The sequence below is a fragment of the Monodelphis domestica genome, chromosome 4 (assembly GCF_027887165.1).
Source record: "Monodelphis domestica isolate mMonDom1 chromosome 4, mMonDom1.pri, whole genome shotgun sequence".
NCBI lineage: Eukaryota > Metazoa > Chordata > Mammalia > Didelphimorphia > Didelphidae > Monodelphis > Monodelphis domestica.
In genome coordinates, this window is record NC_077230.1 from 69,392,819 (window position 1) to 69,969,534 (window position 576,716).

A 576,716-nucleotide genomic window follows, 5' to 3' on the forward strand; every position below is an offset into this window, starting at 1 on the left:
ATATCAATCAGTCAATCAGTCAATGAGCATTATGTGCTTGCTCTGTAACAAGTACTGGGGTAGGCACTGGGGATACAAGTACAAAGACTAAAATGATCCCAATTCAAAATGAATATTCTGGTGAATTCTACTCTAGTGAATTACTTGCATAGGAAAGGGACAATCCCATTTTTTCATCAACATATCCTGTCATTAATATCAAGAGAAAAATAATCACCCAGATCTATCATCATGGATAAAAGTAGGAACTTCTCAGGTAGATGGCAAGATTTCTGTACAGAGAAATGCAAATAGTGGGACACAGACACTGAGAAGCTCTCTACAGGGCTGACCTTGCAATAGACCGAGGACAAACATTACTTGGGGTCTCTAAAGAAAAAAGTCTTTGTTATCTAGGTGCCAACATGTCTTAAATTCCATGATTTCCAATTGGCTGGTTGGATTGGGCATGCCCATAGCTGCCTTCTGAAAATAATGTAAAAAATGCTGGGGAGAATAGCACAGGGAATACAGACAACTTGGTATGCAATGGTTTTCTGTAGCAGAAAGAGCCTGGGGCAAAAGATCTTTAAAGTACTTTGGATCAGACAAGGTGGCTGAAGTGAGGCAGAAAAGGGATGGCAATGACATAACTTTGCCTCCACTGTTTTGTCTAGGATCCTTCCTGGAAAGTCTTGGAGCTTAGCACAGTGCCTGATACCTAGTAGGCATTTAATAAATGCTTAGTGATGACTTCAAATTTTAGACTTTTTATTGGTTCTAGTTATAGAGTCCCCCTTTTCCCTCTCCTCCTCCATTAATTAGTCCAAAATAAAGGACCCATCACAAATGCAACATGAATCTGCAGTTCTTATTACCCCTTGCCTTCAGATACCATTACTGGTTTACTTTTTACTCCTACCCACAGACAAATAATTATAGTTTTATTTATTTTTTAAAATTTTATTTAATTGACTAATTAAGAGAATTTTCCCATGGTTACATGATTCATGTTCTTTCCCTCCCCTCCTCCCACCCCCTTCCTGTAGCCAACATGCAACTCCACTAGGTTTTACATGTGTCATTGATCAAGATCTATTTTCATATTATTGATATTTGCACCAGGGTGATCATTTAGAGTCTATATTTTACTTTTTTTTAAACCTTTACCTTCTGTTTTAAAAATCAATACTGTGTTTGATTCCAAGGTAGAATAGTAGTGAAGGCTAGGCAATGGGGGTTAAGTGACTTGCCCAGGGTCACATAGATAGCAAGTGTCTGAGGTCCTGTTTAAACCCACGACTGCCTGTTTCTAGGCCTGACTCTCTGTCCACTGAGCCACCAGCTAACTCAAGAGATAAAATATAAAATGAAACAAGATTGGAAAGTCAAATGAGAATCATAATAGGTTGACCCAATTCCAGGCTCAAGAATAGCTGGGCAATGGGGGATCTCAGAAGGTTTTTGAGAACTAGGGAGACAGTGGTTACCTGTGAGCAATATTTGGTCTGTATTTTGCTTTTGAACTTATATTTGAATATGTATAAAAATGACCATAGCACATTTCTCTAGGGCTTTAAGTTTTTTGAAGTACATTTCATATATTATGCCATTTGTCCTCTTGGCAAGTCTTGATCGCTGCCAAAATGAAAAAAAAAAGTATACTGCAAATGGCAACGACTTAAATTTGAGATAGATGCTTACTTTTGGAGAAAATGGCAAAATTTACAAAAATTGTATTTTTTATTTTAAAAAATATAGCAGAGGTGTAAGCTGTGAAGAAAATAAAAAGTTAAGTGTCTCTTAATTTTTGATTCCCATGAGTTGTGTTATACTTGTGTTGTTGACTGAATTTCAATTATTAATTCATTCATCCATTCATCCATTTATCAATACATTCATCTTAAGAGCATTTTAAAGTAACTATTACATGTGGCAGGTAGGTGGAGCAGTGGATCGGGTGCCAAGGACTAGAATCAGGATGACTCATATTCCTGAGTTAAAAATCAGCCTCAGACACTTACTAGCTATATGACCTTGCTCAAATCACTTAACTCTGTTTGCTTCATTTTCCTCATTTATAAAATGGCTAGAGAAGAAAATGGTAAACCACTTCAGGATCTCTGCAAGAAAATTTCAAATGGAGTCATGCAGTGTTGGGCATGACTGAAAAAATGACTAAACAACAAACATGCTAGGTTCTGTGCACATAAAGGAGCTACAAAATTGTTCCTGTGTGGGCTGTGAGCTGAGGAGAAGACAACACATACCTAAAAAATATAATATGTAATATATACAAAGCAATTTCCAGTGGATGATACAACTCCTTCTGAATGAATCAAGAGAAGTTTCTTGTAGGAAGTGCCACTTGATGAACTTAGAAGGAAGGTAGACATTCTAAGGGATGGAGACAAACTGGATGAGATAGAAGAGCCTTGGGTATTGCAATGTACAAAGAGCTGGGCATGGAATCAAGAAGAGTCCTACTTTAGGCACTTAAACTTACTGATCTGGGCTAATCATCTAACCTTTATCAGCCTCAGTTTCCTCATCTGTAAAAGTGATTCTGCTCAATGGTCCCTAAAGTTCTTTTCAGCTCTGGATTAATTATCTATTTTTGGGGAGTTGAGTTGAGGAGATGATAACAGCAAGTGATAAAAGGAATTGAATCCCACTGATTCCCTCTTGTGACTTAATTCTGGATCTATTTCAGTTTCCTTTCTATTAAATTATGGGTCTAGTCCAACTTCTGCCTTGTGAGAAAACCTTATTTGATCATAGGAATTGAGAGAAAACCTTATTAGACTGTTCCAGCCTAGCCTTGTGTGGCTGGGAAATTGGACCCCCTAAACCTGTCGTTTAGAGGCACTTAAACAAGGATCTAGGCTATGCAAGGCATGATGCTAGGAATTGTCTCATAATTATGCCTTCTAAGCAATACAGGTCTTACCTGAAAACTGGCCTCATATCGATCAACCAGCTATTGTTTCTGTGTTCCTAGGTTTGTTAATGGACATTTGAGGGGAGTGGCACACTTGTTTTTCTGAATTCAGGGAATTGCACCTGTTCACTCTTCCCCTCTCAATGGGGAAAGTCCCCAATTTTCCATCCAATTAGAAACCAGCTTACTTAATGTTGTATTATTTCCTTTTAATTAACTGACATTATTTGATTAATTGTTGTTACTTCATGAGTCTTGGCTTAGCAGAAGAAGGGAATTGGTACTGATTTTCTAGGTAATTCTAAGTAATTCATTTAACCCACCACAGAGTGCATTCATTCATAAGAAATCACTTCCACTACTGACTTCTGAGAGGTTTTGGAAACTCCTTTTAGCTTGTAACAACTTAGTGAAACATTACTGAGCCAGGCACCAGGTAAGTTTGAACAGAAGAAAAGAGAACTGTTTTTTGTTGTTGTTGTTGTTTTGTTTTTACCACTGCAACTCTGAAGAGTTTTTCCACCCCCCCCCATCCCACCCCCAACTCTGGGGAGCTGGCTGGAAGGAATGATGCAGAATAAAACCTTGAAGATAAAAATGCTTCTGTTGTATTTTTAGAATATGCTTAAAGTTGGCTCAGGTTCAGTGTATTTTTGTTTCCTTCAAGGTCCAGAAAAAATGTTTTACTTTGCCAACTTGAAAACCTCAATCCCAGATGCACAGAAGCCTGCACTCACAGTCTTCCAGTTCTTTGGTGGGCTTTCATCCCATTGCCTCCCTTTCTCAACTGGTTCATGCCAGGAAGCAGTTGGGATAACTTTGTTCTAAATCTTGGAAACAACATCTTTGTGATGTTGTGAGATTTGGACTTGACAGAGAGATAAGTGAAAGAGATAAGATATTGAGACACATTTCCCACATCACTTTGTTTCCCAGAGATGCAAATAAATCTAGAATGAGAAAACACTTAGCTGACTTTTAAGTGCAATATAAGGGTCAAAATGGTAGAAGGTATTAGTAATATTTTTTGGTCGGGATATAATGCTTCTCTGTGGAAGTCCCAGTGGGGAAATTCTTTCATTTTTGCAGGGTGACAGCTATTAGAGACTTGCCTAGGGAACTGAGAGGTTAAGTCATTTGGCCAGAGTCACAGAGCCAATATGTATTTGGGTCAGAACTTGAACTCAGGTTTCTCTAAATCTTAATCCAAGAAACTATCCAACATGCCCATTGTCTTTCATTGACATTGTAGATGTTTTCTACTGGTCTTCTTGTCAAGGGAGAAAGAGAGAGAAAGTGAAACACACAAGGACAGATACAAAAACAGAGAGAGATAGAAACAGAGACAGAGGCAGGGGGAGGGAAAGAGAGAGACAGAGAGAGAGAGAGAGAGAGGATTTATTTATTATTTATTATTTATTATTTGTCAGGAACCACTAAATATAGTAGACAGGAATCCTAGTAAACAACATAATCTCTTCCCTCAAGGAGTTTTCATTGGAGGTGGGAAGACTCAGGAGTGCTTATAGCAAGATGTGGTGATGGCTTAGAAGTGTCATGGAGACTTGATTTCCTGAGAGAATAAAGTAAAAATTCATTATCAAAGTATATAGGTCATAGTCCAAAGTCTTGCCTAGAGGAAGTTAGGATGATGGAGCAGGAAGCATGTGGTATGGAGGTAGATGGGAAATACCATGGAAATCTGATTCTGGGCAAAATAAAACAAAACTTCACTCATTAGAGCTCATGGTGGTTCCAGGGGTGGTCTTAGATTTATGTGTCAAGGAAGTAGGAATGATGGCTTGAATGGAGGCAACATAAAATCGAGTTAGCTTGAGAGTGTCAGTTCTGGATCAAGACACTATTTCTTTTATATTTAATATTTGCTGTGCAATTACTCATGTAGATAAAAATGGATTCTGTTTGTAACTGAATACATGGTAGAATGTAAGCTGATCTCTCTGAAGTGCTGTCTGTTCCAAAATCATTTCTAGAGCATTTTCCCCAGTTGTTTGTCAAATTCTCTGAGAATACCAGTCAGACCTCTTCCTCAGTCTATGGAGACCAACCAAGATTGCAGTAGGAGAAAATGGTGCATTTCAATGCCCATATTGACTCTTCTCTAGAACACATGCTACAACTCTGTGGTTCCAATTGCAACTTCCAGAGAAAGGAAAACTTGAACCTCAGCCCTCAGGTAGAAGAAAGACTTCAGCATGATCATTGTGTTTCTGATCCCTAAATGAAGTGGAAATCTGAGACTCACTCCCCAGCTCATTTGTAGTGCTATATCTCTGTTGCTTTGATCCAAGATCCCAAAATGGGGATTGAGACTTGACTCCCAGGAAAGGAGTATGGCCAAAGTTTTGTTTCTCTGATCCCATTTACTCCAAGGAGGATCAAAGACCTTATTCCCTCAGGAGAATCATGTCTCAGCATATGTCTCAGTTTCTCCAGTGACAATCCCAACATGAGGATCTGAAACATAGGATTGGTCCCTAGGCAATAGGGGCCACAGCTCTGTGAGAATAGACCTGGACTCAAACTCCCTGTGAAGAACAGTACTTCAATGCTGTTGTTTCTATCCCTCCAACCAAAAAGATAAAAAGCTATTTTTGATTTGAATGATGCCAATCATAGGTCTGGAGTGTGCTGGTAAATAATTAGCAATCTGGTCTCTGAAAAGGTAATGTGTACAACCAAGGGTTTACTTTTAAACTGGATTATAGATATTTTCTCCATCACTTTGTTCAAGTCTAAATAATCATCAAAACAATATATCAAGCCTGAATTGTAGTGATTACTTATTTATGAGATATAAAAGATTACCTTAAAAATTTAACAACCAGGCTAAGTGAGCTGACTCCATCCTCCTCTGACCTAGAACACAAATCCAGAAGAGGAGAATTAAATCCAGTGTCTACCAGCAAGACTTTAATAGAAAACGCAATTTGCTTACAAGATTAGTTATAATTTCTAGAAGAAATGATGGAAGAGTTAAAAACAATTAAAATTGTATAGTATATAAAATGAAGGTAATGAAAGAAAGAATTAGAAAACTAGTGACAGCTCTGGTGAAAAGCCTATAAAAGAGAAGTATAGCTTAACACAAGAGATAGAAAACTTTACTCAAGTAACAGATTCCCTGAAAATTAAAATTTGACCAAACAGAAGCTAATGATTTCATGAGATAACAAGAATATTATAACAATGTCAAAGAAAGAAAAGAAGAGAAAATATAAGACATTTGATAAAAAAACCTGATATGGAAAATATTTTCAAGGAGAATTCAAGAATCATTGGGCAACCTGAAAGCCATGACCAAAATAAGAGTATGAATATCATTTTGAGAAATTTTTACAGAAAACTTCCAAGCATATTAGAACAAGAGGACAAAGTAAGCATAGAAAGAATTCACAAATCACCTACTGAAAGAACTCCAAACTGAAGTTCAGGGCTACCATATCAAAATTAGAATCATACAACCACCCAGAAAGAAAGAATTCAAGCACCTAGGAAGCACAAGATTTAGCTGCTACCATTATGAAGGAGTAGGAAGAATGGGATATGATATTCCAAAAAGGAAAAGATAGAGGTCTACAACAGTGAATAACTTACCCAACAAAACTGAGTATAATAGTACAAGGGAAAAATGTATCTTTAATGAAATAGAAGACTTCCAAGCATTCATAATGAAAAAATCAGGACTGAGTGGGGAGAAGCTTTGAAGTATAAAAACATCAGCCCAAAAAGGTAAATACAAGTGAATAATTGGGAAAGATGTTTAAAGCACAAACTGTTTACATTCTAATGGAGAAGGTAGAAATATGAGCCACTTCAGAGTCTATTTGGTCAGGGGTCATAGAAGGAGTCAAATAATGTGGAGGGTCTGGGATTGATTTTTGTTGTTTTGATAATCTTGAAAGAAGAAAGGAGAAAGAGAGAGTAAAGCATACATTATAAGAAAAATGGGGAAAGAAGATAGAAGAGTTTACCTCTCTAATTAGGGTTCACATGGAGAAATATCTACAAATTTGGAAAGGGTAGGCAGGACAGGAATTCCTTGAACCTCACATTCATCTGAACTGGTCTCAAGTGGAGCCAGGGAAGTGAGGATACCATCAGTCAGAAGCTACTAAATCACACTATTCATGATCCTTGAATGAAGTGTACGGAGAAGACATGCTATCTCAGGATTCAGCATCATCAGAATGAAATATTGCTTCATTGTGGTGGAATTGAATTACAACACATAATATTATTGTGAAACGGTATTGGTTCTGCCACCCTTATGTCACCTGCCTATATAGGTTATTTTTAAAAAATATATTTTTTAAAGAGATATGCCCTGGCTCCTTGAGAGGAAGAGAGTCTCAAGTATACTTTTTGGTATTTGAACAAGCATCTATTAAGTACTACTTTGTTCAAAGCACTATATTAGCCTCTTAAGATGCAAAACAAGAAAAAAAAGGTCTTGCTTTCAAGGAGCTTAAATTCCACTGGGTACATACACAAATAAAACATAGGGACCATTCTCACTTTACATAAGTGGGCTTTTCTGCAGATTCCTATACAAAGAGATTTTTGCATAATACAAATTTGCCCCTAAATGTGGGGAAGGGAGAGAAGGATGAAGGAAGAAAGGAACAGAGTCACAAGAGTAGAATAAGGGACCTGGCATATTCAAGGACAAGTAGGGGCCAGGAACACACACAGGACGTGCGCCAGTCATGTAGGAGTCTGGCTGGAAACAAGAGAAAGAACATAAGGGCAGGACACAAACAGGAGAGAACAGGAGACACTGGAGATAGAGAGGAAGAACAGTAGTAACTCAGATCAGAAAGCTCTTCCTCAGGCAGGATTGAAATGGATTGTGGAGAGAGAAGAAGTCCGATGAAAAGGAACAGAGGTCAAAGATGCCATGTCATTTTAGCTGGATCAAAGCATGAATGAAAGAGTGCAGTAAGATTGGAAATGTAGGCTGTAGTGAAGTTCTTAAGGACTTTAAATGACAAAACTTTATATCTTCTCCTGGATGCAATAGGGAACCATTGAAGTTTTTTGAACAGGGCAGAAACTTTCCTGTTTTGGGAATATCAGTTGTATTTATTGTGGGAAAGATAGATTGTTAAGGGCGAATGTAAGGATAAGAGATTCATTGGAAGCCTACTTCCATAGTCCACATGGGAGGTGCTGAAGATCTGGTTTAGGAGAGTGACTAGATCAATGAGGAGATGGATCCTGATGGAAAAATATTTAGTGGAGTTAGGATCAATAAGATTTAGCAATTGATTTGCTGTATGAGGGAAGGGAGAGTGAGAATAATTCTAAAGTTATCAACCTGGGTGACTTGAAGGATGGCTGTGTTTTTTAAGATATTTTATTTTCCTAATTACATGTAACAATTTTCAACATATGTATTTCAAAATTATAAAATCCAAATTGTCTCCCTCCTTCCCATCCCTCTTCCCTCCCAAAGATGGTAAGCAATTTAATCTGGGTTATACAAGTATTATTTCCATCTTGATCACTATTGTAAGAGAATATTCATATAAAACTAAAACACCAAAGTAAAAACCCAAATAAAATAAAGTGAAAAAATAGTGTTCTTTGATCTGCATTCCAATTCTAATAATTCTTTCCTTGGAGATGGATAGCATTCTTTGTCATTAGTCCTTAAGAATTGTCATGGATAATTGTATTATTGCTGAGAGTAGCTAAGTCTTTCACAGTTTATCATCTCACAATATTGCTGTTACTGTGTACACTGTTCTTCTCATTCTGCTTATTTCACTCTGCATCAGTTCATATATGTCTTTCCAGCTTTTTCTGAAATTATCTTACTCATCATTTCTTATAGCACAATAATATTACATCACCATCATATGCCACAATTTGTTCAGCCATTCCCCAATTTATGGGCATCCCTTCAATTTCCAATTATTTGAATGGCAGTATTTTTCATAGAAATAGGAAAAAAGAAGTGGACTGGATTTGGGGGAAACAGAATGAGTTGTGTTTTGGACATGTTGATTTTGATATCAATATAAATGTTATTTAAAGAGAAATACCCAATAAGTGTTGTTGATTCAGGTCTGGAAACTCAGAAGAGATGAAGTTTGTATATGTAGATTTACTAGTTATCTGAGTAAAGATTTAAATTGAACTAAGGGGAACTGATGATAGTTTGATAGAAGTTTGATGAGAGTTTGATAGAAGACCACATGATATAATATTTGTTAAGTGCTTAGAAGAGGGACTAGCATAGTCAGTGTTTAATAAATGCTCACTTTCTCCCTCTCCCCCCTTCATTATTCCTTCCTCTTTCCCTTCCTCCCTCCCTGCCTTCCTCCTTCTCTTTCTCCTTTCCTTCCTTCCTCCCTGCCTTCCTCCTTCTCTTTCTCCTTTCCTTCCTTCCTTCCTTCCTTCCTTCCTTCCTTCCTTCCTTCCTTCCTTCCTTCCTTCCTTCCTTCCTTCCTTCCTTCCTTCCTTCCTTCCTTCCTTCCTTCTTTCCTTCCTTCCTTTTCTTTCTTTCCTTCCTTCCTTCCTTCCTTCCTTCCTTCCTTCCTTCCTTCCTTCCTTCCTTCCTTCCTTCCTTCCTTCCTTCCTTCCTTCCTTCCTTCCTTCCTTCCTTCCTTCCTTCCTTCCTTCTTCCCTCCCTCTTACTCCCTTACTTCCTCTCTCCCCCTCTTTTTCTCTTTTTTTATTTCTCTCTCCTATTATGTACTAAACTATGTGTTAAGTGCTTTACAAAAGGGATCTTATTTGAGTCTCACAGGCATCCAAGAAGTTAGGTGCTATTATTTATTTCTATTTTACAACTGAGGAAACAGGCAAACAGGTTAAGTAACAGGGGTCACACTGCTAGTAAGAATTTGAAATGGGATCTGAACTTAGAGTTTATTGACTTGAGGCCCAGTGCTCTAACTACTCCACTTAGCTTCATTAAAAAGAGATTTATTTTGCTCTAATATAGTAAGGACTTATAACAAGGATATGGTAATGTAAGCTTCTCTGGGTATTCCTCCCCTGCTGGCTATCTCATCTCCATACGGGAATGGTTCTAATGGTTCTGGTTCTTGGGGAGGTCTTCAAAAATCCATCAAATTGGAGAGTTCCCAACTCTTTTATGTGGAAAAGATTTTTTATATCTATAAGTAACAAGAAACGGCATCAAGAGAGACAATGACAATCAAGTCCTCTTGACAGCTTTTTTGCCTTTTAGGGAAAATCCATCCTTGGTTAGGAGAAACAGCACACCCTTAAAGACTCTTGTTCCTTACACTCTATCCTACATACTGCTGCCAGGTCAACTTTCACTAAATTTAACTTCCATCAGATCACTCCTTGCTCCTCTGGATACAGTTCTTGTTTCTTCTCTAAATGGAGCAAAATTCCGAGCCCTGTACTTTCCTCTCTCCTCATTGTTCTTGTGCCTTCCTGACTTCTCAGAACCCTATGCCTTGCTTCCAAGAATGGGAAGGTAGGGGTTGGGTAGAACCCATACATTTATTTTTAACTACATAAATCCCTTCTTCTGTTTAAGGAACATGCCATCTCTGAACCTTGTCTTGCCCTAAAGGAATATATCTTCATTTCTATTATAATCATTGTCTTAAAAATGTGAATTTGTTCCAATGCAATTGACATATTGGAGAATGCTTTAAGAATAACACAAATTTTGTGTTTGCCTATCCACAATTTCATCTGAGAAAAATATAGAGAGAATACAGAAAATGGCACCTCTTCACAATAACTGACAAACTGCTACCCTTCCCATGACCACTTCTATAAGCAAACTTCATTTTTTTCAAAGAGAAGTGCCATATTTCTTGCAGTGCTGTCTAAGGAACTCTTCTGAGGAAGGCTGATCTGCCTCTACTTCCTCCTTTACCTTTCACTACAGGTGAGACCCCTATTGTGGAGTTTTGATTAACTTCAGTCACCTCACCAAAAACAATTGGACTTTGCCAACTTGGGCCCTGTGGCTGGGCATAGGAAAAAATAATGGGGAACAGCTAGGTAGCCGAAGGATAGTAGTTTCTGGGTTCAAATCTGGCCTCAGACACTTCCTAGCTCTGTGACCCAGGGCAAGTTACTTTACCCCCATTGCCAACCCCTTACTTCTCTTTCTGCCTTAGAAAGTATTGCTTCTGAGACAGAAGGTAAGGGTTTTTTTTAAGAAAAAGTTAGTAAGGGAGTTTGTTCCTTACTTCTCTATGAGAGAGAAAAATTATAGCACTTGAGATTTCCCTCATACTTGGAAAAGAAACCAACAAAATCTTTTTTATCAAGAAAGAGCTCCTGATGGCATAAAAACTCTACCTCCTTGTAATTGTTTCTTTTCTCCATTTAGATAGATGCATTGTAGGTGACAGGGGCCTCAGGAGGAGGAGCAGTCAAAACCAGCACCATTCAGAATCTGATTAAGAACTTTGAACCCTGCTTTCAAGCAGATGGTGAACCAGAGGGAGATCTCATCCTCTGCATTACTTTGCTCATCAGCCTCAGATCAGAGAATGAATGCTTCTCACATCATTCTGTCCTCTTCCTACTTTTCATTTTTGTTTTTACTAGTTTGGGGTGCATTCCCTGGGAAATAGGAATGGGTGGAGGGGTTTCCTCATTTACCCAGAAGCTCTGGGCTTTGGAAGTGGTGAAGTAGCAAGAGGACTGAGAGAAAAAGATAGTTACTGATGAATGTGCCTTCATTCCTAGAGTTATTGCTTCCAAGAAGTCCTCTGTGGCTATTTTAGCTCCCAATGATCTCCTTTTTATGGACTCCTTCTACACTAATGGTCTCTACTATAATACAATAAATAAAGTTACATTTAAAAAATGAAAAAAAGAGCAACCTGCTCCTGAAACCATAACAACATGTGCCAAGTACTAAATTTTATAGTACAAGCCATCAATTCAGGAGGAATTGATATAGAGATCAGTGAGAACTAAAATAGTCATGAAAAGCTTCTCAGAAAGTCTGGGGCTTGAGTTAGCTTAGAAGGGTGTGGAGGATAGAAATAACTGAAATGGAGGAGAGTGAGGGAGCAGAAATTACAAGAATGATGGGCAGGGTAAATTAGCACATGACAATGAAACTGATCTGACTAGGTGCAAGTCATCATATTGTAGGGTCCTTGTTTCTTCATCTGCAAAAAGACACAGTTGGACAAGAAGACTAATTTCTAAGATCCTTATGGGCCTTAAGTCTATCATCTATTAAGTACTTAACTGTGTGTAGAGCGCTGTCCCAGGTACTGGAAAAACACAGGGTTCTTCATGCCTGAAATACTGTTCCTTCCCTCCTTTCCCTCTTAGAATTCAGAGCAGAACTCAGGTGTCAAGTCTGACAAGAAAGATTTTTGAGTTTCCATGCTCTCTTTCTTTCTACCTGAAATTATGTTTTACTTACTCTGCATGTATTTTATATATTTCATTATATTTGCATAACTATATATATATATATATATACATATATATATATGTCTAGATGTTCAGGGTTGTGGGAAATAGGGTTGAATAGTTATGGTTTAGATCAAATTATGAAGGGAAAAGAAGTTTATATGTGATGCAGTAGGAAATAGAAAACCATAAAGAAATTTTATTGGACATAGCTCAACATCATCTTCTTTATTTATACAGGGGAACCACTATCATTTGGTTAACTGTCCTGGCAAGTGAATTTAAATTATTTCAGAGGGCAACAGCTGAGTTAGCCACTAGATGGTATTGTATACAGGCTTTTCCTCTATGACTGTCACAAATTTATCCTCATTAGTCATTTTTTTTTAACAGTTTGGAGACCTAAATAAGACTCAATAGGTGGTCCTGCCCTTAGCTTTTATACCACTTATTTGGAAGTCATTTTTAACCTCTTTACTGACTGACTTTTAATTTAAAATTTTAATTTAATCTAAAAGATGAAACAAAATATTGATCTAATATTAAAATATGAGAGATATTTATTTATGTCTCATAGTCCCAGCCTTTAGAGTATTCTACTACCCAAGGTAACTTTTCTTGAAATTCATAGATTTAGACATTTAGTATATTGCGATAACATAATTTATTGTATATGTTAAAATTAAAAGAAAGCAGACAAAATACTGTTGTGTTGGGAATTGTTCAAAACAGTACAGGGATGAATGCTCTTTAAACATAACAGTCTTGTTTTACTCCTAACTAACTTGGATTAACCACCCTAAATTATTGCAGTACAGAAATAAAGAGGGGGGAAAGGATCTCACAAGCTATCGCTGTACTATGTTGGTTGCCGGCATTGATGAAGGAATTGTGAGGTAGGATGAGATTAATGAAAATGTTTCCAATAACCAATAACCATTCCAGAGGACTAATGATAAAATATACTCTTTGGACATGTCAATGGGAGAGTGAGGAGTTGTTTTGCTTGACTATGTATATTTGTTACATCTGACTAAATGATGAGGAGGTGGTAATGGGAAGTCATACTCTCTCCCGAGACTGGATTGCTTCCTAAGATTTTTATTCATCCTATAAAAAGCCCTTTACCACTAGGTTCCCTGTTCTATCTGGGAATAGAACTGTCCCTAGGTACAAACTCTCATTGACTTCACCAAAAGATCATCCCCTCACCCTGCAATCCTGAATGCTTTGTATATCTTTAACAAGAATAGTGCTTAAACTTGATTTTAATACAGGTATTTCTAAGGTGAGCATTTAAACTTGATTTTAAATGCCAGGACTTATTTTGTTTTTCATTTTCATTTTTAAAGGTTACACTAATACCAAGAAAAAGGGGGGGGAGCAGTTTTTCTATCATATGCTATTTCTTTAATGGAGTTACAGTTCCTTCAGGGCTTTTAATTTAACTCAAAGAGCTATGCAGCAATGTAAAATATCACGCAATTTTTTTATTTTAGTGGCATATTGTTGATTCATATATTCCATTTCTTATGAATTTCTATAAACATATACACTTATAGAAGAAAATTAAGAAACTTTTTTTTAGTTCCCCCACCATGTATGTTCCACAGAGGCCATCTATCCCCATCTGACTTTATTTTCTGTACAGAAGGAGGATTTCCCATGATATTTCTTTACTGAAAATGTACTCTTTCCTTTCCTGGGTAGACAAAGGGTTAATTAAATAAACAAGTAATCATTTGCCATTAAATTTGGTGGAAGAAGAGGTCATGGATTTACAGCTGGAAAGGGCCTAAGAGACTATTCCACTCCATAATTTTTTATGGGGAAAATGAGGTCAAGAAAGGCTAAGTAACTGTAGCTGAGGTCATAGGCATCATAAAGAGCAGGGTGAAACTTGAACTTAGGTCCTCTGAGTTAAAAAACAGTATTCCTTCCACTTTCCTCCATCACCTCCTAACCATTTGTGTTTTACTGCTTCCTGTCTGGATATAATTTCCTTAATAGAGACAACAGAAACAGAGTTAAATTGTTCTGCTTTTCTTTTCATTATCGTCCTATTCCTCCCCTCAAAAACTAATCCTATCCCTTTGTTACTTCTTCTGTTCATAGAATATACTTTTCAAAGGCCTTTTGTTGTCCTTTGTATGTCAGAAAACTCAGATCCATTTGGACTTGGACCTTGTTGTTAATATTCATATAGTATCAAGCCATGTTTTAAAAAATTAATCTTCATTTACCTATTTTTGCTTCTATCTTTTGCACATCTTTTAAAAATTCGAGTAACCCGTTAATCAACACTAGTCTCTTTTTTTCTTCATTGGTCTAATATGTGTTTATGTTAGAAGAATTTTGTTCCCTATTAAACTACTTTATTTTTTGAAAGTATAAGGTTTTTATATCCCTCTTCCTATATTTTATAATTATTGATGACAAATTTAATTAAAATCTATATGACAATAATAGCTAACATTTACATACGGTAAACCAGGGGTTACCAAAGTGGATCCATGACTTGACCCAATGGGTAAATGACCACTTTTACAACAGTAAGTAATTTGGGGGATCATTTAATATCAACCACATCTGACTTCTACCCATTATAGACTAATAATGTCTAGCTCCACCTCCTCCCACCCTGTTACCTTTCCTATTCTCTTTACCAGCCTCTATGGGGACCAGCAAATATTACTGGTAAGTCTATGCTTTAGAAAATGATACAGCTAACATGTTCCTGAAATTTATGCCAATGTGTGTGGAAACTGGATTGTTAATGGGAGGGAGCTGGATTCCTGAGCATCCCTTCCCAGAAAATGGATATATGTTTTTGTTGTTATAAATACATTTTTATTGAAAAGATTTATTTTCATATCATGTACTTTTCCCAATGTATCCTTTTTTCTCCTTTCCAGACTGTAATCCTTTTAGCAAAGCATTAAAAAGAGGTAGGAGGAAGTAGAAAAAAACAGTTCAGCAAAATAAACAAATCAAATGTCTAAAATCTCACCCATATATATTTTAACCAATCACCTTATGGAGACAATTTGCCCCATCTTTCCCAAACCCAAGAAATGACTCTGATGTTAGAGACTGTGAACCTTAAAAATTCTCAGACCCTACTTCATAAGGTTGGGTTAAGACCATTCCCCATTTTAAACAATGAAGGAACTTAGATCAGGAATGTGAAGACCTCTACTCCACCCATACTTAAGCATACTTTAGGGAAAGATAAAGTTGTAAACTCTTTGATGAACAATGAAAGATACTTAAACCCATACTTATAATAAGACAAAAAGTTCTTAAGCTGTGCCTATTTTTAGAACTAATACAAAAGGGTGCTAAGTACCTATAAAGGTCAGGCAACTTGTGCACTTGCAAAAGGCAAAGAGGTGAGAACTTACTCAGGCTTGAATTACTCAAAAGTTTAGACTTCTTAGGTGTGAATTAAGAATGGTCTGTCCTTTGGAAAACGTCTACTGTGATTGGTAGATGTAAGAATTTAGGGGAGGTGACATAGGAGAAAATTCCCTTTAAAAGGAGCTCAGAAAGGGAGCTGAGGGAGATTCATTGAGATTCAGATTCACATTCACATTCAGATTCAGGATTGAGCTGGTGGAGTTAGCTGAGATGAAGCTGGCCTGGTGTCACTAGAATCCTTGCTTGGACAGATCTTGTGGTGAGTGATTAAAGACTCACGGATCTCTCTCTTAAGACTCAGGTCTAGACTTTTTGGCTAAGGCCCTTCATACTTATTCCTTTCTTATTCTCTCTCACTTTCATTAAATCCTCATTTGTATGAATTAAAACCTCTATAAAATCCAGTTGACTTGGGTATATTTCATAACTGGGAATATTTCCCTGGCGACCACCTTTGATTTAAAAACAAGACACTGACTTGAAACCATAATTTCTGCGGTCACAATTTACTCATCCACTCTTATATCTACTACAACTTAAGTCTTCCACTATTTTAAATCATTACAGTTTATGGCTGACCACGAGGTTGGTGAGAAAACCCTCAAAAAGTTTCTGTGAAATCTCTTTCCTTTCTCTCTTTATTTTATTACTTGCTCTATCAGTCAGTTTTTTTAAACATTGCTAACTTGGCTTCAAAAATACAGCTGCAAGAACGGGTGAGTAAAAAAAACAAACCTTTTTGATTCTCCTTAAATTTTAGATTTTAGCAACAGGGCTCTAAGGTCCTGGCTAGCAACTCCCTAAATTAGGACTAGAAAAGCCTGGGAAAGCTTTTGGCCTTGTCCTGCTTCCCATGTGTTTACTTTAGAAATATGTGGTTACAGCCAGTTCACAACATACTTAACAACTGGCTATTCAGCTCCATGACCAAGCTTGTAAGATTTGCATTCTTTTTCTCTCTGAAATTTCTCATACCATGGGACTTATGGCAAAGTATAATCGACACAGTACTCCCCCTTGGGATTTTGATTGTTATAGCTGTAATATTGTATTTCCTTAAAAAAACCCATTTCTCAGTCAAACCAACCAATTGCTCCCTGTAATATTCAACAAAATGCAGAAATAAATACTCGGTTTGAGCATTTGGAGGAAAGTTTGGGGGAACTTATAGCTTTTATGAAAAACACCAAACCTCCTAGTCAACCCACTGCTCCTCCTGCCAACTCTACCTTAGAACCCCCTGCTCTTAACCAACCCACCCCTCACCCTGCCCCATCAGCCTCTGAAAACCCTACTCATGCTTCTGATCCTACAACATCCACTCTAAGTTCATAACCTGCCCATGCTTTCAACCCCATACCCTCAACTCTAAGTACACACACCATGCTTCAGACCCTATACAATCCACTCTAAGTTCACACCCTACCAATACTTCTGATCCTAATGCCTCCACTTCACACCTTATTAGTCTCTGTGTACAATGTTCTCCTGGTTCTGCTCCTCTCGCTCTGCATCACTTCCTGGAGGTCCTTCCAGTCCCCATGGAATTCCTCCACTTTATTATTCCTTTTAGCACAATAGTATTCCATCACCAACATATACCACAGTTTGTTCAGCCATTCCCCAATTGAAGGGCATCCCCTCATTTTCCAATTTTTGGCCACCACAAAGAGCGCAGCTATGAGTATTCTTGTACAAGTCTTTTTCCTTATTATCTCTTTGGGGTACAAATCCAGCAGTGCTATGGCTGGATCAAAGGGCAGACAGTCTTTTATCGCCCTTTGGGCATAGTTCCAAATTGCCCTCCAGAATGGTTGGATCAGTTCACAACTCCACCAATTAATGTCCCTACTTTGCCACATCCCCTCCAGCATTCACTGCTTTCCTCTGCTGTCTTGTTGGCCAATCTGCTAGGTGTGAGGTGATACCTCAGAGTTGTTTTGATTTGCATCTCTCTGATTATAAGAGATTTAGATCACTTTTTCATGTGCTTATTAATAGTCTTGATTTCTTTAACTGAAAATTGCCTATTCATGTCCCTTGCCCATTTATCAATTGGAGAATGGCTTGATTTTTTGTACAATTGATTTAGCTCTTTATAAATTTGAGTAATTAAACCTTTGTCAGAGGTTTCTATGAAGATTTTTTTTCCAATTTGTTGTTTTCCTTCTGATTTTAGTTACATTGGTTTTGTTTGTACAAAAGCTTTTTAATTTGATGTAGTCGAAATTATTTATTTTACATTTTGTGATTCTTTCTATGCCTTGTTTGGTTTTAAAGTTTTTCCCCTCCCAAAGGTCTGACATGTATACTATTCTGTGTTTACCCAATTTACTTATGGTTTCCTTCTTTATGTTTAAGTCACTCACCCATTTTGAATTTATCTTGGTGTAGGGTGTGAGGTGTTGATCTATTCCTAGTCTCTCCCACACTGTCTTCCAGTTTTCCCAGTAGTTTTTATCGAATAGAGGATTTTTGTCCCAAAAGCTGGGATCTTTGGGTTTGTCATATACTGTCTTGCTGAGGTCGCTTGCTCCCAGTCTGTTCCACTGATCCTCCTTTCTGTCTCTTAGCCAGTACAAAATTGTTTTGATGACTGCTGCTTTGTAATATAGTTTGAGGTCTGGAACTGCAAGGCCCCCCTCATTTGTGTTTTTTGACTCATTATTTCCCTGGATATCCTTGATCCTTTGTTATTCCAAATGAACTTTGTTTTGTTTTTTTCTAAATCAGTAAAGAAATTTTTTGGGAGTTCAATGGGTAAGGCACTAAATAGATAGATAAGTTTGGGTAGGATGTTCATTTTTATCATATTGGCTCGTCCTATCCATGAGCAATTAATGTTTTTCCAATTGCTCAAGTCTTGTTTTAGTTGTGTGGAAAGTGTTTTGTAGTTGTATTCATATAGTTCCTGTGTTTGTCTCGGGAGATAGATTCCTAGGTATTTTATTTTGTCTAAGGTGATTTTGAATGGGATTTCTCTTTCTAGTTTTTGTTGCTGAGCTGTGTTGGAGATATTTAGAAATGCTGATGACTTATGCAGGTTTATTTTGTATCCTGCAACTTTGCTAAAGTTGTTGATTATTTCAATTAGCTTTTTGGTTGAATCTCTAGGATTCTTTAAGTAGACCATCATGTCATCTGCAAAGAGCAATAACTTGGTCTCCTCCTTGCCTATTTTGATGCCTTCAATTTCTTTTTCTTCTCTAATTGCTACTGCTAGTGTTTCTAGTACAATGTCAAATAGTAGAGGTGATAATGGGCATCCTTGTTTCACTCCTGATCTTATTGGGAATGCATCTAGTTTATCCGCATTGTAGATGATATTAGCTGATGGTTTTAGATATATACTGTTAATTATTTTTAGGAATGACCCTTCTATTCCTATGCTTTCTAGTGTTTTTAGTAGGAATGGGTATTGTATTTTATCAAAGGCTTTTTCTGTGTCTATTGAGATAATCACGTGGTTCTTGTTGGTTTGCTTGTTGATGTGGTCAATTATGTGGATGGTTTTCCTAATATTGAACCAGCCCTGCATCCCTGGTATAAATCTTACTTGATCATGGTGGATGACCCTTCTGATCACTTGCTGGACTCTTTTTGCTAGTATCCTATTTAAGATTTTTGCATCTATATTCATTAGGGAGATTGGTTTATAGTTTTCTTTCTCTGTTTTTGACCTGCCTGGTTTTGGAATCAGTTCCATGTTTGTGTCATAAAAGGAGTTTGGTAGAACTCCCTCTTTGCTTATTATGTCAAATAGTTTGTATAGTATTGGGATTAACTGTTCTCTGAATGTTTGATAGAATTCACTGGGGAATCCATCAGGCCCTGGGGATTTTTTCTTAGGAAGTTCTTTGATGGCTTGTTGGATTTCATTTTCTGATATGGGATTATTTAAGAATTCTATTTCTTCTTCTGTTAGTCTAGGCAGTTTGTATTTTTTTATATATTCATCCATGTCAGCTAGATTGGTGTATTTATTGCCATATAATTGGGCAAAGTAATTTTTAATGGTTGCCTTAATTTCCTCTTCATCAGAGGTGATGTCCCCCTTTTTGTCTTTGATGCTGTTAATTTGCTTTTCTTCTTTCCTTTTTTTTAATTAGATAGACCAGTTCTTTATTTTGTTTGTTTTTTCAAAGTACCGGCTTCTTGTCTTATTTATTAAATCAATAGTTCTATCACTTTTGATTTTATTAATTTCTCCCTTAATTTTTAAGATTTCTAGTTTGGTTTTCTGCTGGGGGTTTTTAATTTGGTCACTTTCAAGTTTTTTTATTTGCATTTCCAATTCATTGATCTCTGCTCTCCCTAGTTTGTTATTATATGCACTCAGGCATATGAATTTACCTCTGATTACTGCTTTGGCTGCATCCCAAAAGGTTTGAAAGGATGTCTCACTATTTCCATTATCCTCGATGAAATTATTGATTGTTTCTATGATTTCTTCTCTAACTAAACAATTTTGGAGTATCATATTGTTTAATTTCCAATTAATTTTTATTTGGTTTTCCATGTACCATTAGTGATCATTATTTTTATTGCCTTGTGATCTGAAAAGGCTGCATTTATTATTTCTGCTTTTCTGCATTTGTATGCCATGTTTCTGTGACCTAGTGTATGGTCAATCTTTGTGAATGTGCCATGTGGTGCTGAGAAGAAGGTGTATTCCTTTTTGTCCCTATTTATTTTTCTCCATATGTCTATTAATTCTAATTTTTCTAAGATTTCCTTCACTTCTTTTACCTCTTTCTTATTTATTTTTTTATTTGATTTATCTAAATTTGATAGTGGTTGGTTCAAGTCTCCCACTAATATGGTTTTACTGTCTATTTCTTCCTTCAATTCTCCTAGTTTCTCCATTAGAAATTTGGGTGCTTTGTTATTTGGTGCATACATGTTGATTAGTGATATTTCCTCATTATCTAAAGTCCCTTTTAACAAAATATAATTATCTTCCCTATCCCTTTTGATCAGGTCTATTTTTGCTTTAGCTTTATCAGATATCATGATTGCCACTCCTGCCTTCTTTCTGTCAGTTGAGGCCCTGAAGGTCTTACTCCATCCTTTAATTCTGACCTTGTGGGTGTCTACCCCCCTCATGTGTGTTTCTTGAAGACAACATATGGTAGGGTTTTGGATTCTAATCCATTCTGCTATTCGTCTATGTTTTATGGGTGAGTTCATCCCATTCATGTTCAAAGTTATGATTGTCACTTGTGGACTCCCTGGCATTTTGATATCCTTCCCTAATTCTAACCTTTCTTCTTCAGCTCTAACTTTTTAATCCAGTGATTTATTTTAAATCAGTCCCCCTTTTTCCCTCCCTTGATACATTTCCCTTTCTGACCCCTCCCTTTTTGTTCCCTTCCCCACCCCCCTCTTTTTCCATCCTTTTTTGTGTTCATTCCCCTCTACCCCCCTTGGTTTTCCCTTCTCCCTTCCCTTGTTGGTAAGATAGAATTCAAGATCCCAATGGATCTGGATGTTTTTCCCTCTCAGAGTTGATTTCCCTGAGAGTAAGGTTTAAGTAAAAACTCTCTTCCTCTCCTTCTTATAGGAGTTTTCTTCTCCTCCCCTTCCCCTGTGAATCTTTGGGTGAGAAAGATTATTCTATTTGGTTTTACTTTTCCCCCTATTTACACATTACATTTTCCCCACATGTTAATATACATAGATTGATACAAATGTAGTCCTTATAGAAGAGCATTTGAGTAAAAGAAAAAGATAACATTTTTCTCCTTTTCCCTTTCCTTCATATTTACCTTTTCAGGTATTCCTTGCTCTTTTTTTTTTCGATATCGAACTTTCCACAGAGCTCTGGTCTTTTCTTTGTAAAAACTTGGAAATCTTCTATTTTGTTGAATGCCCATATTTTCCCTTGGAAGTATATAGTCAGTTTTGATGGGTAGCTTTTACTTGGTTGAAGGCCCAGCTCTCTTGCCTTTCTGAAAATCATGTTCCATGCCTTATGGTCATTCAGAGTGGAACTTGCAAGGTCTTGTGTGACCCTGATTGGCATTCCTTTATATCTAAATTGTCTTTTTTCTGGCTTCTTGTAAGATTTTTCCTTTTGCTTGAAAGCTTTGGAATTTGGCAATTACATTCCTGGGAGTTGTCTTTTGGGGATTTATTGTAGAGGGTGTTCTGTGAACTCTTTCAGTGTCTGTATTGCCCTCTTTTTCTAGGATCTCTGGGCAATTTTCTTTGATTATATCTTGTATTTCGATGTCGAGTTTGCTGTTTATTTCTGGCTTTTCTGGTAGTCCAATTATTCTTAAATTGTCTCTTCTCCCTCTATTTTCCAAGTCTATGACCTTGTCAGTGAGATATTTTATGTTCTCTTCTAATTTCTTGGTCTTTTGTTTTATTTATTCTTGCTCGTTGTCTTCCAGTTGCCTAATTCTGACCTTTAAAGCCTGGTTTTCCTTTTCAGTTTGGTCAAACCGGTTTTGTAGATGCATGAATTTCTTTTGGAATATTTCCCACTTTTCCGCCCAGAAGGCTTCCATCTTTTTAATCATTTCCAATTCAAATTCTTCATGGGTTTCTGGAGAGTTTCTGTTTCTTTTATAAGGTTTCGGAGCATTTGCTTGTGTTTCCTCTTCTATCTCCTCTGTATTTTGTATTTTTGCTCCATAAAATGTGTCCAAAGTCTCCCCCTTCTTCTTGTTTTTCTTGGAGTTTTGAGACTTTTCTGTGCTGTTTGCCATCTCTATCTGAGTGGGGAGGTCTAGCTTTTCTTATCTCTGTCTGGTGTTCAGAGGCTTTAGCCCTAGGCAGATTGTCCATTCTCCGCAGCTGTTCTGTCTTCCCAGGGAAGCCAGGAATTGCTGGTGTTTCAGTGTTACTGCCCTCCTCAGTTCCCTCCCAATCCTTCTCTGTTGCCTTACTTCCACACTCTGACCCTGGCTTGGCACTCTCCGCGAGGTGTTTCAATGCCTTTACCGGCCAGAAGACCCTGCACTCTGAGGGGGGAGGGGCCGCGGCTTCCCGGAGCTCAGAGGACTCCTGATAGGATTAACTTCCGCTGGGTTGAACTGAGTGTGCCCTGAGGCAGGGACTTTCCATGAGACTTGGATGGAAGGATTCAGCCAGGGGGCTACAGGCTCCCCCCATCTCTCTCTGTTTCCCTGCTGTCTGTGTTGGGTGCCCCCGTGACTGAGTCAGTTTGTTTTCAGGAAGCGGCCTTCAGAATAGCTGGCCCTGAGGCCCTTTTGCAGGCTCTGAGGTTCCCTCTGCTGCCTCGGACTCAGTGCTCTCGGTCGGGGGGTATAGGTCCTGGGACCTTCCTTCTGCCTACCCCTTAGGTCCGAGTGATCTCGGGTTCTGGCTTTTGGGGGCCTGTACCTTTTGATCCAGGCCCAGGAGGAGGGTTCCTGGGGTCTATGCTATTGTTTGTTTTGAATTTCTGTGCCCTACAAGCATATAGTTTGAGATCAGTAAGGAAGGGTTTCTGGAGATCTGAACTTTAGCTTTCTCTAAGCCACCATCTTGACCAGAAGTCTTCATCTTTTCTTCTAGTAGTATAAAGTAAGACAAGAATGAAAAGGGAACATTCACAATCCATGATGTCTACTAATCTTGTCCAGATGATCAGGAGGTCATTGGGGGGGGGGGATGGTGATGAAATCTGGGTCAGACTAAAGGTGATTTGAGGCACAGAAAAATCAGCTACCACTACAGATAGGATCTATGGGGACCAGAAATAGTATTTGTTGTCAATAACTCTGTCAATGAGATTTCTAGATGCTTTTTTGCTCTGAGTTTGTATGTAGAAGATAAAAGCAAAGGATATATGAACTACTAGGCTAATATTTAGGCTAAGTCATTATGCTACAATGAGACACAAAGTGGTATGTTTTGGAAAAGGAGAGGTCAAGAAAACTGAGTGATAACTCATTGTAACAAAGTCATGTGAATACAGAAGTATGGATTCCTTAGGGTCTTCCCTTCCTAATTGTGTTTGTGCTCATTTGTGTGGTATGTGTGTACATCCCAGAGGAAGATTTGTATGCTTGGATGCTACTTCAACCTGATAGAGGACCAATGCATAAATTCTGGACAATGATGAAACTATGTTACAGGAGTCAGCAGCAGTTCCATCCCTGATGACTATTTCTAAGACCTTTTTTATTCTTTTGGCCATACCTATGTGAGAGGTTACTGATTTACAGAAGTGAACCACAAGCAGAATGAGCAGTCATTAGTGGACTGGAGCAAGAACAAGGATGTTAGTACTTACCAGAGTGGTAGAACTGTAGACCTATTTAACAGTTACATGTCATAATGGATAGAGGGCTATTCTTAAAGTCAGAAAGCTCTGAGTTTTGAATTGTTGAGGAATCCTTTTGTTTCAAAGGATTGAGCCTTGGTTTTTATTTAAAATTTTTTTTTGGTCTTGCTTAACTAGCATTTCTAGTTCAATTATGAACAATATTTGTGATAATGGACATCCCTGATTCTTTCCTGATTTTATTGGAAATGCTTCCTTTTTATCTCCATTACAGCTTATGTTGGCTCTTGGTTTTAGATACATGCTGCTTATTTTTTCAAGAGCTCTATGTTTTCTATTGTTTTTAATAGGAATGGGTGTTATATTTTGTTAAAAAGCTTTTCCTGCATCTATTAACATAATTAAATTATTTTTGCTTTTTAAAAAAATTGATATGGTCAATTGTGTATGTAATATACCTATTATTGAACCAACCCTGCTTTCTGGTATTAATCTAGTTTAGTCATAGAATGTGATCTTTGTGATATATTGCTGACATCTCCTTGGAGGTATTTTATGTAAGATTTTTGCTTTTAAATTCATTAGGGAAAATGGTTCATAGTTTTCTTTCTCTGTTTTTGCTCTACCTGGTTTAAGTATCAAGACCATACATATGTCAGAAAAGGAATTTGATAGGTTTCCTTTACCTATTTTTAAGAAACAGTTATATAGTAATGGAATGAATTTGTTTTTTAAATATTCAGTGGAATTTGCTTCTAAATTCATTTGTTCCTGAGTTATTTGTTCATTTTGTTTTCCTTGTGGAGTTCATTTATGGTTTGTTCAATTTCTTTTTTAAAACAGAGTTATATGAGCATTCTATTTCCTTTTCTATTCATTTGAAATTATATCTTTTGCACATATTTATTCATTTAATTTTTTATTTTCATTAGCATATAGCTAGACAAAAAAAGCTCATAATAATATCTTTAGTTTCATCTCCATTGGTTATGCTTTTCCCTCTTTTCAATTTGATATTGATAGTAGGGTTTTCTTTATTTTATAATGAAATTATCAAATGATTTATCTTTTTTACTTTTTATAAAACAAAATCCTAATTTTATTAGTTCAGTTTTTAAAATTTCAATTTTATTCATGTCTGATTTTCAGGATTTCTAATGTAACTTAACTGGAGATTTTCAATGTTTTTGTAAGTTGCATGTCTAATTTACTGATTTTTTTTGCTCCTTTCTTTTATTTATATAAAAATTTAGAGACATAAATTTCCCTCTAAATGTTGCTTGGCTGCATCTCACAAATTTTCTTTCATTGTTATCATTTTTAATGAAATTATTTGATGCTTATATGATTTGTTCTTTGATCTAGTCATTCTTTAGAATTAGATTATTTAGTTTTAAATTATTTTTCTATCTATCTTTCCATAGTGCTTTATTACATACATTTTTTTATTTCATTGTAGTCTGAAAAGGGTGTAGTTGACATTTCTGCTTTTCTGTATTAATTTGTGATGTTTTAAATGTCCTTGTACATGATCAGTTTTTGTGAAACTTTTTATTCCCATTCAATATTCTTCAGAGGTCTTTCATATAAATTCTTTCTAAGGTGCTATTCATCCCCATAACTTCTTTCTTATTTATTTTATGTTTAGATTTAATTAGCTCTCAGAGGGATAAACTGATATCCCTACAAATATAGTTTTATAGTCTATTTTCTCTCATAATTCACTTAATTTTTCTTCAATAATTAGTATTCTATGCTATTTGGTACATATTAGTAAAATACACTTTTCCTGAATATCTTTTTAAATTAGGTTTATTTTTGTTTTTGTTTTGCTTGAGATAATGATTGTTATCCTTGCCTCTTATACTTTAGAATTCTACACTATATGTTTCTTTCTTTTTCAAGTGTGTCTCTTATAAACAACATGTTGCTAGACTCTGGCCTGCTATTTTCTTTATCCCTTTCATATTTATAGTTATAATTGCTAAAGGTGCATTTCCCTCCATCCTATTCTCCTCTACGTATCCTTCTCTTTTTTCCCCCTTTTCTCCTCAAAAATCTGTTTTACTTCTCATCACTGCATCCCTTTATCTACTTCCATTTTCCCAAGCCCTACTTTTTCTTTGACCTTCCTTCTTACTTCAAGGTCGAATAAAATGAATTGTCATATCTAATTGTGTGTGTGCGTGTGTGTGTGTCTCTTTGAATCATTTCAGGTTAGAGGGTTGTTGAGCTACCATAGCCCCATCTCATTTTCTTCTCCAATGTGAACATTTGTCCTTGTGTGTCTCTGATATGTGAGATGATATCCCTTATTCTTCCTCTCCCTCCTCTTTCTCCAAGTATATCCCTCTATCTCATTCTTGCATTCTTTTGAGATCATCCCAGCATAATAGACTCACACTCAAAGACTCTGTCTAAGCAAACTCCTTCTAATTGCTCTAATTATGATGAAGTTCTTAGTTTTACTGGCATCATCTTTCAATATAGGAATATGAACAATTTAAACTTATTAATTCCCTTATTATTTCTCACTTATATTTACCTCTTCTTGCTTCTCTTAAGACTTGCATTTAAATGTCAAATTTTCTATATGTACCGAGTCTTTAAAAATATTTCTTTTAAAAATCAGTAATTCTTGAAAGATCTTTATTTTATTAAATATCAATCCTCACCCCATCCCCTTTAGGATTATATTTAGTTTCGCTTGCTAAATTATTCTTGGTTATAATTCCAACTCCTTTACATTCCAGAATATCTTATTCCAAGTCCTCTGTTTCTTTACAGTGTGAATCTTGTGATCATTATTGTGGTTTCATTGTGTTTGAATTATTTCTTTCTGGTTTTTACAGTATTTACTTCTTGACTTGTGAGCCCTACACTTCAGCTATAATATGCCTAGTAATTTATATTTTGGGATCTCTTTCAGGAAAAGACCAGTGAATTCTTTTATTTTCTACTTTGACTTCTGTCTCTAAAATATCTAGAAAGTTTTCCTTTATGATTTCTTGAAATGTTGTGTCAAGGCTTGTTTTTTGATCACGAATTTTAAATAGTGCTATAATTCTTAAATTATCACTCCTCAATATAGTTTCTAGGTCAGTTATTTTCCCTATGAGGTATTTAATATTTTCTTCTGTATTTTAAAAAGTCTTTTGACTTTGAATATTTCTTACTGTGACATGGAGTCATTAACTTCCACTTGAGCAATTAGAATTTTTAAGGAATTATTTTCTTCGGTGAGATTCTTTTTAAAAAACATTTGACCAGTTGATATTTATCTATTTTTAGCATTTATTTAACTAAAATTTTAGTTCTAAGTTCTCTTCTCCTTTCTGCCCTTCCCTCAACCACTGGGAAGGCAAAAAATTGGTATCAATTATACAAGTGAAATCAAGTGAAACATATTAGCCAAATTGTAAAAGAAAAGCAAGAAAAATAAGGAAAAAATCTTAAATTGCTTCAATGTGTTCTCAGACTTGATCACTTCTCTATCTCTGGAGGTGGATAGCAATTTTCAACCTGAGTCTGTTGAAATTGGATCACTATATTGCTGAAAATATCTATCATTCACAGTTGTTAACCTTTTTTGGTTGATTCTTTAATCTGCTATAAGAATACCATCTTATTTTCTATGAAAAGTAATGCTTTTATTTCCTCATTGCCTATTCCAATTCCTCCAATTTTTTTCTTGTATTATTGTTATAGCTATCATTTCTAGTACAAATTAAAGACTAGTTGTAATAATGGACATATTTAACCCTGGTTTTACTATAAAGGCTCTCATTATCTCCATTTATAGATAAGGATTACTTTTGATTTTAGATAGATACTACTTATCATTGTAAGAGGCAATTTGGTGGCTCAGTGTATAGAGCATTGCTCCTACAATCAGAAAGACCTGAATTCAAATAAGATCTCAAACATTTACAAGCTATGTGAACCCGGACAAACCACTTTACCTCTTTTCAACTTAATCCACTAGAGATGGAAATGGCAAATCACTCCAGCATCTTTGCTAAGAGAATCCCATGGACAATATTGACATGCTATGATTTATGGGGTCATGAAGAGATGATTGCAATGCAATACTTATCATTTTTTAAAATCTCCATTTATTCCTAAGCTCTCTAGTGCTTTTAATATGGTGTGTTTTGTAAAAAGCTTTTTACTACATCTATTTATAAAATTTATAAAATCATATGTTTTTTGTTGATTGATTGATTGATTGAAATGATCAATTATGTTTATAATTTTTGTAATTTTGAACTAACCCTGAATTTCTACCTGGTGAAATATAACATAAATATATTATGTTATAAATAATATAAATCTCACTTGGTCAAAGTATATAATCTTTGTGATGTAGTACTTTAATCTGCTGGTTAGTATTTTATCTAAATTGTTTGCATAATTATTCATTATGGAAATTGGCCTACAGTTTTCTTTCTCTGTTTTTTGTTCTTCCTGCTTTAGTTATCAAAGCTATATTAACATCATAAAAGGATAGTTTAGAAAATTAACAATGAATTGCCATTATTTGTGAAATAATTTAGCCACGCACCAAAACCTCTTGATTCTAAGCTCAAACTATAAATTGTTTCTTCCTCAGGTTATGGAAATAGATTGGCTGCTCCCTTTTATTGAGATTTTTGTTGAGGATAACAGGACTTAGAGCAGGGCCAAGAAACCACCTGAATGATTAAATGATTAAATTAAGGAAGTGGTTGATGGCTTAATGGACTGAGAACCAGGGTAGAAATGGGAAGTTCTAGGTTCAAATATGTTCTCAGACAGGTCCTTGCTCATTTAACCCCCATTGCCTAGCTCATACCACTCCTCTGCCTTGGATCCAATACATAGTATTAGTTCTAAGACAAAATGTTAGGGTTTAAGGGGGGGGAAGAGAGATTAAATTAACAAATTCTAGTCACCATGCACTTGGTAGCCATGTTGACCCAGCCACTTGACATATAGAAAGGAGCTTCTTGGCATCCTTAAGACCTGCCTCTTTGATGAAGTAATAAGGGAGGAGTTGAGGTCTCTAGGTCTACCATCTCAGGAATTATTTTCTAATCAGAAATGTCTTGGGGAGGGACTCAGTGGTGACATCACATGAAGTATATATTGTTCTGTACTATAGGAACTTGAGCTCTTTTGCCCTGCTCACAACTAATTGGCATCCATTTGGGTTTTGAAGGGAGCATATTGACTAGTTTAAAATTCCTTGAGTCAGCAATGAATAAACTAACTTGAAATTTAAGAAATATTGCTTTGCAAGAAAATAATTAAAATAGGACTCCTTTGCCTATTTTTTGAATAATGTATATATAGTATTGGAATTAATTGTTCTTTAAGTATTTGTGAGAATTCACCTGTAAATCCATCTGGTATAGGAGATTTTTTTCTTAGGAAGATCATTGATGACTTATTTAATTTCTTTTCCTTAGATGAGGTTATTTAAGTATTCAATTTCCTCTTCTGTTAATCTGTGAAATTTTATTTTTTTAAAAATATTCATATATTTCCCTAGATTGCTATTTTTATTGACATATAGGTGGACAAAATATATCTCAACAATTGTTTGATTTCATTCTCTCTGGTGGTACATCTACCCTTTTTGTTTTTGATACTGATAATTAGACTTTTGGAAATCAAACTAACCAATAGTTTAGTTGGCCAATACTGATTTTTAAGTAGTTATTTTCTTCAGGATTTTTGTGCCTCATTTATCAAGACATTAATTTTATTATTGTACTTTCATTGCATAGGTTTTGTTCCTTTCTCCAGTTTCTCCTTTATCACTCTTATTTGATTTTTAAAATAATTTGCAACTCTTAAAAAAATCTTTAATTTTTTGGGGAATCTTGTTGGGATAGTGTTCAATTTGCATTTTTTGAGCCTTTGATTGCCAATGATTTTATTCTTTCTCTTCTTCTGTCTTTGTGTCTTGAGATTCCCTGTCACAAAATTCTTTTTGTTGCTGTTTGCTCATTTTTTCTAATTATTTCTTGACTTTTAACTTTATGTTGAGAGTTGTGCTCTACTCCCCACTAGGGGTGGGTGGTGTTTCTGGCTTAATCATCTGTCATATGTCCTTCTGATGCTTCCATAGGCCAATAAGGGTTTTTTAGGTCTTGGGTTCTTCCAAAGTGTTGTGAACTGGGCAGAGGTCTGGTCACTACCCTCCTGGTTTGTGCTCTGATTCTTAGCCAGTTTGGGATCCTACTTGCTCATAACCACTTCTCTCTACTTTAGAATTGCAATGGGTGAAGAAGCTGCCAGATTTTATCTGTTCCTTCTCCCTGTACCAGTAAAGGGGTTCCCTGGGATCTCTTTCTGATTGTGTTCCATTCCCTTACCATCTTTGAGTGCTGGGCTGTTCCCCTCTGCTGATGCCACTGCAGCCTATAGTCGGTGTCACTTCCACCACCCTATGATTTTGGCCAGCCCTAACTCTGGTGTCCATAGACCTTTCCTTTGTTTTCCTAAGCTACCTTGGACTAGAAAAAATGACCCAGTGTGTCTTTATCTTGATTTTCCAGATTATCGTAGAGGAGGTGTTTTGGTAGAGCTCATCGAAAATGCTGGCTTCACTCTGCCATTTTGGCTCCCATAGATTTCATTTTTATAACTTTTCAGATACACTTAGTATACACAAACAATTCATAGCATTGTGTGGCAACTTTGGATAGATAAGCAAAGCATTTTACAGGAGGGAGTGGGGCAAGAAGAGAAAGAGTGTTGTGGGGGAAACACCCCCAAGTTTGTATCAGGGTCTTGCCCCAAGAATGAGAGTCTCAAACTCCATATAATCCAGAGGTAAGGAAAGAATTTTATTTGAAGATGAAGACATTTTTAAGATGGTATAATAGCCTAATAGCTGATGGAATAGACTGGGAACTATCCAGATAGCCTTAGGGCTGATAGATTAGCCCAGAGGTTAGTGGAATAGATTCTCTAGAGCTGATAGAATAGCAGTTCTCCAGGTGTGGAGTAGCAGTTCCATGTGTGGAGTTGCAACCTGTGGTGTGGATCAGGGTTTAGGGTCTGGTAGCTTGTCATTTCCTATTCCAGAGAAATCTCCACTTTTCCCATTACAGCCTGAAAATCCTGGAAAATGGGAAGGCTAAATTTAGGTAGAGGTGTGGTTTTGGATCTGGCACATCACAGGTAAACTTGGGAACACCAGAAAGGGAATAAGGAGCATGCCCAGGTTTGGGGGGAATCCATCTGGAATGCCAGAGCCCTTAGGGCACATATGCCATGTTTTCCCATCATCCCACCTGGCATCATTTGTCAATGTGGGAATTGTGTCACTACACTTCTGGAATGGGAACATTATGGGGAGGGATACAATACAGTAGATCACCACTACAGGTAATCAATAATGTCTATCAGTTCAGTACTAAAGTAAAGAACAACAGGAATAATTAATAATGTAGAGCAGGCAAAAAGCTGATGCCCACTATAGAACATTACAGATTCAGCACAGGTGATTTATGGTACAGAATAGGTTACTGGTCAGCAATATAGATTCTGCAGTTCATGCTTGACTAATGCTGAAACTATAGGTTTTGCTGTTGATATTTAACTAGGCTAACCAGTGAAAAATAGAAGATCTCACAGTATTAGGGTCCTGTTTCCATCATTGCCCCTCATTGTTCACTGCCTTTCTCCATCAAGAGGGTAACAATCAATGGAAAAATGAGAAATATTTTGGAATGCAACCTGTAGGATTCATTATCAAAATAAGAAAGCATTCCTTTTTCAAGAGCAGGAGAAAAGAGGAAATGACCAAATACTCTTGTAATTGTGAAAGGTCTTTTAGAAAAAAAACTGCAGGGCTTCTTATCCAAAGACAATAAGTAGTTGTTAGAGCTGAGGATGAAACCACTTACTTTACCATATCCTTCCATAGTTTGTTTCATTTTATTTCTCCTGCAACAGCAGGTAAGGGACTTTTGTAAAAATGGAGATTTGAATCCCAGACTTCAATCCCCAGAAGTCCTTGGCAGTTCCCAGAATTCCCTATAATATCACCTGAATTCCCACCTGGGCTGAGAACAGAAATTGTATTTAAACTGCTTCGCCACCTACTTCGGGTCTCTCTGCTTCCACTTCTAGGCACATGGGCCTCTCTAACAGGCAGGCAAGATGTAGTTTGCACGTGCTTTTCTTATTTTGTATTTCTTTATTTATTAATTCTAATAATCTTTAATAAACCTCATAAAATATAATACTTTTAGCAGAGAAACTAAATATAATTTTAACAGTTTGGCTGACCACGTCAGATGAAATGAAATACCCTTAATCTTCTTAACTTTCCTAAATCTTTTCTCTACTGTAACTAAATTCAGCTTTTAATAGTTACTGCCTAGATTTTTTTTAAGCCACGTTTCTCCAAGGCTTTTTAGCAAGCCTCTTGACTCATCTCGCTCCTGCCTGCCTGCTTCCCAGCTCCAGGCTCCTGCCTGCTTGCCACTCACCTGGTCCTAGCCTGGCCCACCTCACTCCTGCCTGCAATCCGGACCAAGATATTGTGCTCACCTGGTCCCAGCCCTGCCCACCCCAGCTCTGGCTCCTGCTCCTGGTCTCTCTCTCGCTCACCTGGTCCAGCTGATCCCAGCTCAGCAACTCTGGCCTCAGAGCAGATCTCTCATTGCCCCAGGCCCAAGATTCACTTCCACCAGCTGGTAAAAAATGGGGGTGATTTTTCTTTAGGCTACAATTAACCTCCACCTGGCAAGGGGCAGGGGATAGCAGAGGGGGAGAGAGAGGCTTTTCCAAACAGGAACTTACAAGTATGACTGATTTAAAAGGATATCTTTTGACTGCATTGATGCTTTCAATTATCTCACCTGAGATTCAGGAGAAAGATTTAACTCCCTGCAACTCTTTAGCCAAATTTGAGATTCCAAAAACCCACCTTCACTATGAGGAGGCAGCTCAGGGGCTCAGTGGATTGAGAGCCAGGCCTAGAGACAGGAGGTCCTGGGTTGAAATATGACCTCAGACACTTCCTGGTGGTGTGGCGCTGGGCAGGTTATTTAACCCCCATTGCCTACCTCTTACCAATCTTCTGTCTTCTGACAATAGGCATCTAAATGGATAATTAAAAAAAAAAACAAGGAACTTTAAAGAGACTGGAGGTTATATTTTAAGGCATTTCAGACTCCAATGTTTTATAAAAATCTCTGTATTCTATTGCATTTTACTGATTGTTTTGTTTAAGATTTAAATTTGTTGATTTTAAGTTCATATATTACTGCATTCAATACTATTCTGTTACACTGAATCATTTTAATGTACTGGGTTTTAACTACTGTTAAATTCTGTTGCTTTTCCCCTATAACCATACTGAACAAGCATTATTGAGTAAGCCCATATAAAAACAGCTTTTCTATTTTTGACTTTGTAAATTGTCACATAGAGGATAGATGGACTCCATCAGAAAAATGGCTACAATTGTATAATAACCTTTGGAAAATTTTAATGAGCTAAATATCTCAAATTGATTCTAAGGGTTCTTTAGACATGATTTTTAGAATTTTTCTTAACAATCTCTGGTCATTTTGCCTGCTCCTAACAGGAGGTAAGGCCCATATTAGTAGCTGAAGTGAAATACAATTATAACCTCCACCTCCTGCATTTAGAAAAATGTGAACAGAAGCTGGGAAGTTAATCCTAGGGCATATAGTACCCCTGGATGGCTCCCCAAAAGAGTAGCATCCTTCATTTATAACTTCAGCTCACTTTACCCAACATCAACAGTACAGAGGTTTGGGTTTTTCCTAGACTCCTTTTTTGTAATGATATCTAGATTTCTTGATGATGTTCTAGACCCAAAATGAATTTTACTTTTTTTTTTAATATGTTTACCAAGGTTGAAAGATTTGCTACATTTGTAAAATTGTGACAAATATACATCAGTTCATAGGCTTTTAAAAATGCCATACAGCAACTCATGTGAAATATGATAGTGGGTTTGTTTGCTATTGTAATTAATTGGACTATTGAGAATTTTGGGGATATTTATACCTACATATTTGTACTACTGTTCTTTATAAAAAAAACTGTTACCTTGTTCAATTCATTTGCTTGTACTCACAGTGGATCATGGCCAGACATGAAGAGGAAATGGATCTCATTTTTGGTGAGAAAGCCTTGTATTCTATATTTTCTTAGCTGACACAGTGTATCAATGATTATAAGTTATATTTTTGAATTTTAAAACTTTTATTATATTTTTCTTGCATGTGAAAAATACTATTTCAGGTTTTATTTTTTCTCTCCTTTTTATATTTGAAGTACATGTCACTAGTATTAAGATTTTCTTTAACTTTTTGATTTAGAAGTAATATAAGTTTAACATACATTTGCTATAATGTCAATGCATGCCCCAAAAGCTCGAGACTATAAATATGATGCCACTAATTGTTTAAAAAATTATGGGACCTTGCTTAATGAGTCTATATTTCATCCAGAAATTATCTTTCTTTATTTGGATTTTTCTGATGTCTTTTTAATTTCTCTTGCCAATTGATTCATATACCTCATAACTCAATCATGCATCGCTAAATGATCCCTGTTTTTCAATCACCCTCTTCATGGGGGAATGTAAAAATATTATTATTTTAAATTCCAAAGTTTAAATTCCTTTTGAGAAGAATTTTAGGTTAAGAAACAGACTACCTCTCTGAACCCAGAAACTGAACTATTTGGAGAAGACACTATGAAGATGCCTCCAGACCACAAACTGCACGAGAAGATCAAAAATGAACTTTGGGTGTGGTTGATTGAACATTTATTTGTATGCATACTTTCATGCCAAAGGTGACTTCCCCCAATGGCTTTTTGTCAATGCATCTAGCAATTATTGATTTTGTTCTTTTTTCCTCTTATCCTCAAATTATTGTAACCTTTAAGTTGATTATGTTTTCATTATTCTTTTGGTGAAACTCTTCCCAATAGGAACAAATGGAGGATCTAAAAATGGAGATTTGAACACCAGACTTCAATCCCCAGAAGTCCTTGGCAGTTCCCAGAATTCCCTATAATATTACCTGAATTCTCACCTGGGCCAAGAACAGAAATTGTATTTAAACTGACTCACCACCTACTTCGGGTCTCTCTGCTTCTGCTTCTAGGCACACGGGTCTCTCTACCAGGCAGGCAAGATGTAGGTTGCCTGTGCTTTTCTTATTTTGTATTTCTTTATTTCTTAATTCTAATAATCTTTAATAAACCTCATAAAATATAATACTTTTTGCAGAAAAACTAATTTTAACTGTTACACTTTTTACTATTAGGCTACCAGGTGGTTTGTGGATTAGTCTTTTGAGACTTTCAAAACAATTGTCATTTCCATCCCCCACCCTCCAAGAATCCTGCCTCACATATTTACTAGTTGTGAGACCCTGAGCAACTCATTTAATCTCTCTTAGCCTCATTTTCTTTATCTGCAAAAACAAGGATAATAATAGCACATATATACATACATATATGTTATATATACATGCATACACACACACACACACACATATATATATATATATATTTGATTCTTTACTTTATGCCCCTTAAGGTGGCCAGTCTTCAGATGATAATCTCCTTAATTAAGAATTTACTGGACTAGATTGAATGGGGGCAGAGGTTCTATGCGACATAAACTCTTGTTAAGGTAGGTGGAGACTAGAGGTGGCACAGTGTAATCAGAGTTAGAGAAAAAAAATTATGCCTGCTACTTTGACCTTCCTTAACAGGATTATCCAAATAGTGAAAGGCTAGGTCATGAAAATAATACATTGTTATCATTATCATCACAATACCTTAGAGATGTATTTATGTGGTGCAAAACATTTTCTTATAATTACTATAAGAAATGTAATATGTATCATATTATTTCCATTGTCTAGATGAGGAAACTGAGTTTTACATGGAACTATCACTCTTCAAATAACCCAGATCATCTTAAGAAAAATTAACCACCTTGATTATCTCCGAACAGCTCCCAGTAACAATTCTTCCTTCTCCTAAAATTCCCAGATTAATTCCACCCCCATTTACTAGCACATGAGACCTTTAATCCCAGGGTTGTGGATTTCTACTCCATGCTGGGCACCATTTTTGCTAGTAAAATTGGGCTCAATTCAGTCCATTACCCTTAGTGCTAATTCAACAGTTTTTCTTTTTAACCTTTACTTTCTGTCTTAATGAAAAATCGAAGACCGAAGAGCTAGGCAAATGGGGTTCAGTGACTGGATTAGGATCACACAGGAAGTGTCGGAGGACAGATTTGAACCTAGGTCCTCCTGACTCCAGGTTTAGAGCTCTCTCCACTAGACCACCAAGATGCCCCCCTCAACTAACTATTACCTTTGGCCCTAGTACTTGCCCCTCCTTTAATATCACTACTTACATAGAAGTAAAGGGTATACACCAAGTCACATGGAAGAGTCAACACTGGAACCCTGACCCACCACATTATCTCATTTGATCCTCACAACAACTCTTTGAGGTGGGCAGGAGTAATCTAACCTTGAGGCTATTTAAATTGCTTTTAAAGTGTATATATTACAACCAGTGTATTAAAGCATAATTACAGCATGTTAAATGTGAAGACGCATCACATCTGCTCTTCAGTGTGTGCTTTGTACACATGGGTAAGGAAGCCCAGCTCTGATGGACATACTAATGGGCCCGGGTTATAGAAGCCCCAAACTTAAAAGTTATAACCCATCAAGAAATCCCATTCATCATTACATCTGCTCTTGGAAGGGATATAAAAAACATGAAATGTCAGAGTTATAATGTCAGGACCATTTAAAATGTCAAGTGCTTGTTGCTGCATAGCCTGGCTGTCTGCTATGCTCATCAAACCCACAACTGGCATAATAATTACAGATGAGGTATCACATTTTCGTGCATAACCAGACACAAATTTATAACAAATTGAAAGAAAACATTCTTATTGCTTAACTCGAAGCTTCTTTGCCTTGGATAATAATGCCATAAATATATATCATCCTTTACAAAGGGCTTTCACATGGATTCATAGGATCATCAATCTAGAACTGGGAGGGACTTCAGGAGTTGGCTTTTCCAACCCCTTCATTTAGAGATGAAAAACAGATTAAGTGACTTGACCGATATCATCAAAATAATGGGACAGAATTGGGATTTGAACTCAGTTTCTGTAACTCCAAATTCAGAACCTTTTTGAGGGTACCACATTATCTTGCTTCATCCTACGAGATGGGTAGAAAAAGGCAATGTTCTCATTGTATAAAGAGAGAAAATGGAGGCTGAGAATTTAAGCAACTTGCAACAGTACCAGAGATTACAAGTGGAAGAACTGAAGTTATCTGACAAGTATTTATCTCTTTTTACTAAACACACAGTTTCTCGTGTTGCCTGGGACATTCTTTTAGAGCAAAATGTTTATTAATTCATGACTGCATTGAGAATAAAATGAAAGAAGGGAGAGGAAAGACTGGACAAGAACTTAGTCATCAGTAATACATGGTTTCAATAAGAACTAGGAGCTAAAAAACCTCTTTACCAAATGCATATTTATCTGAAACAAATAGTGAGGAGAGAAAGTGTTTACCTGAAAATCCATTTCTATTTGGGGATGTGATTAGTTGGTACAAGCAATCTAATATACATTAGGATTCTGTCTGTAAGTGATGGAGTCCAGAAGTCCATCCATTAACTTTATCATCACATTCTAATCTGCAGGACAGGAAAACTAATTCTAAAATAGAATAGCAACAGTGTATCTGCCCAGTAACTTTATGAAAGGTTTCTCAGGGTTGAATATTATAGTTTAATTTATTAGTCTGACTTAAGAATGTTATATCTGTACCCAACAATAGAAGGATTCACTCTCACAAGAGAACGCTTCATTTTCTTGCTACAGGAGTTACTGTGTTCACTGAGTGTAGGGAAAGACATTTGGGCAGAATGAAGTCTCCAAAGTTGAAGTTTCCTCTAGTCTTGAAGGTTCTTTGTTCTTGACCATGGTCTAAGGCAAGTGTCTTGGTTCAGGTGTCTTGTTCCCTCTCATGTTGAATTATTTTCAGTACATTGGAGAGGTCAAAACTCTTGGAAATCATCTCCAAAAGGTGTGGGTCTTTTTCTAAGCCACTGATGAATTCTTCTAAAGTCAATTCTCCTAGAATATAATAAATTTATGAGCAATTAGAGAAAATAGCAAGTTATTTATTGTTGGTATCATTTAATCCTTAAAATCTCTTCTAGTTTGATAATATTTCTATATAAACAGTTTGTTCAGCCATTCCCCATTCAATGGACACTTATTTTCCCATCAATTTTTTATTACAATGACTACCATGAATAATTTTTACTAACATCTTCTTGTTTTTAACTATGTGTCTTGTTTCTCCAACCAGACTAGAAGCCCTTCTTAACCAATTAGTCAACCAAAAGCATTTACTAAATGCTTACTGGGTTACTTATTAATGATTAATTAACTAATTAAGGCACTGTGCTGGATGTTTAGGGTATAAAACATTTCCCTTCTTGCTTAATGCCTGGCACCCAGAGGTTCTCCAGAAATGGTGCAGGCAGAGACAGAGATGATTGTTTTGGTGATTAATACAACCTGCTTCAGCTGGAAAATGTGTTTTCCTCATGACCGAGCAATTTATGTTCTTAAACTATGTTTTTTTAATAGAATCTGCCTGCCATATTCCCTGACAGCTACTGCCATGTGGAACAGAGAAAGTGTTGGGTCTAGAGTCAGGAGGACCTCATTCATACACTGCCCTTATATTACATTAAATATGCATGCATAAAATGCTGACCCATTCTGAGGTAAGTTATACTTACCACTGGTCCATCCCCTGAAGACTATGGTCCATGTATGTCTATAATGACCAAAGGTAAATTCCAGTTTCAGCCTCAGTTTCCTCATCTATAAAATGAGGTTGATAATCCCATCTATCTCACAGGGTTAATGGGTACACCAAATGAGATAATATGTATTAAAGCATTTTGACAACCTTAATTTTTTTTATAATGTTAACTATTAGACTCATGTCTAATATGGAAAGTGATTTCATATCTCTAGGTCTCCGTTTTCTCATCTATAAAGTGGCAAGGTTGAACTGAATGATCCACAAAGTCCAGCCTAGTTCTAATTCCATCATCTTTGACATTTAATCTGAAGGCTTTGGGGTTCGTGAATTTAAAGCTGAAAGTGACCTTGGGATCATCTAATCTCAGTCTAGCTGTGTTTCCTTGGACAAAACACTTAAACTGTTGAGATCTAATTTCCTTCACCTAGCAAATGGGGATTCTGGTGTCTTCACAACTTACTTCATAGAAACGTCAAGTCACTAAGTATTTATTAAATATCTATTAGATATCAAACACAGAAAGGGACTTTGTATTCTGTAAAGTCCTAAAAAAAGGGGAGTGTCATTGAAGATGTGACTAATTCTAGAGGAAAACATGACCAATTCTCAACCATGGTGATCAGGGCAAAGTCAAAAATAGGGGACATTAAGGTAACATTTACATAGATTATTTTGTCTGAACCTTACAACCAGGTAAGATTATAATCAAGTTCTTTATTTTACAAATGAAGCAACTGAGAGAAGTAATGAGATTTACCCAGCATCCCAGAACTAGCCTGATCTGAACCCAGGTCACTTTAAATCCAAGTGCAGTACTCTATCCTCAATTCTAGTTTCCGAATAAATCCTTAGTGCAAGATTGAGTTAATGTCTTCTCTTTTTAAGTATAATACCAAGGCCAGCCCTAGGCAGGACTGGGAAGTTGGCTAAATATTCATTAAATATTTATTGGTCTGTAATATTCTCTTCTTTTTCATTTCTATTCCCATGCTTCATTAATTTAGGACTACTCTCTCTGGTCCAGGGATAGAATACTAACCCCCTTACACTCAGGTCATGTGGCTGGCAGGCATTCTTCCTCACTAGAAAACTGTCTTTCCTGCTTAATATCATCCCCTCAGGGCTCCAGAGCCTTTGTAATCTAACCCATTAGTAACTGGAATGGTGGGAATTTTAATGAGGAAGAGTAATGCCCTTGACAAAACAGTGGTGGCAGGGGAGGGTAGATATTAAATGACACTACTTAGTCGTCTGGTTATTCTGCCAATATCTGTAAGGCTAGACCGAAATGGTACATTCTGCTTGAAAAATTAACTTGCAATGGATTTCTTTTGCCTCTTTAAATATCCATTTGGGGGTGGTGGGGAGGGAGATTGCACAATAATGAAGGCTTCTGAGTCTGTGGAGCTGTCAGACCAATTCACTCATTCATTCAGTGAAAATTTATTGAGACTCTATTATATGCAAGGCACTGTGCAAGGTTCTGGATTAAAAGAAAAGAATTGGAAGGCATAGTCTCTGTTCTCAAAAGGACTTTATATTTTTGAAAGGCAAGTAAGATATGTTAAAATAACTAGAATTTTTTATAGCTCTTGAAGGTTTGCAATGTATTTTACATGTGTTAACTCATTTGATCTTCACCACACTCCTGGGAAGTAAGTGCTCTTATAACCCCCTTTAAGAGATGAGTAAATTGAGGCTGAGGCTAAATAGCTTTTTCAGGGTCACAGAGGGACAATCTTTAGCTGAACTCCTTGAGAAGGCTGTCTACAAGAGATGTCTCCATGTTTCTTCTTTCATTCTCTTCTTAACTCTTTACAATCTGGCTTCTGACCTCATCATCCAACTGAAACAACTCTCCAAAATTAACAGATTTCCTCTTTTTTAAAAAATATGTTTTATTGATTTTTCTGTTTCTTTTATCACCATAGTAATTTCGGGCATACTTCCTCCTCCCCAGAATTATCTCATATGACAAACAGTGATGGGTTTTTGTTTGTTTCTAAAGAGAATCAGCATGATAGATTGATCCAGTGAGAAAGGCTGCAAACAGGTGCATGGTAAATCTTTGAACTTCCCACCTCCACCAAAGGGTAGATTGGGAATATCTTCCCATATCTCTTCATTTGAGTCCTGCTTGATCTTTATAATTTTGTTTCATTTACTTTTGATTTTTTGGTGCACCATTCTTTTTGGATTGTTGTAGTTCTTGTGTTTATTGTTTTTGTTGTTGTTTTTTGATTCTGCTTACTTCACTGGATCAGTTCATATAGAAATATTTCCATGCTTTTCTGAATTCATCAAGCACATCATATAAAAAGATATCCCCCCGCTTGACCACTTTCCTTCTTATTCTAGATGCATTCATCTCATCTGTGCAGAAGCTTATCAGTAATGAGTTATCTATTTTATCTTCCCTAATTGACTTTATCTCTTATTTGATTAAGGATATATCTTTTATTGGCAGCTAGGTAGTTCAGTGGAGAGAATGTCCAGCATCAAGACAGAAAGATTTATCTTCCTGAGTTCAAATCTGGCGGTAGATATCTACTAGCTTTATGACCCTGGCAAGTCACCTAACTCTGTTTGCCTTAGTTTCTTCATCTGCAAAATGATTTGAAGAAGGAAATGGCAAACTACTCCAGTGTCTTTGTCAATGAAACCCCAAATGGGTTAGCTGAACATGAGTAGAATAACTGAACACAAAACATCTCTTATCCATAGTTGTAAGACATACATAATAATTTTTCTTCTAATTTTTTAAATAATGTGATCTCTAATGTTAAGGTCATGTATGCGTTTGGAATGTTTAACCCCCAGGATCTCTTATCAGAGGAGCTCCCAATGTTCTCCATTGCTTTTTTTAACTACTGTTTTTATACTTTATTTACTAGTAGGTGACCTTGTCCTCTTTTTAGCAAGAAGCCTATTGTTGTCTTGATTCAATCTCCCTCAACAACAGAATCCCTACAAACAGCAAACCCCCTCACACACACACACACACACACACACACACACTTCATCAACTGAGATTTTCCCTGCACACATTAGCCAATTAGCTCTAGACTTAGAGTCCTCAAAAAAGTGGATTTTTAGTAAAAAGGGTCTGGGTTTGAATCCCAGCCCTGCTATTTACTGCACATGGGAACTGGACAAATCACATAATTCTTCTAAGTCTCTATTTCTTCATCTGTAAAATGGGCAAGTTGGACTAAATAATCTCTAAATTTCCTGCCAGCTCTCTTGAGAGCACCTTCCTTTTAGTCACCCAGGTTCATAATTTTTGCCATTTCTACCTCTACAAGTTCTTTCACATTTTATACCTTCTCTCTATCCATGCAGTTATCATCTTAATTCAAGCTATCATCACCTCTCCCCTGGACAATTTCAGCAATCTCCTAACTGGTCTTCCTGTTGGATCTGTCCCCATTTCAATCCAACCTCCACAGAGTTGCCAAAATAATTTTCTTTAAGAGGAAGGCAAGCAAGAAATAAGGGAAGAAGGAATAAAAGGGAGAAGGAAAGGCATTTATTAAGCATTTACTAGGCACTAAGTACTAAGGCTAGTGCTCTACTCTATTGAGGGTCAGTCATTTGTAATAGAGAACTTTTGCACTAGTTCCCTACATACAGTTCTGAGATATTAGGCTCAAGATGCTCAGCTCAATATCATCTGGACTTGACTTCTTTGTACTTTTCACACTGAATAGGGTATTCCTATCTTTCTCAAATAACTAGGGACTAGTTCTGAATTTCTTCATAGGGTAGCCTGGTTTGCAGCTACATTAGGTGAGAAGAAGCTGTAGCATTCCCCATTTCTCATATTTATTCAGTCTCTCTAAACTGTCTTATCTCAGTTTTTAAATCTTTAGATGACCCTTGCTGACTGTGTTTCAGCCTGAAATCTTTCTGAATTTCCTTATAGTTCTCCCTTTCTGCCATCTCTCATAGTTTTTTTTTTTTTAATTCTTCTTTCCTTGGAGAATTCTTTTATTCTCTTTGGGCTTTTTACAACATTCATTATTCTTCTCAATCTCTTCAGCGTTCATACAAATGCTACTCTCTATCGTTATTTTGACTTCTTTTCCTTAATCCTCCACTTCTTTTCTAATGAATCTTCTACCCCTGAGTCTGTCTGTCAAGATAACTGGAGGAAGGAATATCCCATAATTGTCATCTATTCTCCTGTTCAGACAGGCCTCTATGTTTGATGTCTAGTTATAAAACAACTTTTTGTTGAATGGTTGTATCTGTTTTTGTCTTTGACTTCCCCTGATTGTATCTTTGTAGACTCTCATAATTCATATTTCTGACCTCTGTGTTCAGTGATCTGATCTGGTGGCAATGCTGGCTTTTACTATGATATCCAATGAAACGATTGCTATTTCTGGCATCCTGTAATCAATCTGAGTTGGGTCAACTGTCTAGAGTTCTCTATCGGCACAAGCATCACTGCTCCTTTGGATGAATTGTGTTCTTAAGATGTTTTTAAAAACCACTTATTTTCCATTTTAGAATCAATACTGTGTATTGGCTCCCAGGCAGAAGAGCAGTAAGGGCGAGGCATTGGGGGTTAAGTGACTTACCTAGGGGACACACAGCTAGTAAGAGTCTGAGACCAAATTTGAAACTAGGACCTCCCATTTCTAGTCCTGGTTATTCACTGAGCCACCAAACTACCCCCTATTATTGAATTTTTACAAATTAGTATTTACTTTTTCCTATTTTTGAATTTTTAAAAATTTAACACATATTTGTTGAAATGAAAGATGTCTAAGAGGTTGGCAATTATTCATTTAAAAACAAAGCAGGATATGAGAAGATAACTCCCTTTATTTTTTGCAGAGGTCAGATTTCCTATGGAACATATCATATACAACATTAATTTTTTTATATGTTGATTGGCTCAAACAATGTTTTCTCCTTTTTTCTCTTTGTATAACTCCTATGTTATAAGGAATGGTTCTGCAAGAGAGACAAGGTAAGAGGGAGTACAAAGTGTGAAATGATTCTCTAAAAACAAGAGATATTGATAAAATAATTTAAAAATGTTTTAAAGATGAAGTGGTAAAAATGTTCATTTGAATGTGCCTCTGAATCTCTTAGCTAGTAGAATAAAGCAAAATTAGATGCTAACCCAAAATTTCTGCCCCAAACCTACAGTTTCTGGGCATTGAAAACTCAGAATTAGAAAGCTTCAGAAACCAGCGATAAATTGTATTAAGGTCTCAGCATTTACCACTGGCTCCCACAGAGGCATTAAATAATCTCACTCCGTTCTGTCCTTTTCCACATTTGCCAATGAAGATCTCTTGATTACTTTCTCTTTGCCTACCAACCATGAAATCCCTTTGCACTGCTGCAAAGCAGTGACCTTTTCTATAATGTTTCTTTCAATTCTTCATAAAGTATTTCCTTTGACTATTGCATCAGATGATTCATTTGCATTATGTTTCACATACATTCTCCAGGGCTAAATAAATGGAGTCTAGAAGGGAGCATGATGAAGTGGAAAGAATATGAGATTGGAACATGGATTTTTCCAGTTGCTGCCTATGTGACTTTAGGCAAGTCATTTCATCCCTTCTGGGTCACAGTTCCCTCATCTGCTAAATGAGATTAAATTAGATGATTTCTAAATTCTATTCTGGGTTTAAATCCTATGATACTACATATATAAATAGCAAAAACACTTTAAGGTTTTCCAAGTGCTTTACAAATATCGTCTCATTTTATCCTCACAAGACATTCTGGGAGGTAAAAGTTATAATTTCTCCTATTTTAGAGATGAGGAAACTGAGGTAGAGATTAAGGGACATGCCCAAGGTCATACAATGAGTAAGTATTTGAGCCCACATTTGAATTAAAGATATTTCTGATTCTAGGTCTACATCTCTGAAATAAAATCACAGTTCTTGACTAACTTCCAGGTCATAAATCCAGGGGAAAAAAATCCTACATTGTACTAGACTAGACATCTACTAGACATCTGTTGCTCTTGGCTTTACTAGAGAACTATTGGTCACTTTAATTTCAAAGTGCAATCCGATCAGCTGATCTAATTCCATATAGGTCAGTGGCATTTACTTTGTTTCTTTGTGGTTAATATTTACACCAGACATGAACATATATAAATTATGACTTAGTACTCTTTTTGGTAACAATTGCTTTGTCCTTTATCTAAATGGAATCAAGTATTCTTATGGATGATGAATGGTACTTCAGGGTCATGCTGTATTCATGCTTCTCGTTCTTCCTCTTCCTCCAGGTGGCTTTTGGGGACAGTAATTTTGTAGGTAGGCATTAGGGACATAGGGACCATAGTAGCCTAATGGAGTACAAAATTTCATTAGCAGACAATTGAAAAATAGATTCTAGTTTGCAAGCTACAAAAGTATGGGCAGTTATAATGAATGGTTCACGATAGAGAAGAGATCCTCATTTCCTTGACCAAAATATATTTTAAAATATATATTTCTTGATGTGAGTGTGCTTGTATGAGTCATTAAAGCTCTATTGGAGAATGTAGGGTCAATTGCTGAAATAAGAGATGTTTTAAGACTCTGAATGTCTGGATCATAAACTCATAAGGTCATTAATGGTTTGAATCTCATCCACCATTGAACCTTATCATGCTAGGAATTCCATGAGTGTTCATCAAGATGCAACTAAGATTGGGAAGTCAGTACTTTCCCCAGGATGATGAAAATTAAAAGGGATGCTGACAGAACTTTCAGCCCTTCAGTTCCTAGAAGAGTAACATTAAAGCTCTGGACCTACTTAGTGAATATAAAGAGATAAAATGAAAGCCTAATGTTCCTGTTACCTCACCCCTCCATCAGCCTTTTATGGGTGAGGCTTTGTCGTCTCTCCTCTCTTCCTGTCAGCCCCCCACAACAGTCACCTTGTAATGTCCTCGAATTTCCAAAGGGCAGAGAGTTGACTTCTAGAGAAGGGGAAATTCTATGAGCCTGAGAGGTTTTTGAATGCCAACCATTTCTCAAAGGTATTTATGATGAGTTCACAAATGGCCTGTCATTGGTCCTTGGCAGATTTTTTTTTCCTTCCAAGGGAGCAGAGATGTAGACTTCTAGCCTGCCATTTGCCTCAGGGGTGTGAGATAGGGAAGATTTTGTCTTTCGGATGTTCTTGCATAAGGGCTCGGGTAATACATAAAAGATACTAATAGCTAAACATTTATATAGGTTTGCAAGGTCTATAGAGCCTTGTGACAACCCTATGGGGCAGATACTATTATTATCTTCCTTTTATAGAGGAGAAAATTGATGTTGTGACAAATCAGCTGACTGCTGGTCACAGGGCTGGTAAGAAGCTGCAGCTTAAATTAAACATGGGTTTTCTTGACTCCAAGTTGAGTACTGTATCTACCATGCCATCCTACTGCCTAGGAGAACCAAAGCAGAGGGGTTAGTATGTGCCCACTGAAATGATAAAACTTTGAGTTGACTCAGAGTAACTCAATGATCCACCATGAATCCAGAGGTTTCCATGATGAAACATGCCATGTCACCTCCTGAAAGTTAATTAGCATATTTAAGTGCCTCATATGTGACAGGTATGAAAAATAATGGAATCAGTTTAGAATTATAAATATATATGTATATGTTCTTTTGAACATGGACAACTTGGAGATTTATTTTGTTTGACTATATATTTATTAAAAGGGTTTAGTTTTCCTTTTTATTTTCTAATGAGCAGGAGTGGTGGTGGTAGAAGGAAGATAAAATAGATTTTTGTTCATTAAAAAAGAAAATTTTATTTTAAAATAAATGCCATTAAATATACCCATTGCACTAAAATTTGAGCCCATTCTAAAATGCCATTAACCTTGTCAAGAATGGGATAATTTAGTTTTCCTCTACCTCACACAAATATACAAATTGGAAAAAGGAGACATTTTAATAGGCAAATAATATTTTATTATTATAATTTGTTGACCTATTGAAAGGATCTTGGGTCCACACATTATAAACTCTTATATTACACTGTCCACGATGCCTGATGTTTCAGTTCTTCTTTAGCTTCTTCTGTTGAATCTGACTCAACCCTTAAAGCTACACTCAAATGCCTCTTCTTCTTCCTGATTCTCCCCTGCTTCATAAGGACCTTTTATCTCTGCTTGCCCTATGCCCTTTTTGTACCTCTTTAATTCACCAATCATATATTTCATATTATAGCTCTTTGAGTTGATAGCTTATGATATATAAGCAAATAGTATGTCTATTCTAAACTTTGTATTTCCTTCAGCACTAGCTCAATACTTTTCATACAAAAGGAATTTGGTAAAAGATTAACATAAAATGTGATAAGAAAAAAAGTTGGAGATCTTAGTGGACTACAAAGCAATATGAGTTATCAATGCCATATGGAAGTCATAAAAAATGAATAATGCGAGCTGCCTTGAGAGGTATAACGTTTAGGGACAAGGAGGTACCATCAGGAATAGGTCGCATTGGAATTTTATAGTTAATTCTTGAGTTCCTTGCCATATGACTTTAGGAATATTTAGCCTGGAAAAAGTGGACTTAAGGGGGTATGATATTTGTCTTCAGATTTTTTGAGGGCAAACATTGTGAAATGTGGATTAGATCTGTTTGTCCTCAGAGGTCAGAACCAGGAGTTTTGGTGGATGTTATAAAGAGACAAATTAAGGCTTGAGATTAGGAAAAATTTCTCAATAAGTACAGCTGTCCTAAAGTAAAATGATTATGTTCCTCCTCATTAGAGGTATTTAAACAGAAGTTACATATCAGTAATATAGTGAGAATTCTTCCAGATATGAATTAGACTGAATACTTTTCAACTTTCCACCTCTCGAATTCTGTTGTTCTATGATAAATGCTAAATGATTATATCTCCCCTTCTAATCACCATCCCATTGAAGAATAAATTGATCATTTCCCACTCCTAAGTTCCTCTTTTGGACCATTAGAAAATGATTCTAGGACTAGCAACTGCTTACCATCATTATTTGTATCTGTCTTCTCAAATATCAAGTTGGCAAATTCCTGAGGATTTAGGGTGTTTTGGCCATTGATGGCTTGTATTGCCTGTAAACAGAAATAAAAAATGTTCTAAAAAAGATTCAGAAGAGATCCAGTAATATGCAGTCAGGCAAGACAAGTTGGAAATGCAATCCAGGTTAAAGATAAGGGTTAGGATTAGAAATAGAACTATGGGGTTGCCAGTTGTTTTTCAGGGATGTTTGACTCTGTAACTGCTTTGGGGGTTTTCTTGGCAAAGATACTGGAGTGGTTTGTCATTTCCTTCTCTATCTTATTTGACAGATGAGGAAACAGAGGCAAATAGGACTAAATGATTTGTCCAGGGTAACACAACTAGTGTCTGTGGCCACATTTGAAGTCAGGAAAATGAATCTTCCTGACTTCCGGACTGGTATTGTATCCACTGTGCCACCTAGCTGTCTCTAGAAATGGAATTGGGGATTGCCTAAAATGCAGTTTGGGGGTGGCATGAATAGATACACCTTGAATCTGGCCCACTCCTCTCCAAGGGAGATTTTGATTCCTGCTCTACATAATGAATGAGAGAATATGGAGGGACACTGTTTTCTTCAGTGTCTACAAGGGGTTCTGTACAAGAATGATATCTATCTGCCTAACCCCTTGCCCTATTGTAGATCTAGTCCTCCAATAGATTCAAAACAAAAGCTACTTCCCTGGTCACTAGTTGGTAAGGGGAATGACTAGCTATCGATTTATGGCACCTGGCTTGGCACAAAAGACCATCCATCACATACAGCAAGATATACTTAGAGGGTAATCCCATTTGTAAACTGGAGAAATTCTACAGATTAAACTATGCCAGAAAATATATATAAGTGAGTGATTTGGAGCAAAATAAGTTCTTTACTTAAACCAAGAAAAAAAGAGACCCCAATCTTGGCCAAAGGAAGATTCTCTTTCCAAAGCCATGAGACCCAGCAAATTACGCTTGTGGGAGCTAGATTATTTTTCCTGTCTCCAAGAAGTGGACCAATCCAGGGAATGGAGTCACTTTGAAGTTTAAAGGATGATTTGGGGGGTATTTAGACTGCTGTTAAAAGAAAAAGGAATGTGTCATTGTATCCCAACAGTCCTAGATCAAATCCCTGGCAGTCCCACCCTTGTTATGTTTCCAGGAAAGATGCCAAGCTTAGATTGCAGATCTAACATTGGAAACAGCCTCAGAAACCCATTGAATGCAATTTCCTCATTTTAAAGAAGAGAAAAATGATGCCCAAAGAGATTAAGTGACTTGCCTGAGATTATACAAGGAGTAATTAATTGAGGTCAAACTCAATTCCATGCTCGTCTACTCCAAATTGATCTTGTTCCATTAAATATGCTACTTTTCAAGAGAAAAACATGATCCTTCCCTTCCTAGAGTGTGCAGTCTAAAAATACACAGATAACAGTAACACACCTTACACAGAAAATGAATTAGAGTCTATCTATATATAGATATATAGATATAATCTAATTTAAATCTCTGATGTTTTCCTGGTTATCTCAAGTTGTTAATGTATATACATATGTATGTATAGTTATATATATATACATATATATATATATATAAAGAGACAGAAAGTATTCAGACAAGTCATTACTAAATTGAGGTAATTAAGAAAACTTCATAGAAGAGACAGTTTGAAATTGACTTTAAAAAGTGAATAATAATAACAATAGTAAAAGTTAATAGCTAACATTAAAGTTTATAAAGCATTTTATCTATATTTCCATATTTGAACTTCATAACAATCTTGTAAAATATGACTACTTGAAAGGAAATAGGTGCTAAAGAACAATGGGTTCAATAAAAGTTAAGAATTTCAGAAAATATTAGCTAGAAGGAACAAGGTCGCTTCTAGTTCATTTATTCTGGTCCAGTAGATTCATTTTTTATATGAAGAAACTGAGACACAAAGAAGTTCTCTCAATTGCTTGAGTTCTTATAGCTATTCAATAGAAGAGCTTGGAATTGTATTCAAGTTTTTGAGGCAGTTTATAGTATAAATTTCTTAATTCCTCCTATTATCTTTTTACTTTTAACCATGTCTTCTGAATTTGCCCATTGGCAGCTCTCCTGTTGCGAGTTACTATAACTAATTTTTTTGTATTGCTAGGAACCTCATTTGTTTCTCTAGATCCTTCTTTCTGGATCTTGTTCCCTTGTTTGGGACTAAGAATTGCCAACGGTATTTCTTGTGGCAAATTTACTAGGATGCTGAAGAAGGAGAAATGTTGAAAAATATTGCTCCAGGTGTAGATATACCCTGAATTTAGATCCTCCGTTCTATGTTGTTTCATTAGATTGATGCATTTCATACAATATCCTTGCAAACATAGAAAAACTTCGTTAAAATGCAACTGATAACAAGAATCCAAATTGTCTGCACTCTCTGGTTGATAATGGAGTGTGGCCCACTTAGGAGTCCTTAATACCCACAAATCAAACAAGAAATTTAAAAGGTTAGTAGGAACCCTAGAGTGCTTGAAATAAATCAACAAGACCAGAAACCTCTTCCTGCTCCTTCCCACTGAATTTGGTTGTAGGGGGTATTGTATGAAAGGAAGGAAGTAGATTTTGTGAAATATGGGCACAAGATCTTGTTTCCTCCATCTATTGCCCTTAGAAAGCAGAACATGTGTGTGGCATGTTCTCCTTCCCCAATGTCTGCCCATTAAATAGCATATCTCAGGTCTCTAGGACAGGGAAAGGAAATCAATGGGCATGAGGAAGCTGAAATGACCATTATTATATTAATATCATATAGGGAAGCAGTGTGCTACAGTGGAAAGAGCATTTGCTCCAACTAAGAGGATCTGGGCTCAGATACCACCTGTGTCACATACCACATGAAATGGCACATGGGCAAGTAATTTAAACTCCTTGTGCCTTAGTTTCTTCATTTGTTAAATGAGGGGTTGGACTAAATGACATTTGAATTCCTTTCCTGATGCAGGATGCTATGATCCTATGCTTATGACTTTTTAAAATTTAATAATTTGAATTAAGACTGCCAGTAATATGTTTCATATTTATATTTTTCCTCTAGAACTAAGGATCGCCTGAAATATTCTTTTCACAAGCATGGTTTTGTTAAAACAATTAACTATGAGATATGCCTGTACTTATTTGCTAACAATGAAACAAATCCATCTACTTTTATCAATCAATCAATATTTATTAAGTACTTACTATGTATTAAGTACTGAGGATAAGAATATGAAAAAGAAGCAGTTATTGCCTGTGAGAAGCTTACATTCTATTGAGGGAGACAACACCATTATATATTAGGATGGAATTGGACTGGGCCAGTGGATTTCATTGGTATAGGAAACTTCTGGGTTACTGGAGCCTTTACCTGGTCAGATTGACAGCTTGTCTGTGACTGATAATCTCAGAGAATTTTCCAGAGAAAAGGTGTCAAACACAGGCTCATAGGACACAGGGAGTGTGGTCCAAATCAAATTAAAATGTAATTGGGAAACAGTTGACAAATAAATAAAAAAATGGCAATGAAACATGATAATATTATATTTTAAAACTATTAATTATTGACTCCCATCTCTATTGGAGTTCGACGCCACCACTGGCTTAGGGTTCTAAGGGGTTAAGGAATTTGCCTGTGTTCACATGGCCAATATAGGTCAGAAGTAAGACTTGAACACAGGTCCTCCTGGTTTTGACACTAGCTCCAATCCATTACATCATGCTGCTTCTCTAGCACAAAAGTATACACAAATATAGATATCTATAATAGTGCGTAGAATATATAAAATAAGCAAAAAATTCAAAATACTAAACTCTAAACAAACATACGCTATTTCATCTTCAACTCTATAGTATTCATTTGCTATTTGTTCATAAAGTGATTATAAACAATGGAAAATAGTAGTTATACTTATAAACTATCCCTTTCATTCTGTCAATTAATCTAAGCCAATGGGCATACCTAGTCATACTATATGAAGTAAATAGCTAGTTCCTTCCTGTTTAGGATACCAATCTAATTACAATTTTTAATGGCCCAAATTGGACATGAGGAAGCCTAAGAAATTTTGTTCTAAATAGAAAAGCACTGATGTTCTGGAAATGGGACGTACAAATAGAGTTGGAGAACTTGAGAGAACGTCTGCTTTAAGTCCATCTTACATATGGCAAAACCAAGGGCAAAAGAAGTTTAGTGATTTGTCTAAGAGATTAGAAGTCAACGTCACAGAGGTTACAGTTAAATGGCAAGTGGTACTTATTAAACACGCAGGTATCCTTTGAAATATTGCTAGCAGTATGTTTGAATTAAAGAGAACATTTTAAAAATAAAAATATCCTCATATCTCTCAGGTCACTAAGGAAACATTTTCATCCAGATATACCTGATGATAAAATTCTGGAGTGCCTCTAGCTAGAGGCATTTCGAGGTATCAAAGCTGCTTCAAGAAAGATACAGGTATATGTATATCATATCTATATCTATCCACACATGTCTCTCTCTGTATGTACACATATAAATATGTACAGATATGTGTTTATGCATATATGGAATATACATATACACACAAATATCAGTGATTTATCATTTTAAAATATAACATTTAAATCAATGACAGTAAGGAATATAAGAGACGGAGCCTTTGCGCCAGGAAGACATGGACTCAGTTTCTGATTCTGGCACCTATTGGCTGTGCCAAGCCAATATCTTCTTAGAACCCTAGGCAATTCTCTAAATGAGAAATTGCAGAACAGTGGTCAACCTGTATTGGTAGAAGGACTTTCCTCTCTGGGAGTTCCCTACCCTAGTGATATAGAAATCAAATGGAAATGAGAGGAAGGCACTAAACTGTAGATACGGATCCCTGTAGGCAACATATTAACTTAGAAAATGACAGAGTAACATTGTCTATACACTATTGTGTTTTTGTTGTACTGTATTATATTACTGGTGTATGTTATAATTCTATTTTATTGTCTATTATATTATCCATTATTATCATCTATTATCTATCTGTTTTGTTTTATTAAATAATTCCCAATTCCATTTTAATCTGCTTTGGGATAAGCTTGAGAGGGTTGCTTTTTTGGACCCCTCTGAACCACACTAGTAAATCGTAGGTAGGCAGGCAGACATTTTTTAGCTTTTGTTTGTGTAACCCAAATAGCTTAGGTTATACATTGCAAGAATTTGAAACTAAGAAGGTCTGTCATTTGGGGAATGGCTGACTAAATGATGGTTTATGAATGGAATAGAATGTTACCTTGGGGTTATAATAAATGATTGAAAGTACAGTTTTGGAGAAACCTGCCTGGCAAAACTCACGTGACCTGTTGCAGAGTGAGCAGGACTAGAAGAACAATTTGTGCAAGAACAGTGACATGGTGAAAACAAACAACTTTGAAATTTCAGAGTTCTGACTAGTGCAATGATGGAGAATCTTGCCTCCCTCCTGACACAGAGATGATGATGGATGGACTCAGGGTGCAGAATCAGAAAAAGAATTTGGACCCAGAAAGAGTGGGAATTTGTTTTGTTTGACTCTGCATGTTATTACAAGTGGCTCAGTGGATAGACACTTCCTAGCTGTGTGACCTTGAGCAAGTCATTTAACCTGATTGCCTGGCAAAAGGATGCACTAGGGAAGGAAACAGTAAACCACTCCAGTGTCCTAGGCCAAAAAATTCATGGATAACGATGATCCTTGGGGTCATGAAGAGTCAGACACGACTGAAGGACTAAACAACAATAATTTGTGATAAGGGTTTTGTTTTTTCTATCTTTTATTTCTCTCCAAGTGGGATGGGAGGGAGAGAAAAACAATTTTTATTCAATGAAAAAACTGAATTAAGATTTAATTAAAATCTCGCAAACGCTTGTCTACATGAATTGTAACCCCCTTCTTCAGTGCAGCAGCCCTGAGGAGAGCTAGTCGGGGCACTGAGGCATACTGAAGAGGAAGGTGTTTTGGAGCCCGGTAGGCATTCTCGGGGGTTCTTCTAATTCCCCGGTGTAGACAACTGGCCCCTGGGGCACTGGAGGGAATTGCCGACTCCCTCCGCTGTTCGTTCTAGCCAGGTCGTGTATTTGATGTTGATGACAATTCTATGCTCTGTTAGTGAAGGTCGGGATGTTCTCCCGTGTTAAAATGCTGATTTGCCATTGCAAATGCCTGTTACCGTCTGGTGGCCGGCCATGGCAAGCTCTTTCCCCCCCACTCAGAAAGTGCCTGGGAGAACGCCCTGAGGAGCCATTGATTCCAGGGGGCCGGAGGAGCTGCCGCGCTCCATGACCCCGAGCATTCGCAGCCTTACCGTGAAGATGTTCAGCAGCTCCTTTCTGTCGATGGATCCATTTCCGTCGGCATCATAGAGCTTAAAATACCACTTCAGTTTCTGGTCCATTTTCCCTCGTATGACCAAATTTACGGCAGCAATGAACTCTAAAAAGTCGATAAATCCATCCTGCAGAAAAGGGAGGGGTGCAAAGGGAAAGGGACTTTAAGCAGAGCGGCTGGGTTTTATTTGTATATCATCTTTCATTTATTACAGTGCCTTTCCATAGTGCTATGCTGTCTTATAAAGAACCCAGAAGCTCCTTTTCCATGGGGCATAACCCTTTTAAAAGGAGGCACTTATATGTTATTTGGAAAGAAGCATGGAGGGAGCAGCTAGGTGGCTCAGTGGGTAAAGAGTCAGACCTGGAGATGGGAGGTTCTGGGGGGCTCAGCCACTTCCTAGCAGGGTGACCCTGGACAAGTCACTTAACCCCCATTGCCTAGCCCTTACTACTTTTCTGGATTGGAACCAATACTAAAAAAAGGAGGCGAAAAAGAAACATGGAAAGAAAGAATCTTATTGCTTCTCTGATAAAATATAAAATTCCTCTGGCATTCAGTGCTCTTCAAAATCTCAGGCTTTGTCTTTCCCCAGGGGTTTCCTTATTACTTTGGCCCATGCACCCTCCACTTTAGCCAAGTTGGCCAGGTTATTGGGCCATAACATTCCATCTCCCAATCATGCCTTTGCATAGAGTGTCTCTCTATCATGGCTAAATTCTTTTATCACTTCTGCCCCTTAGAACTCCCAGATCATTTCAGTGTTCTGATTAAGGGCCACCTCCCACAGAATTTAAACAAAAACTGATACAACTGGTGGGTCAGTGTATAGATTGCTGGGCCTGTAGTCAGAAGATCTGAGTTCAAATTCAACCTCAGACATTTCCTAGTTGTGTGACCCTAGGCAAGTCACTTACCCTCTAAATGCCTCAGTTTCCTCAATTATAAAATGAGAATAATAATAGCACCTCCTTTGTAGGCTTATTTGTAAAGGGGGGGGTGAGCACTTATCAGAGGGCCAGGCACATACTGGCACTTAATAAACCTTCCCTCATCCCATACCCCACACCCCAACTGATTTGCCTTAGATCAAGTTAAATTCCTGAGTTGGGATTTGAACCAAAGTCTTCATGACACTTTGAAGTCTAGCATCTTCTCTATTTTATTACACTCTGTCTCAGAGGTTGTTTGATGTCTAGTTATTTTTTAAGGAGTCTAAGTATAGAAGAGCAGATTAAAACCAGTCCCTTCTTATTCCTTTACACAGAGTCTTCCAGATGAATCTATGTTGCTTTTTTATAAGCAGATGGGAAGTGAATTATTTTTAAAGATATGTTTAGATAAATATAAATAAAATAGAAAAAATAAAGATAAAATGAGTTATTTTTAAAGAAAAAAATTAACTTAAAAAATTAAAGTTACATAATTTAAAAAAAATTTTTAAATCCTTACCTTCTACCTTAGAATAATGTATTGGTTCTAAGGCAGAAGAGTTATAAGGGTTAGGCAGTGGGGGGTAAGTGACTCGTTCAGGGTCACACAGCTTGGAAGTATCTGAGGCCAGATTTGGACCCAGGACCTCGCATCTCTAAACCTGTCCTCCAAACAACTATTCCCTAAGTTATTTTTTTGTAAAGATACATGGATACACTCTAGATTTGCTAAAGCTTACTAATTCTTTTTGATCACATTTATCTGAGCAGGATTTCCAATCCACAGTCCCTTGTCTTATAAATATTTTGTCCTGGTACTGACTTCTCAGTATACATCTTTCAAGACTCTCGGGCTAGCTGGACAGCTTTTACAAACACATATGATTGGATTGGTAAAGGATGCTTAGAATTGAGGAGTGACTATGAAATGTCACCTCTGAATTCTAACTGGCAAGATGTCTGTCAAAGCATTCTGTCTGGAGTTCGAAGGGTGCCTGGGCTTACTTGATGAAATCCAGTGGTGGCAGAAGAGATTCTTCCATCTTGGAAATAAAGGGCTCTGTGTGACAAAGCCTCCTTCAGGGGCTTTCCAGAGAACCCCATGGTGTGCCTGGATCTGGCTCTGGTCCTGAGATTTTACATCTTTTTTTTCAAACTTGTCTGTGAAGAGGCACCTGTGAAACTCACCAGTGGCTGTCATGGCAGGACTAGAGAATCCCAGAATCCTGCATTTCTGGGGCCACCTCACAAGCTATTTCTCCATCCTCTTATCTTCAAAATGCAATGCACATCTAGGAGCCTCAGTGTTGCGTTTTGATGTGTTGTGATTTATCAGCCTGAGCTCATCCTCTCAATGAGCCAAGAACCAATGATGGGGACCTTTATTGATAATAAGACCTTGCCTCTGGCCCTCTCTCTGTCCCATAGATCACAGGCTATTTGTTATAAGCCCCCAGAGCAATGTTTTCTAGAGCAAAGAGGACCGGGAACCAAATTAGAAAGTGGACAAAGTTTGTCGGAAGCGTGCTTTTCCCCTCTTGGACGTTCTTTCCTCCACCAAGGACCCTCTCTGGATGGCACCTGCCTCCTCCTCCTCATCCTTATTCTTTAGCCCCTACTTCCCAAACAGGGCTATCCTGGTGCTATTTGGGGCCTGAAGACAAAACAGAGCATGCTGTCTTCATGTTGAATCATTCTAGACCTTGAAATGAGGTTAAATTAATATCCAAGGCAGCACTGAATGAAAAAGGAATTACAAAGGGACGCCTAGTTATGTGTGTCTGGGAATCAAGGCTAATTGTATGCTTGTGAGCTTTTCATTTTTTTAAAATGCCAGCTTCTCCTCCCTCTCTGCCTCACTCCAGATACTATTTTGCCCTGGTGTGGGTAGCAGGAGGATAGTAATAGCTGATGCATATACAGCCCTTTAAGTGTGAAACGACACTTTGCATACATGTCACTTGATTTTTATTTGTCCTGTATATAGCTTGCTTTGCATATATTTGTTTGTATATTATCTCCCCAATTAGATTGCTTTTATTTTAAAATTTATTTTTAACCTTCTTTTTTTAAAAAAACTCTTACCTTTTGTCCTAGAATCTATACTGTGTATTGGTTCCAGCACAGAAGGGCAGTAAGGGCTAGGCAACACGGGTTAAGTGACTTTCCCAGGGTCACACAGCTAGGAAGTGTTTGAGGACAGATCTGAGCCCAGGACCTCTCATCTCTGGGGCTGATTCTCAAGGCACTGAGATATCTATCTGCCCTCTTCAACATTCTTTTTAAAGTTTTTTTTATATTTATTTTATTCCAATAACAAATATCCACATACGTTTTCCAAAGTCACATGCTTCATGTTGTCTCCCTTCCCCTCTTCCCTTCCCCTTCCTGGAGTTGACAAACAATTCAGCTGAGTTATACATGTAACCACTAACATTCTTTTAAAAAATTTTTGAGCTCCAAATTCTCTGCCTCTCTTTTGCCTCTCCCTTACCCACCAAGAAGGCAAGCAATATATCAACTATAATCATGCACAGCATATTCTCCTATTAGCCATATCACAAGATAAAGCAAGAAAAATCAAGAAAGTGAGAAAATTATGCTTCCATTTGCACTGGGGTTCATCAGTTCTTTTTCTGGAGGTGGATTAAATTTTTGATTCTATCTTGAGTCCTTTGGAATTGTCTTAGATCATTGTATTGACCAGAGCACCTTAGTCTTTCACAGTTAAACATGGTTTTTCAGCTGTTTTCAGCTGTGTCTGACTCTTTGTGACCCCTTTTGGGAATTTTCTTGGCAAAAACTCTGAAGGTCTTTGTCATTTCCTTATCCAGATCATTGTACAGGTAAGGAAACTGAGGCAAATAAGATTAAGTGACTTGCACAGGGTTACACAGCTGGTAAGTGTCAGTGGCCAGATTTGAACTCACGAAGTGTTTTCCTGATTCCAGAACCAATACTCTAGCCACTATGTCACTTAGCTATTCAATATTAATATTACTCTTAACAATGATTTTCTGATTCAATTAACTTCTTTTTGTACCACTTCATATAGGGTTTCCCATGTTTCTTTATGAAACTAATCACCTTTGTGATAGTTATGGCACAGTAGTGATGGGGATACCATCAATTTCCAATTCTTTGCCACCACAAAAAGAGCTGCTATAAATATTTTTGTACATTCATGTCTTCCCCCCCCCCCCTTTTTTTTTAAATCTATTATTTTCCTCCTGTCCAATTGGCATTTTTCTTATAGGCTTTGTTTACAACTGTTTTTGCATTGTTGTTTTTTTCATTTGGTTTTCCCTGCCATTGTACTAGTTTTTTATGGACAATTTATTTTTTATTTTATTTTATTTTTTGTGATTTGCTCACTTTTCCAACCCATTTGTTGCTGTCAAACTTATGTTAAAGTGGAATTCTTCTCATCTAGGGGTGGAGAGGCCTTTTCCCAAGCTTTAGTCTTTTATGCGTTGCTGTTTTCAGAACAAAAAGTTCTGGGAGTCTGCAAGTTTTCAGTGCTTCCAAGTGGTGTGCTCTGGGGAGAGGTGTGGATACTGCTCTCTTGGTCCGTGCTTGCTCTGGCCTTTCCTGTAAAGGGCCCTTAGTCCCCTGCAGCCACAAGCATGAGTTCTCCTTTCTGTCCTGAATCACTTCCAGAGCCTCTTGGCCATTGGCTGGGGAAATCATCCACAAAAGCCGGATATGTACAAGGTACTGATGATGTTAGTTTTCACATGTAACTCAGGTGCACCATCCTAGGAACCTTTTCAAGCCTATTATGGATTGTTCTTTCTAGGTTTCCATAACAACCTTTCGTTCAACGATGGTTGGTTTCACTTTATGAGTTTTATTTCCATCATCGCATTTAAAATGTCATCAAAATGATGAATTGCAGCCGGCAACACAAGGCAGGGTTTCGGGAACAGCACTTGACATTTTGTGACGAGGCACTGTGGGTAGCCACAGAGTTTTGTACCTTTCATTCTAGCCCACCGGCCCCATGCAAACATGACTGGGGAGAAGCAGGCCCTTCTTGTTTTGTTGTTCTAAAACCGGCAGCCCCACTAATCTGTGCAGGGCCCTCGGGGCCAGCCAAGGCCAGCTGGGAACAACGCCACGTGGTTTTAATTCGGCAATCCACAGTCTTTCTAGAAAACAATTGCCCCCTGGGAGACGGTCCTGTTTTCACTATGGTTACCGTTATCCTGTTACACAATCAGACGGATTAGCACCAGGGTCTGGGGCCAGATCTTGTTTTTAAAGTTTTCATCCACGCTTCCATTGCATAGAGAATAGAGGGGACTTTTTTTTTTTTTTATGAAAAAAGCATTACTTGTCTAGCGAAATGAAGAGCAAGAAGCTGCCCTCTCTCACCACCGCCTCCATCCCCACGTGCAGTGGTAACTCTGGAACGTGTGTTCCATCAGGGCAGCCAGTTGGCCCAGTGGATAGAGAGCTGGACCCAGATTCAGGAAGACTCATCAGGCACTCCCTACCTGTTTGCCTCCATTTTTTCGTCTGTAAGGGAGAAGGGAAAGGACAAACCATTCCGGGAACTCGGCCAAGAGATCCCCAGATTGGGCTCGTGAAGGGCTGGACACGACTAAAGACCAAATCGCTTAATCGAAAGTTCTCCTTTATGCCTGGGGCAAGTGAAATCTCCATCAGCTTAGTGACTTATCCGAGGCTAAACAGCAAATTGGTGAAAACAAGTCAGAACCTGCATTTGCTCACTTTAAAGTGTTTGGGGTTTTCTATGACCTGTGTAGACCCACTGTGTCCTCCATGGGAAAAGCGTTGATGAAGTCCTTTCCACAATTGGAGAGCAATTTGGAATGATACTCAAAGGCACCCAATTGGGCATATTCTCTGACCCAGAGAGACTGATTCTAGATATGCTCCAAGACGATCAGAGACAGAGGAGGACGGTGGTGTACCGGAATATTTACAGACGCTGTTTTTGTTGTCGCAAAGGACTGGGAGTGAAGTGAGTGCTCAGCATCTGGGAAAGGATCAAATGATGGTGCATGAATATGGCCGAACTAGATCAAGACAGTGACCAAGCCCAAGGGCAGAACACTGAGGATGAATCCTACTGCCCACTTCTTGGCAGAGGGGAGACAGACATGGTTAAAAGGAGTTCCTGGAAGCCACACCACAGGTAGAAATCACCAGAGGTCCCAGTTCATGGATTTAACCAGATCCAGAGCTGAGAATTAAATGTGTAGAGTGACGGCTGAGTTGGCCCGAGCAGAGGCATGAATTAACTTTGGGGCCGGTTAGCAGTTATGAAGAGCAGAGCAGTGACGACTGCTGTCACTGAAGCCAAGGGTGAATGATGGCCAAAAGCTATTAGCGCTCGACCTTAGAGCTGCCAATAAATTACACTATTTCCCCTGGTTTGCAGATGAGAACTTCTGAACTGTGGTGGAATCGAAGAAAGTGGGAATAGACTCACTTATGGAAAAAATTATAAAGAATATTTTCATCTTTTCTTTCATCATCTTATAGGTTCCAATGATGTTATTTTGCAAAGTCCATGTTGCTTCTCGTCTGAGTTTCTCTGTGACGTAAACAAAAATGGTGCTTGTATCAGGTTAACTTTATTTCATTCTTTAAAATAGGATTGTAAAAATGGTAGATTAGGGCATGCAGAAAATCTAGTTTAGTTAGAATCAGGAAAATCATTTTTTAAGGGCACTCATGTTATTTTGTGGGAATGGTAAAGAAGTGAAGGCTAGATGCTAGCACAATATGATAAACGCAAACAGAACTAGATGCAGAGTTAATTAATGGTTTAATGTTAATTTGGATAAAAAGTATCTGGTGGAACGCTCCAGGGATCTGTATTTGACTCTTTGCTACTTAACATTTTATAGGCATAGATTTAGTATGCTTGTCAGAACAGCAGATGACACAAAGTTTGGGAGGAAGAGGTAAGTGTGTAGAGTCAGGATCCAAAAAGACCTTGGGATGAATGGTATAATATACTGGTCTAATAAAATGGAATTTAACAAATGTAAATGTAAGTATTACTCAGGTTAAATGTCACAAGTAGAATATGGAAAGAGGCTTTGCTAAACAGAAGTTGAAGTCTGTCTAAAAAAGAATCTAACAGGCAGCGGGGTGACTCAGTGGATAGAGAGTCAGGCCTGGAGACAGGAGGTCCTGGGTTCAAATTTGACCTCAGACATTTCCTAGCTGTGTGACCCTGGACAAGTCACTTGACCCCACTGCCTAGCCCTTACCACTTTTGTGCCTTGGAACCAATACACAGTATCCATTATAAGACAGAAGGTAAAGGGTTTATTTAAATTAAAATCTGAGCATTTTAGTGAACTTTGAGCTCCATTTGAATAAATTGTGCATGATAAAGAAAATGGGATTTGGGTCCATATTGATAAAAGCATAACATCCAGGAATATGGAGAAGAGTCCCATTGTACTGTTCAGATCACTGTGTTCAGTTCTGGATGTCACATTTTCAGGTCATTGATGGTAAGGTGGAAACCATTTAAAAAGAGGGGAACTGAGACTTTGAAGGGCCTTAAAATCAGGTCAAATGAGGATTTGTTGAAAGAAAAGAGAGGGTTTGCCATTCAGAAGAGAAGACTTGAACTGTGCCCAGTGGACTACAAAACTGTGCATACCCTTTGATCCTCTAATACTGTTTCGAGGTCTGTATCCCAAAGAAACAAATTGTAAAGGTGAGGGAAGGACCTACTTGCACAAAAATATTTATAGCTGCTCTTTTTGTGGTAGCAAAGAATTGGAGATTGAGGGGATGCCCATCAACTGGGGAATGGCAGAACCTATTGGGGTATATGATGGGGATGGAATGCCATTGTGCTGTAAGAAATCATAAGCAGGATGATTTCAGAAAAAGCTGGAAAAATCTGCATGAACTAATGCAGAGCGAAATAAGCAGAAGCAGGAGAACATTGTACAAAGTAACAGCAATATCGGACAGTGATCAGCTGGGAAAGACTTGGCTTCTCTCACCGGTCCAATGATCCAGGACAGCTCTGAAGCACCACTGGTAAAGAATGCTATCCACCTCCAGAGTTGGAGTGCAAATCAAAGCATACTATTTTTTCACATTAGTTTATTTGTGTTTCTTCTTTGGTGTTTTGGTTTTATTTGAGTAATCTCTTACAACAATGACCAATATGAAAATGTTTTTCATGGTACTTTTATAACTCAGATCAAATTGCTTACCATCTCTGGGAGCACGAAGGGAAGGAAAGAAGGGAGGGAGGGAGTTTGGCTCTTATAATTTTAGAAAATGTATGTGGAAAATTGTTATTATATGTCATTGGGAAAATAAAATATCTTTTAAAAAAAGAATAGAAGACCTGGTGGGGAATGAAGGTTGTCTTCAAATACTTGAAAGAGTGTCCCAACAAAAAGAGATTAGCCTTTTTCTCCTTGACCCCACAGGGCAGAGGGAGAATCAATTATAAGAGGACAGAGAAATAGGTTTTGGCTCAACAAAATCCTTTAATGCTTAGGGTCATTCAAAAGCAAAATGAGCTGGAAAAGGTAGTTAAATTCTCCCTTATTAGAGATTTTTCAATCAAAGATGTGCTGGAGTCAATTTAGACTGCTCCCCACTGTTACGTTTTCCAGGTGAGCATTTCCACTTTGAACAATGAAAAGTGCTACAGATGAGGGCTTGATTCATTGTTTTGTTGATTGTCTTGATTTAAGATAGTAATGGATATAATATTAATAAAGCAAATCAATCTTTTTTTTAGCCCTTACCTTCTGCCTTAGAACCAATACAATGTATTGGTTCTAAGACAGAAGAGTGGTAAGGGCTAGTCAATGGGGGTTAAGTGACTTGCCCAGGGACACACAGCTGAAAAATGCCTAAGGCCAGATTTGAACCCAGGACCTCTCAACTCTAGGCCTGGCTCTCAATCTGCCAAGCTAACCAGCTGCCCCCAATACAAATTAATCTTAAAAGTATGTCATACATTTTTTTTTCCAGAGAGCTAGTTAAACATTTACTACCTAACTCTGCCTGAATTCAAACAAAGGCTATATGACTCCTTGATGGAGATTCTTGGCAGTGTGCATGTATATGTGTATGTATATATACATATATATGTATTATGAGACTCTTATAATATTAAACTCAGGGTAAGTCATTGAAAATGGCAGATGTCTCCCTAGCTTTTCTCCCCAAAGAAATGCTCTGATGCCTTATTGGTGGGAGGGAATGGGGATGAAGGAAAGGTGGTCAGGGGCCTTACCAATCAGAAAGTGGCTGCTAGGCAGAACTAGAAGAGCTATTTCACTGCCAGCCCTCCTTCCTCAACTCCCTTCTATGTATTTTTTAACTTTTCATTGATACTTTTTTCCCATCATTTTCACTACTTACTGTTTTTCCTCCCATAACTCTCCTCCAAATAAAAGCTTAATAAAAGGTATGATCCAGCAAGACAGAGTCACACATTGGTTGTCTCAACAAATATGCCTCTTCCTGAATCTCTAATTCCTCATCTCTCTGCTAAGAGGAAAGTAATGTGCTTCAATATCAGTCTTTTAGGAAGATAATTTGTCACGGCATTGATCAGAATTCTTGTCTTCCAAAGTTGTGTTCCTTTACATAATTGCAGTCATTTATGATTTGTTCTCCTGGTTTTGCTCTCTTTCTTTTGCATCAGTTTGTAGGTATCTTCCTAGGTTTCTCTTTCTTTTTTTGATTTCTCATCTGTTTTCCTCTTTTTAAATAAAACCTTCTTGGGTAATACTGTGATCTACAAACTTGCCACTTAAGAGCAAGTTTGGGTACATCAGAGGTTAACATATACATATATATGTTTTTTTCAAGTGTTCTGGGCAGAATTAAGAGTATAAAAATCCCTCACAGAGTAGCTCAGACCTTTAGGTCATGAACATCTTTGGCAAATGGGTTCCCAGAATACATCCTGATATTCCTGATAAGGTCCGAGCAATGTGTAAGAAAGAATTTGCAAGGCAAGTATGCAACACAAAGCTGAGGACAGAAGAGCTGTCAATCAATAGGTAACAGAAGGACAAAGAACAGCAAGACTAGCATCTTCCTTGTCTTTGACATTATTCCTTGTTTAAGGCAGCCTAAAATCTCATTAACTTTTTTTAGGTGGGGGTGCCATCCCTAGTATTTATTGAACATGCAGTATAATTAACTCCCCCCCCCACCTCACCAAAGATCTTTTCTATATGAATGGCTTCATATAAGACTTCATATGAAGAGGAGAGAAAATGGGAATGTGCTGCTGACATAAGGGAAAATATATGTCTACAAACATGGGATCACAGATTTAGATTGGGAAGAGACCTAGGAGGTCACCAAATCTAGTTTCTCCAATCGATGAAGCATAAACCGATTAACTGACTTGCTCAATATCATACAACTAGTAAGCATGGTGGGATCTGAATCCAGGATATCCTTATTCTAAGGCAACTATGGTTCAATGGTTTAAGGCAATAGGACTGGAGTCAGGAAGACCCGAGTTCAAATATAGCTCCTGCAACATAACTAATGCCTTGCAAATTTTCAAAAATTTTAAGTTATTACATGGACATTTTCCATGGAAAGTTACCTTGGCCATGACTATATAAAATTTCAGGGATCTGAAGCAGAACTCTTTGAAAAACATTTATTACATAAAGTCCTATTTATTAATCCCTGGGTAGCCCAAAGATATCATTTTTATGACAGTTAAACATTTCCAATTATTTTGGCTATTCAATTTAATCCCCTAATGAAGATTTCTATGGTAATTTGGCTTTCTTATAAAGAGCTGTCTCATTTAAGGTGGTATAGGGTGAGCCAGCTTTCTAAAGTTCTGATCAATACTGAATTCACTTTATATTTTATATACACACACAGACTTATATAAATACTTATTTCCTGAGTCTGCTTTTGCCTCTTCTCCTATTGGTGAGTTCTTCCAGAAACCTCCATTTTGAATAAGACCTTTTGACCATATATCTTTGACTCTCAAGTCTTTACCACCGTGTCTCAGCTGACTCCTGATCCTACTCTTGGGGGCCCCTTCCCCATTGGTGGGTTCTTCTTAGAATCTGCTTTAAGGAAGAGTCCCAGACCACCAATCTCTCATTCCCTGGAACACAACACTATACTCCTGCTTGGGTACCTCCTTGTCCACCCCTCTTCCACTCCCCTTTTATACATTTCCTCCCCCCATTAGATTGTGAGCTTCTTAAAGTTAGGGACTATTTTTCTTTTGGTTTAGCCAAAGGTTGGTACATAGTAAGTTTATTTTTAAAAAATATTGTTGATTCAGTTCCCTATGAGTGGTGATGTATTTTAATAAAAATTAAAGATTTTGAAAATTTTGTTTGAGAAAGATCTAGAAGAAAAGAAGCTTGCTAACTCCCAAAATCCAGATAATGAACTGTTGCAGAAAGATGCCAAAAAACCTACACTACATCAAGAACATCCAGAATGAACTTTGGGTGTGGTTGATTGAACTGAAGTTTGATTGAACATTTATTTGAATGTATACTCTTATGCCAAAAGGGGACTGCCCCCAATTGGTTTTTGTCAATGTGCCCAGCAAACATTAATTTTGCTGTTTTTTTCTCTTTTCTTTCTCTCTTCTTTCTAACTATTGTAGTTTCCTCTTAGAAGGTGAAATTTTGTATGCACCTGCAGTTAGAAGAATTTGGAGGTGCAGGATGATTATATTTAGTGATCAACTGGGGAGACTGGTCCCCCAGTCATCATCAGGGGGGATTGTGAATTTTAGATTTAGATGCTTAGTCTAACAAATAGGAATGTATACACCCCTACTTAAGGATTAAGTGTTGAGAAGGATGGACTATGACAGAAATGTGCTAGCAAATGACAAATCAGAAACAACTGACAGACCCCCTGTGCTGTCCTAAGTCAAGCTTAATCTACCATTGGTACATGTGAGATACAGGAAGTGATGTAAAAAATGTTCTATATATTTCACATCACTTCTTCTCTCTGGCACTTTTTACAGAGAGGTGGCTCTGTCTCTTTTGGAGGAGAGGTGGCTGGTGGCAGCCTGCTCGGCATCTTGGCATCTTGGTGTGGCTGCAGGTACTGTCCAGGTTTGGTGGTGAGCATCCTTGATACAATACTGGGAGAAGCTTAGTAGCCTAGTTCAGGTGAGGCGTCTTTACTGAGCTCTCTCAGAGTTTAGACTGATTCTTTTTTTTTTCCTTTACCTTTCCTAAAAATGCCATCCTCCTAGGAGGACCCTCATCTTGGAGGCAGCCTTGCGGCTAGAAGGTCTCTGAACTCCCCCTTGGCTCAGGCTAGGCCGGAGAAATCTTATACCCCTTTCCCTCTTTCTTCTTCTTAATTCCTTCCCTCTATTTTAATTAAATCACCATAAAATTCCCAAACTGACTTGAGTATTTTTATTGGGATTTGAATTAATCCCTGGCAACCAATTAAATTTATATTTCAGTGAAAAACCCCTAAATTTACCCCTTACAGTCATCATTTCATTCTTAGTATTTGCATCCTATTTATAGTCAAAGCCTGGCACATAGTAGGCGCTTCATGAACACTGATTGTGATGGATTCTTCAGCCCATCTAGTACTAGACTTGAGATACCTGATTGTAATGATCTTAATTAAGTGTAACCAGCAGAGAAGGGACCCAGAGTATCCAGCCTAAGTATCCTATTACAACTAAGCCAAGGAAAAGGAGAGGAGGCTTTGTAGTTTGGAACACTCAATCAAGTCCGAACTCTATCATATACTTACTCTGTGACCTTGGACAAGTCAATAAAGCCTTTCTCTATCCCTCTTAATTCTAGAGCCTTTTCTGTTACTTATCTTGCATATATCACTTAATTTTACATGAATGTTTGCATGGCAACTCCACCTTTGGACTGTGAGCCCCTTAAGAGCAGGGGCTCTCTTTTACCGTTCTTTATATTTCCAGTCCTTAGCACAGCGCCTGGCATAGGGTGAGTGTGCTTAATGAATTTGGGGGGCAGCTAGGTGGTGCAGGGGACCTGGAGTCAGGAAGACTCATCTTTCTGAGTTCAAATCTGGTCACAGACACTTCCTAGATGTGTGACCTTGGCAAGACACTTAACCCTGTTTGCCTCAGTTTCCTCACCTGTAAAATAGCTACAGAAGGAAATGGTGAACCACTTTAGTATCTTTGCCAAGAAAACTGTAAATGGTTTCAGGAAGAGTTCAACATAACAGAAATGACTGAACAACAACAATAAATATTTATTGACTGACTGTGTTTCTTCCTTTAAAAAATGAGGGGGTTGGAGTAGATGTTCTTTAAGGTCCCCTCCAATGCTAACAGTTTGTGATTCTCTTTGAGACAATACTGACAACTTCTCTTCTTGGTGAAGTATTCTCTGATTAACTCCAACTCTCTCTAGTCATTCCACCAACTCCTGGGAACTTACGGAAAGAGTTCTGTGAGGTTCTTCTACTTTGAACATGTTTATATTTTCATTGTGCTTCAAATTTTTTTTCTATGTGACTAGATTTTATAACTATAATGTCGACCATGACATTTATGGCACAGTGGAAAGAATTCTGTTTTTGGAGCTAGAGAACTTGGGCAAGAATCCTAGTTTCCCATTAAATATATAGTCTTGGGTTTATCGATTCATCACTTAAATCTCTATCAGAGATGTATCTAGAAATTCTCTTACCTGGGACAAAAATAGTTGTACAGGGAAGGACAACCACACAAGCAGTGCTGACATCTACAGACGATGGTCAGAACATTGGTATCATTATGCCAATACAGGAAGTGACCTCACACCTAGAGATTCTGGCCCTTGTCCCCATAAGATTTGCAGTAAGGGAAACCATGGAGGTAGATGCAGCAGAGCACTATGGTGATGGTTTCCTGGGAGTGGTGACATTGGGGTCATTACATCTCTAGACAACAGTATTGTGGGTCAGAAGTGCATCCTCCCAGTGCACAAGTGTGGCACCCTCACTCAAAATAAAAAAAATCTTAGCAAAGCCAAATTGACCCTATGCTACTTACATACCTGGGCAGAGTCAGGAAGACTCATCTTGATTGTGGGACCCTGAGCAAAGTCACTTAACCCTATTTTTCTCCATTTTCTCATCTATAAATGAGCTGGAGGAGGAAAGGGCAAACCATTCTAGTATCTTTGCCAAGAAAACCCCAAATAGGACCACAGAGTCAGATACAAATGAAAAATAATTGAATAACAACTTACATCTCTGTTCATTAAACCTTAGTTTCCTCATAAGAAAAATTAGGGACTAGGACTAGATGATCTCTAGTCCCTTTTAACACCAAACTTTGTCATCTTTATCTTCTTTTTTATCTTAGAACAGAGCTCAAACCTAATGGACAGTCCATAAAATTGTTCTTAATTAGTTGCTCTCAGTCTATGTCTTCTTATCTTTCTAGAAAGGAAAGTCCCTTGAGTGCTGGCTGGGGCTGTTTCCTTATCATCATAATCACCATCATCACACGAGAATTTACCGAGTCTATGGAATTAGAAACTCTAGGTCAGTGCCCTTAAAGACACGATAGTACAATGGTTTACACTCTAATGGAGCTAGACCGTGTACAAGTAATATGTCTTATTACTAGTATACTTATGTGTCCCAGGAAATGTCTTATTAACTGTAATAATAATTGTAGTCACCTTGTAGATCAGGCAACAAAAGGAGAGAAAGTCTGGGCTGGAGGGCATCAACTAAATTAATAAAAATTGGTAATTACACCAGAAGTCAAAAGCCAGACTTTCTGTTAAAATAATTTAAAGTCTGGTTCCTGGAGAGCTTTCTCAGTAGCATACTAGGGAGGTCAGTTTGGGAATTAAAAATGTAATCTGAGCTCATTGGAATTTGTGCTCTGTGTCATAGTCCTGGGGTAACGAGATCTTGAAGGTTGCCATTGGATGAATTTCCCCTCTTTCTGCATCGGTTTACAGAGGGAGTAGGGTGGGGGAAACAGAGTGGAAGAATCTCAGCAATACCGCCAAAATGGAACTCTGAAGCATAGGAATGGAAAGCAAGTGTGCTTTATGACATCAACTTTTTTTAAGTTTTAATGATGTGAGAGCTCTCTTATAAGAAAGTACAATTAAGCAAAACTAACAAAATGACATCATCTGAAACTACATGTAACATTTCATACCTGTAGTACTCCACCTTTTCATTTAAAATTATTTTTAATGAATAGCAATCTATTTTTTAACCCGCTCATTTCCCACCATAATAATAAAAAAAGAAGAGAAAAACAGATGTCTTGAAACAAAAGTGTAGGAAAGCAAAGCAAATTCTTCTCTCATTGGGTAGGTTAAAATACACACACATGTGCACACGCCTCAATCTGCACTCTAAATTCTTCACTTCTCTGTCAAAAGGGGGGATAGAAGGTTCATTACTGGTCCTTGGGCATCATGGATGGTTACTACATTGTTCAAAGTTCCTAAAACTTTCAAAGTTGTTTGTCTTTACAATATTATTAAATATGGTTTTTCTCTAGTCCCATATGCATAAGGAAGGAAGGAAGGAATTTGAAATAAAAAAATTGACAATGTGGAGCAAAGTCTCATCATGGCTCCACCATTTTTATTTTTGTCATTCTTTTCTACTATATTTCTATATATGCATATATATAGTATATATACTATATTTCATCTACATGATACACCAAGGGATTTTGGAGGGCCAAGAAAATCCCTGGAGCCTGAAATCCAGGTAGCCCATAGGTATTTGTTGAAAGGTGAAGTTCCTGAAGTGATTTGAAAAGTTAGACATCAGGAAATGATTGAGATTTAAAGTGCAATTCTAACTCTAAATCAGGTACAGGCTTGGCACACAGACTATATTCCCTGTGAGCAGGAAGAAAAGTTCGTAATGCCTACAAGTTTTCTTCTATGTTTCCAAACAAATCTTGCCCTCTAGAGACTGAACCTTTCCTTCTACAGGAAAAGTTCTAAGGCTCTAGAACCTGACAGATGGCTCTCCTTATGGAAAATGGCTTCCTAGTCTGACTACTAGATGTAGGAAGAGTCTGCCTTTTCCTTTAAAAGAGCTAAAACTTAAGCTTTAGGACTCTAAAAAAAAAGAATGATGACAGAGTCCATTCCTTCTCTAATGGGAAAGAGGTAATCCCTCAGTTGAAGGATTAGCTGAAATGGAGATCATGGTAGCAGGGAGAAAATTGGAACCAAGTCTAGGAGTAGACCCTAGGGGTGAGGGGGAGCAAGGGAAAGGAATTAGCATTTGCTCACACCTACTAGGTGCCAGGAACTATACTATACACTTTATATCATAAATAGCATCTCATTTGACCAAACTAGTGGGGAACAGGCACAGAATGGCGCAATACCAGTGAAACAGGATGACGCCACCAGAAGAAATCAGTGACCCTGAATGGTAGAGCTGTGAGTTGTCTGTTTATGCCCTCAGAAAGGTCAGACATGTTCCCTGTGTGATCCCAGGTCCTCCCATCTATGAGGCCTGAGCCATAGACATTCCCTTCATATACTCGTCACTACACACATTCCCTAGAGGTGTCCACTTCCCACTAACGTCATAGGCTTTTGTGGAAGAGTGTGCCCCAAGCTTTTTTAAGGAAAATGTTCTATTGTTATTTTTTAACTATTCTTTTTGGTTTTTTAACTAAATGTCTCTTTCAAACGAATTATGTCCTCTGGCTAACTAAAAAAAGGAAGCACGTTGGTAGGAACTTGGGTGCTAAATATGTGAATTGGTGCAGAACCATAGAGTTCTTATACCACAAGTCGATCATCTGGTTGTACATGGAGGGATCCCTTTGGGAATGTTAGGATGCCATAAGTGATGCATTCAAACAGAGAATCTAAGTTCCCAGAAGGGAAGTCATTTGCCCAAAGGCATACAGGTAGCAAATAGAGCCAGGATTCAAAGCAAACAAATAGCTATGGTAAAAAATGAATAGTCTCACTTTACATCCCTTCTCTTATTTGATTCTTATAATAATTACATGCGATCACATACAATAATTACAATGATTCTTACAATTCTTGGAATTCTACAGGTCTTTGGAGAGTAACCATTTGGACAAAGGGTCAGATTTATTTTGCATGAATCTAGGTGTCAGAAAAAGACTAAAGGGCAAAAATCACAAGGAAGCCTGCTGTAGCTCAATATAAGAAAGAACTTTCTAACACTTAGAAACAGCTATAACTAATACAAGAGAAAACTGACTTTTGCTCCAGGATGTCCGTGCTTCCTTCATGGGGGAATGAGCATTCTTCTCCTTGAGAGTGGGCGCTTTCCCATGTCATTATTTTAAATGAGGCTACCACCCCTATGTCCAATCAGTGTGATTCCTCTCTCCCAGAATCTTTTCCCCAATACCTCTCTGGGGATGAGGCTTCCTCTCCTTCAGGGTGCCAGTGTTGCTACTCTCCCCTCACTCACCTGTTGGTTGATTGGTTTTTACCAATATAGAAGGTAGGAAAAATGCATAAGACCCTTTGTTTATGAATGTTAGATGGGGTCTGAGGTCTGACTTCATCCACTTGTAGGTCACCCAACTTCTGCCTTCTACTTGACTCCTTTTCTTATTTGCTTTTATCCTCCTGTGCTCTGGAGTGATCTACATATATGTGTTGCAGGGGAAATTTATTTTCCATTACTGAACTAACAATTTTCTTATCAATATTTTGCTCAAGCCCTACTCCAGCTCATTATTATTATTAAATGAATCTACTTTCCCCAATGGGGGAAAGTAATTACTCGTATTTCTCTATAATTAAGTATAAAATTACCACATGTATTCAATTTCTTATTGTATATAATAAAGATAAGTTGTATTGTATAATTTATTATTGTGCATAACGATATAAAATTATTATGTACATAGTAATTATATATAGCAATTTTATATTGTTGTGCACAATAATATATATATATATATTTTTTTTTTAATATATATACACAATTTATTCCCTTCTGGGGTTCCTGCTTTGGCATGGCAGAGAGGCTTGCCTAGCTCAAAGAAACTATAAACTATGCCAGGCAGGGTTGCCTATTAGTAGAGAGTTCTGACAAAAGGTGATAGGCTTGAGAAGAGAATGCCAAAACACTCTGCTGAGAAAACCCCATGAACTGTATTAAAATGATAAAAAAAAAAATGTGGCACCAGAATATGAGTCCTTCAGGTTGGAAGGTGTCCAAAGGGCTCCTGGGGAAGAGCAGAGGATGACTACAAGTTAGGTCTAGTACTAATGAGGTGACTGGACCAAAACTGGAAGGAAGCTCAGTTGTGGATGTGTCTAGTGATAAAAGGAAAGTTTGATGCTGTAAAGATTCATATTGAACAGGAACCTGGAATGTAAGATCTATGAACCAAGGCAAACTGGATGGGGTCAAACTGGAGAGAGAAAGATTAAACATCAGCATCTTGGGTGTAAGTGAATTTAAATGAGCCAAAATGGGTGAAAAGAAGAAAACAATAGAATGGGAAAGCCAAGAGATCTCTTCAAGAAGATTAAAGTGTTTTGTGCCAAAATGGATATGATAAGGGACAAAAGTAGGCACTTAACAGAAGTAGAAGAGATTAAGAAATGGCAAGAATATACAGAATTATCCAAGAAAAATCCTAATAAGGAAGCATGTAATAAATACTAACAAGATTTCCATTTATAAAGATTGAAATGGAAAGATGGCAAATTTGGGGTTTTCAGGAAGAAATTTCAGCTATTTGAAACAATTCATTAGGGAATCATGTAATATTAGAGTTCCTTTCCCAATACCTTTGCAACTTCTTCAAAAACCACCCTGCTGGGGTAGCTAGGTGGTTCAGTGGATGGAGAGCCAGGCCTAAAGACAAAGGTCCTGAGTTCAAATCTTCTCAGACACTTCCTAGATGTGTGGCTCTGAGCAATTCACTTAACCCCAAATGTGCAGCCCATACTGCTCTTTTAACTTGGAAGGGATACTTAATAATGATTCTAAGATGGAAGTTTAGAGTTAAAATAAAACCCCAAACCATCCTGCTGCCCACACCAGGCTACAATGCCCTAGGAAAATTTCTGACCTGCAGCAGACTTGCTTTAAAGATTGATGACCAAGTGTTCCAGAGCATTATTCTAAGAAAAAGAAAAAAAAAGACAAAAAAACAAAAATTCCAGCCATGCTTTTCTTCACCCCTTCTACTCCTAGTACTTCCTCAGTCTCCTCACCAACTGCCTTGCTGCCATATGGTATCACTTTTCCTCTTTGTCCACCCCCTTCCTCCTGTTCTGGAGCCATGAATCATAATCAAATCAAGTATGCTATTATTCCTAGTAAAGGTGAGCAGGGAAAGGAGTGTCAATCTAAAAAAAGCAAATGCAGGTTGTGCTGGGGCATTTAAATGAAAATTTTTATGGATTAAAAGGTCACAGTGGATTAGAGGGCTGGGCCAGGAATCAGGAAGACCCAACTCACTATCCCTGTAACTTTCCAGTCTAAATCAATTCCTTTCTTCCTTCTTTCTTTCCTCCCTCCCTCCCTCCCTCCCTCCCTCCCTTCTCCCTTCCTCCCTCCCTCCCTTCCTTCCTTCCTTCCTTCCTTCCTTCCTTCCTTCCTTCCTTCCTTCCTTCCTTCCTTCCCTTCATTCTCTCCTTTCCCTTCATTCCCCTCCCTCCCTTTCCCTCCCTTCCTCCCTCACTCCCTTCCTTCCTTCCATCCTTCCACCTTTTCTTCCTTTCTTCTTTCCTTCCTTCATTCCCTTCCTCCTTCCCTCCCTCCCTTTCCCTCCCTTTCTTCCTTCTTTCCTTCCTTCCTCTCAGAACTAGACTCCAAGTCTCTTATCTTTCTTTCCAGTTCTCTTCCCACTTTGCCATACTGTTCATTCCCACAGGGTTCTAGAAAGGCTGGGTTTTATCATGAGTTCATATTTTAATGAATCACCATTTTCCCTCATTTCCAACATATACAACAAAACACTATGATCTTGTTTGCATTGACTTGATAATGACAAATGTCCTTCTGTTGTATAAAGCCATTCTCTTAATTTCCTTTGAGTCACACACATGTGCACACACACTCCATTTTGAATGGAGATTCATTATCAGGTAAAAAGCATCTGTGTTTCCCCTTCTGGGATTCACACTCTACCCAAACCAATATCAATTTTTATAATAGATAATGAATAGATTTCAAATCTCTGTACATTGGAAATTGGGCTCTGGGGTTGGGACTGAGCTCTCTCTCCCCTGCCTGGCACTGAGTTTCTCCTTCCACAAAGGGTTTGTAAATCACAAGATGCCTGTTTGCCCATTATCCACTTGAGCCTCCTCTGCAGCGGGCATCATTTTGCCAGCAGGTCCTGCTCTCAAATCCAGCTTCTCTTTTTATTCATTTGCCTCTTGCCTAGGAATGCTGACAATTACAGTAGGTTCAAAATGCCAACATCAGAGAGAACTGTGGGCCCAGAAAGATCTCAACACTTCTGGGAAATGCCTGAATCTTAGTGTAGCTCCTTTTGTTTCCTAACAAGATTGTCACAGAACTTTGGCTAGTGTGGGATGCAGGAGGCACAATGGAATGGAGGCCATTAAGGACTATGTGACATTAAAGATTTTGTGAAACAACCAGGAACCTTATACTTCTTTGTGATTTCCCTAAATATAGATCTGATCACATCACCTCCTTATTTAATAATTTCCACTGCCTTCTTGCCTTCCAGATCAAATATAAAATGCTCTGTTTGTCTTTCAGAGTTTTTCATAACCAACAACCTCCTTCCTTTCCATGCTTCTTTCCCCTTCCTCCCAACCTCCTTCCTTTCCATACTTCTTTCCCCTTCCTCCGAACCTCCTTCCTTTCCATGCTTCTTTCCCTTCCTCCCAACCTCCTTCCTTTCCTTGCTTCTTTCCCCTTCCTCCCAACCTCCTTCCTTTCCATGTTTCTTTCCCCTTCCTCCCAACCTCCTTCTTTTCCTTGCTTCTTTCCCCTTCCTCCCAACCTCCTTCCTTTCTATGCTTCTTTCCCCTTCCTCCCAACCTCCTTCTTTTCCTTGCTTCTTTCCCCTTACTCCCCAACATGCATTCTTTGATCCAGTGACTGGCCTCCTGACTGTTCCTCAAACAAGACACCCCATCTCTCCCTTCTAACCATTCTCTCTGGCTTTCCTCCCTCCTCATCTCTATCTCCTGACCTCCATGATTTCATTTCCTAATCCTTCTTAATTATGCCCCCCCCCCCCATAAGCATTTCCCCTGTATCCTCTATATAACTTACTTTATATAGATTTGTTTGCACATTTCCCCAGTGGATTATAAACTCCTTGACAGCAGGGACTATCTTTTGCCTCTTTTTGTATCGCACAGTGCCTATCACATAGTAAGTGCTTGATAACTGTTTATTGACTGGTTGGTTGACATGGGAAGCCTAAAATGAGATTCATTGTTTATCAGTGAAGAATACAGGGAAAGTTCAACTGATTCTTCCACTGGGTGGGGACTTCATGGAACATCAATGCTTTAAAAGATGGGATTGCCTCTCACTCCCCTCTAATTGTCTTTAGTTTTTGCCTGAAAATTAGGAATAAATGAATGCCTGATATTGTCAACACACTGAAAAAGACTTAGTCCTTGCATATGTTAAACTTTTACCAACTTTAAGATTTCATCTTTTTTAAGTCTCTCATTTCTGTTTTTGAGAAGTAGCGCAGCAAGGTGACTAGAGAGCTAGTAGTCTTGAAGCTAGAAAATTCTGGGTTCAAATCCTGTCTTTGACTCTAGTTGAGTCACTTAAATTCTCAGTTCTCCAAACAACACTCTAAGATTCTAACTTGTAGAGAAGTCATTCCCCTGCATGAGTAGAGGGAATTTTCTCTTCTAATGAATATTAGAATATACTAATAAAATCATATGTCCAGGCACTATTTCTATTTCTCTGGCCTGAAAGGACGATCATACATTTCCTCACATTCACACAATTGGCTTTGACTTTACTCAGGAAATCAATCCCATCTTCCTTTTTTTTAAAAAATTTTCTCACTTTTGCTATCTTTTAAAGTAATAATATACAATTTTCCTCTAGTTATTTTTTGGTCCCCCATTCCTCCCCAGCTTTATTCTTAGAAGGCAGAATCTCCTTTCTTTTTAGACATGGTCATTTTTTTTTTTGGTCCATTATGGAACAAACTCTTTTGAAAGCAAGATAATGAAATTTTTTTTTTCTGAGGAGAGTTTTATAATAAGAAAAACAAAGCTTTAAAAAGCCATAGCCAAGACGAAGTATTTTATTACAAAACTCCCCACTTTATAGTTCTAGATTGGTCAAGTCCCTTCTTTGATTTGCTCCTATTTTGTATCATTATTTCCTTTGCTGACTTGAAATTTTACATTAAAAAAAACCCAATACTAAACCCAAACAATTTAGGGAATAAAACCTAAACACAACTGTTTAAGAAAACATACTGGAGGAAAACATGAAAAAGGCAGAACTCCTAAAAATCAAAACTTGTCCCAAGTCTGTCAAAATTATTTTTAATTTCCAAATAAAATTGGTCAGTTAAAAAAATCCAGTTTTTAAAGAAATGCTCCTGCTTTGATTGGAACACAGGCACATTGTCTCTTAATTTCCATTGATTTAATCTGCCAATCTAGATCTAATCACACTTTAAAAAGCAGAATTCCATAAATTGCTTTTCTAGAAAATGTCACCAATGCCTAAAATACTTTGCAAAACAGGCTTTGGAAATCAATCTGCACTTACTGGATTTATTTAAATAATGCCATGAGATTACACACAGAGATTTAATTTCATTTTTAAAAGATTTCACTACATGTAGAATATTTCCCAGTGCTCAGTGCCTCACCCCCAACTATTTTCACACAGTCAGTGCTAACAGTATTTAATGATTCACTCCTCTACAAGCTGTGCATTCTGTGAAGATGTCCTCATTTAGAGAGATCTACTTTTTAACTCAGGTAATTCTGGAGTTTTTTGGTTTTTTCTTTTTTTAAAGCAGAAGGGATGGAAAAGTACAATCAAATTGAGGTGAAGAGAGAAGAAATCTTACCTTGTTCTTGTCAAAAATATTAAACAATTGGTCAACATATTGATTTGCCCTTTGATTCAGGCCTTGGAGACCCAGAAGCGCCTTGAACTCGTGCAGGGTTTGCAATCCAGATGGACATTCTGTCATAAATCTTTTAAACCACACATGGGTCTCGACAGCAGTGATGGCAGTTGGACCACCGGCTACGGATTCCTTGCCCCCCATTGGGATTCCTTGAATTAGCAGCTTTCTTTTGGGGGTTATTTTCATTCATGCACTGACCCCTAAATGCATCTCGAAATCAAGCGTGCTCCTAAATAGCCGCTGTAAACCTCTTACAGCTTTAGGCTAAGAACAGAAAGCTGGTGAGATTACCAAGACTGCTCATTTTTTAAGCAGGCAGTGACTGCTGCTAGATGGTATTTTCAGCATAAATGCCCATCTAAAGGTGCCAGGGGCTGCCAATAGGGCAAGGTTATCATGGACAAACCTTAGCTTGCCCTTATCTCTAAAATTGGCTTTTATTGATTCTCAGAAGGGAAAGAGGTGGTCACAAGGAAATACTTTAAATGGGCATCTGGACACTTGAATTCTAATCTTGTTTGGCTCTACTAATGGATGGTCACTTGGCTTCTATGTGCCTTGGTATCCTCATCTGTAAAAAACGAGAATAATAATAACACCCACCTCCCAGGATTGTCAAGAACATCAAGTGAGATAATAACGTTAGTGTTTCACACAGTGCCTGGCCCATGGTAGGCCCTCTGTAAGTGGTCATGATATTTTCAGGATGCTGGATGTGTCTGGTCTAAATAGTCTATGAGTCATTTTTTTTTCTATTCCTAGTCTTTTCTGTTTGTGATTAAAACAGGTGAGAGAATAAAGAAAAATCAGAAAGGACCACTGTTTTATGGTGGGCAGAAATGTGGAGAAAATGCACATCTAGGTGGTACAATTCTGATTTTATACTGTGATGGCCAGTCAAGCACACCTTGAAATTCAAGAAGAATGTCTGGAAAGATGGGTGTTGGTTTCTGATGAGGAGCAGATTTTAAGGGTACACATTTCTGGTCAACAAATGGTCAGCGAATCTCTTCATAGAATAATAGACAACATTATATCCATTCATTCTCTCTCTTCTGAAGGTTGCTTGTGCATCCTGTTATTTAGCAGGAATTGCTGTTTATATCATGTAGTTTTATAATAATTGAATTTGTTGATTTATCCTCTGTCTGCTCCAGGAATCTCTGGGTTCCCCCAAATGTCCACTGGCTGCCAGAGCTTAGCCTCTTCTCTACCCAAATCCTAAGCAGCTGGGTTGGAAGACCCTCTCGCATGGGAAGTACGAAGCTCGCAAGAGAGGGTATGTGAATGCAAGCCCATCGACCCACCCAAGAAAGCCCTAGTGCAGATTACCAGTGTAATACGGAGCCCAGAAGCAGTATGGCGCCTCCCAACCCATCACCAATGTGACAGAGGACAGCAAAAAGCCTATGCTTTGTGGATGCTCCTGCCTCGGCTGCCATGGTCAGAGGTAGGTGGCAAAGGGGAATCGAGTACTTAATCCAACTTCTATCCCAAAGGTTTCAGAGCTCTCCCAACTGGACCAGTCTCTTGTGTCTTTCAAATCCAGGGGTCTTAGGGCCTGGAATGATTGTATTTTGCCTCCTCCCATAGCATATGAATTATTGGCAGTCAGCAACCATTTCTCTCTCTTTTTTGAAATTTATACTCCCTTGCTTGGGACAGCTCTTGGCATACATAGTAGGCTCAAAAAAACAAACTAAACCAAACCAAAACAAAAACCCTTACCTTCTGTCTTGGAATAAATATTAAATAACTATTCTAAGTCAAAAAAGTGGCAAGGACTAGGCAATGGGGGTTAAGTGACTTGCCCAGGGTCACATAGCATAGCTACGTTTGAACTCAGGTCTTCTTGACTTCAGGCCTATGGTGCTCGTATCCACTGACATACCTTGTTGCCCCAAAATGGTAGGATCTTTTTTTAAAAAACATTATTTTATTTGGTCATTTTCAAACATTAGTCATTAGAAACAAAGATCACGTTGTTTTGTTTTTTTTCCTCCTCCCTGCCCCCATCCCTCCCATTGGCAATACGTGATTCCTCTGGGTATCACATGCGTCCTCAACCCGAGCCCATTTCCATGCTATTGGTTTCCGTATTAGGGTGTTCATTCATCGTCTCTCCTCAATCATATCCCCTCCACCCCTGTAGTCAAGCTGTTGTCCTTCCTCAGTGTTTTAACTCCCACCATTTGTCCTCTGCTTGTGGGGAGTGTTTTGTTTTGTTTTGTTTTCCTCCTAGATCCCTGCATGTTGTTCAAGAACCTTGCATTGCCACTAATGGAGAAGTCCATTGTTTTCGATTGTACTGCAGTGTATCAGTCTGTGTGTACAATGTTCTCCTGGTTCTGCTCCTCTCGCTCTGCATCGCTTCCTGGAGGTCGTTCCAGTCTCCATGGAACTCCTCCACTTTATTATTCCTTTGAGCACAATAGTATTCCATCACCAACATATACCGCAATTTGTTCAGCCATTCCCCAATTGAAGGGCATCCCCTCATTTTCCAATTTTTGGCCACCACAAAGAGCGCAGCTATGAATATTCTTTTTACAAGTCTCTTTACTTATTGTCTCTTCGGGGTACAAACCCAGCAGTGCTATGGCTGAGTCAAAGGGCAGACAGTCTTTTATCGCCCTTTGGGCATAGTTCCAAATTGCCCTCCAGAATGGTTGGATCAATTCACAACTCCACCAGCAATGAATTAATGTCCCAACGTTGTCACATCCCCTCCAGCATTCATTACTTTCCATAGCTGTCATGTTAGCCAATCTGCTAAGTGTGAGGTGATACCTCAGAGTTGTTTTGATTTGCATCTCTCTGATTATCAGAGATTTAGAACACTTTTTCATGTACTTATTAATAGTTTTGATTTCATTAGCTGAAAACTGCCTATTCATGTCCCTTGCCCATTTATCAGTTGGAGAATGGTTTGGTTTTTTGTACAATTTCTTTAGCTCTTTATAAATTTGAGTAATTAGACCTTTGTCAGAGGTTGTTATGAAGATTATTTCCCAATTTGTTGCTTCCCTTCTAATTTTGGTTACATTGGTTTTGTTTGTACAAAACTTTTTTAATTTGATGTATTCCAAATTATTTATTTTACATTTTGTGACTCTGTCTTGCTTGGTTTTAAAGTCTTTCCCTTCCCAAAGTTCTGACATGTATACTATTCTATGCTCATCTAATTTACTTATAGTTTCCTTCTTTATGTTCAAGTCATTCACCCATTCTGAGTTTATCTTGGTGTAGGGAGTGAGGTGTTGATCCAGACCTAATCTCTCCTACACTGTCTTCCAATTTTCCCAGCAGTTTTTATCAAATAGTGGATTTTTGTCCCAAAATCTGGGGTCTTTGGGTTTGTCATAGACCATCTTGCTGAGGTCACTTACCCCACATCTATTCCACTGATCCTCCTTTCTGTCTCTTAGCCAGTACCAAATTGTTTTAATGACCACTGTTTTATAGTATAGTTTGAGATCTGGGACTGCAAGGCCACCTTCCTTTGTATTTTTTTTCATTATTTCCCTGGATATCCTTGATCCTTAGTCTTTCCAAATGAACTTTCTGATGGTTTTTTCTAGTTCAGTAATAAATTTTTTGGAAGTTCAATGGATATGGCACTAAATAGATAAGTTTGGGTAGGATGGTCATTTTTATTATATTGGCTCATCCTACCCACGAGCAGTTAACTTTTTCCAATTGCTCAAGTCTAGTTTTAGTTGTGTGGAAAGTGTTTTGTAGCTGTGTTCATATAGTTCCTGTGTTTGTCTCGGGAGATAGATTCCTAGGTATTTTATTTTGTCTAAGGTGATTTTGAATGGGATTTCTCTTTCTAATTCTTGCTGCTGAGCTGTGTTGGAGATATATAGAAATGCTGATGACTTATGTGGGTTTATTTTGTATCCTGCAACTTTGCTAAAGTTATTTTGATTAGCTTTTTTGCTGATTCTCTAGGATTCTTTAAGTAGACCATCATATCATCCACAAAGAGTGATAATAACTTGGTCTCCTCATTGCCTATTTTAATGCCTTCAACTTCTTTATGTCCCAATTGCTACTGCTAGTGTTTCTAGTACAATGTTAAATAATAGAGGTGATAATGGGCATCCTTGTTTCACTCCTGATCTTATTGGGAATGCATCCCCATTGCATATGATGTTAGCTGATGGTTTTAGATATATACTGTTTATTATTTTTAGGAACGACCCTTCTATTCCTATGCTTTCTGTTTTTTTTTTTTAATAGGAATGGGTGTTGTATTTTATCAAAGGTTTTTTCCTGCATCTATTGAGATAATCATGTGGTTTTTGTTGGTTTGCTTGTTGATATGGTCAATTATGTGGATCGTTTTCCTAATATTGAACCAGCCCTGCATTCTTGGTGTAAATACTACTTGATCATAGTGAATGACCCTCCTAATCACTTGCTGAAGTCTTTTTGCTAGTATCCTGTTTAAGATTTTTGCGTCTATGATCATTAGGGAGATTGGTCTGTAGTTTTCTTTCTCCATTTTTGACCTGCCTGGTTTTGGAATCAGTACCATATTTGTGTCATAAAAGGAATTTGGTAGAACTCCCTCTTTGCTTATTATGTCAATAGTTTGCATAGTATTGGGATTAGCTGTTGTTTGAACTAGAATTCACTAGTGAATCCATCAGGCCCTGGGGATTTTTCTTAGGGAGTTCTTTGATGGCCTGTTGGATTTCTTTTTCTGATATGGGATTATTTAAGAATTCTGTTTCTTCTTCTGTTAGTCTAGGCAATTTGTATTTTTGTAAGTATTTGTCCATATCGCCTAGATTGGCATATTTATTGCCATATAATTGGGCAAAGAAGTTTTTAATGATTGCCTTAATTTCCTCTTCATTGGAGGTAAGATCCCCCTTTTCATCTATGATACTGCTTTTCTGCATTTGTATGCCATGTTTTTATGACTCAGTGTATGGTCAATCTTTGTGAATGTGCCATGTGCTGCTGAAAAGAAGGTGTATTCCTTTTTGTCCCTATTTATTTTTTTCTATATATCTATTAACTCTAATTTTTCTAGGATTTCATTCACCTCTTTTACCTCTTTTCTATTTATTTTTTTTAAATTTAATTTATCTAAATTTGATAGTGGTTCAGATCTCCCACTAGTATAGTTTTATTATGTATTTCCTCCTTCAATTCTCCTAGTTTCTTCATTAGAAATTTGGGTGCTATACCATTTGGTGCATATATGTTGATTAGTGATATTTTCCTCATTGTTTATACTCCTTTTTATCAGGATGTATTTGCCTTCCATATCTCTTTTAATCAGGTCTATTTTTGCTTTGGCTTTGTCAGATATGATTGCTACTCCTGCATTCATTCTGTCAGTTGAGGCCTAATAGGTCTTACTCCAACCTTTGATTCTAACCTTGTGAGTATCTGACTGCCTCATGTGTGTTTCTTGAAGACAACATATGGTAAGGTTTTGGATTCTGATCCACTCTGCTATTCGTCTGCGTTTTATGGGTGAGTTCATCCCATTCACGTTCAATGTTATGATTGTCATTTGTGAATTCCCCAGTATTTTGATATCCTCCCCTGATTTTGACCTTTCTTCTTTTGCTATGACCTTTTAAACCAGTGGTTTACTTTAAATCAGTCCCCCTAGTCCCCTCCCTTGTTATACTTCCCTTTCTGACCCCTCCCTTTTTTGTTCCCTTCCCCTCCCCCCTCCCCTTCCCTCCCTTTTTTGTACTCCCTCTCCCCTAGCCCCCCTTAGTTTTCCCTTCTCCCTTGCCCTGTTGTATAAGATAGAATTCAAGGTCCCAATGGATCTAGATGCTCTTCCCGCTCAGAGTTGATTTCACTGAGAGTAGGGTTTAAGTAATACCAATTAGCACTCTTCTCCTCTCCTTCTTATGAGAAAATTCTTCCCCTCCCCTGCCCATGTGAGATCTTTGTGTGAGAAAAATTATTCTATTTAATTTATTTCTATTCTTCAAGTATATCTTATTACCATCGTAGATCCCCCCTCCCTTTTTATTTCTTTTTCCCCCCTCCAAATCATGTTAATGCCCCCATATTTCCCTATGAGTGGTTCTTCTGATTATTAATGCATACAATTTTTGAAGGTTACAGATAACATTTCCCCCATATGTTAGTATATATGATTTGATCTAATTATAGCCCTTATAGAAGAGATTTTGAGTAAGAGGGGAAAAAAAAACACTTTTCTCCTTTTCCCTTTCTTTCATATTTACCTTTTCATGTTTCTCTTGCTCTTTGTATTTGGATGTCAAACTTTCCTCTGAGTTCTGGTCTTTTCTTTGCAAGTACTTGGCAGTCTTCTATTGTGTTGAATGCCCATACTTTCCCCTGGAAGTATGTAGTCAGTTTTGATGAGTAGCTGATTCTTGAAGACCCAGCTCTCTTGCCTTTCTAAATAACCAGGCTTTGCGGTCTCTTAGCATGTTCACTACTAGGTCATGTGTGATCCTTATGGGGGCTCCTCTATATCTGAAGTTCCTCTTATTAGCTTCTTGTAAGATTTCCTCCTTGGCTTGGAAGCTCTTGAATTTGGTGATTACATTCCTGGGGGTTGTCTTTTGGGGATTTAGTATAGAGGGTATTCTATGAACCCTTTCTATTTCTATTTTGCCCCCTTGCTTGAGAATATCCAGGCAATTTTCTTTGATGATTTCTTGTAGTATGGCATTGAGATTTTTATTTATCTCTGGTTTTTCAGGTAGACCAATGATTCTCAAGTTGTCTCTCCTTCCTGTTTTCCTGGTCTTTCACTTTGTCAGTGAGATATTTTATGTTTTCTTCTAATTCATTAATTTTTTGACTTTGCTTTATTAATTATTGCTGTTTTGCAAGGTCATTGTCTTCCAGTTGCTTAATTCTGATCTTTAAGGACTGATTTTGCTTTTCAGTTTGGTCTGCCCTTCTGTTTGAGGCTTCCAGCTCTCTCTCCAATTTTGAGTTCTTGTCTGTCAGGCTGCTGACCTCTTTCTGAATTTTTTTCCATTTTTCTTGCCAGAAGGTTTCCATCTTTTGGATAAGCTCCATTTTGAGTTTTTCCAGTGCTTGTGGATAATTTTCATTTTGGGGGGCACGTTTTGATTTTGTTTGAATTTTATCCTCTTTCTCCTCTGTTGTCTGGGTTTCCCCTCCATAGTCACTTTTTCCCCTTTCTTCTTGGAGGGTTGATCTTGGGCAGTGTGAGCCATCCCTTTAGTGGTTTTTTTCCCCCTTTCCTTTTTAGTCCGAGGTCTGGGTGATATGGGTGGGTTTTCTGTGTATTTAAGTTGCCTCGGACTAGTTCTTCCCAGCCTCTGCGGTTTGTTAGCACCCCTGCCCCCGTGCTCTGTGGTCTCTTCTCTCCGGTGCATAGGAATCTCCTGTAAAACCATGCTGAGGGGGTAGTTCCCTGGTAGCTCCTGTCAGTTTCCAAGGACCCTGGCGTGCCCCCCCACCCCTCGCTACAGCAAGGAGCAGAGCTTTGGCCTCGGGCAGTTTCTACAGTTTCTAGAGGCTCCACACTGTTCACAGTTTGCAAGGGCCCCGGTGGTCTGCTCATTCTCTAGTGCGCAGGGTTCTCCAGTGAAACCACCCTGAGGGGGTAGTTCCCTAGCAGTCCTCGTTAGATCCCAGGGACCCTGGTGTGGCCCCCCCAGACAGAGATGCTCCTCACTTACTTGCTGTCACTGGCGAGCGAGCTGGCCCCTACTCTGGTTCCGTGGGGGAGGTGGGGGAAGGGCAGCTCAGTTCACATTTTTGTGCAAGCTTTTCCTCCTTCTTATAGTATGGAAATGTTCAAACCCCACGTACCTTGGTTGCTGTGGCATACTGGAGAATCCCTCCCATTCTTCCAAGGATGATTTTTATGCTCTTTTGAGGTAGTCTATTTCGTTCGGTGCCGAGAGGAAGCAATTTGTGTCTAGACTGCAGCCATGTTTACCTGGAAGTCCCCCTTTACCTTACCTGGAAGTCTCCCTTTACCTGGTAGAATTTTAATAAGCACTTTTTAATGAGTTTATGTGGCTCCAAATCCTGTATATCCTCTTCTATTACTGCTATTTAGTATGTGATATATGTGCTGAATCTCCTAGTGCTCCCTCTTTGCTGAACCCTAAAAGAATATGGCAAGCTCCAGAGTCTGAAATATGAACATAGAGATGAGTTACAAATGACCTCTTCTCTTCTGATTTCTCTACTTCTACAAATGAAGCCATTATTCTGTTTCAAAATCTCCACATCATCTCTGATTCAATCTCTCCGTGTGTCTCTCTCTGTCCCCTCTCCTCTCCCTTGTTCTCTCCCCTCTTTCTTTCCTCTCTCCCTTTCTCTCCCTCTTCTTTCTCTTGCTTTCTCTCTTTTTCCTTTCTGACTTTCTCTGTTCCTTTGTCTCTCCTTTCTCTCTTCCTTTCTCCCTCTCTCCTCTCTTTCTTCCTTTCTTTTCCCTTCTTCCCTCCTCATTCTCCTCCGTCTCTCCCCTTTTCCTTTCTCTGTCTCTCATCCTTTGTCTCTAGCCCTCCCTTTCTCCCCTTTTCTCTCTCTATCTTTCTCTGTCTCTCTCTCTGTCTCTCTCTCTCTCTCTCTCTCTCTCTCTCTCTCTCTCTCTGTCTGTCTCTCCCACCCCCTCCCCAACTTCCTCACAGCTACCAGGAATCAGGCTCAACTAATCTTTCTCCTCTTCAGGATTTTGGAATCAAGCTCCCATCAGTAAATATTCATTAAATGCTTTCAAAACTCCAGGCAATGCATACACGTTGCATGACATGTAAACTGGATAATTATAATACAAGGCTGAAGGTGGAATCCAAAGGCACAGTAAAGATTCAAAATCTTTAGGAAATTTTGAAGGAGGGAACCTTGTGGGTTGGGTGGGTGAGTGAAGGTGGGCCTTCTAAACAAGAGGAGTAATTACAATGGGCAGAAAGGAGGCAGATAATGTCACCTGGGTGGATACCCAGAGGCAAGAAAATAAGGTGTGGCATTCAGAGAACAGTCAGTAGTTCAATTTGCTAGTAATGTAGAGTTCCAAAGTCTAACAAGATGCTGGAAAAGTAAGTTGGGGTCACATAATACTACCAATAGCAATCATTTCCATAATATCCACTGTGTGTCAAGCACCATGCTAAATGCTTTACAGATGTCATTTCATTTGATCCTCACAAGCATGGCCAGTGGTGCTTTTATGATACTCATTTTGCAGTTAAGGAAATTGAGGCAAACCAGGTAACTGACTCGCCTGGGGTCAGACAGCTGTTCCGTGAAGCCGGGGCATGAAAGAGGAGCCGGAGTTTTATAGAGACTAGGAAAGGACCAGGGCTTTTGAGCATGGGAGTGATACCTCATCCATGCACTTAGGAGGATCATTTGGACAGCTGGGGAAAGCATTGCGAGTCCCCTAACCATTTACAGAGTATCTCATTCTTTGTCTTCCTTTTGTGTAGGACCCCCAGGTAAAATGCCTGCTTTCATCATGCCTCTTTCCTTCTCAGGATTTGTCTAAACTTCATTTTTTATCCTCCTCCCCCTTTTCTTTCTCAGAAACAAATACCAGGTATTGGCTCCAAGGGAGAAGGGCAGTAAGGGCTAAGCAAAGGGGATTCAGTGACTTGTTCAGGGTCTCACAGCTAGGAAGTATCTGAGGCCAGATTTGAACCCAGGACCTCCTGCCTCCAGACCCAGCTCTGTATCTGCTGTGCTATTTATCTGTCTCTCCTTCTGAACGTCTTAGTTGGTATTTCAAGGCTCTCCATAATGTCGGCCTTGCTTAGTTTCCTCCTTGCCGCCTTTCTGCTGCGTCTCTTAGACTAAAGGGGTAAGCCTCCTCCATGTCCCGGTATTCTGTCCATCACCCTCTCTCTGCTCTGTGTGTGCTCCTGTGCTTTTATTCTTCTCAAGGCTGTCCACACTCCAGTCCCGGATCTTTCCCCTCCTTTAGGCTCATGGCTTTTACCCTCACTTGTCACTGATCCGTCCCATCTGGTAGCCCCTCATCTTTGCCCCACAGGGACCTTCTCTGCTCTTTCCATCTTCTTGGTGCTGCTTCTTATTCCTCCTACTGGCTAATTAGGACCCTGACTGAGCATGTGGTAGCAGGGGGCAAATAGCCCACCCAAATCACAGCATCCCAGATTCAGTGCTAAACGCAGGGGATGCGGGAGGTTGGAGGCGCCTGAACTAGCTAGCTCTGGAGAGTCACCATTAAATGTTTGGGATGAAAATTATACTTCGGAAATAGGCAAATGCTGCAAATCAAGACTTTGTTTTGCTGAATGTCTAGATTTAAGAAAGGAATGGAAAAAATGTTAATAATGCAGATTCAATGTAGAAATGTGTTGTAATTCCTTTTTTTCTCCAGTCAGTTAAACGTTTTGCATAGAAGGGATCTTGGAAGTTGCCCAGCCCTCCCTTTATTTTATTAAAAAACAAGCAAACAAACAAAAACAAGCAAAAAAACACCCCAACAAACAAAACAAACAACCCTTACCTACTGCCTTAGAGTTGATACCAAGTCTTGGTCCCAAGGCAGAAGCATAATAAGGGTTAGGCAACGGGAGTTAAGTGACACACCAAGGGCCTATGACTTGTCTGAGGTCAGATTCGGACCCAAGACCTCCCATCTCCAGGCCTGGCTCTCAGTCCACTGTGCTACTCAGCTGCCCACTTTATTCCTACACCTACCTATTTTCATCATGATGATGCTGGAACTACCTCATTTGGACTTTTAAGAGGAGGGAGTTAAAAGGAGTAGCCGGACCTTTCCAAATATGCAGAGAAGACATTTGTGATGGAGACACGTTGGCTTCTTAACCCTTCTGCAGGCTGAACACCAGCACACCACGGCAAATACAGGGATGAATAAGCCATGCCAAACTGAAGCAATGCTGTATTTTTGTCCTGTATCCTTCCTGTGCTATAATTAAATAATTTCTGTTAATTGCTAGGTTTCTTTTGGTCTAGGGTAGCGAGATGGCACCACAGAGCACCAGGTCCAGAGCTGTGAAGACTCATCTTTCTAAGTGAAAATCTGGCCTCAGCACCAGAGCACCGAGAAGTCAAGTAGTAATTGGTTCATTGTTGTTAGAGGCAGAAAGGTACAGCTCCCTAACAATCATGTGACATGTGACTCTGGCTCTATGGCACATGCTAGGTTTCCAAATAATGCCTGTAGAATTTACATGGGGGATCTAGAGTTTCCATCCCCAGAAACTGGATTTCCTAAATCTATCCAAATAATAATCAAATTAAAAAGGTGACCCTTGTAAAGGCAGAAACACTTTCACGCAAGCTTTATTGTTTCTATTAAAAGTTACAAATACACTGCTAAGAAAAATATAAATTTTAGCTGCCAAGAACAATATGTAAACTGTTAAACATATGTACTTGAAATAAGAGATATTAAAATCTAACACATTATTTTAAGTAATGATAAAAACTGAATAATATAACAATTTGTATGGCAAAATTTTTACCTGTTATTTTTTCCTCTTTCCCATGACATAACTCTAAGAAAACTTCTTACTATAACCAAAAGGCATATATTTTAAGGCTCAAAGGTTAGGATTTTTATTATCTGCTTCAAAATGAACTGGCCTTAGAGAAGGGAGGTCAGATTTCCCCACTGGGTACGTTTGTGCAGTAGGAGACTCAAGGGGAGAAGTGCAAAAAAAAAAAAAAAGCAAGGTCTAGCAGCTCTTCAGATTTTGTTTTTGAAAGCGATCCTTTTCAAGTCTTTACTTGTCTTTGACAAAACCAAAACTTAAAGCTGCATAAATTTTTATTGTTCACGGTTCCTCACATGGGTGTCAAAGAATGCAAAGGCACTTTCTAAAGAACATGTAGTGAGGATGAAATAGCTACCAATAGCAATCCTTTTTTGGTTGTTTTTTTCTAAGACTCAAAGACAAGTGAATCTTGTCCTTCCTCTAGAACACAAATAAAGTTACTATTCAAACTTCCCATGTTTATAAAATTAAAAAATGAAATGATGAAGTCCCACCTCATTAACAGTTTTGAAAAGGGGGTGCTGGAGAAAGCCCGTTTCTTTTACTCTTCACAGGAAGGGAGACCCTGTCCTGACTTTCTGGTCACCAGTTTTAAAGTATCAGGTAGAAAAAGGTTTTCTTCATTCAGCAAAGCTTCTACATAACTATCAATGTTCTCCAAGTCATCAGAAGTGCTCTGAAAAAACAAACCAAAGCAATCACAATGGAGCCCAAAGCACAAGGAAGGCTTCCCTGTCCAAGCTACCCGCCTTCCTTGGATGCACCCCAGCTATGCAGCAGTGTCAGGGCTGCAGACTGTGAAGGCTTCTTCAAGCCTACCTGGTCTGTAGAAGCTCAAGCCGTCTGCCCGATCCTAAGCTTCAGCTCATTCTCCATCCCCCCTCCTGGGCCTAATCTCCCACTGTGCTGCTGGCTAGGTCAACAGCCCTGGCCTTGGCTAACCCTGCTCATTCTCTGATCTGTGCCCAGCTCCACAGACTGCTCCGCACGTCCCATTTTCCTTGGCCCGTTCATTCAGAATTTGCCCTTTGCAACTCCATTCAGTTGTGACTCCCTTTTCATTTGGATCTCTTCTAGATATACTGCCCATGCCCCCCCTGCCCCCCCCAATTAAAATCTAATTTTCCTTTAAAGGCAACAAGTGACACATGACTGCCTCCCAATGGGCAGACATAGGCCAGCATGACCTACTGGATGCCCAACGGGCCTTTCCCATCGCCAGCCTCCCAATCATTCAGGCTTGCCCTCGTGGTCACTGCTTCCCTCCTACCCTTGCACCCAATCTGTCCCCAAGGCCTGTGCGTGCTTCCTTGGCAACGCCTCTAGTGGTGTGGCCCCTCTTCTCTGGCCCCCTCGGCTGGTCTCCTCGCTCAAGCCCAGCCCCTCTCTGAAAGCTGGCTCCTGGCGCGTCCTCCCGCCTCCCCCTCAAGCTCCCTTGTGCATTCCGGAGAGCAAGTAGAAAAGCCCCCCTTGGTTTCCAAGTCCTTCCGGCCAGGCCCTCCCTAGCTCCCAGGCTCTCCACACCTGGCTCCCTTCCCCATGTTCTAGGATCCCGGACGCCATGCTGGCTGCCTGGCTTTTTCTGGAACACGACACTCTCTAGCTCCTGACTCCCTGCATTCTCATTGCTTCTCCCTTTCTTTCCGCCTTTCCAAATTTTAGGCATCTGTTTTTTACCAGTGAGAAAATGAAATATTATACTGGCTGAAAATAAAGGAAACTATTCTCTATGAGAAAATGTTAATGGCCATTGCTACTGAGGTCAGTCATAAATACTTCTATTAATCATAAACTAGGATGATAGAATGTTAAGCGTTAGGAGACTGGACTCTATTTAGGCTTCTAATCCCCTCATTGTATAGAACAAAAACTGAGGTCCACAAAAATGAAGTGATTTAACAAAGATCATACAGAAAATCACAGTCTGGAGTTTTAAGAAGAAAAGAAAACATTTAGAATGCCTTAAATTTGTTTCTAGAGTGTATCCATTTTTTAGTGCTATTTATCCTCACATACAGGCCTCTAGGTAGTTCAGTGGATAGAGACACTGGGCTTAGAGTCAGGAAGACCTGGGTTCAAATATAGTCTCAGATACTTAATAGCTGCATGACCCTAGGCAAATCACTTAATCCTGTTTGCCTCAGTTTCCTCATTTGCAAAATGAAGAGAAGGAAATCACAAAAAACTCTAGTGTTTTAGCCGTGAAACCCCAAGTGGGTCAGGAAGAGTCAGACATGATTCAAAATCAATGAAACAACAAAATCCTCACAACCCCACCTAGGGAAACTGAGGCACAATTAAGAAACTGCTTTTTCTGTAGTCATTGAATTAACAAATGCTGGGAATAGTAAATTACAGGCTTCATGTTCTCATCATAATCAAAACTCCTATGATTCAAATTAAATGATATCACTTACCAGATTCCAGTTTCTCAGCAATGTTGACACCTTTGCCCGGAGGCTTCTCAGTTTATTTTCAGTAATTTTTATTTGTTTTTCACATTGTTTATAATGAGCTTCATTATTCATTGCTGTCTTGTTTGCCTGCTGAGTTATGGACTGCATTTTCCTTCTTACTTTCTTTTCATACTGGACCATGTAAACACTCCAGATCTGTAAAAGAGTAACACATTTCTCTATATGTGTGTGCTTTACAACTCTTTATAAATAATTACATTTTAATGGGTAAAATGACATTAATAACTCTTCAGTCCCTTAGTCTAAGTTACCATCCATTCATTTCTATTCACTTTTTCACATGATAGGTGTTTAATAAATAGCTGTTGGTTTATTAATATAGTGATAGGTAGTACATATTCTGCTCTTTTTTCACTTTGTTTCCTAACACCTTTTAAAATTTTTTATTTTTGTCTAAAAATTGTACCCTCATATTCTATTTTGGTAATAAGTCATATCTGATTTGATAGCTGTTTGTGGGCTGCTTCTAGGTTTTTCTTTTTCATATTATATATAATACAGTGATATATGAAAAGATAGCTTTTTGTTTGTTTTTGATAATATTTTCAGGATATATTCATAGTAATGGAGCTATTGGACTAATTTTTTGAAGCATTTGCTGTGTATTACCAGATTGCTTTATAAGAGACACTACAACTCTATGATTCCACCAATAATGAAAAATTATTCCCAACTTTGGTAGTACCATATCCCTTCTCTGATTCACTTTTTTAAATCAATTTCATAAGTGAGAAAATATGATAGCATAATTTCGTACATTTTTACATCTATGTGGGGCTTATTTGTGATCTAAAATGTTATAAAAATTCACGAGCATTCCATATGTGCTTGAAAAGCATTTGTATTCTGTTTCTCCCATTACATTCTTTGTCAATTCCAATTTACTAAATAAGTTCAGATTTGTGATTTAATAATTGCTTGTTTTTTTTATCATATTCTGATCATGTAATAGTGCAAATCCCTATGCCATTACCCACTTGGAATGACTTTGTATTATCTTATTTTTTAAACTATTACCTTCCTTCTTAGAATCAATACTGTCTTTTGGTTCCAAGGCAGAAGTGCAGGAATGGGTAGGCAACGGGAGAATAAATGACAGAGTCACACAAGTAGAAAGTGCATGAAGAAATATTTGCGTGATCTTTTGTCTAATCCTACTAGTATCATTGTTAATCTTCCACTTGTGAATTTTAACTGCTGAACTTTTGGTGCACATAAATTAAGAATTGTTATATATTTCTTATTCATTTTTCCTTTCACCTTTATGACTTTTGATGTTTTGTAATTTGAATTCCACTTAAGTGACAGAATTATTGTCACTTCTTTTTTTCAGAACATAGAGTTATAACATATTTTAGACCAACTATTTTAATTTTAATCTAGCTACACCTTTTTGCATTAAATGTTTCTTTTAAGCAACATATTAATGAATTTTGTTTCTTGATATATTCAGTTTTTATTTTTTATTTTTTTTAAATTTTATAATATTTTATTTGATCATTTCCATGTATTATTCATTAAAGACAAAGATCATTTTCTTTTCCACCCCCCCAACCCCTCATAGCCGACGCGTGATTCCACTGGGTATCACATGTGTTCTTGATTCGAACCCATTGCCATGTTGTTAATATTTGCATTAGAGTGTTTGTTTAGAGTCTCTCCTCTGTCATGTCCCCTCAACCGCTGTAGTCAGGCAGTTGCTTTTCCTCAGTGTTTCTACTCCCACAGTTTATCCTTTGCTTATGAAGTGTTTTTTCTCCTAGATCCCTGCAGATTGTTCAGGGACATTACACCGCCACGAATGGAGAAGTCCATTACATTCAATTATACCACAGTGTATTAGTCTCTGTGTACAATGTTCTCCTGGTTCTGCTCCTTTCGCTCTGCATCACTTACTGAAGGTCGTTCCAGTCTCCATGGAATTCCTCCACTTTATTATTCCTTTTAGCACAATAGTATTCCATCACCAACATATACCACAATTTGCTCAGCCATTCCCCAATTGATGGGCATCCCCTCGTTTTCCAATTTTTGGCCGCCACAAAGAGCGCAGCTATGAATATTTTTGTACAAGTCTTTTTCCTTATGATCTCTTTGGGGTACAAACCCAGCAGTGCTATGGCTGGATCAAAGGGCAGACAGTCTTTTATCGCCCTTTGGGCATAGTTCCAAATTACCCTCCAGAATGGTTGGATCAGTTCACAACTCCACCAGCAATGAATTAATGTCCCTATTTTGCCACATCCCCTCCAGCATTCATTACTTTCCATATCTGTTATGTTAGCCAATCTGCTAGGTGTGAGGTGATACCTCAGAGTTGTTTTGATTTGCATCTCTCTGATTATAAGAGATTTAGAACACTTCTTCATGTGCTTATTAATAGTTTTGATTTCTTTATCTGAAAACTACCTATCCATGTCCCTTGCCCATTTATCAATTGGAGAATGACTTGATTTTTTGTACAATAGATTTAGAGTAATTAGACCTTTGCCAGAGGTTTTTATGAAGATTTTTTCCCAATTTGTTGTTTTTCTTCTGATTTTAGTTACATTGGTTTTGTTTGTACAAAAGCCTTTTAATTTGATGTATTCCAAATTATTTATTTTACATTTTGTGACTCTGTCTTGCTTGGTTTTAAAGTCTTTCCCCTCCCAAAGGTCTGACATGTATACTATTCTGTGTTTACCCAATTTACTTATGGTTTACTTCTTTATGTTCAAGTCATTCACCCATTTTGAATTTATCTTGGTGTAGGGTGTGAGGTGTTGATCAATTCTTAATCTCTCCCACACTGTCTTCCAATTTTCCCAGACGTTTTTATCAAATAGTGGATTTTTGTTCCAAAAGCTGGGATCTTTGGGTTTATCGTATACTGTCTTGCTGAGGTCGCTTGCCCCCAGTCTGTTCCACTGATCCTCCTTTCTGTCTCTTAGCCAGTACCAAATTGTTTTAATGACCACTACTTTATAGTATAGTTTGAGATGTGGGACTGCAAGGCCACCTGCCTTTATATTTTTTTTTTCATTATTTCCCTGGATATCCTTGATCCTTAGTCTTTCCAAATGAACTTTCTGATGGTTTTTTCTAAATCAGTAAAGAAATTTTTTGGAAGTTCAATGGATATGGCACTAAATAGATAGATAAGTTTGGGTAGGATGGTCATTTTTATTATATTGGCTCGTCCTATCCATGAGCAGTTTATGTTTTTCCAATTGCTCAAGTCTAGTTTTAGTTGTGTGGCGAGTGTTTTGTAGTTGTGTTCATATAGTTCCTGTGTTTGTCTCGGGAGATAGATTCCTAGGTATTTTATTTTGTCTAAAGTGATTTTGAATGGGATTTCTCTTTCTAGTTTTTGCTGCTGAGCTGTGTTGGAGATATATAGAAAAGCTGATGACTTATGTGGGTTTATTTTGTATCCTGCAACTTTGCTAAAGTTGTTGATTATTTCAATTAGCTTTTTGGTTGAATCTCTAGGATTCATCAAGTAGACCATCATGTCATCTGCAAAGAGTGATAACTTGGTCTCCTCCTTGCCTATTTTGATGCCTTGAATTTCTTTTTCTTCTCTAATTGCTACTGCTAGTGTTTCTAGTACAATGTAAAATAGTAGAGGTGATAATGGGCATCCTTGTTCACTCCTGATTTTATCGGGAATGCATCTAGTTTATCCCCATTGCAGATGATATAACTGATGGTTTTAGATATATACTGTTTATTATTTTTAGGAACGACCCTTCTATTCCTATGCTTTCTAGTGTTTTTAATAGGAATGGGTGTTGTATTTTATCAAAGGCTTTTTCTGCGTCTATTGAGATAATCATGTGGTTCTTGTTGGTTTGCTTGTTGATGTGGTCAATTTTGTGGATGGTTTTCCTAATATTGAACCAGCCCTGCATCCCTGGTATAAATTCTACTTGATCATGGTGGATGACCCTTCTGATCACTTGCTGGAGTTTTTTTGCTAGTATCCTATTTAAGATTTTTGCATCTATATTCATTAGGGAGATTGGTGTATAGTTTTCTTTCTCTGTTTTTGACCTGCCTGGTTTTGGAATCAGTACCATGTTTATGTCATAAAAGGAGTTTGTGTAGCATCCCAAGCATATTCACATCTATGAAATATAGATGACTGTATGATTACTGTGTCTCCAAGCATAAGGTTATACCAATGAGGCTTGTGAATGTAACCTTGAACTGGCCTTGTGGCCCTTGGCTAAGACAAACTCATTAGCATGCTCGGAGTCAATTCCCTGGGAAAGCGCTGTTTGCAATGTACACGCCCAAAGGTGTTCCCTCTACCTTGCCACCCAATCTTAATTGTCTATACTTTGTGATGTGGTTACTACGTCCTTGGGAGTACCGCCCAAGCAGGACATGAATAAATTCAGAGGCAATCCCATGAACTTCCTCTTGGCCTTTCTCCCTTCCATGGAGCTCCACTGGGCTCCTCAATGACTATCTCTCTCTCTTCTTGACCTTCTCCTTCCCCGAGGCTGTAACCATCTCGGCCTGCATTCTCTATCTTAATCTCCTCAACCACCTTGTATTCCATTATCCTCATTTTCCGCCTTAAGGAAAATCATAGGGGTTGCCTGCCCTATCCAATCACTGATTTGTCGGTGTCTTTCATTTCCACCCTGGTTCTCGGTTCCTACCTCTCCTCGGGTCCCATCACAAAGGTGAGCCCCTTCCCTTGTGGGACCCTGCTGGTCAGGGAAGTCCATTAAGGAAAACCCCACAGTTTGGTAGAACTCCCTCTTTGCTTATTATGTCAAATAGTTTGTATAGTATTGGGATTAACTGTTCTCTGAATGTTTGATAGAATTCACTGGTGAATCTGTCAGGCCTTGGGGATTTATTCTTAGGAAGTTCTTTGATGGCCTGTTGGATTTCATTTGCTGATATGAGATTATTTAAGAATTCTATTTCTTCTTCTGTTAGTCTAGGCAGTTTGTATTTTTTTATATATTCATCCATGTCAGCTAGATTGGTGTATTTATTGCCATATAATTGGGCAAAGTAATTTTTAATGATTGCCTTAATTTCCTCTTCATCAGAGGTGATGTCCCCCTTTTCATCTTTGATGCTGTTAATTTGTTTTTCTTCCTTTCTTTTTTAAATTAGATTGACCAGTACTTTGTCTATTTTGTTTGTTTTTTCAAAGTACCAGCATCTTGTCTTATTTATTAAATCAATAGTTCTATCACTTTTGATTTTATTAATTTCTCCCTTAATTTTTAGGATTTCTAGTTTGGTTTTCTGCTGGTTTTTTAAAATTTGGTCGCTTTTGAGTTTTTTTATTTGCATTTCCAATTGATTGATCTCTGCTCTCCCTAGTTTGTTATTATATGCACTCAGGGATATGAATTTACCTCTGATTACCACTTTGGCTGCATCCCAAAAGGTTTGAAAGGATGTCTCGCCATTGTCATTTTCCTTGATGAAATTATTAATTGTTTCTATGATTTCTTCTCTCTCTAAACGATTTTGGAGTATCATAGTTTAATTTCCAATTAGTTTTTTATTTCGTTTTCCATGTACCATTACTGATCATTATTTTTATTGCCTTGTGATCTGAAAAGGCTGCATTTATTATTTCTGCTTTTCTGCATTTGTGTGCCATGTTTCTGTGACCTAATGTATGGTCAATCTTTGTGAATGTGGCATGTGGTGCTAAGAAGAAGGTGTATTCCTTTTTATCCCTATTTATTTTTCTCCATATGTCTATTAATTCTAATATTTCTAAGATTTAATTCACTTCTTTTACCTCTTTCTTATTTATTTTTTGATTTGATTTATCTAAATTTGATAATGGTTCGTTCAAGTCTCCCACTAATATGGTTTTACTGTCTTTTTCTTCCTTCAATTCTCCTAGTTTCTCCATTAGAAATTTGGGTGCTATATTATTTGGTGCATATATGTTGATTAGTGATATTTCCTCATTATCTAAAGTCCCTTTTAACAAAATATAATTACCTTCCCTATCCCTTTTGATCAGGTCTATTTTTGCTTTGGCTTTGTCAGATATCATGATTGCAACTCCTGCCTTCTTTCTGTCAGTTGAGGCCCAGAAGATCTTACTCCATCCTTTAATTCTGACGTTGTGGGTGTCTACCTGCCTCATGTGTGTTTCTTGAAGACAACATATGGTAGGGTTTTGTATTCTGATCCATTCTGCTATTCGTCTACGTTTTATGGGTGAGTTCATCCCATTCACGTTCAAAGTTATGATTGTCACTTGTGGACTCCCTGGCATTTTGATATCCTTCCCTAATTCTAACCTTTCTTCTTCAGCTCTAACTTTTCAATCCAGTGATTTATTTTAAATCAGTCCCCCTTTTTCCCTCCCTTGATACATTTCCCTTTCTAGCCCCTCCCTTTTTGTTCTCTCCCCCACCCCCCTCTTTTTCCATCCTTTTTTGTGTTCCCTCCCGCCTACCCCCCTTGGTTTTCCTTTCTCCCTCCCCTTGTTGGGTAAGATAGAATTCAAGATCCCAATGGATCTGGATGTTCTTCCCTCTCAGAGTTGATTTCCCTGAGAGTAAGGTTTAAGTACAAACTCTCTTCCTCTCCTTCTTATAGGAGTTTTCTTCTCCTCCCCTTCCCCTGTGAATCTTTGGGTGAGAATTGGCTAGCTATCTAGAAAGACTAGACTTTTACTCAGTTCCTGACTGCTTAACTGTCTCCCTCAGAAGAAGCAAACTGCCTGTCCCTTTTCCAGAGTACCAGAATTTTTCTCTTCTGCCCTGCAGGATTTCCTGTTCCTGCTAATTTCTCTTTAACACCACCAACAAAATGTATAGGTTTTGTGTGTGTTAGCAAATTTGTATCTCTTAACCATAAGTAGTAAAAGATAAATATATATTATTATTTTGTTAAGAATTTAGGTCCAGTGTTACTATGGCATTTTAATATAACTTTTTTCCCACAACACTTAGGAACTTTTTTGCCTTTATAACTACACAGTTTAGCAATTATGCTTCAAGGTGAATCAAAGTTAAGAAATCTTTGCATTCTATAATCCTATTCATTTGCAAAGCATTAACTAGTATTGTCCATCCAGGAAAGTATTTTTAAAAATAATATAATTATGCCAAATTAATTTTTTAAAATGTATTAGTACTTTAACACAAATATCCCAAACTTAGAATATGTAAAAGAGAGTTATCTTCTAAAATAGTCAGCTTGAGAGTTTATATGAACATTGCACTAATACTACTATTGTTTATATCTTTTTTTATGGAATCAGACATTCTTTTAAAATAATTTTAACATTAAAAATATCATTATGCTCAGTTAATTCCCTCTCCCTCTTGGTTAATATTTTAATTCTGTTATATTCTAATCTTGTTTTTCATCTTTACTTTGGTTTTTCATTAATCTTTTTTATTTCATTTACTCTGTTATTTGTTGCCTATATTGATTTCTAAAAAAAATCACTGATGTCATTTTCCAGTTTCCTTTACTATTCTTTTCTCCATTGTACTCTTAAAATTGAAATAGATGACTCTTGATTTCTTCAAGATATCAATAGTTTATGAAGTAGTATAACACCAACTTAGTTCAGTTAATTAAGCAATAGTATTTCATAGAGCAATTACCAAGAGAGCCTCAAATGTACAGTCAAGATTTTATCAATGAGCATTGGATGAGTTTGGCCTTAGTAAGAAACAGACAAGAATTGTAATAGATGAATACAGGAGGGCAAAGCAAATCAGAAAGTTGTTAGTCAGGCGAATAAAATAGCAGACATGAGGCACTAAAAAGAAGGAAACTTAAAACGGTGAAGATTTTGCTCCCTTTAGCATTCAGACACTCGCTATTCTGCAGTCAGTGGAAAAGAGACTAGTCTGCATCTTCTACAGGTACCCCTACAAAAGCAACACTTCTTGAACTGAGTTGCCCCAAACACAGAGAAGCAGCTTCCTGTGTGCTGCTGCTAAAGGTTGGCAGCAGCCGTCCTGGGACTGTGGACAGGCTTACAAGGCAGCACATGGGAGTCTCGGAAAACAAACAGGCTAAGCTTAGTGGGGGAGTGTTTAGCATCAGAGAAGTAGAGATCCCAACAGGACTACTGGCCCAAGCACTGCTCCCAGAGCCTTGTAATTTATATATAGATGACATACAACACATAGAGCTTGCTATTGGAGAAACAGAAGTATCGAGGGCCCTGCATGTGGAGGAAGAGGCCCTGGGCCAGATCATGGTCTCGGAGCCATGCCACTTACACTCTATAGACCTCAGGGAAATGACTTACCTTTTTAATCATTTAAATACACACACACACCCTGCAGACATAGAGACACACACATATTTAGCAAAAATCTAAAGCTGATAAATACATACGCCCCTAAAGTAATTCAATATAAGCTGTTTGGAAGGACAGCAAGGTGGCCCAAAACAGAGTCAGGAAGATCAGTGAAAATTGGGCCTCAGACACTCACTAGTTACGTGGCCCTGGGTAAGTCCTTTGATCCCTATTTGCCTCAGTTCCACATCTGTAAAATGGGGACACCCTGGAGAAGGAAATGGCAAAGCATTCCAGCATCTGGACCAAGAAAGCCTCATGGATTATGTCCATGGTGTGCTGGCTGCAGGAGTTTGGTGAGTCTGGGAGGAAGGGCCCGAGAAGCTGAAAAGCACAGGAAGGGAAGCTGGGCCTCTGCCCCCCAGCTGGGAAGGAATGCATGCTGGGCATAAAAAAGGATCACAACCTAAGGCAGAGGGCCACAGAGGGCTGTGAAGGAGACCAGGGTGGCCAGGGGCTTCGTTTTGGAGGTGCAGGTACAGCCAGTGAGGCAGAAGTAGTGAGGAAAGTGAGGACAGCACCCGGAATAATTGGCTCTGATTGGGAATATAGTAATTTGTCACTATCCCATAAAATATTTAAAAAATTTACCCTCCATCTCAGCATCAATGCTGCGTATTAGTTTTCAAGGCAGAAGAGTGGTAAGGGCTAACAATAAGGGTTAACCAATATGCAATCTGGACTCTAAGACTCTAAGGTAGGGGTTAAAAAAAGGGTACATTGTGTCACAAGCATTGCTATGTGTTCCCAACATATAACAACTTTGAGAAAATACCAGTAAGGGTAGAATTAGAAAGGTCTTACATCATTAAAAAAAAATTCAGATAGGGGAACAAAAGGAAGGCCAGAAAAGAGTACTGGCAAGCAGGACAGTTTGAAAATGGCAGGTTATTATTATATATATACATATATATATATATGCATATGTATATAATTTATTATATCCTTTAAAATAGTATATATATAAACTGATTATATAACTATATATTATATAAACTTGTATATTATTAATATATAATATTACATATATAAGCTTATTATATCCTTTACAATATGATATACTGTACAAAATAGAGATCTGTAGTTTTGTATAATGTTTTCCTGTTTTACTCAGCATATTGTTATAGTCCAGTTGTTTTAGTCACGTCTGACTCTTGGCAAAGACACTGAAGTAGTTTTCCATTTCCTTCTCCAGCTCATTGTAAAGATGAGGAAATTGAGGGTCACACAGCTAGGAAATGTTTGAGGCCAGATATGAGCCTGATGCCAGGCCTGGTGCTCTATCCATGACACCATCTAATTATTTTACTTAGTATTTGTTAAGTTCAGGATGAAGGAAAAATTTAGAATTAACAAAGACCTTACATAAACCGGGCTACGAAAACATGTCATTCTTAAAATTCCCAACAGTCATGGAACTAGTGCTCAGGGTCCTAATGGTAGATCCCCAACAAGCAGAACTCTCTCAGGAGTGCCTAAGTTTTTACCCGACAGGTCTCCACAGTGGTACCACTGCTTCCCAGCTTGCTTAGAGTCCTTAGTGAGGCTGGGAGCTGCCGGTGGTATTTCTCTCCTGTTGCTGCAGAAAGAATACTCTCCATGCCCTCATCTCTCTAAATCCCAAGACCAAGAGAATGAAAAATAAGCTTTTACACAAAGGCTAGGTACCCCCTCTTCACAGCAAGAGCCGAGTTGACGCTGCTGAGCCAAGCACTTCACTGGAGGGACATCCTCTCACAAGGCTGAGTGAGAAGGAAGAATTCTGGCACCCATGAACTTTGTAGCTAAAAGGGCAAGAAAAAAGGGAATAAACTTTGTTTTGGGTTCTAGTTAGGAAATGTGAACAGGTGAGTCTGCGATGTGCCCAATCAATGTCCTTTCTCCAGATCATGAAGTGAGAAAGAAATGGGATGCTTTGTTTAAGAGCAGTGTCAGGCAATTTTCCAGTCGAATAAGAGAGGGAAACCAAGAAACACACGTGCCCTCTTGTTTCATGGTCCTGAAGGCACGTAGTCAGAAATCAGCAGGAAAAAGTCAAAGTTCTCCACTGCCCATCACCACAAAGCTGTTACATTCAGGCATGTTCTAAAGTACCGATATTCTAGTATTTCAGTTGAGGTGGAGAAGTAGGAACCTGAGGCTCCAGTCTTTATTTGAACGCTGCTTAATGGTACACATCTGCACAAGTCCGTTGTCCACTGCCACCCAAAGAGACTTAAACTTTGTAGTGTTGCTCTCCACAAGGAGGTCGGCTAGATGAATATGAAAAAGATACTGGTGGGGCAGCTCGGTGGCTCAATAGATGGAAAACAAGACCTGGAGATGGGACGTCCTGGCTTCAAATATAGTTTCAGACATTTCCCAGCTATGTGGCCCTGGCCAAGTCACTGCAGTCCTTTTGTCTAGTCCTTACTACTTTTCTGCCTTGGAACTTACACTTAGTATCAATTCTAAGGCAGAAGATAAGGGATTTAAAAACAAAAGATATTGGAAAGCAATGGGGGCTTTGTAGAAAGAGTCCTGTTATAAGATTTGAGTCAGAACTCTGGTTTGCAACTAGTTGTGTGACCTTGCGCAAATCACTGAGCCTCAGTTTTTCTACCAACAAAATGGAGACTATATCATAGAATGGTGAGGAAATTTTGTAAATTTCTCTAAAATGCCATGTAAATTTAAGTTGTTACTTAGATCAATGCATAAAAACATAATAAACAGAGTATTTTCCTCATAAGATGGGTTAAGTTGACTTTTCTCCCTGAGAAAACTAGATTTCCAACCCCAAAAAGATAACTAATTTATCCAAAATAATTTTTTGAAGCATCTACCTGGAACAGAATGGTGTTAGTCAGTTCTATGTCTCTAGAGTTTAGTAAGGCTTTTTAGAAAAGACTTGAAATTTTAACATATGCACTTAGAAGAGATCTCCACTCTCAAGATTCCATCAACTTTATCCAACAAAAAAAAACACTCTCCCATAGAAAGTAATTTTTTTCTAAGGCTCTCTTTGTGACTCATGACATGAAATTTATTAATCTCAAACTTTGTGAGTGAATGCAAATTTGCCTTCCTTCCAAAACTAATATTCAACCCTAAAATACTTTTGAAACAGTGGGAATTTAAAATTTAAAAGACTCCATTTAAAAGGGACTTACCTGCTCGCAGCACATTTGTAGTTTTTTGTTTAGCTGCTCAGGACAATTCTCTAGCTGTTTTCATAAATGACAATAGAACAGAATATTAGTTTTTAGGGAATGAGCTGTTTTCAATAGAGTAACAATATAGATGTATCTCCTATGATAAAAGCATCACCAGCCTACAGAGCAGGTCAGCATTAGCATTATGGGTCTTTGGAGACTGGCCTAATTTTATGCTGACAGAGACCATGTCTTCTATCTCTCCATGGCATCTAGACTTTCTTAGGTGTCCAAGGAAAATCTTTTTTCCAACCTATTTATCTCATGATCTCCTGGTTGGCTTTATACCTAACCCCATCAGAATTCATTAACTGGAGGATGCTTGCTTCCTTCTTGGAGGATGTATGATTTGGAATCTAAAATTCCCAAATCTCAAAATGCACTAGTGCTTTGGGACCTGTAGCCTACTGTCCTAAGATGACTAACTACTTACTTAGAGCACCCAGAGAAAATTCCTTACAGAGCCCTGTTCATGGGTATCCTAGTTAGGGTTGGGCAAGAGGGACAATGTTACCTCACACATGGCCATCAGTTCCTCCATAGACTTGCAGTCAACATCCTTGGAAAGCTTACAGTGAGGATGGAAATAAAGAAGAATCTCTCTAGAAAGATAAACATCAAGAAAGTACATATCAAGATGGCGGCAATGGCCTTCTTTTGGCATAAGTAGAGCTCTCAACAACGCAGATGAGGATTCCTTCATTTTATCTGACCAGTGGCCCAAGGCTCTTCAGAAAGCAGAGCCCCAGAGGATGAGTCTGAGATGTGTGTGTGGGGGGGGTCCTGAGGTTCTCTAATCTACAGCCTTTCCTTTTACAGAAGAGGAGGCCATAGGGCCTGGAGGGGAAGGAACAGAGAGCCACCAAAGAGAGGGTCAGTATGGCCAACAAAACAAGACACTGACAGCTTTGCCCACGAGCCCCATATCCAAGCAACATCCCAGGCTTCCTATACCCTGCTCCCAACCAGGACCCTCCTGTGCTCCCCTTCCCCCTTCAAATTTCAGCCCCAGCTGGCAGGCACTGGCTTTCTTCCTGCTTGTGCCCCTTCCTATTCTTAACCCCCAGGGCTGTGCCTGGTGTTAGTAAATGCTTCACAAACCCTTGGCTGACTGATTTCCATCCTTTAGTGGGCTACAGTTCAGTATTCAGTTAGTCCTTTGTTGTAAAGCCTTGCCATAATAATGTTATATTTTTATGTTAAACACAGAATGTTGAGTAAAATACTAGTTTACCTCAGAGAAAGAAGACTAAGATCAAAAGTTAAGATAGTATCTTGTTGGGGGCAGCTGGGTGGCTCAATGGATAGAGAACCAAGTCTGGAGATGAGAGGTTCTAGGTTTCAATCTGGCCTCAGACACTTTCTAGCTGTATGACCCTGGACAAATCACTTAATTCCCCATTGCCTAACCCTTACTGTTTTAGAACCAAAATATAGTATTTGTTCTAAGATGGAAGGAAGGGGTTTAACAAAAATACATCTTCTAGTCCAGTCCCTTCATTTTATAAGTGAAGAAAGGTAGGCCCAGGAGGTAATTTGCCTAACATCACAGATGTAGGAAGTAGTGGGACGAGGAATAACCATTTATTAAAACCCTACTATGTGCCAGACACTGTGGTAAACATTTTATAAGTTTTGTTTCATGTGATTTTAATACCACCTATGTGAAGGAAGTGCTATGCTCTGTAGGTGCTCTTTTTCTAGTTGAAGAAACTAAGGCAAACAGATTAAATGACTTGTTAAAAAGTCACAGAACTGGATTTGAACTCATATCTTCCTAAGTGCAGGCCCAATATTCTCTCCTCTGTGCTACTTAGGCATTCTCACAGTAGAACCAGAAAATAATCCCAGGTCTTCTTACTCCAAATCCAGGACTCTTTCAAGGGTACCATGCTGCCTGTAAATGCAGGAAAGAGTTAAATTATAAGAAAGTAAAATGTTAAACTGGATCTGACCAGGAAACCAATAAAGGACACATCACCCCCCCAAAGGGGTTGTTCATTCAATCAACATTGAGTGCTCCCAGGCTTCTTGGTCATGCTTTGTATTATGGGGAGGGGCATTTAAAAATGCAATGACATCATGGGAAACATCAGCAACCACAGACATGCCTACATGTTGCACACAGTGCTGGGGGGATAGGAGGTCAGAGAAAAATAAAAGCCTTTTCTGTCCTAAGGGATTTAAAAGTTGATGCCCACTTCTGTGCACAAAATGAACAGATGGATGCAGTCAGACAAACAACCAGAGGGCCAAAAGGGACCTGGGAGAATTCTCAGTAAGTTCATCCTCTTTATTTTACGGCAGAGAGCACTATGGCCCAAGAGTGAAGCCACTGGGCCCAAGGAGATATAGGCTATGCAGACTGAAGAATAAATCTACACATCTAAGGGAGATAGTAAGTGATGAGGAGGGAACAGGAAACCTGAGAAGGGGTCAAGATGATTTCCCTGGAAATGGTCTTGGCTAGGGGGAGTCACCAGTGAGGAGAATGGCTACCCCCACCTTCACTTCTTTGAAGAGGTGAGAGGCTATGGGTGCTGGAGCACACTGCATATAATGTCATACTTATGAGAGAGGTTGGTTTGCTTTGCTGAACAATTTTGTTTTCATATTTGCTATTAAGTTGGCTTTTTTTCTGGAGAAGAGATGGTGATTTGATGGAAATCTAGGTTATGTAAAAACGAGATATCAATAAAAATATATTTTTTATTTATAAAAGATCACATTGCCAATCTATTAATCTTACCAGCCTATTACTATTCTCTATTGTTGGGAGAACAATTTGACTAAAATGACAAATATTGATTGTGAAGATATTAAAAATTAACAGAATGCCTAAAATGAGGTGTTATTTGTACGTGCGTGTGCGTGTGCGCGTGTGTGTGTGTGTGTAATATGGATATAAAGCTGTACAAGGTAGGAAAGGGCCAAGTCATGAAATATAAACAGTGGAAGTTTTCTTACTACAACAAGATGTAGGAGAATATAAAATATATTATTAAAGTAATTCAGGAACTTGCCTTAAATGAGAAATTCATTTCATTCCAGGTAAATGAGCTCTACTCCTAAAACCTCACGAAAATGCATGTTCTTTACAATATTTTTCTCAAGCTTTTCCTTACAAAAAACCTTGTGCTAAGGACAGAAATTGGTGAAGTAGGGATGCATTTGCCCATTTTCTTGGCAATGTGAGATGTTTTCATTTGATCCTTGATTAGATAAGTCTAAGTGGTAAAGGTGCAACAATTTTATTGAGGAAAATGGTTTCTATTTGATGTCAAAATTCTTTGCTGCCTAGTTGCAGAACAGACTCAATCTAATGGAGAAGAGGATTCTCCTAAGCCCTTCCCCCTTCCTTACTTCACTGTTGTGATCTGGGGCACCTTCATTCTCATACACCCTCAGGCTGACAACTAGAAGTCATTTACTCCATCTGGTTCCCTTTCCCCCCATAGCCAATCTACTCTAGTGTGTGCCCCCATTTCTCTCCAAATAGCCACCACCCTCGTATAGAGTCAGCTCCCCTCCAGTCTGGCTTGCTGTGTTCTCCATACCCATCTCTCCCCATTCTAATCTATTCTTCATTCATCGAAGTGATTTTCCTAAAGCTACGGGTCTGACTATGTCATCCCCTTGACCTAATAAGCTCTGGTGGTTCTCTACCCATTTCCAGGATTAAATATAAAATCATCTGTTTGGCATTCAAAGCCTCTATAACCTGCCCCCATACCTTTCCAGACTTCTTATTTCTTATTCCTCTCTCTCTTTCACCCCTCACCTACTCGGTGATCCAGTGACACTGGCCTCTCTGGAGTTCCTTACACAAGACACTCCATCTCCAGCCTCCAAGGATTCTCTCCCGCTAGGCTCTCTGGCAGGCCTGGAATGAGCTCCCTTTCCTCTCTGCCTCCAGGCTTCTGTGGCTTCTTTTGAGTCTCAGATAAAACCCCACCTTCTACAGGAAGCCTTTCCCAACTCCTCTCCCTACTTAATTCTAATGCCTTCTCTCTGTGGATTACTTCCCATTTGTCTTATTTAGCTTGTTTGTACACCTTTGTTTGAATATTGTTTCTTCCATTAAACTGTGAGCTCCTGGAGGGCAGGAGCCCTCTTTTGCCTTTCTTGTATCCCAAGTGCTTAATGTAGGGCCTGATGTTAGCCAATGTTTACTGACTGATCTAACTTTCAAAACACATGTATGTATTGAGAAGACTAAAGCTTAGGATCAGTTAATTCACAAGCATTTATTATTATTATATGACATGGTATGTAATAATAATATTAACTATTGTATTATTAACTTTTAAATTTTAATTTTTATTACTTTAATTGTAAGCTATTATAAGAATATAAGAAGGTACAGTAAGAAAAGGGTTTTTTCAGTCTATGTTGGAAATAAGAGGGAGACTTTGTGCTTGGGGTGTATGGGCTGATTTATTAAGAGACTATGTGGGTGGCTTGTGGGTCTACCACACTGTTTCCAGGAATCCTGATAGAAAAGGCATAAGAATAGAGGCAGGCAATTAGGATTTTGTTCCTGTTTTTCAGTGGTGCCCAATTTTGTGACCCTTTCTGGGGTTTTCTTAGTGAAGATACTAGAGGGTTTCCTTCTCCTCATTTTACAGATGAGGAAACTGAGGTAAACAGGGTTAAGTTACTTGCCCAAAGACACCTAGTTACTAAGCATCTGAGGCTAGTTTTGAATTCAGGTCTTCTTGACTCCAGACCCAGTGCTGTATCCACTGAACCACCTAGTTGCCAGCAACCAAGATTCCAATTTTCAAGTAAAGAAAGAAGGGGATCTTTCAAAGGATTGCTCATTAAGATCGATTAAAAGGACAATGTGTGAGTGGAGGTCGGTATCCAGACAGCATGGATGCTTTAAGGCTATCTCATGGCAAACTAACCTCATTTTCTTCTTGGACAGAGACACTACAGGGCCATGAAGATTAGGAAAATGTCATGGAAAAAATACTTGGTTTGGTGTGAGAGGAGCTTGGTGTAAACCCAGCTCTGCCATTAACTAACTTGTATGATATTGGGCAAATTAATTAGCCTCTCTGTGCCTTGGTTTCTGAATCTGTTAAATGAAGGGGTTGGACTAAATGTCCCCTAAAGTCCCCTCCAGCTCTAATGTCTTAATCCTATGGTGTAATGTGTCCCGAATTTCAATGTGTTCGTTTGATAAAGTCCTGAAGTACTTGTGGACAAGAGGGAAGGGATGTGAGCTAAAGGATTTAAGGTTAAGTGAGTTTGAAACTGATTATCAGCTACCTGAGCCCAAAGGACTAATTAATAATTATAAAAATTAGCATTTACATTGCTCTTTGAGATTTGTAAAGTGCTTTACAAATATCATCTTATTTTATTCTCCTAACAAGAAGGTAGGGGCTATTATTACCCTCCCTCCCACCCATACTTTTTTTTTAATGGATGAGGAAACTGAGACAGAACCAGGTTAAGTGAATTGCCCAAGATCACAGAACTAGTCAGGTATATAATGCAGTATTTGAACTCAGGTTTTCCCAATTAATGATCCCTTATTCTACCTACTGAGTGATCTAGCTGTCTCATAATAGACCAAGAAATAACAAATCATAGTTAAACAAACAAATAAACAATAACAACAACAAAACCCCATTGGATTTGAAGTTAGAAGAACAGATTCTAAAACATCATACACTGTATGACCAGGGCAAAGCCATTTAATCTTTAGGGACTTTATTTGTTAAATGGGGATTCCCTATTTGCACTCTAATTTCCCAGGGTTATTGTGAAGAATATAGTTTGTAAATTGCAAAGAACAAGATAAAAGAGAGCTAATTTGGAATGTGTCTTATGACGTAGCATAGGGCTCTGTCTGGAGCCTGTTATTATTTAATATAGCAGATAAGGAAATTCAGAATAGTTAGGATATAGTAGAAGAAATGGAACAGTCATGGCTAAAAGTCAACACATAAAAATTAAAAAGGTAGGCTGTCATATTTGTAACTGAAACTGGACTAAATGTTTTCCTTGCAAAACATCAAGATGGCAGGATCTATGGGAGGAACACTGAAGTACATCTATGACAGTAAGGAGCCTCTATTCTCTTTTGAATGCCCTTGACCATGAGTATGTGGCTGGTTAATCATTCTCTAGGGTGTTCCTTCTCTACCTGGGTTCCATAAACTTTAAAAATATATATTTTATGAATATGTCAGTATATTTGGTTTTCTTTATAATTTGATGTATTTTATATATTGAAAAGGAAATTGTATTCATTTGTAATTCTATGTATTTTTCTTATTTATTCATTTTTATCTTATTCATTTATATATCAAAACTGAAATTTTATTCATTTGTAATTTTATTATTGTTGTTCAGTTGTTTCAGTCATGTCCAACTCTTAGTGACCCCTTTAGGGATTTTCTTGGCAAAGACATAGGAGTGGTTTGCCCTTTCCTTTTCCAACTTTTTGCAGGTGAGGAACTGAGGTCAACAGGGTGAAGTGACCTACACGGCTAGTAAGTGTCTGAGGCCAAATGTAAACTCAGGTCTTTCTGACTCTAGGACTTGGACTCTATCTACTGTTCTACTTACCTGCTGAAAAAAACTCTTTGTGACCCTCATTTGGTGAGTTAGGTGGTACAGGGAATAGAGTTCTGGGCATGAAGTCAGAAAGACTCACCTTCCTGAATTCAAGTCCTGCCTTAAACATTGAATAGCAGTGTGACCCTGGACATATCACATTATCCTATTTGCTTTAGATTCCTCATCTGTAAATGAGCTAGAGAAGGAAATGGCAAACCACTATGATATCTTTGCCAAAAAATCTCCAAATGGAGGCATGAAGACTTATAGATTGGTTTATATCTGAGAAAACCAAAGAAAAACCTGTCTTTGATTTGGACTCAGAGTCCTAGTTAAGACTCAGAGTCCTAACTGAATTCTTGTTGAGACTCAATCAGCTAGCCTTTGCTATTTTATAATTTGAAGGCAAATTTAAGATATATAAGGATAATAGCAGTAGTTTTTATTTAGATAGTATAAATTTGGGTTAGTCAGATCAGGGAGTATTAGTGTAGCCTGTGAAACACAAGAGAAGTGGTTCCTTTTGGAACCAGGGAGTTTATTTGAGTGGATTTAGAATCCCTTAGAATTAGAAATCCTTTATTTTTCCTTATATATCTCAATAAACATTTTATGTTTATAATAAGAGTCTCTTTAGCATCTTTGCACCTGGCCCTGAAGGGAAGTTCATATTTGAACTTTATCACTGAGAATACTTTTGATTGCCTCTATCAAAAGCATCCAAACAGTCTGAACCTGATTGGCGAGTTAAACAGTTTTTAAAAGTTTTGAACTTATATTGAACAATTTTTCCATCTAAATATTTCATTTATAACTCGACAAAATTTATGTTTACAGGCTGCAGGAGTGTAGAGGACCTAGTTACAGTTTCAGGGCCAAGAGGATCACTAGTACTTGTACCTATAGGGGAAAAGAGGACCTTCTTGATAAAGAGCAGCACACAGATCAAGATAGCAGAGATCACAGTTCTCCCAGTATAAAATTACTTTGGAAGCACTGAAAACATTCAGACCCCAGAAATAACTTAAAATAATGGCACAAAAATGCCTAAAGAACAGTGCCTCCCTTATCCCCAGGTGAGCAGACCTCAAGTTCAAATTGAAAAAATAGGCTAGGAAAATGAGCAAACAACAACAAAAAAAAGAACCTGACCATTAAAAGCTGCTACAGTGGCAAAGAGATCCAAGACATAAAGTCACAAGAAGACAAGAATATTTGCTTTGGGATGTTCACTTAGAGTCTCCATCCCTAGCCATATCTCCTCCTTCAGAATTGTTCTTGATCATTGCATATGATTGATCACATGGTTTGATGGGTATATGATTGGATTTTTTTAATTTTAAAAGATTACTTTATTACAAATATGAATAATATGGAAAGTTTTTGTGCAATAATATATGTATTATTATTATTATATTATAATACAAGTGGAATTGCTTATCAGCACCAGGATGGGGGAAGGAAGAGGGGAGGGAGAGAACATAAAACATGTAACTCTGGAAAAATATTGTAAATTAATTAATTTTTTAAAGATAGAATTGGCTAAATGGAAAAATATAAAAGCTCACTGAAGAAAATAATTTCTTAAAAATTAGAATTGAGCAATTGGAAGCTGACAATTTCATGAAACTTCAAGAAACAATAAAATGAAATAAAAAATAAATAGAATAAAATGTGAAACATAATTTAAGAATTATTGGGCTATGTGAAAACCATGATAAAAAAAAAAAACAGGCCTCGACAGAATATTTCAAGACATTATTAAGGAAAATTACTCCCATATCTTTGATCCAGAGATAAAATAGAAATTGAAAGAATTCAATGATCACCTGCTAAAGGTGAAATGAAAACTACCAGGAAAATTGTAGCCAATTTCCAGAGCTCTGAGGAAAATTAATGGTGAATTTTATTATTTATTAGCAATATTTCTATTTGAAATCATTCATTTTTCCAAACTCCTAACCTCTGATGGTCAGGCAGACCAAGCTAGGGTAATTTATTCCCAGGTCCCAAGGAATATAACTGGGTTACGGCCTTTGTCTTTTGTTAGAGGCTGGGTAGAACCCTTTCTCCTTGTTTATCTATAAATAAGAAGATTCTCCCTAAGGCATTTGAAAATACAAGCCCTCTTTGCTCTTGCAAAACATATCACCTAGATTTGGAGTGACCAAAGTCTACAACAGGAGAAAAAACCAGGGAAAACATGATTGAGACCACTTGTATTTTTTGGGGGAAGACTGCTCCCTGATATTCCATTACTTAACATACCAGCAAAGGGCATGCTAGCCATCTTTCCTTAGCTAGTTGAAGCTGTAGAATGATAGTCTTTCCCTATGATGAAATAACTGGGGAGGAAAAGAGATCTCTAAGTCCATCTACTCTTTCAAAATATCCACCATTCAGGACTGCCATGCGATGTCTAAAGGACACATTGTCAGGCTAGTCAGAAAGAAGACACATCTCCCTATAAAAGAAAGTTTTAGGATTCACAGAACATCTTTTTAGCACCCAAGGCATGTGTGATTAGATTCATCCTTTGTTAAAAGATCACATGCCCTATTAATAAACAATGTTATTTTTTGGGAAATGACTCCATATTATTAATTGGTTAAAATCCCAGGTGCTACAGCTCCCAAGTGAAGGAGAAAATATTACAAAGATATTGTCAGAACAAAAGCTAGAAAGAAATCATTCAACTATTACATTATCCACAAATCTTGAATAATACAAGGTCTAGAAGCTTCCACATTAAAGGAGGAGAGGGTTTGGAACATAATATTCTAGAAGGCAAAGAAGCTAGGATTACAAAGTAGAATAACTTATCCAGCAAAACTGAGTGTAATACTTTGGGGGAAAATTGATATTTAATGAAACAAAGGACTTTCAAGCATTCCTGATGAAAAGCAAGACCTGAGTAGAAAATATGACTTTAAAAACAAGACTGAAGAGAAGTCTAAAAAGGCAAGAGCATGAATGAGAAATCATGAGATTCAATAAAGTTAAAGTACATACATTCCTATATGGGAAGATGATAGATGTAACTCCTAAGAACTTTAACATTATTAGAGCAATTAGAAGTCTACATAGATAGAGGGCATGGGTGTGTAAGTCATACTGGGATGATTTAAAGAAAATGCAGGGATGAAAAAGATAGATGTAATGGGAAAGGAAGGAAGGGAAAGGTAGAATGGAGAAAATTTTCTCACATAAGAAAAGCATGCAAGAAAGAGCTTTTATAGTTGAGGGGAAAATGAGTGGGTAGCAGGCAGTGAATTGCTTCAAAGAGAGAAGAAAACACACACATACACACACACACTCATTTGGGTATATAAATCTATCTCACTTAATAGTGAAATTGGCTGGGAAGGGGGGAAAACATATGGGGATGGAGATAAAAATGATTAAAGAGAGAGTGGAGTAAGTCAGTGGAGGTAGTCAGAAACAAAACAGATTTTTAAAGAAGGACGGGATAAAAAGATGGAGAGAAGAATAAACAGAAGAAAATGAGATAAAGGAAAATATACAGTTAATATTCATAGCTGTGAAAGTGAGTGGGATGAACTCACCCACAAAATAGATGAGGAGAGCAGAACAAATTAGATACCAGAATCCAGCAATATTTTGTATGCAACAGAATCACTTGGAAAAGAAAAACACACACAGAGTTAAAATAAAGAGCTAGAGCAGAATCTATCATGTTTCATCTGAAGTTAAAAAAGGCAAGAGTAGCAATCACCATTTCAGAAAGGCAAAAACAAAACAAATCTAATTTAGAAAGATAATCAGGGAATCTACATTTTGCTAAAAGGTACCATAGATAATGAAATACCAAAAATTTTATAGCAGGTTTCTCTGAGAGGACTCATTTCTCAAACATATAGGAAATGGAGACAAATTTATAAAAACAAGAGCCATTCCCCGGTTGATAAATGGTCAAAGGATATAAATTTTTTCTTCCGAAGAAGAAATCAAAAGTATTTTTAGTCATATGAACAGTTGCTATAAATCACTATTAATTAAAGGCAAATTAAAACAACTCTGAGGTACCACCAAATACCTATCAGAAATAATAAATACTGGAATATATGAAGGAAAATAGGTACATTAAAGAACTATTGATAGAGTAGTAAACTGGTCCAGTCATTCTGAGAACAATCTCAACTGTGCCCAATAGGCAATAAAACTGTACATACCCTTTGATCCAGTCATACCCCTACTAGATCTATTCCTCAAAGAAGTCAAATAAAAAGTGCAAGGACCTATATGTAAAAATATTTATAACATTTTTTTTGGTGGCAAATAACTTGAAATTGAGGTGATGCTCATTAATTGGGGAATGTATGAATAAGTTGTAGCATATGATTGTGATGGAATACTATTTACTGGACTATGAGAAATGGTGAAGGGGTGGCTTGAAGGAAACATAGCAAGACCAATATGAATTGACACAAAGTGAAGTGAGAAGTCATTGTGCACAGTAAACAGCAATGTTGTAATGATGATCAATTGTGAAAGACTTGGCTACTCTGATCAGTACACTGATCCAAGCCAATTCCAAAGGACTTGTGATGAAAAAAATGCTACCCACCTCTAGAGAGAGAACTGATGAATTCTGTCGCAAGGGAAATTACAGGATGCAAAGAGTCTGAGTAACAAGGCCTCAAGACTCAGAATTTTCCCAGGGCTGTCCGAGTTCCAAGGAACAGTTTTGCCAGCTGACACACTGGACCTGAAGGTGAAGCCTGGAAGGTGAAGATCTGATCTCTTCTGAACTCCCCTGGACAACTAGCAAGCAGCCTCTTTTAATTCCACCATACAAGGTTGAGAGGACATATCCATACACTCTGGTGGACAGAGTGAAACTTGGAGAAACCCTCTTTTCCCTGGGACAATTGAGGACTCAGCTGGATTCCTGTACCTGAACCACCAAGAACTCTCTGTGTGTCAGAAATCTGGTTTCTTGTTGGACTTACCCTTAGGAAATTTAGGTATTCAGATTAGAGTATTTAGATAGTGGGTTTAATGCCTGGGTTAATTGTCAGATGGTAACCTATTCCTCTCATTCCCAAAATCTTATCCTTATCTGTTAATAAATCCTATGTTTATACGTTTATCCCGCTGTATTGCTTCCCCCCCCCATCCAAATTATATTTACTTTTAACAGTTATAAGTGAAAACCTAAGTATAATTTTCCCACTTGCCCTTTTTTCCTTTGTTTTGCAATATGGAAAATACAGAAATGTTTTGTATAATTTCACATGAATAGTTGATTTCACGTTGTCTGCCTTCTCATTTGGTGCAGAGAGATGGGAAGGAGGGATTTAAAATTCAAAATTTAAACATTAGAATATTAAAAATAAGTAAATAATATTTTAAAAAATTAACCAAATCTATACCGAAACAAACAAACATACAAACAAAAAAACCCTCTACAATCACTCAAAGGATAAAACTAACTCCCACTTTATTTTCTAACCAATAAGCTATTTCTTGGTAAAACTGATCAGGTGCCATGACCTGACAGGGCAAGATCCAGTTCTATGTAATGAGTCCACATGATATTAAGTGGTACAAAGGAATATTCTGACTAATGACAGAATTCAATGGAAAGAAAATCAAAGATTAGAAAGCCTTAGAAGTTTTCAATGTGAAGAATGAGAATGGGTGCCAGTAAGATCAAGCAGTAGAGCAGTACAGATATGCTTTACCTTAATTGAGCCATCAGTTTTTCTACTGTCTTCTTGACACAGGTGCTTTGAGGAGGCTTTATCAAAGGAAAAGCAACATCACTCTCCTTCATAAAAACATTTTCTTTCTTGTCAGTGCATGGACTTCTATCACCTGTTGATAGACTGAACATAAACAAAGCATGACTTATTATTTCAAATTAAGAGTTAATTCAGGTACAAATATGAGATTTCTTCGGTGAAATGCTAGCTAAAAAAATTAGCATGGGATGATGCTGGAATGGTGATTTCACGAGTATAGGGAATTCCCATGTACCAGTACCAGCTGCTCCACATCTTCTCTGGAAGTGGCCCAACCGTATTGAGAAGTTAAGTGATTGTCTAAGTTCATACAGGCAGTATGTGTTAGAGAGCAAAACTCAACCCACATCTTCCTAGCTTAGAGCTCAACTATTGCTTCATGACCTCTCAAAAATCATTAGGAAAACAAAAATTTTTTTAATGCAATAATGAAAATTTATTTTGGGGTAGTTATGCTAATTTTTAGGTCACTGGCAAATCTTGTTTTCAATATTTTCCTGACACATTTAAGAAGAATGTGATAATTTCCTTTAACAGTATATAATTCCCCAGTTTGGACATGTTAAGTCTGCTCAGCTTAGAAGACATCAGTTTGGGAACAGAGAACAGCTCTATTTTCTAGCTCATGTTGAGTCTGGTATTCACAAGCTTGGTAATTTTGTTGTAAAATTCTCCAATATTTCAGGGGATAACTGATGGGGATATTTCATCCCAACAATGCTTCTCTGGTACAATTCTCATCTATATCTCACCATAAGTTTGCCAGTGGAGATATCCCATTCACTGTACCCTCTTTGTCTTCCCCAGACAGCATGGGGATACCAATGGCGGATGCCAACCAGTCACGGAGCATTTTTTACACTCATCATGTGACCAGTCCATCTTTATTTTTTCTGGTGATATTTCTTAGATGGCATTCTTCACATAGCCCCTCCTGTGTCATGCCTTCTCTCTACTGTGTGGCAGTCTCCTCACACTCACTATGTGCCTCTCCTTTGGGGAATCTTCATCTTTAGCTCATCAAAATATCCTGATTGATATGTATATGATGTATAGCCATACACTGTTGGAGCAAAAATAATCTTATGTTAAATAATATGGGCTTTAGTTTCAGAAAGAAGTTTGGAGTCATTAATATCACCATGCTGTGTATCAGTGATAATCCACTGAACTTTCTTCCTCCTGTTCCTGGATTTAAATTCATCCTCCCCCATTTTTGAGCTGTATGACCCTGACAAGGCACTTAACTTATTTGCTTCAGTTTCCTCAACTGTAACATGGAGATAACAATAACATGTACTTTGCAGGGCTGTTGTGAGGATCAAATGAAATAATATTTACAAAGCACATAGCACAGTGCCTGGCACATATCTGTGTAAACCTTAAAATTCCTTAGACTTATAAATGTTGGAAATTTCACCATTGGGAAATTTTATACTTGGAAAATTTCTTACTGATAGTCTATTGGAATGTGAACCCCATTGGCATGGGAGGTTCCTCCTCCTCCCTTCTTAAGATTACTTTAGGACAGAAACCTTTTGCTGAACAATGGAAAGGACTTTGACCTATGCTTAAGCATAGAACAGGAATTTCTTTGAGTCATGATTGATTTTAGAATTGATACAATGGAGATACTTGGAATCAATCTCCACCCTACTCAGTCCTAACAGGATTGAGGAAGGGCTGCAGCATAGATCAAAATTTAATTATTCCAATCTCTACCCTACTCAGGTTAACAGGATTTAGGAAGGGCTGTAGCAAAGGATCAAAGATTTAATTATTTGAAAATATGACCTTCAACAGACATGTGCAAAGCCAGAGACCTCTGGGTGGTCCTGGGTTAAGCTAGAGCCTCCATTGGCACAGGGAAATTGATGGACAGTGATTGGTAGATGTGAGAACTGAGGGGAGGGAACTTGGATGGTTTCCTTAAAGAGAGAGGGGTCTGAAGACTCAGGGTGGTGGTTGAGGAGTTTGTCTGAGTGGTTGGAGTGTGCTCTGAGAAGCTTGCTCTGAAGGAAGCTGAAGGTGGGGGCCTCTGAGACTGTTTCTCCATTTTGGTCACGTGAGTAATAGGGACTGATCTCTTTTCTTTGCCCCAGCTATCTAAGGGCTTGGGCCTTTTGGCCCAGCCTAAACAGAAGGGGTATTTAAGCCCTATTCCCTTCTCTCCCCTTTCTCTCTCCCTCTCTCTCTATCTCTAATTCCTTTCTTCCTCCTGTTTGTAATTAAACTCCATAAAAGGTTGACTGCTGACTTGAGTTTTCATTTAGGAATTACATAGCTGAATTCCTTGGCGACCTTAAATTAATATATATCAGTCTTTTAAAGTGATTTCCTTGTCACATCTGGTCCTAAATATATGATTATTCCTTTCTCCTTCCCTTCCTCTTCAATTTTGGGCTCCCTGCCCATTTGCTGTGCCTTGATAGAGAGATAGAGAGTATTGTAGAGAAGTAGATAAAAAACCATCCTCAGAATCAGGAAGGCTTGGGTTCAAGACCCCTCTCTATGACATACTGACTGTGTGACCTTGGATAAGTCCCTGATTTTTCAGTGCTTGAGACAACTCTCCAAGACCATAAATTGTAAGGAAGTTGCCAACCTGCATAGACAGAAGTTCCACATCTGGTAGGTGAGTTACTATATCAATGAAATAATAGGTCTAAGCCCTACCAATACACAAATACACAAGCACTGATGGACAAGTACCATAAGTTGTCCATCCAGGTGCAAACCAGTCTGTACGCTACCCTTTTTAGTTGTTGTTTTTTTCACATGTATATATTACAATTAAACTCTTCTGAATGACTCTGAACTCTTATTTAGACATTAGTATAATGTTCTGGGGCTTGTTGAAATCTGTACAAAGAGATCTGCTGATATGTAAATAAGTTTATTAGTAATAAGCAAGCTGTTGCAGACACAAAATCAAGTGTGGGGTTGTGCTTATAGAAGAGCTTGGGCATATCGAGAACACATATAGAAGAGAAACAATAAACACATTTGAACACCTAATATAAATTATTTTTAGATTGTTGCAGGATTGCCTAGAACCCTTCAAGGTGCCATTAGCTAAAAATGATGCCACTTGTTATTGTAAAAAGTGAGAGGCCAATTTTTCTGCTTGGATACATCCACAGATTATGTAAGCCAGGGGTCAGCAAACTCCAGGTCCTCTAGCCAAATCCAGCCACCTGTTTTTAATATGGCTTGAGGGCTACCAATATATATTTGTTTATTTTCAAATAAAGTTTTATTGCATTTAAAAATGTAAAAGCTTTTCTTTAGCTCATGGTCAATAGAAAAACAGGTGGTTAGATTTGGCCCTCAAGCAGTAGTTTGCCACCCCTCATCTAAGCAATCAACAAGCATGTACTGTTTTCTAGGCTCTGTTCCTTATTGTGGTTACATCTTCCTTCTATACAGACAGCAACTCAATTTCCTCTTTTCAGCCTGAGCAACTCTTGCCCATGACCTCCAATATTCTCTTCAGAGAAGAGCCTCCTAACATGTTGGAGATCTGCCTCTGAATATCTTGATTAAAATATAGGTGACAATAGAACATGTGGCTTGTTCACTGGCTATCCCTTGCTCTGATTAAACACAGGGTCACTGAATCATGGATTTAGAGCTGGAAGGGGGCTCAGCACTGACATTTTTCAGATAGGGAAATTGAAGAATTTTGGTTCAGTCATTTCAATCTATTTCTTCATGACATACGTGGGGATTTTCTTGGCAAGGATACTTATGTGGTTCACTATTTCCCCTTCCAGATCACAGTTCACAGATCAGGAATGGAGGCAAACAAGGTGAAGTGACTTGCCCAGTGTCATACAGTTAATGTCTGAGGCTAAATTTGAAGTCAGGAAGATGAACCTTCCTAATTCCAAGTCCAGTGTTCTATCTTCTACACCATTTAGCTGTCCTGATGAAGCACGGAAAAAAATGTAATGCCCAAAGTCACTCGGCAGTCCAAAAAATACAAGAAAAATTTCAATTTTGCTACTAGTTGGCAAAGGATATTTAATTAGGTAATTTAGCCTGGAACTCTCCGTAAACAATGAGATCTATATATACAAGTCAAGAAGTGGTCTTCTTATAGTATCATGAGCTTATCAACAGCAAACACTCCCATCACACTGATGTCCATGAGAGCAATTATATAATGCAGTTTACTCTTTCAGGTTCTTGGAATCGGAGACTTAATATCAAATGAAAAGTTCTATTGTCAACATAACTCTTTGGCATTAATTACCCTGTCTAAATTCAGTTGCAGTTTTGTAGATTAAGAACACTATATATTCTAATGCTTAATTGTCTGTTAAGAACACTGAACACTGTGTCTGAATGCTCATTAATTACACTCCTTTATGTCAGAAACTTTACTTAGAAAGATGTTTTGCTTTTTAGTGATGCTTGTAATGTCTAGGCAACTTATGAAAATGCCTTGCATAAAATTACACTGTGGGTTGGGAAGGTCGTTTCGCTATCAGCTTCTGTGTTTCCTTGGCCATATTTTCTCACATGGGGATTGCATTTCGGGCTCAGGGATGAATTATTTTTACAAAGTCCCATTAAATCTTGAAAGTATCATTTTAGATAAGCAATTTCTCAAAAATTAAGCAAACAAACCTAAACCCCACAGCTACCATGCTTATTATGGAAGTCATTTTTTTTGGAGAGCTTTTGAAAAAATAATGGTTAAACATTTTATAAACAACTCCAGGTTCCCCAGCAGCTTTGCCCATAATAAAGCTTACCCAAAGATTGCCTTTTGAAAAAGCATCAGAAAAACATCTGTAACAAAAGCTCTTTTCTACCAATGGTATAACCAAGTATTCAAGTACAAAGTACATAAACACAATTATGTTTATTTCATGTATTACCAGCATGCAATTCTCCATTATGCAGGTGCAGTCAAATAAAAGCTTTTGTATGTTGCTACTTTTTCTTTTTTAGATGGAGACCATGACTAGACCTGTGATTTCACTAGTAGAGAAACTCTCATCATCAATCAGTCAATAAAAATGTAATGGGGTTACAAAAAGAAGTAAAAGACAGTCCCTGCCCTCAAGGAGCTCACAAGCATGCAAACAACTATGTAGAAAAAAAAGCTACATCTAGACTAAATTGGAGAGAGTTAACCAAAGGAAGGCACTAGAATTAATGGGAATTGGGAATGTCTTTCTGCAGAATGTGGGATTTTAGCTGGGACTTGAAGGAAGCCAGAAGGCACCGGTGAGTAGAGAGAACATTCTGGGCACGAGGACAACCAGAGAAAGTCCCAAGGATCTGGAGACACAGGGTCTTGTGTGAGGAATAATAAGGAGGTCAGAGTCACTGGTGGAAGAGTTTAAGATGAAAGAAAACTAGAGAAGTAAAGGTGGGGAAGGTTATGAAAGGTAGTTCCTACTCTGTAATTTAAAGTTTTGAAAAAGGACTCAGAATAATAGGTCTTGATCAATGATACATGTAAAACCTAGTGGACTTGCTCATTGGTTACAGGAGGGGGAAGGGAGGAGGAAAAGGAAAGAACATGAATCCTGGAACCATGGAAAATATTCTAAATTAATTAATTAAAAATAAAATAAAATACTAGCAAAAAAGAGTACTTAGAATAGTAAGAGGTTAAATTTCTTGCGCAGGATCATACAACCAGTAAATATTAGAGGAAGGGCTGGAAACTCAAGTCTTCTTCTCTCCTGTCCTGGTTTTCTCATCCCTTACCATGCTGCCTCTCTTAAAAACTTTGTCTTGTCTTCCTATTTGTAATGGGGTTTCTATTTCTTGCCTTCTCAATGGGGAGAGGGCTAGGAGGGAGGAGGGAAAGAGTTTGACAGGACCACAAACTATGTGCTAGCTATTGTGTGTGTCAAGGAAGTTCGGGACCTTCCCCCTCCTGAGTAACTTGACTTTTCCACCAAACATTCCTGACATAACACAGTTGCGCCAGGTTTTGAGTCTGTAAACATTCTGTACACGAATAAAAGGTGAGAGGGAGGTCTTTACTGGGCTTCTTGCTTAGAAGGGACTCGGGAGCAGAGCAGGAGGTAAAGGGGGAAGGAGGAAGAGACTTGCAGGCTAGGCACCACGTGGTCAGGTTATTTAGAGGAATAATTGTCTACCCTTTCTAATAAACTTTATAAAATATATATCTGGGTAGAAATATTATTTCAATTCTTACATGTGCTAAGTGTGGGGTATATACAAAAGGAGGCAAAAACTCCGTTCCTGACCTCAAGAAGCTCACATTCTAATGGGGGAGGGGAAACATGTGTGTAAGTATACTTATAATTTTTACATACATATGTATGTATGTCTATATATGTCTACTATATGTCATATATGTCTACTCTATATAAATTCTTAACCTGTGAACTTTTAAAAAAAATTGATAATTGTATTGTTGTCCTGTCATTTTTCAATCATGTCCAGTTGAATGACTCTAAGTAATAAAATTTTCTTGGTAAGGATACTGGTACTTGGTAAGGATACATTCCCTCTCCAGGCTCATTTTACAGACAAGGAAACTGAAGCACTGGTAAGTGTCTGAGGCCAAATTTGAACTCAGTAAGATGTGTCTTTATGACTCTAGGCCCAGCACTCTATCCACTGTGCCAACCTCAGGGCCCCTAATAGTGCTTAATGAATGGTCACTGATTGGTTTTGGAGGTAGAGTCAAGATGATGGCATAGAAGCAACAAAAGTTCAGACCTCTGAAAAACCTTCCTCACTGATTAAAAACCAAATGCTCCTAGGGGACTGAAAACCAAATCTAACAGGACAGAACAAAGGAACCCTCCTGCTGGATTCGACTTAAAAGGTACAACCCCCAAAAACCTGAATTCAAGAACACTCAGGCTTAAGGGGAAGGAAGAAGGAAGGTACCAGGACCCCTCTCCCACCTACAGTACTGAGCCTTCAGCAGTGGCTGGAATCTTTGGTCGGGCAAGGGCCTTAGTCTGGAGGGAGTATCTTGTGGACAAAGCTGTGCCAGGCTCAGGGCCCTGATGACAGGCTGTGGGGAGGCAGCTGGAGGAAAACCTCAAAGAAGGCAGCCCAATTGCAACTGAAACACTCCATATTGCCCCCCTCCAGAGGTTTTGGCCTCAGGGCACATTAAGCTCTGCAAGTTCAACTCAGCTGGGCTTAATCTTATCAAGCCTTCAGAGGGCAGGGGGAGGGGGACACTAATACACAGAAGGGAAAAGAGGTTGGAGATAGGAAATACTCACTTCTTATGTGCTTTGAAATTGACTCAAAAAGGGAAGAACAATCAAATACATTGGGGCAGAGAATTGATTTGTGCCCTACAGGGAAGTAGAAGGGTAACAAATGGACTGGTGGGGAGGGAAGCAATACAAGGGAGGGAGAGGGTGGGGGAGTAGTTTAAAAAAGACTGCAAAGAAAATAAGAGGGGAATAAGAAGGGAGGGGGTAGAAAGGAAAGTAAAATAAGGGTGGGAACTGGGGGGACTGATTAAAAACAAAACAGTGGTGTAGAAGGAAATAGTGAAAGAAGAAAGGGCAGGACTAGGAGTGGAAATCAAAATGCTGGGAAATACACAACTGGTAATCATAACTCTGAATGTGAATGGAATGAACTTACCCACAAAACACAGGTGAATAGCAGAGTGGATTAGGAACCAAAACCCTACCATATGCTGTCTACAAGAAACACACATGAGGAATTTAGACACACATAGGGTGAAAGTAAGAGGATGGAGCTAAATCTATTGGGCATCAATGGGGAAAAGGAAGGCAGGAGTAGCAATCATGATATCTGACAAAGTCAAAGTAAAAATAGATCTAGTCAAAAGAGATAGGGAAGGTAATTACATCCTGATAAATGGCAGCATAGACAATGAGGAAATATCAGTACTCAACATGTATGCACCAAATGACAGCATCCAAATTTCTAAAGAAGAAACTAGTGGAACTCAAGGATGAAATAGACAGAAAAACTGTACTAGTGGGAGACCTGAACCTTCCTCTATCAGAACTAGATAAATCAAACTAAAAAATAAATAAGAAAGAGGTAAGAGAAGTGAATTAAATCTCAGAAAAATTAGAGTTAGTAGATATGTGGAGAAAAATAAATAGGGACAAAAAAGAATACACCTTCTTTTCAACAGCACATGGTACATTTACAAAAACTGACCATGTATTAGGGCATAAAAACATGGCAAACAAGTGCAAAAGAGCAGAAATAATAAATGCAACCTTCTCGGATCACAATGCAATGAAAATAATAATTAGTAAGAGCTCATGGAGGGGCAAATAAAAAATTAATTGGAAATAAATGGTCACTGATTAACTACTGGAAGCATCTGAAAGATCTTTGCAGACATGATTTCATTTCCTGAACATAAACATGACTAGCAGCCTAGAAACAATAGATAAATGGAGGGAGAATTGCTGAGATTGTTTATGTTAAAGAATGACATAGTCATTTAAGAGCATCCCCCTCATTTTATACTTGAGCAAACTTGGGACCAAAAAGGAGAAAAGCTTTAAATTTCACTTGGTGAAAATGAGACAGGGAGGGGCTAAATGCTTCTCAAAGGACCACAAGGTGACTCTGAGAGGAAGAAAAAAACTCCACTTCTGCAAGTCCCATGGTAGTTTTCCATCTAACTCCACTAAATTTTTCTCTCCTCTGCCAAATATAAGATCTTTTATTTCCTGGGTCTACATGCTCATTTTCTTCCAAGTCAAGACATTCTTTACCTTTTATAATCCTCCATGCATTTCCCCCTCCCTCCCAAAATAATACAAATCAGAGATCCAATTTGATGCTTTTTGTTAGTCACATGCCTTCTTCTAAAGATTGAAGATTTAAAAACTGAAGATTATATCTTTTTTTTTTCAAGTTTCATAAGTCTCAATTCAGGGAATGCTAGTTCTTAAAAAGCTGGCTACAATTACACAGATGAGATGTGATGTCAATGTAATAAGACTGATTCTGAAAGCCATGCTGGAAAATCAGTTTCATTCCTTTATAAGCATACCTCAGGCAGCTCCCATTTTGTATTCTGTGACAGCTTTACAATAATTTGGATTAGTTACTTCTTGTGAGAACCAAGTGTAATATGCCCTATTTCATTATAACTTGAGTAATAAAGAGCAGGAAAAAAGAGAACATTCTGGATTCCTCTCCCCTGATGGAAATATGAAATGAAAAAAGGATTTAGAACAGTTCTTAACTTTTTTCTGTGTTCTGGACTCCATCAGCAAGCTAGTGAAAGTTATGGACCCCTTCTCAGAATGATATTTTAAATGCATAAAATACAAATGATATTGAAATAAACACATAGTTTTTTTTTTCCTGTCCATATTCACAGATCTCTTGAAATCTATGGACCCAAAGTTGAGAACCCCTGAATTAGAAGAAAGTCAAGAAGAAAGCATGTTCTGTTAAATCAGAGCGCCTGGGTTCAAACCCCATTCTTGCTTCTCACTACTTCAGTGATCTTGGGTATATCACTCAAACTCCATTTGCCTCAGTTTCCTCATCTGTAAAATGAAGGGAAGTTGGCCTAAGCAATCTTTCCACATTAGATCAATGGGATTTTTCCTCATAGTGTTTTGTAAATTGGTCCCCACTCATCATTGTCTCTATTTGTTGCCATTATGCTGCTGATTTTGTACCTCAACACTGATAATTATATTGCAGCAGTATAATTAAAATTACTTTGAGTTTCTGAAATCACTTTTTCTCACCTTTCCAAGAGAAGTGGTGAAGAGTTCTGTTTTATTTCTCGAGTATTAGCACACAGATATGGTTTCCCTTCCGCAGAGTCTAAACCTGGTAAAAGGAAAGCAATCACATTTTGATGATGAGACAATAATCCTAAAGAAAAGACATGCCAATAAAAAAAATAACAAACTTATCCATGTATCATTTGTCTGTGTATTAAACCATCCATATGTAAAAGAGTACCAAGATATTCTCAGAGTAATTTAAAACCAGCTTTCTGAAAATGTTTATGATAATAATGTGGGAGGTGCTCATTGTAACTGGTTTTCCTATTGAAGTTCATTACTCCTCAGAAGTGAGCCAGATTCCTTGTTCCCAGGCTCCCATAAACCTCTCCTAGCCTCTTTCCCCATGGCAAAGATGGTAAGGACCTTTGCCACTCTGAACAGAAGACTTCAGAGGGGCACAGAATTGCTAAAAGTAAGTTAGGAAGGCCTTTAGAAAACTGAGGTTGAGTACTGGATTTGTAGACAAAAGATCTGAGTTCATAATCTTGGCTCAGTGATCATGAACAAAGTAGCTGATGGTCAGCTATACTTTTGAGTGCTTATTGGTATGGGATCAATTTGCTCTGATGTACATGTTTTTGCTTAATAAAGATGATCTTGATTTTAAGAAATCACATCTCTTGGTTATATCTCCTTCTAGGAAAGTGAGGCAGAGGTCTCCAGGAGTCTCAGCATTCAAGAATGTTTGTTCTTTGGGGGAAAGAGAGACCTAAGCGCCAAAGAGTTCATGCCTCAGTTTACATTAGGAATAATACTTTTCCTGTTCTTTATCGCAGAATGAAGTCAACTAAGCTCTATGCATTCAATTTTGCTACAGGCCACACCATTTCCTTTTTACCTTTGTTCTGCACAGGCTCCTCCTTTTCACGTTTCAGGGTCATGACAGCATCATTTTCATCTGCAAACTTAAAAATTAAAATATATATATATACACATATATAATAAATAATAAATTACATATACATGTATAAAAAGCTCTTTAGTCTTTATTTAAAGATAGCCCCCCCAAAAGAGCACATTGGACTGAAGAAATAGACCCAGAGCAGCAGTCTGAGCAACGTGACTTAAATACTAGTAGAATGCAAGCAGAAAAATTGAACTCACTCCAAGAATGTGATGTCAGTGCAGATTGTCACACAAATGAGATCTGGCTTGCGTATGTCCTGAGGATGAGTCTTATGATGATTATTTTATTTATTTCTGACTCTGATTTAAGCAAAAATTAAATATTTTCTGTGATATAGGCAGATGAGAAAAATCAGCATCACATTTTGTGGGATGTTACCAAAATCATAAAAACTAAATTAAACATCCAGTGAATCACAATACTACTCCCTTCCTCAATGAAGGGAAAACAAAGGATGAGTTGAATTTTTTTATTCGTTTGGAGGTTTTCTGCTTGTATTTTATTGCTCAGCATTGCTCATCATGGGTTCCTGCTTATACCCCATACTCCCAAGACTCTTAGGCTGTCCCTAAGATGTCAGTATGACACCAAAATATCTGGCTATCTCCCCAAATCTTCTCTAGTCCATGCCTCAGTCTCTCCAAAGGGAAGGGATTAATCCTCAAGAACTCACACCTCTAATAGGATTCTAAAATTTTGCTAGAATCCTAGTGTAGGTCTCTAGGGTGGCCTTAGAAATGGGGCATCCTCTACATGTCCTGAGCTAGATACAACATGAAGCAAATCCCTAAGAAAGTGGTCACAACTCTGAGTCAGCCTGGGTCCCAACTCACAGCTCTATAGGGTAATGGCATGTATCTCAGAAGGTCTCTGATGTGAAAAAACAAACAAACAAACAAACAAACAAAAAACTGAAACAACCAAACACATAGATAAGAATATGCCCTTAATTATAATGCTGGAGAGATAGGGATGATGGGAAAGAAAAAAGGCATTAAGTGACTATGAAGTGCCAGGCACTTTGCCATGTGCTTGACAGATATTGTCTCATTTGATCCTCCCAACAGCCTGGTGTTATGGGTAAACTGAAGCTGTTATTGATCAGCTAAAGCTGTTATAGATAAGCTAGCTGTTATATTAAACCTATTTTGTAGGGGGCTATCAATTGTGCAGGTGGTTGATAAACATCCTAAAGCAGTTGGATTCAACCCTTATTTATTAATCAGGAGAGGTGGGATAGTAACAGAAAGATAGATACTAGGAGTTGGGAATAGGATAGGAAATCTCTTAATCCTTATTCTAAAAATCTCTAAATAAACCCCCAAATCTAATTGCTCTCTTTGCAGCTTCTTCTTGCCTGCAAGCAGGCCTCCTTAAACTATCCTCACTAAACTAAAATTAAACTTCTATCTAACTATACCTATGCTAAATGATGAAACTTAAATTGATAAAGAACTCTTTAAATACATGAAAAACTGAAAGTTTCCTGAAGCCAACTGTCAGATATAACTGTCAGAATCTCGTTGCAGAGAGACACTGACACAGGCCCTTCTCCTAAGTCAGAAAGAGTGGACAGAGCCTCTCTGATAGCTCCTTCTGCCTTCAGGAGAAAAGCTCTCCAAAATCAGACTTTAACTCTGCTTCATAGGTATATCCCAAACGCTGAAAAGTAACTCTCAAATAACTAATAGATCTTCTTTGTCTAAGATTTGCAGTTGAAGAAACTGAGGCAGAGGTTAAGTGACTTGCTCAGGATCACTCAGCTAGGTAAATCTCAGAGGCTGGATTTAAGCTTGGGTCTTCCTGTCCTCTAGGTCCTATGCCATCTAGCTGCCACCTAGCTATGGTCTCCTTACCTCACAGTCGTTTTTATTAGCCAACTCGAGGCTAAGTGATAATGAGAACAAATCCTTCACCTCTTTGGGTTTTTACACTATAAAACTTGAGGTTTAGAACAGATGATGTCTATGGTCCCTTCAAGCACTAGGATCCTATGAATTCTGTTTCTGAAGGATAGAGACGGCAGGTGCTTTCCCTAAAGAATGGCCATGGCAGGGCTAGCTGGGCCATAAGCAAAATGGAGACACATGAAAGGACGGCTTTGGAACCCCTATTACTCTCTCCTCCCTTCTCTCAGGCTTGAGAAAAATAATAGTATAAAAGACATATTTGTGTTCCATTCTATTTATATACCTCATTATCACCAGGCAGCGTAGGTGGTGCCACAGTGCACAGAATGCCAGGCCTGGAGTCAGGAAGACTCATCTTCTTAAATTCAAATCTAGCCTCAGATACTTAATTTGTGACCTTGGGCAAGTCAGATAACACTGTTTGCCTCTGTTTCCTCATCAGTAAAATGTGCTGGATAAGGAAATGGCAAACTACTCCAATATCTCAGCCAAGAAAGCCTTAAAATGGGGTCATGAAGAGATAGATATAACTGAAACAACTCTAAAATAACAACATATCATAGTGTAGCAGCTCATAAAAACACCACTCTAAGGTTCAGAAGCGCTTAAAAACATCCTTAGAAATAGTTCCTACCTTGATTAAATCATGCATCTTTTGAAATATTGTGATGTAAATATATAAATAATTTATACGTACATTGTCTCCCTTTATAAGAATAGGAGCTCTTTGAAAGCAGGGGCTGCTTGTTTGTTTTGTTTTAATTTGTACTTCTTGTACTAAGAATTTAATAAAAAGTTTTTTCATTCATTCAAAGTGGTATATCAAAAAATGGAAGAAGGAAGGGAGGGAAGGAAGAATGAAGATGAAGATAAAGAGAGCTGGAGGACGTAAAGAGACAAATAAAACAAATCACAGACAAATAATGCAGAAGTAGCATATCCATCTTTAATCTGGGCAAACTACATTGCCCATTTGCATGAATACGTAGTTCTTTGAATTATGAGGATTTGAAGTAAGGGAACTAAGGGCAACTAAGGAACTTAAGAATAAGGGGAAAGCCTTTGAGCACACCCAATCAGAACATGGATAACTAGAGGGGAATTTGTCAATAGTCTCAAGGTAGTTATGCATCCTCTGTCTCTAGTGTACAAGTACTGAGGGAAGGAGGAAAGAGAATAAAAGTGAAGGGATCTTTCTATAGAATCACTGGACCTTAGAGTTCATCTCGTTCCAACTCATTTTACAAAGAAAAAAAATGGGTCTCAGAGAGTTTAAATACCTGGGGCAGCAGCTGAACCCAGCTCTTCTGGGCCCCATGTTTGGCGCTCTGTTCACTACACCACTGTCTTATTGAGATAAATAAGAAACATTGGTAGAGGTAGATGCAGAGTAAAGAGAAAACTCTTGCTCTGGTCTTAGATCTTGTAAATTCTCTGGGGCCTGGACAATACCCAATTCTACCTTGCTGCTAGGTAGTCCAACTTTTGGCCTTACCTACTCCTGCTTCTCACAAACTGGTCTTCTAATATCCTGTCTTCCTAGCAAACCTAATAAATTAGCTTGATATTCTCTTTACCCCCTGAAATAAGGAATGTGTATTTTTATGGTAGGGACTGGAGACAATGCTTTGGCAGGAAGTAGGTCAGCTGGATACAGTGGTGGCTGAGACTATGTCGTCAAGGAGAGATGTTTTCAAAACAACTGACATCTAGAAAATGGAAAGAGTTGTGGTTGGAATAACAGACTTTTGAACTGTTTCTGAACTGTCATTTACATGTTTTTCCTTTATACTATGAACTTTTAGCTAAAGATTTTTAACCCTATTTTTAAGCAGCATGGATTAAATCCAAGTACATTATATGAGACTATGAAGTTTTTAAGCCTTTAAAAGAATCATTTAATACTCTCAGTTATGAACCACTTTGTGATAATCCATGAGAATCCTAATCAGGATATTTTTCTATGGATATGGATATCAGGATATTTTTTCTACTCCCTAATGAAGAAATGGACTAGACATAAAGTATCTGAGATTAAAAAGAATGCCAGAACTCCCATCAGGGAGCCTTTGTACTATAACCACAGTCTTGTGGAATTGTTATTATTATTGCACATCAGGATCTAATTCTTGGTCCAGATTTCCATCTTCGGTATAGATGTTTCTATCAGAATCTGATACAATTCTTACAGAAAACTATGTTTTGCCTACTGAGTGTAGGAAGTTGTGTTCTTTTCTTTATGTTGAAAGAGCCATAGAAACCTTTGAAATATCTTGGATGAACAATCTGCAGCCTTTAGATATCTCCCTTCTAATAACATCTGACTTAATCCTTCGTTGCCCTCTGATAGGATCGAGTTATGACTCTGTGGGTCTGAATAGCTTTCAAAGTGCAAGCAGCATGATGGGATATAACATTTTCTGATGAGAGAAATGATTTTCTTTAGCCTTGCACTCAAGAATCAGTTATATTTCCCTCCCTGTGCAATTTTGTTTTGCTCTGTCTTTCCTGGGACTTCACTTACATTATCCAAAGGATAAAGCCTTGCATTCACTAAAGGAGATTGTTAAGTTTCAACAAGCAGTTTATGACTCCTTAATTAAAATTATGTTAACATTAAGCAGGGCTGGATTTGCCAGTTCTCCAAGGAAGTCAATGGATCAGTGGAATTCTGTATGCTTAATTTTGTAAGGTATACATTTAAGAGGATAAATAATTCATAAACAAACTGGAGACAAACAAAATAGAAAACCATAAGCATGAATAATTCCTAATTATTTTGACTGTTCTTAAGTAGATCTAAAACCTAGAGAACAGGATTCTATTCATAAGGATTTAGAGTCAAAATATCTAAATTCAAACCTCAACTTTGCAATTATTAGCTATGTAATAATAACCTTGAAAAAATAATTTAATTTCTCTGAACCTCAGTTTCTTCATCTGTAAAAATGAAAGAATTTCATTGTGATTCATTAATTACTCTAAGATCCTTTGGCTCTGAGTCTACAATCTTATAATTTATAAAGTATGGATCTGTCCTTTGGGAAAATAAGGCTTTTTGAGCAAATGAACATGAAAACAGTTTTTTTTTTTTCCATCCAATGAACCTCAGAGGTTACAAGTACTTTGGATGAGGAAGGGAAGAAGTCACTACTTCTTAAAATTATAAGAGTCAGAAGGAACTTTAGGAGCCAACTAGTGAAATCTCTACCTAATGACCTGCTATATGACTTCTAAAGGAAGCCCATCGCAATCCCTCTTAATGCCAATACCTACTCTCTGCTAATTATTTACCTTCCCTATATAGCTCACTTTGCTTATAGTTGTTTGCACATTGCTTTCTCCATTTGCTGGCAAGCTTTTTGAGGGCAGGAATTACCTTTTGAAGTTGTTGTTGTTTTTTATCCTATATAATTATCCTAAAATCCAAGGTCTGAAATCTTATGGAGAAATTTTAGGAAAAGAAACTTGCCAACACTCCAAATCAAGAAAGAGGATTTCTTGGAGAAGGTGCATAAGGAAGTCTGCAGAAACCACACACTGCATCAAAAGATCCAGAGTGAACTTTGGGATTTAATGGACTGAACTGAAGGGGATTGAAAATACTTATTGTGAATATAAACTCTTATGCCCCCTAATTGGCATTTTGTCAATGCGTCCATCAATCATTTTTTGTTTTCTTTCTCTTTTATTTTCCACTTATCTCCAAATTGTTGTAATTTCCCTTTTGTAAAATACAATATGTTATGCACCTCTAGCCAGAAGGATCTTTAGAGTTATAAGCTGGTTATGTGAAATAATTCATTGGGGAGACTAGGCATGTTAACCTAGGAGATTTCAACATGTTCATCTCCCAATAGAATCACAAGGGGGATTATGTAAAGGGGATTTCATCCCCTCCCACTCTTGGATTTTCAAACCTGTTCAGCTCATTTTGTGTGGCAACGTTGTGTGAATGAATGTGAACACATAGGCATACATGTGGGGACAGAGAATAAAGGGGTGTGGGCATGACCCGACTGGTCTCTATTCTCCTGGCTATCAGTGTGACAGGCTGGCTGATAGTCATGTAGGTAGAACAATCACGTGGTCAGACTTAGGTTAGAAAAGAGGCTTTAAACTTCTACCTATTTGCTTTCTTTATTTCAAGTGATTATTAATAAACTCTATGGAAAATAAGAACCTGGAGTTATTAATTTATTTGTAACAATCCTCAGCAACTAACACAATGTCTGGCACTGAGCAGACACTTAATAAACATTTACTGATTGATTACTCCTGCCACTTTACCAGCATCCTTCTTATCACAAGCCAGTGAGCTTTGCTAATGGGCAGCTCTTAGCTAGTAGCACAACAGATAGATAGACAGCCAAGCCTGGAGTAAGGAAGACTCCTCTGCATAAGTTCAAATCTGGTCTTTGATTTGGTCTTTGGTCTTACTAGCTGTGTGAATCTGGGCAAGTCACTTAACCCTGTTTGCCTCAGTTTCCTTTTCTGTAAAATGAGCTAGAGAAAGAAATGACAAACTGTTCTAGTATATTTGCCAAGATAGACCTAAATAGGGTCAGAAAGAGTGGGACATGACAAAACAACAATGGACTTTTTTTTCTTAGTCTTAATCCAGTTTATTTTCTCGGTGATATTTGATGCTAATGCTATGTAATGCTATTAATTATTCTTTCATTCCTAAAGTTCTATCTTATATCTTTTTTAACACTGTAGTTTACTGGTTTTCCTTCTGACACTTCTTGCCCTTCCCCCTTAATGGTTCTTCTTCCTCTTTTGTCCTGATAAGTGTCACCCCAAAGCCCTTTCCATTTCCCTCTTTGTGTCATGATCTTGACTTTGCCTTTCTCAATGAACATACTCAATACATACTGGGTGCTCTGTGCAGTGGATATCTTAATCTACATTTCCATCTCTGATCTGAAAACTGTACTCCAGGCATTTTTAACCGCTAAAGGTCACTTACATTTGGATGAACTGTTATAGCTTAAAATTCACCAACTCTATCCCTTTATCTATATCTAGATTTCCCCTAATGTCAGTGGTATCACCATTATTGTCTCCCAGGCTAGTATCTTTGACTCTTTCCTTCCTTTCATCCAAGTCAGCAATGAGTTTTCAAAGGATGCCATTTATTCCTCTAAATTGTGTCTGAGATGAATATTTTCTTTTCATTTGCTATGTTACTCTTATTTCCTAAAGTTTTTACTATTGTCTAATAAATCTTATAGATGATTTCCTAGCCTTTATCATGCTACGTCTCTAATTTGTACTCCACATAGCTACCAGATTAATTTTCCTAAAGTCCACCTTTTCTCATGTCATTTCTCTGCTCAATTTACTATGTTTCCATACTGCTTATTATATTAAGTTCAAAATCTTCTATCTAGATTTCAAGGTTTTCCATAATATAATCTCATTTTTCCTATCCAGCAAGTAAGCAAGCTATCAAATAAAACCTATATTAAGCACCAATGTGCCAGGTACAGTGTTATGTAATGGAGATGAAAATGCAAAGACTGAATTCCCATTTGTAAGAGGCTAACGATTCTTTTGGAAAAGTCAACCTGTACAAAAAAATAAGCATATATAAGGTAGTTTGGGTGATAGTATACTTTCATTTGGGGCAGAGGGGATCAAGAAAGCTTTCATCAATATTGTACATTGATCAGCTATGAACAGCTTAGCTATTCTCAGTAATACTATGATCCAAGACAATTCTGAAGGACTCATGATGGAAAATATCCACCTCCAGACAAAGAACTGAAGGAGCCTATTGAATGTAGATCAAAGTGCACTATTTTTATTTTTTTTAACTGGGGATCTCTGTTTTTATTAATTGAGCGTCTATGTTTCTTTTACAATGTGACTAATATGGAAATATGTTTTGTGTGAGTGCACATGGATAACATATCAAATTGCCTGCCCTCTCAGGGAGGAAGAAGAAGGGAGAGAGGAAGAGAACTTAAGACTCAGAATTCTTTTTTAAAGAGTGTTAAAAATTGAAAAAAAACTACTAAAAAAAGGTTTCATGTAGAAAGTGGTTCTAGAGGTAAGTCTTGAAGGAAGGGATTCTATATGGAGAGAGTACATTCCAGGTATAGGTAATGGTCATGCAAAGTGACAGAGAAGAGAAATACAGCATTGTGTGTGAGAGAGATCAGATCAGTCTGACTATACTGCAGAGAGCAAGGGATGGGATATATTCACTAAAGGGAAAGTGTTATGATTAAAATTATCTCAAGAACCTGATTTTGGGTTAAGAATATACATTCGCTGATTACATTAGGTTCATTGGTTAGACCAATATCATAACTAATAAAGTGATATAGGTCTCCATGGCTCTCTACTAGACCAGGGAAGATCTGAGCTGTATCAGGAAATCTAATAAACAGAATTTTAGGAGCTCATTATTCAGTCCCTCCCTTTATCACCCCAAAACATCTTTAATTGGTGAGAGCCAATTAAGAAGTGGTCCATCAACTATGCTACCCCTCTCCATCTCCACAGGTAGAGAGTCCACAGGAAAAAAAGAACTTGTTTCCATTTATTAACCAAATTCTGTTTTTAAAAAAGGAAGACATCCTTTGAGATTCCCAAAGACAAAGAAAATGCAAAAAGCAACAGACTAGATAGTATCCCAGACACAGGAATATACAGTAATTCTTCATAATAGGTAGGAATCAATACAGTATATGAAAAAATTTGAAAAAAAATTCTCATGAAAGATAGGTTGGAGACAAGACAGTTTCCAAAGTTCTGCAGAAGTTTCTTTTTTTATCCTAGAGGTAATTAATAGATCAGATGTGAGTTTAGGAAAGGGGGAAGTGGACAAACATATATTAAGTAGTTACTATGTGCCAGGCACTGTGCTAAATATTTTACAAATATAATCTCATTGATCCTTCCACCAACCCTGGGAGGTAGGTGCTATTGTTATTCTCATTTTACCTATGAGGAAACTGAAGCAGACAAAGGTTAGGTAGCTAGACTAGTATCACAGAGTTAGTAAGTGCCTGAGGTCAAATTTGAATTCAGGAAGTCCTGACTCCAGGATTAGAGTTCCATCCATTGTACCACTGGGAAAAATCTCATAGGGAAAAATCACTTTGTAGCAGTGGTAGAATAGCTTGGAATGGGGTGAAACTTGGAGCTAAGAGTTCAATCAGTATGGCTGCTGTAATTATAAAGGTGAGAATTGCTGAGGATCTGAACTAAGATGGTAATATGTGAGTAAAGAAAAGGGTAGAATGTGGGAGAGGTTATAGAGATGGAAATGACAAGACTTGGCAACTGATATGTGGGTAAAAGAGAGTAAGGAAGTGGATGGAATACCTAAGTTTTACATCTGGAAGATGAGAAGTATAATAGTGCCTTTGATGGAGGTAGAAAAGACCAGAGAAAGGAAGGTTTGGAAAAAGAAAGAGAATGCATTTAATTTTGGACATGCCAAGTTTGAGCAGTCTCTAGGACTTTCAACTTGAAATGTCTATCCTTCCACAACTTCCCAACATGAGCCTTATGCTCAAGATAGGTCTAAATCTCATCATTATATTTTGAAAGTACCATGTTCCTTCTCAAGACTTGATTTTTGTCTTGCTCCTCCCCTAGCCAGGAAAGCTCTCCCTGCTCCCCATAACTGATCTAAATCCTAACTTCTCTTCCATGTGTAAATGCTTCTATGATGCTTCCCCTGAGCCTTCCCTAGCTACTCTGGTCCACAGTGATCCATCTCAGTCAGATTAGCCAAAGGGCACACATAGATGAAACAGGGAAGACAATGAATTGAAGAAAAAGAAAAATGATCTGTAAATAATTCGGTAGTAGAGGAGTCTTAGTTACAAATATTTTCCTCCACCAACCATAGCGGCAGCGCCATGTTTGAATTTTAACATGACAGTCCTGGATGTGCTGCAGAAGTAAGTAGAAATGGTATTAATGGAAACAAAGATGGGAAGAATAGCTAGACTCCATATAGAAAAGAAGTGAAGGTGGGCTAATTTTGAAGGTAATTTTCAAAGAATATGAAAGAAGGGAGGCTACTAAAGGCTTGGAAAAATATTATATTTTTAAAAATATTAGCAAGAAGACTACAACAATATATCACAAAGATTATACATTATGACCAAATAGGAATTACATCATGTATGCAGCAGTGGTTTAATATAAGAAAAACTATTAACATGATGGATTACTTCAATTAAAAAGTAACAAAAATCATAAGCTTATATCAATAGATACAAACGCTTTTGACAAATTATAGCACTCGTTCCTATTAAAACACTTGAAAGCATAGATATTAATGGATTTTTCTTTAAAATAATAAGTATATACTTTAAACCATAAGAAAACAGTATCTGTAATGAGGAGAAGTTAGAAGCCTTTCCTATAAGATCAGGAGTGAAACAAGGATACCTATTATCACCAATCTTATTTGATATTTAACATATTAGAAATATTAGCAATAGCAATAAGAAAGGAAAGGAGAAATTCAAAGAATTTGAGTGGGTAAAGATATAATAAAGCTACCTCTTTTGCAGGCAATATGATGACAAGTATAGAAAATATATAGAAACTATCAATAATTCTACCAAATAGCAGGATATAAGATAAACCCATATAAATCATCAGCATTTCTTTATATCACCAACAATGACCTGCAAGAAGAGATAAGAAATAACTCATTTAAACCATAGATAGAATAAAATACCTATGAATATATTTGCCAAAACAAAACCAGAAACTATATGAACATAATTATAAAACATTTATATACAAATAAAGTCAGATTTAAATAATTTTTATGGTTTGACAGAGCCAATATAATTAAAATGACAATCCCACCTTAATCAATGGCATCCCAGTTAAATTACCAAAAAATTATTTTAATGAACTAGAAAAAAACAATAACAAAATTCATTTGGAAAAACAAAAGGTCAAGAATATCAAAGACTTACTGAAAAAAGTAAAGGAAGGAGGTTTAGCAGTACCAGATTTTGAACTATATTATAAAGCAACAATGATCAAAAATATCTGGCAATGACTAAGAAATAGAAAAGTAGATCAGTGGAACAGAACAGACATACAACAAACAGCTGTAAAAGGTTACAATAACCTTGTTTTTCACAAAAGTAAAGATCTGAATTTTTAGAATAAGAATTCACTATTTGGTAAAAATTGCTGGAAAAACTGGAAAGCAGTCTGGCAGAAATTAGATATAGACCAATATCTTACACTGTTTACCAAGAAAAGATCAAAATGGATATATGACTTAGGCATAAAGAGAGATATCATAAGCAAATTATAATAATAGGGAACATATTAGCTATCAAATTCATGGATAGGAGAAGAATTTATTAATAAACAAATAATAGGAAGCTTTGTGAGATATAAAATGAATAACTTTTTAAATACATAAAATTGAAAAGGTTTTGTACAAATAAAGCTAATATATCCATGACTAGAAATAATGCAGTAAATTGGGGGAGAAATTGATAGTTTCTTAGATAGAAGTATCACATTTAAAATATATAGAGAACTTTGTCAAATACATAAGAATATGAGCCATTTCTCAACTGATATGTGGTATAAAGATATGAACAGTTTTTTTGGACGAAGAAATCAAATCTATATATAACTGTGCAAAAAATCTCTAATAATTATTGATTAGAGAACTGAAAAACCATACAACTCTGAGGTATCTCACTTCTATCAGGTTGGCTAAAAATAAAAAAAATTGTACAATAAATGGAAAAATTGTACAATAAATGGAAAAATGGAAACTGATATAGGGTGGGTTAAAAGGGTTCAAACTATATATATATATATATATATATATATATATATATATATATAATAAAAGTTTATTTAACTAAAGGGAGAAAGGAAGGAAGGGAATCTGGGAATACCTTACTTCTAACCCATACCAGATATTAAAATTCCAAACTTTCTATAATTGTTCTAAACTAACTAATTAATTAAAGGTAAGGAAGGATTGGTAGAGGCAAGGACAAAGGGCCCAAAGAAATCTCACAACCCAGGAGTCCTATCTTTGATCCAAACAGCAATCCCAGTAAGATGTCACCAGCAACAGCAGAAATTCACTTCTCTGTACCAGCAGCAGTAGAAACAAGCAGAATATCAGCACAGCCAAAGAAAGAAGCAACCAATGGCTCTCTGGGTCCATCCCAAAAAACCAGACAGCTACCTTCAGGGTTATCCTGACAGCTAGAGGAAAAGCAGACTCTCACTCCTCCAGCCCACCAACTGCCAGGAAAACTGCCTCTGTGTTCAGTTCCTTACTTCCTGAAAGCTTTGGAATGTTGACCCTGTCATTGCCTTTTGGGATATCTTTGCTTCTTGCTTTTTGCAAAGCTAATCCTTTACAACAGTCTCCCCCCGCCCCCCTCCCCTTTGCACAAAGCTGAAATCATGTTGAAGACACTATTTTGGCATTTCTGCACTTATCATATTTAAATTTTCCTTAAACTAAAATTTCTACCCAAAATAATAAACAACCTACACTCAACTATCTTACCATATCTTATCCTATCCTATTCTAGGGATTTAATCAAGGAAAGGAAAAAGGGAATTATACAATAAACAATTACAAAGTTCAAAATACAGATCAAACATATACAAAAGCAAAACAAGCAAATGACAAAAAAAGAAAAGACAAAAAAAAAACAAAAAAAAGAAACACAAAACATTAAAATCTACTACTCTTATCAATTAATACAGTAATTATACTGCTATTGCAATGCATAAACAGCAAACTTAGACAAAATTTTTAAAATTACAATAAACACATTGCATAAAAAATTTAAAGCAAACCATCAAACTTACTCATGCAAAATACATTTAATAGATTAAAATTAAACGTAAGTGATCTATTTACATGTTTTACATATATAACACATACATGCAATATATACATGTATGCTATACATATGTACTATATTCTTCATATGTACACATATTGTAATGGAGGAAATGGAAACACAAGATGGATCAGCAGAAAAAGCAAGAGGCTTAGAACTTTGGGAACTGCCAACCAACTGAGATGGAGTCATAGTTCCATGGAATCTTGAAGCAGCTTGAACTGTTTTGAACCTCACTTCCTTCTCTGGCTGTTTTGAAGGGAAGGTGGAAAACAAACTCTCTTTTGGTCATTGCATATTCATGAGACTGAGTGCTGAGAAGACTTTTGGGTTTAGCTCAGAAGAAACCTGTCAGCCTCTTGCTATCAACATCTCTCTTTAGGGAAACTAACTGTTTCTTAAATTCAAATTTATATCTCAAATCTTCATTCAACAGGGATAATTTATAAAATGAGGGAAACCTATTTTCCTCTCACCCTTTCCCTTCTCCTTACCTTCTCTATCTAAAAGAATAAAATAACTCTTTGTTAAAGATTTGATTGTGGGATTTAGTTATTAGGGGAAATCTTTAAGTTTACGTTTCTGAGAAGAACACTGCAAGACCATTGAAAAGGGAACAGGAAGTAGGGTAAAGGGAGGTGCTCAAGATCCAGTCTTCCCCTAGCTTATTTTCCTGGTGTTAAGGCTCTAACACTTCCCTGATACCATAATTCCCCTAATAGCGATATCTATTACAATATGTTACATGTATATATATATATATATACACATACACTATAATAAACTGAATTTTACAATCCTAACTATAATGAACACTATTTACATATATTAACATATGTATTTACATTTTGTGTGATGTGATGTTATATGTCATATGTGCTAGGTAATGTATGTTGTTATATATGTTGCCATGTATCTTGTAATGTAAGTCAGTATCTTACCTTATCTTATCAACCTTAAACTCTAATATATCTAACTATAGCCCTATCTAAATTAAATCACCTAAAACTAATCTTATCTACGTATACTATTACTATTTTAAACCAAGTAGCTAACTAGTTTTTGTTAGTAACGAACTACTTTATAACTAATTACAACATTGTTAGTATCTACCTATACATTGATTCACTCATTCAACATGTTTAGGTTTTTGTGTACATGTGTTTGTTATTCATGCTGTTATGTTGTTTTGTTAGTGTTATGTCAGTGAATCACAATTTGACCATTCAGAAAAGATGAGGCACCCACTGAACCCCCTCTGTGTGACTTCTCCCTCTAACTTCCCTTACTAATAGAATTGTTCTCTTTCCAGTACAGGAGAAATAATACAAGAGCAAATACTTACAGGGTTAACACACAAATATCCCACTTTAAACCTCCCAGATTATTACCCTATAAAAAATTACATTCACAGAATAAAAACCTAAAGATCATTACCCATTACCCCTCCCTTTTCTTCTTCAGCAGAGGTACACTTAGATGACCCAAACCCACTGCTAGCCAAACACATAAGCACCACAATCAATCACTCCTCTGAAGCACAAGCTACTGACACACTTCATTGGTTCATTATGTTTACAATAACCAGGCAACATTGCCAAGGTGCTGTGATGCAACACAAGAAAAATGTAACTTGGAAATTGAAGAAATTCCTAATTTCAGTTTGTCTTAAATTACCCTCTAACCCTGTGCCTAGCTACAAAATGTTTTGTTACCCATATCCTAAATAATTGTGATTTATTGTGAAAGCTGATCAAAAGCAACAATGATTCTCCTAGCTGGTCATCCCACAAGTCAGGGGGAACTAACCTACGGATCACCCTATCTATGTCACTCATCTCCATCACGAATATTTCTGTTGTACCAACATGGTAAATGATCACAGAATGTTGATTAAGTGATTTGTTAATGTGTGACATATCCAATTATCTGTAGATCATGTTTGTTGAAAAATGTTTATGTGCCAGAAAAGCATGTATTCACTGAAGCTATATAATAAACACAAAACTCTGTGCCAAGGCAGAACAGCTGGCATGACGCCTAAGCACAGGTCTGAGCACTCAGTTGTCTCTCACCTCTTCGTTATTCACCTGACCACTCCACCTAGACAGAAGGACCCTCAGCTTTGAGAGATTGGAGGCTCAACTCTCAAAATACTGGTGCCCGAACAGCATCTCGACAAGGAATTTCTGACTAGGTAAGCTCCTTACCCCAAAACATAAAAAGGCCCCCTGGAACAAGAGAGCACTCCCCAAATTCGGGTGGTTCAGGATCCTGTCTGAGAGGGCTGCAGCCTCACTATTAGTAAAGACAGTTTAGAACAGACAAGGAATTCAGAATATTTTTGAGAAGTTGAAAAAGGATCATGGGCCATAGTGAATCAAAAGAAAGCTATTTACTGTAATAATTAAGCACACTTTTTAAAAAAGGGACAAAAAGGTAAGCAAAGCACAGTTAACTAAGTTCTTGAACTTCATTCAAATTTGTAGTCCATGGTTCCCAGATGAAGGGACAGATGCTTTACAAACTTGGGAAAGAATTGGACTCCATTTAAAAGCCTATTATACTGACAAAGGACCAGAGCAAGTTCTCACTGAGACCTTTTTCCCTATGGACTCTCTTCAGAGATGCTTTAGACCTCACCCACGAGGCTATTCCTCTTGGGCAGACTTTTTCTAGCCTGTCTACCATGGAGAAAATACCCTTACTGTTTGAGCAGAGAAATCCAAGACTAAAGTTTTTAAGATTTCAGTATCAAACATAGATCCTGATGAGGAGAGACTTCCCCCTGAAGAGGAGGACGTGTTAGAAGGCAAGGCAGATAGGTATAACAATCCTGATCGAGGCTTTCCCATCCAGGTCAGGCAGCCACCAGCAACCCCCCCTCCCAAAAACTTTCCTCCATTTAGGAGAGGGAGGAGTAAATGGACCAAAATGAAGGGTCCTTCTTTTCCTGACTCCCAGCTCCTCGGTTTTAGCAGAGAGGAGCCCGTTTTTCAATCTCTTATCACCCATCTCTTCAAATGTTTTTATTTAAGGCTCCTGGATCTAAAGTTACTCTCAACTTCTCATAGCTTTTAAAGAGACTGTACCTTGAATTTGTTTTCATTCCTTCTTCTTCCCTTTCTTTTTCTTCCTCAAGATCTTGAGTAAACACCTTAATTTTTAAAAGCATGCTTCCCTCAGTCTGTATTTAATGTTTGTTTTGTGTGTCTTCATGTGTTTCCACGTTACAGGTCTTATCTCAGTATTTTCCTAATTGGGCATTCACAAATTATGATCAGAGTCCTCCCAAAAGGAGGCAGCTAGCTTTGGCTTCTAATATTGACAGACTGTTCCATAAATCTTCCTTTTTCTCATTTTGGGAAGCCCCCCACCCCCAAGAGGAAAAAAGGGAATGATGGGGAACACACAAAGAGAAATTCTATCCCATAATTTGACTCTGTATCCTAAAATTACACTATCATAGTACATTTTCAGATTAATTAGCAATTTTCCAAGGTTACATATATACATCTTTAATATTAAATCTAAGAGAATAGCCAAAAGACATAGTGATAACTTGCTGTACTTATTCTTTCCTGACTATAAAAGAAAAAGGGATTATGTTCAATAAGAAAAAACCACTGCTTCCAAGGCTTTCCTCCAACAATTTGTCTTCTATGCATGTATCTAAGTCATATGAGCCCATGAAAATGTAACAATGAAGATATCTTTGAGAACCCTCAGATAATTAATAGGAAGTTATTAATTGAATCACGGCTACATCAAGTATTGGATAGAGACTTGGACTTGGAGTCAGGAAGAACTGAGTTTGAATCCTGTTTCCTTGGCCAATTCATTTAAACAATAAATAAGTCAAATAAATGACTTAGTTTCCTCATGAGTAAAATGACGATAATAAAAACATTTGCCTTATGGAATTATAAAGGTCAACTGAGATAATATACATAAAGTACTTTTATAAACTTAGAGTTGTCATCATTCAATCATTTCAGTCACAGCCATCTTTTCAGACTCATGAAGATGAGTCTTTCTGACACCAGGCTAGGCACTCTAGTCCCTGGGCCACATAAATTGTTCTTTTATGAACTTGTAAGTGGTATATAAATGTGGTATGTATGAGTATGTTATATAATATGTAAATATAAATAAATCATAAATGTCAACTATCACTATTATGAAGTGAGGCATAAAATCAGGATATGCATGATTACTAAACATATTTTCCATCATCATGAGTCTGTTCCTCCTACAGTCCCAATAGAAGATGGATTCCCTATGAATAGTAAATTCTTTTAGATGCTCTTGTTTGCAAATGGCATTGCACTGACAATATAAAGTCTCATCACACTACAATGTGATAATAACCTCTCCAAAAAGTTTGGTCATCTATCTACACAGAAAATCCACTAGATCAAAAATGCCTATTGTCCAGGCTATGAAATATAGTTAGGTAAATAACTCATAAGGCTCACCTGCTGGTGTATGAATCCAAACACATACACATATATGTAAATGTACTTATGCAAAAACACACATATACATCTAGGACAGAGAGATGGCGCAGGGGATAGAGTCCTGGGCCTGGAGTCAGGAAGCCTCATCTCCCTGAGTTCAAATCCTCTTTCAGACACTTACTAGCTGTGTGACCCTGGGCAAATCACTTTACTCTATTTATCTCAGTTTCCGTGTTAGTCAAATGAGCTAGAGAAGGAAATGCCAAACCATTCTAGTATCTTTGCAAAGAAAACTCCAAATAGGGCTACATAGAATCATATACAAAAATGAAATGATGGAAAAACAGCATACATATATACATACACACATACACTATTAGAAATATTATTGATTAGTAATTGATTCTGATAAGTTGAGTGACAGGAGAGAGAGGTTTCTATAAAAGGGGCTCAATCCATATAAGAATGAAAAGCAAGAATACCATTGGAATCCCCAGGTGGGATTCTTAACTGTCACTGGGAGCTCTGAGATTCTGAGCGGTTTTCTGAGAGACTCTTTCTCTGGGATCTGAACTTGGCCTGGAGGTAGCGAAGTTCCTGAGTTACTTGATATTTCCCTGTGATATTTTGGGAATATCAGGACTTATAGTTTGTTGAGTGTTTGGCTGTGGTTGGAGAGAAGTTACTGACAGAGAAGAAACCAGAAGATCTTATTTTTCTCTGGGCTCTGTGGGAAACCCAGAATCATGGCACAACTTTGGCTAGGCCTTAACCAACTTGCTGTAGTTGGTCTTTTTGACAATTTTGGTGACAGAGATTTAAGATAAATATATTATTTATAAGTTATTAGAAATAGATTGTTTAGATTTTTAAAATGGGTTTCATTTAGTAATAGAGAGAAATAGGGTAGTCTGGTTTCCAGAATAAAGAAAACCCATGAGGGGGAATCAGTTGGGGAAGGGTAAAAAGTTTAGTATCCTCTTAGTTTTTTAGGGTTTCCTGTTTATCAATTTCTTAAATTCTTATAAATTTTATTAAATTAAGCTTAATTTTTTATCTGACTCTGTTATCCATTATACCAACCAACAAACAAGGTCCAATACTGTTATCTTGACCATTTTATCTAGAGTATCTAACAACAAAAAGAAGATACTAAGGACTTCTGGGTTGAGATGGATGCACTGTAGAGGCAGGACTCTTGCTCTCCTCACCACTGACCATTATAGAGTACCTCAAAAGGACAAAAAACCAAGATTACATGAGCAAAGGGGCTCATAACTCTGAATGTGAATGGAATGAACTCACCCATAAAATGGAAGCAAAGAGCAGAGTGGATTAGAAACCCAAAATTCCTACCATATATGGTCTACAAGAGACAAACATGAGACAGGTAGACACACACAGGGTAAAGGTAAAAGGCAGGAGCAAAATCTACTGGACATCAACTGAGAAAAAGAAGGCAGCAGTCACAATCATGATATCTGATACAGCCAAAGTAAAAATAAAATCGAGTTAAAAGAGATAGGGAATAAAATTACATCATGATAAATGGCAGTATAGACAATGAGGAAATATCAGTACTCAACATGTATGCATCCAAATGGTATAGCATCCAAATTTCTAAAGGAGAAACTAGTAGAGTTTGAGGAGGAAAGAGATAGTAAAACTATACTAGTGTGAGACCTGAACCTTCCTCTATCAGACTAGATAAATCAAACCAAAAAATAAATAAGAAAGAGGTAAGAGATATGAATGAAATCTTAGAAAAATTAGAGTTAATAGACATGTGGAAAAAATAAATAGGGACAAAAAAGAATATACCTTCTTTTCAGCAGCACATGGTATATTTACAAAGATTAACCATGTACTAGGGCATAAAAACGTGGCAAAAAAGTGCTAAGGTGCAGAAATAAAAAATGTAACCTTTACAGATCATAATGCAATAAAATAATAATTAATTAAGGTACATAGAGGGAAAAATCAGAAATTAATTGAAAATTAAATGTGATTCTCTAAAATCAGTTAAAGAACAAATCATAGAAACAATTAATAATTTCATTGAAGAGAATGACAATGATGAGATATCCTATAAAATCTATGGGATGCAGGCAAAGCATTACTCAGGGGGAAATTTATATCCTTGAGTGCATATAATAACTAATTCGAGAGGGCAGAGGTCAAAGAATTGAGCACGTAAATTTAAAAAACTAGAAGAGAACAGATTTAAAATCCCCAGATAAAGGTTAAGAGACAGAAGGGAGGATCAGTGGAATAGACTTGGGCAAATTAGAAATTCTAAAAAATAAAGGTGAAATTAATAAAACTGAAAATGAAAGAACTATTAAATTAATAAACAAGACTAGAAGCTGACACTTTGAAATAATACACAAACTACTGGTTACTCTAATAAAAAATGGAAAGAAAACCAAATTGGTATCAAAAATGAAAAAGGGAGACCTCATCTCTAATGAAAAAGAAATTAAGGCAATCATTAAAAACTATTTTGTCCAAGTATATGACAATAAACACAGCAATCTAGGTGATATAGATGAATTTTTGCAAAAATGTAAATTGCCTAAATTAACAGAAGAAGAAATAGAATACTTAAATAATCCCATATCAGAAAAAGAAATTGAACATGCCATCAAAGAACTCCCTAAGAAAAAATCCCCAGGACCAGATGGATTCACAAGTGAATTCTATCAAACATCCAAAGAACAACTAATGCTAATACTATACAAACTATTTGACAGAATAAGCAAAGAAGGAGTTCTACCAAATTCCTTTTATGACACAAATATGGTACCAAATCCAAAGCCATGCAGATCAAAAATAGAAAAAGAAAACTACAGAGCAATCTCCTTAATGAACATAGATACAAAAATATTAAATAGGATACTAGCAAAAAGACTCCAGCAAGTGATCACGAGGTTATTCAATATGATCAGGTGGGATTTATACCAAGAATGCAAGGACAGTTCAATATTAGGTAAGTCATCCACATAATTGACCATATTAACAAGCAAACCAATAAAAATCACATGATTATCTGAATAGATGCAGAAAAAGCCTTTGACAAAATATACCACTCATTCCTATTGAAAACACTAGAAAGCATAGGAATAGAAGAGCCTTTCCAAAAAATAATAGTATACATCTAAAACCATCAGCAAACATCATCTGCAATGGGGATAAAATAGAAGCCTTCCCAATAAGATCAGGAGTGAAACAAGGATGTCTATTATCACCTCTATTATTTAACATTGTACTAGAAACACTAGCAGTGGCAATCAGAGAAGAAAAAGAAATTGAAAGTATTAAAATAGGCAATGAGGAGACCAAGCTATCACTCTTTGCAGATGATATGATGGTCTACTTAAAAGAATCCTATATCAATTTAAGAAGCTAGTGCACATAATCAACAACTTTAGCAAAGTTGCAGGATACAAAATAAATCCACATAAGTCATCAGCATTTCTATATATTTCTAACATTTCAGCAGCAAGAGAAATTCCATTTATAATTGCCCTAAACCATATAAAATACTTGGGAATGTATTTGCTAAGAATTATATGAACACAACTACAAAATATTCTCCACACAATTAAAACTCGATCTAAACAACTGGAAAAAAAACATTAATTGCTCTTGGGTAGGACGAGCTAACATAACAAAAATGACAATCCTACCCACATTAATTTACTTATTCAGTGACATACCTATCAAACTACCAAGAAACTTTTTTACTGAGTTAGAAAAAAACTATAACAAAATTCATATGGAAGAACAAAAGATCAAGAATATCAAGGGGAATAATGAAAATAAATGTGCAGTACAAGATCTTAAACTGTATTATAAAGCAGTGGTCATCAAAACAATATGGTACTGGTTAAGAGACAGAAGGGAGGATCAGTGGAATAGACTTGGGCTAAATGATCTCAGCAAGACAGTGTATGATAAATCCAAAGAGCCCAGCTTTTGAGACAAAATTTGCTCTTTGACAAATACTGCTGGGAAAATTGGAAAACAGTACGGGAGGGATTAGGTTTAGATCAACATCTCAAATCCTACATCAAGATAAACTCCGAATGGGTGAATGACTTGAATATAAAGAAGGGAACTGTAAGGAAATTAGATGAACACAGAATAGTATACTTGTCAGATCTTTGGGAAAGGAAAGATTTCAAGACCAAGCAAGAGTTAGAAAAAATTACAAAATGTAAAATAAATAATTTTGATTACATTAAATTAAAAAGGGTTTGTACAAACAAAACCAATGTAACCAAAATTAGAAAGGAGGCAAAAAATTGGGAAAAAATCTTTATAACAAAAAACTCTGGCAAAGATCTAATTACTTAAATTTATAAAAAGAGCTAAATGAATTGTACAAAAAAAAATCAAGCCATTCTCCAATTGATAAATGGGCAAGGGATATGAATAGGCAGTTTTAAGATGAAGAAATCAAAACTATTAATAAGCACATGAAAAAGTGTTCTAAATCTCATATAATTAGAGAAATGCAAATCAAAAAAACTTTGAGAATAGCACTTCACACCTAGCAGATTGGCTAACATGACAGCAAAGGAAAGTAATAAATGTTGGAGGGGATGTGGCAAAATAGGGTCATTGATGCATTGCTGGTGGAGTTATAAATTAATGGAACCATCTTGAAAGACAATTTGGAACTATGCCCAAAGGCCTGTAAAAGACTGCATGCCCTTTGATCCAGCTATAGTACTGCTGGGTTTATACCCCAAAGAGATAATAAGGGAAAGACTTGTGCAAAAATATTTATAGCTGTGCTTTTTGTGGTGGCAAAAAATTGGAAAATGAGGAGATGTCCTTCCATTGGGTAATGGCTAAACAAATTGTGGTATCGGTTGTTGATGGAATACTATTGTGCTTAAAGGGATAATGAACTGGAGGAATTCCATGTCAATTGGAACAACCTCCAGGAATTGATGCATAATGAAAGGAGTAGAACCTGGAGAATCTTATACACAAAGATGGATATACTGTAGCACAATCAAATGTAATGGACTTATCCACTAGAAGCAAAGCAATGATACAGGACAATTCTGAGGGACTCATGAGAAAGAACATTATTCACATTCAGAAAGAACTGTGGGAGCAGAAACACAGAAGAAAAGCAACTGTTTGATCCCATGGGTTGATGGGGAAATGGCAGGGGATGTTGACTCTAAAGGATCACATTAGTGCAAATATCAATAAAATGGAAATAGGTCTTGATCAATGACACATGTAAAACACAGTGGAATTGTATGTTGACTATAGGAGGAGGGGTGAAAGAGGGGAGGGAAATAATAATGTAACCATGGAAAAATGTTCTTAATTTATCAATAAAATAAAATAAAAAAGAAGATACTGAGTCTAGAAACTACCTTAACAACACACACCAGACACTGAGAAGCACCAATGAGTTGGTACCAAAATTGAGCAGGAGTAGATTGGGTTAGGTGAGTAGTATCAAAATCAAACAAATAGAATCCACTAAACCATACATAAGAATTCCCGTGGGCCTTGTACTGACTAAGAAAACCATATTATCTATGTTTTATTTTATTTTTATTATTTCTTTTAAGTATTTCTCAATTACATTTTATTCTGGTTTGGGCCATATTTGGGGGTTTTACCAAGCATCATTTAGCCCCTCTAGCTGACATTACTGGGTTAGATTGCCTTTGGGATACTTGACAGTAAGTTTAATGACTCCAAGTTTAATGACCCAGAAACAAAGGCCCACCTTTATAAATATTAGTATTCTTTCATTAATGCTTTTTAGATGTCAGTCATACGATACCAGTCTTCACAGAATTGAAGTTGTAGGTCAAAGGGTAATGGAGAAGTATGTGATAGGAAGAGGGAGATTGTAATGTTATTAATGAGGATTTGCAGAGGAGAAGGGTGTCAAGTTGATCGCCTGAAAGGTATATGGCAGAAAAAGGAGGGAGGCCAGTACTATGGTGAAATGAGAAATAGCCGAGGGGCAGTTTTCATATTTCAATGGAATCCATGCAGTGACAACCAATCTAGAAGAAGGAAATTGGTGCATTTGCTTTATTATTTTGTGGTGGTGGTTGTTATAAAGCCTTGCCTTCTGTCTTAATACAAATTCTAAGACAGAAGAGGGGCCCAGGCTAGGTGACTTGCTCAGGATAACAAAGATAAAATTATCGCAGTTCATATTTGAACCCAGAACCTCCCATCTTCAGGCCTGGTGCTTTATCCACTGTGCTACTTCACTGCCCTCATCCAATGCATTTGTATGAGTTGCATAGACTGAAGATACTTAGTGCTATAGGCATTCAAAAAACATTTGTGGATTGATTATTATCAGCACAATTAGTACTCAAGTTTTACAGAGTCTCTATCCTTTGTAGCTGGTCATATCTTATCTTCATTTTCTCTCAATTAAAAAAAAAATTAAGTATCTCAGAGGTGGAAAGCACTGGGCTAGGTACTGCAATTACAAAGCTGGAAGATGACTCATTCTCTACCCAGGGACTAGCATGGTAGAGTCAACTCACAGGCATCCTGGCAGAGTGGAAAGAGTGCTGGATGGAGAACAAGAAGACCTGGGTTTGGGTCTTGATTCTGCCTCTTATGACCTTGTAACCTTAAGCAAGTCACAGGATCATCAATCTGGAGCTGGACTCTAAATTTAGAACCCTTATGGTCCAAACCCCTCATTTTACAGAGGAATCCCAGCCCAGAGATTCTCAGTAATCTGATCAGTCATGACAGCTTGTAAGTGCTGAAGGCAGGATTGGAACTTGAGTTTTCTGGACTCCCAGTTCAGTACTTTATCTACTTTGTCATGTTCCCCTAAGTCATTTTATCTCTCCAACCCTCAGTTTTCTCATCTGTAAAATGAAGTAGTCATATTAAATAGACTCTTTAAAGCAGGGGTTCTCAACCTTTCTAATGCTGTGACCCCACAATACAGTTCCTCATGTCACAGTGACCCCAAACCAAAAAATTATTTTGGTGGCTACTTCAGAACTGTCATTTTGCTACAGTTATGATTCAGAATGTAAATACCTGATATGCATTATGCATTCTCATTGCTACACATGGAGAGGTTGAGAACCGCTGCTTTAAAGGTTCCTTCCGACTCATGGTCTATCATAGCAAATGGAAGCAGCCAGATGTGCTCTAAGAGCCCTCGAGGCCAGACCAACTCTGGTTAAAGTTGTAGTGCCAAATCTAGTTTCCCTGCATTAGCCTGTGAGCTTCTTGAGAGTGGAGACTGCTGGATTTTGGTGGGAGTTATTTTGTTTGTTTTGTTTTTCCCCTTTAAGTTCTCAACACTTTGCACAGAGCCTGGCACATAATACACAATAAATGCTTGTTGGTGAATGGCAAGATGATCCTTGCCTCCCGGGGAGTCCTGGGGCTGACAGGGCAAGTTCAGCAATATCAGCAGCCACAGTAATGCCATCCTCAGAGGAAACTGAGTGTGAAATTGCCTACTTCTAAAATCAAAGTAATTTTAAAAACCTGAAATTATGTTGCAGAAATGCCAATTTAGTTCTTTCCACACATCGACTCTTATTAGGCATACCAAGTCAGGTATATATTATAGTTAATACTTCAGGTATTAGGGTCTAATTATCCAAGCCCATTCATTTTTCTTTTTTTCCACTAGTCTTTTGGTCATTTCATTGAATAAGGTTGCACCTTTTTTTAAGGTTCTGGACACTGGAAAGTAAGCAGTGGAGAAGAAGGGAGGGAGAAAGGAGGAGAAAATGATGAGTTGGAGTAGGGTACAGAGAGGAGGAGAGACAGACAGAAAGAGGAGAAAGATAGGGAAAAAGAGAGAACAAGAGGATAGAGGAGAGAGAAAGGGAGTGAGAAAGAGAATAAAAGAGAAGAGAAAAAGAGAGAGAGAATGAGAGGGAGAGAGCGAGAAAAAGAGAGGAGAGAGAGAGAGGAAGAGAGAGAGGGGGGAAGAAAGAGAGGAAGAGAGGGGGGGAGAGAGAGAGAGGGAGGGATAATTCAATTCTCAAACTTCATACTTTCTTGCTTATGTGGTATAATCATCTTTTGAAACTTCTAAAAAAACTATGACTAACATTGACTGGCCTGTTATAGCTTCAATGGATAGGATTTATTTGTCCTACTATGTCCACACAACCTTAGTCCCATTGCTATAAGCAGTCTGCCTTCATCTCTGTCCTCTTTAGCTTCACTCTGCATAAAGATTTCAAGTCCTACTTTCTGGCCTACATCCTGTCCCTTCTGACTTCTTTCTGTCCCTGAATAAACCTTGACACTGACATCAGTGACCCACTGGAGATGATGTGGATGCTGTATTTTCAGCAGACCTCTCTCAGCCTTGGCTAAGCCCAATAAATGGACAGAAGGGCTTATTTAGGCCAGGATAATGAAAGGGTAAATAGAAACCTAGTACTCTGCTTAAAAAACAATGGCTTCAGGATGATTTAGTGGGTGGCTGGGTTTACTTTTATAGTGCCTTACAGTTTACAAAGTGTTTTCTTCATATCAACCTTGTGAGGTAGGTAGTTGGTTCTCAAATGCATCTGTCAGTAGTAATTTGCCCATTTTTTTTGAGGCGTTGGCAAAAGGATGTTGAAAATGTGTTTGTAACAATGTTTGCAGGCGAAAAATAAAATTAATTTAATTCAATTCAACAAGCATTCATAAGACATCTGTGAGGTGCCAGGTATTGGAGTAGGTAGGCATTAGGGATATAAATCTAAAAATTAAAACATTTTCTTACCTCAAGAAAAGGAGTGGTGGGGGACCACATGCACACAGCATAAATTAAATCAAAAGCAATGGGGGAAGAGGGGTTATAAAAATTAGGAGGTAGACCAGGAAAGGTTTCACAGCTGCATTTGAGATGGATCTTGGATGTTGTGAGGGATTTCAAGAAATGAATGGATGAATAAAAAAAAAAAAGCATTTACTAAGCATTCACTCTGCCAAGCACTATGCTAAGCATTAGAAATGCAAATACCAAATGCCATAGTCTGGGCCATTAAAGAGCTTACATTCCAACGGGGGATACAATACATATTTCAAAAGGTGGAAGTAAGGAGGAAAAAAAATTCTAGAATGGGATAAAGTTTAGTCAAAAGTATAGAGATAGAAGAAAAAATGGTGTCTTATGGGCACCAGCAAGCAGGCCAATTTGGCTAGAATGAAGTGTGTGAGAGGGATCAATGTGAGATGTATAAAGGATTTTCACTACCAAATAGAAATGTTTTATAATTTTATACTAGAGGCAAGCTTCCTGAACAGGGGACTGACAGGGTCAAACACTAAAGGCAGATCTCATATCCATCTGTCACTTAACAAATAAAGGACCTCACAAAACCAAAAGGTCTAAAGCCAACCCAATTAAAAACAAAAACTTGGGATGATTACTGGCTTATATGTAGAGAATCCTGTTTTGAGGACGTCAATGGGCACATTGTAGGAATTCTTTCATTGCCAAAGCAATCTCATCTGCCACCCAACAAATCCAGTAACTCAAACAGTAAATATAATAGAAAAAAGAAGAAATATCAGCAAGCTGGGGGAGATGGCAAGGGCTGCTCCATTACTGTCAGAAAGATGTTGTAAAATTCCAATTTTAAACTTCCCTTCCACCAAGATGAATGAATGCATGTGCAATGAAAAATAGTACATTTATCACTCTGACTTGGATCTTCTTGTGCGTGACATATGAGGCAACCATTCTTGCCAACTTTTCTAATTTATTGTTGGGCTGGTGATTTCATCCCACTAGTCTCCCTGAGCTGTGAAGCTCTTTTCTTCAAGTTAATCATTCACTTTCACCACCATCTGCTGCCATTTGGCTACCAAATTTTTAGGGACAGCCAGGTTTCTGAGCAGTTAATTGCCCTCTAAAATAACCTACTAAATTGTATGGTTCCTCCGTTGGTATACCTCTCATTCACTGCCTTGAGAGCACTCTTCTTGATCTAATTTTGTAGTCTCCTTTTCATAATTCCTATAAGACATGATGAAGGCAGAGAGGTGGTACAGTGGTTAGAGTGCTGGACCTGCTGTCAGGAAGACCTGAACTCAAACCCAGTCTCAGCCACTAGTTGTGTGACCCTGGGCAAGTCACTTAACCTCATTTGCCAGTTTCTTCATCTGTAAAATGAGCTGGAGAAGGAAATGGCCAACCATTCCAGTATTTTTGCCAAAAAACCCCCACAAGGAGTCACATAGAGTCAGATACAACTGAAATGACTATATGACAGTCACAGGAGGCAAGGTGTGGGAAAGCAACCAGAGGGCTCTATCTCTGAGAAGCACTCTGCAAATTACACTCAGCTTATTTCCAATTTTGGAACAGAGAGTGCTGGAACTCTAAATTGTTGCCTGCGGCAAAGCTTAACAGTCACATTATTAACTGCTGGTAAACAGGAATTTGTAATCCAAAGGTGACAGACCTTAAGGAGGCTGTAAAACAGAAATACAAGGGACTTTACCCTGTCAGGGGCAGAATACCTGCTAAGGCTTTGGGGAAGGAAGAAAGCCTAGAGTTCAGGGTGACAGGAACAAACATTTGGAGCTGGGGGTGGGGTGGGGTAGTGGCTCAGTGGATAGATAATTAAGCCTAAAGATGGAGGTCCTGGGTTCAAATCTGGCCTCAGCCACTTCCTAGCTGTGTGACCCTGGGCAATTCACTTAACCCCCACTGCCTAGCCCTTACCCCTCTTCTGCCTTGGAGCCAATGCACAATTATTGATTCTAAGAAAGAAAGTAAGGGTTTTTAAAACAAAACCAAACACTATTTAGATGTAGAAGAAACCTTAGAAGTTGTGGAGCCCAACCCCCTCAGCTCCCCAGTGACTATGTTCCCTTCCTGTATCTAAGAATATATAGCATTGCATACAAAATGCTGTGATGAATTTTAAAGCAGGCTTAGACATGCTCTGACCCTCAAGGGAACTTTTAAACTTCTTGAGTGCAGATGATGACTCTGTGTATAGAGTGCTAGACCTGCAGTCAGGAAGATCTGAGTCCAAATCACATCTTAGAAAGTTGTGTTATCCTGGGCAAGTCACTTAATTACTTTCTGTTTCAGTTTCCTTAATTGTTATATAGGAATAATAATAGCTCCTACCTCACAGAGATGTGGCAAGGATCAAGTGAAATAATGTTTGGAAAGTACTTGGCATATGCAAGGTGCTTAATAAAGGCTTATTCATTTCTTCCCTCATTCCTTTACTTAATGGCAGGAGTCTTTCCCAGTTCCCCAATATATTGGCCATGACTCCTAGTAAGTCCTCAACATCCATTTAATTAATAAGGACAGCCACTGACCAGTGATTTCTTTGGTATTGGGAAACCCTAGGTATGAAAACTCTTTTTACCAGTGCAAATCATCATGTTTTCCACAATTTCCCATCTCAGAGTATTGCCTAGAGCACTGAGAAACCAAGGGATCTGTCCAGGGTCACATAGCCAGTGTTACAGATGAGGCTTGAATCTAAGCACTGGGTTTTAAGGCCGGCTCAGTGTGTTGTACTATACCTGTGATTGTGAACATATGGCACAGGTGCCAAAGATGGAACACAGCATGCTCTCTGCAAGAACACACACTGCCCCCAACCCCAGTTCATACTTGGAAGGCAGAGGGACTTGGGCAGAGATACTCCCTTTCCTCTCTCCACCATGCCTGAGGATATTTTTTCCCATTCCTGCCCCTCTATCCAGCAGCCAAGGGGAGTTCACAGGGGGTAAGGTGGATGATTCACAGGCAGCAAAGTTAAAGGGGAGCAGAGCACTGGAGCCACTTCCCTCCCCCTCTCTACATTTGCTGAGGCCATTCTTCACTTCACCCACCTCTCCCCCTAGCAACCTAATGAGAGCACTTACTCCCCTGAGTGGGATAAGGGGGGGAGGGGCACAGCACTGGGTGTGAAGTGGGGGTTGGGGGTGGGGCCCGGGACTCTATCTCTAAAAGGTTTGCCATCACTGTACTATATCATATTTCCTCTCCACTAAATAAAACAATTTGACAAATGAAACATATATTTTAAGGTTCCTATTGTGTGCTAGAAACTGGCATGCAAAGATGAAAAATTATTATTTCTGCTCTCAAAGAGATTACAGTCTTCTAGGAGGACCATAACATTTACACAAACAAATATAGATCAAGAGAGAATATTAGTGGGCAAAAGAAAGATCCAAAGGGCTCTAAGATTTGCAGGAGAGTTTTTATCTTTCCAGGAACTAGTCTTCAAAGCCCCTTTGAGAAAGTTATCTATAAAAGATGCCTCCATTTCCTTTCCTCTCATTCTCTTAATTCTCTGTAATCCAATTCTGACTTCATTCCATAGAAACTCTTCTCTCCAAAGTTACCAATGATCTCTTAATGGCCAAATCCAATGGTATTTTATCAATCCTATATCCTCTGACAGGGCTGATCAACGTTTTCTACTCCTCAATACATTTTTCTCTCTAGGTTTTCATGCCATAGCTCTCTGGGTTCTCTTCCTGCCTCTCTAACCACTTCTTATTAAATGCCTTTGCTTCCTCTAGGTTGCATTGCTAACCATGGGATCTTCCTGGGCTCTCTCCTTTTCCACTTCTATACTTTTGCTTGATGGTTACATGAGCAACTGTCAATTCAGTTATCATCTTTATGAAATCAATTCTCAGAATGATTTCTACAGCTCTAACCACTTTCCTAACTTCCAGATTCACATCTCTAACTGCCTGTTGGACACATCAAACTGGATAATTCCTAGTCAACTTAAATTCAGCATCTTTGGTACTGAATTCAAATATCTTTCCAAAATAATCCTCCCTTCTTCCTAACTTTCCAATTGTTGTAAAGGGCACCATCACTCACCTGATCACCCATGCTTACAAACTGAGCATCATCTTCAACTCTTCATTTTCTCTTAACCCCTATATGAAATCAGTTATCAGGTTCTATTATTTCTACCTTCATAGCATCTCTCATATTCACCACCTTCCTAACCTATCTCCTTATGTATTTTTCAGTCTTCTTATAACTCATTACTCCTCACATATTGAGGGTTCCTTTACACCAGACTTTTTGTTGTTCTTCTCTTAGCAGAAAATTCACAGGTCTAGATTAAAAAGTAAGTGGTATCATTTTATCAAAATGTAACTACATTTAGTAGTTATTCATAATAGTTCTAAAATGTTTTCCAGAATGGTCTATTCAAGTCAGAGCAATAGTGTATTAGTGTAGGAAACACTTTATGCCTATTTGTTTTATAAAATCCTTCTTTTATATAAAGGGAAGCTATAACTCTTTTGAAAAAAGACAAAGAAAAGTAACAAATAAATAATCATTGAAACATATTTAAAATCCACAAAAGAGAACAATAGGAAGTTTAGAAGAAAAGAGAAAAGCAGGATAGCTTTATAGTTCCATGAAAAAAAAGCCTAACATTTATGAAAAATTCAGAAACACTGGGAAATATTTTCATGAACTAAAACAAAGCAAAGCAAGCAGAACCAAAAGTACAATATACATGTGGACAACAATATAAAGGCAAACAACACTGCAAGATACCTGAATTCAGATCAATTCAATGACTTAATTGGGCTCTTGAGGACTGATAGAGAAACATACCTTCCCCTTTTGTCAGAGAAGTAGTTGCTTAGGCCTAGAATAAGGCATATTTTGTCTGACACATCCATGGTATTGATTTGCTTTGCTTAAGTATACTTTGATATTTCAAGGGAGAGTTCTATAGTGGAGAGTGGCAGACAGGCACTGGGAAATGATATATATGGGTTTTTTTTAAAGCATCAATGAAATAGTTATTTTTTAAAGGGACAAGTGGCTTCTAACAAAGCTGATTCATGATTTGACAAAACCATATAGTTAAGTTTGGGGAAATGGGCAAATAGAACTGATTTATGCTAGATATAAAGATTACATACTTATATTTTTGAATTTCATACCATATCAGAGAAACATAGTTATGCATTTAATGGACCAATACAGGTGAGGACATTCAAACTAAGGTGGGAAAACAAGTATACTAGGGTAGAAGGATAAGATTAAAAATAAAAACCCTGAGGCTTTAGTGAAATCAATGCTGATATCCTGGTAGAGGTGGGGAGGGGTGGAAAGAATTAATTACTAGAGAAGAAATGAGGGCAGCCAGTTGGAACAGTAGACAGCATGATGAACTTGGAGTTGGGAAAAACTAAACTTAAATTCTGCCACATAAACTTGCTAGCTATTTGACTTTGGACAATTCACAATCTCTTTAAACCTCAGCTTCTTCACCTGTAAAATGGAGATAACAATAGCACCTACCTGTCAGAGTTGTTTTGAGGATCATTGAGGTAATAAATGCAAAGAATGATCACAATCCTTAAAGTACTATATAAATGCTTGCTATTATTGCTGTGCCAAATTCATTCATTTGCTCATGGGTACAGGGAAAGAGAAAACTAAATACAAATGTAATCAAGATTTGAACTCAGGTCCTCCTGACTCCAAGCCTAACACTCTATAGGACTGTGCCATCCAGCTGTCCTTCAAAATAGACTCCTCATCAAATCCCTTTTATTCTCCCCCATTAATAAATATAATTTTCTCTGAAGATGTGTTAAAACCCTTTTCCGCCTGCTCCCCATCAATCTTTCTAGCCTCGGTGGACAATATTCTCCTTCTTAGGCTCTGTAAGATCCAGCCAAACTGCCTTCACAGATCACACTAACTTCCCCCTGGGCCTGAAGTCAGGAAGACCCATGCTCAAAACTGGCCTCATTCACTCAATTCCTTCACTATGAAATAGGGTAAAAATAAGTACCTAGATCACAGGAGCCAATGAGATGTTTGTATAGCATTTAACATAGTGCTAGCACCCAGCAGATGCAATACAGATGCATATTCCTTACCTCTTCTCCTCAACCCCTACCTCTGCCCCAGAGCTCTTCTCTTCCTCTAGGAAGACCAAGCTCAGGGGTTACCTTCTCTAGGAGGCCTTTTCTGATCCCCTTTTCAGCTGGAGATGGCCTCCTTTATCTTCTACTTAACTACTCTGTATTTATTCTCTTTATATTTATTCAGTATGCGTATGAATTTGTCTTTTCCATTTTGAATTTTGGTTTCTTGCCAGTAAAGACGGTTTCATTTTTTTTAGTGTATATTCTCAGAGCCCAACAGAATGCCTGGCACATAGTAGGAATTGAATCAATATGTGTTTGATTAATATACAAACATGAATTATTGTAAAGTTAAGAAAAAGGAGTTAGGCCGAGGGGTTACTTCAGTCATAAGTCAAGATCAAGTGTTGCTGTGCAAAGATGCACAGAATCATTGCTACACCAATAAGGGTGTGAAAAATGATTTAAGGACATTATGAGAAAAGAGAAGCCATGTGATCATGTTACAGATAAAGACAGATAGTCACAGACTTGGTGTCTCCAAGTTCCCAAATGGTAGTGATGAGGGAATGGTGGAAATAATTTAGAGTATACTGAAATGGATTAAAAAATCCTTGTAAAAACTTTACTTTCCTGACAAATCTTTAATCTATTCAAAATGTCTGAAGTGGAAGTCTAATCCAAGGAGGAAGCTTAGATAAAGTCGAACAAAGTCTGAACACATGGGTAACATTTACTGATTGGGCCTATGAAAATCAATGGCATGTAATAGACAAAAGGCCACATAAAAACACCAAAATGCTAATATTGTCAATCAGAATGTGGGAGAAAGAGCAGTAGGTTGGTTAGGAGAAAGAAATTGCACGTTAATGATTGATCGGGACAGATAGAAGTTTATAAGGATGGAATACTGACCTCAGCCCATGGGGCATGGATGATAATAAGAATATGAATGAAGAAAACAGAAGATAAGGAGGAAACATTCACTTCAATATGAAGACAAAGCCAAGATACACAGGTATTTTTTTCCCTTGGTCAAACTTGGGTAAAGATAGAATACTTATGAAACACCTTGTCTAGGTAGGCACTTGTCTTTTCCATTTGAATGTTAGCTTTTTATAAGGGCTATTTCATACTTTTTATGTGTAGCTCCATCATTTTCTAAGGAAAAAATTTGCTGACCAAGCAGCTGACCTAATATGAAACGATTATACAAATATCAAAAGAAATCAATGCCATGATCATTTCCCTTCATATAGTGTTAACCCAGACTTTTAAAAAAGTTTAATTTTCATACGTTGCTGTAAGACCCTTTCAGCAAGGGGTATGGTGGTGAAGAGGAAATGCTGAAGGTAAATAATGTTAAGTTAAAAAAAATTAAAAATCATCATCTAAAATCAGTTACTTCTAACTGGAATTTCTTGTAGCTACAGCCAAGAGTCAAAGTGTGACTTTGGATTATGAGTATCTAGCCAAATTAATTAGAGACCATTAGTCTAAAAAAGCAGACTGTATGACACAATTGCAGAGATATAAATAAGTTGAATTGCAATTAAAAATGGCAACTGCTTTAAAAATAGGGGCAATTTTAATACAATTAGCTGAGTGAACACTGCATCTGAAATCCACTGAGTACACCTGGCTTACAGAGGTGTCAAAGGAATATTTTCATTAAAAATAAGAGAAGTACCTGGAAAACTCTAAATGGTTGACTACAATTAAAAATAAATCTAAGTTCATTCTTTTTATAAAATATATCAAAGAATTGGAATAGTCTAGAAGGGTGACTTGCAACTTCATGACTTTTATCCTTTTATTAAAAAATTTTCTTTCTTTCTTAGAATCAATATTAACTATCAGTCCCAAGTTGGAAGAGTAAAAAGGGCTAGGCAACTGGAGTTAAATGACTTACCCAGGATCACACAGCTAGGAAGTGGCTGAGGCCAGATTTGAACCCAGGTTCTCTCATCTTTAAGTCTGGCTTTCAATCTACTGAGTCACCTAGCTGCCCCATCAAGATATTTTAATAAATGACACTCTCCTCTCTCAAAAAAAAATATTTCCACATATTTCTGCCTTTTCTTTGGTTGTTGTTCAGCCATATACAACTTTTTGTGATATTGTTTGGGGTTTTCTTGGTAAAGATACTGTAGTGGTTTGCCATTTCCTTCTCCAGCTCATTTTATGGTTAAGGAGACTTGAAGCAAATACAATTAAGTGACTTGCTAGCAAGTGTCTGAGGTTAGATTTTAACTCGAAGATGAGTCTTCACTCTAGGCTTGACATTCTACCCACTTTACATCAGCATTTTTTTTTCAGGTCTCTAAGATTTAAAATCTGACTAATTGACTGGCTAAATCCTAAAAACATGAGCCTTATGATAATAATTTCTTTCAGAGGATACATGAATTAGTCCAAAATAAGAAGACATATCAGCATATGGATTCTGCAATTTAGAGAAGGCTGAAATGTTTTTGTTATTTTTATGAAATCAATATTTAGTTATCATTAATGTAGTAATTTAATCATGCAATTATTTAAAAGAAACATTCATCAGAATTTGCCAAGACATGCGTATTTTCAAGGAAATGTCATTTTCACAGAGTTCCTTTTTGAAGCAGGATTTAATTCAGCAATTTGGAATAAATAAGCATTTAAAAAAAACTCTTACTTTCTGTTTTAGAATCAATACTGTGTATTGATTCCAAGGCAGAAGAGTGACAAGGGCTAGGCAATGGGGGTTAAGTGGTTTCCCCTTAGTCACATAGTCACAAAGCTAGGAAATATCTGAGGCCAGGTTTGAACCCAGGACCTCAACATATCTAGGCTTGGCTCTCAATCTACTGAGTTAACTAGCTGCAACCATGGTCAGCAACTTGGGATGAATAAGCATTAAGGAAATAGATTAATACCACCCAAAGGCACTGGGAATCAATCATTTATGATTCCATTATAAGTCACGTGTCCTTCTATTACTATCATCCTAACATTCATAATGTAATAAGCATTGGATTGAATAAGGAAAACTGGATCCTGGCTTTATAGGTCTGTCTCTTGCACTGAATTTGTACCTTTAGTTTCCTTAGACCATAAGAAAAGGAATGTCATAGGTTGACTTGGGAGATAGTGGGTTCCCTCTCATCAGAACTCTTCCAGTAGAATTTGGACAATCATGTGTTGGGTGTGCTACAGCAGGGACTTCTTTCTCTGTATAAGTTTAGATAAATGGCCTACTAATACCTCTGAAACCCATAATTTTAAAATTTTATGAAACTAACAGGGAATAGTTTTTAGGGTGCCATTTTTAAGTGATGGAAAGAAACATTTCACTTACCATAATTAAATCAGGGTCACTGCCACTATCTTCATCATCAATGATAATTTTAGAGCCTTTCACAAAACCTTGATGGGGCTCCCTTTTTGCTACCCAAGAAGATACCTACAAAATGCATTAAAACAAATACAATAATTTTTTTTTGCTTTCATACTCTTTCCCTTATGGCACAGATGCTTATTACACAGCTATCAAGTGACTCATTTATTTCTAAGTATTCATTGTGTGTCTCTCATGTATATAATATTCAAGGTACTATAGTAGATCTTAAGAAGGATAATCCAGTCCTTGCCCTTAAGGAACTCAAAATCTTGTTGAAGAGACAAAGTATAACTCCATAAAACACTAAGTAACAACATAAGATAATGGTACATGAGCTGTCTCTTGGCAGTGCGTGATAAAGTATAAAATGAGTGGTGTGGAAAAGCACTATGAATTCAGAGGGAGGAGACAACTAGGTACCTTTCAGCTTTAGCACCTCATGGAAAAAGTACAGAATGTGAAGCCAGGAGAGCCCTGGGCTTATGTCTCATTTCTGAAACTTACTAGCCCTGTGAATGCAGACAAGGCATATCGACTTTTGCAGATTCAGGCTCCTCATCTATAAAATGGATGGAATAATACTTGCAACATCTACCTTGGGGTAGGTAGCAATGACTGTTGGGGCAAAATAGGATACAGAGAAGATAGAAAGCACTTTGTAAGCCTTAGCGTGCAATGCAAATTTCATCAATGATGATGATGATGGTAGACAGTGGACTGACCATGGAAAGCTTCATGGTGAAAGTAAGATTTGAGCAAGGCCTTTAAGGACTGACAAGATTGAAAGGCACAGAACATGAGAGGACATTTCAGGTGGGGAGAGTGATAAGGCAAAGGTATGGAGGGGAGAACAAAGGCAGAATATCTGAGGGTAAGGAGGTAATTATGCAGCAACTGCAACCAGGAGTCTGGAGGACATGGTGTAGTGAATAGTGGAGGAGGAGGAAGAAAGAGGAGATGGAGGAGGAAGAGAAGGGAAGGGAGCTAACATTTACAAAGTACTTTCAGGTTTATAAAGCACTTCACATACAATATTATCTCATGTGATCTTCACATCAATCCTGTAAGAGTGATGCTATTATTATCTCTGTTTTTGGCAGATGGGGAAACTGATTCTGAGAGTTTGGGATAATAAAACTCATAACTATCTGAATCAGGACTTGAACTCAGGTCCTCTTTTGATCCTAGGTCCAGTACACTATCCACCTCACCTAGGGAGGATGAATTTGATCCTGGTATATACTGAGAAATTGCTGAAGCTTTCTGAGCAGAGTGATATGATGAGGGTGTTGTTTTAGGAAGATTAGTTAATTAACTTAATTTCCTTAAGTGCTTAATATGAACTTAACATTAGACTTTTAGAATTCAATGTATGATTTTCCTGTATATGTATTCCTTTTGATAACAATAATCATTCACATTAATGTAGCATGAATCACATTCTTCCTAACAATATTGTGATGTAGGTTATACAAATATTATTTTCTTCATTTGATAGATAAGAAAAAAATTGAGATTCAGAGAAGGAGGATGATTTGCCTTTGGTCACACAACTAGTAAATGTTAGACCATGTATGCAAACGAAGGTGTTCAAGGGCTCTATGACATCCTACTCCTCTTAATGTAACTTTGCTTAGATTAATGCCACAAATAATTTTAATTTCTCTAACATACTGCAGTGGTGGAGAGCATGCCAGGGGTCACAGTTACGACTAGGAAAGTTAAAAAAAATCATCCTCCATAAATCAGATAATCTACACAAAAGTCATTAAGAATTGGCAATACTTCAGTTAAGATATGGGTAAACTTAACTTAATTTGTTAAATGACATTAAATAGTCACAGGGGATACCTCACTTCCATATTTCCTAAAGTAAAAGATCTGTCTTTAGAGGAAATGTGCTGATGTCTCAATAAGTATTTATTTATCTTTAAAATTCAATTTTATTTTGTTTTCAGGTCTGTATTCTCTCCACTTTCTTCTCTGCTCCTTCTTCCCTATCCTCTACATCCAACTGAGAAAGCAAGAAGAACAAAATCTATCACAAGCAAATGTTGACTCATTTTCAGTCATGTCCGACTCTGTGAACCCCACTGGATTTTTTTTTATAACTGGAGTGAGTTTGCCATTTCCTTCTGCAGCTCATTGTACAGATGAGAAAAATGAGGCAGAGAGGTCTAAGGGACTTGCTCCAGGTCACACAGCTAGTAACTTTCTACTAGCCCCATTGCTTTCCAACATCTTTTTTTTAAACTCTTACCTTATCTCTTAAATTTGCTACTAAGGGACTTCCAGGTAAACATGGCTGCAATCTAGACGCGAATCGCTTCCTCTCCTTGGCACCGAAAGAAATAGACTACCTCAAAAGAGCATAAATATCACCTTCGGAAGAATGGAGGGACTCTCCAGTACCCCACAGAAACAAAGGTACATGGGGTTGGAACATTTCCACACTATAAGAAGGAGGAAAAGCTTGCACAAAAATGTGAACTGAGCTGCCCTTCCCCCCCCCCCACCTCCCCCACCAAACCAGAGTAAGGTATCAGAGCTCTCACTGGGACAGCGAGTGAGTGGGGAACTTCTCTGTCTGGGGGGTACACCAGGGTCCCTGGGATCTAAAGACTGCTAGGAAACAACCTCGCTGGGTGGTATCATGGGACAATCCTGCGCTGAGCACAGGGGCGGCCGCACTGAACACAGGGGCTGTTGAACTGAGCACGGGGGCGGCTGAGAAGAACACAGGGGAAGCCAGGCTGAGCACAGGGGCCTGCTCTCTAAGAAACCGCAGAGCCTGGGAAGAACTAGTCTGAGGCAACCTAAATTCACAGAAAATCCACCCATGTCACCTAGACCTCAGACCAAAAAGGAAAGGGGAATAAAACCACCAAAGGGATGGCTCACACAGCCCAAAATCAAGCCTCCAAGCAGAAAGGGAAAAAAGTGACTATTGAAAACTTTTATGGAGGGAGTACCCAAGGAAATGAAGAGAAAGAGGATGAAATCAAAACAAAATCAAAACATGCCTCCCAAAATGGAAATTATCCACAAGCTTTGGAAGAACTCAAATTGGAGCTCATCCAAAACATGGAAACCTTCTGGAAAGAAAAATGGGTGAAAGAGATTAGCAGTCTGATAGACAAGACTTCACAATTGGAGGAAGAGCTGGAAGCATCTAATAGAAGGGCAGACAAAGCTGAAAAGCAAAACCAGTCCTTAACGACCAGAATTAAGCAACTGGAAGACAGTGAGCTTGCAAAACAGCAAGAATTAATAAAGCAAAGCCAAAAAATTAATGAATTAGAAGAAAACATAAAATATCTCACTGAAAAGGTCACAGACCAGGAAAACAGAGGAAGAAGAGACAAGGTGAGAATTATTGGTCTGCCTGAAAAAACCAGAGATAAACAAAAACCTTGAAGCTATACTACAGGAGATTATAGAAGAACATTGCCCACATGTTCTGGAGCAAGGAGGCAAAATAGAAATAGAAAGGATTCATAGAACACCCTCTATACTAAATCCCAAAAAGACAACCCTCAGGAATGTAATTGCCAAATTCAAGAGCTTCCAAGAAAAGAAGAAAATCCTACAAGAAGCCAAGAAGAGGAGCTTCAGATATAGGGGGGCTCCCATAAGGATTACACATGACATAGCGGCTAACACACTAAGAGACCACAAAGCATGGAACACAATATTTAGAAAGGCAAGAGAGCTGGGTCTCCAACCAAGAATCAACTACCCAGCAAAACTGACTATATATTTCTAGGGGAAAGTATGGGCATTCAACAAAATAGAAGATTTCCAAGCATTTGCTAAGAAAAGACCAGAACTTAGTGGAAAATTGATATCCAAACACAGAAAGCAAGAGAAACATGAAAAGGTAAATATGAAAGAAAGGGAAAAGGAGATAAATCTTATCGTTTTCTTTAAGTCAAACTCTCTTCTATAAGTACTACATTTACATCAAATTATATATATTAATATGTGGGAAAAATGTATTGTGTAACTCTTAAAAATTGTACGCATCATAAGATTGGTTAGAAGAATCATGCATAGGGAAAGATTGGGGCATCAAGAAGATTTGGTGAAAGGTGGGGCAAAGTAAGAAAAAGGGTGGGAGGAATCATCGATAATACTAAGATTTACTTCAAGAAATGGGGGGGGACTAAATAGAATAATCTTTCCCATACAAAGATACACATGGGAAGGGGAGGGGAAGAACTCTCATATGAGAAGGAGATGAAGAGAGTGTGAAGTGGTATTACTTAACCCTTACTCTCAGTTAAATCAACTCTGAAAGGGAAGAACATCTAGATCCAGTGGGATCCTGAATCCTATCTTATCCAACAGGGTAAGAAAGAAAGGAAAATTAAGGAGGGGGAGGGGGGAAGGAGTATAAAAAGGGAGGGAATGAGAGGGGGAGGGGAAGGGAACATAAAAAGGGAGGGGCTAGAAAGGGAAGCATATCAAGGGAGGGGACTAGGGGGACTGACCTAAAGTAAATCATTGGTTCAAAAGGATATAGGTAACAAAGAAAGGTCAGAACTAGGGGAAGATATCAAAATGCCAGGGAATCCACAAGTGACAATCATAACTTGGAATGTGAATGAGATGAAGTCACCCATAAAATGTAGACAAATAGCAGATTTGATTAGAACCCCAAACCCTACCATATGTTGTCTTCAAGAAACACATATGAGGTGGGTTGATACTCACAAGGTTAGAATTAAAGGATGGAGTAAGATCTTTTGGACCTCAACTGATAGAAAGAAGGCAGGAGTTGCAATCGCGATATCTGACAAAGCCAAAGCAAAAATAGACCTGATCAAAACGGATAGGGAAGGTAAATATATTCTGTTAAAATGAGGAAATATCACTAATCAACATGTATGCACCAAATGGTATAGCATCCAAATCTCTAATGGAGAAACTAGGAGAATTGAAGGAGGAAATAGACAGCAAAACCATATTAGTGGGAGAGTTGAACCAACCACTATCAAATTTAGATAAATCAAACCAAAAAATAAATAAGAAAGAGGTAAAAGAGGTGAATGAAATCTTAGAAAAATTAGAGTTAATAGACATATGGAGAAAAATAAATAGGGACAAAAAGGAATACTGTCTTCTCAGCACCACATGGCACATTCACAAAAATAGATCATACACTAGGTCACAGAAACATGGCACTCAAATGCAGAAAAGCAGAAATAATAAATGCAACCTTTTCAGATCATAAAGCAATAAAAACATTAATCAGTAAGGGTACATGGAGAGCCAAATCAAAAATTAATTGGAAATTAAATAATATGACACTCCAAAATCGGTTAGAGAAGAAATCATAGAAACAGTTAATAATTTCACTGAGGAAAATGACAATGGTGAGAAATCCTTTCAAACCTTATGGGATGCAGCCAAAGCAGTACTTAGAGGAAAATTCATATCCATGAGTACATATATTAACAAATTAGGGAGGGCAGAGATCAAGGAATTGGAAATGCAAATCAAAAAACTTGAGAACAAACAAATTAAAAACCCCCAGAAGAAAACCAAACTAAAGATCCTAAAAATTAAGGAAGAAATTAATAAAATCGAAAGTGATAGAACTATTGAACTAAAAAACAAGACTAGAAGCTGGTACTTTGAAAAAACAGACAAAATTACTGATCAATCTAATTTAAAAAAGGAAAGAAGAAAGGCAAATTAACAGCATCAAGGATAAAAAGGGGATCTCACCTCCAATGAAGAGGAAATTAAGGCAATCATTAAGAACTATTTTGCCCAACTATATGGCAATAAATATACCAACCTAGGTGATATGGATGAATATTTACAAAAATATAAAATGCCTAGACTAACAGAAGAAGAAATAGATTTCTTAAATAATTCCAAATCAGAAAAAGAAATCCAACAGGCCATCAAAGAACTTCCTAAGAAAAAGTCCCCAGGGCCTGAGTGAATTCTATCAAACATTCAAAGAACAGCTAACCCCAATACTATACAAACTATTTGACATAATAAGCAAAGAGGGAGTTCTACCAAATTCATTTTATGACACAAACATGGTACTGATTCCAAAGCCAGGCAGTCCAAAAACAGAGAAAGAAAATTACAGACCAATCTCCCTAATGAATATAGATGAAAAAATCTTAAATAGATACTAGCAAAAAGACTCCAGCAAGTGATCAGAAGAGTCATTCACCATGATCAAGTAGGATTCATACCAGGGATGCAGGGCTGGTTCAATATTAGGAAAACCATCCACATAATTGACCACATCAACAAGCAAACCAACAAGAACCACATGATTATTTCAATAGATGCAGAAAAAGCCTTTGATAAAATACAACACCCATTCCTATTAAAAACACTAGAAAGCCTAGGAATAGAAGGGTTGTTCCTAAAAATAATAAAGAGTATATATCTATAACCATCAACTAATATCATCTGCAATGGGGATGCATTCCCAATAAGATCAGGAGTGAAACAAGGATGCCCATTATCACTTCTACTATTTGACATTGTCCTAGAAACAATAGCAGTAGTAATTAGAGAAGAAAAAGAAATTGAAGGCATTAAAATAGGCAAGGAGGAGACCAAGTTATCACTCTTTGCGGATGACATGATGGTCTACTTAAAGTATCCTAGAGATTCAACCAAAAAGCTAATTGAAATAATCAACAACTTTAGCAAAGTTGCAGTATACAAAATAAACCTGCATAAGTCATCAGCATTTCTATATATTTCCAACACATCTCAGCAGCAAGAATTAGAAAGAGAAATCTCATTCAAAATCACCTTAGACAAAATAAAATGCCTAGGAATCTATCTCCCGAGACAAACACAGGAACTATATGAACACAACTACAAAACACTCACCACACAACTAAAACTAGACCTGAACAATTGGAAAAACATAAACTGCTCATGGTTAGGATGAGCCAATATAATAAAAATGACCATCCTAGCCAAACTCATTTATCTATTTAGTGCCATACCCACTGAACTCCCCAAAAATGTTTTTACTGATTTAGAAAAAACCACCAGAAAGTTCATTTGGAAGAACAAAGGATCAAGGATATCCAGGGAAATAATGAAAAAAAAAATACAAAGGAAGGGGGCCTTGCAGTCCCAGATCTCAGACTATGTCATAAAGCAGCGGTCATCAAAACAATTTGGTACTGGCTAAGAGACAAAAGGAAGGGTCAGTGGAATAGACTCGGGGTAAGTGACCTCAGTAGGACAGTATACGACAAACCCAGAGAACCCAGCTTTTGGGACAAAAATCCACTATTTCATAAAAACTGCTGGGAATATTGGAGGACAGTGTGGGAAAGATTAGGTTTAGATCAACACCTCACACCCTACACCAAGATAAATTCAAAATGGGTGAATGACTTGAACATAAAGAAGGAAACTATAAGAAAATTAGGCAGACACAGAATAGTATACATGTCAGACCTTTGGGAAGGGAATGATTTTAAAACCAAGCAAGACTTAGAAAGAGTCACAAAATGCAAAATAAATAATGTGGAATATATCAAATTAAAAAGGTTTTGTACAAACAAAACCAATGTAACTAAAATCAGAAGGAAAGCAACAAATTGGGAAGCAATCTTCATAAAAACCTCTGACAAAAGTTTAATTACTCAAATTTACAAAGAGCTAAATCAATTGTACAAAAAATGAAGCTATTCTCCAATTGATAAATGGGCAAGGGACATGAACAGGCAGTTCTCAGCCAAAGAAATCAAAACTATTAATAAGCACGTGAAAAAGTGCTCTATATCTCTTATAATGAGAGAGATGTAAATCAAAGCAACTCTGAGGTATCACCTCACACCTAGCAGATTGGCTAACATGACAGCAAAAGAAAGTAATGAATGCTGGAGGGGATGCGGCAAAGTAGGGACACTAATTCATTGCTGGTGGAGTTGTGAACTGATCCAACCATTCTGGAGGGTTATTTGGAACTATGCCCAAAGGGCGATAAAAGACTGTCTGCCCTTTGATCCAGCCATAGCACTGCTGGGTTTGTACCCCAAAGAGATAATAAGGAAAAAGACGTGTACAAGAATATTCATAGCTGCACTCTTTGTGGTGGCAAAAAATTAGAAAACGAGGGGATGCCCTTCAATTGGAGAATGGCTGGACACATTGTGGTATATGTTGGTGATGGAATACTATTTTGCTAAAAGGAATAATAAAGTAGAGGAATTCCATGGAGTCTGGAACAACCTCCAGGAAGTGATGCAGAGTGAAAGGAGCAGAACCAGGAGAACATTATACACAGAGACTGATACACTGTGGTACAATCGAAGGTGATGGACTTCTCCATTAGTATCAATGCAATGTCCCTGAACAATCTGCAGGGATCTAAAAAACACTATCCACAAGCAGAGGATAAACTGTGGGAGTAAAAACACCGAGGAAAAGCAACTGATTGACTACAGGGGTGAAGGGGATATGACTGAGGAGAGACTCTAAATGAACACTCTAATGCAAATACCAACAACATGGAAATGGGTTCGAATCAAGAACACATGTGATACCCAGTGGAATCATGCGTCGGCTATAGGAGAGGTGGGGGGGGGGGAGGAAAAGAAAATGATCTTTGTTTCCAATGAATAATGTTTGCAAATGACCAAATAAAATATTGTTTAATTTAAAAAAATTGCTACTAAGTATTGGTGCCAAGGCAGAAGAGCAGTGGGGACTAGGTAACTGGGGTTAAGTGAAGTACCCAGGGTCGCACAACCAGAAAGTGTCTGAGGACAAATTTGAACCCAGAACCTCTTCTCTCTAGGCCTGGCTTTCTATTCAGCCACCTTACTGTCCCTAAATTGTTTGTATTTACAATATTATTTCACCAAGTATTTGTTAAGTACCTATGATGTGCCAGACACAGTGGGAAATGTTAGGCATATAAAGATTAAAAAAAGAAAACAAGCTTTGTAAAATACATTTGCTTCTGTAGCATATATATCCTCTAGACATATATACTTGAAGTATACCTTTAGTTGCTCTAACACTAATCTAAGCCAAATTCTTAATGACTATCCTTGCAGATGTATCTTTTTTAATCCCTTCTAAATCCATTCTAAACTATAGCATGACTAAGGAAAGAAAGGCCTATCCTCTAAACAATCCATGAAAATCAAGCCTATATTAAGTGTGTCCATATAGTGATGAGCCATATAGTAATCCAAACAATTGGAAAAATATTAATTGCTCATGGGTAGATTATTATAATAAAATGGCAGTTTCCTCCAATTAAACTTACTTTCTCAATGTCATACCAATTAAACTACCAAAAATTATTTTATAGAACTAGGAAAAATAAAAATACATTTGAAAGTATGATAACGTTGCTGAAAAAGTTTTTATAGATCCTTTTTGTGTGCTGTAATTTCTCTCGAGCATCTCATCTCAATTTTTCATTTCTATTTTGTGATGGTTGTTTGTGTGCATCTTTTTTAAAACCCTTACCTTCCATCTTAGAATCAGTATTTTGTATTGATTCCAAGACACAGGGTTGGTAAAGGGCTAGGCAATGGGGGTTAAGTGACTTGCACAGAGTCACACACCTAGGAAGTGTCTGAGGTTAGATTTGAACCCAGGACCTCCCATCCCTAGGCCTGGTTCTGAATTCACTGGGCCACCTAGAAGACCCTGGGCATGTGTCTCATGATAACAGTTCAGTTTTGCCTAGCATTTTAAGATTAATGAAGCATATCCTAAAAAGAAAAAATGACATAAACACTTGAGGTAAATTATCATTATTTCCAGTTTCTTTCTTTCCTTTTTTTTTAAACCCTCATCTTCAGTCATAGACAATTCTAAGAGTAGCAAGGGCTAGACAAGTGACTTGCTCAAGGTAATACACAGCTAGGAAGTGTCTGAATCCAGATTTGAACCCAGTTCTTCCAGGATCCAGTCCTGGTTCTCTATCCACTGTACTACCTAGCTACCCCTATGTCTAGTTTCTTATCAGGTAACAAAGACTCTAAGAAAGTAAATGATTTGTTCAATTTCACTCTGCTATTAAGGGTCAGAGCTGGGATTCAAACCCAAGACTTCTGCCTCTGAGATCACCCTTGGGAGATCATAACCTCTTTGAAGGCTGAACCCCATATCTTTCCTCTGTGTGCACATAGCAAGCAGTCCATGAAGGCCTTCTGGAGCTAAGGAACAGCTTGCCTAATCTGTGTGGTATGTTCTTCCGGGGAGCTCCCTTGGAAACAAGTCTTCCCCTCACTGGGGATCTGGATTCTGCAAAAAGGCAGAAGTCATTTCACATCAAGTCAGATCGGTCTTACTGGCTAATATCATTCTGGGCAGACAAAGCGATAAAGTAATTGAGTGATTTTCTCCTATGTCTAGTAAAATACCTCTGAAGGAAATTCCTAAAGATTTCTGAAAAATAAAAAGCAGAGGCAGTATATTCTCCCAAAGTGATTATTTTAAAAGGAACTGTATCCAGGGCAGCTAGGTAGCTCAGTGTATTAGAGAGCTAGGTCTAGAGATGGAAGGTCCTGGTTTCAAATTGGGCCTGGGACCTTCCTAGTTGTCTGACCCTGGGCAAGTCACTTAACTCCATTGCCAAGCCCTTACTGTTGTTTTGCCTTGGAATCAATATTTAGGATCAATTATAAGAGAGAAGGTAAAGGTTTTAAAAGAAAAAAAAAAGAACCATAGTCATTTAAACATATTAATTCAGTTTCATCACTTTTTAGTTCTACCTTATTATCAATAGTATAATCTCCTTCTGGTTCTAAATGGAAACCATGTACAATTTTGGCCAAAAATTTCTCCTCTACAGCATTTAATGAAAAACTCCATGTTATGTAATGTCCTAAATTTGCCATCTATATTCATCTGGTCTTTTCTTCTTTAAATAAATTATGTCTAAAAAATACATTTCCTAGTTTGTCCAAATTCAGATCTTTTAACCACTGCACACTTTCTAACCACTTTGCTTAGAATAACAATCAGAATTGTGTTTTTTTTTTGTTTGGTTTGTTTGTTTTTAATTGAAAATTCAAGAAAAGGAGAGAAATCAGGACCTTGGCTAGACATCAGATTATAATTTGTATCCTATGGCTAAAACAGTCTTGGGGAAAAAAAAAGTTGAAAGGAAGTATAACCTTTGCCCAAATGTTACTAAAGAACTAGTAACTCATTACAAATTTTAAGAATGAAAAAATAAAATGCCACACCTGGGAGTTCTCATTGATCTTGATATTTTCTGAATGTCTTGGTTGCTTCACTCTCACTTTTCCCCTCACAGTTGTTTCTGGAATTCTACCCTCAAAAACATGGCTTGGGGTTGAATCTGTCCTTGACCACCTTCTTTTCTGGCTCAAATGGCTGGTCCAAACCACTGAGGATGAACAGGTATCTCGTTCTAAAGCATCTCTTCGAGGCATGGCTGTCCTGGACTTTGGATATTCCTTAAATGACAAATTAGAACATCTGATTCTCAAACATGAAGAATTGAACTGAGTAAGGAGAAATTCATCAGAAATCATTCATTCAGGATTGAGGGATGAGATTTTTTTTGCTGTGTTGTTTGATGGCTCATCAATGATGGGTTAAAGGAAATGAGAATTTTTTTTAAGGCTGGAAAAGAGAAGACTTGGGGGAGATAGATGGTTATATACCAAATATTTATAAGGGTGTCAGACTGAAGAGGGACTAGATTTGTTCTACCTGAATCCAGATATTAGATCTAGGAGGAAATTATAGAGGGTGCAAAGAGACAAAGGTGCAAAGAAATTTAGCCTTGATGGAAGGAAGAAATGTCTTACATTGAGGACTTTTTGAAAAAGAGATTTGCAAGGAAAAAGGTGGTTGATAGCTTAAGCCTGGGTGTCACATCTCAAGGGCTCTAGAGAGGGGACTCTTGTTTAAGAAAGAGTTGGAAGAGAGGATTTCTGAGAGTTTTTTCAACTCTGGGATCCTAAGATGTGTGAGTTCTGCTCTCTGACTACTCCATAAAAGAAGTGAATGTTAAATGTTTAGGTAAGGTCATTTTAAATCCTGCTCTCTTGAGGCCTGAAACTGTACTTCTTTCTTAAAAGAAGAATTAGATGTATTAAAGGGAAATGTCAAAGGTAAATTAATATGAGGAGATGGTCAGAGGTAGAAGAGCCCTTCAGAAAAGAAGAGTGCTATGGAGAGAAAGGTGGGCAGCATTTTGTGCTATTGGATCTCTCTATCTGCAGTTGTCACCAGAAGCTGCCCCCTTGGAATAGGGAGATTATTCTGGACTAACGGAGAACTTCATATATGCCTGCTAATTTTTCTGGGGGAAAGAAAGGTGAATATAGAAATTTACAAGTTTGCTTCAAAAAACTCAGTAAGTTAGGAAATAGGAACAGAAGCTGTTTCTATTTCTGATTCCTGTGGTAAAAGTGAGTCAATGAAACTTATTGATGTTGCTAAACCTCATAAAAAAGGATCAAATTTGGGGGCAGCTGGGTGGCTCAGTGGATTGAGAGTCAGGCCTAGAGATGGAAGGTCATAGGTTCAAATCTGGACTCAGACACTTCTTAGCTGTGTGACCCTGGACAAGTCACTTGACTCCCTTACCTAGCCCTTACCGCTCTTCTGCCTTGGAGCCAATACACCGTATTGACTCCAAGATGGAAGGTAAGTGTTTGAAAAAAAGGATCAAATTTAATGTTAATTTAATGTTAAATAATGCTTGCAATATCTTTATATATGAAGCATGATGTAAAATGCAAAGTAATATATTTGAACTTGCTCACCTTGGGTGCTGAAGCTTGGGAGCTGGGAAGGAATTCTGTAGTTTTATTTGCTGGCACAAAGTAAGAATTCTATAAGAAAACCAAAAGTAGGACAAGTATGAAAAAATAAACTTTTTTCTTTTGGCACATTTATGGTCTCTCTTGTTAAAATATGGGAAATCATTAAGACAAAGATTTATGAACCACTGTTTTAATCTTAAATCTTAAATTTGGTTTAGTGTTTATGGATTAAGCCAATGGTTGTTGGTTTCACCACTATGTCAAGAGGGAGAATGCTGTTATTTAAAAAGCATCTGATTAGGGTTAGACTTGATATCTGATCATAGTTCTGCTTACTTTGTGTGTGACCATGATCAGGTCATTTAACTTCACGGGACTTCAGGTTCTCACTCTGAAAATGAGGGAGTTGCACTAGATGGCCTCTAAAGTTCTGGAACGGCCTCCCCCCCCCCCCCCTTTTTGACCATTATCTTCCATTTTAGAATTGGTGCTATGTTCCAAGGCAAAAGAGTGGTGAAGGCTAGGCAATGGGGGTTAAGGAACTTGCCCAGGATCACACAGCTAGGAATATCTGAAGGCAAATTTGAACCCAGGGCCTCAAATCTCTAGGCCTGGCTCTCTATACACTGAGCTACCTCGCTGTCCCATGAATAGGGATCTTAAATACAATGTCTCTAAAATAGAAGTCATTGTTTTCATCTACACCTATATATCTTCCTAACTTCCTAAAACTTCCTTTTCTAGTGGTGGTAGTATCATTTTTTCAGTTCCCTAAGTTTGTAACCTCCTAGTTATAATGAACCCTTCACACTCTCTCAACAAATACTCTGCTATGATCCACCTCATAAGCTGCTATGTAATCATATTGTTGGTGGTGGTTGTTCAGTCATTTCACTTGCATGTGGCTCTTCATGACCCCATTGGGGTTTTCTTAGAAAGGATACTGGAGTGGTTGGCCATTTCCTTCTCCAGTTCATTTAGAGATGAAGAAACTGAGGCAAAAGGGTTAAGTGACTTGCCCAGGGTCATACAGCTAGAAGTGTCTGACGTCAGATTTGAACTTACAAAGAGGAGTCTTCCTGACTTTGGACCCCAGGCTCTATCCACCACAGCCTCTAGACGCCCTCTACACTATCCACACATGCCATCACCCAAGGTCAGGATCTCATCAGGTCTCCAATCATAAACTGATCTTCCTAAAGCCCAAGTATAACAGTGTCCCTCCTCTGACATTTCAAGGCTTTCACAATCTGGCTCCCAGTCTTATTCCACATTATCTACCTTTGCTAATTCCCAAATCTGCCCAAAGCAGTCTACCTGCCGTCCCTGACATGTGATGTTCTGTCCATCTCCCCAGGCGGGGAAGGCATTGCTTTTTCACACTCCACTTTTTAGTGGAGCTTCCTTTGAGAAGATCAAGTCGGGAGAGAGCGGGACGTAAGGACATGAGAGTCACAAGTACAGGGGATTTCAGGACTTGTGGTGCAAGGGAGGAGAGATTGAATAAAAAACTGAAGTGCTTGCAGAGGCACAAGGCAAAGGATTGGAGAAGGCTGTTGTTGCTGTTTTGAAGAATGAGAGAGACTGGGTAATGCTTGACATGTCTGGAGAAATAAATGGATATATAATTTGTTTGCTCTCTCCTTAAATTTTAGAGATGTTACTCTTTCACACACATACACACACACACACAAACTGAAGTATCTTTTAGAAAAATCACTTAAGAATCTATCAAAAACAAGAGGAAAACAAAAATCTTTCTAAAAATATTAGTAAAATCTCTCAATAAGCCAAATATCTCTTCGAAAATATGGTATTCTCCAGCACCATACATGGGAATGAGTGACAGATATGGAAAGGAGAAAACTGTCATTGAAGAAACTTTTAAAAGCTTGGTTGTACAAACACATCCAAATACAGCTGATTTGACTCATATTTCATCTTCCTCTATTTCTCTTTTTCCTGACTGCCTTTCAAATGAACATGTGAGTCGACAGTGCTGTTTTCATGATGATAATGGTAAAGATGTAAGCACTGTGAGGCTTCTTTGCCTATATCTTGGTTTGGAGTGAGAGGAAAAACATGGTGATAAAAATAAGGAGATGTGAAGAAAGAAAGGCAAGGTTAGAGGAGATGGCTCAAAAAAGAGAATTTGGGGGAAGTACCAGAGGCACTGAACTATAAAATCTTGGCATTAGAAGAGACTTTTAAAGTCATGCCTGCCATCTTGGGTAGAATATGCCCCCACTGCATTGTAGCTTCTTTGTGACAAAGGGTCAGCTTGCTATCTCAAAATAATAACAGCTGGATATTTATATAGCACTTTGTAGTTTGAAAAGCACTTTGTAGATACGTTCCCATTATTTCCTAAGAAACATGACATATGTAGTAGAGAAGTCACTGGACCGTGGCAATTAGGAAACCTAGTTTTGAGTCTGCACTTTAGTACTAACAATCTATGACCATAGGCCAATTACAAGTTCTCTGAGCCTCAGGTTTTTTTTTTCTCATGAAATAAGGTAAATTGATTAGATCAGAGATTTAGAGCTAGAAGATACTTTATATTCATTTAGTTAAATCCCGTTAGTTCTCAGATGAAGAAAAATATTAGCATTAATTAAGCCATAATTAATTAATCCTGAGGATTCCCTATATTTTTTTGTGAAATAGGCATTTATGCTGAACTGAGCAAGAAATAAATGCTGATGGTTTAAGCCTCAGGTCCTTGGAATAGTTTAGCCTTGAGGACAATTTCATAACCTTTTTAGGAAAAAACAAAACAAAACTAGCCTCACCTACAATTAGGGTTTGTTAAGCCATAGGGCTGATGAAGACCATTTGGAGTAACTGAGATCTTAGCAGCTAAGGACAGGGTAAAGAATAGTGGGTAAGGTTTCTTTAAGGCAAGACAGAATCACGATACAGGTGCCTGTTGAGGGGATGAGAACTGCTGCTCTAAATGAACATCCTAGTGCAAATACCAACAATACGGAAATGGATTCTGATCAAAGACACATGTAATTCCCAGTGGAATTGCTCATCGGCTACGGGAGGGGAAAGGAGGGAGGAATAGAAAGTGATTTTTGTAACCGGGGAATAATGTTCAAAATTGACCAAATTAAAAAAAATATAAGTCTTGGGTTCAAATCTCATATCTGACACTACCAGGCTTTGGGTAGGCCACTTAACATCTCTGGGGCTGTTTCTTCATCTAAAAAAAGAGGGGCTTGGACTAGATAGTACTCTGAAGTCTCTTAATGCTCTAATTATATTATGTGAGGCTTTCTGTGAGATGTGGATTTGGCCATTAGATTCTCCTAATCTGGTCACTCCTTTCCTCCAAACCCTATCTTCACTTTTATGCCAGGGATTCAAATAGCTCCTAGCTCTTTCTCAGAGGCTCCCACCTGAATATTTGTTAACATTAAAACAAGTTTCTATTTATTCTTAATGGACACCTGCCTACTCACTCTTTTTACAATTCCCTTGTATCTTGGAAAAACTCTCTAAGTCACAGGCTGTACCATCATGGCATGGTGGAATGAGCACAAACTGGGTATCAGAAGATAATGGTTTAAATCCTAAATCTGTGACTTGCTACTCACAGAGCCTGAAGCAAATCTCTTAACCTCTGACAGTCTTGGTTTCATCTTCTGTTAAATGAGAGGGCTGAACTAGATAATCCTTGCTTTACTCTGGTTCAAATCTCCTGTGATTATTTGGGTTACAGGTCACTAGAAGAGGTGAGTCAGAAAATTGGACAGGCTAACCTCCTGTCTCAGGTATTTGCTACTTGTAGAATAACTCTGGGCAAATCATTTATTTCTGCCTCAGTTTCCTCATTTGTAACCTAGAAAAAACCAGAATTGTTGGGAGAGTGACATATGTAAAATAGTTTTTAAGCCTTAAAATGTTATATAAATGTAACCTATTATTAGGAATGGGTAGGTAAATGTAGGCTACTGGTGCTGGAGGTTAAATTTAATCTGTATTACTAACACTTTCTTAAGTTGAGACTATGACAAAACAATAAATTAAGCCCTGATTCATAGCAACTGAGGAAAAATGCTCAAAATGAAAATCTAACAACTTGGAAAATATAACAATCCAGTTTGGTGAATCAGGCAGAGCTGCATTGAGAATCAGGCAATTTTGGTTCGACAGGTAGTTTTATCAGGATATCTTTTGTAGGTTGAAAGAAATGCATTTAAACCTTCTGTTTCAGTTTTCTCTTCTACAAAATGGGGATAATACTAACCTGACAGGATTGTTATAATATCTATGACATTGTCATGTGATTGTTTTTGGAAATCATGGAGAGCTTTTTAGGGATAGGAAAAGAACAGTAATATTTTAATCCTGCAAAGTGTACAAAAATCAAATGGAAGAAAATATATGTATATAGAGAACTATATAGTTATATGTAAGTATTGTTACTTCCATCTGTAGCTATATACACCTATAGTTATACATATATAGTTATATGCACATATAATACACATGTATATATAATATGCATATATAGTTATATATACAAGTATGTAGTTATACACACATATCTATAGCTCTCTCCATATATACATATTTTCTTTTATCGGACTGTCACATATTTTCAGTAATAAAAGGTTACTACTCTTTTCTAACCTATAAACAACTAACTCTCCATGATTCTATAAACAATCGCATTACCAATACCAGATATGTGTATGATTTTTTGAATATGTATTTGTGTATTATACATATATATAGTCAGTCAATAAAGACTTATTAAATATCTACTATGTCCTAGGCATTGTACAAAGAAAGGAAAAAAAATAGCCCTGACATCAAGAAGCTTATAACCTAATGGGGGGGACAACACGAAAACAATTTTGTGCAAATAAGGTATACAAGGGATAAATAGGAGATAATCAATAATGAGAAGGTGTTAGAATTTAAGGTTTGTTTGGAGGACCCAAGGGGGTTTGGAGGTAGGTGGCTCAGTGAATTGAGAGCCAGGACTACAAAACCCAGAGAGGTTCTGGGTTCTTGCATATTTCCTAGTTGTAGGACCCTGGGCAAGTCACTTAGCCCCCATTGCCTAGCCCATACCACTTCTGCCCAATTCACATTATTTGTTCTAAGACAAAAAGTAAGGGTATAAAAAATTTTAAGTAGATAGTGTAATAATTAAAATTAAATAATATTTCTTGCTACCCAGAGATATATATTTTATAAAGTTTTATTAGGAAGGGTAGACAATCATTCCTAAGTCACCTGACCATGTGAGAGCTTAGCTGGCCTGTATCTTTCTACTCCCCCTCACCTCCTGGTCTTCTTCTTTGTCTCTCCCTTTCTCTCGTCGGTCTCCCTGGTTCTGCCCCAAACCTTAACTTTTATTGACGTACAGAATGTACACCGAAGCAAGCCGCAACTGTGCTATGTCAGGAATGTTTGATAGACAGGTAAAGTTACTCAGGAAAAGGGAAGGGATGAGGTTCCTTGGCACAATCCACCTTGTGATCCTTTGGGAGACCCGTCTCCCCAATGGATCATTTAAATATCTTATAAGTCTAAATACCTTCTAGCTATAAGCACATAGAATATTACATTTTTTCTAAAAGGGAGCTACAATAGTTAGATATGGGAATAAAATAAAAAACTGATTGATAGATGCATTGACAAAATGCCAACTAGGGGGCAATTCCCTTTGGCATAAGAGTTTACATTCAGAATAATTATGTTCACCCCCTTCAATTCAGTTCATTATGTCCCAAAGTTCATTCTGGATCTTTTGATGCAGTGTGTAGCTTCTTCAGGCATCTTTACAGCACCTTCTCCAAAAGGATCCACTTTCTTGATTTGGGGTGTTGGCAAGTTTCTTTTCCTGAAATTTCTCCAAAAAAAATTTAAACCTTGAATTTTAGGATAATTACACAATCTTCCATGAGGAGGGTGTTGACCAACACCAAAATCACACTGGGATACATGACTGAGTTATGAGGTATATGAAACAATTGTCAAAATAAAAACAAAACAAAAACAAACCACCCAAAAAAATCCCATAGCAGCACTTTACCCATTTGCAGCCAGGACTACAGAAAATTGCCAAAGTATAAGAGAGAAAGAACTAAGTTTCAGCAACAAACAGGAAAATTTCATTCCCTGGTCTGATTGTACTGTCACTGTCAGAGATAGGGGGAGCCAGGATGGTAGCCAACCTGAGGCACTTAAGTCAGAATATTGCACATGAAGTGTGGTATAAGGAGCCCTGCATCTTAACATATGTCAAGTGCCATCAACCTCAATTTTCACACTAGGTTCAAGTCCTTTTGTATTGGCATAGAAGTTAAACAATACTCCCTGGATTGGATTTGGTCTGTTTTGACCTCTTGCTACTTGGCACTGTATACTGGCTCTTTTGTTCCCTTCTCCTGGAATCAGACAGAATGATTAAACAAAGCCCCATATTATTTACCAATAAATGACAGGTTTCCATAGTCGAAAGCCTTTTGGGTATGCATATTACTAGGGCTAATATATAGTGTAAACTCATACTGTAAACTTTATCCTTCAAGTAAAAAAGAAAAAAAAAACATTAATACTGATCTCATGAACTTCAAGTATCACACCAAGGTTAGGAAAAAAGAAAGAAAAAATCAAATATCCTAATATAAACATAAAGAGAAAAAAATAATGAAAAGAAAAAAATCATAATTTCACTGTTCACATTCCAGGTGACAATGTGTTAGCTGAGTAGAGAGAGGCACAACACAAAAAATGCTCACTTAAAAATGAAATGTATATCACTCTTAACTTGGTCAGGATCCACTGTGTGAGTGTACATAATTTTTTCACCAGGTAAAAGTCTTTTAAAAACAGTGATACAACAACTAATACAGATTCTAAAAAAGTACCGAAATCCCCCAAATTATAAGAGCCCATTTAAGGATAACGGCAAACAAGCCCATTCCTTGCAGCCATGAGAGGTTTCACCAGCTATCATTAGGATTCACATGAGTCTCTATAGCTACTTGCTGTGTGTCATTAAAAAGTTTCTGAAGCTCATGGATATTTGTCACAAGGTCTCCAGACCTATTTACATAAGAACAACAAGACTGATTAATAAATTCACAAGCACCTCCTGATGACGCAGTGAGCAGATCAAGGGTTAGTCGATTTTGTAAGACTGTTTTTGCTAAAGAGTCAATCTCCTCCTGCAGAAAAGAGATGGCTTTAGTGGTCTGAGAGATGGCTTGAGCTGTGTCTTGGACTAATCTTTCAACCTCAGCTGATATATTCCTAACAGAGTCTATCACTGCCATCATTCCAAAATTTGGCAAGAGAGCCCAGAAAAACCTCTGTCCTGCTGATGAAGAGGCTACTGAATTTGGTCTGACCTCTTGGGTCTAGAATGCCACCGTGAGCCTAGAACTTCAGCTGTTGATTTGTCTATCCAGCCAGTATTGTGATGAAGGCCAAACCACAAGTACCATACCATCCTGGTGGCAGGGTAGAGTAAGCTGAGGAGTTACAAATATAGAAATCCATTTTGAAGCTACAAGACTTCACAGGAAAAAATCATTCCTATCTACTGGATGAGATTATAATACATCACAGGTTAACTAAGCCACTTGGGCACCTCCCTCCCTCATGGTATGAGACTGTAACAGTGTAACAGAACTGTCTCCAATATGTCCTAACCATTTTCATTTGGAGCCGAGGACTAAAAAGTGAAAATGAAAAGCTTCCTTGACACAATAGGAAAGACTTCCTGTAGGGGGAGGGATTTTAGCTGATCCAGGCATGCCAGTGAAACTCTCCAAGCTTGGGAGATGGAGTGTCTTGTATCACATCATTGTATCACAGAGAATATGCAGGGGGAAGGGAGGACTTCAATAAAGATAGCAGGTTATGAAAAGCTTTGAGTGCCAAATATATGTAAACCTTAAATGAAAAATGAGAATTTTTGAGGTGATAATGATAGTGACATAGTATTTATGTGGATGAATAATTTTGTAGAGCCTAACATAAGCTTATAGGTTACAAAATAGTAACTGTTTACATTTATATGACTTTTTAATGTTTTTAGAGTGATTGGCAAACATTTTCACATATGACCTGGCCTAATGCCCCCTTCCTTTATTAGATTAAAAAAAAAACAAACAGGAGATAAGAGTGCACCTGGGGAGGAAGAGGAGGAGCTGGGTCAGGAGACTTAGGTACTGATCCTGATCCTGCTACCAACTAGCTATGGGAATTGGATCCAGTCACATCACCTTTGGACCTCAATTTCTTCATCTGGATGGTGAGGCTCCTTTCAGCTTTAATATTCTGACAGATAAAGACACAAAGGAGCTACCTCCTTGGGAGGAGACTGTATTGGACAAAAAACTCAGATTTTCCCAACAGAGATGGGTGAGAAAAATAACTAGGACAACTGAGTCAAGTAGTATTTTTAAAATAATATGCTCAGTACTCTGCTGTGTATTGTGAAGGGTATAGATTGTAGAAGAAGTAAAAAATATATAGATATTACTGTGTGATCCTGGACAAGTCACTTAATCAGATTGCCTAGCCCTTGTTCCTCTTCTGTCTTAGAACTGATACTAAGACAGAAGGTAAAGTTTTTTAAAAAAAAGGAAAAGGCATGACACCCTTCTCAGATCATAGATTTTGGGTTGGCAAGGATCACAGATATAAAGCTGGAAGGGAATTCAGAAGCTATATAGTCTGATCCTCCTTATTTTAAAAATGAAGAAAACTGAGGCTTAGGAAGTTTAAGCCACTTGCCCTGATTCAATCAAATATAAGTATCAGAGACCCACTTTGAACCCAAGTCCTCTGACTCTGTTTACCTCTCTATTTCAATCAGCAGTAGTTTCACTCAGTTTCCTTACAGATTCCCCACTTCTATTTCAGATCTTTCCAATGTTATCATGATTCTTGTCCAAAGAGTTTATAATCTGTTTATATAAATACTTCCTCCTCTACTATTATTCCTCTGACTTGCTATGAGCATAAGACCTACAACTATGAAACTATTATGCATAATCCTTTCCAGAGAAGCCATGCATCATTATAGAGAAACAGGGATCTCTGTAGCAGGAGTAATAAAGCAAGATATTTCAACTACACTGCGTATAATAGCCTCTTGTTAGACATAGCCCTTTAAGTATCATAAATTCTAGATCATGGCAGCATACATAAGAAAGCTGGGAAGTGTTCAATACAGAAATATATCATCTTTGTCGTCTTATGGATCTAAAGTCTCAGAATTATACTCAATGGCTCCACATTAAAAAGATTAAATCCTAAATGAGAAAATGTGTGCACTTTCCTCCTCACTAAGCTGGCCTCAGATATGCCATTCCAATTTGGGAAATACTACTAAAATTTCAGCAAGCCTGTTTTTAACTCTACTCCTTATAGCCAAACAATGTACTTGGGAATTGTCAGGTTATACTGTTTCATTTTGTATGTCTATATTAGTGTTAGAGAAAAATCTTAAGTTAATATTTCAGTTCCTTTTCAAATTCTAGAGTCTTTCTAGGACCTTTTTGCTCATTATCAAGAAAAAAAAGAGAAATGTGATTCACACACAATCATTAAACTTCTATCCAAGTTCCATATTTCATTTTGATCAAATAAGAAAATATTTTGTATTCTAATAACTTGTCCACATAGAATTGACCTTTACTAATAAAAAGAAAAAAATCTTACAAACATGTATTAAGTACTCATTTACAAATGGTATTGAGGTCAAGAACCATATCCTTATTTACCTGTGTATGGTTACACTGATCACAATGCCTTGCACATATTAAGTATTATTTGATCCTACCTTGCCCAGAGATAGCTCCTCCCTTTCATGGCTAAACTCCATAAGAAGGTCTTCTACAATCAATTTTTTTTCCCATTTCCTTTCCTGTTGCTCTTAATTCTACAGTTTGGCTTCTGAAACTCATTATCTGACTAGAACTACTCTTTCCAAAGTTCTCAGGGATCTTTTAACTGCCACATCTATTAGCCTTTTCTCAATCTTCATCATTTCTGACCTCTGCAGCCTGTGACATGACTGACCACCCTCCTCCCTTGATACTCTCTTCTCTCTAGGTTTTCATTCCATGTCTGTCTCCTGGTTCTCATCTTACCTATATGACCTCTCCCTAGTATTCTTTGCTAGTTCTTCATCCATGTTGTGCCTCTTTCTGTGAGTATCTCCCCAAGTTCTGCCTGGACCCTCTTCTCTTCTTCCTGTATACTATTTCATTTGGTGATCTCATCCACTCCCCCCGAGCTCCAATTACTGTCTTTGTGCAGATGATTCTCATATTTGTCCAGTCTTAACTTCTCTCCAAATCTCTACTCTTATATCTGCAAAAACCTATTGGGAATCTCAAAATAGTTGCCCCACAGTCATCATTCATTCAATATGTCCAAAACTGAACCTGGCATCTTTTCCATAAAACTCTTCCTTCTTAATTTTCTTGATATCATCAAGGGCACTGCTATGTTCTCAGTTCTCCAGGGTTACAACCTAGGTTTTATCTATAACTACTCATTCCCCCTTAACCCTTCTAGCTCCCATATCCAATCTAGTGTCAAGGCATTTCAAATTGACCTTTGCAACATCTCTAGAATATTCTTCCTTCTCTTTTCTGATGATGACACCACCTTAATTCAGGTCCCTGTCATGTCACACCTGGACTTTCACAACTGTTCTCTGGTTGGGACTCTCTAACTCTGTCCAGTCTTGACTCAGATGCTAAAATAATCTTCTAAAGCTCGTCTGACCACATGACTCTTTTATTCAATAAATTACAGAGTCTCTATTGCCTCCAGGATCAAATATAAAATCGTCTATTTGGCTTTTAAAGTCTTATATAACATTTCCAGTTCCCTTAAACCTAACTCCTGTTCATTTGCTTGCTTCCCTGCTGTTTCTCATACAAGACATGCTCCATCTCCAAACACTATATTTTCATAGTCTATCCTGCATGCCTGGAATTTTTTTTTCAACTTGGCTCTGCCTTTCTTCCCTGGCTTTCTCCAAGTCCCAGTTTAAAACCTGCCTTCTACAGGAAGCCTATCCTCTGAATTCTAGTGTCTTCTCTCTGATTCACTATTTCTGTATATATTTTCTTGTTTGTTATTTATCCTATTAAACTGTAAATTTCTTGAGGAATGGGTCTCTTTTGGCCTTACTTTGCAACCTCAGCATTTTAGTAAAATACATGACATAGAGGAGATACTTAATAAATACTATTGACGACTTAAAGTGTTTCAAATTGAACTAAATTATAGATATCGATTTTATTAGACATTGTTGCAAACAGATCTACAATTATAAGATACATAAACCGCAGGGCATCCCAGTTGTTAGTGGCCCTTTGAATTTCTGAAATTACCTTTTTTCAAATTTGCCTATATTATGTTTAGTTATCTATAGAATATACTCTAATAGGACATAGACTCCTTTTTAGGCACAGATGATTTCATTTTTGCCTTAGAAGTTTTGCCTTAGAAGAAGAATAAATGTAGATGAATACCTTGTTGGTCCTTAATAATGCTTGTTAAAAAGTAGATACCTATCTTTTGGTGAATGGCAAAACAAACTGTGGTAAATGAGTAGAATGGAATATTATTCCACTATATGAAAAAAATGAATATGAAGAATTCAGAGAAGCATGCATGGAATGGTAGGTACAACTATCTATTCTAAGTAGGTGAAGTTAGTTTTTTCCTAAAAAGGTTTTTGCCTGGTGTGTCCATAAAGCATTTCATACATTGAAATGTGTAAGTCACCTCTAGGCCTAGTTCTTAAATAGAATAAAACTAATTTTAGGCCATTTTAGATGAGTTTCTGTGCACAGCTTTCCAATCACTAATTTAATTTCCCTATTCATTCATTCAACCTACCCTGGTAAGGGACATGGGATTTTGGTGTTATTCCTAAATTTTCATAAATTTGTTTTAATGCCGAGTCTGTAAAATGTGCATGTCTATCTGAATCTATCTTCCCATGTATACCAAATCTAGGTATGATCTCCCTTAGTAGGACCTTTGCTACAAAGCTTGATGGGTTTTTGTTGGATGGAAAAATCTCTGGCCATCTTGTTAGCTGATCCACAAGCACTATTTGTAATTTCCTGCTTTAGGCACGTTAATGTAATCTATTGTAAGTAATGTAAGTTTTCAAAGAGTGTATACGCTAGAGGCCATCCCTCAAAAGCTTTTTGTTTAAATATGTACTGGTTTTACTGTTGCCAATTGAACAAGATGAACAGACCTTTGAAGCAATGCTGGTAATACCAGGTGCAAACCACATTTTCTCTACCATATTTATTATTGCTTGTGCACCAAAGTGACCTTTTGCATGTATGGCTTGGCAGATTTGATTATAAAATGTTCTGGGGAGAACAGGCTTTCCTACTGAGGCAAACCCTGTACTTCTTTCTCCATGTATGCTTTTTCTAAATCTGTTTCACTGATTACAGAGAGGTTTAATAGGAGTTCAGGACCTTGTTTTGCAGCAAATTTAGCTGTGACATCTGCTCTAGGATTTCCTTGTGCGACAAAATCATTACTGTGAGTATAAGCTTTGCAGTGAACTACAGCAAGTTGTTTAGGATACTTCAAAGCTTGTAATAGTTCATGAATTATTTCTGCTTTGTCAATAGTTCTTCCAGCAGATGTTAAGAATCCACACTGAAGCCATAAATAACCAATTGCATGGCATATGCCAAATGTATATTTTGAATCAGTGTACATTGTCACAGTCTGATCTTTTGAAATAACACAAGGTTGTTTCAATGCAATTAATTCTGCTGCTTGGGCACTCAAATTTCTAGAAGCAAACCATAGATTGAAATTCAGTCACTACTATTGCAATGGTGTATCTTGTGCCTTCCCTCATATAGGATGAGCCATCAGTAAACAAAATCAAATCAGGATTGATTAGGGGAGTATCAGAGAGATGTTCTTGAGCTCTTTCTGCTAGCTGAACTACTGTCTCACAGTCATGTAAAGGCTCTCATTGTGTAGGTTAATGAAGTAACAAAGTTGCAGGATTTAAACTGTTACATCTTTTAAGTATAATATTATCATTCCTCAATAAAGTGATCTCATATTTTGTAGACACTGGTCTAAAGAGGCTTGAGTTCTGTGTCTCAACATTAGCACTTCAATTTCATGTGAACACATGACAGTAAAAGGACATCCTAATATAAGGTCAGCTGCTTTTTGTCACTAACAAGGCTGTTGCTACAACACACTGGAGACATGGAGGTGCTCTGTCACAATGGGATCTAGTTGGGTTGAATAATAAGTTATAAGGTGTTGGGGTGGTCCTAAACTTTGAGTGAGGATACCAGATGCTATACCTCTCTGTCCATGTACATGCAGGACAAAAGGTTTTTTGTAGTCAGGAATTCCAAGAGCAAGTGCAGATAAAATAGCTTCTTTTAATCTAGTTATGGCCTGCAAATGTTCTGGTGTTAATTTTAATGGCTCTTTAACAATATCTCTAGTTAGCTCAGTTAATGGCTTTGTGATCTCCCCATATCCTGGAATCCACTGCTGCAATATCCTGTGGTACCCAATACTCTTGAGTTGTTTCTTGGTCTTTAGAGCACTAAGTTTTTGTATATCTGCTATTCTTTTCTGTGAAATATATCTGGACCCTTCTGATAACGCAAATCCAAGATACTCCTCTCTGGCAAGACATCATTGTACTTTAGACTTTGATATTTTATGTCCCCTTTTATACAACTCAATCAAAAGATGTTTGCTATATTTCTGAAATGCTTTAGCATTTGGTGAACCTAGAAGCAAGTCATTCAGAAAATGAATTACTCTACTTTCCTTAAAATGAATATTTTCAAGATATTGTGTTAATATTTGTGAAAAGATTGTTGGGCTTTCTACATAATCTTGTGGCAAACGATACCATGTGTATTGTGTGCCGTTTCATGTAAAAGCAAAAATCTTTTGTGAGTCTTCATGAATGGGAAATGAAAAAGAAAGCAGAGCACAAATATACCACGGCAAAATATTTTGCATGGCTGGGAATTGATGAGATTATTATTGCAGGACTTGGGACAATAGCATGTTTTTTAACAACATGGTTATTAACTGCTCTGAGATCTTGCACAAAATGATATACAACTTTGCCATTGGCCTCCAACTTGGGCTTCTTAATTGGCAATATTGGGGTATTGTACTCTGATCTACATGGCACTATAATCTTCTGTTGTATGAGGGATTCATTTATTGGTGTTATTTCCTCAATGGCCTCTCTACTTAATGGGTACTGTGGGATAGATGGGGGTGGACCTTCCTTAGTAACAGTTTTAACAGGTATTGCTGATTTTAACAACCCCACATCTGTTGAACTATTTGCCCATAAAGCCTTAGGAATATCTGCAGGAAATTCATAAATAAGGTTCTCTTCCTTCTCTGGATCTAAGCTATCTAAAAATAGCACTGGGAATAGATCTAATGAGTCTTCTGGTAACTCCAGAGATGTATCACCAGTTGGGGTACACACAATTGTTGCCCTTAATTTAGATAACAGGTCCCTCCCCACAAGATTCATTGGAGAGTTGGGCATTAATGGGAATGAATGTTCCACACCCAGGGTCTTAGGGATATCTTACATAGGGGTAGCTTTATGACCTCAAAGGGTGTACCTGATATTCCCACAACTTGCACTGACCCCACAGTATCACATTTGCCATCTAGTGATTTCTTTAGCATATTCTTAGCCACTCTAGGATCAAGCATACAATTGTAAAGATTACTCCCCCACTTTTAGGGTAACACAAGGTTCAGTACTATTTCTTGGGGAGTATACTGGAATCACTGGTGTTAACTCTTCAGGATCAGGAAAGCTATATGCTTCTCCCTGTCCTTTACTCTCTAAATTACTTATTTCATTTTCTTCATTTTCCAAAGGTTCAGTTCCTATATATTCATTTACAACAAATTCAATTACACTCCCTTTAGGAAACCTTTATAATGAAGCATTGCCACCCTGTGTTCCCTTCTGAGAATCATATTTTTGGGTACTGCCACTAGCTATTTGGGAGTATTTTGGTCTTGCACCATTATTTATATATGTTTGCATTGTCTCCATATCTGGAGCCTGGGCAGTGCTTTGATGGTATCTATCATATGCTTTGGGATAGCTAGGTCTCCTGTCTTGATGCCCATATCTAATAATCATTGTCAAAACCATATGCTCTAAAACAATTACCTCTGAAACCCATTGTAATTACTGCCTTGGTTTTCCCTGAAATTATTTCCTCCATGTTGTCTGTAATTATGATTATATCTTACCATTTTGCCTAAATATTTGTCCCCATGACTGACAATCACTTATTAAGTGGCCTGGTCTCCCACACATGTAACATCTCAGGGCTTAGTTGTTAAACCCTCTTTGTGGATAATAGGCCTGTCTTAGTGGTCTATATTCCCTTACTACTACCATTGTTTTTTCTTGTTGATCTGACTTACTTAATTATAGTTTAAGATCTTTAATTTCCCCTCTTAAAAGATCTGTCCCTTCTTCTTGTTTGTCTTTATCAGCTTGGCACACGTAAGAAGCTACTCTCCTCAACTCATCCAGTTCTATTATTCCAGTCTGGACACTGACTTCTAAAACAATTACATACTATAGGGCAGGCATTTCTAACAAATTCCCTCCTTAATTGATTTATGTCCCTTTCTTTGCATATGTCCAATTCAACCCAATGTTCTCCCAGGTCTATCAATCTATCTAAGAAAGTAGAGGGCGTTTCCCCAACTTCCTGCTTCACTGTCTCGAATTTTGTCCATGTACCTGGTCTTTGGGAACAGTCTTTCATTGTTTGGCTTACTGCCCATCTTGCCCTGACCAATTGTTGATATCCCTAATCTGAATTAATATTCCAATTTGGCTTAAAGGTCAATCAGAGATGCTATCATTTTCATTGGTCTCAGCAATGATTTTCTGTTTTTCCTGTTTTGTAAGCAATTCATCTAAAAGAAAGTCAAAATCACTGTAGTCAGGTTTAAATTGTTTGATTGTTTTTTTGGAATTTCTTTATAACTGCTCTTGGTTCTTCCTCAAAAGATGGGGTTTCCTTTTTAAAACTATGTCACTTAACATTAATTCATGGTCAGGGGGCATCATTAGAATCTCTCTCAAAGGGAAAAAAGTGCCCATGCTCTTCTCTAGTTCTGCCATTTCTTCCTCTAATTTACTTGTGCCCTCTTGTTTATCAGTATCATTTTTCTCTGTTCCATATTTCTGTATTATAGATTCCAGGTAATTCACTTTTAAGGTTAATTCATTAAGTTTTATTTGCTATAGTTTCAATTCTTTAAATTGGTTGAAGATGTAGAGGAATACCATCTTCCTCAGTAACAGTAACAGTATTATGCTCACTACTAATGGTATATAGCTCAAAAAATCCAATAACGTAATGGTTAGCAGTCCCATCACATAGTTAGGGAATGCTATTCCCTTAAAATAAGAAGGAATAGTCAAGTAAAAGAATTTGGGTATAGCTCCTAGATACATGATGTTGTAAAACCACATTGTTCACTGAAACTGTGGCTAGCTGGCTCTTTAACATTCTTTAGGATGACAGTGAAGAGAAAAAAATGCCTTTTTAAAAGTCCTGACTGTATCTGTTATGGATAATAGTATCAATTCTTTAGGCTCTGTCTCTCTTTAGCTTGCCAAGAATATTACAAATAAGAATGGCCAAGAATGTTAATTTAGGAATGTTATAGGGGAGAAATTAGATACAGTATTTTTTACTGCTTGTAATCGATTGGGTAGGTGCCTAATAGTCTGTGGCTACTGAAGCTTCATGTAACTGTTACGGACTACGCAAGGATAACTTCTGGAGATAGATGTAAAAAAATCCCTCTATTTAATAAATATTGGAAAAGGGTTGAGGAAAGGTAAGGAAAGATAATGAAGGTTGAGGGTTAGGACTGATTCCTTAGTCTTAAAGGAGTCTAAGCTTTTCCCCACACCACTAGTCTGCAAAGACTTGCTTTCTGTGTGAGGAATTCAAGCCTCCTTAAAACTATCATTAAATGCCCAGGGTCTATACTAAATAAGGTATACTAATTAATAATGCTCTCAGTTATATAAGTAAGTTTACAGTCTCCTTAGATCTCTTTCAGCTTTAAATCAGTTCAGCTATTCACTCTCTCTGCCCATTGCCAGCCTTTCTGGGCCTAGTTAGGCTTTTCAGTCTAAGCAGGCCTCAAAATGTCCTGGCCCTCTCAGCAGCCACACAAAGGGAAAACAGTCTCTCTCTCTCTTTTCTGTCATTTCTCCCCCACAAACTAATTCCAGAAAGTCTAACCTGTTCTCCTTCACCTACCACTGGGTTTTTTCAGTGTTCCAGGGAATATAAACATCATCTTGTAAACCTCAAAAGTCCTTAGACTTATAAATGTTGGAAATTTCACCATTGGGATATTTCATACTTGGAAAATTTCTTACTGATAGTCTATTGGAATGGGAACCCCATTGGCATGGGAGGTTCCTTCTCTTCCCTTCTTAAGATTACTTTAGGACAGAAACCCTTTGCTGAACAATGGAAAGGACTTTGACCTATGCTTGAGCATAGAACAGGAATTTCTTTGAGTCTTGATTGATTTTAGAATTGATACAATGGAGATACTTGGAATAAATCTCCACCCTATTCAGTCCTAATAGGATTGAGTAAGGGCTGCAGCCTAGATCAAAATTTAATTATTCCAATCTCTACCATACTCAAGTTAACAGGATTTAGAAAGGGCTGTAACAAAGGAGTAAAGATTTAATCATTTGAAAAATATGACCTTCAACAGACATGTGCAAAAGCCAGAAACCTCTGGGCGGTCCTGGGTTAAGCGAGAGCCTCCATTGACAGGGAAATTGATGAAGAGTGATTGGTAGATGTGAGGACTGAGGGGAGGCAACTTGGATGGTGTCCTTAAAGATAGGAGGGTCTGGAGACTGGAGGGGGTGGATTTTTTGGTCGGTGTGGTTCCTGGGCTCTGAGGAAGCTTGCTCTGAAGGAAGCAGAAGGTGGGGGCCTCTGAGACTGTTTCTCCATTTTGGACACGTGAGTAATAGGGACTGATCTTTTTTCTTTGCCCCAGCTATCTAAGGGCTTGGGCCTTTTGGCCCAGCCTAAACAGAAGGGGTATTTAAGCCCTATTCCCTTCTCTCTATATATATATATCTCTAATTCCTTTCTTACTCCTATTGTAATTAAACTCCAAAAAAGGCTGACGGCTGACTTGAGTTTTTCATTTAGGAATTACATAGCTGATTCCTTGGCAACCTTAAATTAATATATATATCAGTCTTTTAAAGTGATTCCCTTGTAACAATCCTCCTCCTAGTTAAAAAAAACTTCTGGGAGTCCATTGGCAGTTGGAAAAATCACCAACTGATTCAGGCTACCCAGAATTCCAACAGGCACCCTGTTCAAGAGTCTGTCTTGCCTTAAAGAAACCTTACCCACTATTCTTTACCCTGTCCTTAGTTGCTAAGATCCCAGTTACTACAAATGGTCTTCATCAGCCCTATGGCTTAATTAATTCTAATTGTAGGTGAGGCTAGTTTTTTTTCCTAAAAAGGTTATGAAATTGTCCTCAAGGCTAAACTATTTCATGGATCTGAGGCTTAAATAATAAGCATATATTTCTTGCTCAGTTCAGCATAAATGCCTATTTTACAAAAAATATAGGAAATCCTCAGGATTAATGAATGTCCCAGTGCCATATCAGTCAATACATTCATCCTAGCTAAATATCCTTCCCATGCTATTAATAAGTAAACTCCTTTTGTTAAATGTTATATGATCTATAAATATCTCATTTTTTTTATCAATTTGTAAACTGAACTGCTAGACTGGTCTGAATCAAGCCTGGCCTAAAACATAAGGGAAATTATTAGAAAGAGATTGTGAATTTTAGATTTACTCCACCCTGCTTAGTCTAACAAAACAGGAATGTCTACACCCCTATTTAAGGATTAAGTATTGATAAGGATGGCCTATGACAGACATGTGCTAGCAAATGACAAATTAGAAACAACTGACAAACCCCTGGGCTGTCCTAAGTCAAGCTTAAGCTACCATTGGTACATTTGAGACACAAGAAAGTGATGTAAAAACGGTCTATATATTTGGTATCACTTCCTCTCCCAGGCTTTTTTTCGTGGAGAGGTGGCTCTGGTGGCAGCATGCTGAAAGTCTTGGCGTCTTGGTGTGGCAGCAGCTATTGTCCAGGTTTGGCAGTGAGAGTCCTTGATACACTACTGGGGGAAGCTTAGTAACCTAGTTCAGGGGAGGCATCTTCTCTGAGCTCTCTCAGAGTTTAGGCTGACTCTTTTCTCCTTTACGTTCTAAAACACTATCCTCTTAGGAAAGCCTCTAATCTTCTGAAAAGACCTCGTGGTTGAGGTCTTTGAACTCCCCCTGGCACAGGCCAGGTGGGAGAAATCCTATACCCTTTCCCTCTCTCTTCTCCTTTAACTCCTTCCCTCTATATTAATTAAACCACCATAAAATTTCCAAACTGACGGGGTATTTTATTTGGGATATTCCCTGGCAACCAATTACATTTAGATTAAGGCACAACCCAAAATTTCCCCTTATAAGATGCACCTGCATGCGCATGCACACACACACACACACACACACACACACACACACACACACACACACACATACACACACACACACCATCGACAATGTAAATTGAAAAAATAGCAAAATAATAAAAACAACATAAATGGAAAGAATGGCAAACCAAATGATAATTATGATGCTGAAAGTTTGGCCCCAAACAAAAGATAAGAAAATGCAACTCCCTCCCTTCTTTATAGAGATGGGACTCTCTGATGTGCATACTGCTCTGACTAGCTGACTTAGCCAATGTGTTGGTTAATTTTGCTGAACTTGTTTTTTGTGTCTTTTTATTTTTTGTTACAAGGGATGCTCATGGGGTAGGGAAAAGAGAGTCTTTACAGAAAAAAAGATGATATAAAAACAAAAATTCATCAAAAATTTAAAATACTTGTTGAATTGTATTATATATATATGCAATAAATACATATGAATGAAGTAAATAAATAGCACACGATCATTATAATAAAAAAGAAGTAGTGCTTCATCTCCAATATTAGCTTAACTGTAGGAATATGAAAATAATATAAAAACGAATTAGGGAAATTCATAATTGACTGTGTATATGTAGACAGGGTGTGATATATTACTGAATAACAATAATAACTAACATCTATGTGGCACTTAACTATGTTCCATATACTATGCTAAGTGACTTATAATTATCTCATTTGATCCTCCCAACAACCCTGAGAAATTGGTGCTATTATTATCATCTTCATTTTACAAATGATGAAACTGAGGCAAAGAGGTTAATTGACTTGTCCAGGGTCTCACTGCTACTAAGTGTCTAATGCCAGATTTGAACTTAGGTCTCCTGATGGCAGTCTCATCTCTATCCACCTGGTAGCTACATAATCAAGTTACATAGCTTACATATGTCAATATCACAATCCATTGAATAAGACAATATATACATACATATACACATATACAAGTATGTCTATATGCATATATGTATATTCACCCATAATATTATACACATAATACTTTAAGAGTTATATAGACAATTCTGGAGGAGATTAAGTCAGATATATAAATATAAGCAAAAACCCTCATCCTATAAAAAGATCACTAACTCCACAGATGACATTAAAACCAGCAGGTAGCAGCATGAGAAAGTCATGCAATATACATTTTTAAAAGTATTTACAGAGTGGCCAGCAGATGGCACATGTCCTTCAGAATACAGAAAAATCTCTGAAATATAACTTGGTGGGAAATGAGGCACCAGAGATGAGCAGCATATAGATTATTCATCTGATCAGGGGGAAAGCCCAGGAGCTGGTTTGTTATAAAAGCCCAATTTGTAAAGAGGGTGCTAGCTCATCATTATAGCCTGACAGAATACATGACTAGAAATACATTTAATCCATAAAAGGCTAAGCTGCTACTCTACCAAGTATTGGAAGTTCTCCTAGCTGGAGAAGAAACAGATTCCAGAACTATACTTGAATTCTCATTCTCTCTCTCTGTGTCTCTGTCTCTGTCTCTCTCCCTCTGTCTGCCTGTCTCTGTCTCTCTCTGTCTCTCTGTCTCTTTCTCTGTCTGTCTGTCTGTCTGTCTCTGTCTCTCTCTGTGTCTCTCTGTCTCCGTCTTTTTCTCTGTCTGTCTGTCTCTCTGTCTGTCTGTCTGTCTGTCTGTCTCTCCTCCCCAATGCTATACTTGTTAACTCTGTAATACACTCTTACACACATACATATACATCCTATCTCTTCCTGAGACTGTAAACTCCTAAGGGAGAAAGTAAGTGTAGTAGTACAAAGGGGGAAGGGGCAACGCAATCTATGTCTGACATTCTCTCTGTTCCATTATCTCATCTGGCACAATATTTTAATATACAACAGATAGTAATTATTACTGCCTGCCATGCCCACTGGAAGGATTGGCATTTTGTTGCCATAGTCATTCATAACCTGGGCAAGAGGAAGGATAGGGAGGTAAAACAAGGAGGAAATATAGTGTCTGAGAAGGTAAGCTACAAAGCACCTGGAATACCCAAGAACATCCAACCTATTTTTGTCCTCTGATTGCCAAGGATTCATTTTTATAGAATCATAGACTATTGGAACTGGAAGGATCTTTTTTATCAGTTTTATTACAGATGATCCACACTTGTCCCATGAGTCAATAATCTGACTGGCCCCAACCTTGTTCCTTTGTTAGGAGGAACAACTGGCCTATGCACCTATGTTAGGGGGTAGCTTTGGTTGAGCAGAGTAGGCTGTGGAAGAAGACAATGGTCTTAGATGACTCTGACCTTATCTCTGAATCGGGGAAGAAATACCCTCTTGACCTAGTGGACAGCATCGATTTTAAAAAGTGAGAAACAGATTTATTTCCTTGGGCAAGAAATAGGCAACTCTTTTTTTCAAAGGCAGATTTTACTTATCCTCTTATTTTCCCTTCTTGTTCTCATCTCTGATCCCTCCTCCTCTCTAAGGGTAGCCAAAAGGAAAAAGAGAATGACAGCTTGCATTTACATAGATCTTCAAGATTTACAAAGTTCTCTATCAATGTTGACTCATTTATTTTTCACAACAGCCCTGTAAGTTAGGTGCTATTATTTTCCCCATTTTACAGATTACGATATAGAGGCTGCAAGAGGTGGAGAGACTTGCTTTAGATCACCGAATTGTGTTAGTGTCTAAGGCCATATTTGAACTTGGGGTCTTTTTGATTCCTGGTCTACTCCTGCACCCTCACTTAATTACGATAAGTCTAACATAATTATGCCATATGCAAGTTGCATCATCATACCAACTGAGCTATTAAAAGTTGGCTTAAGATGTGTGTATGTATGTGTGTGTGTGTCTGTGTGTGTGTGTGTGCACACTTATCTATTGACATGATGCTTTGGGGTTTTTCTGAATCCCTAATACCTAGTAAGTAGGTACTCATTTGTTGGATTGGACAAATTAATGCAATTACCCAAAAAAGAAAAAGAAGCTAGGCAGACCAAGTCTATATTCTACTAATTCATGCCCTCATCTGAGACTTCACCCATTCTACAGTCAAAGGGTTTTGACTGAGGCCGGGAGGCCAAGAACTTAGGTTTGAACTGTATCACAAGCCAAGGCAAGGTGGCCCTGAGGAGCCTTTTCTAAGGGCTGGACATGAGCTTCCTACAGTCCACTTCACTGACATGACTTTTTGCACTGGGCTCACCTTCTAACAGCATCCACTTGGAGCCCATGGAGATTTGCACCTTTCGCCTCCACCTGAGTGAGTAACCTTCATGGCCAAGTGAGGAAGTACTTGCATACAGACCACCTTTCAAAATAAAGCTGGAATGGACAATTGCCCTGGCGCCCTAACCTACTCCACCTTTCCCAACCGTGACAGACTGAGCTCTGCTCCATTCTTCTCCATTTAAGCCCAGGATCTGACAGACAGGGCAAAACACAGGCAGGCTCAGGAGAGGCGGTCCCTGTGTGCCTGGGCAGTGCATGGAGGTGCACGAGGGGCTGCCCACTTGGACAGGAGGTTCTTGCCCTCAGTTCCTATCTTATCTCCTTCCTGTTAGCTTTTGGGATGTGGACAACCAAGGGCAAGCAAGGAGAAGAATCGAGGGAGGCAACAAGGAATGAGATCTCATGTTCTGCCCTGATGGAGGCAGGTAGGCAAGGTGAAGGGAATCATGATCCCTCCGTCAGTTAGAGCTGGCTCTGAAATAAAGTCTAGACACTTTAGGGTGATGATCAAGACTCTAGAAATCTAAGAGTGGGGTATGTAAGAAGGAGTCTGCATTGAGAACAGTTTTAACTGGGGAGAAAAGAGGGCATAACAGGGGTAAAAGGAAGATTCCTGTCTCCTGGGAAGCAGAATCTCTAGGTGACCTGCTGAGAGCGAGGCCAGGCTACCCTCGGTGCTGCCCTGGCTAAGGGGATGTGCATTAAGCAGGTGCTTTTGTGGCAGCTGATAAGAACTCTTGGTATGGAACTCCAGACTGCGACTTTGCCAGAGTTCACAGGACATTTCAAGTAATGAAACTCATTTCAAACTAAACACCTTGATATTGTTAGAGGCCCTTGGATCTAAGGGTGCCCGATAAAGAAGTGAGTTCCCTCTTTCTGGAAGTATTCAAACAGGGCCAGATGACCATGAATCATGAATGTTGTTATAGAGGGAATTGTATTTCATGACATCTTTGATCCCCTGAAATTCCACAACTCTACAAACTGCCCTCTCTGCCAGAGGCATCATTATACCTTGTGAAAATGATGGATAATTACTCACTCACCTGTGATTGCTGTTCTGCCAATTTATTCTGATATCTTTGCACTGAATCTCTGAGTTGTTTTTCTTTCTCATTTTCTGAGGATGATGATACTTGTTTCATGGTGCCCAGAGGTAAAGAAGGAAGTTGTTCTGGCCTATGACAACTTCAAAATCAATGAGCACAAGAAATAAGGTCAATCAAAGGAACAGGCTATTTGAAAATTATTACAGTGGCTAGAAGTGAGCATCTCTGTTTTAAACACCAGAAACTGGATACAAGGAAACAATACCCTTCTGAGTCTTGCCCACTAATGCCGAATGCCACTGCTCAAACCCCAGATCTGAGTAGGTTACCTACCTCTTGCTCAGAACCTCTGGCGGGTTCTCTAATATTTTGTGAAATAAATTTCAAATATTTCTGCCTAACATTAAAGGCCCTTCATGATTCAGAACAAATTCAGTCTTTCGTCCTTTTTTTCCCCAATATACTCCCTCATCCCTCATGCTTCCAGTTCTTGAAGCTCATATGTCCTAGTTTTCTAGGGCAGATTTGACTTCAAGAAATTGTCAATTTTCTTTTTATAAAACCCTTACTTTCTCTCTTAGAATCAATATTAGGTATTGTTTCCAAGACAGAAGAGAGGTAAAGGCTGGGCAACTGGGGTTAAGTGACTTGTTCAGGGTCACACAGCTAGAAAGTATCTGAGGCCATAATTTGAACCCAAGACCTTCCATCTCTAGGTCTGACTATCTACTGAGCCACCTAGCTGATCTAAGAAACTCAACGTTTAATGAGGCTTTTCAAAAGGAATATTCTTTGTCCTATCATGAGTCATTTTGGGGTCAGAGAGTATGGCCTCTATACCTATAGGTTGGCCAACCAGCAACGCACAGTTCAATCAATCAACCAACCAAAATAACTGGTTCAACCCATCAATAAGAATCTATTAAACAGCCTCTCTGTGTCAAGCATCATGTTTGAGATAGAAAGAATGAAACGGGTCCTCCTTGTACCTCTGCCACTTCTCTATCTTCCTACCATCACTCATGCTGTGTGGACCATGTCTGGAAGTCCCAGTGTTCCCACTTCAACCAATCCAGATTCTATTATTTTTCCAAGTCATAATTTTATCACCACTAAAAAATCCACCCTGACCTTCCTGGCCAGAAGTAATTTTCCCATGTGAACCTTTATGATGCTCTGTATCTTTCCTACTGTCTATTCAACTCCTAACTTGTACCATAGCGATATATATATAGCTATCTTACTTTACTATTGGTCTATAATAAACAATAGCAAGAACAGGGTCTTTTTTGCCTATGGGTTCTTCACCACACACATTCATATTTTATTATTTAGAAATATATTTGAACTGGATTTATGATGCCTTTAGGGACTACCAGCTTTAAATGTCCCCATACAACTTGGATTTTCAAATTCTGGTGTCTTTTTATAGTATTATGTCTCCTCCTTCCTTTCACAAGTTTTCACAGGCTTTCACATCCTGAAAATGTCACTGTGCCTATTGCAGCAGTTTCTTCACCTTCTAATTTTTGAGCTGGGAAGCCAAATAGACAGTGTTGTTAAAATTGAGGTTTGTATCTAAAATAAAAATAAATAGGCTCTGAGATGGTGGTGGGAATGAGATAATCTTCTGAATAAAGTACCTGAGATTCAATGTATGGTTCTTGTAACATCTAGATTGACTGTCTAGAAGCCAATTTCTTTACTCCTGGGCTCTCTTCTGGGTAGATGAGACTGATGATTTTATGCATTTTTTTAGCTTTTAGCTTGATCACTGTCATCAAGGTCATATCCCATCAAGTAGCTCATATTCAGGATGTGGCTAGGGATAGAGATGTGAAAAACCAGGACAGATGCTAGCATGGGCATCCTTTCCTAGAGCTCCTCCTCCTCCATGCTTAAACTCTACATATAGGTAGAGTTAGAGTATGTGTGATTTTGGATCACAAGAGACCTGGCTTTAAAGCACTACTTAGATGTGGTCTCCAACAGCAATCAAGCAATCTCTTGGAGCACATGGATATAAATTCATTCCAGAAAATATAACAAAAAGTCTGGAGATAGCATTTTTTCCCTTTGCAGGGTACAGAGAAAAATCAAGGTAAACAGGATCCACTCTTCACGTTTTTCGAAGAAGGGATCCAAAAATATTGTGTGAACAAGAAAGAGTGACTACTTACATTCACATTCAGGTCCTGCTGTGAAAAAAAAATATCTCTAATTTCATCCACAGAGAATGTGTTGGTTATCATCCAAGAAAAGTGTAGAATAAACAAATTCAAAGCATTATTGGAATACTATATAATTTCCCACAGTGTTGATTTGAAGACAACTTGGGGCTCCATATATACAAGCTTATGTTTATTTTGATAAAAGGACTGTGTGCCTGTCATTTTTTAAAAGTCAGAAATACAGAATTGCTACAGGAGGGGGCAGCTGGGTAGCTCAGTGGATTGAGAGCCAGGCCTAGAGACGGGAGGTCCTGGGTTTAAATCTGGTCTCAGACACATCCTAGTTGTGTGACCCTGGGCAAGTCACTTAACCCCCATTGCCTAGCCCTTACCACTCTTCTGCTCTGGAACCAATACACAGTATTGATTCCAAGATGGAAAGTAAGGGTTTAAAAAAAAAAGAAAAAAGAATTGCTACAGGAGAAACTTCATGATAGAGCACTCCAAAAGCAAAAAATAGGCTGCTTTAAAAGAGAGTGAGATTCTCCAAATTTAAAGTCTTCAAGCAGAGACAAGGCAACCACTTGTTGGTAATGCTATGGAAAGGGTTCTTGGTCAGTTATAGGTTAGACTAAATGGCCTCTGAGGCCCCTGCCCTTTCTGAGATCCTTTGATTCTTGAAGTATTTAAAGCATATGAACAGAGAACATTTTAACAAAAATCAAAGCTACCAAAATTTTTTAAATGGCCTTTGTTTGAAAATTATAAATTTTAAAGATATTATTTTTCATTTAATTGTAGAATTTAAATTCATTTAAATTTACATCTTGAGTCTATTATTTCCTCATAGTCTCTCCCTCTTCTCCAAAGCATGAACTATACCACCAACTGCTAGTCACTGATCACCAGTGCAACTCATGACTCTGAGTTGTAGAGGAGAGGGAAAGATGATCACTGAAAGGATGCTTCTGGTTCACTTACAAGTGGTGGAATGGATTTAGGTTCTCTAAAAAGGTGATAATCAGTTTTTTAGGTGGCTCAGTGGATTGAGATACAGCCTAGAAACAAGAGGTCCTGGGTTCAAATCTGGCCTTAGATATTTTTTAGCTGTGTGACCCTGGACTAGTCACTTAACCATCATTTGCTTAAGCCTTTCCTGCTCTTCTGCCTTGGAACCAATACACATTATTGATTCTGAGATGTAGGGTAAGGGTTTTAAAAAATAACAAAAAGTTGATAAATTGATATTCTATTTTACTCTACCTAACACAAGGTCTGATTCCCTTATATTTCTTTCTTACAAATATCTTATCAAATATTGCTCCTGACTCATTTGATGGTGTTTTCTTATGTCCAAATAGCAGAAGGCAGCAGGATCCACAGTTAAGATTAAATTTTTTAACAAACCTTTATAAGACACTATATGTTAGGAAAGTTGATATTTATAGTGCAAATTTTGCTATTCACATAGTAACAAAGAGAGATGAAAAGGACTGAAGGAGGTAATTAAAGTACAATTGGACGAAGATGACCAATGACAAGACAATCTTTAGAGCATGCTCAGATTTGCCCTTTGTGTTTATACAGAGCATGCTCTAATGATTGGATTCACTGGCTAATTCTCCCTCTTCCCTGATTATAAAGTCCATTTTTCCATACTCCGAGTATCATCAGATATTGTCTACCCTGTTTATACTGGGTGCTAGGATATGAGACACAAATTATCCCTGTGAGTAACTAGATTGATGGTTGAGAGTTACTACAACTCTTGCCACCATTAAGTACTTCTCTTCTCAAAATCAATGGAAAATATATGGTCAATATTATGTCAGTTCATAAGAAAATTATAAATATAAGAGAAAATTTATTTTAGACTTTAAGGTTGATCACAACTGTCAACACTGTTAAATTTAATATCATATCATAAGTAGTATTTTTTAATTTGTAAAGGAGACAATGTTGAGGAGACAATTAAAATTAATTGGAGAATGATTCTATATTCCTAATGTGCTTCCTGCAAGAGGAGAAAAAATAGTGGAAATGGTAGTTAACAATTAAGTTAGCCCTATTAAAAAGAAGCCCACTAGAATGATCATTTTTTTGAACATGACAGAAGTATTTTAACAGCAGATAATTCTATGCATGCAAACAAATTCCATCAAGATTTACCTGTTTTCCAAGAGGTTTGGATTATCAGCACAAGTCCAATTGCCAAGATTTTCTCTCTTCTTATAATCATCAGAGGAAGGCAAAACTCTCCACTTAAGGCAAAGATCTGAAAAAAGGGAAATCACAGAAACACATTTTATAAGGATTAGCATTGTCTATGCTGAGAAGCTCAGAGGATCATCTATTAAAAGCTAAATAAAACAGTGGTCAAATATCACTTAATTATTTATGATACTACTGCAGTGTTACTGCTAGACTGGAGGAATTTCTAAAAAGTAGTAGACCACATTTTGCAAAGAAGAGAGACCTATATAGAAATCTGCTTGTCAAAATTCAGTCCAACTTTATCTTGCATGGTTATTAATCACCTGGCAACTGCAAAATAGAGAATTATATTTAACTGAATTATACTGTCTGGTCAAATTGTATCTTTCTCCACCTCTAGACCTGTGATTTCATCGATGTAAAGAACTCTTGGTATAAAAACACTAGGTGTTAAAAATACAGCTCTTCAACTGTTCTGTAACTTACTGTCTTAAACCTTTGGGTAAACCAAGAGGTTAAACAGCTTCCTACTATCACACAACTAGTAGGTTCCAGAGCAGGACATAGCGCTAGGTCTTCCTAAATCTAAAATTAGTCTTCTACCAACTACAAAACACTATCTTATCTCTTCAAAGAACCTTGATACATTCAGGCATGAATACAGTGTAATACAGGTATGGGCTTGTACTCAGGAAGGACTGGGTTTAAATCTGACATCTTATCACTTCCTTGCTTCATAACCCTGAGCAAGCATTTTACCTCTCTGTCCTCAGACAACACCACTGTGGTCTTATCTACTAATTCATTGGTGGTTGGCTCAAAATAAGGACAAATTTTAAAAAATTTCAGGGTCATGACAATAATAATGATGGTAAAATCATATGATGATGATAGGTTTCAAAAGCCATATAGCCAAGAAATCATTTAAATTCATTCATTTGTAAATACTAACATCTAAGATAAAATGAAAGTTTTGAATATTATTGGAAAGTCATGAAAAATTCAGATACAACTATATCCTTATAAATATTATATTGTAATATTATTGGAAATGTTAAGTTGGTCAATATGTTAGTTGCCCATATTATGATTAGTCATATATGTTCACTTTTACCAGTTTTGGAAAATCTCTTCAGCTGTCTACCAAGGGTGGGTAAGTTTTCTCCTCAGACTATGACTTAGGTAAAGTAATACCTATTGGTATTATGAGCTAAATATGTCTGTGATTGTGTGGATCTTTTAAAAAAATTACACTTAGGACTTTTGTCTTAACCAATAAACATGCTCAAAATCTGTTCAAGTATCATGCACACAAAAATAAATTGGAAATAACAATTCAACTATCATCTGCATGAAGACCGAGAAAATTCAATGCAAGAATTTGTTTAGCTAAAATTAAACGATTTCTTCTCCAAAACCAATTGTGCACATGTAGACCAAGTCTTAATGTGGACAGTACTGCTATTTTGTATCTAAATTTGCATTGAAACGATTACTCTCTACAATGAAATGGGCGATTCAGGATTGGATCTAATTTGCCCCAAAATGTACTGATTTAAGCAGTCACTTTAATGTACTGTACAAGTTTTAAAGGTCCAGGATGTGCTCTCTCTATATAGCATAAACTTAAGTATAGTTTCTTCCCCCAGCTGCAAATTCTCATCTCTCCCAATCATTTTCAGGGGATGGGAGTACACAGAATAAAGACAGCCAACAAATTTAAAAAACATTGCTATATCATGTTTTCAGTTAAAAATGAACAGAGAATCAAAGTGAAAATAAAAATTATTTCCAATTAAGTTTTGTATGCATGTAATATTTTAAAATGTATTATTAATTATTTCATTAAATATTTTCCATTTGGAAAAGGAATCTCTAAGGGCAGAATGACTGAATGAAAAGCTGATGGAGCTAGGTTCCAAAAAAATGGAGTTCTGGCATCAATTTGGACCTGGCACTCCCAGTATTGGAACCATGAATGTATTGGTTTTTAAGCATCTTTCATACAAGGCTATTTCCTTCCTCTTATTTGACCTCACTACTGCTCTGAGTGTTCTCCGGAACTTTACTCATCTGACCAGCTGACCCTCTGCCCTAAGACAGCAGCTGGACATACCCTAGTAAGCTTCAAGAGGGAGCAGCAGATAGATCTCTGGATGATGGTAAATCATCAATATCCCCCACTACTGGCCCCCTCCATCATCAGGGATAACTAAGAGCTGACTGAAAATCTCTTCTCCTTTCCCCAGACATATGCAGACGACACTTGCCACACTGAATGATGAACGGGATCTCCCTGGCTTGTCTTCTTCTGTACCGAGCAGAATTTAAAGGCTTCTCCAACCACTTGCTACTCTGGTATCCAAATTCATTCCAAAAAAGGATGGGATTTTTATTACCTTAAAAAAAAAGGCAAAGAAGAAAGTGATGAGCAATGCAAAGCATTTTGAAGTGATAAAACTTTTAGAGTTGTTGTTACTGAAAGTTTCCATAAGGAACTCCCCTTATTTAATTTAAACACTATCTTTAAAATTCTTCATAAATTTTTATATTCATGTTCTCTTTATCCTAAATATTTCCAGAAGCTCTTGGTCCCTTCTTGCCTCTTCTTTTTAGTCTCATTCCTTTTCCATGCTAGCCTCATGATAATAATAACATGAATTCACATATGTATTAGCTGAGATTTCTAGAGCAACTTTAAGGTTACCAAGTGCTTTACACAAATTAACTGATCTAATCCTCACAATAACTTTGTGAGAAGATGCTATAATAAATCCCATTCCCATTTTACAGAAGAAGAAATGGGTTGCTATCTATATTAGATGACTTGCGTAGGCTATCACCACTTGTAAGCTTGATATAGCCCAATTAGGATGAACAGAGTATTAGTGCCATTCTCTAACACTAGCACTGATTGCAAGTGAATTGTACAGAGTGCTTTACAAATATTACATTTTGATTCCTATGTGAGACAGGTGCTGTTATCACTATCATTTTATAGTTAAGGAAACTGAGGCAAAGGTTATATGATTTATCCAGGGTCACGCAACTATTAAGTGTGAGGCTAGAGCTGGATATGAACTCTGGTTTTTCCAGGATCCCAAGTTCAGTGTTCTATCCATAGTTATTCAGCTGACTGGAGCTATGATTTCACCAATACAGGGAAATCCCAGGTGTGTAAACTCCCCCCAAGAGGTACAAAATGGCATCTTTCTTGCAATTTATCATCTTAAGAGAATTGCTCGATGATTTGCTCAGGATAACACATTGAGAATGTCTCAGGGGCAAGACTTGGCTTCAAGGCCAGATCTCTATATCTAACAGGCCAAACTGCCTTTCGTTCAGTGAGACCACCACAGCAAACATATGCCAACATTAATGGTCCTCCTTTTTTCAAAACTCTTAACTTTCTATCTTAGAAACACCTCTAAGACAGAAGGGCTGGGTTTAGGCAAACAGGGTTAAGAAACTTGCCCAAGATCCCATAGCTAAGAGATGTCTGAGGTCACATTTGAACCTCCTAACTCCAGGCATGGCTTTTTATTCCTTGAGCCACCTCACTGCCCTTATCAATGGCCCTCTTTATACCACAAGGTTACTAGACTCCAGAGGTAGAAATTATCAAGCCTGCTGCTTCATACTTCTAAATGAGAGATCAAGTCAGATATGAAAAAGTGATCATTGGCACAGGAATAGCTTTGTTGTCTCTCTCCTGCTTCTGTATCCGTTTATGTATGTCCTTGCTGTCTCCTCCATCAGAATGTAAGTTCTTTGAGAATGAGAATTGTTACATTTATGCTATTTGTATCCCCAGGGTCTATCAGTCTCTAGGATATAATAAAGGTCTAATAAATACTGTTGATTGACTAATGTCAATACCAATTTTCCTCCAATAAAGAAGGCTTATGACCAGAATTTATAAAACTCTAAATGAAGAATCCCAAAGATTCTCCCTGTCTGGACAGGACTACGACTATGATAGTGACAATAGAAATCACAATTGGTCACATGCTTGTACTTCTTAAATTCCATCTGTGGGGAAAAGGAGGCTAGAGTGCCTCATTTATGAAAATCCTTGTTCTGTCCTGTATAGCCACAATATTATAAAGAAGCCATTGTTTTAAACATGTCTTTGCTAATGGAGTGGTACATTATGATGGATATTTTTAATATTCTGTTTTAATCACTGCTGTTTGGGTTAATGTGTTTTAATGAAGGTTTTAAATTTGCACTTGTGCCCAGAGGTGAATTAATAGCAAATGGTGATATCTGAGAACTTGGGGGGCAAAATGATAGATTCTTCCTGTAAATCTCAGAGATTCCCACAAATCCACTACAATGCCCTTGTAGATAACCTAAGATTTATCAATTTATGATATTATACTAGCCAAATCTACCCCCAACTTATCCTGACATTTAAAAATATCCATTTTCATTACTACTCTCTTATTATAAATTGTTTTTGGCCCTGAGCACACATCTAATTTTCAAGAACAAGTCTTATCCTAGACTTTAGTCAGTAAAGTCCAGTGTACCAGTTAAATTATGTGAAAGTCTGGGACTGACACAGAGAATTAAAGTCATATATTCTCTTACATGAGGAAAAATAATGCCAAAGTAAATTTAATGTTGGCCTTTTATGGACTATTTTATCAGGAAGATTCACAATTTCCTAAACAAACCTGATTAAGTTTTTAGGAGAGTTTCTTATAAGAAAAAAAACCACATTTTGAATGACTATAATAATGTGGCAACACAGAATTCTAGAGTTGTGGACAATTTAATGTCCAATCTCCTCATTTTCCAGATGAAGAAACCAAGGCCCAAGGATCCTAGGAACTAGCTCAAGGTCACATACTAGTTGGCATACTTCTTCTACAGGACGTAAGTCTTCTAATACATTGCAGATCCTTCTTTATTAAAACTTTTGACACACCATCACAAAGGAAACATGTAAAAATGGTCAGAACTCTCTCAATGCATCAAGAATATAATCCTTATTTGGTATGAAATGATGTTTTATTATGTCTTTTGAAAATTATCAAATGGTGAAATTCAGTGAATTGATTAAAGAAAGAAGAGAACCATAAATGAGCTCTTACTCTAGAAAGAGCCAGGAATCAACTGGTAGAGTTTGGATTTGTCTCTGTTAAAACCAATAATGCTAATTATCAGATCAGCTCGAAGGAAGGAGAGGCCTGGAAAAGGCCACTAAACTCCTACCTTCAAGGAAGTCAAGATTTAGTTAGCAGAGGAACTCTTCTATTTTTTTAAAACACTCAGGGGTATTATGTGGGAGAAGGGAGAATTTGCAGGATGGAGGGGAACTGTTATTTATGCTGTTCAGAAAAAGAAAAAAAAGAATAAAAGAACATCACTAAAGCACATTTAAAAGTGCACAGAAAAGAAACAGAGAAAAATACAAAAAAGCAAGATGGTTTCGGAGATTAAATGTTATGGGGAAGCCAGGCAGTGAATTGAGAGCCAAGGTCTTAGACACTTACTAGTTGTGTGACCTTGGGCAAGTCACTTAACCCCAGTGGCCTGGTCTTTACCACTCTTCTGCCTTGGAACTGATACTTACTACTAATATTAAGAGAGAAGATAAGGATTTAAAAAATTACATGCTGAATTTGTTAAATACCTTTAAAAAAGAAAGCTGTATCTAATAGAGATTTTTTTAATTTTAATAGGAAGAATGTCTAACATTTATATAGCATCTATTATAGGCAAAGCACTGTGCTAAGCACTTTACAAATACTATCTCATTTGATCCTCACAATTATTTTGAAATAATTCTAAGTGCTATTATTATCCCCATGTTAGTTGAGGAAACTGAAGCAAAGAGAGATTAAGTGCCTTGTTCAGGGTTATACAGCAATAAGTGTTTTAGGTTGGATTTGAACTCCAGTGTTCATGACTCTAGTCCTGATGCTCTATCCATTCTGCCACCTTTTTGCCTTTTAGATAAAATCCTTTTTTTCCTTCTTCAACTTTGTATGGCTATGTGTGTGTGTATACATATACATATATATGCATGTATGAAATTCAGAATTTTAAAAATATCTAAGGATAGAAATTTCATACCCTCCCTTAAGTAACTTTACCCCTCTCCTTTCACAGTTACCTTTCTGTTTTTAGTGAGCAAAGATGGCCTTGAGAACCACAGTGAGCCCATTCAAAGTGAAGTGATTTTAATATTTGGCCTTCTGAAAACCAGTAGTTGTTAGCCTGAGGCCCACAGACTCATTTATCATGAATATACTTCAAGGAGTCTGTGAAGTTGGGTGGAAAACAGCATCTTTTAAAACATAATTGGTTTCTTTTGCTCTGTTATATATTTTTTGCACTTAAAAATTTTCCTCTGAGAAGGTATCCCTAAGCTTCTTTGGGGGGTGGGGGTGAGAAGGGAGAAATGAGGCATAAAAGATTAAAGAACCCTGCTTAGACTCTGTATAACTACATAAACTTGGTTTAAGGGAAAACAAGGCAAAACCTACCTGATCCCAACTTATTGTTCTCTCTGTCCTTTCCCCTTTTATCCCTCTCGGCAGTTGGCTGTAGTAGGGAAGGGAGGGATGGAGATAGCTTGTAGTTTGGTGTCTGTCGGGGCGAGGCCAGTGGGGAGAGCTCAGCATCTACCTGCCTCTGGCCCCATACAACTATAAAAAGGAATTCTTTAATTTCTTTAATTTAACAGGGTACCTGGAGGTCCTCTTACCATAGAGAAATAGAGGGATTAACCAGTCCACAGTGACAGGAAGTAGGAACCAGGGAACCCCTTGCTGAGCGAGAGACAGTTTCAGACTGTCAGCTGACAGTTGGCGGGTCAGCTGCTGACAGTTAGGGCTGGCAGTTGAGGGGAAGTTGGCTGCTGGGCGTGAGTTGGTCGTGGGGGGTTGGTTGCTGGTAGTGTGGGTTTGCATTTAGTTGCTGGAATGTAAAGGTGGGCCTGAGCTTACTGAGAGGGCTTTGGGCTTTAGCCTTTAAAGGGTTTTTTGCCCCTGGGATCCCCAGAGAGCAGGAGGTCTGTCTCATAGGCAAGGATCTGCTGTCATTTGGCTACTGACAGTTTGGGCTGCTATAGAAAACTGACTGAAGGAGTGAGTGAGTAGTAGCTGTCTATTGTTTTAGGGAGTTAGGTAGTTAGTGAATCATTTATGGATAGTGTAGGTTAGATAGGCCTGGTGTTTGGCAGGCAAGACATTGTCAGAAGATAGTTAGAAGTTCTGTTAGGAATTTTAGGTATATTTATAGGGTATAAGATTAGTAATCTCTCTTTCCTCTTTTCTATCTTTCTATCTGTACTTCTTTCTTAAATTAAACAAAGTTTTTTTTATTAAATTGCTCTCATCACTTTGTCAAAACCAATATTTTAACCCTTATTCACTCATACCATCAGCTCAAAAGGTTTTTAGACAATATTACAATATCTGTGTGGTTCATCAAACTGCCTAAACTAAATATCTCATATAACCATGTAACCAATATGGAGTCTAGTCCAATGCCCAACTAAAATATATATTTACTCTCTAACTTCAAATAATCATCAACAAAAAAAAATTCTTAATCACCTTTTGTGTACCAGACACTCTGCTAATTTTGGAAATCCAGGAAAAAAGAAAAAAGTTACCACCCTCAAGAAGGATTCATGTGAAAGGAGAAGCAACAACACATAAAAATTGGTACATATGGTACAAAGCAAATAGAAGGTGATCTTGGAAGGGAAGGGGCTAGCAATTTGGGGAGACTGGGAAAGAGTACAATATTCCTCTCAAGTGATCACATAAACTCCAAATGTAAACCTCTTAGTGGCAAGGGCATCATTTTATGAGGGAGACCACTGCATTTTGGGACACAACATTTTTAGGAAAGTCCTTTGTTATACTGAATCCAAATGTGTCTTTCTCTATAATTTTCATCCCTTGGTCTTAGTATTATTTTCTGGGGCTAAGCAGAAGAAGTCTGATTCCTTTCCTATACAAAAACTCTTCAAATATATGAAAGCCATTATCATGTCCCACCTTAATTTTCTCAAAGTTGAACATACTTAATTATGTTAACTAATGCTGGTATAGCATAGCTTCAAGTAGCTTCCCCATCTTGGTCATTCTTTCCTTTAAATAATCCAACTTGTCAATGTACTCTTTAAAATGTGGTTCACAGGACTGAAGGCAATACATTAAATTTCAGGGCAGATAAGAATAAATGGGGCCCGTTGTTTTTATTCTAAAGCAAGGGTAATTAACCTTTTTTTACATTATAGACTCTAGGGAAATCTGGTGACTTCCATCCAACCTCCTCAAAATAATATTTTAATGCATAATGTAAAAATATATAGAATTAAAATGAAACCAATTACAATATCTGAAAATAGTTATCAAAAAAAAAATTTAAGCTCATGGATTCCAGATTAAGAATCTCTATTCTGAACACTATACTTCTATTAATGCAGCCTAAAGATAGATATTGACTTCTTGACTGCCATTTCAAAGTACTAAGAACTGACCTTATAGACCTCTAAACCCCCAGGTCTTTTTGAAATAGCCTACTGGGTAAGCATGAGTTTAAATGTGGCCTCAGACACTCACTAAGTCACTAAGACCACAAGTCACTTAACCCTGTTTGCTTCTGTTTCCTCCTCTGTAAAATGAATTGGGAGGAAATGGCAAAACACTTCAATCTCTTTGCAAAGAAGACCCCATATGGTACAAGGAAGAGTTGGACACAACTAAAAAAAAATGATTGAACAACACTAGGAAGACACAAGTCCATATAGGGAAAAGGTGCTAGACTTGAAATCAGAAGAGTAGGGTCCAAATCCCAGCTCTGTTGCTTTCTAGTTGTGTAACCCTGGATAAATGACTTAATCTGTTGGAGATTCAGTTTCCCCAGGGGTAAAATTGGGCTAATAATACTTTTACTACCTACCTTTTAGGAATTTTTATAGGAAAATGCTTTATAAGCCTTTGTGTGTTTTATAAGTGTTAATTATGAGGATTTTTCTAAAACCTAAGATTAGAGTTTTACATTTCTCCTTACTAAGTTTTCATCTCTTTACATTATGTCCCTTAGAAGTAATGGGCTCTAATGCCTGTGGAGTCAGAAATACTCCCACTTCTTCAAGTCCCACTTCAAGTCCCACTAGGTGACACTCTCAGTGGTCTAAACTCTGAATGCTCAAAGTAACTATTAAAAACTAAAATTCATTGTGGGGGTCAACTTGAATTTGTGGAAGTTGCTCAGTGAGAGTTCCCTCTACAAAAGAAATCACAATTCAGTTCTGATACCTATCCCTAGATTTGGTCCATTTTTGGAAGCTTTTGAGAATTTGGTGGATTCCTGTCATTTTAAAATGTGATATAATGAGAATAATATTGGAAAAGCAGAACAAATTTAAGAGTCCTGCAGGAAGCTATCTCCTGGGTGCCACTGATCAATATCCTTTGAGACCAGTTTCCATCTAATTGCATTATCCACCATTTCACATCTTGCCCATCTGTAGATTATGATATTTTCTTAATGAATCTACAGTGGCACATGGTGATCAATGCTCCACATTCAAAGTATTCACAACCCATCTTTTAAAAATTATGTTCTAGAATTATGCAGTAAATAAACGTTAAGTTAAATGGTCTATCCATGTTTTTCCCTTTGGGGGGAAAATGAGGATAGCATATGCCCATCTCCATCAACAGTCATTCACCAAGTGCCTACTATTTACCAGGCTCTGTGTTCTATGGCCAGGATTTAGTCAGCTTTCTTATTTTATGATTCCTCAAAGATCACTGATCCAAATCTAAAAGGTTCTATAACCACATTTAAAATTTCTGTCAGAAAATAGCTGGAAAATGAGGATATGCCTATCAATTGGGGAATGGCTGAACAAATTGTGGTATATGTTGGTGATAGAATACTATTGTGGTATATGTTGGTGATGGAATACTTAAATTCTACTCTACTCGAATAAAGTGGAGGAATTCCATGTGAAATGGAAAGACCTTCAGGAAGTGATGCAGAGTGAGAGGAGCAGAACCAGGAGAACATTGTACACAGAGACTGATACACTGTGGTACAATCCGGCGTAACGGACTTCTCTACTGGCAGCAATGCAATGATTTAGGACTGTGGGAGTAGAAACACAAAAGGAAAACATATGATCTATCATGTTATTCAATGGGGATATGATTAGGGTTTTGATGTTAAAAGATCACTCTATTGCAAATATTAATAATATGGAAATAGGTCTTGACTAATGACGCATGTGAAACCCAGTTGAATTGCTCATTGGCTATGGGGTGTGGGAGGGAAGGGGGGGGAGGAGTATGAATCATGCAACCATGGAAAAATATTCTAATTAAATAAAAAAATAAATAAAATTTCTGTCAGTCCCTTAGGATGCCTTCCAGATTGAGTAACTTTTTTTGCTCCTGTTTTGTTTTTATTTTTCATTTTAGTTTAAATTAAGAATAATTTATTTTCTCTCTTACAATTCCCCACTGAAAAACACAGTAACCAAGCACTCAAAAAAACCTTGTACCAAATATGTATGGTCAAGGAATACAAATTCCCATGCCAGTTCTGTCACAAAATGAATAAATATTTCATTCCCTGTCTTGAGTCTAACCTCTTTCTGTCAGAAAGTAAAAATCACATTTCTTTATGGTTATTGCATTAATCAGAGTTCTTACATGTCTCAAATTTATCTGTCTTTATATCATTTGTTACTGTCTAAACTGTTCCCTTACTTCATTCTGTATCTGTTTTTTCATCTTCTTAGGTTTCTCTGAAATCTTTCCTTTCATCTTTTCTTATATGCTATATCCACATACCATAATGATTTATCCATATCCCCAAATGATGGGCATTCCCTTTGTCTGCAATTAGATAAAATATCTTTAATTGACTTAAGGAAGGTATATATTTATTTACAGCAATGTACATTCATTCCCCACAGTTCTATACTCTATATATAAAGAGACAGAGTTCATGGGATTGGTGTCATTGTTAAAACCATCATTCAAACAATATCAATGAAGTAAGCTTTCTTTCCTTTCATTATTGTGTTCATTTGGTGGAATAATTCCAACTCTTTTGTTCTTTCTTCTTCACTACCATTTTTAATATTCTTAATCATTTTCAATGCTCTTATTTGAATACTCTGCAGTTTTTCATTTCCCTCTTCAAATATAGAAAATAATCTTCATATAAAAGGACTATCACCTACCACTTTATGAAATGTCTGTAGCCAGGAGTTCCTTAAAGGTAGGAACTATGATACACATTTTTTTAATCTCTCAAAAATCTTTCCAAAGAGTAGGTATTCAAAATATGTTGGAATTACAGTTTCTTTTAAAGTACTCGACTTCCAATTATTTTCTTCAATTACTGCCTTTTTCAAATCCTTTCTTGTGTGAGGATTTATTTTTAATTCTTTTAATTAGTAATTAAAATACTTAATTTCTGTATAATGGGGAAAATTACAGATTCTGGCTAACAGTAAAATCTTGAAATGATACTTGTCCAGAGTACATGTAAACTTTCACTTGGACCACCTCTTTCTTAAATTATTAAACTAAATTAGTTATCACCAATTAAAGATGTACTAGAATGTTCAAGGGAGGGACTGAATAATAAGCTCCTAAAACTCTATTTATTAAGCTGCCTGACTCAACTTGGTCATTCCTGGTCACAAGAGAGCTATAGAGACATTTATCACGAGACATTTATCACTTTATCAGTTATGATGCTGATATAATCAATAAACTTGTATTCTTACCCCAAAATCAGTCTCTTGAGATAATTTTATTGTAACACTGAACAAAATGGAGAGACTTTCCTTAAAAAGGTCTGAACATCTTCCTTCTCCCTCTACTCAATAAACTCCAGTGCATTCTTATGACTTCCAGGATCAAACAGAAAGCCTTTCACAACACAGACACCTACCACCTTTCCTGCCTTATACTTTGCCCTTCTCCACATACACTATTTCCTTGCTGTTGTTGCTTGAACATAAGACTCCATATGATTCTGTGTCTTTGAACTGCCTGTCTCCCATGCCTGGAATTCTCCTCCTCCTCATTTCTGTCTCCAGGCTCCTCCTGCCTCTTTGAACACCCAGCTAACATCTCTCTTTCCAGATATGAGAGGCCTTTCCCCTCTTCTCCCTGCACTACCTTTCCTCAGAGATTACCTGCCATTTACACTATACATAACTTGTATGAACATAATTATTTGCATCTTTTCTCCCTCATTAGAACATGATCTTCTTAAGGGCAAAGACAATATTTTTGCCTCTCTTTTTATCCCCTTTGTTTCATAGCAAACCCTTTATTGACTCTCTGATTGAATGCATACATTTGAATTACAATTTTGCTTGATGCACCTGATTTCTAATTATATAGCCCTTCCTCACCATAATGGAGAGAATTCCCTGAAAGTTTATAGACTCTAGAGAGGCATATTTTAGTCCCTTGTGGTACAAGACAGAACCTAGTTTTTTTTTTTTTTGGAAAATAGAGTTCCCAGAACATAAGCTTGTCGTCTCAAAGGATAAAGGATTGTAGTTATTCGATAAAGAATCTGCAGTTATTCTTTGTTGAGCATTAGAGCTTAGAATGTCATTGACCCTCCTCAGGAAATAATCTTCTCATGTATTGCAAATGAACCTTGGACTCAGTGGGACCCCGTGACAGAATGTAAACTCCTTGATGCCAGAGACATTTAATTTTTTGTCTTTGTATAACTAATACCCTTCGTGCAAAGTATCTGACACATAGAAGTCCATTATTTGGGGTAACTAGGTGGCTCTATGGATAGAAAGCCAGGCCTAGAGGAGGGAGCTCCTGGGTTCAAATCTGGCCTGACACTTTTTAGCTGTGAGACCCCAGACAAATCATTTAACCCCCATTGCCCAGCCCTTACTGCTTTTCTGCCTTGGAACCAAATACACAATATTGATGCTAAGATGAAAGGTAAGGATTTAAAAAAAAAAGACCTACACTTGAATACAAGCTCAGTTATTTACTATCTGTTCAACCTTAGGTAAACTGATTAAGCTTTCTGAATCTGTTAAGTCATCTGTAGGACAAGAAATTTGGACTAGAGAGGTGATAGCCTTGCTGATGATGTCCTGACTTAGAAACCATCAATTACGTTCTAAAGTATTTTTATCAATTTTGTTAGTATTTCTCAATTATATTTTAATCTGGTTCCTGCCCCCTGGGGGCTGCTGGCAGGCCCTTTGTGGGACACCTCTGAACTGGATCATCCTAAAATCCTTTCCTTAAGTCTAAGTCTAGTCTATCACCCTTTCCATGGAGAGGACAGGACTGAGGGCCAGGCCTGAGGTGAACTCCCTGGGCGGAGATTCTCACCTAAAGCAGCTCAGCCCTCACACCTGGAAACTGACTACACCCTTGATGTCCTGGTCAAACAGTGCAAGCCAGGCAGAACTGCTCCTACAATGGTGGCATGTGACAGACTACCACCATTCCTTGAGGACACAGCTAGGCTTGGCCAGGATTCTTTGTTTTTCTCCCCAGAACATCCTCGATGCTATCCTTCAATGTTTGGCTGTTTTGTCCAACCAGAAGACTATTTCTTGTCTTCCCAGGACTGTGGTTTTCTCTTCATTGAAATTTTATATGTTTTATTGAGTTCTGTTTTGTTTGGCTCAGACATGTGATTTCATCACAATAAGGAAACTCTATCAGGGTAATCTGTAGCTTCTGCCATTTGCCTGAGGTTAAGAATGGAACTGAGGTGGGTCACACTAGAACCCAGGTCTGCCTGAACTCAAGGCCAACTTTCAATCTACCATACCACACTGCCTTTCTAGTACTATTATGGCATTTTAAATCTTGTTCTCTGATATAACTTTTAATTCCCATAATGGTTTTTTGGTCCATCTCTTAGTATAACCAGATTACTTCACTGTGCTTTGGTTAAAGAAAAAAAAACAAGTCAATTAACATTTATGGAATTTCAGAGAAGGCAAGGATGTCAAGCTTCATTATTTTCACCTGAATGGAGATAAGGTGCTGTGGGATCTTTCAGAGAGAATAATCCCTTGAAGCAAATGTAAAACATTATCATAATGCGCCTGAGGCAAGTCCTAGCTCTACCACTGAATTGCTGTAAGACCCTGGGCAAGTCACTTGACTTGTCTTTGTGCATTATCATCTACTGATGTACCCTCATGTGGCTTTGAAGTCCAAAGACTGAGGCGCACAGTTTGTGGCACATGGGGCATGGGACTCCAGTTGTTATGGGAGGTGTGGCTGTGGCCTTGTGTCGGCGTTCACGCGCAGCGACAAGACGTCGACGTCATTCATCTTCAAAAGCAATGGCGGCATGGTGAATGTGGGTTCGCCAGATGCTTCTGACAGAGGCAGCGAGTTCTAGTTGCTTTGGTGTGATGCCAGCCCACTTCAAGTTTGACTTTAGCTGATCCTTGAATCTTTTCTTTGGTCGACCTTGTTTCCTGAGTTCAGTTGACAGTTCACCATAAAATACCTGTCTTGGTATTCGCTGTGGGTCCATGCGGATGACGTGTCCAGACCATTGTAGCTGGGTTTTGAGGACCAGGACTTCGATGCTGGTGGAGTTGGCTCTGTCGAGGACTTCCTGATCGGTGATTCGGTCCTGCCATCGGATCCTCAATTACTCCAGCTGTTTCATGTGCTCCCGGTACAGTGTCCATGTCTCGCACCTGTACAGGAGCAAGCTGAGGACCACTGCGTTGTACACTTTGAGCTTCATCGCAGTGCTTACACCACTGTGTTGGAGGACTTTGCAGTGCAGCCGCCCAAGTGCCTGGCTGGCCTTTTGGATCCTGGCATTGATCTCATGGTCTAGGGACCCATCATTGGTGATGGTGCTGCCCAGGTACTTGAAAGTGTTGACGTTAGAAAGCTGCGTGCCGTCGATTGTAATGCATGGCTGGCTTGTTGGCCTCCCTGGTGCAGGTTGGAACAGCACCTCTGTTTTGCTGAGGCTGATAGTCAGGCCAAACAGTTTTGTTGCAGTGGAGAACCTGTCCACAATGGTTTGATGATTTTCTTGGTGGGCCATGAGAGCACAGTCATCTGCGAAGAGAGCTTCCAGGATGAGTCTCTCTGTTGTCTTTGTTTTTGCAGTCAGACAGAGAAGGTCGAATAGTGAGCCATCCAGTGGGTATTTGATGTAGACACCCAGGTCTAGATCTATCACAGCATGTCGTAATACTTGGGTAAAGCATAGGTTGAATAGTACTAAAGCGAGGACACAGCCTTGTTTCACGCCACTGGAGATGTTGAAGTGATTGGAAGTCTCTCCACCAGATAGGACTTCCCCTGTCATGTTGATATGAAAGAGCTGGATCAGTATGATGAATTTTGCTGGGCAACCGAGCCTGCTAAGGATCACCCACAATGCGTCCCTGTTCACTGTGTTGAACGCCTTTGTCAGGTCTGTGAAGACAATGTAGAGACTCAGGTTCTGCTCAAGGCATTTTTCCTGCATTTGCCTCACCATGAAGACCATGTCAATGGTGCTGTGATCTGGTCGGAAGCCACATTGTGATTCAGGCAGGTTCTGCTCTGAAACAGATGACAGGAGTCTGTTGAGTATAATATGGGTGAGGATCTTTCCAGCAGTGGAGAGTAGTGAGATACCTCTGTAGTTGTCACAGGCTGCTTGTGTGCCTTTGTTCTGGTATAGGGCTACAATGGAGGCATCTCTGAGTTCTGGGGGCATGTCTTTCTTTTCCCATATGCTGGTCAGCACTATGTGGAATGCCTGGAGTGCCTTTTCATTTAAGGCCTTGTACACCTTGGTTGGGATCCCGTCTTTACTGGGTGCCTTGCCTGCACTCATTTGTTTAATGGCTTTTTGGACTTCCTCTATTGAAGAGGGACATCCAGTTGTTCAATGGTGCGGTTTTGGGGAATCTGGTCAAGGGCGCTTTGGTCGACTGAAGAGGGTCGGTTGAGAAGCTGACTGAATTATTCTTTCCACCTGTTGCTGATGCCTTTTTTATCTTTTATGAGAGTGTCACCATCAGAGGATAGCAAGGGAGTTGTGGTGAGTTTTAATGGCCCATAGATAGTCTTGAGGGCACTAAAAAATTGTTTGTAGTTTTTCGTATCAGCAAAGAGCTGGATTTCTTCTGCCTTTTTTTCTACCATTGGTCTTGCATTTTCCTGATCTCACACTGCGCTGTGGCTTGGAGAGACTTGAATCTGTTCTTTTTAGGAGCAGAGTTTGGGTTATTTTGCCACTCCATAAAGGCTTTTATTCTTTTTGCTCAATAGGTCTTCAATAGCAGTGTTGTTCTCCTCGAAACAGTCCTTGTGGTTGTGTTGTTTGGGGCCTAGGACTGCCTTTGATGTTTCCTTCACTGCGTCTCTGAACTGGTTCCATTTCTTGGTTGAGCTTCCAGTGAGTGGTCCCTTGGTAGACAGCTTATCGTCTAGGGAGGACTGGAATGTTTGCAAATAAGATGGATCTCTAAGATGACTCACATTGTAAACTGCGCAAACTGTCTGGGCGCATTTTGGATGGCGAGGCACAATGCGCATTTGAAGAGTCACTCTAACCAATAGGTGGCCTGTGCAGCATTCAGCTCCTCTCATGGCTCTAGTGATCTGTACATCCTGGATGTCTCGCCAGCGTACAATGATGTAGTCAATGAGATGTCACTGTTTTGATCTTGGGTGCATCCACGTTGTTTTATATTTGTTCGCCATTCTGAACACAGTTTTTGTGATGGTGAGTTCGAACTCTGAGCATTTTCTGAGTAGTAGTAGGCCGTTGTTGTTCATTTTGCCCATGCCATGTTTGCCGAGCACTCCTTTCCATCTTTCATGGTCCTGGCCAACATGGGCGTTGAAGTCTCTCAGTAGTATCAGCTTGTCATTGGTGGGCACTGAGTGCAGGACGGAAGTTAGGTCAGAGTAGAACTGATCGATGGTCTCCTCTGTGCTGGTCAGTGTTGGGGTATATGCGCTGATGATTGTGGAATACCGGTCTTTGCTGAGAGATAAATGGATCTTCATGAGCCTCTCACTGATGCCCACAGGCAAGTCTGGCAGCTGCTTGAGCAAACTGGTCTTGATAGCCAGGCCAACACTGTGGATTCTGTCTTCATTTGAGGCTCTACCTTTCCAGAAGAAGGTGTATCCAGTGGTGGGTTCGCTGAGTAATCCCTCTTCTGGTAAACATGTTTCGCTTAGGGCTGCGATGTCGATGTTATATCGCACCAGTTCTTTACCGATTAGAGTTGTTCTTCTCTCAGGTCTTGGGGTATTCTCTCCGTCAAGTAATGTTCTGATGTTCCATGCTCCTAGTAGGAGTTTCTTTGTGTTTTTTTTTTTAATTTGGTTTCGACCGCTTAAAGGGATGACCCGCCAGCCGCAGTGTGCTGACTGGGTGTTTATAGGGCAGGCAATGTTTGGGACACCTTTTCTAGCCCCCTCGCTTGATTAGGGTGAGCAGTGCTGTCCTAGAGAGGGCTGCTCAGTTGCCCAGGATGCTGCCGAACATCCCTGATGCCCTACAGAGCCGAGCGACCACTGGTCCATGGGCTGCCTACATGCAGGATCATGACTACAACTGCCAGTGGTTACCTCTACCTGTCGAGTCACCACTCCCCCATCGCCGCAGGTCTTGAAGAGGGTGGACAGGGTTAGGATAGATGAGTGTGCACAAAGATACTTGTGTGTGAAGGAGATTTAAGTGGAAAAATCGATGCACAGAGACAGTGCAGAAAACAGCTGACAGACCCCTGGGATGTCCTAGGTGAAACTTAAGCTACCATTGATACAGATGAGATGCAGGAAAGTGATATAAAACCATCCATATATTTCCCTGGAGAGGTGGATCTTGCTGGTCACTTCCTATGAGCAGGCCTGGTCGCCGGTTCGATTCTGGAACTCAAGCCTGGAGGAGCTCCCTCAAACAGCTTCCTTGAGATGGTCACGTGGTGAGTGCTAATACTGACTCCCTTTTCCCTTGGCTCTCAGGGAGGCCCCCTTGGCCAAGGCCTTGAACTCCTGCCTGACTCAGCCTGAGCTGTAGCAGTTTAAATTAATTCTTTTCCTCTCTCTTTCTTAATTTCTTCCTCTATATTAATTAAAATCACCATAAATTTCCAGCTGACTTGGGTATTATATTTGGGATTTTTTTCCCTGGTGACCAATTAATTTACATTTTAAGTCACAACTATAAAATTATCTTTACAAGGTAAGGGTTTAAAAATTAATTAATTAAATTAAATAAAACATATACAGATAAGCAAATGCCAAGAAAGCACTAAAGATTTGGGTCATTGGGAAAGGCTTTGGGTAGGGGGGAGCACCTGAGCTCAACCCTGAATGAAGCTGGACCTTTTAAAGGATGGGCATGGAAATGGGATGTGGCATGTCAAATTCAGGGAATAAACTAGAAGACCAGTTTGGCTGGCATGCAGAATTTCTAGAGTAAGATGAAATCGATCTGAAAAGGCAGACAAGTGTGGAGGGCTTTCAGGGTCAGGCTGAAAAGCTTCCATTCTACCCTCCCCCCAGTAAGAAGTTGTGTGGCCCAGGCACACAGGGCAGCCCTGCTATTCACTGATCTCTGGTGAACCATGGCTCCCCCAAGATCAGCCACCAGGCAGCTCAGCTTGCCTCCAAGACAGAACCATCCCCAGTGGGAGCATTCACACCATGCAGACTCAGTCATTGTCCTGAGGGCTCAATTTCACAGCTGCACAGGCCTAATCATTAGGAAGATTTTCATGGCACTGAACCCAAGTTCAGTTACTTCTCTGTGGCTTACTCACCTTATTCTAGGTTAACCTTCCACAGGTCAGCCCTTTACCTTCTCTTTTTTAAATCCTTACCTTCTGCCTTAAGATCAATACTTAGTATTGATTTCAAAGCAGAAGAGCAGTAGGGACTAGACAATGAGGGTTAAGTGACTTGTCCAGGGTCACACAGCTAGGAAGAGGCTGAGGCCAGATTTGAACCCATAATTTCCTATCTCTGGGCCTGGCTTCCCCCTGCCCTTCACATTAAGAAAAATTAATACATCCACACCTCTTCCAGTCTTCTCTTATCCAGGGTAAATATCCCCAATTCACTGAATTGATCCTCACATAGCATAAACTTGAGGCTCTTTTCCATTCTCACTACCTTTCTCTAGATGCCTCCAACTTATCAATACCCTTCTTTAAAATGTGACACTTCAAAGTTAAAACAATTCTCTAAATGTGATCTGGCCAGAGAGGGGTTGTTATTCAGTTGTTTCAGTCATTTCTGACTCTTCATGACCCCATTTGGGGTTTTCTTGATAAAGATACTGGAGGAATTTATCATTTCCTTCTCCCTCTCATTTTTAGATGGAGAAACTGAGGCAAACAGAGTTAACTGACTTGCCCAGGGTCACACACCTAGTCTGATTGGATTTACATTCAGGTCTTCCTGACTCCAGGCCTGAGCTCCATCTACTGTACCACCTCACTGCTCACCTGATGAATAACAAAATAGTAAAAATTACTTACATCATCACAGGACTTTTATAAACCGCTGACTAATTATATTTTTTCCACTTGTCACTATGAATTTATTATGAACCTAATTGGGCATTGCATTTATCTCCATTAAAAGTCATCTTGGTAGATTCAATCCAATACTTTAGGTTTTCAAGATTTCTTTGAATCTTGACTTTTTCTTATAGATCTCTTTCATATGTTATCTAAGTTTTTTGCTAAAGAATTTATAAAAATTAAAAGTACCAGGTCAACCACACATCCCTAGCTTCCTCTCCTAGAAACCTGTTCAAAATAATAACAAACTACTACCGATGACTTTTTGGGGGACTAATCATTCAACTTGTTTTATGTACATCTAACTGCATTTTTAGCTTCTATCTCTCCAGATTTTTCACAATAGTAGTATGAGAGTCTGTGAAATGCTTTGCTAAAATCTAGGAAAACAACATCTATTGGCATTTCTCTGGTCTTTTATCTTAACAACTTCATAATAAAAAGAAATAAAGCCTAGTTTGTCATGACCAGTTTGGGCTGAAGTCATCTTGTGCCAACTCTTGTGTTCTTTGTGTTAATCACCTTTTCTAGATGCTCACTATATTTTTAATAACACATTCTAACACTTTGCTAGGTGTTGGAGTTGAGTTCATTGGCCTCTAACTGGTGGTTTCTATTCTCTTCCTTCAATGAAAATAAAGACATCTAACCTTCTCCAATTCTATGATTTCTCCATTGTTCTCCATGATCTTACAGGCATCACTGACAAGGGCTCCACAAACACAGTTGCCAGTTTTTTAAGTACCATGGAAAATGCTCAGTTGGACCTGCTCACCTGAACTCATCAAAGGCATCCAGGTGCTATATATCTCCTTAGTGGAACTCCAGAGTTACAGAACCTGGGCTCAAATTCTGTCTCTACTTTGTTATCTGTGTGACCTAGACTAAGTCATTTCATGTCTTTGGGGCTCAATTTCCACAACTGTAAAAGGAAGAGGTTATAATAGATAGAACTCTTTAGTTCCCCCCGCCCCTTCCAGCTCTGGAATTTATCCAATGAGTCTATAAATCCTCTATTACCCATTTTTGACTTGTTCATTCTCTTTGCCAAACAGAGAAAAGACTTAAGCAATGTTTTCTTTCTGGAGCCATTTATCATGATCCTAATTAGCCCATAAAGAGATCCTATTCATTTTTTGATCTTTCTCTTTCTCTCCATCTAAGTTAAAAAAAAAAAGCCACAGTTTTTCTCCTTAGAATATTCTTTTGCCTGATTAAATAAATAAAATAAAATTTTCTCTCTTCTTATATCTGACACCTCAGGTCAAATCTTTATCACCTGAACTTTTTTTAGCCAAATAGATTCTCTTTTGATTTCCAGAAATTAATTGGATTATGAACTACTATGCACATTTCTTAAAGTATAACTTTTTTTTTTAAATCAGGAGACCAGATGAGAAGTTAAAAGAATAGTTTCCTTATCCAAATCTTTTTTAAGCCCCAATTCAGCCTTTCTGCTGTCTTCACTCTTTTTATTTAAATTGAGACTCTAACTTTAAAAAGGCAGAAGAAAGGTTTTATGTATCCTCCTTCTTTAGTTCAATATTTTCCTTACTTTGATCACATATACTCAGATCAAAAGAATGTCAGAAATCAACTACCAAAGCAATTGGCTACAATTGATTATAGGAATTTATCCTTTTTACAATGAGATTTTATGAATATATACATATTATTTATGTGTATAAATTACACATACATACACATACAAATATACATACATATGGATAATAGAAATATTTGAATATCAGCATAATTTATTTTAATCTGCAAGTTTTATTGAATTGGAATAACAGATTACTTTGAGAAACATAATGCTGACTGTATCCCAAATTTGCCTCAGTGTACCAGCTCAATTTGGCCCTGTTTTAGAACAGTTCAATAACAATAAAGTCCACATAAATGCTCTGGCTCAAACTGAAATTTCATTTACTGTTTCTTTCCTTATCCTGCCTCTCCCCACCCCTCAAACTAATGACTAATGTTCTCATTTTGCTGCAATGGCACCAGAAGCTTCAAAACCCCCAGAAAAAGGCAGTGAGGTGAGGTCAGACTTGGAGAAGAGAATGATGGTCAGATGAAGAAAAATGTTTCTGAGATATCTAGCATCAACCCTGCCAGAAGCAAATGTAGATTTTATAAGTGACACAAAGTCATTATCTCTGCATTTCTCTTTCTGCTGATTCGATTCAAACCAGGACACAATTTTCCAGAGAAACAGATCAGATTTACAGCAAATACAAAGATTGCATCTTTTATTTATAAGGTAAAAATTCTACCCAAATACTCATTATCTTCAGTATTAAAATTGTGTGGCCTACACTACAGACATCAAGTATCAGTCACACATTGCACATGCTTGGTTGTTTCTTGCCCAGAGGGCTGATCACCTGGCAGCTATTTGCAGAGACCATTCATTCAGCTCCCCATTACCTAGCTCAATTTGGATATTCAAATCTTAAAGCTCTGCTGACAAAGTAAGATGCATGGATCAAGCAAGGTAGAAACTCTTTCCTCTCTTCTTTCAGAGACAGATATGCAAAGCACTTGCAAACTGTAAAGCATTATATAAAAGTTAGCTATGATTATTAATATTATTCTTGCCTTCAACTCTCCTTAATAGGCCTTCCACCAATCTTAAGATAACCCCTTCATCCCCATTTCTAGGTGTGTCCTTTACTTTACTCATAAGACATATTCAATCGATCAACTAATAAACATTTATTAGGTGCCTATTATGAGCTAGAAGGCTGAGGATAAAAAGAACATGATGAATGGGAAGAAAGGCTATAAGTCTGTCTAGTGAGAAGTACTTTTAAAAATATGAACTGACTTTTTTGTTCTTTGAAACATCATAAAGAAAATTTTTAGGGAAGTAAGTAAGAAGAAAATTATTTAGAGTGGTAAGTACACAGAGATCTTTCCTTAGGATGGTAACTTGCTAATAGAGGAGTGGCTAAATGTCTAAGATGGCAGGGAAAGCTCTAGAGAAAAATCATATTTGCTAATGCAAATCAGAAATTTCTATTCAATTTATGGTCTTAGTCTGGAGCTAAGAGGCTTGACAAAAGAAAGTCACACAGGCAGTATGGGACTTGAACCCTGAATTCCTGAGTCCAAAGCTAGTTCTTCCTATACACTATGCCCCATGGCTCTTGCCTAGAAAGATTAAAAAAATGATATATAAAAAGCAGTGAGACTTAGTTGCAAAAAAGGGGGGCAGATACTTGGAGAAAGTAGCTATAAGTTAAGATCAAGTCTGCGTGTGACATTATGATGTATGGACAGAATAATGAAAATTTTAATGAGTTGAATTTTTTTTTTAAATTAAGTTTCCAGGGAGCTTTCAAAGCTTAGTTATTTCTGAGGACTTCCTTTTTATAAAAATGACAAGGGAAAAGATCATGTAGAAAACCTTACCTATTTTTTCTTATCTTCTGTTCTTAATGGGAAAAGGCCAACATGTAGGTGCTGTGTTTATTCTAGAGTTTTATTTATTCCTATGTTTTTAATTTATTAAAATATTTCCCAACCCTGTATCTGCTGCCTTGCCTGGTTTTCTTTGGGGCAAGATGCCCCTCCCAGGATGAGCTCATCACTATGCTGTTCACTCAAGCCTTCACTTTCACTGACACCCCCTCTATCAGCTTCTCCTCCTCCTCTCTCTTTGGAGGGCCACAGGGCCCAGTCATTATCTAACTCTTCCCAATGTCTTCCTTTATAGAGGTCAGAAACTGGACTTTCACCTCACTTCCCTTTGCATTTGCTGCCCTGCCTGGTTTTAAAACTCCAGAACAAAATGGTCCTGCTCTGGGTACTCCCTCATGTCCTATCCCTCCCTCCCATCCCCACTTTCTTCCTCATTTTGTGCATGTGTCTCCCCCTTAAGATAATTCCTTAAGAGCAGGACTAGATTTTTTTTAAATTAATTATATCCCCCAGTCCTTGGCACCATAGTAAGCATTTAAATAAATATTTATTTAATGGATTCAAATGGATTATGTAGCTTCAAATATTCAGGACAATCAAACATGTGAATAAAAAAAGGTTGTACAGTGGTGAATTATTGCTTCTTAATGTTTTTTGTATTTCAAGTCATGAATTCCCAAGTTTGGTAAGTAAAATTAGTTTGTCTCTTTTCTTCTCTCTTCTTTGTACCCTCTCTTCCCAAACCCTACCCCAAACTGAATGATCATTTCTCTTCCTATATTTCTGCTTTATTTTACTTTCTGTTTCACTTCTGAAAGGTAGGTAAAATAAAGGAAAAGGTTTCAAAATGACAACTTCAAGTAATAATAAAAAATCAATTTTTACCCTTTAAGTTCTCAAGGATAGGAGTATAATATGTGTTCTTTATGCCACTATCCTGTTGTATACTTCCTAGGGTCAATGAAGTCCCTTGCCAATATAACTTCTGCACAGTTGATGTTTTGCATATAAAGAAGCACTGGGAGAGAAGTCTTTTTTGAGTAGAATTTAAGTGGAATGCCAGGCCTGAAGGCAGGAAGACTCATCTTCCTAAGTTCAAATCTGAACTCAGATACTTCTTAACTGTGTTGCCTTGGGCTTATTTTGGCTTGCTTTCTTCATCTGTAAAATAAACTGGATTAGGAAATGGCAAGCCACCCTAATATCTTTTTCAAGAAAACCCCAAATGGGGTCACAAAGAGTTGGACACTCCTGAAACAACCTAATAACAACAACAATAAAAGTGAAACTTATCTATATGTATCAAACTTTGTGTTTCATTTTGTCCAATTTTGAGGGAAGTTCTCTTAAAAGGTATTACCTATTTCCTGGTTTCTTAAATTGAGTATATTAGACATAACTACCTTTCTAATAAGTCTATTAATTATCCTATGCCCCAATCAAATATTGACTTTGGAGGCTATTACTTTATTCTATATGGCTGCAGACTAATGTGCTTTCATAGTTCTCCTGTTTTTCTCCTTGCGATACTTTTCTATTATTCAATCAGTGACAGCTATCATTTCTTCCCATTTTCAGTATTAGCCATTTGATGTCAAATGGGCTACTTTTTGTAGCTCTTGCAGGTAAAGGGAAATTTCTTTTGAGGCTTTGAAGTATTGGCACAGATCACCTTAATGAGTGAATTAATGTTCACCCAATGAAAAAAGTAAGAAGCACACAGTGGGGGTACCAACCTGAGAGGAGGCTGAGCCTGGGGGATCAGGAGTTTTGAGCTATGCAAGGGATGAAGCTGCTTGGCTGTCCACCCTATTGTCTGGCACCAATACAATGAGCAAAGGGTCACTAGGCTGCCTAAGGAGGGGCAAACTACCCCAGGGTGGACTGAAGGTCAGAGCTCCCAGGCCAATCACCATCCAGTGATTAGCCTATAAGTAGCCACTGCACTTCCTCATTAAGTGTCTTGGGAGACACAGTCTTGAAAAATAATTATGTATGGGTGTATATATAAAGACACATCAACACAAATCAGACCTAGTTTGAATGTCAATATCATTACTTACTGAATCCGGTGTCCTTCCAATACTGGACCAAATAAAGTCCCATGATTTTAAGTAGGTGGTTATATTCTTTGATATCGAGGAATCCTTGTTTATTATGCGATGGTTCCATCACTTCCAAAGGTATATTAACAATTCCAACCACACCAGCACCAAGCCTAGAAAAAGAAACACATGAGTACAATCTTGTGAAATTTAGCTAATGAAAAGATTCTCACACTAATAATTTTCCACCTAAATGGTCCACTAGCAAGCAGAACAGTATTCTTCATGTCCTTAATCTAGGCTCCCAACAAAACTTGAGAAAAATTCATTTTGCAACTGAATTCCTTAATGGAGCTCTGTTAAAATGTCCACAGACAACCAAAAAATTAATATACAATCACTTTAAAAACATACCACCCTGAGATTCATGGAACAATCGTCCTTTTAAAAAATAATTGTAAATTATTTTTCCACGGAAAATAAAATTCCACATGGGGGAAGGACTTTCAAAATTGAAAACTAAGGTTATCATTTCCCCACAAGTACTTATAACTCTACTAGGCATGTTTTTATATAGGATTGTATATTACACATACATATTTTAATTATATATGTCCATATCTATTTAATAGTCTCCTATAATATTTATATTTCCCCCTATGGAATGTAGGTTCCTTGATGGGTAAGGTCTATTTCATTTATTTCCAGTGCTTAGTGGTACTTGGCACATAGTAGGCACTTAATAAATGTTTGTTGATTAGATTAAAACTGCAAGAATTCAAGAGTTATGAGAAAGGCCCAGAGTTAACTTTAGAATCCTATGAGTTAGGGGAGTCCTTCTAAAAGAAGCATTAGCAGCAAACAAAAAGAAGAATTGGCATAGGAAAATCACAATGTTCTTTCAGTAATTCAAAAGGAAAAGGAGTGAGATGGGCTTTTTCTAACAGTACAGTAAAATAGGAAATATAAAAGCAACAGCAAGCTGTTCATTAGGAACAAGTGGAGAAGAGTCTGTTGTTCTCCCTTGGCCCCTCAGGAGACTCCCATAACTCCTGTCAATATAACGTTAGGCAGATTTATGTTTGTGCATTGACAGGAAAGGTGAATAGATCTTTCGAGGGCGGTGAACAGCGAATAAGACACCTGCTTCAATTATGAGGAATAACTCATCTAATTCCACTGACAGTCTCTTCCTTGAACACCCTTGTTCTCCACTCCCTCCCCTCAATTGTCTGAAAACTAAACCATACTCACAGAGACCCGGGTTTTGATTGTGGCCCCACTTTCTCATGCATTTTTATCAGGCGGCAATTACTGTAAATGAACATTCCATCTTGGCTTCTGTTTTCTATGTTCACTCCAAAGATTAGATAAAGCTTCTTCGGTTTTTTCAGTTCTCTAGAGTTATATTTTCAAAGATATATTTTTTAAAAAAAATATGTAGCCATTCCTGTTTACTTGAAGTCATTTATTAACTTTTCTAAAACAACAACAATCTTCTTCAACAAAGCAATGTACCAAAAACTACTGGATTTTGCAAAAAATTATTGGGCCTCTAGGTGGCACAGTGGCTAGAGTGCTGGGTCTGGAGGCAGGAAGACTCATCTTCCTAAATTCAAATTCAGACTCAGACACTTCCTAGCTGTGTGACCCTGAGCAAGTCACTCAACCCTGTTTGCCTCCGTTTCCTTATCTGCAAAATGAGCTGGAAAAGGAAACGGCACACCACTCCAATTATCTCTGCCAAGAAAAAACCCCAAGGGCCAATGAAAAGTCAGATACAATTGAAGACAACTGAACAAGTTGGTATACTCAGCATCCTTGAAGCAGCACTCTGCTCAAGACAATGTTCCAAGGCAAATCCAAAAGACCTATGATGAAATATGCTATCCAGTGCCTGAAAGAGAACTGATGAACTCTGAGTGCAGATTGAGGCATAATTTTCTTTATTTTTCCTTGTATGTATGTGTATGTGTGTTCTTTTATGCAACAGAAATGTGCATGGCTTTATATGTATATAATTGATACCATAATTGCCTTCTCAAAGGATGGGAGAGAGACAATTTGGGACTCAAAATTTTAAAAAATGAATGTTTAAAAATGTCTACATGTAATTGATAAATATTTAATAAAATAAATTAAAAAAAATTTTAAACATAGCTAGTTAGCTTGATAAGTGAATAAATAGATGGACAGATGGCTAGACAGACAGATGGAAAGACTGATTTTAAAATGGAAGAAACCTTGAAGGACCATGAACCAACTGCCTTCTTTCACAGGTAAGGAAACTGAGTTTGAGAGAGGTTAAATGAGTTCCTCAAGGTAAATAAAAGCAAAAGCATTCAGTGAGTCGAAAGAATCATATTCTCAAGATCTACAAGAGTTCTAAAACACTAACTTATTCTTGTAAGTATTCACATACAAGAATGGAGTAATAATTAGCTTACTAAGTAATTCAGAAAGAATCACAGAAATAATTTCTGACCTAAAAGTTTCCACTGGTTATCAGCCAGATTTTTGACTCCAACCAATTCTCTGTCTCTATCTCTCTGCCTTCTATGTGTTACACTAAAGATCAAATTGAAATTCTCACTGCAGAGGGCAACTAGGTGGCTCAATGGATTGAGAGCCAGGCCTGAAGACATGAGCTCCTGGGTTCAAATATGATCTCAAACATTTCCCAGCTGTGTGACCCTAAGCAAATCCAATTCCCATTGCCTAGCCCTTACTGGTCCCTGAACTTTGGATCCAATATTGATTCTAAGATGGATGGTAAGGGTTTGTTGTTGTTTTTTAAGTAGCCATATATTATTACAACAGTATTCTATAATTAATAGGATTGATTGGAAACCGTCAAGTGTTTCTCTCAGGGACCTAGTACGCAAAGGACTCCTTGGGATATTGTAGAAAGAATTTATGCATGAAGCCAGAGCCTGGGTGCTGTATTGGATGACCTCTGAGTTCCTTTTCAGCCCAGGAGACTTGGAAAAAAGGATAGGGGTTGATCTGTATTTGCAACAGACTGCTTTTTTAATGTATACACTTACTGAGTTTTAGGTATAATGACCACATTTTCAGCATTCAGTGATTTGGTTCAGATTCTTCCACAAGCCAAGAGTAGAGACCAATTAAATAACTAACAAAGAACACAACACTGCTTGGAAAGACATGCTTATTCTAGAGTTGACCAGTATGCAAAATGTCTACAGAAATTATTATGAGTTTATAACTTGCCTTCAAAATGAAAATGCATTTTGCTTTTGAAACAAATTCAAGCCAGCTGGCATTTTCAGATATAATGGTACTGTATTTTAATAAAATAAAGGTTACGCCATCTATTATACCCTGCATTAAGACCACAAATAGTCATCATCAACATTTTTCTTTCACATTTATCAAAATGAAGACTTTAAAGGCCTCTCGCTTTCAAGAAAAATTTGTGTGGCATTTATTCAATATTTATTTCCTTGCATGTGTGACTTACTACATTAGTCTATTTCTGAATCTCAGTTTTACAGAAAGCAACAATTGTATCCCATTGTTTGTTTGGTTCATAAAAGTGTAATTGAAATTCAATGATTCTTATGTTTAATCAGTGGAGCTTCTCCACAATATCTTATGTTTCAAAGTTTCCTTTTGTTTAAATAACATCGCGCAATCATTACTAGATATCCTATAAGCTACTGATCAGATCTAATTTGAAGATGCAAATACTTTGCCTAATTTAGTACAGGTTAGTTCTTTCTGTTTGGGGGTGTGGCACCTTCTTAAACCTTGCTCTCTCTATCTATCTATCTATCTATCTATCTATCTATCTATCTATCTATCTATCTATCTGTCTGTCTGTATTTGTCTATCTATCTATCTATCTGTCTATCTATCTATCTATCTATCTATCTATCTATCTATCTATCTATCTATCTATCTATCTGTCTGTCTGTCTGTCTGTCTGTCTGTCTATCTGTCTATATCTATCACCTGTCTATCCTCTATCTAGTTCTTGGCACAGTGTCTTCCACATTATAGGTTCAATATATGCTGTTTGGTTAAGACTGCAAGGTTCTGGAAGAGACTGTATTTTTTAAGTACTATAGAAAAATATATTTTAGTGGTACTAAAACATCCAGGAATAGCTAGGTGGTACAATGCAAAGAGTCAGGCCTGGAGTCAGGAAGACCTAGCCGGGTGATGCTGGACAAGTCATTTCAATCCACTAGCCTCAGTTTCCTCACCTGTCAAAAGGACTAGAGAAGGAAATGGCAAACCATTCCAGTATCTTTACCAAGAAAATCCCAAATGGAGCTACAAAGAATCAGACACAGCTCAAAATGACTTAACAACAATAAAATATCAAAGATAAACATGAGCAATGCACTGATTCGGCGGTAGAAAGCTAAATATACAGACATGATTGTGTTGACCAGACCGCCAGACACTGACTGAATCGATAACTTTTTACCCATTCAGAGACAGCAGGTGGTGCAGCGAACAGAGTGCTATGCCTGGAGTCAGCAAGACCTGAATTCAAATGTGATTTCAGACACTTATTAGCTGTGTGACCCTAGGTAAGTCACTTACCCTCTGTGTCAGCTCCTGTTTCCTCAAAAGCACCTACCTCCCAGGGTTGTTGTGAGGATCAAATGAGATGATCACTGTAAAGTGCTTAGCACCAGGCCTAATACACAGTCCGCATTAGTACCTGCTTGTTACCTTCTCAAACAGGAATGTCGGTGTCCCATAGCCAATGCCTTTATCGTTCTCCTTGTGCACGTCCACAAGCCATAGGCGGACGAGATCCACACCTTCCTGGATGTGAAGGCTGACTGTGTCTCCAAACCCTGAGTTTCTGCTGATCCGTCCTCATATCTCCCCACCAGGCCTCCCCCCAAAATCGTCCTCTGGTCCCAGAACTTAGCTAGGCTGCTCCTAAACAAACCGCCTCTGTCCTGCCCCACTTAGCAGGTCCCGACAGACTGGCTGACCCCCATGTGCCCAGGCGCGCCTCAACCCCACAAGAATGTTTACATACAATCTACAAGGGAAGGCGCTTTACAAATGCCTTCTGATGATCATACTGCGTGGGAAATGGAACCAAGTTATAGATAATATGGAGAGTCGGGGGCGGCCGGGGGGAGAAAGCATCACAATAAGAGTTTCACCCGCCTACTAGAGAACAAAATTTGATTTCTGATGGACAGACAGACTGACACTTACTTTTCTTTCTCCTTAAGCGTCTTCTGCTTCAGCTCTGCGTCTTCCAAAGCTTTCTTTAACATATCCTAAAAAAGCAATTCAAGGTGGGTACATTAAAGGTGATGACAAGTAGAACAGTAATAACCAAAAAAATAGTCATGTGACAGTATTTATAGAGGTTTTAAGGTTGGCCAAGAGCTCTCCGAAGTGCTGTCTCCTTTTATTCTCAAAACAACCCTTAGGAGCGCGGGGCTATTCTCTGACCACCACACGGCACTCTGGCTCCCTCTGCCAGGAGGCTTACTTCGCAGGACAACCAACAAAATAATAGTCAAGCACAGATTCATAATGTTGGCTGATTTTGCCATGCAAGCTGGGTTCTAATCTGAGTTCTTCCAATAACTGTTGGATGCGATCTAAACTTTAGTAATTTCTCTAGTCCTCATTTTCCATCTTAAAAAAAAAATGAAAGAATTGGACCAGATGGTCCTAAAAATCTCTTCAAGTCTTACAAATTATTATGACTTTTCTGCCCTTTTTTTGACCCCTGCCTACCAAAATAATAATTTTATCTTTGCTAAGTGGTATAGTGAATAGAATGCTAGGCCTGAACCAAAGGAGACCTGAGTTCAAATATGGCCTTACACATTTACTCACTGTGTGACCCAGGCTGAGTCACTTTACCCCATTTGCCTCCATTTTCCCCATCTATAAAATGGGGATAATGTCACCTAACTCCCAGGGTTCTTGTAAGGATCAAATTAGATAACTGTAAAGGTCTCATAGCAAATGTTATATAAATGTTACATATTATTATGAGGCCAGCAAGGTATCACAGGCAAGTTCTAACTCTACAAGTAATTACCAACATGACTTTGGGCTAGTCACTTAACCTTTGGGGTTTGAAATAGGTGGGTAATATTGATGGAAAGGTTTGTATGAGTGATGTTTCAAGTCTGGTTGCACACTGAGACAGCAGGCCCTACAGGCAGCTTAGAGGCCCAGATCTCTATCTGACTAGGTGACCAAAGTTAAAAACATTAAAGATAAGGCTTATTATTATTCAAATGAAAGAGGGTGGGAGGACCAGGAACAAAGGAATCCCTCTTCTTCAAAATCTGGATATTCCTCCCACCTTTCCTAAGGTCCTTGCAAGAAGCCCTCTTTAAAGTCTTCCAGCTGCCTGTTTTGACACTCTCTATCTATAAAACCCCACTCAATAGCAGCTGTCTGACCTAACTGGTCCTCCAAATTCATGTTGGACAAGTTTAGAGTTCATCAACAGTTTTGAACTCTTGGTGAGTTCACCCTCTTAGGCCTAAGCTCAAGATGGCCTCTGGCCTTTCCTACAGACAGGCTTTACTGGATTGATGGCAGTTCTCTTCTCAGAAGTCAGGAAACACTCAGGACACAGGAACAAAGGTAGATGATAAATGTGGAAACAGATTGGATAGGATCTCACACGGGATACAAGGATCGCAGGATAGCAGGAACCTTCAGCTCCCAGAGAACAGGTAGGTAGGCAAAACTCCCACTTGGCTCAGACAGACCAAGCCATAGGAAGTTACCTCTCCAATCTCCAGGAAGGACAGGAACCAATGGCCCCCAACGGTCTCACTGTGCCTGTTCTTATCTCTTTCCTGGACTCTAAAATAGAGTCTATAAAGTTCTATGGCATACAAACTCCTGCACTGCATTTACTCTCTTTTGCAAAGTCTTTCTTTCCCTTCCTTCCTTCCTTCCTTCCTTCCTTCCTTCCTTCCTTCCTTCCTTCCTTCCTTCCTTCCTTCCTTCCTTCCTTCCTTCCTTCCTTCCTTCCTTCCTTCCTTCCTTCCTTCCCTCCCTCCCTCCCTCCCTCCCTCCCTCCCTTCCTTCCTTCCTTCCTTCCTTCCTTCCTTCCTTCCTTCCTTCCTTCCCTCCCTCCCTCCCTCCCTCCCTTCCTTCCTTCCTTCCTTCCTTCCTTCCTCCCTCCCTCCCTCCCTCCCTCCCTCCCTTCCTTCCTTCCTTCCCTCTCTCTCTCTCTCTGTGTCTCTCATAGGTATTAGGTTTCTATTCTGAAAAGAAGAGAGTTGGCCTAAATGAACTCTAAATGTCTCTTAAAACTATGCAGGAAGTCTAGGGCAGTGAAGGTGAACCTATGACATGGGTGCCAAAGATGACACACAGGGTGCTGCTCTCTGTGAGCACACAGTCGCCCCCATTAAGATAGTTTTTATTAATTTCTACTTGTTCTATTTAAGAAGCAAAGGAGTAATAAGATTTCTTAGTGAAAGACCCCCTGCTGTGCAGTTCGGCAGTTAGGGGCCCCTGGCTGTGCGACTTCTCAGTTAGTGACAGTTAGAAGGGTATGACAAAGAAGAGTTAGTCAGTTGGAGATAGTTGCAAAGGGCTTCTGTCTCTGGGTCTCCTGGGGAGAGGAGTGTGTGACTCACTCTCTCTCGTTGGAGACCGAGAAACAGAATTTAAGGCCTTAATAGCCTTATTGATCATTGATAACTTGGGTAGACAGGTGGATAGATAGTGATTATATTACCAGATAGAGAGAGTAGTGAGAGTAGTTGAGGGTTTCAATCTAGCAGAAGATACTGCTCTCTGGGGCAGATAGATGTAGGGATTTTTAGAGAAATTTAGCTAGGATTGGGATCTGGGGTACAGTTATAAGTTATTGTAAGATTACTTTCACTTTCCTCCTTCCTATTTCCTATCCATATTTCCTAGTAATAAACTAAGTGTTTTGTGTTTAAGAAACTACGTACTGCCTTTTGATCAAATTCCTACACAAAAAATTTAATCCCTCATACCCCCCAGAGGTCATTGCTAGAAAGGTAGAGGGACTCAGGTGGAGCTGCTCCTCTCCCCCTCTCCACCATACCTGATGACATTTTTTCACATCCCCATCCCTATGCCCAACAGCCAATGGGAACACAAGGCAGATAAGGTGAGGTGGCAGAGCTAGAGTAGAGCAGAGCACTCGGGCCTTCCTCTTGCTCCCAGGATAGGAATACTTCCCACCTAAGCATCGATAACCTCTTTTTCCCCAACCTCCTCATTTTCAGTCCTTTCCTGTTTCCCTGTGACCTAAACACTATAATGAAAATCATCTTCTCATCTGCTACTTCCATCCACAAGGAGGCATCATTCCTTCTCATTTCAGGATGCAGATCCCCTAATCAAAGCAGGTGACTAGGAAATAGTTGATCTGCCCTCACTGAAGAAAAGTCAAGTGACCCAGGTTAGAGTAGGGAGAAGAAAGCAGCCCCTTGACAGGCAGAAACTATCTCCTGACCACTCCTCAATCCCTTGTAAAGGGAACAAAAATTCTGTGATGATTGATGAATCTGATACTTCAGACTAATCCACAGCTCAGATGCCCAGAGCCATTGAGTATATGTCCAAAATAGAAGGCCCATTCACTTTGCTCCTTTCCCCATTACTAGTGAAGGGAAACTGACCAAAGATGTCACCTCTGCCCCATCACTGGGCACCTCTCCTTTTATGCTAACAGTCTACAGGGCACAGACTAGAATGCCAGTGAGTGGTAGGAAAAGGAAAGAGGAGAGAGAAGCAGCTAGCCATCCAGACACAGGCTATTTCTCTGGCCTCTGGAATAAATGAAGTATGGGAAATTGGAATTTTTTTAGAGACAAAAAGGTCATGCCAAAAAAAATCAATAACAATAAGAAAGTTTTACCTTTAACCTGAAAGAAGGGGGAAAGGATAACATTTGAGGAAAGCCATTTGTAAACTTACCTGCAGGGCATTTACAAGAGCTCCTCTTCGAGCTTATTACAGTGAGGAAACCATCTCTTTTTATAAAAAAAAAAATTCTTGTCCTTGTCAGTTTGAGGGCAACTGGCTGGATGTATGTGGGGATATTGAGAATGATAGGGGGAAAAGAGAAGGGAATGCTTTGCCACTTTTCTTTCTCTCTTTTTTTCTTAATAATCCTTGCCTTTCATCTTAGAATCAATATTGTGTATTGTTTCCAAGGCAGAAGAGCAGTAAGGGCCAGGCAATGGGGGCTTAATGACTTGTCCAGGGTCACACAGCTAGAAGTGCCACCTTGCCACTCCCCACTTTTATATTTGTACATTTGGGTGTAGGCAAAGCAACAAATTGATAAAATGAACCACTGTCAGAGAACATGTTATATAGCATATTCTTCAGCTGGAATCAAAAGTATTATAATAAAGATACTTTGGTAGTATTCTTTACAGATTCAGTAATGATATAATAATTGTAACAAAAATAATGATTATTATTATTGTAATTTTTAATAATTATAATAATAACAATGGTAATAATAATAATACTTTCCTCATGGAAAAGATAGACAGATTGCAGAAAAGTATTGATTGTGTAGAGCCAGTTTAAAGAGATGGGTTGTGTAGACTTCAAGCATTATTATTAAAAGTTATAGCTTGTGTGACTCTAGGCAAGTCACTTATCCTCCCCATAGCCCTTACTGTTCTTCTGCCTTAGAACTAATATACAGTATTTATTCTAAGATGTAAGGTAAGGGTTTTCTTAAAAAGCTAAACTGATGACATACAATTTGTAGCACTGAACAAAAAACTAAAAAGGAGGACTTTGTTAGGTCTTCTTTGGTTAAGATTTCTTAGAATCTGTGAAGAGCTATAGATTGACTAGATATTTTCAAGGACCCTAATAGGCAGGTTTGGGATTTTGTTATCTTCTTCGATATGATTCAGTTTGCTAATAAGAATTAATACAAATGTTCCCTAGTTTCTCCTCTGTCTCTTCTCCCTTCACTGTTCTATCACACCTCCTGGCTCTGGCCCTTTCTTCTTTATTTCCTGTGCTTTCCCTACCCATCCTAATTACTTTTGTCAAAATCATCCTACCCTTCCAAACTCAGTATTAGTTAAAAGTTTATGAAGGAAAGGAGGGGGGAAAGGCAATTATGAAGATTTGAAGGCAAACCAGAACACCTGGTATTCAGAAAGACTTATCTTTCCTATACTGTACCTTGGCAGAAGGCAAACCAGTTCGGACGGATTTTATTTTGTATCGTGCTTCTCTTACCATTTGTTCAGCTGGAAAATGGAGACAAGATTGATTAATAAAAATGAAATTATTTTAAATCATTTATGTTATACATTTTGAGAAGTTATCAAAATATAATACAAGTCCCAGGATTATGGAGACATAGTGTTGGACAGTGGATTGAACATGGAACTTGGGAATTAGAAAGATCTGGGTTCAAATATGATCCCAGATTTTTATTGACTCTGGAACCCCAAGCAGCCTTGGCTTCCTTAACCCCCCAAAAGATAATAATAATACATACCGAAGAGGCTAATTTTGAAGATTAAATGAAACGGTGTATGTAAAGCACATGGTAAACCTTAAAGTTTATAGGTTAGTTATTATAACATCTACAAAAGGATCAAAATCTCAAAGAGAAAACGTCATCCTTTTCGGTTCCTAAAACACGCTTCAGCCTTGCAGGGTGACCATTGACAGGGCAGTAAAGAACATATACTAATAAAGGAGTTGAACCCCTTGCCCCAGTCTGCATAACCACTGTATTAAGGGGCTGGACCTTCTTTACCCCTGGCCTTTATATTCTCAGCTAATGTGTCACTCACACACACACACACACACACACACACACACACACACACACACACACATGACTTAAGGCTTTGATGCCCCATGCACCTCTCTAAGAGAACAGGGATAGTCTTGTCTGCTTATATCCCTGGCACTTAGCACACTGCTTCACATACAGTAAATTGTTAATGCATGCTTCATTCATTTATCCATACATCCATTCATACATCCATCCATTCTGAGACTGAAAGTCTTCACTGTTAAACTGGTAGCTGTGATCTCCACCCCGGGCAAGCATAGTTAAAACTGAACCCAAGATAAAAAGATAAGGGAGGGGAAGGGGAGAGAGAATATAAAAAAGGTATTCTCAGAAAGATGATCACATACCGATTTTTACTGCCACTTCTGCCTTTTTTACTTCGTTTTTTGATACTCCTTTGAAAGAAGATGTGACATAGAGATACTTTCTGGGAAGGCAAAATAAATGTTCGATTATTTTAGGCTTTTAAAAGCATATAAGCTTAGTTCAGGCCCTCGTTATCTCTTGCCTAGATTATTGCAACAGCCTATTGACTGACCTCCCACCTGAAGCCCCGACTGCTTCAGTCCATCCTACACTGCTGTTGTCAACGTAATCTTCCTGAAGCAAAGAGCAGATCATGCTACTCCTCTAGTCAACCAACTCCGGGGTCTCCCTAAGGCCTCCAGAACAAAACAGACATCCCCCTGCTTAGCTTGCAAAGCCCTTCCCAGCCTGGCCCCAGCTCACCTCACTAGGCCCTGGGCCCTTCCTCCCCTTCCCTCGCTCTGAAATGCCCACAAGCTTGCCTTCCCTCGGCTCCATGTCCCAGGGCCATCCTTGCCTCCTGCTTCTCTTCCTTTAAGATGCAGCACAAGGAGCACCACCATCTCTCTCCCTACAGGACCCTCTTTTAAACCCTTATGCAAGTGTGCATCTAACTACTTTGAACACACATATACAGCATGTCCTGAAAACCCAAGCATGGTTTTAGTTATTAAGACTTTATATTAAAACTATTCCATTTTTACTTAATATTGCAAAGCTTAAAACTTCACAAAGGTGTTGGGGACACACTGCATTATTCACTTTATAGTTGTGCTATATATAATACATACTATTATTGTTGTTTATATGTGTATAATATATACTATATGTAATACTATATATTATTGTTTGTTTAGTAATTTTTCAGATGCTCTTGACTCTTCATGACACCATTTGGGAAAAGATACTGGAGCGGTTTTACTTTTTTCCAGCTCCTTTTACAAATGAGGAAACTGAGGAAAAACAAAATTAAATGACTTGCTTAGGGTTACATAGCTAGAAAGCATCTGAGGCTACAGTTGAATCTTCCTGACTTCAGGCCCAGGGCTCTGTCCACTGGCACCACCTAGTTGAGAATGTGTATTTTTTATATATAATATACATATGCACATATACATGTATGTGTGTATACATACATGTGTAAATTTATGTGTGGTCTCCCCTTTTCAACAAAAGCTCAATGAGAAGACTGTTTAATTCTTTGCCCTAATATATATACTCAGAAACCAGAACAATAGTTCACTCATATTAGGCACTTAATAAATGCTGTTTGACACCATTTCAGGATACTTCTAATGTGACTGCACATTGCTAGTCAGTCCCTTGACTCCAGCCATGCATTTTAAACATTTCTGACAAACAGGAATCTAGCCTAGTCATCAAATATACCTAAATTTGATTATATGTCATGGACACAGATGCTCATAATCATGAAATCAGATTCTCCCAGATCTATAAAAGTTCCATCCTGTAAATAAGGCACTGTGCCGCTTTGTCTTTGTTTTATTGGTTTTAAATTTATAAAAGCATGACTGTCTCTTCCCAATAATTCTGTCCCCACCAAACAGAATCCTCCCTTGTAAGCAAAGAAACAAAGTTATGCAAAGCAACCCCATATCCATATCCATATCCAAGGGTCCAAGTATTTCCTGGTCCTGGTCTGTACAGTGAGGGAGGTATGTTCTGTCACTGGTTTTCTGGAGGGACCACTACCACTGTTCAGAGCAATGATCTGAATTCTTTTTTTTTTAACCTTTACTTTCCATCTTGGAATCAATACTGTGCATTGGCTCCAAGACAGAAGAGCGGTAAGGGCTAGGCAGTGGGGGTCAAGTGACTTGCCCAGGGTCACATAGCTGGGAAGTGTCTGAGGCCAGATTTGAACCCAGGACCTCCTGTCTCTAGGCCTGGTTCTCAATCCACTGAGCTCACCAGGTGCCCCCAATGATCTGAATCCTAATATCTTTTTGGGCTATTTTCTGTACATATATGTGACTATTCTAATTATTGTTTCCTGGATTTTGTTTAATGGGCATCTTATTTGTTCCAGTTTTTTTTCCCAAGTTTTTGCAAATTACTCAAAGTGATTTCTGAGACAGTCTGAATTTGGCATATAAGTTCCTTAGACAATAATAGAGTTAATAATAGGATAGCTAGTATTTTTGTAGTACTTTGAGGCTTCAAAGGTGTCTTACACATGTAATTTCATTTAATCCTCATACAACAACCCTAGGGGGTAGTTACTATAATTATTCCCATTTATAGATGAGGACACTGCGGTTGAGAGCAGACAAATCACTTATCCACAGCTACAAAGCTATTAAGTTTCTGAGGGAGGTTTCAAACTCAGGTGCTTCTGACTACATGTCAGATATTCTATCACTGTACCACCTAGTTGCTGGTTGCATTTCCCAAAATGTCTACTTGATAATTAACTAGATACTTCCTCTCTTAAGAGTAAATATGTCACATATTTCCTAGCTCTATGACCCTGGGCATGTAATTGATTCTTAGATGGAAGATAAGGGTTAAAAAACTGTGTAGTTAGCTGGGAAATGGCGATACAAAATGTGGGACATGAATGTAATGGGATATTACTGTGTGACAAAGCAATGTGTGTGTGATGACTACAGAGAAACATAGCAAGATTTGAATAAACTTCTACAAGGTGAAATAAGCAGATCTAAGACAAAATATATGCACAATACTGACAACAATTTAAATGGAAAGAACAATGAAACACCAAAAAATAGCAAAATTATAAAGAGCAAGTGGGAGTGGAATGAAGATATAGGACAACAGCAAGGCAACTCTCTGTGAAGGCTGGAAGTCTACAGTTGACATGCACTGTACATATTTTTGGTCATTTTCAATGTATTTATCAGTTGTGTTGATTTTTTTCCTTTTTAAAAAAATGCTATTTATTATATGCAATAATTCCTGGAGATACTTGGGATAACTATGATGATGTAAGAAACAGAAGACATATATAAAAACTTATTTTTTCAAAAATTTTAGAAAAGTTGATAGAGTTTTGGGGGGAGAGAGAGGTTAAGAGAAAGTTGAATGAAAAGGAGAGAGACAGAAGCAGAGTGAAGGAGAGAGAGAAAAGAAAAAGAGAGAAGGCTAATATAGAGAGAGGAAAGAGAAAGCAGAGAGAGGAAAAGAGAAAGAAAGCTGAGAGGAGAAAGAAAAAGGAGAGGAGAAAAAGTTGAGACAGAGGGAGGTAGGTGGGAGAGAGAGAGGGAGGGAGAGAGACAGAGACAGAAAGAGGGGGAGAGAGCACCCACTAGCTCATAGTATATGGAAACTTTTTCCCACACATATATTTACTAGTACAATACAAAGCAGGATGATTGTCTTCAAAAGACAGAAAAAGAAAATGTTCTAGGCAATTGTTCCATTATCAGTGCTTCTTGTTGATACTTACAATCTCCTTTAAAGGTATCATCCTCACTTTGTAAACTGCTTTTCCCAATCCCCAAACAATTATTTCTGAACATGGATGCTTAGAAACATGCAGTAATATATATCACTTTATAACACTTAAAACACATCCTTAACTTTACTGCTCACAAGAAAAGCTATTTTCCTGGTTGAGTGTTTCTGATGAGATCAAGCAGGCCCTGGAATGATCACTAATAAAATATTACTCTAAACTAAAGACAGGGGACCGTTACTGACAAGAAACTTTATAAAGGCATGTAAGATAAAGTGCTTTATCCATATGAAGCTCATCTGTATCTGCTGTGAGTGATATTTTTATTTTGGCCTATACCTGCGGTTTCATTTTAGGAAAATCCCTGTAAGAAAACTCTTCCCCCAATGCACAGTGCTTGGTATACAGTAATTATTATTTAATGAAGCAAAGACCAAAATCAGTGTAAAGACATTGGCAGGAGTAGAAATAGCCAGGATTAATATAGGAATTTAAGGTTACAACGTACCTTCCTAATATTACCTTATTTGATCCTCACAAAAGCCACTGTAGGCAGGCGCTATCAGGGAAACATTTAATAAATTAGTATTATGCATTCATTTATGAAGGAGTGGATCTGGCACAATAGGTACCAAGGCTTTAGTGACATCGATGACTTTTAAAATATTTTCATGATAGTATTTTTATGAATATGTATCCTGATCCTGATAAGATGACCAAATGTCCCATGAAATGATTTTTCTTGTTGCCTTTGAAAGCAGGATAAAACTAAATTCACTAATTTCTTTATTTGTCAAACAAAACCTGTGAACCATCCTTTCATTTAGCTGCAACTTCCTTTTTTCTCCGAGTTTCATTTATGACAAGAATGTTAACATTGATCCAATCCAGCCCTTCTACTAGTATGTATGCATATATGTATGTATGTATGTATGTATGTATGTATGTATGTATGTATGTATGTTTGTCAGTCATTGGATCACATTAGAGAACCAACAACTAAGCCAATGGTTAAGAGATGATTTTAAAAACCACCATTTTCCCTTATCTTTTGCCCCATGTTCGGTCACCATCACTACTAGGGTGAAAGGGGTCATAAAGGATGGTGGATCATTTGGTAATTTTCTTCTGTCTCATGCAGTCAATGGATGAAGAATTATCACCAAGTGGCCAACTGACTCACTGTGAAATGCTTAGCTGATACATAGTAAGTGCAATATAAATATTTTCTACTATTATTATTATTATTACAGATGATGAGCCTCATAGTGAAACCACACTTAGCCAAGTTGGTTCTTAGAAAGATATAATCATGAATTCACAGATATAACCATATAGCAATCGTAGACCTACAGACAGAAAAAGATAATAGACAGATAGTAATAGAGACAGACAATATGACAGATATGATAGACGATGTGAAAATATACAGATGATTGATAGATGATAGACACATAAATGATGATAGACATAGAAGATAGATACTAGATGCAAAGATAAATGATAAATAAATAAATGATAGAGATCATTTACAGAGAGATGACAAATATAGATACATCGCAGACAGACAGATAGGTAGACAGACAGGCAAACAGATATAGAAAGATAGGTTAGATAGACAGGCAGGCTGAGAGAGAGAGAGAGAGAGAGAGAGAGAGAGAGAGAGAGAGAGAGAGAGAGAGAGAGAGAGAGATGAATAAATAGAAAGCACATTGGTTAGCATTTACTATGTCCTATGACTGTGCTAAATGCTAGAGATAAAAGTGAGTAATATAGTACCTGGTAGGCGGAGTCAACATGACAGACTAGAAGCAGAAGAATTTCAGACCTCTGAATACCCTTCCTAACCGATCACAAACTAAATGCTCCCAGGGGCCTGAAAATCAAACCTAACAACAAGACAGAGCCAAGGAACCCTCCCGCTGGACTTAATTCAAAAGGTAGGTTCCCCCCACCCCCAAATGCCAGAATTCGAGAACACTCCGGTTTAAGGGTAAGGGAGAAGGAAGATCCCCAGACGCCTCCCCCACCTAGAGCGCTAAGCCTCCAGCAGTAGCTGAAACCTCTGAGTGGGCAAAGTTGCTGGTCTGGTGGGAGTACCATGTGGGCAAAGCTGTGCCAGGCTCAGAGCATTGAACACAGTCTGTGGGGAAGGAGTTAGAGAAGGAGTGCACAGCGAGCAGCCTACATGCAGCAGCAGAGACCCTTCATATTGCTCCCCCCTTCCAGGAGGTTTTGGCCTCAGGAAACATCCAGACCAACCCAGTTGGACTTAATCTCATCAAAAGTCTTCAGAGGGCAGGGAAACTCAAGCACCAACACCTGTCCCCCACTTTAAGACAATCAAAGCCTCCAGGGGCAGGGAAGCAAAAGCTCCAATACCCCTCCCCCACAGACTGCACTGAGAGATTTGCTGAAAAACTCGAGGTGGGAAGACTGACAGAAAAGCCCACAACAAAAAAAATGAGAAAAGCAAGAGCACAGACAACTGCAGGGAGTAAATAATGGGTAAATATGAGCAAACAACAGAAAAAAAAAAGAAAAAAGAAATTACAATTGACAGTTTCTATACAGGCAATGACAAAAAGCAAACAGAAGAGAGAAAGAGGAGGGAACACCAAGCAATAAAACAGAAAACCCAGTGAATTGGATACAGGCTCTGGAAAAACTCAAAATACAATTCAAAACACAATTAAGAGAGGCTGAAGACAATTGGGAAAAGAACTTAAAAACTAAGATAAGTCATCTGGAAATAGGCACTTCAACTAAAACAAGAAAATAGTGTCTTGAAAGCCAAAATCAACCAGCTTGAAAATGAGGCAAAGGATATGAAAGATGACCTCCAAAGAAAATCAGACCAGAAGGAGAAAGATGACTAAAAAGCCAGGGACGAAAAACAGTCTTTAAGAACCAGAATACAACAACTAGAATCAAGTGACTTCACAAAGTAGCAAGACACTATAAAACAAAGTCAGAAGAATGAAAAAATTGAGGAAATATGAAGCATCTCAATCACAAAACAGAAGATTTAGAAAATCGTTCCAGAAGAGACAACTTAAGAATCATTGGTCTACCAGAAGACAATGAAATATAAAAAGCCTGGACATCATACTACAGGAAATTATCCAAGAAAACTTCCCCAATATTCTAGAACAAGATGGAAAAGTGGAGATTGAAAGAATCCACAGATCACCTCCTGTACTTAATCCCCAACTGACAACACCCAGGAATGTTATAACCAAATTCAAGAACTATCAGACCAAGGAAAAAATATTACAAGCTGCTAAGAAGAAGTCATTCAGATACCATGGAACCACAATGAGGATAACACATGATCTGGATCTGGCTGCATCTATACTGAAGGACTGAAAGGCATGGAATATATTCTGGAAAACAAGGGAACTAGGTCTACAACCAAGAATCAACTACCCAGCAAAACTGACTATATTCTTAGAGGGGAAAGTATGGTCATTTAACAAAATAGAAGAATTCCAAGCATTTGTAAAGAAAAGACCAGACCTGAACAGAAAATTTGATGCCCAAGCACAGAACTCAAGAGAATAATCAAAATGTAATTTTAAAAAGAGGGAAAAAAGAAAAATAAAACAAACAAAAAAAACTTTTTTAAGAGACCCAATAAGTTAAAATGATATGTATCCCTATAAGAAAAGAGGTCATTGGTGACTCTTAAAAATTGTTATTATCACCTGGGCAGCTAGAAGAAGTACACTTAGAGGGAACACTGTATAGGATAAAATGACAAGACATAAATATATAGATATATCGATATATGCATGCCTAAATATATTTATATGTGTGTGTATATATGACTAGAGCTAAAAAAAGAGGTTAATACTAAAAGAAATGGGAAAAGAAACAAAAGGGGGTAAATTTATCATTTATAAGACTTCTCCATTTGTGGCAATGCAGTGAGCCTGAACAACTTGGAGGGATCTACGATAAAAAAAAACAACTGCTTTAATACATGGGGATATGGTTGGGCATGTAGACTAAATGAACATCCAAATGCAAACACCAATAACATAGAAATAGGTTTTGATCAAGGACACATGTAATACCCAATGAAATTTCACATCGGCTGTGGGAAGAGTGCAGAGAGGAGAGGGAGGGAAATAATATAATTCTTGTAACCAATGAATAATGTTCTAAATTGACTAAATTAACTTAAATTAAATTTTTTTTTAATTTTTAAAAAGATAGCACCTGTCCTCCAGAAGCTTACATTCTAGTGGTAAAGAGAAGACAATACTTAGAGAAATACATACTGAGGCATGGAGGTTGAGATGGTCAGAAAGTGGAACAGAAACAGAATTCCAGGCAAAAAACTAACCTGTCAGAGTCATGGAATCCAAGGGTAGACTCCGGTATTGGTGAGGATGGGGCAGATGTAGGGATAGGAAGTTGGATGAGGATGATGGACTAATAAATAAAGGCAGTTTGGTGAGAGTCCAGATGATGGAGAAGTGTTTTTTTTTTAATATTCGTCTCTTACATCAAAAGAAAATTAAGCTCCCAAAGTGAATGCCCAGACTTAACCTCACAATGAAGCCATATTGTCCACTGATCTCTCTTTTGTGGTTAGAGAGTTAAGACATTTAACACTACTTGCCAGCTGGAAGAATTCCTCAATACTAAACAACTTAAGTTTTATGTACTATAAATATGTATCCATGTTTTAATTAAAAATAATGACACTAATCTAAACTAGTCAGTTAAATTGCATTAATTAATTATTTTCAGAATTTATTGTGAAATTGTATACTTTATTTTTTCTAATTACAATTATATTTTTAAAATCTACTTTTAAATCTTGAGTTAAATCTTTCCCTCCCTCTAGCCTCTCCTCCATCCATTAAGAAGGCAAACAATATATCAATTATACAGGTGAAGTCAAAATTGCATAGGGTTTGAACAGCTCTGTTATCTTTTCAAATTTAAGATATATTAAGTTATCCAGAGATTCATTATGGCCTGACCTGTATTCCACACCTAAAATTATGTGATACAAACTATGACTGCTAGTGCTTAATGTGACACATAAACAAACATATATACCCTGCAGTAATATTGCACTGGCCAGATCATCTGATCTTGAATGATATAGGATTGAAAATTCAGATTTTAAGACAAAAGGTGTTGGTTAGAACTTGAGGACTTTCATAGGCTCAATGGGATAAAACTAATACTACTTATCTGTGAAAATTAATTATGGTCATATGTGTAACCACTTTCCCTTTTATTATAATCAACTTTATTCCTATAGATCTATTACTGTTGATAATATTTCTATATGTCAAATTATATTTAGTAGAAATGCAGCATGATTTAGTGGGGAGAAATCTGGTCCTAGAGTCAGAAAGCCCTGCCTTGGAGTAAATCATTTGACCTCTCAGTAGCCCCATGGAACTTATAAGAATTTAAGTTAAGAGTTATAGATCCTCATCAATGAAGAGAATTTCTGCCTTAGGAATTACTAATATTGATAAAATTACAGATACATACATATATACATGTGTATGTATGTATATTATATATTTGATATAGATATATGCCAGACTGATATATATTAAGAGATCTATAAAATATTACATATAGAAACACTGGGATAGTGAGACCAACATACACACATGTACACAGATATGTAGTTCTGATCCTATGATTCCATCATCATGGGTAACTTGTGGTTTGTAGATTATTTATATACCTTAACTTAGCTGAAGGTATTCTACATGTGATAATCCAAAGACCAATAAATGGGCCTGCCAAAATTAAACTTTATCAATTCTGACATTCACTGGAAGGATGGCTCTCATATCTTTCTTAGAGAAGTAAACAAAAGCATTGGTGGAGTTGGTTTTGTCATGCATCCAAAGATACCAAGAAACATCACAATATATATATATATATATATATATATATATATATATATATATATATATATATATATATATATATATATATATATATATATATATATATATATATATATCTGGGTTCTGCATTTGTAGCATCAATAAAAATAAACAGCAGCCCTAATGCATACGTTGGGTCCACCTCTGGATGTTCATTCCTCTCCAAGCTGCACTGCTGAGCCATCTCCACAGAACTCTGTCTCCCATGCCACAGAAACCTCTTCCCCATCAGAAGATCACACCCCCTCCCGTGCTCACTCACCCCCACTATTCCCCCCATGGGAAAATTAGAAGTGCCCTCCCCACTTTGTCCCTTAAGATGGCCCAGGCCAGCCATATCTCCCCCCTCTTCCCCAGGTTGACTGCACAAAATTTTCTCCCCTGCACAATTTTGTGACTGCACAAAATTTTCAGTCTCCTGTAACGGGCCATCATCCTCTATTAGACTGCCAGCTCCTTGAAGGCAGGAACTCTTTCTGTCTGTATTTTCATTTCTAGTTCTTAGCATGGTGACTGAGGCCTGCTACGTGTTTAATAAAGGCCTTCAAGTGGAGTGAAGAAGCACCTTTATGGAACCAGCCCAATGTCTTTTACCCCTTCCCCTCTGTCCTTGCTCCCCAGCCACCACAGTAGAGTAGGTATAGGTCTGTGAACTGACCCGTGTTCCTCTACTCTCCATTCTGATGGTATTATGGGAAGGGGACTCCATCTTCTACTCTAATGGCTGATCTTTCTCCAGGTACCATATAATGCTCTACCCCTCACTTCTCCTCAGTGGTAAACATTTTTGACTTATTCTTCTTGACTCCTTTCTTCCCCTAAAACTCTGTTTTCTTGTTCCAACTCTCATCACCCATCTGACCCTGAATTACAGGATACACGTGATCCAACAGGGCTGGTTCTATCAGGAAAATTAACAAATTTTGTAAAGACCAAATTTTAGCTAACAATTCTTCACAAAAATGGACTAAGATAAATTTAAATATTTCTTCATTTCTAAGTTGGAAATCAGAGCACGGGGGGGGGGGAGCAAAACATATCTGTGAATTTTTGTTTTTAAAAAGAGACTAAAAATAACTTGTGATCAAGGGCTCTTAAATATTGTTCACACTCAACTATATATAGCACCCACAGAGGTGGCTATTTTGGAACCAGAAAGAAAAAGAGAGGCTACTATTATCTCTTCTCTGCAACATTCTTAGCATCTTTCATCTTTCTATATTCCCAGTTTGCATAAACTATTCCTTTCAACACCTGAATGAAATGGGTGAGGATTATTCTTACCAGCCTATGGATGGCAAAGTAAAATGGTTATAAATGACTCACTTAAGGGGGTTGGAATCAGTAGCAGACCTGGGAATCAAACCAAGATCTTTCTTCAGTCTACCGACCTAATTTATGGTATACACACAACAGTTACCCAAAGAATTATTTCCCCAAATTATTTTAAGCCTTCCCAGGTAGTCTCAGAAGATAGCAAGTTAACATAAATTCTCATTCTCTGTCCCTCTCCCTCTCTGTCTTTCTCTCACATACCCCAAATTCATATCAAATACAAAAGCAAACCTAAGCCCTGAAAAAAATTTACTCAGGATGGTAGTGTAGAAAATTTTTTAACTATACATCAAAAAGTTGATGGTGTTATGGATGACTTAGAGGGCTAAGAGTACACAGCTATGCATCATTAATAGCTCATCCTGGTGTTACTGGCCAACTGTTATGAAGCCCTGAAATTGTCTGCATTATACACATTAGCTGCTTCTCCTCATAGGCTCTTATATAAAAATCACAAAGAAACAATTTTGTTTATCATGCATGCTTGCTGTTCAGTGTAGGATGTGACTGAACAGCAAGAAAAAAAAATCAACTCTTTCCTTTTTTGCATTTTTAAAGCAATCATCAGACTTATACAGGTTTTAGTAGAAAAAGTAAAAGTGTTCATTTTAGCCCACAAAATTTCCATTTGTTAGAAATGGTTGCTATTGAGAAAGAAAGTGATTTGTTCATTTACTGTTTAAGTGTCTGAGACTGGATTTAAACTCAAGATGATGTGTCTTCTCAACTCAAGGCCCTGTGCTCTATCCAGAGGCCACCAGCTCCTTGATTATATATACAGCTAAAGGTGTCTATAGTAAAGATTCATAGGACTGGGGAGAATGAAAGGAGATTAAGAGAAAGTCTAATTGGAGGTCTACAAGGCGCCAAACTCTTCATTCAACAGATAAGGGGCCTGAGGCTGGAAGTAGTTAAGTGATTTTCTCAGTTACACAATTAATCATTTGATTTGAACTTAGATATTTCTGCCTGTAGTACCTGCACACAACCTGATGCACCATCTAGGTGCCTAAAATTATTGGACTCCTCTGCTTTATCACAGGGTTACAGAATTGGACAGGATCTTGGAGGTCATCTAGACCAACCACTTCAATTTTATGAGAAAAAAAACTGCCTTTGTTTATTATACCATGATGACCATGAATTAAGAAATCATGGGAAATGATGAGGTCATGTAGTCCAAGGCCATTCTACAACAGGGATGTCAAACTCAAATAGAAATTGCTGCTCTATTGTTACAATTGTGTCTGACTCTTCGTGCCCCCATTTGGGGTTTTCCTGGCACAGATATTGGAGTGGTTTGCCATTTCTTTCTGCAGCTCATTTTACAGATCAGGAAAACAGGGCTATAGGGACTTGCCGAGGGTCATGCAGCTAGTAAGTGTCTGAGGCCAGACATGAACCCAGGTTCTCCCAATTCCAGGCCTGGCATTCTATACATCATACTAGCTGTCTCTGACCTTTTTTTATTTTCATTAAATTTGAACTCAGAAAGATGAGTCTTCTTGACTCCTGGTTTGCTGCTCTATCCATTGCACGACATAACTGTCAGAAATGGGGGTCACTAATTAATAGGTAAGGATATTGACTTAGTTTTAAAATGTAATATGATATCTTTTCTTATCTTTTTATTTATTTTAAAAAATATTTCCAAATCATATTTTAATCTGGTTCAGGCCCAACTTGGGAGTGTTGTGTACTATAACATCTCAGATAAATGACAAAAAAGACCTGACTTGAGACTTTCCGTGATAAGAAATCCTTATTTCTGAAATAGCCTGTTTTATTTTGAACATCTCTTAATTGTTAGGAAGTGGTTTTTAATTTTTTTTTAATTTAGTCTCCAAATTTTACTCATTGGTACTAGTTCTACCATTTAAGTTTAGATAGCATTACTTTGATCCCTCTTTTACATGATAGTCCTTCAAAAAACAAAAGCAATTATAATGTGATTTTTGCCTTTTTTCTCCTTAGCTAAGCATTCCCAGACTTCTTTTGATCTCTTAGGGCTAGGTTTCTCAACCCCCTCATCATCTTGGTTCCTGTCCCCTGCTCTGTGTGTGCTCCAATATGTCAAATATCATACATAAAACGTAGCCCCCTAAACCAGATATTTGAAATGGGATCTTACCATTTGGTCTGAATATTCTATTTTTATAAATGCAATCTAAGGTTAATTTCCAATAAAATCCTTAGATCTTCTTCCACACAAATTTCTATGAATATGGATCTCCCCCATCCTGTACTTGAGAGGCTAATGGCTATGATGGAGAGAATGATATGAGAGGATGTGTTTATGTGGCAGACTGTGTCTAGCACACAGGAGTTAGAGTATAGAATATAGCCCTCAGTAGTGAGAGTGGACAAATCAAAGCCATGGTCTGGCCAGAATCACTCCTCACATGAGGCCCCCAAAACCCCTCCTTTCCACCCCTCCCTGATGTACTTTGTAAAAACTGTATGTTCTTCCAACAAATTACCGATGCAGGAATACTGTGAGAAGGTTTGGTTAGATGGTTACATATTTACCTGTGATTTATTATCCTATAGAAAACTCTTGTCTAAGCTTCAATGAGGTAAACTAAGTCATTGTACTAAGATTGTAAATCATTTTTAACCATATCAAAATGTAAAAAGCTTATCTAATCCCTTAGCCAATGTCACTTTCTCTATAAAATACTAGTTGTGAGACTTCCGGTCAAGATGGCGGCTTAGAGAAACCTAAAGTTCAGATCTCCGGAAACTCTTCCCTACTGATCTCAAACTATATGCTCCTAGGGCGCCGAAATTCAAAACGATCAACAGCATAGACCCTGGGAATCCTCCTCCTGGACCTGGACCTAGATCAAAAGGTACGGCCCCCCTCAAAAGCCAGAACCTGAGATCACTTGGACCTAAGGGGTAGGAGCAAAGAGTCCAAGGCTCCGGGAAGCCGTGGCCCCTCCCCCCTCAGAGAGCAGGGTCCTCTGAAACAACAGTAACCCTCAGGGCCAAAAAGACAGCCTCACAGCCAGCTATTCTGAAGGCAACTTCCAGAAAGCAACCCAACCTAGTCGAGGGGGCACCCAAAGAGCAGGGAAACAGAGAAAGCCGGGGGAGAGTGTGGCCCCCTGGCCAGATCCTTCCATTCAAGTTCTAGTGAGTATGCGCATACTCAGTTCAACTCAGGGAAAGCTCATAGAATGGACAATCTGCCCAGGACTAAAACCTCTGAACACCAGACAGAGATAAGAAAAGCTAATCCTCCCCATTCAGAGATGGCAAACTCCACAGAAGCACAGAAGCCCCAAAATCCCAAGAAAAATAAGAAGAAAGGGGCGACTCTGGACACATTCTATGGAGCCAAAATACAAAATACAGAGGAAATAGAAGAGGATGCATAAGAAAATGCTCCGAAACCTTCCAAAGGAAATGGAAACTCTCCACAAACCCATGAAGAATTTGAATCAGAAATGACCAAAAAGATGGAAGCCTTCTGGGAGGAAAAGTGGGAAATAATGCAAAAGAAATTCACACATCTACAAAACCGATGTGACCAAACTGAAAAGGAAAACCAGGCTTTAAAGGTCAGAATCAGGCAACTGGAAGACAACGATCGTGTAAAAGAGCAAGAATTAATAAAGCAAAGCCAAAATACCAAGAAATTAGAAGAGAACATAAAACATCTCACTGACAAGGTGACATATCTGGAAAATAGAGGGAGAAGAGATAATTTAAGAATAATTGGAATTCCAGAAAAGTCAGAAATAAACACCAAACTCAACATCATGATACAAGATATAATCAAAGAAAATTGCCCAGAGATTCTAGAACAAGGGGGCAATACAGCCACTGACAGAGCTCACAGAACACCTTCTACACTAAACCCCCAAAAGACAACTCCCAGGAATGTAATTGCCAAATTCCAAAGCTCTCAAACAAAAGAAAAAATCCTACAGGAAGCCAGAAAAAGACAATTTAGATATAAAGGAATGCCAATCAGGGTCACACAAGACCTTGAAAGTTCTACTCTGAATGATCGTAAGGCATGGACCATGATCTTCAGAAAGGCAAGAGAGCTGGGTCTCCAACCAATAATCAGCTACCCAGCAAAACTGACTATATACTTCCAAGGGAAAGATGGGCATTCAGCAAATTAGAAGATTTCCAACTTTTTGCAAAGAAAAGACCAGAGCTCTGTGGAAAGTTTGATACCGAAAAACAAAGAGCAAGGAATACCTGAAAAGGTAAATATTAAGGAAAGGGGAAAGGAGAAAAATGTTATCTTCTTCTTTTACTCAAACTCTCTTCTATAAGGACTATATTTATATCAATCTATGTATACTAACATGTGGGGAAAATGTAATGTATAAATAGGGGGTAAAGAAAGACCAAATAGAATAATCTTTCTCACCCAAAGCTTCACATGGGAAGGGGAGGGGAAGAAAACTCCTATAAGAAGGAGAGGAAGAGAGGGTTTTTTACTTAAACCTTAATCTCAGGGAAATCAGCTCTGAGAGGGAAAAACATCCAGATCCATTGGGATCTTGAATTCTATCTTACCCAACAAGGGTAGGGAGAAGGGAAAACCAAGGGGGGGGGGAAGAGGAGAGGGAAAACAAAAAGGGAGGGAAAGAGAGGGGGGAGGGAACAAAAACAGAGGGACTAAAAAGGGAAACATCAAGGGAGGGGACAAGGGGGACTGATTCAAAGTAAATCACTGGACTAAAAGGTAGAGCCAAAGAAGAAAAGGTTAGAATTAGGGAAGGATATCAAAATGCCAGGGAGTCCACAAATGACAATCATAACTTTGAACGTGAATGGGATGAACTCACCCATAAAACGTAGACGAATAGCAGAATGGATTAGAATCAAAAACCCTACCATATGTTGTCTTCAAGAAACACACATGAGGCGGGTTGACACCCACAAGGTCAGAATTAAAGGATGGCGTAAGACCTTCTGGGCCTCAACTGACTGAAAGAAGGCAGGAGTGGTAATCATGATATCTGATAAAGCCAAAGCAAAAATAGACCTGATCAAAAGGGACAGGGAAGGTAATTATATTTTGTTAAAAGGGACTTTAGACAATGAGGAAATATCATTAATCAACATGTATGCACCAAATAATATAGCACCCAAATTTCTAATGGAGAAACTAGGAGAATTGAAGGAAGAAATAGACAGTAAAACCATATTAGTGGGAGACTTAAACCAACCATTATCAAATTTAGATAAATCAAATCAAAAAATAAATAAGAAAGAGGTAAAAGAAGTGAATGAAATCTTAGAAAAATTAGAATTAATAAACATATGGAGAAAAATAAATAGGGATAAAAAGGAATACACCTTCTTCTCAGCACCACATGGCACATTCACAAAAATTGGTCACAGAAACATAGCACACAAATGCAGAAAAGCAGAAATAATGAATGCAGCCTTCTCAGATCACAAGGCAATAAAAATAATGATTAGTAAGGGTACATGGAAAACCAAATCAAAAACTAATTAGAAATTAAACAATATGATATTCCAAAATCGTTTAGTTAAAGAAGAAATCATAGAAACAATTAATAATTTAATCGAGGAAAATGACAATGGTGAGACATCCTTTCAAACCTTTTGGGATGCAGCCAAAGCTGTAATCAGAGGTAAATTTATATCCCTGAATGCTTATATTAACAAACTAGGGAGAGCAGAGATCAATCAATTGGAAATGCAAATAAAAAACTCAAAAGTGATCAAATTAAAACCCCCCAGCAGAAAACCAAACTAGAAATCCTAAAAATTAAGGGAGAAATTAATAAAATCGAAAGTGATAGAACTATTGATTTAATAAATAAGACAAGAAGCTGGTACTTTGAAAAAACAAACAAAATAGACAAAGTACTGGTCAATCTAATTAAAAAAAGGAAGGAAGAAAAGCAAATTAACAGCATTAAAGATGAAAAGGGGGACAGCACGTCCGATAAAGAGGAAATTAAGGCAATCATTAAAAATTACTTTGCCCAATTATATGGCAATAAATACACCAATTTAGGTGACATGGATGAATATATACAAAAACACAAACTGCCTAGACTAACAGAAGAAGAAATAGAATTCTTAAATAATCCCATATCAGAAAATGAAATCCAACAAGCCATCAAAGAACTCCCTAAGAAAAACTCCCCAGGTTCAGATGGATTCACAAATGAAATCTATCAAACATTCAAAGAACAACTAATCCCAATATTAAACAAACTATTTGACAGAATAAGCAAAGAAGCAGTTCTACCAAATTCCTTTTATAACACAAATATGGTACTGATCCCAAAGCCAGGCAGGTCAAAAACAGAGAAAGAAAACTATAGACCAAACACCTTAATGAATATAGGTGCAAAAATCTTAAATAGGATACTAGCAAAAAGACTCCAGCAAGTCATCAAAAGGGTTATTCACTACGACCAGGTAGGATTCATACCAGGAATGCAAGGATGGTTCAATATTAGGAAAACCATCCACATAATTGACCACATCAACAAGCAAGCCAACAAGAACCACATGATTATCTCAATAGACGCAGAAAAAGCATTTGATAAAATACAACACCTATTCCTATTAAAAACACTAGAAAGCATAGGAATAGAAGGGTCATTCCTAAAAATAATAAACAGTATATATCTAAAACCATCAGCTAATATCATCTGCAATGGGGATAAACTAGACGCATTCCCAATAAGATCAGGAGTGAAACAAGGATGCCCATTATCACCTCTACTATTTGACATTGTACTAGAAACACTAGCAGTAGCAATTAGAGAAGAAAAAGAAATTGAAGGCATCAAAATAGGCAAGGAGGAGACCAAGTTATCACTCTTTGCAGATGACATGATGGTCTACTTAAAGAATCCTAGAGATTCAACCAAAAAGCTAATTGAAATAATCAACAACTTTAGCAAAGTTGCAGGATACAAAATAAACCCACATAAGTCATCAGCATTTCTATATATCTCCAACACAGCTCAGCAGGAAAAATTAGAAAGAGAAATCCCATTCAAAATCACCCTAGACAAAATAAAATACCTAGGAATCTACCTCCCGAGACAAACACAGGAACTATATGAAAACAACTACAAAACACTCTCCACACAACTAAAACTAGACTTGAGCAATTGGAAAAACATTAACTGCTCATGGATAGGACGAGCCAATATAATAAAAATGACCATCCTACCCAAATTTATTTATCTATTTAGTGCCATACCCATTGAACTACCAAAATACTTCTTCACTGATTTAGAAAAAAACATAACAAAATTCATTTGGAACAACAAAGGATCAAGGATATTCAGGGAAATAATGAAAAAAAAAGCCACATATGATGGGGGCCTTGCAGTCCCTGACCTTAATCTATATTACAAAGCAGCAGTCATCAAAACAATTTGGTACTGGCTAAGAAACAGAAAGGAAGATCAGTGGAATAGACTGGGGGAAAGCGACCTCAGCAAGACAGTATATGATAAACCCAAAGATCCCAGCTTTTGGGACAAAAATCCACTATCGATAAAAACTGCTGGGAAAATTGGAAGACAGTGTGGGAGAGACTAGGAATAGATCAACACCTCACACCCTACACCAAGATAAATTCAAAATGGGTGAGTGACTTAAACATAAAGAAGGAAACCATAAGTAAATTGAGTAAACACAGAATAGTATACATGTCAGACCTTTGGGAGGGGAAAGACTTTAAAACCAAGCAAGACATAGAAAGAATCACAAAATGTAAAATAAATAATTTTGACTACATCAAATTAAAAAAAGCTTTTGCTCAAACAAAACCAATGTAACTAAAATCAGAAGGGAAACAACAAACTGGGAAAAAATCTTCATAGAAACCTCTGACAAAGGTTTAATTACTCAAATTTATAAAGAGCTAAATCAACTGTACAAAAAATCAAGCCATTCTCCAATTGATAAATGGGCAAGGGACATGGATAGGCAGTTCTCAGATAAAGAAATCAAAACTATTAATAAGCACATGAAGAAGTGTTCTAAATCTCTTACAATCAGAGAGATGCAAATAAAAACAACTCTGAGGTATCACCTCACACCTAGCAGATTGGCTAACATAACAGCAAAGGAAAGTAATGAATGCTGGAGGGGATGTGGCAAAGTAGGGACATTAATTCATTGCTGGTGGAGTTTTGAACTGATCCAACCATTCTGGAGGGCAATTTGGAACTATGCCCAAAGGGCGACAAAAGAATGTCTACCCTTTGATCCAGCCATAGCACTGCTGGGTCTGTACCCCAAAGAGATAATAGACAAAAAGACTTCTACAAAAATATTCATAGCTGCGCTCTTTGTGGTGGCCAAAAACTGGAAAACGAGGGGATGCCCATCAATTGGGGAATGTCTGAGCAAATTGTGGTATATGTTGGTGTTGGAATACTATTGTGCTAAAAGGAATAATAAAGTGGAGGAGTTCCATGGAGACTGGAACAACCTCCAGGAAGTGATTCAGAGCGAGAGGAGCAGAACCAGGAAAACATTGTACACAGAGACAAACACACTGTGGTATAATTGAACGTAATGGACTTCTCCATTAGTGGCGGTGTAATGTCCCTGAACAATTTGCAGGGCAGAGAAAAAAACACCATTTATAAGCAGAGGATAAAGTGTGGGAGTAGAAACACTGAGGAAAAGCAACTGCCTGAATACAGCGGTTGAGGGGACATGACAGAGGAGAGATTCTAAATGAACACTCTAATGCAAATATTATCAACATAGCAATGGGTTCAAATCAAGAAAACATGTAATGCCTAGCGGATTTACGCGTCGGCTATGGGAGGTGGAAAAGAAAATGATCTAAGTCTTTAATGAATAATGCTTGGAAATGATCAAATAAAATATTAAAAAAAATACTAGTTGTGATCAATAAACCTCACTTCTGATTGCTACCAGCTTCACTGGCCCTCCTGACACGTGTCATCCTTCTCACCATGTCTCATTCTCCTCACCTCTTCAGGACCCCTAAAAAGTTTATCAGTATCACCTGATCAGCAAGAGGCCTTGAGTCTGTCTGTGACCCTCCTGATACCAACCTCATTCATCTTATCCTGTTCCGTGAGCAACAAATAATTCGTTGAGCTGGTCTCTACAAATGATGCCCAACGTGTGGTGATTCTCAGATTGGCATCATCCACAGGTGACAGGTAAAAGGAACTCTCCCCTTTCTGTCTGGCAAGAAGCATTTAGGGGCAGGGAGGGCATCTTCTAGTCAGAAGTAAAAACATGGGACCAAACTAGCTCAAAAGAATGAGCCAGTGTGTATCTGGTACATGTATATTTTGGAAAGGGAAAGGACTGTTTTGCAAGTAAATTCTTTTGCCCACAGGTTTCCATTTAATGGAAAAGAAAAAAATGGAAAAGATTCCATTCAGTAACAACCACAGACCATTTAAAAAGTCTTAACAATTTTCAGAAACCAACAAGCCCTACACTTAGTTAAATCAAGCTCTTTTTAAAGTTATATATAGCATAGATATTTCTCTCCCCGTTCCCCTTTTGATCTTACCAACAGTATATACTTCCACTGCAGTAACTTATCAAACAAGCAATCTCTCCAGCAATGTGGCATGCATGGGAATTATTCAGGCAGGTATTAGAGCAACTTCGTAGTAATAAGCCTGTATCCTTAGTAGACAATTCTCCATGAATTTACCATTCTTTTCTTGCCCCATGTTGGGCGCCATTTGTCAGGTAATACTGACAAACATTCAGGGGTCCCAAAGGGGTGAGGAGAATGAGAGGTGGTGAAAAGGATGTCATGGATCAGGAGGGCCACTGAAACTGGTAGCAATCAGAGGTGAAGTTTATTGGGACAAAACATGGGACAAGAAGCATTATTAACCAGATACAAAATTCTCCAGAACTGATTACTGTGTCTAGATCAGTGATGGTAAACCTTTTAGAGACAGTGTGCCAAGCCCCACCTTCTCTACTCCCCCTTATCACAGCTAGTATTTTATAGAGAAAGTAATGTGGGCTAAGGGATTAGGCAATCTTTTTATATGGACAATAATTAGTAATGATATACAATCTTAGTACAATGACTTAGTTTACCTCACTGAAGCTTAGTTTTCTCTAGGATAATAAACCACAGGTAAATATGTAACCATCTAATCAAGCTTCTCACAGAATTCCTGCATCAGTAATTTCTTGGATGAACATAGAGTTTCTACAAAATAGAGCATGGAAGGGTAGAAAGGAGGGGTTTGGGGGCCTCATGTGAAAAGTGATTCTGACTAGATGATGGCTTTCATTTTACTGAGGTCCACTCAATATAGCAGGGGCTACAATAGAAGTCCTAAGTTTGAATACTGCTTCAGATACTTATTAGTTATATACAATGCTAGACAAACCATTTCCCTTGAGTCTATTTCCTTATCTATAAAATGGGGGTAATAACAATAACAACAGGGGGTCATTGTAAATATTAAACAAGATGATGTGTGAAAAATGTTTTACATATCTCAAAAGTGCTACATAAATGTCACATTAGAATTATGGTAGAAAAAAATCAGAATAAATGAATTTAAATCTGGCTATGATATAATCGATTTTGGGCAAGTCTCTTAAATCCTCTGAGCCTTAATTTCCCCTGAGCTAGTAGTGCTTATGCTAATCATTTGCCAATATTGTTGAGAGTTCAAATGTAGTGTTCATACAGAGTATAACTTAAAATTCCACATGTTTTCAAAGTCTAAAAGCAGACTTTCATAAGTATCCCTGTGAAATTTCATTTTTTTTCCTTTGGCCTTGAGCCCTGATTCTGTCATGTAATATAACAGAAATCTCTTTCAGCTCCTTGCCATCCTCAAACTGGCTGAAGGTGCTTTCCACCTCTTCATCTGAGTAAAAGGTAAAAACTCTGTGTGCAGCAGTCCTAAAATGTTACCAGTTGTCCTCAGGAGAGCACCTGTCTGTCTTTTACCATAAGCCTGAGCAATGGCTAAAATCAGATGTGCCCAGTCTCTGAGGCTGAGCCTCTTAGCTCCTACTATGCATTATCTGGGCTGGAAAGAAGATGTGTTAAGTCTAGTGAGGAGGGCAGTCAGGTTGCTCAGTGGATGGGACCAGGTCTGGCCTCAGACACTTCCTAGCTGTGTGACCCTGGGCAAGTCACTCCACTGTCTAGCCCTTACTACTCTTCTATCTTCTGTCTTCTATCTACTACATAATATCTATCTATCTTCTATATACATCGTATTGATTCCAAGATGGAAGATTAAGGGTTTTTGTAAAAAAAAAAAATGTCTAGTGAGATCTCAGAAAGTGAAACCCTGGAGATTCTCACTACCTGGTCATTCAGGTTACTTGTAAAGCTCTGGGCTTTCCCAGGGTGTCTGTTCATGTTTTCCCGTGTTATGGACATGTGTATGTATGTATGTAGGTATGTGTTATGTATCCCTTGGGTGGAGGTTGGGAGACTGAGAAACAACTAGGATTGTGCTCTAATATGACACAAAATCACCTAAGGCTAAGCCACAAGGATTCTGGTGTTGAGGTCGGAGAGGGCTGTGAGCTGAAACACTGTATGATCCCTTCTCTTCTCTGGCATGCCTGTGTCAGAGCTGGTGGATATGCTGGTACTCCTTCACTTTGGGATTCTGACACCATCTAAGAAGGACACTATCAACCCCACAGAGTACCATTTTGTCCTTATGAAGACCATGGGACTTTGCGTAAAGTCCTTTACAACTATTTAACAAATTTTATAAATAAAAGTTCCAGTATAGCTTCCTTCTCCCCTACATCTGACATTCCTATTCAGAACTTGAGAAACAGCCTATTTGGTGTTGAACTACAGTGATATATGCATGTGTGTATATAAACATATGCATAAATGGGTGTATAACACACACATGAACATTGTTTATGTACATATACATTTTTCAGAAACAGAGAAAATATAGATAGATCTGAAAGAGTGAGAGAGAGAGAGAGAGAGAGAGAGAGAGAAAGTAGCCCTCATTTTGTGAAATAGATGTTTTTTGAAAAAGTTATATACAAATGGAGTTTTTCTTAAATGAATCATATTCTAAGCATACTTTGAACCAAATCCTCCTAAATCCTTAAAAAAATCACTTATTGGTGCTCAGACATGACATCACACTGGGCCAATAAGACACATGAACAGAGAGCATGATGACTGAAAGTACTTGTCACCTATCCATGGGACAAGAAGCATTATAGATACAAAATTCTCCAGAACTGATTACTGTGTCTAGATCAGTGATGGTGAACCTTATAGAGTTTTAGAATGCCAAGCCCCACCCTCTCTACCACCCCTTATCCCAGACAAAGGAGGGAGGAATTGCTCCCATTGGCTATAGGGCAGAGGGGTGGGTGAAGTGAGGAATGTCCTCAGGCACATAGAGAGGGGGAGGGAAACAGTTCCATTCCAAGTCCCTCTGGCTTTCTAGTAATGACTCTGGCAGATGACAGCAGGTGTACCCACAGAGAGGGTTCTGCTTTTCCTTTTTGGCATACATGCTATAGGTTTACCATCACTGGTCTAGTTTATCAGTATGAAAATAATATGGTTTATGTTTTCATGGTTTATTTAAAAAAATCTTTACTCTTACCAACAATAATAATAGTCATCATAATGATATTAGTGATGGTGGTGATGGTTGCAGTCATAATAATAGTAATGGTGGTGGTGTTAGTGGGAGTAGTAATAGTACTAGTAAAAATTTCCCCTAATGTATCTGTCTTGAAAGAGACTGGAAAAGATCAATTAAACAGGTAGGAGAAGATTGGAGAGAGAATGAGCCATGGAACCAAGGAAAGAGCCAGTCTTCAGAAGGAAGAGTAGCTTTGACACTGTAGAGAAGCAGAATCAGGACCAAGAAAGAGTCCCTGGATTTAGCAATCAAATCTTTGGAAACCTTGGAGGGACCAATTTCAATAGAATGGTTTGGTATTTACAGTGATAATCACTTCTCTTTCCATATTGCTTTTAGCTTTTTTTGTAAAGAAGTATTTAAATTTTCCTAATTGAAAATGCTCTGTCACTCATATCCCTCCAACATTGCATCTTCCTGGATCCTGGAAGTACCTTTTTTAAAAAAATCAGTCTTGCCCTATATTTTAGAGTTCTTCCCGAATAGCAGATATTTTACCTCTAAAAAAGGGGGATGAAAGAAAATTGATTTGTTTAAATTGCTCCAACAACTGCTCCTGAAAGAATTAACCCAAAAACTGAAACCACATCACAACTTTCTTTTCTACTATATCTGAATCTCTAACTTAGAACTGGAGACACAGTGCATTTGTTTTCAAACTGTACTTTCATATGCATGTGTGTGGGTATGTGTGTATGCATATTGCAATTATATGCACATATTTGCATGCATACACATATACTTGACTACATATTTATACACACATATCGGTATATGCGTATATACATACACATCTCTCAAATATAGATAGATATGGATAGGTAGCACAATCTTTCCACATCCCACTCCACTCCAATCTCTTATGGTGAGTTGAGAGGAATTGCCCTGATCCAACCTTTGTTTCCATTTTAGTTTATTTTTATTTTTAATTTAACATATACTAAATAAAATTAGTGTTTCATTATGCAAAGTAGACCAGAAAATAATGATTGTATGTGAAATTTCTCATGTCAGTTATGCAGCAGTGTGTCACAGAACCTCGATCTGGGATGCCAATAGACTCTATTCTCTGAATTATGCTTTAAAATAATTGAATGAAATGCTAAATTTCAATTAAAAGCTATAAATAAAATTAAAAGTCCATTTTTTTCCCATCCAGGTTTACTCAGAAATCTACCCAATGATACTGTGAGACCCCAGGTCAAGAATCCCTTGTGTAGAACTTTCTTCTCTTTTAAAGTATATAATAAGGGGGCAGCTGGGTAGCTCAGTGAATTGAGAGCCAGGCCTAGAGATGGGAGGTCCTAGATTCAAATCTGACCTCAGACACTTCCCAGCTGTGTGACCCTGGGCAAGTCACTTGACCTCCATTGCCTAGCCCTTATTGCTCTTCTCCTTTGGAACCAATACACAGTACTGATTCCAAGACAGAAGGTAAGGGTTTTTATAAAAAATAAAAAAAAAATAAAGTATATAATAAATTTAACATGTAACTTTTCAAAATTATCTAGTTTTTCTTATCTACTTTCCATAATTCTAAAAAATTTGGGAGTGGGGGGGGAAGAAAAACAAATCCTTAATAACAAATATGGAGTCAAGGAATACAAAGTTCCCTAGCAGACTTGTCCAAAATTGTTGGTCTAAGGGGTTAGAACAGTGCTTCATTGCTGATGACTAAGCTTTTCAAGTTATCTATTGCAGTCAACAACCAAAGCTGCTAGCACAGAGGAAGAAGTGGGATGAGAGGAAGAAGACAGTGGTAGGCTAAAACAATATTAAAGAGAGCAATTAAAACTACCAAAACAAGGGCTCAGAAGAGAACATTTCAGAGAGAAATAAATATCTGCAAAAAGTGATTTTGTGAATGGGGAAAGAAGTGAACTTTAATGTATTTTACCATGGAAGAAGGAGAAACAAAAACAGGCAAAAAATATCAAGAATATTGGATTTGAAATCAGATGACCAGGGTTCAAATCCCACTACCTGTTACACTTGGGCTAAGTAACTACCTCAGTTTCTTTAGCTGTCAAATGGTGGGGTTGGACTAGATGATTTCTCAAATTCCTTCTAGCTCTAAATCCGTGATCCTGTGACAGGGTCAGTCTATATTATAGATATCAAATTATCAGTCTTAACACAATGCCTTATGCGAATTGCTGAACAAAAAAATATAAATTAGCTAAGTCTAAATCCTGGTTGACTTCCTCTTGGCATACAAGGTCCACATTATCATCATCTCCAACTCCTGCCAATATAAATTTCAGAAAATCACTGACAGATAAATAAAAAATGTATTGAAACAGTAACAACTATCATTTGATATATGTAATTGAGGTGAATGAAATTTAATTTTGTATAATTCCTACCAGAAAGGAGATATAAATTCACATTTTTCTCCAACTGGCTTAAGCAATTTTTAACCCAAGCTCACTAACAGGGATAATTAAATTTGAAAAGATCAAATGTATTGATTGAGCTAGGGGCCCCTAGATACTTGATGGAAGAATGAAACTGATGAAAAGGAAGCATCACTTTGGTATTTATTAATGCATGGGTGCACAGATTTATAGGTAAAGTCTCAGTCTGGGTAGAGTTCATTTTTAAAAATATGATCTAAAGTGCAGTCAGGAATCAAGGGTAAAACCTTTGAGAAATCCACTAGTGTGCAAGCAGCATGTTGGCTACAGAAATCTATAATTTTTAATATTAATATCTGTATGAGAGATCAAAATGCCCCAGGAAACCAACTCTCTTTGGAAAAGCCTTTTTTTTTCCTATGAGAAAGTTAGGTAATATGAAAAAAAAAAACTGAAGACACATTAAACATTCAAAGTTGCCATACTAACAATTTTTGGATTTATATGTATGGCTGACCTGGTTGAACTTCATGATATGTAATTTAAATCATTATTAAACTCTATATCAAAAGCTATATAAATCACAAGCATATATTTATGTTTATAGAAAGAAATGTATGTGTCTCTAGATTGATAAGAGTATTTCTAAATAGTATGCCATTATTTCTAAATATCTTTGAAACTTTTCATGAGAATACTCCTTCCAATGCTTCAAATCACAACCTTCAGCCCCCCACCTCCAGCAGATAGTTTTATGCATTGTCAGTGAAAAAGAAATTCATTCAACTATTTGGATGACCTTTGATGTGATTAGTCATTCCAAAACATGCTATTCCTAAGAAACATTCATATAGTAACCATTTGGTCCATATTTGAAACCTTTCCTAATTGGTAAGACTTGCCATAGTTTAGAATCTTTTGGCAAAGTCTTCACATCCCTAAAGTTTGTTGACAATCCATGCAGATGAATCAAAGTAGGAATTCAGTATATTTGTATATGAATACTTATCTGAGTAATGAAATGCCATTTTTGTATGTAAGAAGTTTGGTAGTTGAAAGGGAAGAAAATGTAAAGAAAACGTGTTAAATCAACTTCTAATATATAAATTCTGGTTGTGAAAAGGAGCAAAAATAGGCCTTTTATGTAAGAAAAAAACTTTTAAATTTACATGAAAGGAAAAATAACTTTCAAATAAAATGTCAGAGATAGACAATTAGAAAGACAAACTAGAGGACCAATTGGAGGATAAGAAATACCTGTGGTGGCAGGCACTAGAATACCTTAGTCATTTGCATATGATTAATTAGACTAGAGTTTGAGAGGCTAAAACTCCCAAAAGAGTAAATTAAGTAACAATTTAGAGGCTATAAGATGACTAAATTAAGGACTGGTGACTTCACAACTAGCAGAAAGTTGGATTTTATCAGTTTGAGATAAGTTTTGAGCACCTGGAGGCTCTGATTTGAATCAGTGAGGAGGCTGAAGAAGAGAAAAACCAAATGTAGGGAAGTAAATTGGGAAGACAAGAGGAGGCAGTAGCTATTACAGGAAAGTCAGTTTATGGAAAGGTTTCAGCTGCTGTACTGGAAGATGCCAATTAGCTCCAGAAAGTTTCAAGCTCACCAAATTCTGATTTTTGGTCTCCAGCACAATATAAAGCCGAAGAATGGTGAAACATCTCAAAGATACAAACTGCTCTTGATTTCTGGTATATAAAGAGAAAGATAAAAGACAAGTTCTGCATTTGTTTTGCTGTTAACAGAAGCTCTGGCCATCACAACATTCTACTGAATGAAGAGCTGGTTGGGTTTGTCCACATTACCCAGAGTCAACCCAAGGAGCTTTCCAATTCTTTACTTTGGGTGACTTGCTTATCATTATAACAGTATAACACTACCTTAGTGCTCTTTTAAGGACTGTGAAGTAAAATATATTTTCACTTCTTTATCAGTTACAAAATAGATATAGATTCTTCATGAAAACACCAAGGGAGGGCGGAGTGAAGATGACAGTCTAGAAGGAACAGAAGTTCAGACCTCTGAATACCCTTCCTTAATGATTACAAACTGAATGCTCCTAGGGGACTGAAAAGCAAACCTAACAAGAAAGAAGACAGAGCCAAGGAATCCTCCTACTGGACTCAATTCAAAAGGTAGGCCCCCCAAAAAGCTGGAATCCAAGAACACTCAGGTTTAAGGGGAAGGCAAAAGGAAGGTCATAGGACCTGTCCCCCCACCCACCTACAGCACTGAGACTTCAGCGGCAGCGGGAACTTCTGGACAGGCAATGGTGCTGGTTTGGAGGAAGTACCTTGAAGGCAGGGCTGTGCCAAGCTCAGAGTGTCGAACACAGAGGCAAAGAAGGAGATAGAGAGGGAGCATAGACCTGGCAGACTGGCCAGAGCTGTGGAGATCCTCCATATTTGCTCCAGCCTTCCAGGAGGTTTTGGACTCAGAGCACACCCAAGCTAACCTTGATCCCATCAAAAGTCTTCAGAACTCAGGGAAGTTCAGGCTCCACACCCCTCCCTCATTGATAACTGGACTTTAATCCAATCAAAAGCCTCCAAAGGACAGGGAAGCTCAAACCCATAACAATCCTCCCCCAGAGACTGCAATGAGAGATCTTCTGTCAAAGCTCCAAGAGGGGAGACTGACAGAAGCCCCCAAAACCAAAAAAATAAGAGGAGCAAGAGCAGAGACAACTACAGGGAGCAAAGAAGGGGTGGATATCAGCAAACAACAGAAAAAGAAGAAAGAAATTATAATAGATAGCTTCTATACAGCGAAAAGGAAAAGAGGTGGGGGGGGGGGATCAGAAAATGATGAATCAGAAATCCCAAAGAATTGGATACAGGCTTTGGAAGAACTCAAAATGCAATTCAAAACACAATTAAGAGAGTCTGAAGAAAACTTTAACAGCAAGATAAGTCATCTGGAAACAGAAAACAGTGTCTTGAAAGCCAAAATTAATCAGCTGGAAAATGAGACAAAGGAGATGAAAGATGAGGCAAAGAATATGAAAGATGAGGCAAAGGAGATGAAAGATGAGGTAAAGAGGACCAGAAAGAGAAGGATGACCAAAAAGCCAGGGATGAAATCCAGTCTTTAAGAACCAGAATACAACAACTAGAATTAAGTAACCTCACAAGGCAGCAGGACACCATCAAACAAAACCAAAAGAATAAAATAATTGAGGAAAATATGAAGCATCTCATTCACAAAACAGAGGATTTAGAAAATCATTCAAGGAGAGACAATTTAAGAATCATTGGTCTACCAGAAGACCATGAAAAATAAAAAGCTGGGACACAATACTACAGGATATTATTCAAGAAAACTGCCCAGATATTCTGGAACAAGAGGGAAAAGTAGAGATTGAAAGAATCCACAGATCACCTCCTGTACTTAATCCCAAACAGAAAACACCCAGGAATGTTATAGCCAAATTCAAGAACTATCAGACCAAAGAAAAGATATTACAAGCTGCCAAGAAGAAGTCATTCAGATACCATGGAATCACAGTGAGGATAACACAGGATCTGGCTGCATCCACACTGAAGGACTGAAAGGCATGGAATATGATATTCTGGAAAGCAAGGGAACTAGGTCTATAACCAAGAATCAACTAACTACCCAGCAAAATTGACTACATTTTTATGGGGGAAAGTATGGTCATTCAACAAAATAGAAGAATTCCAAGCATTTGTAAAGAAAAGACCAGACCTGAACAGAAAATTTGATGCCCAAGCACAGAACTCAAGAGAATCATCAAAAGGCAATTAAAAAAGAGGGAAAAAAGAAAAACAAAAAACAAAACAAAAAAAATATTTTAAGAGACTCAATAAGTTAAAATGATATGTATCCCTATAAGAGGTCATTGGTAACTCTTCAAAACTGTTGTTATCACCTGGGTAGCTAGAAGAATTACACTTCAGTAAAAAACTGTATAATATGAAAGGACAAGACATAAACAAGTATATAGATATGTGCATGCATAAATACATATACATGTGTGTGTATATATACATATATATATATATATACACAACTAGAGCTAAAAAAGTGAGGTTAATACTAAAAGAAATGGGAAAAGAAACAAATGGGGGTGAATTCATATTTCACAAAGAAGCTCATGGTGGGAGGGGGTAGAACATCAATACACTGAAAGGGTAAAGATGTTGGAGAGAGGAAATACTCAACTCTTACCCGCTTTGAAATTGACCCAAAGAGAGAAGAACAATCTAATCCATTGGGACAGAGAATAGATTTGCACTCAATATGGAAGTAGAAGGGTAATAAACAGACTGGTGGGGAGGAAGCAGTACAAGGGAGGGAGAGGTGGGGGGTAATTTTAGAAAGACTAAAGGGAAAATAAGGGGAGGGATGACAAGGGAGGGGGTAGAAAGGGAAGTAAAATAAAGGTGGGGACTAGGGGGACTAATTAAAAACAATATTGGTGTAGAAGGAAATAGTGAAAGAAGAAAAGGCAGGATCAGGAATAGAAATCAAAATGTTGGGAAATACACAGCTGGTAATTATAACTCTGAATGTGAATGGAATGAACTCACTCATAAAATGCAAGCGAATAACAGGGTGGATTAGAATCCAAAACCCTACCATAAGCTGTCTACAAGAAATACACATGAGGTAGGTAGATAAACATAGGGTGAAAGTAAGAGGATGGAGCCAAATCTATTGGGCATCAACTGATAAAAAGAAGGCAGGAGTCACAATCATGATATCTGACAAAGCCAAAGTAAAAGTCAATCTAGTTAAAAGAGATAGGGAAGGTAAGTATTTCCTGAAAAAAGACAGTATAGGCAATGAGGAAATATCAGTACTCAAAATGTATGCACCAAATGGCAGAGCATCCAAAGGAGAAACTAGTGGGGCTCAAGAATGAAATAGATAGAAAAACTACAGTAGTGGCAGACCTGAACCTTCCTCTATCCGAACTAGATAAATCAAACCAAAAAATAAATAAGAAAGAGGTAAGAGAAGTGAATGAAATCTTAGAAAAATTAGAGTTAGTAGACATGTGGAGAAAAATAAATAGGGACAAAAAGGAATATACCTTCTTTTCAGCAGCACATGGTACGTTCACAAAAATTGACCATCTATTAGGGCATAAAAACATTCAAACAAGTGTAAAAGAGCAGAAATAATAAATGTAACCCTCTCATATCACAATGCAATAAAAATAATAATTAGTAAGGGTACATGGAGAGGTAAATCAAAAATTAATTGGAAATTAAGCAATATGATTCTCCAAAACCGGTTAGTTGAAGAACAAATTTAGATACAATTAATAACTTCATTGAAGAAAATAACAATGATGAGACATCCTTTCAAAACCTATGGGATGCAGCCAAAGCAGTACTCAGGGGAAATTTATATCCTTGAGTTCATATATTAACAAATTAAGAAGGGCCAAGGTCAATAAATTGAGCATTCAAATTAAAAAACTAGAAAGCAAACAAAAATCCTCAGATGAAGACTAAATTAGAGACCCTAAAAATCAAAGGAGAAATTAATAAAATTGAAAGTCAAAGAACTATTGATTTAATAAATAAGACTAGAAGCTGGTACTTTGAAAAAACATATAAAATAGACAAAGAGCTAGTCAGTCTAATTAAAAAAAAGGAAAGATAAAAACCAAATTGACAGTATCCAAGATGAAAAGGGAGAACTCACCTCAAATAAAGAGGAGATTAAGGCAATCATTAAATGCCCAATTATATAGCAACAAATATGGCAATCTAGGTGATATGGATGAACACTTACAAAAATATAAATTGCCTAGACTAACAGAGGAAGAAATAAATTACCTAAACAACCCTACATCAGAAAAAGAAATTGAAGAAACCATCAAAGAACTCCCTAAGAAAAACTCCCCAGGTTCAGATGGATTCACAAATGAAATCTATCAAACATTCAAAGAACAACTAATCCCAATATTAAACAAACTATTTGACAGAATAAGCAAAGAAGCAGTTCTACCAAATTCCTTTTATAACACAAATATGGTACTGATCCCAAAGCCAGGCAGGTCAAAAACAGAGAAAGAAAACTATAGACCAAACACCTTAATGAATATAGGTGCAAAAATCTTAAATAGGATACTAGCAAAAAGACTCCAGCAAGTCATCAAAAGGGTTATTCACTACGACCAGGTAGGATTCATACCAGGAATGCAAGGATGGTTCAATATTAGGAAAATCATCCACATAACTGACAATATTAATAAGCAAATCGACAAAAATCATATGATTATCTCAATAGATGCAGAAAAAACATTTGATAAATACAGTACTTAATCCTATTGAAAACACTGGAATGTATAGGAATAGAACAGCCTTTCCTAAAAATAATAAACAGTATATATCTAAAATCATCAGCAAAACCATCATCTGCAATGGGGATAAACTACATGCATTCCCAATAAGATCAGTAATGAAACAAGGATGCCCATTATCACCTCTATTATTTAACATTGTACTAGAAACACTAGCAGTAGCAATTAGGGAAAAAAAGAAATTGAAGGTATTAGAACTGGCAATGAGGAGACCAAGCTATCACTCTTTCCAGATGATATGATGGCTTACTTAAAGAATCTTAGAGTATCAACCAAAAAGCTAGTCGAAACAATCAACAATTTTAGCAAAGTTGAAGGATACAAAATAAACCTGCATAAGTCATCAGCATTTCTATATATCTCCAACACATTTCAGGAAGAATTAGAAAGAGAAATTCCATTTAAAATCACCCGAGACAATATAAAATACTTAGGAATCTATCTGCCAAGACAAACACAGAAACTATATGAACACAACTACAAAACCCTCTCCACACAATTAAAACTAGATCTAAACAATTGGAAAACATTGATTGCTCATGGGTGGGATGAGCTAACATAATAAAAATGACAATCCTACCCAAATTAATTTACTTATTTAGTGCCATACCCATTGAACTAACAAAAAACTTTTTTTTACCGAATTAGAAAAAAACATAACAATGTTCATTTGGAAGAACAAAAGATCAAGGATATCCAGGGAAATCATGAAAAAAAATGCAAAGGAAGGAGGACATGCAGTCCCAGATCTCAAACTATACTATAAAGCAGTGATTATCAAAACAATTTGTTACTGACTGAGAGACAGAGAGGAGGACCATTGGAATAGACTTGGAGTAAATGACCTCAGCAAGACAGTCTATGATAAACCCAAAGATCCCAGTTTTGGGGACAAAAACCCATTTTTTTATAAAAAACTACTGGGAAAATTGGAAGATAGTATGAGAGAGATTAGGTTTAGATCAACATCTCACACCCTACACCAGGATAAACTCAGAATGGGTGAAAGACCTGAATATAAAGAAGGAAACTATAAGCAAATTCGGCAAATACAGAATAGTATACTTTTCAGATCTTTGGGAAAGGAAAGACTTTAAAATAAAGCAAGAGCTAGAAAAAAAACACAAAATATAAAATCAATAATTTTGATTACATCAAATTAAAAAGGTTTTGTACTAACAAAACTAATGCATCCAAAATTAGAAGGGAAGCAACAAACTGGGGAAAATCTTCATTATAAAAACCTCTGACAAAGGTCTAATTACTCAAATTTGTAAAGAGCTAAACCAGTTGTACAAAAAAAATCAAGCCATTCTTCAATTGATAAATGGGCAAGGGACATGAATAGGCAATTTTTAGTTAAAGAAATCAAAACTATTAATAAACACATGAAAAAGTGTTCTAAATCTCTTAAAATCAGAGAAATGCAAATCAAAACAACTCTGAGGTACCACTTCACACCTAGCAGATTGGCTAACATGACAGCAAAGGAAAGTAATGAATGCTGGAGGGGATGTGGCAAAGTCGGGATATTAATGCATCACTGGTGGAGTTGTGAATTGATCCAACCATTCTGGAGGGCAATTTGGAACTATGCCCAAAGGGCGCTAAAAGACTGTCTCCCCTTTGATCCAGCCACAGCATGGCTGTGTTTGTACCCCAAAGAGATAATAAGGAAAAAGACTTGTACAAGAATATTCATAGCTGCACTCTTTGTGGCGGCAAAAAAATTGGAAAATGAGGGGATGCCCTTCAATTGGGAAATGGCTGAACAAATTGTGGTATATGTTAGTGATGGAATACTATTGTGTTCAAAGGAATAATCAAGTGGAGAAATTCCATGTGAACTGGAACAACCTCCAGAAATTGATGCAGAGTGAGAGGAGCAGATCCAGGAGAACATTGTACACAGAAACTGATACACTGTGGTACAATCGAATATAATGGATTTCTTTATTAGCAGCAATGCAATGATCCAGAACTATTCGGAGGGACATATGAGAAAGAACACTATCCACATCCAGAGGAAACACTGCGGGAATAGAAACACAGAAGAAAAACAACTGCTTGAATACATGGGTCGAAGGGATATGGTTGGGGATGTAGACTCTAAAGGAACATCCTAGTGTAAACAACAACATGGGAATAGGTTCTGATCAAGGATACAAGTAATACCCAATGAAATTGGGTGTTGACTGCAGGAAGAGTGGGTAGAGGGGAGGTAGGGAAACAATGTGATTATTGTAACCAAGTAATAAGGTTATAAAATGACTAAATAAATTTATTCAAATGGGAAAAAATGTCTCATAGACTGTTGGTAATGCAGGACTGAGACTAGGAGAGAGATTCTGACTCATTACATTAAAAAAAAGAGCATGAATAACTTAAAAAAAAATGAAAAGACCAAGGGCATAAAGTCTATAGTCTAGAGGTTCAAGTAGCCCTAAGTCTATGGATTATTCTATGTCTTCATAGTAGATTTCTATAAGTGTGCCCCAATTTCTCCCCTGGAAACTGTTCGCACCAGTGGGAAACTATGACCTAGATTTATGTGTGGCCTGGAATTTGTTGATAATTCCCTGCTTATGATTTATACTGAGTAGCTGTGATGGACTGATTATACTTGCTTTTGCCTTGTTGTTAAGAAATTATTTTCTACTTAAGGATTAATGGTGGGGGAAGCTAGGTGGCTCAGTGGATTGGGAGCCAGGAGGTCCTGGGTTCAAATATGACTTCAGACACTTCATAGTTGTGTGACCCTGAGCAAGTCACTTGGCCCCCATTGCCTAGCCCTTACAATTCATCTACCTTGGAACGAATACACAGTACTGATTTCAAGATGAAAGATAAGGGTTTCAAAAACAAGAGTTAATGGTGTCATCATTGTGAAGAGATGGGAAATGGAAGCCAGGAGCTACAGTGTTGAGTCAGGGAAACATGTAACCTATTATAAAGGTCCCTGCTATCAAAATTAATTTCCTTACCTTGACAATAATGTTATTTTTTTGGCTTCCTAGTCCATTGGTTTGAAAATGAAAACTCTCTATGAAGATAATTTGAAGGTAATGCAGTTACCTGGGTCTGTAGAGGCAGTAAGAGAGGTGCTTGGTCTGAACTCTTTTGGTCTGGATGAATATCCTCATCCGTGGGTCAAAATACAACACAGATGTGTAGGCTCTAAATGACCATCGTTCTGGGAGACTGTAACATAAAATATTGAAGACCATAATGTGGAGGGAGTCATTCAAACATCACTTGAAGGAGAGAGAAATCTGATGTATAATAAAGGAATACGCCGCCTGAGTTTCCAGAGATCCCTACTAGGCAAAGCTTTAGGGCAGTAAAGAGGCATCTGGCTAATGGAGTATCAAACTTCGTTAGTGGCCCTCTACACATCCAACATGGCCCAGTTGATAAATAGTGCATTCCCATTTGAACTCATGTTGACCTTCTGAGGTGGACAGTCGTCTGATTCTGGGTAGGAAACTTCTAGCAAGAATTACTGACTCAACAAATGCCAAATCTGGGCTATGTTTAAGTTAAAGCAACTTGATAAAGTGATAAAACACAGAATCTTATTCAACAAATGGCACAAATACTGAAGCTATGCATGAGTACATTCAGTAAAAGGCAGTGTGGTCTGGGGCATAGAAAGCAGGCCTCAAAAGTAGGAATATCTCAGTTTGAGTCCTGCCTCTGCTACATGTGTTACTATTATTGTTCAGTCTGACCCTTCACGACTCAAACTGGTGTTTTCTCCGCAAAGACACTGGAGTAGTTGGCCATCTCCTTCAGCTCATTTTACAGATGAGGAAGCTGAGGTGAACAGAGTTAAATCACTTGCCCAGGGTCCTAGCTAGAAAGTGTCTGAAGCTGGATTTCAAAACCAGGTTAGACAAGATTAAATGGTTTGTCCAGGGCCTTACAACCTACACGTGTCAGAGATAAGCCTCAAACACTGGTTTTCCTGGTTCCAGAGATGGCTCTCACTGGATTATATCTCACTATATGTCAGTCTAGCTTGTTCCCCTGCTCTGAATGACAATGATTGGCCAAGCAGATCAAAAGCAATGATCCCCATCTGCTTTGGAAGGATACCTTCAATATAATCTTGTGATTCTACATGAAATATATATTTATTGGTTCCTTTAAAAAATATGAAAAAATCACTTCCGGGTAATCATGGCTGCAATCTAGATGCCACACGCTTCCTCTCCCCGGCACCGAACGAAATAGACTACATCAAAGGAGCATAAAAATCACCTTTGGCGGAACAGGACTCCCCAGTATCCCACAGAGGTGAAGGTACATGGGGCTTGAACATTTCCACACTATAATAAGAAGGAGAAAAAGCTTGCACAGAAAAGTGAACTGAGCCGCCCTTCCCCCACCCCACCTCCCCCACCAAACCAGAGTGAGCTATCTGAGCACTCACCGGGACAGTGAGTGAGTGGGGTATGTCTCTGTCTGGGGGGGCACCCCAGGGTCCTTGGGATCTAGGGACTGCCAGGAAAAAATGTCTCAGGGCGGTTTCACTGGAGAACCCGGCGCTGATTACGGTGGTCAGTGGAGCTGTACTTGGGGCGGCTGCGCTGAACATCTCCGTGGAGCTAAACACCAGGGGCGGACTACCCGCTGATTATCTGGGCGGAGCTGCACACCTGGGCAGTGTGGCTGTGATCAGGGACCCAGCTCTCTAAGAAACCTTGGAGGCTGGAAAGAACTAGTCTGAAGCAACCTAAATTCACAGAAAAACCGCCCATATAACCCAGACCCCAGACCAAAAAGGAAAGGGGAATAAAACCACCAAAGGCATGGCTCACATGGCCCAAAATCAAGCCTCCAGGAAGAAAGGGAAAAAAGTGACTATTGAAAACTTTTATGGTGGAAGTACCCAAGGAAAAGAGGAGAATGAGGAGGAAATCCCAAAAAAATCAGAACATGCCTCCCAAAATGGAAACTATCAACAGGCTCTGGAAGATCTCAAACTGGAACTTACTCAAAAGATGGAAACCTGGAAAGAAAAATGGGAGAAAGAGATCAGCAGTCTGACAGATAAGACTGCTCAATTGGAAAAAGAGCTCAAAGCATCCAATAGAAGGGCAGACAAAGCTGAAAAGCAAAACCAGTCCCTAACGACCAGAATCAAGCAACTCGAAGAAAGTGAGATCATAAAACAGCAAGAATCAATAAAGCAAACCCAAAAAATTAATGAATTAGAAGAAAACATAAAATATCTCACTGAGAAGGTCACCGATCTCGAAAACAGAGGGAGAAGAGAAAACCTCCGAATTATCGGTCTCCCAGAAAAACCAGAGATAAACAATAAACTCGATATTATTCTACAGGAGATTATAAAAGAAAATTGCCCACATGTTCTGGAGCAAGGGGGAAAATTGAAATAGAAAGGGTTCATAGAACACCCTCTATACTAAATCCCCAAAAGACAACCCCCAGGAATGTAATTGCCAAATTCAAGAGCTTCCAAGAAAAGGAGAAAATCCTACAAGAAGCCAAGAAGAGGAGCTTCAGATATGAGGGGGCTCCCATAAGGATCACACACAACTTAGCGGCTAACACACTAAGAGACCACAAACCATGGAACACAATATTTAGAAAGGCAAGAGACTGGGTCTCCAACCAAGAATCAACTACCCAGCAAAACTGACTATATATTTCTAGGGGAAAGTATGGGCATTCAACAAAATAGAAGATTTCCAAGCATTTGCTAAGAAAAGACCAGAGCTCTGTGGAAAGTTCGATATCCAAGCACAGAAAGCAAGAGAAACATGAAAAGGTAAATATTAAAGAAAGGGAAAAGGAGATAAATCTTATCTTTTTCTTTAAGCCAAACTCTCTTCTATAAGGACTACATTTACATCAAATTATATATATTAATATGTGGGGAAAATGTTTTGTGTAACTCTCATAAATTGTAGCATCATAAGAGTAGTTAGAAGAAACATGCATAGGGAAAGATTGGGGCATTAAGAAGACTGGGGGAGAGTGGGGGCAAAGAAAGGAAAAGGGAGGGGGGAACCATCGATAATACTAAGATTAACTTCAAGAAATAGGGGGTGGACTTAATAGAATAATTTTTCCCATATAAAGATACACATGGGAAGGGGAGGGGAAGAACTCTCATAAGAGGAGAGGAAGAGGGCATGAAGTGGAATTACTTAAACCTTACTGTCAGTAGAATCAAATCTGAGAGGGAAGAACATCTAGATCCAGTGGGATCCTGAATCTATCTTACCCATTAGAGCAAGAAAGAAAGGAAAATTAAGGAGGGGGTATAAAAAGGGAGGGAAGGAGAGGGGGAGGGGAAGGGAGCATAAAAATGGAGGGGCTAGAAAGGGAAGCATCTCAAGGGAGGGGACTAGGGGGACTGACCTAAAGTAAATCACTGGTTCAAAAGGAGAAAGCTAAAGAAGAAAGGTCAGAACTAGGGGAAGATATCAAAATGCCAGCAAATCCACAAATAACAATCATAACTTTGAATGTGAATGGGATGAACTCACCCATAAAACGTAGACAAATAGCAGATTGGATTAGAACCCAAAACCCTACCATATGTTGTCTTCAAGAAACACATATGAGACGGGTTGACACTCACTAGGTTAGAATTAAAGATTGGAGTAAGACCTTTTGGCCTCAACTGATAGAAAGAAGGAAGGAGTTGCAGTCATGATATCTGACAAAGCCAAAGCACAAATAGACCTGATCAAAAGGGATAGGGAAGGTAAATATATTCTGCTAAAAGGGAGTATAGACAATGAGGAAATATCACTAATCAACATGTATGCACCAAATGGTATAGCATCCAAATTTTTAATGGAGAAACTAGGAGAATTGAAGGACAAAATAGACAGTAAAACCATATTAGTGGGAGACTTGAAACAACCACTATCAAATTTAGATAAATCAAACCAAAAAATAAACAAGAAAGAGGTAAAAGAGGTTAATGAAATCTTAGAAAAATTAGAGTTAAAAAACATATGGAGAAAAATAAATAGGGACAAAAAAGAATACACCTTTTCAGCACCACTTGGCACATTCACAAAAATAGATCATACACTAGGTCACAGAAACATGGCACTCAAATGCAGAAAAGCAGAAATAATAACTGCAGGCTTTTCAGATCACAAGGCAATAAAAATATTGATCGGCAAGGGTACATGGAGAGCCAAATCAAAAATTAATTGGAAATTAAATAACATGATACTCCAAAATCGGATAGTTAGAGAAGAAATCATAGAAACAATTAACAATTTTGTTGAAGAAAATGACAATGGCGAAACATCCTTTCAAACCTTATGGGATGCAGCCAAGGCAGTACTTAGAGGAAAATTCATATCCCTGAGTGCATATATAAACAAATTAGGGAGGACAGAGATCAAGGAATTGGAAATGCAAATCAAAAAACTTGAGAACGAACAAATTAAAAACCCCCAGAAGAAAACCATAATAGAGATCCTAAAAATTAAGGGAGAAATTAATAAAATCGAAAGTGACAGAACTATTGAGCTAATAAACAAGACTAGAAGCTGGTACATTGAAAAAACAGACAAAATAGACAAAGTACTGGTTAATCTAATTAAAAAAAGGAAAGAAGAAAGGCAAATTAACAGCATCAAGGATGAAAAGGGGGATCTCACCTCCAATGAAGATGAAATTAAGGCAATAATTAAAAACTACTTTGCCCAACTATATGGCAATAAATATACCAACCTAGGTGATATGGATGAATATTTACAAAAATATAAATTTCCTAGATTAACAGATGAAGAAATAGTTTTCTTAAATAATCCCATATCAGAAAAAGAAATCCAACAGGCCATCAAAGAACTTCCTAAGAAAAAATCCCCAGGGCCTGACGGATTCACCAGTGAATTCTATCAAACATTCAGAGAACAGTTAATCCCAATACTATACAAACTATCTGACATAATAAGCAAAGAGGGAGTTCTACCAAACTCCTTTGATGACACAAACATGGTACTAATTCCAAAGCCAGGCAGACCAAAAACAGAGAAAGAAAATTATAGACCAATCTCCCTAATGAATATAGATGCAAAAATCTTAAATAGGATACTAGCAAAAAGACTCCAGCAAGTGATCAGAAGAGTCATTCACCATGATCAAGTAGGATTCATAACAGGGATGCAGGGCTGGTTCAATATTAGGAAAACCATCCACATAATTGACCACATCAACAAGCAAACCAACAAGAACCACATGATTATCTCAATAGATGCAGAAAAAGCCTTTGATAAAATACAACACCCATTCCTACTAAAAACACTAGAAAGCATAGGAATAGAAGCGTCATTCCTAAAAATAATAAACAGTATATATCTAAAACCACCAACTAATATCATCTGCAATGGGGATAAACTAAATCCATTCCCATTAAGATCAGGAGTGAAACAAGGATGCCTATTATCACCTCTATTATTTGACATTGTATTAGAAACACTAGCAGTAGCAATTAGAGAAGAAAAAGAAATTGAAGGCATTAAAATAGGCAAGGAGGAGACCAAATTATCGCTCTTTGCAGATGGCATGATGGTCTACTTACAGAACCCTAGAGATTAGACTAAAAAGCTAATCGAAATAATCAACAACTTTAGCAAAGTTGCAGGATACAAAATAAACCCACATAAGTCATCAGCATTTGTATATAATTCCAACACAGCTCAGCAGCAAGAACTAGAAAGAGAAATCCCATTCAAAATTACCTTAGACAAAATAAAATACTTAGGAATCTATCTCCCGAGACAAACACAGGATCTATATGAACACTACAAAACACTTTCCACCCAACTAAAACTAGACTTGAACAATTGGAAGAACATTAACTGCTCATGGGTAGGACGAGCCAATATAATAAAAATGACCAACCTAGCCAAACTCATCTATCTATTTAGTGCCATACCCATGGGACTTCCAAAAATTTTTTTTACTGATTTAGAAAAAATCATAACAAAGTTCATTTGGAAGAACAAAAGATCAAGGATATCCAGGGAAATAATGAAAAAAAAAATACAAAGGAAGAGGGTCTTGCAGTCCCAGATCTCAGACTATATTATAAAGCAGAGGTCATCAAAACAATTTGGTACTGGCTAAGATACAGAAAGGAGGATCAGTGGAATAGACTGGGGGCAAGCAACCTCAGCAAGACAGTATACGATAAACCCAAAGATCCCAGCTTTTGGGACAAAAATCCACTATTTCATAAAAACTGCTGGGAAAATTGGAGGACAGTGTGGGAAAGATTAGGTTTAGATCAATACCTCACACCCTACACCAAGATAAATTCAAAATGGGTGAATGACTTGAACATAAAGAAGGAAACTATAAGAAAATTAGGCGAACACAGAATAGTATACATGTCAGACCTTTGGGAAGGGAAAGACTTCAAAACCAAGCAAGAATTAGAAAGAGTTACAAAATGCAAAATAAATAATCTGGATTACATCAAATTAAAAAGTTTTTGTACAAACAAAACCAATGTTACCAAAATCAGAAGGGTAGCAAGAAATTGGGAAACAATCTTCATAAAAACCTCTGACAAAGGTTTAATTACTCAAATTTATAAAGAACTAAATCAATTGTACAAAAAATCAAGCCATTCTCCAATTGACAAATGGGCAAGGGACATGAACAGGCAGTTCGCAGCCAATGAAATCAAAACTATTAATAAGCACATGAAGAAGTGCTCTACATCTCTTATAATCAGAGAGATGCAAATCAAAACAACTCTGAGGTATCACCTCACACCTAGCAGATTGGCTAACATGACAGCTATGGAAAGTAATGAATGCTGGAGGGGATGTGGCAAAGTGGGGACATTAATTCATTGCTGGTGGAGTTGTGAATTGATCCAACCATTCTGGAGGGCAATTTGGAACTATGCCCAAAGGGTGATAAAAGACTATCTGCCCTTTGATCCAGCTATAGCACTGCTGGGTTTGTACCTCAAAGAGATAATAAGGAAAAAGACTTGTATAAGAATATTCATAGCTGCACTCTTTGTGGTGGCCAAAAATTGGAAAACGAGGGGATGCCCATCAATTGGGGAATGGCTGAACAAATTGTGGTATATGCTGGTGATGGAATACTATTGTGCTCAAAGGAATAATAAAGTGGAGTAATTCTATTTAAACTGGAACAACCTCCAGGAAGTGATGCAGAGTGAGAGGAGCAGAACCAGGAAAACATTGTACACAGAGACTGATACACTGTGGTACAATCGAAGGTGATGGACTTCTCCATTAGTATCAATGCAATGTCCCTGAACAATCTGCAGGGATCTAAAAAATACTACCCACAAGCAGAGGATAAACTGTGGGAGTAAAAACACCGATGAAAAGCAACTGCTTGACTACAGGGTTGGAGGGGATAAGACTGAGGAGAGACTCTAAATGAACACTATAATGCAAATTCCAACAACAGGGAAATGGGTTCGAGTCAAGAACACATGTGATAACCAGTGGAATCGTGCATCGGCTATGGGAGAGGGAAAGGTGGGGGGTAGGGGGGAGAGGAGGAAAAGAAAATGATCTTTGTTTCCAGTGAATAATGTATGGAAAAGACCAAATAAAATAATGTTTAAAAATTAAAAAAATATGAAAAATAAGCTTGAACCTGTGTTTTTTCTCTGAATGCTGTGATCTATTACTCCAATTCCCTTTCCTTCCCTCCCTCCTCTTTCATCCCCTCTTTCCTCCCTCTCTTTTTCTTTCTTTCGCCCTTCACTTCTCCCTCTCCTCTTCCTTCCTTCTTCTCCCTCTTTCCCTCCTCTCCCTCACTTCCTTCCTTATTTCCCCTCCCTCCCCTTCCCTTCTCTCTTACTTTTTCCCTCTCTCCCTTCTACTTTCCCCTCTCTCCCCCTTTCTTTCCATTTCTCCCTCCACTTTTTCTCTCCCTTCCTTTCTTTCCTTTGTACCTAACACAGGACCCAGTACATAACCACTGCTTTAACAACTGTTGATTGATAAAACTGACCTACATGGAGTTGAATACAACAAAGTTAAAATTATCAGAATACAAAAAAGGAGCTAATTAAAATTTCATAACTAGTTCCATTTATGAACTATGAAGAAGCTAACCAGATTTTCGTCTCAATTTAAATATAAGTGAAATGTCAACACAAGGAGGCAGTTTAAGAAAAAAGTTATAAGCTACTTAAAGTAATGAAAGTGGTTCTGCTAGCCATAGCTATGGCATTGCTAGGAAACACTCTGCTAATAATCATGCAAAGTTGTGACTCTCATCGTGTTCCTAAGTCAGCTCAGCTAAAGCTTACAGTAGAGATGCTGCACATTTCAGAACTGTCAATTTAGGCACACACTGACAAAAGTGAAACTTATTTCCAAATATGGAGCAAACGATTTCATATCACTGTATGCCATTATTCTAAAACCTGTCTATACCTTTAAAGGGGTTATTCTCGTTAACTGATATTTTGGTTATCCTGAGATTTGGTTATCCAGATTCTGAGAAAAATGCATGCCCCATGGAATGCAACAGTGGATTTCATAAGGGCTTGCTTGGTTCCTTCCTTCCCTCCTTCTTTCTTCCTTCTTCCTTCTCTCCCTCACTTCTTTTTTCTTTCTCCCTTTCTTCCTGTTTCTTCCTTCCTTATTTCTCTGTAGCTCTCCTCCTTCTGTATCTCTTCCTTCTTTCCTTTCTCTGTATCTCAGTTTCTCTTTTCTCTTACTACAAAAATACATTTTTTCTCCCTCCCACACACACTCCTACTGGGAAAAAAAAACTATGAAAAGCAAAAACCCCATAACAGAGTCAAGCAAAACACCATGTCTAAAAAAATGTCTCATTCTGCTCTCTGCGTCCACCCCCTCTCCTCCCGGTTCCTTTTTCTATAAAGCTATACCCTGGCAACCCCTAATAAAACCCAATGAAATGAACAGAGAAACGTCATGGCTGATTTACAGAAACCCTAACCAGGTATCTGATCTTGAGTTCCAAACACAGATTCAGGGAAAGGCATGCAGGAGAACCCAACCAGTAAAGTTCCCAAAGGGGAAAGGGAATGGTTGGGACGTCTTCAAACTCTATTCTTTCTTCACTTTGCTGGAGATCTGAAAGCTCTCTAGCAACTTAAGAGGAATAACAACCACTCCCAGGACATGTAATAGGAGCCAGTATTCTATCCTTATATCCTTGGGAAAGGCAGCTGGGCTTCAGAATCTATAAGCTAGTGTGTCCCAAGACAAATTGGGGCTTTAGAAGTCCTTTAGGAGATTCAGGCAACTCATTTCAACATTCATTAAGTGTGAACCATGTGCTACTACTTGCAAGCACTTATTCTGAGTCTGTTGTAAAATTGGGCCTCTGAGGGGCAGCTGGGTAACTCAGTGGATGGAGAGAAGGCCTAGAGATGGGAGGTCCTGGGTTCAAATCTGTGTGACCCTGGGCAGGTCACTTAACCCCCATTGCCCAGCCCTTACCGCTCTTTTGCCTTGAATCAATACACAGTACTGATTCTAAGGTGGAAGGTAAGGGTTAAAAAAAAAAATTGGTCTTCTGCTCTCGAGGCAGAAGTAGTGTGAGATGCGGTGTGATAAGCGGTGATATGGTGGAGAGTGCACTGGATCTGAAGTCAGAAAGACCTGAATTCAAATCCAGTCTCAGATAATAGCCAAGTGACCCCTGGGCAAGAGGTCTTTCATGGCCTCTGTTTCTTCATTTGGAAAATGGGGAAAATAAAAGCTAACTCCCAGGGTTATTGTGAGGATAAAATGTGCTATGTAAAAACCACCTATCATATCATAGGTCATGTCCAATTTTTCATGACCCCATTTGGGTCTTATTGGCAAAGATCCTGAAGTGTTTTTTCCATTTACTTCTCTGGTTCATTTTACAGATGAGAAAACTGAGGCAAGCAAGGTTGAGTGACTTGCCCAGGGTCATACTGCTACTAAATGTGTATGACCACATTTGAACTCAGGGAAAAGAGTCTTCCTAACTTCAGACGCAGCATTCTATCCACTTCGCCAGCTATCCCTATTAGTAGAGGGTACAATTATTTCAAAGACTATCAAAATCAGTAATGAATGCTACCACAGCAAAGAGGCTGGGTCAGTTCAATATCAAAATGACCAATAATGAAAAACAAGTAAGTGTTGAGAGTAAAGAAAACATCAGCTGAAGCAAGGCCTAAAACCATTGTTCAAAACTGTGTATTAAACATGGACCCATGAATTATGAAGTGATAATTCCAAATCCCAGATGCAGTGATGCAATACAGTACTGGACTTCAAGTCAGGAAGACCTGTATTCAAATCCTGCCTCCAACACTTAGTAATTCTGTTAATTTAAGCAAGTTACTGGACCCTGGACAAACTTCCCAGAACTTATCTACTAAGTTATAATCTGCATTGATGCAAGAGTGCTCATACCTGAATTCCTTGACCACAGAACAGAGCTCTCAATTACTGATCTAATCCCATGCCCTTTGGCCACACCAACCTATGAAGCATTGACACCTGGTAGGATTGCAACAGACACTGGTGCATTGAGTGATCACACCAATGAAAAGGGCTCAAGTCACGGTGATTGCCAACATAAATAACTTTGTGTGACTGGAATTTCAAATGTCATGTACAAAGACAATTAATTTACAGCTGTCTATATAGTTTAAGCTAACAAGGTACTTGACATATTTTACATACTTAAACCTTGGTTTGCCTCAATTTTCTCATTTATAAAATGGGGGAAATGGCACCCACCTCTTATTATTGTTGAGGATAAAATGAGTAAAGGGTAAAAGGCTTTGCAAAAAACAAAGTACTATTTAAATATTGATTTTTACTATTGTTATTGGATAGAAATAGTTTAAAAAAACTTGAGCTCTAACGATAGCCTAAAATTCCAAGATGACTATAATCAGGCCATATAATAAATTAATCAAAATGTGTTTCATTTTACTAAAGTATTACCATGATAAATGAATTACAACAATAATAACTACATGCTAGGAGATCTCTTTCACTAAAAATCTAATGAAGTTATTAACATTATAAAGAAGAGATTTACAAAATAAAGTGGTAGAGTAAGTAGAGCATTTGGTTTTGTAGTCAACACCTGAGTTTGAATCAGCCTTCACATCCTTAGAAGATGTGTATAATTAACAAGCCATTTAAACCTCTCCAATCCTCATGTTTTATCATTCATAAAATAGGGATAATAGAGCAGTTACCTCTCAGATCTGTTATGAGGGTGCAATCAGATAATTTAAAGTTCTTTATAAACATTAAAGCTCTAAAAAAGTTAGTTTTTGATAGCTATTATTTTTATTATTAGTAAAATCTTTAAGATGGCTACATGCTTTAATGTTACTGAGAGAGTCTCAGCCCAGAGCACAAAAACTCAGGGGCTTCCTAATATAAAGACTATTCTCCAAAAACTGAGTTCCATCTGAAATAAGCTTGAAAGTACAATTTTATGAAACTAGAATGACATGTTCCCATGTAGACAAAGAAACTCTTTTCAGAATCAGCAGGAACATACCACCTATAACAGGGACTGTAAATTACACAATTCTGAGGTTTAAGACTTGTTAGAAGACCATGTGGGATCCTAATAAAGAAAGTTATATTTGATGGATGGGTAGACTATAAAAAAGGAAAAATGGGAAAGGGAGAGGGAGAGAGAAGGAGGAAGGAAGGAAGGAAGGAAGGAAGGAAGGAAGGAAAGAAGGAAGGAAGGAACTGCTTCTGTCTCACAATATTAGGAACAGATTGAGAGAAGGAGGAAAGAAGATTTTTTTTATTCAGTAAAAAGGATGAAACAACCTTTTACTTTATATCCGTAATTTTAGTCTAGTTAATTTTAGTCTAGGGAAAGCTTAGGGATGAAAAGAGAATGAGAGTAAGAGGAGGAGAAAAGATTTAGAAGCTCAAAAATCACAGTGAATTGGAGCTGAGGGAGCTAAACATTTTCAGTTTGGAAAGATTCCTTGTAATTTAAAATGTGTTGTAGAGCCCCTATCTGTATACTCAGAGGTGGCCAAATCCTCTGCAGTACCACATTTGATCTCTTGGGTCCTCTTGGCAGCAGCCCTGCCCCCTGTCCTTTATTTTAGACATTTCTTAGACCAATAAACATTGATTATGTTCAGACACTGGAAAGCTAGAGAGAACAAGCTTACTAAATTCAACCATTTCTAGATTTGGGACATGATGAGGGTATGACTGTATCTTTCTTTACACTTTTCCCTTTCTATGGCAATTAACTCTTCTATGATTTAAGAAGTGGCTAGCTTCATAAACTCTCAGAAAGCTAAAAGAACCTTCTCTCTAGGAGTTAGCTATCAAATATCCCTGCCATAATGCATTTGTTCTGTTTTGCTAGTGTGGAAATGCTGTGGCATTCTGACAAGTAGTTGTTAGAAGACTGGTCCTCCTAGTTTTTAGATAGCATGAAATATTGTATTTGGAGTCAGCTCTTAAATAGAAGGGGTGGGATGTGGGGCAGGTGGTAATGGAAATGCTGGTAATAATGCCAGGCATCTTTTCTGTCCTTGGCATTTTAATGTTGGCATTAGGGTTCCCGGCACTACTATAACAGCTATTTAACTGGATATTATTTCAAAAAGAATAAAACATTAAGAACTGTCTGAATCAGGAACTGGGCAAATTCCAACAGCTAAAAATATGAAGAAAGTCCAAGTCAGGGGGGGAGAAAAGGTGAAGACAGAAATCAAAAATATGTGATAGAACTGATGGATAGATCTATTTTCTTCCACTGTTACAAACTCTTTAACTATGACAAATACTTTTGGAACCATTCAAAAGTTGTATCTTAGAGGAGCCCAAAAAAGAAAAATGAGTGCAGATTTGTCTTAAAAAAACACAAGTTAGAGCTATCCATATGTGAACTTTAGATTACTCCACCCTACTTAGTCTAACAAAAATCAGGAAATTGTGAACTTTAGATTACTCCACCCTACTTAGTCAAACAAAATCAGGAATATCTATACTGATACTTAAGGATTAGTATTTAGGAGGATGGCCTATGACAGACATTTAGCAAATGACAAATCAGAGATCTGGGCTGTCCTTTTCAAGATTATAAATTGAAGCAAGTGCCAATTTACATTGTTATGGAAAGTTTCCTCATGTAGGAATTTCTTCTACTAATGAAATTTCAGGTCCATTATCTATACCTCTCAATGGTCAACAAAGAATTAAGAGGTTGGTAGCTATCAAACACTTATAAGCAGCACAGTTCTAGTTTAAAAAAAATACTATTCTGGTCCTATTCCTCCTGACTCTCAAATACTTGAGCAGATCTCTCTGATCTCATGCATGTGGATATTCCCTGCAACCACCCATGCCTGCCCAGGCTGGGGAGACCCTTGTTCACATACTCCCATAAGCTCAAAAGCAGGGCTCCAGAGGGAGGCATTCTTTAATTTCTCCTACATCAGGAGGCAGCTTTCAAGCCATCTACCTGTCATCCCTCTCCCTCACCACCTTTTCTTCTTTTATCATGTAATTTCTTGTAATTTACTAGCTGGTTACATCTTTTGTTGCTGTTGTCATTTTCGGTCATGCCCCACTTTATGCCCCCATTTGAGGTTTTCCTGGCAAAGATACTGGAATGGTACATTCTTTACAATAAGTTTTAGAACCATGAGGAAGGAAGGTCAAGTTAGCAAAACTTTTTCAGCATTAAAAGCTTTCTAATATATTAAATATACTATTTTACATGGTATTGTTATATCCTTTTTTGTGCTCTGGGACATGAATTCTGTGTCACACAGCTCCAATATTATAAAATGAGGACTGTAGAACTGAAGAGTTGGAAGGGACCTTATTACTCACTTAGTCCAAAGTCCCCATTTTATAGATGAGGCAACTGAGTCTCATTGAGGTGTAATTATATGCTGAATACTATCAAGTTAAATAGATGGTGACAGAGCTGAGACCATGAGCCAAAATATCTACTCCATCTACTGAGTTATATAGCTTTTAAAAAAATTTATATTGCTTTTATTGCTTTCCAATTACATGTAGAAACATTGTTTAACAATTGGTTTTTTTAAGTTTTGCAATCCAAATTCTCTCCCTTCCTTCCCAGATAATAACAATATAGGCTATTCCAGTGTTGTCATACAATACAAATTTCATTAATCAAGCATGTAAGAAAAACCTCATGAAGGAAACAAGGCAAGAAATGGTGTAGTTATATCCACAGTCATCCCCTGCCAGTTCCTTCTGCAGCTATGGATAGTATTTTTCATCATGAGTCCCTTGGAGTTGTCTTAGATCCTTGCATTGCTGATGACAGTTTAGTCCTTAATTATTTGGCTTTTGATCAGCATTTTGAAGGCAAGGGAGAATGAAGGAAAAATAAACGTAGAATGTCTGAAGGATGAAGGAGTCCTTAAGCTGCTTCATGAAAAAATAAGAAGATTGTGCCAGACACTGTGCTAAGTGCCAGGGATATGGCAAACAACAACAACAGCAATTGCAACAGCAATTGCAACAGCAACAACAAACAAAGAAAAAAACTTAAAACAAAAAAAATAACAAACAAACCCAGTCCTTGATCTCAAGGAGCTCACAAGCTGATGATGATGAGCTTTAGCTTCACAAAGTGTTCCTTCTCTACATATCCAAATTTTTCTAGACCTAGACCCAGCTCAAGGCCTAACTCTCTCAAGAAGCTGACAGAAAAGGAAGCTATCTTTATTTTACATCCAAATACTTTAGATTGCAATTTTCTTATAATTTATAATTTTCTTTATTTGGCCAAATAAACACTCTGCTAGATTATAAGGGCAGCTGGAAGCCTCTACTGCCACTTTCACTCTTTTCTTTGCCTTCCCTAAGAACCACTATTTCCAAATTTTAAAAAATGACTAAGTACATGAATAATTAGAAATCCCAGTTAGTGGGAAATATGAATAATCCACTTTTTGTGTTTTGTATTGAGCCTTGACTGCCAACGAATTCTCCAACCAAGATCACTACGGGAACAGAGGCCCAGAACAATAATCATTCAGACAGAACTTCTGCAGGTGGATAGTCATTCCTTCCACAAAGTCCAACTCTGGCCCCTCCTTCATTGAAAAGCACAAAAATCAACCCCATCAACCTATTGAAGTTATTATTCACCTTTGTGTTACACTGATCTGGCCTTTTTAAGTAGTACTAGAAAAGCAAATAATTTCTCTAATTCTTTCCTCCTCATATTGCTCAATTTAGGGAGGCCTACATAATCAAAATATTATGCTATCTCAATACACTCTATTAATGTTACTTTTATACAGCAACTTTATATATTAATTTTAGTAATAGGTTCTCAGAAAGCAGTGGATATGTAAGGTAGAAGTTTCAGTCATCTGGGGCTTAAGGTTCTCCCTCCCTGCCTCCTTCCCTCCCTCTTTCCTTCCTTCCTTTCTTCCTTCCTCCCTTCCTTCCCATCTATATGATCATGGATATATACATCTCTATTAGCTAAAGTACAAAACAATTATAATTAATGCATTCACCTTACAGGGTAATGTAAAAAAATAACCACAAGAAATCACATTATATCACTTAAAAAAATAAAGTGGCTTCAATTTGCATCTTTTAACATGGTAAACCTATTCTAGTCCTTCATTTCTATTCCCCTTTTCTCTCATTCATTCCCCCTCTCTACTAACATTAGTCTCTCCTTCTCTACTGGCTCTTTCTCTTCTGTTTTCAAACATGCCTAGATATGACTCCACTATCTTAAAAAAAAAAAACTCACTTGATTTACTACATTCTATTTCTATCACAGACTCATAGAATATTTGCATTGGAAGTGACCTTTAAAGGTTCGCTACTCAAACTCCTTCCAAAAGCATGAACCAGCATTCAACAAAGCATCCATGACAAGTGACACCTCTAATAGCTAGGCCTATAACTGGGGCAGCTTAATGTCTCAGTGGATTGAGAGCCAGGCCTAGAGACAGAAGTTCTGGGGTTCAAATCTAGCATCAGACACATTCTAGCTCAGTGACCCTCTTGGTAAGTCACTTACCCCTCCACCCCATTGCTTACCCCTTACTGCCTTTCTGCCTTAGAGCAATGTATTGATTCTAAGATAAGGGTTTTTTTTATAAACAAAGGCATAGTGGCAGGGAACTCACTGCCCATTGAGATGGCCCATTCAAATTTCTGGAAAGTTCCAAGAAATAATAATCTCCTCCTTATGATTCAAAAATCTATCTGCGTGTGATGTTCACCCCATAAACTTAGCTCTCTCTTTCCAGGCTAAGCTGAAGCTCAGTTCCTTTCGCGTCACAACCCTTCTAACACGTGAACACAGAATCTTCATCTCCTCTCAGTCTTCTCCCCAGTTCCTGCACCAAGTCTCCTACGCCATGGCATCTCGTCCCGTTGTCCTCAAGCTGCTCAGCAGTGTGTGTGCCTCCTCCAATGGTATGACGATGCCTCTGTCTGCCAGTGCCTGACTGGGGAGGTGGGAATGGAGGAGCACTTGCGCCTTCTGCACCCTAATGTCACATAGCCTTTCTGGCTTCTACGTCATATTATAAACACAGATTGAGTTTTAAACTGACGATAACGCGCAGGTCTTTTCACGAGCTTGTGATCTTCATAACCCGTGCCGCTACCCTAGCCTTCATCTGGGCATCGACGAGGGCCACATTCGCATTTGTCTGCCATCGCTACTCTCGCTCTCCCCACTAGGACAAGGGCCTCCACACTGGACCTGAATGTCTGCTCCCCAGAACCTGGATCAAACCTTGGGGAACTCTTTGGGGCTCCCACCCTTGGGTCCAGCTCAGCTGCCCTGCGATCGAGGGAGCACAAACTGGGCCGGGGACCAGAGGCTGCCTCAGCCATCAACTCAAAGATATTCCTTCTAGAAAAGGCATCGACTTCTCCATACATCAACCCTCCTCAATGCCTTTGTCCAGTTTCCTTCATAGAGGGTGTCCTTTATTAGGAAGTATGCTTCTGAGGGCAAGGACTGTCTGTTTCTCAGTCTGTATCCTCAGCACCTGGCATACTGTCTGGAATTGAGGAAGCACCTAATTTTTTTTTATTCACTCATCTATTTCTTCCCCATCTTGTCTCTGTACATGCTTTTTAAACCTCTGCTTGGCATAAAAGAAAGAGCATCTGGAGTCAGGGTTCAAGTTTTTCCTGAGACACTTTCTACCTGTGTGACCAGTGTGAAGTCCCTCATCTCCACTGACTTCAGTCTCCTCCTCTGTAAAATGAGGTTGGATTAGATGTAGTCCCAAGTCCCTTTTAGCTACAGATCTACCATCCTATGACTTTACACTCATCCGTAAGAAGGTCATATTATTGTATTCAGCGTAAAAGACCAGCTGTTGGTGTTATTTTGGATTCTGAGCCTATCGTCCAATATATTAGCTTCAGATCATCAACAAACTCCAAAAGCATGCCATATTGGTTTCAATGATACCTAAAAGGGGTAGCTAAGTGGCACAGTGGATAGATGGCTGAGCTGGAGTCAGGAAGACTTGAGTTCAAATACAGCTTGAGACATTTACTAGCTAGGTGACCCTGAGCAAGTAACTTAATTAACCCTGTTTGCCTCAGTTTCTTCAACTGTAAAAAGAACTAGAGAAGGAAATGGCCGACCATGCCAGTATCTCTATCAAGAATATTCCAAATGGAAACAGGAAGAGTCTGATGCAATTGAAATCACTGAACAATAATGACAGTCTCTGAGAAAAATGTTGAATAAAACAAGGTCAATTATAGAGTCCTATGGCTCTCTACAAGCACTGAATAAAGGCCTGGCATATACAGGGGACTATGCTAATTGAACCCTGGGGACACAGAGACAAAAAAGAGACAATCACTAGCTTAGGGGAACTTATATTTTCCTGGGATTATAAGCATTCATTAAGTTCCTACTGTGAATTAGACAAGAAAATAAAAAATGGATTCCACTTTAAATAGAAAGTAATCGGAGAATATTATTGTTCATCCTTTGTTTTGAAGAGGGCCTGGGACACCACAGAGTGATAATGTCACTTGTCAGTGACTTAGATTCAAATGAGGCAAGTCTTCAGCCTCATTCTTTCTTTCACAGTCATCAAAGTCCAGTGGCAAGATGAAAGTCAGCATGACTGGTGATGGCCAAGGATGCTGGGGATAGCCTTGCCATCTCTGATGCCTGACCAAGCTCTCACTTGTCTCAGCCACCTTCATGGCCATTAGAACAAGCTGTTCTGATATGCCCATTCTAGGAGGGTGAGGTGGATAGAGGACAAACAATGAGGTGACTCAGGAGAGGTCTACTGGGAGGTGGCACAAGTTGAGCCTTAAGAGGAGTCAAATGCTTGTTGATTGACTTTTTAACAAGCAGCAATGAGGAGGGGGAGCATTCCAGGAATGGCAGAATATCCAATGGAATAAAAGGAAGGCAGGAGATAAAATATCATCTATGAAAAAGAGAAATGAGGTATATGGCTAGAATGCGCAGTATGAGGGAGGAGTAATGGAGAAAAATTAGAGTCAGGGTGTGAAATGCTTTAAATCCAAACAGGAAACAGAGAGCCTTGAGAAAGCTGAAAGGCATTGAAGCTTCTTGAGCATGGAAGTGACTTGGATGGACCTGTGCTTTAGGAATCTCATTTTAGCAGGTAAAGAGGAAATGGGGAAGGAAAAGATTAGATGCAGAGAGACCAAACAAGAGGCTGCTGAAAGAGTCTAGATGAAAGAAGAAGATGAAGCTCTGAAATAGGATGGTCATGGGCTGAATGCATGTATGTTAGGGAAGTGAAGGGGATAGGTGGAGGAAATGGATACATGGGTGCCAGAAATATTGTAAGGGTAAAGGATGGAAAGGGGCAAGTGAGATCAGAAAGGTAAAGAGAACTACTAGACTTTGAACATGAGTGACTAGAAGATAGTGGTATGCTAGACAAAAGTCAGGGTAGGTTTGGGGAGAAAGATGGTAGGTTCAATTTGGGACATTTCAGTTTGAAATGTCAATGGAACATCTAGGTGGAAATGTCAAGCACGGAGTTAGAGACAGAGGTCTAGAATTATGGAGAGATATGTGAGGTAAAGATTTAAATCTCTACAATAAATCTAATATAAATGTAAATCTAAATATTCATTTAGGAGTCATCTTCATAAAGATGGCTTCATGGAAGCTGCTGAGACTGCCAAGAAAAAATGCAAAAAGAGAGAAGGTCCAGGATAGAGTCCTGGTAAATGGCAAATGCCCAAATATAGAGTAGTACATTGGCGACAAAACTGCAAAAGCGACTGAAGACTGGTTAGAAAGATAGGATGAAAATCATAAAAGAGTATATCACAAAAACCTAGGGAAGAGGCAGTTAGGTTTCTCAGTGGATAGAGAGCCAGACTTACAAATGGGGTGTTCAAATGTGGCCTTAGACACTTCAAAGCTAGGGATTCTGGATGAGTCACTTAACACTAATTGCCTATCTCTACACACTCTTCTGCTCTGGAACCAAAGTGTGATATCAATTCTAAGACCAAAGGTAAGGATTTCAAATAAACAAATCAAAAATGGAAGGAGAATATTCAAAAGGAGGGTGATCATCATAGTCCAATGCTGCATGCAGATAGCAGATAGGCCACAGTAAGTAGTAAGAGGAATGAGAAAATGTCTTTAGATTTGACAATAAAGAAATCACCAATGACCTTGGAGAGAATAATTTCAGTTGATCTGTGGGAAGAAAAGCCAAATTGCAAAGGATTGACAAGTGAGTGGGAGGTGAAAAACCTCCCACTTGGAGGTTCCCATTTGGGAACATCAAAAGTACACAGATTTGTCTAGGAATTTGGCTATGAAAGTAGGTTACAGAGAAAGAAATAATTCTGGGCATGCTTGTAGTCAATGAAGAAAGAATCAGTGGAAGAGGAAGTTAGATTGAAAATTAGAGAGAGAAGATACTTAAAGTATCAATGTCCTAGAATTAAGTGACAAGAGTGGGATCAAGGGCAGGAGAGAAGGAATTGGTGCTTTCAAGGATGGTCAATTCCTCCTCTTGGACTGCAGTAAATGATGAAGGATAATGCTATGGTATTTAAAGACCAGAATTTGGTAAAACGTGGGGCTCAAGATAGATTGCCTCACTTTTTTGCAGTGGAGAATGATGAAAAGGTCTGTGAGGATGATGAAAGGCCAGGAAGTGGTGAAGGGGCATGAGAGAAGAAGATGTTTGAAACTGATGTTCCAAATTCAATAGTTAACTCTTAGATTCTCTTCATTCAATTAATTGTTGATCTCCCCTACTATATTAATACCCAGCCAAAATCTCTCCATCTTCTCTATACGGATATGGTAAAAAGCTCTATTAAAGGCCTCCCTGAAACACAAGGGTACTTTGAACGTTTATGAGATTTCACTGATTAATTAGGCTAATAACCCATTCAAAGAAGCAAATTAGGTGCATGATATAATTGGTTATAAATGAATCTATGATGGCTCTACATTGTCACTTAATTGTTCATTTTTAAGTTGTGTCCAACTCTTCATGATCTCATTTGGGGTTTTCTTGTCCAAGATACTGAAATGGTTTTCTATTCCCTTCTCTAGCTCATTTTACAGATGAGTTAACCAAGGTAAACAGGGTTAAGTGACTTTCCTAGGGTCACACAAATCTGAGGCAAGATTTGAACTCAGGAAGATGTGTCCTATCCATTGTACAATCTAGCTGCCCAAAGTGGCCTCTACTTCCTTTCTAATAATTCACTTAATCTCTCCTATGACTTTGCTAGAAGTTAGTATCAAGCTTAATAGCCTTTGGTGAGTGGAATCCCCTTGTTTCTGTGTTACAGAATTAGAACACTGGTCCATTTCCTGTCTTCTGGAACTTCAATTTAAAATGATTCTTCAGGGAATATAGAATTGGCCCAGCAATCATCTATACAAATTCCTCAGTCACATGGGAGATATTCCATTTGGGACAGATAATTTGAATGCATTTAGAGAAATCAGTTATTCTCTCATTATCTTATTTACCTTAGGTTTCCACTCTTTATTCTTTCTTCCATGTCCAAACTTGTAGAAAGAGTACAAGCTATTGATGCTTCTCTGCCATCTTATCATCCACTTAATCCTAACCCTTCTGATCTAGTTTCTATCTTGTTTTTTCTTCTGAAGTTATACTCCTGAAAATCATGAATGAACTTCTTCAACAAAAAAAAAATGGTCTTTCACAAAATTTCAGTGTCAGAAGAGACCTTAGCAGCCACTGAATCAAACTCATACAGAAAAAAAAAATCCCTGTTATAAAGTATCACACAAGTAAGTGATCATTGAGCTTGAAGTCCATCAAATGGGGGGAATCTATTATCTTTTAAAGCAGCCCATTCTTACTTTTAGGCAGCTCTATTAGGAAATTTTCCCCTAGCATCAAATTTACATTTCCCTCTTTGCAACCTTCACCTGTTATTTTTGGTTCTGCCATCTGGAGTCAAATAGAATAAATCTAGAACAAATTTCTTCAATTGAGTCCAACCATCTTATTTTACTGGTAAGGAAACTGAAAGAGTAACTGACTTGCCCAGATTCACACAGTGTCTGAGGTAGTATTTGAACTCAGATTTTTCTGACTCCAAATTAAGGGCCCTATCTATTATGCCATGATGTCACTAAGGGTCCCTGATACTTGTTTTTTGGATAGAGAAAACTAAGTGCAAGTCAAATGCCATTTCTTCCAGGAAGGCTTCATTGATCTACTTTGTTGCAGACTTGTCCCTGCCCAGATCTCACAAACCTCCTTATATACACTATATATGTATCATGTTTTTGATTAAAATATATGTGTCATATATGTGTCAATTCCCTCTAGTAGGATACAAACTTCATAAAACACTGGTACTACATTTTATCTAAATTTTTTGTCTCCTAGAAGTGATTAAAATATGCACAATATATGCTTTATACAAGTTTGCTTAATTAAAGTTATCAACCTGTTTATAGGAGATACTTTCAACATTACTTACTCTTCAAGAACCCCAGCAATCAGAATATCTTCTTTGTTGGTTTTAATGTCAAGTTCTGGTTCTCCATTGAGCATTAATTTCAAGTTATATATAACCACTAAAGTTCCTGGTAGAATATAAAAAAATTTGGATTGTCAATCTCTGTTGTAAATACCCCAAAACTTTACTCTATTGATATTCTCAAAACCCAAAACAAACAAAAAAAGTTATAGGGATAACCAGGTTTTTTTAATCCCCCCCCCTCTATCCATCATGGAGAAGTCCAATATAAACAATGTATGGTGAGTTCTTTTTTAGAAAAAATGTATTAAGATGGTGCCATAATAAGGTTATAATATATATAATTATGTTATTATGCTATATACATAATATGATATATTACACATAATTATACTATACTATAACATAATAATATTAATACAAAACCATTCAGAAATAGACCACACTTCCTCAGGAAAATAGTAAAATGCAGTAAATAGCATCAAAAGCTCTTTGCTTATTGAGATAAAGATTGAAAGGAGGCTAAAATAGTGAAATGTTAGCATAGCTTAAGTCAAGAACAAATTTAACAGAATAGATAGAAGGGGAAAGGTTGAGGGATGGAATATGGCTCTCTCACTGCATACTCACACCAGCACTTAATCTGTCTTTTCTTTTCCTTCTCCCTCTCTCCTCTCCCCCTCTCTCTCCCCCTTCTTTGCTCCCACTCTCTTTGCCTCAACTCTTTCTTTCTCCCTCTCCCTCTCTCTCTCCTTCTCTCTACCCCCTTTCTCTGAATACTAATTTATGAAACTTTATATTAAACATTATCTACATTTTGATGTGGATCCTACTGCACTCGGGGGTGTTGTAGACTTCATTCTCTGCACTGTAGGGAATACCAACATAATTCCCTCTTCCAAAGCTGGCCAACACCTCTTCTATCCTTAAGCAGCACAGATGGTGGCCTGGGGGCAATGAGAGGTTAAGAGACTTGCTCAGCACACACAGGCCAGAATGGTGAGTGTCAGAGGTGGGACTTGACCCTAGGTATTGCTGACTCATAGCCTGGCACTCTAAGGATGCTATTTATATATCTTCTTAATACACAAACCATATAGATAAGCTAAGTGCTATCCCATGGGAGATTACAAAGTCTGATTGATATATTGTTTGAGAATATGATTTTATAGTGTCTACGGTGTCAGAAACTCAGCGATCTGATCATCTTACCAGATTTTCTATAGATCTTGTCAAACTGCTGCATTAATTCAGCCTCAGTTTTAAAGGGAGAATATTTTTGAATTATAGATAGTTCCTCAGAGAATTTCTTGGGTTCTGTGATGGATTCTTTGGTTCTTGAACACCATGATGGTATGGGAACTACTACCTGCAAAAACACACATACACAACACCAGATGATGAAGATTTGTAGTATTAATACTTGCAATAAAAAACAGTTATTATTATACTTATTTGATCTTAATTTGAAATTATTGATAAATTCTGAATCCAATCAACCTAAAAAAGCCAATATTTTTTAACTTTGTGCCATTTATTTAAGGAAGGTATTGTAAGAAGACTAATAGTAGAAGAGTTAGTATTGCACAGAAGAAAAAATAAAAGTCAAAAAGAGCCAGCAAAAATAGCAGCTTGACATATAGTGCTTAAAGTTTATGAAACATTTTCTAAATATCTCATTTGAATATATCCAAAAAATGTTAAGTCGGTACTACAGGTATTATTATTATCATTTTACAAATGAAGAAACTTATCTATGGTCACATAGTTAATAAGCCTTAAAGGCAGAAACTGAATCCAGTCTTTCCTGCCACCACATCAAATCCTCTATTCATTATGCCATATCTCTATGGAACTTTATTTAAAAAGGATTGGTAGTAGATAGAATGAAGTAGAGACTTGAAGGTTGTTGTTACTGTTCAGCCATTCTGCAGTCCTGTCCAACTCCTTATTTGACTCCATTAGGAGTTTTCTTGGCAAAGATACTGGAGTGGTTTACCATTTCCTTCTCCAGCTCATTTTACAGATTAAGAAGTTAAGATAAACAGGATTAAATTACTTGCCCAGGGTCACCTGTGTAGTAAGTATCTGAGACCAGCTTTGAATTTAGGAAAATGAGTCTTCCTGACTGCCAGCTGGACACTATCCACTGTACCACACTATTAAGCTAAGGATGTAAATAGGCATGGTCTCACAAACAGAATGCAGCTCTGCAATGCTACATATCAGATGTGTTAAACATGCAGCCTGTTCAAATACTCCACAGTGTAGCTAGAACCAGATTAAAACATAACTGGTAAATTGTTAACAAAATAAATAAAAATGTGACAGAACATAGATAATGTTGATTTGTGGTTTTCTAAGTCACTGTAGACAGTAGACTTAGTGGCTCTCCTTTCTGTTTGAGTTTGATACCACTAATGTACATTACCTTAAAGAGGGGAGAGATAAAAGGGACAATAAGAATGCACTGTTAATTAGCATTATATTGTCACTCAATCAAAAAACACTCATTAGCAACTTCTATTTCCAGTTACTGGGTGGGTGCCAGGGATATATTTTTATTTTGTTTTATTTTTTAAACTCTTAATTTCCATCTTAGAATCGATACTGCTTATTGGTTCCAAGGCAGAAGAGTGGTAAAGGCAAGGCAATGGGGATTCAGAGAGAGAGAGAGAGAGAGAGAGAGAGAGAGAGAGAGAGAGAGAGACAGAGAGAGAGAGAGAGAGAGAGAGAGAGAGAGAGAGAGAGAGAGAGAGAGACAGAGAGAGAGAGAGACAGAGAGAGAGAGAGACAGAGAGAGAGAGAGACAGAGAGAGAGAGATACAGAGAGACAGAGACAGAAAGGGAGAGAGAGACAGAGAGAGAGAGACAGAGAGAGGGAGAGACAGAGACAGAGAGACAGAGACAGAGACAGACAGAGAGAGGGAGAGAGAGACAGAGAGAGAGGGAGAAAGAGACAGAGACAGAGAGAGGGAGAGAGAGAGAGGCAGAGAGAGGGAGAGAGAGACAGAGACAGAGAGAGAGATTCAAAGCTGGGCTTTTATTGAAGTGGATGGTACCAATAGAGTCAACTTTGCCTTTTTTCCAGACCAGTTTAACATAATAAAAAGTATTCCAGAACAACAACAACAACAAATATATATATATATATATGTATATATATATGTATATATATATATACACATATGTGTATAATACATATATGTAAATATGTTCTATATTTATATTTTAAATGAAAGTCCCTGCCCTGAGGAACCTTATATTTTCTATCAGAGGAAAAAACATACATATATACATATACAAATATATGAAAATAAAAACAGTAATTTTTGTAAGGAAAGAAGCTACTTGCAAGCAGAGCATTAGGAAAGGCTTCATGTAGGAAGAGGTCCATGCATTAAGTTTTGAAGGAAATAAAGGATTCCAAGAGGCAAAGGTGAGGACAGAATCAATCCTAGGTAGGAAGAGCAATTACTAGCACAAAGGCACCAAGATGGTAGCTCGTCAAGTAAGTGGAATACAAAGGTCAGCTAGACTAGACTATGGAGTGCCAGGGGAATGATATATTTGTCTGGAATGGTAAGATGGACCCATATTATGACCTGGTGGGACCCATGTGTTTTAGGGGGTATACAGATAACAGACTAGAAAAGAGAGAGATGAGGTTACTGCAACAAACTTGATGAGAGGTAATAAGGATCTAAAATAGGGGGTTGGGGGCAGCTAAGTGGCTCAGTGGATGGACAGCCAGATCTAGAGACAGGAGGTCCTGGGTTCAAATGTCACCTCAGACCCTGCCCATCTGTGTGACCCTGGACAAGTCACTTAACCCCCATTGCTTAGCCCTTATTGTTCTTCTGTCTTGGAACCAATACACAATATTGATTCTAAGACAGATGGTAAGGGTATAAAATAAATAATTGAATGAATGAATGAATGAATGAATAAACAAACAAATAAATGAATGAATGAAATACAGGGTAGCTATAGGAATAGAGAGAATGGCACATGTGGGAGGCATACAGAGACAGACACAAGATACCGTAAATAAATAGCTATGTGGAATGAAAGAGAACAGAGCCCAAAGTAAACATGAGATTACAAATCCAGGTGATTTGTAAACCTGTGTGAAGATGCCCTTGATAGAAATAAGTTAAGCTGGAAGATCTATGGGTTCAGAGAAAAGATAATGAGTTCTGTCTGAGAGAGGTTGAATCAGATTCTTAGAAGCCATTCAATTGGAAAGTCTAAGAGATTGAGGAGAGGAATGAGAAAATTTCATCAGAGTTGGCAATTAAGAAATCATGGATCAGTTTTGGTAGTATAGTTTCATTTGGTTCATGAGGTGGGAAGTCAGGATACAAAGTGAGAGGAGAAAAAGTCAATGCATGAACATTTATTAAGCATCTATGTGCCAGGCACTGTGGATACAAAGACAGTGCCTAACCTCAAGGAGCTTATGAGCAATGAGTAAGACAACAAAAAATCTATATAAAGCAAGCTATATACAGGATAAATAGGAACAAATCAAGAGAGAAAAGACTCTAGAATTAAGACTTCCAGGAAAAGATAGGATTTTAGTTGGGCCCCAAAGAGGAAGCAATAAGCACACAAGCGTTTTTTTTTTTTGTTTGTTTGTTTCTTTGTTTTGTTTTTATTAGTTTAGTTTAGAAGGAGAATGAAAGATTTGGGATGATATTAGCACAATGGCTTGAGGCAGAGGAGACTAATAAGTATTTTTTAAGAATAAGGCAAGACATGAGCATGTTTCTATGGAGATCAGAAAGGAGGATGGGGGAAATTGGGAAGGAACTCATGCCCTCATGAAGAGATGGAATCAAGGGTACATAGAGTAGTGGTGACTTCGGAAAAGAGAATGATTGATTCTTCATAGAGTAGAGAGTAAGAAAAAATAAGGGTGGGGGGATGATGTCAAGTAGTTTTCAGCTACAGAAAAGTAGAAAAGAGGGAATTCACTGCCAAGTATCTCTATTTTTCAGTAAAGGAGATCTGGTTAGTAGAATAAAGAATCATTTAGGGAGCAATAAATAGTACTGCATTGATATTAGATGATATACAAACATCACAGACCCAGCTCCTTTACACATTTTCCAACAGTTCCATTCAGCAGAACATGGATAGGTGTAGACAAGGGAAATGTTGAGGTAACCCAGAGTTGGGCTTTGGCATGGTATTAGCCCCAAAAGGCCAAGAAGTGAGCCAAAGAAAACGATGGTGTAGAGGATTTAAGTTTGTTAGTTATAGATTCAATATTGAAAGAGAAGGGTGATGGCCTGGGAGAGGGCTGAGGAATGGAGGAAATGTAGAGCATGGTAACGATAACAAATAAATTTGAAGGGGGAGATGAGAATACGAAACCTCATTATGGGTAAAGGAATTTCAGACTGTTGCTTGTGAAAGCAGAACAGGCATGGGTGAGTGCTAGATAAAGGACATGGCCATCCTCATTTGTGGCTAAGGGCAGTAAAGAAGAAGGTCCCTAGAGCAGAGGGGCCGAGGACTCAGGGAAAGTGGGATATCTGAAGGCAGATCCACCCTGGGACAGTGAGGTGGCTCAGTGGATGGAGAGCCAAACCCCAAACTGGAAGGATCTGGAGATTAATCTGGCCTCAAACACTTCTGAGCTCTGTGATGTTGGGGAAGCCATTTAATCCTGTTTGTCCAGCCCCGACCCTTCTGTCTTAAAGGTGTTACCGACTCAGAAAAAAAAATGGTTTATAAAAAAAGTATCAGCCTATGTATGTTGAAATCCCCTCCTAAAAAGAGAAGAGTTGGGCTAGAGAAGATCACTGTGAACCAGGTACATTCCTCATGCAAGGGAATTCAGGAACCCTAATTGTAAAACATGGGAGAGAGCATCAGAAGGAGAATGTAGGGAAAGAAACAGAATACTCACTGATTGACTGGCTGATATGTGAAATAGAGACAATCAAAATATAAGAAATAGGTAAGAAGCTCAGGAAAAAGATCATAACTGTGACACAGGGGCATGCTATATAGTTCAACTATTTGAACATCTGCTGGAATTCTCTCTTTCTGCCCAAAGCAGGGTAAGTGATAAATTTTTGGCTTGCCTTATTCATCATTTTATTTATGAAAAGGCAGAGCAATTTTGGCAGTTTTCTTATGTTTCTCATGGCACAACTGTGCTTGACTATGCATATTTGTTGGACAGCTAGGTGATGCAGTGGATAGAGTACCTGGTCTGCCAACTGTAAGACCTGTGTTCAAATACGGACTTGGACACTTACTAGTTGTGTGATCCTGGGCAAGTCACTTCATCCTGTTAGCCTGAGTTTTCTTATCTATAAAATGAGCTGGAGAAAGAAAAGGGCAAAAGCCTACAATATCTTTGCCAAGAAAATCCCAAAGGGAGTAAAAAAAATTTTGACATGATTAGTAGACAACAACGCATATTTGTTACAAGGGTTTTTTGTGGGGAACAGGGAATGTGGGAGAGAAAATAAATGTTGATAATTGGAAAAAATGTAAAAAGGGCATCAAGGAACAAGGCTTATTACTATTCTGGGACAAAGAAAAACTGATTTCTGAAGTAGAAATGATAGGAACCCAGTAAGAGAAATGATCAATCAAGTTTAAAACCTGTGATAGAAAAGAAAGCTCAGAGTACTCAGAAGTGTTCCCCTCATTTGAGGGAGAGCATAATTTGAAAGGTTCAGAGAAAGAATTGGAAGAGTCATGTCCTAAAATATGATGAGAAGTTATTTTGAAATACAAATAGAAATAATTCTAATGAGAAAGAGGGATAGTGAGAAGATAGATATGACTACTGTATTCTCACTTTGCTATTTTTTTCCTAATGAAGTAAATGATTTTTCAGAAAAGGCGGAATGCTATCCTGGTTAATATTTAAGGGAGATTAAGGAAAATAACAACAAGAAGACAACATACCAAAAATTTTGGGATGTAGCCAAAGTAGCAGTTAGGGGGACTATTTATACTATTAAAGGTGTACATCAATAAAGCTGAGAAAGAGCAGCTAAATTAATTGGGCATGCAATATAAAAACTAGAAAACTAGAAAAAGAATAAATTAAAATCCCCCAATTAAACATCAAATTAGAAATCCTAAAAATCAAAGGAGAGATTAATAAAAATCAAAAGAAAACCATTTAACTAATAAATAAGATGTTGCTTTTATTTAAAAATTAAATAAATAAATCACTGATTAAATTGATTTTTAAAAAAGGAAGAAAACCAAATTAGCAGTATTAAAAATAAAAAGAGTAAAATTATAACCAATGAAGAGTATATTAAAATAATTATTAGGAGTTATTTTGCCCAAATAAATGTCAATAAATCTGATAACCTAATGAAATAGATGGATATTTAAAAATATATAAATTGCCTAGATTAACAGAAAGGAAAACAAAATACTTAAAAATCTTATCTCAGAAAAAGAAACTGAACCAACCATCAACAAACTCCCTAAGAAGAAAGCCCCAGGGCCAGATAGATTCACATGTGAATTCTACCAAACATTCTAGTCCTACATAAACAATTCAGAAAAATAACCAAGGAAAGAACTCTACCAAATTCCACTTATGACACAAATATGGTACTGATCCCTAAATCAGAGAAATAATTTAAGGGAGAAAGGGCTCATGCTCTTAGAAAACCTCCCCAATTAACCCACAAAGGACCTGGGCCAAGTTTCCCAGTCACTAGCACATATGAAGTTGAACCAGGATAGAATGAGGACTGAAGACTCATTTAAGTGGTTCCTAAGCACTAAGGCCTATATTGAATCAGTGTGATGATACCGGAAAAAAACAATGTATTATGAATCAAAAGGCATGGGTTCAAAACTTAGTATAGCTACTTATTACCCAAGAAACTGTCCTGCTCTATCTCCTCTCTACTTTCTAAATTATTGAGAAGTGTTTCTAAACACACACACACACACACACACACACACACACACACACGATTCTACATTGTATTCTATAGAATTCTACAATGTAGAACATAGAAACAAAGAAATAATAAGATTCTGAAGTAGCAAACAGGAATCCTGACTTGTGTCAAGAGGTTATAAGAATGTCACACAGAGGGAAAAGGGAAGAAGAAAAACCCTGAACAATTAGAATGAATTAATCAAAACAAGACTCCTTAAAGAGGAGAGAGGCTAAGCTTTTGAGAAGGAAGCAAATACTTAAGTTCCAAGGAATGATGATAGTTCATAGACCTACAAAGCTAGAAGGAATCTCAGAGGATCATAGAGTCAGATTTAGAATCCTTTAGCAAGGATGTTAGAAGGATGGGAGCTGCCTGTGACTGACATGGATACAGAGCAAACTCATAACTCATACAGAAGATGGAAGAAAGTACGGGAAGAAAAGTATAACTACAAAGGATCCCATAATCCTATTAGAACAGTGTCAGAAAACATAAAGCTTAGATGAACTAAGCTGGTCCACAAAGAGAATTTTTTGTTGTTATTATTTTCTATTTTTTTTTCATAAATCTATATTGGAAAAAAGAGGATTACGGAAAAGAAAGAATCTTTGCTTACAATAAATGTGATTTTGATCAAAGAAAATGAACAGGGGCAGCTAGGTGGCTCAGTAGATAGACAGTCAAGCCTAGAAAAGAAAGGTCCTGGGTTCAAATTTGGCCTGGGACATTTCCTAGCTCTGTGACCATGGACAGGTCACTTAACCTCCATTTCCAATCCCTTAATCACTCTTCTGCTCTGGAACCAATATACTGTATTGATTCTATGATAGAAGGTAAGGGTTTTAAAAAAGAACAAAAGTGGCTAATGGGAGATGAAATCTAACAGAAACAGAAAAACAGTAAAACAGCACCAAGCTGCCCCCTAATGAGTCCAAGTTACCAACTGACCTAGATCTCTGGGTTCTGAAAGATGTGGCTGATGCAACTGCTGATCACTGTTAATAATATTTTCTTGACAATATTTATAATAAACATAATAGCCATCAGCAAAGTTAATCGAATAATCATGCCAATTTAGAAATTAATTCATATATGTGGTATATAAATGCAAAGGCTTATTATATCATCATAAGAAACAGTGACTATAAAGAACAGAGAGGCATGAGAAAGCATAAATGAACTGATACAAAATGAAATAGGAAAATAATGTATGCAATGACCATAGGTGTGTAAATGAAAAACAGCTGCAACAACAACCACCACCTAAAATTGAATGTGGAGTAATTTTAATGACCTAGCCTATCCAAAAAGAAGAGACAAGAAAAACATCCTCTCTACCTTCTCTCGTCTTTGAAGAAGATTGGTGTGGAATCTGGGTCTCAATTTGGATTCATGGGTTAGATAATTTTACTCAACTATTTTTTCTTTCTATTTTGATTGTTGTTTTAAAGGTTGTCTTTTGGGGTAGGAATGGGAGAAAGTACATATTTGGAACTGAATGTGATATGAAAACAAAAGATATTAGTGATTTTTAAAAACTTACTGAAAACTTAGCATTAAATAGACAACAAAGTAAAAATCTGACTGCTCTTTGTCATTTGCCCCATTCTGTTACATTTGAATATATATATAAATATATGTGTATATATGTATATATACACACACACACATATATATGTATGTATAGACACACAGGTATCCTTTTCACATTTGCAATTTCACATTGCAATTGTCCCCACTGTGGTTTTGATATATCATGGGTTGGTATAAGAAATTAAATGGGAATTTTGGAGAAGCCTTGAGGAAACCACAGTTAACATGTGAAGGCCAGCAGGTAACACAGAAGAATAGAAACTCAGAAATACATAAAATACATGTTTAGTGTTATAAAACATCAACATATTTTATCCTCTAATACCAGAAATATACACAATTTCTTTTTTAAAGTTAAGTAAAAAGTTAAAGTTTGTGAAAACAATGTGAAAGACAATAGAAAACACACGAAGGCTAGAAATGTAGAGGTATCTTAATGCTGACATTAATGCTATGTAATGATGGGGAGAGAAAAAAAGAACCGTTGGGGGAAAATGGAACTTGAGAGCTCTATAGTGCAAGAAGCAGGAATGGCAATGGGAACTGAACAAGGACTTCTGGGAAATTCTCCTGAGGAGAGGGACTTGGGTGCTGAGACACAGAAGGGAGTGGAAGGAGGAGCTGTTTCTCGGCCATTTTCAAGACACCTGTGGAGATTTCTGACACTGACAGAAATCTAAACATTACGGGTTCCTGTCAAAAAAACTTAATTTCTCTGAAGACTTTCATTCCATGAACTATTGAGATACTGGACTCAAATTGGTGAGCAGTGCTCTCTTCCCTTTTTCTACCTCTCCCCTATTTACAAGGAATCCTAGTACTTCAGTAATTAGTTTTATTTAGAAAGGGGCTTAGGGCAACCTCTCTAACCTCTACCCTTTGCCCCAATCAACAATTAAATCAAATAAGCAGTCAGATAGCAAATTCAATCTCAATTATCTACATCTAGAGAGTAAGCCCATTGGCAGACTCCATCTTGTTGCCAGTTTTCAGGAAGACATAAGGGCGAGGCTTGAGAGTACCCCAAAGCAGCACATATACAGATTGAGGTCTCCCATATCTCTCCTTGTAGAGAAGACTTCCTCGCTGCCCTTGAAAGCCAGCATGGTCACCAAGGGGCAAGACTTCACCGAGGGGAGATCTCCATTTTGTCTCCCTCAGGTAATTCAGGGATTCCAGGAGGGAGTAGTGAGGGAAGCCATTTTCATCAACCCTTTCCTCACTTTCTCCATCTAAGGAGCAAGAGCCCCCCCCAAAATTACACCTACATATAGCTTATGGCCAAATATTTAATCCAAATTTTAAAATAAGATAATGTAAATACCCTATAAAAGAAAAGGAAAAAGAAAAAAAAACAGACCTTTTCTGATACAAAAGGGAAGGCCAAAAAAATTTACATGGATTTTCCAGGTTGTAGGGATGTCAGGACTCTGACCCACAGGATGTGAAAAGGATATCTGCTATCTATATAGTTTTAGTAAATGTAGGTAGTTCAAATTCTGCTTATCTTGTTTTTTCATATCTTTAAAAGAATTTTCCTTATATAAATATAATTTTGTGGCATTGATGTTATCATTTATTCCATCATTCTTTAATAGTTGAACATCAAGTTTGCTTCCAATAATTTCACTGTTGGAAATAACAACAGTAAAGGAATATTTTGTATAGCTATAAATATTTGGTAGAAATAAATCCTGTGTATTATATTTTTAGGGTGGAGTCCCATTAATGCAATCATTGGATCAAAAGGAATAATTAATTGTGACTCACTGTACTTTCCTATATTGCAGTCCAAAAAGTGCACCAGTCTACAAGCTCCATTAGCAAAGAATCATAGTGCCTATTTTACAGTATTCCTGACAACATTAAATCCTATCATTTGGGGGGATCTATTTTTCCCATTCCAGTGGGTGTAAGGAAATATATTTTAAGGTTGTACTGATGTACATTGCTCTGGTTACTAGGGAATTTGAGCATCTTTTATATGTCTATTAATACTTTGTATTTTCTCCTTTGAAAATTATCTATTATTCATATCTCTGGACAACTGCACTACTGAGAAGTGTGTATTAGATTAATAGATATGTATCAATTTCTCAAAGATTCTGAATGTCAGTCTTTTACCGTTTCTGTAAATAATTTCGGTCATTCTCTCTCTTTGCTTTTCCGTCTGAGGATACTGATTTTGTTATGCAAAACCTTTTTTATCTCTGCATACACAAAACCACTGATGTTTTCTTAACAATTTCTTCCATTAGATTGAAATTCTTCTCTTCTTTACAGTGAAGACAAATATAAAATTCCTTTTTCTTTCAAATATTTTGTCCCTTTACAGTAAGTGTTACAATTGTTAGGTTTGTCTTTTCTTTAATCATTCTATTGGAAAACAAATATTTTTATAATTTTTATTAATAAACCAAACTTAACAAAACTACTCTAAACAAAGTCTCTCTTGTATAGTCATCTATTTTTTTTTAACACATACAGGAGCATACCTTGGAATTACCTTGGTCCCATACTTTTCATTCCTCTTAATTCTCCCATTCTTTTTCCTTTTTCAATGAACTATCCCCTTCTGAAATGTATACCCACACATTACAATACTCAGAAGGATGACCTCTACAGTTTGGTCACTTAGACAAAGACATTCTTTGTCTCCTTTGTTTTTGTTAGGGAAAACCAGAGAAATTATATATCTTGTTTAGGAGGCTCTCTAGTGATCTGAAGTTTAAAGCAATAAGCCCAATGTTAGCTATAAACAGGACAATCTGGAAGGCCTCATTCTCTATGGGGAATTCTTCTCTTCAACCTCAGTCAACCTCCATGACAATAGCAAATAACTTGGGTGAGTTTCTGTCTTGCTTGATATTAATGATCAGATAATATCTCTATATCCAACCATTTTGGAGAACAATTTGGAACTATTTCCAAGACTCTAAAATTGTGCATGTCCTTTGGTCCAGCAATACCACTACTAAGTCTGTATTCCAAAGAGATTTTTAAAGGGAGAGGGGGAAAATGTCAGTGCAAAAATATTTATTGCAGCTCTTTTGTGTGGTAGCAAAGAATTGGAAGTTGAAGGGTTGTCCAAATTGAAGAATGGCTGAACAAGCTGTGGTATATGATTGTAATGGAATACTATTATGCACTAAAAAATAATGAGCAGGATGACTTCAGAAAAACCTGGGAAAGACTTACATGAACTGATGAAAAGTGAAGTGAGCAGAACCAGAACAGTATGCACAATATTTTTTGATGAACAACTGTGAATAACCTAGTTAGTCTCAGCAATATAGTCATCGAAGACAGTCCCAGAGACTCATGATGAAAAAATGCCATCTGCCTTCAGAGAAATAACTGATAGAGTCTGAATGCAGGACAAAGGCATACTATGTTTCACTTTTTTTCTCCCCTCCCCCTTTTTTTGAGATTTCTTCCACAAAATGACTAATATGGGAAAATATTTTACATGATCACATATAAAATCTATATCAGATTGTTTACCATGTCAAGGAAGGAGAAAGAGAATTTGGAACTCAAAATCTTTTCAAAAATGAATGTTTGGCCTCAGACACTTCCTAGCTGTGTGACCTTGGGCAAGTCAATTAACCCCCAATGCCTAGCCCTTACTGCTCTTCTACCTAAGAACTAATACACAGTATTGATTCTAAGATGGACGGCAAGTATTAAAAAAAAAAGAATGCTGAAAATTGTATTTACATGTAATTAGGGGAAAATTAAAACTATTAAATTTAAAAATTTAAATTTTTTTCATAGTTTACTATTCTGTCCCTTAGATCTATGACACATATATGTAGATACATAATTCAACTTCAAAAAACACATACAAAATAACGTGCTAAGAACCAAAAGACACACAACAGAAATATATCATGCCCCCTACACTCAGGCATGTACACAAGGAACTATCAAAAAGCATAACATCATAAAAAGCCCATATGAAAAGTACAAAGCACTGTTACAGAAAAAGAAAAAATTTTAAACTGCTTAGGAATTCCAAGTCCTTTTAAAAAAATTTTCCTCAACTCTTTTTCAACTCTCCAGCTTTGTCTCTCAGATGCTGATTTATTAAATAATCCAGAATGTCTCTAAGAAGAAAAATGAACCCCACAGTTACCACGGGAACCAAAAAAAATAAACCAAAATCATACCTCACTGAGACCTTCACTTTCACAAAAAGTCTGAGATAGAAAAATGCAGGTCATTGTTTCTTCCTTCTTGGTAAAAAGAATGAAGTCTTTCCCTATCCTCATGGATCCACTGCAATAAAGAGAAACAAATAAGTGGTTATCACACAGAAGGCTTAGCATCAGCCCTTCCCAGCTCACCATTCTATGATAATCCTAGTTTAGGTCTGATAAGGAACTTGACATTCTAATTAATGTGCATTATTTCATAGACAAGAAGAGGATGCTACTAATAGTAATTCTGAACAGTTTATCCAGGAGAAGGGATGAATTTGTATTTAATAAAATTAAATTGTATATTAATGTACATTAATTATATTGTAAATTGTATATTAATACAATTAAAATGATAAAAAGAGGGATCTGGATTTCCTTATGAAAAGAAGCATGTATTTGGAAGATGGTAGCAGTAAGGAGTCCAATCTGTGAACTAGGCACAAAGCAAAAACATCTGTCCCTTTATCAGTATAAAATTTGTAACACAGGTTTTATGCAATGTTATTCAACAAACAGTCATTAAAAATCCCATTCAACAGACATTTATTATAAAGTACACTTTAAGTTTTTTAATAAGGCACAGTTCTTCTCCTCAAGGAGTTTTTAATCTACTCTATCATGTTTTTACTAAATGAACTATGTAAGGCTGATGATCCCATATTTGAGACATTGTTTAGCTTTTACTCTGAGGAGGAAAATGCAAATAAACAAATTGCAAATAAATAATGATGTTTTGGGTGTATACCACAGGGCATCTCTGAAGAATCCCTATAATATAACAGTTTGAAGTGTGATTAAAACTTGACAAAAATTCTTTATATGCCTCCTGTGTTTGGGGTATTGGGGAAGATAAAAAATTTGGATAAGACATGGCCTCTGCCCTCAAGGAGCTTATTTTTCTAGGAGAAAATTAATACAGAAAGATAGATATCTATAACAAACACCTTTACATGAAAATTGCAATACACTTGTGATGTTCAGGCCTTGAAGGATGGGTAGAAATTTAACATTAGGTAAAAGGGGAGAGGGTGGACAACGCAGGCAGTAGGAACAATAGAAGTCAAAGAATAGAGAAAAAGAAGTGCTGGACATGGGTTCAGAGAACCACGAGTTTGGCTGAAGTGGAAAGTACATGACATAAGTAACGTAAGAATGGAAAGGTAAGGCGATTGCATGTAATGCAGAGCCTTGAAAGACATACGAAGGAATTTTAAGTTAGCTCAGTCAAGTGTAGGAGACAATAAAAATTTTTCAGCAAAACAGCAACCCAGAACTTTCATCAGGCAGGGGGATGAAAAGTGGATTATAGAAAGGAGAGTAAAAGTCAAGATTAATTGAGGTATTGTTTTTAAAAGTGCTTCGCACAGTGTCTGGCACTTTGAAAACACTATATAAATGTTAATTATTATTATTGTTCTTATTATTTTGGAGACCTGCAAAGAGTTAACAGTAGTAATTGGGGTGGGGGGTCAGTCCTTGGGTGGTGGAAGTGGGAAAAGAGGAGTCAACAGTTAAGAAAGACTTTGGTAATAGAGGTAAAATGAGCATGATGTCATAGCAGTAAGAAATGTTGCAAAGACACAAGTGGGGATTTTTTGGCAGAACTGTTTTGCCCTTAGCCAAAGGTTTTCCTCTAACTAAAAAGCTATTTATTCGGGCTATGTTTTCTATTTTTTAATTGCTATTTTTTATTTTCACAACACCTACATTTCTTTAAAATTAAACATCATTCTCAGTTATCAAGAAGACCCAATACTAAAAGGTACAGGGAGAGTTTTTTTTTAATTACCTTTTAAGACCATTGCCATAATGTCCAATGAACCTTGAGGCCGCTATCCGTTTCCGAGACATTCCAAAGAAAATGACATCAGAAGATTCCTCTGCATAAGACATGGATTTTGAAAGATGTGAGATTTCTTCACAGGGCAGAATTACCTCAGGCTAATAACTCCCTGGCATGTTGAGAGAGCTTGAGTTACTTGACAGTACTTGATCAGAGCATCTCAAAATCACTCCCACAGCACCCTGGAGAAACTTCAGTCCCTCTACAGCCATCCCAGAGATGGAGGTCGTGAACTATGATGGACTAATGGATTGCTGACCCTATAACTCAATCTAACTCCTGGTTGGGGGACACACAGAGAAACAGGGGAACTCCACATTGCCCAGAAAAGACTCTGATCTCTGTAGAGTTGGTTCAGGGCAATTTCTTTAAAATCTCTCCTCTCTAGGACAGAATGAACCCCAGAGGGGTACCTGGAATACATGTGGAGGATGCATCCAAAGAGAGCATGGGATTCAGTGGATCCACTAGCTTCCTCCTTATTCACTTATATACCCTTGTCACTGGCTGGATTTCATTGAAGCTGGAGATTTCTTGTAACCCAGAAGTATCCAGCATGACATGTATAATTTAATTTGATCTCATTCACATTTATTAAATACCTACTACATATTATACTAGGCCCTAGGAGAGACATAAATGGCATAAGATACAACCCATGACTTCATGGAGTTTATCATTTAGTAGTTGCCAGATATGCTCGTCTGCCCATTGAGTTTGTAACCAATTGTCCATATGCCCAGAGCCTCTGAAACTTCTCGAGGACACACCTGTACGTCAGACAACAAGAATTTATTAAGTGCTAAGTATGTGCTAGGAACGATGCTAACAGCTGGAAAACAAAAAAAAAAGGCATATATGTTTCATGCCTGAGGTATATTCAATTAATCAAAAAACATTTAAGATCCTACTATTATGACAAGAAGGATACAAAGACAAAAAATGAGATATCCCTGCTCCCAAGAGTTTACATTCGATAGTGAGACTTACACAATAGTGTTATCTACTAACCAAGAAATTCTTTCCTTGGGTTCATGATTTTTAAAAATATTATAATAATATATTTGTTGTTTTTGTTTTAATATTTAATGAATTCAATATAATTGGCTTCTATTCTAATCTTATGTATTTTATGCATTTAAAAATATTGAAATACTCACATACTTCCCCAAAGTGCTATCGATGACCTTAACACAAATGTAAGAACTCCTTTGCTTGAATATAAGCTCAATGAGGTTGACCCTACTTTATCTAAACTTTGTATCTCTTCCAGCACCCAGCATGATGCTCTTTAACAGCAAGTGTTTGGGCCTTCAAGGATGGGTAGAAAATTAAAACTAGGCAAAAGAGGGAAAGAGTAGACAACTTGGGCAGTGGTGACAATAGAAAACAAAAGAATGGGAATAAATAAGCACAGGACATGTATAGTGGTCAGAGAACAGTACAGTTTGACTTAAATAAATACTTATTGTTACTAACTATATAATAAATGATGAATGTTTACTATTATGTTAACAAATGATTATTTTTATTTTACTAAGCCAGATCCTTTTCTAGTCCCTCAAGATTTGACCTAACTCAAATTCTGTAACATTAACAGATATTATTGTTTGGTATCTAGAAAACTGTCCTGTCAACTCTCACCTTCATTTTTAATGTTATCAAATATTTTTTCTTCAATCTTAGATTGTTTAGGATTAAATGATGAATTAATTTATTTCTAATTTTTTTTTATTTTGAGACTATTCATTTGATTTTCTTCTTTAAAATTCTATAATCAAGCTATTTCACTTATGTCACATATACAACCCACCCTTCATTTTAGAAATTAATAAAAATGTACTCATCACTCACTAGGAGTGCCTGGCATAGAAGAGGTACTTAATAAATGCCTCATCTAAATTATCTCTAGTGAAAACAAATGAGTTTATGAGATTTTCTCACTCAGTATTATCTTTTTTTTACATTCATTTTTAAATTTTTGAGTTCCAAATTCTCTCCCTTCTGCCAGTCCCTCTCCCACCCATTAAGAAGGGAAGCATTATACTACCCATTATATATGTGAAATCATGCGCAACCTATTTCCATATTCTGCATGAATCTTTTTCTGTTTCCCTAATTGCCAATGCCTTTCCTCCCAAATGACCTTAAACTTACACACTTTTTATATTTATATATTGATGTGCGTTTGTTATGTCTCCCATGTAAGATCCTTGTGTGTAGGGAACTGTCGCATTGTTCTCGTATCCTCTGCACCTAGCACCATGCCCAGAGTGCAGTAAACACTTAATAAATCCATGACTGAGTGATTTTAACTGACTCTACCTCCATAAGAAAGAGTAAGACTTCTTGAATATTCTCAGATAAGTCTAAGAAGATATGGATGAAGACATTAAGGTGGAGCCTCCCAGGGAAACTGCACAGCTGTGCAGAGAAGTGCTTTTACATAGCTGTCCCCAGTCATTAGTTCTACTCACACACCTCTGCTTTAGAGAGGTGAAAACTCAGCTGCTGCTGCTGCTGGAGCAGCTGACAACCAAAGCCAGCCCCGGGGTGTGCTGGCAGCCCCTGCTGAGGGACATCTGTAACACACAAGAGGAGCCAATATGGCGCCCTGAGCAGAGTCCTGACTGCAGAGGAAGAGCAGCTTTAAATAGTGGCCCTGCTAGTTCCTACTGTGGGAATGTGGACAAAAAGCCTCAGGGCTTCAGTTCCCTTCACTAGGAAATGAAGGAGGGGCTGGTATACCTTCCCCGATTCACATCTAAATGTAATTCTCAGTAGAATGGGGGTGAGAGGCTGAGTGCATTGTAGGACTCTGATGCAGGCTGCATCTGTGAGAATGGCTGGGTAATACCTAATATAAGAGAAGCTGGCATTTATGCACTATAAATAGCAATGGCAGCTGCAGGGTAGGTGGATAGAGAGCCAGGCCTTAAAATAAGAAGATAAGAAGACTCTTCTTCCTGAGTTCAAATCTGGCCTGAGACCCTTCCTAGATGCATGGCTCTGGCCTAGTCACTTAATCCTGTTGGCCTCAGTTTCTTCATCTGTAAAATGACTGGGAGAAGGAAATGGCAAACCACTCCTGTATCTCTGCCCAATGAAGGCACAAAGAATCAGATCTGAATGGTGATGAAGCAATAATAAAAACATTTATATAAGACTTTACAGATATTATCTCATTTGATCCACAACGATCACCTTTGGAGGTCAGTGTCATTATTGACCCTATTTTATAGATAAGGAAACAGATACAAGTAGAGAAAAAGTGACTTCCCAGGGTCACACAGCTTCAAAGAATCTGAGGTTAGATTAGAAGTTAAATCTTCCTGTCTCTTGGTCCAATGCTCTATCCCAGGGATGGTGACCCTTTTAGAGATGGAATGCTGCATGCTGCCCCCATCCAACCCCCCTGACCAAGTGCCATGCCCCTCCCCCCACCAAGTGGTTGCACCCCCGCCCCCTTATCCCATACAACGGAGGGAGAAAGCGCAACTACTAGGCTGCTGTGCAGAGGGGTGGTGATATTAAAAAAAAAATGTTGTCAGGCACAGTGGAGAGGGGTAAGAGAGCAGTTCTATCAGAGTCCCTCTGCCTTTCTAACTGCAGGGGGGAACTGCAGGGAGGGGGAAGAGGGGAGGTCGTGTGCCCACAGACAGTGCTCTGCATGCCATCTTTGGCACCCATGCCATAGGTTCGCCATCACTGCCCTAGTCACTGCACCAGCAAAGACTGTACCTGCTAGAGAGCCTGGAATTTTTAGAAGATCTACAGTGTACTTGTATCTGAACTGTAAGAAAATGGTAAGTGTGGGATCTAGGACTGAGGAAGATTGGCAAATTGTTGTTTGTTTTTAAACCCTTACTTTCTGCCTTAGAATATTGAGTACTGGTTCCAAGACAGAAGAGTGGTAAGGACTAGGCAATGGGGATTAAGTGACTTGCCCAAGGTCACAGCTAGGAAGTATCTGAAGCCAAATTTGAAGCCAGGCCCACCTGTCCCTAGGTCTGGCTCTCAATCCACTAAGCCAACCAGCTGTCCCTAAGACTAGTATATTCTGAAGAGTGCTTTAATCCTGGGACTGAGGATCCACAGCAAGAAGGGAATGCACAGGTTATCTATTCCTTAATCTCCTCACTGAGGCCCATAAAGATCTTGCCCAAGATCAGAGAGGTAACCAACAGAGAGAGGACTTGAAACCAGGTCCTCTTACTCATGAGAGGCAGCTAGGTAGCCCAATGAATAGTGTCTGGCCCAAAGTCAGAAACATATGAGTTCAAATCTAACCTCAGTCACTGACTAGCTATGTGACCCTGGGCAAGTCACTTAATTCTGCATGCCTCAGTTTCCTCATCTGTAAAAGGAGCAGGAGAAGGAAATAGCAAACCACTCCAGTATCTCTTGCAAGAAAACCCCAAATGGGATCATCAAGAATCAAACATGACTGAACAAAAACTACAACCTCTGACTTCTGAATCAGTGCTCTTTATAATATCACAATGACCCTATGTGGCTTTAAATTCTGATACCCTCTTTGAGAAAAGGGATTATTTCCTTCTTGATCTTTGTATCCCACCCTGTTCCTGGCATTGCATCTGGCACAGAATAAGTACATAATAAATTCTTGTAGGTTAATTGACATTTATGGAGAGATGAGTAGAGAGCTCTAATAGAAACAAGAACCTGACTAACCCAGTCCTTAGCCCAAAGTCTACATGACAAGGGGAGAAGAAGCCAACAGACTCAGTCTGAATATGGATCTCCACATAAATAATATGCGTGGGTTGGGATTACAGATTTGTTTTCCCACTTGCTAATGAATGACATTGGACTATACAAAGAGAAGGCAAAGAGCTTGAAGAGCCTAGAAGGACCTGATGCTACAGGGCATAACTGAGGAATGCTACTCATGCCTTACGAGGATTTCCTCCCCTTTGGTGTAGAAAATAGCCATGAGAAATTCATATACCAAGAACAATCTCACAAGGCTTCATACCAGCCAAAAGTCATGGATCCTGGGCTTTGGATGGGAACACAAATGCTTAAGGGTTCCCATTGGACTTCAATTACAATTCTGTATGCATAAGGAAAAGATAATGCAAGAAAGTCTCTTTGCAAGCTGGGGAATCTGTCTGAAGCCATCATGCCTCTGAACATGAAAGAAAAAATACTAACCACTAAAAAAGAAGGTGAGGTGACCCCTAACTGAAGGTTAAATGGGGAAGTAAAAACCACCTAAAGGCACTAGAAAACTAGCCCTCTGGGTAAGCCACAGCAGTACCCAAAGGGACAGACTTAGCATCCATTCAGGTATTAACAACCCTTATAATTCCATAGGTGGGACTATTTCATTCACACCAAGGTAAAGATGTATCCATGACATTCAGAACCTCCTGAATTCCATTCTTTCTGTCTCTCAGAAAGTCTGCCCATTTTAAGGTTCAATGGTTAGAATAGTTTATCAAGCCAACTGAATTAATTTAAGCATGAAAAGTCAAATTTATGGCTTTTAGAAAGAAACCCCAACCTGAATAACATTCAATAACTGGTTTTGCATATAAATCCCAATTTGGTTTTTTATTGGTTTTCTGACTGTTCATGGTAACAGCCAGTTAGGTAACTAGATAATTAACTTACCAGGACTCATTCCGTATCCATCATCCAAGAAGCACAACATAAATCCACCCTGCAGTTTTTCATTATCCACTATAAGAGAAAGCAGCTATTACTAATAAATATTAAGCTTAATTTGTTCATTAGAAAGTCATGCTGCTCATATGATTAATCTTCCTTCTAACTCAGGAGTTAGGAATGACACAAAGCAGGGGCACAATGATGGCACTCTGGGGAACTTGGCTGCTGCCTTATGGAAACGGCAGGGGGAGAATTAGGGTGTAGCTGGAATACAAAAGCAATGAATTAAATTAAAATGAAAAGAAATATTAAAAGCATTAAGAAGTTACCAAAATGTATCAGATGCTAGACCTTGTTCTGTGGGGGGGGGGGAGCCTCACATCCCCTCTAATTTCACCATTTTACTTAAAAGTTTGAAAAGAAACATATCTTTATGCAACTGAAATTCAGAACCTACTAAAAAGTCAGTTTGGCATAACAGAGAGTCTACTGGACTAGGTTTTATCCAATCTCAGGAATTTATTCCCTCCATGGGCAAATCACTTTTTTTTTAACTCTTACCTTCTTAGAATCAATACTATGTATTGGTTCCAAGGCAGAAGAGAAATAAGGGTGAGGCAATTTGGGATGGAGTGGGGGGAGTTAAGTGACTTGCTCAGGGTCACACAGATAGGAAGTGTCTGAGGTCAAATTTGAACCTAGGACCTCCCATCTCTAAGCCTGATTCTCAATCCATTGATCCACCCATCTGATCCCACTTACAGTTTTTTTTTAAACCCTTACCTTGTCTTAGAATCAGTACTGTGTATTGGCAGTCAACTGGGGTAAAGTGACTTGCCCAGGGTCACACAGCTAGGAAGGGTCTAAAGGCAGATTTGAACCTAGGATCTCCCATCTGACTCTCAATGCACTAAGCCATACAGACGCCCCTTCCCAATGAAATTTTTTAAAACTTCATTTGCAAAATGGGGATAAATGATACATGTTCATCTGATTGAGAAAGGAGTCTATGACACAAAGAAAATCAAGAAACCTTATATAACAATCAAAAAATTTTAGGCATATCATAACTTAGAGAACAGAACCACATAAGTACTGTCCTCCACATAACTTCATGAAGAGAAGTATACCTTTATTCCAACTAAACAGTGCCTTCTGACCTACCCTTGACTTTCTTTAGATATCCGTAATCATAGAAAATCTTACTTTGCAAGTGGGGTGGGGAGGGGAGGGGAAGAGGGAAGGGAGGAGAGGAGAGGAGACAGAGACAGAGAAGTGGAGAAAAAGAAAAAGGAGAGAGAAAAAAGAGAAAGGAGGAGAAAGAGATAAAAGAGAAGAGGCAGCAAGACAAATAGAAGTGGAGAAAAAGAAAAGAGAAGAGGGAGACAGAAACAGAGAGTGAGAGAGAGACAGAGAGGAGAAAGGAGAAAAAGAGAAAGAAAAGAGAGAAAGAAGAGGAGAAAGAAAAGATGAGAAAGAGACAGAGATAGAAAGAAAGGGAGAGAAGTGGTCATGCACAAATTGGCCTGATGTTTTTGGTAGTTCAACCAACTCTAAAGGTTATTTGAAAAGGAAGTTTCCAAAATATCTTAAGCAATGGAAGCAAAACTGTATTATGATAAGCCCTTGGCATTTGCAAAACTCAGACTGAATTTGACTTTTTAAAAAATCACCTCTCTCACTTGATGATATTATCTCCCCTGGATTTAACTATCATCTCTATTCTGATACTAGATAGATAGATAGATAGATAGATAGATAGATAGATAGATAGATAGATGGATGGATATAGATCGAGAGATCTCTATGTCCAAACACAAATACATATAGATATAGATATATACATACATTTATATATATATATATATATATATATATATATATATAGAAAGAGAGAGAGATGAGGGGATATGTTATGGATTTCCTCATTCCTTATCTTTTTCCAGAACTCTAGATCTTTGTCAGTTTCCCTCCTTCCTGTCTGAATTTTCCATGGGTACTTCAAACTCAATGTCCAAAATGAACCTTTAGATTCCACAAGCCTCTCCCTGTGAAAATCCACCCCTCTTCCAAACTTCCCCATTAAGAGATCCCCATTCTTAGATTCATCCAGGTCTGCATCCTTGGAGTCCTCCTTAATTCCTCTCTTTTACTCATCCCCATAACCAGTCATTTACCACAGACAGCATCTTTCACACTGACACCCTTCCTTCTTTTCATACCAGAATGTGAGCCACTATCATACCTTACCTAGACTGTGCTAACAGCCTCCTACTTGCTCTCCCTCCTCTTTCAGTCTATCCCTTTTTGATCCATCCTGCACAGAACCACCAAACCAATAATCCTAATGCACAGGTTTGACCTCATTATTTCCCTCTACAAAAATCCTCAGTAACTCAGCCTCTAGAATAAAATCCATATTCATCTGAGTCTGAAATTTTAAGCATTTTACCACCTAGCTCCCATTTATTGTTGTGGTCAGATTTCATATTATTTCTAATCACAGTTCATATTATAGTCAAGCTAGACATTCTCTAAACTTGATATTCCATCTTCCATTTCTGTGCCTTACCATAAAGTGCCCTCCATGCCTGTAAAGCAGAAATTCTCTATTCACCTGCACGTCTTAGAATCTCTAGATTCTTTCAAGGGCCAGTTCAGGAAGCTCCCTGTTAGGTGAAGCCTTCCCTGAGTCCTCTTCCTTACTAGAGCTCATTTCTTTTTAAAATTAGCCTGCATTTCCCTATTAGTGTCCTGGATGGACTATTCCCTGCAGGTAGAATACAGGCTCCCTGAAGGCAGGCTTTGTTTTAGATAATTTGCCTCCTCAGCACCCAGCACAATACCTTGGCACAGAGGAGGTATTTGGGGGATGTCGGTGAACTGAACTGATGTTCTAGTTAGTGTATTTGAAACTCAATCTTCTTACTCTACAGTCACACCTAGACTATATTTAAATGGTTGGCTCACATTGAAAGACAAGTTGTGTTAAATTTCAAACTCAATGATTCAGGAATAAGTGCTTTTAAGGATTTCAGTGGAGAGAGCAATTTGAATCCAATTACTGTTAAGAAAGATTTTATAGAGTCTTTCTTTCCACGAGTTGGTAGACTTTGAGCTGTGCCTTGGAGGACTGATAAGCTTTGGCTAGAAAGGAAGGAAATTCCTGATATTCCTTGAATCACAAGATGCCCAGCAAGAGTTTGCAACCTAGGATATTCATCCCCCAAGAAGATTAATAAAGCTTGTCTAGGGGGTACAGAGTATATTTAATTAATTAATTTTATATATTAATAAATTAATTTATATATTAATTTATATGTTAATAAATTAATATTTAATAGTATAATACATAATTATATTTTCTTAATGAAATTAACCTATTTTCTAATGTGTAATATATATGACTGGCAAACAATAAAATCTGTTTCTTTTTATATTGAATTGAAGATACAGGAATCTATCAAAAGGAGAGTGGACACTAAAAAAAAAAAGTTGGAGTTTAGAGCTAGATGGAATCTCACAGTTCATGGAAACTAAGCTATAGCAAGGTTAAATGACTGCCCAATGGTGAGGCCTAGAAATGAAGACCTTGGATTCAAAATTAGCCTCAGACACTTCCTAGCTATGTGATCCTGGGCAGGTCACTTAACCCCATTAACTAGCCCTTTCTGTTCTTCTGCCTTGGAATCTATATGCAGTATTGATTCTAAGACAGAAGGCAAGGTTAAAAAAAAAACAGTGACTGGCCAATGTCACATAATTAGGAAGCAGAAGAGTTGGGATTTGAACATAAGTCTTTTGAGTCCAAATCTAGAGGTCCTTCTACCATTAACACTCTTTGAAATACATACAAAGATTCAAACTTTAAAATAAGAATGGCATTTCAGAAACTAGGAAAGAGAAGACTTCCTGGAGCAAAGCACTTATTTAAGGGGAGTAGTGGGAAATAAAATCGGGTAAATAGGTAACAATCAGATGATAAAGTGTTTTAAAAGTCAGATGAATTTCCAACTTGATCAGGCAGTCAGTGTGGATGTTTTTGAGTCACAGATTGACAAGATGAAAATACTATTTTAGGAAGATAAATATGGCACTCAAGAGAACAAAATTAGGAGGAAGGATTAAAACAAACAAAAAAAGGAAACAGTTAATTTAGTCTTTTAAGTATTGTGGGATTGTTCTGAAGGTATCTTGAGAAGAAGATGGCCACAGAGGGAAACTGAGGCAAATAAAGTTAAGGTGTCTTGAGCAGGGTCACACAGCTAGAAGTGTCTGACGCCAGATCTGGATTTAGGAAAATGAGTCTTTTTGCCTCGGGGTCCTGAATTCTATTCCCTGTACCACCCAGGTGCCCACAATAGAACACAGATAATGTTCATGTGTTGTTTTTTCCTAAGTGAATATGTCACTGGGAAGGATTCTTCTGCATGGTCACTGTTTCTTTTTGAGTTAAGACACCACTCTAGAGACACCATACTAAAGAATGGAAGCCAAGACTTCCATAAAATGAGCAAGAGAAGGAAATGGCAAATGCCTCCAACATCTTTGCCAAGAAAACCCCCAATGGGGTCACAAAGTCAGACATGATGGAAACAACGAAGCAACAAAATACTCTTTCTCATCTGATTTCTCACTCCCCACCCTACACCCCTCTATACACATTTGTAAGATGTCTAACTAGGGATAGAAGTAAAGCACTTTGTCATCCATTCCACAGGCAAAATCACTTAGCATTATGGAAATGAATTCTATAGGACATGGCCTTATTAACATTCTGCTTTATCAAGTTCAATATTTATCTGCTGACTGAAAATGAGATAAACCAAAACGAATGTGTTTTTAGTTTTAAATTTTATATTTCCCCAAACAAAATCATCTCATATTGCACATTCACATGTGCAATTTTAAGCCATTATGCATTGGGAGAAATAAGATGCTTATGTAATAGTGAAGAACAATTAAGTTTATGTACTTTGTGAGCTTCAAGTGTTCTTTTATGGTAGGTAAGCAACTTACTAAAAATTAACTCCAATGAGTACCTGACCCCCAGAAGAACATGTTTCCTGTTTCCTGACCTAGTTCCCCACAGTAACAATGAAGTAGTATTCCAAAATATGCTGAACACATTTTTTACTTCAGAGTAAGTTGGATGCAAGAATATATATGTTTATATATTCTTGTGATTATATATAAACACTTAAATACATATAGAGATCTACTTACCTGAAAACACATCGAGTCTTGTAGCCCCTGCATCTCTGAAAACAACACAGAAATATTATTCATTCAAATGTAGAATGCATGTTGAAGAAAAGGGTCTGAACTACTACTATGCAAAAATTATGACCTGTTATCAAAACCAAAAAGTAGAAAAGCTTGCTTCAAGAGTTTGAAATGATTTCTAAAACCCCCTTTTCACAGTTTATTTGCCTGCTAAGACCTCTGTTCATCTGGATGTCAGAAAGTCTCCAAATTCATAAACTTTGGGAAACAGCAAACAGAGAAGGGTTGTGATTATATGAAGTTCAACCAAAAGCACTTGAAGAGGAGAATAGAGTCCAAGAATTACTCTTGGGGGCAACTAGGTGGCTCAGTGTATTGAGAACCAAGACTGGAGACAGTCCTGAGTTAAAATATGACCTAAGACACATCCTGGCTGTGTGACCCTAGACAAGTCATTTGATCCCCAAAGCCTAGCTCTTACCCCTCTTCTGCCTTGAAACCAATACACAGCCTTGATTCTAAGATGAAAAGTAAGGGTTAAAAAAATTACTTATAGTCATGGATTCAGTATTATGGGATTTTGACCCTTTCTCCTTTGTGATTTTAGATTATATGATCTATATTTTAAAATATATAAGTAATAAATATCTATTATAGAAAGAGAAAATGCTAAATAATCACCTGTTAACTAATCTCATTTCCTTTCTTTGCAGAGTGATTAGAATGGCAGATAAAGATGATGCCATGAGCATCACAGAAGTAGGTTTCAGTAAAGCATTTGACAAATTCTTTTCACAATATCACTAGGATCATGAGAGTCTTAGAGACTATGACATTTGAGGATATGCTAAACAAGAAAAGACACAGGGAGGATATGGGATCAAGTATTTGAAGCTGGTGGTGGTGTTTGTCCTTCATTTTTGAAGAGGACCAATGAAGTCATGGGGAGATATCTCCAATGAAGTCTTGACATGTGCTTGAAGTGTCTTCATCCTCACTCTCTATCAGTCATCCAGATCCATGGTGGTGATAGTCCTGGATGCAGCAGATGACCTGGCCTGTTTGATATCTGACCAAGTTCTAGGGGCTCCACAGTGCCTGCTTCAGTTGTCTTAATGGCCTCTGGAATGAATTGTTCCCCTCTGCCTATTCCATCAATGTATCTGAAGTACTCCCAAGAGGAAGAGGGTTTAAATGTTTTTCTTGGCTTCCAAAGGCATGCATACCATAAGTGGGTGAAAGTTGCAGAATTAAATATAGGTTTGATGCAAGGAAAAACTTCCTAATAATTAGTGCAATCCAAAAGTGGCCTATTTTCAGTAGTAAGTGGTTCTCTATTTTTGGAAGCCATAAAGTAGATACTACATTACTACTGGTCAGAAATGTCTGAAAAGCATTCTTTTTGGGGTCTGATTTGGACTAGATGACCACTGATATCCCTTCCTTCTAGGATTTGGGCTGATACAAGGTACTAGGACAATTTTTAAATGGATCAAATATTTCCCTGAGTGTTAGTGAATCAATACAGGGTGAATGGCTCTGATCCACCATTCTGTTAAGCTACCTTTTCAGCAAACCTAAAAAAAGTGAGAATTTCTTCCACTTTTCCTTGAATAGTCTAAGAGTAGGCAACATAGACTTCTTAATTTCTGATTTTCTAAATGAGGTTTTTCGAATATCTAAAATACTTAGCTCTCACTCTCTCTCTCTCTCTCTCTCACACACACACAGATTTCCAATGCTTATTTTTTTAGTACTTAAAAACCAACCCAAGCTCCCTCCCAAAATTAAAAATAAAAAATCATTCATTCCAACAAAATAAAGAACAGCATTTAAGTAACAAAACTAAAGATGACAGCTCAGGAGACCAGACTTGAATTATGCTCATGCCTTTTCAAATAAAATGAGCAATGAAAGTAAGGAACAAGCAGTCTCAGAGAGTCCAGAAGCCTCTCAAGCAGGAAACTCTCCTCTTACAAGTATTTGTGATTTCACAAAAGACTCATAGAAATGATATTTTTAATAGATTTTTTTGGCTCTGCAGACTAACAGATCAAGAAAATTAATTAATATCAATGTTTTGACTTCCTATGACAAGAAAACCCAGAAATTATAGGGTTTGAAATGCAAAATTTTCTACAATTAAGGAACAGTTATAAAAGCAAACAAATAAAAAGATAACCTGAAATTTATATGCAAATAACAATTGTTTTACTTGCATTATCATCAACAAGCATTATTAAATATCTACTATGTGCCAAACAATGAACTAAGTACTAGGGAACAAAAAAAAATGAGGCAAAAATTTTTACATGATTTCTGGATAGATTTTTCTGATATATCCTTAATAAAATTTTTTAAGTATTCTTTGGTGCCATTAATATTGACTCCTATTTGGAAAATTTTGGGATTTGTTTTCCATGCCTTCCAAGAACCTGAGACATCAACTAAATGAAGACTAGTTGCTTTCTCAGTATCCAACATACCTGACTAGATATAGTTTTGTTCTTGTTTTCATCTGTTAGAAAATCTTCTTGAGAGTGGAATTCTAGACGTCTGAATGGTTTATATTGGCATAAATGAATGAGCTGATGAAATCAAATGAGGAGGCGTTGGTATTGATATTCCTTACTGGATTTATTACGTGCTTATGGTTCATTCATTTCAGGTATGTCCAGCTCTTCATGATTACATTTGGGGCTTTTTTTTGGCAATGGTTTGCCATTTTCTTCTCTAGCTCACTGAACAGAAAACTGAGGCAAGATCCCCATTTTTCAAATGAGGAAACTAAGGAAGAAATTAAGTGACTTGCTCAGGGTCCCACAGATAACAAAAATCTAAGGCAGGATTTAAAAATCAAGTCTTCCTGCTGCTAGGTCCTACACTACCCACTGTGCCACCTAGCTGCCCTCTAGCATTCAAAGGCCTTCATGGCTCCAGACAGTTTTCTACCCTGAGTTGAAATCCATCCTCACACAATTTCTAGCTATGAGATCTTGGGCAAGTTACTTAGCCTCTGCCTCAATTTTCTCATCTATAAGATGGAGATAATAATAGCACCTACCTCCCAGTGTTATTGTGAGGATTAAATGAGATAATTGAAAAGTGCTTAGCACATGGTAATCCGTTATAAATGTTAGCTATTATTGTTGTTGTTATTTTTAAATACTATTCTTCCTATTCCATTCAGCCACACAGAACTACCTCTAATAATCTGAACAGAACACATTTGGGTTAACCTCTTGTGACTTTGCTCATGATGTTGTTACTTGTGCCTGAAAAGCATTTAATTAAAGCCCCTTAATTATTAGTACTCTCCCTTCCTCACATTATTTTGTACCTCTTTTTCTGTATAAAATTTGCATTTCCTCAGGAAAATGTAAGTTCCTTGAGGGCAGGCAGTAATTTTACTTTTGTATTTTGTATTTATGTCTCCACCACATGCCTAGGACAGAGTCTTGCACCTAATGAGTTAAAAAAAAAAAGATCTTATTTTCTGACTTAGTAACAACTCTAAGACAGAAGGCAAGAGCTAGGCGAACAGGGTTAAGTGACTATTCCAGACTATTCACATAGCTAGGAAATATCTAAGGTTATATTTGAACCCAGGACCTCCTGACTCCAGGCCTGAAGTTCTGTCATGAGCTCTTAAAAGTTTATTGAATGGATGCTTATTCTCCCTACCATCTCTGCTCACTGAAACTCTATCCATCCTCTAAAGGCAAACTCAAATGCTACATTTTCTAAAGTGCTTTGTGTAACCTCACCAGTCAAAAGTGATATTTTACTCTTCTGAAGATACATTCTCTTTTCTTTGTACTTCTAAGTACTTAACCAACTCTATTTTTGTATTATGCCATTTGTCCTTCATTTCAAAGAGACTAAATGACATCACAGGCTGGTGCCTTGACTCAAGGGTGAATTGTATTTAAATGAGGCACACAAAGTCATCAGCATTACTCTCACTTCTAGTCCTTGAAGTCCAGTGGCAAGACAAAATTTTTTGTCATATTATTAATGCAAAGGCAAGTGTGACAAAGCAGATAAACGACTAGCCTTGGGGTTAGGCTGGGTTCAAGTCTTGACCCTAAAAGAATAGCTATGGACTCTGAACAAGTCTTCTCTGTAGCCTACAGACAACTCTCTGAAGTGTTTTAGTTATAGGCCAGTTCAGGTTTTTAAAGCTAAATTCCTTTCTTTTATTTTTTAAAAAATTTTCAATTAAGCCACTATTTATTTTCTCTCTATTCCAACCCCCACCTCCAATTTAAAGGGATGTAAGAAAAATAAGTGTTATAAAAATATGCTAAATTAAGAAAAAAAATTCCTTTACTGGCTAGTTCCAAAAATGTCAGTCTCCTCCATCTTGAATCAATCAGCTCTCTGTCAAAGGTAGGCAGCACTGCTCGTCATCAATCCTCTATGATCCTATTTGATCACTGCACTGATTTTAAGATCTTTCACAAGTGTTTGTCTTTACAATGGTGTTGTTACTGTATAAATTGTTCCTGCTTGTTTCATTCTGCATCAGAACATACATGTCTTCTCAAGTTTCTCTGAACCCATCCCTTTAGACAGTCATTTTTGACAGCACAATAGTATTCCATCATTTTCACATACCATAATTGGTTCAGTCATTCCTGAATTGTTGATCACCTCCTGAAAATCAGTTGATGCAACAGTGATAAAAAACTTCATATGAGGAACTCCCCAAAATAATAACAGTAGTTTCATATCTTTTCTACTAAAAGGCAAATAGCTTAAAAGCGGGGAGTCTATTCCCTTTGTAGCTCTTCATCTCTCTGGAGAGTAACACATTAACCTGCATATAGTATCCCAATAATTGATTATTAAAATTGATTGGTAATCTCATTGACATGGGTACTCCTTCCAGTGGTGCAGGTCCCAGTCAACTAAGCCTTCTTGTTCATGTCCTTCTATGAAGCTTCCAGAGAGGAAAATATGCTCGAAGGTTTCCTCTGGATCTGTCAGTACTTCACGGGCAACTGTCTCCCTTAGGTTTTATCAATGACTAAAGACGGAGAGCTCTGTGAATCAAATCAGAGGGTGTATCCTCACCCTTCCTCTCACTATCTACCTGCAGAAGTACTTAATAAGTGTTTCTGGAGGGGATAAGTATATCACTGGAGAAACATCCTATTAAATGCCTGCTTCTCTTGCTTTTAGATCCAGTGAGAAAGAGATGGTTCATCTTGGTGGCAGATTCATATGAAGCATATTTTCTGCTCTGTTTCTTCTCTTTTTCAACTCAATTTAATTCTTCAAGAATTTATTAAAAATCTGCTCTATACCATCCATATACTTTGGTAGGACCTGGAGATACAAAGTAAAAAATGAAATAGCCCTGCCCTCAAGGAGCTTACAGGTGACTGGGGAAAACAACATATATATAAGTAATAATAATAATATAGTATTTTATGGTTTACAAAAACATGTATAGTCATCTCACTTGATCCTCAAAATAATTCTGTGAGGTAGGTGCTATTATGTTCAATATTTTATAATTGGGGAAACTGAAGTTAAATGAGCTGCTCAGGGTCAAAAAGCTAGTAAATATCTAAGGCTGGATTCAGTTATGTGTTAATATACTTAGATAAATTATATAGGTATATACATCCACATATATACATATAAAGAAACATATGATTTTATATACGCATGTATTTTGAAGAAAGAAAGAGGGAGGAAGGAAGGGAAGGAAGGAAAGGAGGGAGGGAGGAAAGGGAAGGAAGGGAGGCAGGGAGAGAAAGAAGGCAGGAAGGCAGGAAGGCAGGAAAGAAGAAGGAAGGAAGGCAGGAAAGAAGAAGGAAGGAAGGAAGGAAGGAAGGAAGGAAGGAAGGAAGGAAGGAAGGAAGGAAGGAAGGAAGGAAGGAAGGAAAGAAAAAATGGAGAGAAATTTTTAGAAAAGAAGATGCAAGACCTTTTGTATGATGTAGTACTTGAAATGAGTTGAAAGGAGATAAAGATTTCAAGAGGTGGTAGAAACTAGAGGGGCTCATTTAAATCATCATATTCTCATTTGCACAATTGATGAGATTGTCTATAACCCTGTAAATTCCAAATGAGCTCACAAGATATTATGCATGTGACTTAAAATTCACTTTAAAGCATGTACATATGCTAGTTTTTAAGTGTATCACATAGATGTAGCTTTAAGATCTTTGTTAAATGTTACTAAAGTTAGTGATAATTTGAGGCCAAACCTATGATTTTGGAAGGAAAGAAGAAAGGAAGGAAATCGTTTAGAGGAGAAGATGCAAGAACTGTTGTAAGAGGCAGCATCTGAAAAGAGTTGAAAGGAGATAAGGATTCCAAAAGCCAAGGATAAGGAGGCAGTGCATTCCAGGCAGACTCAAGGCACACAGAAGATGGAACGTTATGTAAAAAAAATACTAAATTGGCCAGTTTGGCTATAGAGTTCCCATGAAGAATTAATGTAAAATCAGTTTGGAAAGACTAGATGTATATTATAAACTTTTCCCATAACAGTTTACAGGCATGCCTTACCTTGCATTGTCAAGTAATTCAGCAAGGGCTCCAAAAAGGAAGCTGTGAGTTGTGCTGATGGAATACAAAGAAGTTAAATGATAAAATATCCCAGGACATGATGAGAAAGGGTCATTTGTAGATACACATGAAAAATAGCAAAAAACAACTTATCCAGACCCAGACAGCTAACCTATTAAGGATTTATTCTGGAATCAGGTTTATCTGAGACATATTGGTTCTGAAGTAGTCACTCTCCATTAAGGTTCCCAGGATAAGAATAGATTAGCAAAATGATTTTGTCAGTTCCTGGTAAAACAGACACTGAGGGTGGTGGTGGTGGGACTGTGGCTACCATACATAATCCTTAAAGTTTGCAAAATGCTTTATAAATTATAAACTATAATTTTTCCAGTGAGTTATTAAAATTGATTTAAGGTAGACCAGTTTCTGAAGAAGACAAAGGATCAAAGGCCCACAAACACTTTTCTCTTATAACCAAGAGGTACCATCTGTTGCCACAGCAAATGAGGGAGTGCCCCTGTTTGCCCTGATAAGCTATACTTATCTTGGAATCCTTACAACTTCTGAGGCTGGGGGGGGGGGGGGGGGACTCTTTCTAAAATATCTCCTTAATCCACTGTCTGGGGCCATTCTCTGATGATGCCAACTACTGTAGAAACTATATTTTAAAAAATATTCACGGTTTTAGAATTTTAGAATCCTTAAACAGAACTCTGAATACTAATAGTCCTATATTCACCTTCTTTCATTTACTGGTCCAGGCATTTCAGCAGCAGCCAGAAACCAGCATCAAGGAAAGTAGTTTCCAATGTAATTTTCTTCTGCCTATTAGGCAGAGGCAGTAGAAGCTAGAGGAGCTCATTTAAATAATCATCACCTCATTTATACAACAGAAAAGATGACCTACAACACCACAGAGATTCTAAATTTTAACAGCTCATAGAAAATCATGCACACAACTTAAAATTCACTTTAAAGTGTATTATATAAATATATGTGTGTGTGTGTGTGTGTGTGTGTGTGTGTGTGTACTAGCTTTTAAGTATATCTCATAGGTGGGGGTAAGGTCCCAGCAGCTTAAAGATCTTTGTTAAAAGTAACTACTAAAGTTAATAATAACAATTTGGGGGCAGACCTGTGATTTTATTGGCAAAGGGAGCTACTGGATGAGGAAAATCCCTTCACTAGTGAAGATTAGCATCTCTTCTGCAGTTTATAGAATTAGAAAGCTGACTGGAGCCCTGAGACATCCAGTGACCTCAGGATCACAAAACCAGCATCTATTTAAAGAGGAAAGAACTTCCTGACTTCCATATCACCTTTTTTATCCACTCTAATCATACTGGCTTATAACAACTAACAATAATAATAATACCACTTCACATTTATATAAGGACTTTCAGGTTTAATAGAGGTCTTTCACTTTTGGCAAAACTGCTCTGTGAACATCAAGACTGAAGGTAAATGTAGTCATGATCACTTGCTATACAAAAATAGTAATAACTAATATCTATCTAGTGCTTTGTAGGTTTGCAAAGTACTCTACCTAGGGGAAAGGAGGATGTAAACAGAACTGATGGCTCAGCTGATCTACTGGAGAATGATTCTTCATGTCCAAGTTTGAGAGTCCTTCAGAGATGAGGCATGGGTGGCTGACTAATAGGGAGAAAAATAGTGTCTGTGTCTTCTGAATTGTTGTGAGGCTCAAATGAAATATTGATTGTAAAGCACTTAGTTCAGTGCCTAACATATAATAAGTATTATATAAATGTTTATTATTATTATTATTATTATTATTATTATTATTACCAAGAGATCTGAAAGCTTTCTCTGCTTTAGAGCCAGCACTTAACATGGGGCCTGACACCTATAAGGCAATTAAATGTTTATTGATCCATTGATTGACTGGAATTCAAAGATGGTTGCTTCCAAACACCCATTTCAGCAGATTAATGAAATTTCCAAATAAGAAGGAATATTGTAAAGTATCAAAATGCTGCTGTTTCAATTAGTTGATATTATTATACTCATTTGACCAAAAAGGAAATTGAGGCTCAAAGATGTCATTCAATTATTATAATCTTAAAGTGAGATTTGAAACCAGGCCATCCTCACTCCAGAAGCAGAATTCTATCCTTTACACTATGATTCCTTGAAGCATTCAGCTCCTCCAGTAATTTAAAATATAATTCAACATTAAAAAATGTAATTGCCAACCTTTTGGGAACCTAAACTGAGGTATACTGTTGCTAGGAATGAAATGATTATGGTAAAATGATGTGAGAATTTCTCTACTGGTATATGACTCCATCAAAAATTTACTTTAGGTAGAGAAGAGAAGATGAATTTACATCTGATTTTTTTCCTGAAGCTGTTGTTAATTTACTCAAGCCAGAGGGAGAAAGGAGAGTAAAAGCTTTAGTAGCCAGAACTAAGAAAAAGTCCCCTTCTCTCTGCCTACTACTCTATACAAAACCCTCAGCAAAGGCAATATGACTATTCTCAAACCAAACTTTGGGATTTAAAAAAAACCATATCCTCATCATCAGACATCTCTAAGATCAGGGGCCTTCAATCAATATAACGGGATTTATGTTACATCGTGGCACTGGGCCTGGATTCCAGAACAACTTAGTTCAAATCCCACTTTGGACACTTACTATTACCTATATGACCTTGAGCAAGTCATTTAACTTTTTGCCTTAATTTCCTCAACTGTAAAATGAGAATAATAAAAATTATGAGGATCAACGAGACAACAATTATAAAGCACTTAGAATGCCTGGTGAAAATTTAAGTACTATGTAAATAGTAGCTATTATTATTATTATTATTATTACCAAGAGATCCAAAAGCTTTCCCTAGTGGAACTACCACTTAGTACAGTGGATAGCACATAGAAAGCCCTTAATAAATGTTTATTATTGTTATGATTGTTAGTCCCAGATGGTCTCTTCCATACCTCTATCTCAGCAATTTGATAGAAAGGAAGCATCCTATACCCTGCTGGACCTTATTAAATGGACTCTAATAATTCAGAGGTTTCAATGTCAGAATTAAAAAGTAAATATAATTTTTTAAAATTTTAGGACACTGAGCTATGTTCTGCTCTTAATTACTCTTCTCTGGCATTAATTCGTCATATTGTTAAATAATAAATAATTATTTTAATAATCTAAATAATAAGCGAAGGAAATAAAATAAGTTTCCCAAAACCTTGGTTTCTTTATCTCTTTGCCTTGCCTCAAATCACATTAGGCAAGTGCAGTGGAAGGGCTTGGAGCAAAGAAAACTGGAGTTCAAATTCTGCCTCAGTCTAGAAATCTTGGGCAAGTAATATAATCTTCCCCAGGCTCTGTTTCCCCATCTGTGGAATGGAGATACTTCACATGGTTGCTCTGAGGAATCAAATGAGGTCATATCTCTTTGCAAACTTAAAATTACTATATAAAGGCAAGCTCCTGATTATTTATTATTATTATTTTTGTTGTTATTATTGTACTTGAGTCAGTCAAAAGAGAGACCAGCAGGATGGATGTGTTATTATTACTGTACTGGAGCCAGTCAAAAGAAAAAGGGGCATTTGTGTGGAAAGAACAAATCCTGGGCCTTCATTAGTGTCTCCTTTTTAATATCTCTGGGCCCCAATTTCTTCATTTCTAAGATTGAGGATCTCTAAGCCCCGCCCCCCCCATGTAACAGAAAAATAAGGTTTTAGACTGAAGGGAAAAGCAGTTTTACAGGCCAGTATGTAGAGAGACAGGAAAAAAATGGAGAACATAAATGGTCATTTGGAGGTCAAACTAGGTGGTGAACTGAAAAGGAAAACTGTGGGGTGTCTACACATTCCAGTTGTGTGTGTGTGTGGGGGAGCTCTTTGCTGGCCTAAACTGGACTGAAAATAAATTAATAAATTAAATGATTAGGGAAGGGTAGCTACTTCAGGGAGGGCCGCTACTAGCATTTTCGGAGCTCTGAAAACCAAATTCTGGAGGGTGGAGGGTGGAGATCCAGGGGTGAGGAGTGTTGTTTACGTTTGCTTATTCACACAAACAGACAAAGAAGGCAATTAGGGGGCGCCACATTCCGGTGAAGGCCGTCCCGCCCCGCCCCCATCGCCCCGCCCAGGTGGCTCACCTGTTAGTCTGGATATAGTCCAGGTGTATCTGTCCCCGGTGCAGCGCTGCGTACCTGTCTCCCATGCTCCCTGGAGCCAGAGCTCAGAGCACAGCCTGGCTGCGGGGGCGTGGCGCAGGGCGGGGTCCCTGCCAGGAGACTGAGGGAAGTTCCACCCCCACACCCCCTGGCGTCCTGGACGGGAAGTGCAGCAGCCCAGTCACACCTTCTCACCACCTCCGCCTATCAGAGAGCTCAGAAAGCCTCCCTGAGTCTCCTCCCTTGTTTATAGATGGTTTGAGCATAAGTTGTGACCTTGACCCCACTGACCATTTCCTCCTTCCTTAAAAATAACTCCCAACCCACAGCTTAAGCCTCTTCCCTCTAGCCTGGCTGGCACCAAACGGGGGCAGCCAAGAATGGACCAAATTCAAAAAGGAAGCTGATGAACTGCGAGGTAGGGGAAACAGTTTTATATGTTGGGAGCGGGCTGCAGGTGTCCCTTTGATTCTTGTACAGTTTGCACCACATCTGTTTGTCTCAGTTTCCTCATCTGTAAAATGAGGCTAATAATAACATCTCCTTGCGGGTTGTTGTGAGAATCAAACGAGATAATCGTTACAAAACACTTGGCACGGTGCATGAGAAGTCATTTTAAAGCTCTTACCTGGAAGCTCTAGGAAGCGCTATAGAAGTATTAACTCGTATTATTATCTCATAAAATGGGTTGGAATGCTGGACTCCCAGAGTTCTAGGTGGTGGGACTCACTCGCCTCCGCTGGAGTCCGAGGGAGTAATTTCCTTCTTTGGAGAAGATGGGAAAAGGGGAAAGGATTTGGCAACCACCATGCCCCAGAAAGGAGATAGGTAATTTCTGGGCAGCCAGCCTTTCCCCAGGCTCTTAGATTCAGGGTTATTCTGCCAGGAAATGGAATGCTGTAGAATGTAGTCACTCAACAAACATTTATTCCCAACCTAATAATGTGCCAGGCATTGGATGAAGCCCTGGTGATAGAAAGAAAGGCAGCCACCACCTGGTTTTTAGCTGGGATTTTAAGTGCTGGTTATAAAAATCCAAACAGTGGCATTGTTGAATAATGAATTTGTGTGATTCATTGGGATTATACCTTGACTGTGGTCCCATCAGGCTCAGAAATGTCAGGAAAGCAGCAGTACAGTCCACCCTGCTATGAAAAAAGATGTACCACTATTATATTGATAAGAGTCAGGGGAGGAAGAAGGAGTTTGAATGGCAACCCAGAGGAGAATGATATTGTAATATTGTTTGAAAATGAAGTAAAAATAAAAATTAAAAAGTTTTTCTCATTTCACTTTAATTTTCTTTTTGCAACTGGAGCCATCTTCCTAATTTTCGCTTCCACAGAACCATATGGGATATGATATTTTATAATGAGAGAGAAAAAAAGCCTTGAAGAGGCTATTCTGGGTTTATTTCCCCTCCCAACTTCCAGCTGCCAACTCAGAGCAATTTACTATTTAAAGTGCACATGATACCATTAACTAAATCTAACCAGTTATATTTCATTACTTCCCTAGAGAAATAAATGTCTGTTGTATAAAAACACCTATTCTGAGTATTAAGAGTAGAGAAGTTGCTGGCTCTGCTTTTAGAGAGAACAATATCCTGGGGCTGCCTGGGAAGCAACTTGTGGAGGCCAGAGGGAGTTATTGCTCAAAGTAACATAAAATCAAAATATAACATATGCAACCCTAATAATGTCTTTTAACTTCTCTGGATTTTTCCTCATCTGTAAAATGGGAGAGTTCAATGATATCTGCTTGCCCTTCCAGCAAGAAATCTATCTATATCCTCATTCCTCCTTCTAAAATGTACTAATAAAATGCATACGCCATATTTATCCACTTTTGCCTTTTGTGACTTCTTTTCTGTACCAGATTTCACCTACTGAAATATGTAAAGGCAAGGAGAAATAAAGTGAGATTGGCTAAGTGACATTCCCTTTAAGATTGGCCTTGGCCCTCTGTTCCCCAAGAGCCAATCAGTCCTGACTCTTGGATATAGTGCTTGAGGACTGGAGAAAGCAATCATACTTTGAACTTGACAACTCAGGTAGCTTCATAAAATATTCAAACTGAGAGGGACACTGGGTAGATAACCAGTGGTTGGAAGCTCTAATACTACAGCTCTCTTCTTATTTAAATAATAGTTGTGTAAGCCATACTTTCATTTCTTTTCCCAGTAAACAAGTTTTAACTGAAAACATTCTGGACAATGATTATAAACATGAAAAATTGTTATTTTCCACCCCGAGGCAGTGCTATTTCACAACAACCATAAATAAGAAATGACATCAGAGAAATATAATAAATAGCAAAGGCAAATGCTGTGAAATGAATAATGCTGAAATGAGGCTAATGATCTTAAATTGATAGAGTTAGAAGCCTTAATCTGAAAGTCTCTCACAACCTTCTAGTCCTGCCTTCAGAATTGGATGAATGTGTTTATCCGAATCAGAAAGATCTTTTAGTGAAGAAATGAATTGCAGGGTCAAACAGTTTTTGTGTTCAGCTATTCTGGAAGTCCTTCTTTGTATCTCACCAAAATTCACTTTTTGCTTTCTTCACTCATTCCATATTTATTGAGACCTTTCTAGATGCCCAAAATGCAAAAGAATTAGACTAGTAGGAAACAAGTAGGGAATAAAGGCAACAAAGGAGGTGTATCACAGCAATAGAATAACACAACCATTTTGTAAAAAATTTGGAAATATGCTTATACTTTGATCTAGCAATACCACTACTAGATCTGTATCCCAAAGAGATGGGAAGAAAGGAATAAAGAAAGACCTATGTGTACAAAATTATTTATAACAGCCCTTTTTATGGTGGCAAAGAACTGGAAAGGATGGGAGGATGCCCATCAATTGGGAAATGGCTGAACAAGTTGTGGTATATGATTGTGATGCAGTACTATTGCCCTATAAAAAATGACGGGCAGAATGAGTTCGGAAAGACTTGTATGAATTGATGCAAAGGGAAGTGAGCAGAACCTGGAGAACACTGTACACATTGACAGCAATGTTATATGATGATCATCTCTGAATGACTTAGTTATTCTCAGCAATTCAGTGATCCAAGACCATTCTGAAGGATTTACAATGAAAAATACTATCCACCTTCAGGGAAAGAACTGATAGAGACTGAATGCAAATCAAAACATACTTTTTAAACTTTTAAAATGTTTTCTTGTTTTTTTTTTCAAATCTGTTTTCTTTAACAACATAACTAAATGTGGAAATAAGTTGCATGACTGCATATGTATATCTTATACCAAATATATACCTTTTTAATGAGGGGGGGAGAGGATGGAAGGAGAAAGAATTTGAAATTCAAAATTTTTTAAAAGAATGTTAAAAATGAATAAAATATGTGAAATGAACAAAAAAAAAAAAACAATCTTCCAATCCATTAGACTGACCACATCATTTACCTATTAAAAATCATTAGTTTCCAACTGGCTAAAATAAAAACACAATGTTTTTGAGTTTGAATCTATGGATATAACACTGTAAGGGGAAGAAAGAAGAAGGGAAGGGAAGAAAGAAGGAAGGGAGGGAAAGCATTTATTAAGCACATATTATTGCCAGGCACTGCGCTAAGTGCTTAACAAATATTATCTCATTTTTTTCCAACAATTCTGAAAGGCTTTTTATTTTCCTCACTTTAAAGTTCAGGAAAATGAAGATGACAAAGGTTAAATGATTTCTTTGGGGTCACATAACTAGTAAGTCTCTGAGGCTGAATTTTAACTTGTCTTCCTGACTCTAGACCCCACACTATCTGCTCTGTCACCTAGATGCCTCTAAGGGACCAGAAACCATCTATTTTAATTTTCTCATTTTACAGATGAAAAAATAGCCCCAGAGAGATGAAATGACAGCTAAGGCTTCATAAGTAGTCATTGACTCATTGTGATTTGAGCCCCGGTCCTCTGACTCTATCTGTCCTTTCCATAGTACAATATTGACTATAGCCTACTTCTTTAGCCATATTACAAAATTTTTACTAGCACACTCTATATTCTAGCCTAGCTATAGATATCCCTTACATATCTTAGAAAGTGAGAGCAGCATCACCACAATATGGAAAACCCATGTAAAATTTTTTGGCCCTTCCTTTGTCTCAGAGAAGAAGTGTGATTTATTTTTTTCTTATTCTTGAATGGGGTATTTACAGTATCTTATTGTAAGGTTTGTTTTTGTGTTAAGTATTTGTTCATAGGCTATATGTAGGTCAATATTGGGTAAAAGAAATTTTAAAAATATGAAATAAATATGAAAAAATTTCACTTTTAATTTATTTTTCCCCAATTTAATGTAAACAGTTTCCAACATTTTTCAAATAATTTTGAGTCTCAAATTCTCTCCCTCCTTTCTCCCTACCCCAACCCTTCACCCCCTTCTGAGATGATAAACACACTTATAGATTTTATTTGTGCAATTACGTAAAACATTTTCTCATATTAATCCTTTTGTGTAAAGAAACTTGAAAAAAAATTAAGAAAATTAAAAAAGTTTGCTTTGGTCTGGATTCAGATTCCATCAGTTCTTTCTCAAGAAGCAGATATAATTTTTTTTTTTATCATGAGTCTTTCGGGATGTTTTGGATCATTGTATTTCTGAGAATAACTAAGTTATCCACAGTTGTTCATCCTACAGTATTCCTGTCACTGTACATCATTCTCCCATTTCTGTTTACTTCACTCTGCTTCAGTTCAAGTCTTTCCAAGTATTTCTGAGTTCTTCCTGCTTATCTTTTCTAACAGAACAATAGTATTCCATTGTAATCATATCACTTTCTTAGCTCCTCCCCAATTAATGGGTATCCTCTCGGTTTCTAATTCTTTGCCCCACAAAAAGAGCTGCTGTAAATATTTTTGTATATATAGGTCCTTTTCCTTTTTGTTTTACATTTATTTAGGATATAAACCTAGTAATAGTATTACTGGATCAAAGGGTATGTACTATTTAGTAGCCCTTTTGGAATTGGTCCAAATTGTTCTCCCACACAATCAAATAAGTTCACAACTCCTCCACCAGTGCATTCATGTCTCAATTTAGCACATCCCCTCCAAATTTTGTCATTTTCCTTTTCTGTCATAATTGCCATTCTTATAGGTGTAGGGTACATCAGAGTTGTTTTAATTTGCATTTTTCTAATTAACAGTGATTCAGAGCATTTTTTTGCATGACTATAGAGAGCTTTAATTTCTTTATCTGAGAACAACCTGTTCATATCCTTTGACCATTTATCAAATGTATTCTTGAGAAATGATGCCTTTATTAGAGAGATTTTTTTTAAATTGCACCATTATAATTACTGCGTATTACTCTCCATCCTATTTCCCTTTATTTAGTTTCTGAACATACCTCTCCCAATTTGCCCTCTTTTCTATCAACACTCCCCCTTCTTTTATCCCCTTCCCCTCCTACTCACCAGTAGGGTAAGATAGATACCAAGTGAGTGTGTATGACCTTCCCTTATTGGGCTGGTTCCAATGAGAGTAAGGTTCACATACTCCTCTTCGCACATCCCCCATCTTCTCCTCCACTCTAAAAGCTCTTGCATGCCTTTTTTAATGAAATAATTTACCCTTTTCAGTTTTTTCCTTCTCCCTCTTCTCAAAGCATTCTTCTTTCTCATGACTTAATTTTATTTTTTATATCATCTCATCCTATTTAACTCACACCTTTGCCCCATGTCTATGTGTATTCCTTCTAATTGCCCTAATAATGATTAAGTTCTTAGGAGTTTCAAGGCATCTTCCCATGTAGATATGTAAATAATTTAACTTCATTGAATGCCTTTTGATTTGTACTATTCATTTACCTTTTATACTTTTCTCAAGTCTTATATTTGTGAGTCCAATTTTCTATTCAGTTCTGGTCTTTTCATCAGAAGTGTTTGAAAGTCCTCTATTTTATTAAATGCCCGCTATTTTCCCCCAAAGGATTATGCTCTGTTTTGTTGGGCAAGTGATTCTTTGTTAAAATTCCAAGCTTCAAATCCTGTAATATAGAAGTTGCTAAATCTTGTGCTATCCTGACTGAGGCTCCACACTGTATAAATTGTTTCTTTTTGGCTGTTTGAAATATTTTCTCTTTTGACCTGGGAGTTCTGAAATTTGGTTATAATATTCCTGGGAGTTATCCTTTTGTGATCTCTTTCAAAAGGTGAAAGATGCAGTCTTTCAATTTCTATTTTACCATTTGGTTCTAGAATAGCAGGGCAGTTTTCCTTGATAATTTCTTGAAAGATTATATATAATCTTATTTTTTTTTGGATCATGGCTTTACAAGTAGTTAAATGCTTAGCTTGGATTTATTTTCCAAGCCAGTTGTTTTTCCAATGAGACATTTCATATTTTCTTCTGTTTTTTCATTCTTTTGACTTTGCTTCTTGATGTCCCATGAAGTCATTAGTTTCCACTTGTCCAATTGTGATTTTTAAGACATGATTTTCTAGAGTGAGCTTTTGTACCTCCTTTTACATTTGACCCATTCTATGTTGTAAATAGATATTTTCTTAAGTATATTTTTGTACCTCTTTTCCCAGATGGCTTATTCTGCCTTTTAAGAAGCTCCTCTCTTTAGTGCATTTTTGTATATCTTTTCCCATTTGGCCAATTCTTTTTTTGAAGAGATTCTTCACTTCATTGCATTTTGGGGCCTCTTTTACCAACTGGCCTATTCTGCAGTATTTTTTGTGCCTCCATGACCAAGCTATTGACTTTTTTTCCCTCATGATTTTCCTGTACTTTCACTCTCATTTCTTTCCCCAATTTTTCTACCTTTCTTATTTTATTTTTAAATCCTTTTTGAGTTCTAGATCAATTCATATTTTTTTGGAGGCTTTAGATACAGCTATATTGACTTTATTGTCTTTTTTCTGAGTTTCTGTTTTGGTCTTCCCTTTCACCAAAATAACTTTATATTGAATTTCTTTTTTTATTATTTGCTTATTTTCTAGCCTTTTTCTTTTCTTTTAATTTATAAAACTGTTAAAGTTGGACTCTGTAACTATACTGTTCCAAGTTTCAGGTTCTTTATGCAGCTGGTTTCAAAGCCAACTCTGGGAATCTGTCTGCTTTCAGTCTTCCAAGGTGGGATTATGTAAGTAGAAATATGTTTAATTCTCTCCTGGCCTGAGCTCTGGTTTCTGAGTAGCCACAAGCACTCTTTTCCCCCTTAGAACTGTGGCCAAGATCCCCTGCTCCCTTGTGGCTACATGTAGTGCTCGTATGTGCTAATGCTCCTCCTCCCCCTGAGGCTGTTCCCCAGGACTGCTACCTGCCTCTATGTATGGACAGTGCAATAAGAGCCAACAGAGATTCCATAATCTCCTTCTAAGCAATGGCCTGACCCCCTTCCTGTCTGTGGTTGAGAGCTGCAGAAGCCTTTGCTGCTGAGTCAGCTGCCCCCAAGGTGCACTTCCTTCCTGGAGTGTGCCTTGGCCTGCTGCTTTGGGTTCCACTTCCACCAGGTGCACTAGATCTTTCATGGAGGCCTTCTAAGTTGTCTTAGGCTGAAAAAATTATTTTGTCCCATCTTTTTTGTGGGTTACGCTGCTCTTTTTGAGTCGCATCATCATTTTTTGGAGGGCAATTTGGTAGAGATCGTATGGGTCTGTATGATTTCTTGTCCATCTTGGCTCCTGCCCCTGAAAAAAAAATTGATGAAACAAAATATGTTGCTATAACATAATACAATAGTATAATCAGCAATTGTGAATCTACATCAGATCTTGAAAGAAATGATGGATGTGTGTTGGGGCAAGAGATGGTGCGGCATTTCAGACAAGTATAAAGGAATAGGGGCCAGAAGGAGGAAGATGTCCAAGGAGAAGGGCCCGGAGGAGCTATCAACTTGGAGGAGTCTAGTTAAAACAGCCACAACAAACCTGAAATACCTTGTCATGATCTGGGGTTTCTTTGGTGTTCCACTGGCCACCTACCTGCTCACCCCACCCCCCAGCCTCCCTGGGAGACTCCAGCTCTGTGCCTAAGCTTCATGCTCCTGGCTCGTGAGTGCTCCCAGGACTGGAGGTTCCCAGATCAGCCCCGCTGCATTCCAGCCTCCTCTCCTGCTTCTTTCCACCTCTTATTCTATCAGCGTTGTTCTCCTCAGCCCCATCCAACTCTTCATAGTGCCATTTGAGATAATTTGGGTAGGGATACAGTGGTTTTCCATTTCCTTTTCTAGCTCATTTTATAGATGAGGAAACTGAGGCAAATAGGGCTAAGGGACTTGCCTGGGGTCATATATCTAGTAAGTGTGTAAGGCCAGATGTGAATTCAGGAAGATGAGTTTCTGTCTCTAGGCCCAGCATTCTAGTTCTTAATCTAGGAACTGTCACCAGATCGGCACAACTATTGTTAGAAAGCAAGGGTCAATTAATTTCCCTATGATTCCACCAGCTATCCCTGTGATTTCTCAGATCAAAAAATCACACCCTGGGCCATCACTCCCTCTTCTTTGTTATCTTCTCTTTAGAATGAAGGCTTCTCAAGGGAAATTATTACTGCATATATAGATATAGATATAGATGTAGATATAGATATAGTTATCTTGAACTTACTTTAGTGCCTGACAAATAATAAATGATAAATAAATGTTTTCATTCATCCATTACTAACCCTATTGATGAAGATTGTAATCCTTCTATATCTCATAATAGTAGGAAAGTGTATTTTTAAAATTTTTAAATTATTTTTAATTATTACATGTAGAAACATTTTTACAGTTGTTTTTTGACATTTTAAGATTCAAAATTTCTTCCTCCCTATTCCCCCACGCAGGTGGTAAATAATAAGATATTATAGATTATACAAGTACTTTCATTTAATACATATTTCCATATTACTCATATCATGATAAGAGACACATATAAAACATACAATAAAAATCTCATGAAGGAAATATAGTGGAAGATGGCATGCTTTGATCTCTATTCAGATTCCAATAGTTCCTTTTGGTGGTGGACAGCATTTTCATCATGAGTCCCTTGTGGTTGTCTTAGAGACTTGCTTTGCTGATAATGGTTTAGTCCTTCACAGTTGATCACAGTATGATATTTCTGCTACTGTATACTCTGTTCTCCTAGTTCTGCTCACTTCATTTTGCATCAGTTCATATAAGTCTTTCCAGGTTTTTCTAAACTCATCCTATTGATTGTTCCTTATGACTCAACAGTATTCCATTACAACCATTTACTACAACTTGTTTATCCAATCCCCAATTGATAAACAATCCCTGTTTCCAATTCTTTGCCACTACAAAAAGAGCTGCTAAAAATATTTTGGTATAGGCATGTTCTTTCCCTTTACCTCTGATCTCTTTGGGATAGAGATTCAATAGTGGATCAAAGGCTATGCATAGTTTTGTGACCCTTTGGGCCTGGTTCCATATTGCTCTCCAGAACAATTGTATCAGTTCACAGTTCCACCAATAGTATATTAGTGATCCAATTTTCCCACATTCCCTCCAATATTTATCATTTTGATCCTGGAAGTTAATCTGGTTGTTGTGAGGCGGTATCACAGAGGAGTTTTAATTTCCATTTCTTTAATCATTAGTGATTTGAAACATTTTTTCATATGACTAATTATAGTTTTAATTTCTTTCTCTGAGAATTGCCCATAGCCTTTGACCATTTTTCATTTGGGGAATGTATTGTATTCTTATAAATTTGACTCAGTTCTCTTTATGTTTGAGAAATGAGGCTTTGATCAGAGATAGTTGCTTTTAAATGTTTTCCCAAATTTGTTGTTTCCCTTCTAATCTTGATTGCATTGGTTTTATTTATACAAAACCTTTTTTAATTTAATGTAGTCAAAATTACCTCTTTTGTTTTTCATAATGTTCTCTTTGTCTTGTTTGGTCACAAATTCTTCCCTAATCCAGAAGTCTGACAGGCTAATTTTTTTCCATGTTTCCCTAATTTGATTATGGTAGTATCCTAGATCAAGTATCCATTTTGACTTTTTCCTGGTATATGGAGTGAGATGTTGGTTCATGCCTAATATCTGCCATACTGGTTTCCAGTTTTATATACCTTATCTCCTGGGTGTAGGTCATGCACCAAGAAGTCCATAGGATCTGCTTGTACAGTAGCTCCAAATTCTTGGAGTTTGATTTGTAAATCCTATATATATGAAGCAATAAAAGTGTCTCCCCCTAGCAATGATATATATGGGGGAAAGAAAGGCTTAGCCTGCATAGGGAGATGCCTAAAAAGCTTCTTATATGGTGAGATGTGTGGATCTCCTCTGAGCCTGCTTCTGAGATAAAATAGAACCAGAGGGAAAATTGCAGACCATTTTAAATGAGTCTCTTTGCACAATTTTCCAGTCATAGTTTTGATGTCTTTATTCATTCTCTCAAATTGGCCTGAGCTCTGGAGATGATATAGTACATGGAATTTGGGAGTTATCCCCAAACCAGAATATACCTGAGATAGAACTGAATCAGTAAAATGAGTACCCTGTCTGAATCAATATGTTCAGGCAGGCTAAAGCTAGGAATAATCCCTTTTTTCTAGGTAAGAAAATCAATTTATTGAGCTGGCAAGCAACAACCAATAAATTAATTGGTCAGTGATCTCACTTGGTGATCAAAGACAAAGATACTAACTTCTTTGAGTCATTAAATACACTTTTGGAAGTTCATTATTCCACCTTCCCTTAGACATCTCAAGGCATTATAATTGGTGAATAGTCCATGAGGAGGTGGTCTATCATTCTCTTAGTCCCTCCCCAGTTACTTGGTGGTAATGGAAAAGCATATGCCTGGTCCTAGAATTCAAGTGTCTAGAAGAAGAAATCAGGTTCTTCCCATTTAAGAATGGATTTGTTAAAAACTTTTCGATGCTAGGCTGAAGGACACTGCCCTGCTACTTGCAGACATGCCTGGCATAAGCTGGATTTTGTTTACTGAGCAGGATAGAAACCACAATCTCACTTTTCAGTTGACCTAATATAGAAGATGATCCAGGGTAGACGATGTAAAGAGCATGAGGAATAATCCCTTTTAAGAGCACCTTGGCAACAAAAGCCACTGTGGCCCAGGCAGTAGGAAAGGCTTCTGGCCATTTAGTCAGTTGATCCACTATGACTTGACAAAATTTATACTGTCCAGCCTTTGGCATAGTGATAAAATCAATTTGCAGGTATTCAAAAGGTGTGTAAGCCAGAGGACACCCACCAAAAGCTTTGCCATGAAAGGAGTGCTGATTGAATGCTTGGCAAGTAGGGCAGTCTATATATATATATATGGTAGAGGCTATGGTAGTTATGCCAAGGGTTATCCATACTCTTTTAACAGAGTCTACAATGCTCTGGGTTGTGTATGGATTGGCAAACTTAGTGATAAAAACTCCTAGGGAGCAGGGATTTTCCTTCAGATGACACCCATACTCCATTTATCTATTTAGCCTTAAATTGTTGTTTCCATTTTTCCACTTCCTTTTCATTATAAGAAAGGGATAAATTTAAGTCATTAATAGTTATCAATGTTAAAATTAACCCAGACCCTTCTAAGGCTGTTAGCTTTGCAATGATATCTGCCCAGTCATATACCCTAGAGACAGGGTCAGTGTCACCTGTATGGGCAGGGCAGTGAACTACAACTAGGGCTTCAGAGAGCTGGAGGGCAGAAAGAACTTCATTAATAATTTCTTCATTTGTTATACATTTTCCAGCTGATGTTAAAAATCCCCTTTGAAGCCACTGCATGACATATTCCAAAGACGTATCTAGAGTATTTGTAAATTGTTGCCTTCTTACCTTTAGCAATTATACAGGCATGCTTCAGAGCTATCAGTTTTGCACCTTGAGCACTTATATTTGAGGGCAGTGAATCTGACTGCAGAGTGTCAAATTCTGTGACTACAGCAGCTCCAGTGTAGCATATTCCATCCCTCATGAAAGAAGAACCATCTGTGAATAAAATTAAGTCTATATTATTTAAAGGAGTATCCAAGAGATTGTCTCGAGGCATTTCAGCCACAGACACTAGAGATTCACAACTGTGCAAAGGTTCTCCTGAGACTGATAAATCAAGAAACAAGGTTGCAGGATTTAGAACTGTACAGAATTTTAAGGTAGTATTCTCATTACCTAACAAAATTACCTCATACCTAGCAAGTCTCTGATCAGAAAATGCCTGTGTTCTATGTCTTAGCAACAATGCTTCAACTTCATGTGGGCACATTGTGATTAATGGGCATCCCAAGACTAAATCAGCTGATTTAGTTACCAATAAAGCTGTGGCAGCTAAGCCTGTAAGACAGGGTGGTGCTCCTGAAGTTACTGGGTCCAGCTGGACCTAATAATAAGCAACTGGATATTGAACAGGTCCCAAAGATTGAGATAAAACAGCTGAAGCTGCCACCTCTCTGATTGTGTACATACAAAGTAACTGCCTTGTTCTAATCCAGGATGCCTAGAGCAGGGGTAGAGAGGATAGTCTGTTTTAATTTTGAAAGAGCTGACAGGTGTTCTGACTCTAATTTAAGGGGTTCAAGGACCGAATTTTTTGTCAGAGGAATAAGGGGCTTGGTGATTTTCTTATAGCAAGGGATCCACAAGCAAGGGATGCCTACAAAACCCGGTTGCTCCAAGAATTGCCTTCAATTGTTTCTTTGTGGAGGGTGCACATAATTTTTGCATATCTTCAATGTGTTTAGGGGAAATGGAGCAGGCACCAACAGCTAAAATGAACCTTGAATATTCCATGTTAGGGAGATAACACTGACCTTCTGTCTTTGAGACGTTGTGACCTCTCATGTAATTCTAAAAGGAGATGTTTGCTATCTTCTTGGCATGCTGTGGCATTTGGTGAGGCCAAGAGCAAACCATCCACATATTAAATTAAACAGCTATTCTTAAATTTAATATTATCTGTCTCTTGATTCAAAATTTGGGAGAACAATGTAGGACTGTCCATGAACCCTTGTGGCAGTTGGAACCAAGTCCATGCAAACCTTTCCAGGTTAAAATAAATCTATTCCTGGAATTCTCATGAATTGGTATTGAGAAAAATGCTGAGCACAAGTCTACTACAGTAAAGTATGTGACTGTGCTAGGAATAGAGGAGATAATTGTGTTTGGGTTTTGAACCACAGGATGTGTTTTTATGACATGGTTATTTACAGCCCTTAAATCTTGGACAAATCTATAGACAATTTTTCCATCAGAGGCCTAATTTTGGCCTTTTTACAGTTAGGATGTGGGGTATTATATTCAGATTTGCATTGAATTATTATTCCTTGCTCAAATAATGTATCTATCACTGGGGTAATTCCCTCAATTGCCTCTTTTGATAGAGGATATGGATGAATGGAAGAAGGTGGCCCATGTTTTATCCCAATTTGAACAGGAACAACTGATTTAAGTAGGCCAACATCGGAAGAAGATGTGGCCCAAAGAGACTCAAGTATATCAGCTGGGATTTCAAAGGTGGGAGGCTCATTCATCTCCTGAGTGTCTGAAAGAAGTACAGAGGACAAAGTTAAGGATTCCTCAGGCAATTTTAGTAACATAGAGCTCTCTGGAGCTCTATGTTATTGTGGTTCTAAACTTGCATAAAAGATCTCTTCCTAGCAAATTTATAGGTGAGCTAGACATTAATGGAGGAAAGAATGTTCTACTGAAAGTGGTCCCACAGACACGATTCAAGGGAAAAGCTTTGAGACCTTTATGGGTGGTTCTGATATATCCACTACATTTAGCAAGCCAATAGAATCACATTCAGAATCAGGTTCACTCATTAATACTGATCTGGATATTCTAGTGTCTAAGAGGCAATCATATGTGTTTCCAACTTTCAGGGTTACATGAGGTTCATCACTATGTGGAAAGGAGGAATGGATAGGAATAATTGTCATTAAAACATCAGGGACTGGGAAATCAAAGGTTTCACTCTTTAATTACAGGGCCCTTACCTCCTTCCCCCATCACACTTTTGTAAAGATCCTTGGGTATTCCTCTGGGATCCCCAACACTAAGTGGAATTTTCATCCTTAGTATAGCATGGACGAGCTCTACTTTGGATATATTGTTGTTGGATATTTTAAATTGTGTATTATCATTTGCCTCAGAGTATTATTTCTGTAATTATTATTATTTCTAAAGTTGTTATTATTTCTATTTGCCTGATTCCCTTCTTACAGTCCATTATTCTGTGACCCCTTTTTCCATAGAAGGAACACATTAATGATCAATTTGTGGATTCCTGCAAAGGGACTATGGCAATGCCATAATTTTCTTTTCCTTTTTTAAATTTCCTCCTTTAATAGTTTTATTTCTTTCCTTAAGTCCTTCACTAAGTTACTCTTTTTCTCATCTTGCTGTTCATGGCCCTTAAAGACATAGATTGCCACCCACCTCAATTCCTCAAGATCTATAGAGTACCAATTCAGGCAGCTAGTCTTAAAATAGTCTCTAAACATTTTACAGCAATTTTTAATGAATTGCCTATATATTTGTCTAACATCCCTTTCTCTGGACAAGTCCAACTCTATATATCTACCTCCCAGCTCAATAAGTCTATCTTTAAACTGGAAGGGATTTTCCTCTTATTTTTTGTCTAATGTTCTCAAATTTTGTCCATGTACCAGGCCTATCAGAGCAAGCTCTCATGGCTGTAAGTAATATCTTTCTGGCCTGGCATAGTTTAAGTAACCTTTCTCTGTATGAAAATTCCATTTCAGGTCTTCACATGGCCAATGAAATGCTCTCCTTCTTTGGGCTTGATTATCAAGAGAGATTATTTTATTTTTCTCTCTTTCTGTGAAGAAAGCTTGGAATAAATTGTCCAAGACTTGCCAAACCAGATCATACATTTTACAGATATTTTTGATCTTTTTAATCACTACAGTAGGACCATCTTCAAAGGAAGGGGTATATTGCTTGAATCTCTCAATATCTAGGGGGCTAAAGGGTGTATAGTGTCTTAAGGGCACCACCTCTCCAGCTTTATTGAAGGTGGGTACTTCTTTTGGGGGAATACGCCTTTAACTGAATCATTTGTGATTTGTGTCTCTTGGATAGATGCTTGGGTTGCTGTGGAGCAGGTGAGGGAAGGGGGAGGAGTAGGTGGGCTAAGAGGGAGGAGTTGGTCTGGGGATGGGGAAGCAGGGTGGGAGGAACTAGAATGGAGTTTGGGAGGAGGGGAAGGGGAGGGGATGGGTCAGGTACAGGGAAGGATGGGGACAAGAGAGGGGTCAGGGGAGAGGTTGGTTTGGTAGAGGAAGAGACTGGGACAGGGGAAGAAGAGGAAGAGGCAGAGAGAAGGGAGATCTATCAGGAAAGGAAGTGGTGAGAGAAAGGAGCAGGGCAATGGGGGAGGGGACAGGTGAGACAGATGGAGAAGTTGAGCAAGGGGGGTGGGGGAGGTTGGGTCATGGGCTTCCAAAAGCTGAACAAGATGAGATAAGAGGAAATCAGCTTGAGGTACTGTCTGGGCAGGTTTGAATGGAGGGGACTCTTTCTTCTGAATTTTAAAATTACTCATTTCTCAGTGCTATCTATTTGAGTCTGTAGTTTAATCAAAGTAACCTTATGCTGATTTTTCTTGAGGAGAAAATATACTGTGAATAATAGCCCTCCCAGGAACAGTGCTAAATAAAACCATTCTGAAATGTTGAACAGTTTGAATTCAGTAAAATTATCTGGGAGCTCAGGCTTCTTCAAAGTTAGAAAAAGCTATTCTTTCATTGCCGCCATGATTTGAAATGCCATTCTTAGACACACCCCTCTTAGTTAATCTTTTTTTAAATGGAGGGTGACTGAAAGGCTTTAGCCAGAGGCTAAGTTAGTGAGGGAAAACAAAAGCTTTTTATTTTAGGCACAATGAAGGTAAAAAACAACAAGAACTCCTCAGTGCTGCTTAGCTGAGCTGGTCTAGGAGAACAAATAGGTGTTTGAATACAGAATACAGGCTGCACCTGATGTTTGGGTCAGGAAACCAGAGCCTAATTTCCAAAAATCTGACTTTCAATCCACTGAGCTACTAGCTTCCCCTTGCTATGCTGGGTTTTAGGGTCTAGAGCAGTGTGTTCTCAACCTTTCTAATGCTGTGACCCCACAATATAGTTGCAGTGACCCCAAACCAAAAAATTATTTTGGTGGCTACTTCAAAACTGTAATTTTGCTACAGTTATGATTTGGAATGTAAATACCTGATATGCATTATGTATTCTCATTGCTACAAATTGAGAGGTTGAGAACCACTAGTCTAGAGGGTGGCATGGGAGACCTCCATGGTGGGCTAAACCCCTAGTTTCAACCCCCTTAGCTAGGAGTGTAAAAACCTCCAGGGACAGTTTAAAATCGACCTAGGAGGTAAACAGGGAAGGCAGGGTTTGTGCTGTACTGTTAGGCTGTTTCTACTCTAAAATGTTCTCTTAGCCCTTAACAGGCTTAAGACCCACATTGACAGGGGAGTTAAGAGAGTGGAAGAGTATTCTCAGGTAAAAGCCTTTAGGAGGCTGATTGTTGCCTAAAAGAAACACCTGGACTTCTAAGGCACTTAGCTCTTGGCAATGTAAGGGAAACAGGGGTTTATACTTTACCAGCCCTGAGGAAAGAAGCTTGTAAGAACCCCCAGATTGAGGTGCATCAGGCTCACAGAAGCAGCAGGTGTGTAGAGACTGTAGGCTCAGCAAGGACTCCCCCCCCCCCCCCCCGCAATTAGTAAGTGTTAAAAGTAATTGTGGTTGAAACTGAAATACATTAATTATGTGGTCACCAGGGATTTAATTTCTAAATCCCAAAATGAATTACTAAAATAAATGGAATTTACAGTAGTTTATTTATAATAGAGGGAAGATATTAAGGAAGAGACAAAAGGGGAGAGAGAGAGAAAGAAAAATAGACCTCTGGCTTCTTCTGATATCAGTTAGAATTTCTAAGCCCCTGTCGGGGGGGGGGGGGGAAGTCTCAAGATGATGGGCCTTTCTTGGAGGTTTACACCTCTAAGAAAAGGCAGGATCACTAAGTCAGTCTTTCACTCACCAATAGTGACCATCTAAATGGAAAGAAGTCTGGGTATCTGTCTTTCGGTCTCTCCTCAAGTGTCTGTCTTCCAGTCTCTCCTTCGGGTCAGAGATCTCTTCAGAATCCTCAAATCAAATATATTCTTCTGGCTTCTGATCCTCTTTTTAAAGATCTTTTTCCTCTTGTGTCACCTCCCCTAAATTTCACATCTGCCAATCACAGCAGACACTTTTCTCCAGGACTTTCAACTCTTTAGTTCACACCTACTTTGGTTAGATTATATCTGTTGGGTTATTTAATACCTTTTTTTGGTTAGTTCACCTTTTGTAGTTACTTAACACCTTTTTGTGGTTAAAATGGGTAGATCTACTTAAAATACTGAGTTACCACCTTTTTGTAGATTAAAATCTAAAAATAGATTGTGGATTACAATTCAATCTTCCTAACAAAGGAAGGGCTAAGTAACTTCATTATTACAATCAGGAGATAGATAAATCCAATCTTCACACAAGGGAGGCAGGAGCAGCAGCTGGAGTTCACTGGATGGAGGCTGGGCAGGGTGAGAAGGCAGCTGCAGGAGAGATTTTTTTTTCAAACTAATCTACTCATTTAGTAAGGGTCCTAAATTCTAGACTTCTGGTCACACTATAAATGTAGGATTTAAATTAATATCCAACACTCCAAATGTTATATTTTATAAAGTTTATTAATCACTTGAAGTAAAGGAATAAAAAGGGAATTATCTAACAAAATATAAGGCCACATGGGTAGATTTTCCTGCCACTCACCTCACGCCACCTCCACCAAACCAATCAGATCCTGAGAGCCAGAGAGGCAGGGCTAGACAAAATTTATGACTTCCCTACATCAGCACATAACATGAGGAGAGTGGGTTGCTGGGAGTTTTTAGAGTAACAGATTCTAATTACACAAATCAAACAGTCAACAAACATAATCTTGACTAGAGTCTGGCCTCTGGAGCCAGGGAGGAGATGTTTCTCTGCCTTCACATCATTATACTCAAGTTTATTCTTTCTTGTAGCCGTGCCCTTTCTATGACCCTTTACAAGACTGTCAGGAGAAGAGGCGAAAGCATTTGGGGGGGCTTAACCCTGTGATCCCCAGAGCGCCCTACATCCTATCATTTATCATCTGCAGAAAGTAATAAATTTGTTTTCTTCTCATTGCTATAGTAAACATTTCTAGTATAATATTAAATAATAATAGTCATAATGGGCATTCTTGCTTTATCCCTGATTTTATTGAGAAGAATTTTGGTTTATCTCTTACAGAAAATGCTTGCTGATGCTTTTCGCTAGATGCCACTTATCACTGAGGAAGATTCCATTTATTCCAATGTTTTCTCATGTTTTTATAAGGTCATAGGTGTATTTCATCAAATACTTTTTCTACATCTATTAAAATAATCTTGGTTTATGTTGGTTTTGTTATTAATATGGTCAGTTATGCTGATGGTTTTCCTAATAGTGTTACTGGAATAAAATCCACCTGATAGTGGTATATAATTATTGTGATATAATATTGTCATCTTCTTGCCAGTGTTTATTTAAATGTTTTGCATCAATGTTCATTAGGAAGATTGGTCTCTAATTTTCTTTCTCCATTTTAGCTCTTCTTAGTTTAGGTATCCCTAGCTTATTTGTGTCATAAAAGGTATATTTCCCTCTTCCCTTATTTTTCTAAATAGCTTATACAGTATCAGAGTTAGTTGTTCTTTGGTTGTATGATAGAATTCAGTTGGGGATCCATCTGGTACTGGGAGCCTGTTTCTTAGGAAATTCTTTGATGGTTTGTTCTGTGAAGGAGTTGTGTAAGTATTCTTTTCTTCTTTTGTTAATATGAATAGTTTATATTTTTGTAAGTATTCATCTGTTTTACTTAGATTGTCAGATATAATGGCATGTAGTTCTCAAAGTAATAATTGCTTTAATTTCTTCATTTTTTTCCTTCACTTTTTTCATTTTTAATACTGGTAATTTGGTTTTATTTTTTCTTAATCAATGGTTTATCTATTCTATTTATTTTTTCATGAAATAAAATTCTTGTCTTTTTTATTAGTTCATTGGTTTTCTTACTTTCAGTTTTATTAATCTAACCCTTGATTTTTAGAATGTCCAATTTGGTGTTTAATTGGGTATTTAAAATTTGTTCTTTTTATAGTTTTTTTAGTTGAATGCCCATTTCATTTATCTGCTTTTTTTCTATCTTATTAATTTAAGCGTTTATAAAATATGAATTTCCTCCTAAGTATGGCTTTGAGTATATCCCATTAATTTTGTTATGTTGCTCTTCATTGTTTCTATGATTTATTCTTTGACCCAATCATTCTTTAGGATAATATTATTTGGTTTTAAATTAATTTTTAGCCTTTCTTTTGTATGTTTTAGAGAATATTTTTATTGTATTATGATCAGAAAAGTATGCATTTGATATTTCTGCTTTTCTACATTTGGATGTGTGGTTTTTATGCCCTGTTATATGGTCAGTTTTTGTGAGCGTGTCATGTTCTACTAAGAAAAAGGTATACTCCTTTCTATTTCCATTTAATTTCCTCCAGAGGTCTCTTATAAATTCATTTTTTTTTGAAGTTCTGCTTACCTCCTTAACTTCTTATTTATTTTTTATATGGTTTTTACACTTCTAAGAGGGAAAAGTTGAGATTCCCCCACTAGTAACATTTTTCTATCTTTTTCCTCAAATACTCATGTAACTTTTCCTTTTGGAAACTGGATGCAATGCCATTTGGTGCATATTTGTTTAATATTGACTGTTTTCATGGTCTATGATGCCTTTTGTCATGATATAATTTCCTTCCTTATCTCTTTTGATTGGATCAATTTTTACTTTTGCTTTTCTTGCTTTTTTATGTTAGCCAAAGCATAGTAGGTTCTTCTCCAGTCTCTTCCTTTTACTCTGTTTATCTCCCTATTTTAAATGTATTTCTTGTTGGAAACTGACTCTGGCATCTTGTTTTTTAAATAATTTTGCTAGCCCTTTCCATTTTATTGGTGAGTTCATCCCATTCATATTCACAGTTTTGATTACTAATTGTGTTTTCCCCTATATTTTATTTTTCCTATTTACTCTTTTCTCTCTTTCCTTTTAGGCTTTCCATGTTAACAGATGGTTTGTTCTCAACAACCACATTCCCCAATTCACCCTCCTTTTTGTCTATCCCCTCCCCATTCCTTATTCTCCTTAACCTTCTACTTCACTATAAAATAAGTTTCTTTAGCTAAATGTAGGTATTATTCCCACTTCAACTAATTCTGATGAGAGTAAGATTCAAGCACAACAACCCCTTCCCATCTTCTCCTCTACTATATTTTCCATTTATGTACCTCTTATTGAGAGTTAGCTTATCATCCTGTTCCTCTCCTTTTCTCTTCTTCCCAAATATTCTTCTTTCCCATCTTTTTTTTAGAAGGAGATCTAAGAACATCTTATTTAGCTTCCTTCCTCCTTTCTAGGTGTACTCCATTTCATTGCTCTAGTAGTAATAAAGTTCTTAAGTATCTTAGGTTCTTTAGGTATCTTGCATACTTTAAGTACCCTACCTTTCCCAAGTATCGTAGCTATCTTAATTATTTTAGTTATTACCCTCACAAGTGTGATTCAATTCATCCTTATTAAAGCCCTTAAAGTTTTCACTTTACCTTTATACCTATAAAGTATATATATATATATATATATATATATATATATATATATATATATATATATATATATATATAATGTTGAATTTAATCATCACATTTTCATTTTAGCTCTGGTTTTTTAGTCAGGAAAGTATGAAATTCTCCTATTTCCTTAAATGTCCTTTTTCCCCTCTGGAGAATTATACCCGTTTTGCTGGATATGTAATTCTAGGTTGTAGTCCTAGGTCCTTTGTCTTTCAGAATATCATATTCCATGCCTTTTAATCCTTTTATGTAGAAAGTTCTAGGTCCTGTGTAGTCCTAATTGTGGCTCCTTGATATTTGATTTGTTTCCTTCTGGCAGCTTGTAGTAACTTGAAACAACTTTTTCTTGCCCTTGGAGTCCTAGAATCTGGCTAGAATAGTCCTGGGGTATTTAATTTTGGGGTCTTTCTCCTGAGGTAATCAGTAGATTTCCTCAATTTCTATTTTTCCCTCATGTTCAAGGATATGAGGGCAATTTTCCCTGATGATTTCTTATAATATGGTGTCTGGGCTCTTTTTTAATATAGTTTCTTTCAAGTTTTCAAATGGTTCTTAGATGACCTTTCCTGTATCTAATTTCCAGGTTGGTGGGGTTTTTTTTGTTTTTTGGTGGTTTTTTTGTGATATTTTAGATTTTCTACTTTTTTTCATTTTCTAAATTTTGTCTTGTTTTTTCCTCTTTTATGGATTCTTTAACTTCCAGTTGTCAAATTCTAATTTTTAGGAAGTTATTTTCTTCCTTGAGTTTTTGTGTTTCCTTTTCCATTTCCAGTTCTACTCTTTAAAGATCTGTTTTCTAAAGTATTCCCCCCCCCCAATATTTCCATTTAGTTCATTCTATTCCTTATAGAGTTTTTTGTTTTTTTTTCTTCTAGGTATTTTTTATCTCCCTTTTCTTTTGGCTTATTCTAGTTTTAGGGAGTTGATTTCTTCAGTGAATCCTACCCTACCCCCCATGTGTGAGTTTTTCTGTAAATTCTATTATTATTTGGCTTTTAAACTTCTTTTCAAGTTCTTCCAGACTTTCCTTTGAGATTTTACATGTTTCCTTTTTAGCATTGTTGTACTCTTACAAGTTCATATTTTGATCTTCTTTGTCACAAAAGTAACTTTATACAGTCAGGGTTTGTGTGTGTGTGTGTGTGTGTTTGGCTCATTTTTCTCATTGTTTTTTAACCACCACCACCCTATTACCTTGTCTATCTGTTGAGGTTCTTCTTTGTTCCTGGGGCAGAGGGTGGACCATTCCAAGCTTGCTCTTCTCCGGTACTTGGAATAGGCCTGGCACAGTGTCAATTGAGGAGGTGGCCCTGTTGCCTTGCCCTGGTGAGATTTGTGACTGTTTCATCCAGCTGATGTTCAGCACCCTGTGATAGCAGTTCCCCTATTGCTTCATGGACTGGACTGGTCCCCACACTGCAGATAACCTGCCCCTGCTGGGCAGGGGCCCTTCTCTGCTCCCCTGAAGCCCTGGGCTCTGCTGCCATGTGGTAGGTAGGAGGTCTTTCCATTACCTTTCCCCTTCTGTGTTCCCCATTAACTGTAAAAATGGAGATTTGAACCTAGGACTTCAATCCCCAGAAGTCCTTGCTCTACTTCCCAGGATGCTTTGTAATCGCACTGAATTCTCACCTGGGTGAGATCACAAATTATTATTTAAAGGAATTCCCCTCCTATTGAGGCTCTTTCCTACTCCAGCTTCCCAGCAGACGTGTCTCTTTCATGATGTAAGTGAGGTTGTCTAGGCCTCTCTGGGCCTAGACATGTGCTTTCTTATTCTGTATTTTCTTTAATCCTTAACCTTTAATAAACCTCATAAAATATATGCAGAGGGAAACTAATTTCTACCTGCCTCAGTTTCCCAAAAATTCAATCATTACATAACCAAGGGCCAGCCTAACTAAATTTAGTGAGAATGGGCATACATTTCGTGACAGGTGATGAATTATTTTGGTCACAGTAACTCTCAAAAAATTATAGCTGTTGTGGAGTGGATAGAGCATGGGTCTTAGAGTCAGGAAGACTTCCAATTCTGCCAGAGACGCTTGCATGTGGGGGGCCCTGGGAGCACTAGCTGCCACATGTAATCCAGACCACCCTCTGGCATTCAGTCCCTCTCTCTCTCTCAATTTTCCCCTGTAATAATGGTTAACATTTATTTAATTCTTCAAGATCAACAAGACCCTTTACATGCTGTCTCACTGGATCCTTACAATAGCAATAACAGTGAAACATCAGTGTGCCAGGAATTGTACTAAGTGCTTTATAAATATGACCTCATTTGAATCCCACAATAACCATTGGAAATAGGTGTTGTTATCATCCTCAATATACAATGATAACAATGCTATTATCATCATTAATGTGAAGATGAGAATTTTGAGACTGTCACATATAAAGTGATTTGCCCAGGGCCATATAGCTACTAAGTGCCTGAAGCAAGATTTGAATTCAGGTATTTTATGCCAAGTTCAGTGCTCAATCTAGTATGCTGCCAACTAGTTAATATGGACTTATTCTTTGTTTTCTAAATTTAATTTAACTTTTTATTATTTTAAACCCTTTACTTTACACCTTAGAATCAATACTGTGTATTGGTTCCAGGGCAGAAGAGTGTCAAGGCCTAGGCAATGGGGGTCAAGTGACTTGCCCAGGGTCACCCAGCTAGGAAGTGTCTGCGGTCAGATTTGAACCCAAGACTGCTGTTCTCTAGGTCTGGTTCTCAATCCACTGAGCCACCTGGCTGCCCCCATATTCTTGGCTTTTGAGCAATGGAATTGAAACAGGTTGAATGATGTGAAGGATAGTCTTTGCCAGGAGGAAAAGAGGCAGAAGTCCAGCTTCCAGTAAGTCAGGCATTGTCCTAGTGGCAGTGGAGCTGCAGAGAAAGGGATTACTCTTAGAAGTTTTGAGTAGAAATTATTAAGAGACTATGATAAGTGTCTGCATTCAGGGGCAGCAACAGAGAGAGAGGACTTAAAGACAATTCTAGGAGTTCTGATTTAGGGTACATAGCAGAGAATAATGAAAGAGGAAAATTGGGGAACCAGTGTTAGCTTGAGTTAATTTTTTGAGATGTTCAGTCTTAGCTGTCAGCAGGACATCCAAATGTTGGAGATTTGGCTTGCTGTATTTAAACAAATTTCTGGTTTTCTTGACTTCAGTGAAGATAGATAACCATAACTACTGGTTATCACTGTTGGTAAAATATACCTTCAGGAATTAGAAGGCTGTCCTTAAGTCATTACATTCATAAAAGCACTCAGCTGTAAATCCTTCTGAACTCAGAAGCTGAGTCCTTTGTGCGAGAATAATATTGCAAGAGAAGGGAAAGTGGCTGGGAGGTGGGATGAGTAGGTATTGGTAAATAAATAGAAGAGATCCAAAGTTTGTAGACCTGGTATCATGTTTTTCGAGTCTATGGATTGACACTTATGTACTTACATATATTAAAGGTTACTTATAGAGACTCCATAGAGATATTAATTTCTTGGTTGAATGGATAAATTATTTTTTTTAAAGATTTGAGTCTACTCAAGAAAACTAGACTAAGTTTTTCTCTACTAGTTTGTTTAGTCTTCTCGAAAGAGAAAGAGAAGATAATGATATGATCTGCACACCCATCTCTGTTTTTGCGTCCTTTAAAAAAAAAAAGAAACTTCAGCTTGGCTTTTCTTTCAAACAATTAAACCATATGGATTTATAATATTTTTAACTAAACAGTCCAATTTGATGCATTATTGACACAGGCTAATTTAAAGCATGTAAATAAAAGTTGATCTTTAGATCAATCTAATAAAAAGCATAAGGTCAAAGGTTGAAAAAAGTTTTGAACACATAAGATATACCCTGACCTTTGTGTCCAACAATTACAGACTTAAAATGAATCACTGATAAATCAAACACAGATCTGAGGTGAGCTTTTTTTTTTCCTGCAGCAGCTGAAAGGAGTGACTGTAAATGTTTTCTAACCAATTCAGGTTGATGGCCTTACTGAATATATGTCCTCTGATGGACAAAATCCGAGTATTTTAAAACCTATCATTCTGCGAGCCTCTGAAGTAGGCTCAAAGAATGCCGCAGTAATGGTACTGGTAGCTGGCAAAAATGGAGTGAAAAACAATAATTCCAAAGGACTCAGGATGAAAAATGCTATCCGCATCCAGAGAGAGAGCTGATGAACTCTGAGTGCAGATTGAAACATATCTTTTTTTTTCAGAGTTTTCTTGCCTTTTTTTGCAACGTGGCTAATATGGAAATATTTTGCGTGACTTCACATGATAGTCGGTATACTATTGCTTGCCTTCTCAAGCAGTGGAAGAACTCAAAATAAATAAAAATAAGCCCCCAAACAAATAAAAAACAAATTGAGTGAAAAATCAGAGCAGCAAAAACATTTGATTTAGGGGTTTGTATGATTTTATTTCTTCTCTTTTAAACCTTTACCTTCTGTCTTGGAATCAGGACTGTGTCTTACCTCCAAGGCAGAAGCGTGGTAAGGGATAGGCAGTGAGGAGTGAGGATTAAGTGACTTGCTCAGGGTCAGCCAACTGGCTGGGAAGTGTCTGAGGTCAGATTTGAAACCAGGCTCTCAATCTACTGAGCCATTTAGCTGCCCACTGAACCGTTTTATTTCAAGAGAGATTTATTAACTATTACACGCAAGGTATTATGCTAGCACCCTTTGGATATCAGAACGAATATGAAAGCCTTCAAGCAACCCGCACACTTTTGGGAGGAATAGTCCACTGTGAGGAAAGAGAGATGATAGAATTATAGTATAATAGTAGATTAAGCTTAGTAATATTGAGTGGCCTCCCCTCCCCCCCAAAAAGGTAGTTTGCTGAGCCTGATTAGCTACTACACATTTTTCCTTCTATGATAACAATAAATGAGTACTGAACGGTACCCCTTAAGGCAAAAAAAAAAAACACGGCTAGGCAGTCATATTTCAGGAGTATTAAAAAGGTCCTGGAAAGAATCTGTAAGTGGAAGATGGTCTGGCATCCTATATATTTCATCTCAGATTCCTTTTTTTTCCCAGAGAATCCGGAATGTGGAGCCATAAGCAGACCGTCAATTTCCACTCTCCCTAGAAATTGACGATAGCTCGTTAAAGGACAGGGATGAGGGCCGGACTCAGGATTCCCTCTAACAATCCATGCTGGCACCTTCTTTGCCACTTACGCTCCTGGAGAGCTCTCCAATGCACTAGGCTGACCCAGTCAGCACCCAGCACCAACGGCAAATGGACCCCGGGCCTCTGGGGGAACTTCAAAGGTTCTGCCACCCCAGAGATGTGGGTACTCCAAATAGAACACTTCCTTACCTTTGTCAGGCTTCCAATAATGAGCCTTTCTAAATGAGCAAGCCCCGCCACAGCCCGTCCCTCAAAGACCCTCAGGCTGGCTAAGGCCGCTGGAACGGGTGCCCCTCAGGTCTAGCCTCTGTGAATTCAGAATTGCGCCTTCCCCAGGACAGAGCACTGGGGTAGGAACGCGTCTCCCCTGTCGAAGGAGGGGGGTGACAAGACACCTGCTTTTTGACTCACTTGGCTACAAAAAAAAATTCATGCTTCCTCGTTAACGCTGAAAATATGACAGTAGTGAGAGAGGAGCTGGAGGAGGCAGCCTGTAATACAGCTGGATTATAAATGAACAGAGCAGCCTTTACTTCAAGTTTATCCTGGTCTGTCAAGTTTATCTGGTGAGATTAATAGCAGTGATGCCAGACTGGCTCCTCATGTCACTAATGCAGGCTCCCACAGGGCATCTTGAAGGGAAAATATGGCTCAATACATTTTTTCATTGACTCTTTGGAAATACTCGTTTTGCTTTTGGCCTAGTGAAGCACGGAAAACCTGGTAACAGACTGCACTGAAGAGCGAGACACCTGGCAAAGAAGCTTCTTCCTCTGTGTTGTGTGTCAGCTAAGGATTGTTTAGCTTAATGAGGGATGTGCCTTGGCAAGGGCGATCTTAGACATAGCAAGGGAGTGAGGCCTCCGATCATAGCCCGGCCTGTGATCTCATAGGTAGCGGAATTCCTGGCGAGGAAACTCCACCTGTGCCGATCGGCGACCCTTTGGCCGCAGGGACGCTGAGATCATACGGTCACACCACCAGCAGGCAGTCTTTCTGACTCACCGCCGTCCTCTGTCCAGGACGCCAAAGTGTGTCAGGCCATACTGTTAAAGAATGTGCACTACATTCATCAATGAATACTCTATGCTTAATGATAAGAATTTGGAACGGTCACTAGACGATCTTTAAAAAAAACTGTCACTGACCAGCAGCGCACTTTGTCCATCCCCCAAGTAGAAGCTTCCTCTCATACAAGCATGCACAGAGAAGCAGAATAAGCCAAGTTTGGGCCACACGCTAGAATGTGTGTCTGTTACAGTCCTGCCAGCTCTCGACCTCTCTCCCAGGAGGTACCAAAGATGCATCAGGACCACAGAAATGTGTTGGAGAAACAGCCCTGAAGGGCCTTCCAAGTCTGAATAAACTGGCAGTCTGAGGAGGAATTATCTAGTTTTGTGTCTTACCATCCTCCTCAAAACGAAGCCCCTGGAGCTTTGAGACCGAGCGCTGTTAACACTGCAGACTGTGGGCATTTGAGAAATGGTTGTCGAGTAATGAATAAAGAGGGAGGCTGGGCACCACTGTTTTAAAAGGAGGGCAGCTGGATGGCTCAGTGGATAGAGAGCCAGGTCTGGTGACAGGGGGTCCTGGGTGCCTGGCCTCAGGCACTTCCTCCCTGTGTGTCACTGGCAAAGTCACTTCACTCCCATGGCCCGGACTTTTCTGCTCTTCTGCCATGGGACTGATGCTTAGTATTGATTTTGAGACAGAAGGGATGGGGCTTTTTAAAGCAGGAAAAGTCAACCAAAAACTTTGTAAACATACAAAAGACAATGGAAGGAAGTCCAGAAATGGACACACACAAGCAGGGCATGGTTGGTTCTGTCATGTTACATGTAATCTATACTGTTTAAAAAACACAAGCTATACATAATCAACATTCAGTTTCATATTTTTCCTGTTCTTTGTGTAGAGAAATGTTCCTATTTGTCAAATTCATAATAAAAATAAAAGGCAGGAGGGGGGAGGGGGAGAGGAGGGGAAGGGAGGGGAGAAGAGAGAAAAAAGAGAGAGAGAGAGAGAGAGAGAGAGAGAGAGAGAGAGAGAGAGAGAGAGAGAGAGAGAGAGAGAGAGAGAGGAGGAGGAGGAGGAGGAGGAGGAGGAGGAGGAGGAGGAGGAGGAGGAGGAAAGGAGGGAGGGAGAGGCAGAGACTGAGGATGGGACAGTGGTAAGCATACTAGTTTTGGACTCCGGGGATATGATTTCAAAGCCCAACTCTTGTGCTTAAAGTCCTGCTCCAATAATGTCAGCTGTTCCATTATGTCTTATTCACAATGTCCCTAACAGCCTTCCCTCCTCTGAATAATGACTCTTATTTCTGTGGTCCTTTCGCCCTTTCCTTGATGGGGAGGAGGGCTCTGGACTGTGATCTCCCAGGTGGGGGAATTCCTGGCGAGGAAATCCCCTCTTCCTGTGGAGATCAGCTACAGTTCAGCATGTAAACACAAAGAAGACTTTTAGACTGTCTTGACCTCAGTTTCCTCATCTGAACACGAGGGACAGGGACTAGATCACCTCTGAAGATATTTCTAGCTTTAAATCACATCCTCTTATAAGGAACTTCCATTTATAAATTTTGATCTCATAATTGCAGTTAGTACCCCAACAGAGAATGCCTCCTTACACTATACATTGTGTTATCTTAAAAAAATATATCAAGGGGTCAGCTAGGTTGGTCAGTGAATGGAGAGCCAGGCCTAGAGACGGGAGGTCCTAGGTTCAAATCTGGTCTCAGACACTTCCCAGCTGTGTGACCCTGGGCAAGTCACTTGACCCCCATTGCCTAGCCCTTACCACTCTTCTGCCTTGGAGCCAATATACAGTATTGACTCCAAGACAGAGGGTAAGGGTTTTATTTAAAAAAAAAAAATATATATATATATATATATGTGTGTGTGTGTGTGTGTGTGTGTGTGTGTGTGTGTGTGTGTGTGTGTGTGTATGTATGTATGTATCAAACTGTCTGAATCCACTAAAACCCAAATCCCTAATTTTCAGGACTCTTAAATGAGCATGATTTCTACAGATTAATGATTAAAATACTGTTGATGGCAATGGCATCTCAATCCCTGACTAACCAGTACAGTGGAGAGAACATGGGGTTCAAATCCTACCTCTGATGCTTGTGAGCTGCATGATCTTGAGCAAGTCACTTCCCTTTCCTGGGCCTCCGTTTCCCAACACATAAAGCAATGGGGTTGGACTCGACCTCTGAGGTCACTTCCTCCCCTCGACCATGCTTTTATGATCCTCTGCCCACGTGAATTCGAGAGCGTGGGCAATATTTGAGTCCGCGGCCCCAAGCTGGGATAAGTTCTACTCTGAGCACGCACTAGAGAGAATGCAGGAAACACAAGAGATCTGGGAGGAAGCCGGGTGGCAGGCAGCGGATTGCTCCCCAAGAGTGGCAGGTTATCCAGGAGTTTATGTTTTCGATGCTTGTTCAGCATGTGAAAAAACAAGGGAAAAAGGAGACCTTCAGAAGAGCTTCAGAAGAGAAAAGGAAAGTAGCTTAAAGGCCAAAGCTTAAGCCGGATTCAAAAGGAGGCCTCGGCATGGCCCGAAACGTTTTGAAGGCAGCGCCGTGTACGTCAGCGTGGCCTGACCTGGAGGCAGTGGGATACCCGAAGGCCCTGGGGAGCCCTCACTCGTCCTCTGGAAGGATGAGGCTGCGCTTCCCCCTGAACGAATATCGCGCAACGATGCCCTGTGAAACGTCATATTGCTGCCGCCCGAGCTTGATAGAAGGACCCGGAGCCCTGAGTGCTGGAGCTTGATCCCGAGAACTTGTCAGGCCTCTTGGAGTCTAAACTATAACAAGGCGCCCCTTTTACAGTTCACTCTTTCACTAGCTCTTCAGCAGCTTGTGTAGTCAGACTTTATTGCCTTTAAAATACCTTCTCTTCGGGGGCAGATGGGTGGCTTGCTCAGTGGATTCAGCGCTGGATTCAAATCTGGACTCAGGTACTTCTAGCTGTGTGACCCTGGTTGAGTCACTTAATCCCCATTTTGCCTAGCCCTGACCACTCTTCTGCCTTGCAACCAATACACAGTATTGATTCTAAGAGGCAAGGGAAGGGTCTTAAAATAAAAGACCTTTTATTTGAGGATCTCAAGCCATTTCACAATGTAATAAGGCAGCTAAGTGGTGCCGTGAATAGTGTGGAGCCTGAAGTGACAAAGATCTAAGTTCATATCCACCCTTAGAGTCTTACTAGCGGCGTGACCCTGGGCGAGTCACTTACCTTTTTGCCTCAGTTTCCTCGTCTGTAAAATAAACTGGAAATGGCAAACCCCTCCAATATCTTTGCAAGAAAACCCCAAATGGGGTCACAAAGAATCCGCTACAGCCAAAATGACTGAACAACAAAAAAGGCACACTCGCCTCTTACTTCAGTAGACTAAATGTAGAGTGTTGAGTGTAGCAGTGATTTCTGTGGCGAAAGTGGACTCTTACTTCTATAGATGAACCTTTCTCCCTGCATTTGGGGAAATGGTTAGGAGAGGTGAGGAGGACATCTTGGAAAGGAAGAAGAGCCACTCTGTCGCCAGCCATTGATCCGGAATGGCTGGGCCGTACAGCCTTGATGCAGGAGGGAGGACAGGCAAGGTGGAGACTCAGAAGAGGCAGGGAGGTGTCCCCGGCCTCCCCGGCCCGGAGAGAGGCCCGCGGCCACACCAGGAGCACGAGGGGGCACCCGACCCAGAGAAGGCGACCGCCTGCAATATCCGCCTCATACCCCATACACCCTGAGAGGGGGCAGCACGCCTGTGGATCTATCCTGCCTCTACACCAAAAGTAGCATCCTTGGCTCTTAAAGCCCTTTGCTGCGGGGCTCCAGCCTGCTTTTCTAACCTCATCCCGTATTTCCTGCTTTCCAAGCACTCTCTGCCTCTCTGCTGTTCCCTCCCGGCTGTGTCCTTGCACGGACCTGTTCCGGGCTCGGTGGCCACGTCTGATTCCACTGTGCTGTTTTGCCTCTGCCCTTGGATCATAGTGGACAGAAACTGACTTTTAACGTGGGCCACGCTACTGGCTTCAGTACATCAGTGAGGGCAAGAGAGAGAGGGAGAGAGGAAGGAAAGAAGAAAGAAAAAAGGGGAAGGAAGGAAGGAGAAAGCCAGGAGAGGGAGGGAGGAGCAGGAAAGAAAGAAAAGCACAAAAGAGGAAGGGTTTCTGTTGTGTATTTTTCCTACTTTGCTTTATTAAGACCACCTTAGCCTTTCTTATTTCTAGCCACTGTTTTCCATGATACATAAGAACCTATAGGAAACACTCAAGTCACTCACAAATATATATTCTTGTGAAAACAAAAAAATAAATAAAAATTAGAAACAGATAATGAACAATTTCTTTTATGCCTTCTCCCTAATTTATTTGATCTAATTTTTCTTAGGCACAATATCTGTACTTCTTGTGACTACAATAGACTCTATCACCTAGAAGAAGAAAAGTCTTTAATAATAATATTATTGTTTTAATGATATACAAATCCATTGACATAGTGAAGGATAATTGTGTGAAAAAAGCATAACAACATTAGCACAGTACCTTGCATCTTTTTAAACAGAGGCCCCGAGATCTTTTGGTTGGTAATTAATTTAAGATGATCAGGAGACTATAAAATGAAAAGGATTGTAAGGATCCCTTCGAGGTGCATGACTTAATAGGAAGAAAAATATTTTTCTATACAATTAAAAAATGTTTCTTTAATCATTGGCAGAGATGCAAACTACAATCTTCACTGTAAAATGAAGAGGAAGAGTGCCCGCAGAATAGCTAAGATTTACCTTCCAAATATACTACTCACACGTGGCATCCGATGTCAGTATATTTTAGTACCATTTCAGGATTCTTCCATTTTCCAAGGGCTCCCACCCACCTTTTTCGGAACCCACTCCCCAGCTAAGTGCCCAACCATTCTTGGTCTAGGGAGCTGGTTTCTATAGGCTCCTAGTTCAATCACAATGACAGTGTTGTTTTATGCTTCATAATTATCTCCCCACTGTGTGAGGTATGGTGCTTCTCACTACTTGTACACAACGCGTGACTAGAAAAATGACTGACAGTAAAAAAAGACAATCTAATTTGAAAAAGAAACAAAATAAGGCCAGACTGCTAGGAGACAGGGATTCTAGTCTGGTTTTTTCTGTCCTCTAACTTTGTGACCCTGGGGAAATCACAGCTTATTTGGGCCCAAGTTCCCCTCTTGTAATATAAGGGAATTAGATCAGAGAATGTCTAAGGTCTTTTCAAACTCTGACATTCCATGTGTGAGTCCAGTCATGTGATCTGGAAAAAGGCCTAGTCATTTCTTTCTTAACTTTGCTTTTCAAATACGACATTGTTCTAAAACAAGAATGCACTCATTTTTTCTTCTTATCCTGTGGCTGGTTTAGGAAAAAAAGGGAATAAAATAAACGTCACTCTTTTCCCATATAGATTCTTATGTACATAGAGTAAAAGGAAAGAAGGAAGGAAGAAAGTCCACATATAACAATCACCAGTTGTCCCAAGTCCCTCTGAAACTCCAAAGGGTGCCAAAGAGAGGGGCATATAAGAGCCACCTGAACTGGGCCTCTCTTTAGCCTCCCGCAGGATACAACATTTATGTCTTATGCAGAATGATTAATAAGACCCAAGATTGGTTCCTCTGTTCTTTGTGTCCAATTCCATGTGTCCGTGCGCACATGCTCACGTGTAGATGTGTGTCCTCCCTCGACAGGGTCATGGCACAAAGAGTAATCCAAGTGGCCCTGTGCACATCCCTGCCCTTAGGCAAGATCTGATTTTCCTCTAAATTGACCAGATGTCTCAGCCTTCTATCTACCAACTTCCTTTTGTCTTATTAAAAAAGTGATCATATTAATACCTGCATGGCCCAGATCAAATTGCTTGCCGCCTCCCAGTGGGGGAAGTTTGGAAACCATCTGTTGAAAATTATTGCTTGTCATTTGGAAAATAAAATATCTCTGAATTTTTAAAAATAAGCCATCATAGTCTAATCACTCCGTACCCATCTTAGAGCAAGATTAGGGATCGAGAAGTGGAAGGAGCCTCAGTCTCACCCCTTCATTTTACCAGCGAATAGACAGAGGCCCAGAAAAGTGCAATGACTTGTTCAGGTTTGTAGAATAATTGACAGGATCAGGAATGTGAGCCTTTGGACTCCAAATTCAGCTTACTTTTTAGTGTGCAGCTGTGTTGTGCCCAGAAAGCAATCTTGAAGCATAGTCACGTTTCAGGTCCTATCATGATATACTCATTTTGCTTTGGGGAAGGGCAGGTAGATGGTGCAGTGGATAGAGGGCTGGGCCTGAGTCAGGAAGAATCCTTTTCCTAAATGAAATTCTGGCCTCAGACATTTACTAGTTTTGTGATTCTAAACAAGTCATATAACCCTGTTTGCCTCAGTTTCCTCATCTGTAAAATGAGCTGGAAAAGAAAATGGCAAACCACTCTAGTGTCTTTGCCAAGAAATCCCTCAGTGGGGTCCCAGAGTCAGACATGACTGAACATAAACAACAAAAGAGGCAGCATAGTCCAGTGATAAGGGCTCCTGGCTCTGGAATCAGAAGACTTCAAGCCCTACTTTGTGAACTAGAGACAATCCTAACCTTCCTGGGCCTCAGTTTCTTGCTCCGTAGACCTGCTCTAGGAATGGTTTCTTTTTGTTTTTGTCATGGGTTTCCTAGTTGTTTGGTCATCGCCGTGGCTAACTGTGCCATAGCCTTCCCCCAGTAGCGTGAAGGGGGGGTGACTGTGTTCATTTCTCAGGATGCTAACACACCCCTCAGAAACTGAACTGGGCGGCTGCTTGTGTATGACAGTGGAAGACTTCAGAGTACTTTAGGAGCCTGAATTCATTAACCTTCCCCACACCTTGTGGCGCTGGGGACAGGTATTTTACAGATGAACAAGGGAGATACAAGAAAGGCCAAGTGATTTGCTGCCAAAACCTAAAAGCAAGTCACTTGCTCAGCTGGGGATCAAATGGATTTCTTTGGAACACAGACTGTTGCCCTAATCCTTAAACCACAAGGTCATTTGCTTTCCTTTACAGCCAAATCTGAAAATATTTACAAAGGTGTTTGTTGTAGATTTGTACCAGAGTTGAATTTCTGCAGTGCAGCTATGAATGTTTCCAACGAAGACACTTAATACATAGTAAATAACTACTATAAGGTTAGCTCTGGATGCATTAAAGAAAACTATTTACAGCCTGAAGCCTGACTTGATAAAATAGCATGCTTTAGCCCTGAGCATGTGAATATTTATTGTGTACAAAGAGTTTCCATCAGGTGTGAGAGCACATTTGAAATTCTGAAATAAACCATCTAGAAAGTGTTGGCCAGTGCACCGGGGCACACAGATCCACATGCACACACAGCACACACAATTTCTCTGCAAGGTTATCAGACACTGCCTCTAGATGAAGAAAGTGAGACATGTTCAGTTTAAGCAAGTTTCCAAAGATTGAAATCAAGGACTGCAAATCAAACTCAGGGACTGCATTATAACTCAGAAATGGCATATTTTGGCTTGGCCACTGAGCCATGCAGCTTGACTTTACTGCTGGTGATAAAGAACGATTGCATTGCTCCAACAGCATGGCTTGTCCACATTTACCCAGGAGATGTGTGGAGTCCAATATCTCTGGGAGAGAGGAAATGATTTGTTAAATGCTTCACCAGACTTTCTTAAAGATCTGGACTAAATGAACTTGGCTACTTAATTCTGCTATTTATTCGCTCCTAAGCTCAGTCTGTTTCACTAAAGTAATTAGAAAGATCACCATGCTTAAATTCAGTTAAAGAACAAGGAGATAGCCAAGGACAGGGGCACATGCATACCTCTTTACTAGTTTCTTTAAGAGTACTATGAATTTTAAAACAATCCCACCCTAATCAGGCCATTCTTTAGAACATCTGATTTAGCTATTTCCTGATCAATAACAATGGAGATACTTGAATAACAGAATCAGGTCTTGGAAAACCCACATTCTCCACCCTACTCAGTATAACAAGATTTTGAAAGGTCTGCATCAAACTCAAGATTCAATTATCTGAGGAGATGGCCTTCAACAGACAAAAAAAGGACAGACCTCTGGGCTGTCCTAAGTCAATCTAAGTCCTCATTGGTACAGATGAGATGCAGAAAAGTGATGTTAATATGTCCATATAAGGCACATCAGTTTCTGCCTCTCTCTCTTTCCCTGGAGAAGACTCTGACTGGCAGCCTGCTAAGCATTCCGACATCTTGGAGTGTTGGATGGTGAGTTTGCCCTGGAGCTTATTTCAGTTTCGAGAATCTTAGTTAATCCTCTTTGGAGGTCAAGCTGATTCTTTCCTCCTTCACACTCAAACCCTTAATTTCTAGATCTCCTATCTTCCTGCCCAGTATTAGCCCCTTCTTTCCTCCTTCTTCTTAAAATCTTCTCTACTATATTAATTAAATCACCATAAAATTTGGCAGCTCACTTGGCTATTTTATTATTTGGGATTCACCTTTTGCAGTACTAAGCCTAACATAGAGGAAAAGGATGTTTCTGAGAGATACACAACACATTTTAAGGTTAAGTTGCTTGCCCGGGGGCACAGATTTTAAGTGTCAAGGGATATTTGAACCTAGGTCTTCTTGACACTCTTTACAGAATCCTATCTGCTTTGCTATTTTTCTATTTAGAAGCCAAAAGGAAGAGGCCTTTAAATTGCTGGTATTTCTATGGTGTCATTGCAGGGATAAGAGAGAAGGCTTTTCACCATGACCTTAGAACCAAATTTGGTTTTTGTATATGTCACATACTAGAGGCACCATGTTGCAATGGAAATTACTTGCTTTATAGTCATGTCTTGATTTTAAATTCTAACTCTACCAATTACTATCTGTATGATTTAAGTAGACAGCTAGTTGGTACCGTAGATAGAACGCCAGACCTGGAGTCAGGAAAACCTGAGTTCAAATGTGGTTTCAGAGACTAGCTGTGTGACTCTGGGCAAGTCATTTAACCCTGTTTGCTTCAGTTTCCTCATCTGTAAAATTAGTTAGAAAAAAAGGAAATGACAAGCTACTCCAGTATCTTTGCCAAGAAAACCCCAGATGGAGTCACAAAGAGTTGGACACAACTGAAATCCCTGAACAACAACAAAATGATTTGAGTAAGTTACTTAACCTCTGTGGGACTCAGTTTCCTCTTCTGGAAAATGAGGGCTATTGAATTAGTTGACTTGGGAATCTCTCCCAACCCCAAATGAATTGGGTTGTCTAGACCAATGGTTGTCAAAATAGATTTGAGTTTTGACAGCTAATCCTTACGAAAGGATCCCTGCAGGCCACATATTTACTTTTTAAATGCAACATTATCTGTTTTGTTGTGTTTTTATTTAGTTAAATACTTTCCCATCATATTTTAATCTGTTTCTGGCTGTACTTGGTGTGTGGTGGGCCATTTTCTGACAGTAGGCCATGTGTTTGACATCTATGGCCTAGACCATGCAATAAAGTAATCTGTGGCACCTTTTAAGTATAACCCTTTGAACATAATGCATGCCACCTTAGTACAATAATTATGAAATCCAGCAAATCAATTTCATATCTTAAGGGAAATCTATAACCAAGATTCTAAGTCAACAGAACAAATTTGGTACATTATAACTCCCAAGGTAATTGCTCCTAGACAAACCTACACTTAAAACTTATTAGGATTTCAGATTTATTGAGAAGCAGCAGAGATACAATGAGCCTAGGATGCTGGTTCCAAATCATGGTTCTGGCACACGCCAGCTCTGCCATTCTGGACAAGTTATTTAACCCACTTATCTGAGGCCTAGATAGGTGCCCTGGAAGAAGAAATTTCCACAATAGAGAATTCTCTTCTTTAGTGAAATGCTAGAACAGGTATACATATAAAATTTATTAGGCAATAATATACAGAAGAAGATAATCCCTACAATAAGTCCTGAGTCCAATAGCCTATCTGCATATAAATGTACATGTTCTCAAAGGCTTTTTTCTGAGTTTGTACAGTGGAAAAAGTGCTGTATTTGGATGAGAGGAAGTAGGTGATAGCGTATTGTGGTAAAAAGAGCCCAGGCCTGGAGAGAGAAGATATGGATTCAAATTTTGACTTTACCTTCGTGACCTGGTGACTTTGGCGACTTGGACCTCTCTGGCACTCATCTGCCTCATCTGTACAATGTGGAGATTGGACTAGATGTCCCTTGCAGCTTTATATATTATCTTATTATTCAGTGAAACTGCATTCTACTAGCGCAGTTAGGTGGCACAGTGGAAAGAATATTCGGTCAGGTCAGGAAGACTTCTCTCTCTAAGTTCAAATTTGTCTTTGGACCCTTCCTAGCTGTGCAACCCTGGGCAAGTCACTTAACCCTGTTTGCTTCGGTTTCCTCTTCTGTAAAATGATCTGGAGAAGGAAATGGCCAACCACTCCACTGTCTTTTCCAAGAAAACCCCAGATGGGGGTCACAAAGAGTTGGATAGATCAGAAATACCTAAACAACAACCATTTTACCTCTGTGTCCATGGGTAAGCCATTGACTCTCTCCAGGCCTCAGTTCCCTTATGTAAAATGAAAGGTAGGGCTAGATGGCCCCTAATATTCCCTACCAGCTCTACATCCATGCTCCTTTGATCAGCCTAGAGACATTCAGGAAAGTTTCTTTCAAGAGGACACCAGCTAATGAATTTTCCAGCTGTAGCACCTCTCAGCATCCATCATTGAGAGGAGGTGCCATAGTGCTTAGGGCACTGGACTTGGAGCTGGGGAGACCAGATTTCCAATGTTATCGCAGATGCTTACTGACTACACAACCCTGGGCAAGGGCTTTACCTCCCTGCATCTGTTTCTTCACCCACGAAATGAAGTTCTCCTTAGCTCCCAATCCACGGCCTTCTGAGCTACAAACTGTCGTCATGATTGGTGTTGGCGGAAGAGATAGCCACATACAAAAATCAAGGCTTCCCTCTAGTTTTTAAGGTCACTGACTTACTCCTCTTAAGGTTCCTGGATCAGCCTAGATACCCACCAGCCATTCCAATGATGCACAAGCTCTGGCAAGCCCTACTTATTTGGAAAGATTTTGACTATGAACCCAGAGGTAGGTTCTTTGTTGTTTCACATCGCACCTGTATTAGTTCTGAGAAGTCCACCCCCAGAAAATCTCTACCATGTAATGACCTTTTTTTTTAGTCTCAGTGACTCATGAGGGCTATCTCCTTTGACACTGATGCATGTGAATGAGTAGATAAGTCCTAGAAAGTGGCCCGCATTGGGGGAAGGAGCCCTTTCTCCAATAGAACCAAAGATCCTCTGTAATTGTGTGTAGAAATGTTTTTCATTGGTTAAAAGATGTTCTAAAATATTTCTATCTTCCAACAATTGCCATCTACATTTTTAAAAAAGCTGAAATAAATAATCAGTTTGGAGATTCATTTCCATATTGCTATCTCAAGATCAGACTCAAAAAAGATATAAATGTGTTTTCTATTTGGAGATACCACAATAATGCATTTAGTGATGGCAACCCTGGGTTCTAGAAGGCTATTCTGGGCCCTGGTGTTTCCTACAAAGCTAGAAAAGCTGCAGTTATAGGCTCAGAAATGGACTATATAACCATCACTCAAAAGAGATCAGCCTACCAAAGTATGGAAAGGTTTTTCCCTGGGTGGGAAAGGGGGTGATACATTTTTCATTGTGCTTTTGAAACACAAAGACTGTTTGCCCCTCAAAAGTTCCATCATATGGGATAATCTAATTCTTTCAATATCCAATAATATTCCTTCAGAGACTCTCCTACTAGAATAATATGCACTTATTCCACGACATGTACACAATAATATTCTTATGTATTTTATTTGTCCAATGCCCGATTCTCCCCCATATCTGTCTTGATCAGCACAGTGCACAGTAATTATAATCCCCTGGAGTGTGGGGATTCTATCAGTGCAACTCTATCTGTTAACTTGTAATTAGCTGTAGAGGACGGCGCAGAACACCTTTCGCAGGAATCTGTTTTCTGAACAACAGATGAGTAGCATGAATATGTTGGTGTTAGAACCTTAAAGCCAGACTATGGCCTCTTAGACAGCATCTCGTCCATTCCTCTCACTCCATGGCTATTGTCCTTGGCACCCAAGGAGGACGGGTTCACGGTCTGGCTTGACCATAATGTGGATTTTGGTAAGGCAGTTGCACAACTTCTCCAGCCTCACTCTTTCTCCCAGAGCCCTGGAAGTCCAGTGGCAGGACAAAAGTCAGGAAGAGTGGTGATGGCCTGGGATCCGGCAGATGACTGTGGCTTCTCTGCTGTCTAGCCAAGCTCCAGGCACATCGGAGAGCCCCCTTCTGCTGCCTCCATGATCTTTGGAGCAGACTATTTGCATCTGCCCATTCATCCCCAGGGAGCCCCCCACCCAACTCTCCCTCAAGTCTCAGGCCTTTGGGTTACCCTCAGCCTAGTGAGCCCGTGGCTGAGATGGCTGGCCAGGGGGTGCCCCTGCACATGCTGCAGCTCCTCCGAGCCCCAGGGAGAGTGGGGTGGCAGGGGGGCGTCAGAGCAGAAAGCGGCTCAGCAAACCCTTGCATGAGAGGTCCCTGTCTTGCCTGAACACCTCACGCACCCCTCTCATTTTATAAAGGACAACTGAAGTCTGGAGCATTTAGGTAACTTGAGCTCACATAGTAACTAGGACCTAGGTCTCCTGGGTCCCGTACGTTGCTCCTTTCCCTATGTTGAGACGTTCTGGTGAAGGGCAGTAATTACTGACTTGGCCTTCCCTGTGCCGAGAGCAAAGAGTGGCGCGTCTCTAGTACTCTGAGTTGACCACGGAGGACATTCGCTGAATGCACACATGGGCTGCTGCTTGGCACACAGCTATCAGAGATCTCCATGTGAAAGGGGGTCCTCATCTTGTGTCTGAGACTACCGTTAGATAAAACCACCTGATTAGAAAAGAAGAAGAAAGTAGCCACATCATCTGTACTCTGAAACGCGAAGTCCTGATCTGTCCCCTATGAACTTTCAAGGTTGACAAGGCAGAAACAAAAAGGAAGAGAAATTTCTCGAGCAGAGAGAATAATGGTGTGCTCTTATGTGTTCCTTGAATTTAATTCCCTACTCTGCCACTTACCCTGACCTTGGGTAAGTCATTTCATATGTGTGTTAATTTTATCATTTGTAAAGTGAGATAATAAATACTACTTTCTGCCTATCTCATGGGGGATATTTTCGTCATTATCAATTAATATTTATTGAGAAGCTATTATAGGGTACAGAATGCTGAGATGGGTGCTTCGTTCTGAAAATTAGATCCTATCAGTGAAACACTTTCATCTGCTAAAAATAAATTTTATGAAAAGGTAGAATTATTAGACTCTAAAATAGAAATACAATGTATTTTACAGTGTAATTCTGAGTCAGGCTTTATATAATAGCACTTACATTTTATGGGCAAATAGGTAGCACACTGGAAAAAATGGCAGCATCGTTTGCTTTGATTTCTTTTGGAGTCTGAGGAGAAAGATTATTAGCAATTATTGTATTTTTTTTTACCTGAATTTAAGGTTAGAACATGAACAAAATCCGTTTGTGAAATGTATATTAGATCACAGCTGAATTCATACATTTTTGGGGAAGCACATCGATACTGATTTTTAATAATAATGTGTGTATGTATACATACAATTCTTTGAATATGCTATTATAGCTATTGCATATAAATACTATTATTTATATATGTATGTAAATATATATATATATGTCAACATATACACAAACATATATTGGTCTTTGAAAGCCTAGCACTTAAACAATTGATAAGATATTAAACTGAGGCAGTGAGGTGGCTCAATGAATAGAGAGGCAGGCATGGAAATAGGAGGTCCTGAGCTCAAATCTGACCTCAAACACTTTCTAGCTATGTGACCCTGGACAAGTCACTTAACCTCCATTGCCTAACCCTTACCACTCTTCTGCTTTGGAACTAATTCTTAATATCAATTTTAAGGCAAAAGGTAAGAGTTTTATAAAAATTAGATATTAATCTAAATATTTAACCAGGCAAAGTAATCTTTTTATGAGATACAAAATGTTTCTTCAGTGAAGCAAATGGGAGCAACCTCATTGGATGAAGAATGATTGGGTATTCTTCTACAGCAGTGTTGGTGAAGGTTTTCAAGTTCATGTGCCCCAATGGCAACTTCAAGCTGTCTGCGAACCCCCTGCATTACTTCAGAGACCAGAAGGAGAAAGTGCTTGTTTTGGGCAGCTGGACAGAGCAGTGGTGCAAGCAGAAAATGTCCTTGGGCACTGGGAAAGATGGAAAGATTGCTCCTGTCTCTTATTTCCATTCCATAATTCTTCTACATAGTAACAATTTTCATTTCTATATCAATATTGTTTTAATCATATATATGTATGTGTATATATATATATACACATATATATATATATATAATTAAAAGTATAAAGGAGACCTCAAAAAAAATGATTTATAACTAAGTTTGACAAAGCTCATGTTAACCAAATCTTCAGAGCCAGATGCACATGGTCTCAAGACAACTAGAAATTCTGTCAACCAGAATTTCTCAGTGTCATCTGAAGACCCTGGGGGTTCTCTTAGACCTCTTCAGGGGATCCCAGCAGTCAAAACCATTTTCATACTTATACTGAAAGATTTTGACTCCTAATATAGTAAACATGAATAGATATAATCATTGTATCATAAGCTTCAGAACTGAAAAGGACCTTAGAAAACATGTAGACTAAACTCCTATTTGGCTAGATGAGGAAATTGAGACATAAAAAGAGGAAATGAGTTTTCTAAGATCCCATAGGAAACCTAGACATAAATAGTTGAACTTAAACTCAAGTTCTTTGACTACAAATCCTATATTATCTAGTCATAGAATAATAGTAATACAAATATCATTTTATTTATATACTTTAAAAGTTGTACTTTGAAACTTATAATGCATCATGGGAAGAACTGCCAGGGAAAAGAGAGGGTATTGCCATTTTTGGTTGGTAATTAGGAAAAGTGAGGAATAAATAAAGACACAATTAAAATAAGACTGTATGGATAAATTTATGGTTGAGACTGAGTATAATAATCATTAGTCGCAAGGATTTAATTTCTTAAATCCTAAATGAAACACCCAAGTCAGAATGGAATTTTATGGTGATTTAATTACAATAGGAGGAAGAAATTAAGAAAGAGAGAGAGAGAAAGAGTTAACTCAAACTGCTCCAGCTCAGGCTGAGCCAGGCAAGAGTTCAAGCCCTTGGCCAAGGGCGGCCTTCCCCTGAGAGCCAAGGGAAAGGGGGGTCAGTCCTTTTCACTCACGTGACTAAATGCAGGAAGCTGTATGTGGGAGCTCCTCCAAGCTCAAGTTCAATCCTGGAACTCGAGCTTGGAGGAGCTCTTTTGGTATTTGTCATTCAGTTGGGATGCTATGGCTCCAGAGAGGATTTTTAACCTCAGCTAGAAAATCCATATCTAATGCAGAAATTATTAATGAAGTTCTTTCTGCTCTCCAGCTGCCTGAAGCCCTAGCTGTAGTTCATTGCTCTGCCCATACAGGTGGCACTGACCCTGTCTCTAGGGAAAATGATCGGGCAGATACTACTGCAAAGCTAGCAGCCATAGAAGGGCCTGAATTAATTTTAACATTAACAACCACTGATGATTTAAATTTATCACCTTCCTATAATGAAAAGGAAGTGGAAAAATGGAAACATGCCACCTCTCCAAATCCAGAAAGTGAACTGTTTGGAGAAGACACCATGAAGATGCCTCCAACAGACCACAAGCTGCTCCAGAAGATCAGAGTGAACTTTGGGATGTGGTGATTTGAACTGTGTGTGGTTTATATGCAATTGTTTTGTATGTATACTTTCATGCCAAAGGGGACTGCTCCTGAACTGGCTTTTTTGTCAATGTGCCTAGCAATTATTGGTTTTGTTCTCTTTTCCTTATCCTTAAATTATTGTAATTTCCTAGCTGGTATGTTTACAAGACCCATCGGAGAGACTAGTCTTACTCAGGCTTCGGGGGAATGTAAAAATGGAGATTTTGAACCCTACACTTCAATCCCCAGAAGTCCTTGGTGTTTCCCAGAATTCCCTATAATCTCACCTGAGTCCCCAGATTGGCGAGGTCACAATTGATATTTAACTGGCAGTAACGCCTCCCTCTCTCTCTTCTATTCCATTGCAATGATGTAGTAAGTAAGCTAAGCGCAGGGATTCTGAATTGGCTAATCAGCCATGGGCACATGGTTATATATGTATGTCTTCTTTATTCTGTGATTTCTAATAATCCTTAATAAACTTCATAAAAATAATATTTTTATTACTAGAGAGATAATTTAATTTTTACAAAACTTAAGGAACTTTTTCCAGGAATAAATTTTATAAATACAAAAACAAATCCACAAATTTCTTCCAATATTAAATATTTACTTGCTAAACTCCAATTGAATTCTTCTGGCTAAGATTGGTACAGCAGCTTTATTAATATGGAAAATATTGTTCTCATTCATGTCTTATGTTCAGAAGATGTCAATTCTTAGTCATTTACCGTTTCTAAACTGTACTACAGTAGAAGATTTAATTTATATTGGTAAAACTCCTACAATATCAGAGTCTAGAAAAAAATGATGGAAAACAAGTCAGATATAGAAAAATTATTTTTCTAGATACCTCAATATATAAATGTACCTAAGAATCTGTGCATCTAAGAAGATCCTGGTCTGATTTAACAGATATGTGACACATGGACTTAGAACATCCAGAAACTCTATAAATCACTAGTTCTCAAAGTGTTATCTGGAGACCCTGAGGATTTTCTGAAACCAATTTGAGGGCTCCCTGAGGTCAAAACTCTTTTCATAGTGTAAAAAGGAATTCTTTATTCTTTTTCTCTTAATTTAATGGGGGATCTGGAGATCCTCTTACCATAGAGATGTGTAGGAACTAACCAGCCCACAGTGACAGGAACTAGAAACCATAGCAATAGGAAGGAGAAACCATAAAAACAGGAAGTAAGGTAAGAGAAAGATATAAAAGGGACTAAGCATGAGTTGGTCAGCCTGTAATTTGCTGACAGGGGGGTCAGTTGCTGACAGGGCTGGCAGATGCAGGGGAAGTTGGCTGCTTGGGGTGAGTTGGTTGTTGAGGTTGGTCGCTGGTGGTGTGGGTTGGTGATTAGTTGGTGGTTGGCATTTAGTTGCTGGAATATAAAGGCAGGCCTGAGCTTACTGAGAGGACTTTTGGCTTTAGCCTTTAGATGACTTTTTGCTTTTGGTTTGGACTGTTAGGTTTTTTTCCCTTCCTTGAACTTTTTGGAAAGTGGCTTTCCCTTCCCAAAGGTCTGACATGTATACTATTTTGTGTTCACCTAATTTACTTATAGTTTCCTTCTTTATATTCAAGTCATTCACCCATTCTGAGTTTATCTTGGTGTAGGGTGTGAGGTGTTGATCCAAACCTAATCTCTCCCACACTGTCTTCCATATTTCCCAGCAGTTTTTATCAAATACTGGGTTTTTGTCCCAAAAGCTGGGGTCTTTGGGTTTGTCAAAGACTGTCTTACTGAGGTCATTTACCCCAAGTCTATTCCACTGATCTTCCTTTCTGTCTCTTAGCCAGTACCAAATTGTTTTGATGACCGCTGCTTTGTAATATAGTTTGAGATCTGGGACTGCAAGGCCACCTTCCTTTGTATTTTTTTTTCATTATTTCCCTGTATATCCTTGATCCTTTATACTTCCAAATGAACTTTGTTATGGTTTTCTCTAATTCAGTAAAATAGTTTTTTGGTAGTTCAATGGGTATGGCACTAAATAGATAAGTTTGGGTAGGATGGTCATTTTTATTATGTTAGTTCGTCCCACCCATGAGCAATCAATGTTTTTCCAATTGTTTAGATCTAGTTTTAATTATGTGGAGAGTGTTTTGTAGTTGTGTTCATATAGTTCCTGTGTTTGTCTCGGCAGATAGATTCCTAAGTATTTTATATTGTCTCTGGTGACTTTAAATGGAATTTCGCTTTCTAATTCTTGCTGCTGTGCTGGGTTGGAGATATATAGAAATGCTGATGACTTATGTGGGTTTATTTTGTATCCTGCAACTTTGCTAAAGTTGTTGATTATTTCAATTAGCTTTTTGGTTGAATCTCTAGGATTCTTTAAGTAAATCATCATGTCATCTGCAAAGAGTGACAGCTTGGTCTCCTCATTGCCAATTTTAATACCTTCAATTTCTTTTTCTTCTCTAATTGCTACTGCTAGTGTTTCTAGTACAATATTAAATAATAAAGGTGATAATGGGCATCCTTGTTTCACTCCTGATCTTATTGGGAATGCATCTAGTATATCCCCATTGCAGATGATATTAGCTGATGGTTTTAGATATATACTGTTTATTATTTTTAGGAAAGGCCCTTCTATTCCTATACTTTCTAGTGTTTTCAATAGGTATGGGTGTTGTATTTTGTCAAAGGCTTTTTCTGCATCTATTGAAATAATCATGTGATTTCTGTTGGTTTGCTTGTTTATATGGTTCAATTATGTGGATGGTTTTCCTAATATTGAACCATCCTTGCATTCCTGGAATGAATCCTACCTGATCGTAGTGGATAACCCTTGTGATGACTTGCTGGAGTCTTTTTGCTAGTATCCTATTTAACATTTTTGCATCTATATTTATTAGGGAGATTGGCCTATAGTTTTCTTTCTCTGTTTTTAACCTGCCTGGCTTTGGGATCAGTACAATGTTTGTGTCGTAAAAAGAATTTGGTAGGACCCCTTCTTGGGTTATTCTGTCAAATAGTTTGTATAGTATTAGCATTAGTTGTTCTTTGGATGTTTGATAGAATTCACTTGTGAATCCATCTGGTCCTGGGGATTTTTTCTTAGGGAGTTCTTTGAGGCCTTGTTCAATTTCTTTTTCTGATATGGGGTTGTTTAGGTAATTTATTTCTTCTTCTTTTAGTCTGGGCAATTTATATTTTTGTAAGTATTCATCCATGTCACTTAGATTGCCATATTTTTTGCCATATAATTGGGCATAGTAGTTTTTAATGATTGCCTTGATTTCCTCTTCATTAGAGGTGAAGTCTCCATTTTCATCTTGGATACTGTCAATTTGGTTTTTTTCTTTCCCTTTTTTAATTAGACTGACTAGTACTTTGTCAATTTTATTTGTTTTTTCCAAGTACCAGCTTCTAGTCTTATTTTTTAAATCAATAGTTCTTTGACTTTCAATTTTATTAATTTCTCCTTTGATTTTTAGGATTTCTAATTTAGTCTTCATTTGAGGGTTTTTAACTTGTTCTCTTTCTAGTTTTTTAATTTGCATGCCCAATTCATTGACCTCTACCCTTCTTAATTTGTTTATATATGAACTCAAGGATATAAATTTCCCCCTGAGTACTGCTTTGGCTGTATCCCATAGGTTTTGAAAGGATGTCTCACCATTGTCATTTTCTTCAATGAAGTTATTAATTGTTTCTATGATTTGTTCTTTAGCTGGTTTTGGAGAATCTTATTGTTTAATTTCCAATTAATTTTTGATTTATCTATTCATGTACCCTTACTAATTATTATTTTTATTGCATTGTTGTCTGAGAAGGTTGCATTTATTATTTCTGCCCTTTTGCACTTGTTTGCAATGATTTTGTGCCCTAGTACATGGTCAATTTTTGTGAATGTACCATGTGCTCCTGAAATAAAGGTGTATTCCTTTTTGTCCCTATTTATTTTTCTCCATGTGTCTACTAACTCTAATTTTTCTAAGATTTCATTTGCTTCTCTCACCTCTTTCTTATTTATTTTTTGATTTGATTTATCTAGTTCGGATGGGGGAAGGTTCAGATCTCCCACTAGTATAATTTTTCTATCTATTTCATCGTTGAGCTCCTCTAGTTTCTCCTTTAAAAATTTGGATGCTCTGCCATTTGGTGCATACATATTGAGTACCGATATTTCCTCGTTGTCTATACTGCCTTTTATCAAGATGTAATTACCTTCCCTATCTCTTTTAACTAGATTGACTTTTACTTTGGTTTTGTCAGATATCATGATTGCTTCTCTTGCCTTCTTTTTATCATTTGATGCCCAATACATTTGGCCCCATCCTCTTACTTTCACCCTTTGCGTATCTACCTTCCTCATGTGTGTTTCATGTAGACAGCATATGGTAGGGTTTTGGATTCTAATCCACTCTGCTATTAGCTTGCATTTTATGGGTGAGTTAATTCCATTCACATTCAGAGTTGTGATTACTAGCTGTGTATTTCCCAGCATTTTGATTTCTACTCCTGGTCCTGCCTTTTCTTCTTTCACTATTTCCTTCTATACCAATGTTTGTTTATAGTCATCCCCCTCCCCCCCCCCGTTCCCTCCCTTATTTTACTTCCCTTTCTACCCCCTTCCCTTCTTATTCCCTCCCTTATTTTCCCCTGTAGTCTTTTTAAAATTTCCCCCCCACCCTCTCCCTCCCTTTTACTGCTTCCCTCCCCACCAGTCCCTTTTTTACCCTTCTACTCCCCTATAGGGTGCAAATGTATTCTCTTCCCCAATGGATTGGGTTGATCTTCCCTCCTTGGGTCAGTTTCAGAGTACTTAGGAGTTGAGTATTTCCTGTCTCCAACCTCTTTACCCTTCCAGTGTATCGATGTTCTCCCCCCTCCCACCATGAGATTCTTTGTGACATATAAATTTACCCCCATTTGTTTCTTTTCCCATTTCTTTTAGTCATAACCTCTTTTCTTTTTTAGCTCTAGTCATGTATATATATATACATACACATGTATATGTATTTATGTATGCATATATCTATATACCTATTTATGTCTTGTCCTTTCATCCTGTACAGTTTGTCACTGTTCCCTCTGAGTGTAATTCTTCTAGCTGCTCAGGTGATAGCAACAGTTTTTAAGAGTTACCAGTGACCTCTTTTCTTATAGGGATACATATCATTTTAACTTATTGAGTCTCTTATAAAATTTTTGTTGTTGTTTTGTTTGTTTTTTTCCTCTCTTTTTAAATTACCTTTTGATGATTCTCTTGAGTTCTGTGGTTGGACATCAAATTTTCTGTTCAGGTCTGGTTTTTTATTTATGAATGCTTGGAACTCTTCTGTTGTGTTGACTGACCATACTTTCCCCTGTAAGAATATAGTCAGTTTTGATGGGTATTTTATTCTTGGTTTTAGACCTAGTTCCCTTGCTTTCTGGAATATCGTATTCCATGTCTTTCGGTCCTTCAGTGTGGATGCAGCCAGATCCTGTGTTAACCTCACCTTGTTTCCATGGTATCTGAATGGCTTCTTCTTAGCAGCTTATAATATCTTATCTTTCATCTGATTGTTTTTGAATTTGGCTATAACATTTCTTGGTGTTGTCAGTTGGGTATTAAGTACAGGAGGTGATCTGTGGATTCTTTCAATCTCCACTTTCCCCTCTTGTTCTAGGATCTCGGGACAGTTTTCCTGGATAATTTCCTCTAGTATTATGTCCAGGCTTTTTCTTTTGTCGTGGTCTTTTGGTAGTTCAATTATTCTTAAATTGTCTCTTCTTGAATGATTTTCTAAATCATCTGTTTTGTGAATGCAATTTTTTCATTCTTTTTGTTTTGTTTTATAGTGTCCTGCTGCCTTGTGAGGTCACTTGATTCTAATTGTTGTATTCTGGTTCTTAAAGATTGGATTTCATCTCTGGTGTTTTGGTCGTCTTTTTCCTTCTGGTCTGATTTTCTTTGAAGATCGTTTTTCATCCCCTTTACCTCATCTTTCATCTCCTTTGCCTCATCTTTCATCTCCTTTGCCTCATTTTCCAGCTGGTTGATTTTGGCTTTCAAGACACTATTTTCTTATTTTAGTTCAAGTGCCTCTGTTTCCAGATGACTTATCTTAATTTTTAAGTTCTTTTTCCAATTGTCTTCAGCCTCTCTTAGTTGTGTTTTGAGTTCTTCCACAGCCTGTATCCAATTCGCTGGGATTTCTGGTTTATCATTTGCTGATCTCTTTCCCTCTATTCCATTTGCTGAGTAGTAGCTGTCTATTGTAGTTTCTTTCTTCTTTTTCTGTTGTTTGCTCAAATTCACCCCTTCTTTACTTCCCCGTATTTGTTTGTGCTCTTGTTCCTCTCATTTTCTTTGTTTTGGGTGGACTTCTATCAGTCTCCCCTCTTGGAGCTTTAACAGAAGATCTCTTGGTGTAGTCTCTGGGGGAGGGTTGTTGGGGGTTTGAGCTTCCCTGTCCTCTGGAGGCTTTTGATTGGCTTAAAGTCCAGAAGTCAATGAGGATGGATGGGGAGCCTGGGCTTCCCTATGTTCTGGAGACTTTTGATGGGATTAGATTCAGCTGGTTCTTTTAGAAGACTCTGCTCTCTAAAGGGGGAGGGATCGTGGCCTCCCTGGGCTCTGAGGGCTCCTAATGGGATTAGGTTCAGTTTGTTTGTACTGAATGAGCCCTAAAGCAAAAGAACCTCCTCCTCCACAATCTATGTTGAATGTCCAGAGACTGGCCCAGGTTGCTTTCAAGGTAAGCAGCCCTGTTTCTGTTCTTTCAGAAGCTCTGAGGGCTCCTGATGGGATTAGGATCAGCTGGTGTGGGCCGAATGCTCCCCAAGCCAAAAAAAAAAAAAAGAAAGAAAAAAACCCAACCTCCTCCTCCACAATCTGTGTTGAATGCCCGGAGACTGGCCCAGGTTACTTTCAAGGTAAGCTCTTTGGAGCAACCCCTTTGCCAGCCCTAAGATTTCTCTCTCAGTAGCTCTGAGGGCACCTGATGGGATTGGGTTCAGCTGGTGCCCTAGAGCTGGGACCTCCCTTGAGACTCAGTTGGAAGGACCCAGCCAGGGGTCTACAGGCTTCCCGCTTCTCTCTATGTTTCCCTGCCATCTGTGTTGGGCATCCCAAAGACTGGCTCAGGTTGCTTTCAAGGTGAGTCCTTCAAAATAGCCAGCCCTGGGGCCCTTTTGCCGAACCTGAAGTTCACGCTGCTGCCATGGGCTCAGCACTCTGGGTTGGGGGGGATGGGTCCTGGGACCTTCCTTCTGCCTGCCCCTTAGATCCAAGTGATCTAGGGTTTTGTCTTTTGGGGGGCTGTACCTTTTGATCCAGGTCCGGGAGGAGGGTTCCCCAGGTCTGTCCTGTTGTTCAGCTTGAATTTCGGTGTCCTAGGAGCTCTCAGTTTGCGATCGGTAAGGAAGGGTTTCTGAGGTCTGAACTTTCGCAGCTTCTAAGCCGCCATCTTGACCGCCCCCCTTCTCCTTTTGCCTTCAGTCTTTCCCAACAAACATACCCAATATAGGGAAAAAAATCAACTGTTTGAATTATATGGTGCCCACAACTATCTCTACTGAAAATTTCCCTTTTTGGTGATACTTGTGACTTGATGGCATGACTGCCTTCTCTTCCTAGGGCTTCTCTCATCACCTGAGATCCTTTCACCCTGAAATATCCTTGAGACCTTCTGGCCTCTTTCTCCTCCTAGGGAGCTCCCTTTAAGGGCCTTCATTTTGAGGAGAGGCCGGAAATGGCTGTGTTTCATTCCCCTTCTGGTTGTGCTTCTGACTCTCCAGATTTGCTGTTCTGTGTTACCCAGGTATCTGTCCCCACACACACTTGCTCCAGGTCACTTATCTTTTATGTGTTGTCTTCTTTTCACTAGAATATAAGCTCCCCAAAAACAGGGGCTGTTTTTCTTTTTGCCTGTACTTTGTAACCACAGTTCTTAGCCCAGTGCCTGACACTTAGTAAACACTTATATAATGCTCAGTGCCTACTTTGCTTTGCCTTCCTGAAAACAACTACTTACTAGTTTTTTAATTAAATGTAACTTTTTCAAATAATTTAATAGTTACATTCAAACATAGTTTTCCAATACTAGTTTTGTGTTTGTGTTAACAATCCTGTGTGAAAGTCTAACTGCCTGAAGGTAGCCCCAAGAACGTCCTTTAAAAAAGAAAAAAAAAAGTAGTATTTTGGGACAAGAAGAAAGGATCAGAAATTGCTATCTTCTTAAATCTTTTTTAAAAAACCCGAAGAGTAGTTTTAACTGAAGCATGCAAGGCACCTATGTTTGATGTAGGAAGTTCTGCATTCTGTTAAAACATCAAAAAATAATGGTGTTTGTATAAGAGAAGAATTTATGAGTCAAAAGAGATGGAGAGCACTGTGAAATGTAAAATGGATAATTTTGAATACATATATTAAATTGAAATGTTTTGGTACAAATAGAATAAATGCTGCCGAGATTAGAAGCAAAAAATTAGAGAAAAAATTTTAGACAGCCTCTCACAGACCTCATTATATATAGAACTTTTTCAAATTTACAAGAATTAGCCATCTCCCAATTGTTAAATAGGCAAAAGATATGAATAGATAATTTTTCAGATGAAGAAACCAAAGTCATCTATAGGTATATGATAAAACAATTCTAAATCATTACTGATTAGAGAAATGCAAACCAAAACAATTCTGCAATAATACCTCATACCCATCAGGCTGACTAAAATGACAAAAAGGCAGAGTGACAAATGTTGGAGGAGATGTAAAAAAATGGGGACACTAAATGCACTGTTGGTGGAGCTATGAACTGATCTTACCATTTTAGAGAGCCATTTGGATTACACTTAGAGTTATAAGACTGTGTAAAGGTCTTTTCCCCCTAAGATAACAGGGAAAGAAAAGAATCCATATGTTGCAAAATATTCATAACAGCCCCCTTTGTAGTGGCAAAGAATTAGTAACTGAGGAATTGCCCATAAATTGAGGAATACCTGAACAAATTGTGATATGATTGTGATGGAATACTACTGCACCATAAGAAATAATGAACAGACTGATTTTTTAAAAACTTGGAAAGAAGTACACTAGATAATGAACAGCAAAATCAAACCAGAATATTATACACAGCCAAAGAATTAATGCTGGAAGAATAAACTGTGAATGTTTATTCACTCCAGAAAGTAAACAGAAAGGTGAAATCTGAAAGACTTAATTTACATGTACATGTTGGCCACCTTGATGATATCTTTTGTGATGCAAGGAGGGTGGAGAGTGACTGGGACCATAGTAGATGGGATTTATTATGTACATATAAAGAAAAATAAGCTAAACATACAGGAGAATTGTGATTTCATTTATGAACTATCTTTTTCTTTTTGTGTGGAAATGATTGTTTTATTTGGTTTTGTAAAATTTGGAATAAATTTTTTTTTTAAATGAAACAAACAAAAAAATGGTGTCATGCTTTAAAAAGCACTGGATTTGTAGTCAAAGAAACCACCTTCAGTACTTGCTTTTCGACTTACTACTGATGAGACTATGGGCAAATCATTTAACCTCACTGGGCTTTTGTTTAAATTCCTTCTGGCTCTGGATCTGTGATTGAGTTTTACTTTAAAATAAAAGCAAGAAGCTGTCCAAACATCTTGAGATAAATGTGTCTCTTAATTCTCCCCTCCTCACTTTCTTAGTTGAACTGATCCATTATTTAAATGAAAATGACAAGGAATAGTTGAAATCAGACCCTCTATGGACTATATTCCTTTGCTCCCCCTTTACCCCACCAAAGGTTAAATGTTGCTGATCTCTCATCACTTCCTGAAAGCCTCACATATGGGAACAAACAATTTCACATCAGCACTGAGAATAACAAAAAAAGAAACATTATAATTCTTCATAGTTAGTTTTTTAGAAAGTATTTTCCAGGAGACAATTATTTGAGGAAAGTTCATGATGTTCATCTTATGCAGGAGGAAACTGAAACTTAGAGAGATTAAATAATTGACCAAAGTCACATGGCTAATATCTGGCAGATCCAGAACTCAGATCAAATATACTGACCCAATATCCAGTGCTCTTTCCAATTTATGACATTACCTTTCTCAAGCTATAATATTTAAATATTTATTAAGACTCTGATGTATAACCAGTCACCATGCTTGACTGGACCTGAGAAATTATCTCTTCCAATCTTCTCATTTTTTAGAAAAGGGAAAAGATGCTGAGGGAAGAAAAAGATATGACCAACCAAGGGCCATTTGGAGTAAGGTTTGGTACCAACCTGGAAAAACTACTCCTATGTATTCCTTAACTGAATTTAAGGTGCTCAGAGAATCAGAACAAATTCTTTGTCATTCTCAAACCAAATTCATGTCGTTCTCCATGAAGCTATTCTGGGTGCCACATTCCCAAAGACACCCTTCTGAGCCAAATCATTATAATTTAAATTGAAATAACTACATGGATGGAAGCTACTGTACATATAGAATAAGTTAAAAGCCAAAATGTTTATTTTTAAGTGTTTATTTTACATATTCCATTTATTTTCCTTGGATTGATCCAACATATCTGGTGATTGAGGCACACAGAGAATGTATATCTCAAAACTATTATCTTCAACGACAATGACAGGCTGATTGAATTTTACTCAAAGCAATTTAACATTGACTGGTTAAATATACAAACCACCCATCTGAATCAGAGATATTGCCAGAATCACTCAAATTAGGGACAAAAAATAAATGTTTGGAGATTCCATCACAAATTGGAACTGTCTTGGCAGGCAGTTCAAATGTAAAAATGTAATAAATTATCTAAATTTGAAATATGTTACTCCATCAATCACAATGACACAGGCAGCTACATTATCTGTGTCTGATCAGAATCTTGGAAAACAAGCTAATTATTTTTCTACAGACTTGTTGGGGCCAGAAAGGGAAGTATGGTATTCTCTTTCTTTTGTCTCTAGAAAGTTAATTTTTTAAAATTCAGTGGTTTAATGGTTTGTACCCAGACATTTACCTTTGGGATAAGAAATTCATTAGACTTATACAATAATTTAAAACTTGGATGTCATACTTGCAGGACTTGGCATTTTCACTTGAATATATCCCATCGGGTTCTAAAAGAAAGGTTTACCTTTCCATCCCATTCTTTGCTTTAGGAAACATCATGGTACTGCTATCTCCAAAATAAGAAAGATAATTGACAATACTTGGTTGCTGAAGAACTCTCACATTTAACACTGGTCAACAATATTGGCCTAAAAATACATAAAGAGAAATTTATTCACTAGAGATGTCAGGGGGCAGCTGGGTATCTCAGTGGATTGAGAGCCAGGCCTAGAGATAGGAGGTCCTGGGTTCAAATCTGGCCTCAGACACTTCCTAGCTTTGTGACCCTGGCCAAGTCACTTAACCCCCATTGCCTTGCCCTTACCCTTCTTCTGCCTTGGAACCAATTCACAGTATTGATTCTAAGATGGATTTAAAAGGTATGGGTTTAAAAACAATGCCAGTGACTTCTGCTCATTTGTAATTTTTTAAATATATAACAAAATAAATAAATAGATCAAATTTTAGACACGAAATCCCCTAAATCTAAAATACCCACAAGTAATCCTATGGTATTGGCATTTTATATGTTGTACAACATAGAAGCATATTTCACAGAATTTAGAGATTTCAGAGCTAAAAATTATTGTTATCTGCACCTACTTATTTTGGAAATGAGAAAACTGAAGCAAAGAGACAGGTTAAGTGACTGCCCAGGATCACTCAGACTGTAATTAATTGAATCAGGATTCAAATCTCAATCCTTTTGGCTCCAAATTTATAGGCCTTTACACTCATCCATACACTTGGTCCTCCTTCCAATCACTAATCTCTATCCAGTTACATTTTTCAAAGAATATTCACATAGGTTTTTACATCTCATCAGCCCTGTTTGATTCTTAGAACAGCCCTGTAAGATGAACAGTAGTATATCCCTATTTTGTGGAGAAGATAATTTGAACAAAGAGCTTTCAAAGTCATTTGTAATTGGCAAAAATGAAATTAGAATCCAGGCTTTCCAACTCCCCATACTAAACAACAAGGCTAGTAGCAAGTACTGAGTCAGTATCCATCATGTCATAGATTCTAGGTGCATTCATAGCTGTTACCTTTTGGGAAGTTCTTTCCTCTGGTCTCAGGATCAATTTCATGGGGATTATCTGAAGGTTTTCGAGAACCTTCCCTGATGAACCATTAAATGTTTCCATTTGGGAATCTACTCTAAAAGGAACCAGAATTAAAGTGAGAAATAACTCATCAGATGCTGGAAGCTCAATCAAACTCAGGCAAACTCATAGGATAACCTCTTTTCTTCATTCCTTTACCCACATTCTTGTCAGTTGTAATAAAGGATATACTTGGAGATAGAGAGATACTCCTGAGAGGATGTCTATTGATCACTACTAGATGGCTAATTGATCAAGATTTTCCTATCCTCCTCCCTCAATACTTCTGGGTTTCCACCCTCTTCCTTCTGCCTCCCTTCCCCTCCCCCCTCTTAGTCAGCCACCCTCTAAGTAACTCAAGGTAAACTATGAGGTTTAGAGAAGATACTCTTTTCTCTCTTTCCTCAAGAAAGTGGTTTATTGGGGAAGACAGGACAAGGATAGAGGATGACGTAAGAGGGATGGGGTTTCCCTAATCTATACAAGGAGTTAGGAGGGTATTGGGAGTATGGCAATCAGTCACTATCAGAGACAGTCAGAGAGAGATAAAAGGACAAATATTTTCTTCTTCTTCAAACTCAAATCTCATATATACAATTAGTTCTTCAGGTTCAGCCACCACCATCAGCCACACTAGCCAAAAGTTAATTCAAAGCCTGTCCCCCAGCTCCAGAAGCCACAACGGTCTCTCAGCCTAGCTCAGAAATTAAGACTCTCCGTTCAGCTGCTGGCTTGGCTGCAACTGCTTCTTCTGGGGACATTCCAATGGAATGTTACTTTTGATTGGCAGCTGATGTCTTTTGCATGCATTGCAGATTCTCTCTTTTAAAATTCCTCCCTTTTTTGCCCTAAAAATACACCTTGCATTTTTTTTTAATGATACTTACCTCTTAGTTATATATCTAGCTATCTATTCTTACCTCTATACTATCTTAAATATTCCTTTACCCTCCCAAAATAATAAAAACCCTAACTTATCTTAGCTATTCTGACTACCTAGATCTATGCTAAGAATGGGAAAATGGTTTAGGTAATAGGGATTTATATGAACATGGTTTTTACATAATAACAAATCATGTAACAATTTTCAAACCGTTACAACAATTTCTATAACATTTTGAATCTGCAACTGTCCTATCTCCTAATGTCTATAAATTTAACTAAAAATCTTCTATCACTAACAATTGCTAACCAAAATTATAATGCAATCTAACTTCTATACTTCAGTAGTTCTATATCTGTGTCTACTGTTCTAAGACTTGACAAAATTCACTAAACTGTCACTAATGTTAGTAATTAGAATATTAATAAACTATTCTAATATAGTTAGCTTGTTAGTAAATTAGTATTTACATGTGTACATAAGTTTTATTACAGATTTACATATGTACATTTATTCTAGATTTCTGTGCAAACTCATGCAGATAAAAAAAAATTTAGTCTGTTTGAATTTTCCACAGAAATTTATATCAGTGTGTCTCTTGTTATGCAGCTATGCCATACGTTGCATGCTTACCCATTCCATGAGATATCTTCCTTTTCTATGTAGGATGTGCATGCATATGTATGATGTTAACATGTATGACACATTCTTACATATCCTCATGATCAAAAGTTCCAAAATTTCAAAGTCCTCCCATGCCCTTTTATGTTGCTTGTATAAACTCTGTCTTCATCTCTCGTCCTTCGTGTGGTCAGCATGCCAGGATCCTGTTTTTTTTCACTTTTGATTGAAGACTTGTGTTCTTCCATTCTGGAACAAACTCAGGAACAAACACGAACATGCATGTGTGTAAGGTTTTTACATGTGAGTGTCTGTAAGATTGAAATTTACATTTGCATGGAAGTAAGCTGAGATCTTCATGCATGCTATTCAGAATTCAGTAGTAATTCTTTGTGTGTGAGTAAGCATTACATGTGTCTATCTTCATGCATGGGAGTAAGCATGATATATGTATTTCTTCATCGGTGGATGTAAGCGGTATAGTGTAATATAGCATTGTGCATAAGGTAAGTTTGCTCATCTCCTTGATGTTTGGCTTTTCCACAAGGAGATTTATTGTATGGTTACTGTAAATATTTCTTGGAGATAGAATTTAGAGAATTATGTATTCATTTGAAATAACCTTGTTTCTTTCTGTTCTGTTATTGTGGCTGGCGGAGACTTTGTATAATATATAGAGGCTTTTTTTTTCCTATGGCTGCTAATCTTTTAAATGCATATTTTCCTTTTGTCTGTGATACTAGCTGTATTTGCTTCAGGGGTGCTTTCCTGTTGTCATTTTAATATGTGCAATGCTCTCTTTTCTGTACTATCTGTAGATATGTACTCTCATGTGTGCTTTCCTTCATTTTCATTAGGCTTTCATTCATAGGACTGTTTATTGATTTCTTTTTGGGCTATTCATGTTGCTTCTTATGAGTAGGGTGTTTTTTTTTTCTTTTTTTATCAGATGTCATTTGTATGTATCTTCACTGATGACATGATCACATTGTTATGTCTAATGAGGTATCTGAAACTATGAAGTAATATCTTGATAGTATACCCTCTCTCTCTTCCTTACCCTGGTAGAGACTGTTTTAGGATGAAGGTTGAAAGATATGGATAACCTTTTTCAGTTCTCATCTACAACTTTCTGTTAAAGTCTATGACAACAAATTCATCAATGTGAATCTATGCTTCCATAGTATTTTAGATGTTTGTGTCTGTCCTAGTTATGAAGTTGGAATTTATGCTACAATGTTAGGAGTGTCCTTGTTTTGTTGAATTACTCAGTTCTTCTTTTGCTGGAATAATTTATTTTCTATGCTACCTAAGACTAATCTTCATTCTCATAAGGTTTTGGGTATTATATTACCCTATGGAACTCCAACGAATCTTGGTTTCACTGTTACAGCATCAATGGTACTTGTCATGTTTTGAAGTTAGAGAATAGAAGTGAAATCGTGTATCTATCTCTCCTCCTCCAGTTCTTTAATATGTTTCTTGATATCCACCTTCCCATTCAAAATCTGTATCTGTACAAGACATGTAATTCAACTTCTCTATAAAGTCTTCATTATCAACCCCTAATCTTGCATAAAGTTCTTCCAATGGTATGCAACTCATTCTGTGCCCAAAGAATGTCTCATCATCATAGTCTTGGTGAGAGTTTTATTGTATAGGTTTCAGGTATTCAGTCCTTTCACTTGTGTCCCACACATCCCCTTCTTCATCTACCTCTTCATAAAACTTATAAAATTGATAATACATTTGTTCTAAATTATCTTGATCCATTATTATTACACCCTCTGGTATTCCTTCTGATTCAGTATCTGAATCTGAATCACTGAACCCAATCATTTTGTTATTTGGATTTTGCTCAGTGTCATGTAAACTTTCGTCAGATGTTGGTAACTCTGCCTTTGCATTTTGATCTAAGCCTATGTCACCAGGTTCTGTGTTACTCAAATCAATTTCAGGTAGTTTCTCAATACTAAGCTTTAGATTTTCATTTTGAATTAATAAACTTGATGGTATGGGGTTAGCTTCTTTTTGCATATTTTCAATATTGTTATCATTCATAGATCCTACTCTATGGCAAGTCTGAGGCTTATGTTTATCTTCACTCTCTTTTGATTGTGCAGAGATAGGAATATTCCCATCTATGGTGTTGTTTTGTTCTGGGAATAAGTTTAGTACATCTGCATTTCCCCCTGCATCATCAGTAGGATGTGTGCCTTCCTTTTGTCCCACAGTAGTAGCTAAAGTGTTTATAATAGCCACTGAGTCATTGTTCATTCCTTTGCTACCCTCTGCCAAACTTATCTAGCCCTTTGTCCTTGATTAAATCCTCCAACAGGGTCTTAATCACAGTTTCCAAGTTGTTATCAGTAACCAGTATCTTTTCTGCCTTTAGGGGAATCACAAATCTTAAGATCTTCTTTACATAGGCTAGAGTCTGAAGAGCTGCCATAACAAGGGTGTATACTTGATCTAAAACCTGCCAGAGTATAGTGTCTGTTTGGAAAGCCAACTGCAGTATAAACATTGTTGTGTTGCCTATGTAGTCAATAGAGTCAAAGATCATATGGGTCATTTTACTGTACAGTATGTTGTATACCCAGAAACAAACAATGGCTCCTATGACCACAAAGCCACAGATAACCCACTTAACCATGTCTTCTACTTCTCTGCCTTTCTAAGGATTGTGGGGTTCAGTCTGTTTTCAAGGTGCCAGTTGTAATAAAGGGGACACTTGAAATAGAGGGATAATCTGGGGTTTCTAATAGAGAGATACTCCCTGAGGGTGTCTATGGATCAATACTAGATGGCTAATGGATCAAGATTTTTTCCTATCCTCCTCCCTCAATACTTCCGGGTTTCCACCCTCTTCCTCCTGCCTCCCTTCCCCTCCCCCCTCTTAGTCAGCTACCTTCTAAGTAACTCAAGGTGAACTATGAGGTTTAGAGAAGATACTCTTTTCTTTCTTTTCTCAAGAAAGGGATTTATTGGGGAAGACAGGACAAGGATAGAGGATGAGGTAAGAGGGATGGAGTTTCCCTAATCTATACAAGGAGTTAGGAGGGTATTGGGAGTATGGCAATCAGTTACTATCAGAGACAGTCAGAGAGAGATAAAAGGACAAATATTTTCTTCTTTCTTCTTCTTCAAACTCAAATCTCATATATACAATTAGTTCTTCAGGTTCAGCCACCACCATCAGCCACACTAGCCAAAAATTAATTCAAAAGCCTCTCCCCCAGCTCCAGAAGCCACAAAGGTCTCTCTCAGCCTAGGTCAGAGGGACCCAGTCAGAATCCTTTCAGCCTAGCTCAGAAGTTAAGACTCTCAGTTCAGCTGCTGGCTTGGCTGCAACTGCTTCTTCTGGCAACATTCCAATGAAATGTTACTTTTGATTCACAGCTGATGTCCTTCGCATGCATTACACATTGTCTCTATTACACAGTATCCTCAAGATAGCTCCATCTTCCTGGTCCTACCTGGATACCCATATCCCTCATCTCCCAACCTGTTCCATTATAGTATTTCTGTCTTCCCAGAGCCTGTCTACCTAGAATGGTTCCCCTATCTAATTTTCCCACTGCCTGGGTATTCAAGTAAGGCATGTTCCTATTGGGTTTTCTTTACGCACTTATATTTAACTGTCCTATATGTCATTCCCTTGGGGCCTGGTTTTTGTGTCTTCTAAGGTGACAATTTTTTTCCTTCTTAATTTTTCAGTGATGTTTTATTTTTTGTCCCTTATACATAGGAAAAAAAATTTAACATTTTTTCCTTATACTAAGTTCCAAATTCTCTTCCTCTGTCATCTTTTTCCTCCCTAAGATGGTAAGCAATTTGACATAGGTCATACATGTGCTACCATACAACATATATTTCTATATTCATCGTGTTGTGGAAGTAGACATATATTATAGAAGAATAAACTCATGAAGAAAATTAAGTGGAAAAGGGTATATTTCAATCTGCATTCAGATTCCATCAGTTCTTTCTCTGATGGTAGATAGCACTTTTCATCATGAGCCCTTTGATCTTGGATCATTGTATTGCTGACAATAGCCAAGTCATTCACAGTCTATCATTGTACAACACTGCTGTTACTGTGAACAATGTTCTCCTAGTTCTGCTCAGTTCACTTTGCATCCGTTCACTTAAGTCCAGGTTTTTCTGAAATTATCTTGTTCATTATTTCTTATAGTAAAATAGAATTCCCATACAATCATATACCACAATTTGTTCAGCCATTCCATAATGGATGGATATAAGGAGATAATTAATTAATCTAATCTAATGCTCTAATAGTAAAAAGAAAACCCTCTAGGGTAGGTCCTCCTCTTTTTCCCTTACTAATTCTCTCCTCCCTCCTGGTAGTGTTTGTCCATTTTTAACAATGGTCTTCTTGAGGTCTTTTCTAGACCTGACCATAAGTTTTCTTTGGTGTTTTAATAATTATTAACTAGACTCCATTTGTTCCTCACTCATCATATAGATCATATTAATAAAGATACCCTAAAGAGATGGAGCATGATCTTATAGATGGTATGGAGAAGCAACAGATCTATATATTGTATTTTCAGTTTTGCCAATGGCATATTGTGTGACTTAAAGCAAGTTATCTCTTTATATCTTATCTTCTACTGCTGTACAACAGTTTGTGAAAACAAACTCCAAAATCATACTTCCTGACAATTTCAGAAATATGTGACTAATGGCCTGAAGCCATTCTGCTCTAGGCTATAGAATAAATTTAAATTTCTAATTATCAAAGCATATTGTTCAGAAAGGATTCCCTCCTAACCACTATTCTGGAAATACCATGCCAAATAACCTGGAGATCTGCATCCTTTTGAGGTTTACCAAGCACTGTGGGGAACTGTTTAAAAAAGTAGCTAAAACTGCTTACGTTATCATAGCTCTTTAAGGATCAAAGAATCATAAATTTAGAGATAGAAGAGACATCAGAGGTCATCTGGACATTTATCTTTTATATTTTAAATTCAATTTTTTTTCAGGTCTGAATTCTCTCTCTTCCACTTCCCTTCCCTCCACTGAGAAAGCAGGTAAAACAAAATCTGTTACAAACATGCATAGTCAAAAGAAATATAATGTATGCAAATATATGCTATGCAAATGTATACTATAAATAAATTTATATATGTATCACACACACACACACACACACACACACACACACACACCTCCTTCTGTAGTCTGAGTCCATCACCTCTCTAATTGTAGGTGGATAGGATGCTTGAGGTCTCTGGAATTGTGGTTGGCCATTGTATTGATCAGAGTTCTGAAATCCTTCCAATTTAACTTTATCATATTGTTGTTATTGTATAAATAAGTGGCAGACTACAGAGCTCAGAGTCAAGATGGAAAAATAGAACCAATTCCAAGATTCAGTCTCTTATTCAGAATTGGTTTTGTGCCTCATTTCCCCCAGGAACTCATAGGATTCTTGATTCTAGTGGGAGGTACCAGTTGCCCTGATTTTGTTCACTTTACTTTTCATTAGTTCATACAAGTTTTCCCATATTTCTCTGAAGTCATTTCTTTTCATCATTTCTTACAGAGGAAAATGACTTAAAAAGTGAAGTGAATGACCAAAGATTCAAACAATTGGACTCTCAAACTTTACACAGTACTGCTACCTCCTTCAGAGCAGTTATATGGTGTTTTAACATTCACAAAACATTTTAAAATTAATTAATTTATTTAGTCAATTTAAAACATTATTCCTTGGTTACAAGAATCATACTTTCCCTCCCTTCCCTCCTCCCACACTTCCCATAGCTGACATGAAATTCTACTGGGTTTTACATGTGTCCTTGATCAGAACCTATTTCCATGTTGATGTTTGCATTAGGATTATAATTTAGAGTCTATATCCCCAACCATATCCCCTCAGCCCATGTAGTCAAGCAGTTGTTTTTCTTCTGTGTTTCTACTGCCAGAGTTTTTCCTCAGAATGTGGATAGGTTCTTTCTCATATGTCCCTCTGAATAGTTCTGGATCATTGCATTGCCGCTAATAGAGAAGTCCATTACATTCGATTGTACCACAGTATCTCAGTCTCTGTGTACAATGTTCTCCTGGTTCTCCTCCTTTCACTGCATCAATTCCTGGAGGTCATTCCAGTTCACATGGAATTCCTCCACTTTATTATTCCTTTGAGCACAATAGTATTCCATCACCAACATATACCACAATTTGTTCAGCCATTCCCCAATTGAAGGGCAATCCCTCATTTTCTAATTTTTTGCCACCACAAAGAGTGAAGCTATGAATATTCTTGTACAAGTCTTTTTCCTTATTATCTCTTTGGGGTACAAACACAGCAGGGCTATGGCTGGATCAAAGGGCAGACAGTCTTTTATCGCCCTTTGGGCATAGTTCCAAATTGCCCTCCAGAATGGTTGGATCAATTCACAACTCCACCAGCAATGCATTAATGTCCCAACTTTGCCACATCCCCTCCAGCATTCATTACTTTCCTTTGCTGTCATGTTAGCCAATCTGCTAAGTGTGAGGTGATACATCAGAGTTGTTTTGATTTGCATCTCTCTGAACTAACTGATTTTGGAGAATTATATTGCTTAATTTCCGATTAATTTTTGATTTGCTTCTCCATGTACCCTTACTAATTATTATTTTCATTGCATTGTGGTCTGAGAAGGTTGCAGTTATTATTTCTGCTCTTTTGCTCTTGTTTGCCATGTTTTTATGTCCTAGTACATGGTCAGTCTTTGTGAATGTACCATGTGCTGCTGAAAAGAAGGCATATTCTTTTTTCATCCCTATTTATTTTTCTCCATATATCTACTAATTCTAATTTTTCTAAGATTTCATTCACTTCCCTTACCTCTTTTTTAATTTATTTTTTGGTTTGATTTATCTAGTTCGGATAGAGGAAGATTCAGGTCTCCCACTAGTATAGCTTTTCTATCTATTTCGTCCTTGAGTTCCTCTAGTTTCTCCTTTAGAAATTTGGATGCTATGCTACTTGGTGCATACATGTTGAATACTGATATTTCCTCATTGTCTATACTGCCTTTTATCAGGAAGTAATTACCTTCCTTATCTCTTTTGACTAGATCTATTTTTACTTTGACTTTGTCGGATATCATGATTGCGACTCCTGCCTTCTTTTTCCCCATTGATACCCAATAGATTAGGCTCCATCCTCTTACTTTTACCCTATGCATGTCTACCTTCCTTATGTATGTTTCTTGTAGACAGCATATGGTAGTGTTTTGGTTTCTAATCCACTCTGCTATTCACTTGCGTTTTATGGGTGAGTTTATTCCATTCATATTCAGAGTTATGATTACCAGCTCTGTATTTCCCAGCATTTTGATTTCCACTCCTAGTCCTGCCTTTTCTTATTTCACCAATGTTTTGTTTTTAATCAGTCCCCCTAGTTCCCACCCTTATTTTACTTCCCTTTCTACCGCACATCCCTTCTTATTTCCCTCTTATTTTCTTTACAAATTTTTTAAACTACCCCTTGCCCTCTTCCTCCCTTGTATTGCTTTCCTCCCCACCAGTCTATTTCTTACCCTTCTACTTCCCTATAGGGTGCAAATCAATTCTCTGCCCAAATGTATTTGATTGTTCTTCCCTTTTTGAGTCAATTTCAATGCATGTAAGAATTGAGTATTTCCTATTTCCAAACTCTTTACCCTTCCAGTATATTGATGTTCTCCCCCCTCCCACCAGGCACTTCTTTGTGACATATAAATTTACCACATTTTGTTTCTTTTCCCATTTCTCTTAGTATTAACCTCTTTTTTTAAACTCTAGTTGTATATACACACACATATATATAAATATATATACACACATATATATTTATGTATACATATATCTATTTACATATTTATGTCTTGTCATTCCATCCTATACAGTTTGTCACTGTTTCCTCTAAGTGTAATTCTTCTAGCTGCCCAGATGATAATAACAATTTTTAAGAGTTACCAATCACCTCTTTTTTTTATAGGGATACATATCATTTTCAATTATTGGGTCTCTTAAAACAAGTTTTTTTATTGTTTTTTTTGTCTTGTTTTGTTTTGTTTTTCTTTTTGCCCTCTTTAATTACCCTTTGATGATTCTCTTGAGTTCTGTGCTTAGGTATCAAATTTTCTGTTCAGGTCTGGTCTTTTCTTTACAAATGCTTGGAATTCTTCTATTTTGTTAAATGACCATACTTTCCCCTTAAGTCAGAGTGTTCTAGAATTCAGGCTTTTGGGGGGTATACCTTTTAAGTTGAGTCCAGCAGGAGGGTTCTTTGGCTCTGTCCTGTTGTTAGGTTTGATTTTCTGTCCCCTAAGAGCATTTAGTTTGTAACTGGTAAGGAAGGGTTTTCAGAGGTCTGAATTTTTGCTGCCTCTATGCTACTGTCCACAAAGCATTTTTTACAAGGCTTGTTTCATTTTTAAAATCAAAATTAATTTATTTGTTACATTAAAATACTCTTTTCCTTTCACTTTTCTCTATATTCTCTTAATTTATTCTCACCATAACCCTATGAGGTAGGTGTTATTATTATTATGATTACTATTCCCATTTAACAGGTGAGGAAACTAAGGCTTAGAGGTTAAGTGACTTAAGGTCACACAGATAGTCTGTAGAAGGAATTGAACTCAGATCTTCCTCATCCAACTCTAGCATTCTATCCACTATGCCATCTACCTACCTTAATATTTTGGAAGTGTCTACCTGGCAAAGTGCTTCATTGGCCAAAGTGGATGATGAGAATTTTATTTTTCTTATTTTACAGATGAGGAAACAGTGGCTAAGGAACATGTCCAGCATCACAGAGCTAATATTCGATAAGAATTAGACCTGTGATTTTACTGATATAAGGAACATTACAAAGAGGAAGCTCTCCTTACCAATGCTTTCTCTTTATTTATAGAGGTAGAGCTGAGGTGTTAGACACAGAGTCATGGTGGCCACAACACTCCCAAGTGTAGCCTGAATCAGGTTAAAATGTCATTGGGAACTATTTAACAAAATATATAAAAACACAGATAATATTACAATATAAAACTAAGTTACTATGAGGCCTCCAGGCCTTAAGCACAGGTTAAAGTGGCCTCATTTCTACTTGAGCTTGGCACCACTGTTTGCCCAGGACCACAGAGTCAGAATGTGCCAATGGTGGTTCCTGAATGTTGCTTGTCCTGGCTCTTTGAGAACCAGAGAAAAACATTACGTCCAGGTCAGTCTATATTTCTAATTTTCCATGGGGAGCAAAAAAAAAATAATAGGAAAAGAAGGTCCAGGTTCTTAAAAGAAGTGAGGAATAGCTCAAAAACAACGAATGAAAGAAATTGTAAGGTTACCAAGAAAGAAAGAAGAAAGGGCAATAAATAAGAAGAATATTGGTTTTATGCCTATTTTTATTTATGTATATGCATAGATTTTTGAATGTGTGTTTTGATCTCTCTATATTTTCATTATTCATGAAAAACTATACACAAACTGTTTGAATTATAAGTTATTTTCCCATTGAATTCCATTATAACTTTGGAGATAAGAAAAAAGACTGTCTTCCTTAATAATTGTGATATTCACTATATAGAGGAGTATGGCATTGCTTGTGCTTTATCGGCATTTAATTCTCCTATTCAATCATGTAAGGAAAATACATTTAAATCTACATGATTTTTACTAACTGTTTAAAAGAACCTAGTTTGTTTTTCATGGGGGAGAGGAGGGCAGCAATGGAAGAAGCAGAGGTAGCCACGTAAGAGAAAAAACAAGATCAAGTTTGACAGTAAACTGAAATGTGCTCCTTCTACATAATAGATATTTGGCATAATTTATGAAATAAATAAAAGCCAAGGTCGAATTGTATTATTCTACTTAAAAATCAAAATGTTAATGATTTTTAAAAATGTATATTCTGTATAGTACTTGATAATAGCTGATACTTACAAAAAGTTATAAGTTTTGGAGTCTTATATGGAACATCTATATCTATATATACCCAAATGATCCTCATAAGAATCCTGTAAGATAGTTGTTATTATAATTATACCCATTTCATAAGTGAGAAAACCTAAATAAGTGACTTTCTCAAGTTCACCCCTTTGTAAATGTCTCAAACTCGATTCTTTGTACTCCAAGGCTTCTACTTTTAGAAGTATTCATTTGGCTTAGTATTTCCCAATCCAAAAGAGAGAACAGACCAATGTAATACTTAAATTCTTGATGGAAGACTACTCCATCCTTCCAGTCTAGCCTATAGTAGGCTCTGGAAATCATTGGTGTTAGGACAAGGGCAAAAGAGAAAGGAGATAGAGGGGAAATGAGCAAATCATAGGGAGGAGGAAAAGGAAAAGTTGATTTTAAATGTATAGATTTTAATACATTAGAATCTCTGATAGAATAAAAAGTTCTACCGATCAGTAAACATTTGCCATGGGTGGGCAGTTGGAAAGCAATGCTGCAAACCAGCCAGTCTCATCTTGGTAGCAATGACACAAAATTAATTGCCTTTCTATCCTCAGACAATGGATTAGGAAGCTACAAATGATTGTGCCCACTGGAAATAATGGATTACAGATGTCATTATTGTCTGATTATCCAGTGACAGGACCAACATTAACTTGTGACAGTATTATAATTTGTATAAGGAGAAATCCCCTTAGGACTTTTATAAACAAGATTTGTTTTCTCTACATTTCCTGCTTTGTACCTCCTCAGTGTCTTATATAGCTGTAGTCTTAGGTAAAGATTTTTTTTTTCTTTTCAGAATTATAGAAGTTAAAAGAACTCTCCAAAGATCTCATTAAACTGATGGAGAAATTGAGGCATGGAAAAGTTTCAAGGTTACACCAACAATTTATGGCAGACTAAGGAGTAGAACCTCTTTCTCCTGGTTACATACCATGCTATCTCATCTTCACTGCTAAATAATATTAATATTACTTAAGATAAACTATTACAGAGTACAACAGTTCCACCCTGGAGACATTTAAGGTAGGGTATAAATCTGTCCTTAAATACTCGATAGCTATGCAATCCTGGGCAAATTATTTAACCTCTGCTACCTCAGTCTCCTCAACTATGAAATAAACATAATAGAATTTACCTCCTAGAGTTGTTGTGAGGTTCAAATGTAACAATATTTGTAAAGCTTAGCAGAGTGCCTGGTACAAAGTGGGTACTTAATAAAATGCTCATTTCCTCCCTCCCTTCCTCCTTTTCTCCTTCCTTCTTCCTTTCCGCCTCTTCCTCCCTTCCTTCCTCTCTTCCCCTTCTCCCCCCTCTTCCTTCTTGCTTTCCCTCCTTCCCTGTCTCCTTCCATCCATCCTTCCTCACTTTCCTCAACTATAAAATGCCTAGCCCTTACCACTCTGCTGCCTTGGAGCCAATACACAGTATATATATATATATTTACATATACATATACATATATATACATATACATACATATACATATACATTCCTTCCTTCCTTCCTTCCTTCCTTCCTTCCTTCCTTCCTTCCTTCCTTCCTTCCTTCCTTCCTTCCTTCCTTCCTTCCTTCCTTCCTTCCTTTCCTTCCTTCCTTCCTTCCTTCCTTCCTTCCTTCCTTCCTTCCTTCCTTCCTTCCTTCCTTCCTTCCTTCCTTCCTTCCTTCCTTCCTTCCTTCTTTCCTTTTCATCTTCCTTCCTTCCTTGAAATTATGGCAATGACTATCATAAAAATGGCCTCAGGGGGCCTCTTTACTCCACTGAATTTCTGAATAACAATTTTGGCACACATGCAAGTGCTACGACATTATTCACTGTCTGACCAATATGAAAAAGGAGACAAATTATATTAACTACTTTAAAATTTTTTATCTGGATAGAACATAATACAGTAGTAAAAAGAAAAAAGCAGTGGATTTGTCATTGCAGAGAAGGGAATAAACATTCCTTTGTTCAGGCACTATGCTTAGCACAGCTTACAATTATTATCTCATTTGATCCTCACCACAGTCCTTTGAAGTAGGTGCTATTATTATCCCCATTTTATAGTTGAGGAAAGTGAGGCAAACAGAGGCTAGGTGCCTTGCTAAGGGTTATACAGCTAGTAAGTGTCTTAGGTTGGATTTGAACTCAGGTCTTTCTAACTCTTGGATAGTGTCGCTTCTAAATTTGATCTTATTGGCCAGTTTATATTGTTAGGCTAATGTTGTAAGGGAGCTCTAGTGGAAGGCAGTTGATAAATTTGCTGGATACACTTAATCCATTTATTTATAATTAAGAGAAAGGTCAGGGATAGGATAAAAGGTGGAAATAAAATAGGATCTATTAAATCTAACACTAAGATTTCTAACTATGTATCCCAAAACTCTCTGTCCTTCAAGGGACTGCTTCATATTCACTGGAGTGAACCTATACTGATCTATTCTTACTATCTAAAGATTAAATCTATTTAACTAAAGCTATCCTAATAGATGATCTTAAATTTTTATACTTCTTAAATTATCTATAAACTTTACCAACTGCCTCAAATTAATTGTCAACTGATGACAGTTTAGGATTGGTCTATTCTCACAGCAGGGTGCCTGAAACTGATGCTGCTCAACTGAGAGGAAACAGCGCCCCCTTCCGCCACTTTCCCTCTAACAGAGTTAAAAAAAAAAAAGTCTCGCTTCACCCAATTGCTTAACTTCTCCAAAATAACTCTTAAGAAAATCCTTCACAGATTTATCAGAGCCAACTCTCCAGTCACCTAAGTATCCAAGGGTTAAGTCTCTCAGTAGAGAGAGAGAGAGAAAGAGTGGAAACCTCCATTCTCAAAGTGGGGTTCAAGGGAGACAGCAGATGTAATAGAGAAAAGGTTTGGGGATGGTAAAGGGAACAGGATCTAGGAGAGGACAGCTGATGTTTAGGGTGGGTTCACAGAGAGGAGAGGGGGTTTGAAGATTTTCCCCTTCTGCCTTCCCTCCTTAGCTATGGCTGCTCTCCTAGATTTGCTCTTGTCCCTCTTGTCCCCCCTCCACTCCTCGAGACCCAAGGGTCTCCCCTTGATCTGTTCACTCACACTTGATTCACAGCTTGGGGAAAAGATAACTATTTTAATGTCAACTCAGTCAGGGTAATTCAAAGGAATAAATGGCAGGGAAAGAACGGGAAAGCAAAGCCTTGGCAGCCTGAGTCCCTGAGTGATAGTCAGGTTGGCTGACCCTGGGTTTGTCCCCTTAGCCACAATTCAGAACCAGGGCAACAGGAGCTGAGGTAAAGTCTGACAGAGATTCAAAATGCCTTTTCTCAGGTTTTTCTTCTCTGAATCTTTTCAATTGGGAAGTGTTGGGGGGAAGGATTTTCCAGTCACAAACAGGAAAAATGGGTAACCCTCAGGAGAAAGTCTTCTTCAAACTTCTCTCTTCTGCTTCTCCAGACTGAGAGAGCAACCACCTAACTGCTCTTCCAAGTGTAAAAATGGAGATTTGAACCTCAGACTTCAGTCCCCAGAAGTCCTTGCTCTAGTTCCCGAGATGCCCTCTAATCTCACTGAGATTTCCACCTGGGCAAGATCAAAATTTCTCTTTAACTGGCTGTAAAAGCCTACTGAAGTCTCTTCCTACTACCGCTTCCAAGCAGATGCGTCTCTCATGATGTAAATGAAATTGAATGGGCCTTTCTGCCCTCCTAGGCACGTGTTTTCTTGTATTTTCTTAAATTCTTAATCTTTGATAAACCTCATAAAATATAATACTTCTAGCAGTAAAACTAATTTTTACCTTGCTACACAAGAGAACTTCCTGCTTCCCCTCCAGATTCCATCCTGCTGGGGTGTTCTTTGTCCCCCCACACCCCCCAGGTGATCAGACTAATACACACTCTTCAGCTTGTCACTTTTTTTATGTGCCAGCCTGTCACACCTACTCCAAGTGAAGACACTCCAGAGAGCGACCAGTTCTCTCAACTGACTTTCCTATCATGTAATTCTTTTTAAAGTCACCCACAGATAATTCTTTCCTTCTCTGCTTAAAGGAGCCAAGGTAAAATTTAAAACTCTCCCTAGATTAAATCCTTATTTCTAACTAGATTAATTAGCTAATTTAAATTCTTATCCTAACAATAGCTAAATAGCTCAATGGATAGAATTCTGGGTGTGAAATCAACTTTTTCCAGAGTTCAAACCGGACCTTTGAAACTCACTAAATGTGTACAAATTACTTAACCCTCTGTTCTTCAATTTTCTTATCTGTATGAAGGAAATGGCAAACTTCTCCAGTATCTCTGCCAAGAAAGCTCCAAATAGAGTCAGGAGTTGGACACAACCAAAACAATTGTCATTTTTGCTTATGTTTGCTGCTACTGTTCTTTCCACTTACTTTATTGTAGTCATTATGAGTATTGTTTCCCTGGTTCTTCTTACTTTAATTTGTTGAAATAAGTCTTTCCTTGCTTTTCTGTATTTTACTATTTATCATTTCTTAAAGTATAGCAATAATACATTCAGTTCATGTGCTACATCTTGTTTAGCTATTCCCCAATTCATGGGCATCTCCTCCATTTCCATTTCTTTCCTAGTACAGAAATGGATGCTATAAATATTTTGTTATATGCAGAATCTCTAGCAGTGACAAACTTGAGTCAAAGGATATGGACATTTTAATCACTTTCTTAACCTAATCCCAGATTGCTTTCCAAAATGGTTGGACCAATTTGTAACTCCATTAATAATGTATTAGCATGCGTGTCTTTCCATTATCCTGCCAACATTGATTATTCCCATCTATTGTCACATTTGCCAATTTGTTGGTTTTAAGGTAAAACCACAGAGCTGCTCTGATTTGCATTTCTCCTAGTTCCAAATATTGGTTGTTAATAGTATGCAATTGATCTTTTGAGAACTGTTTGCTCAAAACTTCTGACCAGTTAATGGATGACTTTGAAGGTGTCTTCCAGTTTAATGACCCTGCAAAACTTTTGTTCAGCCACTCTCTGAATAATCCCATCATGAAACTACCCATGTCTCAAATGGTTACTTTTAAAATTCTCTTCGTCAAAAAACCAAAATGTGAGACTACAGCTGAGCCTTTCGATTTTGAAGGGAAGGTTCATGGCAAAGACCATTTCAGTATAATAGCTTAGAAGCTGGAATGGAAAGATGTTGCCAGAAACCCACAGAGCAGGCTTAATTTGCAGAATCCAGCATGTTAAGTCTGGCAATTCAAAGAGTTAGGTTGGCACATCTAGTCTTCTCAAAATTTCAGCTATATAACTCTTTTCCGAACTTGCACAAAGACTGTTTCCTAGCTGCAAAGCAGCAATGACATAAAATTAATTGCCTTTCTAGACAAAGATCAGACATTGGATTGGAGAGTTGCATATTATTGTGCCTACTGGAAATAATGGATTACAGATGCCAGCATTGTCAGTGACAGGACAAACATTAACTTGAGATAGTATTGTAATTTATAAAGAGAAGTCTCTTGGGAATTGTACAAAGTAGACTTATTTTACACCTCCTCCATATCACTCATATTTGGTCAGTTTCTCAGGTGAAGGCTTTCTGTTTTTCTTTTGGAAATGATTGGGTCTAGAAATAGTCTCCAAGGACCATCTAGTCTTAACCTGCCTGCCTCCAAAAAGGAGTCTCCTAAATTCTAAACTATACTGTTGAAAAAATGGATTATTATTCCCTTCTTAATGATATTAGAATCATAGAAATAAAGCTAAAAGTGACCTTAGAAATCATTTAGCCCAACTGCCTCATTTTATAGAGGAAACTGTAGGCTGTAGACTGGCCCAATGGCACACAAGTAGTAATTGGCAGAAATGGCTTAAGATTGCTGGTCTTCTTTCTTAATTCTAGTACTCTTTCCCCTGGAGCATGCTTCTTCTTCAGGGGAAAAGCTTCCACCATCTTCCAAATTTTTATTTCTTCTTTTATGTTTATGTTTACTATGAAATAAATAGACCTAGAGGGAAGTGGGAATGATGAATAAAATTAAAAATTTTAATGTGTCTTTAAAAAAAAGTCCCCAATCAATTCTCTCCCCCAAGATACTCTGTATAAACAATCTCTCCTCTGCCTTCCCTATTTCTGTTGATAGTACCATACTTTTCTATCACTCAGGTTTGAAATTCTAGAATTATCATTGCATCTTCTCAATCCTTCTCAAATACCAATGAGACACCAAGTTCTATACCTTTTTCCTAGAAAATGTCTTTAAAAGCAAGAATGCCTATTGTCATTAGCTACTGTTATTTGATTAACTCTAGAGATATTAGATATTGTAATAAGATGGAGTAAATAAATTGATGGAATAAATATGAGAAAAAAACAAAAGCATCACTAGTTGCTTTCTTAAAAAATCTTTTTAGTTCCTTTCTACCCTTCACTTAAGTCATTATCACTTCATTCCTTTTAGTATTTACTTAGTCTACTGCAATAATACTTAATAAGTATTATTTCCAGGCTCTTTATCCCTCCCCTGACCACCCCATTCTGTTCTGCATATTGTTAATTTTTTTTTGTTTGTTTCTTTTCAATTACATGTAGAAGGAATTTTTGACAATTGTTTTCTGGCATTCTGTGATTCAGATTCTCTCTCCCTTCTTCCACCTCCCCCTCACTGAGGCAATAAATCGTCCGATATAGGTTATACCAGTGCTTTCATGCAAACATATTTCCTTGTTCAGTTTCCAACTGTTGTTCCTGCCTCATGCAACTGTAGAGCTCTCAACATTCCATTTCCCCCAATGGTTCTTTTGTCCTACTCCCCATCATTACCCATGCAAACATATTTCCATATTACTCATGCCATGATAGAAAACACATATCTCACATACAATTTGAAAACTCATAAAGGAAATAAAGTGCTTTGATCTATAATCAGACTCCAATGGTTCCGTCTTTGGCTGTGGATAGCATTTTTTATCATGAGTCTCTTGAGGTTATCTTGGAACCTTGTTTTGCTGATAATAATTTAATCCTTCACAGTTGATCCTTATACAATATTCCTATTACTGTACATCATGTATTGTTACTCTTAATCATTCCCCAGATCAAAAAAATTTGGCTATGCCTACAGGATGAGGGCCAATCTACTTTTCCAGCCTTTTCTAACCTTTCTTCTACATTGGCTATCTACCTTTTCAAAACTATTTTACCTACTGTTCTGACATGTTAAAAGTCTCCTTTTTGAGTTCATGCGGTAAATAATGCTGCATATGATTTACCACAACATAGAAATTATAGAGTTTTGTAAAAACACAGATTCAGACATCAGGTAGAAAAAAAAATAAACCTAAATTCTGATTAGGAATCTAACAAGGCTTCTTATAGACAAAATTATGTCAGAGAGACAAAGAACTATTTTGTTCAAATATTGTAATCTCATAATACTCTTAGGCCATAAAGTTTAAAAAACCAAATAGATTTTATAACCCCATAGTTTCTTTAGCATCACAAAAGCTGAACAAATTTAGTCAACAGAATCATAGTCTCATCCATCCCCTGAGATTAAACAGATTCTGTAGATAGACATCTATATAGATAAACTAAATCATATTTGTAGGGTTCACAATGTACTTAATGAGGGGAAAAGGATTTATATATCAGGGAGTCAGAATGAGATTCTTCTTGAGAAGTTGAATTTTATGTGAAGAATGTCATGCTGTCTTCCCTAAATATTATTAATTTATGAGTCACGTTTTGGTCAGGTGAGGTCAAGATTAGCAGAAGACAGACTTTCCATTAATCCAAAGTTGCAGGAGGAAAGGCCCCAAGCCCCAGACAATAAGAATTAATAAAATAAATTTTAAAAATTCCCATCACAGTTTCCTCAGCATGCTTCTTATTATATGCTATTTTCCTGATGCCTGCATTTCCTTCTTGAAATATTTCTATGATCTCTTATTCTTAGAATCCCTACCTTCCTTAAAGGCTCAGTTCTTATCTTCTAGTACCTTATATCCCTTCATATATTCAATAATGCCCTGGCACTGCCCTCCTTTTTTCTTCCTGGCATCCAATATCCATCTTCTAGCATGGGTGTGTTTTTTTACCAGGTTTCTTCCTTCAGGTCTTCTCTAACATCTCTCATTTTACAAATGACTTTCCCAGTTCTCTTTATTCTTAGTAACTTCCTCTGGTTTATCTTGCTTGTATCTCAAGAGCAGATGCTTACATAGTTTCCCAAATTAGATTTTGAGCTCCTTGATAGCAGGGTATGTCTTTTGGCATTTCTTGTATCCTCATCACTCAGCCAGTGCAGGATACACAGTAAGTGTTTAAATGCTAGTTCACTAATTGATTTGCCATCCCCTCCTTTATGGGCCTTCTCCTAATAGCCCATGTTTTAGTTTTTTGTCATTTAGTCATTTTCAGTCACATTTTTTCAGTCACAATTTTTCAGTCACATTTTTTCAGTCACAATTTTTGTCATTTAGTCATTTTCAGTCACATCCAACTCTTTATGACCCCATTTGAGATTTTCTTGGCGGAGATAATGGAATGGTTTGCCATTTCCTTTTCCAGCTCATTTTACAGATGAAAAAACTGAGGCAAATAGGATTAAGTGATTTGTCCAGGGTCACACAGCTATTAAATGTAAGTGTCTGAGGTCACATTTGAACTCAGGTCTTCTTTCTACACCTAGCATTCTATCCACTATGCCACCTAGCAGCTCTTCCACTGAAAATTATCTTGCATTTATTATTTTTATAAATATTGTATAATTGTATTGTATAAATAAAATAAATAAAAAGGTTATATGGAGAATAAAAAGTAGGCTTCTTAAGGGCAAAAGCTGTTTGCCATTTTGTTTTTCAGTCCATCTAGCACAGTGCCTTCTTTCTTAAGTGGGAGAAAAAATAAATGCTTATTATTTGGGGGGAAAAACAATGAAAACAAATGCATACTGAATTGAAATGGATTAGATTGAATTGATTTTACTGGGGAAACTGGGAGAAGTGTGACAAACCCATTTAATCACCCCCAGGGAAGCAACCCACACCTCTGTGAGCAGAAGGGGAAATTAAAATTCTGTTTCCACTTCCAAAGGGAACAAGGGAAGCTACTGCTAATTCTCCATCCCTCTTAGCTGAATCCTCTCCTTGCACTCCTAACCTAACTTTAATCATCCACAGACAGGTTTATTTTCCTTCCCAAACCTGATGTTCTTCCTCAGGCTTTCATTGTTATCCTCAAAAGCATTTGTTTGGCTGCGAATTCCACAGGATGCTGAACAAACCTCTTCTAGGAGCTGATCATTTGAGATATTCACAGTCCAGATTCCTAAAGATTTTGTAGCTGATAATCTGTGTTGTGGGCTAGTTCTCCACACTTTGGGGGTGGGAGGCGAGGCAGGGAGGTGGGCTGTGGGAAATAGAACTCAAGCTGATGTCTGCAGATGGGGCTGGTAGAATAAGTAACAAATAAGGAAAGCAAAGCACATTTTGCTTCTTCATTCATTCATGCAAGGAATATTGATGGACTCTTTACTGTGTTCATCTCAATATGCTAGGCACTGTGGCAAATACAAAACAGTCCCAAACATGTCATGATCCTTGATTTTGATTCAATTAAATAAGGCATTTATTAAACTTCTACTCTCTACCTGTCATGGTGCTGGGTTTGGGGGAAACAAATGGAGAAAAGCAAATGATGTTGCGTTCTACTAAGGGTAAGTAAATACAAAGTGAATTCACGGGGGAAGACACTGGCAACGGGAGAGAAAAAGCATGAAGATCTTGGTTCAAGGCTCACCCCTGATGCATCCTAACTGTGTTACTCTAGTCAAGTCTCTTAACCTCTCTTTGCTCTAAGAAACTATAAAGAAGACTATAAATGGCATAAAACACACAACCTTGCATGGGTAGAAGGCTTTTCCTAACCAAGAGTCAGTCCCTTATAGCAATAAAATCACAGGTCCAGTTTCTATGCCTATCCCAGTCTATGCTAAGTGCCAAATGAGAGTCACAGACAGCCAAGGTTCAAGGCAGTGGTGTGCTGGGGCCAGAATTGTATTCTCAGTGTTAGCAGAAATGGGAAAATGCTGCAAATCAAGACTTAATTGACTATTTTTGCTGAAGATCTAGACTTCAGAAAATTATTGGGAAACGTTCCTTAAAAAAGTGATGGAAGGGTAGCTAAGCAGCTCAGCAGATAGAGAGCCAAGCCTGGAAACAAGAGGTTCTGGGTTCAAATATGACTTCAGACAGTACCTAGCTGTGACCCTGAGCAAGTCACTTAACCCCAACTGCATAGCCCTTACAGCTCCTAAGACACAAAGTAAGGTTTTTAAAAAAAGAGATAGAAAACTGTTAATAATACAGATTAAACTTAAAAGAGGGCAGCTAGATCCAATGAATAGCACAACTGACATGGAGTCAGGAAGACTCATCTTCTTAAATTCAAAGCCAGCTTCATATAGTTACTAGCACTGAGATCCTGGGTAAATCACTTAAACCTGCTTGCCTCAGTTACCTGATCTGTAAAATGAGCTGAAGAAGGAAATACCAAACTTCTCCAGTATCTCTGCCAAGAAAACCCCAAATGGGATCATGAAGTCAGATACAAGTGAAATGACTAAAATTAAAAATTAAAAATTAAATTAAAAATAAAAACTTTAAAAGTGTGACTTACCTACTTCCCCCAGCTACCCCCCCCCCAAACCAAGCCAGTCATTAAACATTTATTAGCATATCTCTTGGTTATAGAAGTTCAGAAGGAGAGATTCATTGTGGGCTGGGGTGACCCTTAAAATCTCTGTAAAGTAGGTCTTCAAAGATGGTGTCAGGTTCCAGATGCACATCTACAAGATGATTAGGGGAGCTACATTGTCCTGGTGGGGCAGAAGAAGTCTGAGCACATTGGTGAACAATTGGCATGAGCCATTTGAACTCTGTCTGCTTTAGTAACCTGACTTCCAGATGGTTTTTGAACTTAGACCCCTGGACTCAATTACTGTTCATATTAGCCCATCCTATTCAATTTGCTTTGGGTCAGATGGGTCATCCTGGCCCTACACCTGAGGCATGTTAGTTACAGCCATCCTGGTTTAGCCTGTCTGCTGGAATGGTGTTACCAGGGTTTGTCTACTGTTCCTGTTACAGTTTCTTTAAGCCCCAGGTAAGAATTGGGTGAAAGTTGGACACCAGAAGTAGATAAATACCCCTGAAAAGGACTCAGCAAGCCCTCACACATGAAATACTAGTCCTCTCTGAATGCCCCATTTGCCCCTACATGCTGCTTCATGTGACACCGAACGATGGGGAGAAATCTGACATCACACAGTGTATCTGCTTGAAGGGATGCAGTTGGAGATAGAACTTGGAGAGATGAGATATATGATGTGAAAAACATTTTATGGGGAAAGAGAAAGGCTTTGGAAGCTACCTGCATATGAAGGAGCCTGTTCCTGAATATATCTTTTATTTCTACCTTGTTGTTCTAGAAACTTCAAGTACTGAGACTCTGGCAGTTGGTGGGATCTCAGGGCAAGGGCTCTAGCCCAGAGGGAGTGCCTTGGTACCACAGCTACTCGAGGATCAGGGCTCTGACCACAGCTAGAAGAGTCTCAGCACAGTAAGTAGGGAGGGGTCCTAGACCTTCCTTCTTTATATTCCTTTAACCCTAGAATTTCCTCTTGGGGGTGCCTGGGGCATCTCTCCTATTTAAGCTGAGATCTCATTTTACTCCCATCTAAAGAGTTCATTCATTCTGTTTTTCTGCTTTATTGGGACTTAGTAGAATTGCTTCCATTTTTGTTGTTGTTGTTTGGCTTAGATAAATGAATTTACTCCGTATAATTGAAAAATCTGTTACCCTAAAAAAGAACTACGTATCCCAAGAGCCCACTGACTTCCTGTCATTACATACTTCCTGTAGACAGAGGATAAATGGCGTGGGCTTTGGAGGTCCCTCCTCTCTGATGTAGAATCAGCATTGATGGTGGTGAGTGGGGTTGATTAAAAAATGGCTAACCAGCCATGGGCACGTGGTCTTTATTTTGTATCTTCTTTATTCCTTGATTTCTAATGATTATTAATAAATCTCTTAAAATATAATATTATTCTTAAGATTTAATTTTAACTTTTACAACTCATTCTTTGCTTTTATGTAACAGCATCTGTTGGGCAGGAGTTAAGCTAATGAATGTACTCAAAAGAACTACCCTTAACAACCACCAGTAAAGACACTTTTGTCTTGTACCAGACTTGTACCTCTAAACCAACAACATTCAGGTTTTCTAAGGAAGAGCTGAAGCATGAGACAAGTCCTGGGTGCACCCAGGAGAGGAAGGAGACGTGGCTGGCCTAGATTTCCTCCCTAAATGGACATCCCAGGGTCCTAGATAGCTAAATCTCCAGTGAATGAGCAATAAATACATATTCATGTGTAGAAGAGAGCACCATCCTCAAGAGTGACCTGGGAAAACTTCTGAAGGAGTTCTGAATCAAATTGGACCTAGAAGGATGAGCGGCTATTTTAGAAAGGTTTCCCACCCAAAGAAATCACGAGGGCTTTGGGTCTATGGCTGCAACAGGAGCGCTTTCTGTGGGAGGCTGAGGGGGAAATCTGGACGATTCAATCACACAGGAGGGGGTATTTCAGTCTTACACTTCCCAGAGATAAGGGAGCACACAAGGGTGCTGTGGGCCCCCAAGAAAGATTAATGAGAAAAGCAAAACCTTCAGAGAAGATATATCTTCTCAAACCTCTTTTTTTTTAAGTCAGAGAAAAGCGAAAGATACTCTCTTGAGATTGTATTAAGGCCCCTAATTCATCAACAAAAAATGGGGAGCGCTGACAGGCCCAGGAGCAACACAGCTGGATAAAGGGACTGAGAGGATGCTTCTCCAGGGGCTCAGGCTTCTTTGCCCCGTTCCCATTACCTCCGAAAGAAAAAAGCCAGACAGGCCGAGAGCTACCTTGCCCTCCAAGTGCTTAAGAGTGCTGTAGGCATTCCCATGAGCCCATGCGCATGTGGACGCCCAACCACACAAGGCACAGACAGACAGAACACTAAACAGAACAACCTGGGCAGTGTCTGAGTCTGGAGATACCTCCAGAGACAGATGCATTTGTCTTCCTTTTGCAAGGCCTAGTGGGAGACAAATGATTTTTACAAATGGTGCTTAATTACCTGCAGGGTATGTTGTGAATTTGGCCAGGTGCCACAGGACTGGAGGCCAGAGACTTGGGGGTGCCTCCAGGAAAGGGTTCTTTTTTTTTTTAACCATTACTTTCTAAGAATCTTAGAAAAACCTTTGTTTGATATGAACACTATATAATTCTGACTTCTTTTTATTTTTTAAACCCTTACCGTATGTCTTAGAATTTCAGAAAAACTTTTGTAAAATGAGGCATTATATTAATATGACTTATTTTTTTAAACTCATCATCTATCTTAGAATCAATACCATATATTGGTTCCAAGATGGTAAGGACTAGACAAGGGAGGTTAAATTACTTGCCCAGAGTCACACATCTAGGAACTCTCTGTTATCAGATTTGAACCCAAGACCTCTCATTTCTAGTGAACAAGCAGATTCTAAGAATTCTCCCTGGTGGCAGATGAGAATGGGAATGGCCTTTTTCAGTCAGAGGGAATTCTGACTTTGACATGCCAGGAAGCAGCTTTAGTCCTGGGGAAGGCCATTTTCTTGACCTGGCATTCCTGTAGCTTTGTCTTCTACTCTAAACTCCTTGAAATTTGCTTCCAAAAATGTAGGGTTTGCATCCAACTGAACTCCTGATAAAGGCTTCCATTCCCACATCTGTTAAAAAAATAAGTGGGTGCGGGGGCAGCTGGGTAGCTCAGTGGATTGAGAACCAGGCCTAGGGATGGGAGGTCCTAGGTTCAAATCCGGCCTCAGCCACTTCCTAGCTGTGTGACCCTGGGCAAGTCACTTGACCCCCATTGCCTAGCCCTTACCACTCTTCTGCCTTGGAGCCAATACACAGTATTGACTCCAAGACGGAAGGTAAGGGTTTAAAAAAAAAAATAAGTGGGTGATGGGGTAATGATTACACCTACCTCTCAGACAAGGTATCACATGTAAAGCACCTTGCAAACCTTAAAAATATCTGAATGCTGGCTATTATTATTACTGTTATCTGCTTCCATGCCTAAGCCTCTATTTCCTGCTGACTGTGTGGTCTGTGATATGATCCCTATAAAACCCCTTCTGTGTGTCTCCATAGATCCTTACCCAAATGCTCTCCCTCATGTTTGTCTCTCCTGGTTCATGGATTTCCTGCTGGCCAGGAGTATGTATTTTGGGGATCCAATATTTTTCTACTGTGCCTTTGACCCACCCTGTGCTTTCTGAATAAACTGGTCCCCGATGCTACTGTATTTCAATCATGAGTCAAACTTGGACAAGTCTCAATAAAACCTGTACAGTCAAAATTACCTCTGTGTGTTCAGACTTTTTCCTTACTTTGTAGACATATTTTTAATTTATCTTGAAGGAACTTTGATGTCTCAAAGTTACTACTTAAACTGGACAATCCTGATTGAAGGATGAATACTTTATGTTACTTTTAATTTAATTTTAAAAATACTTTAAAGTACTTTAAATTAATTTGGGGTGAATGAAAAAAATAAGGTTAATGGACTGGGAATTTTACAAAACTGCAGTTGCCAACAAATCTTAATATGATCTGGTGAGTTATTTTATGTTTTCTAGGGATCAAGAAGATCATACCATTAAAAATTTGCATAGAATTAAATGAGTAGGAGATATTGTCTTAACCAAACAATTTTAAAAAACAAAATAAATCATTTTGATTACGAGAAATAAAAAAACACAATTTCTGAACAAATAGAATTAGTACAGCTAGAATAAGAAGGGTGACAGACTGGGGAAAATGTCAAATTTCTCAGAGAAGTGTTTGGTATCTAAGATATAAAGACAACTAACAGATGTCTTTGACCAATAGATAAGAAATCTAAGGATAAGAACACATGGTTCTTAAAAGAACTGCAATTAATAACTGTGAAAGAATACTCAAATCACTAATAAAGAAATCCTAAAATTTTACCTTGTACCCTACAAAATAGCAAAGATGACAAAAATGTTCATATTCTTTTACCTAGAGATTTCTCATTAGAAATATACCATACTGCAAGGACATTATTGTTAAAAAGAAATATTTATAGCAGCACTTTTTATGGTAGCAAAGAATTGGAAATAAGTTAAGTGTCCTTCCATTAGGGAATGGATAATCAAATTGTGATACATGAATATAGAATATAATATTACTGTGATACAAAAGAAACATGAAAAGATTTATATGAACTTACACAGAGTACTCAATCAAGAAAATAATATAGTCAATCACTACAAAAATATGCAGATAACTTTGCCAAATTTATAAGAATATGAACCATTCTGGAAATGATAAATCATCAAAAATCATGAACAGTTTTTAAAGAAGTCAAAGCTCTACATAGATCAATAAAATATGGGGAAAATGCTCTAAATCATTATTAATTAGATAAATGCGAATCAAAACAACTCTCAGATATCTCATACCTGTCATAGATTAAATGATAAAAGGGCAAAATGACAAATGTTGGAGGAGGTGTGAAAAAAAATGGGGACGCTGATAAACTATGAACTCATCCAACCATTTTGGAGAGCAGTCTGGAATTATACTCAAAGAGTTACAAATCTGTGTATACCTTTTGCAATATCACTGTTAGATTTATTTCCTAAAGTGATATGGGAAAAAGGAAAAGAATAGAACCTATATATTCTAATGTGGAAAGGAAACAAGATTGACAGTTTGTGGGGGAAGGGCCCAACTGGGAGTGGCAGTTGGGTCTTGTGGCTAGCACTTCCTGCCTGCCGGGTGTGGCAGTTGGGTCTGGTGACTAGCACTTCCTTCCTGACGTGTGGGACTTGCTTCCGGGTGTTGGAGGAGGAAGGAGCTTGTTCAGCCCGGTCTGGTGTGGTGTGCCGCCTCTTCTTGGTTCAGCCCGAAGATTCAGGCCCATTCATCTCTGAAGGTCAGACCTTGTTGCTTTCTGTGTACTGCTAAACTCTGAATTAGAACAACGAGAGTAGATGGGAGTGGGACAAACTCTCCGCCAGCCTCTGGGGCCTGGCCTCAGGTCTGAAGCTGAGAAAAAACTCCAATCCCAACTAGTTATTAAACTTTATATTATTTGAATTCGCAGTCAGATAAGTGGACTATCTTTTCTGGTCATAGAGGGAGCTGAACTTCGGTTTTAGTCATTCAAAGACAAACAGACCTCATTGGACCCCTGCTGTTTCCTCTCAGCAGGGGGCATCTCCCTCCCTTGCCTCACCAAGCTATATACCCTCTCTTCCCTTAACTCCTCATTACCCCATACAAACCTCCCATTATCCCCCATTTTTTTCAATCCCATTTCCTTTCCCAATAAATATTACAGTTTTTGGCAGCTCTCTTTGTGGTGTCAAAGACCTAGAATTGAAGGGACGCTCATCAATTGGGGAATGGCTAAACAAGTTATGGCATAGGATTATGATGGAATACTATTGTGCTATAAGAAATGGAAAAAAGGTTAATTTTGGAAAAATCATTGAAAGACCTACATGAGATTATGAAGAATGAAATGAGCAGAATCATGAGAACATTATATACAGTAACAAATGTAGTTTGAAGAATAATTTGTATATACACCTAGAGAAAAAATTGATAAATAGAAACAAGCAAGTCTTGGTTTTACATATACTTTATATCTTTTTGTCAAATGATGGCTCCTCTAGGGTGGAGAGGGGAGTAAAGGAGGGAGTTAACTGGATATTTTAATGTAAAAAAAAAACAAATAATTTTTTTAAAAGAGAAGAAAGCATTTATAAGTAAATGTCATAAAATCACCAAGAAAAAACATGGCCCCAAAGAAGAGATGAAAAAACACCTCTACCCTTATCTGTTGCAGAGATGAGAGGTCTATGAGTATATATTTGCAGATTTTTTAAAAATGTGTTCAGTTTTTCCCTGTCTTTTCTTTAAAAGCATTATTTGTTTTATGGAATGGCTTGTGAGTAAGAAATACAGAGAAATTTTTATGATTAAATAAGATCAATAGAAATATATTAAAAGAAATGGACTAAATTAAAGTCCTACCTCTGACACATACTGGCTATGTAACTGAGCAAATCAACCTTACAGTGCTGCAAAAAACTCGCTAAGACTAAGTTCAATTCAGTAAACATTTGTTGAGCACCTACTATGTATGAAGTACTATAGCTAAGTGCTGAGGACACAAATAAGAAAAAGATATTCTCAGACTTCAAGGAGCTTACAATCATAGTGGGAGAAAATAAACATCACATTCAAAAGAAAGTGAAGCCAAGAAGAGCTGATGATGGAAAATGGAGTTATATGGAAAATTGTAAGCCCTCTCTGAAGGAAGGCTTTGGGGGAAGACCAGTACTCTTCCCTCCAGCCCTCCAGTCAGAGAGGAAAAGCAGCTAATTAATTAAAGCTGAAAGGAGAAGCTGTTGAGGATCAAAATCTGACTCAGTCAGTGTGGTGATGAGATTTTTAGGAGTTCAGCCTCTTCTGGGAAGGGGGAATGGTATTCTGTGGAGTTAACACGAAGTAGAGCTGCTTGATGGAAATGTTATCGAAAAGTTACAGAATAGTTGACTCATCTGAATGAGTAGAGACTTTCCTTATTAGGGAATTCCCTATACTAAAGAAATCCCACATCCAGACCAAACAAGCCAACAACAACAACAAAAACAACAACAACAACAACAAAAAACCCACAAAAAAAGAAACCCTCAAACAAAAATCAGACATTGCTTTAAGTTTTCCAAAGCATTTTATATACATTATCTCATTTGGTTCTCACGATAGCCCAGTGGGGCAAGTACTACTGGGATTATTTTCCTCGTTTTGTAGATTGGTAAAATGTGGCTAACTTGGGTTACCCAGCCCATCAGTCCTTGACTCACAACCTGAGCCCAAGTTTTCTTGACTCTATGTCCATTGGCTCTTATGGGGCTGCTCGTGGTATTGCTGTATGGAACCCAGACTCCCACTTGTAGTTTCTCTTGATTCAAGCTAATGCAGTTCCCTCCACAAGCAATTGCCTAGTACCAAATCTATCTACTCCTCTCTTTTAAATTCACTATTTCCTATTCTCTGTAAGCTGTCATAATCTACCCGAGCCTGTAGAGGCTCATGAACTTCCTGCATTGACTCATGAATCTAAAGTCATTCTCTACCAGTATATTTTCTTGATCAAGGGGATGTCTTGACACTCTCATAGATGCTTGAGGAAGCCTTGACAGCTAGCAACAACCTCCACATTCTCTTTGCCTTGAAAACTTTATGGAAAATGATGTCTCTACCCTAATGATAGAGACAATTCCATAAATGTCCAGCCATTAGAAAAAAAATTACTAGCCTTTCTCTCTGATACCCCCAAGAAAAGTTCATATGTTTTCCCCAAGTAGTAGTCACTTTGCTCACTCCTACATCCTTTCAATGCCCTTTCTTTCTCCTTATCCAACTTTTTTCCCAAGAGATGACAATCACCTACCTGGAGCAGCTAACAAATTTTTTTATTGTTCTGGCCAATCGTTATAGAGAACTTTACAAAACATCCAAAAACATTTGAACAATTTGCATCCATTCATGGTTATGAACCTGATAACCAGGAGCCAAAGGCTGGAACTTTCCTCCCGTCATCAGCTATGTGGGCAAATTCCCATTACCCCACCTGTTGTTTTCAGTGTGTACCCCAATGATACCTCAAGGATCCCTCTATTTTTGTGGAAAATTAAAGCAAGGCTTTAGTTGCCATCCCTTATGAGAACAACAAAAACGTTTCACCAACAAGCCTAAAATTCTGTAGGAACATTATGCCATATACTCTCCAAAATGTCTCTGAAAGAGAGATGGATGACAAAGAGAAGCTTATTTTTTTATTTTTATTTTTTATTGTCATGCAAAACACACTTCCATATTGGTCATTGTCATAAGAGCAAACTCATACATAACCAAACCCCCCCAAATAAAACCATAAATACACTGATGTGAAATATGACTCCAACTAGAAGCTGCTTTTAATAAAAGAGGAGACAGAGGCTCAGAGAGAATATGGTTTAAGGAGCATGAGTAGAGGTTCCTAGGATTTTAGAACTGGAGAAATTTAAGAGATTATTTTTTTTTCTTAAAGGGCCAATAAACAAGAAGAATGGCAGCTGATCCCTAATGGCCAAATTCTGCATCACATACAATGTAGTTTTTAAAAAATGGACTTTGGTTTATGAGTAGTCTTTTTTTTTTTCCTTTAAGCTGAGAGTGAGTTTATAAATTAAAGGGAAAATTCTCATCTCCCATTCTGCCAACAGAAGTTATTACTTTGTTGTTTTTGTTTTTAATTGATGCTAGGGAAACAGAAAGAGTGATCATTTCAAATGAATTAATGAGCCAGGAGCACAGAGCAAGATTCAATTTTTTTTCTTTTTTTTCTGGCACCTTAGACTATTTCTTGGCACGTGTAGCCTTCATCTATCAAGGAACTAGCTGAAAAGGGCACAGAAATTGAAATTGTATTTCTAAGGAAAGAAGGAAAAAACTCTAAAATAATTATCTGTCAGTCATTCTCAAGAACTTTTATTAAATTTTACATTCATGCCGGACTCCAGAAGGAAACCTTTTGGGAAGAAAACCAGAACAACAACTTATCCCTTTCTTCATCCCTGATCAAATTCAGATGATTAGAAGAATGAGAACTCAAACACACAACCAGAGGTTAACTGCAGTGCTGTGTAGTGTAGATTCAGGTACTGGACCTCAGTAAAAACAGTGTTGTAATAGCAAAGTAGGAAATGTAGGGTCCAAGTTCTATTTCCAATGCTTATTGGCTCAGTGGTTTTGGACAGACACTTAACTTCTTACAACTCTGTTTTCTAACCTGTAAAATAAAAGGGTTTGAGCTAGATTATTTCAAAGGTCTCTTCCAATTCTAATATTCTGTTAAATACGGTTGAATGAATGAATAAGTAAACGAAAAGGCAGATTTTATATGTTTACTATATACCCAGCATTGCATTAAATTCTGGGAATAAAAATAGAGAAAGTCAGTAGGTACATTCAAATGGGGGAGCCTACATATAGAGGGACGTTGACTGAGGAAGAATTTTGTTTTGGAAAGTTCTAGGGCTGGTGAGTGGAACTGTAAGAGATTTATGTGCCCTTTCCAATAGCAATGGCATTACTGATTCAACAATGGCTCCAGAATAGAAACCAGAGGAGAGTTTCTGTCAAAAATATGGCTATAGAAGTAAAATGAGGCATGGTTGGAGTTAGCCTATATAATGGGGTTCATGAAACACCCAGCAGTAAGGACAGTGGGGTCCCAGAACAAGAGACCAAGAGAAGAAAGGGTACAAGTCATGGTCTTTTGTTCTGGTCATCATTCTGCTATTTCTGTTCTCTAAACAGTGATAAATATAGGCCCATGTTTTGAATATTCAATTCAACATCATCTATTGATATCAAATAATTACTGATGTTGACAATAATGATTTTGAAGATAACTATATTTTTATAACTCTAAAAAGTTTGCAAAAGCATTTTATAGAAATAATTTCATATAACAATGTGAGAGATAACAAAATCAATTACGAGAATTTATATAGTGCTTTAGGGTTTACCAAGTAGTTTACATGTTATCTCATTTCCTCACAGAAATCCCATAAAATGGATGTTATCACTATTCCCATTTCACAAATGAGATTGAAAGAAATTAAGGGACTGACCCATGGTCACATAGAAAGTGTCTGAAACAGGATTTGAACTCAGTATTCAATGTATTATATTGCTTTGATGCATTAAAGTAGGTACAAGAAGAGGTATTATGTCTATTTTATGGATAAAGAAACTGAGGCTCAGAGACTTTGCCCATTGTTACACAACTAGGAAATGTGATCAGTTGGATTCAGTCCCAAGTTTTCCTGACTATAAGTCCAGAGCTATAGCCAGTATTCCATAAGGCCAATTACATTGATATTCAAAGTACATAGAAAATTTTTTTCAGGGGGGAAGGGAGTAAAATATAAATATCCTAATTCACCACTATTCATTCATTTTTGTCATTCAGAATTCACATTTTTTAGTTCCTTTAATATGTAATGTACATATTTATTAAAATCATGTAAAATATACTCATTTCTCTATAACAGATTATTTAATTTGTACTGATGCCTTCAAGGACTCCAGAACCAAAATACTAACTGTAGCTTTTTTTTTTCCTTGAGAAGCATTATTTTTTAATTTTAATTTTTAATTTCAAACATTGTTCCTTGGTTACAAAAACTAACTCTGGCTTTTTAAAAAATTCTTTCCATCAATGATTTTAGTTATGGGATAATATCATTTTTAAAGTTCCATTTCTCAGATAGTTTTTCATTAGCTGTTTATGTTAAAGATAACCTTCTATTACCTGTGAAATAGACACAACCATTTGTTAATTAAATATTAATTTCAGAACTGACAACTTTAGTCATAAGCAGAACTCCTATTGTTGTTTTTTAAATCCTTACCTTGCACCTTAGAATCAATACTGTGTATTGGTTCCAAGGCAGAAAAGCAGTAAGGACTGGGCAGTGGGGGTTAAGTGACTTGCCCAGGGGAACACAGCAAGGAAGTATCTGAGACAGATCTGAACCCAGGATCTCCCATCTCTAGGCCTGGCCCTCAGTCTACAAAGCCAAATGTCCCTTTCCTGCTATTTTTTTAAACAAGCCTGGGCTAGGATAAGAGCCAAAGTTTCACTTGGTATTATTCCCTGTGTGAGAAATGTATACAAGGGTTTGTTGGGCTTTGATGTTATTTTAAATTTGACCCACAATTTCGCCTACCACCAGTTAAAATAGGCATACATCGAATGTAGCAAAATGATTTAAATAACAATAGCAATTTTATACTATTTTAAGGCAAGTGCTGTATTACATTGTTTGATCATGGTAACAACCCTGCCAGGCAGATGCTGTTATAATCTCATTTTACAAATGAAAAAAAATTAAGCAGATAAGAATTAAAATAACTTGCCAAGGCTCCCCTAGCCAGTAAATGTTTGAGCTGGATTTGAATTCAAGTTTTCCTGACTTCTAGTCCATTACTCCATCCACTGTGCCATCTTGCTGGCAGAATGAATCAGAATTTTAAATGAGGTTCTTTGCTCCTGAAAGGCCCTTGCACAGATAGACTTCTGTGACTAGAACACTTTCTCTTCTCACCTCTGTCTCTCCAAGGATATCTAGCTCCCTCCAAGGCTCAGTTCAAGTGCCCTGTTTTCCATAAAGCCTTCCCTGATCCCTCTCTTTGTGAGATCGTCCCACCCAACCTCACCCACCTTATTTTGTCTTTACTTTCTGAATACATATTGCTTCCCTTTGGAAAACAGAATGAACAGGGCACTGGAGGTGGAAGTAGTGTAAGGATAATTTAGGGTTGTGACCTAATCTACGTTTGATTTTGGTCACCAGGGGATATCCCAAATAAAATACCCAAGTCAGTTTTGAAATATATGGTGGTTTAATCAACATATAGGGAAGAAATCAAGGAGAAGAGAAAAGGAAAGGTATAGGATTTCTCCTGCCTGGCTGGTGCCAGGCGAGTTCAAAGTCCTCTGCCACGAGGTCTTTGAAGATTAGAGGCTTTCTCTAAGAGGATAGTGTTTGGTAGGTAAAGGAGAGAAAAATCAGCCTGAGTGAGTGAAAGTCTGACACCTTTCTGACACTCCAAGAGATCTCAGAGAAGAGCCTCACCTTAACTAGGTTACTAGGCTTACTCCAGTATGGTATCAAGGAAAACTTACTGCTAAACCCGGACAATAGCAGCTGCTGAGCCAAGATGCCAACACACTCAGCAAGCTGCCGCCAGCCACCTCTCTGCTGTCAAAGAGGCTGGAGAGAAGAAGTGACGCAAAATATATAGACAGTTTTACGTCACTTTCCTGTGTCTCACATGTACCAATGATATCTTAGGCTTGACTTAGGACAGCCCAGGGATCTGTCAGTTGTTTCTGATTTGTCTTTTGCCAGCACATGTCTGTCATAGGCCATCCTCCTAAATATGGGTGTAGACATTCCTGATTTTGTTAGACTAAGTAGGGTGGAATAATCTAAAGTTCACAGTAGTAAGACCCAGCTTCCTTTTGTAAAGATTAAATTTAACTCTCCTGATTGTGAAAATGAAAATAATTAACTCTTCCCTGATTGTGAAGATTAAATTTTAACCCCTGCCTATTTTTAGATTTAATCACCAAAAGTATAAACACCCTACTTAAAGTTGAGTGGGAAGATGTGACCATTTTTAGATTTAATCACCAAAGGTGTAAACACCACATACACACTTGAGTGGGGAAGGTCTGTGACCCATGTGTGTGATAGTGGATGGTGAATCAGAATCAACTGACTGCCTCCTAGGCAGTTCTAAAGCAGGACTTGAACTGTCATTGGTAGACATAGAATTAGGGGAAGGCACAGGAAGTGACATAAGAGAAAGCGTCTTTAAAAGGGATGACAACTTCCTGAGGGCAGTTCTACTGACCCTTCTTTCTCTGGACCGAAGGCTAGTGGAGAATCTGCTGACTGGAACTGAGATGTGGTGAGTGAAAGTCTGACACCTTTCATATTGGATTTTCTGAAGAGACTAGCTTTAGGAGAGTTTTCCCCAGCTCCTCAACTTTGCCGAGGTCTAAGGACTAACTCTCCCACCCGGATTGAGTCCAGAGGCTAGGAGTAAATTACTTAGTTCTTAGGCTAGATATCTTACCCTATTCTCTCTCTGATTTTCTTACTTAACTCTTTCTTTATTTTGTAAATAAATTGCAAATAAATCTCTTTAGAATTAATATAAATCCCTGGTGACCCTACTTTTAAATATAATCCAGTCCAACATTTTTATATAATAACCCGTTTTCCCTCCTTACATTTTATTTGGTGATCACAAAGTAACTTTGGCAACAAAAGCAAATGTGACCCGAGCAGTAGGGAATGCTTCAGTCTACCTGGTCAGCTGATCAATTATGACCAGACAAAATTTATACAGTCCAGCTTTTGGCATAGAGACAAAATCAATTTGTAAATGTTCAAATGGTGTCTAAGCAAGAGGATATCCACCAAAGGCTTTGCCACAAAAGGCATGTTGATTAAAGGCCTAGCAGGTAGGGCAGTCTGTACATACTTTAGAGGCTTTATTAGTTATACCAGGGACTATCCATACTCTTTTAACAGAGTCCAATATGCTCTGGGTGCCAAAGTGACCATTTTTATGAATATATTGGCAAATTTGTTGATAAAAACTTCTAGAGAGCAGGGGTTTTCCTTCAGATGACACCCATACTCAATTAATCTGTTTTGCTTTTAAATTTTTGCTTCCATTTTCCCACTTCCTTGACATAGGAAAGGGACAGATCCAAAACACCAATAATTGTTAGTGGCAAAATTAATTCAGGTCCTTCTAAGGCTGCTAGTTTGGCTGCAATATCTGCTTGGTTATTTTCCCTGGAGACAGGGTCATTGCTACCTGTGTGAGCAGAGTAGTGAATGACAGCTCTGGATTCAGGGAGATGGATGGCAGAAAGAAGTTCAGTAATAAGGTTTGCATTGGCAATACATTTTCCAGATGATGTTAAGAATTCCCTTTGGATCTATAGCATATCAACAGCATGACATATGCCAAAGGCATAGCTGGAGTCTATGTAAATTGTGACTCTTTTATCCTTTGCAATAATACAGACATGTTTAAATTCTGTGAGTTCTGCACCTTGTGCGCTTATATTTGAGGGTAAGGAAGCTGACCAGAGAGTATCAAATTCAGCAACTACTGAAGCTCCTGTATAACACAAACAATCTCTCATAAATGAAGAACTATCTGTAAATAATATTAACTCCAAATTATCCAATGGGGTGTCAAGTAAGTCATTATGAGTTTTATCAGCAATGGACACTAAAGATGTACAATCTTATAAAGGTTCTCCAGAAGTTGGCAAATCGGGGAGCAAAATTGCAGGGTTAAGGACTCCACAGAATTTTAGTGTGATATGTTCATTGTTTAGTAGAGTTATCTCATACCTAGTAACCCTTTGGTCAGTAAATGACTGTGCCCTATGTCTTAATAACAATGCTTTGATCTCATGTGGACACATTATGGTCAGAGGGCATCCCAATACCAGATCGACTGATTTGGTTACTAATAAAGCCATGGAAGCTACTCCTCTAAGGCATGGTGGTGCTCCAGCAGCTACTGGCTGAATAATAGACTACTGGGCATTGAGAAGTTCCCAAAAGTTGAATTAGAATACCTGAAGCTACCTCTTTCTGTTTATGTACATATAGAGTAAATAGTTTATGCCCTCAATTGCTTTTTAGTAGTAGGAGCACTTAATTTTTGGATATTTTCATTGTGCTTAGGAAAAATTGTGTGGCACCAGCAGTTAAAATAAATCCCAAGTTCTCTACTTTTGGGAGACACCATTGAACATTTTACTTCAAGATCTTATCCATTATCTTTAAATGTCATATAGCAGACTCATGTGAATCCTAATGATAATGGGTTTGCTTGCTATTGTCATTAAATGTGCTATTATAACTTTGAGGATATTGAAATTCAGTATATTCAAACATTACCTGTTGTACTACTGTTCTTTATTTTTTAAAAAACTATTACTTTGTTCAAATCATTTGCTTGCACTGACAGTAGATCATGGCCATGTTTGAAGGAGGACATGGCTCTCCTTTTTTGGGTTAGAAACCTTTGTAATCTACCTTTCTTTAGCTGACATAGTGTGTCAATGATTGTAAACTATATATTTTTTACTTTAAGAAACTTTATTATTGTTTTTGCTTGCATGTGCAATATACTATTTCAGTTTTATTTTTCTCTCCTTTTTGTATTTGAAGCACATGTCACCAGTATTGGGAAGATTTCTTTAACTTTTTTGATTTTGCAGTAATATAAGTTTAAATTACATTTGCTATAATATTAAGGCATACCCAAAAAGCTTTAGACTATAAAAATGATGCCATTAATTGTTTTTAAAAATTACGGGGTTTGGTTTAATGATTCTGTCTGATTCCAGGAGAAGGGAATACAAAAAGAGCCATTGCATAGTGCCAAAGTAGCACAAAGCTACTTCCATAGTGCCAATTGAGCACAAGGTCAAAGAGCCCAAACCAATTCAACATTCTGCGCAAAGAGCTCAAGGACTTGATCATGTGTGAGACTCAAGGTTGTGGCTGTTTAACATGTATTAAATGCAGGACTTCACACACTCTATATCAAATATGTAATTTCAATTGTTCTGGCTCCAATATCCCTGAGAAAAATATGTAAAATCAGACCAAATAATACTGTTTCACATTTGCTGCAAAAATCTAGTTCTTTTTTGCCATGGGCAAAGTCCACCCTTGCTTGTGACTCCAGGGTTTCCAGACAGGTGGTGAACAATCAGTCAAAACAAATAACAAACAGAAGGCAGCTTAATCATTACAGCCATGGCATTGCTTCGCATCTGATAGCTGCTCCGCCATCCCCATGCCTGGTTTTTATTTTTATACCCATTTTCTTGGCATTCAGATACACATGTTCAAAGAGAGATAATTGGAAAAGTGATACATTAACTTTTAACAAATCACTTGATTAACATTCTATCTTTTTGTATTGTGATTACAAACAGAATAAAGGTTGCACACAAGATAAATGACTTTGTCACAGGTGGCTTAATTTTCTCATTACCCTGTGAGAAGTTTTGAGCTTACAAACAATCAAGGAAAATTACTTATTGCTTTTAATAAAATGGAATAATTAATCAGCAATTCTTAAAAGACAATTCAACAATCATATCATTGAGGTTGAGGGGTAGTGGGAACATAATTCAAATTTAGACTGATCATTTTTCAAGGGTTTTACTAGGGAGTTTTTGAGTTACTGATTTGTGTAATCGAGTCACTGAGGCATACTGAAGCTTGATGTACTTGTACTTATTGTATGGGCCTCTATGATTGATTTGTGTGCTGGCTTCATGAGATTAGGTTTCTGTGAGTGGGAATGTTTGGGGCTTGTAGCTGCAGTTTTGCTGGGAATTATGTACCTAAGTAAAAGTTAACCCATGATAGTCTTTTTGGGATTGGATTTAAGGGTCTGATCTTTTTGGTGATGTTTTGGGGAATTAGGGTGCAGGTGTTTTGCTCTTGCTTTATTTCTTTTGAGACAAGGGGGGAACAATAATCATGTCAATTCATAGGTAAGGGGCATTGATGAAAGAGGTCATGTAAAGGGGGACTGGATGGGCAATCACATCTCACCAAGGACCACTCTGTGGTCTCTTCAGCTACCATGCATGACTCTGTCAAGGAGTCGTGGCCTGATGGCTTCCAGCATCTTTTTTCTCTCTTATAGTATGGCAACTTCCTGTAGACTTGGCTCCAAATGGGTAAGGAAAATATTATTGCATTTTGTCCTACAGACTTGTGAGATAGAAATTACTTTAATTGGGCCCTGATTCAAGGACCTGATATATGTTTATTTTTCCTTTACTTAGAATTTTTACACATAAGACTTTGATAGTCTATATTTCATTTGGAAATTATCTTTTCTCTTTTATTTGGATTTTTTTTTGTATTTTTGATTTCTCTTGCCAATTGATTCATATACTTTATAACTCAGCCATGGATTCCTAAGTGATCCCTTTATTTTTCAAAATCCTCTTCAGGGGGGAATATATAATTATTCTAAAATGCAAAGTTTAAATTCTTTTGAGAGTAAATTTAGGTTAAGAAACATGATACCTCTCCAAATCTAGAAAGTGAACTGTTTGGAGAAAGCACCATGAAGATGCCTCCACAGACCACACACTGCACCAGAAGACCCAGAGTGAACTTTGGGATGTGGTGATTTGAACTGTGTGGGGTTGAATGCAGTTGTTTTGTATGTGTACTCTTATGCAGAAGGGGACTGCCCCCTAACTGGCTTTTGGTCAATGCACCTAGCAATCATTGGCTGTGTTCTCTTTTCCTCTTATCCTCAAATTATTGTAATGTAAAAGTTGGTTATGTTTACAAGATCCATTGGAGAGATCAGTCTTCCACAGATCTCAGGGAAGAATGTATAATTGCAAATCTCTTGCCCTAGAAAAGAACTACATTTCCTGGGAGCCCACTGACTTCCTGTCATTACATACTTCCTGTAGACAGGGGATATTGGGCTGGGATGTGGAAGGTTCCACCCCCTTTTTGGCCCTCTTGGTGAGCATGGTAATAGTGAGTGGGGATTTTGAAATGGCTAATCAACCATGGGCATGTGGTCTTTATTTTGTATCCTTTTTATTCCTTGATTTCTAATGAGCATTAATTAATCCCTTAAAATATATTTTTATTATTTTACATTAATTTTAATTTTTATACTTTCCTGCCTCAAACATGTACTAGCTATATCCCAGAGCAAGGCACTTAATCTCTTTATGCCTCAATTATTTTATTTGCAAAACGAAGGACTTGGTCTTAATAGCCTCTGAGGTTCTTCATAGGACTCTAATCAGTAATCCTAGGTCAGAGACAAGGACTTTAGTGAGTTTTTGTTTATTTTGTTTTGTATTTAGTGCAAATCCTTATGCAAAGCTTTTAAAATAATAGGCACATAACAAATACTTATTGAATTAAAATATATATACACATGTATTTTATTTATTTCTCTACCTCTTTCCTATATTTCCCTCCTTTACATTTTTTATTCTCTTTTTTATTCTCTTTTATCCCTAATTTTATTATATTCTTTTACTATTTCTATTTTAATTAAACTAAGTTGTTAATTGTTAAAAGCTGCTAGAAGTTTTCTTTTCTCTGGCTTAAAGGGATAATATTCATTTGCAACTCTACTATATTCTCATTAAAACTTGAGTTAATAAAAGTTGCTCTCTTATTTTGTCAAACCCCTATTTCAACCCTTATAATAGCAAATACTGAAATATTTTAATATCTAATAAAGTTAATATCAATAGATATTACCAACATAAAATCTCTTGGGAGGGTCCTCAATAATTTAAAGAATGTGAAGGGATTCTGAGGCTAAAAAGTTGAGAACCACTGCCATAACTGTAGAGTGGAAAAATATACTAAATGGTAAAAAAAAAATAGTTTTTTCCTCAAAGAACCTCCAACCTAATTGGAGTTTAATTAAACACTGATTGGGTTGGTTTTGATTGGCCTGGATAAAGGAATAATGTTAATTTGCAACTCTACTATATTCTCATTAAAACCTGAGTTATTAAAAGCTGCTCTCTTATTTTTTCAAACCCCCTATTTTAACCATTACATATATATGGCAGATATCTCCTGTTCCAGAGAGATTACATACTGTCTGTACTTGCTGGGTTATAAGAGCTTCTTTCTCTACAGTCACCAAGTCAGCCTCTGGTTAAGTGAGATTACGTAGTTAATTAATATTCACTGGGAATCAGTAGCAAGAATACAAAAACCCCTTCATGAATCAGATTTTCTGGTTAGCTCAAAGTAAGCCTGGTTTTGCAAGATAGACCTATGAACTTTCTTCACTAGTCCACATCTAAAACTGTCCAGCATTCCTCTTGGTGATAAAAATGGGAGCCTCTTCTTTGCAGTCAAAGGAACCAGAGGCTTGAGAGGGAGTTGATCATTGACTGGGGAAAATATTAGCCAGGGAGCATAGTTTAAAACAATGTTGAGAACCATCTGGTCTAACCTGGATAAAACTCATGGAAACATAGAATTTCATAGTTGAAGGGGATCTAAGAAATCTTCAATAGTACAATTTGTATATGAATTCAAATTATTTCTATGCCATCTGGACAAGTGGACATTTGACCTCCCTTTGAAGACTTCTAAGTGAAAGGATGTAGTAGAAAGAATGATACACTTGGAGTGATGAAGACCTGAATTTGATTCCTGCCACAGACATTAATTTGCTGTGTTATGCCCAACAGGTTATTTAACTGGGTCCAAGTTTCCTCTTCTGTTAAAAAAAATTATAAAATGCCATTTGAATGTCAATGATGTGATCGTTACCTCCTAAGTAACTTATACCACTGAACAGCTATAATTTATGTGAATTATATGGAGCTGAAATCCGCTAGTCTGCAATTTCTACCCAACTGCTACTAATTCTGCCTTTGCAGGTAAAGTATAATAAACCTAATGAGCCTTCCTCCAATAGCCATCAAGTACTTGAAGATGACAATGTCCCCCCTAAATTTTCCTTTTTCCAGGTTAAATTTCCCAAGTTTCTTTAACCACTTCCAAGCTGAAGGCTGTCATCCTTCATCATGCTGATTGCCTTCCCCCAAATCTCTTCCAGTTGTCAAGTGTTCTTGACAATGGGGCACCCAGAATCAAACTCTATATTCCAGGTGTGGCCTTTAGCCAAAGTATATTGGGAATATCATCACCTGTGTTCTGAACCATTATGCCTTGGTCAATGCAGGTAAAGTTAAGTCCATTTTTGGCTCCTGTATCATATTGTTGACTAATATTGCATCCATAGTTTACTAAAACCCCCAGAATTTTTTCTTATAATAATGTCCCCTACCCCAATTCTATACTTGAGTAATACTTTTTAATCCAAGTATTGTTACTTTATAGTTACCCATATTAAATTAAAGTTTATTATTTAGTGTTAGTGGACAATCATTTTGCCTTGATATATTTTTTGGAACCTTTCATACAAGCTCCCGCTCAGATTCATGTCTTCTGAGAATTTATTAAATATGCCATCTGTTATCCATTACCATAGAAGGAACCAATGGAGTTCAAATGCAGATTGAAGTATACCATTCTTCACTTTATTTCCTCCATGAATTTTTTTTCTTTCACAACACAACAAATGTGGAAATATGCATTGTATGATAACACATGCACATCCTATATCATATTACCTGCCTTCTTGAGAAAGAGAGAGGAATAGGAGAGAGGAGAGAACATGGATTGCAAAATGTCAAGAAAATTATTAATGAAAATTATATTGACTAGCAATCTGAAAGAATAAATAAATTAAAGAGAAAAAATAAAGTATGTCATCCATTCCTTCTTCCAATAATCAACAAAAATGTTAAAAAAATTACATGGAATAACATTCTAAAAGAGCAAATAACCAAAGACAGATACTTGGGAGCACTCCAGGAAGAAGCCTTTCAGAGTATATTTTAAATTACTTGAACTTTATTATTGGTATTCTAGAAAATGTTTATTTTCATAGACTTTTAGAGTTGGAAAGAACTTTAAACCTCATCCAATCTACTCTACATTATAGATAATAGGCTCAAATAGAATGTTAGTTACCCACCCCATTTCTCATACCTATGCAGTTTGTTACTGGCAAATTTGGGTCTTGAACCTGGGTCTCTCAGTCTAATGTTCTTTTTTTGTTTTTAAACATTTAACTTCTGTCTTAGAATCAATCCTGTGTTTTGGTTTCAAAGAAGAAAAGTGGTAAGGGTTAGGCAATGGGGGTTTATGACTTGCCCAGGATCTTACTGCTAGGAATTGTATGAGATCAAATTTGAACCCAAGACGCCCCATCTCGGTGCTCGTTCTCCATCCACAGTCACTTAGCTGCCTCCCCCCCCCCCCCCATGGTTCTTTCAAACTTCCCAGGATGCCTTTCTTCCTCTTTTCCATTATAAATAACCCAGGAAAAGGACACTTCTGGTTTTATATTGTATGATCAAGGGAAAGAGTGTCTGAGTTATATTCAAGGTACCTTGACATAGTGATCTAAGTAACTTGAGGTGGGGTTAGAATCATGATTGTAGCGCAAGCAGAATCTTGAGCTTTGTTTGACTTGACCGCATGGAGAAAGTTTTAGTAATTTTTTTTCCCCACAGAGTAGAATAAGTACAAGGGCAAAGATTCCCCAATGTTGTCAGTGAAGTTGCTGATTCTCACACACCCAATCCCAGCTCCTACCCCGAAATGGAATACTTTATAGATGGTTAAAATAACCCAGGTCAGCTAAAGACTAGTCAAGTTTATATCTGATGCTCATGAAAATTGAGATGAGATAGAAGTGGGAAAAGAGAAAGAAGAAGTGGAGGAGGAGAGGAAGAGCAGAAGACTGAGAGAAAGAGAAAGAAAAGAAAAAAAGAAAAATGAAAAGGTAAAAAAGATGAAGAGAAAAGAGATTATCTGCAATGGAGGAATTAGTGTTGGCTCTGGGGTAAGAGGATCTAGGTTCAAATTCTGGCTCTAATTGGGAAGATTGGGCAAGTTACATGGCCTACCCAAGTCCCAGTTTCTTCATCTGTAAAATTAGGCTCTTAGACAAGATGGTTTCTGGAGTGCCTTCTAGATGTATGATAATAACAAGAATCCTTTTTATAATTAAGTAACTCCCTCTTATTCCCACACTATAGAAGGCATCACTGAGCAAAATATATAGATTATGACTTTTGGGTTTCCATTTCTCAGTTCATTCTCAGGAGAGAAACATTCACAAGTTATTATTCAAATATTAAATCTGAAGCACTATATAACATTCTCTTGGTTCTACTGATTTCATTCTTCATTATCTCATGTAGCTTTTCACAATTTTTTTTTATTAATCTGCTCGTTGTTTCTTATGGCACATTAGTATCTCAACACAATCATGTACCACAGTTTGTTTTAGCCATTCTCCCATTGATGGACCTCCTCTCAATTTCCAGTTCTTTACCACCACAAATATAGCTGTTATAAATATTTTGGAACATATAGGTTCTTTTCCTATGATCCCCTTGGTAAATAGATCCAACGATATTATTGCTAGATCTAAAGATATACATAGTTTTATAGATCTTTGGGCTTAATTACAAATTATTCTCCAAAATGGTTGGATCAGGTCAGAGTTCTACCAGTACAGTATTTAGTGTACCAGTACTGTATTAGTGTCCTCACTTTCCACATCCCTTTCAACATTTGTCATTTTGCCCTTTTGTCATTTAAGCCAATCTGATGGATGTGAGATGGTATCTCAGAATTGCTTTGGTTTGCATCTCCCTAATCAATACTAATTTAGACCATTTTTTCATGTGGCTTTGATTTCTTCATTCAAAAACTGGCTACTACCAAGGATGTCAATTTGGTTGAGAGGAAAGGAAACTATTAATAGTAATGCAAAAACAAAAAGGAGAAAGAAAAGAGTTAATTTCAGCAAGAAAACAATACAAGGCAAAAAACTTTAAAAGTTTCATGTTAAATTTATTGTATATTCCAAAAAATGGAAAAAATAAATAATATACATAATGCTTGTGTAAATTATTTTTAAAAGCACTTTGAAATATCATCTTATTTGATCCTTCAACAATCATGTGAGGTAGCTGCTATTATAACTCCTGTTTTATAGAGAGACTAAGTCCTAAAGCTGCCAACAATCTCAAAGCTATTAAGTGTCTGAGGCAAGATTTGAGTTCAGTCGTCCTAACTCTGTCCAGGGTTCTATCCATTGTAACATAGAGCAGATACACAGGAGGCAGAGGAAGAAAAGGATGAAGGCTGAGAGAAATGAACAATAGCACCAGGATAGGCTGATCACGAAGATGAAAAAGGAACAGATAGAAGTAGGGACAGGATATCCTGCCTTCCACAGAAGAAATTCTTAGAATGTCCACATAGTAAACTTAACTGTGACATACTCTATACCTGAAAAACAGGGAAAATATATAAGCTGGCCTATGAAGAATATTCAGTTAGAAGTCTATCCCAAAGAGGTAATAAAAATGGGGAAAGGACCTACTCATACAAAAGTATTTTTAGCTGCTCTTTTTGTGATGGCAAAGAATTGGCAATTGAGGGCATGTTCATCAGTTGGGGAATGGCTGAACAGAGTGTGGTACATGTTGGTGATGGAATACTATTGTGCTATAAGAAATGATAAGCAAGATGGTTTCAGAAACAGCTGAAAAGAACTGCAGGAATTGATACAGAGTGAAATAAGCAGAACTGGGAGAATATTGTAGACAATAACAGCAATATTGGATGATGATAATTTGTGAAAACTTGGCTATGCTCAGTAATGCACAGATATGGGACAATCCTGAAAGACTTACAATGGGGAATACTCCCCACCTGCAGAGAAAGAACAATTGGAGTCATCTTTCACAACAGTGTATTCTTGGTTTTATTTTGGGTTTTTGGTTATGTGGAACTTTGCTCTTATAACAGTGACCAATATAGGAGTTTTGCATGACAATAAAAATAAAATTAAAAAAAGAATATTCAGTTAGCATCAACTCTAGCATAACATGATAACAATAATATTGTAGTGATAAACAACTTTGAGAGAGTTAGGAATTCTGATCCACATAAGGACTAACCCTAATTCCAGGGGTCTCATGATTAAGCATGCTGCCCCCCTCAGGATAGAGAGGCAAGGAACTGAGGTTTATTTTAATTTTCATATTTTTTGCTTTGTGGACATGGCCAATGTGTGTGTGGGGGGACTTGTTTTATTTGACTATACTTGTTTGTAACATTTTTTCTTCCGACTTAGGAACAAGAGAGACGAGAGACTATAGACCTGAAAATTAAATTTTAACAAATGTTAAAGATCAACAAAAAAGACCCATAAGTGTAACAATGGATTCTTCTCTTCCTTTTTTCTGCCAGAATCAGTGTTACCAGAAGAAAGCTAGCATGAGGTTAACAAGAGGAAGCAATATCCTATGTCCAGGATATTTTCTTTGTTATTTAATTTACTTAGTTCCTAGAAAGCAATTTGCCAGTTCTTTGACACCTCCTCGATATTTGGCTACATTACGTATCTCCTAAGGAGAGTTCCAACCATTTTTGGAGACCCATCAAAAATTCAAGAAATACTGACCCATGAAGGAGAAGTTGACACCAAGGGAAGTTGACGTTTCTATAGGAATAGACTACTACTTATTATGAACAACATAAGCACATAGAATCTCATTAGTATGGCAAACATGATGAACCAAAGTGTTTCAGTTAATAGGGCAGCTTGTGGTAAAGCCACATTGCTGATGGCCAAATGCCAGTCAAACAGAAGTGAAAGAAAGCATCCATAAATGTTTGGAGTAAAGGAGGATGGAGTTGAGAGAACTAAGTTTGGATAAAAACTTGAATCCTATCCCTGCCATTTGTTACTGATTTAATCTTGGGCAATGTACTTCATATCTTTTTGCCTTAGTTTCCTTATCTGTAAAAAGAGGGAGTTGGACTATATATGTCCTACGGTCCCTTTCAACTCTATATCTATGATTTTATTATTCAGTAAATATACTCAAAAACAGGAAAACAAGTAATTGGTTTAATGGATAGAAGCTTGATTAAATCTATCAATTGTCTGCTGAAGTTTCAATTATAACACCTCAAATACAAAATGGTCCGTGTAAAAATGATTTAAAGTATGTTAAGTGGAGTCTGTTTGAAATGAGGCCATCCATCTCTCTCTCTCTTCTCACATTCCAGTTGGTGGTTGCATGACAATTGTATTTTGTTCCATTCTCCCTGACCATTCCCTCCTTTCCACCCAATGTAATAAATAAGTTTATAAGTGACCAGTATAAGGGGCAAGAAGTAACATTGCAAAGATCAACCTGGAAATCACTTACAAACTATGCCAAAGATCAAAGGGTCATAATTTACAAATTGTATCATATTTTAACTAAATTCATGGGGAGGGGCAGCTAGGTACTTCAATGGACTGAAAGCCAGGCCAAGATATTGGAAGTCCTGGTTTCCAATGTGACCTCAGACACATCCTAGCTGTGACCCTGGGCAAGTCACTTTACCCTCATTGCCTAGCCTTTACCACTCTTTTGCCTTGGAACCAATACACAGTATGGATTCTGAGTTAGAACGTAAGGTAAATAAAATTAAATAAGTAAAAATTAAACTAAATGAAATTTTACATCCTGGTAACGTGCTAAATTAGAGGAAACTAATCAATGCTTGCCAAAATTCTGGTCCTCTGAGTTCAATTCCTCATAAATCCGGACCAGTAGGACATCAAAAAAAGGTTTTATAATGTTGGGATGATGACTGAACTTTTCCTATTAACTTTGAGATGATTTAGTTACATTAATGACATAATCTCAAGGTAGCACAGATAGAAACTTGTTTGTCCCACCCCCCAAAAAAACCCTATAAAATGAAACTCCAAGCTCCTGCGTCCCCACAAGCCCTCTTCCATCTCTTTGAGGCCCATGCTACCTAGGCTCCCAATTCTAATCCACAGTTACATGAGTGATATCCTCTGCCTCTCTCCCTCCCCATCATTGCCTCATTTCACCATTCCATTCTATGTCTCCATACTATCATCTTTTTCTGTATCACTTTTTTCGACTTGTCTCTGTCCTTACAGATTTTTTTGACCCTATATCTTCTGTTTAATTAAGTGTGACTGCTGGGGCAGCTAGGTAGAGTATAGTTGGAAAATCTTGAACCCCAGGAAGACTTTCCCCAGAATTCCTTTTGAATTTCCCAGCATCCTTTTCCCTTCATTTACATGCATCTTTACATTATTGTTTATAAGTTTCTGTAACCCTTCTTCTCTCATAGCCAAGTTACGTAGATTTTACTCTAGCTTTTTATTTCAGATTGTTATTAATAAATCTTGTAAATATAATACTTTTGTTATTGTATATTGATTTTAATTCTCACAGTAGTTCAGTGGATTGAGAGCCAGGCCTAGAAAAGGGAGGTTCTGGATTCAAATATGACCTCAGATATATCTATGCTGCATGATCCTGGGCAAGTCACTTAATCCCCATTGTTTAGCCCTTACCACTCTCCTGCTTTGGAGCTAATACACAGTATTGATTCTAAAGCAAAAGGTAAGGGTTTAAAAAATGTGATTGCTGTCCCATTTCCCTCTGCGGATTGTGCTCTTTTCCATCAAGTACCCAAAGAATCAAGCATGCTTGCCCTTGTTACATAATTTCATAAATTTAATTATCAATTCAAAAGGTCAAGTCTTGATTTCTCTCTGCTCAACATCTCTTGTTTATACAAACTCTTTCTCTCTTGTGACCCTATAACTCCTGTAAGATTTAAATTAATGGGGGGGTGGGGGAGCAGCTGGGTAGCTCAGTGAATTGAGAGCCAGGCCTAGAGATGGGAGGTCCTAGGTTCAAATCTGGCCTCAGACACTTCCCAGCTGTATGACCCTGGACAAGTCACTTAACTCCCATTGCCTTAAAAAAAAGATTTAAATTAATGTCCAACACTTCAAGTATTAGTTTTATAAAGTTTATTAATAATCACTTGAAGTAGAAGGAATAAAAAGGAAATAGATGTATAAAAACCTAATTATCTAACAAAAGTAAACCCACATGAGTAAATTCTCCTGGCTCTCAAAAGGCCCACATCCACAGATGCCTGGGATCACAAGAAGAGAGAGTGAGAGGCGGGGCTACACAAAATTTATCTACTGCCCACATCAGCCCGAGAAGGAGAGTGGGATGCTGGGAATTGTAGTTCTAGGGTTTAGTTTCCAATGACACTCTCCTCTAATCATCTCATCCTTGGAATAGTGCCATAGATTCCTGTTCAGTCTTCTTGCTTCAGTCGTTTCTCCAATCCCTTCCCATTTAGCTGTCAAACTGACTTTCTAAAACTCAAGTCTGATCATATCACTGTAACAGTTAAAATTTGGGGGGGAAACTGAGGCAGGTAGAAATTAGTTTCTCTCTAGAAATATTATGTTTTTGGAGGTTTATTTAAGATAAGGAATTTTGGAAAATACAGGCACGTGCTAGGTGGGCCGAGAGGCCCATTTTACCTCACCTACATCATGAAAGAGACACGTCTGCTTGGAAGCGGAAACAGGAAAGAGACCCCAGTAGCCTTTACAGCCAGGTTAAATACCCCAACTCGCTCTCGATCCATGTGAGGTTACAAGGCATTTTGGGAAGTGAGCAAGGACTTCTGGGAAATGGAGTCCCTGGTTCAAGTCTCCATTTTTACATCACCTACTGTTCAACACACTCCAATGATTCTCTGCTACCTTTGGGATCAAATATAAAACGTGTCCTTTAGAACCCGGCCGCTTCCTACCTTCCAGGCTTCTTGCATATTATAGCCCTTTACATACAGACACCCAATTTCCTTCTGGTCCTCTTAGAGGTGGCGATACCGGCCACATCCTCCCCCACCAGATGTCCCTCGTATCTGCAGTGTTCTCCCATGTCATCTATGCCTCTTAGCTTCCCTGGCTTCCTTCACTTCTCAAAAAGTATCCCGCCATCTGCAAGAAGCCTCCCTCGGAGACGGTTCCCAGTTGGCTATTATGTTATCGTCTCATTCTTCGTTGTTTGTCTGCTGTCTCTTTGATTAGACAGGGAGGGAGCTCATCAAGAGCACACAATTTGTTTTCCTTTCTTTATCTCCCGAAGCTTGGCACGAAGGAGCCGCCTAGGAGAAAAACATATGATTGATCACGTGGTTTGGTGGGGCTAGGATTGGGGGTTTGGGGCTTGAAAAGAACCCTCTATTACTAATAATATGGACAATTTTGAACAATGATACATGTATAACGCAGTGGAATCATGTGTTGGCTGCTAGGGAGGAGGAGAGGGAAAGAACAGGAATCTTGCAACCAGAGGAAAATATTCTAAATAAATAAATTTAAAAACAAATAAATCTCTTAGTGAATCATTCCATAAAGTAGCTGCCTAATAAAGAAATAATAAATTCTAACATATTGACTTGCTGATCTAGCCTCTTCCCCTTCCCCAAACACTTTCTCCGTCAGGTTCTCTTTTGTGCCTCAAAGGGTGAAAATGACTGACGGAGTACAAGGTAAATGGTGCCCTCAGGACCAGACTCTAAGTCCTCTAGAGGCACGTCTGGTGTTTTTTCTGTGCTATTCTCCCGCCTCCTTCAAATCGCCTAGAATGAGCCAGACCGAAATCTTGCCCTCTGAATACGAGCGGTATGCAAACAGAAGCTCCGTCAACTCTGTCAAAAGTATCTATTAAACGCTTTATGTGCGAGGCTTTCTGCTAAGGAAGCCGTGGAAGGAGGGCAGCCAGAGAAGGGAGTGAGCGGCAGCCGAGGCGGCAGGAACGCGTTCCCAGATCGAGTCAGCCAAGGCCTTTCTTCTTTAACGGAGCACTTCAACGCCGACAGAACCGAGAACAAAAGGCGCCAACATCTGGACTCTCCAGAACTCGGGCAGAGGCAATCTCGCGCCTCTGGAGCCTGGCCGAGATGCAGAAGAAGGCAGCCTGTCTGGACAGCCGGCCATTCCGAGGGTTGCTCTTCTTGAGCATTCTGGAGAGCCGTATTTTACTGCAGTGATATTATTATTGATGGCGATCCCCGCCCCACACTAGCTACGTGCCAGGCGGCTCAGCCTCCCCGTACAGCCCCGGAGAGAGGCCAGGTGTGACCTGTCATTCATTTAGCCGTGTGTGTCTGCAGCAGACCCGACTCCGACAGTGAATCTGGGCCCCTCGCTGGGGCTGCATTCTGGGAGCAAACAGTCCTGCTTAAGCGCATGCTGAGAGTCCCCAGCCAGGCAACAGAGCCATTTGCTCAGTTACATGTCTGCATGCTGTTCACTGTAAGAGAGGACATCTGGACTACCAGAGAGGCCATTATGGACCTGGTGCCATCCCTGACATCCTGCAGAATGCCCCAGGAGAAGGGAGTCTGTCAAAAAAGCAGGATTCTGGATAGAAAGTGGGCCTGTTACTCACTTGCCATACCGCATCTTCTCTTCCTTCCTCCCTTCCTTCCTCCCTTCCTTCCTCCCTTCCTTCCTTCCTTCCTTTCTTCATTCCTTCCTTCCTTCCTTTCTTCCTTCCTTTCTTCCTTCCTCCCTTCCTCCCTCCCTTCCTTCCTTCCCTCCTTCCTTCCTTCCTTCCTTCCTTCCTTCCTTCCTTCCTTCCTCCCTCCCTCCCTTCCTCTCTCCCTTCTCCCTTCCTCCCTTCCTCCCTTCCTTCCTTCCTTCCTTCCTTCCTTCCTTCCTTCCTTCCTTTCTTCCTTTCTTCCTTCCTTCCTTCCTTCCTTCCTTCCTTCCTTCCTTCCTTCCTTCCTTCCTTCCTTCCTTCCTTCCTTCCTTCCTTCCTTCCTTCCTTCCTTCCTTCCTCCCTCCCTTCCTCCCTTCCTCCCTCCCTCCCTTCCTCTCTCCCTTCTCCCTTCCTTCCTTCCTTCCTTCCTTCCTTCCTTCCTTCCTTCCTTCCTTCCTTCCTTCCTTCCTTCCTTCCTTCCATCCACATTGCCTTTGTCTGTGCCCCTCCAATGCTCCAGACTTGGGCAAAACAAGTACCTGCTGCTGCTCACGGGGAGCACCAATGCCAGTCTTTACTGATATTTTCAGGTTAGAAGGAGGAACTTTTTTACCAGAGGCAGTTTTCATAATGCAATTTAGAAATAACAGTGAGTCAGAGGCAGTTCAGTGACTCAGTGTTTTGGGAGCCAGATCTAGAGATGGGAAACCCTGGGTTCAAATCCATCTTCAGACACTTCCTAGCTGTGGAATGCTGAATAAGTCACAACACCCATTTGCCTAGCCCTTGCCACTTTTCTGCTAAACTTAGAACCAATATAATTCTAAGAGAGAATAGAGTTTTAAAAAATAATAACGTCACAATTATGGGGACAACTAGTTGGCTCAGTGGATTGAAAGCCAGACAGAGATGGGAGGTCCTGGGTTTAAATTGGCCTCAGACACTTCCTAGCTGTGTGACCCTGGGCAAGTCATTTAACCCCCATTGGCTAGCCTTTACCACTTTTCTGTTGATATAATTCTAAGACAAAAGAAGGTAAGGGTTTAAAAAAGTAATGTCACAATTACAGGGGTAGCTGGGTGACTCAGTGGATTGAAAGTTAGACATAGAAAAGAGAAATCCTCGGCTCAAATCTGGCCTCAGACACTTCCTAACTGTGTGACCCTGGGTAAGTCACTTAATCCCCATTGCCAAGCCCTTACCACTCTTCTGCTTTGGAACCAATACACAGTATTGATTCCAAGATGGAAGGTAAAGGGTTGTTTTTTGTGTTTTTTTTTTAAGTCACAATTACATAATGCCTCATATCGTACAAAAGTTTTTCATATACATTACTTTACATAAAACTCACAGAATTCTGTAAAGGAGGTAATATATGTATCCACATTTTACAGATATGGCATTTATAAGCTTTTTGGGTCCCAATCAAAAATTCTCACAAGAATTGATAGTTCAGAGATCTGGGAGGCATGGGTTGGCTCCATTTCTCTCTCATGGTTCCTATCACTACCCCTGAGGTTACTGTTTAATTATCAATGATATGTACCCCTGTTGCATTTAATCAATACAATGAGGGGGTACACTGGATAGAAACGAGAATAAGAAATGGGAAGATTCATCTTCATGAATTCAAATCCTGCCTCAAACACTTCCTAGCTGGGTGACCCTGGGCAAGTTACTTAACCTTGTTTGCCTTGGTTCCTCATCTGTAAAACGGTCTGGAGAAAAACAAGGCAAACATCTCCAGTGTCTTTGCCAAGAAAACCCTAGAATGGGGTCATGAAGAGTCAGACACCTCTTAATGGCAATAAATCATTCATTCAATCAAGCTTTTGCGATGGGATAGTATTGTGAAAATACAGCAAGGACAGAAGGTACAAAGGATTGCTCCCTCTCTCTTCTACCAATGTGGGTTAGGAGGTGGGGATGGAACCCTCTCCCCTTTAGCCCATCAGATGCTGGAGGGAGGGAGCTTAGCCTTAGAGTGGCTGCTACAAAGTATTTGCCTGACCAAGTTCCCTTCTGAGAATGCCCTAGCTGATAAAGGAGCATCACCTCCCCTTAGCTGCCTTTGATCTGCTGCTATCCTGAGTCAAGCAGGAATCCCTGGACTCTGTTCTTCTTTGGACTCTGCAGCCTTCACACCTGGGCTCTAGCTCTTTTGCCTCTGGCAGCTCATTCTTCCCACCTTTTGAGATTCAGGAGGTCACAGCCTAAAATGATGCTCCTTTACCTAAAAGGGAAAACACAAAGAGGAAAAGAACAGAGAGCTCCTATTAAAGCCTTAGGATGGCCAGAGCTGGAGAGGACCAGAGACCTCTCTCCACTCAGAAGCTTTCAATCTGTTCCATACTTGAATCAGCCATGCAGGGAAGAGACTGAGCCTTATCTTGGTGTTATCTTCAAAGTGCCCAGTTCTGGTTCAGGAGCCAAAAAACGACAAAGTTGTCATTGTTGTTCAGTTTTGTCCATCTCTTCCTGATCTCATTTGGGCTTTTCTTGGCAAAGATACTAAAATGGTTTGCCATTTCCTTCTCAGGCTCATTTTACAGATGAGGAAACGGAGGCAAATAGGATGAAGTGATTTGCCCACTATCACACAGCTAGCATGGATCTGACAGTGGCTTTGAACTCAGGAAGGGGAGTCTTCTTTCCTCCTCTACCACTTAGCTGTCCATACCACAGAGTTAGTGGATAGGAAATAGTCAACAGTTCTTTCATACTGTATCATTAGATGAGGATACTATGCATGCTCACAAAGGCTGAGCTTGGATGGTCCTTTCTAGAATGGATGAAGGAACTGAGACTCAGGGGAGAAAAACCTATTGAAGGTCACCCAACTAGTAAAGAGCAAAGCTATGACTCAAGCTGATGTCTTCAGACTCTACATCCAATATTCTTTCCACCTTGACTTCTGCTGCTGCTCTATCAATGAGATTATTTTTTTGCTAAGCATGATTTTCATAGCTCTTGATACTCAATAGCTTTCCTCTTGAGAGCTTTGGGAACCCCCTCCTCAGATGAAGTCCTTGAATCACAGAGAAGAATGAAAATGTAAGCCTTGTTACTCATGACTGTCATGCTTGCCATCAAGGAGAGAGATGAAGGGAAATATCCACACTCATTTGATCTAGGAGTTGCCATCACTATGGATCCAGATCAATCAGTCATGACTAAGGCAAGATATGACACCAGGCAGGGAGAAGGAAGGAAGCAAGAAAGGGTGCCTTTGGATTTTGTCAGGAACAATCTTCGTCCAGCTTGCACAAAAAGGCAACAGGAAACAGATGGTGAGTTCATTGCCTCTCTTTGGCTAGCCTGTGGAAGCCATCTGGATCAAAGGAACTTGATTGTCAGCCTGGGGGGAAGAAGATGCCTACAATAAACAACTTTGGCCTTCAGGTTTTGAAAATTGTGGTACCCAGAGAAGGACAGAGGAAGATCTGTTCTGTGTGCCACTGGAATAACAGGTCTAAAAACATTCAAGTTGAAAGGAGCATATGTTGATCTCCTCTGTTTCTGGCAGCTTTTTTGGTACCACAAATGCTTAGGATGCTTGGAGTAACATAAGACATTAGGTCACAGATTTGAGCACAGATTTGGGTCTAATGGATCATCTAAACTGAACTCTTATTTCACTTTACCAGTAACTTGTGATGGTGATGCAGATGCTTTGAAGTGGATTCAGAGAGTACAGAAACTCTTCCTGCCCTCAAGAATATCATCTGGACCATGTGGAATCTGTGCATCATTTGTGTATTATCTTCTCAGGCTTCTGTCTCCTCCAGTTGTCTTGAATCTTGAATAAATCAACCCAGCTGAGGAAAAGGCTTCTTGAGTCTTAATCCCAATTCTATTTCTGCTTCTTGTGTCCTTACATTTTTCTTTGCCTCTCTTTCCTAGTCTATGAAATGTGCATTATGGCCTATGATTCTACAATGAATGACAGGGTGATTATGAGAGGTCAGTAGCTGAAAATGAAAATAAGTATAAGAAGAGGGAACAGGAAAAATAGACATTTTTAGGTGAGGAGGCAATTTTTTTTAACCTTACAAGGTATGAGAAACTACCTAGCATTTATATATTGCTTCATGGTTTGGAAAGCACTTTATAAATATCTTATTTGATCCTCACAACAACCCTAGCAAGTAGGTGTTATTTTTACTCCTATTTTACACATAAGGAAATTGAGGCAGTAGTCACACATCTAGTGAGACTGAACTCAAACTTGGATGTTCCTGACTGAAGGTCTAGTGCTCTATCTATTATACCAACCACTTTCTTATTTTCCTCTGAAGGATTTTTAAAAATAAAGTTAAGAATCTTCTCTGTGTTTTGTGCATCTGTATCAAGGACATCTGACCTCTTCTATTCTGTATTCATGTATCTGGATTGTTTCCAGATAGGTGCTAAAATTGACTTGAACTGGCTTAGCCTTGGCACATTGTAAAATTTTCGGGATGTTTATATCTGTGGTAGAGATATGAAGAGAGAGAGGTTTTGCAGGACAAGCCAAGATGCAAGAACCAAGGCTAGGGACCTGGCTGTCAATCAAGAAGAAGGTTCCAAACAGAATGTTCCCAGGAGTTGGCAGTTGAGGCTGCCTGAGGATCCTTGTGGAGCTGGATTGGTTTGGGGGCTCTCTGACCAAGGGAGAAACCTCTGCTCTCTCTGAGATTTGACTGACCAAGAGTTGGAGGAAAGCCAGGCTGAAGGAGAGACTTTTCTTGATGGCTTTGTGAAGAAGAAAGAAGATTTTAACTTTTGTCCTCCATCTTTGACTGTTTCTCTGTCACAGTTTGTGACAAGACTGCTTATTTCCATAACCCTCCTAAATTCTCCTTATAGTTTAGGGAAAACCTCATCCCTCTTACCTCAGTTTCCCAGCCTGTTATCATAATAAACCCCTTACCTGAGAAAGAAAACTAAAGTATTTTATAGTCCACTCAGGGGGGAGGGAGGAAGCCAAAAGGCTTCCAGAAGAGGGTGGTTAAGGGAGGGACAAAAGGGGAAGAAGAGGGAAGGAAAGCATTGATATATTAGCCATTAGGGACCAATAGGCAGTCCAATGCATTCCTCCGCAGCAGCATTCCCCTGTAGCAGTACCCCCTGTGCCTCCATCTCTCCCTATCTCTGTAGTACCTCTACCTCCATTGTAACTAGGCAATCCTCAGGGTGTGTCCCCATATTTAGTAGCAGCTCTCTAGTCTCAAGTCAAAGTACTACTGCAGCAGCAAGAAATAGTTCCACACAGACTTACTTTTCTATTTCAAACCTAGGAAATTTCTAAAAATCAGGGGTTGATTCATCATTTTGTTGATTGTCTGGACTAAAGAAAATGATGAAGAAAATGTCAGCAATGTAGATTAAACTTCAAAGTGTGTCAGTGTATATTTTTTCAGAGATCTGGTTGTTAAATATCTATCAGCACCATTAGGAATTTAGTAATATTTGACTATGATTCCTTTTGAGGCTTTCTTGAATGATTTGCTATTTCTTTCTCCAGATCATTTTATAGATGTGGAAACTGAGGCAAACAGGGTTAAGTGACTTGCCCAGGGTCACACAGCTAGTAAATGTCTGAAGCCAAGAATTTAGGTTTTTCTAACTCCAGGCTGGGTCCTCTCTCCAGTATACCATCTATCTGCCCATGTTAGATCTAAGAAAGAACTCTGTCTAAGAATTATAACAAAGTGTACCTTACCAAGAACAGCCTTATTTTATTTATGGGAGAATCAGGAAAAAAAATAGAGTTGTTTTCATGCTATAGTTATACTGCTTAGAGTCTTGTTCAGGGACCTCGGAAGGTCTTCTAGCACTGTGATTCTAAGAAAATTCCACTGTATGGGCATTTCACTTCAATGTGTCTTCCTTCTTTCCTTCCTTCCTTCCTTCCATCCTTCCTTCCTTCCTTCTTCCTTCTTCCTTCTTCCTTCTTCCTTCTTCCTTCCTTCCTTCCTTCCTTCCTTCCTTCCTTCCTTCCTTCCTTCCTTCCTTCCTTCCTGCCTCTTTCTCTTCATTTCTCTCTCCCCCTTCTCTCTCTGTCTGTCTCAATCTTTCTGTCCCTTTCAAAATAAAACTTAAGCCTTTCTCTACATTCAGCTTGGGTCCTGTTATAATCTGAATCCTGTGATCAGCTTTTTGCCCACAGTGACATTTTCATAATGTGACTCATTGAAGAAGGTTAAACAAAGTACAGTCCCCAGGGGGTGAACCAAATGACCTAATAGGTACTCTCATTTCTATTCTCTTGGACCATGAATTAAAACCCAACCAAATGAATGTGCCCTGAATCTTAACATTTTTGGTTTCATGGAAGAGAGAAATCCATTGCTCATTAAAACCAGAATTTTCTGTGTTGTTGAGACTAATTTTACAAGGTGGAATAAGTATTGTTGCTGATTTTATTGCAGATTTGCTTTCTGCCCCCAACAAAGCCATTTTATTTCTCTGGGACTCAATTTTCCCCATCTGCAAGCAGTGAATAATACTTAAGAAATCAGTGTTTGGCCATTAGAGTAATGTCAATTTGAAAAGGGATAGAAGTAGCTTCTCTTATAAATTTTTCTCTGCAAAATGAGAATTATATCTGTTTTTAAGAAAAGATTACCATGCAGAGCAAAATGAAGTCTTAGCCACCCTTCTCTACAAGGTGTCTATCACACAAACAAGACTGATTCATTGATGCCAGGATTCTTGCATTGATGCAAATACAGAGATAATCTGCTAAATGATCCCCTAATTATCACTATCTATCAAAACATTAAAGTGCATCGGTATCAAAAAAGGTGTTAAAATGAAACAAAGATGCTAACAAAGAAAGGGAACCACCATCATGAATGATATCTCGAACAGAGCTCAGGTAAGAATTTCCCTCTAAATGGTAAGGTTCTCCATTTGTTTCTCTTTGTGGATCTTGTACAGACTGCATCAAATTCTAGAATATGGCAATTAAAAATCTCACTATCCATCTCTAAATGTGTGACTGATCTTGGCTTTTACTTTCAGTCCTGTAATTAGCCAGTTCTGTTAGCAAAATGAGCAACAGAGAACTTAGCAGTACCAACCTAAAACATACACAAGAAAAACCAGATGGATGAAGACTATTTAACCTTGCTAAAGCTTTGTTTAACAGTTATATGAGAAATACATAGATATTGTGTATGTAACATATATGTAGGTGGTTTGCATAGTATATATTTGCACATATGGATTTCTAGGTATGAATACATGATATTAGGAACCTTCCCGAATGGGTGTGAGGTTTTATAATCCACCTAGGAACCTCTCCAGGGCCAATAAAGCACAGACCTTAAAAATAGTAAAACCAAGTTTATTAAGGGTAGGGAAATGATTACTACAGTCCTAAATCTATCCAGCTATATTTCCTTCCCCAAATCTACCTCCCCTCATGGGCTCCCTCTTCTGATCTTTTCACACCCTTCTTATATCTTCATGCTTTTATCTAAAAAACCCCAAAGCAATCTGACTCTAAACTAATCTACCTAATAGGGATTAACAAAAAGAGGAAAAGGAAAGGACTCACAAGTGAATTTGAGCCCTTTGGGGTTGGCTGCACTATATAACCTAAAGTCCCAGGTAACAATCTTTTAATTACCTTGGCCAAGAGGATTTCTGGCAGATGGATCACTGGCAGATGGTCTCTGTACCTCAGGGAAAACAGTCCACTCCAAGGCAGATTCTCAACCAAGGAGTCACTAATCTCTCCATGAGACTATGACTATCAAGGAAAAATCTGTTAGAGCAAAACCTCCTTCCAGCTCAGTGGAAACAGGGAAGAGAATGAAATGACATTGTAACAGTTAAAATTTAGGGAAACTGAGGCAGGTAGAAATTAGTTTCTCTCTGCAAGGAGTATGATATTTTTAGAGGTTTATTAAAGGTTGAGAATTTAAGAAAAATACAAGTAAGAAAAGCATGTGCTAGGTGGGCCGAGGGGCCCAATTCAATTTCACTCACATCATGAGACGCATCTGCTTTGAAGCGGAAGTAGAAAAGAGAACCTATAGCCTTTACAACCAGGTTAAATACCCCATCTTGCTCTCAGCCCCGGGGGAGGTTACAAGGCATTTTGGGAAGTGAGCAAGGACTTCTGGGGAATGGAGTCCTGGGTTCAAGTCTCCATTTTTACAACAGTTAACACCAGTACAAAACCCCCACAATCCTTCTCTCCTCAGAAACCTCTCCCAGGATTGTATTGTATCCAAATTCTCTTCTTTTCCTCTTAAAGCTCATCCATGAAATTTCCTCTATCCCTTACTTACTTCCTGTATACATATACACATAGTATAAAGATATTCTCTCTACTGTAAAGATTAAAATTTAGGGGAGATGGGGAGACTGAGGCAGGTAGAAATTAGTTTCTCTCTGCAAGGAGTATTATATTTTTTAGAGGTTTATTAAGGGTTAAAGATTAAAAATATACAAGTAAGAAACATGTGCCTAGGCCAGAGGCCTAGGCAAAATAACCTCACATCATGCAAGAGACGCTCCTGCTGCAAAACGGCCGTCCAAAAGACCCCTCAAAAGCCTTTTCCTCAGTTTAAATCCCTTCTCGATCTCGGCCCAGGTGAGATTACAAGGCATTCTGGGGAAGTGGAGCAAAGGCTCATGGGGATTGTAGTCCTGTATTCGAGTCTATTTTTTACACTATATAAATATATATATAAAGAATTATATTTAAATATATATTTATATATAAAGAATTGGTTTCATGGAAGAGAGAAATTCATTGCTCATTAATACCAGAATTTTCTGTGTTGTTGAGACTAATTTTACAAGGTGGAATAAGTATTGTTGCTGATTTTATTGCAGATTTGCTTTCTGGCCCCAACAAAGCCATTTTATTTTTCTGGGACTCAATATATATATATATATATATTGAAATGCATGTGTGTAAATATGTGCATATGTGTATATGTAACCATAACTATCTTGGTGCATATGTCATTGCCTTGCACCAACATACATCTGTGTATACCCATATACATGTATACATAAATACACACTACTTCCCAGAAGTAGAGGAGTTCGTGGTTTTTTTCTACCAACTCAGATTGGTACCTTCTCTTCAATTTATGCATGTGTCTGTGTGTCTGTGTTTCTGTGTCTATCTTTCTCAACATTTCTCCCTTCTGGCACACAGCAACCACCTTAATCCAGGCCCTCATAATTTCTCAGCAGGACTTTGGAACGTCCACCTAACCCTAATCTCTTTGCTTCAATATCTGTACCCATTCCAACACAATTTTCCTAAAGCATAAATCTGGCCATGTCACTCTCCTACTCAGAAAGTACCAACCGTTTCCTATTGTACCTCAGAAAAACCATGGACTTTTTGGTTGTTTTTTTTTTAATTTTTATCTTCATCTTCAATTCTGTTATATTAAAAACTGTCATAGGGAAAGGTTTTAGGGAAAGGTTTCAGGGAAGGGTAACGGAAGATAACACTAATAAAATATATAACAGGGCTATATTTAATTAAATAAGGATAAAGGGAATTGGAAGGGAATTTAGGAAAGTACGACTACTATTAACCCACCCAGATATTAACCCTAAAAACACCTGAACTTAACTAAAACTAAACTACAAGGGGTTAGTAATGTCCACAGGGCCAGATTCTCACAAACTCCAGATGGTTGGGTCAAACAGCAGAATCAAGATGTAGTGTCCTCACAAGATCCAAAAGGGGAGAAGGTTCTTATCATTCTCAATGTCCACCAATGTGAAGGGAAACACTCACTCAACCTTATTTGAGTGTATTTCTGGTATGTAAGGTAAAATGAGAAGAGCCAGGACAATGTTGTACACAGTAACAAAAATAATGTATAATGGACAACTGGAATGACAACTATCATCACCAAGGCAAGGATCCAGGATAACTCCAAGGGACTCATGAAGAAAAAGGATATCCACTGCCATAGCAGAAACAAATGGAGTCTCATATTTCCTCCTTGAATTTTTCTCTGGTATAAGAAATGTGTCTTGCTTCACATGATGAATAGGGACATATGTATTAAATGATAATAGATGTACAGTCTCTATCATATTATTTACCTTCTTGGGGAGGGGAGAGTGAGAAGGACTGGAATGAAGGAGGGGAAAGAATGAGATGTAGATTTTTGGAAATAGCTAATGTGAGAATTTGTTTCTTTTGGATAAGCTTGTTTATTATAATTTGTTACTTATTTATAACAAATCATGCATTACATTATTGTTATGTTAAATATGTTATTATGTTATATGTATAAAATATAAAAATAAATATTGACTTTTTTTAAAAGGATATGCAGTTTTATAGTCCTCTGTATATAATTCCCAATTGTTCTCCAGAATATAAACTTCTCTGATTAACTAATAAAATATTTCATAGCCTGTCAGTCATGACTCCTCTTTTCAAACTTTATAATTCAACTCAATGGATTTTTTCTTCTTGCTCTTTGTGCAGAATATTCCTGTCTTTGAGTCTTTATACTCCCTATTTTCTGTGCCTGAAATTTTCTCCCTCCCCATCCTTGTTAGAATCCTTTACTTCCTTCAAGTCACAACTCAGGCACCACCTTCTACAAGACGCTATTCCATTTCCCATCCTCCACAACCCCCAGATTGCTAGTGCTTTCTTGTATGCAATTTGTATTTTATTTTGGGTATTTTGGGTACACCTACAATATGCATTGTTTCTCCTGATAGAAGGAAGCTCTTTGAGAGTGGATATTGTTCCTTTTTTTTTCCCTTTGTATTGCTTGGTGCCTGGCATATAGTAGGCGCTTAATAAAATCTTGTTAGTTGATCGATTTATTTTAACTGATTTTCACAACAGCCCTGGGAGGTAACTGCTGCAAGTGTTATTATTCCATTTTACAGAGAAGAATACAAAAGTCCAAGAGATTTAGTGACCTATCTTGGGTCATACAGCCACTAAGAATGGCCCTCCTGACTCTAAACCAGTCACTCTGTGGCATATGATGATGATGGAAAGAAAAGATGAGCAGGTTAATTTTTTTAAAAGACATAGAAAGACCCACATGAAATTATGAATAATTTAAACAAGGAGAACCAAACAAATATTATATGCAGCAACAGAAATATTATTTGAAGAATGACTTGTATATGTCCACCTCCAGAGAAAGAACTGATTCATAGAAATAAGTAAGACACAGTTTTACATATACGTAGATCTTTTTGATAAATGATGCCTTCTGTAATAGTGGGGGGGGGGTAGTGAAGTTAACTGGATATTTTAAGGTAACAAACAAATTAAATTTTGAAGTCCCATTCCTTTCTTTTTTTATGGCAGAATGACTTACATAAAGTTTTAAATCTACTAGATCCCTAGAATAATGCTTGCCATATAGTAGTTACGGGGTGGTGGTGGTGGGTGATAGTTGGTTTCAAAATTTTGTTTTTGTCTTATAATGTCAGTCAAAGAGTTTTATACTTGAGCATAATGGGAGATAATTGAAGGTTGAAAAAAAGGTAATATTTGCCACAGTTAATCCACAATGCAGATAATTCTGCAGTTGAACAAGATTTGGTGAATAGAGCTTGGTCCATTACTCAGCTGTTTTCACATTAGGGATGCAGAATTACTGAGTTCAGCAGTTCTTTGGGGATTATTATAAAGAAACCAGGCAAGAGGCAACTGGTTGACTCAGTGTATTGGGAGTCAGATCTAGAGAGATAAGAGATACTTTGTTCAAACCTGGCCTCAGACACTTCCTAATTTGTTATGTGACCTTGGGCATCACTTAACTACCATTGCCTATCTCTTGCCGCTTTTCTGCCTTGGAACCAATATACAGTATTACTTCTAAGACAGAATGAGAAAGAAAGGAAGAAAGGAAGAAAGGAAGGAAGAAAGGAAGAAAGGAAGAAAGGAAGAAAGGAAGAAAGAAAGAAAGAAAGAAAGAAAGAAAGAAAGAAAGAAAGAAAGAAAGAAAGAAAGAAAGAAAGAAAGAAAGAAAGAAAGAAAGAAAGAAAGAAAGAAAGAAAGAAAGAAAGAAAGAAAGAAAGAAAGAAAGAAAGAAAGAAAGAAAGAAAGAAAGAAAGAAAGGAAGGAAGAAAGGAAGAGAGAAAGAGAGAGAGAAAAAGAAAGAAGATGTCCTTTAGTGAGAGTTCTAAGGGCTTCCTTGAGTGTTAGTACTGATCATGAAGGGAATCATAAACATCCTTATTGGGCAGCTCTATACCAGATAGGGACCACAGAAAAGACAATGACCATACATGGACAGTTTTGCTATTGTATGGTGATAACCACCCTACAAATAAACTTGGCCATTGTCACACTGATGGTAGTTAAAAATTCCCTTTTGTTGCTATTGTCACTGTTAGCAAGGGGGACCAATTCCCCTCTACATTCTCTTATAACTCATAACAAAGTTAAAATATCAATCCAAAATATTTGATCATTACTACTTTTATTTCATTTCTACCGGTTCTGTTTAAAGAAGACAAATTTTTCACAGGGAATGCTGAATTATTTCAAAACAGATTGGGCTTCTGTACTTCTGTACACAGAATGAGAACCATGACATTGTCAGGAAAGAGACACACAAGCCTACGATTCAATAATATCCAGAGCATCGCATCATGTATACTGAGTCAGGATTTCTCTTAAACTTTTAATGGAGGGGGGCAGCTGGGTGGCTCAGTGGACTGAGAGCCAGGCCTAGAGATGGGAGGTCCTAGGTTCAAATCTGACCGCTGACACTTCCCAGCTGTGTGACCCTGGGAAAGTCACTTGACCCCCATTGCCTAGCCCTTATCACTCTTCTGCCTTGGAGTCAATATTGACTCCAAGACGGAAGGTAAAGGTTTTTTTTTTTTTTTAATTGTAATGGAGATCTGGTTAATTTAAGCAGAAGATACACAAATATTCTCAATCACTTCCAGTCCAACCATGCCCAAAGGCTTGGTAAATCTCTTTCATGAGTGGCCTGAGAGGCTGGTGCTCTATGTTGATGAGTCTTCTGGTGGACTGGGGTACTAGAAGAATTATTGACTTAATACTTGCTTCTAGGAACTGGAAATGCATACAAAAGGGGTGTTCTGCCATTCTGCTGGCCCCATTAGTTCTATTCTAGCAGTGTGTGAAGCAGAATTGTTTTGAGCTAAGTGGAAGAGTATGGCTACCCTATCTTCCTCCCAGTTGCCAAGTATTCATGAAGGCATGATATCTGTTCTTTTTATATATTTCTTCCTTGATTTTAAGCAAATGAATATTCTGAGATGGAAGTGACCTTGTGAACTTCAAAAAGTTGGAAGCATCATTAAAGGTCCCACCAGCAACAATAGCCAACCAGAGGTCCAACAACAGAAAAAATGTTTATAGGAAGATGAAGAAAAATAATGAATGATCATAACCCCTGGTGATGGAAAGAATTGCTGGCTATAGATTATAGAAAGATCCCAGTCCTCAAAGCCCAGTAGAGAGCCACAGATAAGAGGAATCTTGTAATGATTCCATGAAGGGAGAAATAGATGACAGATCAGAAATCAGAAGGCACCATCATCAATTCCTAACCCCACCCCTTATTCCCATTGTACTTTAACTGGGAGTTCACTATTCCTAGCAACCTTGTATAATGGAAGGCAAAAGTAAGTTCCTGATTTGAGATGTTTTGAACCTATTATTCTTGTGATACATTCTTATTAAATCTTTTTTTAAAGCAAAGATGAATTGATGCCAATTGATTGATAATGGGGAGCATACTGGATGGGAAATAATAAGCAGTAGTCCTAGAAACCTCAGCCCCCTCGAATCTTGAGGAGAGTTATAGTCAGTCATTTCCTGGGGACCCAGTCTATCAGTAGGAATTGAGACCATAAGTGTAGAGAGGGTGTTATATAATCACTTTTATTATTGTTATTGTTGTCATAACCCATAATAGAGGTAGCTTGGTCCAGTAGCTAGAGAGCCAACCTCAAAACCAGGAAGATATGTAGATACAAGTCTCACCTCTGACACATACAAACTATGTGATCCTGAGCCAATCACCTAACCTCTCAGCATTCCAGGAAGCTTTCTAATCCAGGGATTCCTATACTGGTGAAATTGATTTGGGCACGGCTGTTTGGGGTCTTGTCCAAAGAATTGATTGAAAGCTGAGACTGACTCCATTGCAAGGAAACAAGCTTTATTATAAAGGAATATAGTAATACTATGGTCATAGATAGTTAGCTAAGTATAAATATAAATAAGTTAGTATAGTAAGTAAAATAAGGTAAATGAGATAAGCAAAAGAAAATAAAGGTGGGTATGGGTTCTTAGCAATGCTTATCTTGATTAGTTACTAATGAAGGAGTCATTCCTTTGGGTAGTTGTTGCCTTGCTGTTTCCAAGGCACTGGTGTCATTTTACTCATGATCAACTTTGGTCTGTGTGGCTTTACCCATGATTCACTCTGTTTGCCTAATTGAGGGGAGCAAACTGAAATGTAAATGAGATGCTAATGATATGTTAAATACCCCAGAGCAACTTTCTGCCAATTTTGCTCTTTTCTGGGAAAACTCTGTGAAAGGCAGTGAGTGTAGAAATTGAGCATTATTTGAACCTAATCCATATGACTGGAAAACTGACCCCCAACCAAAGACCTAGGTTATGTCTAAATATTGATGTGATGAGTTTTCTCATAATTGTAAATCTAAGCAGTCTTTGTCTTATCTGAAAAGTGGTATGAAAATAATCAACTATTTATTGTTTCTGTGTTCTTTTTATTGTTACAACTACTTGACAGGGTTTGTGGGACATTTCAGGTCATATCAAAACCACATGTCCATTTTCTACACCTAATACTGATAATAACATTAATAGCCTGTGTTTATATGATGACTTATGGTTGTATTCTAAGCTATGATCTTTTTTTCTCTCCTCTGGAATATAATAGCAGCCTCAAGTTAGGAAATGCTAAAGACATAGTAGAACATCCCATGAGAAGAATATCAGATTTCCCAACATGCCTGGGTCTAAAATATGATAACTCATTAGGAAAGTTACCAGAGTTTCAATTCCCATGAGACCATGCCCTGCAACTGTGACACATGTATATGCATGACACCTAAAACCAGAGTCTATGACCACAAAGGGAAAAGAGATAGGACAGGAACAAAACCAAGGACCACATGGTGACATGGAATTTGTAGAAGAGAACAAGCAGAAATAAGGTGGAGTGGAAAGAAGAAGGTAGGGATTTTGAGCCATTATTGCAATCCTGGTTGTTTTGAAAAATAATCCCTCTTCTTTCCAACCTATCATTTTTTTTAATTTAACAATTTATTTTCCCACGTACTTGTGATAACAATCTTTTGCATATATTTTCTGAAATTATAATATCCAAAACGTTTCCTTCTTCCCTTTCCTTCTGCCTCCCTGAGATGGTAAGCAATTTGATCTGGGTTATACATTTATGATCTTGCAAAATATATTTCTATATTGGCCATGCAGTGAGAGAATACTCATACAAAACCAAAAAAAAAAACAAAACACATGGTAATAAAGTGAAAAATAGTATAGTATGCCTTGACTTGAATGTAGAGTCCATCAGTTTTTTCTCTGGAAGTGAATAGAATTTTGTCCTTCAGAATTGTCTTGGACCATTGTATTGCTCAGAATAGCTGTCTTTCACAATTGATTATCATAAAACTTTAATGTTATTATGTACAATATTCTCCTGGGTCTGCTCATTTCACTCTACCAGTTTATATAGGTGGTTCCAGTTTTTGAGATCATCCTGCTTATTATTTTTAAAATGAAATAGTATTTCATTGAAGTCATGCACCACAATTTATTCAGCCAATGGACATACCTTCAATTCACAATTCTTTGCCATCACAAAAAGAACTGATAAAAACCTTTTTGTTCAAATAGGCTCTTTCCATATTTTTTGTTTTCTCTTTGTGGTATAGGCCTAGTGGTGGTACTAATGGATTAAAGGATATCCATGATTTTATAGCTCTTTGGGCATAGTTCCAAATTGCCCTTGTAAGGGGGAAAAGGAGGTTAATTTTAAAAGGGCTGGACTGGATTATTTAAGAGTGTGTGGTTTCCAGGAATTTAATTTATTCCAAAGAGATTTATTGACAATTTATTTACAAAATGTAGAAAGAATGAAATAAGAAAATCAGAGAGAAGATAAGGTAAGTCTCTCCTGAGGTTAGTTTTTCCAGAAAATCCAGAAGTTAAGAGTCAACTTTTCACTCATCACGTGTCAGCTCAAAGGAAGAGATTTTTAGAACAGCCTCACCAGGAACAGGGTCTTGGGTCCAGCCTCCACTCTAAAGAATGAAGAATTATCTTCAGTCTCCACTTCCAAAGAATGAAGAACTGTCTCTCACAGGAAGTGACAGCTCCTTTTAAAGATGCTTCTTTTGCATCATTTCCTGTGTCTTCTCCTAATTTTATGTCTACCAATCACAGTTGAAGCTTTGCTTTAAGATTGCCATGGGGCAGTTAGTTTAATTCTGATTTGTCACCCACTATTGCACAAGTGGGTCACAGCCCTCCCACTTAATGATTAAGTGGGATGTTTATACTTTTTGGTGATTAGATATAAAAATAGGCAGATTTCCATACTCAACTTTTATGTAGGGTGTTTACACTTTTTGTGATTAAATCTAAAAATAGGCAGGGGTTACAATTTTAATCTTCATAATCAGAGGAGAGTTAATTTTCATCTTCACACCCTCCAGAATGATTGGATCAATTCAGAACTCTACCAACAATATATTAGTGTTTCAATTTTGTCCCATCCCTCTTAACGTTTATCATTTAATTTTCCTGTCATATTAGCCAATCTGATAGGTATGAGGTTGTACCTCAGATTTGTTTTAATTTGTATTTATTTAATCAATAGTGATTTAGAACATTTTTTTCTTGTGACTACAATAGCTTTGATTTCTTCATCTGAAAACCACTTGTTTTGTATCCTTTCACCATTTGTCAGTTGGAAAAATAACTTGTATTCTTATACCTTTGATTTGGTTCTCCATATATTTGAAAAATGAGGCATTTGCTGGAGAAATTCATTGTAAAATTTCCCCCCAGGTTATAGTTCCCTCTCTAATATTGGTTGCATTGGTTTTGTTTGTTTAAACCTTTTAAATCTAATATAATTAAATTTATTCATTTTATATACCATACTAACTGTATATTCCCCCTGTCATTCTATTTTCTTATCCCCTCTTCTTCCTCTCTCTCTTTTCACTCTTCTCCTCACAAGTGTTTTCTTCTAGCTACTATCTCTCCCAAATCACCCTCCCTTCTCTTAGCTACCCTTCCCTTTCTTATTCCCCTCCTACTTCCTTATAAGGGAGGCTGGACTTTTATACCCAACTCAATATGATGTTATTCCCTCAATGAGCCAATTCCAATGAAAGTAAGGTTTAAGTGTTGCCTGTCATCACTCTCATCCTCCCCTCCATTTTAATAGCTTTTTTGAGCCTTTTTAGGTGAGACAGTTTATCCCACTCTGCCTATCTTTTCCTTCTTCTCTCAGTACAATCCTTCTTTTCATTGCTTGATTTTTCATTTTTTGGACATGCCATCATTGTCAACTTATTCCTGCACCTTCTATCTATCCATCTATATCTATATCTATATCTATATCTATATCTATATCTATATCTATATCTATATCTATATACCTTTTAACTTCCCTAATCATGATAAAATTCATAAGAATTATAAGTATCTTCCTATATTGCAATATAAACAGTTTGACCTCATTGAATCACTTACATTTTCTCTTTCCTTTTTCCCTTTTTATGTTTCTCTTGAGACCTATATTTGAACCTCAGATTTTCTGTTCAGATTTGATTTGTCAGCAAGAATGCTTGGAAATCCTCTATTTCATTAAATGACTAAATACTTAGTTTTGCTGGGTAGGTGAATCTTGGTTGTAAACCTAGTTCTTTAGCCTTATAGAATATTAAATTCCAAGCCTTTAGAAGCTGCTAAGCTCAGTGAATCTTGATTGTTGTACCATAATATTTGAATTCGTTCTTTCTGGCTATTTGTGGTATTTTCTCCTTGGCCTAGAAGCTCTGGAACATGGCTATACTATTCAATAACATATGATATGTGAATGTAATGGAGTATTACTATGCTATTAGAAATTATGTGCACAGTGAATGTAGATAGGCATGGAAAGATCTGTATGAACTGATGCAGAGTGAAGTAAGCGGAGCCAAGAAGAAAATATACACAGTAACTATAACAATGTAAATGGAAATAATGCCAAATAAAAAAATCAAAAGCAAATGTAATTTTAATGTAATTTTAATTATAAAGATTAACTGGGGCTTGAATGAAGAATTATGAGAAGACATCCCCACCCTATTCCTTTGTGGATATGGGAGACATGTAGGTATTAAACATCGTACATGTTTTCATACTTTTTTCAATGTACTGATCAGTTGAGCTGATTTTTCTCCTCTTAAAAAATATTTTTTTGTTATATAGAATGGCTTTCTGGGAGAGGGAGGGGCAAGGATAACTAACTTACATAACTAGAATGATAGAAGAAACAGAAAATATCAATAAAAACCCATTAAAAAAGTAAAAAGTGAAAAACAGCTTCAAAGAGTTTGGTGTTATGAAAATAAAAATTTTATAGCACAAAAAATAGTATCTTTAAAATAAAAAAAAGACATAAAGAAAATAATATTTGTGGCAAATAGTCAAAGGACTGTCATCTAGAATTTATAGGGAACTGATACATGTTCATGAAAATAATAATAGGACAATTCTTGTAGATCTAGAATACAATTCAGAGGCTATCTAGTTCAAAAAATCCATCTTACAGTTGAGCTAACTGAAATTCAGTCTAGTTGATTTCCTTGATCACAGGCAAAAAGTAATCACCAATGGATCAATAGGCAAATGTGACCAGACACTTTACACAGACTAAGAAATACAAATTACTAATAATTATGTGAGAAAAATTATGGGAGAAAAACTCAACAGAGAAATAAAAACTAAGACAATCTTATGATACTGCCTTGAAACCACTAAAATGGATATATGTGTATATATGTATATATATATATATATATATATATATATATATACACACACAAAATAAGCACACATATTAGTTCTTAGTGGAGTTATGGAGAAAAAAGGCTCTCTAGTAGATTGTTGGCAAAATTGAAAACTGGTGAAAAGATTTTGGAGAACAGTGAAATATATAATAAGAATCATAAAACCGATCCTACTTATTGACTACATTCTATTCCTAGAATTCTATCCAAAAAAGAATCAACAAAAAAGAGAAAAAGACTGATTTGAAGAAAATGTTCATAGCTATTCTATTTGTAATAGAAACATTTGTAAACAACTCATATTTTCAACAAACAGAAATGCTGGAATAAATTATGGTTTATTTATGTAATTGAATATTGCTGTTTCATGAAAATGATAAATTTGAAAATAATGTGAAAATATGTAAAGAACTGTATAAGATGAAAAAGATTAAAATGAACAGAGCCAGAAATACAGACTATATTTATCCACCAAGTGATCTTTACAACCACTTACCCAATTTTCTTAAACAGAAAGAATACAGATCTTTGGAAATCCCATTTTTACCCTGTTATTTTTCTCATGTACTACAGGCTAAAAGTGTGGTGAGAGTATTATATTGACTCTGGTGCCAATAACTCTCTGTCCTCCAGCTCCTCCTCTCCCTTGAGGACAATATTGATTCCTTATCAAAGAGTATATAAATTTGTTGATTTCCCCAGTCAGAGGTTATCTCTAAACTACCATTCACTTGGGAGCTCTACTTCCTCTTTGGACTATTTTATTTTAGGAAACTCATGTCACATGATTTCATTGTAACAGAGGTTGCCTCTCAATGGAAGCAAACAAACATGATAAAAACTGTATATATTTACTTCTAATCTTGTTATAAAATTAATAACATATAATAAGAAAATAGTATATGATGAACACATATCAAATTTGCTACTCTCCTAGACTCTAAACGTCCCCAGACATAGGATCAGTCAGAACCCAGGAATTCTTCCTAGAATTCCTAGAAATTGTTAAATTTCTTCTCCTAGAAATGTTAAATTTCCAGATCTGTGCCCCTTGCAGGGCGACAATGGAATGTAAACAACACATTTTCCACAATCCATGCATTTACAAGGGACAATGAAACTCTGGATTCAGGATCTTTGTCTAGCCTTGGCAATGAAAGAGGATCAAAAAAGATTTGGGTGAAGACAGAAGCTCCTATGGCCAGTGCTGCTCTTAGCCTTGACTCCCTTGTTGGCAAGAATCTCTCCTAGCTGCAGGTGGCCCATCCATCACTAATCTGGGTGAATAAACTTCACAGCCAGCCCTGGCAAGAGAAGCCTCACGCTGCCATCTTGGAGCCCCTTTCCTACCCTGACTTTGGCATCCCTTTGTTCCTGAAGCAATAATATTTTCATATCGCATCTCTGTGTGATTTCTAGTCTTCTTCCTCACCATACAGACACCTATGCATCTCCTCCCCTCCAAACATAAGGGAAGAGGTATTCCATCTACATCCATCTATCCTAATTACACATACATATATATGAAAGACTATTAAGAAAGGTATGGAGATCTGTGTCTGTAAGACCTGCTTCCCCTTCTTTGCCGGTTAATTCTTTTTTTTAAACCCTTTCTTCCATCTTGGAATCAATACTGTGTATTGGTCCCAATGCAGAAGAGAGATGAGGGCTAAGGCAATGGGAGTTAAGTGACTTAAGAGTTACCCAGCTAGGAAGTGTCTAAAGTCAAAGTTGAACCCAGGACCTCTTGTCTCTAGACCTGACTCTCAATCCACTGAGCCACCCAGCTGTTAATTCTTCACAATAATTATGAATTTAGTTACTATCAACGAAAGCAACTGATATTGATGAAAGAGAGCAGCTACAGTTCCTAACTGGTATAAAATATAGAAGAGAAGCCCAACTGGTAAAGCCTCTGTGGCAAAATTTCATGTGCAAACAGATGCTTCTGGACATCTTCACCACATAGAGGTAATTTACTTTCTCTGTAGCTGGTTAGCATGGTGGGTAGAGAACTGGGCTTGGGTGATAGAAAGACATCATTAAAATCCTGCTTTGTATTTTCTAGTTATGTGACCTTGGGCAAGTCATTCAACCTTTTAACCTCCATTTTTTCATCTGTAAAATGAAGATAATACCTCTTACTTCACAGAGCCATTGTCAAGATGAGATGTGATGATATTTATAAGGGGTTCAGCAAATGTTTAAATACTATATAAATATTAGCTATTATTATTCTATTTGAATTTTATGGAAAAAGTTAATGATACTATCTATAGACCATCTTGAGAAGTACACATCTCTGTTTTTTGCTCTGCCTGACTGATATTCAGAGGATTTCTAGGAAAAGATCTTTCTTTCTATGATTTTTACCTATCAGAGAATAATAACTTTGATTCATATAGTGATTTAAGACTCATGAAATACCCATCCTACAACAACCCTAGAATGTAGATGATATAGGTATTAATAACCTCACCTCACAGACAAAAGAATTCAAAATATGTGTCTTGTCCAAAGTTACACAGCTATTAAGAACTGGAGCTAGTTTGAATGTTGATCTTTTTATATTCAAGTGTCTTATTGGAGGAGCATTTTTTTTTCTACTTAGTAAAATGCTTTTTTTGTCTGATTTTATTTTCCTTCCTTTCTCAGCACTATGGTTGGCTGTTTCAACTTTGCAGGGTCATCTGTTTTTAAATCTCTAGCTTCCTTTATCCTATCCTCAATTATGTCTGGCCAAATCTCCACCTTGGATTATTCCTACTTTTTTACTTCCTCCACTTCTTAAAGGAGTTGCTGAATGTAGCTGGAGAAAATCATACAATAATTCTGACTGGGAACATTGTAAATTCATATCATTTGATTTTCATGAAGTCCTCACTTCAGCAAGACAGTCCCCCAAACTTATTCCCCATAGAAGCTATACCCAACTCTTCCTTCCCTCCTTAAGCATCCTGCATTTCTCCTCTCTCTCAACCGAAGACCTCAACTTTTGCTTTACTCAGTAAATTTAGACTTTTCAATATGAGTTCCTTCTTCTCCCCTCCTTTCTTCTCAAATACTTGACATCATTTTCCATACTTGCCTTCTTTCCCCTAGTCTTTGATAAAAGCTAATCCTCCTTATCAAGATCAATTCCTCCACATCATTATCATCTCTGCAGATAGCTCACAAATTGCTATAGCCAGCCTCAATCTCTCCCTGAATTTGATCTTACATATCATTGTATATTGGAAATTCCATATTGGATGTTCCAAAAGCAATATCAAATTGATCATATCTAAAGCCAAACTCATCTTTACCTCAACCTTCTCTTCTTTCAAACTTCTCTTGCCAAGGTTAAGGACCTTTATTTCTTACTTTACTTCACCCCACATCTTAGCCTTATTATTTCAGTTGCAATCTTCACAACCTATATCAATCTGACTTCACTCTACACACACAACTATTATCTCAGGTCAAGCCATCATCCCCTTCTGCCTAGATTATTTCAACAGCCTGCCATTTGGTCTCTCTGCCTCAAGTCTCTATTCATTCCTGTTCATCCGCATCTGGATCCCTATGCTGCTACGAAAATGACTTTCCTTTAATACTTATCTGTGCCCCTCTTCTTCTCAGTAAATTGTAGTAACTTCCTATTGCCTCTGGTATCAAATAAAAATCTCTCTGTGGAGTTTTTAAAGACCCATAAAAATCTGGCCTTCTAACAATTTTTTTTTTATCTTTAGTGGACATTTCCTTGTGATCTAGGAAAATTGGTCTTCTCTGGGGTCGCCATTCATCATCATCATGATAAAAGGTTTTAGGTTTGCAAACACTTTACAAAATATCTTCCTCAAGCAGAACCAGGAGAACAATATACACAGAGACTGATACACTGTGGTACAATCGAATGTAATGGACTTCTCCATTAGTGGCAATGCAGTGATTCTGAACAACTCAGAGATATTTACAAGAAAAACCACCATCCACATTCAGAGGAAAAACTGTGGGAGTAGAAACACAGAAGAAAAACAACTGCTTGAATACATGGATTGAAGGGATATGGTTGGGGATATAGGCTCTGAATGAACATCATAGTGCAAACAACAACATGGAAATAGGTTCTGATCAAGGACACAGGTAAAACCTAGTGGAATTGTGTGTTGGCTACAGGAAGGGTAGGGGGAGGGAAGGGAGGGAAAGAATGTGATTCTTGTAACCAAAGAATAATGTTCTAAATTGACTAAATAAATTAAAAAAATAATAATAATAAAAATAAAAATGAAAAACCCCAAAATATCTTCCTCGCAATAACTATGAGAGGTAGGCCCTGTTATTGTACTCATTTTACAAATAAGGAAACTTAGGGTGAGAGAGATTAAATGATTTGCACAGGGTCGCATAGTTAGTCTGTGTCTGATGCAGGCTTCAAACACAAGTCTTTTTGACTCCCAGTAAGGATTGCAGGATTATGCAAGAACATATACAACAATTACATTGGATAGAGAAACACTGGTTGCCGAAGAGCTTTACTAGTGGAGGATATCTCTTCATCAATGAAATCAAAGATCCATCCAAGTATTGGGAAATATTATCTGTTATCTTTTCCAGTTGACCATGAGCTAAGTCTAAATTTGAATAGGAGGAGAGCAGGTTAGAAGGCATTTGGGAAATTACATGATACTTTCAAAGATCCAAAATGGCTCCCTAGGACCAAAGTCCATCCTTTATGGACACAAAGAATAATGAAAAGATGTATATAAGTATATTACAGCATATTACCAATGATGGGAAATGATGAGAAGTGGTGCTTGGTACATAGACATGCTTAACAACTACTTTTCATTCCTTTTGATTTATTTAGGAAAAGAAATGCATATTGGTCAGTTATATAATTATAGATCAAATTCTACAGACTCTTGCATTTGTATCCATGAAATATTTGTCACACCCAGGTCTCTACTCATATGTGAACTGAAAACATCTAGTTTACAAACTTATTTTTTTATCTCTTATACAAGGCGATTTGGAGGACACATTGGGCCAAAGCAAATGACTTTTAAATAAACAATACAGGAAAGTAAGGGGTTAGATAGACTCTTTCTCTACCATTGAGTCACCCTCTCCCATATACCTTCCATAGAAGAAGAGACACATTTTTAAATTCAATGTTTTGTACTGCTTTTCTTCTCCTGCATCTGACTTATGGTTAGAAAACTCTTATAACTCATCCAAGAATCTCCACTTAGTAAAACAGTAAAGGAACTCCGTGTAGCAGTGAGGAAGAGATTCCTTTCAACCTTGATTATGCCCCAAGTCATTGACCTTGACTATAGTAAATCATTTCACGAGAAAGATTAAAAGAGTCTAGATGCAAACAACAACATGGAAATAGGTTCTGATCAAGGACACAAGTGATACCCAATGAAATTGCACGTTGGCTGCAGGAGGGATGGGTGGAGGGGAGGGAGGGAAATAATATGATTCCTGTAACCAGGAAATAATGTTCTAAATTGACTAAGTAAAATAATTCAAATTGAAAAAAATACATATACCTAAAACCAAAAAAAACAAACAAACAAAAAAAAAAACAAAGATATGCAGGTCCAACTGAAAAAAAAAATAAAATAAAAGAGTCTAGATGAATCTTAATGATTTTTTTTTTGCCAACCAACATTGAATCCAGCAATGAAAACTCTGTACCTGAGAACTGGTAACCTTCATTCTACCCCTGCCTCTCTCTCTCTTCCTTTCCAAATAAGCTCCTATACTACCTGGATATTAAAGGAACCAGAGGAAGGGCATCAGTGCACTGTGTAGATCTTCTATAAAGGATTTATGGAAAGGCAAGGACAAGAACTATCCAGGAGAAAAAGGTACAGCTAAGTTGAGATTTTTTCAGGTAGAGGAAGTACCCATAAAGATGGAATTGTGGATCAATTAAAATATTAGTGTATGCTAGAATAATTTTAATGGGAATAGCAAAGAAAAAATGGATATGGAAATTGTTGAATATATAGAATCAATTGCTGTTCACTCATTTCAGTCATGCCCAACTCTTTGTGACCCTGTTTGGGGTTTTCTTGGCAAAAATACCGGAGTGGTTTGCCATTTCAATCTCCAGCTCCTTTACAGATGAGGAAACTGAGGCAAACAGGGTGAAGAATAATATAGACATAGAATATGGTAATTGAGAGGTGAGATAGAAAAAATATCAATGATAATTTCAAGATTACAAATATGGAGGGTTAGGTAAGTTATAATGCCACAGACAGACATAGTGGTTAAAAAGGAGAATAGATGAAGAGAAGACCTGTTGAGGTCCTTAACCTGAGGTCTCTTCATGTATGAGACCATAAGAGGATATGAAGATTTACATTGTGGTATCTTTGGGGCTTATCTTGGCAGAATAGATAAAAGAGCTGGCCTTAAAGTCAAGAAGATGTGGGTTCAAGTCCTGCCTCTGATACATATTGGATATGTGACTCTGGTCAAGTCACTCAACCTTAGTGTTCTAATCAGCCCTCTAAATTATAAATTATAAACTGAATAGAAATAAATTAATAAAAAATTATTGATTATAAATTGAAAAGTTTCTGATTTTCACTGCCAGAGAGAATCCCTCAATAGGAGTTACCTATACCAGTAAAATCATAGGTCCAGTTTCTATCCCTATCTTTGGGACTATTCACTTTCCATTTAGGGATTTCTATGTTATTCCCCATTTTCTTTTAATTAATGTACTATATATTAACTATATGCTCACAAGTGGGGATTTGGAGTTAGTATTTTGCATAGTTCTAGAGAAAGAAGCCTACAGGGGGCAGCTAAGTGATGCAGTGGATTGAAATCCAGGCCTGGGGACTAGAGGTCCTGGGTTCAAATATGACCTCAGACACTTCCTATCTATGTGATCCTAGGCAAGTCACTTGACCTCCAAAGCTTAGTCCTTACCATTCTTCTACCAACACAGTATTGTTTCTAAGGCAGAAGATAAGGATTTTTTTTAAGTCTATTACAGATTTCTAGGTGGAGACAAGTCAAGAGAAGTATAAAAATCATGCCCCCCCCCCAATAACTCTGGTCTCCTTATGTTGGAGAAATCCCCCACACAACAGTTACACAATTTATTATGCACTTTCTTTATAATTCTTAATTTGTAGATTGGAAAACTGAGATTAAGAGGTGAGGTGAGAGTTGGAGCCAGAACTCTTCACAGTGTTTGTTTTACTATATCTGTTGCCTCTTCATTGGTATTTTACTTTATCTACAAATCTTCATTACTACTTCATGAATCTATTATTAACTTTATTAAAATTCAGTCTAATCCCCATTATTGTATTTTTATGCTATGAACGTACTAGTCATATTTTTTTCTCTCCATATATAGTAGTAGTAATAGCAGCAGCAGGAGCAATAGTAAGAATAGGAGTGATAACAACAACAGTGATAATAATAGTTAATATTGATATGGTCCCTATTGTGTGGTAGACACTGTGCTAACTAAGTGTATTACATATATTATCTCATTTAGTCCTTGCCACAAGCCAGAGAGACAGGTGCTATTATTAATCCCATATTAAAATAGGGAAACTGAGAAAATCAGAGGTTAAGTGACTTGCCCAAGGTCACATAACAAGTTGAAGACTGCTGTGGATAATAAACTGGATTTGGAGTTTGAGCTGGATTTAAAATCTGGCTTTTCCATTTCCTACCTGCATGGCCTTGGGCAAGTCCTATAACCCTTCTGAGTCTAGTTGCATCATCTGCAAAATGGTGGGATCATTGTAGATGATTTCTAGCATGCTTCTGGCCCCAAATCTTTATTCCTAAATGAATCATCTTATTGAATAAAAGGCCCTATAGACATATGTCCCTGCTTCTCACTGTATGTAGTAATTGAGCAGTCAAATGTTATTCTCTAACAACCAGTGTTTAGAAACTGGAGGAAATACAATCCCAAAAGGAATGAGCTTGGTAATTGGTTTGACAAGGGGAAAAATTGGAATGAGAAGCCCTGTTTAACCCACTGTCCTGAATCAAAAGGAAGCACGACCAAGATCCTCTTTCCTAACCATTTCACAGAGGCTGCTGAGATCTGTGGCTGGGTTGGGGGGAATGGAGGCATCCGTAGGCACCTCCTGCTTTGTGGCAGTCTGTGATGGACTCGGCTTTGAACATGCTGGCATGGAGTCCTTCCTTGGGCACAGGCATGCTGATCGAAAATCTGCTCCTAGGCACAGATGTCCTGGCACCAAACCCCTTCTTAAGCACAGGCACTGGGCTTTTGGCTCCATTTACATGCCATGTCATTCTAACACAGTGATTGAAACTGAGCAGGATGCAATGACACTGATGAAATGTGTCAGGGCGGCACAGATTTAGATATTAACTGGCACCCAATTGGTGACTTTGGAGGGGGAGGGAGGCAAAGGAAGGGGGAATAGGGGGAAAATATAATCATGGTGACTGCTTTTTATTGGTCTACCAAGGAGGGGATTTGGAGTTTCCACGTGTTGCTTTCTGCTGCCAAAAAATGAAAAGTATTACCATAAATAGAGAAGTAAGGTCTTTCTTGTCTTTGAGATAAGAGCCCTGCAAAATGGATTGGTTTCAATCTCCCATGGAGCATCCAAGGTGAAGAAGCTAAAGCATCTCTATAAGGAGAAAGAGAACAACCCAGTCAGGCCTTCAATAAGCATGACTTCGCCTATAAACAAACACTGGTCATAAAGAAAATGTCACCAATTCTGATATTTGGCCAGGAGCACGTATGCTGCTGCTCACCTGCCTTTGCAATTAAAAGTCTCTAATAAAATACCATTGAGATAAATTACAGTCTTTTATTCAGAGCTCATCAGAGAAGGCCTAATTTATAGCATTAACTATAAGTTGTTAGAAAGTCTCAGTTTGAAAGCTAATACCATGATAAATTTTAATCATGTGGATAGAGCTAGCTTCAAAGCCACATTAATTATACATTTAAGCTCTATATACAACACCCCCGCATTACAGTACAGCCGGCCGGCTCATGTAAAATATGGTCTGAACCTAATTAAAAGATGCCAATTTCATCAGTACTTATTTACTTTTGATATACTGTAGTTATTTCAGGCCAGGCTTTCTAAACATTAAATTATTGTCATGTGCCCTTAGCCCTTTCTCCTCCCTGGAGAGGGCTCCAGGGGCTGGCTAGCTTTCTTTAGGGCTTCTCCGTTCTGCTGAATGCTAAGTAAATATCTAGAGTTATCCCTGCCTCCTCCTTCCACCCACCCTCCAAGATTTTGATTTTAATGAAAGGCTCAGGGTAGCATGGAGGGTTTCCTTTCCAAATCCAGATTCCCCCTTCCTACAACTTCTGTTAATGTCTCACTCTCCCATCACCAGCTGTGAACATTGACTCCTGTTTTGGAATTCAAACTGGCAGCCAGAATCCCAAGTATAGGGCAAATCAGTGAGCCCCCCCTCCCCTCCCTCAGTGGGTCCTGCCAAGAGTGAATAGTTCCAGCAGCCCTGGAATGAGGAGAAGAAAAAGAAGAAGGAAGGAGAACATTGAGCTACTGCCTGATAAGCAAATTCTAGGTTTGTCCCTTCCTTACACTGCTGGGATGGGTTGGCCCAGATACTCATTCCTTCCATCTGGCTTATGCACACAAGGAGAGAGAGGAGGGCAAGAAAATCATGCTGGCATTTGAAATGAAAAGGAGAGTGCCTAAAGGTCAGGTTGGTAGAAGGAAGTCGTCTAACAGCTACAGACAAGCTGTTTTCTTCACAGAAAACCCCCTTTCTGTTTGCCCCTCTCAGAATCTCTCTCTCTCTCTCTCTCTCTCTCTCTCTCTCTCTCTCTCTCTCTCTCTCTCTCTGTCTCTGTCTGTCTGTCTGTCTGTCTGTCTGTCTGTCTGTCTGTCTTACTCTCTCTTAGGGTCGCTGACATGGTTTTAACCCAATTTCAAGCCTAACTTGAACACCATCCACATCCAGAGGAAGAATTGTGGGAGCCGAAACTCAGAAGAAAAACAACTGCTTGATCACATGGTTTGATGGGGATATGATTGGGGATGTAGACTCTAAATGATCACCCTAGTACAAATATTAATAATATGGATATAGGTCTTGATCAATGACACATGTAAAACCCAGTGGAATTGAGCATCAGCTATGGGAGTGGTATGGAGGAGGGGAGGGAAAGAACATGAATCTTGTAACCATGGAAACATATTCTAAATTAATGAATTAAATAAAAATTTCCAAAACTTATAGTGGGCTTAAAGCTTGAAAGAAAGGCAGCTGGGTGGCATAATGGAAATAGGGCTGGGCTTGAAGTCAGGAAGACCTGGGCTCACATCGAACCTCAGACACTTACCAGCTCTGTGACCCTGGGCAAGTTGCTTCAGTTTTCTCATCTTTAAAAGAAAGCTATAAAAGAACATGGCAAGCTACTCCAGTATATTTGCCAAGAAAGCCCCAAATGAGGCCATGAAGAGTCAGACATGACTGAAAAGGCTGAACAACAACAACAAAAAAAGCCTCAAAAGGATTTGCTGTTACAAATGTATGTCTATAGACCTTCCTTCTCACATTTATGTGAGGATATGTCCATGTGTATATATATTTACATGTGTATATAAATACATATGTAATTATATATACATATACATATACATGTTGTGAGAATTTATTTTTATATTATATATTAATTTCTATGTCAGAGTCTTGGATTGAAGGGGGTCCTTCCTGTCTACTACTTTTGAAATTTTCTTTGTCATTAGGAATCCCAAGAAATATTTTCCTTTTAACAGGAGTTGGTTGATTAAAAAGGGGAGAATGGTGATTCTCTTCCAGCCTACATGATTTCTATCAGCTACGGTGTAGGGAGGAGTGAGAATCTGATGGATCACCTCCTAATTAGCTCTTTACCAATCAGAGATGTCTTAAGGTGTTCAAGGGAGGGACTAAATAATGAACTTCCAAATTATATTTATAGATCTACCTGAGGGGTTTTAGGGTTTGGGGTCATTCAAGGGTACTACTGACCTGTCACTTTATTGATTAAGATGCTAACCTAATCAATAAATCAATGTTACCCAAAATGGTTCTCTGAATTAATTTTAATCATAACAATATATATTTGTGTATACATAGGCATAGATGGAGAAATAGATAGATAAAGAGTAGATAGATAAATAGATAGATAGATAGATAGATAGATAGATAGATAGATAGATAGATAGATAGACAGACATATGAAAGGTCAATAATGTGTCTAGTCAGGAGCACAGATGCCTTCCCCTTTAGATTCATTTGTATAACATACACAAATGATGTTGCAGAGCTCTGTTGAATTTTTGTGGCTAAACTCTCTTGAAATGAATTTAGGTCAAAAGATACCCAACTAGAAATTAGGTAGAAAGTGTGGAAGAGGCATGCATGCAAAAGACAGAAGCTGGAGAGTGATCAGTTGTCAATCAAAGGAAAATTCCATGTGGAATGTGACCGGGAAACAGTTGGAGACAAGAGCCAACTGCTGACTGGACTTTGCTGAAGGTCTTTGGGCTGATGGTGGTGATTGTGAAGGAAGAAGCTGGGTTTATCTCTGGGACATGGGATAATCAAGTTGGAGGTGGCTTGGCTGATTTGAAGGCAGAAGAAGAAGGACAATAGTCCATATATCTCTCTCTGACTTGCTCTGTTTCATGGTAGTGACTGAATTGCCATTTCTCTCAATATCCTCCAACCTAAGACTCCCTGTAGATAATAGGGAAATCCCAACCCTTTTCCCTTCATCCTCTATCTTTCCTGTTTTCCCCAATAATCCCTTACTTGAGATAAAGAAGAGAAAAGAGTGAACTATTTCCTCTGAAACATCATAGCTCACCCTGAGTGACTTAGGAGGCTGAAGAAGAAAAGGGGAGGGGAAGCAGAGGGGAGGAGGGGAGGCTGAAAGAGGGAGGAAGGGAGATATTGAGGGGGGAGGGTAAGCAAAGGAAGACAACTACCTGCCGTGCTGACATTGAATCTCTCTCTCTCTCTCTCTCTCTCTCTCTCTCTCTCTCTCTCTCTCTCTCTCTCTCTGTCTGTCTCTCTCTCTGTCTCTGTCTCTCTCTCTCTTTCTTATTTTTTAACTTTTCCATTAACAAATCAAATATTTCTTTTCTCTTCCTCCCAAATAGCATTCCCCATTACAAAAAAAGAAAAACAAGATCTTCATAACATATATACATAATTAAGCAAAACAAATTCCCACTAGACTTAAAAATTTATATATACATATACATATATATATATATATATATATATCCCTAATTCTGTCAGGAAATCATGGTTGGTTATCATATTGATCATGTTCTTAAATCTTTCAAAAATCCACAAAGACTTACTAGTCCTAAACTACAAAGGTTTATGGCATAAGTACTGGGATCAGTGATGAGGAGATACAGTTTGACAAATAGAAAGAAGACTGAAGGTACTAGTTAGCTGGGAGGGATTGTGCTGTGTTTCCTGAGATAAAGACTCTCAATGTGGAGATTAAACCCCTTATAAGCAAGGTGATGAAAGAAACTGACAAATCACTGATCCTGGGAAACAAATAAAATTCTATTTAAAGTCCTTGGGTTTTCCTTTCTACATCTCTTTTAGAGGAATAAGCAGAAACCCTGATTCCCTTCAGCCATAAGATTAGGGATAAGCCTTCTGGGATCTGGGAGTGGGAATACTTCTAACTCACATGGTAGGTACCCCAGACAAGTTTATCCTAGGTTCAAGGTACTCAATGAATCTGCATCTAGTCAAGCCTGAGGATACACTTGTTTCAAAATAAAGGCTTTGATTCAAATGGTATGGTAAGAAAAATAGCAGTACAACATTTCTTCATGGTCTTCAGTTGGAGAGTTTCAAAAGCATTTCTCATTCTTCTAGTATGTACCAGTATGTATGGGGTAGTCAGGGAGAACCAGCACCTCTAGTGTGAGGGCTTCCCAAGCCCTGTTCAGGGCTGCTCATCCACTTTTGGGGTCTACCTTTTCACTTAGCTCTCCAAGAAGCTGTAGCATATGCAGTGGCCACACTCCAATAAAACTGTCTTGCCATACAGGCTAACACAGGCTGAGAGTCACTGGAAAATCTCAAAACCATCAGTCTACTCCAAGCATGTGATGATTTCCCCCAGCAGAATGTGTGGATGAGGGCAATTTGTTCCAATGGCTGTGACTGCTGCTGAAGCAGGCTTTTTGGACCACTTAACTGTTGGTTAGATATTCTTTTAAAAAATATTTTCCAGATTACATGCGATATAATTTTTAAAAATTGTTTTCTGACATTTTGTGATCCATATTCTCTCTCGCTCCCTCCCATGCCTCCCCAAGATGGCAGGTGATATGATATAGGTTGTACGTGCATTATTCTACAATACATATTGCCATCCTTGTGATATGACAACAAGGATGCCAAGGTCATCCACAGCATCCTGGGCCATTGCCACTCATCTCGACTTTTGTCTCGCCTCTTGACCTTGATGGCTATGGAAGACAGAGTGAGGCTGATGACCTTGTACAAGTCCCAGTCACCTAAGTACAATTCATGTACAAATCAAGACATCCCCCTGGGAGGCCATTGGTTCTCTTCAAAATGAAGGACAAACAACAAAAGGTTCCAGGTCCCAGACTAATCATGGAGAATACAAAATAAGGCAAAAATCTTGTCCCTGCCCTCCAGGAGCATTCGAATAGAAAGATCTTGCTTTTGTTCACATGCAGAACAATCCATTTACTAATTCTGTGCTTTTCCTATGGTCATTCCCCCATAGCTGGTGTTGTTCTTCCTATTCCTTTCTATCTCCCAACTTCCCTGGATTCCTTCAACACTCCACTCAATGCGGTTTTCTGCACGAGTCTTTTGTCATCCCCTACTCTTGGCCAATGCCTTTCTTCTGGGATTATCTTCTGATTACACTCTAAAAGTTTTATATGTTCATAATTGTCCACATGTGGAACCTTCCCATTAGGATAATCATTGAAGGCAGAGGCAAGATTTTTGCCTTATTTTGTATTCCCATGAAGGTTTAGTATGCAGATGTCAACGTGGAATCTAGAAGTCCCCAAACTTGCAGTAAAGAAAGATTTAGTGATTCCCCATTTTTATTCAGCTAGGAGGTTTGAGCCTGTTCCTGTGAGAATCCACAATCCATTTCAGATGGGGGCTAAGCCCAAGCCCAAGTCAAGTGACGCTTCTTGTCTCCAGAAGCCTCTCCCAGTATATCCCACCCTCCTTCTGAGGATCGAACTCAGGACCTTCAGTTTGAGAGACTGATGCGCTGCCTGTAGCATCAAAGAGTCACTTGACTTTGACTTGGGCTTAGCCCCATCTGAAGTGGATTGTTGATTCTCATAGGAACAGGCTCAAACCTTGAGCTGAATAAAACTGGGGATCACTAAATCTTTCTAAGCTACAAGTTTGGGGACTTCTAGATTCCATGTTGACACAGCCCACTGTAATTGAATGAAAAATGCTTTTTAAACTCTAACTGAAGTTTATAGAGAAATGTTACATTGCTGCTTTTCTTACAATACAATTTATTCAAACCCTTTATTTTGAAATAAGTGTATGCCTGGGCTTGAATAGATGTAAATTCATTGAGTAACCTTAAACCTGGGATAAATTTATTTGCTTCCCCATCAAGTGAGTTGGAAGTACTCCCAGGAGCTACATGTCCAAGGGAATGGTATACTCCTTTGACTAACTCCTCCGGTAGTTTCTCAGGTAATATCAGAAGCCTCTCCCTGCATCCAATTCAGAAAATACAAGGGTGTATTTACTGTAATAGAATATCCTGTTAAATTACTTGAAAGAGGGTTAAAAAGAATAAAAAGTGAATTTTGGAGGGTGGTGTAACAGCAGAGATGATCATTTTAAGATTGGAATCAAGGCTTTTCTGGGGTCAGTTGTAGGGAGTGTAGGGAAAGCCAACTGTTAAATGTTTACTATAAATATTTGTACCTTGAAAAAACACAAATGCTTCAAATGTGGACTTGATTGGTTGTTTTATTGATTATCTATAAACTTAAGAATGTTATTGAGAAAATGCTTGTAGTGCAGATTAAACATAAAAGCATGCCAAGTATACATTTTTGAGAATCTATTGTTAAATATGTACCCTATCAGATATGCATAATCCTTGAGCCCTTAAATTGGGTCTAGAAAAACTGGGATGTGGGCAATTTTTCTCTGGTGTCCTACTATTTCCCTTGAGGTTTCTCTACTGCCCTTTTTGCTTTATAGAACTCCATTGTGTGGGGGCTGCCCTTTATGGGACAATGCCCTGTGCAATGAATTTTTCTAGCCCCATCAAAGTTTTTTTCTCAGTAGGAAAATGATGTTTGGATCACTGGTCCTTTACTTACTCCTTGAAAAGAACATTTGAACCATGCTGCTCTTTGGGAGCTTATCTCAGACTCAGAGACTAGCTGAGTTTATAGATAATTCTATCAGTCAACAAGAACCAGAATAAGCTTTTATTTCCTACCCCTTACTATCTTCTATGTAAAAAATATATATCTATATGGATACGTATATAGAGATATAGATATAGATAAATAATGGTATCCCTTCACAATTCTTAACTATTATAACCAAGCTTACCTGTGTTATAGCAATGTGTTTCAAGGGAACCTTGATCTTTGCTCTGGATTCTGTACCCCCTGGGGAAATAACTGGATAGTTCTTGGGCTGTGCCTCAGGTACCACTACCATAAAATCAGGAAGATGAACTAGATGGATTCTGATGTTTCTTCCAGCTCAAAATCTATGATTCTTTGATATCCTATTCATTGAAAATGAACCTGACCATAAACTGGGTTTTTAAGTCATTCTGCTAAGAAAGAGTTTAAAAACAGTAAATCAACAACAAAAATAAGTCAACAATTTGGCCAGTTCAGAGTTGCTGATGGCAGCCTTTGCCCAAGAGAAGACCTAGTTGGAAATGACCAAAAGTCCCTCTTCCCACATACACAGAAAAGTCACATTAAGACATCTCATGAAATAAACTATTTTCATTGAGTTTAGTGTATGAAAAAATTTGCTTGTGTTTGATCTATAGTTGTTACATAAAACTTTATAGATTTTAAAATACTTCAGCTGTTCTTTGAAGTAGGCTGGTGCCTTTAAAAATTCAGATTGCTGATTCACTATGCACAGAAAGCCTTGGGGAGTGAGTTTAACCAGATACAGCTGAGGCAATCCCAAAGGACATCAATGAGTGCCTTTGCTAGAAGGGCAGAGAAGAGTTAGGATGAAAGGGGGTGAGGTGCAACTTTGAAATTGATTCAGAATGAAGTTTTACCAGGTTTTTCCACAGAATTGTCCCATGAAGACCAAAGTGGAAACTAATCTGAGAACCAAATAATGATGAAACATAGGTTAAATATTTTGGAATTCACCTAATAATCCGTGCAAAAGACAGTAAAATAATTTTACAGAAATAAGACAACTAAATAATCAGACATATTCAACATAAATGATTGATATTACTACCCAAATTAGTCTATAGATGTAATGTTATATATAATAAAAATGCCAGTATCATATCATATAAAGAAAATAACAGCATATATGTTATGCTTTAACAGTAACAAAGCATCATATATAGGTGTATTCCCAATTTACAGATAAAGAAACTGAAAATGAAAGAAGTCAGGTAACTTATTCAGGGTCACACAGCTGAGGCAAGATTTGAAAAGAGGTCCCCCTAACTCTGAGTCTAGCATTATATCCATGGTGCTTATTTATTACATTATAAAATTTGTATGATGGTCAAGAATGTCAAGAGGAATTGTGAAAGGAAAAGGAGGAAGTGGAGCAGAGCCTGTCAGATTTCAAAATTATACTACAAAGTAATTGTTCTTTTTTAAACTATACTCTTTCAATTCTTCAGTGATCTGTGATCTCATCAGTATAAACACTGATTTCATTGGTGTAAATCCCTACAGATCAATGTCCCATATTGTAAAATTCTAGTCCTTACTTTTCCAACAACTGACTTGGAAAACAGATTTAGGGAGAAAAAAGAGCTACCTGAATGCCACAACAACAACAACAACAACAACAAGCCTAGACATTATATTTCCTGAAATTTTGAAAGAAAACTAACCAGAGGGCAAAAGTAGAATGAAAAAAAAACCCCACAAAACAACAGTTATCTCCTGAAAGAAATCTGAAAATGGAAACGCCAAGAACCATTATAACCAAAATCTAGAACTTTCTGATCTAAGAAAAAATTACAAACATTCAGAAAAAAAGAATTCAAGTACTGAGGAACCACAGTTAAAATCACATACAATTTTTCAGTTACCACTATAAAGAAATACAAATAATGGATCTGTCAAAACTGAGTATTATGTTACAGGAGAGAAATTGAGTATTAATGTTAAATAGAAGAGAGGGCAGCTGGGTGGCTTAGTGAATTGGGAGCCAGGTCTAGGATTGGGAGGTCCTAAGTTTAAATATGGCCTCAGACACTTCCTAGCTGTGTGACCCTGGGCAAGTCACTTAACCCCTGTTGCCTAGCCCTTACTACTTTTCTACTTTGGAACTAATAAACAGTATTGATTCTAAGACAGACAGTAAAGGTTAAAACAAACAAACAAAAAAGAAACAGAAGACTTCCAAACATTCTTCACAAAAAGCCCAGTTTTGCATAAAAACTTTGAAGTTTAAACATGAAATAATTTCTCTAGTCTTTTTTTCTTCCCTCCTACCTACAGGGTATATTCTTGTCTTATCTCTTCATTCTTCTCTTAAGTTACACGATCCAAATTGTCTCTCTCCTTCCTTCCCTCCCCATTCCCAGAGCTAGCAAGCAAATCAGACTGAAATGTACTATCACACAAAACATATGTACATGTTGTTCATTTTTATAAGTGAATAATCTTATTTTTATAAGATTTTTTAGATTTATATTTATAAGATCTTATATATATCTTATAAGATAAGATAAATATATATATTTATAAGATATACAAAATATATATATTATAACATATAATATAGATATAGATATAGATATAGATATATAAGATTTATAAGATTTATAAAACCAAATCCCCCAAACCCCAAATCAGTAAAAAAATTTTATGATTTCATTTGCATTCCTTCTTTCTCTGGAGATGAATAGCATTCTTTATCACAAGTTCCTCAGAATTGTCCTGGATCATTGTATTAATGAGGGTAGCTAATCTATCACAATTGATCATTCCACAATATTGCTGTTACTGTGTACAATGTTTTAGGTTCTGCTCATTTCACTCTTCATCAGTTCATACAGGTCTTTCCAGCTCTTTCTGAAATCATCGTTTCCATCATTCTTTATAGCACAATGGTATTTCATCACCTTCATATACCACAAATTGTTCAGTCATTCCCCAATTGAGGGACATCCCTTTAGTTTCCAATTCTATACCACCACAAAAAGAGCAGCTTTATATCTTTTTTGTGCAAACAGTTTCTTTGCCATTTCAAAGGTTCTTCTTTTAAGCATTTTTTAAATAACTAAGGGTTGGCATCAGCAAACATCATCTGAAATGGAGATAAACTAGAAGCCTTCCCAATAAGATCAGGAGTGAAACAAGGATGCCCTTTATCACCATTATTATTTAACATTGTACTAGAAACACTAGCAGTAGCAATTAGAGAAGAAAAAGAAATTGAAGGCATTAAAATTGGCAATGAGGAGACCAAGCTATCACTCTTTTCAGATGATATGATGGTTTACTTAAAGAATCCTAGAGAATCAACCAAAAAGTTACTCGAAATAATCAACAACTTTAGCAAAGTTGTATGATACAAAATAAACCCACATAAGTCATCAGCATTTCTATATATATCTCCAACACAGCTCAGCAGCAAGAAATAGAAAGAAATTCCATTTAAAATCACCCTAGACAATATAAAATACTTAGGAATCTATCTCCCGAGACAAACACAGGAACTATATGAACACAACTACAAAACACTCTCCACACAATTAAAACTAGAGCTAAACAATTGGAAAAACATTGATTGCTCATGTGTAAGACAAGCTAACATAATAAAAATGACCATCCTACCCAAATTAATTTACTTATTTAGTGCCATGCCCTTTGAACTACAAAAAAACTTTTTTACTGAATTGGAAAAAACCATAACAAAGTTCATTTGGAAGAACAAAAGATCAAGGATATCCAGGGAAATCATGAAAAAAATGCAAAGGAAGGAAGACTTGCAGTCCCAGATCTCAGATTATACTATAAAGCAGTGGTCATCAAAATAATTTGGTACTGACTAAGAGACAGAAAGGAAGATCAGTGGAATAGACTTGCGGTAAGTGACCTCAGCAAGACAGTCTATGATAAGCCCAAAGACCCAGCTTTTGGGACCAAAATCCACTATTTGATAAAAACTGCTGGGAAAATTGGAAGACAGTGTGGGAGAGATTAGGTTTGGATCAACATCTCACACCCTAAGATAAACTCAGAATGGGTGAATGACTTGAATATAAAGAAGGAAACTATAAGCAAATTAGGTGAACACAGAATAGTATACATGTCAGATCTTTGGGAAAGGAAAGACTTTAAAACCAAGTAAGAGCTAGAAAAAAAATCTCAAAATGTAAAATCAATTTTGGTTACATCAAAATAAAAAGGTTTTGTAAAAACAATGCAACCAAAATTTAGAAGGGAAGCAAAAATTGGGAAACAATCTTCATACCAAAAACCTCTGACAAAGGTATAATTACTCAAATTTACAAAGAGCTAAATCAATTGTACAAAAAAAAAAATCAAGCCATTCTCCAATTGAAAAATGGGCAAGGGACATGAATAGGCAATTTTCAGTCAAAGAAATCAGAACTATTAATAAGCACATGAAAAAGTGTTCTAGATCTCTTATAATCAGAGAAATGCAAATCAAAACAACTCTTCTGAGGTATCATCTCACACCTAGCAGATTGGCTAACATGATAGCAAAGGAAAGTAATGAATGCTGTAGGGGATGTGGCAAAGTCGGGACATTAATGCATTGCTGTTGCAGTTGTGAATTCAACAGGGAGGAAAATAATATGATTCTTGTAACTAATGAATAAAGTTCCGAATTGACTAAATAAATAAATTTTAAAAAATACTAAGGGTTGGAGGGTGTGAATTTTAAAACTATTCCACCCTAATCAGACCATTCTTTAGAAGATCTGATTTAGCTATTTCCTGATCAATAACAATGAAGATACTTGGAATAACGGAATCAGGTCTTGGAAACTCTACATTCTCCATCCTTCTTAGTTTAACAAGATTAGGAAGGTCTGCATCAAACTCAAGATTTAATTATCTGAGGAAATGGCCTTCAACAGACATGTGCAAAAAAAAAAAATGGACAGACCTCTGGGCTGTCCTAAGTCAAGCTAAGTAATCATTGGTACAAATGAGACACAGAAAAGTGATGTAAAACTGTCTATATAAGGCACGTCACTTCCTGTCTCTTCCTCTTTCTCTGCAGAGGCAATTCTGGCTGAAAGTGTGCTAGGCGTTTTGACATCTTGGAGTGTTGGTGGTGAGTTTTGCCCTTGAGCTGATTCAGGTTTGGGCATCTTAGCTGAGCCCTTTTGGAGGTCAGGCTGATTCTTCCCTCCTCCACACTCAAAACCTTACTTTCTAGATCTCCTATCTTCCTGCCTGGTACTAGCCCCTTCCTTCTTCCTTCTTCTTAATCTCTTCCACTATATCAATTAAATCACCATAAAATTTCCAGCTGAGTTTGGGTGTTTCATTAGGATTTTATAAATAAAATCCTCGGCGACCAAATATAATTATTACATTCAGTCTCAACCATAATTTTAACCCTTACAAAGGAGCAGAGTGAGAATTAACACATTATGCAAAGTACCTTGCACTTAGGGTCAGAAACAACTTGAGTTCCAGTTCCAAATTTGTGCATACAGACAAGTTACTTCACTTTTAGGGACCTCCTGTTTCCTGATACAAAATGGCAATAATAAAAATTGTGGGATTTATCTCCTGAGAATGTTGTTACCTCATATTGAATTTGTAATGCACTAACATCCCAGAGCTCTTTTCCAGAAAAAATAATGCTATGTTTTCCCAATCTTGTACTTATAAAAAAAAGTCAACTTCATAAGTACAAAATAAGGAAGACATGGTTGGGTAACAGTTTTGGAGGGTTTTTTTCTGAAAAAAAAAAAAAGTCTGGGGATTTTAGTATACTTCAAGCTCAATATAAGTGAAAATGCAATTGATACTGGAGCCAATAAACACCAAGGAGATCTTGGATTACATTAAATATAAAATATAATCTCCAGGAATATAGAAATGATGGTCCCACTGTGTACTCTGGCCCAGTTATTTGGAATATCTTGTTCAGTTCTAGGTATTACAGCTTAGATAGGCCATTAGTAAGCTGAGGAATGCCCAGGGCAAATAGAATAGTTTTAGTCCATATTCCAAGTGAATATGAGTAATTGACGTCCTGCCATTTGGAAGAGGAGAAAAGCCTTGTTCTTTTTGGCTTCAAAGGAAAAAACTGGGAATGATGAGTGGAAGTAGGAAAGATATATATATATAGTTTATGATCCTTTTACTTTTTCAGAATCTAAAACCAGTAATATGTTTTTCCAAACACAAAATTTAGGATTACTAAGAAAGCTTAGAAATTACCTTTAACTCTGAATACCTCTACAATTTCTTTCTTTTCTTTCTTTCCTTTTTTTTTTTGCTCTAATTTACTTTTGGCTCCAAGTTTCCCTTTCTCTTATCCTTGCCTCAAGCCACTTTGGCCTAAGGCTAAAGCAGCTTCTAAAGAGGAAATTTGTCGGTCAGTTTAAAATGTTCTGGGCTTCCTTACCATTTAAAGCAATGCCCTTTCCCCATTATTTCTTGTCATTTACACCAATTCAATGACCAGTCAGGTCTGCAGTTGACCATCCTAAAATGAACTTTCTTTACTCCAGAACTCACACCTTGCTATTTGAAAACAATTAACAGCTTGGAAAAATGTAAAGTTATAGCACTCAAATAACCAATTAGTACCTAGAATAAAATGCACCTTGTCACTAATATTAACTGTGCTTGATACACAATATTTCACCCATTAACAAGACCAAAACTTTGGGAAGAAAAATTAGACCTTAAAGTTAAGAATTTCTGGACCTCCTTTTGCCTCCTGTTGGATATTCCCATATCCAGATCACCAGTTCTGGTCTCACCTCTTCAACTTTTGGGAGGAATTCATTGTTAACACAACTTACAGACATTATTTGCTAACATTTAAATCACAAGCATTTGATTATTAGCGAAGTCTCCGCCTAAGGAATCCATTAGACATACAATACAAGCAAAAGCCCACAGAAAAAAATTTGAGAAGAAATCCTGAACTTAAATTCTTAAGCTTCTATGAGTTTTTTTTTTTTGCAAAACTATTTAAATAATAAACCATTTAAACCTCAAACCATTGTATCTCAATTCATGAAGAAACTTTCTCTCTTTTAATCAACTTAAAGCAGTTACTCAGACCCTCAATTGAACACTCAAGGCTCTCATACCCCAAACTCGAGTTTCCCATTCAAAACTTTCAGCCAACCATTCACGCCTCTGACTAGCTCTCCTGGCCCTCACCTCTCTCTCGTTCTTACCCTTCTCCTGGTCTATGGACCGTTCTGACCTGGTTTTTCTTCGAGTGCGTTCCTCGAGCCTTTGGTTGAAGACTTCTTCAATCTCTCGACCTGCTTCGCTTAAAACAGACTGCAGAAACAACATCCTTTCCTCATTAAGTGAACCCCACCCTGGCCAGCTTACCTTGGATTGGCCTTTGTCATCGCTTGCCCCTTCTCTAAGTACTTGCTTGCATCAGGTCCATACTTCGAAACCATGTAACTTGCGGCCGTATTTCTAGGTGGCTCTTTGGGCTGCTGACCGCCCCCACCAAATTTTGGGACAACAGACAAGCTGTCACCCATGTCCAATAGCGCCCGGGTGGCTATGGACAAATATGACTAAGGATCCCTTAATTAAAGAGCGAGTTACTCCCAAACACAAGATGCGAGTCCTACCTCCGAGAGGGCCGCTTACCTGGCCCTTGCTAACCGGACTCCTGACCCAACCCCAAACGGGTTGTGTGAGGTACCTCAAGTCTGGGGTCCTCGTTAGCTGGAGGGCTCAGGCCGCGGGGACTTCGGATCTCGGTGGGACCTCCATTAATGTCAACTAGAAAAAACACAGAACTATTAAATAGTCAAAAATCACTCTTTAATCAAGGGAAAAGGGGTTAGCGCTACTAATATGACAACAGAGCTGCTTTCCAAGACTGCACAGTCAAGACGCTCTGGTCACCAGCCCCTGGGAGTGCCACTGACTCAGGATGGACTCTGGGGAACAAAAGAACTTGGGGAACCTATGTACCACTCTAGGTGACCTGGGGGCTTTAGGATTAGAGGGACAGTTGATTGACTTTACAATGGTAAGAAAGGAAAATGAAGAGTTCCAGACAGGAATAATAGTGAGGGGCTGGGGCCCTACAATGGACACAAAAGGGAAAGACTCAGCCTAGGGCTGGGTCACCTTGGTCATGGACCTTAGCCTAGGGGGAAGAAACCATTGGGACAAAAGGGATGCTTAATATTGGATGGGATTAACTGCTCCCACCCAAACTACCAGGAAGTTCACTGTCTGGTGAAGAGGGACCTTCCCTCAGGGGGAAACCTCTCCTGTGACAAGGTTAAAACCTGGGGTTTCTACACTCAAACTAAATAAACTGGGGATCTCTAGATTTCCATGTTGACAGGCTTATGGTCAGGGTGCTAACGTTTAACTTTTCCAGGATGAGGTCAAACTGTGTACTTAATGGTCAAATATGTCCCCAGTTTATAGCAAGAAGTCCTAAGTGCTAGGAAATTGCAAAAAAGAAAAAGAATAGTTCAGAGCCTGCTGGAACCCATCAGACAATATGCCTTTAATAACTTTGCTGAAGTTGGCTTTGAATCCCCCCAGGGGAGAGTGAAGACCCATTTCCATTATGTTCCTCCACCTACTTATTGCTTTTACACATCCTGATAGATGGAGGTGATGGAGACAGATTCACTTCCCAACTGCAAACTGAGTAGTCAGCGTTTTTGACTGCTGTTTCTGTAAACTGTTTTCTGGGTTTCTTTTTATGTATTTGAAACTATATTAAAGTTAGATAGCTCTCTAAATTGTGCCAGTCTGTCATTTTAATGTATGCAGACAGAAAAGGAAAGGAGACAACCCAAAGGGGAAGAGATCTGAATTATTGAGAATTTGTCAATCCAGTTTGGATTCTGCCATTGTAGTGACTGGGAGTTAAAGCATCTAAGAGATGATAGATGAATAAAAATTAGAGTTTATTTGGGAGACAGGGACACAGAAAGAGAAGCAGACAGAAAAACAGACAGAGGAGAGACAGAGACAGACAGACAGACAGAGAGACAGAATCATTCTCAGGATCAGATACTCTGGCACAAACTGGTAAACATACTAAAGTGGTTAAGAGACTGAGACCGTTTTTTTTTTCCTTTTTCAGAAGAGATAGGAAGTTTCACCTCATGCTGAATTTGAAAAGAAAGCCATAATTCCTCAAAGGGAAGGAGAGTAAAATCTGCAATTCTGCTCCAAACTCCAACTTCCAGCTCCTTCCCCAACACATTTGCAGCCTGGTTTCTTTGATTCAGAGATATTTACAGTTGTCTGCCCTGCTCATTGGCACCACCTTGTGGGTAATTCTACTTCAAAAAATGCTATTACCAATATTGTGGTAATTTTATTTTTATCACTGATTCACTTATTGATTTTAGCACTGATTTCTCTAGCAATGGGGTTTCTCGGTCAAAGAACTGTATTTCAGTTATTTTCTTAGCATAATTCCAAATTTCTTCCCAGAATGGTTATATCATTTCATAGTTCCACCAACAGTGTATGTGTCCCTCTCTTTCCCCAATCCCTCCAATATTGACTATTCCCATCTTTTGTCATCATTGGCTATAGGTTTGAGGCCCGTAGGGAATATGTATGGCCAAAGATTGTACATGGCAGGCATCTTAGACACTACAACCTCACTAACTAATGTTTTTCTTATCATCATGTTATTATCTCTGGTCAACTAGGTAATAGACTGGAGACTGAGAAGATATGAGTTCAAATCTGATCTAAGATGTTTACTGGCTGTGTGACCCTCTGTCTCAGCCTCTGTTTTCTGTAAAATGTGAATAATAAGAACATTTATCTTCTGGAGTTATTGTGAAGGTCAGATGAGATAAACCTTAAAGTGCTATACAAATGCCTTCTTCTTATTGTTGTTGTGGTTGTTATTATGTGGTATGTAATCTGCTAGAAATTGTCACTTCTGTCTCATAGGATTGATGTTTCTTGAGGCTCTATTGGTGAATGGGCATTATTACTTGCAGCTGGGCACAGCTCAAAGTTAAGGAATTTCTCTTCTTCCAGATGATGGCTTCAACCAGAATCCTCAGATGAGGAATTACCACTTTCTGATCAGAGGAAAAAGAGTAGACTCTACCAGCTCTGTTAACATATAAATAGATAAATGAATGAATGAATGAATGAAAGGTTTGAGTCCTAGGCTTCAGTTCTTTTAAAAATGGAGAATTTAGATTTGAGAGTGAGCCAAAACCAAAAAAAATATTAAGAATAATTTTTTAAAAGACAGCTCCTATAAGCCCCCACTCCATATACTTTCTCAAGATAAAAATATCTTACCTACTTTATGATTGTACAGTACAATAAGAAAAATAAACTAAGGAACTATTCACTGGCACAAAAGGAGCAATGATATTTTTTAGTTTTGGACAAATAAATATTTTTCCTAGAAAACTCCAAGGAATCAACAAAAAAAAAAAGATAAGTTGCTTTAAAAGATAAGTAACAGAATACAAAATAAATCCACAGAAATAATGATCATGTCTATATACTACCTTTTTAATTTGAAAAATTTTAATTATATTTTTAATTAACAATCATTTATTTTCTCTCTCATATTTGCCTCTCCCAATTTGAAAGAAAAAAAACTCAGATCCCTTTGTAATAAATGCCCCCCACACACATCATTAAAGAAAATCAATAAAAATGGATGTGGAAAAATATTAAAAATAGCAGTATCATGGAGCAAATATAAATATCTAAGAGACAGCCCAGTATAATGCACATGGGCCTTAAATATTAAAAACAGTGATCTGAGTTAAATTAGATAACATCTGAGGTACCTTCTAGCTTTGAGATTCAGTGATTCTATGATATAAATGGCAATTAATTTTTAAAGTTAGCAGAAAAATTCAAATATAATAACTCTTTCCCTAGGAAATTGCTTGGGCAGATATCCCAGAACTAGCAAATAACTACAGAATGAAAGAATCAGCAAAATATGCTCAGAAGAAACTTTAGTTTCAAATCATTCAGGAATATTGTCACCAAAGTCCAAAGCTCCATCAATAAAGAGCGATCAAACTAGCAACTATCACTTAACAAAGTACCCCAGATTTGAATAGCACAGTATTATCTACTTACCTTGAAAAAGCAGAGTAAAAACTAGAGGATGATTACATAAGGAAAAGAAAAATAGACCTGCACCTTCAGAGTTCTCTACCCAGATAAACTAAGAATGAGTATTTCTATAAGCAAAAAAACAAAACAAAACAAAACAAAAAACAAACAAAAACAAAAACAAAAAAACAATTAAGTTGGAAATTTTTATATACAAATCTTCCCAAGGCAGGACAGCTGAGTGGCTCAGTGGATTGAGAGCCAGGTTTAGGGATGGGTGTTGAAATCTGGCCTCAGACACTTCCCTGCCATGTGATCCTGGGCAAGTCACTTAATCCCCATTGCCTTTGCCCATTGCCTAACTGCTCTTCTGCCTTGGAACCAATACACAGTACTGAATCTAAGAAAGAAGGTTTTAATAAATTAATCTCTCCAGGGTCAGACTTTTAAGTAAACATCTTTTTCCTCTAAGAGGCTACTGATCTCAAGAAATCTCCTCCTGTTTCTAGGAGGTTGAATCCCAGGATTGGAACTTCCTCCTTTTTCTAGCAGTCAGAACTACAGGACTTTCTTCAAACTTGGTCAGACTTTGGTCCCATGTCCATAACATTGCCTTCTCATGCTAGTAGCTCTGGGTTCACACAACCCAAGCAATCCTCCCTTCATGCCAGCTCTGTCTGGGAGGCGAGGGTTCAGGAATTTCTGGTCACATTTGGCCATGGTGCTCCACCTGACCTTGGTGGCCATCTCTCAGTCTGAGAATTGATACCTCTGTATTAATACCAAATATATGTTTTTTGGCTTCCCTATCCCTCCTCTTGAAACAAACTGAGACTCTAGATAAATAAAATGTTTATGTTTGTGGGGAAAGCATAAAATTCTTAAAACTTAACACAAATTTCAACTGTATAATTAAAGCTAATATTCTATTTCTTCCTAATTCTTCTACTTTTCCTTTATGGGAGGCAGGAAGGAGGTAACTTTTTTTTTATCACATGTTGTTTTCAAAAGAGATTTGTTTATATTATAGACTATAAAGCCAACTCTAGTCAATGCTAATGGCAAAGCATGGGGTCTGATAGCCAAAAAAAAAAAGAGCACATCTAAAGAGCCTAGAAATTTAAAGTGGTTAAGATCTCATTGAGATAAATAAGATTTAATTCAAAACTGCCACCATTTAAAAATGATAATTTGTTTGTCTCAGGAGGCCTTGAACACCAGATTAGAGAACCTGAATTTTAATCTAAAGGCAATGAGATGACTTCAGAAAATTTTAGAGACTTGGAGAGATATAAGAAAAGTTATTTTGAAAGTTTAATCTTTTAAGGTTTTATAGGATGGATTGGGGCAGAAGAGCTAACTTTGTCACCTCAGAAAAGGTACTGTTTCTCTTTTTTTTTCATCTATGAATTGGACAAGGACTTTGAGATGTCCTCCATTACCAGCCAAAGATCCTAAAGAGAATAATGGCACAATGGATAGAATACTGGACCTGGAGTTAGGAGACTTATGTTTGAGTTAATGTCTCAGTCACAGTTTTATCAACTATAAAATGAGTTTAATAATATCTGTATATGACTCAAATAAAATTATAAATGTATTGTATTTTATAAACTTTCAAATGCTTTATAATTATCCATTGGTACTGTTTCTGTGAAGGAAAATCATGGTGGTGGCTAAGATAATAGACCTGGCATAAAACAATAGCCATCTGACCTGAGTTGGTACTGGTGAGAATGGGAAGGAAAAGAGAAGTATTAGAAAACATTAAGAGGGAGGACACTATAGGATGTGTGGACTGAATGGGATTGAGATAGGAGAGGAGTTTGGAGAATAAGAAGTTAAGGATGACTAAGAATTTTAGACTTAAAGAATAAAAGTCTCTAAGAGGAAAAAGTCAAGGAAGAAGGTTCATTTTGAGGAAAGACAATGAATTTCTAATCACCTTAATTCACAACCTGAGTTCCATCCCTCATTCCTCACTTTCATTCACATATCTAGTAAGTTGTCAGCTTTTATTTCCTCTTTCACATGATCCTTCTCATATATCTTCTCTACACTTCTGCAGCCACCATACTAGTTCAGACTTTCATCATCTTATAGGCTTTTGATGATTGATCGTATTGCTTCAAATCCATCTGCAAATCTTTAGTTTTTCCTTTAAAAATCTAGATGCTATACTATCTTTTACATCAGTGTTTCCTTGGTTTTATTTTGGGGTTTTGGTTTTGTATGAATGTGCTCTTACAACAAGGACCAATATGGAAATACGTTTTGCAACATGTTAAAAAAATCTTGATGCTTTAACTCTTGTTGCATATAAGTCCACTATTAACAATGCTTTGTTATCCATAGTACCCCAACATAATATAGTTACCCTGTTCATCACTTCCAATTATACCCTTTTTTCTTTCATATCCCTCCCCAGATGTCCAGTTTCCTTTAACTAATACCTCTTCAATTCACATCCCTTCCCCCAAATCCTCCCTTATCCTCTCCCCTTACCCCCCTAGTTCCAAATTGGCCAACCTTTCCAAAGGTCCCTCCCTTGTCCCCTCCCCTTTTCTATCTACCTTTCCAAAATTACCTTCCCTATCCCCCCAACCATGTATTGCTACTTTTTGATATGAGTTCAGTTCTAAAAATCCCTCCCTTGTCATGTTATGAGTTCCTCTCTTATCCTCTCACCTTACCTCCCTACCTCTTGATATGTTCTCCCCATTAGGCATCCCTCCCTTTTCTTTCCTCTTGCCCTCCTTTTTAAAATCTACCTTTCTTCTTTTATTCCCTTAGCTACTGTGTTTTTACTGGAGTACCAGGATTCCTAGTGTATTAGGATATGTTACCTCAAGTTTCAGGATTATTTTTATGTGTTTGTTTTTTCCTGGGTCCTAGTTGGTTATTCCAGTTTTTATAGTGCAGGTCAGATGTTCTCTTGGATCCCTGCTCAAGCCCCAGTCCATGATTGACCTCAGGTGCTCCAACCACAGTCTAAGGGGAGTTTTGCCACTGCAGCTGCAGACAGGCAGTCCACCTCCAATCTGTGGCAGCAGCCTGAGACTCCACTCTCCTGGGATTGACCACAGCTGACAGGGTCCCCATCCCTCAGCAACCAAACTCACCAGTGCATGTTTGTTCCTCATTCTTCCTTTCCTACTGCTGCAGCCTCAGTTAAAATAGGTGTCTAGTCCACATTTCTTAATCCTGGTCATTCCTCTGTTAGCAGTGAAGTTTGAGTTACTGTCCTTAGGGCCTGAAGCCCTAAACTCAATGTCTATTCCTTCAGTCCCCATATGTGGGCCAGGGGTCTTCAGACCCAAGCAGCAGCAGACACAGCAGCTCTTCTAGCTCCACCTGCTGACTATATTGGTATCCTCTGGGATGTGAGCTCTTGGGGCTCAGCAAGCAAGCTGAGGTTGCCAATCTTGCTCCCAGGTTTTACCTAGTTGATTTTACTCTGTTTGCTCTGTGCCTGCTCCCAGGGCCTATGGAGGTGGGACCGAGGCCAGGGAAGTCAGAAACTTTCCTCTCTAGTTGTCCCTGACTGTTCAGCTTTATTCCTGACACTTGTCTGTTTTTGTTGCTTTTTGGCATTATTTCTGTGGAGTTATTTTTGGTTGTTTGTTAGGGGTATTAGGAGGGTGAGGAAGCTTTATTCAGCCATCTTCCCACAATGAATTGCCTGATTGAATTCTCTTTTCTCAAATCAGCACTAGTGAAATGGGGAACTAGTATTCAAGTCCAACTCTTCTGACTCTCTTACCAGTGCTTTTTCTACAGTTAATTATTAATTAGTCAAAAAACATTCATAAAGATATTTCTAGGTCCTGGGGATAAAAAGAATAAAATGAATAAAATAATCTTTACTCCTACGAAGTTTACAGTCTAAATGGGGAGACAAGTATATATGTATCTGGGTGTGTATATAGATGTTTATATACAAATCCATAGTCATATCCATATATTTATATGTAGTACACCATAAAAAGTATAACTATAATATTTTGGTAAATTTTTGGGAAAGAGGTAACTAGCAGTTGTGGAGGGAATCAGGGAAAGGAGGGGATAAGCATTATATGATCTCTATTATGTGTAAACGCAAAAAGTATTGGGCTAAGTATTTTTTTTTTTTACAAATATGTAATTTCATCCTTACAACAACCTAATCTTTAAGGTAGGTGTTATTTTTATTCCTGTTTTATAGTTGAAAAAAATGAGGCAAAGAGGTTAAATGACTTGCCCAGGGTCACATAGATAGTCACATAGATAGTCTGAGGCCAAATTCAAACTCAGATTTTCCTGACTTTAAGTGTTCTATCCACTGTACCACCAGCTGCCTCTAGGAAAGATTTCATGTTTTTGGTGTTTGAACTGTAGTTTGATGGAAGAAAGGGATTCCATGAGTTAGAGGTGATAAAGGTATGCATTTAAAAATATGGATATATATATATGGCAAATTTGGCTAATCTGATCTCAGAGTATAGGAGAAATATATAATGAGGCTGGAAAGATAGGATGGTTCGGATTAAGAAATAATTTAAAAATCAATAAGAAGAATTTACCTTTTATTCCAGAGGCAATTGGGAACCATGGGAATTTATTGAGTAGAGGAATGAGATATATCTATGCTTATGGAAATCACTTCGCCAATTGTCTGGAGGATGAACTGGATGGGGAAAGATTTGAGGTAGCTCCTTATCACACTTAGGATGTCACTGTAATACTAAGTGAGAGATGATAGTTGGGGAAGTAGAGAGAAAGGATTAGATCCAGGAGAGATGCCTGTTGCATCTTGGAGCAAATTCATATTCTTAATTATGTGTCATTGAGAGCCTGAACAGCATGACATGATGGAAGGAGCATTGGATTTGGAGGTGGAAACCTGGTTTTAATTTCAGTTTTGCTATTTACTACCTTTTTGATCTTGGAAGTGCTCTTCATTTCACTTTGGCTCCTTTTTCTCATCTGTAAAATAACAGTTTGAGACTGTCAAGCTAAATTGTTTCCATCATAGAATCATGGATTCATAGAATTAGAAGGGACCTCAGAGGCCAGCTAGTGAAGCTGTTATCTGAGCAAGAATTCCTTCTATAAAGTACTCAACAAGCAGGCATCAGGCTTCCCTTTATGTACTCTTGGGAATGGGATTCCATTACCTAAGGAGGTGGCTGTTCCATTTTTGTTGTTGAGTTATTTCAGATATGTCTGACTGTTTATGACCTTATAGGGGGTTTTCTTGGCAAAGATACTGGAGTGGTTTCGTATTTCCTTCTCCCCTCATTTTACAGGTGAGAAAACTGAAGAAAACAGAATTAAGTGACTTACCCAGGTCACACAGCAAGTAAATATATGAGGTCAGATTTTAACTCAGACAGATAAAGCTTTCTGCCTCCAAACTCAATGCTCTAGCCACTGGGACACCTAGCTCCCCACTTTTGGAGAATTCTAAATGTGAGATTTTCTTTGGTATCAAGCTGAAATCTGATTGACTTCAACTTCTTCCTATCATTCCTAGTTTTGACTTCTGGAATTGGGGCTGGGGGGAAGTTTCATACAATATTCAGATGCCAGTCTTCTGAATAACTGAAAAACAGTTATGTCCTTATTGTTTTTTTTAAAAACTCCAGCTAAACATCTCTAGTTCCTTCAACTGATCTTTGTCTGATATTATCTTGGACCCCCTGTTTGTTCCTACATTTGCTTTAAAGGAATAAAGCCAGACTGAGAATATAAAAGGTGAAGAGATCTATGCAGAGAGAGAGGAGCCCCACAAACCCTAAGTTTTGATCACTTGCAAGGAAAAATGTTGGCATCTATGAGACCCCATTTAAATGGCAGTGAATGGATATAGAATTCCGGACCAGAGGCAAATGAATGTAATGAAATATTACTGTGACATAAGAAATTATGAAACTGACAATTTCAGAAGAAATTAGGAAGACCTTTATGAACTGATTCAGAATGAAGTTAGAATGACAATTTATACAAAGGTAACAAGTTTATAGAGAATAAAAACAACTTTGAAAGACTATATAGCTCAGCTACAAAATGCAATGATAAAGCAAAAGAACAAAAATGAAACATCACTTATTTCCTTGCAAGGAGGTGATGAACTTAAAATACAAAAAAGAATTATAATCTTTCAGACATAGCCAGTATGAGAATTTATTTTGCTGAACTTTACAGATATATCTTTTATTTATTTATTTTGCTTAATTCGAAGAGAGGATGGTGGGGAAGGATTAATTATTTTTTAAATACTTGTTTCAAATTGTGATATATGATTGTAATGGAATGCTATTGTGTTATAAGAAATGATAAACAAGACAATTTCAGAGAAATCTAGAAAGACCTATGAAGTGATGCAAAGTGAACATTACACTGTTCAGCAATAAGGTACAATGATCAACTGTGAATGGCTTAGCTATTATCACCAATATGATGATCTAAGATAATTCCAAAGAACTTATGAGGAAAAATGCTATCCAACACCAGAAAGAAACTGATAGAGTCTGAATATAGATTAAAGCATATTTTACTGTACTTTCTTCATTTTTTTAATGATATGTGTATTCTCTCACAACATGATGTGAAGATAGCATTAATTCTCCCCTTGACTATTTTTAGCTAAACAAATCAAGAACTCAAAGAACCCCTACTTAACACCAAGTAAGAGAATTCACCAGTCACTTACTAGAGTAAGCTCATACCTCCAAAGGTACTGCCACCCTCCTTGGGCAGTGAGAGGCAAATTGAAAGACTGCAATTGGTTCCTGTAAAGTGGGAAAGGGGTAAGAAGTGATGTGGAAAAAGGTCTATAAAAAGTTCTGAACTTCCTGTCCAAGGGACTTATCCTTTGGACTTTTCCTTTGATCTTCTCCTTTGAACTTCTCCTTTGGAGTTTGTCTTTGGAGACTCTGCATTGGTGAGCTGGATTAAGGGAGGAGACTTTTCCCCTGGATCCTGTAAACCTTGCTGGATGAGTAGCTGGCCTTCCTTTCCTGGCTTTTGGAAAGATTGGTTCCAGAGATTCCTGCCTTGACTTTGGAGGAGGCTGCATTAGTGGAATTCTAACTGAAGACACCACCAGACTTCTGGCTTGAGGATTATCGAGGAATCCATACAAGGGACATGGGGAAACCCCTGCAGGGCTGAGCCTCACTTCACCAGAGAAGGGCTAGTAGACTTGTTAAAATTTATCTCTTTAGCTATATTTTTCCACTTTCACTCTCTCTACCTCTTGGTAAATAAAGCTGCTAAAAGTCATTTTGACTTAAGCTATAATATTTTTAAATTGAAAGGCCACAAAATTAATTTAGAATTCTCTTATTTAGCATAAAAACATTTAAATTCTTACAATGATGAAATGGAAATGTGTATTGCATAATAGTACATGTATAACCTATATCAAATTGCTTACAGGAAGGAGATAAGGATGGGAGAGAGAAAATTTGAACCTCAAAATATGAGCAAACAAATGTTAAAAATTGCTGCTACATGTAAAAGGGGGAGATTTAACTTTACTGAAAAAAAAAAGTATTTGTTACTTTAAAAAAAAAGGTGGTTTTTTTTGTTTGTTTTTAATTCTAGGCATTACTTAGTTACTGAACTAAGCCTTGTTACCCCAAGAGATGAGTTCATGGACAATACTGAGTTCTTAAACTAAAAAAAAGAGAGTCACTGGACCAAAAGAAGAAAATTAAGTTGAAGGACAGCAGGAAACAAAATTATAGTCTGAGAAAAGCAAACCTAGTTGTAGAGTTTCACTGGTACCATGATATGGACTATGCAGGTGTGGAATTAGTCAATCAGTCAGCAAACATTTACTCTGCCCCAATTACTGCTAGGCCCAGTGCTAAGTTCTGGTGATCCAAATACAAATAGAAAAGAAAGTTCCTGCTCTTAAGGAGCTTATAATCTAATGGAAAAATATGACACATAGTAAGAAGCCAAAAGGCAGGAAACAAAGGAGCTATTTGATATGGGAACAGGCTGGAAAAGTCAGAAAAGTCCCAAAGTAGTTCAATCAGGTAAAAATAAGGAGATATTTGTGCTGAGCCTCTTCCTTAAAAGGAGCTTTGGTAGCCCATAGTTGTGAACTCCATTGAGAGGGTCCAATCAGAGAGCCAGAGGGTACTGATGAGATATGTGTACCAAGGTTGATTCAATCTTTCAGGATAATGAGATTTCTCAATGATGAGTTTCCTGGGGCAGGAAGGCATGATGGAGAAGAACAAAGAAATCCCAAAGGATGTAATTGATGTTCTTTTTTGACCCCAAGTCCATTTCCCTAGCAGGGGGCAAAATCACTTTGTAGTACTCAAAGTCTAAAAGATTATATAGTCTCTTCAAGAAGGATTCCCACTGGAGAAGGTAGAAGAGTTGTCTTAATAGTTTAAATAGGTTCAGATATGAGTTTTTACATTTTCTCTCAAGTTAAATAAAATCTCACATATTTGGGAAGAGAGCCCTTTTAACTTTTCTATATAGAAATGAGCCAAATTCTAGGTTGGAACAAAAACAGTGTAAGAGAGATAGGTATGATTATATGAGAAGTCCCAGGGTTTCATTTATGTGCTTGCAGGTTACGCTCTCTTTTATAAGCAAAGTGCAAAGGTATAGTTCAGGTTGTGCAGACTTTCTATGAATCAATCAGTCATTTCCAACAGAGGCCAAAAGAACCAGGTCATGAAGCAGTTCATACTTTATCACAGAACTAAAATTTTCCAGTGATAAACCCTGCATGTAGAAACCCAAGAAAAATTCAAGAAGGTCTTCCCAAGTTACTCCTCATACCCTCTACATTTTGTCTTTGAATTATTCCTTTGCTCCCCCCCCAACCCTGCAGATGTCTTATTTCTGCTGCAAGATTATTATTGCTTGAGGAAATGAACATGTCTTCTACTTTTCCTGTGTCTCTTTATAGTATTAAGGCTAGGAATCTCGAGAATGGTTTTTGTTATGGGGAAAAGTTTATGATAATGATCAACTGTGAATGAGCAAACACAGCAATGCAAGGAACCAAGACAAAACTGCAAGGGACTCATGATGAAAAAGCTGTCCACTGCCATAGAAGGAACTGACAGAGTCTGAATGGGGATTGAAGCATGCCATTCTTTCCTTTATTTCCTCCGTGAATTTTTCTCCAGTGGTAAGCAATGTGTGTCTTCTTTTACAACAGGGTGAACATGGAAACATGTATTATATGATAACTGTAAAAATTAAATAAGTTTCTCTACTAAAAGTATTATAATTCATGAGGTTTATTAAAGATTATTACAAATCAAGGAATCAAGAAATACAGAAAAAGAAAACCACATGCCTAGGGCTGATTAGCCCATTCAAAGCTTAGTTACTACATCTTGCAAATGTCTGAGCAGAGTGCGTGTGGAAGGCAGAGAGCCAGTTAAATACTAATTTGTAATGTCACCCAGGTGGAGACTCAGGTGAGATTATAGGGAATTTTGGGAAATGCCAAGGACTTCTGGGGATTAAAGTCTAGGGTTCAAATCTCCATTTTATATAACACACATGCCACCTATATCATATTATCTGCTGTCTTGGGAAGGAGGGAGAGGTAGGAGGGAAGGAGAGAATACCTGTTGCAAAAGTCAGAAAATGATTATTAAAAATTGTATTAGCATGGAAAAATGTTTAAGTTTATGAACAGCTATGTGGTATTCTTGATTGTTTTCATACAAAAGTTTAACTATTTATTTATTGTACTGAGGCAGAGTACACCTGCCACAGGAACAGATCCTTCAATTGATTGTAGTAATTATTTAAAACCCAGAGCAAGTATGAAGTTATCAGCAATTAGCAAATATGAACAGAGAGGGTTTTGAATTAGTTATGTTGGGGCCTGAGATTTGGGATGAGAATTCCTGGATGAAGATTTGAATTAGAGCTGAGCTTGGCTCTGACTTTGGATGTACGGTCCAAAAGTGCAATTTAGCCAGCAGTGTGTTGGTAATTGTTCAAGGACTAGTTCTCAGAAAAAAAAAAGCATGCACAACATTAATTTTAATCTGAATTATTAACATTTTCTCTATCACTTTCTTAAATCTGGATAATCTGTAAAGCAATAAATCAAGCTTTGATTTGTAGTGTTTGCCAGTTAATAGGGTATAAATGCTCACACTGAAAATTTGACATTCAATTCTCACTAAATCCAAGCTGTTGAAACTACCCTCAGCCTGTAATCCTCTGGGTATGGATCCTAAGGAAGAAGAGTTCTCTTGATCGGAAAGGAAATGGCTCGAGAACACCCTATTGCTTCATGCCATTCATAGTGTATTATTTTTGCACATATTCTCCCATAAATCTTCCATTTATGGAGTAGTACACAAAATAGTATGGCAATCATCTTTTAAAATATAGATTTTTAACTTGGGGGTAGGGGAGGGTCTTAACTTGAATGGGAAAAGGCACATCTTTATTTTTATTAACCTCTAACTGAAAATTAAACATTACCCTTGATTATTTAACAATCTTTTTTTCTCATAAAAAAGTGTTTTGTGACTTCTCTAGACCACTGAAAACATCCATGATGCAAAAAGTTAAGAATTCCTTTTATAAAACTTTTAACATATCACAGGAAACAGCAAAGTCCATGAGATGTTCATATATTATCATTTTGCTCTTAGCACATAATGAATCTACCTCCTTTACCATTTTACATTTTTTTCTTTCTTTATATTATATTTATTTCTATTTCTCACACTATTCCTTCTGTGCATTTATCAATGGTACTGTGCTACAAAAATTTTCTTATACTCACATGTCTATCCAGCACCATTTTTGGTGATCACAACTTTATTTCTTCTGAGACTAGGATATTCAGTGTTTCACCATCTTAATGTATCACTAGAATACTAATATTAAAATGATAGGTCTTTGTTTCAGGAGGAAATCTGAATTCATTCCAAGTACTACAAAATTTCTCAAATGCTATCTAGCCAGCTCTTCTATTTCATTGTCTGACAGATAGTAGATAGACAGACAGACAGACAGACAGACAGATACATAGATACATAGATAGACAGACAGTCAGATAGATAGATAGACAGACAGATAGATAAATAGATAGATAGTAGATAGATATAGATTGGTAGACAGAGAGATAAATAGATAGATGGAGAGATGGAGAGATAGATAGTAGATAGACAGACAGACAGATACATAGATAGACAGACAGTCAGATGGATAGATAGACAGATAGATAAACAGATAGATAGTAGATAGATATAGATTGGTAGACAGACAGATAGATAGATAGAGATAGATAAATAGATAGATGGAGAGATGAAGAGATAGATAGTAGATAGTAGGTAGTAGATAGATATAGATAGTAGATAGATAGACAGATAAATAGATAGATGTAGAGATAGACAGATAGATAGTAGATAGATATAGATAGTAGATAATAGGTAGTAGATAGATACAGATAGGTATATAGATAGATAGATAGTAGATTGATATAGATAGGTATATAGAGAGACAGACAGACAGACAGACAGATAGACAGATAGATAGATAGATAGACAGACAGACAGACAGACAGACAGACAGATAGATAGATAGATAGATAGATAGATAGATAGATAGATAGATAGATAGATAGATAGATGGACAGACGGATGGACAGACGGATGGACGGACAGACAGACAGATAGATAGATACATAAATACATAGATAGATAGATCTGTAATACCTCATTAGAATAATTATCTTGTTTTAAGCTTAGGAGCAATATAATTGCCCCTAAGGTCCATTTAGTTCCCTCCTCTCTATTTTTAGGTAATTTATTTTAGATGAGAAGTTATGAATCCAATCATAATCACTCTGACCCCCCCCCCCCCCCCCCGGTTAGGAAAATTCCTAATATTTATGTAGAAGTTGTTCTTTCTAACTACGTTTACATTTATTTTTGTCTTTTTCTGGTTAAGCCCTCACCTCTTTGCAACTGATGCAAAATTCAGATCATTGGCAATGCTTGGATGATAAAATAGCAACTTATGCATATATCTGTGGATAGACAGACACTGGGAAGGGAAGTTGAGGAAAGAACATACTTTTTCATAGGACTTCCCTCAGCCATTGAGTAAGTGTGTACTACAGGGGCATAAAGAGTAAACTGCATGTTCCCTCTGAAAAAGGGAAGTCTAAAAATAAGACACTGAATTTCAAGCTCAATTATGTTCCTTGGCTAGTAATCAATGAGATAGAGACAGAGAGATGCAGATCTAGAGAGGCAGAGACACAAATAATCAGAAGGCAGAGAAAGAGAGAAAAGGGAGAAGGGACAATATGAGAGAAAGTGAGGATGAGAGGAACAGAAACTGGCTTAATGAGGGCCTGGATACAAGGATCAAATATAGAATCTAATTTTTTAAAACACTTTTTGTTTTAGTAACAACTCTAAGACTGAAGGGCAAGGGCCAGGCAAATGGGGTCAAGTGACTCGCCCAGGGTCACACAGCTAGGAAGGGTCTGAGACCAGATTTGAATCCAGGACCTCCCAACTGTAGGCCTGGCTCTTTCTCCACTGTGCTACTCATCTGACCCTAAAATCTGACCCTAAAATAAAAAAAAAGCAAATAATACTTCTATTTTTATTACCTTTATTTCAATTTAGCTGAATATTAAAAGGATGATACTGACAAGGAATTCTTAGATGGTAGTTTTTAGTTAGCAGACTCAAAGCACTCTTCCAGACTGATGGCAAAACCTGGCTAATCCAATGCAGTAATTTGAGCCAGAAATTTAATGACAACCAGCTCCTATTTGGGTCTTTAACAACAGTGACTCAGTATACCCACAGTTTTTTCTTGTGAATAAATATGAAATTAATATACATGAGCTATACATATGACTCCACCAAATCATGTTCTTTTTAAAAATAGTCAAGAAATAGTAAGCACAGTGAAACCTGGTGTCATTGTCATGTTCAATAAATTGTGTAATGGTAAAATTATGCTTTGATTTAGAACATTGTTGGTGAAAAACTACTTGCTCCCTTCTCATGCCTTCATCAGAGATTCTTTTAATAGCTGTGTAATATTTCTTTTCATAAACATATAAAAATGGGAACTTTGGGATACAAATTGGTAGGGTTTTTTTTCTTTTCCTTATTTTAAAGTAATATCCTGCACTTCCTCACATCAAGTTTTTGGTACCTGCCCTTCTCTCAGATATCTTGATGACTCCCCTTTCTCAGTTGTGTTGATAACTAATCTTTAAATGCCCTCAAAATTTGTCACTTCCAACAGGGATCTACTCTGTGAATATTTGGTTAAGTCAAGCTGTTTTAGCTCATAATATGTCTGTTTCCTCATGGAAAACATTTGCAGCTGTGATGTCGATGTTCAAATATAGTGTCTATATTGCCATTTCTGAAGAAAACAGCTTGTTTGAGCAATTTTTAGATTGTTTTATAATTTTTGTCTATGTCTTGTTTGCCTAGTTTCATCTTTACATACTATTAGGAAAATATGACTTATTTACATCTCTTCCATGCCTTCTATAACATTTTCCCCATCTCACTTTTTACTGTTTTTAAAATGATGTTACTCGTAATCTTCCATTCTCTTCTATGAGATTTTACAAACAAATTCATGTTTTAAAGTGGTATTACTTTTGGCTACCGTGTACCTACACTTAACAAAGAGATCAATTGTTTGCTGATTAAGGTAGTTTCTGCTGGATTTCATTGTGGAAACTAGTTTTATTAATTAAACTTCCTTATTAAAGGTGATAGTCTGTGTCAATGTTTGATCTGTTTCTCTTTTTCTTTTTTAGCATTCATAACTTGTTTAACTGTTAGGTTGGAGATGCTTTAATTACATATCCTAAAATATTTTTTATAAATATCTAATGTCAACAAAACAACTAAAGTTGCTAAGTAATATGTTAATATTAATAATAGTGAATCTCAATGCATGAAGTACCATAACTCCTTTTCAGTTCTCTCCTCCACCTCAGTATTCTTTGTCTATTCATTTTCATTTATTTTCTATAATATGGTCATAAGCTGTGTGTTTTTTCTGGCTAAAATATATTTTTAGATTTTCTTATATTCCTGATGCTTGTCAGCCATAACTGATAATTGATTCCATTACCATAACGAATTGTATATCACTTAGATATCCCCCATTTGTTGCACACACATTCCTTTTAGGCTTCTTGCAATTATGTGCTATTAAACTGTTAGACAGATAGTTCTCTTCTGTTTGTTCATGGTAACATTTCTAGTTGTTTTAAAAGGTATGATTATTTTTATAACTTTTACCACATACTGCCAGATTACTTTCCAGAGAGATTCTACAAGTCTTCAATTCCAGCAGCAATGAACTCATATGTATGTTATTTTTCTGCAACCTTACCAGCACTAAGTTTCATTCATTTTAATTATTACCAATTTGGTAGGTATGGAGTAGAATTTCAAAATTGTTTTGAAATTGCTTTTCTTCACTGGTGAGATTGGTAGTTTTTTTTTTTCCCCCAATATAAACAATTCATATTTCTTCTTTATGAAAATAATCTGTAAGTATCCTTTGACTAGACATTGTGAAATGAGTTATTGCTGTGACTTTTTAATAGCCCCTTATGAATTTTCATTGTCTAATTTTAGCTATAATATTTTATGTATCATTTATCTATCATGACTATTATATTTTGTCTATAATATTTGAGGAAATAACTATATCCTCATAGTATTGAATTTTTATTTTAATTATAAAAATGTTGTTATCTGGGAATCCTTATTTTAATATAATGAAAAATATATCCTATCCTCAACAAACCTGCTTAATTTAGCTAACTGATTTAATTAATGCTTTTCCGTATTATTCAGTTTGCTAATATTTTATTTAGTATAACTATCTATTCATTTATTAAAGTGGTCAATGATTTTATGTTTTAAGTATCTTTCCCTGTTTTAAATTCAAAACCATATCTAAGGGGGCAGCTGGGTAGTTTGGTGGATTGAGATCTAGGCTTAGAGATGGGAGGTCCTAGGTTCAAAACTGATCTCAGACACTTCTTAGCTGTGTGACCCATGGCAAGTCACTTAATCCCTGTTGCCTAGCCATTATCACTCTTCTCCCTTGGAACCATTATTACTGTTGATTCTAAGATGGAAGGTAAGGGTTAAAAAAAAAACATGTCTGATCAATTAATAGTATTAGATAATATTCAACCTTTCTCTGTGTTTAAAATCTATATAAAACGAGAATTATTTTGCTTAAAATGATTAAGGAGATAACTCCATCTAACCATCGTAGCCAGATTTTGTTTTTTTTTTCCCCCCTCTCATGCTAATGTTGTCCTATTTCTTCAACCTAGATTGGTTTATTTAAATTATTCATTTCCTTTTGTGTCAATTTGGGCAATTTGTATGTTTCAATATAATCATCTATTTCCTTTAAATTCTCTGACTTGTAGGTATATAGTTGAAAGAATTTCTTAGTCATGATTTTATTTGTGTTTATTGTCACCTCACTTTTTTCATTTTTCTTTGCATTTTAACTCTTAAAAAAACGAATAATTTTTCAGTTTTTTACTCTTAAAAATCAAACATTTTAGTTTTGTTTCCTAAGTCAATTGTTTCATTTTCTATTCTATTTATTTATTTTCTTACCTTTATCATCTTTCTCTTTTGCCTTTCCTTTGGATGATTGCTTAATTCTTCTTCCAACTGACTTTAAAGGACATTTAATTAATTAATAATTTTTACCTTTCCCTTCCTATATATTAGAGATAATCAAAGGAATCCTTGCTGATCTACAATGGATAGATTATTCTCCTGGAAAAATTCATGGAGCTAAGATAATATCTTTTGGCCACTTCCCAGGACATGTGAGGCTCCGAGCAATTGATATGTACTTTGTAATGATAAAGCAAAGTCCCCTTATCTGATCCTTGATCCCCATGATTGGGACAGGGAGAGTCTGTATCAAAAAGGGCTAAATCACTGAGCAACACCTTCCACTATCCCTCTCTCATTCCCTGTAATTAAAATCATATCAGAATTCTGTGAATCTCTCCCTAAAATTTCAAAAAATGAAAAGGGTTTTTCTCCTCCACACCCACAGAAAAATTGACTGCTTATACATTGCATCTCTGCTCTTATCTAGTTAAGGCTGACAGTGGATCTTGAAACCCTACCTGCCTCTTCTGCCAAGATTTTTCTCTAATAGGTATAGGTATTTCTTTAATTATGGATTTTGAAAAATCAGTTCTTCCAGATCTCATTCTTTGAAGTGAATTCCTCTATTTTCACACTATAGGCTGTGCTTGTAGACAATATAATCTTGGTGGTACAATTGAATTTTCTGAGCCTTTTGTTCGTTTTTGTCCAATTATGGTGTTTTTCTTTTCTTGTTTTTGAAATGTGTGCTGATAAATTAATTTTTAGATATATTTAATTGACTTCATTTTTTATTTTATTCACTTAATTTCATTCACTTATGCTTGTTCTTTATAATTTTATGACTTGACAATGATATGCCATGGTGAATTGTATTTAGAATTTCTCCTTGCTAATGTCTTATGTTTCTCTTTACTTACAGAATGTTATCTGGTCTTATCTAATATGGATTTTTAAAATAATACTTATTAAATACAATGTCTAACTTGTTAATATATCATATGTCATCCCAATTAATTTGACATTATTGTTTTTTACTTTATCTTCTAAATCTATTCATTTGTCCTAAATGTCCATTAGTCATTGGTAAAGTTCTAATTTATATTTACCTTAATTTTTGCTATCCATTAGTCTTTACAGAATTTAATTTATTCTGTTATTTGCCACTTATATATGTTTTCAGTTTTTGACTATCATCTTTTAGATAGCTAGGTGACATAGTAGTTACAGTCTTGGACTTGGCATCAAGAAGATCTGAGTTCAAATCCAGCTTCAGACACTCACCAGCTGTGTGACCCTGGATAAATCTCTTAACTTTGATTGTCTTAAACCAAGGGAGGAGAAAATAGGAAACTAATTTAGTATCACTTCCAATAAAACCCTATATGAGGCCATGAAGAGTTGGCTATAGAGGTGGAGTCAAGATGGTGGCTTAGAAGCAGGAGAAGTTCAGACCTCTGAAAACCCTTCCTTACTGATCACAAACTGAATGCTCCTAGGGGACTGAAAATCAAACCTAACAACAAGACAGAGCCAAGGACACTCAGGTTTAAGGGGAAGGAAGAAGGAAGGTCCCAGGACAACCCTATCCCCCCACCTAGAGTGCTAAGCCTCCAGCGGCAGTGGGAACCTCTGGGTGGACAAAGGAGCTGGTCTGGAGAGAGTACCTTGTGGGAAGAGCTGTGCCAGTCTCAGAGTGTCGAACACAGGCAGCGGGGAAGGAGATTGAGAGGGGGTGAAGAGCAGACATCCCAGTCACAGCAGCTGAGACCCTCCATATTGCTCCAGCCTTCCAGGAGGTCTTGGCCTCAGGGAACATCCAGCCTGACCCAGCTGAACTTAATCCCATCAAAAGTCTTCAGAGGTCAGGGAAGCCCAAACTCCAACACACCTCCCTCACAGACTGCAGGGAGAGATCTTCTGTCAAAGCTCCAAGAGGAGAGACTGACAGAAACCGCCAAAACCAAAAAAATGTGAGGAGCAAGAGCACAGACAAATATGAGGAGTAAGAAAGGGGTAAATTTAAGCAAACAACAGAAAAAGAAGAAAGAAATTTCAATAGACAGCTTCTGTACAGGCAATGAGCAAAAAGCAAATGGAACAGAGTGGGAGGGATCAGCAAACAATAAATCAGAAATCTCAGCAAATTGGATACAGGCTTTGGAAGAACTCAAAATGCAATTCAAAACACAATTAAGAGAGTCTGAAGACAATTGGGAAAAGAACTTAAAACTAAGATAAGACATCTGGAAACAGAAAATAGTGTCTTGAAAGCCAAAATCAACCAGCTTGAAAATGAGGCAAAGGACATGAAAGATGAGGCAAAGAGGATGAAAGATGACCTCCAAAGTAAATCAGAGCAGAAGGAGAAGGATGACCAAAAAGCCAGGGATGAAATCCAGTCTTTAAGAACCAGAATATAACAACTAGAATTAAGTGACCTCACAAGGCAGCAGGCCACTATAAAACAAAACCAAAAGAATGAAAAAATTGAGGAAAATATGAAATATCTCATTCACAAAATAGAAGATTTAGAAAATTGTTCTAGAAGAGACAATTTAAGAATCATTGGTCTACCGGAAGACCATGACAAAAGAAAAAGTCTGGACATAATACTAGACGAAATTATTCAAGAAAACTGCCCTGATATCCTAGAACAAGAGGGGAAAGTGGAGATTGAAAGAATTCACAGATCACCTCCTGTCCTTAATCCCCAACTGACAACACCCAGGAATCTTATAGCCAAATTCAAGAACTATCAGACCAAAGAAAAAATATTATACGCTGCCAAGAAGAAGTCATTCAGATGCCATGGAACCACAGTGAGGATAACACAGGATCTGGCTGCATCTACACTGAAGGACCAAAAGGCATGGAATATGATATTCCGGAAAGCAAGGGAACTAGGTCTACAACCAAAAATCAACTATCCAGCAAAACCAACTATATTCTTACAGGGGAAAGTCAACAAAATAGAAGAATTCCAAGAATTTGTAAAGAAAAGACCAGACCTGAACTGAAAATTTGATGTCCAAATACAGAACTCAAGAGAATCATCAAAAGATAATTTAAAAAGAGGGGAAAAAAGAATAACAAAACAAAACAACAAAAAACACTTTTCTTTTTGAGACACAATAAGTTAAAATTATATGTATCCCTATAAGAAAAGAGGTCATTGGTAACTCTTAAAAACTGTTGTTATCATCTGGACAGCTAGAATAATTACAATTAGAGGGAACAGTGAAATAACAAGACATAAATAGGTATATAGATATATGTATGCATAAATACATATAAACGTGTGTATATATATATATGTATATATACACACAACTACAGCTAAAAAAAGAGGTTAATATTAAAAGAGATGGGAAAAGAAACAAAAGGGGGTAAATTTATATGTCACAAAGAAGCTCATGACAGGAGGGGGGAGAATATCAAAGCACTGGAAGGGTAAAGAGGTCGGAGACAGGAAATATTTAACTCTTACCTGCATTGAAATTGACTGAAAGAGGGAAGAACAATCCAATCCATTGGGGCAGAGAATAAATTTCTGCCCTATAGGGGAGTAGAAGGGTAAAAACGGGACTGGTGGGGAGGGAAGCAGTATAAGGGAAGGAAAGAGTAGGGGGGTAGTTTTAAAAAGACTTCAAAGAAAAGAAGGGGGGAATCAGAAGGGAGGGGGGTTGAAAGGGAAGTAAAATAAGGGTGGGAACTAGGGGGACTGATTAAAAACAAACATTGGTGTAGAAGGAAATAGTGAAAGAAGAAAAGGCAGGACTAGGAGTAGAAATCAAAATGCTGTGAACAACACAGCTGGTAATCATAACTCTGAATGTGAGTGGAATGAACTCACCTATAAAACACAAGTGAATAGAAGAGTGGATTAGAATCCAAAACCCTACCATATGATGTCTACAAGAAACACACATATGAGGAAGATAGATACACATAGGGTGAAAGTAAGAGGATGGAGCCAAATCTATTGGGCATCAAGTGACAAAAAGAAGGCAGGAGTCCCAATCATGATATCTGACAAACCCAAAGTAAAAAGAAATCTAGTTAAAAGAGATAGGGAAGGTAATTACATCCTTATAAAAGGCAGTATAGACAATGAGGAAATATCATTACTCAACATGTATGCACCAAATGCCATAGCATCCAAATTTCTAAAGGAAAAACTAGTGGAGCTCAAAGATGAAATAGATAGAAAAACTATACTAGTGGGAGACCTGAACCTTCCTTTATCTGAGGAACTAGATAAATCAAATCAAAAATAAATAACAAAGAGGCAAGAGAAGTGAATGAAATCTTAGAAAAATTAGAGTTAGTAGATATGTGGAGAAAAATAGATACAAAAAATACACCTTCTTTTCAGCAGCACATGATACATTCACAAAAATTGACCATATATTAGGGCATAAAAACATTGCAAACAAGTGCAAAAGAGTAGAAATAATAAATGCAACTTTCTCAGATCACAATCCAATGAAAATAATAATTAGTAAGGGTACATGGAGAGGTAAAGCAAAAATGAATTGGAAATTAAACAATACAATTCTCCAAAACCAGTTAGTCAAAAAACAAATCATAGAAAAAAATAATTTCATTGAAGAAAATGACAATGATGAGACATCCTTTCAAAACCTATGGGATGCAGCCAAAGCAATACTCAGGGGGAAATTTATATCCTTGAGTCCATATATTAACAAATTAGGGAGAGCAGAAGTCAGTGAATTGGGCATGCAAATTGAAAAAACTAGAAAGTGAACAAATTAAAAATCCTCAGATGAAGACTAAATTAGAAATCCTAAAAATCAAGTGAGAACATAATAAAATTGAAAGTCAAAGAACTATTGATTTAATAAATGAGAGTAGAAGCTGGTACTTTGAAAAAACAAATAAAATAGAAAAAGTACTGGTCAGTCTAATTAAAAAAAAGGAAAGAAGGAAACCAAATTGATAGTATCCATGATGAAAAGGGAAACCTTATCTCTAATGAAGAGGAATTAAGGCAATCATGAAAAACTATTATGCCCAATTATATGGCAACAAATATGGCAATCTAGGTGATATGGATGAATACTTACAAAAATATAAATTGCCTAGATGAACAGAGTAAAAAATAGATTACCTAAACAAACCCATATCAGAAAAAGAAATTGAACAAGCCATGAAAGAACTCCCTAAGAAATAATCTCCAGGTCCAGAGGGATTAAAAAATGAATTCTATCAAACATTCAAAGAACAACTAATTCCAATATTATACAAACTATTTGACAGAATAAGCAAAGAAGGAGTTCTGCCAAATTCATCGTATGACACAAATATGGTACTGATCCCAAAGCCAGGCAGGTCAAAAACAGAGAAAGAAAACCATAGACCAATCTTCCTAATGAATATAGAAGCAAAAATCTTAAATAGCATACTAGCAAAAGACTCCACCAAGTCATCACAAAGGTTATTCACTATGACAAGGTAGGATTCATACCAGGAATGCAAGGATGGTTCAATATTAGGAAAACCATCCACATAATTGACCATATTAACAAGCAAACTGACAAAAATCACATGATTATCTCAATAGATGCAGAAAAAGCCTTTGATAAAATACAACACCCATTCCTATTGAAAACACTAGAAAGTATAGGAATAGAAGGGCTTTTCCTAAAAATAATAAACAGTATATATCTAAAACCATCAGCAAGCATCATCTGCAATGGGATAAACTAGAAGCCTTCCCAATCAGATCAAGAGTGAAACAAGGATGCCCATTATCACCTCTATTATTTAACACTGTACTAGAAATACTAGCAGTAGCAATTAGAGAAGAAAAAGAAATTGAAGGTATTAAAATTGGCAGTGAGGAGACCAAACTATCACTCTTTGCAAATGATATGATGGTATACTTAAAGAATCCTAGAGAATCAACCAAAAAGCTAGTCGAAATAATCAACAACTTTAGCAGTTACAGGATTCAAAATAGACTGGCATAAGTCATCAGCATTTCTGAATATCTCCAACCCATTTCAGCAGCAAGAATTAGAAAAAAAAATTACATTTAAAATTGCCCTAGACAAAATAAAATACTTAGGAATCTATCTGCCAAGGCAAACACAGGAACTATATGAACACAACTACAAAACACTCTCCACACAATTAAATCTAGATCTAAACAATTGGAGAAACATTGATTGGTCATGGGTAGGATGAGCTAACATAATAAAAATGATAAACCTACCCAAATTAATTTACTTATTTAGTGCAAAACCTACCCAAATTAATTTACTTATTTAGTGCCATACCCATTGTACTACCAAAAAAAAAACTTTTTTACTGAATTAGAAAAAAACATAACAAAGTTCATTTGGAAAAACAAAAGATCAAGGATATCCAGGGAAATCATGAAAAAAAAAAATGCAAAGGAAGGAGGACTTGCAGTCCCAGATCTCAAACTATACTATAAAGCAGTGGTCATCAAAACAATTTGGTACTGGCTAAGAGACAGAAAGGAGGATCAGTGGAATAGACTTGGGACAAGTGACCTCAGCAAGACAGTCTATGATAAGCCCAAAGATCCCAGTTTTTGAGACCAAAGCCCACTATTTGATAAAAACTGCTGGGAAAATTGGAAGACAGTATGGGAGAAATTAGGTTTGGATGAACATTTCATACTCTATACCAAGATAAACTTAGAATGGGTGAATGACCTAAATATAAAGAAGGAAATTGTAAGTAAATTAGGTGAACAGAGAATAGTATACTTGCCAGATCTTTGGGAAAAGAAAGACTTTAAAACCAAGCAAGAGCTAGAAAAAAATCACAAAATGTAAAATCAATTTTGATTACATCAAAATAAAAAGGTTTTGTACAAACAAAATCAATGCAACCAAAATTAGAAGGGAAGCAACAAATTGGGAATCAATCTTCATAACAAAAACCTCTGACAAAGGTCTAATTACTCAAATTTATAAAGATCTAAATCAATTGTAGAAAAAAATCAAGCCATTCTCCAATTGAAAAATGGGCAAGGGACATGAATAGGCAACTTCCAGTTAAAGAAATCAAAACTATTAATAAGCACATGAAAAAGTATTCTAAATCTCTTATAATCAGAGAAATGCAAATCAAAACAATTCTGAGATATCACTTCACACCTAGCAGATTGGTTAACATGACAGCAAAGGAAAGTAATGAATGCTGGAGGGGGTGTGGCAAAGCTGGGACATTAATGCATTGTTGTTGGAGTTGTGAATTGATCCAACCATTCTGGAGGGCAATTTGGAACTATGCCCAAAGGGTGCTAAAAGACTATCTGCTCTTTGATCCCGCTGTGGCACTGCTGGGTTTGTACCCCAAAGAGATAATAAGGAAAAAGACATGTACAAGAATATTCATAGCTGCGCTCTTTGTGGTAGCAAAAAAATTGGAAAATGAGAGGATGCCCTTCAATTGGGGAATGGCTGAACAAATTGTGGTATATGTTGGTAATGGAATACTACTATGCTCAAGGGTATAATAAAGTGGAGGAATTCCATGGGAACTGGAACAACCTCCAGCAATTGATGCAGAGTGAGAGGAGCAGAACCAGGAGAACATTGTACATAGAGACGGATACACTGTGGTACAACCGAATGTAATGGACTTCTCCATTTGTGGCAATGCATTGATCCTGAACAACTTGGAGGAACCTACAAGAAAAACCACTATCCACATTCAGAGGAAACACTGTGGGAGAAAAAACACAGAAGAAAAACAACTGCTTGAATACATGGGTCAAAGGGATATGGTTGGGGATGTAGACTAAATGAACATTCTAGTGCAAATAACAACATGGAAATAGGTTCTGATCAAGGACACAAGTAATACCCAATGAAATTGTGCTTGGGCTGTGGGAAGGGGACGAGGGGAGGGAGGGAAATAAAGTGAGTATTGTAATAAAAAAATAAAATTAAAATTAAAAAAGCGTTGGCTATAACCCAATAATAACAACAAATGATCTTTTAATTTCCCCTAAATGCACTTTCTACTGTTCCTGTTTTTTTTTTTAATGGAGGAATCATCTTTCTTCCTTTACATATGATCCAATTTAATTTAATTCTTTGTCATTTTTTTTCCATAGTGTTCATTGACTTTCCAGTTTGAACATCTAAGACAATTTTAATGCTATGGTTTAATATTACAGAATTTCCCAATAGGTGGAGGGGAGGCAGGGTTGTTCACTCATTCCTCTATTCTGAAATGAGAGACTTAAAATAATATGTAGACTGAATGAGACCTGGAACTCTTGAAGCAGGACATTAAAGAAAGTGGGAGGCTCTTTTCAGGTTCAAAGATAAGATTAGAATAAGATACTCTTGGTGGTTTGGTATTGGAGAGTTGTGGCACTTCTGTTTGGGAAGTAGAGGATTCTATAAATAATAAACAGAGGAGTGGTGATATGTAAATTGAAACTGTTTTCCCCAGGGTAGAAATGGGAGTTGGAGGCATGATGAGTGGATCCTAATCTGGAAGGCAGTAAAAAAGAGGCACAACTTACAGAATGGTAGAGGAACCTACAGCAACCTAAATTTTCTTTTCTTTCAGTAATATAGGGGAGTTGCCAAAAGCAGCAGCTGGAGCCTTCTGCCCTGATTTCATTAAACAAAAAATTTGGGGAAATATGAGAAAAGATTAGTCTCTGGGGAGAGTGGCTTGAGCTACTGGGCTCATTTTCCCCAGAACAGTGCTTTTGTTCAGTTCTGAGATACTGGGGAAATTAAAAGGATATAGAGCAAATAGCAAAGAGTAGTGCAATCCCTTGTCTGGACTTTCTTTCTGGACAACAAACTTTTTCAAGATGGAGTAGAAGTTTCCCTGCACATGGAAAGTAGCCTCAGGCTTCTCTGCGGTTAGGTGAGCAGTGTTGGTTCAAAGTAATCTGGGGTATTCCTGAAGCCTGAGAAAGAGAGACCAAATTTGAGCAGCACCTCATCAAAGATGAGAAGAGCTGGACCATAGGAAAACCTGTTGTTGGCATTCAATCTTTGCCTAGAGCAGTTTAGGGGGAGAGTATTGAAAAATGGGTTTTTCAAGATAGCTTGAAAAGTAGAAATGGTAAGATAAAGCAGGAGTTCCACAGATTTTTGTCAGCCAAGGGTAAATTAAGAGGATGCAATGCTCTTCTCTGGCTAAGTACCTAGATAAGGGAAGTGGAGGTTGGACCCTGCCCTGACCCTGCCAACAGGGAGTAGTTCTCTACCTGTTTTCTATTTTTCCAATTTGTAATATTTTATAGCATTTTGGGATCACTGAGGAAGGTAAGGCAGAGGTTTGTTTCTCTATACTTGTTTCTTTGTTTCTCTATACTCCACTCCTTTCTCCCAAGTTCTCCCACTTTTTTGCTTCATCCTTTATACTTGAATTCTCTTATTTAGCGTGAATGTGTCCATTACATAGCAGGTACTTAATAAAGGTTGCCTGATTTGTTATTGATTTTTATTTTTCCTCTAACAAGACAATGGTTTGGGTATACACAGTTGATTCACAAATGACCTTACCATCAGTAAATAATTTTTTTCTTATCCATTAAGATATAATCAATTTCATTCTTGTGGACATTCTCCATGTTCAGTACCTCTTGCCTCTTTTATTGAAGAAAATATTCATGAAATACAGACCTGAGGTTCTATATAATCTATAAATTTGTGGAAAATGAGGGGATGCCCTTCAATTGGGGAATGGCTGAACAAATTGTGGTATATGTTGGTGATGGAATACTATTGTGCTAAAAGGAATATTAAAGTGGAGGAATTCCATGGAGACTGGAACAACCTCCAGGAAGTGATGCAGAGCAAAAGGAGCAGAACCAGGAAAACATTGTACACAGAGACTAATACACTGTGGTATAATCGAACGTAATGGACTTCTCCATTAATGTCAATGCAATGTCCCTGAACATTCTGCAGGGATCTAGGAGAAAAACACTATCCACCAGCAGAGGACAAACGGTGGGAGTAAAAACACTGAAGAAAAGCAACTGCTTGACTATAGAGGTTGAGGGGACATGAATGAGAGACTCTAAATGAACACCCTAATGCAAATACCAACAACATGGAAATGAGTTCAAATCAAGGACACATGTGATACCCAGTGCAATAACATGTTGGCTATGGGGGGGGGGGGGAAGAAAATGATCTTTGTTTCCAAGGAATAATGTTTGAAAATGACCAAATAAAATAATGTCTAAAAGGGAAAAAATTAAAAAAAAAAACACTGAAGAAAAACAACTGCTTGAATTCATGGGTCAAAGGGATATGGTTGAGGATGTAGACTCTAAATAATCATTCTAGTGCAAACAACATGGAAATAGGTTCTGATCAAGGACACAAGTAATACCCAAAGAAATTGTGCATTGGCTGTGGGAAAGGTTGAGGGAGGGAAATAATGTAACTCTTGTAACCAAGGAATAATGTTCTAAATTGACTAAATAAATTAATTTTAAAAATAATCTATAAATTTGGGTTCTTTCCCATTTAATGCTCAAGCAATATTTTCTAACATTTTTAGCCATAGTATGGAAAGGGTATTCCGCAAGGCGATTATGGCATATAGCCTAGGTAAGATGTATTCTTCCATAACTTACATCTGAAAATGTGTTTGGTCAGAAGTAAAGGATGTGGTGACTCATGTGGTCTTGAAGCAGTTGTCAAGTCTGAAGGGCCCTGATTCCACATGACTTTTCCTTTTTATATCCTTAGGTGGCCAAGAAACCATTTCCAGATAACCAGAAGTTACCAAGAAACTGCATCAAGAAAGGTATAGCTGGAGCCTTATTCTCCTGGTCTAATCAATCATGGGGACAGCTTTGTCACCTTTGTTGGGGGGAGACAAAAAAAAATTAGCCTAGCCCATGTGCTGAGGGAGATCTAGGAGATAGTAATCCTTTCCTACTATCATCCTACTATTCCACTATCATTTTCTACAACAGATATTGGCATTTAAGCTGCAATTATCTTTTTGGTAGCCATTTTTACAAATCATTTAGAAGTAAAAGACAAGATGAAGTGATATTTTTAGCCTTTTCCCCTTCTGCCAGCTTTACTTTCTTTATTTACTCTTCAACCAAAATAGATCACTAGTTCCCCACTCCCCAACTTGACTTTCTCTTTCCTCATTCATTTGAAAAGGTCAGTCCTCATTCCTAGAGGTTAGTCCCTTCCCATCCTCATCTTTCCAGTTCTTTTTTCACGCCACAGCTCAGATGTCACCTTCTCTAAGAAGTCTTTGCCAAATGATTAGTTTTCTCCACAATTCTTCTTGGAGTACTTTGTCTTATCTCTCTTTTGTAGGAGTTAAAATAGTTGTCTGCCATAAACTGTGGCTTTTAAAATGAGTGAATGTCATAAACTGTAATAGTTAAAATGGTTGATGTTGTAAACTGTAGTGAGTTAAAATGGTGGAAGATATAAATTATGATAGATATAAGAGAGGGTGAGTAAATTTGACCACTGAAAATATGTTTCACTACAGTGTCTTGGTTTTTAAATCAAATATAAGGTGGTCACCAGGGAATATATTCCCAATTATGAATATACCCAAGTCAACTGGGTTTTATAGAGAATTTAATTAATAATACAATGAGTAATCAAAGAAAGAGAGAGAGAGGGAAAAAAGTATAAGTATGAAGGGCCTTAAGCCAACATGACCTAGACCTGAGTCTTAAGAGAGAGAGATCAGTCAGTCAGTCTTATCACTCACCACTAGGTCTGTCTAAGCAAGGATTTCTAGGGAACAGAGTCTCCCCAGAGGGAGTTCCAGCCAGAGTCAGCCTCCCAAGGGACTTCTTCTCAAGAGATCTTCAAAGGGCCTCCTCCAAAAGGATCTATCTCCAAGGATTCAAGGATCTCCAACGATCCCTTGCTCCAGAGATTCCTTTTCTTATATAGGGTTTTTTTTTTCTTGTGTCACCTCCCCTAAGTTCTTCCATCTACCAATCACCGTAGATGTTTTCTAAAAGACAGTCCATTTGAATTCCAGCTAAGTCGACTAATCTCCTTAGTAAGTCTGAACCAGAGAAAACACTGCTGTGTCAACTAATCCCCTCAGTAAGTCTGAACCAAAGAAAACACAGCTGAGTCGACTAATCTCATCAAGAGAAAACCTGCCCGACCTTTATAAGTACCTAGCATCCCATTGTATCAATTCTAAAAACAGGCATGGCTCAAAGAACTCCTTGCCTTATTATAAGCATGGGTCCAAGTACTTTCATTGTTTAGCAAGGATTTTTCTCCCCTACAGCAGTCTTAAGTACAGGTGGAGTAGAGGTCCTCCCATTTCTGATCCTGGCGAGTTCTCACATCAAAATGGGGAATGTTTCCAGTAGGGAATTTATTCCAATGGAGGATTCCTCAATGTGGAAATTTTTAACATTCACAAGTCTGAGAAATTTCAAGATTTACACTTTTCTCTCCTTTCCTACCTATTTTGTATTGCACATTTCTGTGTTATAGTGCATGGTAAACTATATTCCTTAAGGGCAAAAATGTTTTTGACTTTGCTTTTGTATTCCTAGCACCTAGCACATATCATGTACTTACAGCACACACACACACACACACACACACACACATATATGCTTATTAAATATTTGCTGATTTGAATGGAATTGAGTTAGCTTCTGAAGAATTGCCCATAAAAATAATATGCATTGACCATTTAAATATTCTAGGAGAGATTGCTTTTTAAGAAGACTTCTGGGATGAGCCCTTATGACAAATCCTTCTGTAAAGCAACTTACTTGTTTTATAAATCTAGATTTTCAAGCATAGCAAAAATTATAAATCTCTTCCCTCAGCACAACTCTATTATCCCTTTTTTTCTGAGTTTAGTGAAGCCAGTTCAAGATAATGTGAATAATCTGGTCCAGTTGTCCTGAAGGAAGAAAAGAAATAAGTAATAAGAAAAGTAAGACCAATAAATAAAAAGTGGAGAGCATCAAGGCTCAATGGGAAATACTGATATGAAAAAGAGGTATATGCCTAGGTGATAGAAGAGAATTAAGACAAGTAGTATTAATGCATCTAAAACCACCATGGAGGTTTATTTCAGTGGTGCAATAAAAGATGGCACGCATGAGAATCTTTGGCATAAGAGGGCTGGAAGTGTGCAATGTGAGCATACAAAGCAAAGATTCCAAAGAATAGACAGATTCTGGTCTGGAAGGATGTTAAGCTGTAAATATATTTGGCCAAGACACAATGGTTCTTTCATAAGGATCAAATGCTAGATGTTTGGTCCCCTGGGGAAAGTGTTAAGGACCACCTAAATGGAAAATGACTGATCTCCAAAGAAATGAGCAACAGAAGAAGTCAAAGCTTTGGCAGACAACAGTAAGGAGTGTCTACAAGGTGAGAGCTGCCACGCTTATATATAACCAAGGAGTAATTTATATCAGTGGTCCTTTATCTAAATGTATTGTGGAATGTTTCTCTATTAACTAAAGAATCGAGATCAGTAAGTTGGATGTAAACATAGATATTAGGCTGCATGGAGAATTGAAATATACTTATAGAGCTGGAAGAGTCTCCTAACCAGATTTCTCATTTTAAAGATGAGGAAATTGATATCAACAGTAATTTGCCCAGGGTGCCAAAAGTACTACATAATGGAACTGGGATTAGAGCCCAAGTCTTTGAACACTCCATCACAACACAACACTCTTTATGAGCAATCCTATGTTCCCAGCATATCCTTCTTAAATAAAGTAAGGCGTATTAGCATCTTAGAGGAAAGAGAAAGCTCATTTGGATATCAACTCAAAAAAAAATAAGACCATAGTTGATAAGAGAGGGTTTCTGGAGAGCCTGGTAATTGTCCCTATTCGAATGGAACTACTCCATCTGCTTTCAGAAATCCATAAATGATAAGCAGAAGGAAGAAAGAAAGAAAAAAAAAACAACATTTAGTTATGTCCAAGTGATAAACACTGAGTTGCATATAAATTATGTTAAGCATAATTTAACACAGAATTAACATCATTTGTAATGCAATGAAATGAGGCAGCTAAGACAAATGTAATAGGGTCCCCAATACATTGCTTTCATGATCTAAAATGACACTGCCAAGTTAAATACTTACCACAAATATGAACAAAGGGTCAAACAATTAATTTTCTTTCTGGATGTACATGCAAAAGCTGAAAATCTGAACTATTTTCTTCTCTGTTATGCATCACTTATGGGGAGTCTGAGTCACATTCCTACCAGTGAATTTAATTAATAAGATATTGCTAGGGAAATTATCTGAAATTAGACAAATAAACTCAGAATTCACTCAGAAATTCCTGTGAAAACTCAGTCTCTTGCTTATACTCATAACATGTGAAGAAAATGCAAAAAGAAAGGATGGACCTAACTTCTGGGAAATTGCATTAGACCTACCTAAAGGATTAAATAAAAAGATATCAGACACAATGAAAGTGAAATGAAAATACTATCTGGTTGTGGTCTTCCATTATCCATCTGCTGGAGCACAAAGAGGTATGAATTTGGAATCAAAGGACCTCCTTTCAAATACTGCCTCTGCTATTTACTCTGGGTGATGTTGGTCAAATGACTTTACCTTTTTATCCTCAGTTTTCCCATCTATAAAATTAAGGCATTGGACTAGGCAACTACTACCCTTCCTTCCAACTCTAAGTTTGATCATTTGATATTGGAGTTGGAGAGAAGGAAGGACTGATAAGTGATGCAGATTGAAAACCAGGTCTAGATTTAGGAGGACCTGAGATCAAGCCTGGCCTCGGACAAATACTAGCTGTGTGATCCTAGACAAGTCACTTAACCCTGTTTGCCTCAGTTTCCTCATCATAAAATGAGCTGAAGCAGGAAAAGGGAAACCATTTCAGTATCTGTAAGAGTTAAATTTGGACTCTGGTCCTTATTTTTCATAAAGTTTATTAGTATTTACTTGGATAAGAAAAAGCAGAGACATAGAAAGAGAAGCCTATGCTATCTATCCATAGGGGTCATCTCAACATGGCCAAGGTAGCACCCCCACTCCAACCCCATTCTGTCACCTGAGAGAGAGCCCACACTTCCTAGATCCTTGCTTTTTAATGTCTCCTTTCACATCCGCTTCAAGTTCAGAACCCTATCTGGGATTGAGCCCGTAGTCCACAGTACTGTGACTCACATTCGGTGCCCAGGTGAAGCAAATTCATGCAGACGCATGCCACCTGTGTTACCCAAAACGGGGGAAAGGGGAGAACTTTCCCCACACATATCTTTGCCAAGAAAACCCCAAATGGGGTCAAGTAATATGGGACACGACTGAAAAAAAAATGACTGAATAACAGAAGGACAATAGTGTAGATGTGAACTTGCTCACTTCCTTCACATTGGAAATTTCCTCTCACCATCAGGTAGCCTCATTCCTAGAGTCAGGGGCAAGAATAAAGATTAGATTTGATTTACTGGTGTTAACAATTTTCCAAAAAAGTAGAATTACTCATCCTTCTCCGTTGCTCCACTCCATTTCCAAAATGGATTATAGGATCCCAGAGCAAGAAAGAATATAAGAAAACTTCCAATGAACTTATCTAATTTTACACATGAGGAAACTGAAGCATAGTGAGATTATTTGATTTACTAGCCAAAACAGGATCAGAACCTTATTTTGTTGGCACTATATTCTTTCAACTGGACCATGTTGTCTCTCTAGCTGGATCTTTCTGGATGAACTTCCATGAGATTTTCATATCAAGACACTTCATCACCACCATCATTAAAAAGTCTAGTAAGTGCTTGGTGATATGTCCTTGGCACTCCCATTCAATAGGCTGCCCAGAATGGCCCCTTTGGGAAGTGAACTAGGACAATATAACTGATAATAAAGTTATAAAGTGTTTAGAATTACACTGAGCCTCCTCTGGTGAATCCTGTTTTTGTCTTCTTGATCTTGTTACTATATATTCAGTTATTTAATAAATATTTATTAAAAATAACACCTAGAATATATTGGGGCTACAAGAAATTCATAGAAGATACAGTTCTTTTCTCTTCCTTAAATTCTATGTCAATTCAATTGACATTCAAGTCAACTGAAGTAAGACATTTATTATTTGTAAAATGCCTGGCATAAGATGGGACACAGGGAATGCAAGAAGCTGGATCTCAAGTAGATTATAACTTTATCATAAAAATAAGACAGGTATATAAATAACCAAAATGCAAATTAGAAAACACCAGATGTCTTAGAATAATCACAACTTAATAAATCAGCAGGCACTTATTAGGCACCTACTAAGTACCAGGTCTCAGTTGATAGAGAGAAGAAAGGAGGGAGGGAAAGAAGGAATGAAAGAAACAAGAGAAAGGAAGGAAGGAAGGAAGGAAGGAAGGAAGGAAGGAAGGAAGGAAGGAAGGAAGGAAGGAAGGAAGGAAGGAAGGAAGGAAGGAAGGAAGGAAGGAGGGAGGGAGGGAGGGAGGGAAGGAGGGAGGTAGGGAAAGAGGGAGGGAGGAAAGGAGGGAAGGAAAAGGGAGGAAAATGGAGGAAAATGGAGAAAGGAAGGAACAAACAGATGAACGAACGAAAGAATGAAGGAAGAAGCAAAGGAAGGATCCAGGAACGAATGAGCAAGGATTGCAGCTCTCGCATTTCCAATTAGTTTTGGTTTGGTGATTCAAGCAGTGGGCAAAAATCAGCACTATGTGACAGCATCCTGCACTCTTCTCCCTGGATTACTTTTTTAGCTAGAGGAGACTCTACTGTCAAGATTTTGGAACTCCAATGTTGGGTAGAAGAAGGCATGCTTTTCTTTCAACAAATGTACCTTTCCTAGTACTTGATGGAAATGTAACCATAAAACCTCCTTAGTAGTTGATGTTGAGGCAACTGAATCAGCCCTGGGTCTCTGCTTCCTCTCTCCATCATGTCTATTATTAGTGCTAAATATGAGTAGTAAACTTGGCATGAGCACTTTGTTTGGAATGCTTCATACTAATTTTGATTAATTATACGTTATTCTTCAGAGCTCCCTTGAGAAGTAGATCATTTGTGACAAGGGCATGGTTTGCTTTGTTTTCATAAAAATGAAGAATTTAATTCCTGGCTGAGTAAATGTCTGCCATACAAAAGGTTCAAAAGGACACGGGCCATTAAGACACTGGAGAGGAGTCCAGGAAACTTAATTATGGAATGTGATCAAGGCCAAGAGCAAGGATTTCCACGTATGAGAAGTGGTTGGAGTCCATGGAGTCTGGATGAAATATTTCTGTTTTAATTTGCCTAAATTCCTCTGATAAAGCAATTAATGGTGTTCTGGACTAAAGAAAGGCTAAGGAGTCAAGAGAATTGTAATTTCTAAATTTAGGATAGTTGAGGACAATCTAAGAGAAAAATATCAAATGAGTAGTCAAGAAATATGTAACCTTTGCCCCCTACTTACTGTGACAAAATGACTGAGCAAAATCATTTACTCTCTGTCCGTTGTGTCAGATGTGGATAATTGTCTGTTTCTTCTCTTTCTCTACCTGGCCTCAGTTTCCTCATTAGCAAAATGATGATGAATTGGAGATTTTCTCCCCACAATAACATTCAATGATTATTTCCCTAGCAGTAGCCAGCTTTGACAAACTGAAATAACAATCATGGCTATTTTGAGTTGTATAAATGAAAAAAAAAAACTGGCCTTGGAGTCAAAGGCTCTTAGTTCCTTTCAGTCCTTTCTCTGAAGCTTACTATCTGTATGAACTATGACCAGGCAAGTAGATGGCACAGTGGATAGAATATTGGACCTAGCATCAGAAAGATCTGAGTTCAAGTTTGGTCTGATGCTTCTTAGCTGTCTGATGCTGGACAAGTCACTTAATACAGTTTGCCTCAGTTTCCTCATCTGTAAAATGACCTGGAGAAGGAAATGGACAACTAGTGCAGTGTCTTTGCCAATAAAACACCAAAATGGGTCACAAAGAGTCAGATATGACTGAAGTGACTCAACAGTACCACTTACGTGACCTTGGGCAAGCTCATCACTCTTCAGTTTCTTCATTGGTAAAAGGAGGGGGGTTGGAAAAGATGGCATCAGAGATCTAGATCTGTGATCATCTATGGACACTCAATTACCTCCAAACCTGGGCTAGGGGGCTAGGGTATTATTTGTAGTCCAGACAAACTATGAAAGTTCAGACATTGCCTTCCCTGATGAACTGATATTACCTCCACATCCCATCTCACCATCTGTGTCTGTGATAAAGAAAAATAATCTTCTGTTGACTGACATGTATACATAATTATACATAATTATAACATAATAATTATAGAAATAATAATATAATATTAATAATAAACAAATACATAATTATAACAAGGGACTTTGCTCTAAAAATTCAAAATACCATCATTCAGTCATTTTTCAGTTGTGTCCAACTCTTCATGATCCCATTTGGGGTTTTCTTGGCAAAGATAATTGGCACAGATTTTCCATTTCCTTCTCCAGCTCATTTTATAGATGAGGAAACTGAGGCAAATAGGATTAAGTGACTTGCCACAAAGCTAATAAATATGTGAGGCCAGATTTGAATTCAGGAAGATGAGTCGTCCTGACTCCAAGCCTGACTCTCTGTCCATTGTACCACTTCAAAATGTGGTGAATCCTAAAAGCACTTCTAATTTCTTCAGCAGAGAAATAACTGTCCTTAGTATTCAGTCAGCCAGAATAACCCTAGTCTATTGTTTTGCTAAGGTTTCACCGTATTAAAGGTCTCCTCCTCTAATTGAATTTGCCTTAAAAAGTAGATTTGAGATTATCTATGATACTTATCTTATAGAATATATTTTGTAAAACTTACTCTGACTGTGAGAAAAAATGCACTTTTGAGGTTAAACTCCTACTCAATAATTATAACCCTTCAGCTAACTCCAAAGAGACTCTAATTATCGGCCTTGGCCTCTTGTGTTTGAGACTCAGGTAAGAAAGGTGTGGATGGACAGAAATGCTATTTATGTTTGACGATATTGGATGACTGTCTCTCTAGGAGTCCTGACACATAAAATAACAGCAGTGATCCCTTCCCTCCATTTGAACAAGGAGAGCCATCCAAAACAAGAATCAACTGCCTCATGCAAGAATGGATTCCTTGTCACTAAAAGGGTTCAAGCAGAGGTTGAGCCAATACTTTTAACCTCAATAAATCATATATTTACATAATATGATATAGGAGCTTTGGAGTTTTTTTCCTGGTAATTATATAATATTGGTAGTACAAGTATTCCCTTTATTTTCCATACAAAGAACCTGAGAATTACAGAGCTTCATAGACTCATTGATAGTAAACATAAAATTAGAGATTTAGACCTAGACCTTTTGACTCTGAGTTCTGAGTTCCAATCCTCTTTCTGCTAGATCAAAGCATGATATTCAATTATTTTATTTATGTTTATATTTTGGGGGTACTCTCTTACAACATTGTCCAATATAGAAGTATATTTTGCATGATAAAATATATATCACCCAGATCAAATTGCCTATCATCTCCAAGAAGGGGGAGAGAAGGGAGAGAGGAAGACAATTTGGTTTATTTTGTCTTCAGAATTATTATTTTCAGAAAATTCAGAAAATTTATATTTTCAGAAAATATATGTTGAAAATTGTTATTACATGAGATTGGGAAAATGAAATATCTCTTTAAAAAATACTCTTTCTGGGGCATTTAAGTGGCTCAGTAGACTGAGAGCCAGATGGGAGGTCCTAGGTTCAAATCTGACCTCAGATATTTCCTACCTGTTGTAACAAATAAAAGATGGTCTGGAGGATCAGCACCAGATTTATAAGCATTTATTAATAAAAAGAGGAGAAAGTGATAGAGAAAAGAGGTATTTCAGACTAACTAAAACAGTTACTCCAGTGGCAGGTATGGAAGCTGAGAGTGACCTTGATTTCTGCCTGGATTTAAGAACTCTATCCTTGCCCCCTGCCTTTCAAATGCCATGTCACGTCACTGGCACTGATGCTGATGCCAGGGGACACCAGGAGACCCCAGTGTATGACACATTCCTCTGTGACACCTATATCTCCTTGTTGGGGTGTGCAGGATGGAGGTATTATGTGACTCTGGGCGAGTCACTGAACCCCAATTGCCAAGCCCTTACCATTCTTCTGCCTCAGAACTAGTTCACATTGATTCTAAGAGACAAAGTACGGGTTTTTTGTTTGTTTGCTTTTTTTGTTTTTTAATAAAAGAAAAAGAAGCTATCTGTTGGACTTTATAAAGAAACAAATGCCATTGCTTCAGTGATCCTTCCTAGAAACAAGAAAAAGAAGAGTTATTTTTCTTCCTAATTCACATGACCTCTTTGGAAGGGGCCATTCATAGGCAGTATTGTAAAGATCAACGAACACTCCAATAGAAACAGAAAATCTGTTTCTATTGATGTTTTTGATATTCTTATTGTTGCTCTTCCTAGAGACATCTAACCAGTCCCTTCTCTGCCAGTTTTACCTATCCAAGTCCTTCAAGTTTCAGTTCAAAGGCTACATGAAACGTTCACTAATTTCCTACCAAATTCACTGATTCCTTTGAAATCTTCCTCCCACCTATTAGTGAATCATGAACCAACTCCTACGGCTTCTGTTTGCACCTTTCTTTCCCCCCCTTCAGTAATTTTTCTCTAATTAAATGTCGTTAAAAGGAAAGAAGGGAAACAGGGAAACTCCCTAGGATGTTATTAAATAACTGACTAGTTAGCTTCCGTGCTAAGGGTTTCTCTATCCCAGACAGGAAACTTGAAGGAAAGGGGGAAACAGAAGTCTGTAAACGACTAGGGAACACCACTGAGGTAGAGTATGGGCGGTTTGCTAGGTCTTTGTGAAATGCCTAGCACCCCTGACGTCCTTCCATCACCACTCCTGTCAGAGAGACGGTAATGGCTTTCTACTCGGGGTTTGATGTAACCTGAGGCTATTAGAACTGTCTCTCGGAAACCCTTCGCCCACCCTTCTTCCTTTTCTCTTCTTGAGATTTATCTGGCTGCTTTACCAAAACGATTAGAATATTTATTGAACAGGATATCAATGGCTAATTTGGGAAAGAGGGAAATAGGAGGTTCAGCCAGACTGCTTTGACCCTCTCTATCCGTTCTGATCTTAATGGCCACCCTACGCTAATCAAATAAAAGGTACTAACTCTAGAATGGCTCCAACAGATGAGAAGGATCTTCCGTTAAGCCAAGTTCTTCTCCGGGAGATCCCTTCGAGATAACTCGCTGATAAACCAATTCTCTCAGTTTCTCTCAGATACAAGATGACAGGTGGAACAGGAAAATGGCTTCTTTGAATAGTTATCGTTTGAGCGTCTCCCAGGGAGCTCCGCTCTCTCTGGAGTCCAAGACAAGAGTCCTCCAGGGCTATTGGGAAAATCCCAACTGCCCCCTCTCTCAGCAATCCAAGGACCTCTCGCCTCTGTCCTTAACCACCCCCCTTCAGGGCTTCGTTGTGAAAATTCCGTTCCCTCCATGTAAACTCAATTTTCGTTTTCATTTTCTAACATTTTGCGTTCCACATTCTCTTCTCCCTTCCCATAGCTCCCTCCTCCTTAATACATTAAACAACTTGATATTGCTTATACAAGTGCTATCATATAAAAGATTTTCATATTCATCATGTTGTAGAAAAATACACACACAAAAAGAAAAAAATAAAGTGAAGAACTGTCTGCTTTAATCTTCATCAGATTCCATCAGTGCTTTCTCTGGAGATAGATAGTGTGTTTCATCCTAAACCCTTTGAAATTGTTTTGGATCATTGTATTGCTGGGAAGAGCTAAGTCTTTCAGAGTTGTTCATCATACATTATTGCTGGTTCTGGATACAGTGTTCTCCTGTTCTTCTGACTTCACTCTGCATCAGTTCGTGTAGATTTTTCTGAAAACGTCCTGCTCATCATTTCTTGGAGCACAGTAATAATATTCCATTACAATAATGTTCAGCCATCCCCTAATTGATGGTATTCAAACCTTTTCTTTTATTATAGTTGTGCATATAGCCCAACACTTTTAATATTGGCCCCTAGCAGCAACCAGTTTGAGGATATCTTTGGGGTCAGCATCTATTCAAAGCCACAATGCATAAACCCTAATCTGATGCTTTATTTTTAACCAGATCAAACTAGAGGATACATTAACTCAAAATGAATATATTAAAATATGTTTAATATTCAATTAAACAAAAGAGGAAGGTACATAACAAGGAACCCCCCCCCCCCATTCCCACATAGATACACTTTTTGATAGATTCCCAATCCACCAGTGGGAAAGACTATCTATCTATCTATCTATCTATCTATCTATCTATCTATCTATCTATCTATCTATCTATCTGTCTGTCTGTCTGTCTATCTAGTATGTGTGTATATATAGTATGTATCATGATATTATATAATAATTTTTATGTACATATAATATGAAAGATTGAAACACCTCTCTGCCTCTGGAAATGCCAGTTACTATTTCCTCAGAGAGCTAATGATATCACCTGCTTGGTTATTATATTCATTGAACTTTCAACTGATATTTACCTTCAATACCTTCAACTTATATTTAATTGCCCTTCTCATTAGGTGAGCCTGTTTCCTTCAAAAGAGAGTCTACAACTCTAAAAGGTCACCTTAGTGCAATTATCAATAATATGGAAATAGGTATTGATCAATAATACATGTAAAACCCAGTGGAATTGCACGTCATTGGCTAGGGAGCAGGGAGGGGAGGGAAAGAACATGAATCATGTAACTGTATAATTGAAAATCTGTTACCCTAAAAAAAAAGAATTACATTTTCCAGGAGCCCACTGACTTCCTGTCATTGCATACTTCCTGTAGACGGGGGATATTAGGCAAGGACCTGAAGGGTCCCAGCTCTTTATTTCCTGTCCCAAGCTTGGTGGTGGTAAGGCGGGTATTTGAACTGACTGATGGCCATGGCCATGTGGTCTTTATTTGTATCTTCTTCATTCCTTGATTTCTATTGATCATTAATAAATCTCTTAAAATATAATATTTTTGTTATTGAGATTTAATTTTAACTTTTATATAACCATGGAAAAAGATTCTTAATTAATTAATTGTTTTAATTAACAGAGAGAGAGAGAGATTGAGAGAGAGAGAGAGAACCTACAGATATTTTGTGAGATAGCTCATTGGTTCAGGTCTATTTTAGCTCTTTTGTAAGTCAGACATATAGTTATGCCTGGTCATCACAGCAAAAGAACTTCCCATCAAGGGACAGCTCAATGGATGGGAGGTCCTGGGTTTAAATCTGACCTCAGACATGTCCTAGCTATGTGACTCTGGACAAATCACTTAGCCCATATTGCATAGCCCTTACCACTCTTCTGCCAAAGTGGCATGGGTAGTAATGGGAATTTATCGATCAATATTAATCAATATTTAGTTTGCATCTAATTATGCAAGGCAGAAACCAACATGGTAGTAGAATGAAAGGGGAAAACAGACTGCAATAAGCTATAAAGAGAGGTGATGGATGAGGGAATGATAGAGCTAGGTAAATGACATTGACTCACTGTTGATAAGCTCATCACTTCTAATATCACCACCATGCTGCTAACTCAAGTTTTGGCATCATCTCCCTCAGCCTATTTTCCCTTCTGGAGGTCTGGAGGGTAGAATACCAAACTACTACCAATACCTTCCTTTATTGATGGCAGAAACTGAACTCCACATTATATGGGTTGCCTTATATAGTTTCAATTCCCCCAGTACAAGATTCCTCCTGGTTCTTCCATCCCCTTTCCTGCCTCTTTGTGTGTTGTCTCCCCCTTTAGACTGTAAAATTCTTGAGAGCAAGGACTGTCTTTTGTTATTGTTATTATTATCATTAATAACACCCCCAGAATTTAACAAAGGGCCTAATACATACTTTATAAATGTTTGTGAGATTGGATTCATTTGGAAATTCCAGACAAGAGATTCAGAGAAGATAAGCTTGCTATGTAAAGAGCTCTTTAACCCAATATGTGGCTATTTTCTGACCTGGACAATCCATATTATAAAAGGATTCTAGCTTTCTATCTTAAATCATATGGATTTTAGGATCTCTCCAAACCAGCTCTATGTCTGTGAAGTGGTGAAGTGATTAAAGAGTGTTATCTCTAACTTTTCCAAGAGGATATTGAGAAAGAGCTTCTCTATACACTGGATGAGCAGGACACTTTGGATCAAATGGCAAAATCTGACCATTAAATCTTTCTTTTGAGTCTTGAGACTATTTAAAATGCAAATCTTGGTTATGCCTTGGCTATGGGAGGGAGGTGGGGGTAGGGGATGGAAAGAAAAGAATCTTGTAACCATGGGAAAATATTCTAAATTAATTAAATAAAAATTTCAAATAAAAATATTTAAAAAATAATAAAATAAAATGCAAATATTGGGGGACATTTGGGTAGCTCAGTGCATTGAGAGTCAGACCTAGAGATAGGAGATCCTAGGTTCAAATCTAGCTTCAGACACTTCCTAGTTGTGAGAACCTGGCAAGTCACCTAACTTCCATTGCCTTGCCCTTACCACTCTTCTGCCTACATAGTATTGGTTCCAAGGAAGAAGGTAAAGCTTTTAAAAATAAAATAAAATCCAAATATCCATTAAAGGAATCCTTTCAGTTATTAGTCTGTTATCCTATGACATTAAGGCAGGGGATCTTGGATCTATTTAAGGACTAGATTTCATCCCATTTCTAATCAAGTACCTAAGATTTTCCAATTTAGATAATTCAGTTAAGTGTTGAATTAAACATCTGTAATGCGGAAATAATTGTACTGGTCTTTGAGGATACAAAGGCAAAAATTGAAACTGTCCCTGCCCACAAAGAGCTTATGGTTCTGCTATAATAAAATCCTTGAGATGCTGCATCCTGATAAGTAGGAACCATTTAGGCAGAACAGTAATTAAAATTTTAAATAAAGTCCTGGGCAATTTGGTACAATGGAAATCACAGGAATGGCTTTTGGTGTTAGAGAACACAGACTACCCATGTGATCTTGGGCTAGTCATTAACCCAATGTGTGGCTATTTCCTGACCTCAAAAATGAAGATATTTGAGTAAATAGTCTCTGAGGTCCCTTCTACATCTAAATCTATGATTCTAAATCCCGAAAGGCCAGGGATTAGGAGAATCTTAGTCTGTGAAAATCTGCTGGATGTCCCTGTATGTCTCTTTCAGAAGGTTTTGCTCTCTCTCAGTTTTGCTTGAAATCTTCTTGACAGTGTTCCTGATACCCATTTGGGTTGTTCATCTATTGAGATCCCCAGCAATGACTCCATTCCATGGATCTCGGCCAGATCAAGCCAGAGGACACGTTGATTCCATGCATTTAATGAAACAGAATAGGAAGGTGATCACAAGGAAGTGAATTAGGTAGCAGGCAGTCTCAGTGCTGGTACCCAGATGGCAGTTATCGCTCCTGCCTCCAAGGAAACTGATCAATCAAAGCACCATTAAATGTCCCCGTGTCTCTAACATCGTGAGAAAAGGTTGCAGCCCATCCAACCTCCTGGTGAGGTTGGAGAGTTTGTGCCAGCAGCCCGAGTGTGTGCACACTGCTCCCATCTCAGCCTCGCAGCTAACAAATAAAGCCCCTCGGGGAGCAAGACCTCGCCAGTGCCTTCACGGATGGACGCTGTCCGCACCTCCCTCGGTCCTTTCTGTATCTGCGTGCCGCTGAAGCCCCCCTTTGCTTCTCCATCTCTCCTCTTTCTAGGACGGGTTATTGGGGGGCCCTGTCTCGCTGCCTCCGGGGCTCCCAGCCCCTTTCTAGGCTGAGCCTGTTGGAGGTCTGTGCGCCCGACTTACTGGGCACTTGGGCTCTCCCCATGTCAGTCAGACAGTCAAGCAAGGGTTTATTAAGCACTATGTGCTAAGTATGGTCTCTAACCTCGTGAAGTTTACGTTCTATGGCAGAGAGAACACGCTATAATTATAGATAGGGAATAGCCGTACAATTAACCCCTCCCAAGCCTCCCCCCCAAATAAACAGCAATAGAATCGTGGTAGTGTCTGTAAATGCAAATGAGAGTAAAGAGAATTTAAAATATCAGAGAAAATACAAACACAGAAGAGAAACAACTGCTTGATCACATGGGTTGATGGGGATGTGACTGGGGATGTAGACTCTAAACGATCACTCTAGTGCAAATGTTAATAATATGGAAATAGGTCTTGATCAACGACACATATAAAACCCAGTGGAATTGCACATCGGCTATGGGAGGGGGTGGGAGGGAGGGGAGGGAAAAAACATGAATCTTGTAACCATTGAAAAATATTCTTTTTTTTTTTTTTTGAAAATTTTATTTAGTCAACTTAGAACATTATTCCTTGTTTACAAGAATCATGTTCTTTCCCTCCCCCCTCCCCCCTTCCAGAAGCGGAAGTGCAATTCCACTGAGTTTTACATGTGTCATTGATCAGAACCTATTTCTATGCTGTTGATGTTTGCACTAGGGCGATCATTTAGAGTCTACATCCCCAGTCATATCCCCCTCGACCATGGAAAAATATTCTAAATTAACTAATTAAATAAAATTAGATAAGATAAAAATGATGAAAATACTTCTACAGACTTAAGTTTAGAAGCTTATTGGAATGTAGGCGATGGAATCTTACAATTATGTGCCAAAGACTTCTGAGGAGGAAGTAATTATTATGTCCCAAAAAGAGAATAAGGAGAATTAGGGCAACTGATGGATAGCAGATTCTCTTTCTGATCAAAATCCCAATAGATGTATTTCACACGGCTATCACAGATTCATAACATTAGCTCAAGGGAATTAATTAAAATTTGTTTCTTCATCTGCAAAAGGAGGGTTAGAATGAGTCTATCTCTGGAAATATTGGGAGTTTAAAAGGGCTTTGCAATGGTCAAATACAGTAAACTGGTAAAATTTTAAAACACTAGTGATGCTGGATTACATGTAGGCATTTTTGTTAATAGCTGGTAATGAAAATATAGTAGAGTACTACTTGATAGTTCTACATGGAATAAAATTTATTTCAGTCAACAAGCTTTCTGCTGATATCCCAAACTTCCTGCATTGGGGGAGGGTCTATCCTCCCCCAAATCCTAAAACATGTACTAATCTTTAGTTTTGGTTTAGATAAGTATTTCTGCCCTCAAACATCTCAGAAAGCCTAGTTGATCATCAGCCATTTATCTAATAGTATATAAAATGAAATATTTTTAAAAGATTGTGTATGAAATGGTGAATTTCTTATCCCATGCTACTTGCTTTTTAAAAAGTATAGAATAAGGGGCAGCTAGATGACTCAGTGGATTGAGAGTCAGGAGTACATATGGAAGGTCCTGGGTTCAAATTTGACCTCAGACACTTCCTAGCTGTGTGACCCTGGGCAAGTCATTTAACCCCCATTGCTTAGCCCTTACTGCCTTGGGACCAACACAGAATATTGATTCTAAGATGAAGGATAAGGGTTTAAAAAAAAAGCCAAAAACTGATATTGAACTGATATTCTTAAAATGAAAAGAAAGATGTGATGATCTCTCCTGTCACTGAGCTTGTATTTTATTTAGAACCAGCATCCCATTGCTTAATATTTAATCATCTTTCTATTTTACAATATGTGCTAATTTTCATTACTCACTTGAATTATGAGGTTTGTGAAGACAGAAGCCACTTTGTATATCTCTTCTTTATATGCGAAAGTACCTTATAGTGCTGGACATATAAGTAGCTGCTCAATTAATATCTGGTAAATAATCGATCTAGTTCATTCAGGTCTCTTCATACACAAGATGACTGAAGGCCTATTTGGACTCCTCAGAGATAGTCTTGGCCAAATTAATGACCCCTGGGGCTTTTCTGGCACAATCTCAAGTTCCCAGAACTAAGTTAAAAGTAATTCAGTGTCAAAAGGAGGGATTAAATGTCATTCATCATTCTCAATTCTCCACCAAGCAAAAAAAAAAGAAAAAAGAAAAAAGAAAAAAAAAGAAGTTGCCTTCAGTTTCTTTGGTTTGTCCTTCTGTGCAGACCAAGAACATAGAATAATGAGATTTCAAGATTGTCTTGTTTCACTCTCCTATTTTACAGATGTGAAAAATGAGGTCAAGTGACATGCATGACATCCAAATGTTGAAAGCAGTAGATAAGTAATTCAAACTCAGATCCTCTTATTCAAAATCTATTGGATTCCCTCACTCCTCTCACCATCCTATTTCACCAAGATTCTTGAGTTATTACAGTGATGATCTAAGTAGTCTAAGATGATGAGAATTTCATGGTAAAAATAAAACTAAAGAAGGAGGGGAAGATGGTGGAATTCACTGACATTTAAGAAGATCCTCTTGGGACACTTATAAGTACTGAAAATGACTTTGATATGGAAAACATAGAATAAGATTGAGACTTCACACTATATAGGCTGATGCTCTTGATTTCTTGTAAAAAAAATCTGGAATGTATTATTAAATGATCAAATGCTATTTATGTGATGTCAGGAAAACAAAGACCCCAGCATATTGGTGGATCTCATGTGTTGAGTATATTGGAAGAATGTGGATGAAAGTGTGTAAATTTAATATAAATTGTACCCCCTTATTCTGTCTGAAAATCCATTTTGATCAGTATCAGCCCTACCCTTTGAATGGGCACACAGGTGTACTATGGTAGGATGCCAGAGGTCTTGTGGCTTCCTGGCTCCCCAAAAAAGGCTGGTCCTAAGTCTCACATGACTCTTGGCATATGGAAGGCTGGGCTCTGACCCAAACTGATGTCAAGTCTGTCCAACCAGAGAGACAAGACACAGAAAGAGTGATGACGTTGGCCACATAGGAAAGGGGATGGAGGAGGCTCTCCATCTTTTTCCTGGCTGGAGAACCTTGCAAATGGAGTGACTTTTAAGTGGTCAGGTTCTCATGTGATTCTCTCTCTCTTTCTCTCCTAACTTTTACTGACAAATAATTATAAATTAGTTTACAGTCTCCAGAAATTTTTAATCATAGCAAGAGTCACACAGAATAGAGAGTGTATGAATGGGAAATGAGCTACATCATTTGACAGAGAATCCATGTTGCTAACATCACATCCATTGGCACATTCGGAATATTGTTAAAGACATAATTCAGAGTCATTTAAAAAGAGAGCTAATGATCACTAAGAGCCAGCTTGGCTTTACCAAGAATAAGACATGTTAGTAAAATATCATTTTTTAAAAATAGTTCTGTTTCAACAAAACATGACAAAACCTCTTGTTTCCTTGTGAATGAGATGAAGATGTGTGGGCTGGATGACAACACATTAGGTAGATTTGAAATTGATTGACTAACCAAGTATAGGACAATTCCCATTAATCTATAAATCACAGTGAATATATTACACATTGTAGGTGTTTAATAAATGCCTGATCCTTTTCCCTTCCCTTCAGTGTCAATGTGGATTTGTGGGTTCTATCCTGGACTTTGTATTGTTTAACATTTTAATTTAGATAAAAGCACAAATGGCATTTTTATCAAATTTTCAATTGACATGAAGTTAAGAGGTAGAGGACAGTGAGGGGAATGAAGGAAGGAAGGAAGGAAGGAAGGAAGGAAGGAAGGAAGGAAGGAAGAAAGAAAGAAAGAAAGAAAGAAAGAAAGAAAGAAAGAAAGAAAGAAAGAAAGAAAGAAAGAAAGAAAGAAAGAAAGAAAGAAAGAAAGAAAGAAAGAAAGAAAGAAAGAAAGAAAGAAAGAAAGAAAGAAAGAAAGAAAGAAAGGAAGGAAGGAAGGAAGGAAGAAAGAAAGAAAGAAAGAAAGAAAGAAAGAAAGAAAGAAAGAAAGAAAGAAAGAAAGAAAGAAAGACAGAAAGAAAGAAAGAAAGACAGAAAGAAAGAAAGAAAGAAAGAAAGAAAGAAAGAAAGAAAGAAAGAAAGAAAGAAAGAAAGAAAGAAAGAAAGAAAGAAAGAAAGAAAGAAAGGAAAAGTGGAGTGACTTTTAAGTGGTCAGGTTCTCATGTGATTCTCCAGGCTGTTGTGGAAGGGGTTGTTGGTATCAGTATTCATCAATGGCAAGTATTTATTAAGTGTCTGTTGTGTGCCAGGCACTGTGTACTGTGTTCTGGGGATACCAAGAAAGTCAAAAGAAAGTTCTTACTCTCAAAGGGTTCACAATCATGCAAATAATTATATACAAAGATACAAGATAAATTGGAGGAAATTTCAGAGCAAAGGCACTAGCATTAAGGGTAGAGGATGATTTTCCCATTAACAGGACATAATATTTAAACCTAACAACCATGGCTTAGTTCAATAGCATCTTCCCCAATGTCGCTTCTTTCCTTAGCCAGTGTTCCTTCCTTTTTTGGATAATCACTAACACTTCATGCCTCACATGTACTTTTTCTGTGTATCATCAATGTGTACAAAGTAAGAATTTTCTGTCCCCTACAGTCCATGTTTCTTGAGAGCAGTGAACACTTGTCTCTGCATTCTTCTCAGTGCCCAGGCCAGAACCTTGTGTGTAATTGTGAAATTGAAAAACCATGAGTTGAAAACTCATAACAAAGAGAGACCCAATGCCTAACCTCAGAAGCATTTAATTATAAAAGATTCCTCATTTTAGCCTTGGCACTCCTTTTTACCACCCAGCAGAATATTTGTTGTTTCCTTCTCATGTTGGTACTTTTTGTAAAACAGCATATATAAATAGACGTCTTTGCATCTTATTGCATCACTAGATCCCAGACTGTGGAGGAGTGTTGGATTTGAGATGGTAAATAATTCTGTTGTGCAGTTGTTTCAATCATGTTCTACTCTTTGTGACCCCCTTTTGGGATTTTCTTGGCGATGATGCAGGAATAGTTTGCCATTTCCTTCTCCAGCTCATTTTACAGATGAGGAAACTAAGGCAAACAGGGTTAAGTGACTTGCCCAGGGTCATGCAGCTAATAAGTATCAGAAGTCAGATTTGAACTCAGGAACATAGATTATTAGTCTTTCTGACTCTAGATTCAATACCCAGTGCTATCTAGCTGCCCATATAATTGACTAATTCATCCTTTCTGGGAATAGAAGAGTTGACTGGTGATGACATGTGGTGTATCCTTAATTTGTTAAACATCTATTCATAATAATGTGTTCACCTCCTCCAAATCTGGCAAACTGCTGACAAAAGCTTGCGAATGGCATTAGTTTTGATGGAGAATTTCCTTTATTCCTAAGCTTAGGCAAGTGGATCCCAAAGCAGAACTTAAATGTAACTTATAAATGCCCTTTAATGGAACAATAAAAACCTGTTGAGGTCCCAGTCATCATGGTTGTGGATGGCAATTATGTTCCCTGTAATTGGAAATATGTGTTTGCTCTTGAGTTGTGTGGATTGACAGAGACTTGCCAGAAGGCTGCTTGGAGGAAGACACAAGATCTCTGACTGGGCAGCAGAGGGAACCTTGCCATAAGCACTGGTAGGAGATACTTACCTGAACCTTTTAGATATGAGGTCAGTGATTTTTTCTTGGAGGATTTGATCACTGTATTATTAAAGTCAAAACAGTTTGATGGCATTCATTGATGAATACATCTTATTAGTATACTAGCAGCCCTAGTAAATATCTGTAAGGGTAAATTAATTTTACTTATGCATTAGTTAACAGAGTGGTTTTTTCTCTTTTAAAATATTTTTGTTACAACATATTCTTTTACAAAGTGTTGGGGGGATAGGGTATACTGGGAAATGTAGATGATATAAAGACAGAAGTTATCGATTAAAATTTATTTTAAGAATTAAAACCTGAACTATATGACTTCTAAAGTTATTTCTAGATCTATGACCCTATGATGCTCTCCATAAATCCTTTCCAGTAATCTATCTTTCCTCTGAACCTTGATAGCAATTGTCTAGTACTTATTTGCCTATTAATCATGCTATAATTTGAGAGAGCTTATCTATTTTCTTGAGATGATATTTATATCTTTGTTATTTAAATAGATCATCTTTCTAATTAGACTGCAAAGCCCTTGAGGTCTGGGACCATATTTGCATCCTCCTACAATCCCATTATAGCATATACTTTTGAAAAAATGCTTACCATTTGTCCTAGAATTTATCAGTTCTAAGACAGAAAAGTGGTAAGAACTAGGCAATTAGTATTAAGAGACTTGCCCAGAGTCACACAACTAGAAAGTATCTGAGGCTGGATCTGAACCCAGGTCCTTCTGACTTCAGACTGGCTCTTTATCCTCTGAGCTACCTCATTGCCTCTAGTATTTACCTAATCAATAATTTGTTAATGACAGAATGGAGTAAAGAACTCTGAATTTAATTGGCTGTTCAACTCTTTTGGGACAATTTGAGAGACACTGAGTTTTCCTTTTGCTTTGACTTTAGGATCAAATCTAAGCTTGTGGCTTTCTTTAACTGTTGCAGGGAACAGCTGTGACAGTCCTTGTAGTCATTTGGAAGCCAGCAAATCACACAGCTGACCTGGTTAGGTGCATAGCCTTACCAGACAGAATAATAGATGGATACCTATTATCAGTGACCATTGATGGATAGGACCTGCCCAAAATAGAATAAGACATTCTGCCCTTTGGGGGACACTACCATTTAACTCCAGTGATTGATTCTTTCATGGTGTTCAAGTCTGGGGTAGTAGAGTTTTTCTCTTTGGTCCTTTGTTTGGCATGTCAGGCTTAAACTCAAGGCTTCTCCAGGCAGATTTTTTTTTAAAGACATAGTTAATTCAACTGTGATGGTGCATATTTGTAATCCCTGCTGCTAGGGAAGGCTGATGATGGTGAATTGCTTGAGCCAAGGGGTTCTGGGGTGTGAAATTCAATCAAGTGTCTTCACTAAGTCCAGCAACAATATGGGGAGGAAGCAGTTTAACTAAGGAGAGCCAGACCAATGCTAATCGGAAACATTGGATGATCAGTACTGGGAATGAGTTGTGAGTGTCTCTGTATGAATAGCCTGAGTGATATAGGAAGACCAAATCTAAAGGTAGACAGACAGACAGACAGACAGACAGACAGACAGATAGATAGATAGATAGATAGATAGATAGATAGATAGATAGATGAATGGATAGAGAGATAGATGGAGAGATAGATGGAGAGATGGATGGAGAGATAGATAGACAGACAGACAGACAGACAGACAGACAGAGAATGATGGATGGATAGATGGATGGAAAGATAGATAAATAGAGAGAAAGGTGAATAGATGGATGTATGGATGTATGGACGGATGGATGGATGGATGGATGAATGAATGGATGGAGAGACAGATGAATAGATAGATGGATAGATAGATAAATAGAGAGAAAGGTGAATAGATGGATAGATGGATGGAGAGACAGATGGATAGATAGATGGATAGACATAGATATAACACATTTAGATTCCACATTTAGTGACAGAATAAACCTTTATATTACAGATTCATTAGAGGATATTCACAGTTCCATGAGTTGTCTTTTGCTCAGCGTGCTAAAATATCCATGTCTAGAAATCATTTTTTTGGCTCTGTAACTCACTAAAATTCTGACTAAAATGCCACTATCTTTAAGAGGAGTGTTCTATAGCCAAAAGCAGGGGCCAGAGGCATATAAACAGACAAGTAAACTTTGAATGGAATATAGATGTAGAATAAAAACAAAATTAATAATAGCATAGCCAGGATACTAGAGTATTTGATATCCACGTGGAAAACTGCCTTCTAATCTACCAGCACAATAAATCAAGAACATCTGATAAAAAATATGGTATTTTCAGGGACGTGGTTTAAGCCCATTATGTTTCTGCCTGATCTGAAATTTATTATCATTCTCCTACATAGAACTGAGTATGACTTAGAAAATGGAACCAAAAACATCTTATTAATCACTTGATGTATATAGATGACATCAAGATATATAGTTTCACTGAAGAACACATTAAATAATTCCTTCATCTCATAGAATTTTTCTCCAGCTATATCAAAATGTCATTTGAACTTGAAATGTATAAAATTCTTAACAAATTCCAAGGAAATATAGATATGGAAGACTTCATGTCTGAATATTACATTGAACCAATGGACAAAGGTGATACCCACAAAGTACTTTGGTGTCCTTTACATAATAAGACACAACCAGCATCTTTAGATATGAAGGATAAAGAAAAGACTGATGTTATCAAGAGACTTATGTAATGGCACCTTGAAATTAAAGCTGAATGGACAGAATATGTTTAAAACAATTAATGCCTACCTAATGCCAACTTTAATATATCCTTTTGGAATTCTAAAATGATCCATATTTGATTTGTAATGTAGCCTAGCAAAAATTGTCCAATATTAGTAAAACACAGAATCCATCATTTTAATGAAGTTCCTTGTCAAAAAAAGAATAAGAAAACTGATAAACATCCTTAAAGCACATGACAAATAGTACATTAACCTGCAAAAATACTTTTTGGAATAAGACAGCATCCCTTCACTGAGCAAAAATAAAAGCTGATAATAAACATGTCACTGTATTTGTGAAATAGAACTGAAAATGGTTTATCTCCGGTTAGAACCTATGAAGCTGCTAAGAGTCAAGAATTTAAATCAAAAGGTCCCCTGCACATACATGCAAACCAATATGTGTAAAAAGAAATGTAGAACAAATAGCTGAGTCATGTGAATTTGTTTTTGGAAACAGAAGAATTTATTTTTTTAAATTAATTTATTTAGAATATTTTTCCATGGTTACACGATTTATGTTCTTTTCCTCCTTTTCTTCCCTTCCCCACCTCCTGGAGCTGACACTGTCATTCCACTGGGTTTTACATATCTCATTGTTCAAAATCTATTTCCATGTTATTCACATTTGCAATAGAGTGATCTTTTAACACCAAAAATCCAATCATATCCCTGTCAAACCACGTGATGGATCATATGTTTTTCTACTGCATTTCTACTCCCACAGTTCTTTCTCTGAATGTGTATAGCATTCTTTCTCCTAAGTTCCTAACAGAAGAATTTATGATGGCAGTTCAGGTCAGATCATTCATTGGCACCAGAAATTACAGAGATGTGATTCTTAGGAAGCCCCAACTTACTTAGTGGGCAATGTAGAATAAGTAAGGAAATAGAAGAGAGGCTTCTATGAATGAAGTCTCATTTAGCAGCCCCCTTTAGTATGCATGAACATGTTTACCAAGGGTCTTGCTACACCAACTCCCCATAAGAGATGGTCACAAAACTACCCACAAGAATGACAAAGGACCAAGCATTTCTCTTTTAATAAGTATGAAAGGCAGAAAGAATTTTTAAGTAACCTTCCTAGAATGATTGATACTTGTGATGATGACCAAGTAACTTCCCAAAGTTCAGATTGATCTGTCTTCTAGAAAAGAAGGTGAGTATTTTGGAGGATAGCATCTCTGTCTTTTAGTTTATCAGAGAGTCAATTTTTCTTAAGTTGGTATCTATTGTTTTTATACCAAAGTAATTTCCTGATGCATTCCCTACTCCCATCCTTCTTTGTAATATGGAAAAATAACAAGCAAAACCAAAATCCACGAACACAGCAATCACATCTGACATGTATACGCCATTCTGCTCTTGTAGACTCCTGTTGAAGGTAGAATAAGATTATATTCATCAAGTGTTCAACACAGTGTCAGATACATTATAGACAATACTTTCCTTCTTCCTTTCCTTCTTCCTTCCCTTCTTCCTTTTCCTCTTCCCTCCCTTCTTCTTTTCCTTCTTCCTTCCCTTCCCTCTCTTCCTTCCTTCTTTCCTTTCTTCCTTCTTCCTTCCCTTCCCTCCCTTCCTTCCTTCTTCCTCCTTTCCTATCCTAGTCCCACTATATTTGTTCATGACCTGAATTCCTGACTTAATTCTTAACTCTCTAGACCAGACTCCAGACCTTAAATTATGCTATATATAAAGGTGAAGCCAAAAAGCTGACACTCCCTAAGGACTTTTATTTTTTACACCCAACAATATAACTCCTATATCTGTCTTTACATTTAGTGTCTCCCCTTTCTGAAGTGCTCTCCCTCCTCCCCTCCATCTCAAAGATTTTCTGATTTGCTTCAGAATTCAACTCAATTAACAGTATGCCTAGCCTTTACCACTCTTCTACCTTGGAACCAAAACACAGTATGGTTTCCAGGACAGAAGGAAAGGGTTTTTAAAATAAAATAAAGCTTAGCTTTCTGCAAGAAAACTCCTCTTATTCCCCTTAATGCTAGCGCCTTCCCTCTGAGACTACCTCCCTGAATTTATCCTGTATATGTATTGATTTTACATTGTTTGCATGTTGTCTCTCTTATTAGAGTGTCAGCTCCTAGTGAATGGGGACTAACACTTAGCACACTGCTTGGTATAAAGCAGATGCTTCATAAATATGGCTGATGGCATGTAAGTAGGTGGTTTGGCAAACTGAGAGCCAGATCCAGGGATGAGAGGTCCTGGGTTCAAATCTGACCTCAGACACTTCCTGTATGACCCTGGAGAAGTCACTTAATTCTCATTGCCTAGCCCTTGCTGCCCTTCTGCCTTGGAACCAATATGCAATCTTAATTCTGAGGCAGAAGATTAGGATTTTTAAATAAATAAATGTGGTTGACTGACTGAATTAAGAGAAAGTGTAAATTCATGAATAACAAAGTACATAATTCAAGTGAATCCAGCACTGAAAGATGGAGGGGGAAAAGAGAAGAGAGTCGAGAGTCCTATAGGTGCACACTGTTCTCCCTCCAGGTAAGGGAAAGAGACAGATGAAAGGAGATGGATTAAATAACTCTTATTTGCAGGGTGTAGAGCACAGGTTTTAAAATCAGACAATCAGTGATCTTCCAAGTCTCTTAACCAGGGGTCCCCCAACCATGCCCCCCCCCAGGCCATTTATCCAGCCCCCACCACACTTCTGGAAGGGGCACCGCTTTCATTGGTGGTCAGTGAGAGGAGCACCCAAGCGCAGTGTCACTCACATACAGCACTACTTCTGGTGACATAATCTTTTGCATGGTGCCTTGTTCTGAGAGTAACTGAATGAGAACAAGGCGCCGCACTAAGAATTATGTGGCCTGTGCAAGGTGTGACAGGCCCATCACAGCCTCCACTATCCCAGATTTGTTCATAGTTTTGTTTTTTTTTTAATAGTCTGGCCCTCCAACGGTCTGAGGGACAGTAAACTGGCCTCCTGTATAAAAAGTTTGGGGACCCCTACTCTTAACATTTTTGAGCCTCAGTTCCCTCATCTATAAAATCAGAAAGATGGACTTCTATTATTATTTCTAATCAATAATTATTACTATCGCTAATAATTCCATCCACTGCTAGGGGCCAGTTTGGGTTATTTTACACTTCAGGAGTTGGAACAGGAGAAAGACTTCAGACAATTCCCTTCCTGGTTGATTCAGTAATCCAAGGTTATGGGGTTAGTTTCTCTCCTCTAAATGGCAATGATTTTTAAACACCTGGTTCTTTCCCCAATTCTAAAGGCAGGTTATCGCCTTTATGGCATCATTTTATGTTCAAACCCATTGAGGTGGACAGCTTTTGACATTTCCCCAGCTTAAGAAACCACATCTAAAGTGGCCTTGAGAAGTATAATAATGGCATTATGATGTAAATGTATACAGCTCTAGAGACCTAGGGTCTAAAAGAAATTAAACCTAAGAGAAATCAGACTGTAGACTAGAGGGAAAAATACCCATGGCCTCTAGCCCTGATCATGTTCTTCTTCAGGCTAATGAGTTCTACCATCCTTTGGACTAAGGCTTTAACACTGGAAATGTGTGGGAAAAACGAGTCAGAGTCTTAAAGGATCATCCATTTCCCAGTAGGTCTGTCTGAAGCACAGTTGCAAAATTCCATTTTTCAGGAGGATTGTTCTGAGCAAAATCAAGCAGTAAATTACAACTACTTAATGGGGTGAAAATATTTCTTTACAGATTTCTTTACAGTGTGAGTTTAACAGAGATTGGGTCTCACAGTTGAAGTTATGGGTTTCTATAGAACTATACAATAGTCATAGTTATTCAAGCAAAGCACTAGTAGCGAGGGATTGCAAGCTTTCAGGGCACAATATCCTTTTCTCTGCATCCTTAAAACCCCTATTGTGAAGACTCAGTAAATCTTTACATATATTTCTCATTCTTTGCATTATTTTAAAAGTCTTTTTCTTTTTCTCTGGCGACTTGAGACACTTTAGTTAACTAGAATTTTTTTAAAGTGTTGATAGAGATCAATGGCAAATAAGTGCTTACCACCTAAAGATTACCCACAAACAACATGTTAAATGTTCAATTCAAGCTAATTCAATAGTATTGATTAAATATCTATGTGTAAAGTGGACACTAGATGCTGGGAATGAAAACATTTTTAAATGGTCACTGTCCTTAAGGTACTGGTATCCTCTTAAAAGATACACTATATAAAGACAGATACAAGGAGGCAGCTAGGTGGCTCAGTGGATTGAGAGCCAGGCTCAGAGGTGACAATTCCCAGCTATGAGATGCTGGGAAAGTCACTTAACCCCCATTGCCTAGCCCTTACCATTATTCTGCCTTAGAGATAATACACGGTACTGACTCCAAGATGGAAAGTAAGGGGAAAGAAAGAAAGAGAGAGGAAGGAAGGAAGGAAGGAAGGAAGGAAGGAAGGAAGGAAGGAAGGAAGGAAGGAAGGAAGGAAGGAAGGAAGGAAGGAAGGAAGGAAGGAAGGAAGGAAGGAAGGAAGGAAGGAAGGAGAAAGGAAGGAAGGAAGGAAGGAAGGAAGGAAGGAAGGAAGGAAGGAAGGAAGGAAGGTAGGAAGGAAGGGAGGGAGGGAGGGAAGGACGGAGGGAGAGAAGGAGGGAGGAAGGAAGGAAGAAAGAAAGGAAGGAAGGAAGGAAGGAAGAAAGAATCCCAGGTGAGAAAGGAATTTGAAGTATTGGAGAGAGTTTGCAGAAAAATAAGTAAATAGTTTTGACTGACATGACAAATATGTAGAAGTCAAATGACTGTAAAGATACATTGGAGTTCAATGTGAAGAACTTCAAGTGCCTAGTTGAAGAATCTGTATTTCAACAAAGAAACAATTGGAAGGCACTGAATTTTTTTCTCTAAGAAATAAGGTATGTTTGTATGTGTGAACATTAGGAGACTTGGTTTTTTTGACAAGGCAGGTCAGGGTGATTGACTTAGCCCCCTGAGTAGTCATCTTCTTCAATAACTACTATATTAGAAGAGTGACTCAATGGATAGAATTCCAAGCCTGAAGTCAGGAAGATCCTGAATTCAAATCTTGCCTCAGACAATTACTGGGCAAATCACTTGATTCTTCACTGCCTCAATAGAGAAGGGAATGTCAAATCACTCTATTATTTTTACCGAGATAACTCCAAATGGGGTCATGGAGAGTTGGATGTGACTGAACAAAAACAAAAAGTTTTAGAATAATTTTTCTGTTGCTATTCAGCTTTAAATGAGATCTCTGAGTATCTATCTCAAATTTGCAGATGTCCATCTCAGGATTGCTATTCAGTCACCTATGCACAAAGAAGAAACAAAGCAGCCATCCTCTCCCCAAACAAATGAACAAACAAAAACAATAGTAAGGAAAACAAACCAGGCTTGAATTTGCCTAGGCAGAATACAGGTCCTCTGTATTCTGTGCCATGTAGGCACAGCCACCATGCTGCTGGGGTTGCTTCTCTTCTACCTCTTCAGGGAGAAAGTCCAAGACCCCCAACACATTTAACAGATGGGAAGAGAGTGTCAGAGAATGGAATCACTCCTTTTTTAAGTTCCACTGAGTCATTGGCTCTTTTGCTCAGGAACCAATTGTGAAGATTGGATTTAGCTATTTCCTGTTTGTAACAATGAAGATAGTTAGTTTAACAAAATCAGGAATGTCTTGGGAACTCTAAATTACTCCACCCTACTTAGACTGTACTTTAGGGGAAGATAAACTTATAATCTCCTGATTGAACAATGAAGGTACTTAGTTCTCACCTTAAAGCTAGAACTTTAAGCTAAGTCTATTTTTAGTATCTTAATACAAAAAGATGTTAAGTAACTATAGAGGTTAAATTAATCACAAAAAGTTCAAGTAACTAACAAAAGGTGAATTTAACAAAGAAGTGTTAAGTAACTCAAAAGATATAATCAAAGATGTGATTGGTAGATGTGAAATTTTAGAGGAGGAGACACAAGGGTGAAAGGTCTATATATTTGGGATTTTTTTGTCTCTCAGAAGATTCTCTTTCCCTGATTGGCAGTGGAGAGTTAGCTGAGAGCAGTGTGCTGGTCTTTCAGCATCTTAGTGTGGCTACAAGCTATTGTCTGGTTCTGTGGTGAGTTTCTGGCTGAATTTCCCTCCTTTACTTTCCAACTTTATTCCCTTAGAAGCCTCTCATCTTCTTCAGAGACCTAGAGGTGGGGATTTTAAACTCCCCCTGGCCTAGGCTAGGCAGGAGAAACCCTATATCCTCTTCCCTCCTCCTTAAATTCCCTCCCTCTATATTAATTAATTTACCATAAATTTCCAGACTGACTTGGGTGTTTTATTTGGGATTTTCCCTGGTGACCAATTAACTCTAGATCTTTAAGTCACAACCCTAAAATTATCTTTACATAATAAAGAGATTTCTTGGTCATCTCAAAATGTCAAGACCTTTTACAAACTGAGTCATAAGTGTTGGCAGGGAACCTCTAGAGCATATTCTATGGAATGGTGCCTACAGACTCATCTTTATCAAGTTATACAGGTCATAATCCCAACTACACTTAAACATATTAAAGGGGTCATCTGGGTGGCTCAGTGGATTGAGAGCCAGGCCTAGAGATGGGAGATCCTAGGTTCAAATCTGGCCTCAGACACTTCCCAGCTGTGTGACCCTGGGCAAGTCACTTGACCCCCATTGCCTAATCCTTACCACTCTTCTGCCTTGGAGTCAATAAGATGGAAGGTAAGGGTTTAAAAAAAACATATTAAGGTATCAACTATAAAAAATTTTATTTTAAAAGTAGAAAATTCAGTATGTACACTATTGTATCCTCTTTTTTAATTAAAGAAAATTTTTTTTAATACCCTTGCCTTCCATCTTGGAGTCAGTACTGTGTATTGGCTCCAAGGCAGACGAGTGGTAAGGGCTAGGCAATGGGGGTCAAGTGACTTGCCCAGGGTCACACAGCTAGGAAGTGACTGAGGCCAGATTTGAACCTAGGAGCACCCGTCTCTAGGCCTGGTTCTCAATCCACTGAGCTACCCAGCTGCCCCCTATTGTATCCTCTTTAACTAGAGTCACATTCTTCCCCCCGCCCCTTCCTATGGCAGCCCATTGGTGAACTATTCAAAATACATTGATCTCGATTATTATAGGTGGTTACACCTACAAGGAATCAGAGACCCTTTAGGGTAGGGGTACTTTGCCTGGGATCTGTGGAGGGGTGGGGTAGGGTCTGTGAATTGATTACCAACGATCTATGAACTTGAAAAGGGTAAAAAAATGCATTTTTATTTCAGTATAAATGGTTTTCTTTGTAATCCTATGCACTTCATTTTGTACATTTAAAAACTTTATTCTGAGAAGGGGTTCATAGGTTTCTCCAGATTTCCAGAGGGGTCTATGATACAAACTAGGTTAAGAATTTTCATTCTATTAAAATAAAGAAAGAAATCCCTCCCCCAAAGTGTAAAATGACTTTCCCAAGGACACAAGTTATTGGCCTGACCAATACTGGATCTCATTTCCCTTGACTCTCAAATCCAGGAGTATCTTGCTTGGATCAGTGCAAATCTATCCCTACTATTTAAAAAGAATTTGTGGATATAGCGTTAAATCTGAGTCAATGGCATCATTTTTCATCCCAAAAAGTGCATGCTATAACTATTGACATTCAGACTGTATTTTGGTCCCATAGACAAAATATCTTTATTATACCACAGTCTCATTTTCTGACTCTGTTTTTAGCCCTCCAACATTTTTCTGCATTGCCATCATTAGTTCCATTTTTTTTTAAATTGGGAAACGTATTCAGACATTGTATCACAAGTAATTTAATGAGGTCCCAAAGTTCCATATTATATATCATATAACTAATTAAAATATGAAATCACAGTTTAGTCCTATAGGAAAATGTTAGTTTTGTGGCTCACTTGACAACAGATTTAAAGGACAGGGCCTTGGGAAAGCTTCATGCAACAGATCTCTGATGGGAAATTTAAGAGCAGTACATAACTTTTCCCAGAGGAAATACAGTCACTAATACTTAAAAATGATTAATAATGTTAATAGGTTTCATCATTCTTGGGAGTGTAATCTAATTGACTCCATCATCCTGGGAGAAAGAGGGAGTGGAATTAAAGAAAGGAACTATAACTTTGAATTAAGCAAATTTTGCAAGCCAAGAAAATGAGATGAGAAGAGGAATCCAGAAGGTTTTAAAATATTTTTTGAGACGTGCCCAGGGAAGAGTCAACTAAGAGTCATAGGTTGGAAAGTTCAAAGTTGAATGAATAGGAAAAACTTATATTAATTTCCATCAGAATGGTAATTGTGACCTAAAGGTCCTAAATGTATTTTTTTGCTGAAATATGCCTCAGAGAACTTGTATCATTCATATTTTACAAATTAAGGTTAATAGATTTAATGTTATTTGCCAAACTAGTGGAGAAACCTGGAAAGAGAATCACATAATTTATAGAATAGAATTTTATAATCATACCATTTTAGAAGTACCTATGACATTAACTAGTCAGTCCCATTTTCTCATTTCAAAGATGGTCAGCCTGGTTAAATGATGTGTTTCAGATTAGATCAATATTTTTTATAATATGGTAAGTTCTAGGAGAGATACAAAAGTCAGAGGAAACATGGAACGGGCAGTTATGTGACATAGTGGATAGAATGCCAGGTCTGGAGTCAGGAACACTGATCTTCCTGAGATCAAATCATCTTCCTGAGTTTCCTACTCTTCTTTGAAATGACTTTGTATTTACCTCATATAAGTTGCACTTTGTATTTACCAGTGAACATGCTATCTCCCAACAGGATGTAAAGTGAAGGGCAGCAACTGTTTTTAGTTTTGCCTTTATATCTCCAGGACTTAGTATGGTACCTGGAACAGAGTAGGCATTTAATAATTGTGTGCTGAATTGAAATTAAATTATCTTTGTTGTAGAGACTTGTCACATATTTCTGAGCTGTATAATGTAAAAATGGAGATTTTGAACCCCAGACTTCAATCTCCAGAAGTCCTTGGCATTTCCCAGAATTCCCTATAATCTCACCTGAGTCTCCACATTGGAGAGATCACAATTGGTATTTAACTGACAGTAACACCTCCCGCACTCTCTTCTGTTCTATTGCAATGATGTAGCAGCAAGTGTAGTGATAAGCTAAGTACAGGGATTTTGAATGGGCTAATCAGCCATGGGCACGTGGTTTTTATTTTGTATCCTTGATTGCTAAAAATCCTTAATAAACCTCATAAAATATAATATTTTTGTTACTAGATATAATTTCATTTTTACAATATCTTAGAATGGAGGGACCAGTACTGACCTATTAAGGACTGCAACAATTATGAATTGTCTGAACCAAATTAAAAAGTAATTAGGAAATATTTGACAAATATCTGACAAATAAAAATACATAGAATCTAGATAATGTTAATATGTGGTTTTCTAGTCAATGTGGCATAGTGGCCCCATTTCTATTTGAGTTTACCAACACTGCCTTAGAAACTAGGCTATCTTAATTTATATCCTACCCCCTTCTCAAATAAAGCAGTCATGTGTAATCTGTGCCCCACTGGCTGAAGGTCAGGTGAATTACATTTCCCCCTTCACCCTCAGGGTTCTATACTCTCTGGTGCCCTTAGGAAATGGGGCATTCTCTCATCTCTGCCATTGACTTTTAAACCATACCTATTATGTTCCTCCATTTTTAAAGGTTCAGGCACTCTACTTACATATAACCATTAGTAATAAAATTAGTTTTTTATAGAAGAGTATTAACTTCAAACATATAACAAGAACAAACATACCCATATCTTTCAACACAACCTTGGTATCTGAGGAGGGAAGAGGGATTAGATTCATGATTTAGTTCAGTTCTTTTTTAGCATTAATCCCACTGAGTTCCAAATCCCAAGACCCTCCCACACCATCACATCCTAGAACCTTGGTTTGGCCCAGGGCTTCTCTTCTGGGCTAATTGCAGCATTGGCCCTGGAATCCTAGGCTCCAAGGTCCCCATGGCTTGAACTCCTAGGTCTAGAAAACCACATTCTACACCCAGAACTGAAGAAGGCACAAGAACACTGGCACAGGCTCTCAGTCTCATGCCCGGTCTACTCCAATAGCCTGCTGGTTGAGCAGCCTGTCACAAATTTCCCCCACTTCAGTCTATCTTCCATTCTGTTACCAAAGTGATTTTCCAAAAGCAACAGGTCATCCTCACATGCAATAAATTCTAGCAGGTCTCTATCATTTCTAGGACCAACTATAAAATCTTCTCCTTGTCCTCACCTTTCTGGTCTTCTTAAACATTACAGCTATTCCTTCAACATCATGGGGTTTAGGGGGATGGCAACCCTGTGACCTGAAAAATCTGTGTAAATATTCTGGGGCCTCCTTTCATACTGGAGAAGGCTGAACTTTTTTCTTTTTCTTTCATGGGCTATTTACAATACATACAGTCTTTGACCAAATACTTAACCCAAATTTTACAAAAAGATAAGTCAATCTTAATATATCTCTTCATTGGGGGCAGCTAGGGGGGGGTCAGTGGATTGAGAGCTAGGCCTGGGTTTAAATCTAGCCTCAGCAAGTAACTCAACCCCTATTGCCTAACCTTTACTGCTCATCTACCTTGGAATCAATACACACTTTTAAGATAGATTCAAAAATGGAAGATAAAGGTTCTATTAAAAAATATATATATATATATATATTCCTATATTTATTTGCTAGACAGAGGCATTATTTAAAATTTATATTTCTTAAAAAGGTTTTGAGTTTTTTGTTCCTCTTATGCTTATTTTTAATCAATTTTATGATATTCTTGATGACTGTAACATCAATGCATGAAAAAAATAATTATAGAAAGAAAAAAGTCCAAGTACAGCACAATCAGTATTAGTTTATATTATCTTTAGGGGAAAAAAAGAGGTGACATTATTGCCTTCATAGTGAGCAATATAATAACAATATTACACAGGTTCAAATTTAGAAGAAAAAATTCATTTAATAGTCTATATATATACATAATAGGCATACAACAGAGTAATAATCAAAGATATCATCTAAAAATCAAGGAAAACAATTTTCTTCGAGCATGACATTTCCAAAAATTTTCCTCTGAATATCTTCATGGTCAATTACTGGTATTTTTTTCTAGGATAAGGATAGTGTGAGGAGGGGGAGGAAAAGTCTTTAGTAAAGTAGTAAATGAAACAAAAACCACAGATTAAACCAAAGGAAGAGATCTATTTCATATACTTATTTAGATGAACATCTGCAACATTTATTAATTGGTGTAAAGACTAAAGATGCCCTCCAGCCACTATATGTAGAGTTTGATCAATACTGTTAATAGATTACTGTTAACTTACAATGCAAATACAGTATGGCCAAGGGCATACCGATAGCTCCATCATAGGCAGAGCCTTTGACAATAGAGCATTGTACAGTACCCGATGCAGAATGATTTGGGCACAGCAGTACTTCACAGAATGGAACTCTAGGCATGGGACGATTTGATGAGTGGAGCTGATACTTTGTTGGCGTGTGAGTGTACATGTACGTACACATGAGTGTGTGTGTGTGTGTGTGTGTGTGTAGTGTGCTCTAATATTCCTTGATACTCTTTCTAGACTGTTGCAGTTTCCAATTTGGAAACAGGTTTCTTCTTTCCCCAGCATCTCTGAAAGACTTCTTACAAATGAGTGTGTGTGTGTGTGTGTGTGTGTGTGTGTGTGTGTGTGTGTGTGTGTATAGTGTGCTCTAATATTCCTTGAAACTCTTCCTAGACTGTTGCAGCTTCCAATTTGGAAAAAGGTTTCTTCTTTCCCCAGCATCCCTGAAAGACTTCTCCTGGACTTCCAGTCAAGATGACAGCTTAGATAAAGCTAAAGTTCAGATCTCCGGAAACCCTTCCCTACCGAACTCAAACTATATGCCCCTAAGGCACCGAAATTCAAAACAAACCACAACATAGACCCCGGGAATCCTCCTCCTGGACCTGGACCTGGATCAAAAGGTACAGCCCCCCCAAAAGCCAGAACCCAAGATCACTCCGACCTAAGGGGTAGGCAGAAGGAAGGTCCCAGGACCCATCCCCCCAACCCAGAGCACTGAGTTCGAGGCAGCAGAGAGAACCTCAGAGCCTCAGGGCCAGCTATCCTGAAGGCCTCTTCCTGAAAACAACCTGACCCAGTCGAGGGAGCACCCAGACAGCAGGGAAACAGAGAGAGACGGGGGGAGTCTGCAGCCCCCTGACCAAATCCTTCCATCTGAGTCTCAATGAAGGTCCCTGCCTCAGGGCATACTCAGTCTGAGGTTAATCCTATCACCAGCCCTCAGAGCTCTGGGAAGCCATGGCCCCTACTCCCTCAGAGAGCAGGGTCATCTGAAACAACAGTAACCCTCAGGGCTGGCAAAAGGGCCTCGGAGCTGAAGGCCACATCCTGAAAACAACCTGAACCAGTTGCAGGGGCACCCAGAGAGCAAGGAAACAGAGAGAGATGGGGGAGCCTGCAGCCCCCTGGCTGGATCTTTCCTTCCGAGTCTCACAGAAGGTCCCTGCCTCAAAGCATACTCAGTTCAACCCAGAGAAAGTTAATCTTATCAGGAGCCCTCGGAGCTCCTGGAAGCTGCGGCCCCTCCCCCCTCAGAGTGCTGGCTCTTCTGGCTGGCCAAGGCACAGAAACAAACAGAAAAGGCCAAGCCAGGCTCAGAGTGTGGAAGTAAGGCAACGGAGAAGCATCGGGAGGAAAACAAGGAGGGCAGTAACAGGGAAACACCAACAATTCCTGGCTTCCCTGGGAAGACAGAACAACAACTGCATAGAACGGACAATCTGCCTAGGGCTAAAACCTCTGAACACCAGACAGAGATAAGAAAAGCTAGTCCTCCCCACTCAGGTAGAGATGGCAAACTCCACAGAAGCACAAAAGCTCCAAAATTCCAAGAAAAACAAGAAGAAGGGGGTGACTTTGGACACATTTTATGGAGCAAAAATACAAAATACAGAGGAGATAGAAGAGGAAACACAAGCAAATGCTCCTAAACCTTCCAAAGGAAATGGAAACCCTCCACAAACTTTTGAAGAATTTGAATCTGAAAGGATCAAAAAGATGGAAGCCCTCTGGGAGGAAAAGTGGGAAATAATGCAAAAGAAATTCACGCAATTAAAAAACCAGTTTGACCAAACTGAAAAGGAAAACCAGGCGTTAAAGGTTAGAATTAGGCAACTTGAAGACAACGAGTAAGAACTAATAAAGCAAAGCCAAAAGACCAAGAAATTAGAAGAGAACATAAAAAATCTCACTGACAAGGTGAAAGACTTAGAAAACAGAGAAAGAAGAGATAATTTAAGAATAATTGGACTTCCAGAAAAGCCAGAAATAAACAGTAAACTCGACATCATAATACAAGATATAATCAAAGAAAATTGCCCAGAGATTCTAGAATAAGGGGGAAATACAGGCATTGAAAGAGTTCACAGAACACCCTCTACACTAAATCCCCAAAGGACAACTCCCAGGAATGTAATTGCCAAATTCCAAAGCTTACAAGCAAAAGAAAAAAATCCTACAAGAAGCCAGAAAAAGACAATTTTGATATAAAGAAATGCCAATCAGGGTCACACAAGACCTTGCAAGTTCCTCTCTGATTGATCGTAAGGCATGGAACATGATTTTCAGAAAGGCAAGAGAGCTGGGCCTTCAACCAAGAATCAGCTATCCATCAAAACAGACTATATACTTCCAAGGGAAAGTATGGGCATTCAACAAAATAGAAGATTTCCAAGTTTTTGCAAAGAAAAGACCAGAGCTCTGTGGAAGTTCGATATTGAAAAACAAAGAGCGTGGAATACCTGAAAAGGTAAATATGAAGGAAAGGGAAAAGGAGAAAAATGTTATCTTTTTCTTTTACTCAAACTCTCTTCTATAAGGACTACATTTATATCAATCTATGTATACTGACATGTGGGGAAAATGTAATATGTAAATAGGGGGAAAAGAAAGACCAAATAGAATAATCTTTCTCACACAAAGATTCACATGGGAAGGGGAGGGGAAGAAAACTCCTATAAGAAGGAGAGGAAGAGAGTTTTTACTTAAAACTTACCCTCAGGGAAATCAACTCTGAGAGGGAAGAACCTCCAGATCCATTGGGATCTTGAATTCTATCTTACCCAACAAGGGAATGGAGAAGGGAAAACCAAGGGGAGTTAGGGGGGAGGGAACACAAAAAAGGGAGGGAAGAAGAGGGGGGAGGAGGAGGGAACAAAAAGGAAGGGACTAGAAAGGGAAACATATCAAGGGAGGGGACAAGGGGAACTGATTTAAAGTAAATCACTGGACTAAAAGGTAGAGCTGAAGAAGAAAGGTTAGAATTAGGGAAGGATATCAAAATGCCAGGGAGTCCACAAGTGACAGTCATAACATTGAAAGTAAATGGGATGAACTCACCCATAAAACGTAGGCAAATAACAGAATGGATTAGAATCCAAAACCCTACCGTATGTTGTCTTCAAGAAACACACATTAGGCGGGTAGACACCCACAAGGTCAGAATTAAAGGATGGAGTAAGACCTTCTGTGCCTCAACTGACAGAAAGAAGGCAGGACTGGTAATCATGATATTGGATAAAGCCAAAGCAAAAATAGACCTGATCAAAAGGGAGAGAGAAGGTAATTATATTTTGTTAAAAGGGACTTTAGATAATGAGGAAATATCACTAATCAACATATATGCACCAAATAATATAGCACCCAAATTTCTAATGGAGAAACTAGGAGAATTGAAGGAAGAAATAGACAGTAAAACCATATTAGTGGGAGACTTAAACCAACCATTATCAAATTTAGATAAATCAAATAAAAAAAATAAATAAGAAAGAGGTAAAAGAAGTGAACGAAATCTTAGAAAAATTAGAATTTATAGACAGATGGAGAAAAATAAATAGGGATAAAAAGGAATACACCTTCTTCTCAGCACCACATGGCACATTCACAAAGATTGACCATACATTAGGTCACAGAAATATGGCACACAAATGCAGAAAAGCAGAAATAATAAATGCAGCCTTTTCAGATCACAAGGCAATAAAAATAATGATACATAGTACATGGTACATGGAAAACCAAATCAAAAATTAATTGGAAATTAAGCAATATGATACTCTAAAATCGTTTAGTTAGAGAAGAAATCATAGAAACAATTAATAATTTCACCGAGGAAAATGACAATGGCGAGACATCCTTTCAAACCTTTTGGGATGCAGCCAAAGCAGTAATCAGAGGTAAATTCATATCCCTGAGTGCATATATTAACAAACTAGGGAGAGCAGAGATCAATCAATGGGAAATGCAAATAAAAAAACTCAAAAGCGATCGAATTAAAACCCCCCAGCAGAAAACCAAACTAGAAATCCTAAAAATTAAGGGAGAAATTAATAAAATTGAAAGTGATAGGACTACTGATTTAATAAATAAGACTAGAAGCTGGTACTTTGAAAAAACAAACAAAATAGACAAAGTACTGGTCAATCTAATTTAAAAAAGGAAAGAAGAAAAGCAAATTAACAGCATCAGAGACGAAAAGGGGGATATCATCTCCAATGAAGAGGAAACTAAGGCAATCATTAAAAATTACTTTGCCCAATTATATGGCAATAAATACACCAATCTAGGCGATATGGATGAATATATACAAAAATACAAACTGCCTAGACTAACAGAAGAAGAAATAGAATTCTTAAATAATCCCATATCAGAAATTGAAATCCAACAAGCCATCAAAGAACTTCCTAAGAAAAAATCCCCAGGGCCTGATGGATTCACCTGTGAATTCTATGAAACATTCAGAGAACAGTTAATCCCAATACTATACAAACTATTTGACATAATAAGCAAAGAGCGAGTTCTACCAAACTCCTTTTATGACACAAACATGGAACTGATTCCAAAACCAGGCAGGTCAAAAACAGAGAAAGAAAACTATATACCAATCTCCCTAATGAATATAGATGCAAAAATCTTAAATAGGATACTAGCAAAAAAACTCCAGCAAGTGATCAGAAGGGTCATCCACCACGATCAAGTAGGATTTATACCAGGGATACAGGGCTGGTTCAATATTAGGAAAACCATCCACATAATTGACCACATCAACAAGCAAACCAACAAGAACCACATGATTATCTCAATAGATGCAGAAAAAGCCTTTGATAAAATACAACACCCATTCCTATTAAAAACACTAGAAAGCATAGGAATAGAAGTGTCATTCCTAAAAATAATAAACAGTATATATCTAAAACCATCAACTAATATCATCTGCAATGGGGATAAACTAGATGCATTCCCAATAAGATCAGGAGTGAAACAAGGATGCCCATTATCACCTCTACTATTTGACATTGTACTAGAAACACTAGCAGTAGCAATTAGAGAAGAAAAAGAAATTGAAGGCATCAAAATAGGCAAGGAGGAGATCAAGTTATCACTCTTTGCAGATGACATGATGGTCTACTTAAAGAATCCTAGAGATTCAACCAAAAAGCTAATCGAAATAATCAACAACTTTAGCAAAGTTGCAGGATACAAAATAAACCCGCATAAGTCATCAGCATTTCTATATATCTCCAACACAGCTCAGCAGCAAAAACTAGAAAGAGAAATCCCATTCAAAATCACCTTAGACAAAATAAAATACCTAGGAATCTATCTCCCGAGACAAACACAGGAACTATATGAACACAACTACAAAACACTCTCCACACAACTAAAACTAGACTTGAGCAATTGGAAAAACATTAACTGCTCATGAATAGGACGAGCCAATACGATAAAAATGACCATCCTACCCAAACTTATTTATCTATTTAGTGCCATACCCATGGAACTCCCCAAAAATTTCTTTACTGATTTAGAAAAAACCATAACAAAGTTCATTTGGAATAACAAAAGATCAAGCATATCCAGGGAAATAATGAAAAAAAAAAACACAAATGTGGAGGGCCTTGCAGTCCCAGACCTCAAACTACATTACAAAGCAGCAATCATCAAAACAATTTGGTACTGGCTAAGAGACAGAAAGGAGGATCAGTGGAATAGACTGGGGGCAAGTGACCTCAGCAAGACAGTATACGATAAACCCAAAGATCCTAGCTTTGGGGACAAAAATCCACTATTCAATAAAAACTGCTGGGAAAATTTGAAGACAGTGTGGGAGAGATTAAGAATTGATCAACACCTCACACCCTACACCAAGATAAATTCAAAATGGGTGAATGACTTAAACATAAAGAAGGGAACCATAAGTAAATTGGGTAAACACAGAATAGTATACATGTCAGACCTTTGGGAGGGGAAAGACTTTAAAACCAAGCAAGACAGAGTCACAAAATGTAAAATAAATAATTTGGAATACATCAAATTAAAAGGCTTTTGTACAAACAAAACCAATGTAACTAAAATCAGAAGGAAAACAACAAATTGGGAAAAAATCTTCATAAAAACCTCTGACAAAGGTTTAATTACTCAAATTTATAAAGAGCTAAATCTATTGTACAAAAAATCAAGCCATTCTCCAATTGATAAATGGGCAAGGGACATGGATAGGCAGTTTTCAGATAAAGAAATCAAAACTATTAATAAGCACATGAAGAAGTGCTCTAAATCTCTTATAATCAGAGAGATGCAAATCAAAACAACTCTGAGGTATCACCTCACACGTAGCAGATTGGCTAACATGACAGGTATGGAAAGTAATGAATGCTGGAGGGGATGTGGCAAAGTGGGGACATTAATTCCTTGCTGGTGGAGTTGTAAATTGATCCAACCATTCTGGAGGGTAATTTGGAACTATGCCCAAAGGGCAATAAAAGACTGTCAGCCCTTTGATCCAGCCATAGCACTGCTGGGTCTGTACCCCAAAGAGATAATGGGGAAAAATACTTGTACAAGAATATTCATAGCTGCGCTCTTTGTGGTGGCCAAAAACTGGAAAACGAGGGGATGCCCATCAATTGGGGAATGGCTGAACAAACTGTGGTATATGTTGGTGATGGAATACTATTGTGCTAAAAGGAATAATAAAATGGAGGAATTCCATGGAGACTGGAACGACCTCCAGGAAGTGATGCAGAGCGAGAGGAGCAGAACCAGGAGAACATTGTACACAGAGACAAACACACTGTGGTATAATCGAACATAATGAACTTCTCCATTAGTGGCGGTGTAATGTCCCTGAACAATCTGCAGGGATCTAGGAGAAAAAACACTATCCATAAGCAAAGGACAAACTGAGGAAGTAGAAACACCGAGGAAAAGCAACTGCCTGACTACAGCGGTTGAGGGGACATGACAGAGAAGAGACTCTAAACAAACATTCTAATGCAAATATTAACAACATGGCAATGGGTTCGAATCAAGAACACATGTGATACCCAGTGGACTCATGCGTCAGCTATGAGGGTGGGGGAGAGGAAAAGAAAATGATCTTTGTCTTTAATGAATAATGCATGGAAATGATCAAATAAAATATTATAAAATAAAAAAAAAAGACTTCTCCTTACACATGAGTGTGTGTGTGTAGTGTGTGAGTGTGAGTGTGTGTTGTGTGCTCTAATATTCCTTGAAACTCTTCCTAGACTGTTGCAGCTTCCAATTTGGAAACAAGTTTTTCTTCTTTCCCCAGCATACCTGAAAGACTTCTTCTTACACATGAATATGTGTGTGTGAGTGTGTGTGTGTGTGTAGTGTGCTCTAATATTCCTTGAAATTCTTCCTAAACTGTTGCAGCTTCCAATTTGGAAACAGGTTTCTTCTTTCCCCAGCATCCCTGAAATACTTCTCCTTAGCTATCCCATATTGACTGCAGTGATACACCGGGACAGCCAGCAAGCCAACAGCCTACCAAGCAGTAATTCCAAAAGCCACTCCAGCTATGATTCTCATAGTCGTCTCCATAAAACTGGTCACCAGATCATAAGAACCCTTTTGATTGACTTTAGTGGCAGCCACAGTCCTGCTGCGTCGATCCTGGGGGTTGCAATCACTGGGATTCATGCAGCCACTGGGAGTTCCAGGATGCTGGTACTCCAGTGTATTCTGAACAGGGCAGCAGCTCAAGCTCTCATGAGCATCCTCCACTGCACGGCGTCTCTCATCAGTCCTGCTGTAATTCTGCAGGACTTCAGTGTATGCCCTGAGGAAGGTGTCCTTGATCTCATGAAGAAACACAAAACCTGAGATCCTGGCCACCAAGGACAAGCACATGGCATTTGGTTTTAACATCCACAGGCTTCCATGACATGTGGCAAAGCATCCATATAGACCAAAGCCCCCAGTGGTGGTGCCAGTCCCAGTGAGTACACAGGGGACATTGGTGGAGCTCTCTGCAATAAGAAGGATGTATGTGCCCGAAGTAAGCTCGCCCCAGACTCCAACTGCCAGAAGAATAACGCCGGTAATCCAGAAAACGAAGGCGTTGATGAGGAGGAGGGCTTTGAAACAGGTTCTCGTGGGTTTGGTCTCCGTTCTCCTCAATGCCACACTACAGAAGCTCGGGCAGTGGCTGGACCAGCCGGAAAAGGGGGGGGGGGAAGGATGATGCTCTTTAGGAATCTGGCAATGGTTTCTCAGCTTCCCCAGGTGGCCCCCATCACTCATCATTTACATCTGTCACTTTCACTGAAATAGCTGCTTCAGCAGTCTCAGTTTTGTTGCTCTCCTGGAAGTCAAGAAATTCAGATCTAAGGGCAGTGTAGGGAGAGAGGAAGTTCTCCCATAGATGCTGCAGCTTACAAAATAAGTCTGTTCTCTTCCCTCCATTGACTTCTTGCCACAGAGTTTTCTCAGGAAAAGACAACTTTCACTATAGATTCTCTATCCTAGAGAGAATCAAGGAAGTCTCACTTCGGATTATGTCTCACAAATTCTATTCGATTTCTTTTTGTGAAAACTTCCTGAGGCCTAAAGTTCCCAATGAGATGAAAAGGTGAAGAAATGGGGAGGCGGAGGGCAATCTTTTTTTTTTTTTTAAGGACAAACTATTTGCGAGGTCCTGTGCCAAATGCTTTACAAATAGTGTCTCATTTGATCCTCACATCAACCCTAGGAGTTAGGTGCTATTTTTATTCCCATTTAACAAATGAAGAGTCTGAGGCTGACTCCTCTAAGGGTCAGAGAGCCAGTAAGTATCTAAAGGTAGCTTTAAACTCAGGTCTTGCTGACTCCAGGTCCAGTGCTCCATCTACTTTAGCACCTAGCCATTTCTAATAATCACCAATTATATATTGTTATAATTTCTACAAGGAGGAAGATTCAGAAAGTCATCCCAAGATGTTATACTAGGAACTCTTTTCTTATTAGCCAGACAGTCTCCTGGGGCTACGATCACTCTTCTTAGAACATCACTTTTGAGTAAAGAAAAATCCTTTACCAAAACATTATGTGATTCTTCCTCCTGCAGATGGGGATCAGGATATCATCACAAAGAACATGGATCTTGCCATTCAGACTTCCTTTGTACAAACCCCCATGTTCCCAAGATACACTGCAAATATGCAATTTGCTGTGTCTTTGACATTGGGCAGTGTGATTATTTCATGGTACAGTGCTTTGTACATAATGATTGCTTAATAGATGTTTGGGTTTTTTTTTTTTTCATTCATTTTCTCTCAACCATGTCAAGGCCTTTGAGTCACATATGGCAGAAAGAGCCCTGCATTTTCAGTTAGAAGAATCTGAGTTTGAATCATTTTTGGCACATATTAACTGTGAATGTAGGCAAGTCACTTAATATATCTCTGTCTTAGTACACTAGACTTGAAGTCAAGAAGATTTGAGTTTTAATCATGTTTCAAATACTTACCAATTGTGCATCTTTGGGGAAGTCACTTAATCACTCTCTACCTCAGTTTCTTAATTTGCATAATAGGAAACAATTATAAGGGGGAAGGTTCTGGAATCCAGGAGATGGAGAAGGCTTCCAGGAAAAAAAAGGAATTTTAGTTTGGGCTTAAAGGAAGCCAAGCAAGTTAGTAGAACCAGAGGAGAAGGAAGAACATGTCAGGAATGGAAGACAGAAAATGCACTTAGCTCATTTGATTTTAATTATTTCCTATTTATCCTGTATATAGCTTATTTTGTATATATTTGTTTGCCTACCATATTAGATTGTAAGCAACTTGCTAGCAGTGGCTTATCTTTTGCTCCTTTTTGTATCTGCAGTGTTTAGTCAGCTGGTATTTAATAAATGTTTATTGAAGGGCAGCTAGTTGGCTCAGAGGATTTAAAGCCAGGCCTCGAGATGGAAAATCCTGGGTTCAAATATGATCTCAGATACTTCCTAGCTATGTGACTCTGGGCAAGTCACTGAATCCCAGTCGTCCAGCTCATACTTCTCTTCTGCCTTGGAACAGATACTTAGAATACTTAGGGAGACGGTAAGGTTTTTTAAATGTTTAAATGAATGAAAGAATTATTAATGAGGATCAAATGAGATAATATATACAAAGTGTTTTTCAAATGTAAAAGCATTCTATAAATATTAACAGCATACCCACCCCTTTACTGAGGTGATAAACTCAAGACACATATTTTTGAACATGTGGGAATTTATTTTGCTTGAATAGTCATATTTGTTACAAGGATTTTATATTTATTTTTTCAATGGGTGAGGTAGGAAATAAAGAAAACGCATTTCATTGATAATGAAATAAAAATGGCTTTGGGGTCATTGTCAAGAAGATCAAATGAGATTATTTATGACAAGCTCCATACAAATGATAGCTAGTGTTATTACTCCTAAAGGAAATGACAGCCATCATTACAATTAAATAAAAATAGCTACAATAGTAACTAGGTGGCCCAGTGGACAGAGTGCTGGGCCTGGAGTTAGGAAGGCTCATCTTCCTGAGTTCAAAACTGGTCTGAGATACTTCCCAGCTGATGACCTTAAGCAAGTCACTTAATCCTGTTTACCTCAGTTTCCTCATTTGTAAAATGAGCAAGAGAAGGAAATGATGAGTGACTCTAGTATCTTTGCCAAGAAAACCTCATATGGAGTCACAAAGAGCCAGACACAACTGAAATGACCAAACAACAAAAACAGTAAGAGCTACATTTCTATTTTGCAGGAAACAAAAGTTTAATTAAAACATCATTGCTTCTATTCCTTCCCTTAAGGACGCATGATCTGAAAGAATAGCTCTCTCCCTCCAGCACAGGCTGAGAGCTGTCTGCTTTATAACAGACGTGAACTTGGCATTATAAGTAAAGTAGCAGCTTCTAATGGCACACATCAATTCCGAGGTCGAGAGAGACAGAAGCTTTGGATCTATGGCAGCAGAGAAGAAGGGAATTACTAGAAGAGAGAAGCGAAGAATGAATTGTGGTCAGGGTTCAATGACAAATAGTCTGGGCTAGTTTCACAGGTCACAAAGTTAAATCCTTCCTTTTGCCTAGTGCACCCTTACTATTAATATTGACAATCTCACCTTCCATCCTACACTCTTCTCTGGGCAAGAGAACATTAACATTAGATGTTAATTTATTAGTCAGTAACAATTTTCAGGAGACAGACTGCTGAACATATAGCTGTAAATCTTCCTCTTGGCTTTCTAAAGGGGATAGTTGGAAACCAGGTGGAAAAGCCTTCCAAATCACATTTATTCTATCTATTCTTATTTCAGTATTGGACTCCCTTGCAAATAAATGTTGATTCTTGAAGAATTCTCCCATTAGCCTTCCATCAGGTAAGTTTGGGATGTCCTTGTTTTTATTCAATCAAATTAAGCAAAGTCCCTATCCCTGGTAAGGAACTTTCTCCAGGGGTTTGCATTCTATTGAATGATATAATATACAAGCAGAGAAATATTCAGCTAAATTACTACTGTATATTTTTTTTTTAAAGAGAAAAATGGAGAAGTGGTTTTCTAAGTATGATCCATGTACTTCTTGTACCTCCAAAATTCTTTCAGAGGGTCCACTTGATCAAAACTATTTTCACAATAATACTGACATTCTTTGCAAGGTAACACAATACAAAAACGAAGCTATTTTTCTCCAAATACTCCAACCAAAACAATCATAGCAAATTAAAGTATGAATTTCAAAGCTACTCCACCCTATTCAGACCATTCTTTAGAAGATTGGATTTAGCTATTTCCTGATCAATAACAATAGAGATACTGGAATAACAGAATCAGGTCTTAGAAACTACATTCTCCACCCTACTAAGTGTAACAAGATTAGAAAGAACTGCAGGAAACTCAAGATTTAATTATTTGAGAAAATGGCCTTCAACAGACATGTGCAAAAAAAAAGGACAGACCTCTGGGCGGTCCTAGGTCAAGCTAGAGCCACCATTAGCACATGTGAGATATAGGAAATGAGGTAGAGAACAGTCTCTGGAGTTCTCGTGACTTCCTGTGAGGAGGGCTAGAGGCAATTCAAGGCTTTGCTTGAGTTGGAGGAGCCCTGCAGACTGCTTTCCTTCAGATTGATCCCTTTTCCTGCCTTGGCTATCCAAGGCCAGAGTGAGTCTAAGTTAAGTCTAAGTTAAACTTCTTTCCTTCTCTCTCTCTCTCTCTCTCTCTCTCTCTCTCTCTCTCTCTCTCTCTCTCTCTCTCTCTCTCTCTCTCTCTCTCCCCTCCTTCTAATACTTTCTTCCTCCTATTGTAATTAAAACACCATCAAAAATTTGACAGCTGACTTGAGTGCTTCATTTAGAAATTACAAAAGTGAATTCCTTGACAATCTTAAATTAACATATATCAGTCTTTTAAAGTGATTTCAATATCACAAAAGACAGAAGCATATATGAGATCTTGATCTAAATATCTAAAATGATATTTTTCTCACTATGTTTTGGAAAATCTACTTAGTTTCATAAAATGCTATTTGTTAACATGTAATGGGTTATTGTTTTAAATTAATCAATATCCATTTGATTTCAACAAATATTGATAAATATAACACATGAAATAAAAACTGTGGGGTGTATGGGGTGCTCAGGGAGGGGTAGTATCTCTGGTATGGAGGGCTTGTCATGCCCTCCTAGGGCAGCTCTCCAGCCTCTGACCCCCACCTGACACCCAGCTCTCACTTGTGGCTCCCAGTAGCTGCTACCATGCAGCAGTGGCCACAGCCCGGGCAACGGCTTCGATAGGCTGGCTAAACCTTGTGAGGGTAGCCATTGGGTCATCGACCCCTGGTGAACCAGGGCTTTGCTCACCCAGCATGTGAAGACTGTTTCGGCGGAACAGACGGAAGAAACCAACAAGAAGGTTCAACGGCTGAGAGGGCAACGCAGCAAAGCACTGTGGAGTGCTTAGGGTGTGTTGGAGCACAAAGGACAACACCGCCATCCAATACAGCTGAGGAAGTCTCCAGGTGTAATGACTTTTCGTGCCACTGGACCCAGGCTTCCAACGCCAAGAGAGTGGGACTGTCTCTGTGCATCGACTCTTCCACTTAAATCTTCATGCACAAATGTCTTTGTGCACACTCATCTATCATAGATGAAAATGTACAAAGACAATCGTCATCCTCAGTTACCGAGAGACTACTACTAAATAAAAACTGTGTTCCTAAATAAATGGTGGAAAGAGATGCTCTAACCCAAAAGTTTGAGAACCATCAAACTAAAGAGATCAGGAAATTCAAATCAAGTCAATATATATCAAGTACCTACTAGGGGCCTGGTGCTGTGCTAAGTTCTGGTAACAAGAAAGTAAGCAGAAAGACAGTTCTTTTTCTCAGGGAGTTTATATTTTAGTTGGGAAAGACAACATGTAAAGAGAAGATGAGGAAATGGAGAGAGAAGGAACCTAAGGCGGGAGATGTTGCTAGAGAAAGTTCAGAGAATCACGAGAAAAGACCAGAAAGGCATGAAGGTATGCTTGGCCAGGGCTCTTTCCTTCAAATGGAAGTTCTAGAAGGAATCAGTTCTGCAGATAGAAGAGCCATGGGAGTGTAGTATACTTCCAGTGTGAGAAATCTGGGGATGAAGTGAACTTCTAGGATGAATGAGCATAATTGAAGCTCAGAGTAAGGTGCGGAAAAGGAAAGGCTTTGCTAAGAAGTTAACACTAGACCTGAGCCTTTAAAAAAACTATAAATGTTAAATAATGGAGATGATGAAGATCATTCTATGTATATAATATGGTCTGTATATAAAGGCACACAGGGAAGAGATGGATTTGAGTTCAAGGAGTGACAAACCATAATTTATTGTCTGTAATGTAGAATGTTTAAAAGGAAAAAAGTATGGGAAATAAATATATATACACATACTCAGATGCATGTATAAATATATATATTTCATATATATGAAATAAGACTGGAAAGGTCAAATGTAACTGGATTGTGAAAAGCTTTATATATTTTAAGATTTAAATTTAGGCTTTGATTAAATAAGAGAGTAATAAAGTAATATTGTGGTAGCTGAGTTTTAAATATTATAATGAGTCAAAATGACTTTTAGCAGCTTTTATTTACAAAGAGGTAGAAAGAGTGAAAGTGTAAAATGTAGAAGAAGAGACAAGATTCCTAACAAGCCTACCAGCCCTTCTCCAATGAAGTCAGGCTCAGCCCCAGCAGAGGCTTCACCAAGTCTGATCTCCCCATGTGGATTTCCCAGTAATTCTCAGCCAGAAATCTCTGTGGTATCTTCAGCCAGAGTCCACCAAAGGAGGCTCCTCCAAAGCCAAGGCAGGAATTTTAGCCACTTACCCAGGAAGCCGAACATAATCCAGGGAAAACGTCTCCTTCAAGACAGGAATCTCAACCACTCACTCCAAATGCCAGAAAAGGTGTGATCTCTAAACCCTGCTGGTCTCTTTTTTTATGTTCCTTTTCCCATGTCACTTCCTGTCACTCTACCTCTTTGCAGAAATCAGTTATGGTCTTTCAATTTGCCTATTACTTTTATATTTTCCCCTTTTAATTTTTTATATATACATAATAAAATATAATATATATATTTAATTAATAAATAAAAATGTAAATTTTATTTATTGCCTAAGGGGCAATAAATAGCCTTTGGAGGTGTGATATTACTCTAGTAAGTGATTTGTAAACTCTTAATGGTAAGTAGGGGTGCTTTGAGTTCTTGATTTGATTAGCTAAAAATAGACAGGGTAGAGTTAATACTATCTAAAGACTCTAAGGTAGACCAGGCCATAAGTATTTAGGTTTGCAAGATTACAAAGGAACAACTTCCAGGAAGTAATGCAGAGCGAGAGGAGCAGAACCAGGAGAACATTGTACACAGAGACTGATACACTGTGGTACAATCGAACGTAATGGACTTCTCCATTAGTGGCAATGCAATGTCCCTGAACAATCTGCAGGGATCTAGGAGAAAAACACTATCCACAAGCAGAGGAGAAACTATGGGAGTAAAAACACCGAGGACAAGCAACTGCTTGACTACAGGGGTTGAGGGGACATGTCTGATGAGAGACTCTAAATGAACACTCTAATGCAAATACCAACAACATGGAAATAGGTTCAAATCAAGAACACATGTGATACCTAGTGGAATCACGAATTGGCTATGGGAGAGGGAGGGGGAGGAAAAGAAAATGATCTTTGTCTCTAATGAATAATGCTTGGAAATGATCAAATAAAATATTGTTTAAAAAAAACGAACATTATTTCTTGGTTACAATAATCATATTATTCCCCTCCCTCCCCTCCACCCGCCCTTCCCAAAGCCCAGGCACAATTTCATTGGGTGATACTTATGTCCTTGATCGGAACTTATTTCCATGTTGTTGGTGTTTCCACTAGGATATTCATTTAGAGTCTACATCCCCAATCATATCCCCCTCAACCCATGTATTCAAGCAGTTGTTTTTCTTCTGTGTTTCTACTTCCACAGTTTTCCTATGAATGTGGATAGTGTTGTTTCTCCTAGATCCCTCCAAGTTATTCAGGATCACTTCATTGCCACTAATGGAGAAGTCCATTACATTCAACTGTACCACAGTGTATCTTTCAGTCTCTGTGTACAATGTTTTCCTGATTCTGCTCCTCTCCCTCTGCATCAATTCCTGGAAATTGTTCCAGTCCCCATGGAATTCCTCCACTTTATTATTCCCTTGAGCATAGTAGTATTCTGTCACCAACATATACCAGAATTTGTTCAGCCATTCCACAATTGAAGGGCATTCCCTCATTTTCCAATTTTTGGCCACCACAAAGAGAGCAGCTATGAATATTCTTGTACAGGCCTTTCTTCTTTGATTTTTAGGATCTCTAATTTAGTCTTCATCTGAGGATTTTTAATTTGTTCACTTTCTAGTTTTTTAATTTGCATGCCCATTGACCTCTGCCCTCCCTAATTTGTTAATATATGAACTCAAGGATATAAATTTCCTTCTGAGTACTGCTTTGGCTTCATTCCATAGGTTTTGAAAGGATGTCTCATTATTGTCATTTTCCTTAATGAAGTCATCATTTTTTTCCTATGATTTGTTCTTTAACTGGTTTTGGAGAATTGTATTTTTTAATTTCCAATTAATTTTTGATTTCCTCATTTTCTATACTGCCTTTTATAAGGATGTAATTACCTTCCCTCTCTCTTTTAACTAGATTTATTTTTACTTTGGCTTTGTCAGATAGCATGATTGGGACTCCTACCCTCTTTTTATCAATTGATGCCCAATAGATTTGGCTCCATCCTCTTACTTTCACCCTTTGTGTATCTATCTTCCTCATGTGTGTTTCTTGTATACAGCATATGGTAGGGTTTTGGATTCTAATCCACTCTGCTATTCACTTGAGTTTATGGGTGAGTTCATTCCATTCACATTCAGAGTTATGATTACCAGCTGTGTAGTTCCCAGCCTTTCAATTTCTACTCCTACTCCTGCCTTTTCTTCTTTCACTATTTCCTTCTACACCAATGGTTTGTTTTTAATCAGTTTTCCTAGTTCCCACCCTTATTTTACTTCACTTTCTACCCCCTCCCTTCTTATTCCCCCCCCTTATTTTCTTTGCAGTCTTTTTAAAGCTACTCCCCCACCCTCTCCTTCCCTTGTACTGCTTCCCTCCCCACCAATCCATTTGTAACCCTTCTATTCCCCTATAGGGCACAAATCTATTCTCTGCCCCAATGGATTGGATTATTCTTCCCTTTTTGGGTCAATTTCAATGCACGTAAGAGTTTAATATTTCCTATCTCCAACCTCTTTACCCTTCCAGTGTATTTATATAAGTTCTCCCACCTCCCGCCATGAGATTCTTTGTGACATATAAATTTACCCCCTTTTGTTTCTTTTCCCATTTCTTTTAGTATTAACCTCTCTTTTTTAGCTCTAGTTGTGTGTGTATATGTATATGTATATGTATATGTATATGTATATGTATATGTATATGTATATGTATATATATACCTGTATATGTATTTATGCACACATGTACCTATATACCTATTTATGTCTTGTCATTTCATACTGTACAGTTTGTCACTGTTCCCTGTAAATGTAATTCCTCTAGCTGTCCAGGTGATAATAACAATTTTTTTAAATTTTATAGTATTTTATTTGATCATTTCCATGCATTATTCATTAAAGACAAAGATCATTTTCTTTTCCTCCCCCCCACCCCCCATAGCCAATGTGTGACTCCACTGGGTATCACGTGATCTTTATTTGAACCCATTGCCATGTTGTTAATATTTGCATTAGAGTGTTCGTTTAGACTCTCTCCTCTGTCATGTCCCCTCAACCACTGTAGTCAGGCAGTTGCTTTTCCTCGGTGTTTCTACTCCCACAATTTGTCCTCTGCTTATGGATAGTGTTTTTTCTCCTAGATCCCTGCCGATTGTTCAGGGACAATTTTTAAGAGTTTTAAGAGTTACCAATGACCTCTTTTCTTATAGGGAAACATATCATTTTAACTTATTGAGTCTCTTAAAAATTTCTGTTTTGTTTTGTTTTTCTTTTTTCCCTCTTTTTAAATTACCTTTTGATGATTCTCTTGAGTTCTGTGCCTGGGCATCAAATTTTCTGTTCAGGTCTGGTCTTTTCTTTACAAATTCTTGGAATTCTTCTATTTTGTTGAATGACCATACTTTCCCCTATAAAAATATAGTCAGTTTTGCAGTGTAGTTGATTCTTGGTTGTAGACCTAGTTCCTTTCCTTTCCAGAATATCATATTCCATGCCTTTCGGTACTTCAGTGTAGATGCAGCCAGATCCTGTGTTATCCTCACTGTGGTCCCATGGTATCTGAATGACTTCTTCTTGGCAGCTTGTAATATTTTTTTTGGTCTGATAGTTCTTGAATTTAGCTATAACATTCCCGAGTGTTGTCAGTTGGGGATTAAGGATAGAAGGTGATGTATGGATTCTTTCAATCTCCACTTTTCCCTTTTGTTCTTGAATATTGGGGCAGTTTTCTTGGATAATTTCCTGTAGTATTATGTCCAGGCTTTTTCTTTTGTCATGGTCTTCTGGTAGACCAATGATTCTTAGGTTGTCTCTCCTGGAATGATTTTCTAAATCTTCTGTTTTGTGAATGAGATGCTTCATATTTTCCTCAATTTTTTCATTCTTTTGGTATTGTTTTATACTGTTCTGCTGCCTTGTGAGGTCACTTAATTCTCTTTACCTCATCTTTCATCTCCTTTGCCTCATTTTCAAGCTGGTTGATTTTGGCTGTCAAGACACTATTTTCTGTTTCCAGATGACTTAAAGTTTTTTTCCTAATTGTCTTCAGCCTCTCTTAATTGTGTTTGGAATTATATTGTGAGTTCTTCCAAGGCCTGTATCCAATTCTCTGGTATTTCTGATTGATTGTTTCTTGATCCCTCCTCCTCTGTTCTGTTTGCTCTTTGTTCATTGTCTGTATAGAAGCTGTCGATTGTAATTTCTTTTTTCTTTTTCTGTTGTTTCTTCATATTTACCCCTTCTTTAATCCCCGTTTTTGTCTGTTCTCTTGCTCCTCTCATTTTTTTGGTTTTGAGGTTTTCTGACAGTCTCCCCTCTTGGAGCTTTGCCAGGAGATCTCTCAGTGCAATTCTGTGGGGGAGGGATGTTGCAGTTTTAGCTTCCCTGTCTGGGGAGGCTTTTTATTGGATTAAAGTCCAGCAGTCTATGAGGGAGGGTTGCTGGAGCTTGGGATTCCCTGACCTCTAAAGACTTTTGATGTGATTAGTTCAGCTGGGTTGGGCAGGATGTGTTCTGAGGCCAAAACCTCCAGTAAGGCTTGAGCAATATGGATGGTCTCCGCTGCTGTGATCAGGCTGCCCGCTCTGTGCTCCCTCTCCAGCTCCTTCTCCATTGCCTATGTTCGATGCTCTGAGACTGGCACAGCCCTGTTCCCAAGGTACACCCTCCAGACCAGCGCCTTTGCCCGCCCAGAGATTCCCACTGCCACTGGAGGCTTAACTGGAGGTGGGGGGGGGGGTCCTGGGACCTTCCTCTGCCTTCCCCTTAAACCCAAGTGTTCTCGAATTCTGGCTTTTGGGGCACATAACTTTTTAATTGAGTCCAACAGGAGGGTTCCTTGGCTCTGTCTTGTTGTTAGGTTTAGGAGCATTTAGTTTGTAATTGGTAAGGAAGGGTACTCAGAGGTCTGAGCTTTTGCTGCTTCTATGCCGCCATCTTGACTCTGCCTCCTCTTTTGTTGCTTTTTTTTAAAGGCTTCGAGGTTCAAATTTGCATTTGGTGGAATTTATATATGATAACAGCACTGTGGCTTTTGCTATAACTCACTCTATGGTCAATTACTTTTCCTTTTCAAAAAAAAATACAGTGCAATTTAAATGATTCAAAATGCTTTTGTTACCTAATCAATCATCAGTACTTGGGGAAGGTCTCCTGACCACTCCCTTAGATTTTTATTTTTTGTTTTCTTTAGTTTTTGAGGTAGACACAGAAGATGAGAGACAGAATGTCTTGGAGATGCTGATGGATTGAGAGTAAAATGTCCTCCCTGAGTTCTCATCCTGGTTCTACTATTAACTTCTCTATGTGGCTTGGGGCAAGGAATTTTTATTTACCTAAAACTTTCCTTCCCTGCAAAATAAAGTCAAATGATGTCTATGATCCTTTCTATCTCTGTCATAGGCTGAAAAACGTACTTTTATTTTACTTGAGATTTAAAAAAGGAAAAGAGCTCAACACCTTTTTATTTACTGTGAAAATTCTTTGATATAAATACCTCTTGATGTAGTCCTCATATGTGTTTTAAACTGATCGATAGATAATTAAATCTCCTACATTGCCGAAGAGCACTCATTTTCCCTATCTTCAAAAAGTGTCTAGGCTGTATAGAAATGACAACATCTATATGTCATCATTGCTATGATGCCAGCTTTTACAACAAACTAAAAGGTGTGGTGGTACATATAGTAATCTGTCACTGAGGGTGTGCTAAGGTTGATGGATCATTTGAGTTCATGGGTTCTGAGCTACAGTGGGGCTAAAGTTCATCTGTACTAGATCTGACACCAATTTGATGATACTCCAGTGTGAAAAATAATTGATTCAATGATTGACTTATTGATCCCTGACTTATGCATACTTTGTTATGGTCTATATCTAATTTTTTCTTTTTTTAAATTTTGTTTATTTATTTATCTTTAAAGTATTTTTCTATGGATACATGATTCATGTTGTCTCTCTTCCCTCTTCCTTCCCCCACCTCTGGAACTTACAAGCAATTCCACTGGGTTATACCTGTATTATAACCTAGTTTATTTCTAATCACTGTTACTCTGCTTACTGGGATTACATAAATGATTATCCATTAGATCCATATTTAATATAGGCAATCAAATTTGATTATATAGCTATTGAGCCATATTATACCCACATCAGGTTAAAGGGATTCTTTTTTATAACAGACTTTTTAGTCCATAAGAAGTAGGTTTAAGACTATATCACAAAAGACCTCCACTCATATGGCCTGATGAGTAAATGCCAAATAAGGAAGGGGATAATCTGGTCCTCCAGACCTCTCTACCCTCTGACATCTCCCCATCACCCACCTTGGTGAGAGAAGCATTTCATTGCCTATCCTGTGATCGCTTAGTGATGAGGGGAGATGTGAGCAGAGATGACCTTTATCTTGCTCCTCTTATGACCACCTGTGAAAAATCCCCAAATTATTTTAAGACCCTTTGTCATTCCCTTCAATTGCCCATCATTGGGTGGGATTCTGCTAGCTGCATGATTACCTGATTTTTGCCCATTGCTAGGGCTTGTGTGGAGATCTGTTTCCCCATTGCCTCTGGTCCAGTAATGTGGCTGTGGGGCCACCAAAAATAATTCGTGCACAATCTGAACTGCCAGGAGACCTGAGGGTTATAAAAACTATACCAGGGAGAAAAGGAGCATATCAGATCATGAAGATCTGAGGTCCCATTCATTAATGAATGGGAACCCTTTAATAAATGGTTATTGGCTTTCAGAGTTCTGCCTCAATAGTTTTTATTATAGATTGATTTTTTTTTTCTAGACACCCAGATAGGAGAGAGTTGGGTGAAGATGAGGCTGCCTAAAAAGAGGCAAACAAGCATAGGTTGGAAATGAAGTAAGTTAAAACTTCCATGATGATAAGCAATGGGATCAGTCCAATGAGAGGAAGCTACCCTTCTAGCCTGGATGAGAGAGACATTTAGGCTTAAAAGAAAAAAAAAACATAAAACCCTTTTTCTACAGAGCATTTCTTGCTGAACCCCCTCTGGACAAGTTGTCAGGGGACAAGGAAACTCTTTACTAGGCTAATGAGAAACTACCAATATCCAGAAGGAATTCATATGGGCACTATATTCACTGATAGCAATTACAACCTACACCTCAACAGAACTCATCCCTTCTGGTGGGAGTTTGTAGATAAGGAGGCTCTCTTGCCCTTGGTGCTTGAACCACAGACAAATAATCGATCACCAAGATTATTCTGAAAGTTATTCAATTCATTCTAAATAAAAATTCATTTCATTAATAATAAGGAAATGGGTCTTGATCGATGGCACATGTTAAACCCAGTGGAATTGAGCTTCAGCTATGGGAGGGATTTGAGGGGAGGGGAGGGAAGGAACATGAGTCTTGTAACCATGGAAAATTATTCTAAATAATCTAATTAAATAAAATTTTTAAAAAATTGAAAGTAAATAAAAATAAAAATTCACTTCAATGTTTAAAAAACACATTTTATTGTCTTTTTCTTCATTTATTTCCCAATACATTTTTCCTTTACCATTAGACCTCTTTTGTAGCAAAGAAAAAGTTAAACCCCAAAATTGGACAGCATTTGATAGCATATGCAACCCATATTTCATACCCAGGGTCCGTCACCTCCTTACTTAGAGGATAATGTTTTTGATTGTTAATGGGTAAAATTAGGGATATTTTACTGACTGAATATATTATACTAGTGGTCGCAGGGATTAATTCAATCCCAATAAAATGCTCAAATCAGTTTAGGATTTTTATGGTGGTTTAATTACAATAGAAGGAAGAACATTAAGAAGAGAAGAGGTATAAGATTTATCCAGCCTAGCCTAAGCTAAGGGAAGTTCAGAGACCTCAGCCATGAGGCCTCCTCCAAGATTTAATCTAGCTTGGCTTCTAGCCAGGAAGCCTCCTCTGAGATGAGGGGCCTCCTAGGAGGATAGCATTTTAGGAGGTAAAGGGAAAAGGAATCAGCCAAAACCACTCACCAAGGTCGCTCAGGGAAGATGCCTTACCTAACCCACACTACAGAGCTTCTCCCAATTTACCTCACCAGCAAGCCGCAAAGGCCAACCTCCAAGACGCCAAGCACACTGTCACCAGCCACATCTCCATGAGAGAGGCCAGAGAGAGGAAGTGACACGAAATATATAGACTATTCTTTATATCACTTTTTGTGTCTCACATGTACCAATGGTAGCTTAAGCTTGACTTAAGACAGCCCAGGGGGTCTGTCAGTTGTTTCTCATTTGTCACTTGCTAGCACATGTCTGTCATAAACCATCTTCCTCAACACTAAATTCTTAACTAGGGGTGTATACATTCCTGGTTGCTAGGATTTTAAAGACTAATCAGGGTGGAGAAAAATCTAAAGTTCACATACTTTTCCATACTTGGAGACTGAGATTGTTCACTGCAATTAATATGTCTGGCCTATTTTATCATTGCTTTTATTTTCATTTATATTATTGTAGTTACGTGTGTATATTATTCTCTAGCATCATTTTCTTTATCAATTTATGTAAATGTTCGAATGTTTCTCTGAATTTCTTACGATCCCTTAAGAGTCTATGACCTTGCTGGTTGCTGGGGATATAGGATAAAAAGGAAAAATATATCCTACCTTCAGGGAGGTCACAATCTACTAAAGTTGGGCAGGACTTATAAAAATAAGCATTTCATAAAATAAAATGGGAGGGCAAAGAATAAAGAACAGGAGAGATCTAGTTAAACTGCTCTATGTAAATTAGAAACCACAACAAGAGTTTTCTCCACCTTTTCCCAAGCCCATCAGGGAAAATGGCTTAAAGAGCTGGTTCCTTAATCTCTTAAAGGAAGAAAAGGAAAAAGAGGAAAGTCTTTTGAGATCCAATAAAAAGAAGTTGTTTCCTAAAGTAGTACTCCAATTTGACTTGCCACATAGTGTATAGGAAGAACAAAAATAAAGTGAAATATGTTGGAATATGACTACAGAGGGTCCTAAACATCAGGCCAAGGAGTCTATTTTAGCTTTTGGACAAATAAATCACCAAAGGCTTTGGAACAAGGGTCAGATCTTTGTATTTGAAGGTGATTGTTGAGTGAATCAACCATTTCAGATCAATGCTAATCATTCTGAATGTCCACGAAACATCAATGCAATTTGTTTCTTCACACTGAATACTGTTCTCTTTCCCAAAGATGGTCTTTCTGATCACTTTCTCCTCTCTTTGTTTAATCATGCACCAACACAGGGCAGAAACTATGGGTAAAAATGTGTTCAGTCATCACACAAGCTAACTTAGATTTGGTACATGATCTGCAGTGACCAGTGCATTGCCTTTTATCAATTCTACAAGGAGAGTAAGGGTCTTCTTCAGGGTCCTGGGGAAGAGTTGCCCTCAATCACTTATTCTGCTTTTCTACCAAGTAATAGAAAGGTGCTTCATAAGAATACCGAAGGAAAAGAAACTTTTGACAATGTTTTCCCTTGGCCATCTAATTTTATAGCTGAAAGAAAAAGCTTGGATGAGGAAGCTGAGACTGAAGAGAGATAATCCAAGATCATTTTGCTAAATATTGCATAAAGAGAAGAGCTTGACCTCTGATTTTACTGGTGAGGAAACTCCTTTTGTTGAAGGTTGGCACTTCCTAATCGTTTGTTTGTTTTTTTTAATTTAGAATATTTTTCCATGGTTACATGATTCATGATTTTTCCCACCCCTCTTCCCTCCTTCCTCCTGGAGCTGACAAGCAATTCCACTGGGTTTTACATGTATTACTATTCATACACCTATTTCCAGGTTATTCATATTTGCAGTAGAGTGATCTTTTAACATCAAAACCCTAATCCTATCCCATTTGAACCATGTGATCAATCATATGTTTTTCTTCTGTGTTTCTGCTCTCACAGGTCTTTCTCTGAATGTGAATAAAATTCTTTCTGTCCCTCAGAATTGTCCTGGGTCATTTCATTGCTGCTAGTAGAAAAGTCCATTACATTCGATTGTGCCACAATGTATCAGTCTCTGTGTACAATGTTCTCCTGGTTCTGTTCCTCTTGCTCTGCATCACTTCCTGGAGTCAGTCCAGTTCACATGGAATTCCTCCACTTTATTGTTCCTTTGAGCACAATAGTATTCCATCACCAACAGATACCACAATTTATTCAGCCATTCCCCAATTGATGGGCATTCCCTCATTTTCCAATTTTTTTGTCACCACAAAGAGCAGAGTTATAACATCTCCTATTATTAGCTGCCCAGTGCTGTGAGCCACCAGACCATGACGCCTTGACAAGACTACCATGGATTAACTTTTACTTAGGTACATAATTCCCAGCAAAGTGGCAGCTACAGGCCAAACCCAAAACTTTCCCACTCACAGAAACCTATTCTCATGAAGCCAGCACACAAATCAATCATAGAGGCACACACAATAAGTACAAGTACATCAAGCTTCAGTATGTCTCAGTGACTTGATTACACAAATCAGTAACTCAGGAACTCCCTAGTAAAAATCCTGAGAAATAATCAGTCTAAATTTGAATTGTGTTCCCATTATCCCTCAACCTCAATGATATGATTGTTGAATTGTGTTTAAGAACTTCTGATTAATTATTCCATTTTATTAAAAACAATAAGTAATTTTCCTTGATTGTTTGTAAGCTCAAAACTTCTCACAGGGTAATGAGAAAATTAAGCCATCTGTGACAAAATCATTTATCTTATGTTCAACCTTTATTCTGTCTGTAATCACAATATAAAAATATAGAATGTAAATTAAGTGATTTGTTAAAAGTTAATGTATCACTTTTGCAATTATCTCTTTGAACATGTGTGTTAGGTAAGATATCTGTGTGCCAAGAAAATGGGTATAAAAATAAAAACCAAGCCTGGGAATGGGGGAGCAGCTATCAAATGCAAAGCAGTCCCATGGCTGTAATGATTAAGCTGTCCTCCATTTGTTACTTATTTTGACTGATCATTCGCCACCAGTTGGGAAATATGTGGAGATACTGTTAGAATTTTCTCCCCAGGGACTCTCCCAGCACCCCATTTATGTATCTACATTAGATAATTAACATAGGGAAGATATAAGTTTTGTGTAGTTCTGCCCTCTCTCACTTTTCCTGGGAATGCAGTTGTGGAGGTTGTGTGAGTGCCAGGCAGGAGAAGTTTACTCACATGGCTTTACTTGGGTTTTTACTTTTGTTCTTGTATTTCTTCTATGTCAAGTGATTACTAATAAATCTTATGAAATATATACTTGGAGTTATTGGATACTAATTTAAATGTTACAATACAGAGCCAAAGGCATATAGACAGAGAAAGACAAAGAAAGAAATAGAGACAGAGAAGCAGAGAAATTCAAAGAGAGAGAGAGAAAGAGAGAAGGAGAGGGAGGGGCAAAGGAGAGAGAAGGGGTAGAGAGAGAGAAAGGAAGAGAGGAGAGGGGGGAAGAGAGGGAGACAGAAAGGGTTTCCTGATTCAAGTCAGTTGAGATCTAGTCTCAGATATTTGGCTATGTGACCCTGGGTGTCATTTAGCCTATTGTTTGCCACAGTTTCCACTTCTGCAAAATGGAGATAATAATAACACCTATCTCCCAGGGGGTTGTGAGGATAAAATGAGTGAAATCCTTGCAATGTACTTAGCAGAGTGTCTGACACAAGGCTCTACATAAATGTTAGTTCTTATTTATTATTATTATATAATATATATGTGCTGTCAATGTGGAATCTAAGGGAACACCATTTGTATCAGCGTGAGGTCAAAAGACCCCCAAGTTTGACCTTGTCACATGATAATTCTCTGGGAGGGAGATCCCAGAATCAGAGTTTCAGACTAACAATAGACCTTAAAGTATCTAAGGTGGAACTAGCAGATTCAATTAGATGTTAAGTACCCCTTTTTGTCCTGGTAGTTTTCTCCTATTGTATCAAAGACCTTCACCAAGGTAGCCCAGTCCTTGACTGGATCTTTCCCTTTTGTGTCCATTTTAAAGCATCAGCCTCTCCCTGACAATTCTGTCTAGAACTCCTTATTTCTTTGTAGTCATTGTAAAGCCAATCAATAATATATTCCTGTCCTCAGCTCCCCAAGAGGTGTTATTCCCCAATTTTCATGGTTCAAGCTGTCATCTAGCACAGTGTCACTCCCAGGGACATGATACCCAGAGTAGTCAGAACTTTTGGCTCTGGGAGGAGGCCTAAATATTATACAGTATCCCTCTCCTGATTAAAGACTTGATTTTTTCTGACTATTTAATAGTTCTCTATTTTTTCCAGTTTAATAGTATAAATATGCATTTTTATGTATATACAATACATATACATGTGCATAGTTTTTTAAATAGAATAAATATATTCACATGTCTATACATATACAAATGTACCTATGGTTATGTACATATGCATTATTTTATATATGGTTATACATAAAATTTAGAACAAATAAGATTTTGCTTTGGAATAAGGAAGCCAAACTAAAGGAATCCCATTAAAATGAAACATAGCATTCCCTCTCCCTGGCAAGGCTTTCCAAATGCTCCTATTGGCAAAGAGCTTCAAACTAATTTTTGGAATCCTGGAGCACTAGAAAACCTTAGTGAATTTCATAACAATGGTGAACATCTAAAATCTACTTTGGACAAAAAATGGAAAAAAACATAAACGTTGTGTCAATTATGACATGCTGCTGATGTTGAGTCCATGGAGTTCATCTATTATACATATTTTGGGCTATTACAGAGGCACATCCAAGATGAAGTAGAGCCAAGAAGCTCAGAGTCATCATGACAATCCTCTCCCATCAATATTAAAATATCACCACAAAACAAATACAGGAGTTAAAGAACCAACAAGGAGACAAAATGAGGCAACTTTCAAGAAAAAAAAATCAAAACCTAAAAGGTAGACAGAAAATATCTGGGGCACTGGACTGAGAGGGGAGCACAGTCAGCAAGACTATAGCAAGGAGTGAAGAGCAAGTCACATATCCCCAACCTGAATCCAAGTCAACATCCTGTGAATCTTAAAAACTGCTCAGACTGTACTTTAGAAGATTTGATTAAGCTATTCCCCATTTGTAACAATGGAAGTACTTGATCAGGAATGTATTGAGAACTTTAAAAATTACTCCACCCTACTCAGAGGGTGCCTTAGAGGAAGATAAAGTTGCAAACTCCTGATTGAACAATGAAAAGTCCCTAACTCATACTTATAGTAAAGCTAGAACCTTAAGCTAGGTCTATGTTTAGATCTAATACAAAAGGTGCTAAGTACCTATAAAGATTAAATTAATCACCAAAAGGTCAAGCAACTTACAAAAGGCAAGCTTAGCAAAAGAGATGTGAAGTACTCAGAGGATTTAATCTAACCAGAGAAGATGAGAACCAAAGAAGTTGAAAACTAAGGATGGGCAGTCCTGGGGAAAAGCATCTACTGTGATTGGTAGACATGAAAATTTAGGGGAGGTGACATAAGAGAAAATTTCTTTAAAATGAAGGGGCTTATTGAATTTAGGATATAGGAGTCGGAAATGTAGTTGGAGTTGGTTGTAGTTCAGAGTTGAAGTGAAGACTGGAGCTTGCTTGGAGATGATCTTGTGGTGAGTGATAAAGACTCTCCCTTAGGTTCTCCCTTAGGCTCAGGCCTAGGCCATTTTGGCCTAGGCCCTTTTCTACTGCTTGGCTATTCTCTTTCTCTCTCTCTCTCCTTCCCTTAATTCCTTCATTTATATTAATTAAAATCTCCATAAATCCCAGCTGACTTGGGTATTTTCATATTTTGGGAATTTCCCTTGGCGACCACTTATTTTTTATTTTAAGTCAAACACACTAAAAATTATCCTTTACAGTTTGGCAAAAACCTTTAGTTTTGGCATTTACAGTTTTTAACATTCACAGTTTTGGCAACCATTTTTTTGGCAGTCACAATCCAGACCCTAAGACTCTGCCTGAGTAAATAGAGGTCCAAGCAACCCACACCCCTTCAAATTCCAAAGCTGTGGTGAAGTCCAGAATGGCAGCCCAGGGCAGTCTGTGCTGAAGTGGGCCCAAAGCAAAATCAGGAGTCCCAGTCTGGGCCTATGGGGAGGGCGTAGATCCCAGCTCACCATAGTTAGTAGACCCAAAGGAGGAGGGGTGTCCCTTCTGATCCTCTTGCCAAAAGCTCTAGGTGGAGCCCCAGGACAGGGAAATATACTGTGTGTCTGACAAAATCAAGCTCACAGTGAGACCAAAAGTTTATACCTAAGGCTGAGGCTGGAATTTGAGCAGTTCCTGACCTGATCAAGCACCTAGTGAAAGCAAAAAGCTTACACTCAAGCCTGAGGAGAGAACTTCAGCTATCAGCATCTTGAGGCTCAATTGAATCAGCCATGGGAAGAGGCCCTCAGAGCTCCCAGCCCTCAGGCCATCATATCATCTTGGTAGAACTGAAACCAGCAGAAACCCAGAAATTAAGTTAAGGGTAGCATTAAGGAAGGACTGCTGCTCAAAAGGGTACCCTCACCTCCCAGAATAGAGGTGCAAGAACTGGAAAATGAGTAGGATCCAGAATGAAAAAGGAGGCAAAATTTGTATAACTGTTTCCACTAGACAGCATTTAGGAAATTTCAGGATAAGAGACAAATTCTTAATATTCTGCTGCCACACCACACAAAGCCAAAGTCCCGGGACTCTGGAAACAGTGTCTCTGGGAGAATACACTGCCAAAGAAAATTCTCCAAAAAGTGACAGAACTTGGGGGTCTTATATACTTTGTGGGGGAACAAAGAAAGGGAAGTCAAGGAAATGAGGAACTCAGGACTTGATTAACAGGAAGGGGCTAATGCTTTACACTGAATACAAAAAGATTTTAGTAGCCAGGGGTCTCTGATTATAATAGAAGAAACTCCCAAGACTTGATTGTATACTAATCTAAACTGGGATCATTAAGTACTTTTAATATCTATGGCTTGGTTTGGAGATAAAGTCAATCTGGGACTTCCCTCAAGGCAAATTCCTAAGGGACAGGGGCAAATTTGGGTGTTTCAAAAACCAAGCTGACATCAGGGATCCCAAACTTCTCATTATCAGTATTATCCTAGTGATGCTTCATGTCTAGGAATCATAGAACACTTTATAATCTTGGAAGAATTAATTTCGATGTGGGTTTTGCTGATGTATCCCAAAAATGTGGGAAAAAAATCAAGAATGTATTTGTCCAGAGAAAGAAGCAATGTGGTCGTATCCATGAAATAGGAGATAATAAATGTAATTCATGAATATTTGATTGACTTCTTGAAGATACTGAGGAAAAAATAAAGGTAACCTATTCTGGTCTGTACTGTCTTCTCATCCTCCATACTCAAATGATTCAGAAACAAGTCAAGATTTACATTTTTAGTAATGGATTTTTCAAATGCACTTTCCCTTTTTTTGTGAAGAATATGGTGTTCTATCATGAAGTGATTTTAAAAATAACACCCTTACCTTCTGTCTTAGAATTAATACAAAGTATCAGTTCCAAGGCAGAAGAGCAGTAAGGGCTTGGTAGATGGGATTAGTAACTTGCCTATAGTTATACAGCTAGAAATCTGAGGCCAGATTGGACCAGAACCTCCTCTCCAAACCCAGCTCACTCATCAAGAGATTCTGTAACACCAACTGCATTAACCCTTTATATGCTAGAAAATATTTTTACTAGAGTATCTCAGAACACATCCAATACTTTGTCAAAAATTAAAAACAAATCAGGAGCTATATTTTAAGAAGTTCAAAGCACTTTTCTCTCAGAAACAACACCTTTTTCAATAATCCAACAAAGTCCTCAGTCCCAATTAAGAATGGCATACAGTGTGAGCCAGCAGTCAGCAGCAACCTAATCTTCCAAATCTGTTCATTTTTCTGTGAAAACTTGCCTTGCACGCTGGAAAAGGTGGAGAGTGTCTAATTTAGAGAACACTTAAGTGGGATAAGATAGCTGTTTTAAAGTCCTGGAAGGCTTGCCTTTTTCATTCTTAAAAAGTGATTACGTGTTGTTACAATTTTAGTAGTTGTTTTCTGACTTTTGCAGTCCCTGTTCTCTCCCTCCCCAAGAAGACAGGTAATATGATTTAGTTTGTACTTGTATACATATTTACTTCAAATACGTATTTCCATGTTTCTCATGTTGTGAAACAAGACAAATATTGCTTACACTAGAGAAAAATTCAGAGGAAATAAAGTGAAGAAGGATGCTTCCATCTGTATTCGGTGCCTTCTCAAGGTTTTTTTCATTTTAGATCTTTGCCTTGTTGATAGCACTTAAATCATTCATAGTTGATCCTTGTGCATTATTGTTGTTACCGTGTGTACAATGCTCACTTCACAGAAGTGGAAGATTTGTCTTTTTTGTTTGTTTAGATTAATAACACTTACTTTCTGTTTTAGAATCCATACTAAGACAGAAGCAGGGACAGAACGAGGCAGCTGGGATTACATGATTTGCCCAGGGTCACACAATTAGGAAGTGTGTCTGAGGTCCAGGACCTCTCAGCTCTATGCCTAAGGCCTATTTCTTTAAAGAGGAATTAGACTTTCTGGGGGACACGAGTAGGTCCAAGAAATATTAGTCATTTTTTTAGGAGGGTCAGTTTTTGGCTCAATATGAGGAAACACTTTCTAACAATTAGAAGTGTCCCTAGTGGAATGGACTCTCTCAGGAACTATGCATAGGGAGGCTTGGTGAATTACCCAGTTACCAAGCAGGAACTAGATGATCACTTGTCAGGAATATTGTAGACATGTTTTATGCTTCAGAAAGGGGTTAGACTGGATGGTTAGACTCTGAAATCCCAAGTTCTGTGATTCTATAAAGAAAATTCTGTAATTCATTATATTG

General features: G+C 37.8%; 3 protein-coding genes across 4 annotated transcripts; all 3 read right to left on the bottom strand.

The window, feature by feature from the left end:
• Positions 1-37,798: 37,798 nt before the first annotated feature.
• Positions 37,799-78,071, bottom strand: GUCA1C (guanylate cyclase activator 1C). Its single transcript, XM_001363713.4, has 4 exons — positions 77,185-78,071; positions 54,197-54,346; positions 47,850-47,937; positions 37,799-38,160 (listed from the first exon to the last, which is right to left on the bottom strand). The coding sequence occupies exons 1-4, from the start codon at positions 77,431-77,433 to the stop codon at positions 38,030-38,032; spliced, it is 618 nt and encodes a 205-aa protein (XP_001363750.2). The 5' UTR covers positions 77,434-78,071; the 3' UTR covers positions 37,799-38,029.
• A 10,704-nt stretch (positions 78,072-88,775) lies between these two features.
• Positions 88,776-332,855, bottom strand: MORC1 (MORC family CW-type zinc finger 1). 2 transcript variants are annotated; one of them, XM_007493641.3, is made up of 27 exons: positions 332,674-332,852; positions 328,534-328,587; positions 322,006-322,040; positions 316,783-316,851; positions 311,089-311,179; positions 309,267-309,375; positions 296,771-296,927; positions 295,559-295,664; positions 273,639-273,764; positions 238,530-238,609; positions 237,555-237,622; positions 232,587-232,651; positions 228,627-228,770; positions 227,391-227,545; positions 204,599-204,727; positions 202,284-202,389; positions 197,941-198,082; positions 174,031-174,099; positions 172,477-172,710; positions 161,219-161,323; positions 125,671-125,737; positions 124,788-124,872; positions 115,003-115,146; positions 103,233-103,320; positions 102,677-102,730; positions 91,157-91,351; positions 88,776-89,415 (listed from the first exon to the last, which is right to left on the bottom strand). In XM_007493641.3, exons 1-27 carry the CDS (start codon positions 332,736-332,738, stop codon positions 89,281-89,283), a joined length of 2,877 nt encoding a protein of 958 aa, XP_007493703.1. In that variant the 5' UTR covers positions 332,739-332,852; the 3' UTR covers positions 88,776-89,280. The 2 variants fall into 2 exon arrangements, with proteins under 2 accessions (XP_007493703.1, XP_056649432.1); XM_056793454.1 differs by lacking the exon at positions 273,639-273,764 and having other exon boundaries at positions 332,674-332,855.
• Positions 332,856-553,033: 220,178 nt separating this feature from the next.
• LOC100010967 (tetraspanin-7-like) lies at positions 553,034-553,844 on the bottom strand. The gene is given in 2 exon segments (XM_056826081.1): positions 553,034-553,097; positions 553,099-553,844. Coding segments are annotated over 2 exon segments (810 nt in total).
• Positions 553,845-576,716: the final 22,872 nt, after the last annotated feature.

What these genes read in the sequence shown, in the direction of transcription:
- GUCA1C (XM_001363713.4), bottom strand. Translation starts at nt 77,433, where the DNA reads ATGAAAATAACCCCCAAAAGAAAGCTGCTAATTCAAGGAATCCCAATG. An exon ending in AGCTGCTGAACATCTTCACG is followed by an intron (nt 47,938 to 54,196) that starts GTAAGGCTGCGA and finishes TTCTGTTTACAG; the next exon opens with GCAATACAAGCCATCAATGG. An exon ending in GACAGATACAAATAATGATG is followed by an intron (nt 38,161 to 47,849) that starts GTAAGCAGTTGC and finishes ATTATATTCTAG; the next exon opens with GAGAATTGACTTTAGAAGAA.
- MORC1 (XM_007493641.3), bottom strand. Translation starts at nt 332,738, where the DNA reads ATGGGAGACAGGTACGCAGCGCTGCACCGGGGACAGATACACCTGGAC. An exon ending in ACGCTTAAGGAGAAAGAAAA is followed by an intron (nt 228,771 to 232,586) that starts GTAAGTGTCAGT and finishes ATATAACTCTAG; the next exon opens with AGAACTGAAAAAACCGAAGA. An exon ending in CCCAAGCTTCAGCACCCAAG is followed by an intron (nt 172,711 to 174,030) that starts GTGAGCAAGTTC and finishes TTGTCATTTAAG; the next exon opens with GAATATCCAAAGTCCAGGAC.